Source organism: Leptonotus elevatus, chromosome 21, assembly GCF_054856555.1.
Source record: "Leptonotus elevatus isolate MCC_2025b chromosome 21, RoL_Lele_1.0, whole genome shotgun sequence".
In the NCBI taxonomy this organism is placed as follows: domain Eukaryota; kingdom Metazoa; phylum Chordata; class Actinopteri; order Syngnathiformes; family Syngnathidae; genus Leptonotus; species Leptonotus elevatus.
The window spans coordinates 7585300-8162015 of NC_141259.1; the positions used below are offsets into that span (position 1 = coordinate 7585300).

The window sequence follows — 576716 nt, forward strand, 5'->3', positions numbered from 1 at the left end:
TTAGCTAGCTATCTAGCTATTATGGCTAGTGACCCTAGATAGATAGAGCTGCTGACTCCCTCAGTAACACAATGACGGTTGAGTCTCCTTGTGACCTGAAGCAGAAGGTGACCATCACCTTCCACCAAATGCCAACATGTGCTTATTGTGCGTCTTTACTGAGCACGGAGTGACAGCATGAGCGACAGCCTAAAAATACATTCACCTCTTTCTCCTTCAACTCTCCATCGCCTCTCCCGTTCTTTGTGTATATCTCCTTTCCATACCCTCCATTTCTCCCTTCCCTTGAGTGCTTTTAGCACCCTGTTGGTCCCATGGTAACCAGCGGAGTGGGGAAAACAACAAGGCTTTTCAGATTGCAGTAGCACTCAGTCCAGGCTTGCTCTTTTGCCCTTCTTGCTTGTCCCTAATAAACCTCCATTCTAACTTGCCCAGCAACCTCCTTTATCCAATAGAGTAGGGAGGGGTTAGAGATCAATTCTGGACCCCTATAAAATCCACCACATCTGAGGCATTGGGAAGGAAAAGCAGAATGTGAGGGTCAAGGCTTTATTGAGGAAGGGTGAGTGTGAGAAAAGCAAGAGAGGGAGTGAATGAGACAAAGCCGCAAAGTGCAAAGTCTTGTTACCTTCAAATTGGTTGGCAGGTTAGAAAGCCGAGAGGAGGAAGAGTAGGTAGCAGCTGTCTGGCATACGCACACATACACTCACATTTATAATAAAGTCCACTTTGGGGGATGGGACAAAGACTGCGTGTTGAGGAGCTGTCACCCTCCAACCAGCTCATACACTAAAGGAAACCCACTGTAAGTATGTACGTGAGTGTGTGTGTGTGTGTGTTGTGCCATTAGCAATGGCCAAGTACAACATGTCGCTGTTAGGGGAGCTGGGGAGGAGGAAGGCTCCCTCCTGAGCCCGTCTTTGGCATCAACGGCTTAACAAGGAAAGTGTGAAAGGTCACGAAGAATGGTGGGTTTCTGCACCCCCCCTTAAGGGCTGAAGTCCACATGCGTGTATGTGCATGGGACGACTTCATACGTTGAACGGGCCTCTCTGTCAAACCATTCCGTTAATTTATAATGACCAGTCTGTGCCAAGCAGAACAATGGAGGCCAAAGAGCAGGATGTTGAAATGTCTTGGAATGAACAATGGATGTTTTCACTTCATGTAAAACTCCAGGAAGTAAGCAATTGACGCAAAGCACGGACTTGTTGAAAGATGTACAAAGACACACCCTCACCTTCATCCTGATCGGACAGGTTGAAAATATTAGTTTAACTGGGTTATCTAAAATGTACCTTATGTTGTAAACCAGCTAATGGCAACAAACAATGGCTACATGTGGAAAAATAATCATTTGTCTAAGGGGGAGGTAGAGAGGTGAAAGGGAGCAAACATAATTGCAGCGCCAGCAGGGCTGCAGTTAGACTAAACACTGTATAACATAAAAAGCACATACAGGACATCACAGTACTATTGTGATGCACTCTGGCACCAATGTACTAAGACAATCTGCTTGTAATAACTCTTAATAGTCCAATTAAGGCTCCTTTAACACCACAAAGCAATTGCCAACACTTGAATTGTTCTTCGAGACAGAATTTTCTGTTTAAACACCCAGCTTAACTTTTTTTTTTGTTTGTTTTTTTAAATCAGGAATAGCGCTACTCCGGCACCAAGGGTGTGTGCTAAAGCCTCATCAGAAATATGAGTAGCCCCAGTTAAGCCCCTCCAGCATTTTGATATTCTAAAACGGTGGTTCTTAACCTTGTTGGGGGTATTGGACCTCACCAAAAAATTATTAAACAGACACACAAAAAGAGAGTAGTATTTACTTGAAAAAGTAAAGTTTTTTCACTCAGAAATTCGAATTAAATTTTACAAGGAGAGTTTTGAGTACATTTTATCAGTTCATTTAAAACAACAACAAAAAAGCTACTTAGGTTCAGTCAACCTAGAACATTTAGATAAGAAAGGAAGACAGAAGAATTAGATTATTTTTACTCGCGAGGAGAACGGACAGAGATGTGTACAGATTACAATCTCCAGCCCGCTCTGAGGCACATTCCGCCGAATCCTCTCTTTTTAATAGAATGTCCCCTAGTTTACACACATGTTTCTGCTCTAAATGGGCGGGGGAACACAGCAGCAACATTCAAGTCATTGTGCAGATAATAATACAGACGTGTCTTTTTCCAGCGCTAAATGTTTCAACAGTCAAAGTTCAACAGTTCATCCGCTAAGTGTTTCAGCCACTATCTTGTGATACGGCAAAGTTCCTGTTTTGCAGTTGCAGGGGCATCCTTCCCACGGGGCTCTGCTCTCCTCACAGATAACTCCAACTCACATAATTCAAACAAGTTTATACAACTGAATAACTGCTTATAAGAGTAAATATTGGATAACTTACATACATTTATTTTAACACTACTCAACGGTTGAGGAACAAACCCACAACCTTCAGGTTGGAAGACAGCCACGCTACAACTTGATCCTGCTGTGGGTTAGTATATTGATGGTGTCAGGCGGAATCCTTGTTACTCCAAGAGACCAGCTTTTGGTCTCATTTTGGACACACCAGCAATCCTGTATCCACTATACAAACTGAACAAAAGGCATGGCTCAAGTGGTAGAGTGGCTGTCTGCCAAGTAGAAGATCATGAGTCCGTTCCTCAACACTTCAGCAAGCGTTTTTGTTTTTTAAATAAACTGGTAAAATGTACTCAAAGCTCTCCTTGTAAAATGTACTTAAAATTACTGAGTGGAAAAAATAGGTTTTTCAAATAAATAGTACTCAAGGCTGACTTTTGACCTCCGCCAAACCCCTGAGACTGACTCACCAAACCCCTGGGGTTCGTTCAAACCCAGGTTAAGAACCACTGTTGTACAGGATAGAATCTTCCATGCTGTGTCACCGTCAAAATCCCCTGCTGGATCTTGTATCACTCAAATCCAGACGAGTACTGTCATTAAAGCTAAATTAGCGACCAAAATGGCCTCCATGATTGGGTTAAGTCCCATCCTTTTTCCAACATCCTTAACCCTTCCGATATTGCTGGCTTATCGTACCACATCACCATTAAAACAACCAATATATAACAGTAACTCGACACTAAGTTATATTGATGTTAGCCAAAAGAAAGCCTTTTATGAGGATTAGCAAAGAGGAAAGCTGATCAGTGGATGAAAGGGTCATAATGATCAATTTACCCTGAACACAAGAATTTAGTGGTTGTCCAAGGATGTTCCCCATCACCTTTAATTATTGTGATTTAAGCTGATGGCCAATTCAGTGTGTTGTGTTGAAATAACATTTTCACAAATGTTCAACTGTTTTTACAAAGTTGGTTGACATCTCTTACTATATGTGAGCACTACTGTTAATTTTCATCAGCCATTTTAAAATTTAATCTCAGTTTTTTCTCATCCCATTTTTATTTAGTCAATTTTTGGTCAACTATAAAATAAAAATAGCATTTTAGTCCAAGAAAATATAATTTTATTTGTCTAGTTTCAGTCAACAAAAAATGTCAACATTTTAGTCAGGACAATAATTTTACCCGTGTATGTTTTTTGTCAGTAAATTATGTTGAACATTTAGTTTCATCTTTTTGATAAAAAAACTACTTTGGCAGCATGGCTCAGTGTGGTTATGGTTTCAAACCTGAGCCCTTGTGACCCTATCAAAGTGTCCTTAAGCAATATACTGAACCCCCCAGTGCATAAAACATAACATCCAAGCTTTGTTTGTGTAGTCGGAGACTCAAAGCTACAGTATATCAAATTAGCTTTATGCTTTGGCTACACCCCTCTGCAACCTCAACCAAATTAAAATCTGTCTGCATTTGATGTGGAAAGTGTGTCTGGCTTGCAAATGTTCTGATGAGGATTTACTTCAGGCAAATTACAGAGACAGACAGGTTCCTAATGCAGTTAAGATAATTAAATCAGAGATGTGAGGCTGCATTTGTCCACATCAGGGAACAGAATAGTGGCATGTAGATGGAAGGGAAGGTTAAAAGACAGACAGCAATGTTTGTGGAACATTTGCGAAAAGGACGCTTATCTTCCTCTCTAGCATCAATTCTCCAGTCCTTATGGTCTTGTGCAAAATCTTTGCATTTTTCTTCCCTGAGAGGCAATCTTGGTCTTTTGAATATAGCATCTGCAAGAGCCTGTTTTATATATCAGGTCTGGACTGATCTATCAATGACACAGTTATCTGTGCATTTGCCTACTGTCTTAGTAAATTGCACTATAATATCATTTGGCCAGCTAATCATGAGGGTTTAAATCAATCACCAGGTCAATAACAGAACCCTAAGCAGCCAGAGTGACCAAGACTCATCAATAATGGTGGCACACGACCTAAGCACTCTTGAACAGGAGAGCTTCTACACATGGAGAACCAAAACTGCCAAAATTAAAAATAAATAAATGACAAAATAAATAAGTAAATGCATTAATAAAAAATAAAAATGTATGTAAAAAATATCTATATATTTTTTTTTGTGCTGTCAAAGTTAATCACAAAAAATGATTGCATTAAACATGAATTAACGCAGATTAATCGCATTATCCATTGGCGTGACAATGGATGGCTACGTTTAAGGTTGCACAGGTTGTGTTTGAGCAATAAACATAATTACATGCATTAAAGTAAAGCATTTAATAAATGTTTGCGTATCACATTAATAATATTTGTTCATGTCAAAATATTGGGGTCATTGCAGTAAAAAATATTTTTGGGAAGACGTCCTTATAACATTAAATGTCAAAAGAATTAACACAAAACTTGGTGCTCTTAAAATTTGGCAGGAAAAATGTTAATTAGAAAGCCTTTTTTGTTAAGTGATTAATCGTGATTAATAAAAATTCTAAGAGGTGATTAATCTGATTAAAAATGTAATCGTTTGACAGCTCTAATATATATATATATTCCATTTATATTTATTTGTTTTATTATATTTTTATATCCGTTTTTATTTTCACTTTTATTCTTTTTTTTTTTAATTTTGTCATTTATTTATTTTTAATTTTGGCAGTTCGGCCCTCCATATGACAGAAAAATTTAGTTATCATTGCAGGGTTTTATGCAGAGCATGTATTACATTTAAAAGTGAATCAGTAGAGACTTATTTACATTCAAATAGCACTTCACATCAGTATAAAAGCCAGATTTAGGCTTTCTGATGTATGAAAGAAAACTTCTAAAAGCATATTATGTTTTTAGACACCTGACGGAGGTGACGGAGAGGTGATCTGAAGAGGTAATCCTATGGTGGTGAGGATGTTAGGAGCGGATGGACTCCTCTGAATCCAGAGTCTTTTAAAGTGCATTAAAAAGGGGCTTGGTGGTGCTTCTGGGAGATTAATCATAATTTTGAGCTTATTAAGAGGGAGGACAGTCTGCTTTCCACTGCTTAGAACATTGAATCCATCTTTTATGCTGTGAAGGTCAGTGAGCGTCAGTGAATCAGTGATGTTAATTTCAATGGGAGTGCACATAGTCGAGATATGAAATGTGGTTAATACATTTTCCTTCCACTGAATAAAAATCACACATCACTACACTGCCAAATTGCCAAGTGAACTCACAAATGTTACATCAAGTAATTATGTCAACAGTGAAAATAAAATGGAAGGTGAAAAACAGCATTTAATTCTAACTTTAACAATATTTTGACCTCAGTCCTAAAGTCACTGAACATCAGGATTTGATAAATGAGGGAGAGACCATGAGATGGCTCATGTTGAACAATGAATTATTGAAGAAAGTAAACCGATGGTACACATTTCAGCCGGTGATTATGGGGCTCAACAGTCTATTCCCCAGATCAATGTTTGCCGTCTTATTTGAGCAGGTGGCCGTAATGGAAGTGATGAGACTCAAAGGTGTGGTGGTCCTGCTATTGGGTTTTAATTGGAATCTGAGACTCGGATTAGAGAGGGACGTAAAGCCTTTCGGCCATGTCTGTTTTTTTTTTTTTAGATGGGGTTAAATGAAGAGATGTGTTTGGGTAATGAGGAGCCTGAGTCAAAAAGAAGTCCCCAAATCCTCTGACAGGGCCACAGCAATCTAGTGAGGTGAAGTGAAATGTGGGTCAAATGTTCTCCACAATCTGATATCAAGAGAAAATGTGAAGGGTTTAGGGCAAGGCTGCAGACGTTTTTTTTTGCTCCAAGAATCACAGATATGCATTGGCAGTGGATATGGGCAACCAGCAGCGTCCACCCAACTCGGGGATTGAACCCGGACTGCAACCAGTTTGGGAGCGCAGAGCGCAGAGCGCTGACCAGTGAGCTAAAAATATGGGCCGCTGACACAGCTCACAACTGTATTTTAAGGGACAGGAAGTGAGTTTTTTTCCTTTTAAAAAGAAAAAATATATAAAAAAAATTTAATATGAAGTGCTAGCGCTATTTTGCCGTGAATCGCGTGATAACTACAAGTACAAATTCTGTGGCAGGGAATGTGAACAAGCTCGTTGTATAATAAAGGTGGTCACTCCAAAAGTGTGAGGTCTCGGGTTCGAGTCCAGCTCTGTATTTTTATTTTATTTTTTTTACTACAATTTCTCGACAACAGCCTACATGCTCTGAGGGTTATGGTTAGGCTGGCAATCCTAGTAATTAATTGCAATAGTAGCCCAACTTTGGTGGCAAAACAAAAATGAAAAAAGACAGAAGGGGATGAAGTGAGGAAGAAACCACATCCAGTGCATGACCGTCCGGCGCCCGGCCAATCAGAAATGTTCACGGCAAAATAGCGTGAGCAGGATTGTTGCCGGTCACGGCAAAATATCCACTGCAATAACTAACAATAATAAAAACACACATACACAAAACATGCACTTCGACCCCCCGCCCCCCACCCACCCCCCCACAACCCTCCTCGCGGTCAACTTGGGAGCAATCTGCGGTCTACCAGTCAGCCGCGCTCGATAAGTTGGGCACTCCAGATTTAGGGTATAAAAAGGTAAGACGGAAAAATAAATAGGAAATACAATTCAAGTTAAAACGGTATCATCTCATGAATGACAAGTAATTTCTTGTTTGAAAATGAAACTATACTACAAATGAGCAAACAATTACATATACTGTATACTGAACTAAAAAATTGCTAAGTCAAAGTTTCATAACCCTAAAAGAGAAATAACTAGCCTGAACCTTTTTAACCGATGTGCTGCTTTTAATATCTTTACATGAAGATGACAACGTGGCAATTTCAATATCGCGATATTGCCGTTATCGTTACATCCCTATTGCCAATACAATGTCACAATAGAACATACCTGCACCCTTTTCAATTCATGTCATGGCTTCTTTCCAGATAATGTGAGCATGCAACGCTGTGACACTTTACGTTTATTTCCTTTCTCTTCAATTCATTGACAAATGTCATGCTATATCCACTATATGTTATTCCCATTTTGTAGGGAGAGGAATAAGTAACGGACTGCTAAAGATAGTATCTCAATCTATCTCTCTCAGATTCAATCTCTAGATACTTCCTTTCTATCCACTCTGTTGCAAAAAAAAGCACCTCATTTCGACCCATTCGCATCCAACTGTGACCACTTTTGTACTGCAGGCGATGCAAATGAAATGCGCCTTTCAGGTCACAATGGCGAGCCAGTCCCATCTCATGTTTCTCTTCGGCTTCATGAAATGGATGTTTATTGTCGGCCGGGGCCTTATTATATTTCTTCGGCAACTTAAAAGCATTTGCCCCCTAATGGGACCAATAAAAAAAAAAGTGAGGAAAGTATACTGGACCTCATTGAGTTGAAGTGGACCGATTTGACTCACTATGGAGAAAGGGATTGTGCGGTCATATCAAATAAGAAAATTTGAGAGACAACAAAAAAACTAAATACAATGTGATTTACTAACCCATTAAAACTAAATGAGTAAGGAATACTTTTACCAAATGCTAATTGTATTTATAGATGAGATCTGTTCACTGCTGTTAATGCTGGTTTGGATCCAGACAGGCACCCCACTTTTATTCCCCAAAGTCATTATTGTCTGCAACTAAGGTGCCCGGTCTCCCAATGATTTGTGGGTAATGAGCTGGCACCGCCCTGTTCAATTATTCTCATTGAGAAAGTGATTTCTCACTCCACGGGGCAAATCAGAGAAGCCGAACACATGAACTCTAATCAAGAATTAGTGCGTTAACAAGCAGCAGTGTGGAGAGGATTCTGCACCCAATGTAGCATTTGGATCGAAACAAGAGGGGGGGAGGCAAAAACAAGATAAGGGTATGGTAGGGTAAGGGTAACCTGAGGCCATATTGGCAATATCACTACAGAATGAACCTTAAGCTTTGTAGCTTTTGTAAGCCTCAACGCATCATACAATTCATGTTATCAATGGCGAGTTTGTGGAAGACCTGCTAATACCACCACTGATGACAACACCGAACTCCTAGAGTAGGCGTCTGCACAAAGTCAGGGAGAGTCTATCCTAAGAGCTGCACTGGAAGTAAAAAAAATGACAAAAATAATTGTATATGGTGACTTTTGGGACACCCTGTAGTCTCCTAGCTGTGGAATCATTTTACATGAGGCCAAAAGCAGCTTGCTTCTATGGCGTATTTGTGCATGTGCACCTGAACGGTTCAGATAATTGCATTGCATGCGGTTCCCATATATTTTACATAACTGGGGGCAGAAATATATTAAGGAGTAACCTTGGAAAAGTGTTTTGTTTTAGGCCGATGTATCTTCTCTAAATTGCTAACCACATTTTTTGTATCCTCACGTACTTTAACTGGACAGCTAACAAATATATATATTTATCATCATTATTCGGTAAGTCAAAGAATATTGAAAACACACATTTATATAAAATTAAGCATGGTTACTGCTCTGAACTGTTTACTTTATGCAAGTATTATGAGCACATACTAAACTACTGTGTAGTACGGAAGAGGATTAGGGCCAGTGAATATACAAAAAAAGGGTTGGCAGGATTCTCACTTTAATCTCAGAATTCTGACTTTAAAGTGAGAATTCTGATTTTGTGGCGTAGAGCTATGTATTGTTGGGGTAAATCAGAAAGTCAGAATTCTGAGATTAAAGTCAGAATGTTCACTTTAAAGTCACAATTCTGTAATTAAAGTCACAATTTTGACTTTAAAAGTGAGAATTCTGAATTTCATCTCAGAATGTTGAGAATAAATTCAGAATCCTGCCAATCTTTTTTTCTTTCTCTTCACTGGCCCTAATCCTCTTCCGTAGTACAATGATTAAGTTATTTGTGGTGTTTTAAATATAATATTGCCTTACAAGCTAGGAAGCAAAACAACAACATGGGGGAACGTCTGCAGAATCCAATTTGTGTTTGCTTGGAGAATCTTTGATGCTAAACTAGGGGGAGGGGGGGGGGGGGGGGGTGGGGGTAAACGTTGTGTTGCATTCAGTCATTTTCTGGCTTCCTGACATTGAAAAGAGAGAATTTTGTATTTTACATTTGACTTGATTATTTCTTCAGTTACCTTGCCACTGTGATTTCCTTCAAATGTTTCTCGACAATGTATCTCATTTCGACAACAACGAGAGGGATGTGCGGCCATTTTGCCACTTGCCGTCGACTGAAAATTACACCAAAGTGTACAAGATCAATATTGTGGACATTTTTCCTGACCCAACTAACTAACACTCATATGTCATTTCTTAAAGGTAAAGGAAGCTATGTGTCAAAAAATAAATAAAAACCCTCCTACAGAGCTCAGAGCAGGTTTCTGTGGTAAGGACAAAGTGAGGCTGTCAAGTCATTACACAAGGTGACCCCCTGAGGTCATTTCTATTCTGCTTACAGGTCTCTGTCACTTCTGATAACTTTCAAATAGAACACTTTCCTACCCAAATCGCCCACCCCAACAGATGGAGCAATAGAGGTACCGCTGGCTGTTAGAGAGACAATCGCAAAGTGCAGGCAGAACATGAAAGTGTGAAGTGAGGAGACAAGCATGCAAAGTCCAATAGTGCACGACTACTTTACAGATGCGATGGTGCATTGACCCATGTCGTTATCTCATGCTGCTACTTCACATATAAAGAAGGATTTAAAAAAAAAAATCAACTGATCAAATCAATGTCTTGATTTAAACCCAATAGAGCATGTATTTTGCAAAGGAGGAAAATCTGTCACAGTTTGGCTTTAGCCCCAGGTACTAGCTAGCAAGCTCCCCAGCTACCTCGTTTACCTGCTAGGGAGCTAGCTAGCTAGCTAGCACAAGCGGCTAAAGCCAAAGTGTGGCAGGGTTTTTAGGTGCTAGCTAGCGAGCTCCCTAGCTAGCTCGTTTACCTGATATTGAGCTAGCTAGCTAGCACAAGGGGCTAAAGCCAAACTGTGGCAAGGTTTTTACTTTCTGGACCTGGATTTGCCACCTCTGATTGAAGAGAGTACTCCCCAAAAGCAGCAATCATGAACATTAATGAATGTTCTTTCTAAAATGTAAATGTGATTTTGCAAAGAGCACTTTTAAAATCCATTATCTAAATATCTCACATTTTCCTATAATGACTACACCACCATACCTGTCGATCAAGCCATCGGTCCACCATTGGGTGGTTTGCACTTAGAGACGATCTGGTCATCTCTCTTTGAAACTGAGTGGTCCGGCCACTTGCATCTCGTGGAAGACTCCGGTAGGCATGGCCTCCCCTTCCCTTTAAAGAAATACATGGTTTATAACTCATAGAATTGAAATTAGTCGGTGGTGATTCGAATTGGGATTCTCCTGGGCGTGGATAAAGCAAACACTAATCATAATTTTTTAGATGCAGATCACAATGAATCTTGGCATTTTGTTGTAATCATTATCATTTGAAAGGAGAGTTCAATAGCCTAGGACAGACTGTCTCCCCAACAAACAAGTTTTAAAATAAGTGAATATTGGGCTTTGTAAAACAAAATGACCCATTTGGATCAAATTCTAATTTGTTTGACTATGGTGTGTGCTCCCCCCTTCAGGGGAAAAGTGTAATTACTCGTTTCTGGGCAACGGTCATCATAGAAAAAAAAATTTGAAACTTGAACTATGAAAAGACAGCTATGGGGTTTAACTCCAGTCAGATTCCTATTAATGTCACTAACTATAGCACTTGAGAAATGCCAAAGCAATTTAAACAAATACAAGTAATGTTTAAAAAAAAGAAAAAAAGAGCAGCAGAGAACATTAAAATAAGAACTGAAGCTATCTGAGAGAAATCCACAAAGTGCACCACTTTAAGCCTTAGAGTCAAATGTGGCATGACACGCCAGAGGAAACTGTGCAGACATCATTGTTAAACCTTAAACGTGACTATACTAAAATGAGTCTCTGACGACCACCTCACCATCTAATCTTTATTAACACAACACGTCATGAAACCAAAGAAGAGAAGTAGTCCTCCGTCAACAGAGCATTAGCGATCGTAAAATCAGACTCGCCCTGTTTTATATGCACGCTTCATTCTGGAACGTTATAGCTGATACATAGTATCTTTTAGCTACAAATTCAACAATAATTTATTGACTACATAACTTACTAACTGATTAACTTTCAACTATTCTTTACAAGACAAAAATAAAAAAAGGTTAATGTACTTCCCCAGATCTGTTTCTTGAGACCATCCCTTTGACTTCATACTTGGTTTGTGCTCTGACATGCACTGTCAACTGTGGGACCTTATATGGTCATGTGTGTGCCTTTTGAATTAATGTCCAATGAACTGGATTTAGCACAGCTGCACTCCAATTAAACGACGTCTCAAGGATGATCAGTGGAAACAGTTTGCACCTGAGCTTGATTTTGAGCTTGACGGCAAACGGAGACAGAAAAGCGATCGACCGAGGTTTTGTTGCTTGTGTTTCTTTCAGTCTTTCGGTGTGACACAGTCCAGAAAGGACAACTTCCTGACCAAATAAAAGGCTTAATAGCCATCTCCTCTCTCTTCACTCGGAAGTGTTGCGGCTCTGACAACTGGAGTGTCTTTAAAAAGGATTATCAGACGATGCGGCGAGGCGCACTAATCGCACAGAGGGTTGCTGTGTCACATCCTGTGTACTGAATTGTCATCTCGGTTTGAACTAAAGGTCTGTCTGCACCACGTGTGTGTGTATGTATGTGTGGCTAAATTGCACTATTGCATTATTATTCTTTTTAAAGACCCAGTGTGTTGTCCTTAGGGCCATCTAGTGGTCAAAGAATAGCATTGGAAACTTGCAGGAGGCTGAGAGAGACCACATTTTGCAGGCCTACATTTTGCGTGAGTAAACGAGCATTTCGGTAAGCGACGCCAAAAGACTGAGCGAGCCGGAAATTAGCCGGAGCAGCTAACAAGAGCGGCTAGCGTAAGCAGCTAGTAAAAACAAAAGTAAAAGCTAGTAAAAGCTTGCGAGAGCAAAGCAGAACGTGACAAGCGACTGGCCCCAATTTCCGGAAGTTAGTGACGACCACCTGCAGGCCCCAGCTCTGGAAGATAAACTGTGGTTGACCCATTGGATCTGACACTCAATGTAAGCCCCACCCAGGCTAACTATTCGTATTCGCGAAGTTGTCCTTTGGGCAGCCGTAGCAGGAAGATGGCGGCGAAACATGGCAGCGCTAGTAAGGTGAGACTACAGCCCTCCTGGCAAATCCTGGTCAAGAAAGTAAAAACCCTGCCACAGTTTGGCTTTAGCCCCAGGTGCTAGCTCCCTAGCTATCTCCCTAGGTGCTTGTTTATTTGCTAAGGAGCTAGCTAGCTAGCACAAGGGAGTAAAGTTGAACTGTGTTTCTAAAAAAAAGAAATTATGCGACACAACAAATTTTTGGGCATACTATTGACATAAACAGTAAGTTTTTGAAAATAATGAATTATTAGTTCACCATTAGATGGCGCTAGGGATCCCTGAATGTCTCTTTAAGCCAACAACTGTGACAAGTTTAGGGTGTTTACCTTTCGTTCAAGGCTGTTGGTGTCAAGGTTCGCGTGTGGATTGTGGCTAAATTTCTGGAAACCAGCAGTTGTGGACCAGCGACTTGGGTCCTTTCTGGACGGTTCTTCTTTACCAAGCAGGATTTCTCCAGCTGTAAGTCCAGCCAGGGATGGATCACTACTGCGACGGACATGGAGAGGCATGTCTGGTCAGGGAAAATGAGAGAAAAACAGCATGGCATAAGATACAGCAATTTCCACCTTAGCATCCACTAATGGAGCGTTACACACATGTATGGTAGGTTGTTAGATTCTATGGCAAAGCAGAACTGAGGATAGTTTCCCCACTCAATAACTGGTCTAATAAAACATTGTATAGGTAAGAAAAACTACATGAGAAATTCTGGGCAACGCACAATTACCACCATTCAACTTTTTGAGTCTTGAATCAAATCTTAAAAGGGAAGTCGACCCTCCAAAAAATACTTGGCAATAATGTGTGCTATGCATCCCCACTAGTCTAAATACGGAATTCTGGTTAATTTGGGGTTAGTGGATTATGAGTTAACTCATTAACCCATTTTTTACTGATGCAACCCCCTTCGCTCTCAGGTGTTTTACTGGATTTTGACTGATTTTGCAAGACCCACAGAATATTGTGTTCTATAAAACACATATATTTGTATATTTTTCCATTCTGCAGCAATTAGCATTAGAATATAGCAAAGTTTCAACATTATTCACAAACCTGTTGAAAACACTGTGAAAAAGAGCTTATTGCAATATAGCCCTGGTTGATCTCTTATACTCTGCTGCCACCTGCTGGCCATTTTTTGTAATAACTACATTTGCTTTAAGCGACCTCTTCATGTCAGAAGCTGCTCTAGTATGCTCTAGCATAAATAAATAAAACATTTAAAAAAACAACCGTATAAATACTGTTTTATACGTTTTCAAATTTGAATGAGATAAGTAGCAAAATCCAGCAGTTTTTATCAATATCAGAAGACCCTTATTTTGCCACTTGCTGTCGAGTAAAAATGACATCACAATAGCTCAGGTCTGAAGGTAATAACCAATCACAGCTCAGCTTTAAAAAAGCAAGTGATCTGTGATTGGTCGTTGCCTGAGCCCAGAGCAACTGTGATGTCATCTTCAGTCGGCTGGATTTTGCTTCATTACTCATATTCCACAAATGTAATATAAATCCGAATGTCATGTTTAGACTAGTGATGTCACATATAATATATTATTGTCAAGAAATTTTCAAGGTTGACTTCCACTTTAATAAAACAACTAGCAAAGGTCCAATCCTCACGAAACAGGAAACAGTTAAGTAGATCTGAAGATGTGTTGAGGTGAGAATCATCACGAAGCTCCCAAAATACCAGATGGATTTACTTTTTATCGTTCAAGCTGCCTGAGCAATATATCCATAATTATGCAAATAGTTTGGTAACCAGCTGTCATCAATCACTGGATCAGTGCATTGAGCATATGCTGATGCTAAGCTTCCATCTGATACGGCGCAGACAAGTCTTAGTGGTGGGAGCAACGCAGATTAATCTCGCCTTACGCTGTTCTGGAAAGCATGCATATTTAATAGTGTGACAAGAGAAGGGAGCTTTTAAAGACACTGTAAGTGATTACTGTGGCCGCCTCGAGTAACTGTGACAGTAATGAGACTGCAAAACGGTCTGTTTATCAAATGTCCGAGCTAAATGAATAGCAGTAGCTCTCAAACGCCACCAAACACGCCGCTTGCCGTACAACAAAAGAAAGGTTTTTCTCATGGCAATAGGTGGACCTTGAAGGTCATTTCTCAACTGAGTGCCATTGTCCTTGATCCTATTTAATCAAATATATTAATCCATCCCAGTGACATGCTTTTTTCCCCCAACTATAATAAATCTTGATAAGAGATGAAGGAAATGATGTTAGTCCATTGATTGAATCACTCGGCTTCCTTGCTAGTTATTTGTCCTTGTCCCCCCCCCCAATACATCCTTAATGGTCAAGCAAACTATTGTGATGTATGGCAGCCAACATGTTAAAGCGATCGCGTACAACGCCGCTGACTAATGTTTTATGTCCTGATCAGTCCATAGGGAGAGAAAATGCGTTAAGGAATGTGCTGATATCTGAACAGGGCAGCTGTTTCAGTCACAGAACATTAAACCGTTGTCCCCAGATTGCCAATGGGTTGGTGACTTGTTTCACTACATTTAATACATTTCACAGGAGTTTAAACAAGCAACTACCCCCAAAAAGATGGGAAGGTGCGTTAGCTCAACGATTAAATCTCAACGCACATTGAAGATGTTGTGTGAAAGAGTAACTTTGACAAAGAATGTGGATAAATCTCATTAGCATATGGGTAAAAATATCTCTTAAGTGCGCCTCAAAGACGCATGTATTGCTCCTTTGATGGGATCTGCCCTCTTAATGGCAGATCAGATCTGACTGGCCCCCGTATGAGTCCTAATTCAACGTGTGGATTTTAAATGGGTCATTTCAAGGAAATTTACTTTTTAATTGCTGCTTATACAAACAGCTGGGTCACTGGAGTGGCTGCCCACCCGTCATTTGTGGAAAAAAACTAATTAAGCATTTTGTTTTCTATCTAGTTCTTAAAAGGTAGGTAAGGTCAACAGAGTTGCAATGTTCGTCCATATTAACTCATTCACTCCCAGCCATTTTCACTGAAGCAACCTCCTTCGCTCTTGGGTGTTTTACTGGATTTTGACTGATTTTGCAAGGCCCACAGAATATTGTGCTGTATTGCTATAAAAACATGGAACCTAACAAAAGAAAGATTAGAGTGTCTTCTTTCATCAGGAACATTTTTTATATTTGTATCTGTTTTTGTTTTGCAGCAATTAGCATTAGAATATAGCTAAGTTTCATCATTATTCACAAACCTGTTGAAAACACTGGGGGAAAAGCTTGTTGCAACATGGCCCTGGCCCTCTTATACTGTGCTGCCACCTGCTGCCACCTGCTGGCCGTTTTTTGTAATAACACCATTGTTTTAAGCCACCTCTTTGTGTAGGAAGCTGCATCAAAGCCTTCTGTATGCTCTTGCATTTAAAAAAAAAAACACAATAAATGTATAAATATGTTTTAGGGAGTGAAGGACAAAGTATTAAAAAACGTATTTACACGTTTTTTGGGGTTTAAATGAGTTAACATTAGCAAATAGTGATACAAGTGTTAGCTTCTAATATTTGACAAAGACTCAAATGTTCATGACTAAATCCTGTATCATGATACACAAAATTTAGCGCGCCCCCCCCCCCCCCCCAAAAAAAAAGACGGCTAAGGTTTCTCTTTTCAAGAAGATGACCATATGAAAATCCGACTGCAAGGGTTTGGTCCAATATTTAATAACCAGCCAGATTCCTACTGAGTCAACCATCGATCCAGGCTGAAGAGTAATCCAGAAGGCTGGGGGTGGCGACGGGCTAATAAAAGGTGGCCTGATCCAGGAATTACGGCCAGGGCGCAGGTTCCACACACAATTTACCACAGGGGCGGGTCAGACTCTAAAGGGCTATCACCTCTTATTGGTTTGACCTTTACTATTTTCTCCCACCTTGTTTGGAGGAGGCATATATTAGAGAACACACAAACATCCTTCAGTACTGACCATTAAAGGCAGCTGAGTTCACTATTAAAATGATAAGTCACCCACGAGCTCAAATGTTTATACATACATTACAATTACATTCTTTCTCTCTCTGAGGGATTTGTGCATTTCTCTAGTGGCCTTTTTCCATGAGTTCACTTTTTAAACTGCTATGAATAAAAATACTAAGTGACTGTAGCTTTATGAAATCTCTAAATAGTATCTTCTTTTTTTTTGTCCTGGGTTACTTTGAATACATCAAGTCTGTGCCAGTTCAATACCTGAATAAATTATGGCTCTGAGCCTTTTGAACTCTCCCTCTCCAACCACTGACTACATATTGATGTCCCCTGTGTGAAGGGAGGGAGGATTTCCACTGAATAGATACTGACCCGAATCATCCACATGGGTACAAAAGGTTCCATTTTAGGTGGTTAGAGAGTGGAAAGAGGCCTGGACTGTGACAAGATGAAATGTGTTGAAAGGACACTCAAGGCCAAAATTAAGTCTAGAACATTATAGCTGTATATGTATATGTTTATATATATATATATATATATATATATATATATATATATATATATATATATATATATATATATATATATATATATATATTAGGGGTGTCACAATTAGCACGTGAATATCGAGTTACGCAGCAGTCGCATCCACTGCAGCTAATATATTCAGCGTTTAAAAAGCTGAAAGCTAGAATGGAGAAGCCATTTGGACTATGAAGCATATTCCCTGATTCTGCACTTGCAGTTAGCACAGACTATCAATGTAGCAACAGTTGCCTTTCATGACCTGAAGCGTATTAGATCCAGCAACCCCAGAAGTTAAGTCGTGCAGCACCAGTGGGGTTGTTCCTGGTTCGATTGCAGGAAAGCTGCGTCAGTGATAATAATTCGTATAATATTTAACATAATAAAGGCATTCAATGTTATACAAAGGAATTACTATAACACAATTTAGCAATAATGAATATAAAATAACTATTCTAGTCTAGTTGTAATTTAAAATGAATAAAATGGACAGGAGTCAGTGAGTTGCTTCATGCTCTAATTTATTTTTCTCTTAATTCCAAACCAAAAAAATGCACTGTTCAGTCACCAATATCCATCATGAAATGCGAATGCCACCTAGTGGCAGAAGAATTAGCTCAACAGAAATTGATAACTGAACTTGGCAACAACATTTTTATTGGGTAAACATATCTGTCCACTGTTATGTTATGAGAGTATTGAAAAAATAGATATTTTATTGAACATTTAAAAAAGACTTGAAATGTGTGATTAATTTGCAATTAATCTTCTAAATGGAGTTGTAGCATCGTTACGTTCATAGACAACATTTTCTAGACACCACAAACGAGTAGAAAATACACAGTGTAATGACCATAGGATCCTATCTCATCTCCCATCTCTGGTTGTGAGGGCCTCAAAACTGTGACCTTCAGCGTTTGCTCGGGCACCTTGCAGCTGAGTGCAAAGCCGCCGGAATAAAAACCGGCTCCTGTAGATCAGAGGCCGTGTTTCTCAGTCATATTGGCTGGATTGTGCCCTCCGGGTTGGGAGTGAAAGTCCTACCTCAAGTTGAAGAGTTCAGGTGTCAGAGTGAGGGTAGTGTCATGAGATCAGCAGACAAATTGGTGCAGCATATACAGCGATGCGGTTTCTCTATTAGTCTGTCGTGGTGAAGAAATAATTCAGCCAAATAGCGACACTTCAAAGTTACCAGCCAATCTATATTCGTATCGAGCTTTGGGTCGTGGCCAAAGGACGCCGACACAGTTATGACACAAATGTAGACGTTTTTTTTACATTCCAGTTAATTATCTGCGGCGGAAAGTCAAAGCTAGCAAAGAATATAAATATGAAGAGTTTGCAAACGATATGGACCGACAGGGAGGCACAACTTCTCACGTTTCCACACTGTTGCCGCTGTCAAAACAAATCAAGGACAAAATGACGTTTCTGCCGCATGCGGACTGAATTGAAATGCTAAAAGTTAACAACAAAGCAATGTGTTTCAGCTGTGTGCTTTCATCTCTACCAACTACTAAAAGAAACAGGTGCATTAAAGACACCCTTCATAACTTATTTGTATTTTGCTAGTTATTATGAGGGATTTACAATACTCTTAAGTTATATGATGAAACTAGTCAGAATCAGATGCTTATTAATACTTAGTCTATCATATCTGGCACAGAAAGTGACATTCTCTAAACGAAATTACGCATCAATACATTGGCAGGCTTTCTATTATTACACCTAAGTAAATACGGGCACTTGTGCCAGTTAAGATATGTAAATTTACCTCCGATAACAAAGCCCCCTGTGCATATTTGTCTTGCTTATCTAAACTGGCCGCCTTTGTTTTTCGCAATTTTCTATTCCATTTTCCAAATGAATACAACCAAAAATAAAAATGGGGTCAGCAGCTCAATTATAAGACCTCCAAACGGTCCGTCTAAAAAGCAAACAATCTTTAACGAATGCAAAAACATAGCAGAACTGTCAATATTGTCTCTACGCTACAGTATAGCGGGTACACCTGTGATTAAGAACCCCGGTTAGTCTATTTTCACCAAATATTACAGTTGTCTTCAGGTATATAAAGTATATCTAAAGTATAAAGTGAACAGCATATGTTGTTTCTAACCTTTATTATTACATCATACACTTTTTATTCTCCACACAACATAATACATCCGATTTACACAGTTCAAAACTTGCTTCAAAAATGTACGCCTTCCTGGGAATATATCGTCTGATTCCACGTTACTTGCGGTTTTCGCACGATTTAACGTTTAATATCAACCTTTCCCCATTGACTGACATTGAACTTTTTCTACGTCCCACTTTCCACTTTCCTAAACTGTAAATTGCAAATATATCCGTGGCAATTATGCTAAGTGATATACATGTATACCAACTGACTACCATATCAGGAAATGGATTATAACGTCACTGGAATAATTGAAGCACATGCATTCAAATCTTTGCAATCAGCTTTTCAGCATTCCCACTTTAGTTGACTTTATGTTTGCATTGTCAAATGCCTTAATCTTTAAAGGATACAAAAATAACCAAACTAATTCCAATGTTTTGCCCCTATAATATATACAATCGGTTATCTTCAGATGGGAATTAAGGCCTTTTCCAAATTTGGATCATTATATGGAGTTGATCACTACCAATGCAACCGCAATGTAAAACGTGAGGCCCGGAATAGTAACAGTCGGTAAAAGTGAATTGTTCACAGACTTGATGCCGTTATTGGAAGTAAGCGTTAACGCCAAATGTTCTTAAATGTTATTCTGAACTTTTTGTCTGATATTCCTCTTTTGATCTGAAACCCAAATCACTTCATGTACAAGAAAAATAACGGACTTGACCTTGCCGTTCTAAATCCTTGAGAAGGTGACTATATATGTCACCGAAGAACCCCTTGCAAAAGTTCTGTCCATGTTCAAAAATGTTCTTCCTGAGCAATCTGAATCTCACATACCCACACATTCAGGCATACACACACTAGAAATAATTGAAAAAAAATTACTCACACCGACCGGCTTGTTTCGTCACGCTAACATCAAAGTACGGTCAGTATTTTATTCTTCAAGTTTTGATTCTTGTCGCTTGAGACATTTTATTGCTCTGAACTCCCCTAGGGGACCATGACGGATGTGTGCGTCCAATACACAAGTTCTCCTACACACACACACACACGTACACATACGTACACACACTCAGTAAGTATATGCAGGGATATTTCATTTTACCCCGCAATCTCACAGTGCACATGAAATATGTGGTACTACTGTGCCCTGTTCAGACAGAGCGCAAAACAGGTTTAAAAAACAAAAAAAACTCATAACGTTTGTAATTGCGCAGCCTATTACAGAAGAAATGTGGGTCACAAATCTGCAGTTTTCCTTCCATTGTCATAATAAAAGACGAGAAACAAAACATTTGCATTGGTAACCTAATGAAGGTTGTTTACTGCACATTGTCAAATAACTCGCCTATAACTTACAAAAGGTTGCAACCAAACAATAAATCAAGAGGAGTCGTGTTTTAACGTGATCAAAGCTCTGATTGTGGGCCAAAGTAAGTGCCCTGGAAGTGGCCCTGTGAGTGGGAAGATAGGAATGTAGCGGGAAGGGATCGTCTCGGTTCTTTGTGGCGGGTTTGATGGAAAACAGGAGGATGAAAAGAAGCGGAATGTGAGACTTTAAAGTAGATGCAGCCAAGATGATTCATATCTCTGTTTTATAACATAAATTGAAGGCAATTTACGGAAAGCTGAGATTGACTATTGACATGCGATAAATAAAATGAGACGAGTTGAGGCAGCCAAACAGAGAAAGAAGATCCTACTTTAAATATGGTCCAAAGATGGAAAATGGGTTTTGTTTAGGGATGGGTATCGTTAAAATTTAAAAAATGCTAGCACTCTGTGTTTTGGGTTGGATCATGGAGAAATTGTGTTATTATGCTGATGTTGTTAGTTGCTATGCAGTGGCTATGTCGGCTATGCTGATGATGTATTTGTCCCTCGTATCTTGTCTAGTCACTTTTATTTTGTAGTTGCTATACAGTTGCTATGTCCCTTATGATGATGTCAGTTTCTATGCAGTTGCTATGGTCCTGTATTAGCCACTCTTAGTTTGTCATATGGGCCTTTATTTTCTCATATAAAATTGTGCATTGTCCTAGCGAGAGTTATTGAATGACACTTTTGTAAGTATGTCAAGGTTTTCGGTGGCGGTCATTGGCTGTTGCGCTGATCACCGTAATCGACGTGAAATGTATCGTGATTGTGATCAGCTCAGCCCATGATTGGGCAATGTAACTTATTGAACATGAGACAAATTGTGGGGACTAATTTTGTATGGCAGGCAGGTATAAATCGGCACGGTTGGGCATTACTGTGACAGGTTGAACAGATCTTTTTCACTGGTGTATACATTTTTGATATGCCAAAAACAAATGAAACACATGCATAATAGCCATTAACTCATTCAAACCAAAAAACGTATAAATACGTGTTAATATTTTTTTTTATGCTAGAGCATACAGAAGGCTTTGATACAGCTTCTGACATGAAGAGGTTGCTTAAAGCAATGGCAGTCTTTGCAAAAAACGGCCAGCAGGTGGCAGCAGAGTATAAGAGATCAGCCAGGGCCATTTGTGTATCATGATACAGGATTTAGTCATGAACATTTGAGTCTTTGTCAAATATTAGTAGCTAACACTTGTATCACTATTTGCTAATGTTAACTCATTCAAACCAAAAAACGTGCAAATAAGTTTTTTAATACTTTGTCCTTTACTCCCTAAAACATATTTATACATTTCTTGTGGGGTTTTTTTTATGCAAGAGCTTACAGAAGGCTTTGATGCAGCTTCTGACACAAAGAGGTGGCTTAAAACAATGGTGTTATTACAAAAAATGGCCAGCAGGTGGCAGCAGAGTATACTAGATCAACCAGGGATATGTTGCAACAAGCTCTTTCCCCCAGTGTTTTTAACAGGTTTGTGAATAATGATGAAACTTAGCTATATTCTAATGTTAATTGCTGCAAAACGGAAACTGATAGAAATATACTTTTTTTTCCAGATGAAAGAAGAGACTCAAATCGTTATTTTGGTAGGTTCCATGTTTTTATAGCAATAGAACAGAATATTCCGTGGACCTTGCAAAATCTGTCAAAATCCAGTAAAATAGTCGGGAGCGAAGGCGGTTGCTTCGGCGAAAATAACTGTGAGTGAATGAGTTAAACATATAGTAACTGCAAATACAATATGGGATATAACTTCTTTATCTGGAAACATCTTGACATTTAATGTATCACTAAAGTGAGAATAAGCATAAATATTAGCATAAATATGTGTATATAGGATACGTCACATGGCTGTCAATAAGAGCAAACACACATCTCAGAGTGACACTGCAGGAACAACAGAGAGACGAGGGAGCCTCTCACAAAAGGGACTAATGAGGCTGGAGGAGGGGTTGTCCGCAGGTCCACAGGGATGAAGAGCCGGGAGACAAAGAGATGCTAAATGCCCAAAATGGCTTTGAGGACTTATCGTGACGATAGTGGGCGGCGATGCCCTTGGCAAGCCGTGACCCTTTTTTCAGATGCCATGTAAATGAACCCCAGAGAGTTCAAATGGCGCACCTCGGAAATGACTTGTTATCCTGTCGGTCTCCCGTTCTGTGTCGTCGTTTCCCATTCTATGCCTGGGCACAAATGTATGATATCTAAAATACAATCTTCCAAAAGTGATAATTAAAGCCTCCCATTGGGCTTATTTACTCAAGTAAAGCCATTATTTTAGATCATCACAGCCTACTAATCTGCCTTGGTAATGTGCCTCTGCCAAGCGTCGACGCTGCTGACATGACACCCGATTGAAAGCAAACAAACATAGCCTTGCTTCCCATGCTCCCTGTCACAGGGTTAATGCCACTCGCCGTTTAAGTTTGATGTCTCGATGTCACCGAGTGTAAATCATTATGTTTCTCATTCAGGCCTGACTGCTCTTATGTTGGTTTAAGTGTGACACAAACGCTCAGCAGCATTGCCCTCAGCTGTGTGAAGGAAGTAATAAAGCAGTCAAAAAGATCTTTCTCACCCACACACACACACACACACACATAGCGCAGCATGATTCAGCTGTTTGGCGAGGCTTTTATTGAGACCCTTACAGGAGCAATAACAGGCACGGTACTGGTAACACAATCCCAGCAGTGCTGAGTGGGGTCTTTTGCCACTTCAAACACTTCACACTTCATTTCCAAAAACGCTCCCTTCAACATTTAACACTGCTAGTCGTTTCAATAATTAGCTATAATGGGGCGGGGATGATATTATGACAGCATGAGTGTTTTTATGACCAATAGTCCCAATGAGCGTGAACTGAACACCCACTCGTTAGCAGTTACAAAACCCAGCCTGGGAACTGCCTTTGTTGCTCTCCCAACGGGGCTGAGTATGATTTAGAGCGTACGCACTCAACAGCCCCTGTGCTCAATAAGGTAGAAGATGGGGCTCAGGGGGTCTGACGAGTTTAAAAAGTGCTAGCAGTGTTGGAATGACGGGGCAAGTTTTGTGAGAAGAGCAAGCATACCGCTGAAGTTAATGAAGTGATGAACTCATTTGCTCTCAAAAACGTATACAAACGTATTTACTGTATACGGTTTTTTTTTATGCAAAAGGCTTTGATGCAGCCGCTGAACTGAAGAGAATGTTTGAAGCAATGGTAGTTAGTACAAAAATGGCCAGCGGGCGGCAGCAGAGTATAAGAGATCAACCAGGGCCATGTTGCAAAAAAGCTATTTTCTCAAGTGTTTTAAACAGATTTGTGAATAAGGATGAAATTTATCTATATTCTAATCCTAAATGCTGCAAAACGGAAACAGATACAAATGTACTTTTTTTTCCTGATGAAAGAAGAGACTCTAATCTTTCTTTTGGTAGGTTCCATGTTTTATAGCAATAAAACAGAATATTCTGTGGGCCTTGCAAAATCAGTCAGCATCCAGTAAAACAGCCGGGAAATGGCTGGGAGTGAATGAGTTAAATGAAATCCTATAAATGTTCGAAGGTATGTGGATCTCTGAAGATTATAACCTATTTGGTATTATCGTCCTGTGTTGTCAGGACAAAATGTTCCAAGCGACATTAGAAGAGCAAAATAATTACAGACCACCATCAGACAGGACCAATCAGCAGTTGCCTACGACGGAGATGATTCGTCATTCGCCAGTAACCGGGCCACCGCCAGCAGAACCGAACTGTAATCATCACTGCGTCATCGTATTTTTAACCACACTTCTGTCATCACCAAAATTATAGTCCGTCACCGCTATTTTAGGATCGTTTCGTCAGCGACAGCCAATCGGAGAAATCGGAGAACGAACTACTACGTCACACGCAGGTAGCAGCACAAAGCAGACTGTATGGAAATCTATGGACCACATCATCCATACTGACGCAAATATGAACACGAACGGCCAAATGGACTCATTAAATCCCTTCATAGCTGTCCAACAGCATGCCTGACATAAAATACACAAACTGAGCACTAAACATATGCCTGCATGAGTCCTGACCCGGTTAGTGCCGATTCCACTGACGGCAGAATTCCCACTTCCGTCAGTTTCCTATCATTCGTCAGCAAAACGGATATCCGTCAGTGACAAATTGACAGACCTTGCGTCAATACTGACGCAATTCCCACCTCTGGCCTACCGTCCAGGTTTTCAACTTCCTGATTCCCCGCAGATCAAAACCTAAAGAATGATCTGCATCACCAGCTCATTGGTGGAGTGAGAGATTGCGGAGGTGGTTCTGGACCGAGGAAACAGATAAAGCAAGAAGGCAGATGACAGAGATTGGTATCAGTAGCTGCTATCAGACCGAGCAGCATGTGGTTCCAAAACCTAAACCTGGTACTTTATCTATAATGGGCAATCAGTGCCTTTGGAAGTCACTCAAAATCCGCTGGGAGAGGCTCAGACACGCATTCAATCCATTTAATGCCCGCACACCACTCCTGTCAGGGCTGGACAGTGGACTTTACTGAAGTTACTGAATTTCAGCATGCCTTAGTGTGATATAATATCGAGGAAGAAACATTGTGTTCCTTATTGGAATTTAGTTCAGTCTAGTTATTAAAAGTCTGACCTACGCAGCACGCTTGCACGTCTGAAAATAGGCCCCAAGGTTTTGGAAAGACAAAACAAGGAAGGCATTAGTTGGGAGTCGTCAATGGGGAAATCAATCAATGTGGCTCCAAAAGATGATTATAAATAGCCTCCCTGCCTCAGCGCTGCCATACTTTGATTTCTGATAAGCAATTTCACTGCCAGTTTGCTCAACGACAACTCAGGAGTGAAGGTTGCTTGTTTCTTTGTTGTTTCTCTTACTCGCCAATATTGAATCACAACACCCCTGGACCTTGAGGTAGTTCTGGAATTGTCATTAGAACTCAGTGCTGTCACTATTGAATAGTTTTAGAATCGATTAATCTAATCAATTATTCAATTGATTAATCGACTAATCAAATTAATTTAAATTTTGCATTGAATTGTATTACAAAATATTTTTTCCACCTAATTATTGTTTATTAACCAGTGATTAGTGTTTATTTCGTATTTCATATTTCATATTTGTTATAGTATTTAAAAAAGGGTGTTGATGTGCTATGTTACCGGTTCAGTCATTGTTTTCCAACATAAAAACAGATTTTTGCAAATGTCTTATTTTGATTAAACACAGAAGATAATCAGTCTTCTTTTATGAAGGACTACAGAAATCAGTGAACAATTACTGTTGATATGCTCTAACAGAGGATTTTGACAATTTTAAATAAAAAAAAATGGCTCCAAACTATTACTCGATTATGAAAATAGTTATAGCCGATTAATTTCATAATCGATTAATCTAATGGTATCAGTGATATCGCCACAAAATAATTGAATTATGTATACAGTTTCAGTCATCCTGTACTTTCAATAGAGATAGACCGATATGGTGTTTTCACGGCCGTTGACGATTATTAGTAGTCAAGGACGCCGATAACCGATATTTGGAGCCGATATTCCTTTTCCAAAAGGGAAAATATTGGCATCAAAATTTGAAAAAATACAAACTCCAGCTCTTTAAATGTTTGATTTTTTTAAGAATATGTTTATCGAGCAACCTTTAGGGTTCGTTAAATATTGGAGTAAAAAAAAAAAAAAACTGTCAATAGACATCTTTGTTTTAAAAATCTAATAAAAAGTTCAGGGATCTCCCAGGGCCAGTAGCATGTTTTAAAAAGTTAATAAAAACTTTTTTCAACAGTAAATAAAGTTTTCCAAAATTTCAAAATATCCGAAGTACAGAAGTAACATTTAAATTTCAAACAAAAACAGAAGTTGCAGGGCCAGCAGCATCTCTGAAAATGTAAATAATAAGTGTCCTGAAGGTAACACTTTTTAAAATTGATCTATTATTGGGCGTATGATTCTTCAAAATGGCCGATGCTGATATCTGTCAAAAAATTACCCAAGAAATAAAACCCTGATTCATGAACAGATGCCTATCAGTTCATTGCTAATGGACTGAAGCAGACTTCTTCAAACTAAAATGCGTTCCTTACTGTCCAAGGCCTTGAACTACTCTCACCAAAAGTTTCCATAAATCTTTACTGCAGACAGATTGCAAATGAACTTTTACAATAGTGCGGGTGCTTTTATGTGAGTTCTGGTCATGGATGAGCTTTGAAGTTGAAGACAGCCGAGCATCAGCCTACTGGTTCCACTTCACGCAACGTCAACACGTGTGCATGAGCGGCGTCTGAGTGGATGACTTGGGGTGGCGTTTTGGGTTTACCTGCATGTCCACCTTTGCCGGGCACGTGCGCTGAGATTTGCGCATGACCAAACAGCAAGACAGTGTCTCGGTTCCTTTTCTTTGTCTGGGTTTTGCTTGTCGGTTGGAGTCAGCACATTGGCATTCCCTTGACAGACAGTTGGCTCGGCATGGTACGGCTGCAGAATGTCAAGTCTAACAATTGATTCCCCTTTCCTTGTTTGGATGGAGTTTTGATTTTTTTTTTTTTGTTATGAACTGACATCCATCCTGACAGCCGGATTGATTCAAAAATACATATTTCTTCATTTGTTTACAACACTTTCCAGCAGCAAGATTTACAACAAATATATCAAGCTGAATGGAAGCACAGAAGTCTTTCCGCTATGCTTTGTTTCAATCTTATAACACAAGTTCATGAGCTAATTGTGCTTAAAACTCACTTGATCTCAAAGCAGATGGGGTGACCTCAATCTCGCTGTTGGCTTGGTAGGGCTGGATTTCTGATGTTGACCTCAGCTCGCCAGCAAATGGCTCGGGACTCTGAGTGCCTGTGGAGCTGGCGCTGGTACCGTCACCTCCGTTGTGAGGATCTTGCTCTTCATATACGGCCACCAACTGTTAAGAGAAATAAAGTCTATTTTTAGCACACACACAAAAATATTGACGCGATAATATTATAAATTGGCAAAACGGACTACAGAAGAGCGTACAGTAAAAGCCCGATCCACTGATAATTACATCCAGAAAACCACTATTTATTGGATGCCAGAAAGAGCGAGTACACTGCTTTAGAGCCTTTGCTGCTGAATGCGGAAGAAGGTCTAATCTGTCCAAAATGTTTCCTAATCTTATACTAAAATTATAAAAATCTTAAATACAAACTGCAAATCTAAAAGCCGAACAAGAGAACAACAAATGCTGATCTATCTCTTGTTCTCAAAAGTAGCAAAGTGTATTTTTTGACAGTTTAAAAAAAAAACAGCAGTTTTGCTATACCGCACATTTTCAGTTCGGCGTTCTATGAAAAATAACACGCTAAATGTGACTTTTACCACCATGATTTTCTTTGTCATTAACTCATTCACTCATTCCAGCCATTTTCACTGGAGCAACCCCCTTCGCTCCCGGCTGTGTTACTGGATTTTGACTGATTTACCAAGGCCCACATAATATTCTATTCTATTGCTGTAAAAACATGGAGTGTCTTCTTTCATCAGGAAAAACAAGTATATTTTTATCTGTTTTCGTTTTGCAGCAATTCGCATTAGAATATAGCTAAGTTTCATCATTATTCACAAACGTGTTGAGAGAGTTTGTGGCAACATGGCCCTGAATGATCTCTTATACTGTGCTGTCACCTGCTGGCCGTTTTTTGTAATAACTGCCATTGCTTTAAGCAACCTCTTCATGTCAGAAGCTGCATCAAAGTCTTCTATTCTACAAAAAAACAAAAAACTTATAAATATAAATGTGTTTTTGGGAGTGAAGGAAAAAAGTATTTAAAAAACGTATTAATACGTTTTGGGGTTTGAATGACAATGCTCATGTGTGTGCGTGTGTGACACCTGCACACGATTGACCGAATCACCCTCTCCACTTTCATCACGCTGTATTTCCATCACTAGTATTTCAGTTTTGCTCAGTGTATCAAATAAACTATCAGAGAGGATCGACAAGGTACTCCACTGAAAGTGCACTCGTCAGAACAGAAATGCCCAAAGCTGTACGTGTGTTAAAATCGTGTAAAAACGTTTTGGACAACTGTGAGTTATCAATGTTGGACCAAAAACAGGAAACAATGCACCAAAAACTTTGCATCATTAATCAGACCACAGAATAGCAATCAGCAACCCTTTATGAAAATGATGACAAGGACAGCTGTGTGAAGATGTTAAGGTAACACCAAACAACAAAGAGATAGACAGAGAGGGAGAGAGAGAGCGAGAGAGAGAGAGAGAGAGAGAGAGAGAGAGAGAGAGAGAGAGAGAGAGAGAGAGAGAGAGAGATGTCCCCAGAGGTATTTTCACTGTCCAAAGTGAATGTGATGAGCAAATGAATAATTAGCGACAAAGTAATCAGGCCTCTTATTCATACGTTCCTGGGAGTATTTAGCAACTCAATGAGTTCCCTGCCTGCCAGCTGTCCATTTAAAGACACGATAAAGACTGTTGATAGTATAGTGGCGAACTTCACTTTTTAGTACATTCTGAATGTACCTACTTTGACTTCAGTTTTTGAAACAAAAGGTTTTATATAACATTTAATTTAATTTATACATCTCTGTGTCAAAAGTAAGCATTATTAACTACCGCGTGTGTAAAAAGTGGGTGGAAGGTGGGCTTCTATTAACCACTTCACAAATCTGTGATCTTCCTGATCAAGTTTATATCGTAGAGGTAAGCTTGCAGATCCAATCCTTACGTATGTCAGGTGATTGAACCCTACGACTCCTTCAAGGAAATCAGTGTCTTCCTACCTTTAATGTGTGGGACTTAAAGGGAACCAGGAACCAGTTGAGGTGGCTCGGGCATCTGGTTCGGATGCCTTCTGGCATGTCCTACCGGCGGGAGGCCCCGGGGACGACCCAGGACACGCTGGAGAGACTACGTCTCTCGGCTGGCCTGGGAACGCCTTGGGATCCCGTCGGAGGAGCTGGCTGAAGTGGCTGGGGAGAGGGAAGTCTGGGCTTCCCTGCTAAAGCTGCTGCCCCCGCGACCCGACCCGACCCGAATTGAAGACGGAACGGAACGGACTTAAAGGGAATGAGAGGAACTGCTTCAATTGACTTTTTTTTAACATGCCACAGTGCTTGCACAAGTCTGTAAAAATACCAAAACGCAGATTTAGACCGCATCTCACGCCAGATTTGCACTGCTCACAAAAATAGAGCCCAAATTGACCCGAGTTACTGCCACTTACACGACTGGAGTGGAACCGTACAGTCTAAAACTAGTTGGGTCAAAAATAACCCAATTTGGGTCAAAAAGGGACCGACCCAAGTGCTTGGGTTAATCATATTAACCAAAAAATTGGTCTAATGAATAGCACACAAAACAACCCAAAACATTGGGTTTTGGGTTATTCTTTTGACCCAACTTTTTGGTTTACATGCATAACCCAAAATGTTAGGTCGATTTCATTAAAAATATCTATATATATACTTTTTGGTTTGTTGGATCGGATCCTTTTTGACCCAATTTTTTGTTTTCATGCACAACAATGTTGGGTCAGTCCCTCCAAATTTTTGTTTTGAAAAAAAAAAGAAGTGTCGGTTACTTTTTGACCCACTTTGGGTTATTTTTTACCCACTTTTTTCTTTTTTATGCACCACCCAAAATGTTGGGTCAGTCCCCCCAAAATTTTGTTGAAATAAATAAATAAATTATTTGGTGGGTTATTTATTTGAACCAACTTTTTGATTGAAATTAATAAACTAAAATGTTGGGTCGGTCACCAATTTAGGTTATTTTTGACCCAACAGTTTTTAGAGTGCATCACCTGCCAAAGAATGATTTTCCATTCAGATCTGTTCCGGATTGTTCAGCCTAGCTGGAGGCCTGTGCTCTAGTGAGCTCCATTTTAGCTATCTTTGCAAAGTCGCATTTTTAATAAAAGTATCAGCAACTTCTAAACGTGTTTGCAAAAGTATGTCATTTGAGACGTGGTGGAGCAATTAGTGGCAAATATATGATTAGCGTATGATTAGTCAACATCTGTATATTTTAGTTACTGGGTCTTTCAAAGTACCTAAAAGTCAGATTTTCCAGGCCTCGCTCCAACTCTTTCTGAGCCTCGGAGAAGAGGGCACTGATGGCCAGAGGCAAAAATGAAGCTGTTGAAGGGTCAGCCCTCATGCAGCTTCATGATGAAAGTCTTCACAGAAATGTTTTCCCTCTCTTTGAGAATTGGTCACAGACAGTTTTGAAATTAGACAATTTCACATTTCATTTGCGCATTTATGTTTTTCTTTGCTTGGCTCTGTAGAGAAAGCGCTAAAATGGATTATTGTTTTTTCAGACGGAGGCAAACATTTTGTGTGACACAAATGGGAGCAGCATGGCTAATTGTCAAGTAGCATGACAGGAGCAACTTTTCAAAGCAGAGGTTGGGAGCGAGGTAGGAAGGGACAATTGTAAACAATTTGAGAGTAAATACAATGAGGAAAGATTTTTTTTCAGGCTCTAGATAAACGGTGCTTTAAAACCGTTTCAGTAGAGAAGTGCATGAAATACTGTACTTATATAACCTCTATCCCCAACCAGATACAATACTTGTTTTCCTTTTAACCATTAACACTGTCATCAACAAGAGGAATTGAATAAAGCATTTTTGTGATGTTTCTTGTTGAAATGTTTTGATTTATGTCCTCCATTCTCTGTTTATTTCAATGTCAAGGTCGTTGTGATGTTTCGGTTCTGTGGGGGTTGTTGTTTTTTTTGTTATGGGTGTTCTTGTTGTTTTTGTCTGTGGTTGGTGTTTTTGTCTCGTTATGTCTTACCACGTCCACCTGTGTGTGTCTTCCCTTCCCCAGGTGTGTCTCATTAGTGTTTTTGCATTTAGTCTGTTGTGTTTGTTCAGTCGGTGTGGGTGCCTTGTCTAGGTTACGTGTGGAAGTTCGTGTGTGTTTGTCACAGCCACAGCCAAGTCTTTGTCACAACCATAGCCAAACCATTGCCACAGCCACAGCCAAGTCATACCCACACCACAACTAGTCAAATCAAGACAAGTCAGGTCCTGTCACATCACGCTTGTTCCAGTCTCGTCACGTCCTGTCACTGTAAGTCACGTTGTCCTGTCCAGTTGCCACGATCGGTCCAGTTACGTCCTGTCCGCGCCCATCCAGTCATGGTTGTCTGTTCACCTATTTTTCCTGTTTTTCATTAAAGCCACATATTGCACTTCATTCATGTCTCACTGCCTTGCTTCCTTGCATTTGGGTCCACCATCCATCAACCACTCATTTCCCCTATGACAGTAGTATGACGTTACACAAAACTTGAGGGTGAAATAACTACCCAGTATATGGTTTAAAATTCCAAAGTGAACCGTGCGATGGAGAATGGAACTATACCATGTCCAACTATACCATGTCTAGAAACTGTCACAACAGTTGTCAGTCAGCCGATCTACCTGGGTTACGAGAGCAACAAACTGGCGGGAGACAATAAAGATCAAGGGTTAAGATGACGCAGAACATAGGAAGGCATTTTCTGCAGCCGACAGGTGAAACTTGGCTTCCAACGTTTCCAATTCGATCACAATGAGAGCAGGAAGATGCGAAGAGGAAAAAAAGAATGTCAGGGTTGCCTTTCATGTTGGCCGCGTTTGATCTGGTTCCCACTTTTGGCAGCAAAGACGGGACAAGCGTGAGATGGATGGGAAGCAGCTGAGGAGGAGACGGGGAGCTGTTTTGACAACCTCTGGCTGCATTGCGCCTTCTCTTGCCTCGCGAGCCTTACTTGTTCACCAAAGACATCCCGCCACCTCCAAAACCCTCTGATCTGCCGCAGAGCGCCGGTATTAGGATTGGCAACATTACAAAACAGTTGTCCCAAGCGCTCACTCAGTGATGCCATGAAAAAACAAGACAAGTGAGGTTATTAGCAGTCACAGGCAGAGCGACCAGTGCCACAAGAGATGCGTAACACCTGCGCTAAGATGATGCAAAGCTAGATCCATATCCGGCGTGACAGCTTTTTGTTTTTTTTCACAGGAAAGTGGAAAGGACGGCTGACATAAATCACCCAGCAGGAAGCTTGTCCTCTCCACCCTCACATTGAGAAGATATAGTGAATGACAAGACGATGAAAACAAATCTTGAAGCCTGAAATTGCAAAAATTGGATAACGAAAGTTTTGGAGAACATCCACGGTGAAAACAGCCATCCATGAAAATAAAGGACATGCATGTTAACTGTTCAGTATAAGCATGAGTGAGTATATTTGAACCGAAACAACAATTGTGAACCACAAAGATGTGATTGTAATTGTGATTATCATGCTCTTTTCCTGCAGCCCCAACCAGTGGACTCTCATTACTTATTGTGTCATGTCAATTCATGTCAAATTCTAAACCGCCAACAAAGGGCCTACAATTCAGAATAATTTTCCTAATAATTACCCGAAGTAGAAGTGGTTTGTTTGTATGTCTTGCACTGGCTAGGTGCGGTAGTGTTGGAACAGGTTTTTTTTTTTGTTTTATCACGATTTAGATCGGATCCACATTATTGGTAAAGAAAAGGAAGAAAGCAAAATCACAGCCGTCGGACAAGTTTAAAAGGAGCCAGCTGAGCACTCATTGCTAGGTGCTAGTCGCTAACGGTAGAGACCAAGTGACAGTGACAGCGTAATTTATATGCATCCTTAATTAGTGATTAAACATGATTTTGGGAAATAAAAAAACGGCCAGATGAAAGGTTGAGAACACAAGTCAAGCTAGCCGTCAAGCCAACACGTGCTACGAGGGCTATCTTTAAAATAAAAAAACTACGAAGGCTATTGCATTAACAACGTGCTATTTGTAATCACGATCAACGCTCGAAGATTAGCACCACTAGCTAAGGAACATCACCAACTACTGACCCGGCATGGATACGAAAGCAAATCAGTATTGTGTAAAGCATTTCAAACAACATTTTTACTAGATTATTGTACAATAATGTGCCCTAACTTTGCATCTAAAGCCACATTATATCAGCCAGAATTTTCAGCTTAGGCTAACTTTTCCCCACCACAGAGCACATGAGAAAAAGAAAAGCTACATCAGACCCTTACTATTCTGGTAAGCATGCGTGTGTGCGTGCGTGCATGCGTTTTAGAGAGTGTCAAGTTCAACACCCCAAACTCAATAACCACGCTTGTTTGTGTAGAAATCAATTGTCACTGTTGAGCTGACTTTGCCATGCAGCTAATTATGTGATTATGCATACTGTCTGAATGTGTACTCCCGATAAAGTGATGTCCAGTTACGGTAAATTAAGCAAACTAATCGGTGCTCTACTCTTACGTCTCTGTTGCACATTTTACCAGTAATTAATTGTGGAAGTGGCTATACATCCACTCAAGCTAGCTCTAGCCTTTAGGTACCATATCGCTCAATAACGTAAGTTCCCTTGTCAAAATGTAATACAGTAGGATGGATTATTTGGGGTCTACATAACCTTTAACAAAGATAAACAGAAATTGTGCATTGAACTGTACAGTCTTGCTTAAGAAGTGTTGTTTCTAATTAAATTGTTTTAGGAAACGAAGTGCAATTTCTGCAGAAATTGCGTAGGGATGCTGAAAACCTGAATGCTATTAGCATGTGCTTAAATCATTTAGTGAAATTATAATCCATTTACTGAGTCAGTTGTTATACATGTATATCACTAAGCATAATAGCCATGTATATATTTGCAATGTACAGTCGGAGTTTGAACCTGCAACCTCCTGGTTACTGGACAATGCACTTTACCAACTGCGCCACCGAGCAGTATCAGACGCATGGCAATGATGATGATCAGTTGTATGTATGGAAGTGAGCGTGGAAAGTGGTACTTCGAAAAAGTTCAATGTCAGTCCCATTGAAAATGAATGGGGAAAAGTTGATATTTACCGTTAAATCGTGTGAATATTATAAGTAATGTGAATGGTGTATATCGGAAGCATTGTGTGGGATTTGTTTCACGGCAAAAGAGCGTGGAGAATAAAAATACTATTCCCACAAAAAGAACAAGGAAGGCACATACCGTGGAGCAAACAAACAGTCCAAGTTTCATCTACCATGCCAATCATTTTTCATTATTTTATTGCAGCGGTATCAGGGGTACAAGGTTATTACGAGTACAGTAAAGGTAGAAACGGTGAATCATTCCACCAGAAGCTCCAAGGGCTCAAAATGTTGAGTAATGGCTATGATCTGCCATTACCTCAACTGCACTCTATCCACACATTTACCACTTCCACAGGCCAACCATCATGTGGGTCCTTCAACGATTCCATCCTAATCACGTGTTTGATTGTTGTGACCTGTCATATTTTCAACTGGAATGTCATGACCTTAAGAAACATCAAAGTGGACGTGTCATCGTCCTCTTCCTGGCTACGACGTTATCACCCTTTTCAATATTTCATGCTTTCCTTCTGTCTTTTATTCCTCACACATGCAAGTTGGAGCAAACCAGCAAAGTGCTTACTCCTGTATTTTTCCTGCTCATTAAGGCCATCAAATATTCAGAGAATAAGTGTCGAGCACTCTGGCCTGCCATTACTCGCATATCAAATAAGCTTGGAATGGTAACCCCACCATGCCTCAGAAACATATGCATATTTCAGAGATTGCCACACAGGGCTGATGCAAGGGTAGTTCTTAGCAAGACATGAAATTACGGAAAAATTTTAATAGTGCATACAGAACACATTCTCACAGGTACAGCAAAATAATCAAATGACTGAACTTTTTTATTTGACAGGGTTTAAATTCAAAACCTAAGGGAAGAGAGAGAGAGAGAAAAACAGGCAGGATTCACAATTTATTCTCAGAATTCTGACTAAAGGGAAAAATTTAAATGAGAATTCTGACTTTATTTCCAGAATTCTCACTTTAACCACAGAATTCTGACTTTTAAGTCAGAAAAAACGAACATTCTGACTTTAATCTCAGAATGTTGACTTTATTCTCAGAATTCTGACTTTAAAATCAGCATTCTCACTTTAAAATCAGAATTCTTAAAATCAGAATTTAGACTTTAAAGCAAGAATTCTGAGAATAAAGTGAGAATTCAAATTTTAAAATCTGAATTCTGAAATTGAAGTTAGAATTTTTTTCTGGCTTCACTGGCCCTAATCCTCTTTCATAAAAGCCCGTTTTTATATACACTTCTCTCAAAACCACTAGTTGAAATCACCTTGAGATGTCACACCCTCAAAATTCTCTTAATAAAATAATCAATACTTGAGGCTAGCAGTACTCCCAAGTCTGCCTCCATCTACCCTATGCACTCACTCTAATAACATTTGTCGTAGCGAGTCCTGATTCACATGCAAAGCAACAGCCAGGTAGTCTCTCTTGAGGCAATGCGGACAAACGCAAGCATGTATGGGAGCACAGGCACTGACCCAAAAATAAATATACACAAAAGCACAAGAATTATAGTGTTTGGATTAGTATTCCTCTGACAACACTATATTGGCCTATTCCCCCGTCACGTATGGAAAAACTAGTATTCAAGCCATTGCCTTTCAGAGGGAAATGTCCTTCAATCTTCCATTCCAAACCACAGCAACTTTCAAAAAAGATCAACCCTTCAACCAACATTAAAACTCAGTTCTAATATGGCACAGAGGAATTATTTTTGCCTTTATGGTGTTAATGTGCATATTGTTGAAAAACAACTCAGCAGGTGTCCTATGCAATCACTGGGATGGCCTCAAGTTAGCTTCTGATAGCCCCAAGCCATGTAGCGACAACAGAGGCAGCACATGTGCACACTCTGCTAAATATGCAAATAGTGCTTTCAGCTTGGGACTAAACGACGAAAGATGAAAACGAATACCCTAGAGTGTTTGACGCCTACAAAACAAATGCAAATTAAATATTGAAAAATTATTTATCATTGTATGTTATTTATGAACTATAGGAAAAGAGGATAACTCAACACACTCTATGAAGAGTTTCATAGCAACTGTCAGTAAACTATGCAAAAGTTTACTGTAGAGTGACACTGACCTTATGTCGTTTTGTCAGCCATCTGTTAGTGGCTCTAAGGCTGGTCGCACACCGAGTGATGTGGTTCTGCAACTGGCTTGTTAGTGACAAACAAACTATAGGGAGTCCTGGAGTTATGGCCGAGTTCCGTTCCTACGCTGGCGATGTATATAATTACGACTGAAGTCAGATTTCACTGTTAAATTCGATATTTACATCAAAAAACTTTGTACAGCAATTAAAAAAAAAAAACATATTTGCATGACCCGGAAGAGCCAGAACCAATATTTCGTGTTTCCGCTGATGGACGGCAGAGCGGAGATAATTCAAACTTAAACACGGAAATGTGACGCGCCTGATGGCGAGCAGATCTGCTCGACGGACGTCCTTTGCTTGAGGTAGCAACAACACAACTTTAAATAACTTTAAAATGGTGTGATTACAATGGGAAATTAACTTAAAAAGAGCTTTAAATTCGTAAAACACGGTAATAAAAGCCTATTTCCTGGCCTGTATTTTCACAGAGTTTTTTTGCCTCCAACACAGCCATCTTGCCAGTCTGTCAGGTGAGCCGACCACCTCCCGACTATTCAGTCAGTAAGTAAATCACCTAGGCAGCCGGCTAATGAGTAATTTCACACTCCAAGCTACTGAGCCGTTTAGGAAGTCCGTCGTTCTCCCTGCCTACCCCAAGTTTTTAAATTGCCCAGTCACTTACACATCCACTGAGATGCTTGGCTTAGCCATTCGCTCTGTAGATGGCCACTTGGTGAACCTCTGATACATCCACCCCAAAAAAAAAAAGCAAAGTGTGCCAGTCACCCAGTCGGAGACAGCAAAGTGGCTTTAAAAGATCCTGCCTCACAAACGTGCTCGCTCTGAGACCAGCATGCACGTAACTAGACAGTAGGGACATTACTGTCTTAATCTGCCATCTGCAGGTCTGAGTGGTCTTGGCCTGGAGGGAGAGGAGACAATGAGGAGGGAAGGAGTGCTTGCTCTTGTGGGTGGAAACTGTGGCTTAAGATCTTATGGCTTCAAAAAAGTACGAGTGTGCCGATAGACATATGACTGTTTGTAACTGGGGGGAACACTCAGGGGTACGTTTTAGGACCCTTGACAGTTTGGGAACGTACATGTACTTTTTCCGCAACCATAAAAGTTATGATTCATGTACTGTAGCTGTGCGTTCACTGTGGGCCGAATATTCACAGCCACTTTTCATGCTGTTATTTCTGAGACTGTATTTGGGTATGAGTTTAGACTACAAAAGCTACGCCTGTACATTAGAGAATACCAGATAGAGAATTGGGAGGTGGAAATAAAAATTAGACCTGATGCTTTGAAGACATGTGGCAATATCAACTTCTCCCATTCTCCCATACTCGGAGGCAGATACACTATCTGGCATGAGTCATTTAATTGTGTTTTCTCCAGGTATTGCAGTTTCCTCCCACAGTCCAAAAGCACGTAAGTCAAGACTCTAAAGTTGTGCCCTGTGATTCTGCCCTGGGTACCCTTCACCCTTTGCCCTAAGTCAGTCAGTTTCAGGATACAAAATGGATGGATGGATGGATGGCTCATTACTGCATCTTTGACTAGGGCACTTTCTTAACACCAGTTCTGTGTGTTTTGAAGGCAGCTTGTGCCCTCTAGTGAACACAACACTATGCTCTGTACATTCTTCCACATCAGGAGACAGATAGAATCTAGTATAAGTCATTAAATTGATGGGTTGATGAGGCTTTTGTGTGCTTGTATATAATTGCGTACAATTATGTCATATGAAAGCACTCTTGGATGAAACAGGATATAAATTTGTGCATGACGACTATATTTGAGCGGACTTGGCGGAGGACTGCAGTGCATGAATCATGAATAACTAAAACAAGTGTATCCATACAACCCTCATAAAGGACGGGATGTGGGGAGACAGTGCTCCCCACCCTGTACATTATAGGAGACTACAGGACAAGAAGGGGGAGTACGTCTAGGGAGTGCTGCTGAACTCCCATAACCTCAATTATTCAGCATTAGACTTTGCTATTGATTTCCTGTTGGATCGACTTACTGAGTCGCAAGCATTGGGACGGGGACACGCTATAGCATTTTCTGGGAGGGAGGGATGGATGGATGGGAGTCTGTTATGGAGAGGATGAAAAAAGATACAGATCCACTTGTGGAAAAGGGTGTAATTAAAGATACCCCTTATCAAGGCTGTGATAGATGAAGATGTCACACTAGTGGAGATAGTTAGCGAGTGGCAAGGGGACCGGTTAGTGACCTTGGAGGGGGAGGTTGACATTGCTTAGAGGTCAGAGGTTTCCCATGACTGGGTCTCTTGCATAACAAGGAACAATATTTATGTTTGGAAGGACACTGTGTGGTAGTCAGATATACAAAGATAGACTAATTGGTTGTAGATATATGCTTCGTTATTCCTGGTGTTGAGGCATTTGGGCAGTTTGACTATTTTTCCAAGTGGCCATCAATAGCTATAATGACCGCAGCAAAAACAAATAAATCTGTGCCAAAGGAAGTAGCAAAGTCTGCCTCAATGTTTCTCACATTTATCAGCTTCGAACAAGTGATTCAAGTGTTTCCTCCACCTCAACATGTTTGTTATTGAAAACGCTTAGGTTGTAAAGTACGAAACACGGGAAATTTTGATTCAGATAAAATGTGAAAATCATAGTGAGACATTTAAGTGTTTTTTTTCTCTCTGGTTTCTTTCAACAAAGACTTGTTTGAGGTAGCGATGTAAGCAACTTAAAGGTTTGCTGATGTTGGCAAGCTGTCATCACAGAAGGTCAGGTGCACTTTGGCCCCACTCCAGAAAGCCTTCAATCCGGGCACGACTGAGTGCAATTACAATGTTAATAGAAATGCAAGCAGCCGAGTAGGTTATGGTTTGACATGGCCAAATATGTCAGTGAGAAACCCCTATGGTCTTATGGCCATATGAAGGTATAGTGGACCCTTTCTTCTTCTGTACCTGCCCCTGCACAGCTTGACATGGCTCAGGTTCCAAATAAAACAGATGGCAGGAGTTGCCTCGCAATTTCCCCTTGTCCTAAACTTGGAAAGTTGTGCTGGGTTGGGCAGAGCTCTCATCTGGATTGAGCTGGCTTGGATGGTTAAAGATGGGAGTAAAGTGTGGTTTTAAATGCAGAACTTGCTTTGAGTTATGAGGAAAGGTGGTGAAGGTTGTCGGAGGGCGATAAGTGTGACTATTATTGCGATATTTTCCTCTTTCTAAGTTTGTCCAAGTAAAAGTTATGTCATCCCCTGAAACACAGCCTTCGCTTGTGCCTACCTGATTGTGCCCTCGTACTACGTTCAATGCACGTCCCTGAGTTAGCAACCGGAGACCCACTTTAAGATAGAAGTCACTGTGTTGTGAGCAAATTTTAAGTGGCATGTTTTCCATTCGTGTGTCAAGAGAAGACATCAAAAGACACCATAATTATTTGAAGTTATTTGACGCATCAAAAAAATTGTCTACAAGGTCATCTCAGATATTAAGCGTCAAAACTTTGACCTGGCACTCATCAAATAGACGTAAGAGTTGCCTGGAGGCATCGTTCACTTTCATAAACAACACAAACTTTTGCAGAGCTGAGGGCATACAGAAAGTTCTCCAAAGCGTTTCTGCACAAAACTCAGAGGATTACGCGTTAACACCAAAGAGAGTTTAGCCATAGGAGGATGGGAGAAATAAGGAGCGAGAGATGTAGCGGTAAAACACAGATCTGCACTTCACAAGATAGCTGGGAGCTCAATGTCGTCTTACAAATGATGGCATGCATGCAAATCAGCTGATGGATCCCGGTGTCAAGGAGTTGAAAAGGATCTGTACCTCTTCAAGGTCTACAATCTGAGAATTCATGCAAACTCTCCTTCTATCACACTCACTAACAAAACTTTCCGGTCTCTTTTTCGCAGGGTTTCTCTGGCAATTTTATACACTAGTGCCACTTTTCTACTTGAACGGATCAGTTACCATATATGAAGAAAGTCCTTCATAATCTATATCTATAATAACGGGAAGCAAAAAATTACCAGAGGTAGGCATTCCGTCAATACTGCAAAGTGCGTCAGTTCGTCATTGACGGACGGCCATTTAGTTGATGGTGTTCGTCCGTCAGTGCAATTGCCACGAGCCAGGTTAAATACCGGAGGACCTCACAGTCCGTCACTAGTCGGGTTTCCATCCAACTGTTTAGATTTTTTTCAGAAAATTTACTGAAAATGCGCAAAACGGACATGCAACTTATTCCCGTTACCATCTGTTTTTCTTTTGTGAATATTGAGAGGGGACTCCGCCGCTGTAGGTGGCGGTATACACCATAGAGATGTAATTCCAACCAGTAATAATAATCACCAGTAATTTAAAAGAAGAAGACCAGGAAGCAACTGCGCCGTACGATGACGTCGTATGAGTTTTCTTTTGGAATTATTGATAAACTGTAGCGTTTCTTTGCTGTTTTCCATCTAAAATAGAATTAATATCCGGTTATTTTATTAATTCCAAAAATAGTTCCCCCCCCCAAACAGACCTTACTTTATCGTCCGACATTGCTTTGGGACTATAAACATACGTGTGACGTAATATCTGGTCAAAACGTGCAACGTGTATCTGGTATTGCCAGCGGTTATTCGCAAAACCTGTTTCCATAGCAAAAATTTGCTATTTCCTTTTTTCGATATGCTTCAACTTCCTGTTCATCTGCAGTGCTAATAAGTTGCCAACATTAAAACAGGAAGTGGTTAAAGCAGACTACCAACGCCATGCACCAAATAATGAAATGTTTTATACTAATGACAACTTCAGATACAATACTAGCAGTTAGTATTAACGATGCTTTGTTTGGTTTACATCTAAGGCAGATGATTTTCATAGATCCAATGTTTGTACTTATTTACAGCCTGTAAGTGTTGGGATGTCCAAGCAGTTGTGGAAATATATTCATTCATAATCCATCTGTATGCAACACAGAGGCAGGAAAACCTTTGCTGGCCAAAGCAACAGCTGCCTGCTCCGTTGGCCCACCACGCCGAGACCAGCTGGAGATCCATCCTCTGCTATAACATACATGCAAATCCCCTAAGCTGGTCTCAAAGGCTCCTTTGGAAAGTGAAGCCTTCAGCAGGAGCCAAATGCCAGCTCCTCTAGCAGGTGGACAGCTGATCTGCGTAGAAAATAGGCCTTGGCATGTGATGTGTCTTGAGGTGCAATGTAAAAATCCCCCCAAGAGCCTAATCTCCTCCTTCAGAAGATGTGTAAGCTACAGCTTTAAGGACCGAAATCAGCAGATTTCGCCACAGCAAAACAGCAGCTTCCGACTCCTTGACACTTGACAAAAATTTAGATCGCTGACACTAAGAGTGTGTAAACCTGTCCAACAATTTTTGAAGACATCAAATAAAAGTGTTTAACCCAACACTCTGAATGTTGTCCTCTGTAAAACATTGAGTGATACAGTGCTACATTGACTTTTGCACCAATTTACACATTGTTTTTCAAGATAAGAGTCATCGCTCATCTCGTTTTATGCCTTGACTTGTGAGCAATGATTTGTTACAAATTAGCTTTAGACCCTTTAGACTGCCTGCTGCATAAGATGCTGTTCAGCATGGAAGAATAAAAGGTGATTACAGATCCAAGTCATTAGCGCTACAAGCAAAGTAACACAACAAATTATACTCTTAAGTCAATAACTAATTCGCTCCCAAAAACGTATAAAAACATTAAATTTTGCCATGGTCCCAAAAACGTATTTATACATTTTTTTTATGCTAGCGTATACAGAAGGCTTTGATGCAGCCTCTGACCTGAAAAGATCGCTTAAAGCAATGGCCAGCAGGTGGCAGCAAGGTATAAGAGATCAACCAGGGCCATGTTGCAACAAGCTCTTCTCCCGTGTTTTCAACAGGTGTGTGAATAATGCTATATTATAATGCTAATTGCTGCAAAACAGATACAAATGTACTTTTTTTCCTGATGAAAGAAGAAACTCTAGTCTTTCTTTTGGCAGGTTCCATGTTTTACAGCAACAGAACACAATATTCTGTAGGCCTTGCAAAATCAGTCAAAATCCAGTAAAACGTAAAAAAGTGTTTCTTTAGTGAAAATGGTAGGGAGTGAATGAGTTAAAAACAAGATACACATGTAATCTCAAATCTTTCATTGGCTCTGTAAATGGTCCTAAAGGAACGCAACACCATGCATGCCAAATGGGAGCATCCCTTAAGATATGTGGTCATGTTTACAGCCCTGAGTCATTGGCAAGAGATGAGTGTGTGACTGAGGGCTTTTGGTGAGTACAGCCAATTAGCACAAGATGTTTACCTTCACCAGTGAGGCGTATTTTGACCCTAACACATTTTAACATCAAAATACTGTTCTTGTTCAATTATGTAACTAAAAAAATATAGATATTAACTTTTGATTTGCCAGAGAATGGGTTTGCGAAGTATAATACGGGATCAAAATAAATGGGATTTCAAATGTTTGTGTTTCTCCAGAGCATCTAATGAACAGTTTTAGCCAGAACACCTAATGTATAAATAGGACACGATAGCACTCATGCCACGCTGTGCTCTTTAAGGGTCACATGCACCTTCCTAACTTGCCATTCACCAGTGTGTCTTTTGTTAGCAGTCCCTCAAACCAATTAACACCTCAACCACTATTCAGGTCCTGTTCCCAATAACTGGATGCAATTAGGGAAAAAGGAAGCAAGGCAGGAAGGGGATTTAAGACAATTAACAGGGAATTGGGACGACTGTTAAGTCCGTTTTTAGGTGGTAGATAGTGACAGCAGATAATAAAATTAAATCAATTTAATAGCTTTTATCCCAGGAGTTTGGTATTAGAGAGTTCACAACTTGAAAGCCAAGTCACAGGTATGTTTTCCTCAACATTTAAGTGAGGCTAAACAAGAAGTTTTGTGATCCCTTTTGTTGCTTATAGGGTCCCATGGGAATACAGTGAAGGTGGCGCCGGACTCTGATCTCCATTGGCTCCGTCTCATTAGCATTGTGGCTCGAGTGTTTTGGCAGCAGGCGCTAGTTCGAAGTGGTACAAGTAGCATGAAGCAGATGTCACAATGTTAGCATCAAAAGTTGTGTTGGCCCACAACACAACTGTTGCTATGGTAAAGAATTCAGTTTGTGTTAGCGAGTGGGGTTGAAAATAAACAAGCTCAATCAGCCTTGTAATAACAGCTAAACTTGCTACTGTACATTTAGGAATAGATCATATTAGGGACGACAGGCGATTAAAAATTTTAATCGTAGTTAATCGCATGACTGAATAAATTTATGGCAGTCTCCACAAATATGTCCATTATTATTAAATGTATTACTGCTAAATTTTGACGTAGACGTTTCTGCTGCATTGCGACTGGACTACTTTCCAAGTAAGGGCCGGTCATTAATCGCATGTTTAAAAAAAAAACTATGGGCATTAAAGGAACTTTAAATGAACTAAAAGTGAACGCACTCATTTTACATAATAACACAACAAATGTGATACCACACATCTGGATTTCCATTCCCAAACTATCAAAGAAGGTGACAGTGAACTGCACCAGCCGTCTCACTTTCTTTTGTGGACGGTAAATAATTTATTCCAACCAGAGGGACATACTTGCAGTTTAACTATAAGATGGCCTAATGAGCGTTATTGATCGAATAATTGATTGCTTTATGCGTGGCCTAACTGACTGCCTACTGATCCATTTGGGAAGCTCATTACTTAATATGCATTATTCAGAGCTGACCACTAAATGGGGGAGACTGTAGTATCATGTACGAAATGAATGTCAACAGGAATATAATAGCAGGGGCTAGGCCACATCAAAAACTCAATGACTTTTCCGTGCACTGATAAATAGTCAACAGTAAAGTGGTATGAGCAATACAAAGACTGCCAGTTTTGATTTGTCAGTAAAAAGCACAGAGCCAAGAAAATTCTTGCCACGTTTCAAAGTTAACCTTGAAGTAAAAGTGCTTCATATAATGCAAGAATTCATGTCCAAGGTTGTTTCCTCCAGTTGTTTGATTTATCCAACTCTTCTTGCTACGACATGACGATTGGTTGATGCGGCAAGAAGCGCCTTGCCTTAAAGCTTTGTCGGGTGAGAAGTCATGAAATCATGGAGTTGTTTTCACAAATTACGGAACTGCTGAATCATTGAACTTGAGGAGATTAGAGGTAAATTACTGAGCCACACAGTTTTCTGGGGCTGGATTGTGAGGTCTTCTACAATATCAACCTAGCGTCTGCAGATATCCGAAATAAGTGTCAGCTGGATCTACTCGATGTGGAGGAGTCATCTCTAATAAAAAATTGCGCTTATTTCCCCAAAAGTAACTTTTGTTTGTGTGAAATTATGTAAAGTTTTTGTTATACCTGGATTTAAATATGCAATTGTTGTGACCAGAGGTGGCAAATCCAGGTTCGGAAAGTAAAACTTTGCCACAGTTTGGCTTTAGCCCTTGATGCTACCAAGCTAGCTAGCTCCCTAGCAGGTAAAGGATCACCATGGGAGCTAGCTAGGGAGCTAGGAAGCTAGAACCTGGGGCTAAAGTCAAACTGTAGCTGGGTTTATACTTTACGGACTTGGATTTTCCACCTAGCTAGCTAGCTCTCTAGCTAGCTCCTATGGTGCTTGTTTACCTGGCGGGATCATTGAATTGTTATAGTCCTGTATTTGTCCCTTGTGATAATGATGTTGTCAGCTGCTGTCAGTTGCTAGGTCCTGTACTTGTCACTCTTATTTTTTAATATACGCCATTATTCTGTCATATAGAATTGAGCATGATGCTAATTAGGACGCGGGGCGAAGTCACCGTGTATTTCGGCAATTTTCCTGAATGGCCGAACGTGTACTTGCAGAACCTAATGGAAAAAAAATTATACAAGATCTACAGTTTTGCCTTTGCAAAAGTAATCATGCTGGTTTTGACTGACACTGTCAAAAATAGTTTTTCATTTAACAAAATGTTTATTATTATGGTTCAATATTAAAGTATGGACTACTTGTCACTTCTCCAACATGATGCCTGGATCTCATGTGGACTCTACAAAGCTACAAACCCATGGGGTCTAAGCAATGTGTTTGCTTGGCCTTTAGGTGATTCCATGGGGACAGAGTTAAATGTCTGCATTCATTGGCAATTCACATTCTTTCTTCTAATTAAAGTGAGACTGTCCAGCTTTATGCTCCATTTACAAGTCTAATTTGGCCCACAAGCTCTATTAAACATTTGGCCATTCATAATGAACTTGGGTTGTTGTTTTTCTGGCAAAAATGAAAGTAGAAGAATGGCAAAATGGCAACAGGAGTCACATTTGTGTGCAATGGTTCATGTGCACGATTCATGTGGCCTGTGATTCTGAGCGTTTCTGCTGGGATATGCTCCAGCTCCCTGCGACTCTAAACAGGATAAGTGGTATAGAAAATGGACGGACGGGTGTCCACAGGAGCTATTTACGGGCCCTTTTCGGCTTTACCGGACTCAATGCTAGTTTTCTGCCTCTTAATTAACAGACACAGAAACAGACACTAAAATCAAGCGCCTATAATCATTATCCAGTACCAGCAGCATTTATGAGCCAAGTTACCAGAAGTACTCAAGGGTTGTCTGGGACAGCAAGTCAGTGTTTGCCACTAACAGTGCACCACGTGCACTGGGATACAAAAGGTTTGAATCCCCAAGAGAGGAATCAGTCTGCAGGCCCAGCTCTCTAATTGGGGCAGCCCGTATACATAAATGGAAGATTATGACCTATAAATGAGAATTTATGTGACCGTTAGACGTGCCGGGAGATCCCGGCTGAGATGGAGGAACTCATTAGCTATGCATCCAGAATGCCTGGCTCTGCCCAATTAGCCTGATGACATGAAGGCCACAGACATGTTTTATGTGTTGCCGGCCCAAACATTCTTGGCTACTTTCAGGTGCAATTACTGGGCGATCTGAATTATTTGTAGTTGGACTGCAAAAACTGAGAAAAATAAATATATCATGCAACCTGAGCAAATCTTTGCCAGTAATTTGTGACACCAATTTCAGTTGAGCAGCTGGATGTCTCTTGTCAACCTCACAATGGATGAAAGTAATATTTGTTCAGTCTTCAAAAAGATTTGGGTCAATATATCCACCGGGAAATTATATACTTAACGGTAATACCTGGAGCATCGATTGGTCTATTTAGGGATTCAACAGTAGACTCAAATATTTGCTTATGCGGTGAAAGTATTATTGCGGTTTACAAAGGCTGGTGATGGGAAGGAGTTGCTAATGGAAGTTAAAACAGGATGGAGAAAAGGATGATAAGGATGCATAGCAATGTAAAGCACTTACTACCTACACTACTTAGTACTTTTTATCATTATACTTGGTACTTTTCAAACAATATAGACATTATGTTGAAAAAAAAAGTGTGAAAAGAAAAATGTACTGTTTCTGTCACCAACATCCAATATGAAACACTAATGCCACCTAGTGACAGAAAAAACGACCTCAACATAAAACGATGACTCAATATTTTACACTCATTTGAACTTGTATATCTCTTTAACTTCAATTAAAATAAAATATTAATTACTATAAAATGACTGTATCAATGAACTAAAAGATATAACCAAATTTGTATTAGTTAAACATATGGGTCCATCCATCTATCCATCCATTTTCCAATTTTAGATTATTTAACAAGAGTATTCAAAAAATTGTATTCAACATGTAGAACACATTTAAAATGTGCGATTAATTAGCGATTAGTCACGAGTTACCTATGGAAAGCATGTGATTACTGTAATTAAAATTAAAAAAAATAATAATCTACTGACAGCCCTAACACATTCCATATAAATTGTAAATGTTTAATATATGGGTTTTTTTGTGTATGTAAACATGTGTATGCACCCGTGCTGAAAAATGTCCTGTTTCTGTCACCAACATCCAATATGAAACACTAATGCCACCTAGTGACAGAAAAATTACCTCAACAGAAATCAATGACTCAATATTTTTGCACAAATTTAAACTTGTTTATCTTTTTAACTTCAAATAACTTTATTAGTTACGATAAAAATTACTGTCAAATTAATCAACTCAGCGATATAACCAAATATGTATTAGGTAAACATCCATCCATTTTCCAATTTTATATTATTTAACAAGAGAATTCAAAAAACCTTATTGAACATCCATCCATTTCCTTAACTGCTTAGTCCTTACAAGGGTCACGGGGGGGGGGGGGCGCTGGAGCCTATCCCAGCTGGCTTCGGGCTGTAGGTGGGGTACACCCTGAACTGGTTGCCAACCAATCGCAGGGCACACAGAGACAAACAACCATCCATACTCACAATCACACCTATGGACAATTTGGAATGTTCAATTAATCTGCCATGCATGCCTTTGGAATGTGGGAGGGAAACCGGAGTACCCGGAGAAAATCCACGCAAGCACAGGGAGAACATGCAAACTCCACCCAGGAAGGCCGAAGCCCAGACTCGATCTCAGGTCCTCTGCACTGAGAGGCGGACATGCTAACCAGTCAGCCACCGTGCCGCCCCATATTGAACATGTAGAACATATTTATATATATAAGATGAATCACGTGCTAACTATAGAAAGCATGTGATTACTCTAATTAAAATGTAAAAAAAATAATAATCTACTGACAGCCCTAACACATTCCATATCAATTGTAAATGTTTAATATATGGTTTTGTTTGCGTATGTAACGTGTGCATGCACCCGTGCCAATTTATTTAGAATTAATCTCTATGAGCTTCCCTCGGTCAGCAAAGTTGCCCTCTATGCGCACTGGGATCTTCTGTCTGTCGTCATGGAATTTCATTAAATGAGGCCTGCTTCCCTCTGAATCTACCACTGACAGCCCCATTGATCAACAGTGCTGTCTCACACTCAAACACACACAGGGGTGCTTTATTGTGAAAATAGATGAACAAAAAGCCCATATTAATAAAAAACACACGGGGTAAAATGGCCAAAGCTTCAGTTTTGTGGTGGAATAGTTTGATCAAGAGGGAACAAAGACTGTGTGTGTGCGCGCGTGCGTGTGTGTGTGTGGTCTATGCACTATGGTGACTGGTTGGTTGATGAAGCACACTTGTGAAACACAATCCATATGTAGCATGAGCATGCCAGTTAGTTTTGTAAACGGAGAGTGTCACACTTTTTATGGGCTAAACTTTGACAAAGACATCAAGAATATACATCTGTCTGGTCATTTTTCATCCAATGCATAAGAGAGCAAAAACAGAAGGAAACACACACACACACACACTTCCAGGTATATTATTGGAAGCAAAGACATGAGAGGCTGATGGAGTGGTTGTCTTGGAAACTGGCCCAGGTTATTATAAGAAAAAAATGCAAGGTGAGGAGGTGGGGGTGAGGGAGTCCACAATGCAAAGATGTTCAGCAAGACAGTGAATGTGTGTGTGTGTGTGTGTTTGTGTGTGTCTTTGAGAAACTAACTGAACTGCCATTTATGCCAGATCGAAGAATTTCAACAAAGATTATAGTGCATCCATTCATTCATTGAAGAAAAGCATTACATATGTCAAAGAGGAAAAAACAGGAAAAACATTCAAAATTTCCTTGCGACAATAAAAACCATTAACTCATTCACTCCCAGCCATTTTCACTGAAGCAACTCTCTTCGCTCCCGGCTGCTTTACTGGATTTTGACTGATTTTGCAAGGCCAACAAAATATTGTGTTCTATTCTACTGCTATAAAAAAAAATGGAACCTACCAAAAGAAAGATTAGTCTCTTCTTTCATCAGGATTTTTTTTTAAAATCTGTTTCAGTTTTGCATCAATTAGCATTAGAATGTAGCTAAAATTCATCATTCCTCATAAACACTGGGGAAAAGAGCATGTTGCAAAATGGCCCTGGTTGACCTCTTATACTCTGCTGCCACCTGCTGGCCGTTTTTTGTAATAGCTAACATTGCTTTAAGTAACTTCTTCAGGTCAGAGGCTGCATTAAAGCCTTCTGCATACTCTAGCATTAAAAAAACAAACATTTAAAAAACGTATAAATTTGTTTTTGAGACCATAGCAATAATTAAAATAGAACAGTTTTATACGTTTTTGGGAGCAAATGAGTTAATAGTGTTTAGAGAACCATTAAGACTGTTGTGAGAATATTTAGCAAACACTACAACCTTGAATTAACCCAGACGAACCCTGACGTAAAATTAAAATTGTCTTGTGTCGCAAACGTTCAACCCTCAGAGATATGAGCTTTAGGCAAGAATGAACTGCACCCTCTGCCGGCTGCTGCAAAATATTTAAATCCATTATTTTTATTTGAAAAATTGAACTGTCCATCAATGCCAAACGAGCAAGGTTAATTGTGATATGAAATCACCACAAGGTGCGAATGGTGCAGCCTCCTGAGCAGCCGCTTCCACACTTTAAACGAGAACTAGTAATAAAGATCCGAAAAAGGTATCGTGAATTGGAAATTATGTAAATGACCATGTATCTGAGGAAATTTGCATGAGGACAAGCTGCATGATAGATATGGTTCCAGAAAAAAAGGGTTTTGCTTCCGTTCTATAAAGCCCTCAAGACATGGTGAGATGGCAGAAGGAGGAGGGATCCAAAGGCGAAACCAAGCTTCACTGTTTGGTTTCTTACTAAACATTCGTTTGGTCAACAAAAACAAGTTTGTATTTTTGAGACACTTTGTTGACAGTTTGTAACTGACAGCATTCTCCGAGGCCTTGATAGCTCACGTCCGAACCTGGTAGCTTACGATAGCGACGGCGAAATAGCGTGAGTGTGGTTCTGTGACAAGAGTTTGTAATTCATCATGAAGGAGCAACATGCAACACTACGGGGGATGCCAATTCTCTCCAAATGGCGGTTTTAGTTTGCCAGGCCATTATTGTCTCTAGATTGCTTGACACAAGCGACGCAAAAATCCCACACAGTCTGCAATCACACTGCGCTATCAGTAGCGAGCGACGTTACCGCCCCATGGGGAGCAATCTGGGCCATTTCCAAGCGGCATCTCCTCCAACCGCATGTTTTTTAAAATACGCTTTCAACAGAGGAGCTGAGCTCATTTTGTACACATAATTGTCGCCCCTTCCCCTGCAGCCTCATTACAACACAATCTGATTACATGGTGGAAAACAAAGGAGGGAGATGGGGAAGAAAGCATTCCCTATCAGTGAGGTGGTGGCTAAACTTGAGAGGGTCTCGTCTTTTTCTTGTATTCTACGTCATGTCATTGAAATTGTGGAGAATATTCAACAAAGCTAATAATGCCTGGTTTTATTTACACCCATTTTTGACAACATCAGGGTTTCAACATGTTACATTTCCACCACCTACATTGAAAAAAAAAACCTGATAGGGCACTTGTAGAAAGGATGGAAAGAACCACTGTATTTTAGAGAGATTACTCGGCCGTGGGAAGTTTATTTCATGGTGCTTCCATCAGTGAAGTAGATCAGCGTTTAGGTCGACTTCAGGTGTCATGGAGTTAGGTTGTCAGCTCAGACTCTACTTTTATTGCCTCTGAATGATTGTGAGATGGAGCACAAAGCGAGGGTCAAGTTTTCAACGTGTCGCTAAAACCCTGCTTTTCCACCGCATAAAAGGATGTTTTTGGCACTGTGGTGCATGCTCTGTTCTTATGAAGAAACCCAATTGCCAAGAATTAGATTTATGTACAAAACAATTAGATTTTTTTTCACTATTGTATTATTTGTAGTTTATTTGCAATATTATTATTCCGGTGCTTAATGAATTAATCTCGTGTGTCAAACTCCCATCAACGTAAATGGGTGGGGCCTAAGGTGCTAGTTTAAATTATTCAGTTTGACAGCTATCGCTTGCTAGCTAGCTAGCTAGCAAGATAGTTAGCCAGCACGATGGATAGATAGATGGATAGATAGATAGATAGATAGATAGATAGATAGATAGATAGATAGATAGATAGATAGATAGATAGATAGATAGATAGATAGATAGATAGATAGATAGATAGATAGATAGATAGATAGATAGATAGATAGATAGATAGATAGATAGATAGATAGATAGATAGATAGATAGATAGATAGATAGATAGATGGATAGAAATGATCAAAACTCCTCCAGCTCAGTCGCAACAGATACTCACACAGACACATTTAAAGATTTAATGTTTTTTTATTTACTAGTTATTTGAACTTAATTGTAGTCTTCCATACTTAAATAGAACATAATGTGAAAATGAATTCGCTATAATGCTCAACTGTAAAAGTAACGTTATATATTCTCATTGCAGGTGATAAATCAACCTTTTGAGAGCCGAGGAGCAGCGGGAACATCAGAAGGTCCTAAAAAGGGCTGTGACTGAAGTCAGCCAATTTGCGCGTATGACAGCAGCAGAATGAAACTGTTTCGGTTCAGTAACAGTGCTGACGTTTGGGTCCCCTGACCCGAATGAGGATGTCATTGGCCTCCAATATGGTGGGGGGGAGGCTTTGTGTGGATGTGGATGTTTGACTGAGCAATAAGCTGTGACGTTGTCAATGCAAAGCCTCAGAGTTAAGCAAGTCCATTTATAAAGTTTAGCAGGAATTTTATTTTTAACGGTGTTACACAACGTACTAGCCGAAGAAAGTCTGGATTTATGATTTGCAATGGTTATTCCAATATTTGCAATATAGATATCCCATATTGGCACTCTAGTGTTTGGATTGCAAAGAAAAACGTCCCAAAAAATGTCCTTTTTGACATTAAAGAAGAATGACGCACAACATTGAACGCTTGACTTCTGTCAGCCTTTAAACAATGATTTGCTACATGGAAACTACAATAGCAGTTTCATTGTTTATGCCAGTCATGCAGTATCAGCCTAGCCATGTTTTTCTAACTGAGAAAGTGTATTTGGATGTGTATGTGTTTTGCATACACATATGTTCAGAAGCTGACAAGGCTTGTGTTAATCAGGATTTTGTTCCCAATGTCACATCCAAGGATTTGATTTGACGGAGCTGAGCAGTTGAGAAGTGCTTCGCTCTCCCCTGGGACCGACGCAGCCCTCAGTCACTGGAGTGAATCTATTACACATGCAAGAAGGAACATACACATGACACATAGCCTGTGAACACTAAGCTGCTTAAATTTGAGAATACATCTTTGGTCCAAGGCTGCTTCCTTGTTCGCTCGCTTTTTCGGAAAATTGTCCTACTGGAATTTGGGCCAACAGACTTGCTTTGTATCCCGGCCATTAAAGTGTATTGAAAACGAGATATTTTAGGTACCGGGGGAGGCTGGGGTCTATCCATCCATCCCTCATTTTCTACAGCGTTCAGGGTCAGGGGAACGCTGGATTCAATCCCAACTGAAGGACTACGCACCAGACCAGGGTTCACCAATTCCGGTCCTCAAGATGTTTCCGCCCACTAGCACACCTGATTCATATAATCAGCTCATCAGCATGCCTAATAACGATCCTGATCTTTAGTATCAGGTGTGTTGGAAGGTGGAAACATCTAAAATCTGCAGGATTCCGGACCTCGAGGACTATGAAGAAAAACTGTGGTGTATATATACATGAAAAAAATTTATTGGACTACTTCATATGACATAATTATAGGTTTGAATAAGTCATAACTACAACAATGCTTATGTATGCAATTTTTTTTACAATGGCAGTTTGTCGGAAAACACCCCCCTCGCCTTATTTTACAAAAAAATTAACTGCTACTTTGAAGTGTGATAACTAAGCAATTTTTGAATATATTTGTTTTCTTTCAACCACTCTAAATATTCATTGACATCAGACCTCGACATACATATGTAGTTTTTATTTATTTACTTACCCCCCCCCCCTATGATGTCATAATGCCAAAAAATGGACTATGAAGATAACTAACTGTGCTGTATATATACATAAAAACATTTTAAAGGTCCAACCTGTATCATTCAGTTTCACTTCCCAAGTGGTGAAAATCTGGATCTGAGTTTGAAAATGTTACAGATTGTCCAAACAGAGCAAATAATCCTGTATATTGACTTTGCACAAGAGTTGGGCGAATAAAGTTTCTTGAATAATTTAGCCTTGTGGACTTTATTTTTGTAGACTCTGCGTAAAATCTCAATTTTCGTCTGGGCGTTCCGGCATCTGGCAATATGGTAACAGAAAGCAGACTGTGCTCGGTCTACAAACGGGTGCATATTAATTTGCAAGTCTCGTTTAGCATGTTTGAATTTGGTAGACGTGCATCGAGCTTCTGCGCCCATCAGCGCATCACCAGTTTGGTCACAAAAAGTAGATTTGATTTTAGACTTGGTAAAACCAGGTCTAAATAGTACCGCAAGTGGTGCAATGCCATGGTGGTGGTAAGATTCAAGCGCAGGCAGACAGATTTGATGCTCCGCGGACGTGTATGGTATGGTGGATTTCATTCATAAATATGACTCATGCGCAGCCGACGAGGAGATCTTGCACCGTGGACCCAAACCACCCTGATTTTAATGCAAATGAGGGATGCCGCTATGATTAGCCGGGATAACGCTTCGTTCCATCCCACAAAAGGTGCAAATGCCCCATTAGCCCAATTTTACCGGCACATAGGCTACGAAAATACTAAAACGAAGAAAACTCCACCCATGTGCACAGTTAGACTACGCTTTGTGCTGGGAATGAAAAAAGGTCCCATATGTTTGACATTTTTTCTAAACATTTTTTTAAAGTTTTTTTTTATTATTGTTATTATTGTTATTATGATTATGATGATTATTATTATTATTATTATTATTATTATTGCAGACAGCTGGTTGCTGTTTAGATCCCATTCAAGGAACTGACTCGTGTTTGCGGCCTGTCAGTACAGCATAATAACCTCACTTATTTCTCCCCGGCTCTTATTATCTCAGCTCTTAATATGACAACACTGAGAGGCCCAAAACAGTTCATTATGAAAAATGCCGCACCTAAATAAATAGGCCCCAGTAATGCTTTCAGCCCTGAACTCATTCTTACCCATCGCCTCTCTCATCATCACCCATCGTTGTCCACCTTTATTGTAGCATTTTCATGAGAATGACAATATCTCAGTGTAAGGCTCTTCCAATGAGCCAATCAATCTACTGCTCATATCTCCATAGGTGCACTGATCATGCCATATAATTCTCCAGTCAATTACCTCCAATGAAGCAGTCAGAAGAATAACAATGGCTGTTGATGAATGCCATTCAGGCAGCTGGGGCGCAGTCCCAAAGCTGGCAGGGAGACAATTGGGTGATCTAATGGGTATTTATAAGAGCTCCTCTCCTGCAACAAGCTATTTGTTACAGTGAGGGGGTGACTGCTGGAATAGGCTATTTTCATTTGATGAGATATTTTTCACATCATGAGAGGCCGCATTGTGTTTGAATGTCTGTCTTAATTATTCTGTAGAGTGTGTACTTCATTGAAGAAGTATCAGTTATGTATTGGCTATCATAAGATAGCGGCTGAAAAGGTGCACCAAATCTCAAATATTATGAAGAATGTCTGAAAAAGCATAGGCCAAAAAAAAAACCTGCAACACAAAACTGGGACGTCGGGGCCAGGGACAAGGACTTGGATTTTGGAAAATTGAAAATTGTATAATTGTCATATTCTTTACACATTAAAAAGGGGCACTGCACATCTGATTTCAGAAAGCAAAGCTTCAGTTCGAGCTTTTTAATTGCAGTTAGTCAAAGGAAACCAAAGCTACTTTGGTTCTTTTTAGTTTCCATAAAAGGAGCTTCTGGTGGAATGAAAGTCTTTCTCAAATGACATCGGTTCAACTATTTATCTTCTAGTCTCGCGGGAAGACCAAAAAAAAAAAAAGCCAGACATTGGGGTTCAGTAATTAATCTGAGGCCCAGCAAAAAAAAAAAAGAAAAAAAAACTGATGAAACTGAAACTGCACAAAAATAAATATTCACTACTAAAGTAGAGCCGCTTTTTTTCTGGGTAAATGGATCAGTTTGGCCTCTCATCATCAGGAGTAAAATAACAGCAGCATCGTGCCTCACTTTCAAGAAGAACAAAAGCTTCTTTTGTGTGTTTCAACACCATAATCATTTTCACAGTTTTACCCACTTGGCACTGAGGTGTCTGCTGTCCTGTAATTCTAAAAGCAGATGGTCACCACCGTTCGGAGCAGATCCATTCCATCTCGCAAGCTGATGTTTTGGGCAAATGTCCGGCACTTTGTCATGATCTAGTTACAGCATCTAACATCTACAGTCTGCCTAATATGCATGTGGCCTTTGCAGAGCATTTTTGAGGAAGACCAGAGACACGCGGCCCTGGACGAAGAACAACAGTCCCATAGTAAGCTGGAAACTCTTCCTCAAGTTCAAGTGTGCACCCACTTAAAAAAAAAAAAAAAAAAACGATTCCCAGCCATTTTCACTGAAGCAACCCCCTTTGCTCCCGGCAATTTTATTGGATTTTGACTGATTTTGCAAGGCCCATAGAATATTGTGTTCAATAGCTATAAAAAAACATGGAAACTAACAAAAGAAAGATTATAGTCTCTTCTTTCATCAGGAAAAAAAAGTATATTCTTTTCAGTTTCCGTTTTGCAGCAATTAGCATTAGAATAGAGATAAGTTTTATCGTTATTCACAAATCTGTTTAGAAATGTGGGTAAATGAGCTTTGTTGCAACATGACCCTGGTTGATCTCTTATACTCTGCTGCCACCCGCCTTTTGTCATAACTACCATTGCTTTAACCTCTTCAGGTCAGAGGCTGGCTGCATCAAAGCCTTCTGTATGCTCTAGCATAAAAAATAAAAAAATAAAAACATATAAATATGTTTTGGGACCATGGCAATATTTAAAATAGAAAATTTGTATATGTTTTGGGAGCAAATAATTAAATTACCTGTGTTAGAAATCATGAAGTTACGAATTTGACAATTTGTTGATATTGTAAAATTGACTTATATTATATTATACACTTATATTATTAACCACTGTTTAAGTATTTAACCGACTGTTAACTTTAACGGCACCGTTATCTTGTTGTTCAAAACTCGGTTAACTTTAACCAGCTGTTAACTGGACGTTAAAGTTAACACACCTAAGGGCCGCTGCTAAATTTTTAACAGTTTGGTTAACTCTCAAAATGATTAAATTAAATGAATCTTACTTGATCCCTATTGTTATAACGTATTCATTTTATAAGACATAATTGTGATCTGTTTAGACGACTTAAAAATGAAGTCAAAAACAAATATTGGAAATAGGTAAACATTGCATCTGTAGGAAGTATTCGTAAAACGTCTCTACTTATATTTTTATATCTAAAATTTGATTTGATTAGATATAATAATATAGATGTAAAATAGACAGAAGTCAAAAGAATTAGCTAATAGAATTATTCAGAAAATCTGAATAGTTGACTATGTTTTACATTAAAGTATATATATTTGCTTCTTTTTTTTTGCTTAGGATTGTTTTGCTTGTCTTCAATAATGACTGAAAATGATTCAATAAATGACAGTAAACTAATGACAGGCGAAGAAAAGTATATTTCAGGGTTTTGTAGTCCCATGGAGTGAGTGGGGTGAGCCGTTCCCAGAAATGAAAACTCCCAGGATCTGGAATATAGGGCGTTGATATTTTCTTAAGCAGGCCTCTGGGATGGCTTTTGAAACCGTGCTTGATGTAGGATTTCATTTAGCTTGGAATAAAAGCCCTCCCAAGGGTGCTCCCTTCGCCTATAGGCTGCTTAACTTTGCTTTGCACGCGCGCAGACACACACAGGCACACGGACACACACACACAGTTAAAGCAGGTTATGAATCATTCTCTTTGTCATGGTTTTCTCTTAAAACAAAGTCAAAAGGAGCTAATGGGAATTTTTGTCAGCGCAGATTACACCGCACACTAAATCATTTTAAAAGGACATGTGTATTTAGAATACAACAAGCTATTGCGTAGATATTTACATCAAATCATTTGTGGTTTAACATGCTAGTTAAGGATTTCACGCAGTACATATATATATATATATATATATATATAGATATATATATAGATATATATATAGAGGGTGTATACATTTGCATGTTAATTTTGAGTTGATTTAAAGTTCATTTAACGCCACTAATTTTTTAAACGCGAGATTAATGATGATATGATCTATATACGTATATATATATATTAATATATATATATATATATATATATATATATATATATATATATATATATATAATTTTTATTGTATTTAAATAATTGTAACGTAAATACAAGAAAATACTTTCAAGTAAAAAAAAAACAAGATGCATTTACGAAAAATTCCATTCTCAAATGCATTTATAGGAAAAGGATGTATAAAAAGAAAGGATTGATGTATGGTTTTATGAATCAATATTTGATTATAAAAAGAAAAATCGCAAAGGCATACTTCACAATCTTAAAGCAAGTAATCTTCATACTGAACTTAGGAATTCAACAAAAATTCTCCCCAGCAGGGAAAAAAAATCTGAACCCATTGGCTACTCTATGGGTTTTCTTCAGCTAATGCTACGTAAGTGCTGTATGTTCAATAGGGTGGTTGGTCTGGCATCCCAACATCTCACACAGACCGTCTTCCATCTTCCATATACCGGTTAGGTTCTATCAATTCAGAATAGATGTAGAAGCCGATACCGTCGTCTGCAGTTTTTTGTTTTTTTCAACTAAGTGGCTGAGAGCGCCTGTCATTTGTGACTTGAGACCATTTACACCACATTTCCGGAGGAGCCTTTTGCTTTTCATCTGCTGTCCATCTGCTCCTCTGTCAGACACTGCAGTTTTGCACCAAGTCAGTAAACTACAGCCCGAGAAACGGCTATTGATGGGTCGGCTCGCACAGAAGAGGAATCAATTCTGTGTGAGTGGACATGAGCGGCAGACAGGAAGTGGGCGTTTGGTTCGGCCCCGGGGCCCCACTGATGCTGCGCTGTGTTTATCTCCAAGATAGGCTTCTCCTGTCTTCCCGACTCCACACACACACACACATACGCACTCGTGATTGCATCTGGCTTGTCATCGTCAGCAACCTACTCGGGTCCTCCGGGGCCCCCGATGGAGCAAAGTGTGTTCACCTTCCCTTCACGTGATCCAGCCACCAATTCCCCCCGCTCGCCCCCACTCAGGACAAATTTAATTTGGAGGTGCCAAGGACTGATATAAGAAGGAGACGGCCACAGGAGGCAGAGGGGGATGAAGGTAATTAGATACCTCCCATTGCCCTTTTCTCTCCACACAGACAGCCTCCTTTTCTCCTTTTGTCAACACTGAACACCCCAACCACTGCTCACCCTCCACCTATCCACGAAAGAAGACATCATTCTCTCCCTCTTTGCCATTTTTAGAGATGACAAGTGGGAATAGGAAGACAGAAGAACACTTATGAAACTACAATTAATGGGATCTTCAGCCCTTGTACATTTTTGCTAGGTTTAATCGTTTATGTCGCAAATGTGGAAAAGTTAGTTGAAAACAAAACATGAAAGCAGCTTAGTGGTAAAAAAGTGTGAAAAGTAGTTCAAGCTGCCCTGCGTGGGACCGTCATGACACATGGGTAACCACATATGCTGGCTTGGTGCAGTCTGAATGGCCTTATTGAATTAGAGTGAGCAGTCTGAGGCGGGAGGTTTTCACAGGTCAGTGCCTCCCCCTTCCTCCTCCCAAGCCCCGCAACCATAAGACCGCTTAGCCACCTGCAGCTGGGAGACACTATAAAAACAGCCCAGACGCAGTATAAAATATTATTCTTAACACTGATTTCTGAGGAAGGAAGCATGCTTTGGAGCATACCACATGTTTGGAGCAAACTATTGACATAAGGTTTTAAACAAGATGGCTGCACCAGTCGTGCAAAAGGATTTCGGACCTGGACCTGGACGTAGGACGTGGTCTTCTGCTCCATGTCTGTTTTCCTTTCACAAGCCAAAAAATTTGCTACACCTGAATCAGATCATTCTCATTTACTTACAGTAAGTAACATGTAATAAAATAAACGTATTTATTATAGTTTGCAGTGGAGTGGAAGTGGAACTACACTTAATCACACTGAAACTGCATTGGTGCTAATTTAGAGATTAGAAGCTAACATTGTAAGCTAATTTAGAAGCTTACATGAGAAGCTAACATTGGAAGCTAACTTTGTGAGCTAATGTTAGAAAGCTTAACCTCACAAACCAGATTGATAGTTGTGATTTACTCGAGGGAGCTTTTGTTCTTTGTTTGTCGCTATAAGCGCTTATTGGTTTCGTCCCGCCCTAAACAACGTCTGATTGGTCCGACCTAAAATAGGTCGGCTGCAAACGTATCCACGGGAGCGGTACAAAATGTATTCTCTGGAGTTTGTGAACTCACAAATACCGCGAGAGAAAGCTAACATTGAAAGATAACTTAGAGAGCTAATGTAGGAAACTAACATTGGAAGCTAACTTAGAGAGCTACATTTAGAAGCTAACATTGGAAGCAGCATCAGACGCTATCCAAAGAAGCTAATGACACAAACTTTGGAAACTAATGTTTAATTTATGTGGTGACAATGCATATAAATTAAATCATTCATATCTCAAATCATTATACCTATTTGACATGAATGAAAAGGCCAATAATTCGTTCTAGTCTTGAAAAAAAAATTGTATTTGTGTTCTGATTAGCTAATTAGCTTCAAACAGTTGGCGTCTCTTTACTGGTTTAATGTCTGTGATTCAAAATGTAAGGCAATTCTTGAGGATTAACAGCCATATTTGTCCTTAAAGTCTGTAATATAGTCAAACGCTCTACTGACGCAAGATGCAATTTGTTAGTCAATGGAAAATCTGTTGATTTTCTTGGCAATAATCAGAAAAAGATTCATGGTCATTGCCGTGCATTTTGAACTTGTACTTTGTACTCTGACCTTATTGGATTGTGGTACACCATTATCAATACACCTAATATAAAACAATTCAGGCATATGAAGACCACCCACTGCAGAGAAATGGAGGATTTCCAAAATGATGAGGTCATGGTCATTCAAACATATGAGGGGCTGGGGGCATGTTTGCTCGTTTATGTGTGAGTGAGTCTGTTGTGTGGTTCCAAAGGCGCGCAAAGTGGCATTGAAGGTCTCTTATGAGCAGGCAGGCTTATGGGATGTGTTGGAGTTATTACCTCTTTTTGTTTGCTGCGATTATCATCTAAAACCCACTTTTAATCAAGTGTGTGTTTGTGTGTATGTGTGTACGCGCTCATACATATTCAAGAAGGTATGATTACAGGTTAGAAGAAGAACTGCTAAGCATGATTGATTGTCTTATTGTTTGAGTCATCCGTGATCTGTGACCGATTGATTATGTCTCGCTGCAATGAATGACTCATTTGAATATTAACAACAGCTACTTGTGTTTTCTTAATTTCAATATGTGGGGAGCATTATTCAGATTTTTTCCATGAGATGGTTCATGATTCGGCCATTTTAAATGTAAGAGATATTTCTGCCATGAACATTTCAGTTCATTTGGATATAATCATCTTTGTTTTCATTTTAGTTTACTGACCAACAAAGCAGAATGAAAAGAAAGAGTTGTTGTCTGCTTTGGGATCCACGGGAAGCCAATCCTTCCAGTTTCATCACCAATGGAGATCCTTGTCTCATTTTCTGCCATTCCACTGAAACTAATATTCCCCGTGCAGGTTGATCCAATCCCAACAAAATTGTGTTCAGCCCCGCTAAATTGTGGGGGGTTCATATTCCAATGAGTCATATCATATTTTGTATATTTTCGTAACTAGGGACATCGCAAAGTCATCTCAGGTTTGCACGATTTATTTTCCTGGTCAATGGTCTAGACCAGAAAGAGATTAAAAAAAAAAAATCTGTGTAAACAGATTATAAGTAAGGATCACTGTCAACTGGAGTGAGGAATATGTTCTCCTACTGTGTAAGAGGTCTATATTATTTATTATAAATTTTAATGCTGAACCACTGACTGAAATAAAAATGCTAAAAAGCCACACTTTTCCACTGGAAACCCTTTGCAATCAAAATACATTTTTCTATAGTGCCATACGTATACCATATTTAAAATCGGCTGACATCTTTAGACAATAATGGGAATCCAACCATTTACTACCATTAACGGCTATAGACGTCAAATATGTTTTTCAAGTAGGAATAATCTGCTGGACTATCGGCGCCAATTTTGACTAATTTCGGCATCTGCCTTTTTATATAAATCTGACGGCCAATAATAGATCAATTTAAAACTGTGAACTTCAGGAAACTATTACATTCTGTTGACCCTGGGAACTCTGCTCTCTCTGTTTTTGTTTGAAATTAAAACCAATATAAGTGAAAATTTTACATTTCAGATATTTTGAAATTTTGGAAAACTTTAGTTACTGTAGAAAAAAAGCTATTTACTAGTTTTAAGTTTTCATTTAACTTTTTAACACATGCTGGAGCTCCCTCACCCTTTTGTTAGAAATTTGAAACAGAGATGTTGTCTAAGATTAAAAACAAAGCCAAAAACCTTCAACATTTTGCAAAACTGAAATGTTGCTCAATAAATGTATGTTTAAAGACATTTCAATAATAATTGTTATAGTTGGAGTGTTTATTTTATTTATTTGTTTTATTTTATTTTGACACCAATATTTTTCCTTGTACTGAAAGTGAATATTGGCTCCAAATATCAGTTATTGGCCTCCTTGACTGCAAATAATGAATATCTGGATGACTTTAGACCAGGGTTAGCATTTGGAGTTAGATGTTTTAAAATCAACTGTTCAGTACACTGAAAAGGGATGTGATTAAGATTTGTCAACATTTTTCTTGTATGCAAAAATCAAATTTTTGTACTTATCCAAATTAGGATAGTTCAGAATTGCGAAATTCAGAGTTCTACTATGTGCCATGGTATTCTGAACTTAAATGGATTGGGGGGGAAAGGGAAAAACAGATGGCGGCACAGCCGGAAAGTCATGCTTGATGACATCAATTGGCGCAACCGCATCGGAAGTTGTTACCTAAAAAAAAATAAAAACATCCCATTAAAAAAAAACACAGCTTCTATAAAAATCTTGCACTTGCATTGATATTAGCACGACTATAAAATCACATAAACTGACGATGAGAGATAAAACTGACTAGTAAAGTCAGCGGCCTGACCAAACAGCTCAACTTTACTGGGCTCCTGCAGTGCTCATCAGGGGAAATCAACCTCCCTTAGCTAATAAACAGTAATGACCTGCTTCCCGACACGTATCGGAGCCTCCCTTCATGTCAGCGTGGTGATGAGGACGAAACAGTGGAGCCAGCAGAAAGACAGTGCGCCCGCGGTGGTTTGGTAATTACTGTTAATTGGTTTAACATGGGGATGGAGGGAAGAATGATAAGGGGAAAAAAGAGATGGAAAGAAGGATAGCATTCTCCCCTCAATCCCCTTGCATGGCTCGTTTGATGTGATAGTGGGTGTTATCGCGGCTCTCTATCAGCCGGGTGAGCTAATGTAGAAGTGGGAAGGGAGGGAGCTAGTATTGGAAACATCAGCAGTCTGGTAAACAACTATATGCACATCAATCCATATAGAAATGGGGGGAAAAAAAGACATGCAAACTACTAACAATGGTACTCTGGGAACGACAAGGACATGAGCATGCACGAATATAAGAAATAAAGATAGGATAAAACATAAGCTGGATGTGCATGCATGCAGTATACACACACTGTAAAACACACACTTAGATTAGAGCGCCTGAGGAAAACTGCTCATCCAGATAAGAATGGCAATGTGAGGGCCATTTACGGCCATTTGATGCATAATGAGCCTCCTATCAGTGGCTGTGTGAGCACAGAGATGAGGTGTAGCGTATTTTCCCCGTGCTGCTCAGCACTAATACTCTGACCGTAACCTCATACAGCATGTGCAAATCTTCAAGGCGCTGCAGTCAGTGTAATCTGCCTAAAAGATGTGAAAGACCAGACAAAAAAAACTGTGAAGGACATGCCAAACACTCCCGTGGAGTTGCTTAGGGTGCCCAACCACCGGACTATGGCCCAGAAATGACAAAAACCAGAACTTCACTTATCTAGGCGACAAAGCTGTGTGTCGACTGCGTAACTATGATAGGCAACATTACTGCTGTGAATGACCTGAACCAGTGGAAGCCTGTACACGACAATAAAAGTGGTCCAAGAATCGAACCCTGGGGGACTCCGCATGTCATTGTGAACCGAAAAGGGGACACCAGAACAATATGACAGATCATAAATCTTCAATAGCTGGTGGATTATTATATTTTAAAACGTCTTTTAGTGAATAAAATGACTATTTAGTGATGCTTGACCCATCTTGACTGCACTGCTCCTTAATGTAAAACATACCGGGTGCATACAACACAAGACATGACATCGCTTTCAAACAGCGATCTTTAGGCTTTGACAAAAATGTTGCCATCAGCAGAAACATGTATTTCTTCAGCAATCACATTACATTGTGTTATTCCTGAGAAAAAAAAAGGTCCCAAATGAAATCATAAAATAAGGTTGCCTCTACTTATGTTTATGACTGCTCACATCCACACAGTCAACCATAAAACCCCACCTCCTAAAAAGGAGGCCTCCAATAAGCTCATCTCATTGAGGAGCAATAAAACTCATCCGCCAAGGGTGCAAAACTACTGTTTCTCCTCAGCTCCATTAAGGACATATAGCTACTGCCACTGGGTAAGGTAAAAAACAGTGATGTGTGTTTTTGGGTAAACAGGTTACACTGGAGAATTTTGAGCCCGGACACCAATAGATATGAATAATTTCCTACTGTACAGTAGTACTCGTCTCAGCTCTACTTTTGTACGTTGTGATTGCTTATTTTTGTCATTTCTTCGACAGCATGGTCAGGTTATGTATGTGTAATTTGAGTCAACTCCCGTCAACTCAGTTTTTCTGAAGTTGGCCAAAAGCACAAAGAAATGTGACAGCCGTTGCCCAAAGAGCCACACTGCCTTCAGGCACCGCTTCAGAGACAAAACATTGCTCACAGGAGTCATTATATCACCCGCATTGTTCCAAGCTCCATTGGGCTTAATAGTCCCGCATAAGTCACAGAACATGTCCCCCCTCAGTCAATACAGCTTAAGTGCAATGTCAATATTTTAGTTTAACTGCTTCCAGATGTCACAATCACAATAAAGGATATAATTACAGATCATGAAGCTGTGTGTGTGTCCATGGCATGACAAAATGTGCAACTGCCACTTTAATAGTCAAGAAAGATGTTCTAGAAAGGTTCTGTCTTAACACCACTCACTTGCAGCTTTGGTAGAGCACAACCTCGTGTCAGTCAGAGTTATGTGACGGACATTTCGGTGGTGTACATTGTAAATACAGCTCCAAAGGACATAGTGTGTCTCCCCTCGACTTTTTTTTTAGAGTGTTTTGAACTTCCACTGAGAAGCAGAAGTTCTGCAACCTGCTTTGTCTCCCGCTCCCTCTTATCTATTGACAGTGCTCCCTCTCCTCATCTCTAAACCTCAGGAGCACAATGCAGGTTTTAGCTGGGATAAGAGAAGCTGGTGATGGCTGCTTGACTTCATCAACAGCATAAGCTGGAAAGTTAACCAGCTCTGGGCCAATACGCTTTCAGGGAGTAAGCTCTCGGTGGTGTGCAGCAGCACCAATGAGCCGTTCACCGAAGATGTGTACGGTGGGAATTGGGAAGCAGAGAGCTATGGAATTTGAAGCATGCTGTGGATGGAGAAAAGTTTTCTATAGTACACCACAAGGAAAGACGATATTACTGTAAAGGTCTAATGTGTGAAGTATATGACTGAAGTCTTCATTGGACCTGCAAAAAAAAAAAAACTTTAATGAAAAGCAACTTTGTGTTAAGAATGCACTGCAAGGTGTGGTGTATGCTGATTTTGGTGACAAAGGGGTGTCACCTCAATCAGAAAGAATTGGCAAAGACAGACAGATCAAACCAAAGGGGACATCTACAAATCCATCAACTAATTTAGATGAGAGAAAGGAACCTCTAAGTCAGGGGTCGGGAGCCCTGGTCCTTGGGAGACACTGTTCTGCCTGTTTTTGATGTCTTGCTCCTCCAACACGACTGACTCAAATGATCAGCTCATCAGCAAGCTCTGTCGAGGCCTGATAGCGATCAGAGGTGGCAAATCCAAGTCCAGAAAGTAATAACCCTACCACAGTTTGGTTTTAGCCCCAGGTGCTAGCTTGCTAGCTTCCTAGCTAGCTCCCATGGTGCTTGTTTGCCTGCTAGGGAGCTAGGTAGCTAGGAAGCATCAGGGTTTAAAGCCAAACTGTGGCAAGGTTTTTACTTTCAGGTGCTAGCTAGCTAGCTCACTAGCTAGCTCCCATGGTGCTTGTTTATCTGCTCGGGAGCTAGCTAGCATCAGGGGCTAATGCCAAACTGTGGCAGGGTTTTTACTTTCTGGACCTGGATTTGCCACCTCTGAAGCAATCCTGTTCAGGTGTGTTGGTGGAGAAAGACATTGACAACAGGCAGGACAGTGACTCTCAAGGACGAGCGTTCCCTATGCCTGCTCTCTGTCATAGGTCTTGAATCAAATTGTCGGTATCGTTATCAGGTTTCTGCAGAGCTTGCTGACGAGCTAATCCTTTGAATCAAGCATGTTGGAGGAGTGAAACCTCTAAAACATGCAAGACAGTATGTACCCTTTGTACCTCTTGAAAATTGGCACGAGCCCTGATATCTCTTCCTTAGTGATTGAATGTCCTTAGTGTACTTACTGCCCGTGGCACGTGTGTATGCATCCAATCAATCATTTCTTATTTGTAATACACACAATCAGTTTTGACCATATGTTTGCCAAGATTTAACAGCTACTGTTTTCTGAGCCTGAAGACATTTCACAACTGGTCTCAGAGTAGAAGTCTGTTTCGGTGAAATTGACTAGCAGTCCATACGTGTACGTCCATACCAAAATACCAATGGGGGACCACACAGTTTTTCTACTTCTTCATTGAAGTCTGAATTGCCCATTATAGCCATAGCATGGATTTTACAGCACTGACAATGTTATCCTTGGTATGTAGTGACTGATAGTGTAACAGCCCACTCGCCAGATTTCCATTAAAGCACTGTGGCTTCCGTGACAGTGTGAATGGTTGTCTGTCTCTATATGTGTCCTCTGATTGACTGACGGCCAGTCTAGGGTATAGTCTGGATTTTCCCTTAAGTCAGATGGAATATGTTCCATCTCCTGATGGCTGTGAAAAGGATAAGCAGACTAAAAAAGGCTGGTTATCCTCAGTACACAAAGCTTAACAAAAAGACAAAGAAAAAAACTTTTGGGGCTTCTCTCGTGTTACAAGTGTGCTCGAAGTCCCTCTACTGTTTACAGTGCGAATCCAATGATGCAGGGTGAATATCACAGAACCGCATTCCAGGTCAAGCTTCACGTGTTAAGCATAACAGGAATCCTTTCAATAGACAAAGGGAACCCATTTGGACCCATTTCACGCATGATGTAAGGCAACTAGCTGAGGAAGAGGAGGGCGACAGTGGATAATAAATGGGAGCCTCTCCCACCCTGCCTCTGGAGAAGGAATGTCTCTTCAAACTCTTTCCTGTCATAACCGTGATGTGTAGCGAGGAAGTGAAGGCTTCATGCATGTTATGCACTTCCTCTGAAAGCACTTCAGGGGAACTTTGGACAAAGTTTGTTCCAAGTTTACAGCCTCGGTGTAGTCTGAAGTTATCAATAAACGAGCATGCGTGAGTGAATAAAAGCCGGACTGAGCAGATCAGATCTGAAGAGTCCCACTGTGATGAGAAGTCCATAAAGGGATCTATCATTGTAAACTTCAGAACAGAGCATTGGGTTTTCACAAAGAGGGTGCTGAACAGTGAACACCCCTTGTCTTCAACTTTCCTCTGAAATACCCATCAAACAGTAAGTAAGGAGATATCCCAGGTGACCAAAACCTGAAACACTTTGTACCTCACTTTTAAAATATCATTATCAACCAAATGCCTGATAGTAGAAAACTCTCAATGTAAACTATTGATTAATTCTGCTGAAAAAATACAATCTTTAAGTAAATAACAAGATTATTTTTTTAAATGTCATTTGTTTAGAGGAGTCTGCTCATTCTACTGTGCAATAGTGACACCACAGTGCCCCCTGCTGTAGACTAAGCAAAAGTCCAACCTATGGATGCCATAAATCAGCAATGCAGAGACTGGAACTCCCATTTTCAGCCAGTGGATCATTGTGACACCCTGGAGAGATGATTATTCTTCTGATGTGTGCTGTCACTGACATGCTCCCAGTGCATGTTGAGTGAATCAATGGCAAATGAGGAGTTGTTTTGTATACATGAACAATTCTCTGGTGTCCTCTTAACTTAATAGACTTTTTGTTGTGCGAGTTGTATGGTTACCTGGCTAGCTGACAAATAAGGCTATTCACTTAAAGATGTATGTTCAGGATCTAATTTTTTAACCCTTATCGAAAAATGATCTACACAGACCAATATGACGGCAACTTCCACTGGATCAGTCTTTTTCCAGCAATGAGAACATATCAAGATTCAGTCACGTTATTTAGAACATTCCAAAATGCAAAAAGTAAAAAAGAAGTAGTTGGGTTTGTCTTTAACAAAATCTCAAGCAGCGACAATAAAGACTCTAATTCTAATTGCATGTTCTTGTGAGAACAGTTAGTTATTCTCCAGCAGCGTTACAACTCAAACCAGCTATTGAATTCAAACCTATTAGAGAAAGCAGAATCAATTGAAATAGCAATTTCATCTCAACCTTCTCTTCTACCAAGCCAACCATGAAATACAGGCAGTGAAGGTTTTGTTCCACCTGGTATACACGCACCCCCGCCGAAACCAGGCTCCTTAAAATGGATGAGACGTCACGGTTAAATAACACAAGCCACAATCTGATATACGCAAATACACACTATATACCAGATACCGTGCGCTATGTGCAGTTTTGAAACAGGAGAGGTGAACATACACAGACACCCAAAAAAATAAAAAAATACCTCAAACACACACACCAGATAAGACCACCTGTCTGTGTAGGAGCGCCACAGGCACCATCACCTGCTGGCGGGAAAAGAAGTCTTTGATATTCATATCAACCTGCAGCTCCGCACACTCCAATGTAATACCTCACGCTTGCCTTTTTTCGAGCTCTCTCTCTCCCAGACATAATAATGACACGACACAAAAGCCGAGCGTACAAATCTAGCAGGCGGAGGTTTGATCTAAAGAAAACACAGCACGATGTCGGGAGCGGAACAAACTGCAAAGCGTGGTGGAGAGTGAAAAGACAACTGAGAGCGTGTCAAATCACTGAGAAGGCACAGAAAGTTTTGCCAAAAGTAGAACAGCAGTAGGAACACGATGCTATGGCATCAGTGGAGAACAGTGCAAGTGGCAAAAGAGAGCAATATTTGCCAAGCGGCGAGGGGGCTTTGGGCCAGCCTCTGAATACAGGCGCTGAATATCCTGCCAAATTGCTTGCCCCGTCGCTCCCCACAACCCCTCCAACATGGCGAAGGGCAACCATGACCACCTTCCACATCACAGGCAGAAAGGAGGACCCAGCTGGTGGTTGTGATAGAGTGGCGACTAAAAGGGTAGAGGCAATTCAACCTTATTCCAAAGTGCACATTAGATTCAAGCCTGGTACACAGGATTAAAAAAAAATATGTCACGCTCATTCTTATTGTTCTTCAAGTGCGTGCTATATTTCTGCATCTGTCCGAAGATAATCAAGAGGCAAATCACAGTGGAGGACATTCGTTTTGAGGTGGCTCATCCATAATAGGGTTACAACCAAAAGGTCACTTTCTGAATGTAAGGAAACCCATTTAAGCATTTATTTGATATCCTTGATATTCAGCTTGGTCGTCGGGCGTGATACGAAGCAGCAGATCAGTTCCAGCACCCTCTGGTGGTAAGTTTATTAGTGTGGTTTAATTCGAATTAGGCATGTTTTGACCACCGCTAATGAGTTTGAGTTCCTCCACAAATTGACTCGTTATGTATGCGGGTTAGCAAGTAAGTGCCTCAAAATTAAGTGTTATTAGTGACTGTATATTGAGGTTAATGATACCTATAATATTTCAAATATATGTATAATTATGACCTCTGCTAATTAGCATTATATTAGAAGAGACATTAACGTGCAATTGCTCGTGTTTATCTGTATTTATATTTTTATTCAACATAAGCCACACACAGTATTGTGAGCTTTTTAATAATAATGCCAACCTCCCCACAATATTGTAATAAGTATCGTATCGTGAGGTTCATATCGTGATAATACAATAGGGTGATGTTTGGATATTGTTACGGCCCTACTAGTAAGACAACTAAATGTTACTAGTGAGGCAAAACTGTGCACTAGTTGACATCTGCTGTATATGCTACTAGTGAATCTCTAGATACCTGGAAATTTCTGATGTCACTAGTAGTACTAGTAGCACATAGTTTTCAACTAGTGCACAGTTCTACCTCCCTAGTGACATGAGCTATTCTATTATGCTGGCAAAGTTTTCCGAGTGAAGACAAACAGCATACTTGTAAGTGAAACTTTATGAAGGCTTCATGAAGCACTTGTGATTTTTTACTCCTATAGATGGCACTCTTGGTTTAAAGATGCAGTGGAAATGTATGACCTTTATATTTAAACCAAGAGCACCATCTACAGGTGTAAAAAAAATCACAGGTGCTTCATGAAGCTTCATTTTCCCATCACTATGTACTAGTACCTTTAGATGAATCAAGGATATCAACAAAATACTCAAATGGCTTTCTATAAAGTCATTTCGAGATGCTGGTTTATGTCCCGACAACTATTGAGGTATATTGGAGTTCAAAGGTGTCTTTTTTTTTTCTAGCAAAACCAAAGAAACAGTATCACAAAGCATCCCACTGTGTGAGCATGTGGATGAGTGTCTTCTGAGTGAAAATTTCTTTTTTTATTTGCTTCTTTACAAGCAAGACTCCCCACTTACTTCTCAATGGGTTTTGCGTGAAAAGTCTTCTTGCTCACAAATAAAAGGACACACACATGTTCACATAATGAGCTATAACCGGGGGGTGGCTAGGCTGTAGCACATCTGTCGTACGACAGACATAAGGCATTCATGCAAGGAATCAACATGTTCCAAGTAAAGGCGTACACGCTGCTCACCGCATGTGATGAGATTCTTTTTGGAAAGAAAAGAGAAGGAAGACATACTGCGGAAGAGTTAAAAATATGTTTGCACACAAAGATCGACTCATAGTTTGTCAAAGTGGCCTACTTACCTTCAGATGCCCTCCAACACTGAATCATACAGCTTGAAGATGACACTTCATTTAATAACAGAGGTTTGTTTTGAGAATTGAGACACATGAAATACAGCTTTGGAGAAAAAAAAAATCTAAAGACATTTTTGCACTCCATTCTTATGTTGTTGTACAAACCCAAGCTAGTGGTTCTCCAGTGGAGATGGAAGATGTATGCAAGCCTTCGGTATTAGAGAACAGAACAACGTAATCTGAAGAGCCTTTTCAAATGAGTACAGCAGCACTGAGAATGTACTCCGATGGCGTTCGCGGGGATTGGGCTGCCTGTCTGCAACAATATGCAAGCCTAAAGTGTTCACTACCGAGCTTAGCTCCTGAGCTTTGGCACGGCCTGCCTGCCTCCACGTGCCAGTGTCAACTTGAGCTCTGAACAGCGGCAGTCGCAATGCCAGATTCGGCTTAGCTCACGGCCTCAGTGCCTGCTCTCCAGTCTGAGTGAGTCTTTTCTCCTTCTTTGGTGCTCTTCAGTTCTTCTACATTCACTACGTTACATCAGGTATCACCCGTGCCTTTAAACAAGACTTCATTTGGGTTTTTTTGTGTGCTGTGGCCTTCACAAATATGCTATTGTGCACCTTCAACTTTATTATATTTTATTCCTCGCACTTATTTAGCGTGCTACTCCTTTCCAATTTTTGACAAATTCTCACCCCTCCAACTTCTACATATTACAAAAATTCACGGCAGGCAACAGTGCATCTATTTTTCTCATTCCAAAAATTCATGCTTTACCCACAATTTCCTGTTTTGCACCCCCAAATTTCCCCATTCATTCCCAATGGCAGATTCAACATTGCACATTTACATTGTTCCCATTTGAAATTCAAAACATTCAGCTTATTCAATTCATCTTGGGGATGCTTTTCAACATGTCCAAATGCACCCAGATTGTGACCCAGAAGTGGCCCAAAATCAACAGGAAATGACCCAATATCAACAGCAAGTTACCCATAAGTGGCCCAAAATCAACAGGAAGTTACCTGATATCAACAGGAAGTGACCTACATTCACCTTATTCAGTTCATCTTGGGGATGCTTTTCAACATGTCCAAATTTACCCATAATTCAACATTAAAACCCCCAAATAATTAGGTACACCCCGGTTCACCCTAAAATCAATAGTAAGTTACCTAATATCAACAGCAAGTGTCCCGGAAGTGGCCCAAAATCAACAGGAAATGACCCAAAATCAACAGGAAGTGACCTGTTATCAACAGGAAGTGACCTACATTCACCTTATTCAGTTCTTCTTGGGGATGCTTTTCAACATGTCCAAATTTACCCATAATTCAACATTAAAACCCCCAAATAATTAGGTACACCCCGGTTCACCCTAAAATCAATAGTAAGTTACCTAATATCAACAGCAAGTGTCCCGGAAGTGGCCCAAAATCAACAGGAAATGACCCAAAATCAACAGGAAGTGACCTGTTATCAACAGGAAGTGACCTACATTCACCTTATTCAGTTCATCTTGGGGATGCTTTTCAACATGTCCAAATGTACCCATAATTCAACATTTTAAACCCCCAAATAATTAGGTACACCCCGGTTCACCCTAAAATCAATAGTAAGTTACCTAATATCAACAGGAAGTGACCCGGAAGTGGCCAAAGATCAACAGGAAATGACCCAAAATCAACAGGAAGTGACCTACATTCACCTTATTCAGTTCATCTTGGGGATGCTTTTCAACATGTCCAAATTTACCCATAATTCAACATTTTACACCCCAAAATAATTAGGTACACCCCGGTTCACCCTAAAATCAATAGTAAATTACCTAATATCAACAGGAAGTGACCCGGAAGTGGCCCAAAATCGACAGGAAATGACCCAATATCAACAGGAAGTGACCTGTAAGTGGCCCAAAATCAACAGGTAGTGACCTAATATCAACAGGAAGTGACCCACAAGTGGCCCAAAATAAACAAGAAGTCACCCAATATCAAAAGTGACTAGTAAGTGGCCCAAAATCCGCAGGAAGTGGCCCAACATCAACAGGAAGTGGCCCATAAGTGGCCCAACATCAACAGGAAGTGGCCCAATATCATAGCTTCCTTCCTTCCTTTTTTCTTGCTTCTTTGTTCCCTGCTACCTTATTTTTTATTATTATAATTATTCTTCTATGTTTCTCAACAGAAAACAAAAAACTGTAGGAGATCAACTCCCGAGCAGCCATAGGGTGAGATTATAGGATTTCAAACAGAAACCAGGATGATGTCTGACCCTATTTTTGTCACTGTTTCCATTGGTTGCTATAGGGCCTTCTATAGAAAAAACAAAACCACTTCTCATCACATTGGCTCATCCCTTCCGGGGCATATGACAGGATGCCAAGAGCTCAGTAGGAGAGCCTGTATCTGTCATCTTCATTTATGGTTTGTCTCTGACCCAATTACTCTCCCCAAGGCCCACCACAGATCAGCACAGATAACAGGCTTGTTTGGCAAAATACCTCCCCAGTCACTCGAACCAAAGAGGCCCTGACAGCTGTCAACCAGGACAAACCTGCCTTATTCATGAAGGGGGGGTCAATGTAGTGGTATCATGGCATCTCCCACATATGTATTTTTCTTATTATTATTCTGGCTAAATACCACCATACAGTATTCTGGCAAGTTGAAAGCATGTCATGAAAAATTTGGCAAAAAACACTTCGGTTAGGGGTGGAGCTATCAAAGACATCTACGCTACTGATTGTGTTGTCTCTAACACGCTGGATAATATGTTTGGTAACGTGACCTGATTTTTCCCTATGTTAAGGGACATCCAAAGCTTTTCAAGCTGCAACTTTACTTTGGGCAGTTAAGTGTATGTCATATTGCATATGCGATGCAACTGAAGCCAACTTGTACTCCAATGAAGGCATAACTAGGGATGGGCTTTACCTAGCCTTATTTCAAAGTATCGTTCGTTACTTGTGACGGTGGGACCATTTTATGACCAGGAACTAGAAATTAGAAGAATACAAATTGGCATTAATTGAATGCAATTTTAAGGAAAATGTTATAATGAGGATGTTTAGGTCTTTCTATAAAATTAGCCGTCATCGTTGTTGTTTGGTACTTGAAAGTAACAAACGAATATCAGAAATGTCTTCCAAGTAAATACCAAGTTAATCGTTCACCTTTTGATGTCAAACCCAAATGTTTTCAGTCTACAGCTGCAAAAAAAAAATAATAATAATTGGCCACACCATTCCAATACGTTTGATGGGTTATGGGAGTGTATGCAAAGCACATTCGCTCAAAAAGTCCATTAATTGCCATACAAGTCTTGTGTTTTCTTGTGTTTTACAAGGATAAAATGACCAGCAGGCCATACAGTTGTTCAAAGTAAATCCTGTGGTTCCCCTGATGGCGAGGCGCACAAAGGCCGTGATTACATTGGCTATATCCCCTCTGTGAGGGATTATAACTGTGTGAAGGCGGGAGCTGCTGAAAAGGAACAACAATCTTTCCCAAGAAAGTGTGGCTTCAAAACTGCCGACCTAATAAACAAACAAAAAAGAGGGCGATACATTCAAAGCCGTGGAGAGAAATTAAATGGAAAAAGTGCCTGCTGTTGCCCATAAATATCTGAACAAAACAGTGGAGGTGAGGATATTCTGCCTTACATGCAGATTTATGTTTGTGATGTTCCTGCATGCTGATCTCACTTGACTGAGAGTCAAATGTCTTGAAGGAACTTATGGCATTTCCAGAATGAGGTATAAAGAGCCTGGGTGCCTTATTGTTTACTTACTAACTGTATATTTGTCAATATATTTATTTTTAACAATAATATTGTTAACCACACAAAGTGCAATTTCTGCAGAAATTGCATGGGAATGCATGTGCTTAAATCATTTCAGTGACATTATAATCCATTTCCTGATATGACAGTCGGTTGATATTGAACCATCGAATGTGGTTCAAGCGGGGTTTGAACCCAGGTACACTGTGGTGGAGGGCAATTGCTCTAACCACTGAGCGAACTTGACTTGCTCAAAAACATGGCTAATGGCGTATTTATTTTTGAAAAGTGTCATCTGCATTTATTCATTTCAGTGAAATTAGAATCCATTTGCTGATATTATGATACTCAGTTGGTATGCATGTATATCACTTAGCATAACGGCCGCGGATATATTTACAATGTACAGTCGAAGGTGGGATTTGAACCTGCAAACTCCAGGTTATTGGACAGTGCACTTTACCAACTGCGCCACCGAGCAGTATCGAAAAGTTGGTAATTATGATAAGTTGTATGTATGGGAGTGGGCGTGGAAAGTGGGAAAGTGAATGGGGAAAAGTTGATATTCAATGTTAAATTGTGCGAAAACTGTATGTGATGTGGAATCAGACGATATATTCCCAGGAAGGCGTGAATTTTTGAAGCAAGTTGAAATTGTGTAAATCGGATGTATAATGTTGGCAAAAAAAAGTGTGGAGAGTAAAAAGTGACTGATATAATAATAAAGGTTAGAAACAACATATGCGGGGATGCTGTTCAGCATTCCCGCAAAAAAAATAGGCAAAAATATTAAACGTATTAGTTTTAATATTTTGGCCGAAATTTTTGGTTTGGAGCCGGAAAATATCAACAGCTCTCGTAATGGCGTGGTGTAGATCCGCTGCAAACTACATGCACACTAATGAATTTAATGTTAAATACTGTATAAGAGTATTGATTTATTTGTCTTAAGAAGTAGAAAATAAAACATGCGGGCATTTCATATCTCAAACTGGAAAGGCAACAGCCATTGAAATACACATATATATATATATATATATACAAAAACATAAATGGCTAATCAAGTATTCCTTTGTTAAATATTAAAAAGGCTGTAAAGCTCATTCGGACTCATTGAAGTCGACTGAATCTAATCCAACTGAATTTAATAACACCGATGGCATTCAGACAAGCTTACCAACAGACCAATATAATGTACCGTAATCAATACTCAAAGTGATCATGCATATTTCATGCCACTTCAATAACCAGAAGAAATGAACGACCATCATCATTTGATCAGACATCCATTTATAGCAAAATCTAAAACATGCACTGCTGTTCAATGAATAGGCCCACGTTCGCATTGGCGGAATACAAAATGTGTGCTCATGATAATATGCAAATCAAATTGATCCATATGGATCAATTAACATATTTCATGAAAGCTACTTTGTTTGTGACAGTTATCATATATGAAAACATGCGGCTTACACTATTTAGCCGCACACAATAGTCCCTAGTTAATGTCAAAAGACTTAATTCCACACACACACGCACGCACGCACGCACACACTTGGTGATTAGTAATTAGTCTTTGATTTCCCCCGGCGGTGTTCTGGTACCTGATGGGACCCTGCTTTAGCCTCGGCTAATTTCACTCACAGCTTGAGCTCGACCCGGAGCAGGTGCCCACTTGGTGCCAACGGCGGTTGCCATGGCAATGCCAACTTGAGGGCCCAGGAAATAGCACATTGACCGCCACGGGATAAAAAGCTTTGTATCTGTTTCTTATTAGAAACCATTGAATCGGTGTGTTAAATACACATATATGCTGTGTATGTATATATAATACTGTACATAGACACAATACTTTTTAATATGTATAATATATAGTTTCTCTCCACAGAACAGTCATTTTAACACCCCCAAAAATGAATAAAATTCTCCTCAAAATACAAAAGAACAGACATTTGTACCCTCCAGTTGTGGCAGCGTCAACACCAAATCACTAAAAGCAGGACAAGAGCGCCTCTCAGTGGTCTCAAAGTGTAACAACATGTGTCTGGTCAAGGCCTCGTCAGCTGCGTCACTAATGAGCATTTTCTCGTTGCCACCACTGAGGATTCGACAATGCATTCGATTAGCATCGGCGGGAAAGGGCATCCTTCCTCACCCCTGCTCATCATAATAAGGCAGATCCAGACACACGGTCTCTTTCAAGGCAACATGGTGGGTGTTTTTGCTGTGTTTTTTTCCCAGGTGTGTTTCTGTAAAAACTGTTTTAAATAAAAATGAACTGCGCTTGTTGAATATAGACGGCAATACTTACTAATTAGTAGCAGCAAGGCACTCACTTAAGTGTGTCTTGTACACAATGCCAGGTTTGTATATCACTGTAATTGTGCACTTAGGTTGAATATAATTGCCCATAATGAACCCTTTTCATTGATTTAGTAAGGTATCGCTTCCCTCCATTGTTTCACACCTAAGGCTGCTCTAAAAAAAAAAAAAAAAAAGGACTAATTTCAATTTGTCACTTTGCCATCTGGTGTAAGGATTAATTGCAACTATCAAAGCAATTTGCATCCATATTTCACAGCAATAAAAAATGTCTTGGTTTTTTTCTTTAAAATTCTGAGCTACTTACTGTATATATATATATATATATATATATATATATATATAGTTTATTTTTTGTTATTTACTTTTTTATTGTCAAAATACATCTATTCTACTACAAGTCTTGTCAATGTAACACAAAATAAAATGCAACAAAAACATATATATATATATATATATATATAAACACTCAGACATTCCAGTTCAATGTCACATCATAACTGCAATTGCAGATTTATATGATAAAAAAGGGACAGACTTCAACTGAACACACCAGAAAATATTTTCAAATTCTTTTGACCTTTCTTAATGACTAACATCAACCAAAAATACTTTAAAGCATGGATTAAATTTGAGAAATTTGGCTTTATGAAAATGACATTTCCCTAATAAAATAAAAACACCAACAACATTACAAATATCTGTATCTTTGTATGCAAACCAAGTAATAATACTTTTGTGTATATTTTTTATTTTCTCTAAAAGCTCTGACGTAATGAGTTAATATCATCTGTATTTTCAACCATTGTCCAGCTGATGGCAGCAGAGAACAAAAAACCTGAAGACTGATGTTGCACAAGGACAAGGAACACAATTTATTTCAAAAAGTTATATGAACAAATGGCAAAAAAAGTGGTAGTACATTATAAAAAAAATTATGACCCTTTTGAAATGCACCATCTCTTTTAAGACACAATTGAAAACTATTTATTTTAGACAAGCTTTTAGCTAAAATAGGCTGCAATTAACCAAACCTAAGATAAGCAGTATAGAAAATGCATGGATGAACTGATGATAAAGTAATAAGTATCTTATTTGTTGGTGTTGTTGTTGTTGTTGTTGTTGTTGTTAATGATGATGATGATGATGATGATGATGATGATGATGATTAAAATTAATGTTAATATAATTTAATTCCATTTTCCTGGTATGTCAAGGCCTACTTGAAATTGAAAAGACTTCATGATGCTGGATGGTTTGTTTCTTGTTCTTTTTAAACAGCTAATCTACTTAGTAACATACAGAGGTGGCAAATCCCGGTCCAGAAAGTAAAAACCCTGCCACAGTTTGGCTTTAGCCCCAGGTGCTAACTAGCTAGCTAGCTTCCATGGTGCTTGTTTTCCTGCTAGGGAGCTAGCTAGCTAGGTATCATCGGGGTTTAAAGCCAAACTGGCTGGGTTTTTACATTCTGGACCTGGATTTGCCACCTCTGGTAACATAATTTGTTGATCGCTGCACATGTATTTTACAGGTAAAGTATTGACTGCAAAAACTAAGCTAGTGTCATCCCTCACATTAATCATTAAACCACACGCATAAGGGTGAAAACTGCCATTCAAAGCTTCATATCAACAGCTTTAACTGGCTAAAATTAAGGGAAAGCCTTTGGTTACCTATTTGTTAAATACAGAGAAACTAGGAGAGAGTTGCCGATCTAAAGAACTGGACAGACTGGATTTACTACTACTACTACTCCTATAAACGCGCAAGAGGAACCAAACACCCACACAGTATTTACACAAACTGTTGTACTGTTCATCACTGTTGTGGGGAAAATGTACACAATATATCATAATAATGCAGGAAATGCACAACTGGGACGAGAGCGGAACGCAACATGTGACCTAGAGAACCGGGCGGGTCTGTTAACGTGAAGGAGGCTGGCGAGATAGTGACGAGGTTATTGTTGGCTTTGAGTGTGAGGAGGATCTTGAAAGAAATGAGGCGTGTATTGGGTAGCCACTGAAGTTGCTGTAGAACAGGTGTGAGGTGACTGTCAAGGAATCTTGGTAAAAAAGAGGGCCCTAAACCTATGTCTTGAGTTTGGAAAAAAAATTCAAATAATTTGCGTTTTATTTTTTAATAAAGAAAGGTTTCCGTGAATGCGCATAAGAAACTGCTGGGGTTCAAAACCGGACATTCCTCACTGATTTTACTTCCCAGTGCCACACAAACTCTACTGACATCAATAGAGTAGCAGCAGGTGCAGGTGCAAAACTGCTGCTCTTGCCCTTCATCTCACCTGATTTGTAACCATGGCATCTCGTCGTTATAATGAGCATGTACGCACGCTTATTCGCTTTCATACGCGCACGTTAACGTTGAAGTCGCGCTAAAATCTGGAGCTGTCAAAATTAATCGATTCATCTGCAAGTAATCCATTATCAAAGTAATCAACAATTATTTCAATAATCGAGTAATCGTTTGGAGCAATTTTTTATTGAAATTTGTCGAAACGATCTGATTTCAGCATCTCAACAGTAATTAATCACTAATTGTGTTCTATTGCTATAAAAACATGGAACCTTCCGAAAGAAAGATTAGAGTCTCTTCTTTCATCAGGAAAAAAAAGTATATTTGTATCTGTTTCCATTTTGCAGCAATTAGCATTAGAATATAGCTAAGTTTCATCATTATTCACATTCCTGTTGAAAACACTAGCAAAAAGCTTGTTGCAACATAGCCCTGGCTGATCTCTTATACTCTGCTGCCACCTGCTGGCCGTTTTTTGTAATAACTACCATTTAAGTGACCTCTTCAGGTCAGAATCTGCATCAAAGCCTTCTGTATACTCTAGCAGAAAAATACATTAAAAACAAACAACAGCATACAAATACGTTTTTGGAAGAGAGGAACAATGTATTTAAAAAAACGTATTTATACGTTTTTGGGTTTTAATGAGTTATTAAACACTTATAGAAACAAGTTATGTTATTTATACAAACATTAGGACTTACCCTGTCCTTGTCATCCACCACATCACTGAGGACATCATCCAGGTCAAGGATTCCGCCATCACCGTGTTCCAACCTGTGGACCTGGACCCAATAGCTGGGGTCCTAAAAAAAAAAAAAAAAGGGAGAGGGGGGTGTTGTGTTAGAAAAATCCATAGCATTAGGTTTATTTGCCATACACGTGCATAGGATTTGGGATATTATCTGCGCCATGCAACATATGATCGCTGCCAAGCCAACAGATATTGGAATCAGCTGATCTGATCACTATGTGGGTCATAAAAGCGCTACCAGTTGGCACATTGTGATATTTTCATGGATTGACTTCATGCTAGCTGTTATGAAATGTTTTAATCTTCTGTATGCCCTGATGCATTTATTCATGGCTTTTTCATAGGAAAGAATCTGAACAAATGTGACCTGTGGATAAATCTCATAAAACCAAAGATAACAATATCATCGAGATGCCGATTTGTTTCAAGTTAAGGACAAACCAGACACAAAATAAGTCCAGCACTACTACACCCAATGCGATGTAGGCAGGATCACTGTACCAAGTGCTCTTTTAATAGCTGTAATTGACTGGCGACCATCAAGGGTGCACCCCAAATTCAGCTGGGATCGACTCCGGCTCACCCGTACGGGACCCTAATGAGCACAAGCGGTAGATAAAATGGATAGCTGGGTCGGATATTAACAGTCAAAGAAACAGTTTTCAGTGGAAAACTGTCAAAAGGTACATTTTTTTACAGGTTTCTATTTTCAGTCCATTTCATTTATTTTTCTTTCTGGCTCTGACCAACATCTTCAAGCATTGAGGCATGAAAGCCAATCTAGACAAGAGGGGAAAGAGAAGCCAATGAGCTAGAAGGCTATTCCTTCCATCCTAATGTTAGGAAAGAATCCCCTCTCGCTCTTTGTCTCTGTTGTGTCCTCCCTCGGTCTGTTTGTTTTCTTCAGCCCTCGCTCTCCTCCAAACTGAGCTATCTTTGGGTCTGTGGTCAAATGCCTTCAGGCTCTGTTGTACTTAACTCCACTCTGGTTCACCGGGAAAAATGGTCCAACTTATGAAAGGAATGCTGGTGTGTTAAAAAAAAAAAAGTTTTTGTTTTTTTTAGGTTATAAGGAAGGAAAATGTGGTAAGTCCAATGCTGTTACAAGAAACTGAGCAGGAAGAGGATGTTATTGAAAGTCACATTGAATGTACAGTTGCCCGATATGATTGAATTCACCAAAGCTGGGCACTTACGACGTTACGTGGGCCCGTCATTGACGATGTCCACCTTTCTGCATTTTTTACGTGTGCTTTATGACACGCCGACACTCGAATAAATACACGGACCGAGCATGACGGGTCAATACGGACGCTCCTTTTCGGTCTGCGCATTTTTTCCCCTAGTCTTTGCGTCGCAAATGGTGGAAGTATTCACCAAAAATTGGGCATCCGTCAATAAAACGATGGAAATGCCCACCTCTGGAATTCACCTCATGTTGATGCTCTAGGAGTGTACAGTACACAGTAAATTTTGTAGAGTAAATTTCACTCTATTTAGAGTGGGACCAAATAGACTCAGTTTTAGAGTTATAGTTACACTTGGAAGAGCGTAAAATAAAGAATTGGAAAAAAATAAAAAAATTAAGTTGCTCAAGGGTGGAGGAACAAACTCACAACCTTCAGGTTGGGAGACAGCCGATCTACTTCCTGAGCCACGCAGCGCCTGCTTTATGTTAGAATATCGCTCATGTCATCGTGTCAGCTGCAGCTGATTCCATGATTCCATGGAATCTTCTTAGCTCCAAGACCAAAAACTATGCCTTTGGTCTCTTGAAGAAAATCAAACAGTAGGAGGGGCATAGCTCAGGTGGTACTATGGTCGCCCAAGCTGAAGGTCGTGAGTTTGTTCCTCAACCCTTGAGTGACTTTTATTTTTATCCAGTCAGGTCGCGGGGGCAGCAGCTTTAGCAGGGAAGCCCAGACTTCCCTCTCCCCAGCCACTTCAGCCAGCTCCTCCGACGGGATCCCAATGCGTTCCCAGGCCAACCGAGAGACGTAGTCTCTCCAGCGTGGCCTGGGTCGTCCCCGGGGCCTCACGCCGGTGGGACACGCCCGGAACACTTCCCCAGGGAGGCGTCCAGGAGGCAAATGAACCAAATGCCCGAGCCACCTCAACTGGTTCCTCTCAACGCGGAGGAGTAGCGGCTCGACACTGAGTCCCTCCCGGATGACCGAGCTTCTCACCCTATCTCTAAGGGAGAACCCGGCTACCCTGCGATCTTGTTTTTTCGGTCACGACTCACAGCTCGTGACCGTAGGTGAGGGCAGGAACGTAGATCGACCGGTAAATCGAGAGCTTTGCCTTTCGGCTTAGCTCCTTCTTTACCACAACGGACCGAAAAAAATGAAAAATAAAAATAAAAGTCCAACCTACCCTGTTCACGAGTAAAGGTAGGTTGGACTTTTATTTTTATTTAGTTTTTACTCTCTTCCTAGTGTAAATCTTAGCCTACTCTAAAATTTAGTCTATTTGGTCCCTCTCTAAATAGAGTCAAATGTTCTCTACAGAATTTACTGTGTAGAGTCAACCAGATCAGTTTCCCCAATGACTAAGATCTACCTTTTTTGTAGTGGAAAGCTGAAGCAAGTAAATTCCATAAGAGCGTTGTTGGATGTGTTTGGTCTAAAGGACCTACCCAATCAAACATATTTCGGATGAATTCAGAATGAATGGACACACATTACCAGAAACACTATAGGAAGTTTTCCCGACAAGTAAAGCTACAAAAGTTTGACCAGCTCCAAAATTTAACAAAAATTCTTCAAGGTGTAAAAGCCAGGTGTCTAAACACTTCTGTTCATAAAGTGAACCAAAGGGGACAAAATTCTGTATTCAAAAGCCATATGTCAATTTGGCACCGACATCGTCCCTGGCTTGTTCTTCAAATGGATTACTTTTAAGAGCAGCTCAGCCACAAAAACATAATCCCGAAGACACACTTGTGAAGCTGAAAGAACATGAGCAGACACTGTTTGGATTTGACATGCTTGACGTGATGTAGGAGCTTTACAACTATGGTGCTCTGCCATGAAAAATATGAGAGCAAAGCCCTCATTACAGAAGTATAAGCAGACTTCACTACTGAAAGGGACCTCAGGAAAAGTATGCCTGTCAAGAGTAAGAAGGACGCTGTCGATATCAGTTAAGTGTCACCCCTTGCTGTTTGTAGGTTCGTGCAGGGTTACGACATGAACCCCATTCAATGTGATGATAAATTTGAATCTGTAAAGGAAGCCTGGGTGTTTATTGTTTCGTCTTTAGCGACGTTGACCTTGTGAGAGTTACGCCACCTGACTTGCCTTGATCAGGTATTGACTTGTGAGGTGACACGCCGGTTGTTCCCCTGTGTCTGACACGCAAACACATGCTCACAGAGACTCAATAACGGGCAAGACAAAAGCCCTTTTCGCCCTATTATCCATGTCTTTGTACAGCAGGAGATTTCCTGTCCTTGTCACAAGTTGCACAAAAAGCTTGTGCCCTGCGGTGATTCAGCGGAGGATTGTGTGCTGAGAGAGAGAGAGAGAGAGAGAGAGAGAGAGAGAGAGAGAGAGAGAGAGAGAGAGAGAGAGAGAGAGAGAGAGGAAATGTGTCTGTGAATGTTTCTGAATGCGGCGTATGCGGCTGTTGCCATCCCACAGCAACCGCAACTCGATTTTCTGCTGCTGCCCGTAACAGGACCTCGTGGCGCAACGGTAGCGCGTCTGACTCCAGATCAGAAGGTTGCGTGTTCAAATCACGTCGGGGTCATTCTTGTCAAAGACAGTCATCCTTTTGATGTCAAAATGTTCACAACTGGTGATTGCATCTCAAAAAATAAATAAAGACGTGCGCAACTATTCACAATAAAGATAAAAGGTTGCCGTTTAAAGATAGTATCACCGAGCTCTCTTTTGTCAACTGGGTGAGATCTGATCCCTACACTATGAGTCATGCAGTAGAACGATGCTGTGCTGATGGCCAATGACTGCAAGTGACATTGCTCATCAAATGTAAAACATGTCACAGCAGTTACAATCGTTAATGTAATCATTCTAAAGACAATAACTATTGCACATTATTTTGGTAATCCTGTTTTAATCAAGAAAAGCAGCATTATACAAACAGAATTTTATACAGTGTATCCTTGGTTGGAAGTATGAATAGGGTCCTCTCAAGTAAATCAGCAATTGTGAGAAGGGAAACTAGAGCAACAATTCCATACCTATTTTGTGCATATGGTGATAAATCTGTCACCGCAAAGAAAATGGAGGCCACTACTACTAAAGTCAACACAGTCTAATGATTTTTAAAGATTAACTTGAGTCTGTTAGAGGAAGCTTTTCAGGTTGAGTACAGTATAGTTGAGGAACGTAAAGGCCCCATCGTCATTATTTTTAAAAGTCGCAGAATTACTAGACAGACAAACCTACAGACTGAGGAAAATGACACAGGTTCTAATGATGCTGAGCAGAGATGGCAAATCCAGGTCCAGAAAGTAAAAACCCTGCCACAGTTTGGCTTTAGCCTCTGATGCTAGCTAGCTAGCTAGCTCCCTAGCAGGCAAACAAGCACCATGGGCGCTAGCTAGGAAGCTAGCAAGCTAGCACCTGGGGCTAAAACCAAACTGTGGCAGGGTATTTCACTTTCTGGACTTGGATTTGCGACCTCTGAGCCCGAGTGTACATACAAAACAGTGTTTGAGAAGTGAACTGAGACCACCACCACCCCCCCCCCCAAAAAAAGGTGAAAACTCTATCCTGTAATTTCTGAGCTCTGGGTGTTCTGACCTCCCAGTGACTCACCAGCTCAACCTGTCAGCCTCCCTCTTTCAGAGCGCAATGTAGTCAAAATAAATCCTTCTGCTTTTTTTGCTTGCAAATATGAATCAAACATACAAAGTCGCTTTGGAGCTGCTGAGGAGAAACTATCCAATGACAAGTTAAAGAAAGATAAAAGTCATACGAATTTCTTTAGTCCTCCACAGCAAAGTCTACAACTGTGTGACCTTCTGATCCTCAACTCATCACCCTTTATGATTATAGAACATAGAAAGCTCAACATCTGGTCCAAATAAACAAAAACTGCCTCATGACTCAACAGGAGCTGGAATTGCTACTGCAGCCAGAGACGATGACCATGCGGACCTCATTGAGTGGTTGCCTAATGACACATCATTAGGCCAATTAGAAAGTCAACCTATCGTCAGGCTATGTGTATTTTGGGGTATGGCACATACATTACTTGGTCATAGATCTGTAGTCGACAAAACATAAGCCTAAAAGGAGAAGTGTGACTTTGTGGTGCGACATTCCTGACACGAGCGTGTTCAAATAATGTCAGGGGTTAATTGTTTCTTTAGTACACATCACCTGTGCTCACCACAATTGCGCACACAAATGCAATTTAAACACCTCAGAACATATGTAAGCACTTTGTCGAGTTAGCACCTTATCGCAAGGTGCAACTGAAATGCTGAAAGCACACATTTCAAAAGGCCAGTGAATGAGAGAGAGCAAATTAAAACATCATGAATGAATCAACAATACAATGTAAGTGGCTATTAGAGGAAAGGAGCAGAAGGTGGGTGTCGTGTTACAGAGAGATGCTTGAGCCTCGGATCCCTGAGGGAGACGCTGCATTTAAAGCCATCTGCTCATCCAGAGAACCCCAATGAGGACGGTCAGATTTCTCGCAGATGTGAGAAGCAGCATATGATGACTTGGCAAAATGTAAAATATAGTTTACTTTGCGCCCTCAGAGAAATTACAGAGTATTTCCATCATGAGTGAGAGATCCAGCCAAATGAATAGGTGTTCCAACTTGGATAGCTACCTTAAATGTCCCTCTTCAATGAAAATAAAAAATGTCTCGTAACTTTGACAAACCAGAGGGAAGAGCGTTAACAAGCTTGACAAATCTGAATGAATACAATTGCTAAGTATATAGAATGAGGCTACAAAGTAATGTGTGGTGAACACACGCCATGGTTGACTCTTACCTGTCATTCAAACACGTTCTTAAAGCATATGCTCAAATGTCAGTCAATATGAGCCGCAGGCTGAATTATGTATGCTAATGTTTATGATAAACAGTTAACGTTCACTTAAGTGTCTCTGTTATGTAGACCCACACACGAACCATAAGCTAATAGGCTGGCAGTGGTTTGCGGGCTAGTGGGCTAACGTCATACTAGCCCGCTCCCGGTGTCATCGTGCATTAAGTCCTCACTCGATTTTGTGTCATGTGTGCATCCACATAACATAGCGGACTAGCGAGCTAGCTGGCTAACAAGTCGTGGCTGAGTCACCTAGCAAAATGTAGTTTGTTTTATTCTACAAAAAAATGACATCACAGATATGACTAAGAAGATTTGATGTGCTACATCTCAAACCTCTCGACCAGCCAACAAAATGGAGTATATTGCTACGTGGACCCACACACGAACCACAAGCTAATAGGCTGGCAGTGGTTTGCGGACTAGTGGGCTAACGTCATACTAGCCCGCTCCCGGTGTCATCGTGCATTAAGTCCTCACTCGGTTTTGTATTATGTGTGCATCCACATAACATTGCGGACTAGCGAGCTAGCTGGCTAACAAGTCCTGGCTGAGTCACCTAGCAAAATTTTGTTTGATTTATTCTACAAAATAATGACATCACAGATATGACTAAGAAGATTTGATGTGCTACATCTCAAACTTCTCTACCATCCAACAAAATGGAGTATATTGCTAATTCAGTCTCATCTATTTTTCTACAGTACAAAATTACACCAGCTATGAAAAATTAAGCTGCATACACAAAGACCTCCACAATCACAAAACTCCCCCAGGCAGGATTGCTTAATAATATACTAGCATTGAAACAGGAATGCAGAAAATTCAGAGAGTCTTGTATCCCAACTCATGCATACATCCAATTTCTATACATAGTATTCACATGACGTCACCGACCCCCACCTATCGACCCAGCACGCCTTTCGTGGGGCAAACAGCCAGCGAGACAATGCAACCTAATGCTGAAGAGCGCTCGTGTTGCTTACTACAAGTTACTTTGATTCGTTCATTTGTTCATTCATTCCAGATTTTCACAAACCGCTTCAAATGGTTTGCCGTTCACGGGTGCAAAATTGGGCGAACAAAGATGTGAAATGAAACTTCTAGATCGTATTCACATGCCGTCATTTGCCCCACATTATGTGCCGGTCCATGGAATGTCGAATGGGAACGACAAAGAAGTGGCCGGAATTACAAAGATACATCAAAAGGATTTCCAATCGACAAAGTCTACCAAAATGTGTTGTGACCATTTTGATTCAGGTAAGTGTCATTGTAAAATGGTAAAAATGCTTTTACCATAATGCAAGCGTGATATATGTGAGCCGTTAGCCGTGGCTAACTCTGGCTAAAAATAGATGTGTGGTCAAAATGTTCGATTTTGAGATCTCTCCAACGACGGTTAAGGTTTCTTATTTTCCTTTCCCAAAAGTTTAAATTGTTGTTAAAGTGTACGAAAATAAGTGATGAATCAACAATGTTGTCGTTGTTTTTGTTGTAACATGCTAGCGCAGCTAGCATAGCTAGCGCATTCGGGGAACTAGCTACTTGGTTTAAAAATAACCCGAGATTCTTCACCTCAAATTCACAATTGATAAATGCACATAGCAACCAATAAAATCCGAAAGTACAGAAGACGCAATAATGTCCGTGTTTTAAGAGCCATCCTGCCTTAGAGCATATGTTTCCAAATTGTCCGGTCCGGGCAGTATCGGTAAATGTTTGTAATCCAATCAATTCCACTAACCAAACGTTTCAACGTGTACCGCTACAAAAAATGTAGAGCTAAATCTTCTGCATACGTCTTGCTTACACAAGTAACGTTAGAGGAAGCCGGGGGTGGCATTCATCAATAACAAAAGAACATTCGGTGTAAACTCAATAGAAGCAAAGCTGACTTCACTGGAAAGTTGCCACAACATGAGGAGCGGGCTGGCGATCCCTAACGTCAGTGAATACTATGTATTCTGCTTGTGCTATTCATACTTATGAGGAGTTGAAGAATACTCCCATCTGATTTCAGGCAAAAGGAAACTGCCTGCACAGAAGTCACACATACAGTGCACACCCATACACCGCCAGTGGCTATTTCCATCCCCTAAAAAATAAAATACATTTAAAAAGTAATAAATTAATTGATTATTTTCCGCCACAGTTGACAAAAGAAATGTAAACATCCAACTAACCATCCCCAAAGGCAAAAATATACTTTAAGGCCTTAAGTCCAGCACACACAAGAATATTTGCTCTGGTTCGTGCTCAAGATCAGTACATGCAACAAACATGTACCAGTCCATGTAATTCTGTACAAAATTCCTAAGATTAAACTTTGGAAATACAACATTTTGGCAGCTTTTCATGCCTGTAAAGTCAAAAGCTGACAATGACTTTTGGCTCACAGATGCATGTTCGCAAACTGGGGTTTTCTCAACTCACTGTCTTCCTCCATCTGTTGATGCTTATGTTAAAGGCTGAATTCACACTATATACTGAAAGTAACAGAATTCAGTTTTCTTGCTGTCACGTAGAACAATTTGGATATGGGTCATGGAAGCGTCAGGAGAAAAAAACTCGCTAGAGGTCATCGAACCTTGTAGTGCAATGGAAGTGTGTCTGAATGCTGTTCAGTTGAGTGTTTGAATCCAGTCCAGTTAAGTACACATCAAAAAGGGTCTCTAAATATCTAACCACCTCACTTTGAACAACCTTTAGTCATGGAATAAGTCTACTTGACAGAAGCTGCTTTCATCATTCTACATGCCCAGTCTGCCTTTTGATACGCAATCTAGATCAGTGGTTATCTTTCCAACCAAAACTGGGCACAGAGATATTTGACCCAATGGCCACACCATCTCCCTTATCTAATAATAGGCTATAGACCAGTTAACATTCAACAGAAAGTTTGGCTGGTGGCATGGCAACATATTCATGAATTTCTAGACCTGTTAAAAGACGGGGGGGAAAAAATAAAAAATGGTAACCCAGGTCCAGAAAGTAAAAACCCTGCCACAGTTTGGCTTTAGCTAGCGATCTCCCTAGCTAGCTCCCCGGGTGCTTGTTCACCTGCTAGGGAGCTGGCCTGCCACAGTTTTGCTTTAGCCCTAGATGCTAGCTAGCTAACTCCCCGGATGCTTGCTAGGGAGCTAGCCAGCTAGCACAAGGGGCTAAAGCCAAACTGTGGCAGGGTTTATACTTTCTGGACCTGGATTTGCCATCTCTGGCACTGGTAATCAAGAAACAGAAAGCCCTTTCGTTCTGCTTCAAATTTGTCACTCTCTAATCTCCCACGCTTGGCTGCTCGACTCCTCTAACTATAACATCATATTTTTAGCAGAGCAGAACTTGTGGCTTCAGATGGTTTTAATTATTTCCCCACCGGAACAGCAGCTGGAACACTTATAGAACAAGAACAGTGGGCAAAATTGAGTATGTCATGTCTGCAGGCTGCAAGGCTACTCCTCCCACTGCTTATCGTGCCCTTGTCTGTTGCCTGCTAATGGACTGACCATTCAAGCTTCAGAGCACGTCAATGCATTGAACCACTTATTTCTAGTCAACATAAGCTCTGAGCTCATATTTCATTTATATGTTCTGCCACTATTCATTCACTACACAATGACCAAAGACTGATTTTTACCTCCTACCAGATTTTGCGAGATGTACAAATTTAAGAGAACGAGTCTGAATATGACATAATTAACAGTAGAGAGGGGGAAGAAATGGGTCCCCACCCATTTATTTCCTCAATCTTCCCCAATTGAAGAGGCGGTGAAATCAGATGACAAAATTCTGATGACAGAAACCACTGGAGGCTATGCTGCGAGGTTAATTGCAGAAACGTCTATGTAAATTGATGAGTGAACATTCCACCCCGCGACGTACTCAGAATCTGAAACTTAAAAAAAAAAAAGGGGCTACAATCAAACATCATTAAGGTCCGTTTTTTAATAGACTGATTGGATTTTGAAAAAAGCATTGCCTTGGTCGTCAAGTACAACAGTTGTTAAACCAAAAGTCATCCAGACATAACATTTGTTGCCATGCGGCCTAAGTGTAAGAGGCAATGCATCAGTTTGACATTCTGCCTCCAGCTCCTCTCTGGCGCTCGGTGCTTTCACTGAGGCTGCTCTTATTCAAGGCAATGAGTGATGGAGGATAGCCCTATCAATCTCTCTTTAAGACCACCAGTGTTGATGGCAGGCGTGGTGTGAAAATAAAAGGGAGAAAATGGCACAGGGCCATGTGGTGGCCGCGGTGGTTATAGAGGATGTTGTGGAAATGGTGACAGGAGTCTTTTGTGGTCTGCTGGTGGGGATGAAGAACTGCAGATGCCCCCCACACCCACCCAGGATGACTTAAAACAGAAGGTCCAAAAGTCTCCTGGGATGAGCGTTTACTTATGAACTATAGTTGGCCTACCAAATTTCAGCACCGAGAAAGATCCAATAAAATGGCCAAAATCGGTGGAAAGAAAGATGACGTTGGTCGGGTTTCACTCTTCCAGTGGACTTTTGCAGTGACTAAAACATGTTTTGAGTCATACAGGATGTTAAAGAGAGAGCATGGCTCCTACTTTTAACACACGAAAAAGAGTAGAAATGACTAGATATTCCAAAATAATTTGCTAAACTGACAAATAATGCCAATACAGTGGTCCAGACCAACCAATAATATCAAAGGGTACATTTGGAAATACACTCCAATTCCACGCGCAACACTGAGAGCGCTCTGCTCCTATTAATTTCCAAACGTACCACTATTGCGTGTGTTTTGTTGTGGTTACAGTGGCTGTTTCTTTAAATGGTCAAAAGTGTGGTCCCACAAAGCTAGCTAGCGTCAACATTAGTCAGCACAACAACAACCACCTTAAGAAAAGCCCCAGACCTAGCGCCAACAAATCATAAACGTCCGGGGGGAAAAAATCTTAAGTTACCAACTTCAGAAGTAGCCACAGTACATGAGAAATTAATTTAGACCCCCAATCTGGTCACAACTCTCACATCTTGCTAGCAACATTTCTATCTCTTACTGCCCGACGCACTGGAGCGTTCCGTTTTGTATTTCTGTATTTCTGAACGGCAAATTCTGAACCAGTGCGCGTATTTCCAAACACGTCCAACATTGCTCAGGGCTAAGGTGACGACTAATCACGGCTCACCTGTTTTCTGAAGCCGAGCCATGATTGGTCGTTACCTGAGCAACTGTCAGTCGACAGCAAGTGGCAATATGGCCGCCCCCTGAAATGGATAAAAACGGGTGGATTTTGCTGCTTAACTCTTGTTCCACTAACACCTAGTACAAAAATAATCTAACCATCAAATCTGTCAAAAGTAGATTTACACTGTACTATCACATAATGATACACTTCGCTGTACTTTTTGGATCAAAGTCAGCCTATTTTAAGTTTGAATCAAATGGGGTTTGAGCCTGGACTGGTGTGCTGCAGCTGTGTGAGCAGCTTCATGACATCACAGTACATCAAACACTAAAACATCGCCCGCATTGAAGGTGGGCTAAATTCACGCTCGAGTCACACATGTACGTTGTTATTTAACTGCGACCTTGGCTTATGGCTAACTGCTAGCAAGGACCAATGGAGAATACCACTTAGATGTGCTTTAATGCATATACAGCAGGTCACGTTTGGTATACACGAGGACTTAATTAGTAGTGATGCGGTGGAGAGACACCCAATTTGTGTGAACAAATTGACCGAAAAATGTCTTTGAACGTGGTCACGCAACTCGCTCATAAATCCGCCATCCACGTGCCCATACAAAGACAATTACAGTGGAAAAAAAGGAACTCGGCAGTGAACTTGGGAGCTTTTTCTCAAGAAAACTTCGACAACCGCTGAGAATGAGGCAACGGAAGCTTGAGGTGCTGCGGGGCAGTCAGTCGTATGCAAAGTGAATGTTAGTCGAAAGACAGAGTGGCTGCTGACACTCGAGTGAGAAAACCGGCTGGACCAGGTCAAACACACACCCACGCAGGCCCTGCACTCTACAGGATGCCACTCACACATTCCGTGACAAAACCGAATAATTATTAGTGAGGACGATCTCAGTGGGTGACAGATGTGTCGGACAGATGGGGGAGGTTTACGCAGTCTTGTTTTGTAGACTTCATTAGCACAAGAATGACCATCGATGTGATGTAAGGTAGTTGACACCCACTGCCGTTTACTTAGTAATGTCACATTTATAACCAGTATTACCAGTAAACAAATACGCACCCAGTAGTTTCAACATATAGAAAATATAGCAGGTGCATTTCCATAACTTTTAGTTTAGAAAGGCTGCACATTTCGCAGCTATCATTTGTAGCCATCTTATGTAGGAGGACATTATAGATCAAACATGAACATCTTGGCAGCTTTTAAGAAACATCCTCAGCCTACAAGTTACTCTGAAAAAGGCAAGAAAAGACATGTTGTGTGAATCCAGAAGAAACAGGCTATGCCGCTATAACATCGAACATCACTTGTGTCAAGGGATGCGTAACATTGAATTGGCAATGTAAATGACATGGCACAACATTAATGACACGCACTATGCAGTTTGTAAAGCAGTGACTTGTGATCTTTCTGAATACAAAAGAGACTGAGATTTTACCTAAGGCCATTGAGACTGCATCGCTGGAAATATTTTTGTTACACTGCCATCAGCATCCCTCACAGTTCAGCCACATTTTTTAAACATTGATGATCAGAAATGGGTTTCCAAAGGTTGAAAGCAAAACTTTTTCCAAGGAAACAATCAATAGCATGAAATTCTGCATGTGTGACTTCAGAACTTGAAAGGAATATGAACACTGAATGCACAATACACACTACATGTCCTAAAGACAAATCCAAGTAAAAAAATAAAATTTAAATAAAAGCCTTAGAATACATATTCAAACAATTCAACTGAAAAATGAAATGAGCACAAATGCATACTTGCTTGATGAAAATTCAGATTGGAATGTAGGCTTACTGGACAGAAGACATTATGTGATAATGCATTATTTTTTGGGCTATTTAGTGTCTGTCTGTCTGTCTATCTATCATCCATCAACCATCCGTCTTGCTAGCTATATATGTAGCTAGCTATCTAGCTAGCTACGTATCCAGCTGTCTGTCTTTCTGTCTGTCTGTCTATCTATCATCCATCCACCATCCGTCTTGCTAGCTATACATGTGGATAGCTATCTATCTATCTACGTATCCAGCTGTCTGTCTATCTATCTATCTATCTATCTATCTATCTATCTATCCATCCATCCATCAAGCTAGCTAGCTATAGCTATATATCTGATTATCTAGATAGATAACTATCACTAAATAAATTTGGTATATTATTTGTAGTTCTTCAAAAACACAGTTTGTCTCAAACTATACCTCTTAAATCTAAGGCTCTGTTTAGGTGGACCGGCTGCTGTCATTTTTAATTCCGGGGTACATGTAACCCATGAACCCAAGTTAGCATTTGCGGTTACGTCGAAATAGTTCCCATATTGATCTGCTGCACTTCCTCAGTTTACTCTGGACTTCCTGACCTAGTTTCAACGTCCAAGTCACAATTGGCAGAGAACCATTTTACTTTGACTCACCACAACTCATGAAGTTAGAATTAGTTTGTTTTTTCAAACAAATATTCTGTTTATTTGTATTTTTGTATATTCTCTCCTGGCCTAAAAACAATCAAACCACTTAACTTACTTATTAAGTGTACAAAGACAGAAATGTAGCTCCACATAGTGCCAATTTTTACCTATCACTCGACACATGCGGTACTGCTGAGTTCGGAATATGGTCCAAACGACGAATTTTCCTCACAGTGCCGCCAACAAAACTGTGCAGCTTAGTGTGGATGTTTGAGAGGATATGATGGTGGGCAGATGTTTGGCAAACACTTACATGGTGAAGATTTGCACAAATCCAAGTCATCTTGTATAAACCGAGCTGAACAGAAAAGTTAATGAATGGAAAACAGGCTTGAGTGAACATTGCTATAGGACCAAAAGATAGATCATTATTTTCAAGGAAAATCATTATTATTGCCGATTATTGATTAAGTGTATTGTTTGATTATTTCATCACTCCAACGCATTGACAGCAAATAACAATCATACTGGTTTGAATACATTTTCAAATTAAGAAATGCATCAATGTGATTTTTTTTTCATGTTGAACTGTAATACAGGAAAGGCACCAAGCAATCTTAATGCCTTTGTAAATGAGACAGGTGGTCGAATAAATTGAAAACATAAACATAGCTGTTACAAAAAGTGCAGTATGAGTTTAAATGCTAGAGGCCATTTTGAGATAATCAGGCAAAATTGTACCAAGAGAAACACTAAATAGCAGCCTGAAAAAGTCACTTAAGGACTTCAGATGAATTATAATTAACACTCCTGACTACTCAATGAATAATGAAATGAATTGCCCTTAAGAATAACCCAGTTTCTTTTTTTTTCTTTTTTTAAGAAGAGAGAGCGATATAAAAGAATAACCCGGTTGAAAATATTATAAGAACATCTCAGAATTGATTATGGAATTTTCTTTTGTGCAAAATTGTATATAGTGGGCACTTAATGTCTACCAGATGCACAATATACAGGAATTAGATTCACACACAACTATACCACAGCAGGCACTGGGCAAATTACGCACATTCCATTTTCATACATATATATATTTTAAAAAAGCTCACCAGGAATAAGACACTGTAACTTACCAAGAGGAAATAAAACAGAATATTAAAGAAACATTTTATTTATTTTGTTTATTGTATTATTTTATTATTATTATTATTATGTATTTTATTTTATTATATTTATTTAAACTAACTCACCACTGATAAGATATTGTAACTTACTAAGAAGAAATCAAACAGAATATTAACATTTCATTTATTTCATTATTTTATTATTATTATTATATATATATTTTTTTTTCAACTTAACATGGTACATATTTTTTCTGTACCGAATATTCTACATTTTATTTAAAATATATTGTGCTCATTGAGGGGGAAACATTTTTGTTTTTATTTACTTTTTTTTTTTTTTAAACAACACCATTTTAGAGCAGTAATTTTAATACCGTTATAGCGCAATATTTTTGCTCATGGTATTGGTTGTCATGCCATCAGGATCTAATATTGGCCCTTTTATGTCACTGTCATTGCCATTGTCAGCAATTATTTTATACAATGTGGTTATTATTGCGGTTGCCAGAGGTGGCAAATCCCGGTCCAGAAAGTTAAAACCCTGCCACAGTTTGGCTTTAGCTTCAGGTGCTAGTTAGCGAGCTAGCTCCCATGGTGCTCGTTTTGCCTGCTAGGGAGCTAGCTAGGTAGCTAGCTAGATCCCATGGTGCTCGTTTTGCCTGCTAGGGAGCTAGCTATGTAGCTAGCTAGCACAAGGGGCTAAAGCCAAACTGTGGCGGGGTTTTTACTTTTTGGACCTGGATTTGCCGGGTTGGACAGCCTCAATGCTATACAGAGAGGTGTTTCTAATTCAAGGGTAACCTTCCTTCCCATGTGTGCAATGTTAACATGCACACAAATTGATAATCCGGGCATTGAAGAAAGAAAAGGCAGCGTGTTTGCTCACGTTAATCCTTGGAAAAAGAAGAGTTAGGTTACTCCTTGCCTTCCAAGGCGCTCCCAGACTGATAGAATCTTGTTTGTTACAACTCTCCAACCATTGTCTAAAAGTTTAACATTGAAAATAAATAGCGCAATTTGCAGAAACTGTGAATATGAGCCAATGACCATCATGCGAACTGATGCTGCAGAAAATCTATTAATAAACTATGTACAACAACAATATCAGGGTTTAGTAATTCTTGATGCACCTGTTTCTCAATCATTTATACTGTATTATTACCCAAAGGAAATAGTGAACGTTTGCAACTGCCTTTTTGTAGTTTGACAAACAACTAACGCTTGGGACTCTGTTGCAACTGCAATCACGGTCGCAGAAATCAGCTGCTGGCAAAACGCTGGATCACACCCAGGAGGGCCTGACATGTCGTGTCGTGTCAAAACAAACCACATAGCTGGCCTTTGCTAGAACTTGCTCACTTTGATTACATCCAGCTTTAGGAAGGATTCGTCACCTCATAGAGATGCGGGGAACATCAAAATAAAAATGGAATAACTGCTACTGTTCATCGAGACATCTCAACTTCTCTAATCTCGTCAGGACGGCGCTAATATTTGTCATTCCTTGCAGAGGATACAGAATATATGACTGTGAGTAGTGTTACATCAGTTGCAGCACTGTTTGGCAAATGTAATAGTTGAACAGTTCTTCATAAAATAGGATTTAAGTTGTGTATTGCCACTCCCAGTTGAAGTTTACTGTCAAACTATCACCTTATGTATTTATTATAGGGGTGTCAGGGATTAATTTTTTTTATCGTGATTAATCGCATGACTTCACTAGTTAACTCAAGATGAATCACACATTTTAAATCTGTTCTAAATGTACAATAAAATGTTGTTTTGTAAATTTTCAAACTTGTTAACGTAAAAGTGGGGGGAAATTTTTTAAATCAATAGAAATATGGCTGCATCTTTTAGTCACAGTAATTTCATAATAATTCATAAACTGTAGTAAAAACAAGTGTGATATTGATTTGGGTTTAGGTCATTTTTCTGCCACTAGATGGCATAATTGCATTTGTAAGACGCTGGTGACAGCTCAGTGCATGAAGTAGCTTGTGAAATTCAGCACATTTTTAAAATTGTAAAATACAACTTGACCACCGTCTCCGCAAATATATGCATTATTATTAAATTTATTACTGCTACATTTGGACATGGACGTGTCTACTGCATTGCGACTGGAATTCCCCCAGTACAGGCTTTCCGAGTAAAGGGCGGTTATTAATCGCATGTTTAAAAAAAAATGTGTGGTGTTAAATGAACTTTAAATTAACTCAAAATTAAAGCACTAATTTTGACACCCCTAATTTAAAACATTCCAGCTTTATTTATAAAGCACATTCAGCCCAAAGTGTTGAACACAAATTGAATAATAAAAAGAGACAAAAAACTACAATAAAAATAAAAAACAAAACAGTAAAAAGCACAGAAAATTATATATAAAAAACAGTAACAAAAAGTCAGCTCTGAAGCCAAGTTAAAACAACCATATAGCTTAGCTTTACAGTCTGCTAGCTTAATGCTAATGCTAAATAACACTTATGCGGCTGTGCTCTACGGACTGAACACATGCTGCTTTTTGTGAAATGAGTTGAGGCAAGAAAGTCAAGATAAATGGTGTCAGGTTAAGTATAGACTTTAGACAGTAGAAGTTGTGAGAGGAGGGGGGGGACTCCACCTAAGCAACATTTGAGACAAATGATCTGCCCAATTACATTTTAATCAACACGTTGTCAAAATGTCCCAGGAAAAATTTGACTTGAAGTATTTATGCACCCCTCAAAGAACTGTTTAGCTTACCTTTGATGAAAATATATACTACTGTACTGTGTTTTTTGCCTCTGTCCCACAACTTAAGCTAAGTATAGCTCCAAGCAAAGAAGTATGTTCAGACAAAAATAACAGTAATTAAAATTATAAGCAAAAATGCAGACATCAAATCAATAGTGAAATAGAACTTAACAAAAAAAAACAGCAATTTGAACGACTTACTCAACATCAAGCGTCTGTTCTATTGTAATGCCACTGGCTAATAATTAACTGGATTGTCTGAACCACTGAGTTTGTAAATAGTTGGCTGAGACAGGAAATCACACACTTGTAGGGCGCTGGAACTCCTGTTTTATGTCTCCTGTGTAAACGTTCTGAGATAAATCTGAAAGCACATGGAGTCACCGTTCAGACTCTTGCATGGGGAAAAAAATAAATGCCAGTGTGCATTTTGGTTGTATGCATTAGGGACAATGAAGAGGGAAAAAAGGTTGGCAGGATTCTGACTTTATTCTCAGAATTTAGACTTTAAAGTGATAATTCTGACTTTTAAGTGAGATTTTTGACTTTAAAGTGATAATTGTGACTTTAAAGTGAGATTTTTGACTTTAAAGTGATAATTCTGACTTTAAAGTGATAATTCTGACTTTATTCTCATATTTCTGACTTTCTGACTTCCCTCCCACAATTCATAGCGCTACGTCACATTTTCACTTTAAAGTGAAAATTAACACTTCAATTCTAATCTCAGAATTCTGAGATTAAAGTCAGAATTCTGATATTAAAGTCAGAATTATCACTTTAAAGTCAGAATTCTGAGTTTAAAGTCAGAATTCTGAGAATAAAATCAGAATTCTGAGATTAAAGTCAGAATTCTGAGAATAAAGTCAGAATTCTGAGATTAAAGTGAGGATTCTAACTTTAAAGTTAGAATTGTGTGATTTAAGTAAGAATCCTGACAACCCCTTTTTTTTTTCACTTCACTGGCCCTAATCCTCTTCCGTAACTACAAATAAAAAAATTGGTTCACTCAAATCAGTAGTGACATAAGAAGCACACCCCAAATATCCTGATATATTGTCCAATATGTAGCCAGAAAACACCAGCCATGCAAGGACTTGGCATTGCATCGCTATTTGGCACTATTACACGTGGCTTGCCGACTGCCGCACTTGGCAAGAGCTGCCAGAAATCCTTGCAGCTTTGCATGCAACACTCAAGCTCAACCCTGAATTGAGAGTCCCTGATGTCTGTTGCACCGTTGGCTGGCGCAAGTCTTCGCATGCCTGTGCTCTCCCCACCACCTACACAGCACGTGTGCAACTGTTTTGTGTACACAGGAGTGGCATTCGAGACGGAGGGGAGGCCCTGGAATGCCCTCACCTTGACCCTGAACAGAGACACTGTTTGATAAGGGCCTCACTGTGGTGTCATTGATCTTTGGGCCAGTCGAGTGAGTGGGGGAACCCACTACAGTCCAGTGTGGATCAGGGAAGGAGGGTTGTAAAATGCAGTAACCTAGTCTTCAATATCCCCCCCCCCCCCCGAAAACTTGCTAAGCCTGGTGGTAGAGACGCCTACCGGCGGCCCACCATGTTTTTGTAAAAATAAATGAATACATAAATCAAAGTGGACAAGAATTTTTGAAATTATGCCTATTTTGGGGGTTTTTGTAAGCCATTTCTCAACCATACTTAAACATAGTCTTGAGAGCTGTCAAAATTAATCGGTTAGCGACAAGTCATCGATTATCAAATTAATTAATTAATTTTAATAATCGAGTAATCGTTTGGAGACATTTTTTAATTAAAAATTGTCCAAATCTTCTGATTTCAGCATATCAACAGTAATTGTTCACTGATTTGTGTAGTCTTTCTTAACAAATTTTAAAATCTTCTAAGTTTAATCAAAAGAAGACATTTGCAAATATTTGTTTTTACTTTGGAAGACAATGACCGAACCGGTAACATAGCACAACGTTCATAACCCACCTTTTTTTTTACTGAAACGTGCTATTCGTGTCGTTTTCGGATGTGGATACAGAGACCACACTAATCCAATATTTATACAACTTAAAACTTGAAAATCTTAACAAATTGATGGAGTTTAACTGCCTTAAAATAATGTATAAATCCCGTCACGAAATTTGACCAATTAACATGCAAATCAAATTCAAAAAAAGGAAAAGTGAGTACAAATTAAGAGGAATAGATATTTTTTCCAAACCCGAGTACTGAACAAAACAAAAAGAACAATCATTTAATGGAACAATCTGGATTATAAAATTGAATCATCTCAGTCTATTTGTATTCTTAAAAAATGTATAAAAGCACAATTACTGGAAAAAAAATATATATATATATATATATATACTGCATAGCACAAGGTCATGCTGTTGAATTATTTTGTTTAATTGTTATGTTGAAAGCGTCTTGACTGCTTGCCTTCATTTATTTTGTGTTGAGCTCTCTCTTTATGACACAGCTAACAAATTATTCCTAATTATTCCTGAAAATCTCTCATCTCTCATCGACTGCTAAATTTAAACTGGAAACTTTTGGCAGTCTTTTCTGCCATGTGTGTGAAACGGTACCCAAAAAGGGTTTCAATGACCTGCGTTACAGTCTACATTTACAGCAGCGCAGCCTCGATCAATGGACTCGTCTCCGGCATTCTGCTGAGCCCCGGAAAATGATGGCGCACAAGAAAATGAGTATGGTAACTGTTTCTATCAGGGATATCGCAGTTATTATGTTTCATACAAAGGGGATTAGCATTAGCAGTATACGTCCCACTTTCCACGCCCACTTCCATACATACAACTGATCATCATTAGCAGCTCACCGGTACTTGGTTAAGTGCATTGTCCACTAACCAAGAAGTTGCGGGTTCGAATCCCACCTCCGGCTCTACATTACAAATATATCGGGCCGATACCAATACTGATTATTAGTAGTCAAGGGAGCCGATGTTCATGTTCACAAAAGGGGAAAATATTGGCATCAAAATTTGAAAAAAAAATACAAACTCCAGCTCTTATTTTTGAGGAAAATTTTAAAGCACATGTTTATTGGATTATTTTTAGGATTCGTAAAATATTGGAGTTTACAAAAAAGTATTGGTCAATAGACATCTTTGTTTTAAAAATCTAACACAAAGTTCCAGGATCTCCCAGCAGGATGTTTTCAAAAGTTAAAGTTAAATCAAAACTTAAAAATTGTTTTCTACAGTAAATAAAGTTTTTCAAAATTACAAAATATCTGAAGTATTAAATTCAAAAACAGAAGGTGCAGAGAATTCCCAGGATCAGCAGCATCTCTGAAAATTTTAATAATTAGTTCCCTGAAGTTAACACTTTTTTAAAATGTATGTATTATCGGCCATATGATTCTTCAAAATGGCCGATGCCGATATTCATCAAAATGCTGAATATCGACGCCGACGGCTGATAATCGGTCTATCCCTAATTAATCCATTTTCAGATACTCGATTACTCAATACAATTACATACAATGGCACAGACACGTCGATATCCAGACTAGTGCAGTTGTTAGCGCAAATGACTAGCATGTGCATGGTCAGTGTTCAATTCCCACTAGGAACCCTTTTTTTTTTTATTAATTTGTTCCAATAATTTAACATCCATTTTACTAAATGTATTTTGACATGAAGTGTTTTTCTATATTAATAAATATTTTCAGCTTTCAACTTTCTGTTCAGTATGAGAACTCCTGCAAGACTTTCGACAATAGTTTTCAGACTGGATTCGGGTTTGAATTTCCTGCATTCGGTCTGCGAATGTGACATGAGCGCATTTTTTTTGGGCCACAGGTAGCAGTAACGATCCAAAATTTAAATGTCTGAATTCAGTAGCTTAAACATCCTTTTTTTTTTTTCAATGTCATGTAACATTATTGTTATAATAAAGCCTTCCACATGCATTCAAATATTAGCATTCAGCTATTAGCATTCAGCTATTAGCATTCAGCTATTAGCATTCAGCTATTAGCATTCAGCTATTAGCATTCAGCTATTAGCATTCAGCTATACAGCATTCCAATGCAATTTCTCCAAAAATTGCCCTCTGTGAATTGCAGAAGGCCCAAGGACAATCGGTTTAGGCAATTTTATTTTATGTAAAGCCAAATCTTCTTATTGCGAGTCTAAACAAGCTGATGCAGACATACAGATATGCAGACTACATATCCAGGAAAACTGCAGTCAATCCAGTGCTTGGCTACGTTTTCAGTTATAGAGAAAGAAGATTATTTGGAACGTCATTGCAATTTGCATAAAATTCTGTGTTGCTCGTATAACAACGGCTGATTTCGTACACGCAGTCTGGTCTGACCAAGGTAAAAATAAATAAATAAAGATACATGGTGAATCGCAGTCAACTCCATCATGTCCGCGCGGGGATTTATGGCAGCTCTTTATCTGTTCTCCTGCTTAAGTCCTCAATAAGTACTTGATGGGCCAAGTGCTGAAAAACATCAGCCTTGAAGAGACGTGCAGCGCAATTTCGCGTTCACCCTTCATGACTGTGCATAGTGAAGAGCAGATTTGCTCTGAAGTTAATGGCGTTTGAGTGGCCCATTCGTGCATGCTTCACTTTGCCACCGACAGAAGAAAAGGAACAACAGCATAGCTTGTTTGAAAAAAAAAAATGTATACACATATATATTTATATATATATATATATATATATATATATATATCATCCTCCTCTTTTTCTAATCAGTTAATTACTTGCATAATTTCAAATGGAAAAAAATGACCCCCCATTAGTTTGACATTAACGGATATTCTAAACGTGATACGCAAACATTCATTAAATGCTTTACTTTAATGCATGAAATTATGTTGATTGCTCAAACACAACCTGTGCTACCTTAAACGTAGCCATCCGCTGTCACGCTCAAGGCTAATCTATGGTCAAAATTCATTCATGATTAATGCGCGAATTTTTTGTGATTGATTAATCAATTAACACTTTAACTTTGACAGCACTAATATATATATATGGATTAGGGGCGTTAGAAAAAATTGATTCGGCAATATATCGCGATATTACAGCGTGCAATTCTCGAATGGATTCAATCATTTTTTTATGGGAATATTCAACAAAACGTCTTACTTAGGGTTAGGATTTACACATTAAGCATGGAAGAATGTTATATTAATGGAACATTAAGCCTTACTTGATTCCAGTGCTGTTCAAACATGGAACAGACTGCAAACTGAATTTTCAGGTAAATGCATTTTCATACAAATCTTACAGTGTACATGTACACGTTTACTGATTAGTATTTTCCAAATTTGAGTTTAAAAAAAATCGCAATAATCAATTTATAGATTCGTATTGGGATTAATCGGTATGGAATCGAATCGTGACCTATGAATCGTGATACGAATCGAATCGGCAGGTACTAGGCAATTCACACCCCTAATATATATATGACAGTGTCAGTCAAAACCGACCATGAAAACGGATTATGGTTTAATGCTTTGTCAGCTCTGAGAACATTATAAAATCTCAAGTGACTCTCCATGCGAGCGATTATGTCTTCCCGAGGCCCAAAGGGCTTAACGGACCTGTTGCAGATGGCCATGTTCTCCGGAGCCAACGCGTCTCCATTTACAGTACCACAGCACGGATCAATGGGCGGCTCGCTTCCATTCTGCTGAGCCGCGGAAAACTATTAAGGGGATGTGTGATCACCGGTGTGTGTGTTAGAGGAAGTTCTCTTTAAGAATGAATGTTGATCCAGGGGGTATTTCGGCAGTGTTTCGTCTCGGCCGGCTAAATGTACCGCTGGGTGCAAAAATATTCATCTTGTGTCAAATCAGAGAATAACAAACAGGAGTATGAATAATGTCGAGAGTTAAGTCAGTTTCTTAAAAGTTATCAGAAGCCAGTGAGGACCTCAAACTACCAGCTACCAACGACCAATTGTTAATTCATTTACTTAGCAGGTTTGAAAAGAAGGCGACAAGAAACCCCGTGTCAGGACCCATTCACGTTTGGCACAGAGGCTTGCATTCCATCATGACGCTTGAATATGCTCCAAAACGTGTTTAGAGTTTAAAAGAGGGCAACGGGAGTACACTTTAGTGGGATTTGTTTTTACACTCCGTGGCCACAACATGAGGTACACCTGCACGATTCAAAGGTAATGTTAACTCCTTCACTGCCATTGACGGCTATAGACGTCAAAAATTCATTTGAACTATTTCTATTCGTTTAACATATTTTCCCCCCTCTTGTTAACAAGAGTGTGAAAAACTAGAATTTTTTTATCGTACATTTAGAACAGATATAAAATGTGTGATTAATCGTGAGTTAACGAGTGAAGTCATGCGATTAATTACAATTAAAAAATTTAATCGCCTGACGCCCCTAATTTTTAATAATCTTTTTTCTTTTTTTAAATGGCAAGGCGATAAAAAAATTATTATAATTAATCACATGACTTCAATAATTAACTCATGATTAATCACACATTTTTTATCTGTTCAAAATGCATTATTTGGGGGGGATTTTCATACTCTTATTAACAAAAATGAAAAAAAGTCAAACTAGTAGAAATAGTTAAAAATGAATTTTTTAAGTCAATGGCAGTGAATGAGTTAATAATGGGTTTTTTGTACGTATGTTGTGTACCAATTACAAATGTTTTCTTACTGTACATAAGTAGATTTTCCATTCGTCTTTCTCATTGAAAAATCACATAAGACGAAGGTGTATTTTTTCAGTAGCTATTTTAGCAACGTTAGCAGAGCTTTATAATAGTAGTAACCCAAAAATCGTCTTTACAATATTATGTCCCCACTGGTCTACAAACATCATTCTGATTAATATTGTATTTGTGGGATATGATTCAAGCAGCAAGATCCACTCATTTTTTATCCATCTCCGGTGGCGGCCATTTTGCCACCTGCTGTCAACTGGAAATGACATCACAGTTGCACGGGGCTCGGGTAACAACTAATCACGGCTCACCTGTTTTCTGAGTTTGGTCATGTGACGTTCACAAGCTGAGCTACGTTACGTTCCCTAAGTCCTGAGCAACTGTGATGTCATTTTCAGTCGACAGCGAGTGGCAAAATGGCCGCCCCCCCTGACATGGATAAAAACAGGTGGATTTTGACGATGAATTCATGTTCCACAAATACAATATTAATCAGAATACAGTATTTACGAGACTTTTCGGTTGACTTTCCCTTGTGAGTACTTTTACCACCTCTTGATTATTGTGCCACATACATGTAACCAAAATACAAACGAAAATCATACTGTACGTTTATAGCATGTTGTTATACAATATATCTGTATTCAATCTTCTGTTACATTCAATTACCTTGTGCAGGTAGGTGTAAAGTTGATTAAATGTCCCAAAATCGATTTTCTTTTAATTATTTTATACTGTATTGGCCTTGTTTGTGTGTGCCTTTATTGGGAGCACTGTTTAAGTTGTACACAACTTGGCCACTTAGAGGCAGTGTGGTTCTGATACACTGTTAAGTTGTAGCCACATAGAAGCAAAAAGTAATGTTTAACTTATTCCAATAAAAGTTGTTTTGTTTTTTTTGCAGTGTAGGAAGAGCATATGTCGATCATTAATGTTAAGATGCTTCTCTGTATACATTCCTGAAACGTTTTGTATGAATAGTCGTTCTTTTGAGTGATAAAAGTGCCACGAGTAGCGCGCTAACTAGCATTAGCGAGTCAGACTGGAGTAGATCGTGACAATTATTTGCATATCTATAAATTGAAGCATAAATCATTGTCAATCACGTCATTTTTTTAATCTCAAATCGTTCTGAACCGAATCGCAGACCCCAAAATTGGAATCGAATCGTGAGACAGTCAAAGATTCCCAGCCCTAATGCTAATCTTGTCTTCTTCTTCTTTTTCTCCATTCAAGTGCGTTTGTGAACATACTCGTGAAGTTTGGAAACACTCTCATTAAGTTTGTAAACAAGACTCTTGACACACACCTGCAACATCAGGACGCAGAATGTCGCGCGCATTTTTTTTTGTACATTACACTCAATCTCATCGTTTCAACAGTGTCAGCGGCATCGAATTCTTGTCCACAAGCTGGTTTCAAGGCGTTCGGGTCATCAACAGAGCATCTGGGGTCCACATTTGTCTGCATGTCTCACTCTGGGAAGCAACTATAAACCTCCTACCACCGCCCCCGTGACTCTTTATTTACCCCGAGAAAAAGCGCCATGTTGCGGCTCCAGTCGCGGCTGGAGTCGCAGACGTTGCACCCGGCTCGTGTTGCGTTCTTACCTTCGCGATGGCTCTTTTGTACCTCATGGCCGCTTGCTCGACGAGGCTGGTCACTTTCATATTCCCGTCCCCGCACGGGACAACCACCCGGGTCCGTCCGAAACACACGGTCACCTTCATTTCCTTACGTTAATTCCAAAGAGGAAACGGACGACGCGTCAAACGGACACAAAACATCCCCTGGATGCGCAAAAAAAGCCGCTGCTTGGGGAAGAAGAACAGCTCGGGTGATAGTCCGAGTTTATGAGATTCCGATTCCGGTGGCTGCTGTGACCGGTTGACTGGGTAGGCGTCGCGTCGACTCACTTCAGAGGAACTTCCCAGCCGAGCGGCGGCTTCTCAGCGGGGAGCGCAACAGCTGACATGAAGCTGCGAGGGTCGCCCACATGTTGGAGCAGGCACCAGGAATGTCTCCGGTGCACAACCAGCAGGGGTGGCAAAAGTACACAAGCTCTGCGCTTTAACCCTTTAACAACCAACGCAAGCTTGCATTTGAGTGTGTTTTTTGGCCAGCTGTGGCGTCACGAGGCCTGTTTTTTTTTTTTTTTTTCAATATTCAAATTCAATAGGTGGCCAGAATGTAAGTGTAAATGGAAAAAATATATATCATATCATCATATTATTCATCACTGGAAATCCAATCTTTCACTAGCTGCTTTGCTTGCATTTGGTACACTGTAAACCTGAACGTTCAAAATAATCAAATAGATGAATTAACTCATTCACTGCCATTGACGGCTGTAGACGTCAACAATTCATTTGAACTATTTCTATTAGTTTCACACTTTTTTCCACTTTTGTTAACAAGAGTATGAAAACCGAGGGAAAAAAATGTATTGTACATTAGGAACAGATATAAAACGTGATTAGTCATGAGTTAACTATTGAAGTCAAGAGATTAATTACAATTAAAAAATTGAATCATCTGACACCTCTAATTTTTTAATAATATGTTATTTTTTGTTTAATTACCTAATTATTTAAACTCAAAATGAATCACAAATGTTATATCTGTTCTAAATGTAAAATAAAAAAAATTCTAGGTTTTCATACAAAAGTGGGGGAAAAAATGTTAAACTAATAGAAATAGTTCAAATGAATTCAATGGCAGTGAATGAGTTAAGTACACAATATTCAAAGTTTTATGAAAACTACTAATAACTTAACTTGTTTAAGTTGGTGTAACTATTGAAGTCATGAGATTAATTACAATTAAAAAATTTAATCGTCTGACGCCTCTAATTTTTTATAATATTAAGATTAATTACAATTAAAAAAATTAATCGTCTGACGCCTCTAATTTTTTAATAATATGTTCTGTTTTGTTTAATTACCTAATTATTTAAACTCAAAATTAATCACAAATGTTCTATCTGTTCTAAATGTACAATACATTTTTTTCTAGGTTTTCATACTCTTGTTAACAAAAGTGGGGGAAAAATGTGAAACTAATAGAAATTGTTCAAATGAATTTTTGACGTCTATAGCCGTCAATACTCAAAGTTTTATGAAAACTATTAACTTAACTTTTTTAAGTTGGTGTAACTTTGTATGCTTTTATGAGTAATTTGTACTAAAAAGTTTGGATTAAATGGAACCATACTCGTTTTTGGGTAACTTAAAAACATAAATTAGCTGATGTTTTATAATTTATTTTACTTATTAATTTGTAATTGTATTTAAAGCCCTATAGTTGACATTGTAAATTATCATTTGTTCTTAGTTTCCTATCTGGTTTAAATATATTAATAATAATTTACATTAGATTATAAACATATGCTCATAGCAGGCGGCATGGTAGCCAACTGGTTAACATGTCTGCCTCCTAGACCAGAGGTTGTGAGATCGAATCCGGCCCTCCGGCCCGCTGGCCTTCCTGGCTGGAGGTTGCCTGTTCTCTACTTTCCTGCGTGGGTTTTCTCCGGGTATTCCAGTTGCCTCCCACATTCCGAAAAATATGCAGGGTATTAATTGAACACTGGATTGTCTGTGTTAGCAATTATAATGTACTTATTGCTGGCTAGCTTGCTAGCCTTCCAAATAGATAGATAGAGAGAGAGAGAGAGAGAGAGAGAGAGAGAGAGAGAGAGAGAGAGCAAATTATTTGTAATTAATCAACCATAATTGAAATAATAGTTTGTCTGAGTAATTTAGCTAATAGCTAGCCTGCTAGCACTACAGCATGCTACTTATTTCACTGTCAAAAGACCACTTCTGAGCTATTAATCTGTGCAGCAGAAAAACATGAATTAATTTAACATGTAACTAAATTATGTTTGGAAAAGTACTGTTGTGCTTTCAAGCTGCTATGAATTTTTTTTGGGAGTGTTTTAGACACTGATGAAAGGGGAAATAGGTCAAGCTTGTAAACAAAAGATGTTGAGAAGTAATTGCTATCATGCTGGTTATGAGCATGACTTTGACAGACTAAATATGTCGTCGTTGAAGTGACTGAACCCGCTCCTGACAGTGTAAAAACACTTTAAGTATGTGTACAAGTGCTACACAAGTTTTTTTTTTTAAATATATGTCAGAGATATTTGTGGCGGGGGAAAACATGTCTGTATTGTCTAGTTTCCGTTTCTTAACAGGTATTTCACAGGTTATTATTGTAATGTAAGATAGGAGTATGCTTGAATTATTAAACCATAATGCAGAATAAATTCAGCCCCGGGGCTGATATGCAGTGTGACCTAATTTACCATAGAAATCATGAATCCCTTTTGCGTCTCCCTTCTTCCAAGCCTTTGCGATACGACAGCATCTAAGAAACTACAAAAAAAAAAAGAAGAGTTAAGAAGAAAATTATAGTTACAGACAAAAAAGTAAACATATTTGCAAAACACTGAAAGGATTTATAAACCTAAAAATAATAAGAAGAAAAAGATTTATAAACCTATAGTATAATACCAAACTCTAAATCCTAATTTAACAGTATTAAATATGTCATACTAAAGAAAATTATTTATAAACGCACAGTATATTTGCATATTTATTTCCACAAAAACAGATCAATATGAGCAACGCAGACCCAAACATATCATCCAGGCTGCGTGTGGATACAACTTGTCGTCAAATGTTTCTGGAAAATCAGCCTGATTACTTTTCCATGCACACTGCACTGAGTTTTAGGGTTACATGGTGGGAACAAGAATTTAGATCAGCACAAGCTGGATGGCTTTGATCATTCAGAAAGTCTGTCAAATCATATTGCCTGTTAAAAATAAGGTGCAACAAAAGCTATTTTAATATCGGGCAAGTCGAGACAGCACCTTTTCTTGGATTACCCCACAGTCCTTCCATGGGAAGTAAAACTGATTCAGGTGAGTGCCTCAACCAGTTTAATATTGATTTTTTTTTTTTATTCAACATCCCATTTCTCCTGTGTGTGAGAGAAAGCGATGCACAGGATAATTAACTACACACACTAGCAACTTCTCATTTTAGCAAGTGAGTCAAACTATAATTGTGTCTTACTGCACTGATATTAGGATATCTTCTCATATCAGAGACTAATCAATGCAGGTTAAGATGTGGCACCCCTTGTGATAATCATACATTTGAGTTAAAGACATTAGTCAAAGCTAAAATATTGTGTGACGGATTACTTCTTTTTTTTCTTTTTTTTTTACCATGACCATCAACCTGTAGTTTGGAGTTCGCTATATAGGCTAAATAAAGATGACTTAACAGCATAAAAAAAAGAGGAAAAGACTGCCACCTGCTGGAGCTAAAAAGTATTACACCTCTTCGTGTCATATACAAGGTGACACAAAATAACGGGAACTTTTTAACAGTCCAATAAAACCAAGAGTGATGGAAGAAAAAATATTTTATTCATAGTAATTGAAACCTTAAAATATGCCATTTACAATCAAACAATAATGGGATCCCAGCTATCCCAGCTGAGATGCTACAGCCGTCAATGAGGAATCTCAACAGCGGATTTCAATGGATTCGTACAGGAGGATGTCATCGACTAGACGTTATTTAAAAAAAGAACACAAAAAAAAGAAAAGAAAATTCCAATATTGTTACTTAAATGGCATGTTTTAAGGTTTGAATTACTATGAATAAAATATTTTCTTCCATCACTCTTGGTTTCATTGGATTTTTTAAAAAGTTTGTGTTTTTTTGTCATCCTGTAATAATCAGAGATGAGTAGTAACGAGTCGCATTTACTCCGTTACAGTTACTTGAGTAACTTTTTGATTTAAAAAATACTTCTTAAGAGTAATTTTACCACACAATACTTTTAACTTTTACTTGAGTAGATGTGTGAAGAAGAAAGGCATCATGTTCAAGCAGTTACTCAGTACTTGAGTATTATTTTCAAATAATACTTTTATACTTGTACTTGAGTTGGGTTTTTTATGACTACTTTTTACTTTTACTTGAGTAATATTTTGACATAACGCTACTCTTAAGTACATTTTTGGGGCCAGTCTACCCATCTCTGGTAATAATAATGCATGTATGCCTCGCAGGAGGCGGGACTTCCGGGTTTCGCACATCAACGCTGATTCCGATTGCTTTTTGCGACGTGTGGGCCGCGGTCCCGTCCCAGTGCTTGCGCTTCCGCCCTTGTGCCCCTCGGTTGCGCGTTCCCGTCGACGGGTGCGAGTGTGTCTGTCTCGGGACAGATGGGTGGGAGCACGTGGTTGGGAAGGGGGGTTGGGGGGGTGGGGGTGAGAGTGTTGGAACGCAGCCAGCAGCGGCGGGAAACGGCGCTGAAATGTGAAACCCGGAAGTCCGTGGCATCGACCCCATTTAACATGTTTGACATTTGCAGCTAGAGTTCATCACAATAACAGTTGAGTTGGACAAGCTCCTTTAACAAACAATGCACTGAAATAACTCAACCCACTGAGACAGAAGTTTAAATAAAAGTCTTGCGAATTCAATTTATTTATTTCACAAGCAGTAAGTTCATGTTTGTCATTTCTTTACATCTGAAAGTAAGTAGATAGTCAGTATACCAGTTTTATTACAATATTTTTCCTAGTAGATAAAAAAAACACACACGCACACGCACGCACGCACGCACACACACACACACACACACACAAACAATAACCGCAAATGAGAGGGGAATAAAGCCTGTTTTTAAAATGTGTAGCAATCAATTAATCACTGATGCCCTAACTTACTCTTAAATTCAATTTCTTTTCAGTCACATCAGAGGCCCTTCTGCACTTTTCACACCAATAACTCCAGTATATGGGCATTCTCCCGTTTTACGCGCACGTGACGCGCTTGGCACTGGTGATGTAAACAGCTTAAAAATCAGACGGTGGGTGGATTGGGAAGTTGTCGTCCGGCTTTCCGGGGGCTTCCTTTTAGACGCCATGATGAGTTCCCGGCAGACGGCGACAGTCCCCCAAAAAAATGATGAATGAGTGCTTTGTTATTGTTTGATGTTTTAAGCTTCGTATCCGCCACAGTCTCGATTCCATCGCTAAGCGATATAACTGTACTCATCCGCCGACGTTTGGCTTCGTTCGATGTACTGCTTGTCGATGAGGACTTCTATGCACTTTTTGATCATACTGATACTGGGGTTGAACCTGGCTTTGGACTGGTTGATGACCTGGCATGTGAGGACAATCATTATTGCGTTACAGACTGCAACAGCTTCCTCATAGAGCAAATCAATCATAAACCAACCCACCTCTTGTATGAGGGCGTTGTGTCTGAGCACCTTGCGGGCTTTCATGATTCTCACTATTGCAGCTTGTAAATACATTTTGCGATCCTCGTCTACGGCACTCCGAGTCTGCTCCATTTCCTACACAAAAAGATATGGAGGATAAAAAAAAAAAGGTTGCATCCCGAACAATGTAGCCGATCAAGACAAACCTGTGGTGTGTCCTTCTGCATTGACGTCGTGATCTTGAACTTTGTTCTTTTACTGAGGAAGGACATATTCAGAGAAAACGTGGATTCGGCGTCGATCTCCTCCTGTCGGTAGAAAGAATGACAGACACATGAATACTCTGCTCCGTGATGTCTGAAAAGAGGCAATAGTGGCATAGCCTTAAGGGAACCCCCGACTGTTTACTCTGTATCAGTGGTTCTTAACCTTGCTGGAGGTAATGAACACCACCAGTTTCCTATGCGCATTGACCGAACCCTTCTATATTGAAAAATAAAATGTGATTTTTGATTTACTGGTGAACAAGATGAGCAGAGGGAGTAGCCTTTTCATTGAATCTGGCTCTCTCCACTACGGAAGTGTATTGCATTCATTGGGGGGGTGGGACTCCTGTTTTTATGACAATTTTTTTTTGTTTTGTTTTTTTTATCTGTTTTTCTGAATATATATTTTTCTGCTTTACTGAAAAAAAATTTGTTAAAAAAAAAATCTGGAAAAGTGTTATTCAAAAACTGAAAATAATATTCTGAAAAACAGAGCACCAGTTTCCGTTTTTTGAGTATTTATTTATTTTTACCTCTGAACTCCAAGTGACTTGTTGCAAGTGTGCAACAAGTCAATTGGAGTTCAGAGGTAAAAATAAATAAAAAACTAATAAATTACTGGATTTTTTTCAGTTGATTATTTTTTATAATTCCCCGCCCCTGTTTTTTTATATATTTTTTTACTGTTTTTCTGAGTAATTTTTCCTCCAGTTTTTCTGAATTATTGTTTGCCTCTTTTTCGGATAATTTTATTTATGACAGAAAAAAAAAATCAGTAAAACAGAAAAAAAATACACAAAAACTAAGCTCCCACCAAAAAATTAGTCAGAAAAACACAGGGTTTTTTTTCTCTCTCAAGTGAATGCAATACACTTCCTTAATCCACCAACTCAACTCTATATTTATAGAGTACTTTAAAATAACCCCAACTGATTTTTTTAAGATGGAACCCAGAGGCAGCAGATACAATGAAAACAGCAGAGGCCCCGGAATTGAACTCTGTGGAACACCATACATTCCGTTATACATGTGAAATTATATTGCACATATTCGTCCGACCACTTTCTTTATTTTATTTGACAAAGTTAGTATGAAATGATTACAATTATAATCAAGAAATCACACGGACCACCATCAAAACAGTCAGAAGTCAACAACTGAGCGCACCTAATTCCGTACAGCACAGATAGGCCAACCTTTTCCGAGTTGTGGTTGAGCATCTTCACATCCAACAGAGACTTGATGGTCTTCTGGAGCTCCTTCTCGTTCATCTGGGTACCGTCCTGCAGCTCCTTGTGTGTCACCGTCTGGCTGTTATTGAACGCGAGGAGCACAGCCATCTGATAGGTGGTCACCATGGCGACGTAGGGCTTGGACAGGTAGTTCATCTTCACTTCGCCTAAGAACATTGATGGAGATGTTTATGCATCGGTTCATGCTTGGAGACTTGCTAGGACTGCACTAGTCTTAAGTCCCGAGACTATCGCTGTCCGAACTTGATTCCCCTTCATTTTTGCTTTTTGGAGGTGGGCGTTCCGTCAATCCGTCTCTTTTTTTTTTTTTTTAATAAATGTAATTAACAATAACCGGCCCACTTCTGCTACTCGACTCGCGCTCCCCCCTCCCTTCCCGTGAGATGCGTGATGCATTCACAAACACTTGGACATAAAACAGCAGAACTTCAAAATAATATTACTCAAGTAAAAGTAATCATCCCCCCCCAAAAAAATCACTCAAGTACAAGTGAATAAGTATTCGCTGAAAAAAATACTCAAGTACTGAGTAACTGCTTGAAGCTAATATGCGAAGATGACGCTCCGCCCAAAAGTGAACTGTGGCACGCGGGGGAGGGAGGTTCAGGGGGTTGAACGGGTCTCTACGCGGGTAACGACTCTAGAGTAGCCCAATATAGCGGAGAAAGAGTAGCGATCCTCCTTCACACATCTACTCAAGTAAAAATAAAAAGTACTGTGTGGTAAAATTACTCTTAAAAGTATTTTTTTTCTTCAAAAAGTTACTCAAGTAAATGTAACTCGTTACTACCCACCTCTGGTTGTTACTAACATAACTATGAGATTCATTTTTCAAAAATCATTTCCAGTTTAATACATTTAGTAGAAACTTTTTTTGGACGTACGCCGCCATTGTTATTTACGTCGCAATGCATGACGTAGAAAGGCTCTGCCGAGCAATGTGAAACGCCTATAAAGAAAAAGAAAGTTAGGCCTCGTAGCGTTCCTAAAGAAACATGCGATTGGGAGAGTCACCCCCCCCCCCCACACGCTGTGCTCTCCTCATTCACCAGACGCATTCAAGAGTTTTGATCGTCCCTTTAGGAACGCTACGGAGGCTTACCATGCCTCTCCCCTCCCCAAAAAAACTGTGGAGTGTGCAGGGTCCGCACACTCTATAAAAGGAAGATAAAAGCTGATCGGTGCAGTCGGAGTAAAACAGTCAGGGCTCTTCGTACTCATCTGGGCATTAGTGGAGCATGCATGATGTAGAAAAAGCTTTACCGTACCTTTTTAAAAGGCACAATGCACCTTTACACTGGAAAGGATTTTTTGAAAAATGAATCTCATAGTTATGCTAGTAAAATCCAAATAAATAATACAGAGCAAACTTGTCATTACAGTTGTGGTTCATTTCAAGCTAATAATTTGATGAAATGTACTTTGATTATTAACTTATTCACTGCCATTGACGGCTATAGACGTCAAAAATTCATTTGAACTATTTCTATTAGTTTTAAATTTTCCCTACTTTTGTTAACAAAAGCATGCAAATCTAGAATTTTGGGGGGGTATTAGAACAGATATAAAATTTGTGATTAATCACCCCTAATTTTTTATAAATTTTTCTTTAAAAAAAAACACATTAAAAATGTAAAGATTTTTTTTTAAAGAATAGATTATTAAAAATTAGGGGCATCTGGCGATTAAAATTTGTAATCGTAATTAATCGCATGACTTCACTAGTTAACTCACGATTAATCACAAATTTTAAATATGTTCTAAATGTACAAAAAAACTACATTTTCATACTCTTAACAAAAATGAAAAAAAAGTTAAACTAATAAAAATAGTTAAAATTAGTTCTTGACATCTATAGCTGTCAATGGCAGTGAATGAGTTAATAGTGATTAATTTTGTGGTGGTCCTAAAATTGGAAGCATAACGTTAAGGTTAGGTTTGGAAAAAAAAGTGGGCAGTCCATCAATATTGACGGAAGCTCCGTCAACAACGGATGCCATGGCGGACGCCCATTTCGTTGAGGGAATGACAGATATATTATAATAATATATTAAGAAATATTGACGGATTGACGACGACTGGTGTCCTGACTGTTGACGCTTGCCAAATGGCGGACGCTCTAAATTCATCGACGCACCTACCTCTGGTCCTTTTAACCTTACCTGTGCAGAGGTAGTGTAGCCAAGTTAGTTTTCGCCCACTGAAGTGCTGATTATAGAACAATTCAAACTGGAGGTAAAAAAGGGAAACCAAGATTATTTAACAGTGACGTTTTTTTTTTAAAGCTCCAATAAAACAATTTACCATCTGGACACTCTTCTCCAGTTCTTGCGGGATGGCGAATGTGGAAGATGGTGCGTGTGTGAGAGGCCAAGCTCCAGCCTGCAAACACGTGTGATATACATTAAATCAACTTCACCAGACAAAAGGCTGGACGCGTTTTCTGTCATTATAGCATTTAGTCCCATATGTAACTTCAAAGTCTAAGCTACAACGACTGTTACGAAACACTTTGCTCAAATACAGCACTGTCTTCTCACCTGCAATACGTAGATCTGGAAGCTGATACCCAAATCCACTACAGCCTCATCTGTTTTGATGAAATTATTAAACTTGTTATTGAGGTCAGCGCTCACGCTCATGTCCGTGTACATTCTGTGAAGTTTGCTCGTGAACTCATAGCCGCACGCTTGCTGTGGGAGGAGATGAGAGTTTTGTTTTGAGGGTGCGCTTCATCAAAGAATACAACAAGGGAATTGAACCAAATGTACCTTTAGTTTGTTGATCATGGCTTCTTCCGAGTCCATTGACAAAGATAAACCGTGTATTAATCGTTTTGCTAGCATTCTGGCGTAAAACTGTGAAAATAAAAGACAAAACAAGACTTCACCTTCTGAAGATACGAAAAACAGACACAATTATATTTTTAATCACAACAGTGAGCTTAAAACTCATCACTAGTCTAAACATGACATTCTGATTAATATTACATTTGTGGAATAAGAGCTATGACGCAAAATCCAGCCATTTTTATCCATCTGAGGGGGCGGCCGTTTTGCCACTTGCGGTCGACTGAAGATGACATCACAGTTGCTCGGGTCTCAGGTAACAAACAATCACAGCTCAGCTTGAGAAAACCGGTGAGCTGTGATTGGCCGAACCCTCCGCAACATCGATGTCATCTTCAGTCGACAGTAAGTGGCAAAATGGATAAAAACGGCTGGATTTTGCTGCTTAACTCATATTCCACTAACAAATGATCAACCCGAATACAATATTTAGACTCGCGGGGCTGCACACAACATATTATTGTTAAAAAAGAAAAAGTCGAGTATATAGAGTGAAAAGACTGAATAAGAGAGTCAAACGCCAGCCAAGGCTGTTTTCACCTTTTGAAAGATGTCTTTGTCATCTATGTACTTAAAAACGGTGATGAAGCTGGTCAGCTTGTCCTCCACCTCGTTCTCCGTCATTCCCTTTGCAGACTTCTTCAGGAGATTGTCGCAGTATTTGGCCAGCTGCACAGAGGGAGGACGGACGGTGACCCAGTCAAGACATGAACTCGATATAATAAACAGCATTTGCGTGTGGGTGTGCACTAACCAGCTCTGGGGCTTTACAGATGGACTTGGGCTCTCTGAAGTTCACTACAGACGTCAAAGCCTACAAAAAAAAAATATATATATATATACAAAAACAAAATCTTTTACATTGACAAAAATGATCACAGGCAAGCTAGTGTTTGTTAGTGACGGGAAAATGAAGCTTCATGAAGCACTTTCTTTTTTTCTTTTACTTCTGTACATGGTGCTCTGGGTTTAAATATAAAGACCAGTGCAATGGAAATCAAACTTGCAGTGCATATTTAAACCAAGAGTGCCATCTAGAGGAGTCAAAAAATATCACAAGTCATGAAGCTTCATTTATCCATCGCTAGTGTTTGTTACCTTATCGAGCGCACTCATGAAGTGCTGGTCTCCATTCAGAACTGTGTTAATGAGCTGAACAAATTTACTATGAACTTCTAGGACTGACTCGACAAATAGGGTCGGCATCTGGAAGAGGGAAAAAAAGAAGGAGGAGTCACATTTTAACTATCAAGTGAATGTACAAAGTTAGCCCCGTTAAAAAGATGGTCTGAGAAATACAAAATAAAAAGAACAGAATAAATTGTAAACATTTCCAAATCTGTCCATGTATTATATTTTTTATATAATGTCACAAATCTATGGTCCAGACTCCAGATTGTGTTTCATTTTTAATTCAATTTTTGTTCTATAAGGAGCTTTACAATTTGAATACCATATATTTTGGACTATATAAATCGCTCCGGAATATCAGTCACATCCGTCAAAAAGTGCATCTAATGCATCATGAAGAAGACAAAAAAACATATAAGTCGATTACCCGCGCCCAAAATTCCCATTCCCTAATTGTGTTGACAGAAACCAGTTCTGGTTGGATTCCAAACTTCTGCTTCTTTTAACTATGGAAATGTTGTTGTTTTTTCAGGTTTAAAATGGCTTGCCTTGTCTAGCATCCCACATCGGATTAAAGTCAAAGGTGCAATCCGGGTCAATTCTTGTGCCTTTTGGTGCTGTAAATAGTAAAATTCTTGTTATGGCGGAAGCCGCATGCTAAACTAGCGATGCATTGTACATTAGTTGCCATTTTCTAATTTGAATATATATATATATACACACACACACAAGTCACATCTGAATATATGTCGCCAAAGCAGCCAAGAAAGCAAAAAAGAAAAAGTGTGATTTATAGTCCGAAAAATACGGTAATTATGGAATAGGTGAAAAACTGAAAACGTGACATTTTTGCAACATATGGAGATTATGAAGCTAAAATTGACAGGAATGTCTCGGAAATTACGGAAGTGTTTTGATGGCATTCAGGTTTATTTTTACTATTGTATTTTTTTTATTCTGCTATATTTTGCCGTTCAACTACAATTGCATTTCTTGACTGATTCAAACCATTCCAACTTAAACGTGTACATGTAAAAAATTCACGCTTCGCGGGTTATTACTTTTCTCCAGTGGGGCACCCTACACCACATCCCTGTGACATGAGGCAAGAGTCTGGGAAAACGACTGCTTTACAATTGCAGGGCTACAGAATACGCCACATACCCCCCAAAAAATAAATAATGCAATAGTGTTGCGTCACTTACGTTTTCCAGAGAGAGGTTACTGGTGCCTCGGATTCCTTCATTATTGATATGGACCTGCAACTCCTGGATCATATGCGGCAAACCATTAGACACGGCTCGCAACAGTGTGTACATGTTGGCCATATCTGGAGAAGCACAAACGATGACTTATTTTCTTCTCAAAAGTCATAAAACAAGACGATCTGAGACAAAAGCTAACCGTCTCGCTTCTCCTGCCGAATAATGTTCTGGCACTCCGCATGGAGGAACTGCAGGTGGTCCGCCACCATCCTCTGCTGGCATTCATTGATGACTTTGGCATAGGAGCTCGGATGCAGGTACTTCCGACATCGCATCTCTTCGTCTTTCAACCGCCCCAAAACCTAGACGAATGGATTCAAGTCCGTTTATTTGTGTGCTCTCTAAAAAAATTATCTTCTCGTATATTTTTGTGTTGGCAGTGTAAACACAGTGCCTACCTTCTCCATATACTGTGAGCAGTTGGATTCTTGGAGTAAATTTGAAGCTTCCTGTTTGTAGTACTCTCCCGTTTTCGTCACAAACTCGCCTTCAAAGATTTCCTGATAAAACTGCAACACAATGACACAGGATTTAAGCATACAAAAACTGCTCTGAATGAGCACCTGCCGTACATTTTGGGAGTGGTTACAGCCATCCATTTTCTTTACAGTATGTTCTCATTTGGGTCACGGCTTAGTTAGAGCTGATCCCACTTGACTTGGGGCATGAGATTTGAACCCAGAACTTCACTCATTCAACAAAAGTTTAAAAAGTGAAACGTCATCTCACATTCTCACCTTCAATGGAAACTTCTTCTTGTATTGCTCAACATGAACAAAAGAGTTTATTACCCCGTGGATGACTTTTTGGTTGGGATTTTCACCACAACGGTCACTGTTGGGACAAAAGAGGAATTTGAGCTTCTGAACGACACTCGGCCAACATTTCCAGTAACTGAATGTGTGACTGAGAAATATTACTTTTTGATTTCATTCAGCAACATCCGGATGAGAATGGCTTGAAGCGGCTCAATCATGAGCTTTCTCCACATATCAAGGGCCAACTACAGTGACAAATGAAAAAGAGTTCATCAAATAAAAAAACTCACATGATCCAGATTACCCAACTGATTGTAAAATGTATTCGTCAATACCTCTCCGATCTCCATTAGTGGCTCATTCATGTCCACTCCCCCGTAGCCGTACTGTAGATCCGCCTCTGTCAGTTTGTTCTTCTTAATGAACTGCGTGTTGAGATACCTGGAGAGGAAAAAGGGTTTTAGATGGGTCTGAAACAAGCCTTCCCAAAAACAATAAGTCGATTTCACTATGTTTATTGTTTTATTTACTATATAGCAGTGGTTCTTAACCATGTTGGAGATACTGAACCTCACCAGTTTCCCATGCGCATTCACCAAACACTTTTCACACGCACCATAATTCACACACTACTTGAAAGCAACCGCCGCTGTTTTCTTACCCTCGTAAGGACAGTGTCCAATTTTGGGCTTTTTGCTTAAATATAAAGTGTATGAAAAAAATAAAAAAATCACTGAGTGACCTAAAATTGTCCAAAACATGTTGAAGTTCAAAATGACACCGTCCAAAATTTCAAAATTCTTATTGTCATTATTATATGTGGGAAAATTTTTTTATAGTACACATGAGTAAAAATGTCCAAATTTAGGCCCATTGACTCCCATTATAAATTATAATTTTTCATGTTTTTGATGCACTGTACACCTGATGCGCTATAGTGCATTTCCCGCGATTACCCAATTTATCCCTTCACTGGGGAGTCATAAAAGTCCCCTTTCACTAGATGGCGCTAGAGAGCTAATTATCAATTATGGTTGAGCTGACTTATGTGCTTCCGATGTCCCCATTCTTATACCAAAACAAGAAAGCACGGTTGGGATTGAGAGCTCAGGCCTGTGAGCGTGCGTGGACGCGGTAACAGTGACGTGCACACATGTACGAGTGTATGTGCGCTTGTGCGTGAATATTCCAATTTGAATGTGTGTTTTTATTAAATATATATATATATATATATATATATATATATATATATATATACACACATAGATACAGATGATAGTTGTGCTCTTAGGACAATATTGCTTTTATTGTCTAAAGAGGGCATAAAAAACTAACAAATAAAAACTATATATGTATGGATAGGTCTGATGCAACTGAACATTTTGAGTGGTCGCAAGTAAAAAAATAAAATAAAATCAGAAATGACATAAATCACACTTCTAATAGTGAGCCAAATTTTGGCACATTTTAATTATGTGTCGTGTTTTTGTGTTTTTTTTGTTTTTACTTTACAAGGGATTTATTTAAGATGGAACACAGGGGCAGAAGATACAATAAAAACAGCAAAGGCCCCAGAAATGAACCCTCAGCAACACCATCCGTCCATCGAACCCAGGTTAAGAACCACTGCTATATGGTAAACATAAGACAACAGTGTTACCTGTACAAGCAGTCCATGTAGTCAGCCCCTTTGCTGTATTCATCCCAGTATCTGTGGTACATCACTAAAACCTTCTCTTCCGATTCCAAGACTTTCTACAATGCGAGCGCAGGCAGGGCAAATATTAGTAAGCCACATGGAGTAACACATCCCAATTGGCGTTGTGCTTACCTTGTACAAATTCCGAACATGATTCTCTAGAAAGACCTTTGTTTCATTGTATAATCTCTCACCTAAAGGCTCAGGGTATGCGACACACAAAGCGTATATATCACTAGGGTCAAAGTTCAGGAAATATGTGTTTCTAATATGTCGTATGGTAGAGATAGGACTCGGACAATTATATACTTCACTAAAAAATGTAAACACAGTACACACTAAAAACACATTTCAGTCAGGATACGAAAAACGGTCATTCCACGTTGCTCTCTCCACATAGTCGAGCATCACAACAGCCTTGATCGTCGTTAGCAACTTGTTCCATGTTTCGTCGAAATCCACCACCCGTGGCTTCAAGGACATTGTGCAGGCTTCTTATTAGCCTGGTAAAAACAAGACACAAAATCATGACACACATGTCAGCCAATAGACACAAACATTATTACATGATCAATCATTTTAATTCTGGATTTTGTTTTTGTATGTTTGCACTGACCCACCAAGGCAAATTCTTGCTTCTATCAATGGACCAACAAAACTCTCCCCACCATTATCACAATATTGTATGGCAGCTATACAGACACAGTGGCCAAGACAACCGAGCACGTCAGTGGATCATAGTTCCTCTGTTAGAACTCTATCAGACCTGTAAGATCACAAAACCACAACTCACGCTTACTGTGGGCAGTGGCACTCTATTCACAGTTCCTACTACAATACAATACTATTATTACTTTTATAATAGATTCATCTGTCGATTATTTTGTCGATTTTTCTGATTTAAAACACTTATTTTAATTTCCATCCCTAAAACATGAAATTATTTCCAAACGTTAAGTGTAGAAAATTCATGTCAATCAATGAATTGGTCAATTTGCCACAAATGTAAACAAATGCCCAACCTATCTTCCTATTCTTGGGTTTGAATGTGAAAGCAGATCAAACTATTGGAAATGGGTTTGGTCTATCAATGCATCCTCAGCATCACTGATGTATCCTAGAGTAAAGTGCTCATCCGAGGCATCCTTATACTTATTATGTATATGTAAAATGTGTAAATAAAATAACCACATGAAAAGCAGAATTTCACTTTCAGGATTTAAGTTGGGTATAACAAATACATTGGATTTTCTAAATACTGTACAACTATTCTGCAACAAATTCTCTCCCACTATTTATCCTTTGAAAAAAGCATGTCAGAAATGCATTTGACAATGATGCCTTTGAAGCCTTTAAAGGCTTTATATCCTAAGCACTTGACTTTCAGACTGGACGGGGCAACGGAACGAATCTCTTTGAATGAAAACATCCCATCGGAGACTGGCTACTGGAACGATGCAAGTGTCCTTCCTGAGCCGCCTCGATGTGCCCTTGAGCAAGGCACAGCAGCGTTGAACTGCTCGTCACTCGTTTATTTTGCATGCACGCGTGAATTGATTTCTGCCTAGTGCGACGCGTGCAACGAAAACACAGCAGAATGAAACGTGACTTATCCATCTTGGTTTCAAGCAATGTTACAAATGAATAGGATACCAAAACGTCAGGCGCCGGCTTTGCTAGTAGCTACTTCTTAACGGCCGCTGTTTATCAACGTTTGCACAACATGACGCGCGTGTGGCGAACAGGTAGACTTCTTGTAACAAGGGCGCAGCCAAGCGAAAGTTACCGGCTACCGGAATGTCAATCCCAAAATAGGATGGCTAGCGAACGAGCTAACTAGCATCCCACTAGCATGCTACTTCTCCTATCATTTGCAGTGTACGGGCACCAGCTAACAGCTTGTTACCTAGCAGGAAGCTACAGGCGGAGCAGCGATAGCGGGTAAATAATCATCTACTTTGCGATGTCCCTCGTTTGGCACTGACAGCCCAGTAATCATGCTGCTGAAACGACACCAGCCACGTCCGAGGATAAACGTGTGAATCGTACCTACCACTGGACAGTGATCTTTGCTGTAAAACTCAAGTTTCTACGCTGTCACAGGCTTGATCACTGCTCTTCCCTGCTTCTTGGATTATACCATTGTTTTACAAAGGGGGGGGGGGGGTCGTGAGGTTCCATAAACTGGTCTCCGCCAATGTTTTTTTTTGTGTGTGTGTGTAGCGAACATTTAAAGTGGCTTAAATAAAACACTAGTGTCTCATCCACTCACAAATAAAGATTCAAAAAGGCCAAATACATTTTTGGTTTAAGACGTGAGTGCAAACTTATTTGTGGTACCGCCCAGAACTACGGAAAGCTCATAAGAATTTAGAAAAGCCGCCACTTCATGAGAAATTCATAGTTCTGTTTTTTGTTTTCCACAGAAATACAAGACAATATGTTGGAAATTGTTGCCTAACCAACATGACTTTTTAATGAACTCAGGTTCATAAAATAATATGAGAAGAGAGCGATATTGGATGGCTCACATGCTTCTACACTTGGAACTGCAAATAACACTAAACCTTGCTATTGCTTTAGTAATAATAATGTGCAAGTAGTTTATCATGAAGGATGCTCCACACATATTACTACTTACTACTTACTATTTACTACAATGGCGTGACTGCATGTCCAAACTCGCAGGTTTGGGATGTTTTCTCTCTCCAACACAATGAAGCTCATCAGCAAGCTCTGCACAAGCCTGTAACGATCCTACTTATTGGAACAGGTGCGTTGGAGCAGGGAAACATTCATAGTTCTAATTTTGTTCCCGTAAAAAAAATTATGGACTATATGCACGGAGGAGGGGGGCCTTCCAACTTCCGGGTTTTCACCCATCAACTTTGTTTCCGTTTCCGGTTTGCGACTATGGGCCGCGTCCCAGTACTTGCGCTTCCGCCTTTGTGCCCCTCGGTTGCGCTTTCCCGTCGACGGGTGCGAGGCTGCGAGTGTGTAGCGTCCTGTCTCAGTGTCCGAAGCATTTCAGATAGCCGAGACGCCCTCCAGCCGATGAGCGGGGGGGGGGGGGGGGGGGGGGAGTGTTGGAACGGGGCCAGCGGTGGCCGGAAACGGCGCTGATGTGTAAAACCCGGAAGTCAGAAGTCTGTGGCATCTACCCCATTAGTCAGAACGTAAGAATAATGTACACTGGAATAAGAGCAAGACTTGACAATTTTAAAATAAAATGCGCCTGGGCAGTGTGGTGCCGTGCATGCACACACTTACAATGAGTTTCGTTTTTTACCGATTAGGAAAAATTTGCATTTGAGTAGTGTTATCTTACCTGCGTCTGTGCGTGTGTGTGGTTTTCCAGAGCTTTCATGTGTGAATATCCGATTTTTAAAGTGGTAACACTCCCGAAGTTGATGCTAATTTCCTGCTAACATTTTAATGGCATCCTCCATCGCCTTTGGCAATAGCGCTAGCTTTTTATAAACGAAACAGATTTTGTATTTAAATATACAATGTGTGCATTTTTTTGTTGTTGCATGTTTACACTAACGGACGGCAGAATCGCATACGCTCTGCAGCGAGCTACATCTCATCCCGCAAGCATGAGTCGCATTTTTGACGTGTGTGCCTTGCGACCGCTTGTCGGCGCTGGGGTTGCCAAAAAATTGTAATGGCATTTCCCGTTCAATTAAGGCTGCTTACAAGTTTTTTTTTAGTCTAACAAGAGAAAACCTGGCAACCCGGAACAAAAGTGAATTGTGTTCAAAACTGTTCATTTGCCCCACAGAAACGTGATTATGTCATTTTATGCACAGGCATAAATGTCTCTGACGTAAGACGTGCCACGATGTGTGGTTTTAAATTCCTCATAGATTTGTTTTTTACACTTAGTGGACCAAACGTATCGCAAATGCTTGTTGGTGTTTTCCCACGTTACGACAGCAGGGGGAGACAGATGCCTTAATTATGAACGTGGGCCCACTAAGAGGTACAGTTGTGTTAAAAACAAAAAACAAAAAAACGAGTAGTCCAACATGACTAACCAGATCAATCCCTTTTTGGTCGCAATTTTATTACTTATGACAGATAATTAACCATTGGGCGCAGTAGTAATTAAAAAAAAACAACAACAAAAACAGCAGACACAACATTCATTCCTAGTTTGCATGGTTCCGTGTCTGTTTATTTGAATAATTACGGACATTGATAAAAACAAACATAATAATATAATAATGAATACATTAAACTTATACAACGTACAATATACTCTGATGTGCTAATCATTTTGCGGCTGCTTACATATTTACATAGACAAGGCAAGCATCCATTTTTTGTATATTGCTTGCCCTCATTGGGGTCATAGGTCAGCTAACCCAGATGACTTTATGGTCAACATCCTGGGTACAATTCACACTCACATCAGCACAAGGACAATATGCAAACTCCATGCAGAAGGGCTGAGTTAACTTTGAGGGCAGACATGCTAACGAGTAACCACTATTTCATCTTGCTGCCTTAAGATTTGAGTCGCGAACAAACCATGAAAGAAAAAAAAGAAAAAAACCTCCCCACGGACAAACAGCAGAGCCCCTGACTCATTCACAGTGAGCGGCGCTGTCGACAGTGGAGTCCAGTGATGTCATAATGATGTCAATGCTTCTAATTGTAAGTTCCACTACACTGCTGCTGACTGTGGGAATGTTTTAGTCCGAGTGAAGACGCGGGAAGGGACGCACTCTTGAAAATCCTGGAAGTAGAAAAAAGTATGGCTGTGACTGGGGATGAAACAGAAGCAGGTAGGTGTGCTTATCTATTTGATTGCCTCCATCCAATAATAACCAAAAACATTTGTTTCGGGGTGTTTTTTATGCTTTATCGCAGCAATAACACAAAATATGCTGGCGTATTAGATATTGATACTGTAATACATTTGACAATAGAATACATATTTCCAACAGTTAGGCTTGCATGTTGACAGGGTTGGCTTTTGTCTCTTTTTACACTCTCTCCCTCTCCTCCAGTGAAACGCTTCAGCGCTCTGCCCACGCAGAGCAAATAGCGGCAGTTGCTGACGTCACCGCTGTTCCCGGTAAAGGTCTCCACAGTATGTAATGCAGCGGGTAAGATGGAGACTGACGTCAGCGGCCGCCGGCCTTGGTGTGATTCTATTTAGTCCCTTTTGCATAGCGGCTTATATCTCAGAATTAATCAGCCATGTGATGAGGGAGCTCTGCCGTGGAAAGGATAAATAGGAAATGTACATTTAGATAAGGTTCCTATCCCAAGTATGTGGGAATCAACCCTGCAAAAGCCACACAAAACAAAGATCGAGGCAACCCTGGTGGTTAAAGTCCAAAATCTGTTCTGTTTCCGCAGGCTCCACAGGTGAGATCATTGGCACCAGCTCCATTCTCCCACTGGCTGAGGCACAGACCAGCATTCACAGCTCCCAGAAGCCTTTTGAGGGTGTGTCACAGAAAAGGGAACAGCGCCTGATGAAGAATAGGTATTCATCTGTGTTATTGGTTTATTATTGGGAAGTCCACACAATGTTTTTCTTTACCACTAGTCTAAATACTACGGAAGAGGATTCGGGCAAGTGAAGAGAAGAAGAAAAAAAGGTTGGCTGGGTTCTGACTTTATTCTGAGGATTCTGACTTTAAAGTCAGAATTCAGACGTTAATCTCAAAATTCTGACTTTAAAGTAAGAATTCTGACTTTATCTGACTTTAAAGTCTGACTTTATCTGACTTTAAAGTCTGACTTTATCTGACTTTAAAGTCTGACTTTATCTGACTTTAAAGTCAGAATTCTGACTTTATTCTCAGGATTCTGACTTTCTGACTTCTACCCACAATTCATAGCTCTACGTCACAAAGCCAGAATTCTCACTTTAAAGTCTGACTTTATCTGACTTTAAAGTCAGAATTCTGACTTTATTCTCAGGATTCTGACTTTCTGACTTCTACCCACAATTCATAACTCTACGTCACAAAGCCAGAATTCTCACTTTAAAGTCAGAATTCTGAGACTTTAATCAGAATTCTGAGACTTTAATCAGAATTCTGAGATTAAAGTGAGAACTCTTCAATTATCACTTTAAGAACTCTGACTTTAAAGTGAGAATTCCCACTCTAAAGTTAGAGTGCTAAGGTTAAAGTGATAAAGTGAGAATTCTGAGATTAAAGTCAGAATGCTCACTTTAAAGTCTGAGAATAAAGTAAGAATCCTGCCAACTCTTTTTTTCTCTTCACTGGCCCAAATCCTCTTCTGTAAAATACTGTATTCTAATTAATAATGTGTTTGTGGAGTATGAATTAATCAGCAAAATCCACCCGTTTTTATTTATCTTGCTTAAAAATGACATCACAGTTGATCCGAGCTCGGGCAACAACCAATCACGGCTCAGGTTCAGAGAAAAGGTGAGCCGTGATTGGTCGTTACCCGAACAACTGTGATGTCATTCTCAGTCGACAGTGAGCGTCAATGTGGTTGGTAAAGTAAATTCGAGGATGAATCTAAAGCACATTTTCTGCTTGACTTAAAATGAAAGTCCTCCTTATCATGCCGTACATTTTGCAATCATAAACCCAAGATGACGTCTTAACAATCGATCATTAGCTTGCTCGTGTGAAGCTTCAAACAGAATGCTCCCAGAAGGAGATGGCCAGTGAGTTCAAATTGCCACTTAGTGTCATCAGCAAGCTGCGAAAAGAGATACAGAGCAGCTGTTTTAAATGTGTTTAAAGCGTGTATTGTATTTACTCATCCTCTGGTTTAACCTGATTAATGGCATGAATTGAGTTGTCTGTTGTCTTTGTTTGACTCTTCTCACAGGGAAGCCGCCCGGGAGTGTCGGCGGAAAAAGAAAGAGTATGTTAAATGCCTGGAACATCGCGTGGCGGTGCTTGAAAACCAAAACAAGACTCTGATCGAGGAGCTTAGAACCATGAAAGACATCTACCGACACAAAGTCGAGTGATCATTTTTCATCTGGGAGATGGATGGAAGAGAAAGAATGAGCACTCACAAGACCCACTTTAAAACACTCATGCCAAACAATCAAGACAAAATTCCTGTTGTTACATCTGTGATTTTCGTGTTTCTCTCAGGTACCAGCCAGCATCAACAAACACAACATGCTAGTTCAAGTCAGTCTTGAACGTCCGATGTCATTTAGTGTGTTTGAAACACAAGTTATTCGTTTGTTATACATTTGATATTTTGCCAGTGGCAAACTCAAGTTGCTAACAAGCTCAAGTTTCACATAGCACGCAATGGCTAAATGCAAATGACGATGATATAAGTCATTTTTCACATATCTGTGCTTGAATAAAGTACTTCATCCTGCTTGTACCTACATAAAACAAAGTCTGCGTAACTAACACTCACTTTTTTTTTCTTCAATTAAATATCAATGGATCATGAAACCTGTATTTACAGACAGAACATTGAATGCATGATCCCTGTATATATGCTTTGATTTGGAAAGTATTTTATTGAGTTAATCTTGTTAGAGGAGGGGTTAACATTAAGGGTTAACACTCTTGACCAGGAGGTAGTGCTGTGGTTTGATAAACAGTTTGTGGTTGACAGTCGGTCAACGAGGAAGAAGAGGAGGAATGGGAGTAGTTGGACCTAGACCTCGCCTCGAGCGGTATCATCGGCCAATGCTCGGATACGTTAGCGCGTCCGCCATATTGAATGTGTCATATGATAGCAAATGGTCTTGAGCTTCATAAAGAAAAATCCTACAAAGCGCAAAAAATAACACGCGCGCGTTTAATATTATTAGAAACGCTAACTCCTCCTATAGATAAGCACCAAACCAAATAACTGTATTTTTTTCCCAATGTTTCTGTGAGTTATTGTCTGTGATAATGGACATTGAAATATTGTAATAATAATAGTAAATATTTAATCTGTGTCTATAGCAACCATAGCCTGAAATGTAAATGCGACGTTTGGGATTTCTGAATAATGAGGACTAACATCTACAATTTTGATTAGCACAAAACTCTTTGTTGGTTTCCCATGAAGAATGTTGGTTTCCCATGGCACTTTCTTCAACTTTGGGAAACATAAATAATATGGAAAATATTTGCTTACATTAGCTAGGCAACTTATATGTCACAAATTTGTAAAACTGGGAAAGGCTCATTTATTTGGAAACAAGAAGTCAGCTCACGTTGTCACATTCAATATGGCGGCGCTGTTGCCGCACCATTCCGCCCCAAGGCTGGGTCTAGCTATGTTTGATGTATATGGGGCAGAAGGGGAAACATCTCCGATGCATATGAGAGCCACACGGTCGCGGAGGAAACCACTGATGTCCACATTTGATCGGCTACTATGTAGCACCGAAATCGACACAAATCTTTGCTCAACGAGCAAAAGTGTCATGTGTTGCTCCTCGCTTGGTCGCAAGAGCGTAATAAAAATGATTTGGTGAAGAAGAAAAAAAAGGAGGGGACGCTCAGTCTGGAATAACAAGACGAAGGGAGTCGTCAGAGAGAGAAAGCTAAGTGTGTTACATGGAGGCACAAATCTGCCCTCGCTTGAAGGTTTGGAAAGAGCTCGGTGCTGCTCGTCACCATTTACCTCTCTTAGCTTGATTTAGCATCTTTAGCAGCGTTTAAATGGCCGGGAGTCATCAGCTAAGCGTATCCTAGGCCGGGTGGGAAAGGGCGTGTAACGCGAGCGTATAACGGGGCCGGTTTGTAGTTCGTCTCTTTGGGATTACCGCTCAGCCTTTTTCCTCTTTCCTGCACCAAGAAATCAAAGTTGTGATCCAACGGCTAGCATCAATTACCGAAGCTCGCCATGGGGAATACACCTTCCTGCTGCGTGGCGTCGAGCCCCAAACACCGGCGGAACAACCACTCCAGACTGGAGCCCTATCGACCGGAGCCGGAGCTGAGCCGGGAGGATACGGGCTGCAACCTCCAGCACATCAGCGACAGGGAAAATTTGGACGGTAAGCAGATGCCTTTTATGACCACAATGTCCTTTTGTGGATTCTTTAGTTGGAAACTCGTACTTGCAACATTTTGTGGACCCACCCACTCGTTGCAGCAGGAACTCCTGTAGAGTCCCTCTAATGGCCCCTTTAGCTCTGTTTTGACCCATTCCTTGACAATCTCCACAAAGTCTGGTCAGCAACATGAAATTCTAATCATTGTCCACGTTTGCTTCGCTAATGTGGGTGATATGTTCCATGTTTTTTTTATTTTAACGGTTTTATATAGTTTACTGTCAAGCTGACACACAAAAACAAAAGGAGTGGTAAACATTGTACCAGTAATAAACATCTGCGAGCTTAATGCTAACATATAATGGGAAACATCACAGGCAAGGCTAAAGGAAATGAGCTCAAGAGTATTTACTCTTTGATTACTCAAAGATACCATGTACTGACTGATGCTTTTAAAATTGAAAATGTCATTTTTCAAAGTGATGAATTTTTTTTTCTGGTGCACAGTATAGCGCCAACTACTGACGAGGAGGACTTAATGTCAGATTTAAAAAAAACTATATTGGTATCGATTCTAATTTCCTCAAATGATTAGATTTCGATTCACAATTGTTCAACAGTTCAACAGTTCCGTTTGATTTCAACATCAATTCTTCTTAAATGTCAAGAACATGATAAAAACGCCACAAATATTACGTTCCAAAGTCAATTTTGCGGAGGCAGTAACTGGTCAAGTCAAATTAATGAAAATAACACGTGTTTATAATCAGTTAAGTGTTCCACAAACATTGACATCAGAAAGGATGAGATGCAAATATTTTCATAATAAGTTATTCATTGTAAATATAACTTATAAACTTAAAATATTCCTGAATTGTCTTAATGTGCAATAAGTCAAGTCTTTGATAAATTTAAGAAAATACTTTTAAATTCATGTGAACAGTAAATTTCAAGACAACTGTAACAGAAAATTATATTTTCTTAAGAATTTATGGGGGGGAATGAGATATTTAAATAATCGATTCATGGGAGGAAAATGGATTCAATATCGATTATTTGATTATTATTTTTTTAACCCAGCCCTAATAACCAATATCGATACTTGGTAATGGTATCAGTAATCTCCTAATCATTAGACTTTACACCGATCTGATCTGCTGGATCAGGATCGGATACTATTTTGTATTTTTCCAATCTATCAATGCCCTAATTGATTGGCTACGTACATGTTATTTTTAATGCTTATCAGTGTTTTCGAAAGAAAAAAAAATCCCATGCATTTCAATTGACGTCAATTAATACATATGTTTTTTTCCCGCTATTTGTGGGCTGGGCCAGTTCTTATCTCCCGCAAATGTCACTAACGTTACTATAGTTGGCTCACTGGCAATCTCAGAACTACGTCATGGTGGATCTCGTCGGTCCATTGCGGTGGCGCGAAAGATCAAACACAGAAAACCGAATTTTTAGATTTGTGTAGTATGTAAGAGAACACCAAAACTGGTGGAGCATTTACATATACTGTCCTGTTTGTGTGCTGTGGGATTTAATGAGAGAAAGCGGCTCAAATTTGTGGCATAATGTGTCTGTGTGCTAATGAGGGGGGGGGGGGGGGGTTGTATTCCGGTGGGAGGTAACGTTGGGTGTTTACAGTGGGGCGTCTGTCCGCTTGCTTTGAGTGGACACCATAACCAGCATGTTCAAAACATTTCACACTTTATTGGGCTGTCTGGAAGCTTTCAGAGTTGATCAATCCCCAACTCCAGATTTAGGAAAACCTATATTTGATGCTTACCCCCATTTAGAGCATCTAAGGAAGAAACAAATAGAATTGAGAAAATGCAAGGAAATAGTAACACAGAACACATCCTGCAGCTTTCTTGCATTATGGAATGCGCATCCTTTTGGAAAACATTTTGAATCATTTTGAAGAACACACCCTAAGGCTGTTTTTGGCTTTGTGCAGATCCATTCGACTATTTTGCACCATGGTACGTGATCGAGGGAGGGTGCCAGCTGTGTTCTTGCGTGCAGATGAAACGAAATGTGGTGGAACCAAAGTTTTTGGGGAACTCGTGATACACGCTCATTGAAAATAAACAACAACAAAAAGGACTCAAACAAACAAACAGACGAGCAGCGCAGACAAAAAACACTGCTACTGCCACATTTAGGATTATAAGTGGCGGATGGCTGAAGGTCAAATGTAATTTACAGCTTTTCAAATTCTGTAATGTTAATCTTTCAAATTTTAAGCCTGCTAAATGTGAACATGGCAGCGTTAAGAACAACTAACGAGCAGCAAAGTTAGTTTCTCGCTAGCTACTAGCAGTGTGCACTTGTGGATCAAAGTTGTCTGGACGGCCAGATGGAGGTTAAAAGGAAACCAGCTGAAATTTAGGAGTCCAAGTCCAACAGAGGGAATTTTAGCAGATTTTCGTTTGGCTACTGTGTCTAAATTTGAGCCGGAAGAAGTCGGAAAATAAACGTCCCTATTTAGGTACCTTTGTATTACACAACAAAATGAGTGTCTGTTGACTAGCCATTCCGTCAATTTTGTTTACTTTTTTAAATTATATTTGCCACTAAGGGTGTGAATTGCCTCGTACCCGGCGATTCGATACCGATTAATCCCGATACGAATCAAAAAATTGCTAATTGCGATTTTTTTTAAAAACTCAAATTCAGAAAATACTAATCAGTAAACTTCTACATGTACACTGTAAGATTTGTATGAAAATGTATTTATTTATCTGAAAATTCAGGCTTATAACTGAGCCACTGCATTTAACATACAGGTTGCAGTCTGTTTCATGTTTGAACAGCACTGAAATCAAATAGGAAGGCTTAATTGTTCATTAATATAACATTCTTCCATGCTTAATGTGTGAATCCTAACCCTAAGTAAAACGTTTTGTTGAATATGCCCACAAAAAAAAGTGATGTTTAAAAATCAATTTGGCCGCATATCGATTCGAGAATTGCGCGCTGTAATATTGCGATATATTGCAGAATCGATTTTTTTGTGACATCCCTATTTGCCACATATTATATAAATTCACCTACATTCTGTTTTTTTTTTTTTAATTCTGTTTTGTGGACTATGACCAAGTCTGACATAATGTGATGTGAGTACAGCTAACCAGTCCCAGAAATCAGATGACTATTTTGGTAACTCCCCTATTGTAAAGGCTCCCAAACTATTAGACCAATAACTTACCATCGCATTTTTCCCACACATGGCTGGGTTATTGGTTGCATACACCAGCACCTTTGAAATATGACACTTGAATCCCTTGCTCAATTACATCTTTGCCGTGCTAATGGAAATGTTTTATTTTCTGGAAATAAATTAGTGACCTTCTGTCTCCTCGCCAAGTCCTTATAGACTGAGCTATGGCTGCCTAAGGCTAGGGACATTTTTGCGGCCTTTGAAAGATTGATATTGTGGTGCAAATAGTCTATCACTCATTTTGATACCACTGGGACCTGTCGTCGCCCCGTAGAAGGCTTAGGCCTTCTTGTAAGGGGGTCATCCCTGGAGACTCTCAAGCAAGAATCAAATGTGTGATCCAATTGGCACGTTCGAAGGCACACCGAATGACTCGGCGGTGTCATGCGTGCACGGTTCTCACATTAGTTTATATCAGTGGCCAACTGGTTTCGCGGGTGCGCTGTAACAGCCAATCAAAAATGCCACGTTTTGTATCGTGTGCTTTCACAACAAAATAAAAAAATATACCATGTTTACAAGGTGTGACGTGAGATGCCGCCAAGCCAATTTCAAAATAAAAGTAATGCGTATTTTACGTAGTAGTTTGACTTCATAAGGCCTATAAGAGTCAAGCAGAGACTGTTGACAGGTCGAATGTAGTCCACGGACACATTTTTCCGGGGACAGCTACGTAAAGCCAGTTTGCCGACCGTGTGGTTTCAGTAAAACTGAATTGTGCCTTTTGAGATAGATGTTCTTGCTCGATAGGACGAAGAGCTGCTTTCACTCTGTTGGTCTCATGTTGTTTACACAAGTCGTGGGTAGGAGGTAATTCCCCTCAAGGCCCTGCATTTAACCTAAATCCTGAGCAAAGATAGAGGCTCTTTCACTGTATTCTGTATTTCAGGCTTTTGGAAAATAGGGAATTATTTGTAGTAATTTAATTTGGCATGCAAATGTTTGTATATGTCTTTTAGGCCAGATTGACATTTACTGCTAGGTTTATTCCTAAAAATGGTCATTTGTGTCACAGTTATGTTTTTGGGTCAATGTTTATTGTTTTGGGGTTATTAGTAGTGATGGGAATCTTTGAATGTCTCACGATTCAATTACAATTTTTGGGTCTGCGATTCGATTCGGAATCGATTTTCGATTAAGAATGATTTTTTGATTGACAATGATTTTTGCTTCAATCTATAGATGTGCTAGGAATTGTAATGATCTACTCCAGTCTGACTCGCTAATGCTAATTAGCACGCTACTCGCTGCACTTTTATCACTCAAAAGAACGGCTCCACACTGCAAAAAAACAACTTTTATTGGAATAACTTGATCGTGACTTTTTCCTTCTACTCTCTAATGTGGCTACAACTTAACAGTGTATCAGACCGTGTGGAACCACACTGCCCCTAAGTGGCCAAATCTGGTACAACATGAACAGCGCTCCAAATAAAGGCACACACAGACAAAGGCAAGACAGTATGAAATTATTTAAATAAAATCAAATTTGGGACATTTAAAATCGATTCTGAATCTTACTAAATGAGAATCGTGATTCATATGAGAATCGATTTTTTTGGCACACCCCTAGTTATTAGGATTACACAAAAAATTTGACTAGAGTTCAATGTTTCAAGGACTACTAAATAATTAACCAAGTACCCAAGTAAAGTGTCGTGTTGGGAACGAAAGGAACAGCTCAGTATCCCAACACATTTACCATATGATATACTGTGTGTAGACAAATGAGTTTAAATTACCGTAGGAATCACGGTTTCAAAGCTAGTTTAAGTGTTTCAGATTCCACATTCCAAGTGTGTAGTTTGTGTGTGCGCTTGCAACGAGCATGTGATGGAAAAAGAAAGTCTTTCATGAAAACTGCTGACACTGGTGACGCAAACAACATGCTTGCTCATCCTAAGTATAAGTAGCCACCAGCTACCAATGGCCCCTGATAGCCATCTAACCTGTACACGATAAATCTCGTAGGGTAAATTTTACTCTAACAAAATTATATTCTTAACTAAGGTAAACTTTACACATGGAAGAGAGTAATATATATATATATATTTTTTTTATAAACACTCAAGGGTTGAGGAACGATCACAAAACCTTTTGGGTTGGGAGATGGCCAGTCAACCCACTGAGCCATGGCAGCCCTGTGACTAGCAAGTGATAGAGTGGCCATCTTCCATGCTTAATGTCGTGGGATTGTTCCTAAACCCTTGAGTGATTTTTTTTTTTTTTTTAATTATGTATTATATTTTACTTTCTCCCTATTGTTAAGTTTACTCTGTCTAGACTGGGACTGAATAATATAGTCTTTTTCAGAGTAAAATTTACAGGCCAATTATTTAAAGCACAGCTCTATGTAATAATTTGACCCAAAATACCTTTGGTCATTTTTTTAAATGAGTAATTCACATTCAAACATAAAAAAAAACATTTTTTCAATTATTTGTCCTTCACTCCTTAACACATTTACACGTGTTTTATGTTTGTTTGTTTTTTACGCAAGAGCATACAGCTGGCTTTAACATGTAGCTTCGGACATGAAGAGGTCGCTTAAAGCAATGGTAGTTATTACAAAAAATGGCCAGCGGGTGGCAGCAGAGTATAAGAGATCAACCAGGGCTATGTTGCAACAAGCTCTTTTTGCTATTGTTTTCATTAGGAATGTGAATAATGATTACCTTTAGCTATATTCTCATGCTAATTGCTGCAAAACGGAAACAGATACAAATATACTTTTTTTTCCTGATGAAAAAAAAAAGACTCTAACCTTTCTTTTGGTAGGTTCCATGTTTCAATAGCAATAGAACACAGATCAGTCCAGTGTGTACGCTTACACGTGACCCTGGGAAACAGCCCAAAGTACCAAAACAAAAAGGCAAATATTTGATTGACTGGGCTTCCACGCCAGATGCCAGTGTCATTTTCCAAACCTGATTATATTGTATAATTGCTGTTAGAATGTCATCAAAGAACTCTGTTTCTCAAGAGATGCACACGAGTCACAGAGTCATGTCTCAGTGAGTGGATGTTAGTCAAGGCTGACATCTGTAAGTGAGCAATGGCCCCCAGGCGCCAACGCTCCTCTCTGTCTTTTACGGCGCTGAAGTTAATTTGCGGGGTGCACACATGAACATATTGACGAGTCTTGCTAGCAGGCTAATTGAAATCTGGGAATGGATTATTTATGCCTGGTTGATGAGCCTGGGGAGTCTCCAAAGTACGAGTTCCAGACGGGTTGACCTACATGTCCAATGCAATACATGGGGGAGTTGGGCAAAAAATGTACATTAATAAATATGCACTCATTTAGGTTAATTGATTCTTTTTACTATAAATGAACACTGTGTATAGGTGAGTTTTTCAGAAAATAGTCATTTAAAACAAATACACCTAACTGTATAACCTTGTTTTATTTTTAACAAAATCTATTACCCGGACGTTGCATGATGCCATTCACTCTCCACAGGAAATCCTGGCTTTTTGTTCCTAATCACAAAGGTGTACGTTACAGCTGCACTGCTGTTGTTTCAGCAACGCTATCATGCGTGACATTGTCACCATTCTATCAGGCTCAGCAGCAATTAGTAGAGTGAATCAAGGGAGGGCGAGGCAGATTTAAAGACAGCAAACGCCTTTGAATGTCCTGCCTGCGCCATTTGAGTCGTCTCAAGCCAGCGTTGCCTAGTTACAGCGAGAAGATGTGGGGATGAAAAGGAGGAGGGCGGGTTTGTGACTCTGCTGGGTGCGGAGCAAATGACTACCCTCGACTTGTCGTCGAATCTTCAACCCCTTGCACGCTCTTCGCAGTGAGCCTTCTGGCATTCCTCCACTTGTATGCGATAAACATACACGCTTTCATTTGCAGCAATCATTTTATGTGTTGTCACAGATAAATACGATTGATCACAGCCAGACTTAACACTGCAACATGAGGCCAGGTGAGTAGTATTTTTTAAAGGGATCCTCGTCCAGTATAATTAGGCAAAATACTAAAAAGGAACCCATAAGATAAGTCTTCTGTCTTGCCACCCTACCTCTTGGCCCAGTCATATGAACGACACGGGAGATTGTTATCAGATGTACTAAACAGAAAGTACTTGCCATTGGCTTTTTGGCAGCTTCCCTCACTAGATTTTCTTTTTTTTCTCCATCAGGAAATGCCACCATTTTGCCACTTTTTGTATGTAATGACTGTGATAATGACTGTCTTCACTAGGGGTGTTAGACAAAATCGATTCGGCAATATATCGCGATATTACAGCGCGCAATTCTCGAATTGATTCAATATGCGGCCGAATCGATTTTTAAACATCAATTTTTTAATGGAAATATTCAATAAAACGTCTTACTTAGGGTTAGGATTCACACATTAAGCATGGAATAATGTTATATAAATGGAACTTTAAGCCTTAATATTTTATTTCAGTGCTGTTCAAACATCATTAACATAGCATTTATCATCCACCGATGCCATCACACCACAACAAAAAAAAGTTATTTTTTATTGTTTAAATACTGTACAGGGTGTAAATGTAAAAAACATAAATAGAAATTGATATGAATTTTCTGGTTTTGGAGCTTGGGAACGGATTAATTGCATTTACATTATTTCCTATGAGATTTTTTTTTTCCGGGGGTTGAACAATTCAGACTTTGAGCACTTCGCAGGACCGAATTATGTTCAAACTTTGAGGTACCACTCTATTTTTTTTTAGCGTGGTGAGTGACATTAATGTCATGTCTTTTATTGAACGTAGTATAAATAACGTTATTTACGTAATTACGTTGTCCGAACGCGATACGCAAATCGAGGACAAATGGTATGTAAACGAGAGTAACTCAGTCTGCCAACGCATGTAAACGTGTTACCTCGATTATTTCAGAATCCGGAATACTGACTTTAACCCGAATATTGACTATAGTTCTCTTTATCAAAAGTCAACATGCTGTCTAAAATACCTACTGTAGTCTCAGTTGACATGGATATTGTATTGTTAACCCATAGTAACATAACACGAAAACTGTCAGTATTTGTTATCTGTGTTCAGTAAGCTACTTTAGCCTACTTTTTGCTACTGTGGCAGAGTTGTTACTTAACATTTCTAATTTTAGCTGCCCATCAAATTCAATGGTAATTTACAGAAATGTTCCACGTATAAACATCGGCATGCATGGCCAAGTGTGGTGAGTGGGAGTGTATCTCAGCGAAGGATAATTGGGAATTTTAATCTTGTCTTTTCTCCTGAGTCTCCACATATAAAAACACATAGTGTTGTCTTAGGTTTAGAATACAAGTATTAGCCTCTTAGTTTTGCTTTAAGCCTACCATTCTAAAAACGTTTTCACCACTCCAGAACTTTATTTCCTCTCTGGTTCCTGAAACACAGGAAGTTGGATGTTTTAAGTTCACCCCAAGTTGGATGTTGGTGGAAAACTCGTGGGACTGGAGCCACACCAATGGTCACTGACACCAGTGTCTGTGAAGAGCCCATTTCCTGTCTGAAATAATACAGCCATTGATTTGAAATTTCAGTACAATGTTTCAGTTATTCGTGACTGACTTGGTCCAATGACTCCCTCCCCTCCACAGTTGTGAGCATCACTTTGCCCTCTTTTAATGCTTGCTGCGTCTTCCCACATAAACAGTGTGTAACTACCTCCTACATTGGTGTGGTTCTTCTGTATGTGTGTGTGTGTGTGTGTGTGTGTGTGTGTGTGTGTGTGTGTGTGTGTGTGTGTGTGTGTGTGTGTGTGTGTGTGTGTGTGTGTGTGTGTGTGTGTGTGTGTGTGTGTGTGTGTGTGTGTGTGTGTGTCCTTTGAGGCTCTTCAAGTGGCTCGCTAACACAAAAAGATGGCAGTTCAAACGGGTTTTACACAATAGCTATTGCTTGGATGCATAGCCTGCTGTGTTCCCAAAGAGGTTGTGTGATCTTCTCGGGTGTATGCCACAATTATTGTTAGCATTATGCTAGGTTCTGACCGAACACAAAATAGTGCAAAAAAAGAAGAAGAAGAAAGAAGTATAAACTAGTTAATCGAGTGGCCGAGTTTTGCTATTTTGGCTGGTTTCACAGTTTAACAACTGTAAACAAGGCAGTGGACTTACCAGTGTTATATTTGTCGCTCCCCATTTTCCAAGTCTGCTCCTGATTGGCTTGGTTCCTACTGGAATTGGAAGCTGACTGTGTTGTACGGGTCTCGGGGCCTACAGACCGCAATGACATATATTGTCCTACATTTCAGGCCTGACCCACGCGAACTGCATTGACTATATATGGAGTCGCACCGCCAGAATCACTCATCTCGTGTTCGGTCTGAATGTAGCATTAGAGTATCAATTCTATAAAAAGGGTTACTTTCACTTTTTATTTCCTTACCCTTTCATCACTTCATTATCTCTTCATTCTTCATTTTTTCTTCTATTAAATTGCCTAACAGCTTTTCAATTTCCTTTGTCATTTTTAACTGCATCCATTTTCAAACCTCTACGAACCAGTCTCATCTGTTTCTCCCCCCACCCATGTTTTTCTCCTTCTGACCTTCCAGTGTGTCTGACCTTTCCTGTTTCACTGACATCATCCGAGAAACCAGGAAGCTGTTTACAATGTGTTCGCTGCACACTGTTTGACTGTTGTTGGGTGTTTTCCACAAACTTTGTTGATTGGATGAAGTCCATACTTTCATTGTTTCTCGCTGTGCCAGTATTGAGCTGGTAGCAGATATTAATTCCTAATGCTTGGCTTGAACTGAAACATATTTACAATAAAAAGTTTTTGAACTTTTGGAACTACCTGGATTTCTGTATGAATTGGACATAAATATCGATAAAAAAGAACCGCGATAAAAAACAAATCTGCTGTAAACCTTTCTGCTTTTTGCTTAGCGCATTGATTTTACAAGCCATTGTTTAAAATATGGTGTCACAGCCATCTGGTCTGACAGATTGTTTCACCACTCAGATCAGTCCATTAGACCAGCACTTAACCCCTGAAGCCAGCAATCCACCAATTTCACCGTGCACTGAAAGTTTACCGCCTACAGTATATTGCTCTTATTGTGCCAAAATTCTGTTATGTGGTCACAATTGTCAATTTTAAGGTGAAGAATGTTTTGAAATAGAGGCCAGACTGATGTTTTGTCTTCTATTTTCAGATCTGCCGATGGAGTATAATCCCTCTGACCACCCTCGAGCCAGCACCATCTTCCTTAGCAAGTCCCAAACTGATGGTGAGTTTTGCTGCATGAGTGACACACATTTGTCTTTGCTTTGGAACTTTAGTTGTATACATTCGTGCATACTCCATTCCTGAACATAGATGTTTTATCTAATATCTATTCATGATTCAGGATTCAGGATTTCTATGGTAAATTAGGTCACACTGCATATCAGCCCTGGGTCTGAATTTATTCTGCATTATGGTTTAATAATTCAAGCATACTTCTATATTACATTACAATAATAACCTGTGAAATACCTGTTAAGAAACGGAAACTAGACAATTCAGACATGTTTTCCCCCGCCACAAATATCTCTGAAATATGAAAACAAACAACCTGTGTAGCACTTGTACACATACTTAAAGTTTTTTTACACTGTCAGGAGCGGGTTCAGTAACTTCAATGACGACATATTTAGTCTGTCAAAGTCATGCTCATAACCAGCATGATAGCAATTACTTCTCAACATCTTTTGTTTACAAGCTTGACCTATTTCCCCTTTCATCAGTGTCTAAAACACTCCCAAAAAAATTCATAGCAGCTTGAAAGCACAACAGTACTTTTCCAAACATAATTAAGTTACATGTTAAATTCATTCATTTTTTCTGCTGCACAGATTAATAGCTCAGACGTGGCCTTTTGACAGTGAAATAAGTAGCATGCTGTAGTACTAGCAGGCTAGCTAGCTATTAGCTAAATTACTCAGACAAACTATTATTTAATTTATGATTGATTAATTACAAATACTATCTATCTATCTATCTATCTATCTATCTAGCTAGTTAGCTAGCTATCTGGGTTGCTAGCTAGCTATCTAGCTATCTGGGTTGCTAGCTAGCTATCTAGCTATCTGGGTTGCTAGCTATCCATCTATCCATCCATCCATCCATCCATCCATCCGGGTAGCTAAATAGCTATACAACTAGGTAAGCCATCATTGCTATTTAGCTGTCTGTCTAATCTATCTATTCTTTACACATATATACATACACACAAGATGTCTTTGCATGCACTGCATTTATGTCATACAATTTTCAGTACAGTGAGTATGGAATCAAACAAAAGTGCACTTTAATCTACCCAAAACATTCCCATCATCCTTCATCAGATTTTTTTCCCCCCACGATGAAGCATTTTCATCTTGAATCGCTGTGGTTAGTGGCAGAAATATCCCCTGAAATGTTATGGAGTTCTTTTTTTAGACTAAACTCAGTAGACATAATCTGCTTAATGCGATTATAAGAGGCTTAATATTGTTGCATTTGCACACACTGTTAGAAAAGCTTGTCTGCCTGAAAAATGTGAAGTCTCATTTGATGCATTGATCTTTTATTGGCCTCGTCAATCTCTTGTTTTAAATTCTACTGCTTTCTAACATATTTTTTAATAAGGGAAAAAAATGGATGAGAAAGGCCTTAAAACAAGACCCCTTTTCTCGTAACTAACTTCAAAATATGATCGTTATCTTTCTCTGTGACATTTCGTGCTATGTTAAGATATGGCGACAACTTGGGCTTTTCTTTTTACAGTTGCTGTGCACAACAAGCGAGGTAAGGGCGCGACTGTGTCTGTTTACAAACGACAGGTAGCGTCGTGCTCACTGTGCTTCACTTGTTGACGTCGAGTGTACTTTGTGCACGTAATGCAACATGTTGCTGTGTTTCTGATGTCTGCAGTACACTTGAGTGTGTGTGTGTGTCTTTTGTGATCGTCTGCATGTTTGGTCTATAATTCTCTCTTGTGAAGAGGGTTGCAGAGATCTAACACAAAAATATGTGTTGGTCATAATGTGATCATTTTCACTTTCTTACTTGATTTGATAACATTTAATAGTTTAATTGCTCCCGACTCAGGCGCTTTTCAGAATAGCCCTTGTGATTTGTTTTAGAATTGGAAATCATATTGTTTTTTAAATGCGGTACTGTTTAAAAAAAAAAGACGTTTTTTGTTTTGTTTTGTACAAGAAAATCAGAGGCGAACTCAAAGTAAAGAAAGATGCAATGTTGGTATAGCTTTGTCTCAATGCTTCCAACAGATTGCATTGATATCTTCCAATATTGCAACCCAGCCTTTAGGAGGCATACTCGCACATTACGGTACTCTATATGGTTACAGTAATTTTGGGACTATAAGGCGCACGTGACTATAAGCCTCACTAGCTAAATTTGGGGAATACTCGAGTTTGTTACACGTATAAGCCGCAAGTGTTGTAATGTTACAGCACCGGGTTCCCGCTTCTTTCTTTTCCATAATAAGGGCGCAAATTGTCACGCTCTCGTTCTGTCTCTCCTACTGTATTTAGGCTCACTTGGCGCTTCCTTTATAGTGCGCCCTCTTTGTGATCTGGTGGATAAGCCGCACCTTTGTTTTAGCTGCGGGGTCAAATGCAAGTGAAAAACGTAGCGGCTTAATAGTCCAGAAATTACTGTCAATTTTTATTATTACTATTATTATTACTGTGCTGCTTTTCTACTACCTTCTAATTTCATGTATTCATTTATTTATTGTATTGAGTCATTTTGCAGTTCAGTAGCATCTCAGCATTTCAAATGATGAAGGAAGTGTGTGTGGGGGTGGGGGGTGTGTGCGTGTGTGTGTGTGCGCAAAGTTGTCATTGATTTACTTAGGCAGAGAGAAAAAGTCAATTTATTTCCCATTGTAAAGTGCATACACTATTTATGATAGGGTTGATTACAACAGCATATTGTACACTTGTTTTAAAAGATAATAGTAACCCTGGATCAATGCTGACACCTGTTGGCCAGGACGTGGTACTGCTTCAAGGCCATCTATTAACCCGTTCCTAATCTTTCCTTTCAGTTCGAGAAAAGAGAAAGAGCCTTTACATCAATCATGTGAGTATAATGAGAGAGGTTTTTTTTTTCTAAATTATTCACTCAAATTAATTAGCAGGTAAATGTTTCTAAGGGCTGTAGAGTGTCAAATGGTAATTGTTGTCTCTTATTTGTTTTTGCAAGTTCACACACATTTCGGAGAGCAAGGTAAAAATAACCAAAGTAATCTGACCATTGTGCTGTTGTGTCTTCATCATTCAAGTGGCACATCGTCAGTGTTTAGATATTTGCTAAATTGACAACAATTGACATTGCTGTATGGGCCGTTTATTCAAAGTTGTATTTTAAAATCATCCATAGTAGTTGTTTTCTCATATTTTGACTCGTCCTAAATGACAAAAATTCAGAGTTATTGATGTACTTTGTGTATCTACTCCAGCATCATTCAGGCCCAGTGAGAAGGAAGTACAGCTCGTGTTCTACCATATTCCTTGATGACAGCACTGTCAGTCAACCCAACCTCAAATACACCATTAAATGGTAACTGCATTTTCTTTCTTTACCCCCCCCCCCCCCCCCCCCCCCACACACACACACACACACTACATTGTCGTTACAATATGCATTTTATACCTTCAGGTTAATGATCGTTTATTTTGTGTTTTTCAGCGTAGCCCTTGCAATATTCTATCACATAAGGAATAGGTAAGAAAATGTTTCCACGTACCAGTAATTCTGTTTCTTCCGTTGTTGAATCAAATCAATACCAAAGCTAAGAACGCAAAAGTAAAACTCTGGGAATGCTTGATATTGTGGAAGTTCCACAATCCGCCGTCCTGCTAAATGGCCCATTGATGCATTATTTAAGTGGTCGTATCCTCGCCAAATATTAAATGCAGTTTGATGTTCTTGCTTTCTGTTATTCCAGAGAGGTCGACGGAAGAATGGTGTTAGACATTTTCGATGAGAAGCTGCATCCGTTGTCGGTAAGCGAGTAATTCCATGCACGATATATTTATGTTATATTGAAGCTTTTCAACAGTGAATTTGGGTGCCTTTTAAACCCCATGGATTTGAACAGAAATGTACACGTCATTGTTTTGCAGGGTAAAAAAAAAATGTTGCTTGTAAAACAGAAATATACGAAAGAGGATTAGGGCCAGTGAAGAGAGAGAAAAAAGGTTGGCAGGATTCTGACTTTATTCTCAGAATTCTTACTTTAAAGTGAGAATTCTCACTTTATTCTCACAATTCTGACTTTAAAGTGAAAAAATCTCCCTTTTAAATCGGAATTCTGACTTTATTCTCACAATTCTGACTTTGAAGTGAAAATTCTGACTTTCTGACTTCCCCTCACAATTCATAGCTCTGTCACAAAGCCAGAATTCTGAGATTAAAGTCAGAATTCTCACTTTAAAGTCAGAATTGTGAGAATAAAGTGAGAAGTCTCACTTTTAAGTCAGATTTCTGAGATTTAAGTCAGAATTCTCACTTTATTCTCATAATTCTTCGATTAAAGTCAGAATTCTGAGAATAAAGTCAGTAATGAAAGGTTTCTAAAACTGCGGTGGCAACCCCCGAAGGGAAAAGCCGAAAAGGAAAAGAAGACTGCACTGCAACTGCATTAAATATATTTAATTACCATATATATTGTAAGGAAGGATATTAAGAATGTGTTGTTTGTTGCATGTTTTTATTTAAGAATGATAATAATTTATTATTGTTATTATTATTAGTAGTAGTATTATTTGCCTAATGACTATGCTTGATGCCCTGTCATATCTTGCATATCGTCACCGCAGAAGACTGAAGTCCCTCCTGACTACGAAAAGCACGACCCAGAGCAAAAGCAGATTTATCGCTTTGTGAGGACGCTGTTCAGCGCCGCGCAGCTCACAGCCGAGTGTGCCATTGTCACATTGGTGAGTTCACGCGCTGATACCAAAGGAGTTTTTGGATAGTACCTCATATTGCCTTTTGCTATTGTATTGAATTGATATTTTTTAATATACTAATGTGTGTCCCATTGTCCCACTTTAAATGATTGAGTAATCCAGTTTTTAAGAAAATAATATTTCATATTAACTCATTTGTTCCCCAAAACGTATAAATACGTTATATTTTAAAAGTTTGTGTCCCAAAGCCGTATTTATATGTTTTTAATTGTTTTTTTATTCTAGATCATACAGAAAGAAGGCTTTAATGCAGCCTCTCAACTGCACAAAACGGTTGAAAAGATTGTAGTTAATAAACAAACGGCCAGCAGGTGGCAGCAGAACAAAGGAGATAAACCAAGGCCATGTTGAAAAAAACCCTAAATTACTCACAATTCTGAATAGATTTGTGAATAATGATGAAACTTAGCTATATTCTCATGCTAATTGCTGAAAAAACAGAAAAATAAGTATACTTTTTTTCCTGGTGAAAGAAGAGACTTTAATCTTTCTTTTGATAACTTTCATGTTTGTATTCATGTATCTGTTTCCGTTTTGCAGCAATTAGCATTAGAATATAGCTAAGTTTCATCAATATTCACACTCCTGGTGAAAACAGCGGGGGGGAAAAAAGCTTGTTGCAACGTGGCCCTGGTTGATCTCTTATACTCTGCTGCCTCCTGCTGGCCGTTTTTTGTAATAACTACCATTGCTTTAACTGTTCTATTCAGTTCAGAGGCTGCATCAAAGCCTTCTGTATGCTGTAAGCATAAAAAAAACATTACCATTTTTTATAAATACGTCTTTGGGATCGTGATATTATTTAAAATAGAACATTTATACGTTTTTGGAAGTAAATGAGTTAATAAACAAAACGGAAGTGTTTTTTTTCTTTTGTAGGGACAAGCTGCATATGGCTAAAAAAGGGAATAAATAAAATACTTAAAAACTATGTAATAATCAATATGTATCCTTATATTTTTCAAAAGGTGTATTTGGAGAGGCTCCTAACCTATGCTGAGATTGACATTTGTCCGGCCAACTGGAAGCGTATTGTTTTAGGAGCCATTCTTCTGGCATCCAAAGTTTGGGATGACCAAGCGGTGTGGAATGTAGACTATTGTCAAATTCTCAAGGATATCACTGTGGAGGACATGTGAGTTATATGAAAATGTTTCACTTCATAATGTTAATGTCGTTCATAGCATTGAGTTGTAGTTTGCATGCATGGAGATGTTGGAGGAAGATGTGAAAAATGTGTTTTTTAACTAACTGCTTCTTGAATTGCAATGGTTGAGTGAAATGAAGTCAATACTACATTGCAATTACAATATGGTATGGGTCAGCTATTATGGTGCCGTCAATCACAATAATAAACTGAACTGCACAATATTGGTTGGTGGAGAAATATAGAGGACCAAAATTGAAAATAAATAATGATTTATTTTATTTTTTAAATAAAATAAAATAAAATCTAAAACATTTATATATATATATATATATATATATATATATATATATATATATATATGAATAAAAGTAAAAAAAAAATTGACTCGTCGGGCAACTCAAGTCGCAGGTTGTGGTGACATTGGACAAGCTCTCCATACTAGCCGGCGAGACTTCCTTGTTCGCCAAGCCGCTCACTCGGCGGAGTCCAACCCAAGACACGCTTAGGACCGCCCCCTCATTTGAAAAACATTTCGTCCTGGCAGAGCGTCTGCAGCGTGAAATAAATAAATGTGAGAGCAGAGCGTTTTAATGTATTGATTGATATTTAATTAATGTAATTTATTTTTATATTTATTCATTCCTTTATGTATTTTTATCTAGTTTTTTATTTTAGTATTTTTTTTTAAAAAACTTTTATTTATTTATTTATTTATGGGTACATATATATGTATATATATATATATATATATATATATATATATATATATATATATATATAGTTCTTTTTAATTCCATTTATATTTATTTATTTTACTTAATTCTTGAATTTTATTTTTTCATATTCATTTTTATTTTCACTTTTAGTCATCTATTTATTTATTTAGTCATTTATTTATTTTGACTTTTGGCAGTTTCGGTCCGACACAGAGAAAGAATCTCCATATTTACAAGAGGGAGAAAAGCACAATGAGTGCATATGTGCATGTACATATTGGAGGAAATGTTTTCTTCGTGTATTTTGAGAAGGAATAGTGTAACATGTTGCCACTGCTTGACCTCTAACCCCTACTGTATTTGTGCCCGGCTGCACCGTCAGTTGTGTGATCCTGTCCTTGGCCTTAGAAATCCCTCAACCATGACTGTAATCCACCTGTTTGGGCAGTTGGCCCGTGAGATGAGCCAGACATGCATGTGTGCATCTGTGTGTCGCTTCAGATAGCACATAACAGTGACTGAACATTTCAGCACAGATTTCCTTGGGAGATCCATTTCCAATCCCCCAAAGGCCCAAATAGATGCCAGACAACCAGATCCACTTAATAAACACACATGGACCAGAATAGCTGGATGATTTCCACAGTTGGAGTTGTTAGGCAGAGTTTGGTTTGTCACTGTGATTAAATTTAGCCTCTCTGTCGCTGTGGGCCTGTAAAATCGAACAATACAACTTCAATGGGCAGAACGGAACATTTGGAGTCAATTAATTAGCTTTTAGCCCAGTATGTTCTCAACTCACAGATCCTCTTTTTTTCCCCAATCGAGGAACGAGCTGGAGCGTCAGTTTCTGGAGCTGCTGCAATTCAACATCAACGTGCCGTCCAGTGTCTACGCCAAGTATTACTTCGACCTGCGTTCCCTGGCAGAGGCGAACAACCTCAGCTTTCCTCTTGAGGCCCTCAGCAGAGACAAGGCGCAGAAACTTGAGGTGAGCGGTGGCCACTCGTAAGGAATAATTAGACGAGAACATAAACATACATTTTTCAATGTTCATTATTTTTAACTCATTTGCTCCCAAAAACGTATAAATACGTTCTATTTTAAATGTTTTAAGTGTCCCAAAGACGTATTTTTACGTTGTTTTTATTTTTATATTTTATGCTAGAGCATACAGAAGGCTTTGATGCAGCCTTTGAACAGCAGAGAACGGGTGAAGAAATGGTACTAATTACAAAAATGGCCAGCGGGTGGCAGCAGACTATAAGAGATCAGCCAGGGCCATGTTGAAAAAAGCTCATTTATCCACAGTTCTAAACAGATTTGTGAATAATGATTAAATTTAGCTATATTCTAATGCTAATTGCTACAAAACGGAAACAGATGGAAAAAAAATTTCCCATGTTTTTATAGCAATAGAACAAAATATTCTGTGGGCCTTGCAAAATCAGTCAAAATCCAGTAAACCGGCCGGGAGCGAAGGAGGTTGCTTCAGTGAAAATGGCTGGGAGTGAATGAGTTAAAAACAAAACATATGTTCACATTGTCACTTTAAGGTAATTTTTTTTTTTAATGAACCATTTCAATCACTGATGTCCAATATGAAACACTAATGGCATCTAGTGGCACAAAATTAACTTAACACAAATCCATGACTCAATGTTTCACACACCGTTTAACTGTGTAGTCGATATTTTTTTATTCTCTCGTTTTTGACCTCCAGGCTATATCCAGGTTATGCGATGACAAATACAAGGACCTGAAGAAGCTAACAAAGAAGCGTTCAGTGAGCGCAGACAACCTGGCGGCCGTGCGGTGGTGCCCGGCCATCATTTCCTAACGACGGCCACCAGCAGCACCGAGAAAGTGGAACCTGTCGGCTGACTCTTCCCGGTTAGCAGGCGAAACCAGGCGGGCACCTGTCCTGTGGATACGTGGGCCTGTCTGCCTGATGAGACACACAAACACAATCTGGCACTTTTACAAAAGCAAAGATTGCACCTCTCTAGTTGTTGTAAATAACAGTGCACTGAACCGGAAGAAGCTGAGAGCGTGCGAGTGCAACAAAACGAAGAAGTGCAGTTAAGTTGGAATGCGACCTGAGCGCATCGACGTCGGAAAGGAAGTGCGGGGACAAGATAAAGTCGTTTTAAACCTCTTCCTCTGTTTCTTAGCCTATTTTAAGAGCTCATAGACTTGTTTTAATTTCTCAATCTCTTCCAGTTTCCAGTGTTTCGTTGATGACATGAATTTCCGCTCATTCAAATTTCAATACGACACAACCGTGTGTACATTCCATTCTGCGTATCAGCACCTCTCTGATTTATGTATTTTACCATTTGTTGATTTAGCGAACAGCCTTACACATGGCATTCCTGCTTGGTGAGCCAACGGCGTCAAAAGAAAATCAGTGTTCAACTTCCATTTGGCACTTTTGACAGGACTGGTGAACTTCTTCCGACTCAAGACATTCACTTCAAGCAATATTCGTGCATCGCCTCATTGTTGCAATCAGGTAGAATGACGCATGCATACTTGAGGGGGACTCTGGCCATCCACTTCTCAGTCCGAGATGTACTTCAAAGGTCATGTTGTACTTTATTCACTGCCATTGTCCTGACCTGTGGTGCCTGTAATAACCAACGTCAACTCCTTAACCGCTGATGAAATGAACAAGTAACTAACAAATAACTTTTTATCCCCCACTACATTTTGTATGGTTCTTCCTGCTTACGAAACAGCACAAGTGAACACTCTGTATTCAGAAGCTACTAAAAACATGACTCTTCAGGGTAGTTTTGTGTTCTGGAGACGAGCTGAATGATATTAAATGTGATAATTATCTAACACTGCTCACACACAGATTGTATACGTTTTGCTAAGTTGTCTCTGTATAGTGTACATAGCAGTGCCAGTGTGCAACATCTGCGGTTGTACTGTTAGAATATTTATATTAGATCCGTTTCTACTGTACAACGAGGTTGACGGCAATCATGTGACAAATCATTCAAAGATTCTGAAGTATAAAGATTTAAAATGGGAGCCACCTTCAAATACTTTTGTCTTGTTTTTTGTTACTTTTTTTTTTTTTTACTTGAAAAAGTTATCGTGTTAATTATACAGGATATAGAGCGATAGGCACACAGTAAATGATTTGTTCCTATTTTTTTTTTTAGACCAAGTCTGGGAGAATTGTTCTTAAAATGAAGAAGCTCACATTATTTGGATGACCACACTGGTAAAATGTTACCTGGTGAAAAATCTAGCTGGATGCTTCCCTGGGTAATGTTACAATTATTAATATTGTTTTCTGTTTTACATATATATTCTTCAAAGTGTTTTTGATTTTAGTTAGATGAATATAACTGTGGTAGAATGTGGTCTGTTTTCCCCCTAAGGAAGTGAGGTGTCAGAATCCACACAGCAGGTATGCAGGAATCTCTGGAGCCAGCTCTCCCGAGGTCAATAGTTTATCTAGGAAGCAAATTGTATACCTCATGTTTGTTAAGGACTGGAAGAACTCAATAGGAGTTGGCCAGATTGTATCTCACTCTGCTGACAGGACAAGATCAAAAGGGGGGCCTGGTAGAGGGAGAGGGGGGCCCAGTGTGGCCCACATCCCGAAGGAAGAGATAAGAGAGGGGTGTGTAGAATTGGGGTGACAGGAAATATCACATGCTGAGAAAGGGCCGAATGGTCAAATGAGGGGGAGGGAACCATATGTATATATGCATGCATGAACTTTGTAAAGAACACATCTGTGGGTGAGCTGCGATGATTGAGCAGTACTACAGGTGACTTTCAGAATCTGAAATAAAGCTGGCAAACTTGTTCACAGATTTCCACTTTGAATTTATTTGAACACGCAGAAATCAAGGAAATGATTTCCAACAATTGGTGACCCCGAACGCTGAAGGAGGTAAGAGGATTTCGAGCTGCAGTGATTAATGAACGAATGGAACTTCTAGGCGCCTAAATAATTAATTACAGTAAGTGGAGACGTTAATCCACGTAGAGGAGTTCTGTCTGTTTAAAATCATTGCATCTTGTTTTCGTCTGCTAAATTGTGTAAATTTGTACATGAAATCTGTTTGAACAAAGTTGTAGTTTGATGTCGTTCTAAAATTTTCTGCGACATTGAACTATAAACACGTACGTGGGGTGGAGCATGTGGTGATGAATGTGCTGGCCCGGACCGGTGAATGCGCGAGGCTGCTGGGGACAGGGCCATGTTAACAGGAAGAAGCAGCGTCTTTTGTTTTTTTTTAATTTGTAAATGTTATTCTGTTTTGGCGTTGTGAAGGATTCGATAGACTATGATATTTATTTTTTGAATATAAGGATAAAGAGGTTACGGGGTTTCGTGGATATTTGAAGATCCATTGGTAAATCTGAAGATCATAGTAGACGCGCCTGCCCTTGGCAGTTTTGGTTGGTTCAGGACTGTTCTTTTTGGTAGTACATGTCGCCTGTATTAGACGGTCCATTTCACGTAATAAGTTATTTTAAAAGTGCGCGCGCTGTTGAAATTGAACAGTTGGGGAAGTCAGGTCGATTGCAACGGACATTGGGTTTTAAACGTTGTATTTGCGATCGATAGATTACGTGTGATTTTTTTTTTTGATTTTGCGCTGAAAGAGCGCCTTGCATGACATATGCAGTAAAAGAGAGACAGTTTTGACACTGTGGAATTGGATCACGTGATTCGTTGTCTGTGTACGTTCTGTGAGTCATTGTGTATTCGTTGTGTGTGTACGTTCTATGTTGTGTTGTGCGTGCTGTGTGTTTTGTGGGCTTCTGTGATTGCTTGTTGTACGGTTGTTTAAACGTTGTTGAATAAATTTACCCTATTCGAACTATCATATTGTAAAGTGAGACGTCACTGCATTGATAAATATTGATACTGCTTAGGTAGTATATACACTTGTTGGAACTACGAGTGGTAGGAACTCTGAATAATGGAGGGCGATTTTGATCGTAACACTGAATGGTTTGATCTTAATGTACTTCCGGTACATGGTGGAAATTTGAACTTGGACGCGCAAGTTAAGCATGCTTCCGGAGTTGCGGTTGGAACTGTGCGTGAAAAGAGTCGGCCAAAGATGCAAGCATTGTTGATAGATTGGGTTACGGCTGCTTGCGACAAGGGTTGGTTCCCACCGTTGATGTCCACGGTTTGTTTGATCGGTCTGATGAAAGCTGTGGAATTAGCATGTGTAAACAAACGGCTCTCGCTGGAAAAAATGGTACGACAGACTTTTGTGTTTTCTTTGAAAGGTAGAAAAGTGCGACGAAATTGTAGACATGTGGATCAAATGATGAGGAATGCTAGGATGTTGGCGATGGGCAGTTCGGTTAAAATTGCTCGAGGAGCGTTGGTAAAAGCGGGTGCTAAGGATGTGGCTAATTGTGATGCTAACATTGTTGCACCTCTGGCGAGCAACGGGCCGTTCGCTGCTGTTTTGTCTGATGTTGTTAACCCGTTTACAGGCTCACCGTACAAGCCTACGGCTCAGATGCTGCAGGATTTGCAGGCACCGATGTTGACGGTAAATAGCGGTAATCTTGATGTGGAATGGCATAGTGGTAATGATAAAAATTCTGGACCGCTTCGGTCTACGTTACAGGCCGCGGCTGACGGTTTGGCAGCTGGCGTAACCGCCTCTGTGACACGTTTGGAGTCTCTCTTGTACGAAATTTTGGAAATGAGGGCGAGTCCGAAAGTGAAATTGGACAAAGCCAGTGCTTTTAAATTGGAACTAGCTAGACATGCTGAAGTGCCCCAGGTTGTTCGTCGCAAATGGCTTATGATTATTTCTCGCTTTGAGAAAGATGCAAATGACGACTTGACAGAAGACGAATACTTTGGACGACGTAACTGTGACGTGAGGTCTGACACTTCTAATGCATTGACGAAGAACTATGTTACTGTAGACATTCATGAACAGTTAGATGATCTGTCGTGTGGAGTTGGAGATGTTGTGGGACAATATGACTTTAGCACGCCTGACAGACTCCCGGAGGCTACTCCGAGGAGAATGGGGACTCGTTCAAAGGGGGTTTTGCAAGCACCTATGTTGACAAAAGTTGATCCGGCTTCCGGACATTCGGCGACTGTGTATAAACCTTATTTGCCGACTGATCTGTGTGTGCTTGTGCAAAAACTTCCCCCGTTACAAGCAGGTGGAGAAAATTGGTTGCGCTCGCTACAAAGAAGTGTGACGGGTCAGATTTTGACAGCGGGAGACATGCGTGCTCTTTTAACGGGGGCGTGTCCTTTGTCTCAGCTGGACGCGCTGATGGCTAATTCGGGTATGTCATCTTTGAATGACGGTGAGGCATTGTCCCGTGAGAATTATTTGACGCTGTTTGGAGCGCTAGGTGGATTGTTTCCGCTTCCGGATGTGATCATATCTGATTTACTGTACGCTCCGAAAGTTGATGAAGAGGCTGCGACATTTATTGATCGTGCTCTTGTGGAATTTTCCCTAAAGACTGGTCATTTACCGACTGATTCTACACTGTACTCTCAAGTTTTTCGTGCGGCAGTGCTAAAAGGTGTCCCTAAGTCTGTGAGGCAGGCCATGGAGGTGAATCCCGATTTGCCTGGCTCTGAACACGTACGGTGGTTATCTCATCTGAAACATCATCTGAGAAGGTATGCAAAAGATCTTGAATCTAAAACTGACAAACATAGGTCTACTGAATTACAATTGGCTGCTATACAATTGCAGACTTTGAAAAAAAGTACAGAGGAGACTTTGGCTCCCCCGGCTTCTACTGTTGACTCATCACCTATTCTTGTTTCTGAGTGTGCTATGTATCAATCGAGATCAGCTATCAGCCAGGACCAGTGTTTCAATTGTGGACGTTTCGGCCACTGGGCGGACACCTGTCGAAATCACCTACGTGAGAGAAGCAGAGGTGGAAAGCGTCTACAGGGCGGACGCGGCTATTACCAGCCAAGAGGACGTGAGTCACGAAATGTTCCTCCACGCCAGACTTCATCCCAGCAACAGTATCCGCCGGTGCCGAATCAGCGATTTCTGCCGCCACGAAGCGGACAGTATCCACAATGACGGGGCCCAGAATCCACCTTATATGCACTGCAGGAGCCTATGATTGCATTAAAGGTGAGCGGAAATACTTTATCATTTATGGTAGACACTGGAGCACGCCACTCTACCATTATGACTTTACCAAATGGAAGTACGCTCTCCAATGATGGCATCTCGTTGGTTGGATTCAAGGGAGAGAACACTATCCTGCACATGACGAACCCGTTGCAGACGGAGTGCTGCTCGCAAACATTTATGCATTCGTTTGTTTATGCTCCAAGTTGTCCTGTGAATCTTTTGGGAAGGGATCTTCTCATAAGGACTGCTCCATTGATTCAATGCGGGTCAGAGGGGCTGACGCTTCAGTTCCCAGATGGACATACTTTTCACTGCGGGGGTGATTCCTCCTCGAATGTCTCCTCCCAGTTCCCTGTGGTGACTTCACACGCCATGACATGTTCCTCTGCTGACATGTACTGGGCAAAGATTGACACTGATTCCCCCGGCTGGAGGGAAGCGGAGACGTTTTGGAAGACTTGGTCCTCCTGGGTGCGACATCTCAGGTCATATGATGTGATATCGGATTGTATACATTGTACACTATTTTACGACAGATGTGGTGATGAGTTATACAGTGAAGCTTTCAGTGCAATTGTTGACAATGTTTGGGAGTTGCGTGTGGGTGATCTGTTTGCAGGACCTGCCGGAGTGGCTTTTTCGGTTGTTCTGACGGAGGAACAGTCTCGATGGTATGAGATGGCAGTACCACCTGGTGTGTCTGTGCTGGCATGTCATCCTCACATTTCTTTGATGGTGTCATCCCAGCATACGGCGAAGGATTTAGGTCCATTTGTCCTGGCTTGCACAAAAGCGACGGATTGGCAGCCTTCAATTCATACAGATTTACTGTATTCCAAATCTCTTGATGCCTATTGGATTAAATCTGATTTGTTTATTTCCATGTCTGTCTTAGAACATCAACTTTTGGACCGACATCATGGCCGAGAGACATCTGACAGTGAGCTTGCTGGTGACATCTTACACTCCATGCCCGCTGCACTGTGGTCTACTGACCCGACTGATGTGGGACTGTGTAAAGTGGCACCTGTGACTTTTGAAATGAAACCTGGCTCCGTTTGGGTACCACAGTACCCGATGAAGGAGGAGGGGCGACTTGGCATCTCAGTAACGATTGATGGGTTGCTGAAAGCAGGAGTTCTTTGTAAGATGGATAGGTCTGATTACAATACTCCCATTCTCCCAGTAGTAAAGAAAAATACTGGCGAATTCCGAATGGTGCATGATCTCAGGGCGATCAATGCTAAAGTTCTGACACCCTCGCTGCCGGTGCCAAATCCTCATTCAGCTCTGTCACAGATATCTCCGTTGCACACGCATTTTACCTGCATTGACCTTGCAAATGCATTTTTTTGCATTCCTCTTGACTTGTCTATGAGGAAGTATTTTGCATTTTTGTGGAATAATGAATGTTATTCCTACACCCGGCTTCCTCAGGGTTTTGTGCTGTCTCCTGGTGCGTTCAATGCTTCTCTTAGGCAATTGCTGTCACCTCTCCAACTTCCTACTGATGTTCTTTTAGTGCAGTATGTAGATGATCTGCTCCTTGCTGCGCCTTCCGAGGAGTCCTGCCTTCAAGCTACACAGCTCCTTTTGAGTCACCTGGCTTCGGTGGGCTTGAAGTGCTCCGAAAGCAAACTTCAGATTGCCCGGCCTCAGGTTTCATTCTTGGGTCGACTTATATCGAGGCATGGAACAGGTATTTCTCCGTCGCATAAAGATGACATTTTGCACCATCCTAAACCGACAAATGTTAAACAAATGTTGGCTTTTCTGGGTCTGTGTAACTTTTCCAGACATCATGTTCCGGATTTTGCGGAACTGACTCACGCATTGAGAGAATTGGTGAACGAAAAGGGAATGAGAAACCTGTCGCTTGTTCTAAATTGGACACAAGCTGCTGAGGACTCTTTTGTTCTGCTGAAACAATTTTTGTCTTCGGCTGCAGCTCTTGTAGTCCCTGACTACACTAAAATGTTCTTCCTTGATGTTTCTGAAAAATCCAGCAGTGTGTCGGCTGTTCTTTTTCAGAAGGGGGAAGATGGTAATAGACATGTTTGTCTTTATGCATCAACACCTCTGGAAAAATATGAACAACGTCACCCGCTGTGCGCAGCTTTTGCTTCAGCATTAGCTCGCTTGATTCAGAAAACATCTCATATTGTGCTACATCATCCGCTGACAGTACGTACAGCTCATAGTACAGTACAATACATAACCAGCCAAGCATTTACTATGACAGGGGGACGACAGAGAAAGATTGAATCAGTTCTAACACAACCTCACATTTTGTTTGTACATGAGGGGATTAACATGGCAGATGGCATAATTGAGGGACAATCCCACTGCTGCACTCAACGAATTCTGGAAGACAACTCACTGAGAAAAGATCTTTACGATACCGCAATAAATGACCCAGACTTGACGTTATTTACTGATGGCTGTTGTTTTAAGGGCAATGAAGGACTTCAGTCAGGTTTTGCGGTAACACAGATGATAGGAGCTTCCTTTGATCTGTTAGTGGCAGACAGACTCACAGGACCACAGTCAGCTCAAAGAGCGGAGATAGTGGCTTTGATAGCTGCACTTCAGTTAGCCAAAGATAAGACTGTGAACATTTACACTGACTCGGCGTATGCACATGTAGTGATACACACAGCCATGAAAGAATGGCAAAGAAATGACTTTATGACTGCTTCAGGGACGCCTATCAAACACCATCAGGACATACTTGAATTAAAAAAAGCTTTGCTCCTGCCTAACGCAGTAGCTATAATTAAGTGTAAAGGGCATTCAAAAACTAATGATTTTGTGTCAGTGGGAAATGATTCCGCAGACAGGGCTGCAAAAAATGCAGCAGGGTACAGCCCAACCTTACAACTGATGGTGAGTGAAGGTGAATTAGGACAAAAAATAACTACGGAAACAATTAAGCTGTGGCAAGAAAAGGCCAGTCCAGAAGAACAGAGTGTGTGGCTGGGAAAAGGAGGACAAAAGGATGAAGCAGGTGTGTGGCAGAAACAAGGTAAATATATCCCATCACAGAAGCAATTAAAAAACCTGATTTCTGAAGCACATGGACTTTGCCATGTGGGTACAGAAGAAGTGATGAGACGGCTGCAGAATTGGTGGCATCCTTACATGAGACAAATTGTTAAAAGTGAACTGCAGGACTGCAATGTTTGCAATAAATTTAACAGTATGCCTACATCTAAACCTCCCCAGGGCACTCACGATCCAGAAGTGACTGCCCCGGGACAAATAATCTCAATGGATTTTACTGACATGATCAGGCCCGTACAAGGGTACCGATATTTGTTGGTAATTGTGGACTCCTTTTCCGGATGGCCGGAGGCATATCAATGCAAATCTGAAACCGCAGAGGTTGTGGTAAAACATTTGATAAATCATTACATCCCATCACATGGGTTTCCCAGGAAAATTAGATCAGATAATGGGACTCATTTCAAAAATAAACATCTACAGGAAGTAGAAAAAGCATTGGGACTAAGACATACATTTGGGTCCGTATATCATCCCCAATCTCAAGGACAGGTCGAGAGAATGAATAGAAACATAAAAGAAAAATTAGCTAAAGCACTGGCCTCATCAAATTTGAATTGGCTACAAGCTCTTCCTATTGCACTAATGAATGTGCGAATGTCATTAAACTCAGCTAAAGGCTGGACTCCATTTGAAGGTCACAAAAACAGACCATTTCCAGCTCCAAATGTGCCGCTGGAAGAGACACACATTGAAGAACCTCCAGTACTAAAACAATTAGTGTCTACGTTCTCTAAGCTAACAAAAAAGTGGCCAGTTGCTCCTTTAGATATAAATGATTGTGAATATGTGTGGTTGAAGGTAACTAAGCGAAAATGGTCTTTCCCCAGGTGGACAGGCCCACATCGTGTAACCGAGAGAACGTCCTGTGCAGTGCGCTTGCATAGGAAGGGGGACACCTGGTATCATCTGTCATCCACCAGGCCGGCAGGGAAACCAGCTGGCTCAACAATCCAACCTGCAATCATCGGATGTCCCGATCTAGGAGCCACGTCAACTGATGATCCAGTTTCCGGCTCAGGAGCTGTCGTTTGAGGACATCATTCAATCTTATTGAACGAAGATCAAGAGCAAGTGCCTTTTCTTGGGCAATCATTCCTTTGATCAGTCACATTTTGGGCAGAATAATCCCAGGTGACAAATCGAAGAATTTGGGTAGTCTACCCCAAATTCTTGAAGAAGAAACGAACTATTGCGACACTCTTTTCATTCAAAAAGACCTTCAAAGAACTTCATTACGAGATGGCTTCAAAGCTGAAAAACATATCCTTCTGCTGTACTGCGACCTTTCTTCTCATGATGACTTGGTACTTTTTTCAGCCTTTTGACACAACTTTGAACACAATTACAACGTATCGTATTAAGCGAAGTATTAAGTCTACATATAATCCCTGGGTCACATTCTGGACTTATGAGAAATCAATTGCTGTGACAGTTGCTCCAAATACAAACACTTCTGTTAAAATTCCTATTAGATCCTTAAAGGGATTTGGTAAGGGGAGACAGACTAAGGGGGAAGATTGGATAAGATACTGGTGGTATTTGACAGGTCATGTACGACGAGATTGGAATGCTCTGATAACAACACAGGATGGAAGATACTGGCGTCCAGGAACTAGTGAGGAGGCAGTCTTCTTTAGCAAAAGAATAACATTGCGTAATATGGGGGGGCGACTCTATATGAACTTTATTTTTCCAGAAGGGGAATTACGGTCGCCTAACACAACAATTGATAACGCCTCCTGTTTTGGATTTTTGTTGTGGGCCTGGTTCTCCGGACATGACCCATATTTCCCCATTTTAGTATGCGTCAATAAAACAATGAGTAATTTAGAACAGCCAAAAATGACTAAATACACAATAGAGAGCGGAGTAAAGGCGGTCAGCGTACCAACTGAGGGAATAGTTGAGAGGTTTCGGGTTACAAAAGGATTTTCGGGGGGCAGTAACAATTGGCTATTATTGGCGAATGAAGCGGCTCGAGCCTCTGATAAAGACAATTGTGTGGTATGCGTAGGTCCGCGGCCTCTATTGAGAATCATTCCGGCTAAAATAGATGATCACTGTATATTGGAACTAATGAATAAGGCTGTCCCCAATGTCAAATGCTCAAAATGGGATAAGGTGTATCCCCTCGTCGATTGGCAGAAAACTAAACCAGTATTTTCAAACACAGTTGCAAATGGTAATTTTACATGTATTAAAATGACAGGCACTGGAGAACAATTGGGAAAATTAAAGCAGATTACTCAGTGCGTGTCGATAGTAGATGTGGGACAGAAGTTCCAACCGAAATCCAGAGCGGACATATACTGGTGGTGCGGTGACAACAGAATATTTGATAAGTTGCCTTTAAATACAAAAGGATATTGTGCCCTCATAACCCTTCTCATGCCAGTACAAATCTACCCCATCTCTATTGATAATCTGTTACAAATGATTGATAATTGGGAACCAAAACCTCCTTCCTTCCAGAGGACCAAAAGACATTCTTGGCAAGAGCAGAATGTTCCCACCTACATTGATGCAATTGGAGTACCAAGAGGTGTGCCAGATGAATACAAATTAACTAATCAAGTACTCTCAGGATTCGAATCTGTAATTTGCTGGTGGTGCACCATAAACAAAAATGTAGATAGAATTAATTATATACATTATAATGTACAAAGGCTAGGAAATTGGACTCAGTCTGGCTTTGAGGCTGTACGCGGCCAGTTAGCCGCCACATCTTTGATGACATTCCAAAATCGAATTGCACTAGATATGTTGCTGGCAGAAAAGGGCGGAGTTTGCTCAATGTTTGGAGATCAGTGTTGCACTTTTATTCCTAACAATACTGCTCCAGATGGAAGTCTGACAATTGCAATTGAAGGGCTGCGAACACTCAATAAGAAAATGAAAGAGCAATCAGGTGTGGATACTTCTGTATGGGATAAGTGGATGAATGTGTTTGGGCGTTATAGAGCTTTGATTTCCTCTATTTTGATATCTGTGGCTGTTTTCACGGCACTAATAACGATTTGCGGTTGTTGTTTTATTCCATGTATTCGTTCACTTTGCCAAAGACTTATTATCACTATGATTGAGAAACAGGATGTACAAAATAAGTCGTCTCATATGATGGTAGCTGTTGCTAATCAATGGATGTCTCCTGTTGCTTCGAATGAGGGGGATGAGGATGCCGCTGGCATTTTCCTTTAAAAACAATATCTAATGTGTTGAACTATAGAATAGTTCAAATGAGGGAATGTTACAATTATTAATATTGTTTTCTGTTTTACATATATATTCTTCAAAGTGTTTTTGATTTTAGTTAGATGAATATAACTGTGGTAGAATGTGGTCTGTTTTCCCCCTAAGGAAGTGAGGTGTCAGAATCCACACAGCAGGTATGCAGGAATCTCTGGAGCCAGCTCTCCCGAGGTCAATAGTTTATCTAGGAAGCAAATTGTATACCTCATGTTTGTTAAGGACTGGAAGAACTCAATAGGAGTTGGCCAGATTGTATCTCACTCTGCTGACAGGACAAGATCAAAAGGGGGGCCTGGTAGAGGGAGAGGGGGGCCCAGTGTGGCCCACATCCCGAAGGAAGAGATAAGAGAGGGGTGTGTAGAATTGGGGTGACAGGAAATATCACATGCTGAGAAAGGGCCGAATGGTCAAATGAGGGGGAGGGAACCATATGTATATATGCATGCATGAACTTTGTAAAGAACACATCTGTGGGTGAGCTGCGATGATTGAGCAGTACTACAGGTGACTTTCAGAATCTGAAATAAAGCTGGCAAACTTGTTCACAGATTTCCACTTTGAATTTATTTGAACACGCAGAAATCAAGGAAATGATTTCCAACAGTAAGATTGTACAATATTGTAAATGGTTTTATTTAAAAAAATAAAAAATAAAATACAGTATATATATGAGATGAATGTTACCAGTAAATTGTTGTGGCCAATTTAGTTTAATCACTTGAAAATTTGATTTAATCTCACGTTGTTCTGGGTTAATGCTATAAAGCTAGCTAGCTAGCTTTATACCAATTCACACAAATTTGGGCCAAATATGAATGATTACATTTCCATACAGTATGTGTCAAGGAATTTAGAATTGTGGCAAGAATAACAACTATTATTATTATTATTATTATTATTATTATTAGGACGTTTGCCAACCAATACAGAAAGTTGGGTGAAAATACAGGTCCGTGTTATTTCTGCCTCTGACCAGTAGGTGTCAGAAGAGAAGACAAAACGAAGTGGTGGAGACTCAAAGGTGGTTCCAGTTGGCTTTGGGGAATCAAATGTAATATTGTATCTTCAAATAAAAACCCGTCAGCGATGTTTTTATGCAAATTTGATGTTGAACTCATTCGTTTCAATCATGGAGCGCTGGTCTGTTCAGTGAAATGAATAGCAGGGGATCATCTGTTTGTGTTCAGTGTTTCAGATGGGAAATTGGGAACAGCTGCAAGAACAGGTGGGCTTTTTTTTGTTTTTAGATATTTTGTGTGTTTGTTCTGATAGCTACTTCAAAACCATATCTCACGCTAAGATCAGTATTATTCATTAGCGTCCATTTTAGAACTGTTGTAAGCAGGCCTGGATAACTTTTTTTTTTTAATTGAAGCCGGTTTTTAGATTGCACTAAGAATATAACCGATCATGCACAGAAAAATACAGAATTTTTAGTCAAATTAAGTGGAGTTCTTCAAAAATCGTCCTTAAGATTACATTGCAAAAACATTTGGGTAAAAAATAACCCAAATTGGGTCAAAAAGCATTTTTGAGTTATAAAAAAATAAGTTAACAAATGAATTACCCAAAAAGTTGGGTTAAAAGAATAACTCGCAAAACAATCATAAAAGGGGTTGCTTTGTGGATTATTAATTTAATTTGACCCAAAATTTTGGGTTATAACAAAATCGGGTTGGTTCATTATTTTACCCATTCAATTGGATTATTTAATGAACCCACAAAAATTATAACCCACAAAACAACACCCAAAAATTGTGTTGCTTTTTGGGTTATTAATTTATTTGAACCAACTTTGTTGGGTTAAATAACAAATTTGGGTCAGTTCAGTTTTGACCCAATTCAATTGGATGATTAAATTAACCCAAGAAGTTGGGTTAAAAGAATAACCTATAAAATAAACAAAAAAGGGGTTGCTTTGTGGATTATTCATTTAATTAGACCCAACATTTTGGGTTAACTCAAAAAGTTCCATTTTTCCATTTTCAGTCCATTTTTGACCCAATTTGGGTTACTTTTGACCCAACTGTTGTTGGAGTGCAGGATTTATTATGCGATATTGCAGCAACTGCAGCAAAGGGTTTGCATTTGAATTTGCTTTGTATTTAGAACTCGTAACTCTGGAGGTCTGTTGTCTTCCTGTAAGGACGTCCTGTGGCCCCAAAATATCTCCGCAATGCCATGCAGGACAGCGACGTGCCTTTGCTAGCGCGTTAAGAATAGACCCACAATGGGGCTCGCTCTCGTCTTCTGTTGTCTCAGAACTGCCAGTTGTCTGCAGGAGACTCGGGGAGAAGGAGTTGAGGAGCATTTTGCCTGGTTTCCGCTCCTGTTAGTTTTGGAAACTCATCATGGATCATGTTGGATTTTAGCTACCCAAAAATGTTGACTATGTTCCACCTGCTTTTGGGTTTGTCCAACCAAGTGTTATTGAGTTTTCAGCAGGTCTAAGAGAAAACAAAGGGTGGTAAATGCTGAGGAGAATTAAGCCAGCGGCCCAAAACTTGGTTGACTCTGAATGGACAGAACATGGCGGAATCCAGTCCATCAGAAATCATCTTTATCTCAATCAATCAAAGCATAACCTTGATAGGTGAGTAGACAGTTTTTTTAAGTTTGTGATACTCTTCTAATCCTGCAATGTTTTGAATTCAGGAAAAGTGTGGCTGGCGGTGATGATCTTTCTACGTGTCCTTCTCCTCCTCCTTGCTGGTTACCCTCTCTACCAGGACGAACAGGAGCGATTTGTATGCAACACCATCCAACCGGGCTGCGCCAACGTGTGCTACGATCTATTTTCCCCGATATCCCTTTTCCGCTTCTGGCTCGTACAACTTGCCACATTAAGTCTGCCCCACGTGGTCTTTACAATCTATGTGATCCATAAGGTGTCAAATGACCTCACTGTAACCGTGAGATCCTTGGGTCCGGGTGAGACTGTACAGCTGTACAAGATCCAGCAAGAATCTCCAGGAGGAGAGCGAGGGTTTGTCTGCCGATGCTTCACAGGTGCTTATATAGTTCAGTTGATTTTCCGGACTTTTCTGGAGGCAGGATTTGGGGCGGCGCACTACTATATGTTTGGGTTCTACATCCCAAGGAGGTTTCTATGCCAACACTCTCCATGCACCACCCAAGTGGACTGCTACGTCTCCAGACCGACTGAGAAGACTTTGATGCTCAACTTTATGTTCGGCGTGAGCGCCTTGTCCCTTTTCCTAAATACTCTGGATTTTATTTGCGCTATTAAACGCTCCGTGAGGCAGAAGAGTAAGAGGAAGTTGATGGAGTGCGTTTATGAGGATAAGCACCATTTCCTGCGGACCCCGGATCCAAATTCTTCCCTGGGTTGTCAAGCTCTTGAAACGGAGGCCGGTCAAAGAGGGAGTTTCCGGAAACGGCAAGGCAGCAGGGGTTCTTGCAAAATAATTCAGGACGCGAGATCTGCCCCTCATCCGTCGGAACCTCTGGGCTGCAACACCGACGGAAACAATGGCTACTCTCCTCCCCGGGAGGACGGTCTTGAGACGGAAGCTGACGAGCCGGCGGGGACCCCCAGAGCCGTCTGTGTTAATAAACGCAATAGGCTCAAACCTCCGCCGCCCCCCAGGCGGGACCTTGGGCTTCACCCCGGGGTGTCACCAAAACCCAAGAGAGACGAGCCCACGGCAACAGGACTCTCCACAAAGAGGATTGCTCAGTACACTTTGGTGGAACTGGGCAGTGGCGCGGAACAATCTAACGATGAAGGTCAGGAGAAAAGATCCGAGTGGGTGTGACTTAATATTGTTTTATTTTCAGGGTTATGCAAGATGAGACCAAGGTAAATAAGATGTGAGAGCAACTTGAGATCCAGCTTTACATAGTGGCAACAACTGTTGGATCCCTCGCCGTTCTACCTCATTGTGCGTTACTTGCGGCTCATCAACACACTGCCGGCAGCTCGTGTTGCCGTCCCTCTGGAGCTTGTGTTTTACACCCTTTGATGCAAAGCAACAATATCTTGCGGCAAGAAAAACTCCCCCGAGTCGTGGAAGGGAAGATGAGCGAGCTTTAAGCCTTATTGGGTGGGGCGCACTTCGACCTTGAGCTAAAAGTATGGCTCACCTGTTTCCACCAGTCCGGACCACGCTGTCAAGAGGTCATGGCCTGTCCTGCATATTCTCCCTTGGGCGCCTTTGGTGCTTGAGGTCAAAGTTCATGTCAGAAACCTTGGCGGTCCATCTTTGGGTTATTTTCTTTTACTTTTACAGTGACCAGATTTTTAAAATTAACTCATTCACTTCCATAAATTCATTAAAAAAAAAAGAAAAGGAAAAAAAGAGACAATTAAAGGTTTCTAATTGTAATTAATCACATGACTGACTTCACCACTCACGATTAATCACAAATTCTATATGTTCTAAATGTACAATGAAAAAAATTATAGGTTTTCATACTCTTAACAAAAGTGGAAAAAAATGTTAAATAGAAATAGTTCAAATTAATTTTGGACGTTTATAGCCGTCAACGGCAGTGAATGAATAAAAAAAAGAAAATAAAGAAAATATAAAAAATTCGGGGGGAAAAGTTTTTAATCATAATTAATCGCATGACTTCACTAGTTATCTCGCGATTAATCACAAATTTTATGTACAAAACTGAATGAACAATTAAAAAAAAACTAGATTTGAAGTGGAAAAAAATGTTAAACTAATAGAAATAGTTCAAATGAATTTTTGACGTTTATAGCCGTCAATGGCAGTTAATAAGTTTAGAAAATGAGACACTACAATTTTGCTGAAAATAAAGTAAATAAATTCTCATCAGGAACTATTTATGTCAAGGCCTTGCTAGTCGAATTGCTATTTTATCCAAGCAGCTAAACATTCATAAACTCAGCGGAGTCCATGTGTGCAGTGAAGTTGTCTATTTATATTGTGAAACTGAAACAAGAAACATACAATACAATTAACATTTGCGCTACACGCACATGAATGGCCATAAGATGACAAACGTTGCAAATGCTAACAATTAGCGCTCGTGCTTATCAATTAGCATTAGCATTTTAAGTTAGCAAACGTCCACAATACGGCACACATGTAAGCGCTGCATGCGTAGTACGCGTAGTTGTTCCATAAATCACTTGCAGACGATGCTTGAACTAGAAAGAACTGCAAGGAAACGACAAGAGTGGAGTTGTCTGCTCGTTCCATAAAATCAATTACTTCCGGTTTCTGACTTTCTACACATGCATATAACATTAACCACTAGGTGGTGCACCGAGACAATTTACAAACTGAAAACGGTAAACATAAAAATGTATAAGAAATTAACAAATCAATCTGGTGACTGATGATGATACTTTAGCTAATGCTAAACGCTTTCTTGGTTGACAGTTCAATAGCGCTAAACAAGCAATGCACTGACCATTATCCAAACTTTTTTCTCCGTCCCTATTGGAACATAGCGGTGTGGTTTACCTTGCGCCGGTCCCGCATTGTAACATTGGAAATATGTCGCCAGAAAAGCTCAGCGTGCGTTGGGTCTGACCAGCAAACGCAACATTAGGCTAGCAGGACTACATTTCCTATGATTCCTAGACACCAAAACAGGAAGTGACTCTATTTATGGTATGACAAAAACACGCCTGTGAGTGATTAAAAGTAACCAGAGGTGGCAAATCCAGGCACAGAAAGTAGAAGCCCTTCCACAGTTTGGCTTTAGCCCCAGGTGCTAGCTAGCTACTTCCATTGGTGCTCGTTAGCTAGCTAGCTACTATCAGGGGCTAAAGCCAAAATGTGGCAGGGGTTTTTACTTTCTGGACCTGGATTTGCCACCTAAGGATTAGTCGTATGAATCATAACAACATGACAACTGTGTGATTGGCATAAACATAGCCCAAAAACCCGGAAACTGAGTAAGTGCGGGATAAAACAATGGGGCTGGCAAAATCTGTTGGCACTTTCGACTCAAAACAGAGGCAGTTGCAGTAAACTGACAGCCGAGACGGTCTTAGTTAACCCGGTACATACAAGACTGGTCACGCTAACCTTGACCGATTTATCGAGTAACAAGCAAGATGCCGATGTATCACCACTCGAGTAAGATACGTAAGACATTTGTAAGTCAAAGGACTGCTGTATTATGCTAAGGTTCTGATACCATTAAGAGTAAGCGTAGTCCGTCACAAGTCAAAGGACACCATGATCATAAAGTATATACCCCCATAAGTTTCCGTATTTATGGCGACAGCTTGTCACTCTATTTCAAGGCCTAGCAAGCGTTGGAGGAGCAACATTGCTACAAATAGAGCCCAGCAAAAGGACCACGGTTGCCCTCTGGGATGTCAGCTATGGTTTCACTTTGATCAAAGCGCAGATTTTTTTTTTAAGGGTCAGACCCTCACCGTCTCGCAGAATGCTAACAGTCACCTCAGCTGTGAGGAGCGTTTGACAGCCTCATCTGCTTTACGCCGGCGTGGGCGGAGGCTCCCGTAGTAAATCAGCGGCTCGCACGCGTTTCATTCAGCCTGGAGAGTTGTCCTTTGTGTAAGATGATATCTGCTGATCTTTTGCGGTTTCTTTTGGAAGGTGATAACAAAAAAGCTTCGGGCCACCTCGATCTCACCTATCTTCACAATGTTAGGCACTATGACTCACACAGAACGGGAGTGACCGCTGGGTATTTTTTTTCCCCAGATCACCAAAGGTGTTGCTATGCCGCACCTTCTTGTGCTTCATGGGAACAGTTGCGGTCAAATGAAGTTACATTTTTGTGCATTTTAGGCTGACCCTGACATTTCACCCAAAAGCCAGATCACTTTTTTTTGTGGGTAACAAAATGCTTAACTCATTCACTCCCGGCCAGTTTCACTGAAGCAACCCCCTTCGCTCCCCGGCTGTTTTACTGGATTTTGACCGATTTTGCCTGGCCCACAGAATATTGTGTTTTATTGCTATAAAAACATGAAACCTACCAAGATTAGAGTCTGTTCTTTAATCAAGAAAAACAATCTGTTTTTGTTTTGCAACAATTAGCATTAGAATATAGCTAAGTTTCATAATTATTCACAAATCTGTTTAAAACAGTGGGGAAAAGAGCTTTTTGCAACATGGTATATCTCTTATGCTCTGCTGCCACCTGTTGGCCGTTTTTGTAATAACTACCATTGCTTTGAGCAACCACTTCAGGTCAGTGCATTAAAGCCTTCTGTATGCTCAAACATAAAACACATTTTTTTTTTTTTAGAAATACGTCTTTGGGAGCATAGTAATATCTAAAATAGAACGTATTTATATGTTTTTGGGAGCAAATGAGTTAATTTCAGGTGTACCGGGTGTCCTTGGTTTATGACGGTGCCAGCCTGCGACGTTCAAAAATGATGGATGTCATTCAATGAACCATTTGTGCAAAGGTGTAAGAATATATTGCACCAAATTCAGGGCTGGACTGGCACAAAAAAAAATCGGCCCCGGCCACTGATATTGACTGATGTTGGTTCAGTTTGCTGTCTATATTCCAATTGGATTAATGGACTAGTCCCTCTAAATTGTGAGCCAGTTTCTTGGGGTAAAATGCAGGAAAATAATAATTCAAAAGCACTGCATTGGTCCTAAAAGATGCCAGCCAACTGGGCATTTGCCCAGTACGCCAGATGGCCAGTCCAGCTCTGACAGCAATAATGCACATTTACGCTATACTTGCCGTTTTTCCATTCAATTGTGTTACTGGTACATTTAAAGGTCCAGAAGTGTTTTAATTCAAGCATTTATGGTAATTACCCTGCTTAATTATTTTTGAGAACGTCTTAACAGCTGTTCAATCTTGTTGTCACTGAGACTCAAATGTGATGTGCATAAATGGGACGTACTGTGACATTTAAGAAATGTCAGCTTTTTGTCGCACTTTATTTTTTTGTCACATATTCCAATGTTGTTGTTTTTTTAGACGATGATTTTTAGCATTGCGTTGTCCTCGAGAAACACAAAAATGTGAAATACATAATGAATTTTACACTTGAAATTTCAGCTGCTCTTTGGTATTGTATCACATTTTCATACCAGGGTTTTGTCATCAGTTGTTATATTACACTTTCTTGTAATAAATCTCAACAAATCTTAACCTAAGATGCATTTTTTGCCTTTGTTAGTTAGAGTTAATCAGGTATCCTTAATTGCAAATCTGGCTGTCAAAAGTGTTTCTAAGGAGTGTTGTATTGCTAATCCGTTTTTTTTGTTTTGTTTTTTTAAATGCAAATCAAACCAGATGAACCTGCTTCGAGTCCCCCGTTGAAACTTCCTCGGGTGGAAACGAAACACCGCCATCAACAAATACAAAGATGAGTCTTTAGCATTATACAGCTTCTATTCATCTGGGAGATTTTATTTCTAAATTTAAAACTGAAGCGTTGATATTCTGTATCTTATCTTCACCTGTGTTCTGATTTATAAATAATTTACGTAGTTGATCTGAATAGTTTAGTTAATTTGTTGTGGATTTTATTTATTGATGAACACGTGAACATATTACAAGTATATCAATTTCAGATTCATTTTGTGTTTCTTGACTAAAGAAGGCGTAAAAGTGTTTGGTGTTATTATTATTATTATTTTTAATATTTATTTCTAAATCTGGTTTTGGAGCCAATATTACAGAGTACATACGTATATATTTTATTATCTGTTGTGCTTCTGTGCAAACTGAGGCTATAAGATAATCATTCCAAAAACGTGAAGACAAACGTGAAATGCTTTGGACGCAATAACAATAATAAAAAATAATAACAATAAAAGGCCAAAAAAGTGGATGGCGTCTTTGTTACGGTACAGACACGTATCAGTCAGTAGCGATGGCGCCCTCAAGTGGACAATGTTGTAAACTACCATTTATAAAATAAAAATAGCAATTCAGCAGCATAAACTCAGTAAATAGCATACATTGCAAGGATTTCCCCCTCCCATTAAAAAGAAAGAAAGAAGTATATTTACTTTTTAATTGTAACATGCGGTTTTTACCATTTTAATCTTGTGCTTTGTGACGTAAATTAGGGATTGTGGGATTGGAGCAGGCAGCAGGTTTGCACTGCTAGGACCACTAAAGCTTGTAAGAAGAGCTGGACAATGTCCAAAGAAGACAATGGCAAGTCAGGACCTTGAACAAATATAATAATAATATCTTTTTTTTTTTTAACATGTCAGTAGGTCAGGCGCATTGGAAAGGTTGCAAAATGCTGCTCCATTTGTATTCCTTTTAAAGTAATATTTTTTTTTAAGTAAATAAAGCAAAAATAGTGAGGCCTCAATTAAAAAGAAGGGAATTTTTTTTTCCAGTGACACCCTTTGAATGCCATGCAGTCTAAAAGACCCACAAACTCTCTTTATTTTTTCCAACATCTGGCATCTCTACGAGCCAACAGGGAATAAGCGCCTGAGCTTGGAGGTCAGGAAGTTCCAACATTAATCTAGAAAGGTCAGCCAACTCAGAGGTCGCTGATATGCGTTTGATTTAGGGTAAGAATACACCCACGGAAACTGTGGTCTGTGGAAAAAAAAAATGTAACCCGGACTCCCACGTTTCAAGACCAAATGTCGAGACCAATTAAGGCTGTTTACGTTGTATTTTCATTTGCAGTTTTGGCCAGTGCAGCTTTTACAGCACCCGACTGCTTTTGTTTCTAACGAGTCATCTCAGAGACACTCCTGCAACTTTCCCTCGTAAACCGGCTTGTCAAATCAGTGTCGGAAGCCCAGTTGTTTGATAATTATAGAATATGTGCATGCTTCTGTGGTAGACAGATAATTTATGGCAATGTTGGCGCGGGGACGTGTGGTTTTCCAGCTGAAGTAAAGCTGTAATTCTGCAATTTAACCAATAGATGGCAGTAGTTGCTGGTGTTTAATTTGGCTGAGCTGTTGGCGGTAATGGCAGAGGTAAACAATGTGCAAGGTGGATGGAAAACATGAGTATTATTCGTGTTGTGTACACATTAAGGAAAGTATATGATGATTTTTATGAAATGAAGTAAAGATGGACGTTTAACTCATTTTCTTTTGCCCACAGATAAGGTGACTTTTCATAGCTTTTTCTCCCTTTTCCCGCTCTTCCGGGTACACCCCCCCCCCCCTCCCTCTCCTCACGTCATTTAGCTGTCCCGGATTATGCCTGTAAAACTAGCTAATCAAAAACATTTCTAAAGTTACAGTATAACCTCTAATAAAAGCTTTAAGGCTTAATTAAGTCCAAAACACGATACATTTGTTACAAAAAGACCTCAATTAGACGCTCCTAAGATGTGAGATCATGTGAACAGACCACCTGTGGCTCTTTCTTTGCAATTTCACAATCATTCACGTCAAGGCCCCTGCACTCGCTGACACAGCTTGAGCCCGATGGAGAGATGTTTCAATTCAGGCCTGCCGAAAAAGAGAAGGAGAAAAAAACCCACACAAGATCCAAGGGCACTGGCAGGTTTCAGTCCTGACGATCGCCCAAGAAGCAAGGGTTCCAAAATGCTCTTTCAATTGTAGAATGCCCATCAAAGCCTCCAAATGGGGACGTTTAGGGGAACCTTGGCACATCAGACGGACACTCCTAACACTCAGCACCTTTATTCGGCGCTGTTCGAAAAGAAAGATCAAAGTTTGCGCAGATGAAAAGGGTCCGTTCACCGCATTTACACCGCATTCAGCCCGGTCCCCCTTTTTACTAAATTAAGAAAGCGGGCTTCTGCGGGCATGTGAAGAGGACTTTAACAATCATGGAGATGCTCCAACTCAACCCCTGCCTCTAATTACCACTTTCTGACGGTTAAAAGGGATGTCGTCCTTCAAATGATGACCACACACAAAAAAATAATAATAATAAATACGCAAAGTAATCCATTTTTAAATTTATCAAATGTTTTATTGTCAAAATAGAAGTCATATTTTTTTTGCTCTCCCACAAAAAGACATCTACACTTTTTACAAATATACAATAGTTATAAACTTTTCTTTTTATGCACAAATGTACAGTATATAAATACATTTTTGAAATTACAAAATGAATGACCCGTAAAAAAAACAAAAACAAAACGGGGCTCTGTAGCACCCTATAATGTAATAATTTCCTGAAAATGTAATAAGATTTGCACTTAACTCCATCAAAAATGTCACAAAACCGAATAATTTAATAATATCATACAGTATATAGTAAATCATATCCCAGAAGTCTTTGCAGCAGAGCCGTTTTAATCAAGTGGGCGGAGCTTACTTTGATTAACGCTGCAACTGACCTCTATTTAAAATCAGACAGGTTAAAAATGCACTTGAAACATTTAACAGCAACATTTGATCGCTCCAATTTTTGCAGTGAACGTAGATAACAGTCGTAAATTCTCAAAACAAAATGTCGAAATTTTGGACTGAAAATGAACATAAATACTAAAGTTTGATATGATCAGTTTGAGGGTTGAAATCAACTCTGAAACATTTAACACCAAACTTTGAACATATTTTGCTGTGAATGTATATAACAGTCTTAGATTCTCCAAAGACAAAATGTACAACTATGGACTGAAATTGAAAATATCTGCTACATGATCAGCTTTGAGGGGAAAAACAACTGAAAATGTAATAATAAACCCTCAATTATATAACATTAAACAGCAATGTCAGTCATGATTTTTTTCTTCTTACATTATTGGTGAAATGATTCCATTTTTTTTTTTTTTTGCTTAAGTGCAAATGTTATGACAAATTCAGGCGTTTACATTATAGGGTGCTACAGGCACTATTAAGGCTTAATTTAAACCATAGTTGACTTGATTGACTGGCACGAGATAGGTAGAAAAATGTTTCATTTAAAAAAAAATGCTTTGTTAAGAAGTAATGCCCCCCAAAAATTTGGAGATGAGCTTCTAATTCATATCAACAGGGAGGAATTAAACCTGTGTGAATGCCTGGACATTGTTTCAAAGTTCTCCCCAGCAGCAGTTCATTACAATGCAAATTGCTTAAGACAGGGTGTGTGATGGGTTATCTCCCAAACAATTAGCAGCCCTCATAAGCTGCTTTTTTGTTCAAACCTGCGACAATGGCATCTGCTTGGGGCAGGACACGGAGCTGGCCGTGCCCGACCTCCACGTCAGGCCCGTGCTCACGTCGCTGTACATGGAGCCGCTGGTGGCCTTGCTCCCCCAGCAGCACCTGGTGCAAAAAGTCCTCCAAGAGTCCAAAGTCTTCCCGGACCAGATCCACACTCCGGACGTGATGCCCACCAGAAGGCACATGAAGTATTTCAACATAAAGACGGCGTAGTCCGGTCTTGTCCGCTCCCTTTCGTGTAAACAGTTGGCGCAGGTGTGAGATATTTCCCAGTACTGCCTGTTGTGCTGTTCGTAGAAGTAACACGCCACTATGATGGTGGCCGGGACCGTGTAGAGCACCGTGAAGACCCCGATTCTAATCATGAGCCGTTCCAGTTTGTCCGTCTTGGTGCCGCCTTGTTTGATGACGTTGCGGATCCGGAACAGAGAAACAAATCCAGCCAAAAGGAACATGGTGCCGATGAATAAATAAATCACCAGAGGGGCGAGGACGAACCCGCGTAGGTTGTCCAGGTTCTGGTTCCCCACATAGCAGATCCCGGCCACCGAGTCCCCGTCCACGGAACTCAGCGCCAAAACCGCTATGGACTTCATGCTGGGGATGAGCCACGCCGCCAAATGGAAGTACTGCGAATAACTGGCGATGGCTTCGTTGCCCCACTTCATCCCGGCCGCCAGGAACCACGTCAGCGACAGGATGACCCACCAGATGGAGCTGGCCATCCCGAAGAAGTAAATCAACAGGAAGACCACCGTGCACAACGCCGGCCCCGTGGTCTCGTAGTGGATGTGCTCCACGTCCAGGTCCCTGCTGCAGGCCACCTTCTCGTGGCCGGCGATGAGCCTGACGATGTAGCCGACCGACACGAACATGTAGCAGGCGGAGAGGAAGATGATGGGCCTCTCGGGGTACTTGAAGCGCTCCATGTCGATGAGGAAGGTGGCCACTGTGGCCAGAGTGGACACGAAGCACAGCACGGACCACAATCCGATCCAGAAGGCGGTGAAAGCCCTCTCGTCGTGGGTGAAGTAAGGACTGTGGCAAGGCATGGCACAGTTGGTGATGTAGCCCGTTTTGACGCGGTTGTGCAGCGGGTGGCGCTCCGCGTTGACCGGCACCATCGGCTCCAGGCATTTACAACCCGAATCGCAGCCGACTGCAGCCGGTTTGTGCAACCGAGGCGGGCTTACTCTACCTGGCTTCACTTTGGGTGGATTGAACCCCTTGACTGGATGATTCGTAGGCTTGGGGATCACCGGCGACACCGTGGTGGAGTCAGTCCTGTTGTCGTCCATACAAAGCATGTCGGAGTTGCCTTGCACCGGCAGCTGGTCGCATTTCATGCGGTCCGGCCACGGGAAGCCGTACTGCCTCATGAGGGGCGCGCAGCCGGCTCGGGCTCTCTCGCACACGCTCCTGCACGGCGGCAGCGGCTTTTTGTAGTCCTCCAGACAGATCGGCGTGTACATGCTGCACAGGAAGAACTTGAGATCGGGCGAGCACTGGATCTCCACCAGAGGCCAGAACTGGTGGACTTCCAGTCCGGCTTCCTCCTGCGTGTCGTGGTTGAACTGGTTGGGCATGTAAGTGTAATTATAGCCGATACCTTTGCACAAGGGCACGACTATTTCCTGGCAGGTGATCTCCTTCGCGGTGGTGCAGCTGGATCTGGGCAGGAGGGCGAGGGAGAGGAGCAGGTAAATCCCAAACAGCTCCATCTCGCCGAGCAGTCTCAGCGCCTTCTCCGTTTGTGTGTGTGTGTGTGTGCGGGATCCAAATAAATCCTCCACGGTCAGATTTCGTGCGGCGAGCCCATCTCGCGTCTCCGCGGGGCTTGCATGGAGTTGCGAGTGTTTACTTTGAATGTAGCAAGAGACGGCAGCCTTCAGTGCGGCGAGCAGCAGTCAAGATGGAGGAGAGGAAAGGAGAATCCACCGTCTTCTTCTCTGTCACCTTTCACCAGTCCGTTAAAACCACACGCACACAAAAATCCTCTGCAATCAGCAAAACGTGCGTCTTCGCCTTGCCCTTCAGTGAAACACATTCAGCGCGTTCGCGACTTCTTTATTATTGGTTCTCATGTAAATCAGCAGCGAGCCGACCAAGTGGTGGATATATACACAAGAGGCTGGCGGGTCACGCCCCCAAACGAGATCCTCCAATCACGAGGCGGCGGGGGCTGGGCTGAGGCCAAGTCATTCAAGGTTGTGCGGAAGTTACTTTGTTGACACCGGGCCGCTAATAACAATCGGATTTTGTTTTAAAAAGGCAAACAATAACCATAATAATACACACGGTCAGATGAATATTGATATGATAAAAATCGTATTTATTATTATTATTATTTTTTAATTAGTCGCCCTAAACGCAACACGTAAAAACACGGATTTCTTCTCATATCTGCGTGTGAGTGCCAGTTAGCTAAACTGGTTAATTTGCGCATGGTAAGACTGCCCAGGGTGCTGCCTGTGCTTGTGAAAAGCTGTTTTATTTTTCAAATGAGGTGCTAATGTTTCGTTTAACGCTTGCATAGAGCTCCGCGGGAGGCGTAATTGCGCGAGGCAGAGAGCAAGCAGCAGAGCAAAGTGAGACAGAGGAACTCATATCTGTGTTAACGCGCTTAGCGCGTGTGACTGATGATCTCCCTGTTGTACTAATTTCTATTTGCTGTTATTTCTGTCATCGCCACTTAATAGTCAGTGTGATTTCATTATCTACTGTTATCTGGTTATCTCTGCTCTGCTAGAGTTCAGTCATAGTTGACAGTGACTTTTTCCTGAAAAAATAAAGAGGTCCAATGCAAATACTTTGAATGTGAGTCTATAAACGTCATGTAACTTACTGTGTATATTCTTTTCTTACAGTTTCCATCCCGAGCCTCCCTGGTTGATGCTGGTACTTCTTATGGAATAAGCAAAACAGCAATAAACAGCACAACATGGGTATGCTGACGTCTTGCTTGACCACATGCATGAATGAAGTTCAAACTGATATTTTTGCAGAAAATTAGAGTTTACACAATCAGGATTTTCATCTGATCAGTGAACATTGAGTTTGAAACCAACAACCAAACAAACAGATAACTGATCACTCATGCGATCAGAAGATAGAGCAATACATTTAGTGAAAAAACATGTAATTGACGTCAACTGAAATGCATTGGGGCAAAATAAAACAAAATTTAAAAAATCTTTAAAAAATACTGATGAGCATTAAATATAACATGTAATGTCTTATTTCGTGGATCCAATCAATGACATCACTGATCGATCGGGCAAATTAAGACAGCTGATCACCGGTTTTGCATATAATGCTAAATATCATCCGATCATATTTCCACCAATCAAATTGTTGTAAAGTTTAAATTTTATTCCTGTCTTCTGTGTATGTGGTATGGTCCCAACATACGACATAAGAAATTACGTTCATTTGTTGCTGTACTGTTTTGCATTTGATTGTTTAACCTTATAAAGCCTGAACTATGAATTATATGAGAGAAAATTCAGATTCTTCTTAAATATGTAAATATGACTTTTTATTTGTGTCATATTTGATACATCTGGTCCCAATGCTTTAAATGTGTACATTTATAACTGTCAAAAGTATAATAATAAACAGACATATCAAACATATTAGTATTTCCAAAAATCTGAAAGAATATTTCCCACTATAAATGATTAAGTATAGGTGTCTCTCCTTTCTCAATTAGGACGATCTTGCAAAGTCGCTGGAAAAGCCATCAGCTGGGTGATACTGCCTTCTAATGGATTATCAGTGCAATGCATGAAAAAAAATATATACTCATGAAATAGAGGGCTCAAAATGTCTTGTATTTAATTTAATACGTTTGGCGTTATTCATGTCCTAGATGTGTTTCATATGAATATTTACTATAACTGGCTTTAACAACGAATTAGCATTGGTTAGTACTAGACAAGTGGTTGTTAACCTTTGGAGTTACTGAACCCCATCAGTTTCCTATGCGCATAAAATATAAAAATGAAATATCATTTTACCGCAGCTAGAATAAAAACAGCAGAGGCCCCAGAATTGAACCCTGTGGAACACCATAGCCTACGTTTCCGTTATACATGTTTTTTGTTTTTTTTTGCTCGACATAATATGAAGGGATTACAATATTAAACAAATCACATTTGCATGTAAATCTAGGTTCTTTTACAGACACAACAACGGAAAGGACCCCTGTGTATGTAAAGTAAAATTTCCTGTCGGCCAAGTTATGGTCAAGCACAACAGGCATCATCCTCTATCCCAATCCAAGCATAATCCAACATTGCTGATATTATGTTTGGTTTGCAGCCCGATCTTAATGACATGAGGTAGCTATTTTTACAGCCTTGACCCACTGAATGAAAGCAATAGCCCGCACTTGAGCTTGCTTGGACAGCACAGCTTGATTAAATGAGCCGAGAGCACCGTTATTGGCCGCGAGACAAGAGTTCGGCCGACTGCTTGAGTGCTTGTTTGTGCAATGGTGTGAAATCTCTCATTATGCGTTAAAAGTAAGAGCAGGGCAGCGCAATGACGATATGATATCTGCTCATCTTGCGCTGGCCTCATGCTGTGAGAGAATATGAGCCGGCACCAAAGCTTTGCGAAGGATGTGTGACCAATGAATAAAATCCTCAATGAACATCAGGAAGCAAAGTTAATGCGTTCCATTTAAACGGCCGACATAATCAAGCGCTCCGAGAGGAAGCCCATCAAGTGTGACCGCTTTTCCCAGTTCCAAGACCGTATGAGATGGCGAGACGCAGATATGCTAATGCAACTTTATCTTGTAAAGGGAAAAGCTTGGAGGAGATTTAGCCAATCTGCCGGACACAATTCCAAGAGCCTCGGTGGCATTTAGCGGGCTCACACTAACCCCGGGCTGCTTGTTAAGACTTCATTAGCCGTGTTTGCTCAGGCCTCTTTTCTGCAAAAGAGGTGGAGGAAGGCTCCCCAGGCTCCAGCCTATAGACACTCCATATGGGGCTTGTTTGCTCATGGCTGGCCCCGGTTAATCGCTTTCAGGTGGAGCTGAAGTAGACCAAGCAAGGCGGAGGGGATTTGGGGGGAGAGCTTGGACCATCAATCCCCCCCCCCCCCACCACCACCCATGACCCCCACCCAGTCCTTGGAGGTGCTGCTGAGGTGACAGAGCGTGGAGCGTGTACCCTGTGAATTAGCTCACCTAGGGCCCATTACCTTAACAAACACAGCCGGCCCCTCCAATCAGCCTACTGCTGGGAGGACAGGCGGCCCCCTGTAAATCCTTCTTTACAGCTGCCGTCCCTCCGCGTAACCCAGTTTGTGTGTTTTCGGGAGGAAATCTAGTGAGGAGCAAGAAAGCTTTGAAATCGTAACATTTTCTCCACCGAGTGTATGGTGGTAACTCAAACAATTATGAACTCATTCACTGCCATTGACGGCTATAAACGTCAACAATTTCTATTAGTTGAGCTTTTTTTCCCCACTTTTGTTAACAAAAGTATGAAAACCTAGAATTTTTTTATTGTTAATTTAGAACAGATATAAAATTTGTGATTAATTGTGAGGAAACTAGTGAAGATATAAATTAAACATTTTAATCGCCTGATGAGACGATTATTAAAAATTAGGGGTGTCAGGCGATTATTTTTTTTATTGTAATTAATCGCATGACTTCACTAGTTAAGTCATGATTAATCACAACATTTATATCTGTTCTAAATGTACAATAAAAAAAAATCATACTCTTGTTAACAAAAGTAGAAAAAAAAGTTTAATAGAAATAGTTAAAATAATTTTTTGACATTTATAACCGTCAATGGCAGTGAATGAGTTAATTACACTTTCTTGGTACCGTTCATACTATTAAATAGTCACCAATATGGATACCAGGTACCAATACCACTAGTACCTTTGATTAGAGATGAGCAAAATTACAGATACCAGGTATCAAACCAGGCCGATAGCAGGCCTTTCAAGGTACTCACGACGGCGAGTGCCTCTTGTGGCCTTTTTACAATCTGAAACTAGAAATAGGAAGAATAAGAAATTTCCATTTGTTTCACATACTTTTTGTGGAAAATTTTATATTGGGATATGTAGCGTTCTTTCAAAATATTTCATTGTTTTTTGAGTGAAATTTTATGTATCAAAATTACTAGCGGCAGCTGTACTTGGTATCGGCATCAATATCAGTGTCTACTCAAGAGTTGAGTACTCGTACTCGGACCGGTTTGGAAAAAATGGTATCAAACATTCCTATTTTTTATACATGAAATTTCCCCCCCAAAATGACAAAAGACACTTTTAAAGAAAGATCTATATATCCCAATATAGCTTTTCCTTTAAAATTGAATGAAATTAATGGACATTTTCTATTCTTCTAATTTCTGATTTCTGATTGTAAAACAGTCACAAGAGGGTGGCTGATAATGGTATGGGCCAAATTGCAAATACCGACGATACCTTGAGATACGGACGGATATCGGCCTGATACCGATACCTGGTATCAGTACTTACCCAACCTTTGTAGTAATACGTGTTTTTTATTTTATAATTATAATTGTTTTTGATAAATTTTTCATAATTATAATTGTTTTTTTTCATTAATTACAATATTTTTTAAGTTTTTCATTATTATAATTGTTAGTTTTTTCATTATTGTAATTGTAATTTTTTTAATTATTATAATTGTTTTTTGGGGGTTTGGTTTTCATTAAAATTAGGGTTAGGCAAGTACAGATAACAGGTATCGGTAACGGGTCGATATCCGGCCTTATATCAAGGTATCGGTACATTAATTTCATGCAATTTTAAGGAAAAATGCCAAATTGTGATTATATAGCTGTTTCTCTCAAATTATCTGTCATCGTTTTTTTGGGGGGGGGGGGGAGAGGGTGGGGTTATGTATCACAAGCACTGGTGGTATTGGTACTTGGTATCGGTGACTACCAACGAGTTGAGTACTCATACTGGTATCAGTCTGAAAAAAAAGTGTGATAGACCATCCTTAATGTTATTGTATAGAAATTGAAAATGTGAAAGGGATATTTGCACAATGCAAGCTCCAACACAAGAGCATATAAAACAAATAATGCTCCCACAAAAAAAAAAAAAAGATCGATTCCTACAACAATCTTAAGTCAAGTGGTTTACTTTTCACTCACTTGAAAATTAATTAAAACACAACATTGTCTGCATGCGGGGAATCTGGCCCGCTCTTCCTCGGCCAACGAACTGACTGCTTTTGGCTGCCGTCCCCGAGCCAAGCAAGTGTATGTGTTTGTGTGCGCGTCTGTGTGTTTATTGTGCGATTGTTTGGCGTTTTTTCAGCCATCTGATGCCACAAGAATCTGGCCAGCGAGCAGGCGTCTGCTTTTTGGCCGCCTTGACGCCTGCTACTTGACACTCCTGACAGATTTATCTCCCCCCCCCCCCCCCCCCCCCTCCTTGTAAAACAGCGTGCAACTTGTTCGCTCCGCTCAGGAAGATTTGCCGAGATTCCGTTTGCTCAGGAAACACAGACACGCTCGCATACTTAGCTTTGGAATGACATTGTTTAAATGCTGACAAGCATGACAAGCATAGACCAGATCATGTGAATATTTGGCGAGATTTGCTCTCTGAGGGTTGAATATTGCAACTGAAATCAGGTGGATTCATAATTTTGAAATTATTTAAAAAAAAGTTATTTTCTGATAAGATCAGATTTTTGGTTGTCGAGTTTTTCGCTCTTGGCCATGTTTGCTCGGCCATTTGTTGCGCAATCGTAGCGGCCGCAAACCCAGTGGAAAAACTGCCAATGTTTGAAACTCAAGGGCAGACATTCAGACAAACACACGCTAAGGTAATCTATTATGTTCACATATTTGCCATCTTTTATGTACACGGTATGGACTCAATCCATGGTGCATAGCTTCTAATCATTTAATTAATCAATTGAGGCTCGCTATTAGAGTATTTTAATTTTAAATCCTAATTCATCAATGTGTGGTCGCTGCCAATTCTTGATCCTCATCACCACTCATACTTTTGGTTCCAGCAAAAAATCAAATAGATTAATAAATTACTGTGTACCGTATATCAACTATATAACTTCACGAGGTCAACATTTGTATTTTTCCACATCTCTTTGGTAGCCAGGAAGAAGAGTCAAGATAAGGTGAGCCCAAAAAGCAAAACAAAAAATCTCAGTTGCCGTTCTCAATTATGTTTTTCCCATCTTATGGGTGCGGCCATTTTGTCACGAGCTGTCAACTGAGCATGACATCACAGCTGCTCAGATAACGACCAATCACGGCTCACCTGTTTTCTAAATTTGGTCATGTGACGGTCCTAAAATGAGCTGTGATTGGTTGTTAGCTGAGCCGGAAAAAAATGACTGTCCGATTAGACCTTTTGAGTTTTTTTTGTTTTTGTTTTGTTTGCTTTGTGTGTTTTCTTTTTCTTGTGTCTTGTTTGACAGCACAGTTCTGGTTTGAATTAATAAAGAAAGCAAAAAAAGTCATGTTCAGTCAAAAATGGCTGCCGCTAGTGACCAATCACGGCCCACCTGTTTTTTTAAATTTGGTCATGTGACATTCCTAAACTAATCTGTTTCCGGTCATTAGCTGATCCGGAAAAATTTAGTTCTGATTAGAACTTTTAAGTTTTTTTTGTTTTTGTTTTGTTTTGTTTTGTGTGTTTTCTTTTTCTTGTGTCTGGTTTGTGTGCTCAGTTTGAATTGTATGTCGGAGTTCGAATTGATAAAAAAAGCAAAAAAAAGAAGAAGTCATGTTCAGTCAAAAATGGCTGTCGCTAACGACCAATCACGGCCCACCTGTTTTTTAAAATTTGGTCATGTGACATTCCTAAACTAATCTGTGATTGGTCGTTAGCTGAGCCGGAGCAGCTGTGATGTCATGTTCAGTCAACAGCAAGTGAGAAAATGGCCGCCGCTTGAGATGGATTAAAAACAGGTGGATTTTGCTGCTTAATCGATATTCCGCAAACACAATATTAATCAGGATGTTGTGTTTAGACTAGCGGGCGTGCATAGGACATATAGTAAAGAAAATGTTTGGGTTGACTTCCTATTTCAGACACAATCTAGCTTTGCGTACAGAAAGGCTGTAGAAAATCTGATCTCACTTCCTAGTTCCTGTCAAAATGTATCTGAATTTAACTGGAGATAGTTTCAAATGAGCCAACTTTGAATTCATTACATGTCTTATTTTGGTCATATCTCCGTGCCAGCACCCAGTAAATGACTCCAGTGTCTCCAGTTTCCTCTTCCTCCCTCATCCTCTGTTTCGCTCCCTCTCTTAGACCGCCTGTCTCGTCTGCGCGTGGCTCGCGGAGAAACAGATGGCAGGGGTCGAGGATGGCCGCCAGACGGAAGGAGGGAAAGCGGGAGAGGCAGAAAATGGCAAGGTAGGGAAACGGGAAACCGCAAGCGGGAGGGTGGGCTGAACGCAGCAGATGTGGAACGCAAATGGCCTTGTGGAGTTTGCAACTCGGGCTTGGCGCGTCTCGTTTAAACTCCAGAATTGTTCTTGTTATCCACATCAGAGGCTAAGCATTGCCCCTGATGAGCTACCCTGGGCATCTTATAGTGCTCATTAGCAGTCTGATTAAAACATGATTATGTATGTAAACAATGTTGTTATTTCCCGCTTTGCTTGCAACCTTCACACCAAGTTCACGTAAACTATATTTGAATCTCTCGCTAACGGCGCACACGCAAGAGATAAAATCCCCAAGGCCAGATAGTGGGACACGCATGACCTCAGCTGGCGCACGCTTTCTGCCTCCAACCTCCCCGCAATCTCTCCACAAACAGGAAAGCCTCGGAATCTCGACAACCTTTACCCGCCCCCTTTCAAATAAACACTGACAGCCGTGTCATTTCTATATGAATAATTAATTTGAATTTATAATGATTATAGCAGTAGCCCACAAACAGTATCACAGTCATTTTACGGCCTCTTGCAAACAATGAAGAGTGACAATCAGCATTGGTATCAGTGGGTTTCTTTTCATCGTGGCGTGTACTTGTAAAGTTTTCAGACTTGACCTGACATAAATACATTTTTAAATTAACCTTATAAAGCCTGAACTATGAAATATATGAGATAAAATTTGTATTTATTGGTCCTTTTGAACAAACAACATATGACTTTTGAATTGCGTCATATTTGATACATCTGGTCACAATGCTTTAAATTCGTACATTTTTAACTGTCAAAGATATAAAAAATAAACAGACATATCAAACATATTAGTATTTCAAAAAATTTCACATTATTAACTAGACTAAGTGCAATTCCTGCAGAAATTGTGTGGGAATGCTTGGAGCTGAATGCTAACAGCTGAATGCTTATGAAGGAAATTCAAAGAGAAATAATGTGTGTATATATATATATATTTTTTTTAATTTATTTATTTATTATTATTATTTTTTTTATCATAGTTAAATGACAACTGAATTAAAAAGAAAACTTGAAAATGAAATTCTGATTCTTTGTAAATAGAGTATTGGTCCTTTTGGAAAAAAAAAAAATTGAAAATCAACTTCCACATACGACTTTTAATTTGTGTCATATTTGATACATCTGCTCACAATGCTTTAAATTCGTACATTTATAACTGTCCAAAATAACTGAATGCTTATGAACGAAATTCAAAGATAAATTATGTGAAAATTATTATTTTTTAATTGTAGTTAAATGACAAATGAATTAAAAGAAAACTTGAACTGCAATTTGTCTAAAGTGGGATTTAATCCAATTAAAATCCATTCCTTAATATGATAGTCAATTGATATTGAACCATCGAATGTACTCAAATGTGGTTTTAGCGGGGTTTGAACCCAGGTTCTCCACGGGGGAGGCTTCCAGCATTCCCACAACATTATACTCATGAAATATAGGTCTCAAACTGATATGATACGTTTGGCTTTATATTGTTAACTCTAAAATAAAGGCAGTCTTTATTACTTGACATCTTGAATTATTAATCTTGTGATGGCAAAACAATATTTTTAGATTCCTTCCGTATTACCTGTAGAATGTACACTTTTTATAAACAATAACCAGAAAAAACAATAATCGGATCAATCAAGGTCAGCATCTCCCACAAATGAGGTTAGCAGGCTTGACCGAGCTCCACCGAGGGCACTTGGTTGTATTTTCACTGATTGCATCAGGCAAGCAAAGCTCAGCGTTAATAACGCTCCGGCTCTCCAGTCACTGATGTTATCTCACCTCATATAGACGGAGGACGTCTTTATCAGCCATGGTCGCCATTAGATCGGCATCTCTTGACAGTGCAAGAGTGGAGAGCAGGCTGCTAAGGTAATTGTGCATACAGGGAGCACCATTTTGTCAAGTGCATTTTCTCAATGAAATCCCATGTAGCAAACATTCTGAAGACAATAAGGCACCGTTTATTTACCGAATTATTGGCCAAGTATGTAAAACACTCAAGGAATTTGTCTTCACAGTCACAACCTATCCAGGAATCTTAAAAATAGCAAAGACCAAAAGAGGGAGAGAAAGTGGGAAGCCTGGCGGGACAATAGCAGCACCCCAAGTTTCTTAGATGAGAAAAAATAACATGAGTGGTGGGCAACGAGTTACCCTAAAAAAGTAACTTAGTTACTTCACTGATTACTTGATTTTAAAAGTAACTAAGTTCAATTACAAGTTACTCTAATAGCAGAGGTGAATGAATTTTGAGCGTCCGTCATTCGGCAGTCGTCAATATTTCAAGTCGAACCGTCAATCCGTCATTCGTCGATAGCTCTTGTCTTGTCATTCGAAGTGGGCATCCGTCAATGTTTCATCAATCCGTCACCAAAATGGGATGTCCGTCATGGACAGATTGACGATTACATTGACAGACGGAAACCCATTTCCGTTGATGCCATATTTGTCCGTTATTCGAAGTCTCCCGTCAATCTTCAATCGTCAACAAAATTGACATTCCATAAATATTGATGGAATGCCCACCTTTGTTTAATAGTTACATTCAGCAAATACTGATTAACATAAAATGACAACTGGTTTTGCCACTTAATTGGAAGTGCATTTTTAACAGTGACTTTTAAGAATAAAGTTTGTTTTTATAAATTTGTTTTTATAAAAACAAACTTATTCACTTAAAAAAAAAAGATTTAATTTACTTTTTTTTAAACAAATAAAAGTCTTTCTAGACTTTAAATTGCATCTAAAATAAAAGCATTTTTTATTACTTGAGATATAATTATTGACGTAATGACAAAATTATATTACACAATATTTATGTTGTAAATATAAAAATGACCAACAGAGGGAGACAAAATGGGAAGCCTGGTGGGTCGATATCAGCGCCCCAGATTTCTTAGATGAGAAAGGATTAGATGAGAAGGAAAGACTAAAAGTTACCCTAAAAAAGTAACTTAGTTACTTCACTGATTACTTGATTTGAAAAGTAACTAAGTTTCACGTTACATTCAGTAAATTGTCCTGCTGCTATGTGAAAAACACGTCCACCCCCCCCCCCCAGTTTTTTTATTTTTGTGGTTTTGCGATGTCTGCATTCAGTTTCATCCCAAAAATGTAAAAAATGACAAAAATGGACATAAGTGTTTTTGACATAGCAGCAATGAAATGCTGATTAACATAAAAACGACAACTGGTTCTACCACTTAATTGGAAGTGCAGTGACAATAAAGTTTGCTTTTATAAAAATAAATAAAATCAAAACAAACTTTTCCACTTAACATAAATATTTTGAAAATAGATTTTACTGAACATAAATGGGCTACTTTTTTTTTTACAAATAAAAGTCTATCTTGACTTCACTTGACATTTTTAAATTGCATCTAAAATAGTCAGTCTTTATTACTTTACTTAAAACAAAACTATACTACACAATATTGATAAAAAATAACAATGACAAAATGGGAAGCCTGGTGGGACGATATCAGTGCCCCGAGATTCTTAGATGAGAAAAGTTAAGAGGATTGGGGAGGGGGGGGGGGGAGTGCACGGCTCAAACTCTACTCCTCTAAAAGGAGAGCACAGCATGAACCTGGAAAAAAAACAGAACATAATTCTACATTATGAACGACATTACAACAGATATAACGCAAAGGCAGTTAGTCCTCTAGTTTGGCAGAGCCTGGTGGGTGACTTGAATAAAACCCACAGCTGAATGAAGCATCATAGGTTGAGAAGAGGGGCCACTGCAGTGGAAAGAAAGAACCTCCCCTGAGCTACGCCGTATGATGTGTGATTGACAAGCTACACGCTAAGCTCACCTGAGCCTCTAACCTCTCTTTTTACATCTCCCTGTCGCGATCCTCTTCTTTTCTTCCCCCGGATATCTCCGGGAGAGAGAAACCTGAGGAGGGCCACAGTGGGGTGGAATGGCTCGGGGCTGCGACCCGCTCTAAGGGGGGTCACGGGGAAACAAAGGCCATTCAGGTGAAGTGCTCTGAGCTGAGCTGAGACAGACAGGCTCCCTTGCGCAGATCGCATGAGACTAATGTACTCACGTTTGCGCTGTCGACGCCGGCAGACGTGGTCGCGGTGAGTGCGCGTGATGGGTGAGGTGCGTGGGGGTGGGGGGTCGGGGGGGGGGGGGGGGGGTTCAGGGAAAAGAAAAGGAGAAACAGAGTGACAGGTGAGTAAACACAATGCCCTGAAAGCCCGACTGAACATTCCTGAAATGTCTAGGCCCGCGTTGCGAATATTCCACACAAAAGTTGCAAATCCTCTTTATGGAGGCTAATCTTGGCCGAATTTAAGACCTTACAAACCGCGCACAAGTACTTGAGGGGCTCTCGCCTCACTGGCTCGCCCCGAAATGCGTTTACAATCCGCAGAGGAATCGATACGTGTGTGTTTGGTGCGCACAAAAAGTGATGCAGACGGAATGCTGATGAGTGACTGAGACGTCCATGTTAATTACAGGAGCGGGAGGAACATTTCCACCTCTCCGTCTTATCTCATCTATAGAACTGGTCTATTCTTGCTCAGGAAGTAGGCTGCATTTAACTGTACAATGCAGGGCCAAGTCCCCAATTCTGATGTCTTTTACAGACAAAATCTACAGTACAGTAAAAGGCCATGAAAACAGAAATGAGCCCTATCGTTTTTGCAATCCGGCTTGGGAGCGTGTAGCACTACCAGTGAGCCGTTCTGGGTCGCCAAATCAGTTCAGCACCTTATTTGAATGCTGACTTTTATTTTTATTTTTATGTTTTGATGTCATGCAATGCTACACTCAGTTGGGTCGAAAGTAAACCAATTACGGATCAAAAGTGGACCAATACACTTTATGGGTCAATTTGACCCAACTTTATGGGTTGTTTTATACAAAATGACCCAATTTTTTGGACCCAAGTAAAGGATCTGACCAATATTTATGAGTTGCTTTACAATAAAAGACCCATTTCTCAAATTGACCAAAATAGAGGATCGGTCCATTTTGGACCCATAGTTGGGTTATTTTTGACCTAACTGTTTTTTTTAAACAATTGACGTATTGAGCACCCATGTGCTATGAGCTGTGATTTGATTAATTGTTATCAATATATTTACGTTTACTTGCTGTAATATTATAGTAAAAAAAGAAAGTATTTATTCAATACAGTATTTTAATAATTTTTTTATACATTTTTTTTCTTGTTGCTAGGTAGAATTCATATTGTACCACTGATTAAACATGCCAACTACCTCAGTGTTTCTCAACATGAAAGAATCACTGTATTAGATAAAAAATAAAGTCAAATACACTCAAAACATATAATACAATCAAATGCGTTAGAATGAATGGAAATACCACCCGGTGGCAAGAAAATGAAGCACGCTTACAGTTCAGTTGTAATGAACTTTGTAGGGTACATTTTATCTTTAACACCTGTTTGTTTTTAAACATTTATGGAGGTACATTTTCATATCTTTTGATACAATCTTTATAATTGTTTTTATTTTGATATTTAACTCTTTGACTGCCAGACGTTTTCAGAAAAGGGATGCCGTCAGTGCCAGCCGATTTAAGCATTTTGACTGATCTTTCAAGGTCCACAGAAAATGTTCTGTTTGGACTATGGAAACACACATACTACCAAATGAAAGATTGGACTTTCATCTTTCATCAGAAAAAAAAAGTTTGTTTCTACCTTATTCCGTTCTTTAGTAATCAACAATAGAAAATGGTTAGTTTGACCCAATTTCGCCTGTTTTGGACCAAAATACGGAGAAATCAAGCTTTTAGTGAAACGATATTATTTCATGCATTCTAGTGAATTTGACACTTCTTTTTGTCCATGAATGATGCCACAAACACCTAAATAGTGCTTTACTTCTATAAAACACTACCACCAAGAATGAAAAAGTGTTTTTTGATAGCAAAATACGTTTATTTACATTCAACAGTGTAACAATTTGACAACAATTTGGCAAACTATTTACAAATGTGTGCAACTGTGGTGCTATTTACAAATATGTGGATGTTTCAACGACAGTTTTTCTTTTTGTAACACTCTCCTGCGTGCAAGGAGACGCAACAGCATTTGCACAACAGATTGCCTCTTCGCGTGCGCCACTTTCTTGCAGGCCGTTTTTTTCCGGGGAATAGCAAGTATATACTGCAGTGTGTCATCAAGTCTAATATCAGGATCATGCTACGGTTACGTTACGGTGGTGTTACGTCTCGCTTCCTCGCGTCCTTCAGTTGCTATACCGGGTGGTAGGAGATGTTCTGATCCATTTTATCCACTCCATTCATGGTGGCATCGTAGTCCAGAAACAGTGTCTTCTCCGTGATCAGACTGTACCCGCTCCTCCGATGAATATGCATTGGACTCGGGGTACTCTTCATTGTCCGATCGAATGTCCGCTTGTGCAGCTCCGCGTTTTCCGGCGTTAGCAGCGCTAGCCGATGAGGCTTTATGACGAGAGAATAACGGCCGCGTCAATGCTTCCAACTCCGGCGTCAACCTCGGGAGTGACCATCATCATCATCATCAATGTGCATTGGTCGATGCTTTTCGACTACTCTCCATCGTCCGATCGAATGTCCGCTTGTGCAGAAGTACCCGGCCGGCTATTGTGCGCGTTTTCCGGCCTTATCAGCGCTAGCCGCGCTAGCCGCGCTTAGCCGGTGAGGCTTACTACGTGTTCATAACAGTCACGCCAAAGCTTCCAACTTTGGCGTAGAGCTCGGAGTCATCATCATCATCATCATCAATCTGCATTGGTCGATGCCAACTCTCCATCACCCGATCGAATGTCCGATTGTGTAGAAGTACCCGGCCGGCTATTGTGCGCGTTTTCCGGCCTTAGCAGCGCTAGCCGCGCTAGCCGCGCTTAGCCGGTGAGGCTTACTACGTGTTCATAACAGTCACGCCAAAGCTTCCAACTTTGGCGTAGAGCTCGGAGTCATCATCATCGTCGACATCAATGCGCTTTTTAGTATTGATCGATGCTTTCCGTCTTTGAAAAAAATGCTCAAGCGTGAGCTACTTGCAACCGGTTGCTTGGTCAGCCATTGTGGCTTCATCAGCCATTGTCTCCTCAACACTCTAGCTCCGCCTCACGTCTTCTACTGACGCCCACGGTGGGCGGCCCATCCAACCTTGTGCAAAGAGAGTCATCGCTGCCCTCTAGGGGCCAAAACGAGTCTTTTACTATTCAGATATGCCTGATACTTTCAGCACAGCTGCCCAAGGCTTTCCTGCACCCGTTTTTGAAAAAAAAACAAAAAAACATAGGGGACGTCTTTTAACGTCCTCGGCGCCCTTCCCTAGGTTTATGCTAAACGTTTTATAACAGTTTATGGCAGTCAAAGAGTTAAGCACAATAAGATTGGCTCACTGTGAGCAATCTGTTTACTTTCCACATTGTGAATGTGTTTGTTTGTAAAATTCTCGCGGCACATCTGGTTGTGGCCCATGAAAGCTCTCAAAAATGGCAATTTTGGCTCCCCCTGTGGCACGTTACAGTGAGCAGACAATCTATTTTCTGATAAGATAGTCAGTTGGTATAGATGTATATCACTTAGCATAATGGCCATGGATATATTTGCAATGTACAGTCGGAGGTGGGATTCGAACCTGCGACCTCCTGGCTACTGGACATTGCACTTTACCAACTGTGCCACTGAGCAGTATCAGACAGATAGAAGTTGTATGTATGGAAGTGGGCGTGGACTATTTAACCTTAAATTGTGCGAATCCTGTAAGTCATGTGAAATCAGACAATATATACGGCGAGAGGCGTGAATTTTCGAAGCAAGTTGAAATTTGGACGGCATAAATCGGAAGTATTATGTGGGAGTTGTTAGGCGGCAAAAAATTGTGGGGAATAAAAATCACAATAACATATGTGGGAATGCTTCAGCATGTCCCTAAAGCTGTCAGAAGCAGAACTTTTTGTCACCTCGTAGATTTCCGACAAAACCGCATTGCTAGAATGCTATACGCGGCTAAACTGTAGCTTTGAATCTGACCCCCTTTAACATCACCCCCGCTCCGCTTTTCTCCCTCCCCCGCATCCATTTTTTCTATCTCCTCATTTCTCCAAGCAGTGTTCACTCATGTGTCTGTCATTCTTCCGCCTTTTGTATCTGTATTATTATTTTTTTTTTGCCATTGAATGCTGCTTTCTCGCCATCCCCTCTTTCTCTCTCTCGTCCTCCCCTCGCCTTCCTCACGCTACTCAATCGTCCGTCATTCACTCTAGTGCCTAATTAAGAGATGGCTTCGAATAAATGCATGTATTTTTTTCCCCTCCCTGAAAGCTGTGGGATATAGCAGGCTGAATTCTACACTCGAGGAGGTTTTTTTGGGCAAAATGGAGTGGTCCGGGCCGGGAGATTTCCTGGGCGCAGTAATTGTGCCTCATTAATACTCACTGTAATGCTGGGTTGCTAAACAGGCTGTGCAATTAGGGGTCTGAGCCTTCAATAGGCCGGCTAATCAGGGGACAAAAGCTGCGGCTCAGAGGCCATTAGGCCTGGAGGAAGTGCTCTCATTGTAAAAAGCGGCCTGTGATGCCTTCATCTACCATCAATCTGGGTGGGGCCGGCAGCCGGGAGGTGGGGGGCGAGGGGGCGGGAGGTGGTCCACCACACCTGAGATCTTTCTTCGTTACGTGCATAAGCAATACGTCTATCTTTAGACAAGGCAATTTTATTTCTATAACACAGTTCATAGACGTTGACATTTACAAACGGCAGACATTTATAAGCAAAGAAACAATATATATTTGAAGATCGTATGGTGAAATTGATTTTAAAAAATGCTTTAAAAAAAAAACCTTAATCAAAGGTTTGAGAAAAAAAGTTGTACTAATTAATCGCAAAATTCATCGCGATTAATTGCATTTTTTCAAGTATTTTCTACAAAGCTTGCAACAGATCTTGGAGTTAATGGAAAATAATCAAATACAAAGTATATTTTGATTCAAATACTGTTCTAATAGTTTAAAAAAAATTTATTGATGAATGTGATTTTTGAACAAAACTTTCATAACAGAGTCAATTTTACTGGCATTTATATGTCAAGTCAAGTTAGGTCAATGCTTAGAGTAATTGCTTCCCACCACGGAGAACCTGGGTTCAAACACTACTTGGATCACATTTGAGTACATTTGATGGTTCAATACTAACGGACTATGATATCAGGAAATGGATTATAATTTCTCTGAAATTATTAAATTCCACCTTAGACAGATTGCAGTCATTTAACTATAAGTAAAAAATGTGTCTCTTTCACATCATTTTTCTTTCAATAGACTTCATAATCACATGCACTCAAATCTTAGCATTCAACGAATAGCATTCATGTTCTCAGCATTCCCACTTTGTCTAGTTATAGATGAATATTTGGGTCTGTTTGGTGCACCATTTGTTATGTGTTTCAATTGGGTAACTGACCAAAATATACCGCAGCACTTTTTTTTGGTATCTATCTGTGGCGAGCACACAAGTATGGTAGTAACGGAGTGGGGCTAAACACACGAGTGCCCGCTACTGGTTGACTGAGACTCGTGACTCCAGTGTGAAAACAGGAATGGAATGCGGAGAAACGACTTATTATATGTTATGATCATTATCCATGTTAAAATACTGTGCCAAACCCGACTGTATCGGTTGGTGGAAATTTGTCTTTGGAACGTCCTGTCTGGCTCCTTTAGGGAGCAGTCAATTGTAATTTAAACGACTTCCCCTCTTCTGTCCATACTTCAAATTATCGGCTCAGGAGTTGGAAGACATTTTTAACCATCTGGGAAGGGCGAAAGAACGAAAGAATAGAATATACCAAATTATCTATGCTCTGGCCCACTTTTCCATCACCTACAATATCTTTCCGCAGCCTTATCTTTCATCCTTAATCTCATCATCAACCAGCCTCGGCAGAGTGAATAAATGACCTCTCCTGGCCATTCTAATTAAGCATTGAATCAATGACATGCAATTAGCCTGTCTTTTATGAGAGGGAGACGCTGAAATCCTTTTCGCATACAGCAAGAGAGAGAAATAATATGACTGCTGTAGTCATCGGAACTAGACACAAAACAATAAAAACGGGGAGAGAGCATATAAATTCCAAATTGGAAAAATCCTTTTTATCATCATAGAAAGAGCACCGAGACTGGTCCCTTCTCATCCAACCGAATTTGATTCCACCAAGGAGTTGGGCCTTCCACTCATTATCTTCCTTGTTGCCACCTCTGGATTATAGTGTGGATTATGTTAATGGCGAAAAGAAGTGAGGACAAATAAATACTTAGTTTGTTTACATGCGAAGAAAGACAATTCAACTATGGCATTCAATCTGAATCACTTTAGTGTATGTACTGTTTCTATTTAGACCATTTTAAATGTCAGAGATGGGCGATTTGAGTCATATGACTTGACTTGAGTCAGACTCAAGTTGCTAATTTTAGGAGTTGCGACTTGCTCTCCAAAAACTTGGAAACGACTTTGTATCTAAGCCAATTGAGGATCATTAATTTGAATTAAGGGATTATCTTGTCGATGACGTTGGCAAAAATAACACGGCAAAACCCACAGACAGCTAAGCTAACGTCACAGTTTATGTAGCCATACGAACACTGGTTTGGGACCAGTAAAAAAAAATGTGATTGTGAACTTATAAGTACAGTTTTAGTAGCGTAATTAGGAGTGGGATGGTTTGGGAAATCTGACCGAACCGACATTTCCGTTCGCATAATCATGCCATCAAAGCGGCATGTTGCTAGCAGTCAATTTTGGAGAGAAAAATGGTGTGGAGACATTTATTTTTCCCGATTCAAGGATAATAATAATAATAGCTAACATGCTAGGTTTTAAACTCCAAAATAAGAGACACAACATTTCCTTTCATCAGTTCCGACGCATGTAAAATGGCTCTGTGAACCTGAGCTAGCTAGGTTATCTTAACAGTTTAGCCCACCATGAGCTGGTCAAATATTTAATGTCAGTTCTGCGTTTAATTGAGAAGACTGTAAAGTAAGAGATGAGGCACCGTGAAAACTAAATTAGTTAAAACTAGCGATCGCATGGACATTGATACAGAGTCCGCCATATTTGATGTGGCAGCGCGACGATAAACGTCAACTTAAAAAAGTGACAACCTACAAACTGCCCACAATTAATGACTTTAATTCACCCATTTACACACCCTAATTAGATTTGGGTCGTTTTTAAATGCGATGATTATACATATTTACTCCCTACGATTCTCTACAATTGAGCATACAAGCAGTGAAGGAAGCTAAAAAAAAAAAAAACTTTGGGAAAGATGTCTACACACATCCCACATCCAATTTCTGTGACAATTCCCTCATCCACTTTATGAATAGCACAAAAACACTTAGACTGCTTGTTAGTCAAATACACATTTCACTGCGGCACAGCAGCAGTTTGACAAGCTGTTTACGCTAAGCTGAGTAAATCAAATTCGGAGTTTGCCTTCCCTCCACAGTAATCTCATTTTGTTTACCGCTAACACTAAGTACATTAGCAGCTGCAAGGTCTGTCTGTATTTACTCTGTTTTACATTCACTGAACGGGCTTAAAACTACACAGGGACCAATTTTGCGGAATGAGGCTAACTAGCTGTATATTCATGAACTACTCATTTTCTAATCTGACATAAAGGCAGGAATCCAGATGCTGCAAAGCTCTAGTCGGGGGAAAAAAAATGACAGAGGGTGAAGTTTTTGCTTAACTCAATGAAGATATTAGCTACATTTAAACTGTAATTTATTCTCTCGCTTCTCTTGGGTGTATAACATGACATGAGTGGAAATAGCTTCCTTCTTTGGAAGCCAAAACATAAAACACAACAACAAAGGAGCGGCTTAGCTCACCACAGAGCACATATCACAAAGATCTTTTCGGGATGTGACATCGGGGGTCAAAAATCATCATGTTTCCGTGCGTTTGTACTCTTGTATCTCATGGCCATTTAGAATGAATGGGCTTGGTATCAGATCTCACCTGTCGTGAACGTCCTCCTAGTTGTTCACGGTTCCAGGCTCTTACCACAATGCAGGTTCTCATAACCTTCAACCTCCACAGTCCATTAGGCAGCTGCATTATGGATGAAGTTAAATTGAGGACAAAATCGCGAGAAAGCTGTAACATATCAACACAAATGGTTTATAGGCATCGTTTTGAAAACGGAATGTTTCTGTCCAGGGACCAGCTGTGTTCCTCCCGTCCTGTAGGTGGCGGTAATGTAGATGTGGTGCACAAATCCTAACAACAATACTTAGCTGTAACTAGACTAAGTGCAAGTTCTTGAGAAATTGCGTGGGAATGTTGAATGCATGTGGAATGATTATGAAGTACATTGAAAGATAAATTATGTGAAAATTACAAATTATTAATTGTAGTGGAATGATAAATGAATAAAAAACTTGAGGTACATCAAGTCTAAGCGGGGATTCGAACTCTCACCTCCTGTTTACAGGTCAAAGGTCCGCAGCACTACAGTTGTGATATTTGTATTGAAGGATATTTTGGTGATTACTGCGAACTAAAAGATTTTATATATAGGTTAAAATCAAAACAAAGATGTAGCAATTGCCGTGCATATTTTAAAGTATATTTCAATCTTATCTAGCTAAGAAATGAAAAATTTCAATGTCAGCCCCATTGAAAATGAATGGGGAAAAGTTTATATTTAACGTTAAATTGTGCATATACTCTAAGTAATGTGAAATCGGACGATATAGACCCCCGGGAGGCGTGAATTTTTGAAACAAGTTGAAATTTGAACGGTGACAAATCAGAAGTATTATGTGGGAGTTGTTACACGGCCAAAAGGTGTGGAGAATAACAAGTACCTGAAATAATAAAGGTTAGAAACAACATAAGGAATGCTGTTTAGCATTCCCACAATTATTCACATACTTGAGGATTTTCACAATTTTCACCATGGTCCATTCCGTCACGCAGCATTTCCGTACCTTTGTTGCCTCTGTTGAACACACGTCGGGGTTCCGTTAGTCTCTAAGTTGCCTTGAGATAACTTCTGTTGTGTGCTCTTTGCAAATATATGATTAGCAGGTGTTAGTTTGACTGCAGAGGTGACCTATTGTCTTGTTAATGCCGTTGCCCAGTGTGAGAAGATTAGCTGGCACAATATCACATATCAAGCCGAAGACACACTTGACAAAGTATGTAGCAGCAGCCTGCTAAATTCTCCAGAAATGCATTGTTATTTTTTTTAAATTTGGGGTTAAAATAAAATAGAAAATCATACACATATAAATTATATATATATATTTTTTAGATATTTCCGTATTAACACAGATTTAGTGTTGAGTTGCAGTCATTTATATCTTCATTCGCGTTTCACATACGATATACATTGACAGGTTATTTAAAATAAATTTTTTGGTCCATGAAGACATTTTTTTTTTTTGCGGGCCAACATTGCGTTTATGAAGGTGTTGTTGTATGACAGGGGAAAGAGACAGTAAAGGGTTAAAAAGGTGGTGACCTCCTGACCTGGCGTGCACACTTTCAGTCACTTTTGCAGTTCGGTGTGAGCTGGAACCCCCCCCCCCCCCCCAGGGAAAACATATAAGAAACAAATTAAAAGAGACAAACTAGGTTACAGACACATTTTGAGGTACGGAATATTTTAATTTTAAATGTAGTGCCTGATGTTTATTTGGTTAGTATGTCTCTGAAAGAAGTTCGCATATCCTGCCCAAGCTAACATGCATTTTATGTTAATTGAAGATTTAAAAAAATGCAATCAATTAATGAACAGAATAAAACATTTTAAAACTATATTTTCTTCTGAACCTTGCTTAAAATGGAAAAACAAGGCGTAGTACCTGGTTTAGGTATTTGCACTTTTTCTTTAGTCAGAACATAAACGGGTATGAAAACACACCTATGGTCAGCAATCCTCCATCATATTTTCCTGCAGTCGATTTGCAATTTCCCAGCCCGCACACCAGTGAATACACATGTCACTTAGTTAAATATTTATAAGGATGCCAATGCCTGAACATTGTTATATTTTAACCAGGCGTTTGTTAAATATTCAATCCCAGGAAGGCAAATATAACATTCCTTTAAGTGTATCTTAGCATCTCCGCGTTGTTCCTGCTTTCTTTAGCTCTTGTTGATTCTTGCTCCCAGACATCCGCTTAATTGCTACCTGAGTCGAGCTCCTCCAAGTAGCAGAATACCCAGAAGACCGATGTATCCCAATATAGCATGTTTCCCTTAAAATTGCATGATATTAATGGCGATTTTCTATAGTTCTCATTTCGAGTGCATTCCTTCATCCCTACTCTGTATACGTTGTTGCTCTGTGTGCTAAAGTAGCATTTTTTTCTGTTAGGTAACAAAAACATATTTTCATATGTTTACATTTTATGTTCGCTTTATGTTGATAAACTTTTATTAGAAGAACTTCTCCAGTTTGGTAGAACATTTTGGTGTTTGAATATGCGATGTTTAATTCTCTTTTGTTTTGTGTGTCAGTTTAAACTTAATATGAGAGGAAATAAACACTGAAGCAAGCAGTTTTTCCCCGTTTTTAGAAAACTGTGTGGAAGAGAGTAACAACTGGCATTTAAAACATTTTAATAAATGTAAACATGTAAACTAGGGGGTGTCCGGCGATTAAATATTTTAATCGTAGTTAATTGCATTTCTTCAATAGTTAACTCATGATTAATCACAAATTTGTTCTAAATATACAATAACATCTTTTTTCCCTAAGTGTTCATACTCTTGTTGACATAAAAGTGAAAATAAAGTTAAACTAATAGAAATATGGCTGCATCTTTTAGTCATTGATACAGTCATTTCGTAATAATTCATTCATAATTCAATAATTGAGTTAAATTAAAACGTACTGTACTGTGAAAAACGAGTGTTATATTGATTTGTGTCGAGGTCATTTTCTGCCACTAGATGGCATAATTGCATTTGTAAGACGATGATAGCTCAGTGCATTTTTCTTTTCATATTAAGAACTATCTCATCTTTAACATGGAGTATCTTTTGAATGTTTTAAATTGTAAAATGCAACTTGACCCCAGTCTCCTCAAATATATGCATTCTTATTAAATTTATTCCTGCAAAATTTTGACGTGGACATGTCTGCTGCGTTGAGACTGGAATTTCCCCAGTACAGGCTTTCTAAGTAAGGGGCGGTCATTAATCTGTGTTAAAAAAAATTTTTTTTATGGCATTAAAGGAACTTTAAATTAACTCAAAATGAACGCACTAATTTTGACACCCCTAGTGTAAACATATGAATAGTCATTCATTCACTCATTGGTACGGTGTAAAAAAAAAAACTCTGTCCATTCACACGAAATGCAGATCTTGTGTAAAATGCTCATCATAAATCAAACGTTAAATGACGGAAACTGAAAAATGGTATGAATCTAAATTGCTGTTGTAACAAAGTGAATTTGGTGGGTGGACATCTGTCTTGTCTAAGTATAGTTCTGGAAGGAATATTTCACCTGTGGCAAACCCCCGTATAATCATATAGGAGATTGGAATGTGACTTGAAAATATAACACTTCTTGTATGGGCTTAGTGAAGTAAACTTGACATGTCATAAAAAAGAAAAGAAAAACATCTTTATAATTTTTATGAATTTATTAAAATAGATTGGAAGTGTGCTATTCATTGGGATTCATGCTGTATAAACACAAACGGCTCCATCTCACTCGAGCAGATAGGCAAGCTGTCACAATCGTTATCACTGGAACTTCATCTTGTTAATTTGCTGGATGGGAGCACGAGTATTTGCCCTGTGGAAAACTGCACACACTCTCAAAGTACCCACCACCGCAGCACCCCCCGCCGCAACCCACCTGGCCACAGAGAAACACGGCAGGCAGGACTGGCTCACACATAGCCTGGAGTCATATCAGACCCAACAGCCTAGCTGGAGTCAATATGGCCGCGGGCGAGAAAAAAAAAGAAAAAAAAGATGGCGGATTTTGTCCCCCTTAGTCTGAAAGCGTCGCTGGGCAAAAATTGAGCGCTGCATTCATTATGATTGAGGTTGCCTACACGAACCCCCACCTGACCCTGTACAAGCCCAATACACACTGCACATTTCAGAACTTTGGCCTCGATCACTACTTCACCAACTCTGTTCAACTTTTGTTTCTGCAAGATTATTCCCTTCATATTTTCCAAGGTCACCTGTGTTTGTGGCAATAACGCCAAATTAAGGTCTCCTAGCTTGCGCAGATATAGTCTTACCGAGGTTTAACATCTTAAACACATTTTCAAATGTTAGCAATTCTACACATTGGGATCAGAGGTGGCAAATTCAGGTCCAGAAAGTAACAACCCTGCCACAGTTTGGCTTTAGCCCCTCGTGCTAGCTAGCTAGCTAGCACCCAGGGAGCTAGCTAGGGAGCTAGCTAGCTAGCACTTGGGGCTAAAGCCAAACTGTGGCAGGGTTTTTACTTTCTGGACCTGGATTTGCCACCTCTGAGGGATATATGTGTGTGGTATACACAAGATGACCATTAATGATGTTTGTAGTACCAAATCTGACCTGTGAGAGGCTGCATAGTTCCACAAGGTATCCATATGGACGCGAAATACAAAGAAGAAGAAATAGAAGACTGGCTAACTGTTACCCTAACAGTTAGCCAGTCTTCTTTTTCTTGTGTATGCTAACAGCGTTAGCTAACAGGTAGCTACATTGCAGTTTGAAACACAACATTGTTATTGTGCTGAATCTATCTATCATTTTTAGTAAATCCACTTAACAAATTTGAAACAATTGGATGGAAAGTTGACTTATGATTGTATCTCCTTTTTATGTCTTCTCAACTTGTTAGGTTTCCTTTTCAACCATTTCCTTGTGTCTACCAATCAGCTTCCTCCAGGCACTCGTCTTGTCCAGGTGGGTGTCGTCGTCTCGTTAGTTAGCTCCCTGCTTCTTTCCATTTTGTATTGGGTCACTGTTGTTGCTGTGACATGCAATATTAGCCTTAGTCATGTTTTATTTCCTGTTATGATGAGTGTTTGATTTTTTGGGGGCAGGGAGGGCAGGGGATTATTTTTTCCATGAACCTTTTTGCCTTTATATTGTTTCAGAAATACTTTTTGCATTTTACATCTGCTCCCTAGTACTTGGGTCCACCTTTTACACTCCACCACACAAGCCCACATGTTTTACAGTTTAAAGCAGAGGTCTCTTTTTTGAGACCTTTGCATGTCTCTGTTATGGACATTGCAAATGATGCCTGCTTCAAAATATGAAAACCTTCAAATACACATTCAGTGGTGGCCATGTAGAACGGCTATCAGCGACTGCATTAAAGAACCACAATATTTTAGATCAAAAGTAGCGTCATTCATTCTAAAACATGTGGTGTTGACATATCAGCAGCGACGATGTGCAGCTTCATGAAGAAGCGGTCATACACAAGGTCAAGCTGTTTCCTAACGTGATCTGTTCAAAAATTGAGTGGAAGAAAAAACACTCTTCAAGCAAAACGTTGGTACGGGAAACCTTCTCCGACTCCTCAAACAGAATACGCAAACACAAACCGCTTTATTGCAGTGAGTGAACGGTGCTGTCAAATGTCTGTTTACCTCCCTCCTGCGTGTTCCCATGGCACAAACCTCTCGACAGAAGAAGACTTTTCCAACTCAAAGATGTCTTCAAAACAAGAACGTTTTGCAGTTTGCTGCTCAAAATGCAGCAACGACGCGCTGCAACCCCAAAGGACAAATTTGAATCAAAGGAACGCTGTGTGTGTGTGTGTGTGTGTGTGTGTGTGTGGATTTATTTATTTTTTGGGCAAGAAAAATCTTCTTTACAGTAGGGTTGCTGAGTTTTAGCTTTAAAACTTGTCTTTGTCAACATAGTAAAGGGCTACTTTAAAGCAAGGGTGTCAAACTCATTTTTCATTGCTAATGAAGTTGTGGTTTCCCTCAGATCTATCTATCCATCTATCCATCCATCCGCTCGGATTTTTTGGGGGAAAAATATAGTCAATTTCCAATTCAATCAGAAGATGGGGAACTATAGTTAAACAACTTGTATATTTATAATACGTATTTGCAGCAAACTCGAATTTGAAATCGGTCATGGAACACCGGTGTGTAAATATTTAAGTATACAGCTATCATTCAGTTTATGCTAAGTATTGTAGTGAGAATATACGGAAAAGGATTAGGGCCAGTGAAAAGAAAAAAAAAGGTTGGCAGGATTCTGATTTTAAAGGGAGAAATCTGACTTTAAAGTGAGAATTCTGAGAATAAAGTGAGAATTCTGCCAAACTTTTTTTTCTTTCTTCACTGGCCCTAATCCTTTTCCGTAAGAAGCATTCACTTTTCAAAAGTGAAAAGTGAATGTCATTTTGGCACAGATTTTCCACCAAATTGGAGGCGGCATGGCTCGGCGGTAGAGTGGTTGTCTCCCTCCCGAATGTTGTGGGTTCGATCCCTGGCTCTTGTGACCTAGCCGAAGTGTCTGAAGCCAGCGTGAAGTGCTTTGAGTGCCTTAATAGGTGGAAAAGCGCTATACATGTTAAAGTTGAAGACCAAATTGAAAGGAACAAATCAATATAGCCAGAAACTTGACACACAGTATTTACTTTATTGAGCCACGGAAAGTTATGTGGCGGGTCAGATCTGGACATCGGGCCTTCAGCTTGACACGGGACAGTTTTTGTCAGGAGTTAATTAGATGCCTGTTTAACAGGAAACATTTTAAAAATATTGTTTGCTGTGTTGGCGGAATCAAATCAGGAAGTGATGTGATGCATGACATACACTTCACAAATATTAACATAAAAGTGACCGCATGCCTATTTTTTTGCTCTGATGCCGAGCTCATTTTTGTGTCACCCCCCGGTGAGCAAAGCAAGCACAGCCGCCATCCCGACATAGATGTTACTATCATTAAGCATGTAAACAATGCACGTGTCTGCTGGAAAATGGGCAGAGAGATCACGGTTAAATCCCACGGCTTTCAAATGTTCAAATCAATGCCATGCTTAGTAGTCCTTTTTGTCGGTGAGTCGCACTGAGCCTCTTGCTGGCCAGCAAAACAAAACATAAAAGTCAGTTGTTTGACAGTGCAATTGATGTGGCGACTATTTAGTCAGGGGATCTCTATGCTAACAATAATCAGGAACATTCTAGCGTGGAAAAAACATGAAGTTGATAATTAGCATGTTGTTTGTGTAGCTCGATGTGTGCGCTTTGAGGGACGACACCAGTCAGAATTAGGCGTTCTTTTTGCCTATTCTATTCCAATTTGTACCAGTAACTAGACAAAGTGCAATTGCGTGGGAATGCTGAAAAGCAGAATGCTATTAGCTGAATGCTAAGATTTGAATGCATGTGATTATGAAGTAAATTGAAAAATAAAGGACTAAAGTCCTAAAATGTGGTCCAAGTGGGGTTTGAACTTATGCACTCTGTGGTGGAAGGCACTTGCTCTAACCATTGAGCTAACTTAATTTGTGCAAAATCATGGCTAATAGCGTATTTATCTTGAAGAGTGTCATCTAATGCTGAAAGTTAAAATGCATTTAATCATTTCGGTGAAAATATAATTCATTTTCTGATCTGATAGTCACTTGTTATCGAACCATCAAATGTACCAAAATGTGGTCCAAGCGGGTTTGAATCCAGGTACTCCGTGGTGGAAGGCAATTGCTCTAACCACTGAACTTAACGTGGCTTGTTTGAAATCATGGCTAAAGTGCATGAAAAGTGTCATCTGATGCTAGCATGCATTTAGGTTTCAGTGAATTTATAATGCATTGCTTGATATGGTAGTCAGTTGGTATACACGTATATTACTCTAGCATAATGGCTATGGATATATTTGCAATGTACAGTGGAAGGTGGGATTCGATCCCGCGACCTCCTGGTTACTGGACAATGCACTTTACCAACTGAGCAGTACCAGGTGGTACTGATGATAAGTTGTATGTATGGAGGTGGGCGTGGAAAGTGGGGACTTAGAAAAATGTCAATGTTTGTCCCATTGAAAATGAATGGGGACAATTTGATATTTAACGTTAAATTGTGCGAATACTGTAAGTCATGGGAAATCAGACAATATATACCTCCAGAGGCGTGAATTTCTGAAACAAGTTATATATATATATATATATATATATATATATATATATATATAGTATATTGTGACATTTCATCAGGAGCCTTTAAAATCAGAAAGGATCTTGAAATCAATGCAACACATTTGCATAAATCAAATTTGTCAAAAGTCACACCTGTTCCTTTCCATAAACGCCCAGATGCTCACTGTTCTTTTTCTACTTTAAATTACAGGAACTAAGGAGTGAGGGAAAAAAACTGGCTCGGGGGTCTGACTGTGTGTAGTGGAGGGGGTAAAAAAAAAAAAGAGAAAAAAATCAAAGCAAAATCAGCAGTGTAGTTTCAGAGGCTGCGGCACCGTTGAACTGAGCAGGCCAAAGTCTTGTGAAAAGAAATGGAGACAGCCTGAATGCAAATTAAATCCCCCTCATTCCAGCAAATATTGTCTTAGCCATTAGTGCGGGCCCGACTAGAAAGGAGTGGTCCCGGTCATTGTCGCTCGGCCAGGGAGAAGTCAGGAGAAGAATTCTATTCAGCGGGCCGTCTTGGGGGCTCGGTGCACTTGGGCACTTGTTTGGTACCATTCAAACGCCACAGACCGTGGCAACAAAGAGAGCTTTCAGCGTACCTCACTGTAAAAGCATGTGAAGAAAAAGAAGAAAGGAGGTGGATGGGAGGGGGGAGAGGAGTAGTGGAGGTGGGGTGGGCAGCAGGACTGGAAAAGTTTAGTCGTATAGGTCCTTAGTAGAGTTGGAACTTGGATGTCATTTTTTTTAGGGGCTGCTTTTATTTTGCTAGCTTGTCTCTTGCAGCTGAAGTTTCCCCCAAAACTGCTCGCTTTCTCAAACCAACCAAAAGTTAATGATTCTGATCTTCGTTCTGGACAAGGAATCACATTTCCGATGTCTCTATTAACCAGAATCCCACGAGTCGTCTGACAGTTCGCCGACTCATCAGAAACACTTCCCACTCTGATTATTTGGTTCACTGACGTGAGTGGCCAACTCACCAGCAGGGGTACTGGACAAAATCTCACTGTGTCAATTTTTCTTTGTGGTCCGTCATCATCACTTTTGCCCACATTAACGGTTGATTATGATTTTTATTTATACTGTTTATCATTATTAATACGTATTATCCGGGATGGGGGAGTACAGATACCAGGTATTGGTACTTGTGACGGCACCCTATTATTATTATTATTATTATTATTATTATTATTAGTAGTAGTAGTAGTAGTAGTAGACATAAAAGCATCCAAGCTACTTTATTGCAATATATTCATTAATATTTTAAACATTCTTCAAGTACATTTTTGTTGTACTTCTTGCCATTTTATTTATGTATATTTCTATCCCAATATAACATTAAAATGTAGTTTTTTGTTTTTAGAAAAAGCCTTCAATCATTTCCCACCTCACAATGAAGCTTTGTAAATATCTCTTGTCAAACAACAAAAACAACCACATTACACAGGTACAGAACTGCTGAAAGTACAGTAACTTGTAATCTAACTTAGTTACTTTTTAAAGCAAATAAACAGAAAAGTAACTTACTTTTTAAAGCAAGTAATTAGTGAAGTAACTAAGTAATTTTTTAAAGCAAGTAATCAGTTAAGTAACTAAATGACTTTTTAAAGGTAACTTTTTAAAGTGATAATTAGCATTAACAGTTTGTTGTGTAAGTGTGCATAATGTGTCTGATAATTACACACCATCGAAAAGTAAAATTGATGAAAGAGTGTAGTATTTAATAGTCTCTTTTTTTTAACTATTCTTTTTTACAGAAGTGTGGAACTGCCATTGTAAATAAAATTTTTTGATTGGCCAGTGTGTTCGTATTCGCGAGTTGAAAATGTTCGAACGTACCCGCGAATGCGTTTGAACATACTCGAAAATAACGTTTTAACGTACTTCTTGGCTAAATGCTACAAACATAGCATATTTTCCCATAATACAGGTTATTACTTGTGCATGAGCAGGGGATTTTTTTTTTACAAAGTATTTGGTTCACATTATACTAAAAGGTTTGAAAATTAAGTTAAAAAAACATTGTTTATTATTAACTTTTATGATTTATTATTTCCCATAATGCCACAGGATATTGACTTGTGCAATGTGCAAGAAATACCTGGTGCCATTATGCGAAAATATGTGATGTTTGTAGCATTTAGCGTACAAGTAAGTACATTTGAACGTATTCACGGGTATGTTGGAACGTATTTGTATTTGTGAATCTGTTCGAACGTACTCGCCAGTCAAAAACATTGACACTTCCGTACCTTTTCTATCGTTTGCAAATATTGACTACCTGGCTCCTGCTCAGTGTGTTGTCGGGGATAAAGAAACCCGTCAGACACAAACAGTACGATTAACCCAAAGCACCTTTCTCCACTTATACAAAAAGCCGTCATTTAAAAATAAATGTGTAATATCCAAATAGAGGCCCCTTCTTGTTCAAATTCCAAAGTCTTCTGCCCTATCTGCCTGTTTTCTAAATCAAACATGACCGTTCATGACCAGATTATTTGTGTTTGAATCCACATGACAAGGTTCAATCGGCAATGCACAAGTAGATGGAACACAATGAGACTTACGTCCTGCCATCGAGGGTTATTAAGGACCGGTAGCTGTCGAAGTACATACACACTGAGTGATTAAGCCAGTTAAGAATCAGCGCGCAGGTTCGTGTTTGTGTGTATAGGTGGTGCCGGGCGTGTTCTGAAAGTAGAATAGCCCTTGGCATCCCACGTTTGTTTTGACTGCTGCGTTTACAGCTGCTGCATAGCATGGGCGAGGACGGGCCTAGCCGAAGTAAAACAACCAAACTTTTACATTTCCCACTCTTTTCATTTTCCTCTCGGAAGAATGGCTCCTGGCCAGTCAGCTGTGTAATCTAGCCTTTCATTTATATTTTTTATTGATAGATGCTACTAACCTTGGAGGACTCGAGTTTGTTTTTCAAACCAAGTGGAAAAATAGTGAATACAATGGCGGAATGACATTTACTTGGGAGAATGTTGTTAATCTTGGACTCAAGCACTTTCCTAGTTTTCGTCGAGAGGATAAATGGGACTGCAAAACCGAGTGGAAAAAATAGACTCCTGAATGAGCCAGAATTACTTGCAAGCTAACTTGCTACTAGCAAGCGGCACATAAGTAATTCTGTTTCTTTTTCTGACTACACCATGTCACTATTACTAAATGATCTTGCTTTAAAATGACTCCTATAAAGCTCATGGAAGAAATTGCTGAATTAAAGGAATGCTTCGACGAGAAACAGTCAGCGCTAAAGACGGTATGGAAGGGCTCATGGCTGCTGTCTGCCTGACATGACCGCAGCCCATTTTAAAATTAGTCCATCTAAAAGACCAATCAGTCCCATTTCCAATTCTTCAAAATATTGCCAACCGCAAGTTGTCAGGCAGTTGATGGACGATTGGAAAATTATTACGTGTTACCCAACCATGCTGGCCGAGATTTAGGAACAAAAAAAATCTTGCATCTAGTAGAACTTGGACGCCTTTGGTCCTGCACAGGTCCATTCAAAACAATTCATGAACATCTCGTCACTCATTAAGATGGCCCCGCTGTCTTTTAGTCCCATCTCTCACCACCACCGTCCTATCGTCTTTTCTGGCTCACATTATCCTGGCACACTTCACTTCCTGTGTTTGTATAGTTGAATGATTTTGACTGACAAAACTAAACCAATAGTCTCAATTGTTTTTCCAGTCTGAAAAAAAAAGTAATGGAAACACCTGAACACGTTGAGGGAGTAAAGCTATTCACAAGCAACGATTTGGCATGCCTACATGTTGAGATCAGCCTTCATGCACAATAAGATGACATGAAGACACAAGCATCCGTGATACTCAGAATATGAAAGTCCAAACCTTGGCTTATTCATTTTGTTGTTCATTTTCGCCCCAAACGTATTCAATGTAGCAGTGGACTACTGGTTGCACTGTACTCTCAACCGTCGCCCTGAGCTGGGTGTAGATTTTCATTACGCCACTCTCACTGTTGACACTCTTGTGGTGATGGAAGAAGCAGCCTCTCTTGGGATTCTTCTACCTTTGGCTCGAGTGCTGCTCTCCAACGCCCAAGAGGTTGGGTCTGTTGACTCTTTTACTTACCTGGGCGGAAAAATCACCACTTCCGGCTCGACTGAGCTGGAGATCTCTAGGTGTCCTCAGCAGAGGTGTACAGACGGACTGTCCATCAGTTTGTCACTGACGGATGCCGGTTTTGCTGGCAAATGCAGAGAAACTTGACAGGCTAAGCACTGACGTAAGTAGGTTTTCTTATGTCAGTAAAATCGTCACCAGCCAAGTCAAGTACCGACAGACATCTCAGTACATCACTGACGGACACCCATTTTGATGATGATTGATGAATGACGGACTGACGGAATGACGAATTCTGTCGGTCCTAAAATAGTGGTGATAAAGTGATGACAAACTGATGATTACAGTTTGATTCAGATTGAAAAAACGTCGGACTGACAAAGATGGAAAATGACGAATGATGGACCAGAAAACACAAACGTTGAGAAGTCAGTGGCAAATTGCATGAGTCAAGAGAGTCAAGAAAATCCATTATTTTCTCCTGTGTGGGTGATCCTCATGTTGTAGAGGCAAAAAAAAAGAAGATACGGTAGCAGCTAGTCTGTGGCGTCATGCTCTGTACATCGCAGGCAAGTGTATTGTTGAAATTTTTTTCCCCTGTGATTATTTAGGCAGTGGTTATTTTGCCGTAACCGGCAACCCTCCTGTGAGCGTTATTTGGCCGTGCGTGAATGTCTCTGATTGGTCAATAAGAGTAGCGAGAAAATGCCATGATTGATTGTAGACATGACTAGCGGGTATGAATAACTTAAATGTGCATGTTTACGACACTGTCTTGTCGAGAGCACGTTAGCTTAGTGGCCGGTTAGCATAACAAAGTCACGTCAACTATGAGGAGAGTTACCGGTCACGGTAAAATAACCACAGCGGATCGTTTATCTTGGCCAAACAATACGCGACCGCTTCAGTATTATCCAACCTCCGTCTGTTATTTTTTCATAAGGATTGCGTCTAATCACTTTGCCGACCGAACTGGCTGCAGCTTACAGCCTCACACGCTCCGACATTGTTTATGCAGCAGCGAGCAACGCACGTACCTCCAAATAGACACGAAGACTTATGATGTTACGCATTACGTCGTGTCAATTTTGCGATATTTCTAATTTTTATCACCCCAAAAATACACCGGTAATATCGTAAAAGGTATGATATGGAACACCCCTACCTCCAACCACTGTCCCAAGCTTTCCTGGGTGTTCCGTCCCCTGTCCACCCTCATCCACCAGGCACAAGACCGTACTTTCTATCGGGTGCTGGTTGCTACAACTGGTACTCACGAGAGAGTTCATAATGCCAGTTTCCATGGAACTATTTAGCTTGTTTCAGAAATTATCCGTACCACATTCGGCACACTGCCATTTAGAGTTTTTTTTTTTTTCCTGAGAGAGAGAACTCCTATACCATCAACGACTTGTATTACATTATATCATAATATGCGATATTGTATTTTCATTATTATAATTATTTGTCTTACCTGATTGGTTGGAATAAATAAAAAAAATGCTGTCTCATTTGGATGCATGAACACTGCTTAAAGGATCAAAATGTTTCTTGCCCTTAGTAGGATAAGCAATGGAGACGCTGACATACTGGACAAACTTAATGGAGTGAGTTGTGGAATTTTTTTTGCCAGAGTGGTTGTCGAGGATAAATTGTCTCACTTGCTCCATGGCAAGAACATACTATAAAACCAGTTGGTTGTTAATATCCAGTATTTAAATTTCCATGGTCTTTTTACACTGAGTAAATGTTTGGGTTGGTCACGTTAGGATAGGCACATGGAGGGCGAGACGATGTAGTGGTGTTTAAGAATATATTTAGTGAAAAATGAGCTGTGTTGGAAACCACATGAAGAAGCCACAGTCAGTGTTCAAACAACTATAACAAACCGAGGTTTAATCTTAGCTCTGTGGTGATGCAGTCCTTGGGACACACACGCTTCATGGTGGACCTTGGTGGTATTTACCAGAACCGCAATCCATTATCATCCAAAATAAAAGATAAAGCCAATCAAAACAGACATCACGGAGAGTAAGGTTATATAGCCGATCTATTTCCTCATGATAATCCTCATTTGGGTAAACTGGACCCTATCATGGCTGACCCTGGACTGGTCCCCAGCATATCGCAGGGTACATATAAAAAAAATCAACCGTTCACATTCACATCTATGGAAGACTATGAGAGGCCGGTTCACAACTGCTCTATGGCACAGCATATTTGTCGAGCGCCCACATTCTGACATCTCCACTCTAGAGTGCACAGACAACACCCCCTTGGCCTTGAGGATGAATAAAATATAATAAATCGTCTTAATAATTGCCATCCGTGTAAGCGTAGCCTCGCGTACCGCGGTTGGGGTTAATCCACCATCGTTTAAAGTCATCACCCACTGCTGCTTACAAGAATGGCCTTCTTGCCGTGCGTCTCACAGTTACAGGTAAAGCCCTGAGGACAGAGTGGGAGTAAGTCATTCAGCAGCCATTGTTGTGAATACATTTCACAAAGTTTCGCGTCTACTACGACTGACTGACTGCAGTCATGCACATCTTTGCTTTGAGTTCCACGACATGCAAGGGAATACTTGCAGCTATAGGCTATAATTATCCCCTAAACTGTACCTCGCGATTGCACCTCAGTAGAGTCTTAAGTAGATGTTTTGTAAATGCTTAGTTTCATCCTTTGTGTACACCTGGAGGAGCTAGTCTGGAAGTTGGAGCCACTCTCAGCTTTAAAACTATCCTTTTCGTGTCACTTTTATGGGAATCTGATAAATGCCCCAATTTAACACCCACACCACAAATCAAACCTCCGTGCGCAGACGTATGATTTTCAAAGACACTCAAAGTCTTTCAACATGTTTGATTTACTGCACCGTGACGTCAGGTAATACCTGATGAATGGCAGCTTTTGTGGCCAGGCAAAGAGTTTGTCCTGTCTGTACCAACAGTGAGTCTTAACAGGTATCAGAGGGGATCGACACGTTCCGACACGTTAACTTATAAAGCGTGCTATAAGGAGCCTCTTAGCATGCCCTAGCAGTGGAGTTCATGCAGAAAGTATAGGAAGCGGATATGAGGAGCTGCTCTTGGACACTTTTATTGCTGACCCAATGAGGCCCTACCTGCTTCCTTTTAGATATATTTTACGTATTATAATCAATCACAACTTTATTTAATTTATGATTATTACAGTTTTTATTATAGTGTTATAACAATGGGTGTGTTCAGGTCAACAACTCGCACATCTATCAAAAGATAACTTTTAAATAGAGTTTTCATAATACGTATAATTAATCACAGCTTTATGGTATTGTTGATTATTGTAGTGTTTATTACAATGTTATTACAATGGCTGTGTTCAGGTCAACAACTCGCACATCTATCAAAAGTAGTAATTAAGTAATAACTTTTGAATAGAGTTTTCATATTACGGATAATTAATCACAGTTTTCTGGTATTATTGATTATTGTACTGTGTATTACAATGTTATTACAATGGCTTTGTTAAGGTCAACCACACTTCGGGAAATATTGCATTTGTTTCCTATTTGTTTATCATAAATTAGCATGTAATAGGTTGATTCAACTTAAATATCATGGTTTGACATTTCATGTTGAATCACCTTTAAGGAAACCGACCCTTCAATTAAGCCATTCTGCTGGAATTTGGCTCAGCTCTTGTGATATCCGAGATGGAGATGGTGAGCTGGAGAGTGCATTTTACTCCTCCAGAGTCATTCATCATATTCTTGGCAGATGAAACGGCACAGGAAGAGACAAGAGAAAGACCTTCTCGTTCACGCCACCGAGATGGTGAATAAATGCTCACCTGTTCCTGCACTTCCACTTGACAAAGTGGGCTAATTCCTTGTTGAAATCTCGCAGGAGGCCTTCGGCCAACGGCATCACCGCTTGCCCTGTCATCTTGTTTGACATCTGTAATGATAACGCTAAAACCTCTCTGGCTCATCTCCCTTGCACTCTTTACACTCAGATTAATTTCAGCGGCAGCGTGACAGACTGACAGACATATTGCAGAAACCTGCATCGCCATACATGCTTACTGAGGCAGGGCTGCCATCAGGAATGTGTGTGTGTGTGTGTGTGTCTTGTGTCTCTGCTTCCTCTAGACTGCCACTTCCTTAAACATGTCAGACATAATCCTGTCATTGCTGCAGGGCAAATAGTCAAGGTCGATAGACGAGTATGCTGGTGGGAGTTAAGAGTAAGGTAGGGAGAGAGAGAGTGGTGGGGTTAATAATGGGGAGTGGGGGGTATTGGAGTCTTCTGTCTTCTTGCACGGATGTATTTTGCAAAAACACAAAACTAAAATTGACTGAAAGTAAACTTAATCATTAAAAAAGTAAAGCCTAAGCTAAAGGTTATCAAATTATGGGGGACCAAAACTGCCAAAATTCAAAATTATTAATCATTATATATTACATTAATATAACTATTATATATGTATTTTTGTATTTATTTTGACATATATATATATATATATATATATATATATTGTTGCTTTTATTTCCATTTATATTATTTTTTTTGTATTTTTATATTTTTTTATATCCATTTTTATTTTCACTCTTATTCATTTATATATTTATTTATTCATTTATTTATTTTAAATTTTGGCAGTTTGGTCCTCCATACCAAATAGGCTGTCTATTGAAAAACTGTAGATCCACTCAACATGATTCATGGTACACATTCTCCCAGGGGGAGGCCTTCTCTGATGGCCTGAGCACAGAAACATCGAACATTTACAAGCTAATTTCTAATATTCGTTTCAAGAAATCATTTAATAATATAAATAAAATGGATGGAAAATTAATGTTAATAACAGTAATAATAATAGGGATGTCAGGTGATGAAAATGTTTAATCGAAATTAATCGCTTGACTTCAATAGTTCACGATTAATCGCACATTTTTTATCTGTTCTAAATGCACAATAAAATTTATTCTTATTCTTATTATTCTCATAGTCTTGTTTATATAAAAGTGACAATAAAGTTAAACTCATAGAAATATGGCTGAATCTTTTAGTCATTGAAACAGTAATTTCATCAAATTGAGTTAAAATGAAATAGATGTACTGTACTTCAAAAAACGAGTGTGATATTGATTTGTGTTGAGGTCATTTTTTTGCCACTAGATGGCATAATTGCATTTGTAAGACGTTGTTGACAGCTCCGTGCATTTTTATTTTCATATTACGAGCTATCTAATCTTTAACCTGAAGTAACTTGTGAATTTCTGCACATTTTTAAAACTGTAAAATACAACTTGACCCCACTCTCCACAAATATATGCATTATTATAAAATGTATTACTGATCAATTTTGACGTCGACATGTCTGCTGCGTTGCGACTGGAATTCCTCCAGTACAGGCTTTTAGTGCCGTTAAATAACTTTAAATTAACTCAAAATTAATACACTCATTTTGACACCCCTAAATAATAATAATAATGTAAATAAATAAATACATAAATAAATACATACATGTTCAAAAAAATATTCACAACAGTTTGTTTTCTTCTTTTTGTAGCTTTTTTGTCCAATCACATTTCAGATCCAGGGCCTTAAGAATCAGTAGTGCTCTCGGCCAATGTAACTTTAACTATTAGCAGTCAGACTGTATAACCATTCAGAATTCTAGCTGGCCCACAACAACAAACGCATTCTTCTGTCTTCTGATTGAAAATGATAATGATGAGTGATGCTCAATACCACTTTTGGTCAGAGGTGGCAAATCTATGTCCAGAAAGTAAAAACCCTGTCACAGTTTGGCTTTAGCTCCCTAGCTAGCTCCCATGGTGCTCGTTTAACTGCTACGGAGCTAGCCAGCTAGCACCTGTTGCTAAAGCCAAATTGTGGCAGGGTTTTTACTTTCTGGACCTGGATTTGCCACCTCCGATCAGGTGCTAGCTAGTTAGATCCCTAGCTAGCTCCCATGGTGCTCGTTTTCCTGCTAGGGAGCTAGCTAGCTAGCACCTGGGGCTAAAGCCAAATTATGGCAGGGTTTTACTTTCTGGACCTGGATTTGCCACCTCTGATCGGGTGCTAGCTAGCTAGATCCCTAGCTAACTCCCATAGTGCTCGTTTATCTGCTAGGTAGCTAGCTAGCTAGCACCTGGGGCTAAAGACAAACTGTGGCAGGGTTTTTACTTTCTGGACCTGGATTTGCCACCTCTGGTTTTGGAGCTTGGCCAATAGAGGTTTAAGGATCATTTATCGATCCTTGTTGGAAAAAAAAAAGCAATCTAGATTTAGGCGTTGAAACTCAAGTCATGAGGGAAAAGCTAAAAAAATGAAGCACAAAGAGCTTCTGATACCATACAATATATTCAGTAAGCATTGTATACATTAAAGTAGCTAATGAGGCTAACTGGGCTGTCTATCAAAACACCGAAAGACAAAGACAAATCTGAAGTTGGTGGATGTGCGTTTAACAACTCGAGCACTAAATAATAATTGCTCCTCACCCCTCGCTAGGTGAAGGCTGAATAGAAAAAGCCGATCCAAACACTGGCTCGCCGTCGTCTCCAGCGTGCGCCCTGAGCGTCTGTCATCAGACGTCTACATTGTTTTTGAACAATTGGCATTAATTTGCCATCTGGTTGGGGGAGCCTTTGTTGCACAGGAAGGGAAGCATTGTGCAATTATCAATGGCGAGTCCACTTAGGGGAGACATCGGTGGATGGAGTAAAGACAAATGGGGAGACAATGCTCTTTATCTCAGTTCTGCTCTGGTTCACTTTACTGCTGTTTATCTGACATCAATGCCAATCAAGCGTATGCATTTTATGTTCCAACTCGATGGACAACAAGACGACTGTAATTAGAATTTAAATTTGGGAAAAAACAAAGTTAAGTCGAGCATGTATTCCATCGTTGTCGATGCGCGACATAACAAAAGTACAAGCGGGCCCAGAAGGAATCTTCAAATGTAGGAAACACATGATGTTTGAGTGAAAAAAACAAACATATTTCAAATCTAGATTAAAAGTCGGCACAGGAGCATGTGGGTGGTTTCCATGGTTTGTGGTTAGAGTTACTTACAACATAACTTAGGGTTTGTGTCCGCAATATTTGTTTTCAAGCATACTCAAACTTGTTTAGCTCTCAAGTTATTTCAGCCCTTTTCTAAGCATAAAAAAAAAAAATTGCATCACAGGGATTCATATTAGATCTGTGTTGTCCCTCTGTGTTGCCTTGAAGGCTTTTTCCATACAAATATGGTAAGTTTATGACTTTAAATCAATAATGTTGAAAATATTTATCTGTCATTAAAAAGGGTTTACTAATTGTTTACATGGATAATTACTAGGGGTGGGAATATTTGACTGTTTCACGATTAGGGGTGCAGCAATTAACCGCTTTTAAGATTAACCGTGGTTTTTAAACGTCAGGATTAAATAACCGCAGCCGTTCAACAACACCGTGCGGCGCAAAACGAGCCATGCTCATAGCTCTTCCGTTTCCACACGGCCCATTTAGCGGGCCCACAACACAGGGCTCAGCTTTGAACGCTGCCCGGGGAGAGTTGCGTACCCGACGGCTATAGGTAGAGTTCCGAGGCGGTGGGCGTCCCCCTCGCCGGTCGCGGCCCGGCCTCAACCAGGTTGAGAGCATGGCGGAGGCTCCGTCGGGAACCACCTGCACACCGCTCGCCGCTCCGTCGCCACCGACCGCCAGCCGCCTCCCCAACCCCGGGGCGCCGGTCCGCGGCAGGTCGGGGAGCTCGCGCAAGCCGCCCCGCCATCCACGGCCGCCAACTGTAGAGGCCATAGGCCGAGACTTTTGAAGCCGCCATCTTGGGACTCCCAAGAAACATATCTCGGCATACGCATTATGGCATCCCCTAAATTTCATTTTATTCTACTTTATATATATGAGTGTGGATATTAATGCCTATTTTCGTCAAAATGTTGTTATAAAGAAATCAATGCACTTTTGCGAGAGGGTGTAAAGCAGCAGGCCAACAACGAGTCCAGGGTGTACGCCACCTCTTGCCCAAAGTCAGCTCGGATTGGAATCTAATGAGTCATAGCAAGGCACTGTCGAAAATGGAAGTTGTGATAGAATATCCAAAAAGTGGCATCTTTGAATGTTGAATTGAATCTATTCGGTTTAATTTGTTGGATTTACAAAAGTGTTGCTCAATGCCTCAAGAAAGTCCACCAAAGTCGATTCTTAGACCACCAGCTACAGCTACTTTTTCTTTACCTCCTCACTCTATCCTCAGGGAGGGAGGGAGGGGGGGGGGGGGTGACGTCATGAATGCTGACAGGGTAACAAAAGCACCGGTACCTCTTTTTTTTTTTTGTCAGTTTATCTCTTTCTGTGTCTCCTTCAACACCCCCCACTCCTTCTAACAGCCTTCTACCACATTCTCTTCCCTCCCCACCTCCAACCCTTTTTCAGCCCCAATCCATTTTGCAGCTGGGGCCAGAGATGATGAGAAGTGGGGGCTTTCTGTCTACAAATCAATAGGCCTTACTCACCTTTGAGCAAAGGGAACATCATCACTGTATTTGGCCGTACAATACGGGTGTGTGCGGGACCGAGGGTGGGAGTGCAAGGGAGGGGAGGCCCCGGGGTGCTGACTGGGCTGCCTAATGCATAATTGAGGAGTATGTCTTAGCCATCAGTCGCAGGCACCGACCGGGCTGAAATAGTTCTCAAAACTGTCACAGGCCACACCTAGCAAGATGATGTTAATTTACACGTACGTTCTGTTTCTGGAAAAATTGCAATTAGATATGTTTTGGATGAAACGACGTGGATGATAATATGTATTATATTACAAAATCGAATAAAGAATGTTTTATTGGGAAAATATAAAAGGAATAAAACTTTACGTTTTTTGACAGGGTTTAGTAATACAGTACTATAATTTTTTTTGATAGTGTATTGTATTACCAGATTGCAAGTTATTAAATTTAAGTTAAGTTTTTATAAATTTTTTATATTTAGTTTTTTTTTATCACTTGTAAGGCCCGACCTAAATTCGAAACCAAAATCATCTGACATTTTTGCAGATTATTTTTACCATTATGTACTCTTAACCATTTACAGAAGTCGTCCATTATTTATTTGATTATTTATTCCACATAAATTCATAACTGTGTCCCTAAATACTGAATATATAATGGAATTTTTTGATTAATGGAATTGGGACCGGGCCGACACGTGAAAATCAGCGTATAATTGACGGACATTGAAATGAATTGGGGAGGATGTTATTTTTTGAACTCGACTAAGTGCAATTTTTGCGGAAATTGCGTGGGAATGCTGAATGCTAAGCTGCATGCTTATGAAATACATTTTATTAATTGCAGTTAAATGACAAATGAATAAAAAGAGAACTTGAACTTTAATCGTGAGATTAGTTTGTAATATCAGTCCGACCCTAACCACTTGTGTGATAAGGTGACGTGTTTTTGTTGCAATTGTGGTTAGCCTATTTTTACGCTTGCATATGTTTGTCAAAATGATACTTAACAGTATACAAGGAAACTTTGTTCCCGGTTCAAACAATGACAGCATTGCTGGTGTGCATGTGCTAATCCTTGGCAGATGGAGGTGAAGAGATGACAAATCAGTCTTCAAACTGTCATTTTCCTTTAATTGGTTTGCGGAGTGTGCCGGAGCGTGACAGAAATCAGCAAATGGCGCTTCGCATGTCTGAATCCCGACATTCTTTCATGGATAACAAACGGAGCCGCTGATTTGTCGTTGCCGTTTGTCAAACAATGACATGTATAACTTTGATAGCCAATAAAAGTTGCCCTGTCTATCTGATATATTTATGAATATTTAATTTGTGTCAGGTTACAAACATGTGAAACCGACTGTATGTATGGAAAGGCTACAACATGTTTTTATCTCGTACTATAAGGACAGGCGTAAGGAATTTAACAAGACCATTAAAAAAAAAAGAAGCGTTTTTCAATACTCTCACATTAAACAATGTGGTGGACCAGACATCACCGTTGACATGAAGTGACATGACAACGTATTGCGCCAGACTTGGTAGCTCTCAGCTCAGCCAGCATCAAAGCATGAAGCAAACCAAGCAGTAGCAGACACCAGACTCCTGTGTGGGTGGTGTTTGCCAAGAGGTAGCATCAGAGCCATAACTGAAGCGGTATGGCGTCTGTGTTTAGGGGAATGCTGTAATATCGAGACAGGGGTGTGAAGTTTGACACTCAACACTCACTTTCTTGCAACATATTGTGCTGAGAAATACATGACACCAGATGTTGTCACTGACGTCATCACGTAGGCTAGATTTATGCTGAAGGTCCTGCAGCAGAATTTCAATTTATTTTACGGCTTTTTTGGGGGATTATTTAGGTATTCTTTCGTAATGTACATTTCACGTGACATAAAAGAGAATCGTAAACCGTATATTTTAGTCTAGTAAATGTCTGCTAAAGTAATGCTAACAATGTGAACGGAAATTAGCATAGCATGGATTAGCATAGACAATATATAGCCCTTCAAACAACTGCTACGCTAACACACTCTGAGCAATGACACATGCACTGGACTGATGAAAGCTAAACATTTGTGAATTATTGATCCAAGTCTCGTATTGATGTGTGTGTTGTGATTTAAGATTTTGGTGGACTTTACGAAATTTCAGATTTGAATCTAGGATGCATTCAGATTTAAGAGGTTGAAATCAGAGGATTTATACTAAACTAAATATAATAAGTGATTCTAAACCTTTTCACTTTCTTTCCATTTTGTACTTCAACACGTTCATTGGGAAGAACAATGCTTAAATGAATTTTTGTGTTCAGTGTTGCCATTTGTCTTGCTAGTTATGTTTAACATTCACAGTCTTTATTTTCACTCAACCAAAAATTAGCAGTGCGGTTATTTTCTTCACTCGCCTCCCATGATTTTTTCCCCCATACTAGAATAAAGTGTAATTGCACATCCACTACAGTAGGTGGCAGTGGTGCTTTTTGTCAGAGAATACACAAAGAATAAAAAGAATAAAATATTATTATTATTATTATTAATAATAATAATATAAAAAATCAATAAAATATTATTATTATTATTATTATTAATAATAATTATAATAATGATAATAGTAATGCAAATATTATTATTATTATTATTATTTGCGACATCACTGCTCCTTCACTGTCTGACCGTCTTCAAATCTAAATATTTGGACTTATATTAGCCTGGAAATATTTGAGCAATTTGAGCTCATTGAATGCTCAACACTCAGCATTCACACAGTCAACCAACATTAATTTGTGGCTGTCTTCCTGGGCAGGCTCAGTCTGTCAGCCCTCCAAGAATCCTAATTGTTAAATAAATAAATGGACAAGTTTAGAGCATATGACAGGATGGACAAAAAAGGCTGAGAAGCACAGATGGTAATCATACCGCCATGCTTGAAGAGTATTTTCATGCCGCCTGCTCAAACAATGCTCCCAGTCAGCCTGCTATGCTGCTCACACGAGTTTTGCGGCAATCATTCTCGGAGTGGTGTCAAACCCAATTACCCCGAAAGTCAACTGAAGCGATATGCATCTGGAGCAACTGCCGTCTACAAGTACTCGTCTTCATATTTGGCTGAATAGAGTCATTGGGCCATACGGCAATCTCTTATTCGTGTGCAGGCAGATGCTTGTATGTTGTTTCTTTCAAACTCTTCCTTAGACTTGTTTTTTTCTCTTGCTCACAACACAACCTGACACATTCCTCGTCTCTCCCCTAATACCGTAAGAACCGAACAGACAGTCAGTGGGTTACGCCCCAAGGCTGAACCCACGCTGACCTGATAAGTTCCTGTCAGGTCAGAAATGGGTGTTGTCCAGGATATGGATAGTTGTCCTATGCCCCGCCGACCCGCAGCGGAGTTTTGCGCGCTGCTGTTTACACAACAGTGCTCGGTTCACGGGAAGCAATGCAACAAAAAAAAATCCTGAAATCTTTAAGGAGTGTGTGAGAGGAAATGAAATGGAAATGCGCTGCAGGTGGTTAATAAGGTGAAATAGAGAGACATGGGAGTTGCAACCTCTGCAAATATTGATATATGATCGGGGCTGTGTAACGTAGCAGGTTCTAACAAGAACGTCGGAGGATATCGTAGGACCCTATCCCTTTCTAAACGATCTGAATTTAGAGCTTGTAGTGCAGATACAATTGAAAACGTTTAAATCATAACTGTTTTCCAAAGACGTATACATTTGAATAGCGTAAGGCTACGTTCACACTGCAGGCAAATGCGGATAATTTTTTCTCCCAAATGCAACCTGTATCTGACTTTTTTCTTTTATGTCAGTGTGAACGCCTCAATACCGATTTTTTTCATATCCGACCTGGGTCGCCTTCATATGTGGTCCTAGATCAGATATGTATCCGAATTTTTGCAAGGCGACCACAGTATGAACAGTCAGGTCGCATATATCTGACCTCTATGTCATCAAAGTCCAATATGCGCTCCACGCGGGCAGGGGACGACTCAGGAGACGTGAATCGGCAAAGTTGTTCCGAGTAACAGTTGTGACTTAGTTTTAGACTTTAAACAAGAAGCACAAAGTTGACATTTGTGGTGTGATATTAGTAATTTAGCCACGCGGACGGCTCATTACACGTGGCAATGACGTGACGTCATTGTCAGCAGACATACGTATTTACTTCTGTAAACACAGCGTTGTGAGTGACGTCTCTTCTTCTGCGCACTTTGCAGACGCACCCAGCAGACAGACTGGGGTCGCAAATAATATGTAATGTGAACCCTTACTAAAAAAAATCGTATTTCACCCAAAAAAATCGTATTTCACCCAAAAAAATCGTATTTCACCAAACAAATCTCAATTGAGCATTAAAACCTGCAGTGTGAATGTAGCCTTAGTTCTATTTTGTACCACATACATGTACAACTAGTGGCTGTTTTTTTTTTTTTTGCTCAACATCTTGTGGATAGCATTCGTCTGATTACATTTGCTTGTATAACACGCTTCTCGGTTGTTGGGTAGGTGACTTTTGCAACCAAGTTTTGCAAATAAAGTTATGTGTGCGCATAATAGGTTAACATTGACGAATGGTTCAATTCAACTAAGGTCATTCGGGTTCAAAGTCTTTTAATAAATGGCTTTTTCCAAGTGAAACAGTCTGTTTTCCATCCAATTACAATATATTACTTTTCTATAAATTATTGGGAAAATAGGCACAGCGCCGATCCACTCTCTAATCCAACTGAGAAGCTGGGAGGAGGATACACATAGTTCTCCATCTCCCAGCAGGTCACAATTTATATCATATGTTCAGATATTTTAAAAACCTGAATAAGAGCATATTCGCGTTTTTGCAAGTGTTTACATGGCCTTCCAAAACATTGCTAATACCCGTGTAAAGTGGTGATCGATTAGTTTGCATGTTCTCATGGATTTGCAGTATCCAACAAGTATTTTTTACCAAAGTTATCAACACCGAAGATTCGGGAGCATCATGACTTCTCACACACTTGAGTAAGATATCACTCAGAGTGAAGGAATGAGGCGTGTGCAGCATTCCTTCAGAGTATAAAGATGTCCTGGTTTACCACTAAGCAGGCCAATGGAGGTCTAAACCAAAAAAGGGGCCCACTCAATCAATCTAAGAAGTCCAAATGTAAATAAACGCGTATGATGGTGGTGCCGGCTGGGTAGCCCCAGGGAAATAGAGCAAGAAAAAGCAAGCAAACCGTGACCTGAAGTGATTTGTACCTCTGGAGTTACTTCTTTGGGATCCTCAGGGTGCATTACAATGCAGCGTATATTGGATTTGTTTACACTTCACTTGGCCTCAAAGGCCACCACGGCGGGTGGTGCAAAAGGGAGGGTCAAACACGAGGATCGCTTCTCCGTTTGCAGATGGATGGTGCACAGGGAGACCTCGGAGGTTCTTTAGAATGCAGACTTGAGGTCAGCTCAAACATTCTCTGCTCTACATGCTCCTGATTTGAGGACAGGCAAAGAACTGTTTTGGGATCAGAGGGGAATGAGGGTCTTCGGGTTGCAGGACACACACAGAGGTTGCAGACAGAACTTGACCATGGGATCACATCACTGCTGCCAACTACTATCACAATTGATGTCAAGTTCCTCAGTGCAAGACGTCTTAAAAAAAAAAGCTGATGATAAAAAAAAAAAACCTACATAGGGGATTAGATTAGAATTAATAAGGAGACTGCTGAAGCAGCACTACTTTTTGTTCAAGTTGATATTGTGCTGACAAACTATCGGCAGTACAAGTTTGGAAAACTTTCAAAGTATTAAGTACCTAGAAAAATTACATTTACAGTGTTGACCTTGAATGATCCTAAACATGTTCATCTGACTCATTGAATTGCAGAATCATGACTTGTTCTGCTATATCATTGAGGACATGTTCTCACTGCACTTTTCTTGTGACTAACAGTATGTTCGCGTGATGTAATATCCGGTCTAAACGTGCAACCTGGCATCCTGTCAACATTTTTTTATTTGCAAAACCTGTTTCCATAGCCAACATTCTAATTTTTTAATGCCATAAATATTTCAATTTCAAACGTGTCCTACATTTTTAAACTTTATCAACTGATACTTTGGCGGAGGTAATGAATTTCAAATCAAGATTAACCCAGTTAAACGATCACCAGATGAGTACCGGTCTCCAAAGTAATGACTAAACTCTGAGACAAGGAGAGCACTGTACTGTCATGTTGTTTTTGTGTGGTTAAAGCCATGTCTATGTGAACGTATGGGGCCAGAGAGGGCAGGGAGCTGCCTGCCAGCACAAATGCAGCTGCAGTTCTTAAGGAGCCATAGGCCTGGCTGTATGAATGCATCAAGTAGATGTTAATTGGGGGCCCCCACTTTCTGCCACTAGTTGAGCTCCTCCCCCTTCCCGCTCTGGTCCTCCTGTTCTCTCTTTTTGAGAACAAATGCCACATTCCTGCCATCAGTTATCTACTCTGCTGACAGCCTCAGTGGCCCGTGGAAGACCCCCCCCCCCCCCCACCACTCCGCTGCAACCTGTCCACTCCAGGAGGAGGCCTGTTTACACAGCGCTGACTGGGAACGCCCTGCACTGCCCTTGTGACCTCGTCCCTTCTCCCGCCTTCGTACGCCTTCCCTCGTCCCATTCGCATTTTTGCGCTACTTATTCTTCCCCATCTTGTCTTGTTGTTGTACCCTAAAAACCGCTGTGTCCCTCAAAATCAATCGCTCGGGGAGGCACCGCTTGTCTGTGGAAACCCAGGCAGCAAGGTTGTAAATCAGTCATGGTTTTTACAGGCCTTCCAGCCCTGAAGGCAACAGTGAGCCTCGCTGGTAGCTAGCTAAAACTCAGATATAGTTTGACATTCCCAAGCTTGGACAAGTGTGTTGAAACATCCCTTGAAGACGTCAGTAGTCACACAACTGTAGTGGTGATGGGTTCTGGGCTCGGATCTCGTCATTGGCCTTCATGTGTGGATACTTGTTCATTCATTCCAAAAACAATAACACTTGTAAACTAAGCCACAAAAAACAAAACAAAAGTAACATGACGGAGTTGGTCAAAAATGAGCATTAATATCCGAATGGCGATGGTACATCAAATTAGTGTTCAAAACAGGCAGCGCAGCAGGGAAGGCGAGGAGGGAGGGGCAAAGGGGCAAAGTAACAAAACTGTACACTGGCGCGGGTTCTGTCGAGGGGCCGGGCGCACGCCTCTAAAGTCTGGGGCCCCGAGCTTCCAGCTGTGTGAAGGGTTACTCCGTAGCTTGTCATCACATAGGGAGGAGGCTTCACAGAGGCGGATAATATCCTCCAACATAAGCAGTACTAAGCTAGGGAAGAATGCCAAGCTCCATTCACTTCACAATGTGTAAACATCATAGCGGATAGGAACTTTTTTTTTTTTTTAATAACTGTCAATTATTGCCACAGTGTCCTATTTTTAGAACTTTTAACTTTTGATGCCAGCAGCTGGTATTCTTATTTTAAACACAATTAATCCAGGTCTTTTTAAACAAGATTGTCAGTTATGTTTATATATAGTATATAGTTTACCTATACTGGTCAGAATTTATATATATATATATATATATATATATATATGATTACATTTCTCAACACCAGATTAACGGCCTTGTCGAGTTAAAGCCATGCATCCGTTTGCCAAATTGAGAAATAGTGTTACTCGTGGCATTTTGTAGGTTGAAAGGGGACCAAAAAGGGACGAGGGGGTTGACCTCAGAGGCAGTGACCCAGAGTGAGTGCAATGTCCCTTGGTGGCCCTGCTTGCCTCCAAATTCTCAAGCGTCTCACTCTTTGCAGACAAACAGCAGGGTGCCTGTTCCACTTAGTGGCTGTTTTGGAAAATGCCTTATTTAAAAAAGAAAAGAAGAAAATACTGGCATTGCACTACCCACTTAAATAGTTCATGCAATGACATGCTAAAACTGATTAAAGTTTATGTTACCGTTTCACAAAGTGCACTCAAATGGCTGTCATTTCTGAGAATCGGTCTGTCATTACAGGCATTTGAATGAGATTGGACCAATTATAAATTACAGCGTTTGGAGTTAAAAGGGAAAAGGAAGTTTTAAATAAGAGAGTCGTTGGCAAAAAGGAGACGTTGCCTTCATGTGGTTGCGCTTTTGAAAACCATTTATGTTCAATGGGCTGCTGAAGAGACAAAACAGTCACTGGTTTAATATCAGTGTTTTTGGTTAATAATCGTGTACAGTCTGCTCTTGTTCAACTGTATTCATCATGAACTGTCAGGTCTCATGACTTAAATTTACTTTACTCTCTATTTTCACACCTTCATTTTAGGCTTGGACCATGGATCATAAAGGATTTTTGTACAGCAAAAAATGACACCACGTTTCTGATTATATACTAAACTGAACAGAGTTTTGTCCAATGAAATGTAACAGGGGATGTAATATGATGGTCCCTGTACATTGTCACATAGATGAAATGGTAAGAACTTCCGTTTTTACATAGGCTCATCATTGACAGATGCCCACCTTCCGCATTCTCGGCGAGTGCTTTATGACGCGAAACCTAGAAAAAATACACGGACTGTGAAGGACCGTCTGTACTGACACGGATCGATAGACGTAAAACTGCTTCCATCCTCCTTCCTTGTATTTATTTGAAGCTTCGCGTCATAAAGCACTTGCCGAAAATACGGAAGCACTCGCTGAAAGGTAGGCATTCGTCAATTACGTAACGACAGAAGTGCCCACGTCTGGAAATGTTTATAGTGTACTGTATGCATACTACGATTGCTATCCTTGTAGTTCATGCCATCTGACAGTCAGGGCTAGTCCGAATTCTTCCACACCAAACACCCTAAACCAGTTTCCTATGTGAAGTTTCTGGACCAAGGATGTAGTCTTCCTATGTGTATTTGGTGACGCTCAAGTCCTGTTAGTTTGCAGGAATCCAAGAAACTAGCCATTGGCTAATCTGATAACTGAGGACTGTGTGGATCATTTTGAGTCTTTCTCATAATTTCTATTAACTCGGGGCAAGGGAGGTGTGTCCTCATATCAGAGCACTGACATAAAAACACAAGTTTTTAAATGCCAAATGGTCCAAAGGGCTGATATTTATATTGATGTTTTGGTGAGAAACTTTGTTTACAACAATCGGATGAATAGAAACTCTGGCTTTGCCCTGTTGTTGTCTGGGTAATGTTTAGAGGTCAGAGCGAGATAAAGAGCTGACTGACAGTAAGGACGGGCCTGGTGTTGGAAGGGTCAAAGGTCAGGCGCTCTCTGAAAACCCCGATTTATGGCTCTTTGGATTACTGGGTCAGGAACTGGAGAATTGTTTGGGGATGTGATCATTTCCATGACACTGTGTTTGTGTGTGTCCATGTGAGGGATAGAGGAGCTCTCTCAGTGAAAACTTTGTATCATCGTTAGGCGCTCGATCTCGCTGTGTGGGAGTAGGAGAGAGCCTGCCGCACGTGTGTGTGTGTGTGTGAGTGCTTGAGACAGAGACGTGGTAGCTAGAAATAGCAGCGTGGAGGCTTGCTCTGCTGTTTGCCTTTCCAAGTTTGATTTGACATCCTAATTGCTACATGCAGGAACAAAATACTCTGAGGTTCCCCAAATTGAAGTTGATGTTGAACCAAGCAGGCTATGTTTAGTGGGCTATCTGTGTGGAGGGCTTACATTTTACCGAAAGTCACTCTTTATTTCTGCCGGTGTCTCTAGATTTTGTTTTTCGCTCTATCTCTTCATGAATGTGGAAATACGAGGAGGCTGAAACAGACTGACTGGAGGATGTCTTCACAAGGAAGTGTCTGCAGAAAGAGAGTTAAACATAGAAGCTATGACAATTTGGAAGATCACTGCTTTTTATGCGTATGCACACATTTTTCTCCCTCTCACCCCTTGCATACTTCCTGTCTCCACGCAGTCCTGTGGCATCAGAAGGCCGCCCAGACAGGTAGCTGACAGTCAAATTGGAGCTTTCATACTGGAATAATTAGACTGCATGGAACAGACCTTTGTCCTTAGACCTTCAGTTTTGCCGGAAGAATGCACCTGCCAGGGCTGCTAGCGACCGGATCAGGGTGTTTAAAGCCAGGTCAAAGATTTTCAGAAGGATGGAAGGACTTGGTTCGATGTGACTGTGCTCCACTATAACTTCTCAACCGGTTATCACCTGGTGGTGGGTTGGCTTCAATGGTCGGTGACGATGCCAGTCTGACCTGACAAAACTAGACAAATGTGATGGTCTGCTAGGAATGTCTGGCAGTGTCCTCTATCAGACAGAGTCTTCTGACTTCCACCTCTGACACAGCTGCGACATTGAGTGGACCGTGTTCTTTGCCTTCATTTTTGAGGCGGCCAACCAGAGGTTTGGCCAAAAGTGGAGAATCCAGGTCCAGAAAGTAAAAACCCTGCCACAGTTTGGCTTTAGCCACATTCAACAAGCACCTGTGGCTAAAGCCAAACTATGGCAGGTTTTTCATCTTCTGGATCTGAATTCTCCACCTCTGGCTATGCCTGCTGTGGCAGCCACCCCCGAAACAGTTGGTGGAAAATACCGTCAAGCTGGAGGAGTCCTCTTAGGACTTTTTGGCCTGTGGGAGTCTTGAGACAGCTGATGGGTACCATCAGACCAAGTAGAATGCAACTTTGGTGTGCCATGAAGAACAGCTTCTAGGAAATTCTAGTCAGCCATCCGGTATCTCAGGAGGAGAAAGCAGTGCACCATCAACACTGTGTATCATGGTGATGAGGTGCTACTGACCTCAACTCAGAAGAATCCTTTGAATACTTCCTCTTTACTGGGCATGCTAACTCTGGGGTTAAGGTTGCAGAAGTGGTTAAAAAGCTTTCCGGTGGCAGGGCCCTGCAGGGTGGAGGAGATCTGTCCAGAGATCCAAAACACATCAGGGGATAGTACCTCTGGATGGGCTGACCAGGTTAGTGGTCCTCCTTTTGAGGAATCTCTTGCTCATGGAGATGATGTGAATGTTTTGTTTAAATTGTAATAATAGTTTTGCATTGGCTGAAACAAATTACAAGTGTGGCCTCGGTTCTTCTCCCAGGACAGTGTTCCCGTTCTAAATTGTGGTTCAATATTTGTACCCCTGCTTTATTGTGTTTTTTAAGAAATCATTCTTAATGCTTTTTTTTGTTTTTTGACTGGATACTCATTCTGTAACGCACTTATGTGGGAACATTATATATATATATATATATATATATATATATATCAACATGTGTTGCCTGCAGCTACGGCGTGTGTCAGGCGCAGATTAGGATGCATGAGCCTCTTCTAGCCATGCCGTTCCCTATGAGCGATGGAGTATAAATTGAGAAGTAAGGTCAAGGGTGTGTGAATTAATGGTACATATCATCAGTGAGTTTACTGGCCCTTCACTAACTGGATCCCCTGCCGTGTAACCCCAACAGCCCCTGGCGTACTCCAGGCTCCCATGGCAGCAGAGGTAAACATGTGTGTAAATACACCTTGCTTTTGCACTCACACGTATGTGATGCATGAGTGCACACGGAGGGCAACCTGGAGATATTCTGTTTGCGTGCACATGTAGCAGACACCAGAAATACAGCCGATGACACGCGCATCCGTAATGGAAGGAATCTGGGTGGAATGACAAAAGTGCCTCAGGTAAAATGAATTGCATCCAATGAGATGTATTGGGAGGATAGATATGTAAAGGGCTGTTGCTGACAGCTGCTATTGCTCCCCCGTTAGCTGGTGCCAAATGACAGGCCTGCGGAAAAAGGTGCGTTTGATAAAACAAATCCACCACCAGATCCTCGTTCTCCCTTCAATCAATTTATATTCTTTTTTTGTTGTTGTTGTCAATGTTAACCTCCAGTCAAAGCCCTTTTGAGGGATAAGCGTTGGAGCAAAAATAGCTCTCGTCATGTTTTGACAGATTCAAAATGAACACAATCTCGCAATATGCTTCAGATAAATATTTACAGTGTGTGTTTTGCAGAATGGTGTGAGAGAGGACAATGACTAGGCCCATGGTGCCCCTATTAAGCAGCAGCCTCAAGGCGAGTGGATTAGTCTGAATCGTTGGTGCTCCCCAGGTACAGGATTTGCTTTACATTAGCCCGATTTGCCCTCGGCAGTCGCCAGTGCTCAGGTCACTCAACTGCAACTCACCATTCACAATGTTTTCTTTCCTTGCGTAATTACAAAAAAAAAAAAGGATCTAATTGATTTGCAGAAAAATACGTTTGCTCTAATTTGTATATAAGAAGCAGCAGAAGTGGAGAGGTTCGGAAGGGATAGATCACCTTCCAACAATCCCGCATGCATGACAGTGAGAAGGAGGCATGTAGCTCGGGGCAACACGGCTTTAAAATTTAAACACAATTTCTGCTTTGCCCCATTTTAATGTTGTACGACTGGAGGTGGAATCAGAATGCATAAAATTGACTGCATGAAAAGATACTGTATAATAAATGTATTCTGCACAGCGTGTGCCACTGGATCGAATCATTGATTAGGAGCGCCAAACCCGGTGCTGAACATCCTTGTTTCATACATATTTCATTAACGCCACTAACACTGGCTGGGTCTGCCGTCGTGGGACTGTGACAGATGTCCATTAGTTGAACCCAGGGCCAGTGAAAAGGAGGTTCTAGTAACCTATACCACCCCAGAGCTGGCGTCCCCATCTGGCAGGCTCCATAGTAGCCCTCTCTCCACTCTATACTTCCAGTTCACAATGTCATCGCAAACAAACTTTTCTCCACACTCTTTGTTTTGGCACACTCTATGAGTTACAAGACACAAATCATAAACAAGTCTGAGAAAATAATTTTGCTCAGATTGGTGTAATGAAGACCTGCTTGAATTCCCACGAGGAAAAACTTCACATGGTGGTCCTGACACAGAGGGCAGTACAGGGATGAAAACATGTTACACAAACACAAATATTCTGAAATCATAGAACCCTGAGGGACGCTGGGCCTCATTCACTGACAGTGAACAAATAAATTAGTCCTAAAACCTGTTTGACTCGTTTTTTTCAAGATGGTTGGAGCGCCTTCATGTTTACTTTGGACAACAATGTCAATTTGGAGATTTCTCCCAAAAGAACCTCCTTAAGGTCTCTATTTTCATTTCCCAGCAGCACAAATGTTAACTAAAGACTGTATACCAAATTCCTCTTTGCGAAATATTCACGTATTTTAATGTAAACTGACAGCAAATCAACAGAGACTTTTTATCACTTGCTAGCGTCAATGAAAAAGCATCCATTATGTTGAATTTATACGTATACGTATAAATATATAACTATACGTACATTGAAAAAAATATATGTATTATGAGCACTTCTTCAGTTCAACAGTTTTTTTTGTATTTAATCATAGTTCTATTACTCTCTTTACGCAATAGAAATATACTACTTTAGTTTTAGCTACATATAATACAGTATGACAGAGTGCGGTTTTACGAAAAAGTGCACCATAAATCAAGAAACCATCTGTCAGTCAAAACAACCATATTTCATGGCGTACCTAATGTTGTGGCCAGTGGGCGGAGATTTATAGGGGTGTCAAAATACACCGCGCTGTGTTTTAATTACGCCAGACTGACAAGTTCTACAACTTTGTAAAGTTGAAAACTATTTGATGATAATTACCCTTTTACACATAGAATGCTTTAAGCGGGAAAACAATGTTGTGCAGAAATTTACCGTTTCCAGCTCCAACAGTTGCTTTAGACATATGTATTCCCTCCCTTTTTCTTTTTCATAGCGTGGATGCAATTTGTCAGGTGAAGACGAGGAAAAAAATGAGGCCAGCATATGGGCTCCCTGTGTGTGTGCGTGTGTGTGTGTGTGTGTGTGTGTGTGAGAGTGAATGTTTCTCCTCTTTATTTTGGGGAACTAGAGCATCGTCTCAGCGCTTCGCTATTCCCCACTAATCAGGTGCTGCCAACCTGCCAGCCAAGGCGGTATGCGAGGCCTTTCAAAACACTCTGCTAATTAACAAGCCCCCAATGCATCCCTTCCGCTTTTACGGCACCAGCACATCTGCCATAGAAAACTCCGAAAAGAGAAACAAAATTATCACCACCAGCTTGAGTGGACCCTTCACTTTCACACAACCTGAATAGGTGTGTGTATGATGCGCCACGCACGCAAGTTCTTCCCACAAGTTTGGAATTTGTCTTTTTTTTTTTTCTTCTTCTGAATGTGGCGACAAGCTTTACATGGCTTGTTTAGACATTGGCAAGGCGTACTAGTTCCACTCGGCGACTGAAAAGCTTGAATAGCATTCCTAACATATTATGACTGTTTACATTTCCCCAATACTGATTCAAAGATGCTTCTGGTGTTGCCTTGGATCTTGCTGCCGTATTTTGGCATGATTGTATTCAAAGTGGTCATATTTTTCACACTCACATTCTGAGAAATAGAAGTATAAAAGCTGTTTCATGGTTAGATTTCATCTAATGCTTTGGAAGATGGAAGGTGATTCATGCATGTCACAGAGAATTTCCACAAAGCATCGACAGTGACAGTGACCGTTTGCAGTCTTTATGAACTATGCATTTCCAGGATTCTGATAATGTCATTTCTTGACATTTGCTAATCAATAGCTGCTTACAACTCAAGTAATGTTCAATGCCTGCTAAATTTTCAAGATCAATGCTAAACAATTTTTCGGGCTGTAAAAACAACCCTTCCCACCCTCCCTTCAGGAGAACAAGAATAATTTTGTCCAAAAATCCAATGTGACATCTTACCCCATATAGTGTGACAACTTACCCATCCCTCTATTTGATGGCTTATAACTCTGCACGGACAAAGTATGAAAATGACATGACTACCAAAAATATACCTAAGACTTCGGTCTTTCATCTGGTATAGATTTTGTTTATATATGATGTATTGTTTCCAAGCAATATATACAAGTATAAAAAGTGATATAACTAGCCCCGGTCTTCCTATATCATCTCTGACTATATTTCATTCCCTCTGGGTGCGAGGCTGCTGGACAGGCTTAACATTGAACTACAAGCAAGTGTGTTATAAATCTTTGAGTTGAGTGATCTACTCGTGTTCCTTTGGTGTAACACGAGCGCTGTCAAAGAGAATTCTACATTTGTTTGAATAATGTTTTGTTTGTGTCACGAGGTCCAGTTGAGTCCACTCTCCACCAGATTGAACTTTTGCCCTTTCAGCAGTCGAGCCCGTCTTTTTCCTCGACCACGCAAACCATCACAAACAACACACAAGCTCAGAGCAGTCTCATGTCATATAATTGCTGCCTTTATACTTGTTTTCCCTGGCTCACACTTTTGAAATTCGAGCAGAGGAGCAGTGTGGGAAGTTTGAAACGGTGTTGTCATTAACGCCTTGATCATTCACAAGAGCTACACACGTACAATGTAAGCCTTTCTTGCTGTGGCGCAGATGGCATCGTAAAAAAAGAAAAGAAAAAAAAGTGGCGTTCTTTGCAAACACCAAAAGCAAACACACAAACAGCGGCGACCCTGTGAGTGTCCAATCCATCTTTTCTCCCGTTGGGCACGTATTGTCTTTGCCAGATCAAGGCGTTTGCACTGAGTTAATGTTGCCGTGCTATTGTTCACGCTCATTTCAGGCTACTCTTGAAATGTAAATGGCAACTTTTCAAAATCTTCAATTTTTCTCCCTGCTTTTGTTTTCATGTCATGCGTTCCACTTTTAGTATCACCGTTTCCCAATGCTTTAATTTACAGTTATTTAGTTTTGCTCATCAATCTAGGCTCAGTTTGGGAAACTGTCAGGCTCATTTGCATACATCTTTGGTCCTCCTTTAGCCTGTGGAATTTGTGTGCACAAGCAATCGGCTCTGGCAAATTGGCAAACTTTTTCAAATGCTTAAAACTGGACCTTATGGTTCCTCCAAGACGAAAGAAAGAGTGTTTCATACAATACCCTTGTCGGACACAGATTCCTTCTTAAAGGCTAATATTCAAATCTGGCATGACCACACTACAAGAGTTGCAGCTGTGCCTCCACATTTGTCAAATCCTGTCATCCGGAAGAATTTATGTGTTATGAATCACACAGGACTCAAAACCGGAGTGGGCGTTTTTGAAAACAACACTGTTAGCGTTCATCTGTGAAAACTGTCTGACAAAAACTCAGGTGTTTTAAGTGTTCCCACATATGTGCAGATGAAGCGTATTTGAAACATTCTTTTGGATGAAACCCAGTTTGTGCACGTGGAAAAAAAAAAGAAGGAAAAAAAACAAGTCAAAATAAATAGATCGTTGTTGTCTCACATTTACGGAAGAGGATTAGGGTCAGTGAAGAGAAAAAAAAGGTTGGCAGGATTCTGATTTTATTCTCAGCATTCTGACTTTCAGGTCAGACAATCCTCACTTAATTCTGACTTTAATTCCAGAATTCTTACTTTAAAGTCAGAACATTGACTTTAATCTCAGAATTCTGACTTTTAAGTGAGAATTCTAATTCTGAGATCAAAGTCAGAATTAAGTGAGAATTCTCACTTTAAAGTGAGAATTCTGAGATTAAAGTGATAAAGTGAGAATTCTGAGATTAAAATCAGAATTCTCACTTTAATGTCAGAATTCTGAGATTAAAGTCAGAAATCTGAGAAAAAAGTGAGAATCCTGCCAACCCTTTTTTCCCTCTTCACTGATCAGAATCAAATTCAAAATGAATTTGTTTTCACAGTCACAACCCAGCTGAAAAACTAAAAAAAATATCAATGACCAACAGCGGGCGACAGAAAGGGAAGTCTGGTGGTTCGCTAATTAGCGCCCCGAGTTTCCTAGAATGGGTTTGTGGCAAATATTGCATAACTCATGCATGTTTGGATGAGTTCTTATTACATTTAGCCAAGCAAAAGAATACAATGCCAAGTCAAACTTGACGCTATGAATTCCTTGCTGGTTGATATTTGAGGGTTGTTAATGGTTTTGTAACCACTCAGCAAGTTGATAGAGCCAAAAAAGAAAAAGAAAGTTCTCAGCGACATCCAGAAATGTGAACATTCCACAAAAATATGTGCTCTTGCTCATGATAAATATATTCTATGTCAACAACGATGTTGGCGAACAAGTCCATCCATCAAGAAATTAAGAGTTAATGAGGCATAATGGTGTTTTTTTGTGTGCTAATTGTGTAGGTTTATGGGTTTATGGTCCTTAAACCATTCACGCTGAAACCAGAAGAGCGTAGGAACGAGACCAGTGTGTCCGAACTACAGCCCGGGGGCCAATTGCGGTCCACCAAACAGCCTTCATATATAAAATAAATAACTTTTGACATGGTCTGTGTCCTTATTGGACACCCACCTGCATCTGATAAGTGACAATTATAATAATAAATTCAACTGATAGAGATGTTCTAGATATACAAAGAAAGTATTTACCACTAAAATAGCAACATTTGTCTGTTGTCTGTTTCCAGTTTACCTCATAATTGTCTATTAAATGTAGTTTAGTAGCTTCGCAAATCCGATTTTTTTTCAAGGAACACTGACACAAAACCGACACAAGCTAATATGGACACTATTTTTGCTAATCGACTACAATTGAACTTGCTTGTGAATCTCTCACTATTTTGCTGGTGCCTGTCACCATAATGAATAATTTAAAATTAGTTTTTTTTAGGGGATGAGGAATCTCAGTTGGAATATGCTGTCATTTAGGCCAATTTATGACATACTAAATTGAATAGTTAAAAATGGCAGCCAATCCCAATTCTCAGTTGATTATTTTCTGAATATGTCAATCGATTGCTCATTTCTATGTGCAAACCGTGTTTGTTTCTTATAGATTTTACCCTTGCTTATTTTATCTCAATCCGGGAGAAATGCTGATCTTTTTTTTTCTCTCTTTTTTTTTTTTTTAACACCACAACATTGGCTCGGGTAAGGATTCAGCATGGTGTTGACTTCTTTTTCAGCCTGTCAAAGTTTCATGAATGATTAAAAGCGTTGGGCCCAGACCTGCTCATAAATAAACAGCAGGCAACAGGACTGCGCAGGCTTCTCATGGACAGGGGGAGCTGACAGACTGCCTTTCAAATCATACTACTCATTGCTAGTTAATCCACTGTATAGCATTTTTTTTTTGGCACAGCCGGTCAGAAATCATGCATATGCACCACCAATGGAGAGGATTTGTGAAAAAAGCTCTTGTGCTATGACGGAACTATTTTTTTCTTAAAGGTCCTAATGAGTCTGTTAGCTTTTTGTTGTAGTGCCATCGAGTAGAAATGTCATCCACATGTGCAGTTGACAGAAATCCACAAGAAACAACATCCATAATGGCCCCAGTTGGCTGCCTAACGCTGATTTCAAGAGTTCACTCAGTCCCAAAGTGAGTTGAAGGGTCACTGCATCCATTTGTGGCCTTTTCAGCTGCTCCAAATCAGAGCCGAGGTGCCACTGGGCGACGCTCCATCTCAGTCGTGCTGCATAATAAATGCTCTTCCGCCAACCGCCCTCCACATGTTGAACTTTTGCCTTCAGAATCACATATCAGCCATTTTTACTCCCCTGATGCAGTTGTCTTCACCTGGAGGTCAAGAGCCTGGAAATGGACTGACAATTCGAACCGAGAGACTAATGGGTGAAAATAGCTGGTGTGTGTTCTGAGTGACTGGGAAATTGCACTTTTGCTAATTATTTGCATATTAAATTGTTGGGCTGAAAAGCAAAAAAGCGAGTGCTACACTTTTGAGTTGCCACTGATACCAAGTACAGATACCACTAGCACACTTGATTCATAAAATTTCCAAAAGAAAACAATGACAGGTCATTTTACAGAAAGGTCTATATAGCATTTTTTCTTAAAACTGAATGAAATGAATGACAATTTTCTACCGTCATTTGTAGTTCCTGATCATAAAATGGCTACATGAGGCCGCCGTCACGAGTACCAATACCTTAAAATAAGACAAGTATCAGACCGGTACTGATACCTAGGTACTTGCTCATCCCTATTATGACAAAAAAACAAACATTTTGAATGTTTTATTGCTGAAGCTTAACAACATATTTGTTTTTTTAGGAATTTTTTGTTTTTGGATTTTTTTTTCTCTAAAGAGCTCAGTATTGTTCATTCGGTAATGTCATCATCATTGCTCTTTTTTTATTTTTATTTTATTTTTTTTATTTTTATTATTATTTTTTTTTACATACATAACATAACATATTTGGTTACAATCAAGTAATGAATTTAGTTCCACTTGAGTTTCTTCAAGATGCGCTTAATAAACTATCAATTACACAATTTCGGATCTCTAATCCTGTATTGCTTATCTTTGGCCTAGCTACCACACATGTTGAACTCTGCAGTCAACAATGAACTAAAGTCCATACGCCAAAGAGTGGCGGACATTTGCTAGTGTTTGCGAGGGTAACAGATATCGATTTTTCGTCAGAGTTCGTACAAGGTCTCAGCTCTAACGGTTGCCGACCCTTTTTATTGTCGCAAGGAAATTGTGAACACCCTGCGACAAGGAAAAACATTAAAATTGTTGTCGAACATTTACGAGAAATCAACATTTGCTAACTTTTCAAAAACTCACAAATGCTCACCCTTCAGTGGGATACGAATTTAAGTAGATAGAATGAAAGAAAGTCAGAATTCTCACTTTAACGTGAGAATATTGACTTTAATCTCAGAATTCTCACTCTTAAGTGAGGATCACTTTTAAGTGAGAATTCTGTGATTAAAGTCAGAATTTTGATTGTAAAGTCAGAATTTTGAGAATAAAGTGATAATTCTGACTTTAAATTCAGAATTCTGAGAATAAAGTCAGAATCCTGTCAACCTTTTTTTTCCCTCTTCACTGGCTCTAATCCTCTTCCACAGTAACCAGAATGCTTTTTTTTTTTTACAGAAATTAATGTTTTCATTGGATTAAATTTTCAATGGTACAATTAAAATATTACACCAAAGTTGTAATGTGTAACACTAAAAAGGAATATTTTAACATTCTCAATTGTCAAGTTGTAAAACAAGTTTGCTGCTGCGATATGATATAGGAACATGAAAATTGCTCATTGTACGACAAACTATTGCTCTGATGTGATGAGTATGCAATTCCCCAATAGTCGTTCCTCTCTTTTTGTCACTGAGAAATGTCACCTGACACTCTTCTTTTCTTCCTCTGATTTACCGTATCACTCTAACCAGATTTGTGACACAAATTGGCATATTATGACAATGACCACAAGGGTTAAATGTTGTTCGCTAAACACTGACTGGTTTCCCCTATTTTTGCGCCCGCCCTATTCTCTCCCTTTTCTCTTTTCAGCCCATTATGTCACGGCCCCAAACCTGCTTAACACATTTCTAAATGACACTTAGTGCGAGTCTCTTCAAAGAAGCCTTGAGTTGTGGGTTTTCCTCGCCTAATGTGGCATCTTTTGCTGTGCAATAGACTGAAGGGGGAAAGGTGGGGCCTTTGGGGACAATGGCGGTTTGGCTTGGGAATGGCAGGGAAAGGGTCAAGAATCAGAATGTGGGGGACATTAGCAGGCAGCAGATTGATACCATTGATTCCCGACTTCTTTTATACTTTCCTCCTGGACATGATCTGCATTGCAAATAGAGGTGCTGTCGCATTGGCCTTTTTTTGGGGGGGGGGGTCCGAAAGGATGGGGGGGGGGGGTCCGAAAGGATGGGGGTGGCTGGAGGGAGGAAAAGGTTGAGCGGGGAGATTGAGGTTCCCACAACACACTGGCCCTCTAGACTCCATAAACCCACACACCCTCCCCAAAACGCTTCCCCCGACTTCTCCTCGAGCTCCAGCCCTTGTCTCAGGATCCCACCACAGCTGCCTATGCAGTCTCCCAGGACTTGCCCTCACTACTGGGGTAAGCACAACAGGCTCATTGTTCAACAGGGTGGAGGCATGGGGCATTGCTACTCCTAGGTGTATTGTCTTCCCTAACAAGGCCCATAAGGTTTGGAAGGGGGACCGCTCATCAAAGTGGGGAAATTGAGTACTCGTCTGTAATAATGAGGCTGCTCCTTTTGGCCTCTGTGACACAAGATGGTTGAAGTTAGGTCCTCTTGGTGTTGCTAGAAATGTGGCAACATAGGATGAGAAGTTGTTTCCAATGCTGGATATGTACGTGTTATGGCGCGGCTGAAGTGTATTTTGCAGCTGGAAGTCATCAGGTAACCCTTGTCTTGGCTTCACTTGACATGGCCACTATACCACACACAATCCACAGTCAGGTTAAAAAAAGAAAAATAAATACAACAAAAATATAACCGCATCTCCTCAATTGGTGACCCCGACGGGATAAACGCATTGAAAAGTTATATGATTAGAGCCATTTTTCCTGCATGTTTAAAAGAGTCTCTTGACGGAAAAGTAGGTCCCCACAAGTGCAAGTAGAGGCCAGAGCATCATGGCACCGAGTAGCAAGGCCCAAAGTCACAACACCTCAAGCAGAAGTAAGCTGGTAAACACGTTGTATTAGTAGTTGGTATACAGTGATAATAAGTCCACCATAAAAACGATCTGCAATTGAATGTATTGAAACCTCACGTTGCAAAGGCGACGCCGTTTTCCCTGGAAATTCTAAATACCCCCAGTGCACGTAAACTAGGACAAGAGGAGAAATAGAACGCTGGTAAACTCAAGTGAAGCGTGCGTGCAAACATGTTGACGAAGAATATTGTCAGCACAGACAGTGTACACAGTAATTAATGTTCCATCACCTCAAAGGATAGTAGAAGCAATATGCAAATGCGTTGCATTTCCTCCAATTATAGGCTCTCACGCTGCCACTGGCCACCACTGAGCAATTAGCTTCCCTCGCTATTCGACTGTTTAGCACGTTGGTCTTGAGGCAAGTTGGTATTGCAAATGAAATAAGCAGTGGGGTTGCCACAGGGTTCGTTCCAAATTCCAAATGTTTATCTCTGCTCATATTTTCTGAATTCGATCTCGTGAAAGTTCAGTTTTGACCTTTAGTTCACCAGAGTTTATAATAGCCGGAGATCAGGAACGGTCTGATAATAAATGCCGCAGCATCTCATTTCATTATATGGTTTCTATTGTATTCATAGTATTGACCTTGCATTTCTGTTATATATATTCACTACTTTTTTCACATTGGAACACTATATTTTTGAATCTGCTCCTACCATTGCAAAAATAAATTTAACAGCCCGTCTGTGTTTCTCAATTTGCCTCCTGGGTTTGTCATTGAGGGCCCTGCCTTTGAATTTTGGATCTCTGGCTGCAAGACATGCCTCCTCAGTCTCTGGTGTTTACCATCCTAATCACCCGCATTGTCTCAGAGATGACCCAACTCTAACCTCGGGACCGCCGACTTCAAGGCCGCTGCAGTGGATGGCAAGGCTGTGTTTGCGGCAAACCCTGATCTAAATTCATTAACCCTCCCACAAACACTTTCCCAAGGTTTGTTTCCAGGGCTGGGCACAGCATCTGAAGGAGCACTAGACAAGTGGTCTCGGAGCCGTCAATGGAAATCCTTGTGGTTATATAATTGGAGGATTGCCGAGGACGGAGAGCACGAAAATCAATAATTAAAGAATTACGGCACAGGGGTTTGCGTGTGTGCGCGTAAGGGTACACGCACAACAACAAAAAAAAAGTCCTGGCAACAAGGTTAGAGTTTGACATGTTTGTGTTTGGCTCCATCGGCTTTAGTTGTTCTTTGAATTGCCCTGTTGTGTTATTATATGGATTTCTGAGTTTGCAATAGCTTCAGAGAGAAGAGAATATATGGGACCTCAGTGTGTGCACCTCTCCACAAAAGAAGATTTGATATGGATATGTGGGGTGCAAAATGATTCAAGGACGGTACAATCTGAAAGTGGAACGATTCAGTTTGAATAAGTGGCATTATGATTCGACTGGATATGGTACGACTCAGTCCGAGAGGGTGTGTGTATATATATATATATATATATTATATAAAGCCATTATTTTCAGTTGCACAACTTTTTTTCCTTTTATGTACATGGATTATGATACAGCTGTACGGGGTCTGGCGGATCTAATCAAGTGGCGGTGGCATGCAGAGTGGCATAAAACACGAGTGGCATCTAAACCTAGATTCACATTATGCCGTCTCACTGGGGCACTGTGAGCGTCGCAGCGGCTCATAAAAAATGACTTGTTTCCTAGTCCTTGGGGAACGATATCGGGGGGAGCCAGAGAAGCGGCGCTCCCCCCTTTAAGGCTTGTCAGGGGCTTTGACAGAAGCTGTAAATTTAATCCACAGACCTGCTGGGATGCAGAGGAGGTAAGCAGCGGGAAAGCCTTTCCTACTTCAAGGACCTTGGTTTACTCCAGGATAGCTGCCAAAAACCTTTAAACCTGGTGACAAATTCATTTTGCTCAGCTGCACCCCAAAGTCCGACGCTGAAATAAAACATGAGATACCTCTGCAAACAAACATTGCCAAATAATAGTGTGACAATTTCAGGTTGGAGAATATATTCTGTCCATAATTTATTCTAACTTGAGCACTGTTTCTAACTTCCGTGATATTATGCCACCAAAGTGTTGCTTGAGCGTGTGTCCTGTGGCAAAGTGGGGGTCCATCTTGCTTGAGAGGCATTTTGATATAACTCGATTATATGGAGAGGCCAACGCTGATGAGATGGCACACAGGCTGAGCCATGAGAAGAGTGGATTGCAAAAAGCAGCAGCGATGTGGCCGGAGGCCTGCTTGGAGAGCAGTTTATGAATATGTTTGCATCTGAGGTTTTGCCCCCCTCTTAATGTCAGAGCCATGCTAATCGCTTGGTGCTCTGACATCTGGAACCCCCCCGGTGAAGCGGAAATCACACTAGCTTTCTATGACTTTTTGATGTGGTCACACCTCATCTTTAGCCAGGATAGCCATTAAAATGGAAGAGGGCGTATTTTCTTTCTCTCCCCTCTGAAGTAAGCCATCTTTGGGATTTTGACACATCACTTCTTGGTTGATATGATTACCAAAATGACTTTTTTGCTTATGACTTCACCAACTTCCTGTGAATTTCTGAAATGATTCCTGGTTCATATATGACAGCATCGCCAGACAGAAGTGTTAGAATGTCATCTGAATAATATATGTATTCTCTCTTGCATTCTTCATAAGACTTTGGCACTCGGTCCTTCATTCTAAGCTTTCAATCACCGAGCCCCGGGGGGTTGTGGATACCTGCTCTTTGAAGCACTCGGAAAGAAGAGAGCAGAGGAGAGTCGTGACGTGGGAAAAACTATCTCCAAATACAATGTGTGCCGCACAATGGAAGTGACCATTATTTTAAGGCTACAGAAACCTCAGCTATGTAACTGGCTTTTTCTGATTATTTTTCACCCTAGCTTTTAAATTAAATCGTCACATTTCTTTTTAGCCCGTCACGAGTTTCATTTTCCCCAAGCAGTTTACCGTAGTTTAAATCAGTTCAGTATCAGTATCAAGTCCCCCCCTGCAAATCTGTGTACATCATTTAATTTGCACCACAGCCAAATGACTGACGGCATCTCACTGATCTGAACGCTATCAGTTTGACAAGAACTTTAACCTTTAGCTTAGCACGATTTATCAAACAATGGGATGTCTTGCATAAGGCGCTCATAGGTGATATTTCTGTATGCTGGAGCCTCTTCCTCTTGGTGAGATCAGGAAGCCTCAGGACCGGAGATAAGCAGCTACCTGAGTCAGAGAGGGTAATTTAGATGTCTTCCTGAATCCAGGTTTCAGCACAAGAAAAAAAAATACGGCATGTAGCCTACTGAAATACCACAATACAATACATTGAAGCAAGTTGAAATTTGAACGGTGTCAATCGTAAGCGTTATGTGGGAGTTGTTACACGGCAAAAAAAGTGTGGAGAATAAAAATCACGAGAACAAGCATGACCACAATAAATATACGTTAAACATGTGACATGGCGGTTAGGTGTTACTTGAGGGTATTTTTTACATTTGCTCTGCCTCGTCAGATTCCTCAGCGTACCAGTGATAAAAGAATAAAAAATAAACTAAAAATATTCAGATATAGTTGGCCAACAATAATTTGATAGCAATAATTATTGAACGGACACACAAAGCAAACTCAGATGTGTGTATTCTTAATTTGAAGAGACTCACCTTCCAGGCACACACTTTAGTCGTTACGTGACACTTATTCCAAACCCTCCTTTTATTATACTGCGATGAAGTTCATTGCATAATAATTCAGAACGTTAAAATGGATAATCGTTTAAAACATTGGCTGCGCAGCTCATAAAAAAATGTATGAAACAATTTGACTCTGGCGCAGATGATTTGAATTGAAATAGTTTCCTATGGGGAAAATCGAGTATATAATGGAACCTTTCGATTCTGGAAGTTGGATTTGACTCATTTCTACCTCTGACAGTATAATCTAAGCAACCAACTGTGCTTATATGAACTTATATCACTCACACTTAATATTTAGTTATCACAGCTGGGAAAGAAGTCACTAATAAACTGGATGGTTGCAAATCAAAACCAACTCTCAGAAGGCAACTGTGTTTACACAGGAAATTGTGAAAATGCTTTACCCCGAGTTTGTGGCTTGCTATTATTTTTCTTGAACAAGAACCGCTCACATGCACTCCGTTTTCACTGCAAGGCTCAGACAGAAGACAGTGGCCTCACATGGGTCAGAGAATCTCGAGCCCAATTTGCTGCAGGTCTCTGCGAAGAGAGGAGCGGTGTTGATTTTGGCACTTTTATCGCAGTCCCTACAAACAAATCCAGTTTTTTCTTCCACCAGATATGTTGGCTCACTGAAAAACTGGTGGAGAAGAGGAAAGGAAGAAGAGGAAAGGAGAAGGCGGGGGGAGATTGAAGAAAAACAACCTCAGGGCTGGAGGGAGATATTGTATGCATGTGCGCTCAAGCTCAAGGTTTGTGGCCAGCTGCTTAAGGATCTTTTCTGGGGAGTCAAGATTATCCACAGAGTCAATAGAGTGGGGGAGTGGGGCGAAATCTTGCCAGGTTCTGCCAGTGCAACTCAATTCTGCTGGGCAGAGACACTGTCCGCTTTGTTTTTTTCCCTTTTTTTCCAGAGCAAGCTGATGAGAAAGCTGCTATATGTTATCTAACATGCACTCAACCATTCAATCCTTCTCTGGAAAACTACAAAAACTGGATAAGATCATTTTACATCAGCATATAAAGTTAATTACCTATCAATATAAAAAAAAAGAAGAAGATATTAAGGCTTCTCTCTATACACCAATCGGCCCGATCGTCGGCAGATCACGCCGGAAAAATGACGGAAATACAAACCGCAACAGACACCGACTTTTAAGTACTTTCTGCCCATGTGTGATAAATAATACCCCTCCATACCATCGGCAGCGGTAGTCACTCTTCCTCATCCTTGGAAAAAAGGTGAACGGAAAGCTCTACGGCGGCGGGATATACATACGTAAACAAGCATACCGCAAAATTTTTCACTCGTGTATATATATATATATATATATATATATATATATATATTCCCACGTGAAGCACACCCTCAAGCTTTTCACAGAGTATTGTGTAATATGTAAGTACCTCATATATCCAGTTGCGTCTCAATGTCTTGCCATAGTTTGGCTTTCATCACTCGATCGTCATACCCTTTAACGGTACAGTATGCTGGTCTCAATCATTCAATCCTTCACTGAAAAACTAAAACATTTTAAATCAGCATATAAGGTTGTTAATATATATATATATATATATAAATAAAAGGTATTAAGGCCTCTCTCTATACGCCAATCGGCACATCCTTTTAACGTACCGTACCCTTTAACGAGTACGGTATGCCGGTCTCTCTTGAACCATAGTGTTGAATTCGTCTTCTTGATCTCCAAATGCGAAGGGTGATACATGCTTTCCATCCCTTACTGTTTATCTGCATTTTTAACTTCCTGTTCTTGCCCCGCTGATTCGCTAGCTAACAGCCAATTAGAGTGATCGAATGTCACAACGCTCCGACGCAGATTCAACGTTCAATGTTGAATTTGCCGAAAACGCCCCGCAGGCGCTCTGCCAATGCCTACGCCATCATGATGGTGATTTTATGCTTTCATCAGACGCCGCATACCAATACTTCAGGACTTTTAATTTTTTCATCCCTCTAAAAAAACTCTGAGAGTTCCGGAAGCTTTCTTTAAGAGTAGTTCAAGTGAGGTGTGCAGACAATTAGATAGAGCCGTAGATGAGGAGCAACATTCACTCTTCCTGGCGGGATGCAGAGCGGCATGAGCACTGTTGCCAAGGTCACAGCTTCGCATTTTCACGGACATGGTTGTCAAAGGCTGAAAGGGCTCAACCCCTGGAAACACCTCGTGGCAAGCTCGTCCATTCTGCATGCGCTGAAACTGCTGAAGGCAAAAGAGAGACAGAGAGAGCAAGGGGGATAGAGAGACTGCGGCGATCTGAGGAAGACAAGTACACCAAGAGGGGAGTCTGCTTTTTAGCGATACCGAACCCCACCACACTGTCACACTTTGGGTAATTGTGAGGGACAGCCTTGTGGGCAGCTCTGAGTCAGAATTTAGGGCAAAATAATACCCCTCCTCTGGGTTTTCTCTGGCAAGCCTTCGCTAAGGCCTTGACGGCAAAGCCAGTTATACCTACAGTAGCTAAACCACCACAGTTAATTTTGAAACTTTAATCCAGAGCTCCACCTTTTTCCTCAAGAAATAACACATTCCAAATGTCTGGACTGAAACCTTGCTTAGAAAAGATTTGTGTTACGGCCTTGCATTGTAGATGGGCAGCCTTTTCAGACAGCTTTTTTAATGGCTTTGTCAGACAGGAATTTAGATTGGAGTCCAACATGACCTCTACCAGGGGTCAGTGGTTGGATCCATTTGGAGCTTTTGTTGGCACACCTGTGTGAGAGGACCCGATGGAACCACAAGCTCTTGTTTCAGGTCTTGTTTTTGTCCCAGAGAGACAAGTGTTGACTCTCCCGTTGCAATGCATTGGGGAATGGAAAGGGAAAAAAAATCCTCCCTGTGGTCGAGACGGTCCTTCAGGATTTCATCAAAACAAGAAGAAGAAGGAATTGATGATTATTTATTCATATATTTATTTGTAGACCTGTTTTTTTTCCCGGCCTGCAGTGACAGTCAAGGACGCATCTGTCGATTGGGATTTTTAACTACATTGTTGCAATATGCCTGGCGGGAAAAAGAGCTGACGAGACTGAGGAGATAAAATCTTTTCTTGCAAAACTCAAAGAAATGGTCACCGAAATACTTGAAATGAAAAAGAGCATGGAGCCACTTCTGCAGGAAATTCAGTAGTAGAAAGAGACACAAGAAAATGATCGACGCATTGTCGCCTTGGAACAAAAAGTGGATGATTTGGAACAGAATCTTCGTATCAACAATGTGATAGTTACAGGTAACCAGATCTCTGGCGAGAGCTGCGGCCAGCACAAGTGCAGTTGATTCTGACCAAGTTTCAGCGAAGTAGACTCTGGAACAGCAAGTAACAATTCGACTCAGAGATTTGAGATTAATTGTGGATCCAGCACACATCCAGATCTGGTCAATTAAGGTCCTTTTAACTGTGAGGTAGCCACTCTAACCAAAATGTCAACCATTAATTTTTTTATTTATGTGACTAGTTCAGGGTGTACCATGCCTCTCATCCTAAAACATCTGGGACCCACGACCCAAGTGAGAAGCGGTTTAGAGAATAAATGAGTTTTGGTATCGATGCAAGTTTGGTTGATCTCAGGTTTGACTTGGAGCTAATCACAAGAAGGAGTCATGCTAACTCATCTATGACTCCTTCAACTCTGTATTGCCTTGTGACAATTGCTGCTGACTCGTCACCCACTCGGGAATTAGTACAAGTTAAATCAAAGAAAATTATTTCATTTAATTTGTGTGGACTTTTTCGTTTTCGTGGGGGGAATGTTTTTGATGCCGTACAGGCCTCCAATAATTGTAACGCGTGGTGGCGCCGAGCCCATTTTTTAAATTTCCTTTTGTTTTAATAAAGGGAATCCATGGATTGTTAATCTTCTGAAGCTCTCCCGTTTTTTTGTTGTTTTGTTGTTGCTAACCCCGCTGCGCCATCCACGTCCAATCGGCCCGCGTGCGTTACAGTCTGACTAAATTTTTCATGAGAAAATTTTACATTTTCAACACCTTTTGATTATGATGAGTTCGTTTCCTATATGGGAGTTGGCTTCAGGGTTAGGCATCCACATTAAACTGCATTTAACCCTTTGACTGTGAGATTTCAGACATTTTTTAGCCATCCAAACATAATTGACTGAATTTGTCCAAATGTATGTACCGTTTATACTGTATATATATTCGCGCACTCCATATCTAATCTTAGCGATCAGCCATAACCAGATGTTACCTGCACAAACAAACACAGCTGAGTGAGAATGACCACGCTCAACCACTAAGTGTTGTATTTCAGCAAAGAACTCTGGGAAATCTGAAAATAGCCTAGAGGCTCCTGGTATTATTGTAGGGATCGAGCAGGATGATGCAGAAACCATTTGGAAGCCACAGTGGGATGGTGCTGGACCAGGCTTTGTTTGGATAAATATGCTGCGAGATTATGTGGTTTGCCAAAATATAGCCACTTGTTTTCGCTTGTCCAAACACTGGGGATGTTTTTCCTTGAAATTGCACATCTTTTTTTTCTTTTTTTTTTGGGAAGACAACCAAACCCGGCTTCTTATGTGTTGGAAATATCCACGCTAATGAGTGATGCAGATACTGGAATACAATCAATTAAATTTCATAATAATCAGCTTGTTACGTTCACGTTGGTGTTTAAAGATAATCTAGTTATTTTTATTTTTCGTTTAAGGGTAATGCAGGTATCCTTTACTTTCAATATGGTCGCCTATTTTTAAGGAAACAGTACTGTACTTGCAAGCTGTTGGGACTTAAAAAAAAAGACGAATAACCAGCACTGCACCCTGGATGCGGCAATCATAAAGAGAAACTTTCATGAAGAGAAAGTTCAGCAGGGTCAACTCCACAGAATCACATCAACATATCACGCCTGCTTCCAAAACACCTGGCACCTGTCTTTCTCTCCAAGACGAAGCAGTTCGAAAAGGAGATAAAGTGCTGATTGTCCTTTTTCGGTCTTCTTTTTTTTGATGCAGGTTGAAGGCATTGAAGTGAAAACCACTTGGCTTTCAAGGTGCTTCCCTGCTTATTCTTTACTGTCTGTTCGTCTCTTAACTGGTCTCCGGCGATTAATCAAAGTGCCCCGTCATCAAACAGTGATCCTCACTCAATTTGCCATCCAACTGAAGAGCAATTGCATGTGTCATGGGATCTATCACGTTGAATAAGAAAGACACAAAGCACCGAGGAACCATATGCTTTACATGTTAATGTAAAACAGACTGCCACACACCCAGAAAGTGGTAGTTCAAAGCTCGCCAGAACCACATCTGACAAAGCTGCACTCGTACATGATAAAAGCATAATAAACAGAAGAGCACTCAGAAAGCACAGACCTCTGCCAAGGCTTAAATATTGGTCATCTGCAAAAATAATGAGTGAATAGCTAATTTCTAAAAGACGGTAAGGTTTCATCCAGATCTATAATGTATTTAAGGGGACACAATGTCATCATATATAAGCACACGCAAAAAACATTAAAATTGGATTATCCATGTTAAATCTGATCTAAATCAGATGATGGTTAAATTGAATTTGACATGACCACATTTGACTTGATTGTTGATGGAGATACTCTTGGCCCTTTGCTATGTGGGAAAAAATACTGGCAAGCATTGAAGAGGAAAACTCATAGTTGGGGTTTACAACGTATCTGGGTTTTTTTTTGGGTACTTTTCTCCCTTTAATGGGTTAAACTACTAAGCAGTGACATGTTTCTGTAAAAGTGCAACGTGCCACAAAACATAACTTATTTTGAAAAACAAATCACAAGGAAAAAATGTCTTCAATGATGACGTACCTGCTGCTCGTCTCTTGCTTTTAAGCTTCACTGTCCCCGCGTGACTTTCTGACTGCTTACGTCCGCAACACACCGGCAAAGCGTGCAGAAACCGTGAAACCAGTCTCGACTTGGCCAGGAAATTGTGCTCTTTCGTCTATTCAATATTAAAAGATGTCTGGCTTAGGTTTGCGCAGGATGCAGGACACATTACTGAAAAGTAGGACTGTCCGGCCTAAATCCCTACGTCTGGCCACCCTAGCAAGTAGCATAACTACTAGCGTGCTGCACTTGTAGCTAACACTACAAGCTCAAGAAGAGGAAATTGTTTAGGTAGCGTATTTTTTCATCAGGTCTATTTAAAAAACGATACCTAGCCGTAAAGGAGATTTAAATACACTCACAATACCGGAAGACATTTGTTAGCATACCTAGAATTAATTTGTTAACATGCTTGAAGTTTGTTAGCATGATTGGAGCATTAGCTAACTCTGAATTTTACATAAGCTCAACAACAAACCAATGGTCCTGTTATGTAGTTTAATACCATTCATCCCGAAACATTGTTATGTGATGTGGTGTATTTTTTTGTATGCTTTTGATTTTTGTTCTTATATGAATGTGTTTGTACTAAATAGTAGTAAAATGTGGCTTAATTAAGGGCGGAGACCCGTTACATACATTTGGCAAAGCGATATGCTCTTTTACGCATCCAATATTTTCATATCAGCGTTGTATTTCTAAACTAAAACTCACATCAGCTTTAAATAACAGTGAAGAGTGACAAACACATGCTTTCATACACAAGTAAGCTTTGAGCTCCGTTCACCCTAGGTTTGCTTCATGGTGTTATGCTTGAGTGCAATGACATTAGAACTTTGGTTTTGGGGGCTTAAAATAACCACTGTGTGGTAGGTACTTGGACACACATGCCTGTAATTTAACTGGGATCCCTCCGTGTAATATGAGAATATTACACAAAGTGTGTTGACCAAAAGAGAGACAACCTTGGTCGTGAAAGCCAAGTATACATGCAGCGGTGTTGCGTCTCACTAAACTACCCTGATGAAAAGCAAACAGTTCCACCATTATGGTGCAGGAGAAAAAACAACATTCTTTGTAAATGTACAAGGAAAGCTATTTTAGAAAAGGAGATAATAGCTGGGCTGGTGTTAAACCTTTCCGATTTGAGTCTGTTATTTAGGGGACGACACCTATAATCTGCAGACATAATGCTCTGCTTTATTTCCTGCCTTGCATTTTAGAAATGATGATGTTGATGTAACATTTTGTAAATTATTTTTATGTCAAATAGGTTGTTTTATGGTTTCTGCGAACAAGTCACAATGTTTTTATAAAACATCCTCTGCAGGAAATAGGATGATTGTATTATATTAGTACTGCATGGATTAATCAAATGTGAGCGTTGTACATTATTCTAATAAAATGCTGAACTTTAAATAAGTAAAATAAAGGGAAGGAAAAATAATAGTTTTCCTTTTTCGGTTTAACATCTACAACAGTGTAATAAGGCCACGTGTAAATATATTTTTTAGAGGGCGGAGGCAATATTCAGAGAAAACAACTCAGAAATGTGCAACTTTATAAAGTGGCAAATTTGTTACTTTATAAAGTGGCAAATTTGCAAGAAAAACCTTGCAAATTTGCCACTTAAAAAAGTGGCAGATTTGCGAGAAAAAAACCTCAAAAACGAGAAATACACATAGGGTAGCTATTGTCGAATGTGAGGATTCGTTGGTGGTTAATGAGACTCTGTTTATAAAATAAAAAGGAAGGATGGAGACGGAGTCATTCTTAATTTAAACTTTACTCGTCTTAGACGGCAGCTAGAGCGACAACACTTCCTGATCAGCTGACTAACACTAACCAATCAGAAGCTGGCATACTTTAGGTAAATGCAAGTGAATGGCGGAGAGCAGCAGATTCGACACATCAACTTAGCTACTTGTACAAAAAAATAACAAAATATATGAATGTGTAAATAATAGTTCTGAAAACATTAATGTTCAATTAAATATTTATTTTAACAAATTAACTTACATGCTTGATTCTCAGGGTGTGGGACTTGGCAAAGCGAGGCGTCGTCTTCGTCACTGGCCGTACCCAACGCTTCAAAGAGTGAATGCTTAACATGATATGGTTCATCTCTGCTAAAGCAATTATTATCTCCTTATTTGAAAACCCGATGAAAAGTATTGGCACAAACATCCGAGTGGAATGCTACGTGTATTTCTCGTAAATTTCTGACTTTTTTTCCTCTCGCAAATTTGCCACTTCATAAAGCCGCAAATTTGCCACCTTATAAACTTGCAAATTTGCCACTTTATAAACTCGCAAATTTATAAAAACGATAAAAAAATATATATACGTGGCCCTAATACGCTGTCGTAAACATCTCCACCAGTCATGCATTTTTACTTTTTTTTATTTTTTATGTTATTATTATTATTTAATGTTATTTTATTTTATTTATTTATTTATTTATTTTTGCTTCATGAGAGAAATAAGCTCTAGCTTGCCTTACCGGGGCTTGAATGGAGCATATTGGACTGTGAGATATGTTCAAAATAATTCTTGCCGTTTCAATAAGCGCCACAGCTTCTAGACATACTGTATGAGATGCATTGGTTGAGTCCTCCCAGTGGGAAGTATGAACAGAAACAAGGTAGTCCATTACAGATTCTGAAACTCTGTTTTCACCGTCCATTTGTTCCGTATCTTCTCTGAGTTTATCTGGCGTACCCTGTCATTTCCCCAACTTTCTCCAGTGCCGTAATCTCTGTCTCTCCCTCTGTCTTTAGCTCAACTTTTTCCAGCACAGTGGTGTTTATCTCTACCCTTCTCAGTCTCTCCCTGTGCTGTATTTCTGTCTGCACTATAAAGTCACAGTGTTTACTATCTGCAGTGCAGAAACGTGTCACGTGCGATGGCTTAACTCACATCCAATTTGTCTAACTTCACTGACTACCAGTACAAAAAGCTGCGCCGCTCACAATGGAAGCTCGCCGCCAAGTTCAGAATCTGTTTTGGTTTTAGGTCTGGGTCTGTATGGGACAGATTTCGGGTCCGGACCCAGACTGTGTGCCCTCTCATCCATTATGTCATATGCAAGGGAATTTGGGGGTGCGGGACGTGAAATTAACAGATAATAATGGCAGGTTTTGGCAAAATGTGAGGCCCGAGCATTGCCTGTGAAACTAAACATTGAGAAGGAAAGAAGCCTAAAGAAATTCTTACAGATCCCCCCCCCTTCCCCCAAAAAAGATTTTCCCTTATGAATTGTGTGAGCTTCCCTGTAGTTGAATTATAGATCTGCTTCAGTGTGTTGGTCCAGATGATTGACAGGGGGTATAAGCACAAATTCAGACCCCCCTTTGCTCCTGCCACGAAAGTGAGAAGAAATCTTGAAACACAAGGTAAGATTCTTTGCAACTCCCAGCGTCTGTCTTTTTTGTCTCCGTGCCAGTGATAGCCGGTGAAATCTGCTTTTTTTGACCAGAGTTGACTCTATGCAGTTAAAATTATATTCCATTATCATAACACTCGTGGGAAAATATCTTGACTGTTGTTGCTTATGCATAACTCATTCAACACATTTTTGCATGTTCTTTTTTTTCCAGAACGCAATATTGCCTGGGCCGAGTAAAAAATAAATAAAAAATCAATGAAAATGAAATGAAATGAATGCCCCCCCCCTCTTCCTCGCTGCTCCATGAACTGCAAATTTACATTCACTTAGAGGAGTGCTTGGTGGTAGACAGCTGTGTTTTTAGTGAGAGCGGGGAGATTTAATTACCTCTGTTTTAGTGGGCAAAGCTGCGGTGGTGAAGTGACGAGGGAAATACAGTGCAGAGGTAGCAGATGATTTCCCGCCTCGCAATCGAGCAGTGGCCATGTTTGAAATGGGCTAGCTTGCTCCGGGGTAGCTTTTCATCCAAAAGTATTCGAATACAAATAAAGCCGATCCGTGTAGAGTATTCTAAATGTATAACCGTGGCTATAAGTATAAAATAAATAAATATAAGCCGTACTAGGGTAAGAAATAGTCTGAAAGATTTGAGACTTGTCGCTTTATTATTATTATTAGAGCTGAGGCCCCAAAGCTTTCAAATTGTTATAAACGCGGGAAGATGATCGCGTTTATCCAAATCCTTAATTCTGTAAATTCTCTTTTCTCCTACTTCTCTGAACTCACATGTAGCCATCAGTTCAAGTTCACTTCTAATTCACAGCATCAAAAACCGCTCAATTGAGTGAGACAGAGATAATCACATCATTTTTAGTGTAAGATGAATACGTTGACGACATAATCAATTCAAGCCGTATAAACACATACACAAACACACACACACACGCACACACAGTTTTGCTTTATAATATATGCGGAAAGACATGAAACAGTATGAGCATTTTATATCACAATTGTAGTGATTAAAATGATTACTAGATATTTTGCCCGTTTTATATTCAACTGAAATATATAAAATCAGCACCTTTCAATTTTTTTCTTTTTTTTTTTCTTTTTAGACATTAATTAAAACGGCAACAACAGAAAACAATTTCCATGCATGCAAGCCTCCACAAAGTGTGCTTAAAATGATGACGGCGACTGTGATGCTGATTTCTGTAATTACTACTGGATTTTATGTATTGCAAGCCATTGGTTAGTTTATAAATTCAGGTTCCAGAGAGCAAACATTCAGCTGTGCTGCAATTAAATGGATATTCAGCAGTGCATCCCAATTTTACCTCTTGCTAATGTTTATATTATTTAAATACTGCCACAGATTCCATTTCCCCCGTATCATTATGAGTCCTCGCCGCTCCACAACTTTGAGTCAAACGTGAGAATAGTTAGAGGCGTTGTGTTCCGTGGGGTTTAGAGAAAATTAAAGTTTTAGAAATTGGTTCATGCCAATCAATGTGTTGGGTTAGGGGGTGAGTGGGAGTCGGGGAAGGGAGGGAGGCAGGGAGAATACGGGGAGAGATGCAAGAAGAGACTTTAATGAGTGCAAGAGTGCAGGAGGGATAAACTGAGGCGATGACTGGAGTGACAGTGATTGAGAGGTGGGAGAGCAGCGAGGTGGCAGCCCCATTTCAAACTCAACGCACCCCCATCTCTGCCACAGCAATTGTGTCTTTGCAACAGTGGTTCCGACCCGGGGTTCGGTGGAGGCCAATACACTGATGACGTTGCCCGCTCGGTGTTCCGCAGGGTTCAATTCTAGGGCTTCTGCTGTTTTCATTGTATCTGCTGCCTCTGGGTTTGCTGAACAGCATTCCCACTTATGTTGTTTCTAACCTTTATTATTATTATTATTATTATTATTATTATCATTACATCAGGCACGTTTTATTTTCTACACTTTTTACCGTGTAACAACGCCCACATAATACTTCCGATTTACACCATTCAAACTTGCTTCAAAAATTCACGCCTCCCAGGGTATATTTCGTCTGATTCCACATTATTTACAGTATTCGCGCAATTTAACGTTAAATACAAACATTCATTTTCAATGGGACAGACATGAAAATTTTTCCACTTTCCACGCCCACTTTCATACATACAACTGATCATCATTGCTAGCTCTCTGTTCAGCATTTTCAGCATTCCTACACAATTTCTCCAGAAATTGCACTTTGTCTAGTTTTAAGAAATAGTTGAGTAAAATTGAGTCAGCGTCCTAACAGCATGTTTTGAAATGCCAAGTTGAGCAAATCATTCTATTTTTTTAATAAAGAAGGGTTTGATGAATACGCCCTCTTTTCTACCTATTTTTTCTTTCTTCACCCCTGATGCATTCCCCTCCAACCTTAGTCCCTGTGTTTGGATTTTGAGCAGACTTAAACTTCCCTCCTGTCCCCCAGCCAGCTATGAATCACATGGAACCCAGGGACCCACAGGCTGCCAGGGCCTCTTGATGACTCCCAGCCCGACCATAACAAGTGGCTGACAACTCTATTTACATAAGACCAGCAGGCAGAGTGGAGAAACAGTTACACGCGCGTACACACATTTCAGCAGCGCAAATAGCAGATATGTCACAATCTAGTTTGTGTAGTTATGAATGAATGCCTCTCTCCAAATAAATACAGAAGATGCACAGCCAATAGGTTTTATGGCCTTAGGGTATAAATTCAAGCATTTTTTTTTTTTTGGGAGAGGTTTTCCACATGAGTGCTGCGGGTGGAGGGACCCAGGGGATGCGGGGGCCTTTAGACCTCTATATCCGCTCCAGTCATACGTCTCTCATCATGGGATACCAAGAAAAGCAAAATGAAGTATACCACTGCTGATTGATGTGTAAAAGTTAAACGTGCCTTTTTGACCTTCCATGTGGACATGAACACTGACCAATCATATATTTGCTTTGTTCGAAATGGACACAATCAGGACTGAACGTTTCTGGAAAAAAAATAGCAATCACAATCATTGAGATGACCAAAAATGATTATTAATTGTTTCAAAACGTAATATTTATTCCAATATCATTCACCCTAGCACGTTGAGCAATTGATTCTTGAACTGTCTATTTTTTTTGTCAAGTACAAACTGATCGTGTAAATATCGTGAAATTCAAAATTCTTGAATTTGTATTCTTCATTTTCATTATTAAGCATCACTCTTGCCCATCATGTTTATTTTATCTCATATTATTTTTACAAGTCATGTGCAAATTCCTTGAATCTTTGAAAAGTCAACTTTAAATATAACTTAAAAAAGGACAAGGACAAATTGAGTAAGGAAGTAAAATAAGCATAATATTATTTGAAAAACAATATAAACGAGTACCAGCTGTTCATGCGGGTTTCAGCCTCTTAGGGGCAGTGTGGTGCCATGCTTGGATGAAAAATACACTTTTAATGAGAACAGAAGAAACTTGAGATTGAACTCTAGTAATACTACTCATGTTTCACAGATTGGGAAAAATGTGTGCCTTTGAGTAGTTTTATCTTACCTGTGTTTATGTGTTTCCAAAGTGTTGATGTTTGAAATTCAAGCACAAACATTTGTGATTTGAAGGAATATCACTCCCAAAAGACGATGCTAATTTCCAGTTAGCATTTTCATTGGATATTACATTGACTTTAGCATTAGCGGCTCGCGATGTTTTAAAACGAAGCATGTTTTGTATTTAAACCACAACATGTGTAATTGTTTTTTGTTGTATAGTCAACTTTAACATTAAACCGCTTAAAACAAGTTCAGGGACGGCAGAGTCACATTCGCTACACGTTTGCTAGTTTCACAATGTTTGGGAACTTGTAAACTTACTATACCGCGACGTTCTGCAAACTAATCTTTGATTAGAATGTTTTAAAGACCGAGAGAAGTCAAAATTTCAAATAATCGTCCAGAGCTGGCTGCAACTTGAATAAACTATAGACAAAATCTTCTGTTCTTGAGGACACCATTGTTGAGGAGTGTTGCTGCTTATTTACCCCAGCGGATAGCTTCAGAGAGTGTGTATACTATCTCCTCTCGACTGACAGCTGGAGCGAATGTTTATGAAATAAACATGGGCCTGATGCAATGCTCAGAACCCTGCTCTGCAGTGGCCTTGGAAACCTCCTTTATCACCAACGCACAACCCCCCCCCCCCCTTCCCCTTCCGCACTCTTTTATTCTTTCTGTCTCACTGCAATACATTCATGCGCACATTCCCTCGAACTGTTGATACTGAGGTGCTCATGGGCCTAATGGGGTCAAACAGACTGTAAATCCATTGTAAACCCTTCCCGTCTGAGATGTCCCCTAAGGGATGTTTAACCGCTGAAGTTCCTCACACTGTTTCTCCACGCGTAACTTTACGGCATGTGTGTCCGATGACGCTGTCAACTAAAATGTCAATAAAGGAAATTTAGAACTGCAATGTTACAAACGAGCATACCAGCGTGTCTGGATTGCTACTGAACACAAAGCTTGACAGATTTGAGTTTATCACTTGTACATTCTTTTGTTGAAGCTTCACTGACTGAAAGTGGGAGGGACAGCGAACAATTTGATGCAATAGACTCAACAGCACCTCTTAAACTCAATATCCGACGGATATAACTCAGTTATCTTTCACTGTATGCTGTGGTTTCAGTCCAAAAGTCTGTCTTCAATTTTTTCCGTACGTGTTCATCCAGCGAGAAAAAAAAGGAAGAGATTTATAATGACGAGATATAAAGTCATGATGATGAGACGAGATTTAAAATCATCGGCATCTTCAACACTACCACAGACGTACTTAAGGAACTTACATTGCGATTACGTATTTAAAGATGTCACGACATCTTCAAATCTTGTCACGATGTCTTTAAATCTCGTCATGACGTCTTTACATTTCTCCATGACATCGCTAAATCTTGTCATAATGACTTTAAATCTCGTTAGGACATCTTTAACTCATTTTCACTGAAGCAACCCCCTTCGCTCCTGGCTGTTTTACTGGATTTTGGGTGATTTTGCAAGGCCCACAGAATATTGTGTTCTGTTGCTATAAAAACATGGAACCTACCAAAAGAAAGATTAGAGTCTCTTCTTGCATCAGGAAAAATTAAAAATAAATATTTCTGTTTCCATTTTGCAGCAATTAGCATTAGAATATAGCTAAGTTTCATCATTATTCACAAACCTGTTTAAAACAGTGGGGAAAACATGGTTGATCTCTTATACTCTCTTATACTCTGTCTCCACCTGCTGGCCGTTTTTGTATTAACTGGTCGTTTTTGTATTAACTACCAACCTCTTCAGGTCAGATGCTGCATCAAAGCCTTCTGTATGCTCAAGCATAAAAAAACATTTATTTGTATTTTTATAAATACGTCTTTGGGAGAAAATTTCAGGCGTACCGGGTGTCCTTGGTATATGACGGTGTCAGCCTTTGACGTTAAAAAAATTATGGATGTCATTCAATGAACCAATTTGCGCAGAGGTGTAAGAATATATCTTTCTTGTACAATTTCTTGTATTAATCTTGTCATGATGACTTTAAATTAGGGATAGACCAATTATCGGTGCCAATATTGGGCAATTTGACAAATATCTGATGGCCGATAAAAGGTCAATCTAAAACCATTTTAAACTCAAACAACTATTTATTTAAATTTTCAGTTAACTTTATAAGAGATGCTGCTTACCCTGGGAACTTTTAGTTTTTGTTCGAAATGAAAACAGAAATGTGAAAGATTTCAGGTATTTTAAAATGTTGGTATTATCTTAAAAATTGTTCAATAAACATGTTTTAAAACATTACAACAAAGATTGGCATTTGTATTTTAGAAAATTTTGACGTAAATATTTTCTTACCTCCTTTTTACTGAAAATAAGTATCGGCTTCAAATATCAGTTAACGGCCTCCTGCCCTGAAAATACCATATCGGTCAATCTCTATTTTAATCATGACTATAAATCTCATCTTCTTTTCTCGCTATATGAAACCCTAATACGCCGTCGTATTGCCCATTCCATTCTCGTAATACTTTATTACCCTGCAAACTTTTTGAGAAAGTTCTTTATTTATCTATACAGTTTAAAACTGGCACATGTGACTTGAAATGTGATCTAAAGTAGGCAAATTGCATCCAAGGCCTGCTGTTAGCTTCGTCCAAGTCTCTACTGTTTTCTTTGGGTTGACGCTATAATTCAGCCATTAAACATACCATTTGTCCGGTGCAGGATCCAGGCTAGCTGGAGCCAAATCCCCACGATTTTGGGCGAGAGGAGGTGGTGGTACAACGCCCAGCAGATGGCCAATGAATTGCATTTCCGCAGTATGTAGTAAATGTTGAAAATGTTCTGATGTGTTAGCATATAAAATGACCTGTTATATGATGAGGAAATCCTTTAAATTCTTTTTTAATAAATTATTTTTATAAAAATATGATAATAATAATAATATATAAATCAAAATTACTTGATATGAAACAATTTTTAAAAAAGTAGTGAAAATAGTTACTTTGCCTGGTTACAAGTTACTTTTATTATGAAGTAATAATTTTTTTTTGAAGCAAGTAATGAGTAACTGTAACTAATTACTTTTTTAAGTAACATTCCCAACACTGCCTATAACATAGTCAATGTAAATAGTCCATAAATAAAATGAGTTCCGATTATCACTTTAAACATTGCTACTAATAATAAAAAATAAAATAAAATAAAAAACTCAGTTTGTACATGAGCTCCGGGCACCAAGCTTCACAATCATCCAAACCGTTGACTAATTACCTGAGCAGCTTGGCGGCTGCTTGGGTAAACAGGCCCCGGTCACTATGGAGCGCTGGCCTCGGTGCGCCAATATTCCTACAAACGACCGGAAAGAAAAGACACGTGCTGGACTAACTGCTCCCTGGGCAGGAGGCTGACATCCAGGCGGTGACAAACGAATCACACTCGCTGTTTGCGCTTGCTGCAAGTGAGAGAGAAAGCGCTAACATCGCTTGTGCTGTACATTAGTTAGTTGAAGCCAGAGGAACTTTTACTGAGAATATCTTTGTTCTATGATTTTGTTCAATTTCGCGATGATTATGATACGATTGCGTAATATCGATGGTTATCTATGCATCTTAAATTGATGCAAATTTTTTTTAATAAAGGTCTTTTTGTTTCGCTCTTACTACTTTGAAGACATAATTGCACCGTTGTGGGTGGGAATGCAGCCGACTCCCGGCCAAATCGAAGCGGCTCCTTTCATTAATTTAACTTATTCACTTCCAGCCATTTTCACTGAAGCAACCGCCTTCGCTCCTGACTTTTTCTCTGGATTTTGATTGATTTTGCAAGGCCCACAGAATCTTGTGTTCTAATGCTATAAATGGCAATATATAAAATATAAATTCATGATCCATTATTTGTAATGACCCATAATTCTATGATATCACTCTTGTTTCTCAGCTGCCTTCCAGTAGCGTAAACATTTATCATATTTCCATTCGGATGAAAAACTATCAGATAGTAGCACGTAATCATCTGCAAATATCAAGTCACAATCCATCATTCCAAGAATATACCTGAAAAAAAAACCCCTCCTAGAATTGCTTTATTAGTACTTTTTACAGCGTATTGCATCATGATCAGTTATAATGAACAGTGACAACAGCCAGAGGGGCACTTAGCTCCTACATTTGCAGTTTTGAGGATTCTTTTTTTTTTCCTTTACAAGGAACTTCATGATCAGAGTCACTGTCGAGGTGCTGTTACAAAATTTTTACATTTTTTTGCAACAATTTCTATTTTGACCTGCATCGTTATTTCAGTACAACATAGCGCGGCATACACATTTAATTGTGATTCGGGGATCTCCAGCGCTGTATGAGGGCACCTCAACCTGGCCCAACTCCAATTACGCTGTAAAATTTCCATATTTGTCCCCAAGGCCCAATGAAGCGTGCAAAGCAATATTTCGAGCAGAAATAAAAAGGACTCATAAGGGAATATCCCTTTAAGAAAACGTAAGGGTGAGACGCAGAACATTTCAGTGTTTTTATGAGTTGAGGAAATTGAATGTGGCTCAGGTATTGTATAATTAAACCAATCTTTTTTTGTAATAGGAAAAAAAAAAACATGTTCAACAGCAGGTATTTGCCAAAAGGCATAGATTTCACTGAAGCGCCGATACTGGACTGAAAAGTAGTGAGGCAAGAGCATTACTTCATCACAGGAGGGCAGCTAGTTTGCCAGTCTTACACATACTGGAAATGTTTATATATCCTCTAATTAGATTATTTCTCGTGTTTTTATGGTTGAGTCCCGGCTAAAGCAAACAATGATGTAATCGCTGTCACGAACTGGAAATATTTACCTTTAAAAAAACAGCTAAGGGTTAACCTGCCTTCTACAGCCTTCTTTTTTTTTTTTTTTTTTTTTTTTAACTGTTCAGCAAGTACTAATGACTGTAAGTCAAAGCTTACACTGTTTATCTGTCAGAATGACACAACGAATATAAAACACCTTTCTGTGTAGTTTTTCACTTTCCCAAAGTAAATAGTCTCTCGTTAGTTATGACTTCACAGGCTTTACTGGCTTTCATGATTCAGTTAGGGGACAAATTGAATTCTGGGAATTGACTGTAAATGTCATAAAAATATATTCCATTACTTGTGGGACTATGTTTCACTTTTAAAGTGCGCACGTAGCGTTTGAGGCTACATTCTATGAATGTGAACATGGCAACAGTGTGAGCGAATACCCGAATGGATTTAACAACATTTCTGCTCAGCTTGGAGTGTTTCAGATTCGCTTGATCCAAAAAAGATTTGTATGAACAATTTCAACCTTTCCATGAGTTTAATTGTACTCTCAAAGTTGTCTCACAGGAAGTTAGTTTGCACGTTTGAGCGTATCCTTTAGGCACAAGTATAAACTATACGACTTATTTAGCAGGCGAAGGAAATCTAAAAGGAAATGTACAGTCCGAGATAAGCATTTGAACAAACATTTCAGGTTGTCTTTTCCTCGCCTCAGTTTATTTCGAGCCATTCACATGTTCTGTGGGGTCAAAAACAGTCAGCTGAATGCGGCGGATGTTGTGTCTCTGGCTCCATCCCATGCTGGTTTCTGCTTACATAAAGTGTGACAACAGCTTGGATATGATGTCAATGTGAAAGAATGTAGCTAGCGATCGTAATCACGAACCAGGAATCATAACCTTGTTGCCACACCTGGTTGCTGTGTATTGTTAAGAATTGGTTAATTATAGGTAGCTAATTCAGCCACATTCTTCGGAAGGAGTTGACCCTAATCAGTATCGGCCGAACCCATAAGACTGACTTACTGAACCCCAGGGGTTCCATCAAACTAGAATGTATGTACACTGTAATATACTAGTAAAAAAAAAAAAAAAAATCAATACACTTTCCGGCAGCTGGGGCGCCAGAAAAATACTGTGAAATAACAGAAAATTACTTTCTCGTAAAAAAACTGTAATTTTCCAGCAGCTGGCGCCAGAAAAATACTGCGAAATAACGGAAAATTGCGGTGCTTTCTCGTAAAAAAACGGTAATTTTCCAGCTGCTGGGGTGCCAGGAACTACTGTGAAATAACAGAAACTTACGGTACTTTCTCGTAAAAAAAACCCTGCAATTTTCCGGCAGTTGAGGCACCAGAAAAAATACTCTGAAATAACAGAAAATTACTTTATGGTAAAAAAAAAAAAAAAACTGCAATTATCCAGCAGCTGGGGCGCCAGAAAAATACTGTGAAATAACAGAAACTTATGGTACTTTATCGTAAAAAAACCCCCTGCAATTTTCCGGCAGTTGAGGCGCCAGGAAAATACTGTGAAAGAACGGAAAATTGCGGTGCTTTCTCATAAAAAAACTGTAATTTTCCGGCCGCTGGGGTGCCAGGAAATACTGTGAAATAACAGAAACTTACGGTACTTTCTCGCAAAAAACCCTAAAAAAACACGGTAATTTTCCAGCAGCTGGGGCGCCAGAAAAATACTGTGAAATAACAGAAACTAATGGTACTTTCTCGTAAAAAAAAAAAACGCTGCAATTTTCCGGCAGTTGAGGCGCCAGAAAAAATACTGTGAAATAACAGAAAATTACTTTATCGTAAAAACTAACAAAAAACCCCAGTAATTTTCCAGCAGCTGGGGCGCCAGAAAAATACTGTGAAATAACAGAAACTTATGGTACTTTCTCGTAAAAAAAACACTGCAATTTTCCAGCAGTTGAGGCGCTAGAAAAAATACAGTGAAATAACAGAAAATTACTTTCTCGTAAAAAAACACACACTCTATTTTCCCCATAAGTGTATCAGTACAGTTTGTTTATTTTAACAAGATTGTATGTAATGTAACAGTATATGACAGAAAAAAAATTATGTAAATAATTTTTCAAAACATGACCAGTAACCGTTGAAAAACTAGATATTGGGTTTAAAATTGCAACACTTTACTGTTAGGGTAATTTATTTATATAGCATCCCCCCCCCCCCCCCCCCTCTCAAACAGCTTTACATGTCCTTTCAAAATAAATGTTAATACAATGAATTCTACCATCTAGAACATTACAGAAATTGTAGTTATTTACAGACAATTATTTGTGAAATTATGATACATTTGTGAATGTATTTTAACAATCAATATATGTATTTCTAATTGAGGGTTTTTTTGGTAAGAGAACAGAAATATTGTGTTTTTAAAGTTACAGGTTTCACGTTCTTCTAGATTTGACATGTAAAATCAGAGTTTATTTTTGTAAATTATATTTTTAAAATACAGAAAAAGAACTGTAAAATTAAAAGTAAAATTCTGTTATATTACAGTTTTTTTTCAGGCAGATGAGCGAGCATAAAAAAAATTATGTTTGAGTCACAATGGGATAAAGACAACCTAAAAACCGTGCATACCCCAGTTTGTCCGTTTTGGAACACTTCATGACTCTACTGAATACTTTTATATTGGAGGCCATAATTCCAGATGATACCTTATGAAGAATCCATTGCATGAATTCCTTTGGGCTTGAAAATAGCTATCGTCAAATATACTTTTACTTCATTGGGGATTGAGCTTTTCCATTCTAAACCCCAAGGTATAAATATGAGAAGGTTCGAGGTCACCACTCAATAGTCAACAGAAGGCGATGCAGGTGAAGGTGAGAAAGGTCAAGCTCAACTTCTTCAGTGATTAATGTCAGTTTGTTGCCAAAACTACCTCAGCCGCCACAATACAGTGCAGCCCCTTGAAGACCAAAAAAACAGAAATCATAATAAAAAGAAATGCTTTTCAACTGAGCTCTTGATTTGCTTTCATTTATATCCTGATAAGCACCCGGATCAGGCCGCAGTATCGCCGGAAAGGGGGGGAATAAAGTGAAACTATATCTGAGACACGCCTGCTTTTGAACAGGTCAGTGCAAATGAAGGTTCTTTTCATTGGCATCATGCCGCGCCATGCGTAAACCTCACAATAAAGGAAGCGAGAACACAGGACCGGATTTGCTCGTTTGACCCTGTTGTGCATCCGCTCCTTTACGTTTGTAAACCCCTAAGCTCTGGGACTGTTTCCACCAAAGCAACGCTAGCCCGTTTTGGAGACTCGCCCTTCCGTGGGAAATTTCATCCCGAGACACTGATGCAACCCGATTCACTCTCTGCATCCATTGTTTACAGTATCATAACCCACTGTTTGTATCCGAGGGATCATAGTCAAATGTCAAACGTCTTCTCAGGTATTATATTGAGTGATGATATTGCGTTAAGGTGTGAGTGTCCAATGGCATCCTAACACAGTCCCGCCGTCATCAAAACATAACTCTCTTAACATCGCCCAAGGAAGACAAAAAAAACATTTTGATCACCCGTTTCTCGTCAGTGTAAGAAAATGAGTGTGTCCAACGTGAAACTATTCACATACTGTGGTTTTTACGTCGGTACGGAAGCGCGGAACTGCCAATGTGGAGCAAATATTTTTGACTGGCAAATGTGTTTGAACGTATTTGCAAATATATATGTTTAAGCGTAAATATGTTAAAATGCATTTTCAAGTATGTTCGAACATACTTGTAAGCTAAATGCTAACAACTTTTCCCATAACAGCATTAAAAAAGCTTTTTTTCTAGCATTCGAAATATTAGAAAATATATTTTGCAAGTTCGTTTCAACGTAATGATATATATATATATATATATATATTTAGCACTAGCCTATATTATACTAATACATTCGAAAATGTACAAGTTGCAAATACATTTTCGAATGTATTGGTATAATGTTAGCCAAATGCTAAAAAAATAATACAAATAAATAAATAATAAAATAAAGTCAATGCCGCATGGCATTATGGGAACATTTTTAGCATTTAGCCTACAAGTACTGTTAGCACTTGTAAACGTTTGAATGCACTTTCAAACATACTTGTAAAATACATTTGAACGTATTTGCAAATGCGTTTAAGCGTATTAAATATGTTAAAATGTATTTTTAAGCACGTTCGAACGTACTTGTAAGCTTAATGCTAAAACCTTAATTTTTTTTCTCAAAATGTCATGGGGAATTGTAAAAAAATAAAAAATTAAATTAAATAAAACTTTTGCAAAATGCAAAAAAAAAAGTTTTTTTTTTTTTTTGCAATATTTGGACAATATTATTACATTCAAAAATGTATAAGTTGCACATACATTTTCCAATGTATTGGTATAATGTGCCAAATGTTACAAAAAATGACAAAATAATCAAATAAAGTATATTCCCCATTGCGTTATGGGAAAGCATTTAGCCTACAAGTACGGCTAGTACTTGTAAATACGTTTGAATGTACTTGCAAATATCCTGGATTGGCCTAAACTAACTGGGATAGGCTCCAGCATCCCCCGCGACCCTTTTGAGAACTAACTGGTTAAGAAAATGGATGGATGGATATATTTGCAAATATGTTTGCCAGTCAAAAATGTTTGCTCCACATTGGTCGACCATGAATTGAAAGTTGTTGTTAAATGATCTCTCTTTGAGCGTGGCAATTTTTGTGAAACAGCTTTGACTTTGTCTCGTCAAATATCTCACATATTCGCTCACAAGTTTGCCAGACTATCTCCAGACACAAAGTCACACGTTGTGTACCAAGGGACAACGGATCTTTAACCTCCAGGACTCCTGCAGTAAAACCAATGAATCTCAGCCAGTAGATTAGATGTAATTGTCCAGCTCAGCCACAATGCACACACTGATAATAACGACACATGGTCAGTGGTGTCCAGCTATATTGAACCAGATCTTGAGAGTCAGGGGAACGGGGAAGAACTCACCCCGCATCCCCATTTTAACTGTAAACTCCGTTGCCAGCTTGTATTTGGCCCCAGCTAATTAAGAATGATGCAGGTGACACAATTTTGACCTGTATTGATTTCTAACAACTCCGTGCCGAGTTGCACAAATCCGTTTTTTTTCTTTTTCTGTCTTTGACGAACCCATATGGGAGATCTCGGAATCGAGCAGCACAATTTATAATTTAAAAGGCCTAGTGCGATCAATACTAAAGACTGAAGCAACATATATAATAGCTAGAAAGTGGAGCAAACATAAGAAGAATATTTTTAAATCAACAAATCAATAGCATTTGATTATAGAGCAGTTATTCAGTGAATGCATGATTTGAAAACTCTTGTGGTGCACTATGATGACATTTAAAATATCAGTTCATTTACCAGTGTTGCCATAGTGTGGAAGAGGATTAGGGCCAGTGAAGAGAAAAAAAAAGGTTGACAGGATTCTGACTTTATTCTCAGAATTCTGATTTTAAAGTCACAATTCTGTGATTAAAGTCATAATTCTGAGAATAAAGTCATAATTCTGACTTTAATCTCAGAATTCTGATTTAAAAGTCACAATTCTCACTTTAAGGTCAGAATTATCAATTTAATTTAAAGTGAGAATTCTGTGATTAAAGTCAGAATTATGTGATTAATAAAGTCAGAATTCTGAGAATAAAGTCAGAATTATTACTTTAAAGTGAGAATTCTGACTTAAATCTCAGAATTCTCACTTTAAGGTCAGAATTATCAAGTTAATTTAAAGTGAGAATTCTGTGATTAAAGTCAGAATTATGTGATTAATAAAGTCAAAATTCTGAGAATAAAGTCAGAATTCACACTTTTAAACCATAATTCTGTCTTGTCATCTCCTTCCCCCCTCCCTTCCCCCTCCCCGGTACGCCTTCCATCCATGGCCCGCAGAAGAAAAAAAAAAAAAAAGTGAGAATATAGTGAGAATCCTGCCAAACTTATTTTTTTCTCTTGTCACTGGCCCTAATCCTCTTCCGCACTATCGTTACCTTGAAAAAGTAACTTAATTACTTTCCTGATTACTTGCTTTTAAAAGTTACTATAATAGTTAGTTACTTTAATTACTCAAGTATAATTTGTTTTTATTAAAAAATGAAATAAAAACAGTCTTTCAAGGCTTAACTTGAAATTCTAACTGAGCAGGCAGAAAACCCCTAAAGTCGTGAAGTATTAGCCCCGCCCTGTCCGTCTGCACCAGGACAGGAATTTACTGCATGTAGCGCAGACACCTGGACACAATAAAACACACAGGACTTTGTTTCAGTAATGTAGTAAAGTCCCTTGCATGACAAATGGAAGCAACCACACTTCGCAGTATTACAGAGTTGAATACCGGAAATATGACATTGATTTGATATAAAAACACTATAAGTGCATGTTTTATGTATAACTTGCACTGGCTCTACCTTGATTGACATTTTGGTAACAGTTGTCACAGGGGATCTTAAAACTATACTTAGGGAAGCTTTTTGCTCGGTGTTTTCACGCTTACTTATTTTTAATTAGTAATGCTGAAACCTTTAGCTACAGCTGGGACTTCACATTTAATTGCCATATAATCACTTTTAGTCAGTCACAGTTTAATAACATTGTGGAGCAATTAGAATGGATATTTGTTGCCGTGCATAATTATGCTGGTGTTGCCTTAGTCTAACCCTCACACCGACGCCCCAGTGTCCCACAAAATTTTTGTTTTTTTTCGGGCGAGGGTAGTGGGGGGGGTTTGGCACAGATGTCCCTGGTCACTCCTTGCCAAGTCCAGCAGCAAAATCCCAATTATAACTAATCACACTCTCTTTTTCTTTCAGCTGTGGTTTAATTCCCCATGTAGAATTGCAGCCATGTAAATGCAGTACAGTATTGGAAAACGGAAGTTAATGCATAAAAAAATCATGTCAATTCAAGATTGTTATCAAGATGCATATCATTCCTCTTCCCTAATAAGATGGTTTTGGTCTAGTGTTTATGGGACGGATGGAAAACAAGCACTGAGGCATACGTTTATTGACATCACGAGTGGGGGAAATCGGTCACAGGATACGGGTAAGGGAGAGTACCTAAGAAAAAAATGGGCATTGTGTTCGGAGGAAGTGCTTATCGCTCAATTGCCCCCGCAGGTCATTTGAAAATAGCAAATGGCTGATTTTCTCACTGTTGTTTATGAATTAGAACATGTGAGAGATAGCTATAATCCAGATTCATTTCTGTCAAACTGCAGAACAATCGTTTTACTGTGCCACAAAATGACAGTTGGAAAATGTGGCCTACAAAACAAATACTCAAATCGTGGTATTATTATATGCCGAGCTAACATATCCTATTGGCCCTTGAATGCTCTGAACCAATAGCAAGGACAGCTTTTTCATGTTGAGAAAAAAACAAAAAACGGTATCGGAACAACGCTACTTATTTCACACAGCTGTCCCTAGGTGGCAGCCTGATAAACACATGACAGTGAATCATGATACATAGTCGTCATAAATTACAAGCTTACTATTCATTATTTAAACCGCTTAAAGTCAATGAAAATTAATAGAAAACAAAGTGGGTAAATGCAGATAACAAATCCTACTACTTTGAAAAACTTAACTCGAACAACAAACCTGTAATTATTAACAACTGTAAAAAATAAAATAAAATAAAAAGCCACCTCAAAGAATGCTGTGTAATCCTTCGCTCGTTTCGCATTGCATAGCGTGTCTACATGATGTGCATTTTTAGTCATCATTAAAACAAGGATTTTTGAGTTTTTCCAAAAATTTAACGGCGGGGGCACCTCCAAAAGCTTCGCTGAGATGCATACATACACAATCGGGTACTCAAGTCAAGACGAGATCGGTTCTACTAGCATAGCTGGCTAATACTGCACATAAACACGTTGCGCTTTCGCTCCTAAAGTTAGTTAATGATAGCCTCCATGGCGGCGTATAAAAGTTGCAAGTACCGATATTCTCACAGGGCGATTACGATTAGTAATTAACAAGCGAGAACGACGGAGAAGCTGTCCTAATTGCTATGCTAACTGGCTAATGTTATCCTAGGCGTGGCATTAAGTGCTTGGGCGATCGATTACACTTTTCACAAAAGTCACGTTGGAACCGCGTTTAAGTGGAGCGTGTCCAACTTTGAGCAGCAAAATAGCAGGCAATTTTGTGAGAAGCTAATGCTACACACTTAGCAAATTCATGCTACACACTTTGGTAAACAGGAAGTACGTCAGCCTGGGAGGAGGAACGTTTATTAGTATTGATAACCGAGTTAGAAAATGGATGGATATACTAAAGTGAATACATATGATATCAATAAATGTTTGATTTGATTTGGACTTTTGAAATCTACACAATAAATGTTCTCAAAATGACATTACACAGTAGAGCTAATCATTTTTTAAATGATTTTTTATCAATTGCTGTCTGAATTTTTTTTATTTAGATGAATACATTTTGTGAAAAATGTCACTGTTTTATATAGCAGCATCATTTGATACACATCTGTTTAATGTCACTTAAGCATAAAATGAGAAAACGTAAGCAGTCATAGTGTGTTGTAGAATTTTTTTTTAAAGAATAACTGAAAATATAGCGTGCCATATCGTTATCGTAAAATAGCCTATATCGTGATAGAAGCATTTTTTCCATAATACATTGTCTTGGTTGTGATTTCTGCCAATCGAAAAACAAAATATGTACCAACTTTTTTTTTTTTATTGCAGTCACCGTGCTTAGGAAAAACCTAATCCAATGACCTTATCATCACCCACATTTGTTTCCATGAATGACTTGAAGCACCTTTTCACCCTTCCTGTTGTGATTGTCATCACATTCGCAGTCTAAATAAAACACATTCTTCAGTTTCCGGCAAATCATCTAATGGGAATTCCTCCTCTTGAGTTTAAGGTCTGGAAGCTCTCCTGACGAGGGAATTGCTGTCGACTCATGGAATGTTTATGAAAAAACAAACAATGCACAAGCTGCTCGGTTATTCCCCTTCCTCATTTTAACCAATGCCGTTGGAGAACCTTTATGAATAAAAACACCCACAGCAGACTAAGGAGGGGGATGTAAATCACATTTTTTTGTCTCCTCGAGGTGGAAGTTACTCAGTGGCGTCCCTCCGAGTGCCGTATTTCAAACGGTCAGCAAAAAACACATGTTGAGGGTATGGTCATAGAAGCACTTACATGTCAGCTGCGCATCCAGTTAATCATGTCTCTCCTGGATGCTGATTTGCTGAATTTTGAGCGCGTGCCACTTTTGGTTCCACGGGGGAGAGTCGGCTCATGATGACGGGAAAAAGTAACTCGGATGAACATGTGCTCGTGTTGCCCGAAAATGTGTCCGTTTTTGCTTCAGTGTCTTCAATCGTTCAACTGCAACGCTGTGGGTACTTAAAAGTCCAACGACTGCTGTTGCACTTATGCAAAGTATCTTAAGTGATTTGTGAGGATTATTTTTTTTTTATTGGGGTCAATGACTTACAGTATTCTTTATGATGTGCATATACATTTATGGGCAGTTTGAGTTACGGTATAAGAAGCCCTTCGGTAAAGGAAATTGCCTGAGCTGGCAATGTTGGCAGATATAGCGCATACTCTGGTTTCATTGAATTGGCCCGCTTGTCGGAGCAGCGGGGCCAATCAACTTATCAGGAAGCAGCTGTCATCGGGGGGAATTTGTATCGTGAGTTTGTCATATGATCCCGGTGGTGTTGGAGGCTGTCTTTCAAGACTCGGGGCTTCAATATTATCCAATTCAATCCACTTTATTTCTGCAGCACATTTGATAAACAAGCGTTTCCAAAGTGCTACAAAATATTAAAAAACTGTCAATAAAATGCTAAAATGCAATATAAATAAATAAATTAAAAACACAAAAGACCCGAGAACCACACAATTCACGCTGAATTTAAAGCCAAAGAATAGATTGGATTGGATTGTCAACATTTAACTCCTTCTGCTCCCAAAAACGTATAAATACGCTCTATTTTAAATGTGTAAAAGTGTCCCAAATACATATTTATATGTTGTTTTTTTATTATGTTTTTTTATGCTAGGCTTTGATGCAGCCTCTGAATTGCAGAGAACAGGTGAAGCAATGGCAGGCATTACAAAAACGGCCAGCAGAGTATAAGAGATCAACCAGGGCCATGTTGCAAACGAGCTGATTTCCCACTGTTCTAAACAGATTTGTGAATAATGATGAAACTTAGCTATATTCTAATGCTAATTGCTGCAAAACGGAAACAGATAGAAATATACTTTTTTTCCTGTTGAAAGAAGAGACTCTAATCTTTGTTTTGGTAAATTCCATGTTTTTATAGCAATAGAACACAATATTCTGTGGGCCTTGCAAAATCAGTCAAAATCCAGTAAAACAGCCAGGAGCAAAGGGGGTTGCTTCAGTGAAAATGGCTGGGAGTCAATGAGTTAGCAATTTTGCATTAGACTCTTAGCTTTTAGCTCCCTAGCAGGTAAACGGGCACCATGGGAGCTAGCTAGGGAACTAGCTAACTAGCATCTGAGGCTAAAGCCAAACTGTGGCAGGGTTTTGACTTTCTGGACCTGGATTTGGCCCCTCTGCTGGAAAAAATTTGAGGCATTTTCTTAGTTGCATGTTGAACACTTCTGGAACGGAATTACAGCTGCTGGACTTCAAGGTCAAGTTGACTTTCCCTGTCACCTCCTTAACTTGGCGTGAAACCAGCAATACATGCTGTTTAATGGAGTGACACAACGCATCGCAGTAGGTAGGGCCAGACGGGTTTGATCATGACCATCGAGCCAGAAAGTTGGCGCTGAGAGGCAGAAGGCACACCGGGAGCCCTCCTCTATTTCAATGCGATGTCTGACAAGCCACATTTTGCTGATGTGGAGCTAATAAGGCCTGGCGGCGAGTGACCTCTGTCCATGCCTGCTGACAGCCTCCAATAGCGGCAGACGACGAGCCGCTCCTCCACCACCCTGCTTGAGCCGTAAGGCGGCCCCTCAAGGGGGAGCCCATGTGTCTCCGCATATTGGAACAAATTTTGACTCTTGTCATGGGAGGCCATTTCACGTGTCAGATGGACTTAATGACTTAAGCTATCTGATCAAATAGAAGGGATGGCGGTGGTATGCTTGGAATGAGCTTGGGTTTATGCAGAGGGAGGAGTGTGTTTGTGTGTGTCGTCTTAGTTTGGTCGCGCTGTTTCCAAAAGGGAGACACTTGTTGATTGAGATGAACTCATTTGCGCCCAAAAACGTATAAATACGTTCTATTTTAAATATTACCATTACTGTTTTTATTTTATTTTATGCTAGAGCATACAGAAGGCTTTGATGCAGCCTCTGAACTGAAGAGAATAGGCTTTATGCCACTAATGTAAACAAACACTTTCAAAACAACAATAATAGCTTTCCCTAAGGCAAGTTCCCACTGGCAGAAAAATATCTTCTGCTCCATGATTTGGATGACCCTTTAAGGAACTGGAAACTCACCTGAATATTAGTTGCTATTGTTGCTGTAATAATACCTTGTCTACACTCTTGACATGTGAAATTTTGACTTTTGTAAGACAAACAGATCATTTTCCGAGCTTGATAGAATCTGCTCGCAGTTCAAGTGAAAGAATGATTGGCTTGGTTGTTGGTGATGGGACAGAGGTTGAAGAAACATTTCAGACAAGTGCCAATGAATGTAAACATCAGTGTGATGAAGACAACACTGTAGGAAGAAATTCTCTGTGGAGATGAGGATTTCATCACTCGTGTTGATGCTTCTCGCCGGCGAATTGTCTTATCGTTCTCATCATGGCAAGCTGAGGCTGATCTGTGTTGAGGGGCAGCGACAGCAAAGGGGAGGGCTAATGAAGGAAGGCCGCAAGTTTACACCGCCATTGACGGCTATAGACGTCAAAAATTCTTTTGAACTATTTCTATTAGTTTAACATTTTTTCCCCCCACTTTTGTTAACGAGAGTATGAAAACCTAGATTATTTTTTATTGTACATTTAGAACAGATATAAAATTTGTGATTAATCATGAACTAGTGAAGTCATGCGAGTAATTACGATTAAAAATTGTAATCGCCTGACGCCCCTAATTTTTTAATAATCTTTTCTGTTAGTTTTTTAAAAATCTATTCTTTTTTTAAAATTGTAATTAATTTCATGACTTCAATAGTTAACTCACGATTAATCACACATTTTAATATCTGTTCTAAATGTAAAAAAAAAGAAGAAAATTCTAGGTTTTCATACAAAAGTGGAAAAAAAAGTTAAACTAATGAAAATAGTCTATAGCCGTCAATGGCAGTGAATGAGTTAAGAGCATGAAAGCAGACATAATATCAAAAGTGTCAAAACTTTTTCATGTTGTTTTGCTAAGCCATCAAGTGTAAAATGACATTAATCTCCTGATTTCTGACAATTTGTCTGTGAGTGAGATGTTTGATTGGTCCAGCCCCTAAAATGAGTCAGTTTCATACTGGTAAGAAAAATACCGTAGCCATAAATATTTTATAATTCTTGGTCCATTGACAAAAGCATGACACAACAGAGAGCTTTGATGTTGTCATGATCTGTGTTTTTCTTTGTTTGGATTACATTTATTTTCTTTTTTATTTTATTTTTGTTTTGTGTCATTTTCTCCCCGTGTCATTTAAAAAAAATATATATATATATTATTAGGTTTTCATGCCCACCTGTTCTCGTCAGCTCTGTTTCTTGTGTTTACCAATCAATTCCCCTCCAGCTATTTGGGCCTTGTCCAGGTGTGCCTCGTTGGCTCGTCAGATTGCTTGTATTTATGCTGGATTCGAGGATGGTACCAACTCGGATATATCCGAGTTGGTTTTTCCCAGTTCCGACCTGAAAGCGTTTGAGGCAAAAGTAAACAACCAAAATGGCAGATAGTGATAAATTGTTTTTTTTTATTTTGGTCCTCAAAACTCATCTTGACTTCCAGCAAACTTACCTTTTTGCAATTTTGCTTCATTTATAGTTTTTATCTTGTCTTATAAGCATCCTAGAGAGTTCAGTAGCTCACCGTATAATTTCATGCAGGGATATAGCGGCATACTGTAGTACGTGAAGTTATGTAGAATATTTATGAATGAAGAAAGCTGTCTAGTGTTATACTCGAGTAAATTGTGTTTTACCATTCACGGTTTGTGTTTTCCAAAGGGGTCGCCATTGTAGAGTGACAACACCCCCCCCCCCCCACCCCCCGGATTTCTGAGAACAAGGGGGCATTCCCCTACACACTTCCTGGTTTGAACTCGGAAAAGTCTCACTTCCGACCTTCCTTGAATGCAGCATTAATTCCCTGTTTCTTTTAGTTGTGGTTGTTTCATTATGCCTGGTAAGCCATGTTGTGTTTCCTTTAGTTTTTAGAGTTGTAGCTTTACTTTTACGCCGTCAATTTTTTTATTTTCTTTTTTTAAATAATACATATTTAAAACTTGTTTATTCCTGCTTTGCCTCCCTGATTCCCTGCATTGATGTCACGGTTTATTAAAATAAATATACCATTTTAAATATATAGTGCCAGTATCTAAAAACTAAATGGCAAAGCTTCACTTACAATGATACACCTATTTTTGTTGTTTGTATTTCTCTGTATTTTATGCGTTTAATGAAGCTGTCACCTTGCTTAAAAAAAGGTTTTGCTGTGTTTTTGTGCCTGTCTTGTTAATATACCAACAAAACCAGCATATGCTGTGTGAGCACCATGCTGGGCGTTTTTTTTCTTCTTTTTTTTTTCTAGCAGGGTGCACACACAACTCAAGCTTGTAAAAAGAGGTTGACAGAAAAATCCGTGTGGTTGACCTCCGACTTCAGCTGTCCATCATTACTCAGCCTGACATACAGCGTCAGTGAACAAGGCATTCATTTCTTATATGTCTGACATTTCCTACAGACCGCTACTTTAGTGTGATTCTACCAATAGATCTAGACAAATGCCATGTAACAACTAATAGCTGATAAATTCATTTAGTTTAGTCTGAACAATGTCAAACGCTGGACTACTGCAAAACAATCTACGCCAACATGTCTGAATAACGCCATTATGTGAGTAATTTAAGTGTGTCCATCCGCAAATACATACACATAGTCCCTTGTCATTTTGCTCTCCCAGGGGCATCCACGGGGATGTCATTTCCCACGGCCGCTTGGAAAACAAAATATACAAAGTTAGTTATACGGCAAGACCACCTAGCGAGACTCAGCAGTCAGCACTCACAACTTATGCAAAATAAACACCTGTAACACAGAGAGTTTCATGGAGGCAGCAGACAGCTGGGCTAGTATAAACGAGGGATAATAAACAGCGCTGATTGCCTTTAGGTTTAGTTTTGGGTTCTCTATTAATTAGTTTAATGTCGGGAAACTGTCATTTAAATTATTTTTACTTTCACTCAACATGCGTAATTAGTATTGTTTTGGCCAAATGTCAGCCTTTAAATTTGAGAAATTAATATATAACTAGATCTGCAAGCGGCAATAACTAGAGCTGCAAGCGGCAATAACTAGAGCTGCAAGCAGTTATAAAGGGTTAGGGTTAGGGCCATGTTGGGGTACTTGCACGTTGGGGTACTGGCTCATAGGACAAGATGTGTGTACAAAGTTGCATGAGTTTTCGCCTTAGTTTAGACCCTTGCAATCAGCATAATTTTTATTTGCAATCGGCGCATCGCCACGGCAACGGCAAGCGATGGAATTAAAAGCTTTCAATGCTTTTCATTTTAAACATGTTTTCAGTTTGATTTAGACATTTTGGTTTTAAAATAAAGACAAACGGATAATAATCCCTGCTTCCTTCCTTCATCTTATATTTAGAGGAAATTTTGGGCCGGCTGCATCTTTACAATTTTTTTTTACGACGACCATATTATCTATCTTCTGCTTAGCAAACTTCCCAACCCAAGCGAAAAGAAGAGGGAGAGTCATTTTAGAGCAATTGCTGGCATGTGGACAACGGATGTCAAGTGAAATAGTATACCTTGTTGCTTGCTGATGGATTTCCTACTCCCTGCTCTCCGCAGCCAGTAAAATGAGAAAATGTATGAATACCAGAGCTGGCACTCATTGACAACCTGGGACCTGCTTCCAGGGAGTTTTCCGTGCTTGAGCCGAACAGGCCTTAAGGTTCTGCTGGAGCCTTCCAAATCCCAGATTGCGTGTGTACGTGTGTTTTCAAGTATGTACATGCCGCAGACATGCCCCAAGGAGCTGTAGACATGATGCTCTTTCCAGTTAAGAAACTAATGAACAAATGTTGGGCACTGTTCAGCACAAAAAGAACAGTTTTTCTTTGGTTGGAGAGGATTTTAAAAGCATTGGCTTTTGTTGCTGAACAATAAAAATGTTGACTCAGAATTCGCCTCTATGGCTGGATGTATGCTATGACGTCGTATTAGTGTCATATAATTTTGTTTTTGTTCCACGGCGGTTGGAGGGTATAAAATATTCAGAGAATAAACAAATTTATAAAGTGGCGAATTTGCCCCAATTTTCCTTGGGGGGGGGGGGGGGGGGTTACGAAAAATACACGTAGCGTACGACTCGGATCTTTGTACCAATGCTTTTCCGTCGGGTTTTCAAATAAGGAGACACTAATTGCTTTAGCAGAGATTAACGATATGATGTTTGAAGTGTTGGGTACGGCCAGCGACAAAGACGCCTCGCTTTGTGAAGGTCCACACCCTGAGGATCAAGCATTTAAGGTAATTTGCTAAAATTAATATTTACTTGTTCATTTATGTCTCCAGAATTATTATTTACACATTCATATACATTTTTTTTTTTTTTTGTACAAGTAGTTAAGTTGATTTGTCGAATCTGCGGCTCTCCGTCATTCACTTGCATTTACCTTAAGTATGCTAGCGTCTGATTGGTTAGTGTTAGTCAGCTGATAGGGGATCAGGAAGTGTTGTCGCTCTAGCTGCCGTGTATGACGAGTAAAGTTTAAGAATAAATCCGTACATCTACCCTGGATGCCACAATTTACAGAGCAGCCCGGCGTTGTTATTTAGATTACCAACACGGATTTGACACCACAGAAGAGCCCACCGCCTGTCTGTCGACGATTAAGGCTGTTAGCTTGCAAGCTAGCTGGTGGCTAATATCTCTGGTCATGGTGTGGAAAGCTCAGTGATGATTGGGTGAGATATATTCCAGCCACCAAAAGCTTTAACATGGAATATTTTTGCGGCTCAAACATGTAAAATGTATAGGCATTAGAAATATTTCCATTTCCATGACTGTTAATGCTCAAAGATTTGGTTGGTAGCATTGGCACAAAAGTAAAGGCAGTCCAGAATGAAAACTGCACAGTGTATGGATTTGCAGTTTAATGAGAAGGCTGACCTTCTGTGTAACATATGAACAATGAATGCAAACCGAGAAAGAAATTGCCTGTAAATAAACTCACCCAATTTGTAAGGGATTAATCTCACTTCGTTAGACCCCAGCTGTATCATAAGCTAAACGTTCCCTAGGCCACACAAACCGGGTCTTTTGTTTTCTGTTCTTGTCATTAAATTCCCTTCACCCTGTATGCTGTTACCAGCTAAATGCCGAAAATACTTGGGGTGGGGGGAAGGAAAAATCAATTTCACCTTTCGCTTTTTTTGTGCATGTCGGGAGCTTTTCAACATTGGAAACCTAATTAAATTACCCTCAAAGGGAGCAGGACTGGAAGCACGACCAGGCCACTCGGTGCACATCCAATGATTAGCGCATCGATTTATTAAAATTGGCCTGCCTAGCCAAGACGGGAGCCTTTTCCCGCTGGGGTCTTGTTTACTCCTGACTGAGACTTGGAGCCACACTGCTGGGGGAGATAATTAGGTAAGAATGAGCAAGCATTTCACAGTTCGAGTTTCAGCTAGATGTAAGGCTTTTGTTTTGTCCACACTGCTGTGGCAATAATGAACAGCCAACTTTTTTTTTTTTTCAATTTATGAAACTTCACTTAGATATGGAAATAAGTTATTGTAGTCCCTATGAGGAAACAGGACTACCCAGGATTTTGCCTACTGTTTACAAAGATTTGTATACTGCATTTATTAATGATGCACCTATACCGTGCACACGTGAGTACTCGTCGATATCGAGTACCAAGACTGCTTCTTGAGAATACCGCAAGTTATAAAATCAACTGTGACTGAACATCTGAGGCTCGTCCCGAGCTCTTAACTATGACGTTAAACAAAGCCTTTTTTTTTTATAACGTCTACACCCTTGCCCCCACGCTTTGACACAACAATACAGTAGTAAGTCAAACTGATGTGAAACAGGAAAAGGTAAGCAGACAACAGAGGTCACAGGTTGAAATTCCACTGCCTGCTGTTCTTTTAATCGGGCCTCGGAAAAAAAAGCTGTTGCCACACTGGGTCATCAGGATGTCCTGGCGGTATCTTTTGTGAGGATGGTTTGTTGCCTACGGTCAAAAATATCGAAATCTCACTTGCTGTCTTCTTCAATTTTGACATTTTCAAAGTGGAGATTTTCGATCCAAAAATTGGATCCTTCCTTGACTAGGGATAAGCATGATACATCAAGAATATTTTGCACTTCACTTTCCTTTCTTTTCTTTGATCCTTCCTCGGGTCTCCTGACGGCGGTGTTCGGTTTAGGTGAACGGTATGGGATTTTTTAAATAGGTTTTTGGTCAACTAACGAATACACACGCACATACACATTCTCACCCACATACCAAAAAAAAAAAAAAAAAAAAAGAGCAATGATGGTGACATTACCGAATGAACAATACTGAGCTCTTTAAAAAATAAAACATAAAAAAATAAATATATATTTTGCTAACATCCTTAAGTGTGTATTAATGAGTTTCTGAGGAGTAGTCACTACGTTTTGAGGCCAAACGAGAGTTACTGGATCAAAATATCATCCTTTGCGCAGATTTGGTAACTTGAGACTGCATTGATCATTCATGACAGAAATGTATTTGAATGCTCATACGCAAATAATTGTGGAAATATTTTTAGATTATTTCATGATCACAACTGTCTTTGCGGCCTGTAGCGCTATAGCACAGGTGTTAAACTCAAGGCCCCGGGGGCCAAATGTGGCCCATCATGACATTTTATGAGGCCCACTAAAGCAAATGATTTACTTCATGTTTAAATACATACTAAAAATAGAAATTGAAATCAGTATTATTGACAATAGTCAGGTTTCCATCCAATTGTTTTGAATTTTTTAAGTGAATTTACTTAAATGCTCAAAACTGCCCTTTTTTTCCCCAAATTTCTAGCGTTTCCATTCAGTTTTATTTTCGCATTTCTTGAAAATTTGATTAAAAATGGGTGGATGGAAACCCAACTAATGATATATTGCAAGTATTTTGTGAATTTTAATTGACCTCTGATTTCGAAACTATCCATGGTGGTTGGTGGTTTGTGATACATTTACGCTACGCACGCTACGGGATACCATAACTATAACGTGGCCCGCAACAACAACAAAAATCTGAAGGAAGTATATTATATCATGGGCACTTATAGAGAAACACAACATTAAAGTATGAAATATTCTTTGTTGGTTGTTAAGTTTCACAGTGTGGGCAGAACAGAACATATATACGGTGTGCTTTTCAAAGATACCCGTGCATACAGTAGATAATATTAATTTTTGCTAGAAAAGTCACATTTATTCCCTCCCTTTAGTTTAATAGTGGAGTGATACCGGTACTGTATTGTGGGAAACCCTTCGCATCCAAGTTATCACATACAGAAATACAGAAAGCTATTTTGTATGCATCTGATCCAGAGCTGACGATAATTGGCAGTCTCTCCTTGAATGATTGCGTTATTTCATTTCTCCTCTCGGCTATTTCACGTACCCCTGGGAGCACTTCAGACTCTGTGTCAGTCATAGGCCCCCACTCTGTAGGACAGAGAGGGCCTGCGGTATAGGTGTCCTCATCTGCTTAGCTATTTTTCTGAAGTTCGATAATGGGCCATCATAGTGTCTCCTGGTGCATAATGAGGCATTGAGTGAAAATGCCATTGCGTTTTTTTTTTTAATGCCCATAATGAATTCATTCTCCCTATGTTGAAGCTAGTTCCTAAAAACTTATTCTGAAGGACCCAGGTGCCGTCAAACAGCTTTCATATTTGTATTTTGGGAGAATTTTTTTTTTTAATTCAGAAGAAATAATTGAGAGAAATATCACTTGTGGTGTAGCTCGACAAAACACTCATGTCTCGTGATAGATTTTCCTGACCTCATTTGACTTCTTGCAGATAAATAAACATTTGTAGGAGGCGCAATTGAGCCATTTTTTTTCAAAATGACTTAAGAAATCTCAAAAATCTAGATTTTTTTTGCCAGGCCTGATGTATGTACAAAGTTTCATGAGGTTCCACCCAGGTTTAGACCCTCGAAAACAGCATTGTTGTTGTTTGTAAACGGCAACAGCGTGCAACGAAATAAACAGCTTTCAATAACTTATTATCTTAAAAATCTTTAGATGAAACATGCAAAATTTGAAGACAATCTGATAAAATCCCTCGGAGGAGTTTGTTAAAATATGACTTCTATGAAAAGGCCACAAACAACAAATTCCAAAGTAAAATCAAAATGGAGCACTTTCTGGTAGGTTAAGCATATGGCTCCAAAATACTTTTTTGTAGGTCGTAGGCTGTTATATATTGCTTCCCAATTTTTGTAGATCTAGGTTAAGCCCGTACCATGCCAGGGTTCACTCTAGGTCACAGCATTTCCTAAACATTCTCAGAACAGTCTTATCCATTCTCAAACAGTCTTAATGGTCTTTGTCACAAGAACATTTTGAAGATGTTTAACATTTTCTTGTGACTAGAAAGAACATTAAGACTGTTTATGAAACTATTACAATAATTTAGAGAACATTTAGGGAACGCTGTGACCCTGAACGAATCCTGTCGAGACATCAACATTCTTTACCGTCTCCAATGTTCGCCCCTCAGTGGGAAACGGGCTTTAAACGTACAACCGAGAATGCTGCATTAAGAAGGAATTTTAAAAAGCTGAATTTTATGCCAGAGATTATTTAGTATGCGGAAAAGTCTAGATTCGATCGAAGATCGTAAGACTCAGCGTGTGTGTAAAGTTTGGTGAGTTTTCGTTGATGTTTAGTCTCTCAAAACAATTTGCGGACACAAATCTAAATATAGTTGTCGCCTCTTGGGCCCTAAAAAATCAGTTATTATGCAAAACAGCACTGGTAAAACAAATAACAGAAATGCTGACATTATGACGGCAAGCACAGAACAGTCACGTTTTTGTGCAACAAGCATAGGATTCCCAATTTTGTTGGTTTCCTTCCACCTATTTTTATTCTAATTTTCAAGAAATGCGAAAATAAAGCTGAAATTCGAAAAAAGGGCTCCAAATTTGCAAAAACGTTTTTACGCTTGGAAGGGGTGGATTTTGAAGCGTATCAAAAAAAAAAGGAAAATTAGAATTTTGGCTACGGAAACAGGTTTTGCGGATAAACGCTGACAAGACCGGATACACGTCGCACGTTTTGACCGGATATCACGTCACACGTACATTTGCAGTCCCAAAGCAATGGCGGACGATTAATTTGGTATGTTTGGGGGGTCGACAAAACAGAAATCTTTTTGGAATATTTTAAAGAAGTGAATATAAATGCAATTTTAGATGCTACGGTTTGTAAAGAATTACAAAAACAAACTCATACGACGTCATCGCATGGCGCAGTCGCTTCCTGTTTCTTCTTCTTCTTTTAAAGTACTGGATGATCCCATCTCTATGGGGTATACCGCCACCTACAGCGGCGGAGTCCCCTCTCAAAGTTCGCAATAGAAAAACTGACGGAAACGGGCCTAAGTCACACGTCCGTTTTGCTTATTTTCAGTAAATTTGCTTAAAAAATTCGAAACAATTGAATGGAAACCAGACTAATGTTGTCAACACTGCTGCATGGACAAATATGCTATTAAGGCTTGAGTAAAGTAGCTACAGTATTTAGTGCCAGTGTGCAATGAGGCCAAAGGTTCCTAATGTGACCCATGTTCATTATCCTGAATTGAACTTCATTCTTGACAAGATTGTGCATGAGGTGGGGCTTGATTAAGTATGTTTTTTTTTTTAATAGGAAAAGCAATATTGTAAGAAACAGGTGCCAATCAAAGTGGCTGGAATCATCACTAATGTATACGTCACCCTATATTGTATGTGACAAATTGCCTACCTTGCATAATGGACCTCAATCTGTCTATCAGGCAATCCGCAAATCACTGGCTAATATTTCATGATCAGCTGCCGGTCTGCTCCTTGCCTGTCCCCGCGCCGACATGTCAAGCGAGAGCCAAGAAAAGACTGAGAGGTATCGGAGAAGGTGTTGTCACTATGCGGACGGGAGGTTTGAGTGTACACGGGGTACGTGACAGAAATAGCGTGAGCCTTCTGCCAAGGGAGAAATCATTGCGCTTATTTGACTGTGGCGGAGTATGATTGCAGTCAGAAAATGTCAAGTCAGGAGCACGTGGGTCACTGAACAGTGGCCAAATCTTTTGCCAAAATTGTAGTGAGTTGACCAATTCACAGGTGGCAAATCCAGGTCCAGAAAGTAAAAACCCTGCCACAGTTTGGCTTTAGCCCCAGGTGCTAGCTAGTGAGCTACCTAGCTAGCTCCTCGCGTGCGCATTTACTTGCTAGGGTGCTAGCTAGCTAGTACAAGGGGCTAAAGCCAAACTGTGGCAGGGTTTTTACTTTCTGGACCTGGATTTGCCACCTCTGTACAGTTACTTGAGGATAATTAATATTCGTAAATTGGACCCTGACAGAAAGTGGAAGAAAAAAAGTTTATTTCTAAAATTGAATTATATTTATTCACCATGAGACATTTTGTTATTATTTTAGTCGCATATAGTTTTTGTTTTGTTTTAACAAGCTTTGCTGTGGGCCACTGAAAATTATTGGTGGTCCGCAATTGGCCCCCGGGCCATACTTTGGACACCACTGATTTAATTGTTTAAATGCACCATTTTCAAGCATTCTTGACATAGAAGTAAATTAGTCAGTGTTGGCATGCTGGAAAACAAAATACAGTACATAAAGTGTACATAAAGGACTCAGTTAAGAACCAATCACAGCTCAGCTTGCGAACGTCACAAAACAGATGAGCTGTGATTGGTTCTTATCTGAGATACGATTACATGCTTTTTTCCTTTTCAGTCGACAGCTCGTGGCAAAATTAGTTTTTTAAAGGTGTGAAAAATAATGAAGCTAACAACAAGTCGAATATCCCTTTAAATACCTCCCAACTTTCTTACAAGTAAAAAGCCCGATATATTGTTGTTGTTTTGTTTTTAAACTGCAGCTCTGTGCACATGTGCACTAATTTGATGGCCAATTTTGGGACGTACAATCCAGTGCCATTTCCCCTTACATGCTTGTGTAACCCACGCACGCCACACTGCCTTACTTGCTTAACTTAAGCTCCTCAATTATTTAGGCCCGGATCAATACTCTGCACACTCGTGTAAGGAAAATGCAGGGGAGAGAAACACATTTAAGCTGGATCAGGATTATGGATTTGTATTAATTTATGTGTGGCCGCTCAAGCAAGAATCAGTGGAAAATAGGGAGAAATTCAGCTAAGGGGGGAAAGTTTGAACTCTGCCAGTTTAATGAACATACACTGCTGCGTTTATCCTAATTTACTTTCAACTTTTAACAAGATCTGTGTTGCATACTGGTCACACATCGATGACACCATGCTTAATGAGAGATGTCAATAATAGTATGTTTTGAATTTGGAAGGCAGGAACATTTCTCGGGATTGTTGCGATCTATGCTTATAGCTTGGCTCCCCCTAGTGTTGGTTTTAAGAAGCACATGCTCAACATGGCACACATCCGCATTTGCTCTTCATTCTGACTTCTGCAAAATTCGAACAGACTCACTCAAGATAGTGCCTTTTGCGATTGGATGTCATTTGAGTATGTTTGGCATCCATGCATCATACTTTAAACATTTTAGCGCTCTGTTCCAGAGAAAACACAAATGATTAAAGGAAAAAAAACAAAAATGAAAAAAATAATCACAGTGAGAGGGTTTCAAAATAGCGCACGTTAAACACACGACTGGGATATCGTGTAATTTGAAAAAAGAAAAAGAAAAAAAAAGGAGTGGTTAAATTATAGAGTTCATCTCCATAGGAGAAAATACAATACCACCTAAATCTGTGGCAAGAAGGTTCGGTGAACTAACAGACCCCTCACACGTCACACGCCATTTTGCATTCGGCAAAAAAAAAAAAAAAAAAAAAAAAAAATACACAATAGAATTCTGAAAGCGCATTAAAAGTACAACATTGTAAAACCAAGTTTAAAAACCTGCTGCACTGCCATATAAGGCAAAGTCTAATCGTGTTTAACAGTAAAGGCCATTGAAGCGTAAGATTTAATAAGCCATCATACACTCGAGTCTGTTGAATGCATTACATCAAAGCCAAGGGTGCGAGTGTTACGTTACCCTTTGAAACAGACGCGGGTCGCATCCCTTTCCAATCAGATTGGCCGCTCTTTTGCGGGGCGGATGGCTTGGGTATGATTGATTACATGCATGCTCAGAGTGGACCATGATGGATGAGAGTGTGCTGTTTACCTGCCCGTTCATCAGATTATACTGTTAACCTTTTTTTTTTTTTTTTTTTTTTCGAACAACGGGAGATGAGATCACATTTAAGTGGCACCATTCCATCAGCACTGACTGCATTAAGCTAGAAGAAGCTTTCAGAAGTAATTCACATTAATGCCAAGTACATGTCCGTGGTCTGAACATCAAACAGAAGCACTATGTTATTCCTATTTTTTATTTATTCCTTCCATTGTTTTGACATGCTTCTCCTTCTACATACTTCATTCGATTCACATGATTTCAATTTCACGGGGGTGGGGGGGGGGGGGGTGGGGGTCTTCTATTTTATTTATTGCACAAATTCACAGTTTTCCCATAATTTAACATTTTTCACCTAAAAATTACCCATTCATTTGAATAGGGGTATATTCATTTTCATTGGCACATTCAAAATAACAGATGCAGATACTTCACATTTGAAATTCAAATCATTCAGCATTTTCAATTCACCTTAAAAATGATAATTTTCAACATGCCAAAATTCTGCACGTACAAAATGTTTTTTTTTTTTAACCAAAACATTCTCAAAATAGGACATGTTCTACATTATTCACTCTTACCTCAACATTACTTGACTGATTCAAACTATACACTTCAACATGCGCAGATCATTCAAGCATTCATTTATTAGTCCCATTTAGAAAATCCACAACATGTTCCAAAGCCCCAAATTCCAAATATTTACATATTCACCTTCAGTTTCCACAATTTTAAACCACTCCAACTTGAACATGTCATTTAGTATAATTCCATGTCATTCAATATCATTCCGAATCATTCCAAATTATTTTAAATGCATCAATGCTTTTTTTTTTTTTTTTTTTTTAATTCAGCCTTCACTCTTAATTTTTCGAGAATTTGCAGTAGCTTTTATGACAATAATTTGTTAAAATTGACCTTTACAGTTATTAAAAGTTACATAAACGAGGGTTGGATATTTCCTTTCAGAGGCCAACCATCATCTTCACCTTCTACTGTAGTTCACCCTTTGACTACTTGCTGATTTAATATGCAGATAATGTACATAACAGACAGAAGGTTCATCCAGTCAATTTCCGAGATGATTTCCCCTCCTCGCCCAAGTACCTGCCGTTTCAAAAACTGGCATGCCTGCGTCGATCTGAATGGCCAATGTCCATTGTCACTGACTTTTTTCGCTCCTGTCGCTTCAAGCTATATAATTCCCTGGAGGGGTTGTCATGGCCGCATAATAATACACCTAACATTCTCAGCCATCACATCAGAATTTCAGACTGATATATATATATATATATATACATATACATATATATATATATTAATAATAAAGAGCAATGATGATGACATTACCGAATGAAGAAGAAAAATAACAATAAAAAATTCAGATTGACGTCATCGCCTCACATATAATCACTGCCATGCAGGCATGTGTACCCTCTGGCTTTTGGAAATAGAATATCTACTGTAAATTTGAGCTTCTAAATCCTTTAATGTTGTTGGTACAGCACACCATGACAGCTTTACACATGGATCATAGGCTTAAAGCAAACACATGAATGATTAATGACGGCAGTGCAAAAATATTCTGCAGAAATTGTTTAGCCTTGTGTTTTCTTAAAAAATGACCTCATATTCCATAGCGGAAAAGCTCAGGCCCTGCATTTAACTCATTCACTGCCATTGACGGCTATAGACGTCAAAAAAGAATTTTTAGTGTCACATTTTTCCACACTTTTGTTAACAAGAGTATGAAAACCTAGATTTTTTTGTATTGTACATTTAGAACAGATATACAATTTGTGATGCGATTAATTATAATTAAAAATTCTAATCGCCCCTAATAAAAAAAAAAGAAGAAAAGATTATAAAAATTAGGGGCGTCAGACGATTAAATTTTTGAAAATTGTAATTAAGCGATTAATCACAAATTTTACATCTGTTATAAATGCTCAATAAAAAAAATTCTAGGTTTTCATATTCTTGTTAACAAAAGTGGGAAAAATGTGAAACTAATATAGTTCAAATGAATTTTTGACGTCTATAGCCGTCAATGGCAGTGAATGAGTTAACAGTACATTGTGGCTTTTTGCTTATCCGGAATCAGGCTCGACTGTAATATATTTCGTCCTACCAGTAACCACACGCAGCAACCACAGTGTCTTCATCTTTGCTTTAGTTTGTCAGTTCAAAGCTTGCATGTGTTGCCCACAAGGAGTGACATACAAGCTATACAGCATGTCATTTCTTTAATGTTGAGCAAGTCAATCTTCCAAGAGGGAAGCAAGCCGGCCGAGCGGTGTGTTGTTTTTGGCAGGATGACTTACATTTGGAGGAATGATTAAGGTTCATGCCATCTAGAGTAGCAATTCTGACAAACACTTTATTTTTGTTCAAGCACCAACTTTCTCACATTTCTTTGTGGTCAACCCACTTTTTCCACATGTTTGAAATCTCTTAATTGTATGTAATGTATGCTAGCAATGTGTTATTTTAAGAGATTGGAGAGTGTATTTCAGGAATGTTATAAACAACTATTTGTGGTAGAGACACTAGAGGTACACCCAAGATGGAATAATACTGCTGCTGTTGGGTTTTGCTACCATCTAGTGGCTGTGGAGAAATATGCAGCATGGTTAAAGCCATGGATACTATCACACAAAGTACAATAATAGTACCTATTCAGTTTGATTTGCTTTCAAATGATTTGCATGTTGACTTTTGGTAACTATGAATACAGTTTATGAATCTTTAATTTACCACATAGTTACAGAAATGTGGCAAATTTTCCCTCATTTTAAAATAATGTCAATTAAATAAGGCAAAAGGGTGAAGCGTGATTTCCTCCCCCATTTGCAAGCATGCATGTTAAGTTAATTGTCGACTGTTATATTTGTAAATGGGTGCACTGTAACATTGGTGTTTAAATAGCAACAACAAAAAAAACAATAATAATGACAATACTCTTACTATTACTACCAGTAATAATAGTAACTAACAATAAACAGCCAAAACAAAATCTATCTATCTATCTATCTATCTATCTATCTATCTATCTATCTATCTATCTATCTATCTATCTATCTATCTATCTATCTATCTATCTATCTATCTATCTATCTATCTATCTATCTATCTATCTATCTATCTATCTATCTATCTATCTATCTATCTATCTATAAGATTTGAGTGTGAGTTCAGTAGTCATCAGTGACATCAATAATTCTTTCATGGAATTTTAAGGAAAATGCTATATTGGATATATAAATGTCTTTCTAAAAAAAAAAAAAATTGTTATTGTTTGTTTTTGCAAATTTGATAAAACCACTTCATTGTATGTTGCTCGCAGTTTCACTATATTAAACTTAATGAAGTTACTGGCTACAGCATACTGTAATTAACACAATTGCTCAGCCTGCATTTGAGTTACAATTCTAGGCTCTGCTATAAATTTAAATGTTAATGTTAATACATGACAATCGAATTAGCATTAAATGCATTCCATTATACTTGGTACAAGCAGGAGTTAATGAAACATATCTGTCCTATTAAGCTAATTGACGGTACAAAATGATCACTCTAGACTAAAATGCACTGAAAACTAACATCAATATTCTCTCCTCATAAGACAATTGTTGGAGTAAACCTAATTAAGCGGAAACATGGTGCCACACGGTGTCAGCCACGCCAGACAATTTGGAACTTACACCCCTCAGGAGACCAATTTTCTGTTTGCCATTTCACATGCCTCATCCATCACAACGTGGTGCCAGAGGCCAGTTGTTAGTGAGCACTGACCCTTAGTCATTCGCTGTCCCGGCTGCTCTCCTCTGGGAGGGTCAGTCACCATCATGAGACATCGGTATTCCTGCCTAGTCCGGCCGATCGAAAGATTGTACGTCGCTGCAGGATGAGGGCGAGGTCGCAAGCCTCTCGGTTGTGAATACTCGATGCAAACGTTGCCACTTAAATGTTTTAAATGAGCTTTTTGCTTGTTCAGAAATGGGACCAGCAATGAGCAAACTGCTAAGTTACCAAATACACACACACACACACACACACATATATATATATATATATATATATATATATATATATATATATATATATATATATATATATATATATATATTAGGGGGTGTTAGAAAAAATCGATTCGGCAATATAGCAATTCTCGAATCGATTCGATATGTGTCCGAATCAATTTTTTATGGGAATATTCAACAAAATGGATTCATATATATATATATATATATATATATATATATATATATATATATATATATATATATATATATATATATATATATATATATATATATATATATATATATATATATATATATATATATATATATATATATATATATATATATATATATATATATTAGGGTTGTCAGGCGATTAAAATTTGTCATCATAAATATATATATATATATATATATATATATATATATTAGGGTTGTCAGGCGATTAAAATTTGTCATCATAATATATATATATATATATATATATATATATATCAACCATGTCAACTGTAGGGGCTTTAAAAAAAAAAAATAGTTTATGACTTGAAACTTTATACTGCATAATGACAAGTGGTTGATTTAAAGTGACGTTAGCATACCAGCAGGCACGTGACAAACGTCTTGTAAACGGTGTTATTTACAACTGTTTTCAACCGAGATGACTTGTGTTCAATCTGGTTTATGATCGATGTGTCATTCAGAGTTCATGCCAGGCACTGACATCATTTTGGGGGCAATGATAAAAGAATGACGCGGAATAATCAAATCCTCTCTGTGTTCAGTACACAGCTTGACCTATACTTTTATGAAAGTTTAATGTGTAACACATTTAAGTGGTTTGAATTGAATTTAGTGTTGTGTATTTCTGACTTGGTAAATAGCATCGCGACCAATGAGAAGATAGATATTTCAAGTCGTCGGTCCTAAATGAAGGGTGATGGAGTCCGGTTCCATTATATATATGATCTCATCAGCAGCAGCCATCCTCTGTGATCATCTGATGATAGGAAACCTTCCTCTGAGTGCCTGTAATTTTACATTATTTAATAGGTGCTTTCAAGCCGGACGTTCTTGTGCGACATCCTCTTCAAGCCTGCTGATATTCTCTTCACATCATGCATGAATATAAAGAGAAACATGATGATGGCCAGGGATGGATGCCATGGAACTGGTAAGAAATTGAAATGAGCCTCCTGAGCCAGTCATGAAAGAATTTGAACCTTTTTTTTTTTTCATTTAAGCCCCCACTTATTTATGCCCCATTCTTACGTACTGTTCTGTTTTTGCAGTCTTTCTGCAGAAGCAATTGCCCTCCGGGGATTAATGATGGAATAACGTTGAAGTTGAAGCTGATTTATGTGTTTGCATTTAGTATTTACTGCCTTATATATCTTCCACCATTTATGACCATCTTTTCCATCTCCATGCCTCCATCCAAGCCTAAATCTCACTAATTACACACCAACAGAGAGTTGTGTTAAGTGACATGCGGCAGCAAGCGTCGTTTGCCTGACTCGTATTATATAATAAGACACATATTATATTTTTTAATCATAACTACACTGCTTACCTATGTTTATGGTGGTTCCGGTGCGGAAAATCCATAGACTTCAATACCGTGATGAAAAATGTGAATAAAAAATAGTAGTAAAAAAATGCACAGTATTTATATCTAAGTTTTCATACTCATAAAACATAACATAAAAGTGGGGAAAAAAACTAATACAAATATGGCTGCATCTTTTACTCATTGATACAGTAATTTCATAACAAGAATATAGCAAAGTTGAATCGTTATTCACAAATCTGTTTAAAACAGTGGGTAAAAGAGCTTTTTGCAACATGGTTGATCTCTTATACTCTGCTGCCACCTGCTGGCCGTTTTTTTAATAACTACCATTGCTTCAAAGCTGCATCAAAGCCTTCTCTATGCTCTAGAATTAAAAAAACAACATAAACAACATATAAATACGTTTTTGGGACACTTAGAACATTTAAAATAGAAGGTATTAATACGTTTTTTTGGAGCAAATGAGTTTAAATATGTGCCACTTGGCCCGGTAAATGTTACCTACGCTAACACAATTGTGAAGTCACAAGTACAGTGAATATTTGTATGCAAAGCACTTCTGGTCAATAAATAAAAACAAAAAGAAATGAAGGACGGTAAGTACGATGAAAACTGGTGCGCCACCTTGTGCGAGTGACGACATTTTTCATACAGTGTTGCACAATCGCATTCATTGCGGGCCGCTTAAACCGAGGGGCCGCCTGTCATTTATTTTTAACTAGCTGTCCGACCCTTTTTTTTTTCTTTTTTTTTTAAGAGGCACTCGTATACATCGCAGTAGCCAACCGTGATGGCAGCTGCGGCCTCTGGCTAGCAGCGCCACCTTTTGTGATGAGCCCTTGGAAACGATTATTACCACAATGGCAGAAAAAACGTAAATGGGCCTTTAATTGTCTCTCTTTGGTATGAGGTTCGGTCAACACATCTTGTATAAAGACAAAAACAAAATTATAATTGTATAATTGATTGGATAGATGCATTCGAAATGTCAGCTGACATGGTTCCCTCTACCTGCTGAGAGAGGCCACATAGACTGAGGCACTGATCATTAGTGTGACCCCCCTCTGACACGGGCATGCCTCCTTACCACCTCCTTGCCTTCATCTTCCTCCTTCTTTGCTTCCCCATGTGTCACGTTATCCCTTTTACCCCCCATCAGGTTCCCTCTAATATGGCCATTATTATTGGCCGATGACAACAGGCAATCAGGCCATTTTAGCCACAGGAACTTTATAACTCAGGTGTTACTGGTATGTGCTCGTGCACTTTTGACACGGGGTGATTGGAAGCTAAAATGAAATCCCTGCCAATGGGCCTTTGAAAGCCCTAAAAGCTGAAAGCCCACAAGATGAGAACTGCATTTATCACGGCAGTAAACTATAGCTGACACGCAACCCTAAGGTAGTTCCGACCGAGCAATCTGATCGGTCAACTTGACACTTAGTAGACACTCAGCATGGTAGCAAACCTCGCTGTGCTCAGATGAGAAAGCCTGTCATCGCTATAAACATCACCGCACCGTTGATTGGAACACACCGTGATGTTGTTTGTGCTGCGCATGTTTTATGTAATGCTGCGATGAGAGATACTTAGATTGGATTTCACTTTCTGGTGTGGAATTGCACTTCGACATATAGTCAGAAGAGTTGATAATATTTTGCTTCTTATTGTGATTTTATCTCTCTCTATCTCTGTCTGTCTGTCTTTCTGCTAGCTAGCTATCGGTGTCTGTCTGTCTATCTATCTATCTATCTGTCTATCTGTCTACCTATCGGTCCATCTATCTGCTAGCTTGCTAGCTAGCTAGTTGGCTATCAATATCTAGCTAGCTATTGGTATCTATCTATCTATCTATCTATCTATCTATCTATCTATCTATCTATCTATCTATCTATCTATCTATCTATCTATCTATCTATCTATCTATCTATCTATCTATCTATCTCTTTTATCGCTCTCTCTCTCTCTCTCTCTCTCTCTCTCTCTCTCTCTCTCTCTCTCTCTCTCTCTCTCTATCTATCCATCTAAAATTTAAATTTTTAGGTCTATACTGATTATTTCACTGCCAATATTGTGTATTCAAATGTTGGTTAACTGTTTTGGTCCACTAGCTTGGATACAAAAGTCATTTAGCAGTCATGTTCCAGAGAAATCCACACCGACATTTTTTTACATGAACCTTACAAATTGTGTGGCCTGCGCCATATCACTGTCAGTAGTTATATGCATTCCAGTCCAGTTGCTATTATGTTCCTTATCAGAGAGAGAAGGTCAGATATTTAGTCTGTTCTCGCTCTAGCACACTTTGTTCTCCTCGTGGGTCTTTTTTCAGATCTCAGTCCAGTCACATTGCCCCCCTGCAGGCTCCATTGAAGGAAGACAGACACTGGAGCTTAAAAGAAACCTTGATATGAAAATGGAGGTTCCCTTGTTAATATGTGACCCAACGTCACACAAAGGAAGTAAAATACTATGTCGACTGGATGTAAGATCATGACATGATCACATGAAAATCTCCAATCATATTGTGCTTTGTTTTCATTTTCTTCTTCTTCTTTTTTTTCAAATCAAGCTTTTGTCTACATTGTCGCTGGTCCTTCCAGACTCATTACAGATTTCCCGCGATAAAGCGTACTTAACAAAAAAGTCTAGTTGTTTAAGTTGTGAATGGCATTTGATTACATCAAATGACTATGAAACATTTACATGATAGAGGGACTTGCTTTGGAAATGTTACAAGGAATTACTTGGGGCCCTGAGAACAGCAAATAGGCCGTTTGTTTTTGTTTCAAATCGGGCTGCTTTTTTTTTTTCTTCAGCTCCTTGTGACCTCGTCCCATAAATATTCTATGAAGCATTGACGCTTTCAAGCCATTAGGGGGCACTATGTTATTATGAAAAAAAAAAAGGAGCCTGAGACGGAAAATGCCTCTGGTCTATGCATAGTTGAAGAGTGCATCATGCGGTTGATAATATTTTTTATTAAAATGAAGTGAAAATTATTGCTTTGTCCATTGACCTTCATTCAAATCGAAGAGGGCAAATATCAAGATTTCAAGGGCCATATTATGTTTAATTCATATATTCAAAGGGCCAGACTGAACATGCAGCCGCCACCGCCATAAAATAGTTAAAAAAAATATATATATGTGTAAAATGAAAAACAAATATATTATAAATCATGTACAAAATTGTAATCTATTATGACATTTTGTATGCATTTTGTGCTCTTGAAATTTCCACATTGAGTCATATTTTTTTTTTCCAAACACTATTACATTACATGACCTTGGTAGTTTCATGCACATCTCTAGAGTTGCCATTCATCATTTTTTATTTTTTATTTTTTTTTAAACATGCATGTCATCCAGCAACACATTCAAACCTGCAGTCTGCTATGAAAATGCACAGTAGAAAGTTAGACCACCCCCACATTGACATCCTTTCAAATCTTCTGGATATGACACAATGATATTCATTGGTGAGTCCGAAAACACCAGATTTTCTCCTTCACACTTCGCATTTTTTCCCCTCCCACATAAACGTGTTGCTTGTAAATTGTCCGTCTTGGCTTATGTACGCTTTGCTTTTGATTCATCCCAAATTGTAATTAGGCTGAACATTCAGAACTGTATTTCTTTCGAGAAGAGATTTTCTCCAATGCACGATGGGGAAGTGTGCGCCGGACCACAAAGCTCAGGTAGAATCTGACCCAATTGCCTGTGATAGATCTCCATTTAAATGCAATCTGACATCTTTCTGCTTTACACGGTGACTATTAAAGTGGGATGAGGTCTCTGGGTAAATGTCTTCACATCACATCTCATCATTATTCCTACATTTATTAAATTAGGATGATTTATGGCTGGCGTGCACGGAACGCACTATATTACCTAAATGACCATTTAACTGAACACAGGAATTTCATTAACTTCTGACCTCCCGAGTACAGAGTGTGCCGCTTCAGTTTAGACAAAGAAAAGCGACCGCTTGACGTACGGCGTCAGTAGTTCTCACAGGTCAATGGTTTTGGTATGTGTGGTGAAATACTTTGATCATAACTGTAAAATCATACATTTAATTAAATAGCTCTAAGAACAAAAACAAAGATCAGAAACACGCAAGCCAACTGGGTCATATTTTTGGCAATTGCCGATGATGTATATCGCGTTTGGAGCTGGCTCATGCGCTCACCAGCCACAACACTTGTTGCTGTTACATACAAAAAAAATCTGTCTTCAAAATTTAAATTGTAGTTTGAGAGAACTGAGAACACTTTATAATGTTTTTGATAGTGTTTTTTATTGCTACATGAGGGGAAAATTGCAATGTCTTTCCGTGTGCTGCGACTGCAACAAAACATATCTTGTTGAAAGAAAACCTCAAACGCAGCGTCTAAAAATGATTAACAATAAAGAAATTCCAGTAAGAATATATTTTTTATTTTTATCTTTTTAATCCTGATATGGGATACACTGACTGCTTGTTGTTCAATGACTGTAAATTAATCATTTTTTTTAAACAACCTTTATTTATATAGAACCTTTAAAGATAAGTGTAAAATACTTGTTGTTTTTTTTTCGGGCAGTATTATCACTTTTGTCAGAATTATGAATTTAGAGAATAATAGGGAATAAAGTGAGAATCCTGCCACCCCCCTTCCCCCAACATTGGCCCTCATCTCTTCTGTAAATATTCATTTATATATTCATACTGGTAATTTATTTTTTATTTTAAAAAAAATATATATTTTATGGATTTTCCCCCCAATTTTTTTCTTTCTTTTTTTTGGTCATTAAAAAATAATCCGAAAAACTGGAGAAAAAAAATGATTGTCAAGCCTGAATCAACATCAGTGCAACCCAAAAATCTCATAACAGTTGAAGCCACCGGTAACCATCTTACGTTGCCATTTGCTATGCTCGCCTCGTCATGAATCACAATACTGAGATGATATAGTCTGAAGGGTCAATGCAAATGTACAGGGAATCTAATTACACAATATAGCGTAAAATAATTTAAAATAATTATAAAAACAGAAAATGTCAGTAACGGTGGCAACATAAGATGGCTGCCCTCTGGCATTCAAATTGTTAGTCCAGTAACATATACTGTACGTCCGGAGTTGCATCACATTGCATGAAGCCATTTTCTTCGACATGTTGCCTCATAGCCAAACTAGTTACTTACGGTCGGATGAAATTGCTTCGGTTGGCGTCACTCGTGGCTGAAGCGTGCTCGAACATGTTGCATGTGTAAATAATTCAAATATACATTGCAGCGATATTCGTGTGGCAACATGTGAAGGACATGCATTGCTGTTCTGTACCTCTGTGACTTTCCTCCCAATTCCCGAGTTGAAGAGAGCTGCAGATTCATACAATGAATATAAAGAACTGAGCATGCTGAGATGCATAAATGAATGAGAATGTTCCCCACACCGACCCAACATAATCAGCTAGCTATGTTCCTTGATTGTTCACAGCAGAGCCTCCTTTGAATTCAAAGTGGCCTTTTTAAAATCTATGCAATTCACCTGGGACCTCTGTTCGCGTGTGCGTGTGTGCGTGTTTGTGTGCGGATGCAAAAGGATGCGATTCGGAGACCTGCAGCGTCATTTTTCAGCCAGCTTGCAATGAGATTTGGTTAAGCCTGCCGGCGTGTCCCTTCCATGCCCCGGGGGTCATGTCGGATGGACAGGCTGGCTCGATATGTAAAACTGTTCCAGGAGTTGGGGTCGGGCGTGAGCTCGCCACCTCTCTCAGGGTGACACGCCGTATGTGTCACGTCGCGACTGCCCTTTGTTTTTGCCGTTAAGAGGTTATTCTTTCAAGCTCAATGTGAGACCAGTTGCACTGGAAACGGATAGTATGAAAAACGTTTGCATGTGAAGTGGGAGGCTGAATGAAAACTGTGGAATGAGTTGGAATGATATTGAATGGAATGCTGCACAGTAGTGATGGGAAAATGAAGCTTCATGAAGCACTTGTGATATTTTTTGACTCCCCTAGATGGTGCTCTTGGTTTAAATATAAAGGCTAGTGCAAAGGAAATTGATTACATTTCCACTGCATCTTTCAACCAAGAGTGGCATCTAGAGGAGTCAAAAAATATTACAAGTGCTTCATGAAGCTTCATTTTCCCATCACTACTGCACAGTGACCTGGGAAGAGCTGAACAGTTGGAAGTTGGAATGGTTTGAATTGGTGAATAAATGTAGAAGTTGTAGTGGAAAAAAACAGAAAGTGGTAAGGTGTTAAGAATCAAGTATTAAGTGAAATGAAGGAGTTAAATGTTTTGAATGTTACTTTAAAATGATGAAAATGTGTCATGTTGAATCTGCCATTGGGAATGAATGGGGGAAAGTTGGACTCAAAATAGGGAATTGTGGGTAAGGTGTGAATTTTGGGAATTGAAAAAAAGGAAGTGCACATGGCGTGAATATTTGGAATATTTTGAAATTCGAATGGACTTTGAAATTATGTAAATGTGTTATGTTGAATCTGGCATTGGGGATAAATGTGAAATAGTAGGATACAAAATCAGGAATTGTGGGTCAGGTGTGTATTTTAGGAATAGCAAAAATACATCTAATCATGGCTTGAATATTTGGAGTATGTTAAAATTGGAATGCAAAAAATCGGTTGAATTATGTGAATGGAGTAGGGTGTGAAGAATCAAGTAGAAAAATGGGGTAAGGTTTGAACAGTCAAGTAGGGAATCGACTAATAATCATTCCTAAAGTGAGATGAATGTTTGGAATGATGTAAATGGGAAACGTAGAATCTCCCATTAAGAATGAATGGGGGAAAAAAGGGTACAAAATCGGGAATTGTGGGTGAAGCGTGAATATTTGGAATAAACAAAATACACCAAATCATGGTGTGAATATTTGGAATATGTTAAAATTGGAATGACAAGAATCGGATGAATTATGTGGAAGTAGTTAGTGGGAGGAATACGTTTAATAATAAAGATAGAATAACAGATCTGCTTTATTATATATCTCTGCTCTTCATAGCCATGTGTGCATCCATGAGTCCGGAGTGCCCCCCCCCCCCCCTCCCCTCCTCTCCTCAGATACCTCCACCCTACTGTGCGGGTTGACAGCGCTGTTCATTCCACTTGGGGTGATGATGGAGATGTCATGAATTGTATTGGCAGCTGCCAATGCCGATGCAGCGTTTTGGAATGAACCAGTGTTTCACACAGTATCTTAATGTAATTTACAAGGCTCTCTGCTTCCTGGGCAGACTGGATGCTGCAGGGTCAGCCAAAGTCGAGGAAACAAAGTAAATATTACGGACAAGACGCCCTTCCGACGGTCATGTTTTAAAGACATTAAGTGAGAGTCAAGCAAGGGAAGTGATTGCATGCGATTTAGGATAAAATTACTTGTCAGATATAATGTATGAGTCTGGATTTGATTGCATTTATGTGGCAAGCAGTGAAAGCTCATGACATGAATAGAATAATAAAGCCCACGTATATAAATTGTTTCAATTTAGAAAGGCTGGGCATATACAAATATAGTGTTAATTAACTCATTCACTGCCATTGACGTCAAAAATTCATTTAAACTATTTCTATTAGTTTAACATTTTTTCCCCCACTTTTGTTAACAAGAGTATGAAAACCTAGAAACAAATGTTTATTGTACATTTAAAACAGATATAAAATTCATGATTAATCGTGAGTTAACTGTTGAAGTCATGTGATTAATTACAATTCAAAATTAGCAGCGTCAGGCAATTAAAATCGTAATTAATTGCATGACTTCATGAGTTAACTCACAATTAATCACAAATTTGATATCTCTTCTAAATGTACAATAAAAGGTTTTCATACTCGTGTTAGCAAAAGTGGAAAAAAATGTTAAACGAATAGAAATAGTTCAAATGAATTTTTGACGTCTATAACCGTCAATGGCAGTTAATGAGTTAAGAGCTGTCAAAATAATTCAGCCTTCGGAGGACCCAGCCGTGTGAGTTTGGACACAGGGTGTGTTTTTGCAATCGTTTCTGCTGCTGCCGGGTCGCATGCGACGCTCTTGCGCTATGTACTTCCACGAGCATAACATTACGTCGACCAATAAGATGAGCGGATTCTGTCTCGTCATACTTTGGAATGAATGTGCTGTCAGCTCATTGGTCACAGAGCAGGAGGTCCTTGGAACGTTACGGTAAGTACACTGTTTTTCATTAATTCCGTTGACATTTTAGGGATTCTCTCACGGGATTACGGGACAAAACGCGTTCCTTGACAACTCAATACGGAACGCGCACTTATCGCTGTAAATACGGGACGATTGCGTATTTCAAGGGACGGTTAGCAACCCGACATACAGTGTAAAATTGTGCAGTTCATGATTAGCTTGTTCAGACATCATATTGCTACAACTTGCATCCGATGCAAATTGCACCGCTTTCTTTTGAGTGATCCCTCATCTCATCTACAGCATATGCAAATTTTCATTAGCCATGAGCAATTGTCTGACAGGCTATAGGCAGTGCAGCAATCTTTTATTTATTGATTTTCTTCTTGATTGTTTGTAGTTCGTAAATCTTCCCGCGCATATGCTGTCCTTTCCCGCTGCCTTACTCCTTCCTTGCTTACATCAATTAGCGCAGGTGCTTTTAACAAGAGGCCTGACACTCCTCCATCTGTTTCAAGATAACTTGGGAGCTTTAAATTTTTGACCACTTTGCTGTTGTGACATGCGAAGTGTCACCCAGACAGGGAATAGCTGTTATTTACAGGTGTGGCATGCTGGGTGGTTTAGTATGCAGGCCGGCGTATCAGCGCAAATACAATTTCCTCTCAACAACAAGGTGATTTCCTCTTCAGGGAGCCGGCGTCGGCATGGCAGGAAAGCTGGCGGCGAGTGCGGCGAGCTGTTGAATTGTTCACTGAGTCCAAATAGATCAGATGACACAATGTTAGGTTTGTGGGTTTATTAGATTGCAGAGGGACATAATGGAGCTATCATCACTAGTTCTCTTTTTTCAGATGTAGCCAGTCAGCACTTCAATGTAATGGGGGACGCTCTAGGGGGAGGATGGTAGTGATGGGAAAATGAAGCTTCATGAAGCAACTTGTAATATTTTTTGACTCCTCTAGAAGCCACTCTTGGTTGAAAGATGCAGTGGAAATGTAATCAATTTCCTCTGCACTAGCCTTTATATTTAAACCAAGAGCACAATATTACAAGTGCTTCATGAAGCTTCATTTTCCCATCACTAGAGGATGGTGCAGTTTTGCAACCCATGTTTCACAAGATCTCCGTGGGTCTTTATGTGCGCATAAGCTTGGGCTGAAATGTTTTTGATTGCAGTGTACTTTTAAAGATTGCTTCTTAGGGTCATCACAAGGGACATAACAACTGAATAGAAACTATAAAGTAAGAATAACGAGACAATTTAAGAATGTCAAATATATCATCGTCATCATAAGGCACATAGCAACTGCACATCAATTACAAATGTCATGACAAGGGATATAGCAACTGCGTAGCAACTACAAAATAAGAATGACTAGACAAATTAAGAGTGACAGATACATTATCAACATAAGGGACATAGCAACTGCATAACAACTACAAAATAAGAATGACTAGACAAATTAAGATTGATAGATATGTCATCATTAAAAGGGACATAGCAACTGCATAGCCATTACAAATGTCATGACAAGGGACATATCAACTGCATAGTAACTTCAAAATAATGACTTGACAAGTTAAGAGTGCCAAATGCATCATTATCATAAGGGACGTAGCAACTCCATAACTACAAAATAAGAATGACTAGACAAATTAAGAGTGACAAACATATCATCGTCATAAGGGACACAGCAACTGAAAAGCAACTACAAATATCATGACAAGGGACATAGCAACTCCATAGCAACTAATAAGAATGACTAGACAAATTACGAGTGACAAACACATCATCATCATAAGGGACAACTGCATAACAACTACAAATATCATGACATCTCTGACTATCCTTTTTAAAGGAAAAATAAAACAAACCGTATCAAATATAGTATTAGTACTCAAAATTTATCGGGGATGGACAATGGGAATCCTTAGGTGAAGGTTACCTTATTGCTTTGGACACTTGTGAAGCCACGAGGCTCACATACCGGCCAACAGTGATGGAGAAACAGTGATATAACGGTCATTGACTTGAGGGAAGAATTGGACACATGGGAGCAATCCTTTTGGTGGCACAAAGCAGTTTGACTGAATCGACGTTTTATGACACAAAGGATCCCACTTTACTACACCAGCCAATGAGTTATGCTCGCTAATGCAGCGTGAGGCTCGTTTTATGAGTTATGCTCCAACTAGAGGGAAAGAGATGACAAAGCAAGATGTTTTTGAGCACTGCACTCAAATACAGCTTTATACTTTTTCAAATATGGCCATCGTTGATCAAGACAGGGATGCCGGAACTGCCGAAGATTAGGCTGGAGTGGTGACTAACACTGGGAAAATATTAACTAATACAGATAACCTTTCATCACTAATGCCTATGTTCTGATAAAAAGTAAGTATACTTTTTTCTTTTATTTATTTATTTTGTATCTTTGCTCCATATATTTTTTTTAAATATCGTGTTTAATATCGAAAAAATGATTGTCAATGTTTTCAATAATGTATTGTCACGCAGTATTCTCATTCTCATTTTATTTTTATATTTTATTATTATTAAATAATTAGATTTGTGTTGTGTTGAGATTTAGTTTGTCTATCGTTGTCCCTGTTATTTGTTTTTATTTTTTTATTTTTGTCTGGTGTGACATTATAGATTGCCTCATAGTTTTTTTTGTGGTACCCCCTCGCAAAAGAGTTTATTCCATGTAAAAAAAAAAATCAACAACAAATAGTCCATATATATAAATATATATATTAGGGGGGTGTCAAAATGTGTGCGTTAATTTGGAGTTCCTTTAATGCCACTCTTTTTTTTTAACGCGCAATTAATGACCACAACCTTACTTAGAAAGCCTGTACTGGGGGAATTCCAGTCGCAGCGCAGTTGACACGTCCACGTCAAAATTTAGCAGTAATACATTTAATAATAATGCATATATTTGTGGAAACTGGGGTCAAGTTGTATTTTACAATTTTAAAAATGTGCAGAATTTCACAAGTTACTTTATGTTAAAGATTAAATAGCGCTTAATGTGAAAAGAAAAATGCACTGAGCTGTCACCAACGTCTTACAAATGCAATTAAGCCATCTAGTGGCAGTAAAATGACCTGAAAACAAATCAATATCACATTATTTTTCTTTTACTGTACAGTACATCTTTTTAATTTTAGCTAAATTTTATGAATTATTATGGAATTACTGTATCAATGACTAAAATATACAGCCATATTTATATTAGCTTTTAAATGTTTTCCACTTTTATGTTAGCAAGAGTATGGAAACTTGGAGATTAATTGTGAGTTAACTAATTGAGTCATGCGATTAATTACGTTCACAAATGTAATCGCCTAAGACCCCTAATAAATAAATATATATATATACAACTAAAACTAAAACCAATAAAACCCAAGCTAATGTGACTCTTAAAAATATAAAAACAATAAAAACTAACAAACTTCCTCTAAATAAAAATACGTTAATTAAATTAATTAATTAAAACTAAGTGAATTTAACAAACAAAAGTTTAAAAATAAAATAAAGAAATACTGGTAACTATAATAATAATAATAATAATAATAATAATAATAATAATAATAATAATAATAATAATAATAATAATAACAACAACAATCTATATATTATAACCTTGCTGGGAAGTTGGCAGTTTGCTTCCGGGACACTGTCAACAAATACTCAAGCAAGACACATTTATTCCATACTAACATGCCTTCACTTCATAATCCCACTCTTTAATTCATCTTCATCGGTTTCTGGACTATCCATGTAAGAGCCACTGCAGAGTTGAAATGATTTTCCTGTCAGGGGAATATATACTGTAGGATTGTCCTTCTTCCTCTCTTCTTGAACCTTGTTACTATTTTTGCATTGATAAATGTGACCTGTGAAGTGCAGGAACGTCAGAACGTCCAGGTTATATTTGGGTCCGTCCAGCGTTCCAGCACAGAGGCGTGACATACCCACAATGAGCCAGAACTGTCACACTGCTGTGTGCAGGTCAACATGCTCTGTGGGCTTTTAGCCCGCATCCAAAGTGAAGCCCACCTGCATGGAAAATCACCCAGCGGACTCCTTGTCCTTCGTTAATTTGTTGACTTGGCCCACACAATCACCTGATGGGAATACACATCATCTCCTTAGTCAGTGCTCCGGATGCCAAAATGAGTGTTTGGCATTTCAACCATTCCTAGACGTAAATGATTAAAGTCCTTGAATTGCTCTAAATGCTACTGTTGCCTTAATGCTAGGGAGACGTTTTAATTTACGAGCGCTGAAATATGCATCTGGCCCCGCTCTCTAGACTGACATAGTACACACAATGGCATAAATCCAAAGGTGATGGCAGTACGTATTCTATTTCTACTGATTCTTGGTATGTCATTTTATGCAGAGGTCTAATTGAAAAGGGAAATGAATCACAAAGAAAAGTGAAAATGAAATTAAAGAGGCAGCTAAGTGTTGGCTGATCCCCAAGGACGACATGCCACAAGGCAAAAGCCCTTGTTACGTAACGCTTTTCCCTCTGCTCCTTTGGCAACGGAATGAAAACACACAAGCGCGTACATTTGAGCACACAAACGCCAACCAAATCAAATTAGGACTGAGAAAATAACAGCGAGCGTAAGTCTCTGGTCTAGTGTTTCCATCACATCTACTGTATCGTCTCTTAAGGCAGTGGTTCTTTACTCATTTGCTACCAAAAACATATAAATACGTTCTATTTTAAATATTGCCATGCTCACAATGTTTATACGTTTTTTTTAATGCTTGAGCATACAGAAGACTTTGATGCAGATCTGAAGAGAACGCTTGAAACAATGGTAGTTATTACAAAAACGGCCACCAGGTGGCAGAAGAGTATAAGAGATCAACCAGGGCCATGTCGCAAAAAGCTCTTTCCCCCACTATTTTAAACAGATTTGTGAGCAACGATGAAACTCAGCTGTATTCTGATGCTAATTGCTGCAAAACAGAAACAGAAATATACTTTTTTTCTGATAAAAGAAGAGGCTCTAATCATTCTTTTGGTAGGTTCCATGTTTTTATAGCAATAGAACACAATATGCTGTGGGCCTTGCAAAATCCAGTAAAACAGCTGGGAGTGAAGGGAGTTGCTTCAGTGAAAATGGCTGGGAGTGAATTAATTAACCTTACATTCACCGAACCCTTCTTTATTGAATTATTTTTTAATTTTTTAATTTTAAATTCAAGACACAGGTATAGGGTTTATTGGTGAATCAAATTTCATCGAATCTATAGCTCGTTGTACTGGACTAGAATTTGGCTACTGTTGTCTTCTTAAGATAGAACCCAGGGGTGTGCAGATACAATGAAAACAGCAGCAGAGGTCCTGGAATTGAACCCTGTGGAACACCATGCATTCCGTTATACGTCTGAATTTATATTGCTCAAATTCGTGCGACCACCTTCTTTTTTCCTCTACATTATTAGTAGGGGTTAATATATAATATAATAATTGTCATGATCTACTCCAGCCTGACTCGCTAACGCTAATTAGCGCGCTACTCGTGGCACTTTTATCACTCAAAAGAACGGCTTCTCATACAAAACGCTTCAGGAATGTATACATAGAAGCATGTTAACATTACTCCCCGGCATATGCTCTTCCTATGTCGCAAAACCCCCCAACTTTTACTAGAATAACTTGATCGTGACTTTTTCCTTCGACTCTCTAATGTGGCTACAACTTAACTGCGTATCAGAACGTGCGGAACCACACTGTCCCTAAGTGGCCAAATTGTGAACAGCGCTCCCAATAAAGGCACACACAAACCAGGGCCAGCCAGTATAAAATAATTTAAATAAAACCAATTTTGAGACATTTAAAATAGATTCTGAATGTATCGTTTTTTTTTGTACACCCCTAATAATTAGCATAAAGATTACAATAATAAAAAAACACTGTCCTAAGGTGTAGACTAACTCTGAGTCAGTGGATAAGCACTGGAAATGTTTGTATTTTGACACAGTCAGACTTCTTCAACCAATAAATCAGATTATATTTTTATTATTTTTAGTACTTGAGATGCAGCCATTTAATACTTTGTTTTGCAGTTGCCAGAACAGACATCTGGGCTTAAAACGGCAGTGCAATAATATGCAGAAATAAAAGCTTTAAATTGTTTATTTCATGGAAACGTGTTAAAATACTTCACAACTGCAGGGGAGCTCACAAGCACAAAAAACAACAACAACACAAACATTAATCATAATTAATAACATTTTTTTTTCTTAACTACTGTTGCTAAATTGAGCCAGACTTGTAGAATTTATCACAGTTAGCCATCAATGACACACATTGTGGTGGAATAATGCGTGCCAGGCTGATTTATCTCATAATCTCATCGCATCATCTTGTTCTTTAAGTGGCAACAGTCAGTCAGTGTTGCACGAGAGTGTGTGATTGCACGGCAGGGTTGTCAATAAGCCACTAGTGATGGCTTCAGGGAAACGGGATGACGCATTAGCCTTGTGACATCCCATAAGCGCAGGGCTCGGCATACTCTTTTGCCAGGAGCTGCAAAGACTAACACAGCAAATTAAGTTTCACATAGGGATATACTAACACACAAGCTACAGTTTATTTTTGCTTTTAAGAAATGATTAATGACTGCAATAATTTTCTACCTAAATCAACACCTTAATTTTTTTTCAAGATAAAAAAAACACATTATACTTGAATTTGGTTGATGCTGTTCCACTTGTCCTACAAAATATTACGACAACAACATATAATAATAATAATAAACCCACACATCTGTTTAGAAAAGGGGTTCAAACTGTAATTATTATTTTTTTTGCCTTTTACCTGATTTTTATAATGTTAGAGACCAAACAATGACAAAAAGAAAACATTCCATTTGTGTGCTTTACTGCATACTATATCTAGTGTAGATATAGATGACCAGCAAGACACACAGCACACAAAGCAATGTCTGTTGCATTACCAAGACTGACCTGTGAGAGGCAGTGTGGTGCCACAGGGCAGACTGGAAAATACAAATAAGAAGATAGAGTTACTGTTGAAGAAACTAGGCTGGGGTTGGGAAATCCATTAACTAATTTCCCCCAATATATATATATATATATTTTTTTTTTTTTTTTAAACCCCAAATATTATTAAAAAAAAACCACTAAATATTTAACATTCTTTTTTTTTTCTCTCTCTCTTTCAAGAGAAAGCTCAGTATTGTTCATTGGGTAATCTTACCGATTCGACATGTCATCATCATTGCTCTCTCTCTCTCTCTCTTTTATTTGTTTTCTTCTTTTTGTTTGTGCGAGTGCGTGTGAGTGTGTACTCATTAATTCACCCTAAAACGTATTAAAAATCCCATACCGTTCATTCAACATTCATTTTTCTAAAATGGGGGGTAAAAAAAATCCCAGAAAAAAAACCACACACCAAAATCTTAAATAAATAAATAACAAAAGAAAGGGGAAAAAAACACACACATTTGCGGGCAAGTGGGGGCTGGGGGGTGGAGTCCCGGAAAAAACAACAACAAAATATTTAAAGTTTTGAACAAAAAAGAAGTGGAACGTAATTACACGATTATGAGAATTTACAGACGTTTTACGTTGTTATGTCATCATTGACCACTGGATGGCAGACAATGGGTTACTTGCACTTACACTGGCCCAATACTGCAACTTGAGTAGGCCTAATATTTTTTTTATCCACAAATTTTGAAAGATATGTGGGACAAACATAGAACCTCAATAATATTCCAAATTTGAGTTGATTTGTGTGTGTGGTGGGGGGGGGGGGGGGGTGCATATACGGAGTTTTTGCAATTATTGTTTGTCGATTGTTCAACAGTTTTGTGCCTTCTTTGAATTGTATTTGGGGGGATGCATCACAGTCTGTGGTTATTGTATTGTTTACTTCAAAAAATTTTTTTTTTTTAGATACATGCATTTAGAGATGTAATATGAACAAGGAGAGCAAGATTGTCCTAAATCAGCCCCCCCCCCCCCCCCCCCCACAGAAAAAAATCTCAGTATGATCATTGCAACCCCATTCTTTCACCCTGCGCAATAGGTGAGTGAAGTTGTCAGGTAAAATTCGACTTACTGAGCGTTTACCTCCCGCTAACCCCTGATTACGCCGTCCTCTGTGGATTTGGGTTGGAACGTGTGAAGCCTTAGTTAGAAATTGTTGCAAATTTCAGACACTGCAGCTTGTTCGAAAAAGTGTCTCCCCCGAATATATATTTCAAATGCAGCAAACTAACACATGGAGGACATGTTTCATTTTAATTCCACACGTTTTTTTGTTTTTTTTCAAGGTGTTTATGATACTACAGGATTGTATGGGGAGTGTCAGTATGTGTGTGCGCGCACGTGTGTGTGTGGCCTGCGGACACTCCCTCTGACTCACAGGTTGAGTCACTTCTTAGCACATCCTGTTCCTTCTCATCTTGCCTCTTGTCCCCCCCCCCCCCCCCAATCCAACTTCAACCTTTCTCATACTGCTTCTCTTCACCCTCAGCCTCTGACTCACGTTGCCAGTATCCTGTGACAACCAAATGATCACGCCACCATACTATCGCCACTCTCGGCTCTCTTTTCTCCCTCTCTCGATCACACACACACACACACACCCACACACACACACACACACTCGCTGGCCACACACAATTGGCTCATGTTAATTCCCTGGCTTAGTCAGCCTCCAAGCAGAGTCCATGCAGGCCCTGCTGGGAAAGAGAGGCCAGGCAAGCCCCAACAGAATGCTAATGATGTCATTAACCTCTGGACTCTGGGTCGGGGGGGAAAGTGGCGGTGAAAGGCAAAGATCACGTCACTCTTTGGCTCAGCCATTATGCGTTAGAAATGCCGGGGCCCTAATCGGAATGATAAAGTAAGCGTTTTTTATTAGATTAGTACATAATGAGTGCACTGACGATTATAGCTTATTTTCTTGGACAGTAAATGTTGAGCTAATTAGACATGTTTGCAATAATGCAGATTTCGTGCATATTACAGGTGTGATTTGTGATTCCGAGAGGTGCTAATAAAAGTAATTTAAAATCATTACAACAACATAATACTCCAAGTAAAGCAGGTGCGCACACCAAAATATCAATCCTAACCTTGACATCCAGTTTTTTAAGCAACACAAAATAAAAATCTACAATATACATTGTTCCATTTTGTCCCTTCTCATCCCCAGAGGCACCGCACGGAAATCCGTAACAATGTTTTCCTGATCAAACGATCACCTCATTGACCATAAATAAATGCAAACATTTATTTATCCATTCATTCATGAAGACCATATGGAAAGAGCAGCTATGGAACCGCATTGGCTGACGAATAAAACATGTGTGATCAAATAAAGGGACGGCAAAATATGCAGTATACCGTACTACGATCGTAAAATAAATAAATCAATTAATGAATAAATTAATAAATAACCCTATGGAGTGCTTAACAAATGTAACCACTACCTATGTGTCGCCATCCAATAACGGTAAAATGTCATTGAGCTCTTGACATTGAAACATTTTGAACAGGAATGAAGACTTTTAAAGAGAATGCACCCAAATTTTCAGTCAGAAGTCAGAGATTAATCAAGGGCCACCCACGCGTGTGTGACATTCTCGCAACAATTCTGTTGTTCTTCCGAGCTTCAAGCTTATGGAGGACCAAAACTGCCAAAATGAAAAAAAATATATATATTTATTTTTTATTTTTTTACTTATATATATATATATGTTTTTTTTGTTGTTTACATTTATATTTAGCCTTTTTTATTTTCACTTTCATTTATTTATTTATTTTTTATTTTAGCATTTTTGGTCCTCTATACAAGCTTAGGCAATAATTGAGACCTTATTAATTTTGGGATATGTTCGTTCCTCAAACAAATCTCGTACATTACAGAAGCATTTCAAGACTTGCGTGTGTCCAAAAGAAGACGCTGAGGACGTTTAACGGCTGTTTAATGTATATGCCAAGTCTGGAGTGGCGCTGTAGCGCAGCCACAGGGAGTTCACAGGAAAAGCGTAGAAGAAGAATCAGCGAAGAAGACCAAAGGCTTTTTTTCCCCCTAACTTTATTGCAATCTACAGAACAAACATGGCTTTGCGTGTATCGAAACAACATGAAAAAGAGAAACACAGGAGAAGTGACAATGGCGGGCGATTCAAGAACAACAGCGCTTGTTGAACGTGGGAATAAAGAAGCAAAAACCGCGCCATCGTGTGGACGAACGGCCTGAACGGTAAGAAACTTGTGAGGATACATCGAAACTGGCTTTCGTGTGGCTTATTTCATTAGTTCTATCAGCATATATAAGTAGCTTAACGTTTTCACTTCCCTTCTCAGAGACACTGAGGCAAATGAGGCGTGTCAGCGCGTGTGAAATCTAAAACACAATAAATATCCTCATGATTTCTGTTTTGGTCGGTTTGGTTGTCATCGCCTGTCTCACTCACATGATCAAGTTTGATCATGTCCACCTGTGCTTGTCATCCTCGTCCCTTGTGTCATCCAATCAGCTCCCTCAGCCACGTGTGTGCTGTCCAGGTGTCTCTCGTTGTCTCGTTAGTGTGTGGATATTTAGTTCCCTGCTTTCGTTCAATTCATTCTCTACGTCATGTTTATGCCACGTCTTGTTCCATGTGTTTTGTTACTTTGAATCTTGGATTATTGTTATATTTTTTAATGCCCAAACTCTGACAGGATTTTTACTTAATGTCAGTCGTTGTAATACCATATTTTATCCCTGGAAGGATGCAGGCTGAGTGGCCAAAAAGTGTCAGGGTTTTGGTTGGTGGTTAGATTCGAGCAAATAGTGTAAACTGATGTCATTTGTCTTGTGACCAACACAAACATATACTCGTGCATCTGTGAAGTTACACATAACTATGTCAAACTGTGCATGGAGACAAATACATTTGAAACACACATACCCATACACACACAGGAACAGGAAGAAGTTGCTGGGGGGGGGGGTGCACTGAGCAAACAACACTTAGAGCAGGAAGTCCCTATAGGAAGGTTTCACTGATGGAAGGAAATGCGTGCGTGCGTGTGTGCGTGCGTAAGTGGATTCATATTTTTACTCTATCAATACCAGAAGTTGGAAACGTCCTTTAGAATGTGAAAAAGTGGTTAACGGAAGCATCTGGATTCTTTCTTCTCAACTATGCTTGTAAAAAAATAAAAATAAAAATGCAGCAAGACACTTTGTTAATAAAGGCATTAAATTGCTCTCATTTCCAAATGCTAATCCACGTGCCAGGCTTTTAATGTGCTGCCAAAAGCTCAATTATGTCATGGGCAAGGGCACGGATAAGCCGTGGTACAAGTGAGCACAGCGAGGTGAAAAAGTCAATTATGGAGGAGACGCATCAGTGTGGTTTTTATTTGGCTTCATTTCGGACTTTACGTATGTTGAGCAATAGCGATGCATCATGTTTTATTATAAGACCATTTACACATATATTATATTACTGAATATTAGGGGTGTCAAAATTTTGATTTATTTAAAGTTTCTTTAACGCCACTATTTTTTTTTTGACACACAATTAATGACCGCCCCTTACTTGGAAAGCCTTCACTGACACGTTCACGTCAAAATTTAGCAGTAATAAATTGAATAATCATGCATATATTTGTGGAGACCGGGGTCGAGTTGTATTTTATTATTTTTTTCATGTTAAAGATTAGATAGCTCCTAATATGAAAAGAAAAATGCACTGGGCTGTCACCAATGTCTTACAAATGCAATTATGCCATCTAGGGGCAAAAAATTGACCTAAACACAAATCAATATAACACCCGTTTTTTTACAGTACAGTACATCTTTTGAATTTTAACTACATTTTATTAGTTATTATTAAATTACTGTATCAATGACTAAAATATGCAGCCATATTTTTATTAGTTTAATGTTATTTTCCCACTTTTATGTTAACAAGAGTATGACATTTATGTGTTATATTGTACATTTAGAACACATAAAATTAGCAATTTGGCTCTGCGGCCGGTGGCCCCCACGGGGCCCGGTGGGGGTTGTGCCCTGGGGTTCACTGCTCCCCTGTCTGGTGGAGGTTTTCATGCATGCCAGATCCACCACACCAGCATCTACTGAAATTCTAACAGAATTAGCTTCTCCCACTGGTCGCTGAATCGGTGGAGGCTGGTGTCTGTGGATGATGATGACATGTTGAATCGGTAAGACTGCCGAATGAACAATAGTGAACTCTCCAAAAAAAAAAGAAAAAAGAATGTAAATCCAGTAGGACTCTGACATCTGCAGATTTGGGTCAATTAGTGGAGACCAGTGTTTGAAGTAAACACGGTGAAGCTGCATTTAGTTGTTATGCTGCACACGCATGCTTAGTTATTTTAGAAACCTACTCTTACATCTTTACTTTTAAATGTTTTAAAAGTTTCCTTTTAACGATATAACACAATTCAATAAATCCTTCAGTTTTGTAAGACACTCTTTCCCCCTCACCCATTCAGCGTGTTAACCGTTTTATGGCAAACTAGAATTTATTTTAATATTTTATAGCTACAACTAAAATCTTGTAAAACCATCATGTTGAAAAACAAGAGCCCCCTTAAGAAATGATTCACGGCATTAACACTAAAAAGGTTCTTTTTTTTATGCCTCTTTAGTTCTTGCCAGGCACGCTAATAAGCCTTCCCCCAACACACACGCATGCACACACATGTACGCGCGCGCGCGCGCGCACACACCATCCCTTCCCCGCATCTTCTCCAGAAGTGAGATATTGTGTTTCACACAGTCCATTTCTCACTGTCAGTAATGTACATGAAATCCCACAAGAAGGACGGCTAAGAGCTTTGATTGGCTATAATGCCTTTACCTACGCTAAAGGCTTAAGAGAGGAAATCACATTGAAAGTTGCCCTGGCGTTGCACATCTGGGTCTCCCTGGGCTTTCAGCTGCAGATGGAAATCTTGTGGTTCAAGAGGCCTCGAATGAATCCAGAGCCGCTGATCCATCTTGATCTCATTTATACACTTTGACTAACATTTTCCTTGATACTTTGCCACAGCAGAATCGAAAAACCTCAAAGCGAGCGAGACCAGTCTGGTTCTGGTCACGGCCTATTTTGGGAATAAATGCAGGATGAACGTTGGTATGATCTGGTGTAAATTTGGAACATGGCTTTCTTTTCCATGGTGTAAAAAGTGAAGAATGTGCTGCGGTAACAGGAACTCTTCTGCGTCTTTTTGAATGAGTGTTATCCTTGGGTGACCTCTGTTTACTGAAGGAGACAACCAAATTGAAGCCATTTGTTATGCTTTTATCGAGAATGACTTAATTTCAGGAATTAACTTGTGATTAATCGCAAATTTTACATTTGTTCGAAATGTACAAGAAATAGTTATTTTCTCTTAAGTTTTTCATTTGCTTGTTAATTAACAATAGTGAACAAATATGTTAACTTAATGCTACGGGTATCGTAATTAATCGCATGAGTTAACTCGCGATTAATCGCACATTTTAAGTGTTCTAAATGTACAACACATGTACAATAAATGTCATACTTGTGTTTACATAAAAGTGGAAAAATGCTAAACTAATAGAAATATGGCTACATCTTTTAGTCAGTGATGCAGTCATTTCAGAATAATAAAATTGAGTTAAAATAAGAAGGATGTACTGTACTTTAATGTGTGTAAAGTGTGATATTGATTTGTGTTGAGCTCATTTTTCTGCCACTAGATGGCATAATTGCATTTGTAAGACAATGGTGACAGCTCAGTGCATTTTTTTTAAATCATATTAAGAGCTCATCTTTAACATGAAGTAATGTGAAATTCTGTAAATTTTTAAAGGATCCACAAATATATGCATTATTATTAAATTTTTCTGTACAATTTTGACGTGGCCGTGTCTGCTGCGATGCTACTGGAATTCCCCCAGTACAGGCTTTCCAAGTAAGGGGCGGGCCATTAATCACGCATTTTAAAAAATTGTGCCGTTTTAAATTAACTCAAAATGAACACACTAATTTTGACTGCCCTACTTAATACTAATATGGCTGTATTTTTAGTACAGTAATTTCACAGCATTTGAGATGGCATTAATGTTTCATGTTGGACATTGGTGACAGCTCAGTGCATTTTTCTTTTCATATTAAGAGATGCTTATTTGTGAAAAATTCGTAGACTTTTGCACATTTCTTAAATTCTAAATGACAGCTTGACCCCAGTCCCCACAAATATATGCTTTTTTAAAAAAATTTTTTTTATCACAGCTATTACTGCTAAATTGTGTTATAGTGGACTCCTTTGCACAACATTGAATGTCTTTATTTTGTTAAGTTTTATACGGATGCGCCAAGCCAGAAATAACACAGATGTGTTACGCTAGCTATTCTACTGGAGTTGCTAAATAAAATACACCTCAGGTCTAAAGATCAAGTGACAAGACGGGCATACACTCGGCCCTTGGCTCTCAAAGGGATCTGAGAGTGCCCATGCAGACCTCCTAGCTCGGCGCTAACTGCTAACTGGCACTACCAAGTGCGTTTACATCTTGTCTTGGCAACTAAAACAGCGTTCTTTATTATTGTAATCTGTTTATGCTAATTATTAGGGGTGAGGAAAAAAATAGATTTTCATTAAGTACGATCCAAAATCGATTTTATTTAAATAATTTTATACTGTCTTGCCCTTGTTTGTGTGTGCCTTCATTGGGAGCGCTGTTCATGTTATAAATGATTTGGCCACTTGGGGGCAGTGTGGTTTCTATGCCTTCTGATAAACTGTTTGTAGCCACATTCGAGAGTAAAAGGAAAAAGTCCCGATCAAGTTATGCCAATAATTATTATTTTTTTTTTTGCAGCGTAGGAAAAGTATATGCCTGCGAGTATTGTTAACATGCTTCTCCGTATACATTCCTGAAGCGTTTTGTATGACAAGCCGTTCTTTTGAGTGAGAAAAGTGCTACGAGTAGCGCGCTAATTAGCGTTAGCGAGTCAGACTGGAGTAGATCTTGACGGTTCTTTGAACATCACTAAATTGAAGCAGAAATTATTGTCAATGACAATGTCAGAGCCAAAAATCGGAATCGAATCCAATCGTGAGACAAAGATTCCCACCCCTAATATATATCTATCCTCCTGTATACCTCACGTAAAACAGTGACTCTTACATTAAATTGTTACAAACAGACTCCTTGACCTCCTGGTTGCTGACAAAGTAGAAAAATCTATCTATTTTTGCACATTTAAACTGGCAGACACGTCAGTTTTGACCTTCTCGCCTCCTCCTCTGTGCCTCTCAAGCTCCCCTCAGTCCCCTTTGACACCGGGACCCGAGCCAAGGTGCACTAGATGGCACTGTTTACAACAGCAATGTCTGTCTCAGCTGAGCAGCGAGCAGTCACCAGCCTCCAATTACTGATTTACAATGCTTTCACTAATCGAATAAATTGCGCATTATTACAGTTTATAATTACATGACCGCAATAAGCACAGTTAACGTCAGGCCATCAGCTCCGATTTCCACAGCTGTTACTGCATTAGATGAGGAAAGATGTGAAACAAGATATCAGATATGGCAATCAATACGAAACAAGAAGATGATAAGATCAGTCAGTGATTTTTTTTTTCTTCTTCTTTTTTTTTTTTTACCTCTTTTGTCTTTTTAATGTCTCGTGTCAGTAAATCCGGCTGCTGTTATTTGCAAATACATTTAGCCGGTCCGCGGGGACTGTTTAATGAAAAGTGCAGTCTTATCATGCGCTGATAGCATTTGTATAAGCTGAATATGAAGCAGCTTTGATTCATTTGTCGTCTTTATCGCCGCCTGTCTGTTTATTGCATTCTGACTTTTAGACTCTTTGTTGGCCTTTTTGTTTGCCTGCAACTTTTTTTTTTGTCTGTTTACCTGTCTGCTCATACTCTTCCAACCCACTCCTTCTTTGTGTCTGAGCCTTTGGGCGGCTTCCTGACAGGGGTTGCTCTAGTTGAGCCTTGCTCAGGCGTCAAAAAAAAAAAAAAAAAAGCAAGAGTGAGACAAGCCCCGTCACATTATGCAGGGACTCGTCTATTGGCTTTGATTGAAAGTAGTGATCCAAAACTGATGCCGGGAAGAGCCGGAGCTCACCTCGTGTCAGCGCCGGATGCTCACTGCTGGCAGACAAGCAAGCGGCAGTGACAATGTTGGATACGCTCAGTGGGTTGAGACAACCGCCTCGTACCTTGACACGCTCCGTGATAGCTCACTCAGGGCTCGCCGTTTTCTTAACTACATAGATTGGGGAGAGTTTGACAGTCATGTGGGTGTTAAATATTGGCTAAGGGAAGATTCAGTCCATTTTTCTGCAGTTGGATACCCTGATGACCTCATATGTTCGTCCTCTGCAAACACATCATATATAATGTCTGCTTGCATAAAATCGTTATTTATGTATCTTCTTTTTTTTTTTTCTATCGTGTTGTGAACTTCCACTGATTGTCAAGCAGTCAAACTAATGTATTGTTATAGTTGTTGTTTTTAAAATGATACTCAACTCATTCACTCCCAGCCATTTTCACTGAAGCAACCCCCTTCGCTCCCGGCTGTTTTACTGGATTTTGACTGATTTTGCAAGGCCCACAGAATATAGTGTTCTATTGCTCTAAAAACATGAAACCTACCAATAGAAATATTAAAGTCTCTTCTTTCCTCAGGAAAAAAAAAAGTACATTTCTGTTTCCGTTTTGCAGCAATTAGCATTAGAATATAGTTAAGGTTCATCATCATTCACAAATCTGGTTAGAGCTGTGGGTAAATGAGCTTATTTGCAACATGGCCCTGGTTGATCTCTTATACTCTGCTGCCACTTGCTGGCCATTTTTGTAATTACTACCATTGCTTTACCTGTTCTGTGCAGTTCAGAGGCTGCATCAAAGCCTTCTGTATGCTCTAGCATAAAACAAAAACATATAAATACGTCTTTGGGTCACTTAAAAAAATTAAAATAGAATGTGGCTACATTATGTAAATATGGACAAGTAAAATAATGTCAGATGGATCCCATTTTTTGGACAAGATATATTCCTAACTCATTCACTCCCAGCCGTTTTCACTGAAGCAACCCCCTTGATTTTGCAAAGCCCACAGAATATTGTGTTCTATTGCTATAAAAACATGAAACCTACCAAAAGAAAGATTAGAGTCTCTTCTTTCATCAAGAAAAAAAAGTTTGTTATTTGTATCTGCTTGCGTTTTGCAGCAATTAGCATTAGAATATAGCCAGGTTTCATCACTCGTAGTATCAGTACTCTGTATCACTGTATCGGTGTCAACTCAGGAGTACTGGTACCAGTATCGGGCTGAGAAAAAAGTAGTATGGAACATGGATCAACTGTCGGTAACATCTTTGAGGTCGTTTGGATTTAACATAATAATAATACTATTTATTTACATTAGTGAGCTCTCAATTAACTACCAGTGCATGCAAAGACACATTGAACTAAAAAAAAAACATTTAATAATAATAATAATAATAAAAATAATAAGAAGAAGTTGAAGAAGAAACTATTTGTAAAGCACCTTTTTAAAACATGTGTTTACAAACTGCTTTGGCAGATCAATTAGAACACAAACTCTATTTAATTAAAATGTAATTATTCACCTGAGTTTTTGTATTATTCGTATTATTATTATTATTATTATTATTATTATTATTATTTTAATCAGGAACATCCACCTGTGCCTCTGTACACAGTAGACTGGACATAAGTAACGCACTTGGTACCCTGGAATGTTCCTGGCTGGTTTGCAAATGCATTTTTAAATCGTTTTTTTCTGCACATTGTCAAACGAAATGATTAGTATCAGCCTATACATTCACGGGCTCGACCTCATTTGACTCATTGAATTTCTTGCTGCTCGGCAAAGGAATGTTTTACCAGTGCACATTTACAGTCAATAAAAGGAAAATTACAGGACAATAAAATCTATGGTTAATTATTCTGCCTTGAAACCATTTTGCAGTTCATCTAGTTGACCTCGATGTGTAATTCTGATGTCAAGACGATACGTAGACATGTTGCTGTTGTGATGTAATTTCAATTTAATTATGATTTCCCAGCAATAATGCACCTAATGTCAGTTCAAAGTCATTGAAAGTAAGGGCCTCCTTTATGATGCTGAAACTAAAGTGTTGGCAGAGCCTTCAGTTGGTCGGACTACACAATCCCCAATAACAGGAACGGTTTTGGACAGCAAAGGACGTTTCAATGACAAAGAACATTTGGTAATACATGCTGCGAATCCTATCCAATGACTCTCCAATGACATTCTTCCTAATTCATACACAAGCCAAACAGCAAGTCACCCTGAGATGACGTTCATCACTTCCTTGTCTGGTGAATATTTGATTTCAGGTTCGGCGCGGAGTTCCAATAAATTCCCCATCTTGTCTTCCTCCCGGGCCAATAAAAGTCCGTATTTATCTAGTAGGGGAGCAGCCCCGAGATTCATTTATAGCCGCTCCACTATGTGTCATGAACCCGGGGGGTCACGTATGCATAACCCGGCCATCTGTGTGAAACATGCATCACTAGAGAGATGTCGCGTCGGGCGATCCCAAGTGTCTGCAAGGTGTCCTTCCCATGTGTCAAACCATCCCCCCACTTAAATGTCATCTCGCTGCCATGGCGATAGACTGATTGGCACATCTCACAGCTCTGAAGAGTGGAATCTTTTCTGTCTGTTAAAGTGCATAAAGTGGATTGAGAGGCGGCTAGTCCTTGCATAGCTTTTTTTTTTGGTTTTGGTTTCTTTCAGACTGCTGTTTTTATTTTTATTTTTTACACGAATAAATTAATTCCCACTACATATTGGGCCACCTTTTAAAAGTCTTGAAAATATGAGATGTAAAAGGAGGTCCGTTTTGAGCCTTGCGTGCAGATTTCACCAGCCCCAGTTTGACGCAGGTCACATCTCGGCATTGCGCTTTTATTTTTTTAATCTAACTACATCTAATGGCTAACAGGTTTGTTCCGTCATATTGGAACTCGAACCATTTCCTGCTTACGTGTCAAAGAATCCTCTACTAGCTTAATGCTTGCGGCATATTTCCAATGTTACAATGTGGGACCGGCACAAGGTAAACGGCACAGCCAGCCTCCAAAAGCTGCCGGGACCGATTTTGTGATTTATCAACTCGAGGAAGGCATTTACGTTAAAAATGTTTTAGTTTCAACTGAGTGATGAGTGATTTATTTAATTGTGGGAAAGCTGTACGGTCAGGGTTTGATTTCCCACTTGATTCCATTTTACTAAATGTCTTTTGACATGAAGTGTTTTTCTATATTATCTCATTCACTGCCATTGACGGCTAAAGACGTCAAAAATTCACTTGAACTATTTCTATTAGTTAAGCATTGTTTTCACGTTTGCTAACAAGAGTATCAAAACCTAGACTTTTTTTTAATTGTAAATTTAGAACAGATATAACATTTGTGATTCATTGTTAGTTAACTAGTGAAGTCATGTGATTAGTTACAATTAAAAAAAACAATCGCCTGATGCCCCTAATTTAAAAAAAAGGGGCGTCAGACGATTAGAATTTTTTAGGTTTCTAGGTTTTCTTAAAAGAGGATTTTTTTTTTTTTGTTAACTAATAGAAATAGTTCACATGAATTTTTTTATGTCTATAGTCGTCAATGGCAGTGAATGAGTTAATAAATAAGTATTCCACATGCATCCAAATATTAGCATTCAGCTATCCATCATTTCCACGCAATTTCTTCAGAAATTGCACTTCGTCTAGTTTATTAAGAGGTCACTCAGGACTTTGTGTAATAATTTCTTGGATTTTGTTGTTAACTAATGCCAGTAGATTGAATATAAGATTCTCAGCCTTCTTGTAATTTACACTAGACCAGTTTTATCGTACTCCGCTGGCCTCACTCCCACACCACTGCATTCGTCCGTGCTTCAGTGCATTTACATTTTTCTTCACTTAATGTTACGGCACTGTTTAATTGCGTCTTTACTGACTTTTTGAGTCGGCCTAATTCTATTATGAATGGTGGTAATTACAGCATTGTTATTGACTCATTAAGGGAACTATGACTTTGATTTTATCCATCATACCATGTCCAGCCACAACTCTTGGTTTATCAAGCTCATTTTTGTTGCAAGCCACATCGTAGTTAAGGTTTCCTTTGGAGGGTCGTTAGGACTGTGAAGTCAAACAAACATATGATAGCTCATATTACATAAACACTCAATTGAATTTTTGTGTAAATGAATGAATATCGGTTATCGGCTTCCTTGTGTTATGACTGTTTTGGGTGGGGTCTTGGGGTCATTGTGTTATGACCCTTATGTCCCTTATGATGTTAAAGTATGACAATATTTGAGTCACTCTTAGTTCATCTAGTCTTATGTAGTTATGATGTCCCTTATGATGATAATGTATGCTGTTGATGTTTAAGCCACTCTTAGTTCGGCCAGTTTTGTGCAGTTGCTATGTGCCTTATGATGATATTGTACACTGTTTTAGTTTGTCTGTCTTATGCAGTTACTATGTTCCTAACGGGGGTAATTTATGGTGATGGTGTTGTTTAAGCCACCTTTAGCTGATCTAGTTTTTATGCAGTTACTATGTCCTTTATGATATATATATATATATATATATATATATATATATATATATATATATATATATATATATATATATATATATATATATATATACGATGATGTTTTAGCCACTCTTAGTTTGTCTAGTCCAGGGGTGCCCAAGTCCAGTCTTCGAGAGCCCCTATCCAGCTTGTTTTCCATGTTTCACTCTACCAACACACCTGATTCATGATCAGGATCGTTATCAGGCTTCTGCATAGCTTGCTGATGGGTAGATGCTGATGAGGAAGGCTGGATAGGGGCTCTCCAGGACCGGACTTGGGCACCTCTGGTCTAGGCCTATGCAGTTACTATGTCCCTTATGACGATAATGTATGATGATGTTTTAGCCAGTCTGAGTTTGTTGAGTCTTATGCAGTTACTATGTTCCTTATAATGATAATGTGGTCAGTTGATATGCAGTTGCCATGTGCCTATATTAGTCGCTTTTATTTTGTCGAGTCACTCTTATTTTGGAGTTGCTATGCCCATTAGGAGTCACTACTATTTTTTCATATAGGGGAGTTTTCTTCTGTCATATGGAGTGGCTTAAAGATAAATTACACTTGATGAATATAGGGGGAGCCCAAGAGCCAAAAGCATAATTTTCACGCTTTCCGTGAAGTCTTTTTCCAGAACTTGTGTCTCACAGGCCAACCTTCTCCATCTGTGACCCTTGCATGGCTGCAATGCAAGTGCTTTTGTCTGCATTTCTCCAACTGATGACTCCTAGCGAAAGCACATGTTGAGATCATTAATTTCAAATCTTGCCAAAACCACTTCCCACTCACGCACCGCATTCAGCACTCCCCTCTGTGACTCTGTCTTTTTCGCTCCTCAAACGAACACACTATGCTCCCTGCATTGAACTGCTTCTCTTCACTGCGAACGAAAAGAGTAAGCCTGTTTTATTTTCACTGAATCGAATCACCATGAGGCTTTGTTACCGAGGCTTCACAAGTTTGAATGTTTAAAGGAAGCGAAAGGTGGTGATGAGGCAGGGGTCTGCGCAAACAACACTGGCAAAATTCCCTCATACCGTTATTGTTACAACTAACTTTGCAAACCTGCATCGTTTCAAAGCGTTGCTCGATATGAAATATTCAACAGCTGTATTACTATTACAACACAGAGAAAAGCCATGTATGCTCACATGGCACACTTAAAAAAAATAATAAAAAGTTGCTGGCTGATTGGTTGAAATACAAGTGCTGCTCCACAGCAGGAGACCCTGCCTCTGGAAGCGAGGCTGCATCTCTAACAAGTATCTCAACGTTTGCTAAAAAAGATCTCAAGGGTGGAGGCTGAATGAAAGAATAATACAAAAAAAAAAAAAGGGCGCGAGAAAAGCGAGACAGTGAAAGGCAAAGTGTAAGCGAGCGCTCTTCTTTAGAACGTGCGCTTGTGTGTGTGTGTGCGCGCGCGCTCTCTTCAGAGGCGTTCTGTGCCGCCGACAGCTCTCTGGCATGGCGAATGCCTGCTGGTCCAGTGTAGAGCTGAGCTGGAAGCCTGCTCAAAGCCCTTCACCTTCACAGCCGGCCTGGCACGATGCGCCGAGCATGGCTGGCATAGCGCGATGTTTATCACACAAAGGCCCGATCAAAGAGAGCTGCTATCTGGCTCCACCACTTTCATCTGAGTTCCCACAGCTGACAGTAGCATCCATGGGGGGCTCTCCTCTCCTTTTTCTCCTGCTTTAATGGTCTCTTTCATTCTCCTCATTCTCCTCTATCTCTATTCTCGGGTCCTCTTCCCGCCACACAAAACACACACATACGCATTTATCACGAGAGATAAGGAGACTTGGCTGAAGAATTTCTTTTTTTAGTCTTGATCAATGGCGACTTTGGAGGAGGAGGATCTGTGCTGTGCAAATGGTAATGGGGAGATCACCAACTTTACCTTATGGGTTTTTGTTGATTTCCATTGCGAGCAAATTATCTCCCTCCCTGGATAAACCAATGATGTCCATTTGGCGGCGGGCGTCAAGGTGCAAATATTGAGCCACTTTCATTGCTAAACAATATAGGGCCCGACTGATTGATCGGCCGATTATTGCCTTTCAAACACCGGCCAAAGCATTCAGCCAATTGAGCCAAATGGCAGATGGAAACCGAAGTAGCATTAGCAACTAGCAAGTGTGTAGCGCATGTTATTCTGGTTATTCTGTTGTCCCTAAGCGCCCTTTAAGCTGTTTAATGACACCCCAGTTGGAGTTAACTGTAAAACTAAACACACAATGATAAGAATTACATCCACTGTATATTTAAATACAAAACATGCTTTGTTTTTAAAATGTATTAATTCCAAAAGCGGAGGGAGGATCCCATTCAAATGCTAACAGGAAGTTAGCATCGGCTTCAAATAACGAATATTCACATAAGATAAAAAAAAGAAAAAAAAAGGTTAATCCTTTACAGTAGTTGTAAATAAGTAAACATGGTTTTATTATTGACAGACATAAATCTATTCAATAACCTTGTATACTTCACTAAGGTGTGTTGATAAGGTCAACAAAGTCATTCAAAGCAGAGGATCTTAATAACAAAAGTTTGTGAGTAATTGACACCCATTGAAAAGGAATCAAGTGGGGAGGGGGGGCATTTTATGCATTAATATATATATATATATATATGTGTGTGTGTGCGTGCGTGTACACAGCACTGTAGCAATGTGCAATGTTTTTGCAGGTCCATGTTGGTTGATTTGTTGTAGCATAGGCTTTAGATGAAATGATGTTCACCAGTCTTCCAGCTGTAACACTACAGTTTGCAATTCAGACATAAGCCACGAAGAACCACTCTGTGTGTCTTTGCCTCATCCGATGTGCGCATTAAGTATTCCCTCCATATCCTGCCACCTCTCTTGACTTCCCACCAAGCCCGAGAAAAAAACAAACAAAAACAACCTCACAAATGACTTCCGTGGTCACATCAAACTGCCTCGTCCAGCATGAAATACGACGCTCTTCAACATACAGCAGCAACCCCAGTGCGACTGTCAGGAAATGCACTATTTTCCCCCTCGGGTGCGCCGAATGTGTGGCTCCCGTTGTTCCGATCAATCCCAATTTAACAGACACCGGCTCAAAGTCAACCTTCAAGGAGCCATGAAAGCTGACAGGTGAGAACTCACCGCGTCTGCCCAACTCACATCAAAGAGGCAGCAACAGTCGCGGCTCCAATGGAAGACGAGCACTTTTTGGAGGAACAAAGAGACTGGGAGAAAGGAGAGCGAGCGGGCCCCGTCCAGAGACAAGAAATCGCCAAGAGGCTGAATACCAAAAGGATATGAATACTAGAAAAGGTTCCATCTGCGCTATGCAGATTTGAGTGGAATTCAAAGAACATAGCCCAAATTCAATAGGATTTTGGCTGCACAGACAGGTTTGGGTTGCGTTCATTTTGTTTCGAGTTCAGTCTTTTTCAAATCAAAACATGATAACAGCATAAGCATTGCTGTCTTCCCCTCACTCAGCACTCAAGCTCGTCTCAATACGGGTTACTTTAATTGCCATTGCGTTCATTTCCAATATTTTGCTCATCTTCTGATCAGAACTGTTTGGAATGATTGACACTGTTTGCATTTACAGAAGTTTAAAAAAATGAAATATGAATTGATATTACCTAATGTATTTATTGATTGATTTAGCAAATATAAACCCAACCCTAGCGTGCCAGTGGTTTTATATAGATGACCAAAACTACCAAATTTACAAACATATCATTAAAACATTTAATCCCAAAAAATAAATATAAATGGAAATGTGTGTGTATATATATATATATATATATATATATATATATATATATATATATATAGAGAGAGAGAGAGAGATATTTAATTCTATTTATATATATTTTTGTATTTATTTCGACATTTATTTTAATTTTTTTTATCTCATTTTTTATAATTGTATTTATTTTTACTTTTTAAAATTTATTTATGGATACATATTTTTAGTTATTATAATTTCCATTTATATTTTTATTTATTTATTTAGTCATTTATTTATTTTTAATTTTGGCAGTTTTGGTCTTCCATAGTTTTAGACCATTTGGACAGATTTTTTTAAGAACCACAGAATATTGTGTTCTAATGATTTTTACATTGAATCTACCAAATGCAAATACAAATATAACATATTTATTATACCTTTTTCTGATCTCTAGTAATCAGCTGCAAAACATGGGTAAGTTTTATGAAATTCAGACGGTTTGCCCAAAATCCAGAGAAAAATAGCATTTCGTGTAAACCAACATATCAAATCCTTTAATAACATCTCCAACATCTGAAAAGGGGTTTCATTCTATAAAATGACCGGGTAGCTCATTCAACATTTAGGAATAGCTTTTGATTGCAGGATAATAATCGATTTAGTCTCACATTTGTCTGCTATCATAACACATACCCTGTAATACACATTCATAAATATGTTCCTGAAGTTTGAATGTCTGCTTCAGGAAATCCCCACATCGCCAATTTTCCTTGTTTTCTCACCCATGTTAGACGATAGCAAAGGGCATTTTTCTGTGACTACTTCAAGTGTAAAAAGTGCACCGTGTTATATCAGATAAATGCCGTTTATGTGAGCCTTTCCGCAAAAGTCCATTTGCACCGTTGGCTGCTTAATACGCCTCTGATATTGTGTTAGGGAATTTAGTAGTGAGCTCGGCGTCACTGAGGCTGAATTACAAGCGATGAAATAACATTACAATCGTGCCTTCTATCCACTGAGTGTCGCCTCGGAACGATCAAAGTGAGGAGCATGGAAAGTGAATGCATTCATTTTGCTCGGTGTCAAAACCAAATGATTAATTGGAAGTTATGGAAATGAAACAGAAAATTCCATCAATTGGATGACTTACTATGCAGTTCTCAGCTGCAGTCATAACGGAACAGTTTCTTCACCGCCTTCCATAAACCTCTGGAAATCTTTGCGATCACAGCCCCGGCGCACTCACTTTTTTTATTGTCTAGCAGCTGTTGGAAAACTTTACACTCTGATGGAGACAAGAGAGAAATGGAGAGGTCCTCTGAGGACCCATTTGAACAGCTTCAGCAGTTTAAGCCACACGCTCTGGTATTGTACAGCAGGTGTGAACGCTTTGCGGTTCTATATGTATTATCACATGAGACTTTTGGAAATAAATTGTTCTATACGGTTTATAATAAGGGTGTCGAAATTAGTGCGTTCATTTTGACTTAATTTAAAGTTTCTTTAACGGCACAATTTTTTTTTAATGCACAATTAATGACCGTCCCTTACTTGTAAAGCCTGTCCCGGGGGAATTCCAGGCGCAACGCAGCAGATACGGCCACGTCTAAATTAAGCAGCAATGAATCTAATAATAATGCATATATTTGTGGAGACTGGGATCAAGTTGAATTTTACAATTTTAAAAAACGTGCAGAATTTCACAAATGTCTTCACGCTAAAGATTAGATATGTGAAAAGAAAAATGCACTGAGCTGTCACCAACGTCTTACAAATGCAATTATACCATCTAGTGGCACAAAAGTGACTTCAACACAAATCAATATCACGCTCGTTTTTTAACAGTATAGTCCATTTTATTAATTTTAACTAAATGTTATGAATTATTATGAAATTACTGTATCAATGACTATAAGATGCAGCCACATTTCTTAGTTGAGCATTTTCCCCCTACTTTTACGTTAACAAAAGTTTGAAATTTATTGTACATGTTTTTTATTGTACATTTAGAACACATAACATTTGCAATTAATCACGAGTTAACTATGGAAGTCATGCGATTAATTACGATAAAAATGACACACCTAGTATTAACATATTTTTCACTATTGTTAATTAATAAGCGTATGACTTTTTTTTTGTTCATTTAGAACAGATGTAAAATGTGCGATTAATAACAAGTTAATTACTGAAGTCATGAAATTAATTAAAATTTTAATGGATGACAAGCCCGGGTAAAACACACACAAACATGAAAAATAAGAATGGCCAACAGGGGGAGACAGAAGGGGAAGCCCGGTGGTTCGCTAGTTAGTGCCCCGATTTGGATGAACACTTTGAAAAAAATATTTTATTGTACATTTTAGTGTACATTTAGAACAGATATAAAATGTGTGATTATTTGTGAGTTAACTATTGAAGTTGTGATTAATTACAATTAAAAAATGTAAACGCCTGACACACTCCCATTGTCAGATCTACATACCTTATTGGAAAGTAGGCTGTCAATACTGTGCATGTACAGAGTGAATCAATACACTTACTGGCCCAGAGTATAGTATTGGACTTGTGAGATCTTGTGAAGGTATCCAGTTTGACACGAGTTGACCTTGTGGAGCATAAAAATGGACACCAAGCAAAGGAATTAACAAGTATTCTACCACATTAGCAGCAGAAGGCATCGGACACAATCTAATTAGTGTAATCAAAGCTGAAAAGAAAAAGAACAAAACATATTTGGCTCCCGGTGTGGCATGTGATTAGCAATCAGGTAAAAGAGGGTGGATCATAAGGGGTCAATCAGGAGGTTGCACAGCATCGGTTCAATCTAAATGGCTGGTTTTACAGCTTTGTTTCTATCTCTGTTTCTTGTTCAGGTCATTAAAGGCCTGTATCTCCGAAGCAGGAAGTAAAGATTGCGGCCAATGGAAAGCATTTAGATCTCGCGCAGATCTGCTTAATGCTGCCCATCGATTGCTTTTCCCTTTTAAAAACAAATGGACAACTCCGGTTGTCCAAATGGACCTTTTCCCAATTACAGGCTTGGGTGGCTTTCAATCCTCCTACAGAAACACTCTAGGCTGACTCTGACTTTAGATGGCTACTTAGCAGCATTTGCTTGTCGGGGAGCAAAACGCACACAAATGTCTGATACACAAATAACTTAAAGGTTTAAGACCTTTTCTTAAGAAAAAACACTGGGGAACAATTTGAAGAAAAAAAAGATTTTTATGCTGATCCCCAAAAAATTTTCCCCCTACGTTTTTTTCTCCACAGCTCGCCCTCCAGATAACTAAAATTCCACTGTAGTAAGACTGTAGTAAAAAGAGATAATTATACGATAGGACTCCGGTACAGCTGTGGCAACTTGTTTGTGGAGTCACAATTGAGGCGGTGAGAGGTGTGTGCAGCTAGACTAAGTGCAATTTCTGCAGAAATTGCGTGGGAATGCTGAAACTGAATGCTAATAGCTGAATGCTAAGTTGTAAAATTGTTTTTGTGAAAAAATGTTTCCCAAAATGCTGATAAACATTGAATATAACATGCAATGTCTTATTTCGTGGAGCCGATCAATGACACCATTTATCCATTAAGACATTACAGCCGTCCACCGATTTTCCATAAAATGCAAAATATCATATCTTGATCCAGCCGATCAGATCGGTGTAAAGTCTAGTAGGAATTAAGAGGTAGCAGCCATATCCTTTGTAAAAATATAACAGTGTTAAATAAACATTGTAGTAATGCCCGTTTCCTTCATATTTTAGTGTATGTGCATATTTGAACAATTTCATAGAACAAACACATATTTTTGTAACAAAACAAGTATTTATGGTCCACTTACGATAGAGAGAAAAAGAACTGAGGCCACACCCCAATTTTTTTTTTTAAATAGCTGTCATACCAAACTCAACAAAAAATTGTTCCACTATTACATATACATACATAATAGTGTTTTTTTTCTTTATTCATATACAACATGTTTGTTATTATAGTTGTAATAGAATTTTTAATTGAGGTATGAAAATCACCAAATGTTGTCACTTTTAAACCTATAATGAAAGAAATAATTAAAATAAATAGAAAAAGCCAAACGGTTTGAACTTTCATTTCAGCCTGGGGTAGGTAGGCAGTGCCTACCTTTCCTATCCTGACCGCACGTCACTGTGTAGGAGTCATGTCGAACTGCACTACATCACACTGAAAGCTGTTTCTAATATTTGGTTACATAACTGACTGTCCATCACCTGCGGGTGGAGACCGTCTCACGCCCTAAATCATCTGGGATGAGGCTCCAACTTCCCTGTGACCCTGAACATGATACATCCTGTGTATGTATAGAACATGATTGAATGAATACATTTTGATACATGACTGTAACTACAAGAATAAACCTATTGTTAAATTAATAGCTCTGGAAGTGATTATTGAGCAGCATTATGTTCTCACTATTTTACGACCAATAAAACTATCAACATATCAAAGACTGGTGTCACTTAAGGTGCAGAGTCTGGATTTATTGTTGTTGTTTGACTTTGGTGTGTCTATTACAGAAGGGATAAAGATCCAAAATGATGTATCGCCATTATTGTCTATAAGTAAAGATGATGGATGAGGCTTGATTATGTTCTGGGGTTGCTTCGCTAAAACCAGTACCAGGTGTCTTGAAACTGTGTCTTGCCCGGTGCTATCAAATACCGTATTTTAAGTCTGTCTGTCTGCCTGTCTGTCTGTCTGTCTGTCTATCTACCAAGAGAGCTAGCGAGCTAGCCTACCTATGTACCTAGCCTGCCTATCTACCTAGCTAGCTAGCTAGGCTATCTATCTATCTATCTAGAAGGCTAACAAGCTAGCTAGCAATAAATAAATTATATTTGCTAGCTAGCTAGCAAATTAGAAAGTCTGTGTGTCTGTCTATCTATCTATCTATACATCTAATATTGCGCCTAATAATACAAAGTGCATAATGGTTTGTAAAATATTGTACGCAAGAGTTATTTTAAAGATCCCAAATCTATTCCACCATCTGTGCATTTTATATTTATAAGGTATGCACGTTTAGGATTGTTCGTACTTGGTGAACGTCTCTGCTCTAGCTACGGCATGCCATTCCAGTATTGGCATTGTACTACGTAAATGTTTTATCCAAACTATTATACTGTATATATAAAAGAGAAGCTGATATTCATCTGCACGCATGCTTAAATGCAAATGACATAATCGGCACCATTTCCTATGCTCACGTTTTCTTCGATTGACAACCCAACTGCAGTTTTCATGTGAGCAGGCCAAGCAGGCTTGTATACGCTACACAAGGCCGATCTTGTTTTCTACTAAATCTTTGATGAGCAGGGCTAACAGAATCCAAAGGGGTGCTGAACTGGGAACTGGAAGAGAAAGAGAGAGAAGAGCTGCTGTCAGCAAGCTCTTCTGGTGAACAGATGTGGGGAACTCCCTCACTACTCGTTAGCCTGCAGCAATGCATGCACCCCCACCCACCCACACACACACACACACACTTTAACACACATTCACAAGGAGTCAAAGCAAAACAATAATTTGGAGTAAATTCCAGAGATGGCTGAAATGTTTGTGGTTGATTTTTTTTGCGCTGAAAGAGCAGACTTTGACTAAACCAAATGAGATGTTGCGGATGAAGGTGACTTTTTTTTACTCTGTGGGTTTTTGCAGGAGTGCCTCAAGTCAGGATGGCCATAACGGGTTAGAACATTGGTCTGCAGAGCTCGATTTATCTCCCTGTTGCACAGATTGGCCCATTTGATGGTGAAACAGACATAAAGTATCTGCCTCCTTGAGCTGCTCCTAGAAAGAGACGCAATCAGTCAGTGGGCAGTACTTTGAGTCAAAGTCTGTCTCCACCCTGAGCAAGCAGGCTTTCTTGTGCATTTATCCTCCCGGGCAGTTATTCTTACACAATAGTATTGAACTTCTAGAATGCTATCTGATTTACAGCGGCTATCCAAGTTGAAAGGTACATTTGATTACGTAGCGTGTTCAGCGGCATTATGTTCTCTTTTGCTGGGCGGCTGTATTATTCAGCAGAGCGGATTTTAATGTAGCGAGGCATTGCTCAACAGTGGTGACATCACTTGCCAGCGATGTTAGCTTACTTTATTTCAAGATGACAATTCTTCAAAGGAAAAAATATTTATGGGTTCAAGCTTGGATATTTTCAAGATTATTGTCAAAACCAAATAAACCAGGAAGGTTTTAATAAGGCGTATACGATTTGACCCTTCACCTCACCTTGGTTAGGGTCCCGTTTTTGTTTGGGACAGTCCCGGATTGAGCCGTCCCGCCGTCCCTGTGTCCCATTTTGTATGTCAATCTTACAGTATGTCAACCCAATAAAAGGCAATTTAACTATTACATTTCTTCGTATTTACTTCCAAATTCACGTTTACATATTCATTCACGTCTGCATCTAATCGGCACCAGACCGGAACTAGAACTCTTTCCTGTTTTTACATCTAAGAATCATGGGAAATGAAGTCCCACTCTCCACTGCGGTCGCTACTCGCCGGTCAGATGACGCAAGCTGAGCTTTCTAGCTAGCTAGCGTATTAGCTAGTGTATTTCCGGCGCGAGGTAAACGCCACTGCCAGCTTCCAATAGCTGTCTGTAAAGATCAAATGGTTGGATAATGGTGAGTGCATTCCATTGTTTAGCGCTGTTGAACTGTCAACCAATATAGCATTTTGCATTATCATCATACCTTTTCATGTCAGAAGCTGTATCAAAGCTTTCTGTATGCACTAGCATAAAAAAACACAACATAAAAAAAATTTGGGGGAGAGAAGGACAATGTATTAAAAAAAAACGTACTTATACGTTTTGGGGTTTGAATGAGTGTTAACAAGGTGGAACAACCCAGGAAATCACAATGTCCCATCACTGGTGCTGGTGGGCTACCAGGTGTCTGCAGGCATCATGTTGGTCAGCAGTATGAAAATGGTGTCATGCTACCAGGACATTTGACACGGCGTACCAACCTGCTGCCTGCTCTTATTTTGCCGGTTAACTCGCAGTATTGCTTTCTTGTCATCAACCTAGGAAAATCCATACAGAAAATTGGATTAGTTGCAGTTCCACTCTCTGGTTAGTGATTCTCTATGTAAATTATTGGTCAATAGACCTCTCAACCTCCAGTGTTGTTAAACTATTAACCTATCACAAGTAGCATGTGGCTTGCCTGTTCACTTCCTGACTGCCAGAATCATTATTCGCTTGGTGAGCATTCATTATTAGGAAGGAGGCCCTCTACTGGCCTAGATTAGCTGGGAGGTGCTTTCGTCGTCTTCCGTTCCCACCATCATGATTACATTCATTTGGCGTGAACACCTAATTTTCCAGGATAATCCAATTCAGCATCATCTCATTCAGCAGCTGAATGAGACGTCGGAATAATGTTCTTTAATGTGCAGGGATTAAATGTTTGTCCTGCAAAGTAATCATGATGTGATGAAAATATGAGCTACTATTAATTTTTCGCCTGCAAAAAGGGGGGGCAGGTTGGCGCAGGTTGCATTCCAAAGGCATGCTAAACACAGACATGCTAGTCAGTGACTCATTTGACCTCAGGCGGCTTTGCACTGTGTGACAAGGGGTCAAATAATATAAACACCGTTTCAGACGCTACCAATCAGTTTTATTATCTCAGAGATGAGGATTAAGCGTACGACTCGTTGTTAATATATTTATAAAAAATGCAAATTTGGTGAGCATGATGGTTATTTGCATTCAAAAATCAAGCTTTTTAGCTCAACTCAAATACACTGCACTACTTTTTTCTTCTTTCTACTTTGCAGCATCCAAGGCTATTTTTCAGACCTCAAAAGAAAGTGAAGCTTGTCTTGTTCACAGGAGACAAGAAAGGTGACTGACTATCTGTCAGCACCATCTAATGTCCTTCTGGTTGTGTCCAATGGTAGTCAAACTCGCGTCCCAAGAGGTCAATCAGTCATCCAGACAGACCTCAGGCCAAAAGATAGCCTTGTTTAAAAGCTAGCCACTTATCTTCAGCCCACTACTTTAACCATCTGTGTGTAATCTCAGCCCTGATAAAAAAGACTATCTTTATCATTTAACAAAGCTGGTATTCATCATTATCATCATCATCTTTTACTTTTTTTTTATTATATATGTATGCAACTGTATTGCAGCTGACAACTTCATCGTAACAACGACAAAGCAATTGCATAGCAACTGACAACAAGAACACCATAACTAGGTGTAGAACACCCACATACATACACAGACATGTAACTGCACAACACCTGACCGCAATTATCACATTATCATAATAAGGGGCATAATAATGGCATACCTTATGCAGTTACTATGCCACTCGTTGTTTGTTTATTCTTATGCAGCGTACGGCTAAACAAATGAAGAGTGGCTTACACATTATCATCTTATCATCATAAGATACATAGTAACGGCATAACTCATGCAGTTACTATGCCACTATTTTTTGTTCTTATAAGGCTAAACAAACAAAGAGTGGCTTACACATCATCATTATACATTATCATCTTATCATCATAAGATACATAGTAACGGCATAACTTATGCAGTTACTATGCCACTATTCGCTTGTTTGGTCTTATGCAGCATAAGACTAAACAAACAAAGAGTGGCTTACACATCATCATTATACATTATCATTATACATGATCATCTTATCATCATAGTACAGTGACCCTAAGGCCCAACCCAAAAACTCTCATATAACCCAGTGCTCCAACCCAAAATGCAGTTATAACTGATAACCATCTGGTATTCATCATCAGAAGCATTTTTGTATTATTTAGTCATCTGACGTTTTTGTTTTTAACATCATACAAACTGAACAGACAAGTAAATAACTAGTGATTGTATGAACACCTTTTCTCTCACATCCATCACATGGCAAGCATAACATGAAAACATAACGTAGTAGGCGTGATTGAATCCAATATTAATTGTCCTAAATGATATGAAGATTTTTTTTTTACTGTTCATATATGTCAGACTTTACCCCACTACTTGGTAGAAATATTTTCTTTACAATTAAATATCAAGAGGCGGCCATTTTGGCACTTATTGACGACTGAAAATGACATAACTATTTCTCAGCTTTGGTAACGACCAATCACGGCCCAGCTTGTGAATATCACATGACCAAACTCAAAGTATACAGGTGAGCCATGATTGGTCGTTAGTGATGTCGTTTTCAGTCAAGAGCAAGTGACAAAATGGCCGCCCCCTGGACTGGAAAAAAGCAGGTAGAAGGGGCGACCATTTTGTCACTTGCTGTCAACTGAAAATGACATAACTATTTCTCAGCTCAGGTAACGACCAATCATGGCCCAGCTTGTGAATATCACTTTTTGCGACCGCCTGCCTACCCAAACCTAGAGCTCACTGCACGTCACTGGCTCAGACTAATTATGAATTAGGTATTTTTATATGTGTATCATCCCGGAACTGAAAGAAAAAAAACCCACCTGAACTCATAAAACAGGCCTCAATCCAGAACACTTCACCAGTCCTCGACTCCTGCAGGAGCGGGGTTACTAATTTCCTCCACCCGGTAAAATGTTCTTAGTTTGCCTTGGGATTCAATCTTGAAAATCCTCTCACACTCTCCTTCTTCCGTATTTACGCTCCAGCCTGCACGCCTCCCTGAGTGAGCATTATGAAGGATTACCCTCCCCCAGATGTAATCCAATCAAAAAAAGCAGGAACTGATTTCTTATCTAAGTAAGATGCTGCATTTCCCCTCATCTCTGAGAACACACAGCCAGCATTATCAGTCATTTGATTACGCCGAGTAAAAATGGATACAGAACAGCGGCACTTTACGACGCAAGAGGCCAGACTTGTACGTTGAAATCAAATTTAAGTGCGTACCTTATGTATTTATTTAAGATTTTTGGAAATAATTAACTGGGGTAAAAGCTGTTCTAGTTGCATAATGAGATTAGATCAGATGTCAAGTTTTTTCTTATTTTAAGACAATCTAAGCTTGAGAGCACCTTTTTTCCCCGTCAATTCGTTTTTTTATTCACAGGCATAAAAAATGGAGTGTTTTAGATTCATTGGACATACGGCCATTAGATGTTTTTATACTGTATGTGCAGGGCATGGCGGCACTAAATCAGTCGCACACGCAACAGAAGCCCGAGGCATCGGCAGGCTAACAGATGTTGGCCATGAAGGACAGCTGATCTTATGAATGTCTGCTCTCGTAAACATGTTCCTCGAGCTTCCATATGGACCATGTAGCGCTACAAGTAGCACACACTGCCCATTGATAACATTTGTAAGCGAGAGGGGTAACAACACCAATTGTGAAACGTTACAAATTCATCATCTGGGACATTCTCCCAAACATTCTGCTTTTACGTGACGACGGGTCGTTAAATTGATTCCGAGTGGGTGTATTTGACCTATAAACTGTACTTAGTTTTAATGCCACTCAGCCACCGTGCCGCACTGTCTCTTTGTTATAAGCTTTTGGCTGAGCTATAGTGAATAATGCTCGGCGTAATTGCTGAAAGGTGATTGCGCTGGCAGGTTGCAATGAGGCTTGAGCTCCCAAGAGCTGCACCCTGATCCCTGCATAGGGATATGATTAACCGCCATCTCTTGTCATTAACTGTGAGGGCTTTTGGCAAGCAGGGCACTTCCAAGTGTGTAATTGTCATATTAGACCCATTGCTGGGTCAGATCGAGTATTGGAATCAAGTTCCCGGCTTAAGTACATTGTGAAATTGACCCAATTGTTATATCTTGTTTGTTTAGGGATATATGATAGCTTTGCTGCCGTTTAATGTGCAATCTTTATACAACGGCAGGGGGTGAAATATGATATCATTCCTCTGAATGGAGAATAGAGATCCTGACGTTGACGTCATGCGTCTCAAAATGGCCGTTAGCACAACCATTTTGGCACCATAGAAAACGCGTATGCCACTTTGAGTAAACAGCGCCACACTTGAACAATGATTGGCAGCTGTTGTGTATGGAGGACCAAAACTGCCAAAATTCAAAATAAATAAATGACTAAAAGTGAAAATAAAAACGGATATAAAAATATAATTCAACAATTAAATACAAAAAAATAAATATAAATGGAAATAAAAATAGCAAAAATATATATATCATATAATAAATAAAATTACAAATAAATAAAAAAATAAAAAAACAAGATTCAAAAAGCTCTCCATTCAAGTCGGCGGGACTTTCTTGTTCGCCGAGTTACTCACTCAACCAATGAAAGGCAGTTTGCAACGACGGAGTCCAACCCAAGACACGCTTAGGACTGCCCCCTCATTTGAATAACATTTCATCCTGGCAGTATGGACCGAAACTGCCAACATTTGAAATGAATAAATAACTAAATAAATAAATGAATGACTAAAAATGAAAATAAAAACAGATATAAAAACATACAATTCAAAAATGAAATACAAATGTATTTATTTATGTACAGTATACAGTATGTATATATCTATTTTTTATTTTTTATTTTTTTTATTTCCATTTATATATATATATATTTTTTTTAATTTTCGAATTATATATTTTTATATCCGTTTTTATTTTAAATTTTTGTCATTTATTTATTTATTTATAATTTTGGCAGTTTTGGTCCTCCATAGCATAGCACATATTTGTGTCGAACATTATATCACGCTGTGAAACTTGACAGAAGCCTGGCATTGATCTTCTATATTTTTAGTTTGCTCTCCTGCCTCTGCAGACCAATCGGAAGAAAGCCAAAGAGACCTCCATTAGAGATTGCTAAGAAATGAATATGCTCACTCGCCTCTTGACGGTACTTCAAAAGCGAGCTCAGTTTTACTTATGCTGCTAGAGGATCGCTCATTTGGGCAGTTAGCGTCACTTTGTAACTGAGTAAACAGAGCGATAAGGGAATAGATGGCATACCATTTAAAAAAAAAATATATATATATATTTTAACAGCAAGATGGAGGTCAGGGAAAGGCAAAGAAGCATGGGACCTCAGAAGAAAAGAGGGTTAACTGATGTAGTATTTTTCCTCATTTTACATATTTTGATGGTAATTAGTGCTACTTATGCATGAAATTATTTTGTTGGATATATACCTCCACTTCCACTTTCCATTCATTAACAACACTTGTCTTTTATGCGTTGATTGTGTGTGCATGTGTGCGCACAGGACGGGAAGTTGACGAAAACACAGACTTTCCTTTGTGATCCCAGCCCGGTCTGCATTGTGTGCTGCTAAATGAATCATTGCAGTGATTACCGACATACCACGCTTACGTATGTACCAGCGTGTACACATACACATTGCGGACAAACAGGTTTGGTGCGTAATGATAAAAATATTGCCGTTCCGCTGTACAACCTGAGGGAGCGGACTCTGTTATTGTGGGATGGAATGATAAAACAAAGCAGGGAGAGACGGAACAGGGTGGAGAGGTAAATCTCTTACAGCTGCCGTGATTCACTATACATGACCTCAGCAGGCCAGGCCAAGGGGAGTGTATGCTTTACCAGATCCACAGCATATGTGCACACTGCAAGAGGAGAAAAGAGATTGTCATGAAATCCCGTTCTTGTTTATACTACGCAAGATTCTTCAGTGTCGTCTCATAAAACAAACTATTCATGTGTCTTTAAACTATTGCTCATTCCTCTCAAGTGGAATACGATGGCTCAGTACAAGCCACATACACTATTTGAATCAAGTCTGTAGTGATGATACGTATCAAGTAATGCGTTGACACAGCAAATGCGAAGGAATCACACATTACGGGATTATTAGTGAGCTCGTCTGTTTGCAAAATGACAAGGTGTGACAGCATGTGTGTGCTAAAGTCTTTGCTACCAAAAATAGATATCCCTGAGGAGCAACCAATGCAAGTTGCTGCAGTAGTCACAAAAGAAGAAAAAGCATGGATTGATCTTCCTAGCTAACGTTCCCAAATCACCATATTTCCCTCCATTTTCGTGTGGGTGTAATCACGACATTATATTCCCTACACTGTAAATTATGAGTAAATTTGACTCTAGTTAAAGTGGGACCAAATAGACTCTGCTTTAGACTAATATTCACACTTGGAAGATAATAAAATAAAGAATTGAAAAAAATAAAAATAAAAGTCACGTAAAGGTTTAGGAACGAACTCACGACCTTTAGCTTGGGAGACAGCCGAGTTAGTTCCTCAACCCTTAAGCGACTATTATTTATTTATTTATTTAATGTTTTTATATTATTATCTTCCAAGTGTAAATATTACTCTAAAACTTATTTTTGGTTTTACTCTAAATAGAGTCAAATTTACTCTAAATAGAGTCAAATTTACTGTGTATACTATACCAAAACTGCTTACAGTAAAACTAGGAGACGGCTGGTCCACTGAACACATTTTATATGAATGCATATGATATTATGATATTTTGGAGGGGCTAGCGACGAGGCTGTTTTTTTCTGAGGTTGTGGTTCGGATCTTGGCTCCACTCTTCCTACGCGGAATTTGAATGTTCTCCTCGTGTTTGTCTGGGTTTTCTTCCAGGTTGTGCAGCTTACTTGCGCTTTTCAAATACATACATTATCAATTAATCTAAATTAAAAGAGGTTCTATGATAGACCCTTGTGGAACTCCACAAATCGAAGGTTCATATCCCAATGCTTTCATTAACTCATTCAAACTCAAAAAGTATCAATCGTTTTCTTCATACTTTGTCCTTCTCTCCCAAAAACATATTTGCTAGAATGCTAGAGCATACAGAAGGCTTTGATACAGCTTCTGACATGAAGAGGTCGCTTTGTCATGGTCTGTGTTTTGGTTTTGTGTATCGGTCATGTTTTCCTTGTGTGTCTCCCTTTGTCAGTGTCTCGTCAAGGTTTATCAAGTCCTCCTGTGCTTGTCATTCCGGTGTTACCAAATCAGTTCCCCAAGCCACGTGTGTCTTGTCCAGGTGTCTCTCCTTGTCTCGTTACTATGTGTATTTAGTTCTCAGCTTTCTTTCAGTCCTTGTCGAGTCATTGTCGCTCTCACACCCATGTCCTGTCGTCCTCGTGTCCATGTTCTGGCCTCGCCGTGTTTCTGGTTGCTTTGTTTCTTTGACTTATGTTTTTGGACATTGTTGATTTTGTTATTTTTTTTGCCAAGTACCTTGTTTGGCTTTTTCTTGATTAAATCCACTTTATTGACTGCATCCCCGCCTTGCTGCTTTTGCTCCCTGCATTTGGGTCCTCCACCCCACTCCCCAATCTGACACGCTTAAAGCAGTGGTTCTCAACCGCGGTCCTGGAGTACACCTATCCAGCCTGTTTTCCATGTCTCCCACAAGCAGCACAGGTGTTTCAAACGATCAGCTAATTAGCAAGCTCTGCATGAAGCCTGATAACGATCCTCAGCTGTGTTGGCTGGGGAGACATGGAAAACAGGCTGGATAGGGGTACTCGAGGACCGGGACTGAGGACCGGGACTGAGAACCAGTGGCTTAAAGCAATGGTAGTTACTACAAAAAAACGGCCAGCAGGTGGCAGCAGAGTATAAGAGATCAGCCAGGGCCATGTTGCAAAAAGCTCTTTTCCCCACTGTTTGAAACAGATTTGTGAATAATGATTCAACTTAGCTATATTCTAATGCTAACTGCTGCAAAACGGAAACAGATAGAAATATACTTTTTTTTCCTGATGAAAGAAGATACTCTATTCTTTCTTTTGATAGATTCCATGTTTTTATAGCAATAGAAGACAATATTCTGTGGTCCTTGCAAAATCAGTCAAAATCCAGTAAAACAGCCGAGAGTGAAGGTTGTTGCTTCAGTGAAAATGGCTGGGAGTGAATGAGTTAATAAAACAATGATTAAGAAAAATAATCTGAGAACCTACTTTTCCTCTCTTTCCATTTACAGACTAAGAAAAGAAAATAGATTTTAGTCTACGCTGTCAGACAGAAACTATATTTCTGACATATTCACAGGAAATGTGCTTCCAAGCTACGTTTTAGAAAAAGCAACACCCCGCTGAGGGGGTGTTTAAATAATAGATTAAAAAGAGGAATTGTTTAAAGAAGAGTTGCACATGTGAAACTCATTGGAACCATCCTGGCCTGACGGTGGTATTCCAGACAAAGCTGCATATGTTAGAGCGACACACTAGTTTAGTCTTGGTCCAAATATTTAACAGCCGCACCACGACCATCACAGCATGTCAACAATGGCTTTGCCATTGTCACTGCAAGCCGTGGAGACTGCGGAGGACATGGCGAACATCCTTTAGAGTGTTTATAGTCGTTGGAGTGGGGAAAGATAAATGAGTGGACCTGTGTTTCTTTGGGAAACACTCAGGGAAGATGAGAATTTATGAATAAAGGTTTGGCCCAAACCCTACAAGCTGTGGTTCTCCGGTCCGCCTCAATGGAGTTGGTCAGCCGGCGTGAGCTCCAGGAAACAGATGCGGCCCGATAAGAGAAGAGGATGTCATATTGTGTGTGTCGGGTTGCTTTCTTAGCGTGTGTTTTCCTATTGTAAATATGATGCGTGTTCTTCCACTTCCAGCTGCTTCCCCCTGTTCCATTTGACCCGAGGGACAATCGGCTGAGAACAACGCCAGTAGCCTGTTGCTGACACGGAGGTCAGCATCTCTGCACTCTTTACAGCACAATAACATGGAGGTACAGTGATTCACGGCAATGTCATTGATCCTCATCCCAAAAGCATTGCTCACCTTTTTGTCAGGACTCTGCTTTGCTTAAGTCCTGCATGTTATGTGAATAATATGCAACAGATGCGTAGAAATATGGAAAAGGTAAGTGACTCAAAGTTGTTTAGCTCCATCTATAAAACATTTGTGTGTGGTACACCTAAAGGTTATAAAAAAAACGTGGGTTCCACTCCTAGATGGGTTTGAGCAATCATATTAAAATATACATTATTGCAATTAAAAATATGTATCCACCACGATTACAGACACTCCCCCCCCCCCCCCACAGTGGGTGCACCTGCATGATCTATTGTGATCCAGTGTAAAAGCTGTATCAAAATAACATATAGCCAATGCAAAAAGCATATTTAATGATTACGCTAGGACAACCAGATATAAAAAAAAATAAAAATACATTTACGGGACGCTACAATTTGAAAATGAAATACACAATGAATTTCACCACATTTCATCACTAGTAGTACGGCTGGGTATCGATTCTAATTTCCGCAATCAATTCAATTCACAAGAGTTCAGTTCGATTCGATTTTCATTTTTATTCGATTCACTTCAATCCGATATTGATTAATTATAGAACGCAATTTTTCTTAAATGTCAAGGACATGATAAAAACGACACACTTAATTAAATTCCAAGTACATACATTTTTAACGCGTGTTATAATCACTTAAGTGTAACACAAACATTGAAATTAGCAAGGATGAGATCAAAATGTATCATTCTAATTCAATAATTGTAAATATACATTTAAAAGAATCTGAATTTAATTGAAAAGTGCAATAAGTCAGGTCTTTCATAAATGTAAGAAGATACTTTTCAACGGTAATTTTCAAGAAAACTAAGAATAAAAAAAAAAGGCCTGTAATTTTCTTAAGAATTTATGGGGGAAAGAGATATTGAAATAATCAATTCATGTTTTTTTTTAAATCAATATCGGGCTGGAAAAAGAAAATCAATTTAAACGGATTTATTTTTCTCTATTATGTCAAGTTTTTATTTATTTATTTATTTTTAGCTATAGGATCCCCGTTTCTTTTTTTAATGAAATAAATATGTCTTAATTCCTACTATGCTATTTTTCTGTTTGCAGATATTATTATTCTGACTGTACAAACAAGTTGCGAGATAGCTGTAAATTAGTCCAGTTGTAATCAGCGCTTACTACAGTCTTTCTACAGATAATCAGTGGCATTTTACTTATCTGGATGGTGAGTTGTGGAGAAAAATTTGATGTGCTAGAAAAAAAACTGACTGCAATTTTGGAATCAGCATGACAGTTTTAGTTTTGAGCAGCATAAAATCTTTTTTCATTTTTTTTTTTCATCCAAAGGTAAATATTACATTCCAACTCACAATGCCATTGTGGTTATATTTTTAAAAGCAGAATTCTTTCAACCAGCGCTTATGGGATCTTACATCTTACTAATGTTGTGTCTAGTGAGTGTTTAGCGGCGGCTTTTATCAGTGTATATCGATTCATTATTCAGCACATACACACACCCAGTGGATGGAAAGCAGTATATCATTTTCATGCTAGATGCATGATCTCAACCTTTTATCAGGCATATAAAAAGGTGACCTTTCTATGAAATAAGCAAGGACCCACCCCGACGCGTTAATTCCCAACAACATGACATGAGCCTTAGCATGGAATATCAATACTGCAATCAGTTTTTCACTTTAACAGTGCAACTTCCTTTCTGCAAAAGAAGAACTTTTCCCTTGGCGATACGGACTCGGTAAAAGATATTCCTCTGTAAAATTCATGAATTCTTAACTTTGGAGGGTATATTTCACTACTGATCTATTGGGCCGTGATAAGAATTCAAAGGTGAATGGAGCTGGAGGACATCTTCAAAGATGGTCGAGGACATCACAGGAAAGCCAATGAGGTGTGCTGCCCTCTTCCAACACCCTCGGAATTCATGTTACCTCCCTGCAACAGCGTAGGCTGCGTGGGGACATTTGGATGCCATTGCAGTCAGCTGCCATTAACTTGATTTAATCAAGGTTCTTAAACTTTGACAAAAAAGTGTCTGTGTAAGCAAGTTAATATGGTAAATTACTTGCAGGCCCATGAAGAAGAACATCAATTGCCCTATTCATTTTAAAGGACGCTATTAATCAAAGAAAGGACATGCACGTTATATTAAATGTTGGTTAAAGCCGCTGTAGGAAATAATAGTGTTGTTAAAAAAAAAAAAAGCACTCCCTTTACTAGGGCGGCACAATGGGTGACTGGTTAGCACGTCCGCCTCCCAGATTGAGTTCGGGCTTCGGCCTTCCTGAGTGGAGGTTGCATTTTTCTTCAGGTGCTTGCGTGGGTTTTCTCCGGGTACTCCGGTTTCCTCCCACATTCCAAAGACATGCATGTCAGGTTGATTGAACACTCCAAATTGTCCATAGGTTTGATTAAGAGTGTGGATGGTTGTTTGTCTCTGTGTGCCCTGCGATTGGCTGGTACCTAGTTCAGGGTGTACCCCACCTACTGTCTGAAGCCAGCTGAGCCCCCGCGAACCTTGTGAGGACAAGAAAATGGATGGATGGACTCCCTTTACTACGGAAGAGGATTAGTGCCAATGAAGAGGAAAAAAAGGTTGGCAGGATTCTCATTTTATTCTCAGAATTCTGACTTTAATCTTAGAATTCTGACCTTAATCTCAAAATTATGATTTAAAGTGAGAATTCTCACTTTAATCTTAGAATTCTCACTTTAATCTCAGAATTCTGACTTTAAAGTGAGAATTCTGACTTTAAAGCGAGAATTCTGACTTTAATCACAGAATTCATATTTTAAAGTGAGAATTTTCACTTACATCACATAATTCTGACTTTAAAGTGGGACTTCTGACTTTATTCACAGAATTCTGACTTTAAAGTGAGCATTCTGACTTTAATCTCAGAATTCTGACTTTAAAGTGAGAATTCTGACTTTAATTTTAGAATTCTGACCTTAATCTCAAAATTCTGATTTTAAAGTGAGAAATCTCACTTTAATCTTAGAATTCTGATTTTAAAGTGAGAATTCTGTCTTAAATCACATAATTCTGACTTTATTCACAGAATTCTGACTTTATTCACAGAATTCTGATTTTAAAGTGAGCATTCTGACTTTAATCTCAGAATTTGGACTTTAAAGTGAGAATTCTCACTTTAATCTTAGAATTCTGACCTTAATCTCAAAATTCTGACTTTAAAGTGAGAATTCTCACTTTAATCTTAGAATTCTAACTTTAATCTCAGAATTCTGATTTTAAGTGAGAATTCTGACTTTGTGGTGGGGAGCTATGAATTGTGTGTCTACTTTAAAATCTGAATTCTGAGAATAACATCAGATACCTGCCAACCTTTTTTTTCCTCTTCACTAGTCCTAATCCTGTAGTTAGGTAAATCAGCCGTAAATATTTGTTAAAACGAAAACATTGCCAAAAATGAATGACAGTAAGCAAGTTTACATTCTAAACACAAAAACATTTTTCATTTGCATTTTCAGCACACAACTTTGAACACTTTTGTTAGCCCTGACCGTGCCAAAAGGTCACTAGAGGTGCCCTGGCTGCTCCACCAATTTTATAGACCACTAAAGTTGGCCAGTTGGCAATGACACAGACAGACATTAGAAGTCAGTGTAGCATAAAATGATTTTGCAGCTGTTATTTTAGGATAAAATGACAATATTACCACTTTAAACGTTTCTGTATGTGCGGGCTCGTGTTTCCCTTCACCAGGCTTGATGCCCGTCCTGAGTATGTGTTAGTCCAGGCAAATAACCCCTAAAGACAAGGACGCAATCATAGCAAGTTGACTCTAGTGGGGTTGACAGTGGTAAGCGTCTGGAGGTGATAAAGGCTTTTGAACCTAAAAGCTGCTTGAAGACCCCCCTTTGCACCCTTCCAAGCCTCCTTTGAGCCAGGCCGTGGAGAGTTCCGCTTTGATTCCGGGTGCGGCACCGCCAAGAAAGTCGCCTTCATCTCACTAGGACAGATGTGCAAACAGACAGAGAAATATCTATCAAGAGATTGTAGCGTTTAGCTAGTGGATACTTACTAACAGGTCAACATTTATCATCCAAAAATGGAAATGCAGGAAATTAACTCATTTATTTATATTTCTGATTGGGTAAAATGATAATGGGACCAAATATGGTTCAGGCAGCACGTTTACACCATGTTAGAAAACAAAGCAATTTTTTTTAAGTGTTTGTTAAAAGTAGTGGTCATGGTCAGAGGGAAAAAAATAAAAAAAACATTTAAATCAATTCTAAAATTAACAGGAAGCAAGTGCAAAGACGCAATGATTGTCAATATATGTTTGTATTTTTTTTTGTTCCTGTTAAAAGTTGTGCTGCAGAGTTCTGAACTAACTGCAAGCAATAGAGCACAGTTGAAATAAAAGCGTACATGACTTGTCTAAAGTTTTTAAAAGATAAAAAAAACATTTCACTTTAGCGAAAAGGCAGAGGTGATAAAAACTAAATTTAACAACTGCACCGACCTGATTCCGGTTACAAAAGGGGTAGGGTCTTATTCATTATTTTATTTGATTTATTTTTTAAATCTGAATGTTGCCCTATTGACTGCATATAAACACACTATCCTAGCTCCTTGTGTTTACAAACTCATGAAGACCTCATAGCCGCGTGCCATTCAAGGCTAGCCTAACACTTCATTGTTAGTAAAACCTTGACATGCACTCATCACCATGACAGGAAAACTATGCTTCATTATTGGAAATGTTTTTTTTTCCACATGGAAAGACTCCCTGAGAGATGTGCAGTGTAAGGTTATGGAACAAAAGATGTCCCCGCTCAAGTGTTAGGAGCAGTTCATGCAACGTCTGTCTGGAAAGAACAATGTCAATTTTGGCAGTCATGATGGATGAAGCCTCAGCTCATTACTCGGTGTCTTTGGAAAAAGGCGGACATACTTATCCTTGTGCCTCCTCCCAAATTTAATGACACCAGTACGGTAGATCTCATCGATGTTTTAAAATGACCATTAGCCTATCTATAGCATTTCCGGTTGTGTGTTAGCATTAAGATAGCCGACCTATTTTAGGCTAGCGCTAATTGGCAACTTACTGTATGAAATAAACAAGTGGAAGCAATACAAAGAAACACAAATGCAAAGCAATATCTTGTGCCGATCTGAATATTAACGTGACACTCCCATTGAGAAAATCTACAAATTACAGCTGTATGTAATAACATGCGGTTTATGGTCCGAACTTTATTAAGTTTTACGGTTATACAAAATATCATAATTACATGTATGTTTTTCGTGGGGCCTTTTGTGGATTTTGAATGAATGTGTCATGATGGAACGTGAGTGGATGTGACCTGATTTGCCTTGACTTGACTTGCAGTGTAGTGACTATGACTTGGCTGGGGCTTCTTGGCTGTGACGAGGACAACTTGGATGTGACGAGGACAACTTGGCGGTGACGAGGATGACTTGGATGTGACGTGGACGACTTGGCCGTGATGAGGACGACTTGGCTGTGACGAGGACGACTTGGCTGTGACAATGACTACTTGGCTGTGACGAGGATGACTTGGCTGTGACAATGACTACTTGGCTGTGAGAATGGCTACTTGGCAGTGACAAAGACAACTTGGCTGTGACAACATGACTCTGCTGTGACAATGGTTACTTGGCGGTGACGAGGATGACTTGGATGTGATGAGGACGAATTGGATGTGACAAGGACGACTTGGCTGTGACGAGGACGACCTGGCTGTGACGAGGACGACTTGGCTGTGATGAGGACGACTTGGCTGTGATGAGGACAACTTGGCTGTGATGAGGACAACTTGGCTGTGACGAGGATGACTTGGCTGTGACAATGACTACTTGGCTGTGACAATGGCTACTTGGCAGTGACAAAGACAACTTGGCTGTGACAACATGACTCTGCTGTGACAATGGTTACTTGGCGGTGACGAGGATGACTTGGATGTGATGAGGACAACTTGGCTGTGACGAGGACGACCTGGCTGTGACGAGGACGACTTGGCTGTGATGAGGACAACTTGGCTGTGATGAAGACAACTTGGCTGTGACGAGGATGACTTGGCTGTGACAATGACTACTTGGCTGTGAGAATGGCTACTTGGCTGTGACAAAGACAACTTGGCTGTGACAAGATGACTCTGCTGTGACAATAGTTACTTGACTGTGACGAAGACGACTTGGCTGTGACAATGGCGACTTGGCTGTGATGGAGACTTGGCTGTGATGAAGACTCGACTGTGACAAAAGCTTGGCTATGACAAAAGCTTGCCTGAGACAAAGACTTAACTAACAAAAACTTGCCTGTGACAAAGCTTGGCTGTGACAAAGGCTTAGCTTTGACGAGACGAGACACACAAATACACATAACGTCGACAATGCTCCCACACTGACTGGACAGACACAACATAATAAATACACCAACACTACACACACCTGGGGAAGACACACAGGCAAACGTGCTTACACCTAACGAGACGAGGGGAAAGACAAGGAACACAAAACAAACACTGTACACAGAAAAAAAGAAACAAACAAAATCCCAACCCCAGAGAACTGAAACGTGACATCTTTATATTGTATAATTCAAGATACATAACTAGAAATATGTTCCGTTGTTTTCATAACCTTGGAGTAACCCGACGTGCTTAAGACCTCAAGTGATTTGTGACCTCCATTTTGAACACGCTCTTACGAATATAGCTCGTCCAAAAAATGGGCCCCACCTGACATTATTTGACTTGTCCATATTTACTTATTGTAGCCATATCTAAATTGTTTCTACCCTGAAATACAAAAACAAATCGCAAAAGGAAGCCAGGTTTTTAAAGGTGAGGGGTCACAAGGCCATAGTTGCCCACAGGGCAGCTATCAGTCGTCAGACAGAGAGCGCAGCTCCACAGCTGAGTACACTCAAACCTTCATGCACACTCTGTCCGCTCGCTTGCATGTGTGTGCAGGCATGGAAACGCAAAATGCATCCTCTCCATACAACAGAGCATCTATAATTGCATCTGGACTCGGGAGCAGGACAAAAAAATAACTGGAGGGCTGATCTTGATGTATATTGCTGCGACCTCAGAAGACATTTAAGCAAATTGAGTAACATCTGGTTAAGCATTTTGTCTGTTTTTGGATGCACATTATTGGCTCTTTATTTTAACTGTCACATTTGGACCATTTTTTTTTTCTTGCAAAATTATACCTGTAAAATGTAATCAAAGCAATGCCACAAATTGATTAATCTAGTAAATTCAGTTAATCTTCTACTTCATGTAAGGTACATTCTATTATTTGAATCATCTTAACTTATCTTAGCATTGATTGTTGAGGAAGCAAAATAAAAGTAAAACATGCACCGTTGATGCTCTGAAATGAGATCTTGCCCAATATGTTCATTTTGTGTGACTTTCGAGAAATAGGGCATATATATATATTAGTGTTGTTTTGTATTGTTTCCTGTTACACCCTCAAATGCAAAAGAAAATTGTGCAAAAAACATTGCCCAATGAATTTATATTTATGATGTTTAGACATTCCCACCAAAATAGGCGGAAAGCCGGCCACTTCATGCAGATTTTGCTCTCTGTTGTAAAGTTAAACAAAAACAGAAGGACAGCATATTGTAAACCTGTCAAACGCTCTGCCTTGTGTGTCACATCTTTATTGTTATAGGCAAGGTTTAAGGGACCAAAAAAAAGAAGTTATTTTATTTGTTTGTTTTTTGTTTTGTTTTTCAAATTGATTGGCCAATTAATCAGTTATCGTAATTATATTCGGCTAAATACCAAAATCAACATCAGGTAAATTTTTTGAATCCTTATTATTATTATTATTATGTTTTAATTAGCAATGAATGGCATTCACTTATGTGAAGGGTTTCCCATAATATGTAGGAAACAGATAAAATCAATATGCTACATTTTATTCCTATAAATATCTGCCTATGTTCACATTTTCAAATGATCACTAATACTATAATATTTCTGGGAAATCACAATTGCCCCATGACCGGTGAGCTATTTTTATAACAGGCCCACAGTCTTCTTCTGTGACATAAAAAGAAAAAATGAAATACAGATCATTTTACAACAAAGAATAACTTGCATTAACAATGTTTTTATTTAAGTCTGTAACAGAAAAGATTTGATGTGTATTAATATGCCTAATTAAAAAAAAAACTGAGCGCCACTGCGGACTACTGTAGTAGTAGCTTATGTGCAATTGCACCTTATGGCAAAAAAAAAAGAAAAAAAGATTGTACATCTCATTGTTGAAAAATAACAAAGAAGAAGAACTAGCGATGAGATGTGCACCATGCTTTAGGAGGCCAATCAGAACATCATCATTTATTCATTATTGAAAAATTACAAACATAAAGATCGTGAAACCACATTGTTTTGGAATCTTCCTGAGGAAAAAAAAAAATGTTGGCAACTATCCCAAAATGATGGTTAAATATGCTCTTTGAAGGTAATGAGGCGTGCTCATAGCACTCATAAGCGGGGAGAGCCGCAGTGCCAAAGCAGTATGTTCACAATTGGGGTTCCTTTTCTCTCTTTCTTTCTCTCTCTCTATCCGTTGCTCTTTTGCTTACACACCACTTTTTTAAGGCAGGTGTGGTACAATTTTAATGAAGTGTGTGATCGTGTAGCACCCCCTCATGAGGCATGAAACTATTCTGGAGAGGAAAAGGTGGAATGAAAAAAAAAAATGACATCAACTTTTACATGATAGTTATAACATTCAAACGGGGGAATTGAGTAATAGAACAAAATGTCACATCACTTTGAGCTCCATTAAAAGTCTCTTCGCAGGAAAAAGTGTTCCGCGCCGCGTTTATGGCTCATGGTATCTTCTCTCCGGTAGTTAATAATACATGCCGTGTTATTGGGGGGAAATGATATTTTTATGGTGTCCCAAAGCACTTCAGAATCTGATGAAGAATGTTTTTAAATGGCGGGATTATTGGCGAACATTTGGTGGTAAAAGTAATACGGGATCATGAACAATTTATGTGAATAACCACAAAAAACAAAGAGTTTCAGATGTCAGTAATAATTTATTTTACGTGAGTGTAATTGGACATTTCCTTCCAATGCAGAGCTGGGTGGCTTGAAGCAAAAATTCTGATTATTACTATCAGCATGTAAGAATTGAAACAAATGCCATTCTAATTATTCACTAAAAATGAGTGTAGCAGTGGCTAGCCATAAAGAAGCACTGGGATGCCTGGACGACGAAGTATTAAAAATAGATTGATATTTAACTCTATTTATATATTTAAAAAAAAAAAAAATCTCTTTTTGTTACTCTATTTGTTCTTACTTTATTTATTTTGGGATATATATATATATAGTTTGTGTATTTAATTTTTGAATTATATTTTTATATCCATTTATTTTTTTATTTTTTATTTTGGCAGTTTTGGTCCTCCATACATCCAGTGTAAAATAATTTCTCCGACAAAATGACTCATTGTTAGCTCAAACTGTTTCCTCTTAACCATATTGACCCTGTCCATTCCAGCACTTTGTTGGTCAGCGAAGACATGAAGAGCTCATCGATAAAACTACAGAGGCAATACGCGGCGAGCAAACGGCACATCCCTGGAGGCTTTCTTTTTTAAACAGCTCATGTTGCTTTACCAATAAACTCCCAAACTATGACAAGGCAATTAACCTGCATCATTAGTTCGACAGGAAGCTCTTTTAACTGGAACCACAAGGCAGAACTTTAAGGAGGGTTTGCATTATTGATCCGATGTCAGGGCCCGCCCGGAAGCAGTCGTCGTCAACAGGGGAGTTGACACAGGCTGCAGCGAATTACTGTAATGGCTATCAGTGGCATCTGAAAATCAGCTATCATTGTTAACCACTAATGGGCTGTAACATACTGTTAGTGTGCTTGCTAATGTATTACAGATTAGCTGGATTTGGTTTCCTTCTCTTTATCCATTTTGAAGGGCATTGTTAGTTACCATGTGAATTCTACAGTTAGTTTGTTTGACTCTTAAAACAAATGCATTTGTGTTTTTCCTTCAACTCATCATTAAGCCATGGACTTCTTTTCAGGGTATAGTATGCTTCCTCAGTCAAGTTCACACATCGGACTACAGATCAGAGGTTGCGTGTCAAGGTTATAATTAAATGACTCAATTAGCTTTCGCTTGATAGGTTAAGAGGAACATTTACTGGGCATTTGTAGCCGACTGTTTTATTTTGAATAGGTTTGATCCAGTGGGGCTTGAGGTGAACATTAATTTGTCTCAAATGCTATTATGGCACATAGATTAATCAATAATGAGTTGAACTAGAGAAATTTCCGCGGAAATTTTGAATGGACCTGCTGACTCTTGCAAGGTGGAAATCCGCATGTAGTACTTGTAGCAGTAATAGTAGTGATTTTAGGCCACTTCCTGTTTAATTCAGGTCACTTCCTGTTGAAATCAGGCCACTATTGTTGATTTTAAGCCACTTCCGGGTCACTTCCTGTTGAAATCAGGTTACTTCCTGTTGAATTCAGGTCTCTTCCTGTTGAAATCATGTCACTTCTGAAAAAATTCCAGATAAATAAATTAATAAGTATGCTGGAGATAAGATGTGACTACTTTGCTCAGCAGCAGTCCCATAACTAGACCCCTCTAAATGTTATAGACACATTTCGGACAATTCTATGGAACTATTTGGGAAAATTATTGTCTGTGCGAGCATGACTGGGCTAGCATGAGGGAAAATGGAAAGTTTATTGTAGTGCAATATGTTTTACTTCTTTTGAATGTTTCAATAACTACAAACAATCAAAACCATGACTCGGACAAATTATGTTCATGTGGTGAAAGACGTTGTGCTAACATGCTAACATGCACAAGATGTGCCCGTTAAGTCCAGAGTCCAATCTATTAGCTAATAGAAGTACGGTAGTTAAAGTATATTCACGTAATGATTTTCAAGCATGGTGGGAGGTTCAATAACACCTCACCTTGCTTTGTCCTTTTGATGAAGCTATCTGATAGTATCATTAAAAGGACTGACGATAGCCTATCGCTAATGTTGATATAGAGGACTAATGATTGCCTATCGCTAATGTTGAGATATACAAAGTGGAGATACTACAGAACTGCTTTTCTCAGAGATGCTAAATACGCTATCAACAATTTGAAACAGTAATACGTGTGTCAACAGTACAATATGATACAGTCATAAGACGTTTTAGTAATTTGAACATGTGCTGCTAAATCTAGCTCTTTTACAGACATCCAGATAGCTCTATTTTTAGTACTACATTTATATGTATTTTTTTTTATCTCGTTTTATTTCCCCATTTGTTCTTACTTTATTTATTTAGGGATATATATGTATATATAGTTTTTGTATTACATTTTTAAATTATATTTTTATATACATTTTTATTTTCCTTTTTATTTTCCCTTTAATTATTTTATTCATTTCAATTTCAATTTAATTTCAATTTAATTTCAATTCAATTTCAATTCAATTTCAGAGTCAAGGTCCACTCTTAAGAACAAACAAAACAAGCAACCCCCCCCCCCCCCAAAAAAAAAACATACAAAGATGAAGAAATTATGTAGACGTTTATTTATTTAGAATTTTGGCCATTGACGCGGCTCTGAACGCCGCTTTTACGTCTAATGAAGGTGACGTACAAACAAATTGCCCTTGGGCATGATCCTTAACTTCTGCTTACTCATTTGTAACCGGATGCCTATCACTGCGTCTCACTTTCAGCTGGCCAACATACGGTCCATTATGTATTTTGTCCATACGGGTGTCCTGTCAGGTTTCCTCCCTATACGTCTCACCATTGGGTCGGGGCCACCGCTTATTAATCAGACTCTGGGCGGACACTAAAGGCCTGACATTTGTTAGCAACTCTACAACAGCATGCCATTAGGGCATCACTGTCGCACATTAGCCTGAATAAGTCATGAGGGGGCCGATAAAGCTGCAACTTCCTCTCGCATTAGGGATGAACGTCTTTCAGGCACATTTTGTTAATATGCATGCAAGAGGCAACAAGGGAGGCGAGAGCGAGATAGGCAAACAAAGGAAGAAAGAGAGGCATTAAGGACATGGGACAAACTTAAGTCTCCTTAGAGAGAAGGACATTCAAGATCAATTGCGAGGAGAAGATGCAGACTAAGTGCTTCTCTTATAACCAGAGAGGCATAATTAGGACTGATTGTCTCAATAGCGCCAGACCTTGAATTTGTTGGAAACTGAGCAATTTGACTGGTTCTGCAGCCCACGGCAATTTTTTTTATTCCAAAAAAAAATTCTGCAAAAAAATCATTAAGTCTATCAAAGTACATCCAAGGCTTTTTTTTTTGTTCATCAAACAAACAGACCATAATGAATCAAGCTATTGCTGTGTATTTTTGCACAGCAGTGCCTCATTTAACCCACATCTATTGGAGTGTAAACTGCGCTAAATGATTTGTTGATGGTAATGGGACAAAGCACTTTAATTAAACAGTTTGAACCCGTTGCATGTGACCAACTAATCAATTTCTTGTTATAGAATAAAACTATGTTACAAAAAATGTTACAGCACCAGATCAGGAGCAGTCTGGACCTCAGAAACAGATTCCACTCTCAGCTATAGGTTTATTATATGAAATGTTCATGCCCAGTACAAGTGTAGCATGACTCATGGTCTCTATATCTGCACAGAGGCAGGGTAGACCTTGTTTTGGTATTTTCGCAGATGTGTCCAAGTATGAATTTGAATAAATTTATTTGATAAAGGACAATGCACATTAATCAACATTTTACAGTGTAAATATGCTTGCGTTAGCTAAATTAAGCTAATTTTCATCGGCAGTCCCTTGGCCCGACTTCAGCCACCGATTTAAAGTTCTTCTTGCGCTGTTGTGTGCGTGAACAAAGCCGACTTGATTCACCGCCATTCGAAGTGGCTCTTCTCATTCTCTTTAAGAAACCATAAACACGCTGATAGTCCTTGACATGGAAAATGAAACTGAATTGCTGCAAGAGATCAAAGCGCACAAAGCACATTTTAACTCATTTGCTCCCAAAAACGTATAAATATGTTCTATTTTAAATGTTTTAAGTGTATGTTGTTTTTTTTTTTTCTTTTTTCTTTTTATTTATGCTAGAGCATACAGAAGGCTTTGATGCAGCCTCTCAACTGCAAAAAAACAGTTGTAGTTATTACACCAACGGCGAGAAGGTGCCAGCGGAGTATAAGAGATCAACCATGGCCATGTTGCAAAAAAGCTCATTTACCCACAGTTCTAAACAGATATGTGAATAATGATGAAACTTAGCTACATTCTATTGCTAATTGCTGCAAAACGGAAACAGATACAAATATACTCTCTTTTTTCATGAGCAAAAAGAGACTCTAATTGTTCTTTTGGTATGTTTTTTATAGCAATAAAACAGCCAGGAGCAAAGGGGATTGCTTAGATAAAGAAGTCGGTGTGAGAATTATTATCCATCCATCTAACTAGATTTTAAAACAAGGTAAAACTCGGTCTAAATGAGGTTTAATTATTTTTTTTTCAATCATAGATTCCACTTTGGCTTTCGTGCCTTTTTGGTGGAAATTAATTTGTGAAAAACAACCCCAAAAACTCAATGGGAAAATATCACAGTGGCCTTTACCGTGAAGGTTCGTCTGTGAAGGTTGCAGTCGACATGGTAATTAACTGACATTGTGGAAGCAATTGGACAGATTTTTAAGGATTTTTTTTTTACCTCTAGCTTCTTCATGTGAACATTTCTCTGTGTTAAAATCTGCTTGTTTTTTTTCCATTGACCATTTTTTTTCATGACCTCAATGCAAAGATGATGCCCTTTAAACATGCCCTTCAAACTTACATTCTGATGAAATTAGGGGCTCGTGGGGACAAGAAATGTCACTCCATTAAACTCAATGTAAAGAGTCCAAGTTTTCCTTCTTTTGAAATCTGACAATGTGTTGAAATGAAACATCAAGCAGCCAAAAGGAGCCTTACCCTGCGTGGAAAAGAAGAACACACACAAAACTTTTTTCCTGTATCTTTCAAAGGTCGTTGCGGCTCACAGATCCCCTAAAACCGTCAAAATAAAGTTGTAGTTTGCATGCCAAGCCAGTTGTTGGCAATGTGGTATGCAATTAACCGCCACAAAAAAAGCCCCACGATCAGAAAAAGACTGACTGAAGAGATGATTAAGCAGAGTGGTCACGTTAAGCGACCTTGGATTCTAAAACATCACAATTAGGAAACTATTCCAGACCTCGTTATTTCCAGTGTTTGGCAAGATTGTTCTAAAATGTAAAATATTGGATATTACTTACTTGTCTTTTGAAAGCAATTAGATTTACAAATACACAAAAAAAATTGACCCATAAAAAGCTATTTGTTCCTCTGTACCCGTGTATAATAGTCACGTGATTTGCTTGCATCATTTATTATATTGCCCAATTTTTTTTTAATGCCAAGGACATTTGAATAATTTGAGATTTTCTAATGTATCTTTCCTATTCCTATTTACTCATAAACATGCATATTTTGTATAGAACACACAATATTTATTTATTTAAATAAATAAACCTAGAAGAAAAAATTATTACATGGTATCTATCTTGACTTGTGATTTTAATGTGTTCCATAACCAAGCGATATTCCCTATTAAATTAACTCAAATACCAATAATCCATTCCAGCACCCAAATAGCTCACCATATTGTATAAATGAAAATAAAAAATAGGGGTGTCAGGTGATTCAATTTTTTAATCGTAATTAATCGCACAAATTCAATAGTTAATTCACGATTAATCAAAATTTTTCATCTGGTCTAAATGTACAATAAAATGTGCAATATTTTTTTTCTAAATTTTCACACTCTTGTTAATATACAAGTGGGAAAAAAATGTTTAACTAATAGAAATATATCATTGATACAGTAATTTCATAATAATTTATAACATTTTGTTAAAGTTAAATATACTGTATTGTAAAAAATAAGTGTGATATTAATTTGAGTTGAGGTCATTTTTATGCCACTAGATGGCATAATTGCATTTGTAAGACATTGGTGACAGCTCAGTGCATTTTTCTTTTCAGATTAAGAGCTATCTAATCTTTAACATATCGTGAAATTCTGCACATTTTTAAAATTGTAAAATACAACTTGATCGCAGTCATCACAAATATATCCATTATTATTCAATTTATTTCTGCAAAATTTTGACGTGGACGTGTCTGCTACGTTGTGACTGGGATTCTCCAAGTACAGGCTTTCCAAGTAAGGGGCGGTAAAAAAAAAAAAGGTACAAGAATTTGTCGCGTTAAAGGAACTTTAAAATAACTCAAATACTCCCTAATCAAAAACAAAATAAAAGAATGTAAAGAATTCAAATGAAAAAATAAATCAATAAAAATTAATTCTAAAAATGGATGGATGGATGGATGGATGGATACTATTAATTAGTGTTTTTATTGTGTAGTTGTGTGTGTCCGGATCATACCAACGTTTGTTGTTCTTATACTGTTCACATCATCTAAGCGGCATATTTGCATATGTTGTGATGCAATAACAAGTGCTGTATCCCTCGATCCAAGGTGATGCTTCCTCGCAAGAAAGAGATGGACACACCTCAAATGAATGCTGATCCATGATTTTCCTTCGGTTGTCACGCAGCGTGTGCGCGTAAATCAATCAAGCCCCTTGTTCTCTCATCAGTCCCACTTACGTATATCAGCCTACAAATAAATGACACCCCGCAGGAGGGGAGATCAATAAGGAATAAGGTGAAACGTCTTTTTGCTTCCTGCCCACAGGCCAACGGGCTCGGGCTGAAGCTAAACCAAATCTTTGTGTTGGACCTGGAGCGATTTGACTCACAAATGTCACTCATTAATCCCATCCCAAGACTGACATTGATTGGCAAAGGATGAGGAATGGATATCGAGCTTGGTGCTGTGAGTGTGCGCATACATAGGCTACTGTAAATTTGTCGAAAATAAATACATGCGGGATGGTAAATTAGCGATAATATAGGATACATTATACGGACTCACTTGGCATTATCACTGTAAAAATTTTTTTTATAATTTTTAAACGGTAATTTTCCGGCAGCTGGGGTGCCAGAAAATACTGTGAAATAACAGAAAATTACCTTCTCGTACCTTCTCGTTACCGTTTTTTTTTTTTTTTTTTACGAGAACGTTATTTTCTGTTATTTCACAGTATTTTTCTGGCGCCCCAGCTGCCAGAAAATTACTTCTTTTTTTTTTTTTTTACGAGAAAGTTATTTTCTGTTATTTCACAGTATTTTTCTGGTATCCCAGCTGCCGGAAAATTACCGTTTTTTTTAAATTGTATTATTTTTTTTTACGAGAAAGTAATTTTCCTTTATTTCGCAGTATTTTTTGGGCGCCCCAGCTGCCGTAAAATTACATTTTTTTACGAGAAAGTAGTTTTCTTTTCTTTTTTTTTTTTTTACTGTGTATATCTCATTAGATGTCTCAAAATAAATGTTAATACAATGAATGCTACCATCATGACATTACAGAAATTATTATTTTACTTTAATTTTTTTTATCAATTATAAATAAAAATAAAGAAATTACAATTTGTACTATTAATTTCTCAGTAAATATATTTAGTTTTTTTTTTTAGGTTTTTTTAAGTTTTTAAATTTTATTTCATTATATAACAGACAAATATTTGTGAACATACTTTAACAATCAATAGATGTATTTCTAATGTTAATGAACAGAAATATTGTGTGTTTTTACAGTCAGTGATTTCATGTTATTTTACATTTGATATGTAAAATCAGAGTTTATTTTTAATTTTTGGTATTTTTAAAACACAGAAAAAAATGTTAAATAAAAATTATGTTCTATTACAATTTTGTTTTTTGTTTTTGTACAGTGTAGGGTATACAGTACATGCAAAAATGTATTTGATAAATATTTAATTTACACATTTTTAGTTAAAGTGATACTGTGGACAATATCTGAAGTTGCACATTCTTATCTTATAATCACAGTTTACTCACCAGTTGCTCTAATCGAGCAGTTTTCCACTGAATACTTAGAATAACATTTTTTAAATTATCAATAATTAGACTTTACACCGATTTGATCGGCTGGATCGGGATCAGGTGATATTTATGCAAAATTGGTGATCGGCTGGAATGTCAATAACGTCATTGATCGGCTAAACGAAATAAGACATTACATCATGTTCATCAGCGTTTTGGGGAAAATTTGGGGTGTTTATTCCCCCCATGTATTTCAATTGCTTTCAATAATAAGTGGGTTTTCACTATTTATGGGTCAGGCCAGTCCCTATAAATATAAAACTTTGAAATACATATATCGCTTCATCATCTGATTTGAATGTGTGATCGGTTACCACGCGACACAAAAATAATAAATATATCAAATGAATGAGTGCCTTTGAGAAATCACAAATGTTTGATCCAGTTCTTGTTCTGGATCTCATTAGCCCAAAGCAGCAAAACAAAAACAACCACTGCTGTGTTAGATTAACACACAACTCAAATGCCAGACACAAAGCGAGCGTGTATGAATTACAATATGACACTCGAGCGTACACAGTGTTCTGCCTTCCTTGTAGGGTGTTCCTTTGTGATTAAAATAGCAGTCAATTAACTGTGAGTCAGAGTCGGTCCATGTTCTGATCCTGTCTGGTTAAAAAGTGCTAGTGGTAAGCCATAAAAGGGCAAGATGAAGACTCTTTACAAGACGTCTTCTCCTCCTATTCATGATTTACGAATGAGTCATCTTTGATGTAGGCCTCTACAAACAGCATTTGTTTTATTATTCGCTGGTTCACTATGCGGCAGCTGGACTTTAGCTGCAACCCGCCCATTATAAACTCAATATGGGAGGAAAGAGGGCCGTGGAGCACTTTTTCTTGTTTAACTAACTTTAATTACTGTGTTTTGGAGTTTCAAAACACACAGTGGCCCCATCTAGAAATTTGCATGTTTTATTCTTTCATTAATATGCAGTTGTAAGTGCTAGTACAAATTGTAAAAAAAAAAAAAAATTGTTAGACTGAACATGCTTCATTACTATGGCACAAAATTTGGTTAAATTGTAATCGAGTACTTATATTTTTTTCCAGGTCCATACTGCACTTCCTTTTAAAGGAGTGCAACTTGGGCCTTCTTTTTTTTCTCCCCTTCCTCATACCTCATTTTTCTTTTTTTTCATTTAAGAAACTCAGGGCGCTAATTAGCGAACCGTCATCCTTCCTGTTCTGCGTCCCTGTGCTACTCACATTTGTATTTAGTGTAGGAAGTTCAAAATAAAATTTCACAATTGTACGGAGAGCCTGTGAACAAACAAATAAATAAAAAAAACAGACAAAGTGCAATTTTTGCAGGAATTGTGTGGGAATGCTGAAAAGCTGAATGTTATTAGCTGAATGCTAAGATTTGAATGAATGTGCTTAAGAAGTAAATTGAAAGAAATGATGTGAAAATTACAAATTATTAATTGTAGTTAAGTGACAAATGAATAAAAAGAAAACTTGAACTGCAAACTGTCCAAGGTGGGATTTAATCATTTAAGAGCAATTATAATCCATTTCCTGAAATGATAGTCAGTTGGTATCGAACCATCGAATGTACCAAAATGCGGTCCAATCGGGGTTTGAATCAAGGTTCTTTGTGGTGTGAGGCAATTGCTCAAGCACTTAGCTAAGTGAAATGTTGTAGCTCTTGGATCAGGGCGTAGTTATACTTAAAAGTTTTATACAACGCTGAAAGCAATCAATGCTGGATGGGGACACATGTTTAATAATTTCAGTGAAATTATAATGCATTTCCTGATATGATAGTGAGTTGCTTTACATGTATATCGCTTAGCATAATGGACATGGATATATTTGCAATGTACATGCAAAGGTGGGATTCAAACCCACGACCTCCTGGTTACTGGACAATGCACTGAGAAGTATTAGAGAGCTGGTAATGATGATCAGTTGTATGTATGGAAGTGGGCGGGGAAGGATTTAGAAAAAGTTCAATGTCTGTCCCATTGCAAATGAATGGGGAAAGTTGGATATTTAATGTTAAATTGTGTGAATACTGTAAGTAATGTGGAATCAGAGGATATATTCCCAGGAAGGCGGGAATTTTTGAAACTTGAACGGTGTAAATCGGAAATATTATCTGGGAGTTTTTACATGGCAAAAAAGTGTGGAGAATAAAAATCACAATAACATGTGCTTCAGCATTCCTACAATATTTTTTTTTTAAAAAGAGCTTAATCAGACAGCCAAGTCGCCATCTTAAATGTGTTTACATTTGCTGGACTTACTTTAATTTTTTTGTTTTTTGAGAGAGCTCAGTATTGTTCATTCGGTAATCTTACCGATTCAATGTCATCATCATTGTGCTCTCTCTTTTTTTTTTTTGTACAGTATGTGCGTGAGAATGTGCGGGTGTGCTCATTAACTCACCTAAAACCTATTAAAAATCCCATACCGTTCCCCTAAACCGAATACTTCAGAATCCCGCTAAAGTCGTGAAGTTGTCAGGAGACCCGAGGAAGGATCAAAGAAAGTGAAATCCAGCACCGATCAGACATCACCTACTACCCACCGGGTTACCAACCAGAATCCTTCACCAACCCCAGAAACATCTAAATTCCAACAAATTAGGGAGACCTCAAGAGACCAAAGGAAAGACTGAGAAAAGGAAGGAAGGATAGATGAAGCAGAGTGAGATCAGGACTTACTCTAAGAAATAGTCCAATTCCCATCCCTGCAGTACAGTATTATTCAATGGAAGCTAGCCAAGCTTAATCAAAAACACCTGATGTGTTAAGTTTTTAAACTGAGAAAAACTTGATGAATGCTTTTGTTTTAGTGTAGTTTGCTTGTTTATATTGCACCATTTACCTTCCGTTCCTTCGTAAGAGGATGGTTTAAAAAAAGAAAATCATTTTCCTCTCAGTATACAATATACTGTACCGGTTTGGCAGAAACATTTTTGCACGGTACCAAATGTGCTGTAATTATTGTTTCAGCCATTCTGTAGTGTTCCATGGCAATGCATCATAAGCAACGGAATGGTGTGTGTTTTCCTCCTGGAACAAATAGCTGAGGATACACACTTAGGTATAGTAAATGGGCTCACTTCCTCTCCATGAACTCGGATTACATAACAGCTGAGTGTTGTTCCTTTGCTGACAACCACTTACGAGGACTATGATTTAATGTTTATTTACAGGTAGTGGAGGTCTGCATTGAGGCTTTGAGCTACCAAACTATTCAAAAATATTGGCATTGTTGTACAAATAGTAGAACTCGATCTGTTGGATTGTACCAAGGAAGATGTTTTGTCGCTTTGGTTTTGAAGTTTTTCCCATGAAACGAAAGCTGCAAAGGTCAAGCGCCTTCTTTTTGACATCATACTTCCGCAGCACAAGAGGTTACGTGTGGCCAAACTGGCTCTGCGGGCCGGAGGGGGAGTTCCTCTGTTCGGGGTGGGATCACAGAGGATACCCGGCTCCTTTTCCCATGTTTCCCCCGGCCAATGAAAACACAGGAACACGCCACATTCCCGTCAGTGACACATCGACCTCAGGGAAAGAATGAGTAAATACCAGCGGCAAGAATGCCAGAAGAGGGAGGAGGAGAGTTTGTTGGAATGGCCAGAAATCTTTTCAACTTGGAAGTAGCACCTATTAGCAGCCACCTGTGCTTCATTTAGGTGAAATCCTTCATTAGACTTAAGAGCTCATTTATTTTCATTTGCCAACCCCGCTCTACGCTTTTCTGCGGCGATCCAACTGTCGGATACAATTTAACCTTTGCGGAGGGGTCCCTGCAGGACAAAACCTGCAGGTGATGCCTGCTTCTATTGTATTTCCTACTTCCTACCCCAACACTATTTTTTTGAGCATTTGGGCTCTTTATTGTAATGTTGTGACCCTTGTGAGGATAAGCGGTTCAGAGAGTGGACGGATGTTATTTTTCTTTGCTCGGTCCATGTCACCAATGCAAACCAAACAAATAATAAAAATAAAGTTAGATTTCAATTCATTTCGGATTTCCGAAATGCAGTTCAGGATAGCCGAAATAAAGTTATGGATACAGATATCAAAAATTATGTTACAGATATCCAAAATGCTAAATACAGATATCAGAAATTGCAAAATATCCAATCGTTTTGGATATCCAAAATCCTAATTCCAAATACCTGAAATGAAGTTACCGATATCCAAAACGCCATTCCGGATATCCAAAATTATGCTGATTACCATATCCGTAATGCAGTTAGAGATATCCGAAATGCAAGTTCCGATATCGGAAAATGCTAATATAGATATCAGAAATGCAGTTTTGGATATCCAAAATGCCAAAAATTGCTAATTAAGATATCCGAAAAAGGTAAATTCTATATCCAAAATAATGCTGATTACGATATCCGAAATGCAGTTAGAGATATCCGAAATGCAAGTTACGATATCCAAAATGCAGTTAGAGATATTCAAAATGCGAGTTGCGATATCTGAAAATGCTATTACAGATATCAGAAATGCAGTTTTGGATATCCAAAATGCCAAAAATGGCTAATTAAGATATCCGAAATGGCAAATGCCATATCCAAAATGCTAATTACAAATATCCAAAATGAAGCTATGGCTATCCGAAATGCTAATAACATTCCGAAACGATGTCCTGGGATTATAAAAATGCCATTACGGATATCCAAAATAAAGCTGATTACGATATCTAAAATGCTCCGAAATGGTTCGGTCCACCTATCCAAAACGCTATTACGGATATCCAAAATAAAGTTATAGATATCTAAAATGCTAATTGGGAAATCCAAAATGAAATACTAATGACATTCAGAAACGACGTTACCGATATCCGAAATGCTCATTACAGATAATGAGAAATGAAGTTACCAATATCCGGAACATGGATTTAAAAACATGCTAATTAATTAATTTCAATTATACATATGTTTATACATACGTAACGCCGTAGTACATGTGTATAAATCTCTTATTTCTGGATAAGACTAGACAGGGCTAACTCATGGTTTGATAGATATTATTTTTGTTTGTTTGTTTGTATCATTTGAACACATCATTTTATCCCTAAGTGAGTTGGGGATTTTTATTTCTGGAATTTGTTTTTTCAAGCCGGCCTGCACTGTAACAAATGGCCAAACAAGATGTAATAGTGTTCCTGATTACGAGACTGAAAAGAGCAAAATGACATCCAGATGCTCCCAATTACGCAGCCTCAGCGCTTAGTTTGCCGGGGTTGTCGTAATCCCCTCCAAATGCAAACAGACACTGATGACGATATTTGCAGGCAACTCATTTTAAATTAAATAGAATGATGTCATTTATCCTGTCCATGTAGAAATATCCACCCGTGATAGACGATCTAAATTGTTTGCACGTGTTATTTTGAGTTCATTGTACGCTGGTTGAATAGTTTGGCTTTAAAAGCATTGCAATGTAACAACAACAACAATAATGGAAAAAAATGAGGACAGATGTATTTTCCCAAAAGCTGTGAGAAAAAACAAAATAAACCTTACTCTACTAAAATTAGGCCCATTCTAGGTGTGTAAATAGTATATGAAGTTCTACAATTATCAGTCCATTGTGTTTTGCGCAATACGCTTCAAAATTCTCATGAGAACCGGCGGATATGGAAGCGGATAACAACTTTGTGGATGTGGAAACTGTGTCTTAGTTTCACACAGGCTTCAAATATCGCTGGGTGACTCACATAAACAGTAAGAAAAAACAACATTGCTATCAGATTTGTACCACTGAATGGTCACTAGAGAAATGTTTCCTGTCACATTCCTTTGAAGCTGTTTGATAGCATTGTCAATTCCACAATCTTTTTTGCAAAGGTGGCAAATCCAGGTCCAGAAGGTAAAAAACCCTGCCACAGTTTGGCTTTAGCCCCTGGTGCTAGCTAGCTAGCTCCCATGGTGCTAGTTTACCTGCTAGCTCGCTAGCTAGCTAGTATCAGGGGCTAAAGCCAAACTGTGGCAGGGTTTTTACTTTCTGGACCTGGAGTTGCCGCCTCAGTTTGTTTGTTTTTTTGCTAAATATATTATTTCCCATAAACTTACTGAGAATGGCTAACAACCGGTTTTTTTCTCTTTTTACGTCTTCTCCATTAAGGTTGTGTTGACCTGAAGTGGCACGAGAAGCTCGGCACTAATGAGATTCAGTGAATTGAAGGAAGGCGTCTCCCCGCCAGAGAGGGAGGGCTTCCTCCGGAGCTGGAAACGGGTACGGCATGTTCTCCTTGAGACATAATGTGCTTAGCCATGAAAACACCATTAGGGGATATCCCTGCTTGCACTCCTACACATGATCACATCCACAATGCATGGAGGCGCTCACACGTGTGGAATTTGCTCCATAACTTCTGCTTGTTCCTTTCTTCAACTTTATTTTTTATTTTTTATGTCAACCCTAAGCCTGAACACATTTAAAAGCCTCGTCTTAATGGAAGCAGCAATTAAGTTATCAAATGGACACAAGCATTATGTAAAAGACGGGTAATATGGCAACAATTTGGACGTTGCCGTCTTCCTGGAACGGCACATGCTATGTCGGGGGCACAATATTTCAAGGCTATTAACTTGAGTGCTTTTTTATTCAGTCTCATTATTTTTTAAACAGCATAGGAAGTCATGTAAATGTAATATTCATTTTTACTTTCATTTTGATTCCTATGGAGCTGTTTAAAATTCAGTCATTTTCCGTTCTTTACCGGAGGAAAGCGCTGCTACTTTCATGGAGAACAATCGTAGGCGATTTATTTATTTATTTATTTATTTCAATGTGAAGTCTTTGAGCATTTGATACAAAATGAAGACAATAATGTCCTGCATGTATTTATTCAAATGTACTATTCAGTCTCAATTCATATGCACTGTGTTTACATGCAAAAACAAAAATCAAACAGTCCTTATTTGGAATTTTTCCATTTTATTTTAAATATATATATATATATATATATATATATATATATATATATATATATATTTACGCCAATTTGCTTTCCGAGAGCTCCCTAATTTAGATCCTAATGAGAATTTTTCAAATGCGCGAATCCTTATCTAGGAAGAAGAAAAAAATGGCTAGAGACCATTAATAGTTTATAGCATGAGTTAATGATAGCAATGATTCCTAATTGAGCTCTACAGAGCGTAACTATCTGGTGGTCCTTTGCACTGGTGCCAGGAATGTCTCTCATTAATTCATTTTTTCCCCCCGGTTTTAAATATGCATGCAGAACACCCCCCGTTTGAGAAAATAGTTATTTATATTCGGGAAAAATAAAACAAGTATCTTTCTTAGTGTACTTAACAAATCATTTTGACAAGAATGAGGAAACTAAACTGTAGGTGTCGCATATGGGGATAGGGATGGGCTAGTACCGATACCAGGTATCAATACCAGGCTTTATTGCAAGGAATTGGTACTCACGGCGATGGCAGATACGATACCAGTGTCGATAACAGTACTGATACCAGCTTTGGCGCCCTCTTCTGGCTGTTTTATGATTAAGAACTAGAAATGATAAGAATATAAAATTGCCATTAATCTCATGAAATTATAAGAAAAATGCAGAGGTGGCAAATCCAAGTCCAGAAAGTAAATACCCTGCTACAGTTTGGCTTTAGCCCCTGGTGCTAGCTAGCTAGCTAGCTGCCCCTTAGGTAAATGAGCACCATGGGAGCTAGCTAGCTAGCACTTGAGGCTAAAGCCAAACTGTGGCACAGTTTTTACTTTCTGGACCTGGATTTGCTATATTACGATTCAACTTTACACTGATCTGATTGGCTAAATTGGGATCGGATGATATTTAGTACTTTATGCTAAATCAGAGATCGGCTGTAATGTCTATACCTCCACGAAATAAGACATTGCATCATATTATATTTATTGTTTATCAGATTTGTTTGTTAAAGTGTGTTTTTTTTTATCATGCATTTCAATTGACATGTGATGTTTACATAATCTTTTTTTCTCAATCACTAATGGCTGACCGGCCGAAAAATACCGATCAAGTAAATCCCAATTAGGACATATAGGTATTTTGTTGAAATTATTTGGCATTGCTTTTTGGGGGAAATGTTATGGATCAAAAGTACTTGTAGTATTTAATATTGGTGACTACGAGTTGAGTTGAGTACTTGTACTGGTATCAGTCTCAAATAAAGTGGTATCACTCATTTATGATACTCCTACATGGAAGAGATTAAATGTCCATTCACACATAATTGTCATTGTTGTGATACAGTTACCATGGATATAAAGTTTCCACATGACAGTACCGAAGTTGCCTATTTCTGTCCTTCTCGATTTAGACTGTTATTTAGTCACTGGCCTGCTGCTTTGGCCGCACTTTCCACCGAGACTGCACGCAGACTTACGGTCCAAGCGTTATTATTAGCAGCGACTGCGTGAGCACATGATGCGCACGTTGCTGTTTTGGTTGCCAACCGCCGGCTCGGTAAACAGCGAGTTGCCATAGCAGCCGTGCGAGCGCTTGACAAAACAGCGGAAACAGGAAGGGATTCCCTTTCAGCCCAGTGATGACGGCACTCGCTGTTGCGTGGATTCCCGTCAAGCCTCTCTTCTGGCACCACTGGGGGTTTCCCCCTTTCTTCGTCTAACGTGCCAACTGGTCTATGCTTAAAAAGCCCCGCACATGTGGTGGATATAATCACTCCCACGTGCAGACGGTGTTGTCGAACTGGCGTGCTGTATTGAGAGATTGCTTTAGGTCAGTGGTGTATTTATATGAAAGTCATTTTTAGGGAAACATGCTCAAGTGTTCTTGTTCTTAATTTGCCTAAAAAGAAACTTTCAATTCTGTCAAAGGCCAAGTGAAAACTTTTTTATTTTATTTTTCGTAGCTCTAATTTCACATTTGAAAGCTTTGTCTATCTTGTTCTCTCCTCTCATTCACTTCTCTTTGGGAGCAAACATAAAGTAAAAAGCATTAGAATTGTGAAGAATTAAGAGATTTTAGTGCCGGTGAGAAACACTCTGATTGGCTGTTTGTTTTTACGTAGCGCTTTGGAAAAAATTATTAATTGACCGCCACAAAAGGCTCAGTCCATATGGCTGAACTACTTAAACACACTGATAAGTAATACCAAGCTTCTTTTTTTTTTAAGCCCCTACCATCTTGTGCACAATTGCCACTGTTTTGGTTGTGAAATGCACCACTTCGAACGAGGTGAAGCACAGAGAACCAGACATTGTATCCAGACTTCACCGCTTCCAGACGAGGGGCAAAATTCCAACATGGCAGATGGTGACCGAGACAGCCAGTAGAGAGGAAGAGCTGTACTTAAACTGAAGACGAACCCAGTGTGTGTGTGTGCGTGCGTGTCTCTCACAACTAGCTCTGCCCAGATCACAGTCCGAACAGCATTGTATCGATGGAACAGAAGCTCGTACAAGCCGCACGACTGCGTGGGGTGAGAAAGAAAACGACTGGCTGTTATTGTTGAGCGATGTTTAAAAGAGAGCTGACCCACCGTTTGGGGAATTAGGAAAGGTCTCCTCAGCCAGCCTTTCTATTTTGAGGAGGAAAATAAAAGCTCAGTGGACCCGTTTGAGAGGAGGGTGGAAATTAGAATAACTCGCCTTCCTGTTTGATGTTCAAATAAACACCGCATTCCATGTCACCCCAGCGTTCATAGTGAGGATGTGCTTCTTTCCAGTGTGACACATTTAGGAGTGTCAGGCGATTACAATTTGTAATCGTAATTAATCGCATGACTTCAATAGTTAAAAAGATGTACAGTACTGTAAAAAACGAGTGTGATATTGATTTGTGTTGCGGTCATTTTTCTGCCACTAGATGGCATAATTGCATTTGTAAGAAATTGGTGACAGCTCAGTGCATTTTTATTTTCATATTAAGAGCTATCTAATCTTTAACATGAAGTAACTTGGGAACATTTTGCACATTTTTAAAATTGTAAAATACAACTTTACCCCAGTCTCCACAAATATATCCATTATTATTAAATGTATTACTGCTAAATCTTGACGTGGACGCATTGCGACTGGAATACCCCCAGTGCATGTTTTCCAAATAAGGGGCGGTCATTAATCGCGCGTTTAAAAAAAAAAGAGTGGCATTAAAGTAACTTTAAATTAACTCAAAACACCCCAACATTTTACGCAAAGCTGTTGACTACAAATGACATTCCAAACTCCATATTTAGCGACTCCCAAGAAAAGTCTGCCATTGCTTTGTAATGATCTTCATTTCCATTGTAATGATTTCCCCACACTTAAAATTCCAGAAATTAACATTGTTTGGAGCTCAGCAGGTCGTGAGTGAGCGAGGAGATCCCCCAGCGGGGATGATATTCACCCCAACCTCATTGAGAACGGCTGGTAGAAGCCGCCACAGCTGAGGGAATTTCTGTCAGAAATATTTGCTTTTTTTGTTCGAGGGAGGAAATGAGGGGGAACGGGGGGAGGGTGGTTGCTTATAATTGAATCACCGTGGCAACCACAATAACAGTTCCCTTCCCTTTCCTCACACTCTCCCCCTACATTCACACAAGAGGAAATGAGTTTCAAAACGAAGACGTAGCCTCAACTGTCATTTATTTGTGACGGCTGCCATGCAACAGAGGCAACAGATTTGATCAACATTTACTGACAGCCTTACTACTCTGCATTTTATTGAAGCATAGGAAGGCATTTCTATGCTATTATAATTAGTACATATTCCGGCCCACGATTATTTGTGGCCGTTTGTGGTGTTTTGTGTGTGTTGTAAGGGTTAATGTTGGTGTGCGGCAGAGCTCCACCTGCTCCTTCCTGATTGGTGGACCTCATCCCGACTCAGCCGACCAATCGGTGCAAGGGGAGTAGCCTGATTACCAATTGGTTTCAGCAGTGCCACCAGCTGTACTGATTAGCCAGTTAAAAAGGACTCAGTTGCTTTCTGGGCTGGTTGGTTGTGTAGTTGTATGTCTTTCGTTTTTTGCCTTCGTCCTTTGTCATAAATCAGCAATTTGTTCTCGAGCCATTTTCATTTGTATGTATATTAGGATCTTCGCCCATAGCCATTGTTGTTTAATTCATTTAGTCAGTCCATTTTTTGGTGCACTTGTTTTATTTTTGGGTGCGTTTCGCATACTTATTAGGGCCATTTGGACAATATAATTAGATATAATACAAATTCTGGAAGATCAGCAGCTTTGGCTCTTCTAGTAGCGCGGTGGAATCCCGAACGGCCGGTCCATTCCAGGCAAAAATTGGCGCTCATCAGTGCCGGTACAACAAACAAAATGATTGTCATGGCATCAGAATTTTCCTGAGAGTTGGGATTATTCAATTAAGTTTGCTGTCAAACCATTTCCTGATTGTTTTCTGACGAGTTAGTAGCTACAGTATCTCACAAAAGTGGTTCGCAGTCGAATCCGTCCTTGTAAACGACTGGATGACCTTGTTTTATATAATTATGGGAATGCTGAAAACGGGAGACGAGGGTTCGAATCCCACCTTCACCACATTGCAGTTCAAGTTTTCTTTTTGTTAATTTATTTTTCAACTACAATTAAAACTTTGTAATTTTCACATAATTTATATTTCAATGTACTTGACAAGCATTCAGCTATTAGCATTCAGCTTTCAACATTCCCATGCAATTTCTGCAGAAATTGCACTTTGCCTAGTCATTAAAAAAAAAAAAGGGAGAGAGAGAAAATATATATAAAAGATATTAAAAACTAATAATTTTACTTAACTCGGCCACTGTGCTACTGCTCAGTTTCAGGGTGTTGGCGTTGTTGCTGTTTTTTCTTCTTCAGATCTTTAGAGAATTCTTTACAATGAGGTACCATGTTGAACAGTGACGAGTATGAGGGAAGTAAATGTCTCGTTTTAACAATGCTAATTAGGTGAGGTCCTACTCTAATTATACATATAGTTCAAAGAGTACAAGTAACATTAACCTCAATGTATATAAATGACCTACAATCACTAATAACACTTACTATGGAAGCACTTACTTGCTAATGCACCCAAACAGTGAATCGAGTCAATTTGTGGAGCATCTCAGACATGTTACGTTCACCTTCATCTGGCTATTAACGCAGGTAGCCAAAACATGCTGAATTAAAATTAAACTACACTACTAAATTAAACACCAGAGGGTGCTGCAACTGCACAAATTGAATACAAGCTCGACTTTTTAACAGATGTGCCGCTTTTAACACGTGATATGATGACGAGGATATTGTGGCAATTTTAATATTGCGATATCTTGATATTGCCGTTATTGTTACATCTCTACATAAGACTAGAGAGGGAATATGACTAACTGTGCTCAATTTTGACAATTTCACTTAGGGGTGTACTCACTTTTGTTGCCAGGTGGTTAGTAATGGCTGTATTTTGAGTTATTTTGAGGGAACGATATGTTCACGTTGTTATATAAGCTGTACAATGACTATTTTTCACTATGTCAAAGTGTTAAAGCTATCATAATATGTTGATGTTTTTGGATCTTATGCTCGCCAGACATACCCCGTATGGGGACATGGCATGTGTCACTGCGGTTGTTATGACCAATAGAGCGTATACCAGGTTGGAGATTCAGGGTCTGCTGTCATTTTATCTGCAGCTGTAGCTCACAGCGCACTCTGCACATTAGCAGTTGTCAGGCTTGCTGGTGGCTTTTACAGCCAATTAAGCATGTCGAACCAGTTGGAGGACATCTGAGAGAGAAAGCACTCTAATTGGCTGATCTGCTTTGATACGGAAGTCGGCAAGACAAAAGCACTGATTGTTCTGATCCGCACCGTGTTCTTTCATTGATTACTTTAAATGTGAAGTTGTTATTAAGGGTGATGTGGGAGAGGTTACCTACCAGGTTATCTTTTTTTCGTGATGTATACAGATCATTGCCACCGCTGTCATGCAAGGGAAGAACGTACTGTATATAAGCACATAAAGTATAATGACTTGTCCCTGGGGCGGTTTTCTCAAAGGTAGCTTACTGCTTTCATACCAACTGGCACTCAACTTTTACAACTCGGGTTCTTACCTGGGCCTATATGGCCTCTAAAATGTACAAAAGAGCAACTTTAGAGTCTAATAATTAGCCCTACTTGCTTCTTTAGTCAAAATGTTACCTTGAGTGACTAGTGGTGCAAGGGATCACAAAAGTCACGGTTCATATCAGATCACGGTATTGAGTCACGGATCGGATCGTTTTCCTTATCAACAAAAAAATTAAATAATTTATTGAATAGTAGTTTATCTTCATTTGTTTTGTAAAATGCTTTTTCCTATTAAATAAAATTAAAATCAAAATGTCTAATATAGCTGTTTAGGTTTTAGGAACACAACTTTAAGCGCAATATGAGGCAGAAACATTCTTATTTTATAACAATGTATTAATGGCTAAAAGTTGTGTTCTTAAAATGTAAACAGCTATGTTTGACATTTTGAGTTGAAAGTTTTTCTTTTTTAATGGGCAAAAGTGTTTTATAAAATAAATGAAGACAAAGTTGTATTTAATATTAATATTATTATTATCTTTAATAATGAAAATACCCCAAAGTGCAATTTAAGGCACATTCCCTTCCTTTAAACATGGAAAGTGTATTACAAAGCAGCCTTGGTCCAGAATATTGAAAAAGAAGTTAAGAAAGCAAGGCAGGTACCAGCTGTCAAACTCATTTACTGTTACCAGCAAGGCACACGTTGTTAATGCTAACAGCTAGCCACTTACATCAGAGACTTCTGCCGTATCATACAGCGTAATTAATTAGCGGTTTCTTAGCGTCCTAAATTAGCGATTGAATATGAGTTTGAGATAGCGTTGTGTTGATGTCGGTCGCAACTTTAATGTCAATCAAAACTACGATAAAGAAATCCTAAACGTCTAAAAGAGAAGTCAAGCGAGCCATCAATTCGACTACTTGTAAGGCGATTTGCCGACCTGATCCTGAGCAATCAACAGAGGTGGCATATCCAGGTCCAGAAAGTAAACACCCTGCCACAGTTTAGCTATACCCATTGATGCTAACTAGCTAGCTCCCTAGCAGGTAAACAAGCACCATAGGAGCTAGCTAGGGACCTAGCAAGCTAGCACCTGGCGCTAAAGCCAAACTGTGGCAGGCGTTTTACTTTCCTGACCTGGATTTGCCACCTCTGTTTGCCATCAATGTATTATTTAGTAAACTTTATTTTAAAGTTAGCCTTAGCGCAAGTGGCGTGTTACGGCGTGTTACGTATGTTTCTGAATAATGTCGACTGTGAATGGGCTCTTGTTTATTTTTTCTACCAACCAATCCATGGATCGTGGGCGATCCGAACCGTGAGGCCTGATCTGAACAATCAATGATGATCCGTTGCACCACTATGAGTGACACAGGTGGACTTCTTTTGTATATGTGTACAGTTATAACAATTATCTTTTTAGTTTGCTGTACAAAAAAGTGGCAGCACCTTCAAAATGTGCTCTTGCACACATTTTTGAAAGTCAATAAAACAGAAAGGAGACAAGAGGCTGCTGTAAAGCACACGCTTGGTTTGAGGCTCTCTCCAGGATTTCTCATAATATTTGCTTCCATGTCCCCAGTCTCTATTTATTCCTTCATCTTTGTGACTGGACAGTAAAGTCTACAGATACGTGACACCATATGTTTTCCTATACAGTAATGATGGCTCTAAGCACTACTTTTTATGACAGCTGGCCTCCGGCGGCTTGTTGAACGGGGACATGTCTAGGCCTCAATTAAAGATGGTGCGACAAGCATTCCTAGCTGAGCAGTGGAAAAAACTTCTCCACTGCAAGTCAGAATCTATAACAAAATCTATGAACACCTCGACGAAAGAAAGCGAGTGCATTATACGAGAAGGAGGAGATGAAGATGCAAAAAAGAGAGAAACGGCAGACACCAAAGGCATTTGGAGTTCAGGATCACTTTGCGTGACTGTGTTGTGATTAAAGTGAGGAGTCCCTGCAGTGCGAGACGGCTCCGGGCCTGCCCAGTCAGTTCTCTGGCTCCCTTGATCTCCTCTATGTCGCCCACAGAAACATAGCACCAAACCTTCACTCAGAATGGGCTCCTTTCATTGCTCGGTGTTCCTCATCTGCTCATGAGAAAGCAAGCGCAGATTGTGGTGGCACGGGCACCTCTCATTTTAAAGGAAGGAGGTCCAACGCTGCTTGGATCGTTGCAAATTATTTTGATGTTTAAATGAAGAAGATATCTAGTGTGTTTCTAAAACTTGAACTCGTCGAGGCAAAAAAATGAAGTCGAAGGAGGTTGCAAGAAAGTTACCTCAAAAATGGGTTAAAAAGTGAAAGTCATTAAAGCAATGGTTCTTAACCTTGTTAGAGGTATTGAACCCTTTTTTTGTTGAAAAATAAAATGAGCAGCAGATTCATTGAAAACAGCATTGGCTCCGGAATTAAGCCCTGTGGAACACCATACGTTCCGTTATACATGTGAATTCATATTGTATGTATTTGTCCGACCACTTCCTTTTTTTGGGCTCAACGTAATAAATGAATGAATGATTGAATAGATAAATAAGTAAATACATAAAGGGATTACAATAATAAAGAAATCACATGACATATATCACAAGTCCAATAAGGGCCAATGACAGCCAAGCAGGGTGTATCATCAGGAATCATGTGAGTTCAGGGGGGTGGGTGTCTTGACCGCTGCCGAATCCCTGAGAATAAACCCACAAACAGTTGGGTCCAAAAAAAGTAACCCAATTATGGATTTTTTTTTAAATTGACCGATCCACTTTATGGGTCAATTTGACCGAACTTTTAGTCATGAAATTTGTCTTTTAGTGTAACAATTCATAAATATTGGCCTGATCCTTTACTTGGGTCAAAAAATTGAGTCATTTTGTATAAAACAACCCAGACAGTTGGGTCAAATTGACCCAAGTAGAGAATCTGTTTATTTTTGACCCATCGTTGGGTTATTTTTGAGAAGTTTATATTCTTTCATTTAATTGATAATCACAACCTCACGGGCTACGAAGGAGGATGCCAGGAGAGGAAATGTCACTCTCAGTTTTAATTAAATTCAGAAGTCAGCTGCGATGTCCTGATGAGTCCGTCATTGTACCGGCCCCTCCCTTAACCTTTTTCTTCTGGTCAAGTGACCTTCACTCCATGTCTGTAGAACATCTGACAACGAAGGAAAATATCTTGGGGAGGGGGATGATGAGGGATGAAGAGAAGAAGAAAAAAAGACACATGTTCATATGATGCGGCAGTCTGGGTAATTACGCTGATACTCACTTAACATGCGTCGCAGGCATGCTGATCATTTATCAGCCACATGACCTCTGGCTAAGGAACTCTTTCTCTGATCTGTCTAATTACTCATTTTTCTCTTTTCTTTCCTTTCTGCCACTGGTAACAAACAGAAACCTTTTGTTTGTACCGTGTAATCTCAAACAACTCCAAGTGGTAAACACTACAGCACAGCTGGATGGGAGGGAAGGTTGCGGAAGCGATTCGCTGATGTTTTTGTGAGTGAGTTTTAAATGAATTCAACGTGGCTCCAAGCTATTCTGTATAATTTCTTCTATTCAGGAAATAAAAATACGCAGCAATCCCGATTGTTGAGCCTGTGGCTGCTTGGAGTGGGGTGGAGGGGGGGGGGGGGGGGGTTGTCTGTGTCACTGTTAATTGCTAATGATGGAAAAAGGGCACCCTCCGATACGTTGCTTTGATTAGCATGTGTCACGCTTGCAACAGCTCTTGTCCAAATATTTGCTTGTGAACGTAACATCTGCTTTTAGGCGTATTCATTGAGCTTATATTACGCATGCCTATTTAATTTTTTTTTATCGTTATGTTTTAGTGTGGGTTGTTATAAAATGTGTGTTGTGTGTACAAATAGGGGTGCATCGATCACAAATTTATGGCCGATTTCCTGATCGGATTATCCCCAAACTTTAAAAATGATGACCTGCCTATCGCCCATATTTTTTTTCTTTCATAACAAACCTTCAATGTTCCAATCTTGTTGTTTTATTGTAAAACATTGAACAATACCTGTGAAACGAGACAAGCGATTAATATCCAAGTTACAAGTCCTGATTTTTGAAAATTGTGTATCCACTTTGCAAAGTAGCTGCTCCCTTTTCTGCTGATTGACAGCTATGAAAACTGTGATCCAAATGCACTTGTGTCTTCTGTTCTTGCCCTTAAGATGTTTGTCATTCTTGGCACGAAAAGAGCCCATGCTGGAAAGAAGCCACCAGCCATTGCGTGAACGTCAGAAGCGTACTGTATGTAGCGTGTGTCGTAAAGCTGCCACTCATATTTCTGGGTCATGCCGTATATATGCTGCACGGGAGCCTCTTGCGCCGTTCTAACCCGCCGGGTTATTATGTAACACATTGGTCGGCTTGAACACTTGCAATGGTCTGTAATTTTCCACTCTGCCTGTGTACACCACGGATTACCTGTATGAATAGCGAACCTGACAGGATTTAAAGCAGAGGGAGGCTTCGGTTCAAGGCCGGGGTAAAGAGCAAGCAGCATGAAGAAAAAGTCAAATTAATAGTGTTAAAGTCTGACTCTGTCCGTTTTCAGTCTGCCCACATTCCATTTTCTGTTCGTCCGCTGCTTGACAGCTTTCACAATTTTTTTTCCCTTATAGAGCAGCTTATGTAGACGGGTAGCTGGATGACAAGTGTAGCACAAAGAGGAGCTCAGCCATAAGTCAAACAAGTGAAGTGCTTTCCAACGTCTTACCAACAGATGAGACGCTCGCTTTGACGGTTAGAGAGCTGCGCCAGTGCGTTTGCCTGATTTACTTTGAATAACAAACTCTCATTTTGTCTAGACTGCATGCTGCTGCAAGCAAACAGTAAACATCATTCAAGTGTGTCACAGTGCTGATAATGTAAGACAATGCAGACAGTTCCTGCACTGCATTAACAAGAAACATCATCAGTCGAGAGGAAGTGCAGCGTTGCCAGGAAGTCAATGAGGGAACTGCGATGACTCATCAGGTAGATTCGACTTCAAGTATGACCACATACTGAATTTGCACTGATTATTCCAACACCAATTGCTTAAATGTGCTGATTAGGATGCCCAAAAAAAAAATACGGCGTAATGTTAACATCACACCTGCCAAGATACAAAGAAATCGGAATTATTTACATAATGTACAGAATCCACTTCAGGTTGAACACCATCTGATTTATTGACTCGACAAACCTTTTAAAGTAACATATTAACATTATTAATGGACAAACAAGATTAACAACAGGTTGTTAGTGAAATGTAAAAAGAGTCATTTGTCTTCTTGACACATAACAAAGTGAATATATATTGCCATTAGCACGTTGGCTGAAATGTGGACTACACCTTAGACCAGTTTTTCCAAATTTTTATTGAGCCAAGGCAATCTCAGGGCACGCCACGGAACAAAAAGAGAGGGGAAGCGGCAGTAAAACAGGCCAAAATCCAGGTTGCCGTTACAGTGGCATATCACTTGTGGTTCAAAGTGTAGGAACGAGTCATAATAATAATAATAATAATAATAATGAGGTCTTGTGTGACATCACGTGCCAAAGTTTTTGTGTAGCATTTCCCCCAAAATGTTGCTGAAATTCAAAATGATATGACCTCAGCCATTTAACTAAACAAGATCCACTGTACTTCTGTTTGAATTTGTGCATGTGGCTAAGTTTCTCAACAACAACAAAAAGAGGCCTAAAAGGAAATGTTGATTTCAAGCCAAATCTGGCATATCAATCAAAAACGCCTCAAAATAAAATGGGAACATGTGGTGCGCTAGTTCTGTCGCATATTATATCCTGATCTCTGTGATAACTTTCTGCTATATCGTAAGCCAAAACTAACAGACCATTGATGATACAATGACCTTTGAGCATATTTTGACTACTTATATAATACCAATACATCTTGAACAATTCTGGCCCACTCCCAGAGTCTGTCAGACTGTGGAAGAAGAATCGGCCTGAAATTATTTTATGGGTTGTGGTTCTAATTTGTGCTGTGACGCACAGAGAATAAAGGATTTGCTTTCAGGTCAGGGGTAAGGCATTAAAATGTTAAGAGTTGGGGTGACATTTTTTGAACAATATCTCCTTGTCAGAGAATAAAACAAGCTTAAGGGTGTAACTGATATCATTGTGGGAGTTTCTACAACATTTAGGCTATGATACAGCACTTGTTTACGGACAGGCCATTTAACATCTGCGCTATTAAAAACAGAGCAATTACTGACACAAAGTAATGTCACTGGAAGCATCCCACTATATGGAAGCACGGAATTAGTGACTGGTTAACACGTTCAAACATATTTGCAAGTCCATTTGAATGTACTTGTAGGCTAATTACTAAGACATTTTTCCCATAATGCCACGGGGTATTAACTTAACCACGCCAAATTATTTTTTTAGCATTTAGTTTTATTATTGTCTGCAGTGTATGATTTCCGGCATTTTCCCTAATAATGCCACATGGTATGCGCAAGTCATTAGCCTACAAGTACATTCGAACGTACTTGCAAATCCGTTCAAACGTACTTGGAAATATGTCTTACGCAATTGCAAATGCATTCGAACGTACTTGGAAATACATTCCAATGTACTTTGGAATACATTCCAACGTACTTGGAAATACATTTGAGCTTACTTGGAAATACGTTCCAACACACTTGGAAATATGTTCAAACGTACTCGGAAATATGTTCCAACATACTTGGAAATATGTTCCTATTTACTTGGAAATACGTTCCTATTTACTTGGAAATACGTTCCAACGTACTCGGAAATATGTTACAACGTACTTCGAAATACATTCCAACGTAATTGGAAATATGTTCCAATGCACCGGGAAATACGTTCCAACTTATTTGGAAATACGTTCCTATTTACTTGGAAATACGTTCCAACGTACTTGGAAATACATTTGAACGTACTTCGAAATATATTCCAACGTACTTGGAAATATGTTCCAATGCACCTGGAAATACGTTCCTATTTACTTGGAAATACGTTCCAACGTACTTGGAAATATATTCCAACGTACTTAGAAATACATTTGAACGTACGTTGAAATACATTCCAACGTACTTGGAAATATGTTCCTATATACTTGGAAATAAGTTTCAGCGTACTTGGAAATACATTCCAACATCCATGGAATTATGTGCCAATGCACCTGGAAATACATTCCAACATACTTGGAAATACGTTCCTATATACTTGGAAATATGTTTCAGCGTACTTGGAAATATGTACCTATTTACTCGAAAATACGTTCCAACGTACTTGGAAATGCATTCCTATTTACTTGAAAATACGTTCTAATGTACTTGGAAATACGTTACAATGTACTTGGAAATACGTTCCAACGTACTTGGAAATACGTTCAAATGAGTTTGCCAGTCAAAAAAAGGTTACTCCACAACGGCAGTTCCACATTTTCGTATCACTATGATGCACAGCACATTGTATCCATTAGTACTAAATTAGGTTGCTTAGCTTAAGCTAGAATAGCTGCCCGTGAACATAGTGGGGATAAAAGCACAAGTAAGCTGAAGCCAAAAGTAAATATTTGCAGCTCATCTCTGTAAATCATGGGACTTAAACCATACGCAAAAGTCATCCATCAACACCAAAATGCCTCGTCGAGAGGGTGAAAGGTCAAAGGGCTGAGTTATGCTAGAAGGTCTCTCCATTCCCGAGGGATACATTTGACCGATCCCCGGGCGACATAGGACGGGGGTGAGCTATCACTTTTGTCCCGTTCGCCTCGACCTATGAGTTTCCAGTCTGTTGCTATTGACCATCTACCCGTAAAGAAAAGAAAAAAAGCTTCAGCCCAAACGGCCCCTGCGTAACCCCTCGGCACTTCTCGATCCTTCTTCCTGAGTGATAGCTCTCTCGGCCGCATCAACTCTTTTAATCCACCCTCAGTGTGGTGCGGCAAATATATGTCAAAGTGAAAAAGTTGGCATTTAGCGGCTTCTTCGCTGCATCTTGGTCAATATTTCTCATCAGGTAGGGGGAGACAAATGACCTCCGGTGCATTGACCTTGTCGTTGTTAATGGCAACAGGAGACAATAGCAGAATCTCAAGTCCCTCAAGTTCAATTCCTGCACCGGCTATTAAATATATCACTATTACTGCTTCTTAATTAGATCGTTACCGAAGTCTTGGGAGTGCTGCAAAAAACGTATGCAGTAACATTTTGTAGTGTCCACTTAGAAATGTACAAAATTTGTAAATGATGCAAATGATGTTAACATAAGCTGGCACGTTCTGGTGCGTCATTTAAGAATTAACGAGTCTTTAAATTTTAATTCCAAACGCGATTCCAATCTCACTATCTCCTGACCGTAACGGGGCACTGCAGATAGCAACAGCCAAGGCGCGATGCGACAGGACTCATACGACAAAATCCACTCGCTGCTTCCCAGGAAGTAATAACCAGAAATCGTGTTTTAATGAAGCAGGGATGGCTAATGAATGCTGCACCCACAACCCGTCGTCTTTTTCTTTTTACATAAGACTCTCTGCAGAAGCGGCCTTGATTCCTGCATGATCCCTAAGCGCTGCCTTTTTACGGATACCCCCCCCCCCCCCCCCCATGTCAAACCCTCCCTCCTCCACATGCAGATCCAACAGTCTGGGGGTGGTAGGGGGAGGTTGTGGCAGGTTGTGCTAAATCAGCATTTCAAAGCTGCTCTACTTGTCAATTATCCGCAGCTGCATTTCCCCCACAGTCAGTGCACATGGGTTCCATACAAGGATGTAAGGTCAGAGTGTGTAACTTCTACGGATGACATCACCCACTTTGGGAGTCTTTTTCGTGAGACATGAACTGAGTGGGAGAGCAAGTCCAGAGAGACAAAGAAAGCTTACATCTTCTCTCTCATCCCCTAACTGGCAAAACACTGCAAACTTCATTGTTTACCATGAAGCAGTTTCTTTTGGAGCAGCGACGCTCACCCTGGGAGGCATTCATGTGTAGAATACTATTTAAAATTCCATCACTCTGCGAGGAGCTGTGTTCTATATCTTTTCCATTAGCTCCACGTGTCATACGAATACCAGATCGCAAATTGTTTTGCATTTGTTATGCACACAGTGGGGACAATCGGTGTGCTTTACTGCACGAATGTGGCATAGCTCACTACGCACTCCGTTGACTTGTGAATATATAAACATGCGTTCAGCATCACTTCTGTCACCGGGCCAGTGGAGTGAAGCTGTTGCGCTACAGTCTTCATGGGAGTTGTAAAGATGTTTTCAAACACAGATATCAAGCTAGTATATCTCATGCATTGCAGTCAAGGGAGTAGTGGGACCGCTTGGTAATGCCTGGCGTTAAGGCAGCTTTAGATTTGGGAAGGCTCCAGAATAGTCAGACGTGAGGAAAGCCAGATGGGGGTGTAGCCGCAGTGAGAAAAATCCTCCAAATTGCATTCAGTGTAGGCAAATATGACATAAGATGTGTTGAGAGACTGTAAGGGATGATTCACTCGCAGTGGACCAATGGAGGTTTAGTTTTATAAATATTGGTTATAGGCAGGGTGATAAGCGGAAGAACAAATGGATTAGTTCATCATGAAAGCAACACTTCAAAATTTGATTTGGTGTGTTAGAATAATAAAACTTACCTTGTGGTGTAATAGCTACAAATTATACAGCTAATTTGATTATTCGTTCTAGGTATGCAAAGTCACAGTTTTATTTGGACCTTGTTCAAATGTTTGTTTGGAGCAGTATTTGAGGTTTCAACATGGCCCCAAAATTTTATTTTTTAATTAAGTGTGATTCAATTTGCAATTTGTTTAATTTAAGAATCCCAGTAAGGAGAAGGAGCCAGATGGACTGTGATAGAAAGACAAGGCCCTACATAGCATGTTCCACCAACAAATTGAGGAAGTGGCTCGAAAAAACTAACCGGTGGCTGGAAATGGCTGGACTGAAAGACAGCACGGAGGCATTAATCATGGCAGCACAAGAACAAGCCAGGACCCCATGTACAGGCTGTTCAAAGAAGCCCCAGAGACGGTGTAGCATATAACACAGCAGGGTGTAAGATGCTAGCAGGCAAGGCATACATGGAACAGCACAACCAGGTAGCAGGAATAGTGTACAGGAACATCTGTTCCAAATATGGACTAGAGGTCCCATAATCAAGATGGCAGAAACCTCTAAAGGTGGTTGAGAACATCCAGATCAAGATCCAGACTGACAAACTGGTGATAGCCAACCAACCTGGTGTAGTGGTGGTGGATAAACATCAGAAGACAGTCATGATAGACGTAGCAATCCCAAATGATAGTACGAAATCAGTCCGTCACTGACAGACATCCATTTTGTTGACGAATGATGAGAAACTTTAAAAAATGACGGACTAAGCACTGACACTGTTGGTGTAATGGTCACTAACTAACTAAGGGTCACGTACCAACGGAATATTTCAATCCGACTGACGGAATGGCAACCTCTGTCTGTTGGTCCTAAAATAGTGGTGATAAAATTATTACAGAATCGAGGCTAAAATGAAACGACTGACTGATGATTACAGTTTGGTTCGGCTTGAAAAAATGATGGACTGACGATGAAGGAATGGTGCTGAGGGCCGCTGACAAATAATGGACCAGCAACATTTTGTAAGTTAACCACCTCTGCTGATTAGTAGAAGAGTTTGGTAAATAATAGACCGGTAAATCAAATTTTGTTAAATAGTTGCCAGATACATTGGGCGGTCAATATACATTTAAGACAATTACATCTAAAGTTGACCTGCATCAGTCTCATCCATTGAATATTATTACACATTCCTCCCTCTACAAAAAATCTGAAGAAATTTCATCCCACAAGTTAAACCTTTTTCCACAGGTGATGAAATTCAGATATACAAAAAAAATAAAAATACAAGTGACACTTGCAGCCATTTATTTAGCATAAATCTTGCTTAGCCCCTAAATGTGCCGCCTAAATCTGGCATGCCATCGCACCAACCAGATGATATATGGAACACAAACTGTATTTACCATCTAAATTACTTCTCCACAATGCTAAGATGATGACAAAGATTAATCGTCTGTGGAGCTGAATCTTCCCCCCTTTTCAGAACGGTGGCACATCTCTGGCCACACGCTCCTGACTTAAAGGCAACATTTGTATTCCTGGGAGGCGTCGTCTCTTGCCTGCTTTATGACACTACCACCAGGAGACTGCAAGTAGGGGCCTCGTTGGCGTGTGTGGCCCCCCGTGCTACCATCATCTATTTCCCCCTGCTATCTTTTTATCATTACACATAGTCTAATAAATGTGCAGTGTGCGCTGTGATGCTGCATCATATATCAGGCCAAATGACCTGGGTCAGTATCAAGGTTAGCCTCTCTCCCCCGCTCACGCTTTCACCTGCTGTAGCCGGGAAAGGGAGAATATTTGTCTTAGCTTTGTGCCTGCTCTTCGGAAAACGTTCTTTGACAACGTAATAACCTTTTCAACATCTCTTATGAATGTCTAGTAGTATAAGGGACACTTTGAAAAGAAGTTGAAGAAAAGTTGTAAGAATGAACTTGAAGTTTATGAGATTCCTTACATGTTTTCCACACAATGCTTTGGTAATACTTAATATGTATTAAAGGACCACATGAGAAGCCTACAGGCCTGTTTTGGAAAATTGTGATTTCCTAAGAAATGTTATAGAAGTCATTTGAAACACTCGTGGGTCTAAAAATTCACGCAAATTCAGTAGGAATGTTAATTTAAAAAAAATTGTTAACAACGATTCATTTATCGTCTATAATGCAGCAGACAAACTACTTCTCAGACATTCTTCCTTTAGTCTGTTGGTAATATATTTTTCTTCTAAAAATGTGACTTTATTCACTTATCTATATATTTTGTAATTAAAAAAAGTTCCTGATTTTCTTGTAAAATTAAGAGTCCATTGTCGAAATGTGTATTTAAAAAAAAATACTTTATTGTTGTAAAATGGTGGGGGAGGGGGTAGATCTCAATTTAGATTCCTACTGAATTATCATAATGATTTCCTTCTTGAATATAATATCATTGCATTATCAGTGGTTCTCAAATGGGGTATGTGTACTCCTGGGGGTACGTAACGGCACTCCAGGGGCTACGTGAGATTTTAAAATATAATTTAAAAATATATGTAAATATTTCTAAAAAATAGAAGTTCATATTGAGTAGGCTATTCAATTTCAGTGTCCTAAAAACCCAGCATCTCCCACATACCAGAAGGGTTAACTTAACTTGTCATATGTCACCTAGAATCACCTGTCAATCACTGAAAACTTTATTTAAAATACAGTTATTTCTTTTTGAGATCAGAGCTTTACTATGATACCAAAAAACGACACTTCATGTTGATAATAATTTGTACGTGCACAAAGCTTTATTTATAATAATTATTATTATTATTATTATTTTAGTCTCTAGTATCTTTTTATCTTTTTATTTCCTAATAGTGCAAGAGACCAATCAGAAATTATTTTCACAGATTAGGGGGGTACTTTGTTGAAAAAAAAATTCACAGGCGGTACATCACTGACACAAATGTTGAGTACCACTGTTGTAGATTACTTCAATCCTCCAATAATCATAATTTTATTCCTGGGGTTTTACGACCTCATAGAAAAACCCTGCAGGCCATTTTATACTATGTTCATAATATTGCTTACGATGTCGCATGTAAAGCCATAACAAGCGTCAAAGGTGTTGTAACCACAGGGGTTGCGCGGCGGTTGTTTTGATCCAGCAGGTCACCGCTGACAAGTGCACTTCAATGGAAACGGTGGCTTCTTTCCTCCCACTGTGCCTCATTTTGCCCCGCGTTCTAATTCTTTACCCACCCACATCCCAAACACAATATCACACTGTCTCCATGCTTGAAGCCGTGTAAGTGCGCGTGTGAGCATTTGTGCAGACGGAGGATTAAAGGATGTTCAAACTGGAGCCCAGCCAGTGCCTTTTTGGTTTACTATAGCGCCTTGGCCGTACGCACGCATCCACACGTAGTTGGTAATTTCAGTGTGAGATTGTGTTATTTTTCAGCAAGTGCGATCCGGGCTTTGGCAGCTAGCGCATGTCCGACCGTCTCCCGGCGATCGCTCATCTGAGGCGAGAGAATCAGCGGTGCCCTCGGAAAACTCGGCGCCGCTGATTGAAGCCAGATTGGAACAAGGCCTTCGAATCAGAGGGACATGCTCGGCTAAATTGTTGAGTCAACGCCAGCCTATTATGACGCGGGATTAACTATCCCAGACAGCGGCAGTAATGAAAGACCTCCCTTTCTCTCCGTTAATAAAAGAGCAACAAAAAAAGGGAAGCGCTACATGACTTAGTCCGGCACAGTGAAGCATATCAGCAGCCCTGAACATCACCTCTGCTTCTTATAATGGCACCACAGAGGAGGAGCATTTCTCTTTTTAATCCGCCTGACATTCAGTCGGTGATGGGGATAAATCGTCGTTCTGTGTGCGCGCAACGGTGGGTGAGTATCACTCATGGGAAAGGGTAATGACCGTTCTGCTAATAGATAGTCATTATAAACAAGTTTAGTCGATGAAAAGAAAAGATTAATTTATTGAAGCAAACGATGACCAGCGGCCCTTTGAACAGCGGACATCTGTATCTTCTTCCCTCCGAGCCGAGCAACGAATGCTTCTCCTACGACCTTATAAATGTCCGAGGCTGGGTTTAAGAGAGCGCTTGTTAACTTTTACTGGCGTGTGTGAGATCACATTCAATAAACTGCGATCATCGTGAGATTTCAGGTGGACGCGGCCTTACATGGAAAAGCAATTTGCTTTTTCCCCAGAAGTTTCTGTTTATGGAAGTCAGGCAAGCGAAAGTGAGCGCGTGCACGTAAATACAAGACCGAAAGTTATCGCATTTATCAAACTGATGTCACACATTGATATTTTGAAAATAACTTTTCTTCGCAAATAAAATCTGTTCGTGCAGATGAAAATGGAGCCAACAGAGGTGGCACTGTAATCCTTAACTGTAAGGTTTGAAAGTAGAGATGTGCGATACCACTTCAGGAAGCTTAACTCATTCACTCGCAGCCATTTTCACTGAAGCAACCCCCTTCGCTGTTTTACCAGATTTTTGCAAGACCCACAGAATATTGTGTTCTATTACTATAAAAACATGGAACCTACCGAAACAAAGATTAGAGTCTCTTCTTTCATCAGGAAAAAAAAAAGTATATTTGTATCTGTTTAGCATTAGAATAAAGCTATGTTTCATCATTATTCACAAACCTGTTGAAAAGACCTTGTTGCAACATGGCCCTGGTTGATCTCTTATACTCTCCTGCTACTTGCTGGCCGTTTTTTGTTGTTGTTGTAATAACTAACATTGCTTTCAGCGACCTCTTCAGGTCAGAAGCTGAATCAAAAGCCTTCTGTATGCTCTAGCATAAAAGTTATTTTTTTAAAGCACGTTTTTATATGTTTTTGGGATCAAATGAGTTAAGTGAGACCGTGGTCCAGCTAATTTCCAAACATCCACATCCTTTTTCTGAATAAGGAGGTTGGGTCACACTAAGCATCAGGATTAAAAATTGAAAAGCAAAATTGGTGAAAGTTATAAGACACCTGATGTGAAGATTGAAAGACAAAGAAGACGCCTGACACTAAATATAATGTGACCAAAAATGAAGCAATTAAAAACAGATTCGGAAAGTATTTACTAACAAAATTGGATTTTTATATAATCAGGATGCGGAGGTATAGACGGTATTACAATGTAGAGAAACGTTGAAAATATGTATGGCAATTATTAAATACAAGAAGAGCAAATAAGTCTTGAAGGCTTTTTTTTTTTGGGGGGGGGGGGGGTAAATACCATAATGCTACATTTTCTAACTAGATTTTTACCGTAGTTGTAGTTTCGAGTTATTTTGATGACAAATTTGCATTTGTTCAATTGCCATCCCATTTTTGTTATGTTAACTCTTTAAATAAACTCTTTGAAAGATAGACCAGTGAAACAAAAGCGTCTGCTGCCTGAATACTATTACGAGCAGGCATTCCATCGTAAACAGCGGGCCAATTTTTTGCCAATTTTACACATCTCTATTGTGACAGTATTATCATAGTCACTATAGTAAATTTTGCACTCTGCCCAACTGTTGTTGATCTGTGTTCCACACTAATGGACACTATTAAGTGCTCAAGGAATCTCTGCATCATTTGCACCATTGTCATTATATCATAATTACCGCACTACTGGTCACTTTATATTACTTGATGACTCTCCGCATCATTTGCACGTTTTTCATTGCTCAGTACTAATGCGTTAATGGACACAGTATATTGCTGAATGACAATGTGCTAGGAATCTACTAAATGTTATGTTTATTTTATGTTTAGGTCCTAAATAAATATGTTGTTATAGTAGCTTTAATTTAAAAACATTTTTTTTTGTAATACTATACTGTCGACAAACTACTGCAGAAAAAAAAATCCATGTAATTTTATTTTTTTATTATTATTTTTTTTTTACAAATTTGGACAATAAAGATGACACAAGGTTGGCTCTCCTGCCTTGTGGACAAAAACAAAACTAAAAAGCTCACGTCCCCCCTAGAGTGCCTTCACGTACCCCCATTTGAGAAGCACTGGCCTTATAGAATGAAGGAAAATTAATTTCCAATCGCAGAACTATATTTATCTGATGGAAATAATATTGAAAGAGAAATCCATTGACGCCCACGGGTATTTTAACATCTTTGCTGAACCCTACCCTACAAACAGGTTTTTAGACTATGAGAGGAAGCCAGAAACTTATGTAAGTTCACAGAGAACACACAGTACAGTACAGACGCCGCACATCAAACACAAGCCAAATTTGATTCCTACCACTTCATTGCCGACGAAGTTCCCATTTGAACGGAAAAGCAAAATTCATCGGGGCAAGAAACAAAGCCAATCTCTAATCGACTGCCATTTTTCATTGTCTGCCGGTATGAAGTCTACCTTTGTCATGATCATGAGATTAAATCCTCGCAATATATCACTATTGCACCTTGGTATTTGTGCTCGTTCCCCTCGTGCGACGGAAAAAGTGCAAAGATGTGTGATAAATGCCAGCCTGTCAGGTGTTGATTTGCACGCCACGTCTATGCATGCGCTGAGGAATCTTGCGCATGAATCCCGGTGTGTTAAGTGTGTGAAAATGCCTGTGGTCATTTTTCGTGGCTCAGATTAGTTTGTGTGTGAATGTGTTTGTTGCAGCCGCTGTGGGTGTGAGAACATTCCTTCCCGGCTCCAGCCAAACCAATATCTCTTTCTTCACTCGTTACCTTTAATCTTTCATTACCGTGTGCATGGCGCTTCTCCAGAATCCTCCAGCGAGTAATTTAGTGTATTCTTTTCCCTGCTGTGTCCAGTCTGAGAATGCAGCTAACTAGCACCAAGGAGAGTTAATTACTTAATTATGGAGATAAGAAAATAGTCAGGAAGGGAAATAGCAGTGATGAATGCAATCTTTGAGTTGACTATCGCTCAATGATTCCTCATTGATCATGCCCTCATCTACATAAAAATATATTCTATGCACAATGAAGTTTTTTTTGCTTTATCCATCAAAACTTTCTGTCTTTTGTCTTTGCCCATTAACATGAAATTTAGATTACAGAACAACAGGGATACATTAATAGCAACTGAAGATTCATCATGTTTTCGCCTGGATTTCTCTTCCTTCATGAATTATGGAGCGCCTTCCCCGGTACGTTTAGTCGAGCCGATAGTAAATTAAATGCAGCATGCGGCCATGCCACGCAGGAGCCGATGGGCCAAGTAGGAATACATTGGCTTGCACTGTTGTAGCCAAAACATTTATATACCTCAAAGTGTTTCCTGGCACCAAGAGCTGCAGGAGGCAAAAGCGACTGAATTCCTTTTCTTTCTTTCTTTTTTCCGCTCAAGAAGGCAACGTGTTTGATGGGAAATAGCTTGATTCAACATAAGTGATCAATGTAAAAACCGGATCTCTAATGGGAGATAGATAGATAGACTTTCTAATTTGCTATCTAGCTAGCAATTATAATTTATTTATTGTAGCTAGCTTGCTAGCCTTCTAGATAGATAGACAGACAGACAGACAGACATACTTTCTAATTTGCTAGCTAGCTAGCAATTATAATTTACTTACTGCTAGCTAGCTTGCTAGCCTTCTAGATGGATAGATGGATAGATAGATAGATAGATAGATAGATAGATAGATAGATAGATAGATAGATAGATAGATAGATAGATAGATAGATAGATAGATAGATAGATAGATAGATAGATTTTTTTTTTCTAACACTTGTGGCAGCAAGACTTTGATTTTTTTTTTTTCAGCCAGTACCCCAATACCCAACCATGGCTGGTTCTAACCCAGATAAATAAAATACCATTTAATTAAAGAAATAAAAATAGGTGGGTTGAGCAAGTAAAGGTCATCTGGCATAAAAACTGTGTGAAACAAATCATGTGAGTGACTGGCTGTGACAATTCCTGTTGGGTCAAGCCAAAAGTAGCAACAACTTTTAACACCTGTTCAGGGTCAAAGAAGCTGTTGCCTTTTTCATCTAACCTTGGGGAAAATGTGGGATTTGTGTATTAGTTTATTGTATATCTACCTGTTGTTATTATTTATTTATTATTCATTCATTTAAGGTTAACTCTTGAATGGAAAAATCTGAATTGATGAAGCGTAATTGTTTTTTTTGACTGTTCCGTTCATAATTAAGTTTTATTTTAACAGAGACATAAGAGCAACACGATCGATTAAAACACACATTATGTAAATGTTATGAATACATTTTTGTTTGACAGAAGGAAGCGCATTTTTCATCCTCAACCAACCAGCAAGAATTCCAGTAATGTCACAGACTTGCCCTGTCTCATCTCACCTACGGGAAAATCTGATGTAGTCATTATAAGACAAAACTTGAACACTTTGGCATCGACTCGACTCGCTGTCTGTGGAGGCAGAAAAATGAACTCCATCCACATTGGTAAGAAAGTGACATTGGCTGAAAACATACCACCAAGGCAAGGAGTAGGTCAAAGAAGATGCACATTAACTTCAAGGAGTGGCCAAGCCAACCTTCAGAATTATTCCTTTGGAAACTCTATTGTGTTCACTTAACTTCCAGTCGCCAAGCGACAGCCTCCAAACATTTGTAGAGGACGTGTAAGAGAATAGAACCAACATTCGCCCTGTATGCAAACCTGGTGACCGACGACAACAAAAGTCTGACCCTTGCTTGCTTCGAACTATAGAAAGGAAGTTGCAAAAAAAAAAAAAAAAACAAGTACAAATAAAACCTCCTAATGTGTTTGACTTTAAAACAGTACAGTAAATCCCATGTTGTCTACTCTGGTTTGGGGTTTACATGAGCTTTCACACTGCCCCATATTTCTCTCCAGAAGCAGGCATGACGGTGGGGGGGAGCAGGCCTTCTTGCCCCCTCTGATTTATAGTGCTATGGTAGTAAAATGGCAGACTAGGATAACATAGGTGGTAATAAATGACTTTAAGGCGACGACTAGCAGCTGCTAATGCTGCAGCCATTACGTTGAAAAATGAAGCGCACTAGCGATTTCGTCAGATTTATACATTTGCTTGATGCCATGCATTAGTGTGCGTCATGGTAAAGTGACGCATGATTGGTCTTCTGCTCAATCTTTTCCAAACTGAAAATAATCTGCAGAATTGGGGGGAAAAAAAGCTGTATGTCACTGATGAGTGACTGACTACTATGCTTCACACAAGAAGGCATACAAGGAGCGCATTGGGATTTTATGAGCAGTGTTGGACAATGCTTGATGTGAGCTGTTGCTCTTTTATAGTGTATTGTTTGACATTTGACATTTTCGAAACCAACGAGACTGACACACAATTGCTTCTCCAAGGACCAACACTCAATCAGGCAAACGCTACGGCTAAATCAAAATAACAGCAAACCTTTATGGCGTAATCCACATTAAGGTCACGTTGTAAAATATTGAAAGATATACTAAAAAATAAACACCGCCAATTCAGATTTAATCTGACCAAATTGTCCTAAATCAGCATATCTACATATGGTCTCATTTTCTTAAATATTATTCCCTTCCACTTGTGATAATAATTTAAACTAGAGCTTTCAAATATAAATGTTTTTGCCATGCTTTATCTATATGTAAAGTTCCTTAAGGATTCATTCAAATATGACCCTGTAAAAGGCCCTACATTTTGCACAGTTTCCAAAATAAATTCAAAATGGTGGACTTTCTGTTGGGTTTACATATGGCTAAAAAACAACAACATTTATTTATTTATTTGTTTGTTTATTTATAGGTTTTAGGCTGATCCCAACAAATTATTTTTCCTTAAAATTGCATAAAATGTATGGCAATTTTCCATTCCCCTCATTTCTAAATTCTAGTTCCTGACTGTAAAACGGCACTAGAGGGTGGCCGATATCGGCCAGCCGTGACGACTGCCGATACCGTAAAATAAGACTGGCATCAGTACTCGCCCATCCCTGATAACAATAACTGTCATCTGTCAGTTGTATCCTCTTTATTATTTGACCAGCTAGTTGAATTAAAGTAACAAAGGAGCATGGCTGCTGCACTCAAATTTCTAGTGCGAGACACATTTTCACACTCAGGCCTTCCCAACCAATCCCATAGCAGCAAATGGGTGGTGCAATAAAGGTGATGAAGGCTTTCATATGCTGCCCTCGTTCCGAGGCTGACAAAGGTCCACATGCGTTGAGAGAAAAATGGCGTGTAAATGTTTGGTGTTGCACGCAAAGACACTCTTAAGTCATAAACCCTTATCACATGGCCGGTGATCCAAAATAGCACGCACGAGTTGGCTAAAGTTGCACGAAACTTTTATCTGTTTTATACTTGTTTGTTTTATACTTTTACTCACTGTTGCGGTTAACGATAGGAAAAAAATACTTTAAATAACAGAGAGAGCAATGCAATGTTGCAAACCAACCCATTTATCCACTGCCAGTCCTCCATTAAACAGATCTCATTTTGCATAATCATTTACTGTGGTTAGCAGAACAGAGGTTTTAGGATTACTCGATCATTTCTTGGATTTGTAGGAATGAATCATAAGAAGGCAAGCGTGGTGGAATAGCGGTTAGCCTGTCAGCCTGCATCAGGTCCAAGTATTTAAAATGCCCTGTAAGCGGTTCAATCATATGTACTTGTCCCGTGATGTACACACTGCTGCCCTGGAGACCCGCAGCAACCTCGCACGGTTGATTCGGGATAATGGCGACATATGTTTGCTTTAAATAGCCAAGAACAATTAGTGGCTTTGTCAAGCACGGCCAGAACAAACACCAATGGGTTCTCCCAACTGTGCCATATTTCCAGACGACTGGGCCTCAGTTTTGCAGGACACCAAAGGACCAGTAGCTGGAGCGAGAGATGGGAAGAGGCGTAATTATGAGGGATTTTGTACAAACTATTTCACGCTGAGATTCTGATATATGAGGTAAATTGCAAGGAGCCTTTTAACTACACAGCGTGGCGAACAATCACCGCTGGACCCATAATTGAGTTGCGGCATCTTAACAGCAGTGAGGTGTGACGAGACTACAGTCTACTGTGTGTATACCGTATAGTGTATTTTCTCAGATTATAAAGAGCATTTAAAATCCTTTCATTCGATCAAAAATCTATAGTGCGCCTTTTAATCCAGAGCATCTTATTTATGGTTGAATGTCGTTTTTTTAATTTGTCATTTTTATTTCAAATTCTACATCTTATCACTTTTTTTGTTTTCGTCACACCAGAATTAGAACTACTTCCTGTTTCCGTGTGTAAGAATGATGGGAAATGTAGTCCTGCTAGTAAAAAAATTGGATAATGGTGAGTTTGTTTGTTTACAGCTGTTCAACCAAGATAGCATTTAGCATTAGCAAAAGTAATAACACAACCACCGGTCACGGCAAGCGAAACGTAGCACTACCCGATACAACCTAGCATAATAGCGCTAAATCTATCAAATAAACATACGGCACAAATAACAATTTAACATACAATGCTTCACGAAAATAATGCGCCTTATAACCTGGAGCTCCATATGTATGAAAATACCGATATTTTAAAATAGACCAATTCATTGATATCACACCTAATAATAGGGTGCACACCCAATTGTAAAAAAAATAAAAAATAAAAAATACGGTACTGGTTGGAAAACAAGGCACTAATCAGGAAAGAAAATATTTCAGAAAAAATTATCCCTGATGGCTTTAATGAACAAGCACTAGCTACCTGGAGTTTCCAGCAGATTAAAGCAATCAGTGATGGTGAAAAAGGCTGGATGATACATTATACGCTGTATGGGTCAAAGTACCGCAACACCTGACTGTTACACCGTCCACAATGGAAAACGGGAGTTGGACACGTTGAGAGAATTTCCATTCATAGTGAGAGCTTCCATGTATATCAAATGCTTGTTTCTCAGGTCTTACCCGAAATTTGGAATACCCTTCATTGGCTTATATGTGCTTTGGGATTTAAGGTGCATAAGCAGGAGGAGAAATATGAGACAATATTGGCGTTGTTTGTTTTGGCTGTGAAGTAATCACGCATGACTAAACCTGCTTAAACACTTTTGCATTGCACAGTACCAAATCGGCTCAGCTTGAATCGTCTCTGTTTGGGGTGTTAGTTTTCCCTTTCAAAATATTACCGGAAACTGTAAGAAAAAAAATCAGGGGTCCAAATCGTCTTGGTGGACGCAATACATTTGGGGACATTATGGACAAACTCCTCGTGATGTGCCCACCTTGAAGTGGCTGAGCTGCTAAATAGGGTGGGGTGTCTGGTAGCAGTGTCAAAATTAGTGTGTTCATTTTGAGTTACCTTTTTAAGGCGCGATTAATGACCGCTCCTTACTTGGAAAGCCCGTATTGAGAAAATGTGTTTGTTTTTCCAGGTCCATACTGTGCTCCCCTTTAAAGGATCACAGTCTGGGCCTTTTTCTCCCCCTCCGTCCTTGTTTCTCGGACGGGTTGTGACTGTGAAGACACATTTCTTGTGTTTTTTTTTTACATCCTTGGCCAATAAATCTGACCCCGACGCTTTTAGCCTGGGGTGTGGGGCAAGAACAAGCCCAGTCGCCCGCCAGGCTTATAAAACACTGGGGGAAACCATGATCATGAGAATATAGTGCTATTTCATCAATGAGCCCAGATGACTGCAGCATCCTTTTTGCTTCAACTTTGTCTGAAGTGTCTCCCTCTGTCAGTACGGCCATTCATGTCCCACATCAAACACGGAGTCAGGGGCATTTTTTGCAATAAAGCAGATGCCACTTCAGAGTTGAAGTGAATGTGCGTCTCCGATGAATTGTTGGAATTTGCATGAATATTTATGGAAGTGTCGCGGGAGTTACAACATGTGAGGCAATTACATTACAGAAGGAGATAATGGATGAGTCATAGCGTATTTTACATTGTCGTGTACAAATTGGCTGCTCCGAGAAATGTGTTCTAAATAGTGATCACAAAAGTCACGGTTGGGATCAGATCACGGATTTGAGCCACAGATCAGATCGTTTTTCAGATCAGCAAAAACAAAAAGAAAAAAGATAAGTAATACTTTGTCTTCATTTATTTTGTAAAACACTTTTTCCCATTAAAATATATATATTTTTATATTTTTTTTATTTTGACTTGAATGTGTTTTTAATAAGCAAAAGTGTTGTATAAAATAAATGAGGTTCTATTTATTTTAATTTTATTTTTTTACTAATTATGAAAAGACCTCAAAGTGCAATTTAAGGCACATTCCCTTCCTCTAAACATGGAGAGTGAATTACAAAGTAGTCTTGGTTCAGAATACTGTAAAAAAATTAAAGTAAGCCATAATGTGCTGTCAAACTCACAGCTATCAGTCAGACACTCGTTGGCAATGCTAACAGTTAGCCGCTAGCCACTTACCTCGGAGACTTCTGCCGTATCATACAACGACGGTTAATTAGCGGTTTCTTAGCATCATAGCGTTGTGTTGTTGTTGGTCGCAACTTTAATGTCAATCAAAACTACGATAAAGAACTCCTAAACGCCAACTTAACTACTTGTAAGGCTATTTGCCGAACTGATCCGAACAAAAAACAGAAGTGGCAAATCCAGGTCCAGAAAGTAAACACCCTGCCACAGTTTGGCTTTAGCCATTGATGCTAGCTAGCTCCCTAGCAAGGTAAACAAGCACCATGGGAGCTAGCTAGGGACCTAGCTAGCTAGCACCTGAGACTAAAGCCAAACTGTTGCAGTCCCCCCCCCCCCCTAATTTGTGTGTGTGTAACAAGAAAAATAGCACTTCGGTTCCATTCCCATAAAATATGATTCCTTTCTGCAATCTGACAGTATAATGTCGCAACTGTGTGGCTCACTGCTGATGCTACTGACGAGCAGAGTGGGAGATAATCGCCGCAAACTTCAATTTAATGCCCCCATTACTTTATAATGACGCCAAGTGTTCAATTTCACAGTGGTGGCATGAATTTGTAATTACCACATATAGATTTCCCAGTGTTTCCTGATTGCAGGAGAAACATACTGTAGTCACTAGCGCCCGGGGTCCAATAACCAGATGTGGAATGGTCTCCAGCTTGCCAGATACACGCCTCCCAAATGAGCCTGGGTTGGCTCCGATGGGAAGTGTTTTCCAGTTAGCTATCTTGCCGCGATCAATACTCCTCCTCTCATATAATGTTCAGAGAAACCCAAACTTCTAATGAGGGACTTTTTGTAGTCATGTTCCCCAAGCCCTGTAATGCACGCGGTCAATAAGTGAAAGGAGCTTGAGAAAAGGGATGACAGTGTTCAATACGGACTAACAGTCTGGCAGTTTGGACCTGACCCACATACGGTTTACGTCAAACTGTCTCACTGCAAACACTCCAATTTTCATCCTGCTTAACACACAGCTATGCTTACTTAATCCAGGCTGAGGGATGAGGCACATTATGCCAGGCCCTGTCAAATCCTCATATAATTTCTGAAAAGGTTAATCACTTGCAGGGGGGGGGGGGGGGGAGACCAATTCATAAATGTTTGGGGGCATGCCTTCTCGATCAGGCTAATATGCACGGTTCAGGTTTGGATATTTTCTGATGACCTTTGTCAGAAAAGAGCTGATTAAACACAAGTTGACGTCAATGCGATAGACAAACAATTGATGATGAAGGTTGACTCCATAAATCAGCAAAACCTGTGGCTAAATGTCAGACGCTGCCGGCTGCGTCGAATTATCCGACGATGAAATGTTCACACTGTAAGACTATAAGGCCTTGAGGAGAAAACTGAGGCCACTCCGCAATTTTGGCCTCTTTATGCAAGTAAGAGTTGGCGTGTGGCTTACAGTGTAAAGACAATCCAATATGAAATAATATAACGGGTGATAATTATGTTTGTCTATGTGATGAGTGAGACGGATCCAGTTTAATTCAGCTCATCCTCTTATACAATGAATGTAAATGAAACACCATTATGTCTCACTTGGCAAATTGCAGTGTACTTGAGCACATTTGAAATTGGCAATAGAGTGGGAATGCTACAGTATGCCCCAATATGGATGAGTATTTTTAAACTGTATACATTTTTAGGGCTGGATTAAAAAAATAATAATAATAATCAATATCAAATTGATTTTCCTTTTTGAGCCTCATATCGATTCATAAACCCATGAATCGATTATTTCAATATCTTTTTCCCATACATTCATAAGAAAATATAATTTAAAGTGTCTTTTTTTTTCTTACTGTGAAACTTACTATTTACATGAATTTAAAAGTATTTTCTTACATTTATGAAAGACCTGACTTTTTGCACTTTAAAGCAATGCAGAATCTTTTAAATTTATATTTACAATTATTGAATTAGAATGATGAAAATATTTTCATCTCATCCTTGGTGATGTCAAAGTTTGTAAAAAGAGATTATATTACGTATTGCTTTCATTAATAAACGAAATTATTTAACCAGTTACTGCCTCCGCAAAATTTCATTTGGAATGTAATGTTTGTGGATCTTTTATCATGTCCTTGATATCTCAGAAGAATTGATGTTCCATAATTAATCAATATCGGGTTGAAGTGAATCGAATCGTGGAAAAAAATAAAATCAAAATCAAAATTGAATCTTGTGAATCGAAATCGAATCAATTCAGGAAATTAGAATCGATACTCAGCCCTATTAATTTTGATCTAAAATGTGGCAAAAATGATCCAAATAAGGCGTAGATCAAAGTTAAGCTCGCTGACTACATGAGATTGTGGTGTGGCTAGTTGAATATTACAGAAAGAAGCATCTTTATTGCGAAGACTGAAATATATGTCGTTTTTATATCATTCAGGAAGAGAAAATCAAAGGCACTGGATCTCAAATTTGCACAAATTTGCGATCAAAGGCAAGAGTTTGTGATTGTCTCGAATATGCTAACGTTGCGTGACGGTGCAGCGTCTTGTCCAAATAATGTTGCCAGTCTCGTGGATCTGTTTTTGTTGACGTTGTTTTGATTCGATTTCGCTTTATCATGTTTGCTCTCTATCTCATTCGTCACGTCATGTCTCCTCATTCGGTTTTCATTTTCAAATGGTCAAATCAGCTGTGTTCATTGTGTTAAACAATCAGCTCCCTCCGCCCACTCATGTTTTGTCCAGGTGTGCCTCGTCATCTCATTAGTTTGTTTGGATTTAGTTCCCTTTCATTCTGTCAGTTCGGCGTCATTGTTGCAAGTCGCGTTCTGTTAGCCATGTCATGTTTCTTGTATAAGTAAATGTTTTTGTTTCTGGTGTTTCTTTGTTACTACCAAATTAAATAACCTTCCTCCCTTCCTTTTCTGAACTTGGGTCCTCCATTTTTGTGCCCCACTCCACCACGCTGCTTACTGTGACAGCCCTTCAACAAAATCCATATAATCAGAATTTGGATTACTTTCACAAATGTCCCAATTCAGATGTTTGTTTCCCCTTGAATTACACACCATTCCGGATTATTACAGCTGCTATAACTAGCTGCATCTCAGGGCTGTAATCAAAAAGTTAGTCAATTAAAGAAAGCAGAAAAAGAAAGACCTACAACGTCAATATTTAATAGAGAAGCACTCCAGCACACCTATGAGAGTACTATTCCACAAAACAAATGAGGATTTAACAGCTTCTTCAGACACGAATCCCCCGTAGATTTTAAATGTTAAGCTGAGTTTAATGCAGCCAGGTTGATATATTCTGAAGGTCTTAGCATATTAAAAAGAGATTTCAAGGCGGTTTGTTGATCAGAGCGCCTTTTGTTTGCCGCCTCTTTATTTATTCCGAGATGTGGCACCGCTGCTTTTTCTGACATTTTTCCGGGCTGCGTTCGTCAAGACGAGCGAGGAGGTGGCCACTGGGGGAGTAACAATTTGTGTGTGTAGAAGGGGCCATCTTCCTATTAAAGCAACCCAAAAAATTGGGTCAAATTGACTCAAGTTGGCGGGTCAGTCCAAATTGTCACCCAAATTGGGTTGTTTTTTGACCCATCAGTTTTAAGAGCACTCTTAAATTGGTTTGTTCTTGACCCAACACTCTTAAAACTGTTGGGTCAAAAATAACCAAATTTTAGTCAAAAATCGTCTCGACCCATTATTTGGGTCAATTTGACAAAACTTGGGTCAAATTGGGTTATTTATTACAACCCCCACCCCCAAGAAACCCAAGGACCCTAACCCCCAAAAATTGTTTCTTTAGTTACAAAACAACCCGAAGTTGGGTCAAATTGACCCAACACCCTCAAAACAGTTCGGTCAAAAGTAACCCAGTTATGGGTCAAAAATGGACCGATCTACTTTAAGTGTTAATTTGGCCCAACTTTCTGGGTTGTTTTATACTAAAATAAAACCCAATTTTCTTGACCCAAGTAAAGGATCTGACCAAAATTGACGAGTTGTTTTTCACTAAAAGACCCATTTCTTGACTCAAGATCCTCCACTTGGGTCTATTTGACCTATTTGGGTTAAATAGATCGGTCCATTTTCTTACCCATAGTTGGGATATTTTTGACCTAACTGTTTTTAGAGTGAAGGAGTGGGTGAGTCCAAATTTGGTACCAAATTTGATTGATTTTGACCCAGCGGTTTCAAGAGCACTTTTGACCCAGAAATTTTAAAAACACTCTAGAAAAAAATAACCCATTTTTGATTTTCCAAAAATGGACTGACCTGCTACTTGGGTCTGAGTGCTGCAAATTGACTATAGACAAATGAAATGTTTGAAAACGTCCCATCTCCTTGTGGAAGGTGTGAGTAATATCCAGGAAAATACACGTCAGTGCTTATCACTTGTGATTCAGTACTCTTCTTCTCTGTTTCTCACATTAAGTAATTGCTCAGATCGCTAGATACGGTGGAAAACGAGGCTCTTCAAGTACCCGTTGTAATAGTCTTTGCCGCAATTGCTGCCAGTTTAAAACTCCCCGGTGACACATCTACCGCGCATCACTCTCCTGCCAGTCTTCAACACAACAGATGATGTATTTTTTTCCCCCCCCTTCCCATCTCGGTTATTACTCTTTGCTTGGCTGCCTGCCAATGGCTCGTGTAAACCACAGTTGTCCTTGTTGATGTACTTTGCTATTTGGTGTACAAACAAAAGTGACAAATACCCTCAAGTCCAAAAAGGGCCATTATCTACTGCTTCTTATGCGCCGCGGCATCCATCTTTTTACGACCACATTATGTGTCCCCCGCATGGAACGTGTTTGACGGGGGAGTGATGAATGGCACTCGATACGCGACGGACGTGATGAAATGTGGCAAGGACAAACAATATGGTGGGCATTAGCAGGTATTGAAATGTGGGGTCATTAATATACATTCAAGCAGCACTGCGCTCCGACGTATGTCCACTAGAATGAGTGGATTGTAAAAACAAGTGATTATTGGCGTCATATGAGCAACATGCACTACAGCAGGGGTCACCAACCTTTATGCAACCGAGAGCTACTTTTTGGGGACTGATGTGAAGGGCTAGGGATTTTAAGTTTCTTGGGCTGCTTTGTACAAAACAATCCAGAAAGTTGAGTCAAATTGACCCAAATAGCAGGTCAATCCAATGTTTTTTGTTTGTTTAAAAAAAAGAAGTTATTTTTGACCAAGCAGTGCTCTTCTGCTCGGTCAAAAATGAACCAATTCAAAAGTGAACCTGCTGGATCAAAAACAGCCCAATTTGGTTTAAAACCTGGACTGACCCACTACTTGGGTCAATTTGACCCAACTTTGGGTTGCTTTTTTAGGGGTTAGGGTTGTTGGGTTTCTTGGGTTTTGTACAAAACAACTCAGAAAGTTATGTCAAATTGACCCAAGTCTGTACTTGGGTCAATTTGTCATTTTTTCAGTCAACTTTTTTTAAACAAAAGATCGGTTATTTTTTCAAGAGTGTTCTTAATACTTCTGGGTCAGAAACAACCAAATTTGGTTCAAAATTAGGACTGACCCACTACAAACTTTGTGATGTTTTGTAGCTAAACAAACCAATTTTTGGGAGGGTTAGGGTCCTTGAGTGGGGGGTTCTTGGGGGGTGTAAAACAAGCCAATTTTTGACCAAAATGTGGTTATTTTTGACCCAGCAATTTTAAGTGTTGGGTCAAAAACAACCCAATTTAAGAGTGCTCTTAAAACTGCTGGGTCAAAATCAACCCAATTTGGGGGGAAATTTGGACTTACTTGGGTCAATTTAACCAGAATTTCAATGTACTGAAAGGGGTGTAAAAAAATCTACTCTGCATTATTTCGCGACATTACAGCATGTAATTCTCGAATCGATTCGATTTGCAGCCGAATCGATATTTAAACATCAATATTTTTATGGAAATATTCAACAAAACGGGTTACTTAGGGTTAGGGTTCACACTTTAAGCATGGAAGAATGTTATATGAATGGAACATTAAGCCATAATATTTTATTTCAATGCTGGGCAAACATGAAACACATTGCAACAGATTGTTTGTTAATTACAGTGGCTCACAGTTTTAAGCCTGATGTTTCAGATGAATAGATACATTTTAATACAAATCTTACAGTGTACATGTACAAGTTTTACTGATTAGTGTTTTCTAAATTTGCGTTAAAAAAAATCTCAATAATCAACTTACAGATTTGGATCGGGATTAATCGGTATCTAATCGAATCGTGACCTATGAATCGTGATACGGATCGAATCGCCAGGAACTAGGCAATTCACTCCCCTATAAACAACCAATTTTTTGAACAAAACAACCGAAGCTGGGTCAAATTGCCCTAATTTAATGGGTCGGCACAGTTTTTCACCCAGCATTTTTATGGGTGCATAAGAATTCTGACTCATGTTATCTCTGCTCTGTAATAAATATGAAGTCAGAAAGAAGTCACTGAAATTACATGAATGCATTTTTTTCTCTAGCAAACGTTCAAGAGGAGTAAAAGGTCTAATAAAATGATATGTTCGGTCAAATTGCTATGTAGTATTTGTAAATACTGTTGTATGTTTTCATTTCGGAGAACAAATCAGGCAATATGGAAACATTATCTTCCCCTTGAGTCACCCCATCCTACTTTTTTTTTTTTAATCCATCTTTCCTCCTGAGTGATGCCGTGCCTCATGCCCCTCTGCGCAGGTTAACGGAAAGTTGAGACGGAGTTCAATCAATGCTCCAAATTACCAGACGAAGGACGATGGAGCTGGCCTTTATTATATCGCTGACCCACTTTGGATCTGGTCACATGAAAGGAACAGAAGGCCCAGCGAACGCTTCCAAACTACTGCATGTTTTAAATACCAAACAAGGTTTTGTTGTCACTGGCTTTTCAAAGTCAAGTGCAAGGCATGGAAAATCTTAAGATCAAGCGGAAAACAGGCACGGCATTAGCATTTTGTTACATCATGTCGTTGCTCTTCTTTGAAAAAGTGTATGAGACAATGTGGGCTTTTAATGGCAGCAGGATTCTGACATGGTCAGCTCAAGCAACAATACAAAATATGTTTTTGTGAAATAAAATGTTCTATAAGCATATCCTTCAGTTTTATGAACCACGAAACTAACTGATTTGAGGTTACCATGGCAATGCCACACTGTAAAAACAAAAACGTAAAAAAACGCTAATTTTCCGGCAGCTGGGGCGCCAGAAAAATACTGTGAAATTACAGAAAATTAATTTCTCGTAAAACCACAGTTTTTTTCCATAATTAAAGTAAATTTTTTAACTGTAATTTTAACAAGATTATGAGAAAGTAATTTTCTGTTATTTCACAGTATTTTTCTGGCGCCCGACTGCCGGAAAACTTTTATTTATTTATTTTACAGTGTATATCTCATTAGATGTCCTTTCAAAATAAATGTTAATACAATGAATCCTACCATCTATAAGACATTACATACATTATAGTTATTTTTACTTTTAAAAATGTGTAAATTCACAAAGAAATTATGGGAAAATTACGAATTTTTACTTTTAATTAATATAAATGTTTTTTTTCATATTTTTTCAGAGTTTATTTGTGTAAATATTTTTTTTTTAATACAGAAGCAACTGTAAAATAAAGTACAATTCTGTTATATTACAAATGTTTCATAAATTTTTTTACAGTGCAGAGATACAGTATTATTCTTCCTAATACAAGTTAGTGTGTCGTCTTTCATGTACAGTGGAACCTGAATTCAACGGACCCAGAGCCAACAAACTCTGGATTTAATAGACAGAAAAAAAGCATCCAGTCCACTCAAAATGCCCAATTGTACTGTAGCTGTCAAAATTTTTCGCTACGCAACTGGCAACAATTGCTCAGTCAACAGAGAGAGAGACTGACTGGCACACTTATTTTCAGGTACAGATACAGTATACAATAAACTACAGCAGGCAACCAAAAAGTGCTCTATAAATAAAGTTGAGTGAGAAATCTTGCTTAAGCTGATACATAATGATGGATTCATGATGATGTTTTAGTTTTTTATTTCTAGCTTCTACTGTACTATAAAAGCCCAGCATACTGTATATTGACCATTTACTTAACAAGTCCCCAAGCTGTTATTGACCAGACAGAGCTGTAACCTGGCTCGGCATCCCCTTTTTTTTTCTTTTTTTTTTATCAGCAGTGCTGAAGCAGCACAGGTTGAACTTTATAGGCAAACATCTACTGTATATATTAAAGTGTGTGGTTGGTAGTTGTTAGATTATTTTAATTCCCACTTGGTTCTCTGAAAGTGAAAGTTAATTGGTAGCATTTCCTGAGAAGCATCATGTTCAACTTTATATTTCTCCCTTAACGCATGATCCACTGATACCATTTTATCACACGTATAAATTATTTATACGTGTGCTAAAATGTTATATGCGGTTATACGGTGTAACCGTTAAAAAAAAAAGTATTTTGAAGTCCAAGTTTCTTCCAGGTCCAACGAAGCTTAAACCAAAATAAACATAAGCTGGGATGTATTTACAACCTCAAACGCTTGGGATCAAAACAGACTCTCCGGCTTCCGTTCACACACACCTACACACACACACGCTCACCCTTGGATAATGTAATTATGACCGATGCAGTAAGATGAAAAGCGGCGACGTTGATGTAAGAGGGTCAGCTAAAGTTGAGTCGTGCGCGTCACGCCGATGACGAGCGGGGGGAGCGCGTTGAGCCTGCTGACTGAAGTCTGATGACTGTCATCACGCATGGTCCCGAACGAGGCACCATGTCGCAATGGGTGGAGATAATTGAAAGAAATGAGTACTTCAGATGGAGCATGTAATTTTAGTGTGAAAAATTTCAACGCAGCTTCTTTAAGAAGCCGTCATTATCATACAAGACGGCTCAATCCTCGAAACGTTTTCCATAGAATTCCAGCACATTAGTATGTTTACTTGGCTGTTTCAAGCAAAAGCACTCCCATTTGGAAATGTATATTGGTGTATTAGTTGTATCATTTTTGCATCGCATGCTGCCAGTCGCCCCCCCTCCCGCCCACAGCTTTTAAATAATTCCCATACTTGTATTTCATAATACATGGAAAAGAGAGACTGGGCTGGAATTTCAGCCTATGGCTAATGAGTATCCAGTGTTGAAGACATCTGCATCGGGGCATGTGGAGTTTAAGACCATCCGCCTGGGTGGGGGCGGGGGGAGGGGGGGGGCAGGATGGGATTGAACCATGCATGCGCTGCCTCATTAGTCTCCAATCTCAGGAAAACAAAACCTCGGGCAATAACGAGACGGTTTGCTCCTCGAGGATCATTGATTTTCATCCAAAATTAATTTGATGCTTTAAGAAGCTATAAAGAGGGAAACATATGTGCAGACATGCGTACAAAAGTCCACATAATCGCAGCCCATGATAATTTATCAATTCCATTTTTTTTTTTTTTTTCGCCGTGTGGTGACCCTTAATTGCAAGGTTAATTGTGCTATTTCTAATGTTAACACAGATGTAGCTCACAAGATCTCATCTCAGATTTGGTCATACAATTTTAATCCGACCCTTTTATTGTTTTTTATTGGGTATGAATGTGCACGTTACCTCGAGGGCACCCCCCTCCATGCAAGTCATTCATTGGGAAGCTTACTCATTCCTATGCTAATGTTATGGGATAATATTTGTTCCTCTGATTCGCAATAACCCAAAGTCCACCTCGGCTAATAAGCTGAATGAATAATGCAAGATGCTTATACAATGTTTAGGTAATGCATGTCTTTGGAGATGAAAATCCTCCGTGGAGCTAATGGGAAGTGACTCTTCTCCCACAGGGATGTAAAAGAAGCCCAGTGATGTCCAGTAAATACCAAGCTCAGTAGTTACAGTTAACGCAAAATGTCACAAGGTCTTTGTTAACTCACTCCAAAGATTTAGTTTATGTTAAAAAGATTAGCCCAACCGGTATTGAAAATTACAGACCACCTGTCAGTCAAACTGCACTGTCAATTTTCCGTTCTGGAAAGCAGTTCTTGTTTATTCCCTTCTAACTCCTCCTGTTTATTTTAAGTGAGGCGCTGTTGGTTGCGATAAAAATGTGAAATGCGTGAAACTGGGAGCCTTGCCATGAAGTGCTTTGAAAGTAATCAGCACAGTTTTCAAACCAATTCTGGCAGGATTTAGGACACGTTTTGTGGCGCGGCTCAAATAAAGGTAAGGTAATCCTGTCCATTACTTTTCTTGGAAGTGACACAAGGAGGGGGGAAAAAAAGTGGGAAAGTTTCTTCACGCGCTAAAAACGGCAAACTCGCTTTCCATTTATTAACTACTCTACTATTTTTTTCAGCATTTTTGGTCTTTGGTTTAGGCTAGAAAAAAATAGATTGAGCCCAGCTTCAAGATACTTAAATCATACTCGAAACATAATTCTCTTTTAAAGTCTTACTTGACAAATAAATAAATTATACATATATTTTGCGACCATGTCTCCAGTTTGGGAGCGTAGAGTGCTACCAGTGAGCTAAAACTCTGGGCACAGCTCAGAACCTTATTTGAATGCTCAGGAAGTAAGGTACCTAAAAAGCTGACCTTCCTTTTTCTTTAAAAAATAAAATAAAATACTTATTTAATACTGTATATAAAAATAATAACACTCACACTTGGAAGCAGTCCGCGGTCTACCGGTCGTGATGCCTCCAATTTGTCAGGCAATGAAAAATAGACATTTTCATGAATTTATTTGAAAAAATAAATAAAAAATAAATGAATGCCAGGACAGGATGTAAAAAAAAAAGTGGAAGAGGATTTTTGATCAGCATAGTTTACGGTAACATTGGTGCAGATTTAACTTTGGTTTGTCTTCCTTGTCTGGTCCTTGTGTCTTTGTCTCCACCTGTTCTCGTCAACCAATCAGCTCTCTCGAACGACTTGTGTTGTCAGTGACTACGTTTACATGCAGGCAATAACCCTTTTAAAACCCAAATATTGGAAATATTCGGGTTTTGAAAGGCCATGTAAACACGCACAATAACCCGAATATGCTCTTATTCGGGTTTCTAAAAACCCAGAATATGCCACAGTTTGTGACACGTTAACTATTCATGTGAGACAGACGCGACATCACTCGGAATGCTGGAACAATGTTTATCTCCAGCTAGCATTGTTCAACAATATACGTCCGTGTATACAATATACTTCCGCTTTATCCAAACGAGGTAAGTCCGTGCTTCTGGCGTGTACCGACAAGAACCGCACTTCTGGAGCGAGTAGGAAACCGACTACTTTATTTAGCGTGGTGAGTGAGATGGATATAATGTATTTTAAAGTTATGAGCGGAAATGACATCTATTTCTGCCATGATGGTGTCCGTCCTACACCCCCCTTCACCCCCTTACATTGAGTCATTGTGTACGGGGGTTACTCTGTCAACTTGCGCTTGTAAACGTGTTACTCCGGTTGTCCTAGAAACCTGAATTCTGACCATAACCCCAATATTGCCTGCATGCAAACGTAGTCATTGTGTTTGTGTTTATGTTCCCTGTTTTCATTCAGTCTATCGCTGATCTTTGTCATACCGTCCTTTATAGACAAAAGGTACATTTTAAATCCGTTTTATTGTGACAAACCAACCTTAAACCCAGAAATGCATCTTAGATCATTTTTTACAAGAAAGTGCTCTCATTCTGGCAGACAGTACTTGGAAAAAAGAAAAAAAAACTTTCAGGGTTGTCCTGGTTTTGTGACAGAGCTTTAGTCTTTTAGACAGTAGAAATGTGTCAACGGGTGCAATCAGGTCAAGGAGCACTAAAATAAAGATACTTGCATTCATCAGTAGGTAATTTGTCTTGTTGAAGAATGTTTTAAGGATTATAATATTTGCATGTAACATGAAGGATGCTCTTCAAATGTTTTTGACCCAAAAAAGTACTTTTGATTAAAATAGTTGTACTTTTTTAAAAGGCTCTGACTCTGAATCTTGAAAGCGTCATTAGCTTAGACAATAATAATACTATTTTATGTTTACAAATATGATAATTTTGGTGAACTCAATTCAGTATTTTTTTTTCTTAACACTAATGACCTATTGATGTTGAATATCTGATTTTACAGATATTTGGACAGACATATGGACTGAAAAAATTAATTTCATGTTTCTTTTTAAAGAAAGACTTTAATTTTAATTTCCACATAGTTGGACTCTATCGAGTCAATTAAAATGATTTGCAAGTCCGAAACAAGTCCAAAGCAAGTGCCAAGGAGTGCAGGTCAAGTCCAATACAACAACAAAAATTAGTCAAGTACTGCAGCCCTGCATATGGGTATATCTTATTGACTTTTCAGGCAACTTCTTAAGGAAAATAGTAAACATTTCTGTTAATAACCTTAATTTATATTAAACATGTTTTGACTTAAACATGGTGATGGTTTCAGGTCGCTCCTCAAAAAGAATGTTACGAACATTTTCTTGGTTTATTGTTGTCGCTTTTCTAAAAAAATTCTAAATTATAGTCTCAGTTTTGAATTATAATAATGAGCAGCATGGTTTGACAGGGGCTGAGGAGTCTTTGCATATATAGACAGAGGTGGGTGGCATTCCGTCAGTACTGACGGACTGTCACTGACAGACGCCCTCTGCATTACAGCCCACTTTTGTATCACAAGTTCGACTTAAAAAACTCGAATGGACTTTATAAAACCGCCACTTCCGCATTCAGTCTAAGTGGCATATGTTTATTTCTGGTTGGCATGTAAATATAGTATGTTTATATTGTGGCATAATGACAAACGAGTTGATGCCAAAGAGCGGGCACACCGCAGTGTTGTTTGGAGGAGTCATTTCCTCATGTTTGAAAAGTAAAAACTCAGCGCAAAGTACTAGCATGTAGCTGTTGATTTTATACCTATTGCACAACCTTTGGTTATCACGTTTTTAAAGACAGAGCAGCAACTGGTTTGCCACCTGACCAATCCACCGGAAATGCTGAATGTAATGCCATGCATAAGGTCCATTGAACAGAAAACACGTTCCAGCACTCTGTAGTAGCACCTTCCCCTGTTACAGCTGCATGTTTTCATCACCTCCCCACAAGTTTACATCACATAGGTCTGTAAGCCTCTGACTCATACGCAACCCCCCTCGACCCTCCCTTCAACACATATACCCCCCCCCCCCCCCCAAAAAAAACACATTGCTCCTTCTTGTGTCAAAATGATACCCATCTGCCCTGCAGCCAAATTCCAGCCATGTTTTCAGGGAAGGAAGACTTTAGAGTGCCTCCCATGGCAAGACCTGAACCCCGCCCATCCTCACCGGGGCAGAATCGCTACGCATTATTTGAAAGAGCAACCACCAAAGGCTTTGTTAAAACCTTTGACAGGTACTGCTGATAAGTTATGAAGATGTTAACGCAGGAGACAGTGTGACTGAAGGGGTTTGTGGGGGTTTCATAGCTGGAGGTCTTCAGGAAGAACAGGCCGTGTTACATCAGCCATGTTCTGGCATCAAACGCATTGTTCAATATTCATTAAGAGGCAATATTATTTAATAGCAACGTATTTTCAACAATTCTGTCACATCGTGGCCGGCGAAGTCAAAACCCGACGCCGTTGAAGAAGGAAGACATGTACGAGATAGCACATTCCACACAGCTCTATCAAGCAGGCATTAGACGATGTCAGAGAGAGCGCCTGAGGCTGCTCTGGTATGGTTCAGCCTTATCTCCAACAGATGAACCCTTCTGGCTCAGACCTGGCAACCATCAACCCGCTCCAGTGGCTTGTGCACAGCTTCTAATGAAAGGAGTGCAGATGCGAAGCACGTACAGAAGCCACACAGTAAAAAGCTTTCCAACGGACACAGGAAGCAGTTGCTCAAGTGCAGGTCCATTAACGTAGCAAAGAATAATGAGATAATTTAATGATATTTGTTTTGCTGCCATTAATACAGATTGACTTCTAAAAGTGTGGATTTGATGACTAGCTGAGTGAGATTGAGTTATGTTTGATAGATATTCATTTCAACAAAGGGTCATACAGCAGGATTGACCGTGCAAAAGTTTTGATTAGACGGAGTTTAATGTTGACCGACAGCTTTTCGATCTAAGATTGATCTCATCTTATTGAACGCGTCTTTGGCCATACCAATTATTCTTCTGATCTCTTGCGTCAACCAACTTTGGTAAGGATAAATTTGTGTTCTGGTGATGACTTGAAGACCCACGTAACCTTTTGTCTTTTTACATCTGACGCTGAAGCTCTTGATTTCAACAGAGGCTTCCGCAGTTTCAAAGACACGTCGGGCACCTCGTGTGACGTGGTTATAAAAGCCGTATCAAATGCTGTATAGCAGCTGTCCGTCATTTTGAACTTCAGCTGTGTTTGAAATGCTTTGAAGTTAAGCACCAAAGGGACATTTCTTGCTGCCTAGAAGTCTTGAACGCCATATCACACGACACAAGAGGTGTCCAGGCTACCAAATTTAAGAACCACTTGAGATTCAGGGAAACCAGGGCGCCAACAGTGTCCTTTTTATAAGCCAAATCTAAATTATATATCTTAAATGATTTTTGAACTAACTTTTTGTGTCTTTTGTTACACTATAACGTCAACTTTTCTTCTCACATTGTGTCTAGAAACATGCAGCACGTCTGCATGCTACACATTTGGGAGCAAGGCAATGACATCATTTCCTGTTATCGCCTATCTGTTTGGTCGCCCGGCAACACAGCTTTTGATATCGTCAATAGCTTCTCTGAGTGTTCCTGATCTTTGAACCTTGTTTCCTAATAAGCCCCATCATATACTGTAGATCAAACGCTAGATTAGCTCTTTACGCACTTGAATATTTGCTGTCAACCCAGACAATTATCGATTGTCATAATGAAACATTTTGTCTGTCATGAGCGTCCCAGACAGATCAATCAGTCTCGGAGCTCATTAATCATGAATATCCAATATTGGCTGATTTTGTTATGATTGTATTTGCATCAGTAAGCTTTTGTCGCACCTAACAGCAATGCCTTAAACATAGCACAGGAAGCAACAATGTTTTCTCGTACCCGACACGTTGTTGTCCATGAGCCCAATATATGTTCAATTTCAAGAATGTCCAAATCTTTGCAAACTCTAATAGAGCAAATCCATATTCACTATATCAATACTCTCCATCTAGGCCCCGTGAAAACATTGTATGGGATCAATTGGTTTCGCCTCAAGCTCTGCGATGTACTATTAGTAGCTTCATACAACCATGTAAATCAGGGGGTGGAGATCGATTTCAAGTCATACAGTCTATTGATGATGGTTGGCTTTTATAACTACAATGTAAGTATGAATATGACAAGAACTGGATCTTTAGTTGCCTGAACATTTTGTTACCAAGACAAATTGAATTCAACGGGAAAAGATGCCTTTGAATTGTTTTAATGTAACACTGCTTTAGTCTGTTTTGTTTTTTAAGCTTGTTTTACGATTAATAATGTTAAATGAACTGTTTAAGGAACTTTTAAGTGTTTTAAGAGTGTTCTTTTAATTTATTATTATATTTGAAAGATGTTGATTAATTTTTAGTTGTGTTTTATGATGGTGATAGTTTGAACATACTCATTTAGATATTAAAAGAAAACAAAATCCAAACAAATTGGGTTTCAGTCAGCATCCAGGAGCAGATCATGTTCAACCTTTAGAGTTGAAAGTACAAATGAGCAACTGAAAAGTGCTGACTCGGAGCTCGTACTCTACTATTGTTACTATATATACTTTGACCTTAGCTTGCCATGTTGTGTCAGACAGACCGCAAAAAAAAAAAAGAGTTCTTGATTTATTTAAGAGATAATTCTTAACTGGTAGTCACTGCTACCTGACTGTCCCGATTCCACTTTTTCAGAATTGGGCATACCCTGGGAGCCTTTTTTTGTTTTTTTAAACAAGGAGTCAAAATTGAAAGCATATTAAACAAGATGAAGCAATTTCTGGATAAACTGTGTGTGAATGCTGAAATACTGAATGAGAATGTATATAAACGTGCAATGATATTGAAAGAGGTGAAATGTTGAAAGAGTGGAATTATGTCCAGGTGGTATTGAATGATTTGGAATGATATTAAATGATACTGAATGATATAGAGTGATCTTGAATGGTACTGATGAAAATGCATGAATTGAATGATATGGAATGATGTTGGGGAAAATGTGCGATATGTGAGTGAAAATTTTGAAATGTTTGTTATCGTTTGCAAGATGAACTGACTGAACTGAACATTTTGAATGTAGAATGGGAACAAATTGTTGAATGTGTCATTGGAAATGGGAGAATTTTTGGGTCAAAAATATAGAAACGTGGATTGTGGAAAGGTATAGCGTGGGTCAACAATATCAAATTGAATTGCAAGGTGAATTGAATGAACTTAACATTTAGAATTTTGAATAGAAACGATGATGAGTTTTGAGTAGGAACGATACGACACCTAACCCGAATACCCTCGAAACAAGTTGGAGAAAAAAAGTTAAATATACAGGTGAAAAGTATGAAATATTTGAATATGGGCAATGTTGAAAATGTATCCTAAGGTCAACAAAATGAGCTGAGGATTGAGAATTTCAAATGGCAGTGAATTGTTGAATATCTCCTTGATTTTTTTGAGTGGAAAAAATGCAAAATTTTGGGAAAACTGTGAATGTTTGGAATGAGAAAAGTAATAGCCTGTGAAGCATGACATTTTGAAACATGTTGAAGTTGGAATGGCTTGAATTAGTCGAGAAATGCAGAAAAAGTTAATGTATGAAAAATGGCAATAAGAATAACAGCAAATCTTCAGAAGATATCATATGGGGGTTAATAGCTCTGCTTTTGCATAATTATCCAGTTCCTTACCAAACTGTATAATATTCTTCCTTAGCTCAAGCCACCCCCTCCTTTTTTGTGTGTTTTTGTTGTACATAATCCTGCTATCTGCCCTTCTTTTTACGTTTTTACTTTGTCAAAACGACTCAGGTCATTAAAACAAACATAGCTTGGGATAGACCAAGATATTTGTGGGGGAAATCAGCATACAAGGGGACCTCTAAGGGTCAGCTGAGTCTCTTGGCCCTGTGATATTACAGGAAGCAGAGTGAACAAAGTGTAACCAGAGTACGTAAAACAATGGACATCCACCGAGAGAGAAACTGAAATCACTTCTCCTTGTGACTTCAGCTTCTGTTTGTTCCTCCATCATTCCTCGTGAGCGGTAATTGCACAGCGAAACATCCTGTTTTGAGTTACCTAACTCAATAGAGCTGCTGCTGCTACAAAAAAAGAAAAAAACAATAAGAATATTTCCTAAGCTGTGTAATGGCAAAAATCGGAGGGAAATGGGTTGTGACAGAAGAATGCGGCAATGGAAGTTAATGTAGTCGAACATCTTTTATGGTCTTTCTTTTGAGCCTACAGTAAGTATAAGGTCAAGCTGGCACAATGTCGGTTTTATGTTGCTGTAAAGATGACAGACCCCCTACAAAAGGACATTCTGAAAGATCTGATAAGACACCAACAAAGGTGGTATGATTTATGCCAGCATCTTCGTCGTGGGGTGGTCTGGGTCAGGGAGAAAATGGTAGCCAAGGTTGTCTGCGCCAGAGAATTAAGTGTCCGCACGTAAAATATAGCCTCAACTGTGGGAACCAGAAAACAATCAAAGGAGTCAAAACCAAACAAAATTGTGATTTTTCTACCCCTGTGAAGAAAATCCAACAGTAATTCTGACAGCAGGAAGTGAGGTAAACCAGCAGGTGATGCTTCCTGCTGATGTGTAAGCGGAAGGAGGCTGAGGGATGTAGGGGAACGGGTTAGTTGGCGCGAGGGATTTGGCCGAGCAGATGGTGATCCTCTCGCTGTGGACGGAAGTGGAGCTCCGCAAAAGACACAAGGAGAATAGTAAAGAGTACGAACTGAAGAGGAAGGATGTGAGTGGCTTCCCAGGGGGAGGGTGAACAAGCGGGTTACCCGCCGGCTGGGTTGGATGCGGTCAGTTTAGGCTGGGGTTGAGTAAAGCGGGGTCAAGGGGGGCTTCTGGAACTGCAGGGGGGAGGACAGAATGCAGTATACAGATCGTGTTTACTCCATGTCGGAAAAGGTGGACGAATACAAGTTTAAATTATTTTTGTTATTTGTGACAATACAAGCAAAAATCAACTCTGAATATGGAAATGACAAATCCAATGAGGAAAGTTGAAACCTCTAGTGTACACAGCCAAGACTTGAAGATATCTTTGGAGATACTAAACATTTGCATATTCATAGTGTCTGGATTTTATTAATGAACTGGGATTGAGGAGGCATATTTTATGAATTTCTAAAAATAACATTGTTTTGAATAATAGTTGGCGTCTGGTACTATATTTCTTCCAGAACGGAAAACAATTGATTCTATTTTCATGTGCTGGCCATTTACAATATTTGAACGCATATTTTTGATTTAATGTACATATAATCAAGATGTTCTGAATCGTAGCGCTAGTGCACATGATGTGGAGCTGGCATGTTTTCCCTTTGCTTGCTTGGGTTTTTTCTATATTAGGTCAATTAAAGTCTCTAAATTGTCCTTGTGTTTGAATGTGACTGTGATTGGCTAGGTAGCGCCCAGTCCAGGGTGTAACCCGATTCACGTCCAAAGTCATCTCGGATAGGCTCAGCTCATCAGTTAGCAATATAACTAAAATATGGATTTAAATTAACGGGCCACCTATCCATTATTCGTCAATCACCAGCGGCCGGCTCACCCGTCCGTCATTATTTCAAGCCAACCAAATCGGCCATCGTTAGTCCGTCATTCCGTCATCGTTATTTTAACCGCACACATCACTAAGTTATAGTTTGTCACCGCTATTTTAGGACCGTCAACCAGTCCGTCATTATTGTCACCATGCTTTTGTTATCTCTAAATTCAACTTCGTCACCACTTTTATTTTCATCACATTGGTCAGATTCTTTGTTTTTTTGTTTTTGTTTTTTTCCCATCATTTGCCAGCTAAATGTTGGTGACTGATTGACTGACATTCAGTCAGTACGAACAGAATGTCCACCTCTGTCTGTTAGTGCTGACCTTGGTGATAGTCAAGATTTGTTTTCTTTTTCTTTTCTTTTTTTTTTTATGAACATCTGTCCCAAAAAGTGTGTAATCCTATTTGCGTCGCAACCAAAAACAGATGTGAAGGTAACTGCAAGGAGAGCGAGTCGCGACGAGGGAGAGGAGAGCCGCGTGGAAGAGGCGGAGAGTGTCTGTTTTCATTCATCCTCATCTCCACCCCTTCAGAAAGACAAGATGAATATGAATCCCAGAAATAGTTGTACGGTACTTTCCAAAATCCAGACACCAAGCTGTTCCCTTTGCCATACGGCAGCTGTCTTCAAACGTCTGGGATGACACAGCAAGCAAGCATCCTGTTTATTGACTAGCAGCAGGAAGCGCTTCCAGTGCTAACAATGTGCGCTACTTACAAGTCTCCTTGCTGCTCCTTTTTTTTAAAACTCCTTTCCTCTCTAACCATTCCACCCCCACCCCAAAAAGGGAGCCGTGATCAAATGTATCGTAGAGGGGAATCTGTGCATCAATATTCATTCATGCAGCACCGCATTGTCAAGCAGAAATAGAAACGGTGATGAGCGCTGCATTTATTTGTCATTTACCTCCTGGTATGCTAATATAATGAGGTCTGCTCACCAAATAACCAAAAATCTGCATGGATACTGATTCTATACCGTGTTTCCACATGCAACTGGCACACACAGGACACATATAATGCCTGTAAGGTTTCTTGTTTTCTCTCAAGAGTATAGTTAGTGATAATGGTGGGCTACATTTTCCTTTGAGGCAGTAAAGACAAAATTGTATTATTCCATCAGTATAAAGTGATTGCATTAGGTTTTCCTTTTGTACGTCAATAAAGCAATAAATCTAAACAAGACGCTGGTGAAGCTGCACATAGGTAGCGTACATGCCTGCTTTTACTGATATTTGTGAAACGATCAGGCAACCCAATCTGGCTGCAAATAATCTTACTTTAAGGAACTATAAATCTCCTTTAAAATGCCTCATTTGGGAAATTTACGTTCCCCCCAACCCCCACCCCTCCACATTCGGCTAAAATTACTAGGTGACTAAATTATGATTGGATAATGACAGAGCCAAAGCTGTAGTTTTCCACCTACAAGTTATAATATCATTTTCTGCCTCATGCATCTTCTTGCTTAGTTAAGGATGCAGAAGTCTTGGGAGGCTCTTAATCAATAAATTAATCAAGAGCAGGGCTATGCCCATTAGTTCCCCCTGAAACGTGCCAATACATTTTGGACAAATTTATTGCACGAATCAAGGTCCATGAGGGCATATTTGGATGAGCTTGGTGAGAAAGACAAATTCAACAACACCCGTTGAGATGAACAAAAATAGAGATTATTACTGACTTTATAAATCATCACGAAACATGAAAAACTGAACCAAATACTAATTATATTTATTAATCATTGATCTGTTTAATTAAGGACGTAGCCAATCTTAGCAGCGGTGGTTAGAATCATGAGGAGATCGGGTCAAAATGTGCCTGAACTCCTTTTCACACTGCACTCACTCAAATGACAGTTTGTCCCTATTTGGTAGTGCAGTGTGCCCATATATGCTAGTGCTGATGCTGCATTCTACCATGAAATAAAACGGAGATGTTGCCACTGGTTAGACCACACCTTGACAAGATATATTTTGGGATTTAATAACGGCATGTTGTGCCCTGCTAAATGCAGTGCGAAAAGGGCTTCAGGCACTTATTTCAAAAAAGTGATGAGATGTTATTTTGGATTAACAGATGTATAAATTCCCCCAGTCACACTAAAAATAGCTGTCATGCTTGGTACAAATTGGTAAGCAACACCTGTTCATTTAACCTCTAGATATGCTTTACATTTGACTATAATCAGCAAAGCCTTTAAAGGTATGTTTAGAGCATGAAGTCGTGCGTATACTGGCACTCGTTAGCACCGCAGTCTCTCATTGACATGTAAACAACGTAGTTTGCGATGCTGTTCCTCATGAGTAAGTTAGGAAGTCCAACGTGGTTATATCAGGGTGTTGCTGCCTGTGTCATTTCAACCATTATGTTGATTTTCTTTTTAGAAATAAGGATACAGGATACGGTCAGTAGGAGGTAGTGGATTTTGAAATGTCGTTTTTTAAACCTGGGTTCAGTCATGGTGGCTTTAAATTTGGAGTTTGGTATTTTGGGATTCTTTGTGTTAACTCATTCAATCACAGCCATTTCCATTGAAGCAACCCCCTTCGCTCCTGGCTGTTTTACTGGATTTTGACTGATTTTGCAAGGCCCACAGAATAATGTGCTCTATTGCTATAAAAACATGGAACCTAGCAAAAGAAAGATTAGAGAGAAATATATATTTGTATCTGTTTCTGTTTTGCAGAAATTAGCATTAGAATATAGCTATGTTTCATCAATATTCCCATTCCTGGTGAAAATACTGACAAAAAGACCTGGCTGATCTCTTATACTCTGCTGACACCTGCTGGCCGTTTTATAATAACTACCATTGATTTAAGCCACCTCTTCATGTCGGAAGCTGCATCAAAGCCTTTTGTATGCTCTTGCATAAAAATACAAATAAACATAAAACGTGTGAACACGTTTTTGAGATTGAATGAGTTAATGTGAAATCTGAATGGTGGACCCAAGGATCACTCCAGGTTAGGGTGTTGAATACTTGACACACCACATTTTCTGGCAATAGCCTCCTGGATTAATGTCTAACAATTAGGAACATTGTTTGTATATTTGAGGAAAATTTACTTCCATTGACAATGGTCTCCTTTGTCTATAAAATTCTTCCTTATTGAAGCCCAAGGATTTTCATCAATTTTTCTTCTTCCAAGCATCCCAGAAACATCAGTTATTCATAAACTGCACGGTTACCTATATTTAAGAATGTTCCAGCGCCGATAGAGTTCTCCAGGGGAACTGAAATAAAGCTTTCTCTCCACTCTCTCACTTGCTTGCTTTCTGTGAGTGACATTGTTTATGTTTCACTTATCTGTGGCAGATGTTAGCTGAGTGAAATTGAATTCCTGGCAATGAGTGGGGGAGAGATCGCCCTGCGCATCCTTTTTTATGTCGAGGGACAGGATTTCTCCTGGCCGGCCTTGATCCCTTGATTGTCTATCCACGATGTTGTTGGTGGATAATGACAAAGGTCAAGGGTGAAACGGGCTCTTCCTGAGTCACAGGGCCGAAGAGCCAGTGTCAGTGTGTTGGTTTGGATCTGATAACAAAATCTCTAGTGGGAAGTCGTGGAAATGTGCACAAAACAGCCCTACTATGTGACAAATCGGCAAATTATATGAAGCAGTATCAGCGGAACTACAAATCAACTGCCTAATTGTGTTATTCAGCTGTAAATGCACCATTAAACGTTTTAACAGCTCCTTTGAGTATGTAAGTCAAGACATGAAGAAGAAAAAAACCTCTGTTTTTTTCATTTTATTTCTACTATGTTATCATGGTGGCCATGCAAATCTTCCTTAAGATAAATCTTGCAATGATAAAATGTAGTCAGTCATCTTTATTGGATTGCTGAGACGGATGTGAAGACTCGGAGATGAAATTTCTGCTCCCAAATAAAAACACAGTTGACTTTCCCCTGGAGTGATAGGATTTGCCAGTGTGCTGTAGAGCTGCCATTTATCTGCAGTCAAACCCCCCGAAATCGTTGATGAGTTGATGCAGCATCAGAGTACGATGAAACCGAGGAGAGAGTGAAATAGAAAAAAATAGGAGGATGGTTCCATGTGTGAGTGCTCTGTTTCCTCTTGTTTACCCCAAGCTGTTTCTCAACCCGGGATAACAACCCTGGACAAACATGACTATCAGCTGATTTTGCAGCACAAGCATGTGCAGATGATACTCATTAGCAGTGCGGCTCCGAACCGCTCAGAAAGCTTTTTCACTCCACTATCTCTTTGAACATGAACAATGATGACGGATAAAAATCACTGTGAGACACACTAATGGACAGAGTATCTAGGCTTTGGTTTTCAAGAGATGTATTTAACCGTCTTATTTTTGTAATCGTACCAGTTTAGGGTGACCAGATGTCCCGATTCACCGGGACAGTCTCGCGTTAGAGCCTTGGGTCCCGGGTTTTGTCCTGATATTTACGCAAGTCCCGTCGCGGTGTCCCTTTTCTCTCTTTTTCTTTTTGTCAACCAAACATGTCAGACGAATATTGAACAGCAATTAAATTTGGTGGCATTTATTGAATATTTCATTTTCAGTGAAATTGTACAGTCCCGTCTTGAATTTTGAAAATCTGGTCACCGTATACCAAAATGATATAATTTGCTTGCGAAGTGTTTGTTCCTTTTAAGTCACCGTAGTTAGAAACAATTGTTAGTGAAATCGGTAACAACCTCCAGAGGGCAGGAGTGACGATATCACAATCTACTAGTGGCAGAAAACGTAATAAAGAAAAGTATAGAGGCTATACTCGATGATGCAGCTCATTGACAAGAATTATAAAAAGGCCAGGCTGAAATTTGCTTAACAAAAACTAACGAAATAAATAAATAAAACTACACGGACGAGCACCACAAATATTTTGACAAAGTCTTATAGACCACTGACACTTTATATATGAAAATAATTCCAGCATTTTTTGTCAATTGCCATTCTATTACTGGCAAAGATGATCAGTGAATATTGCACATTTGAACTTAGTTACCGCTGTTGTTCTTGTTTCTCCCTTCTCCTCATTAGGAGTGTGTTGCTGGTATATTTGTCACTGAACTGACAGATTACATCTGTGCCAAGGCCATGATATATCAGCGACTCTTCCACAAGAGACAATCGCAACAGTTCCTATGGCGATGTCCTTTATTCTATAAATACACGCAGCCAAGGACTGAAAATTTAACCAGGCTGCTGTTTCAAGCTAGCACAATGAGCTCTTCTTTACTGTCTTATTGTTAACCTTTCTCCTCTTGTTTTATTTTCTTGCCTCCCTCCTCATGTTTTTTCTTTTTTTTCATCTATGAAACTCAGGGCGCTTATTAACGAACCGCAAGGCTTCATGTTCTGTACCTCTCTGTTGGTTATTGTTATTTTTGGGTGTTTCTCAGACAAATGTTGACTGTGAAGACAAATTCTTTGTGTTTTTACATACTTGGCCAATACATCTAATTCTGATAATTGACAGTCAAATTCTACTTACTTTATATTGTCTAATTAAATGTGCTCATCGGCTTACAGAACTACTACTGTGTCCGAAAGGAACGTGAGTGGATGAGGGATGGTGGACTCAAATGCAGGGAAAGAGGAATCAAGTGTGATGTGTGGTACTTTTATTAACCATAGTGAGAAAGGTGAGCAGACAATCATGGCAGGACCGGACGTGAGTGGACTGGTCGCCGTGACTGGACTGGACGGGACGCAAGTGGACTGGTCGCCATGACTGGACGGGACGCGAGTGGACTGGTCACCATGACTGGACGGGACGCGGGTAGACTGGTCGCCATGACTGGACAGGACACGAGGAGACTGGTCGCCGTGACTGGAACGAGCATGATGTAACAGGACCTGATTTGCCTTGACTTGACTTGCTGTGGAGTGACTTGACTTGGCTGTGGCGAGGATGACTTGACTGTGGTGATGACTTGGTTAGCTGTGGCGATAACTTGGCGCACGAACTTCCACACATAACATAGGCAATGCACCGACTGGACAAACACAACAGACTGAGGCCCCGTCCACACAAATGCCAGTTTCAATGTATCCTCACAAGTTTCTTACCGCTTAGGCCGTTCGTCCACACGATGGCGCGGTTTCGGAGCTTGAAACCGATCACTTTTGAAACCAGGCTCCAGAGTGGAAAGATTTCAAAACGCCTGAATACACCAACACTAATGAGACGCACCTGGGGAAGGGAAGACACACAGGTTGACGTGGTTAGACATAACGAGACAAGGGAAGAAACCGGGAACACAAGACAAAAAAACACCAGCCACAGACAAAAACAAGAACACTCATAAAAAACAAAAACCCAAACCGAAACATGACACTCTGTCCTTTCAATGATGACTAGTGATCTTCTTTGATGACGAGCAAAAATAGAATTAAGTTTTCTTACTTCATTGTAACAGCTTGCATGATATGCTTTTCCACTACGCTCATACTTGCTTTGCCACAGTTTTACTGGCTCAGTTGATTATCTGAAGCTGTTCTTACGTTACTCGTTCGAAGCTGTATGAAACAATTCAGTTGGAGAGAGCTAACAACAATGGAAAAGGGATGAACGCTTTTTCATACATTATCTCAACTGTCTGTTCTAAAGGTAGACTTGCAATTTAACAGTTGAAGACACACAGTATCGCAAACGCGTTCTAATAAATGAAAACAACCTCGCCTGACTTCTAAAAGTCACTGCATCAGACAGCACGCTGCATGGAACACCCACAATTACTTTAAACCATGAATAATATTAAAACGCTACACATCAAAACAAGTTTGTGTGGTTTGCTGCTGGAATGCAATATGAAAATGATTGAATTACTAACTTAAAAATAAAATGTATTCAAAGCACCAACTCCAAGTGGTATGAACTTAGAAGACAAGACTCTCTACCTCATATCACACAGAGTACCCGTTTTTGACAATGGAAAAGCATCAATAAGCCAGTACAGCCATGACGGGTCTAATAGCTACTGGAGCTTTAATGTTTCTTCTGCTTTTTCCCTTTTTTGGAATTATTAAATCCATCCCTGCTAAAGCTGGTTAAATAATTATTTTAAAATAGCACATCATTAAATAAATCTTTCAGAGTTGAAATAGAATGAAGCTGAAGAAATGTCAGAAATGTGGTCAGCATATCTGCTTCACAGTCGAGAGGTTCTTGGTTTCAACCTTATGCCCTTTTTGTAAACAAACATACAAACTAATTGGGCTGTAAAATCATATTATTATTATTATTATTATCCAGAAAAATAGATATCAGATAAATCTTTGCATTCCATCAGGCACTGTCCAAACTTCCATGGGTGGGTTAATAAATGCAATGTCTTGACTGTAATAATTCATCCTACATATCTTGTCACATGACTATTGCAAAAACACCACTGAAATAGCAACAAAGCGTGAAGGTGCCCTTCCAGATGCCTAAATAAAATGCACATTTCTCCCATTGTAATGGACCGCTAGAACTAAACCTGTTATGATTTCAATGTGATCCCTTGTAGCATGAAGTTGACCCCTTTATCAGTGCAGCCCACTGAATTGAAGTAGTGTGAGAGGTGTTTGTGTTGAGGACAGTTATCATTCATGGCTGCTCGTGGTGGGGGCCTCGGTTTGGAAATACACAGATAATGGCAGCACGAAAGGCACATTATTAAGAAAAGCTGGTGGAGCAGTAGGGTGGTGCCATCAATCAGAAGACGTTTGAGATTTACATCAATCCAGTTTTATAGGAGAGCGTACGCACAATGTGTCTGATCTCCATATTCATATGTAGAACTCTGCGCCGTGTCATTAATAATCCCAAAGATGGTCCATAAAACCAATGGTGTAGCTGTGGAAATTCAATATGAGTATGCGGATGGTGGAGGGCCTAAAAGATGTGTGGGGGGTTTTTTGATTAGGGGACACGGATGGAAAAGTTGATAAGGGGAAGATATAAAAGCAGCCACACATCTGCATCCCTGCTGGAGAGCTTTTGGCGAGGAAGATGAATATGGATTCCCATTAGAAAGCGGATAGTTCATATCCAGGTGATTTGTTACGAGGTATCAGTTGCTCAAATCTCGTCTCCCTTCCGTCTGCGCCGCCACTCCTCAGTTGAAGTCATTTGCGAAACAAGATTCCGACAGACAGCTCAGATTAAAATGCAGTTGGATGAAGTGGCAGGTGGCAATCACCCATTCCCGAACCCTCCCCCTTGCCCTTATTTTACAGAAGTATTATAAAAAACATAGCGAGTGGTAGGACTTTGGGAGCAGTACCCAACCTGATGCTAATGACCTCTGATGAAAAGTTGGGAGATGAGCATATGTGATGAAAATGCAAGCAAGTGCACAGTGAAACCATCAACAATGAGCTTCTATAAGACCCATCCATCATTCCCAGCTTCCCAGCTACTGCTGAGCATTTTTTAACAAAAGCTCAGTGCACATCATGCCACTGATTTGCTTGGGGTGAAGATGCTAACAAGGAGAAAGGACACATGATTGAATTCTGGGTTGAGTTCTTGCACCCCTAGAAACCTTGACATGGTTTCTTAACACGATGCTGCTCATATGCAAATTCTTGAGCTTGGGAAAGATGTGAGTTCCAAATTACGACCAGGGGTTACTACTTATTGTAATTTAGCGACCACTATCGGTCATGTTAAACAGCGAAAAAATACTAACGTGAGACTCGAACCCGGAATGTCTGGTCGGAAAACGAACGTCGATCATACTGAGCTAATAGGCTGGTAATGATCTATAAGTGTTCTTTTTTAGTGTTGACATGTATCAATTTTTTCGCTATTTAACATGGCCGATAGAGGTCGCTAAACTAAAATACGTAACACCTGGTCGTAATTTGGAACATTTCCAAAACAACCAATGTGGCCGTATTAATTGGAGGACTGTCTCCTAATTCTACCTGCTCAAAGTCTAGGAAATACCAAAAGAAAGAAAAGTTAGACTCTGCTTTACGCTAGACTTGCACTGGGAACGAAAATAGGGCCTTCAGTCTTAACTTTAGTGATAAGTAGAGGAGAAGTTGAGCTTTTGAACATGGAGGTTTCGGTCGAAAGAACTAAGTACAAACTTTAAACAACAAATGTGGGCATTCCGGCAGATGTCCGTCAGCCCTTGACGGCTGCCGTTTTTTCTGTCAAATGACTAGAAATGTTTTGTTTTTTTTAAGCACCGATGGAAGTGGGTTTTCATCCGTCAGTGTAATCGACGGACAGTCCGTCAGTACTGGCAGAATGCCCACCGTTGTCTGCCGGTCCTAAAATAGTGGTGATGAAGCGTGGTTACAGTAAAATGACAGGACTGACGATTATACAGTTGAAAAAATAATGGACTGACGATGACGGAAGGGTGCCCAGGGCGCTAATGAATAACGTACCAGCAACATTCAGTAAGTTTCCCATCTCAGTTTGTCAAACTTTTCGCATTTATAAGAAAAAAAGTGAGAAAAGTGCAGATATGAACACTATACACTCATCAAAATATGTAATCTGCTGTTACTCTCAGTCCAATAGCTTCGCTGGTCACTTCATATCGAGACAAGGTCAACATGTTTGCCCAAGGAGGAGATATGTAAAGGTCAAAAGTTTATCTTGGAGAAAGAAAAGCCCTATTCAGGCCTGGCATCCACAGATGGACAATGGATGAAGATGGAGATCACGACCACACAATGCTGCTGACCTCAGTCGCTCTGCAACATTCACTCCTGCTTTCACCTTCATATCTTTCCACCCGCTTCTTGGTGTTTTTTCAGCGAATCAATAAGACCCGTATAGAACGGCTGACTTGAAATTAGCTGGGAAAAGTAATGACAAAAAATATCAATAAGTGTAGATAATGTGACTCCAAACGTCTTTATTGCTGTGGCTGTAATGGAAAGCCATTACTGTTTTACTGCCGAATTCCCTAACCAGTTGTAATTGCAATATTATAGCCTATTACAGAGCAGTTGTGATATTTTTATTGATGCAACATCTATATTTCCTCTCAGTGGAATGAGCCAAACATTAATAAACAGTAAGATACTCAAGACTCCCTATGTTTGTAAAAGTAGCAAAGCAGCTACTTATTTTCCAACATGTTCCAACACAAACCTCAAATCTTTTTTCTTTTTTTTTTATTAAATCTTCTTTAACCAGTGGCAAGTTCAAACATAGACTCACGTGTAATTTATCCCTTTCAGTGTTTCTCCAAGTGTCACATTATGTTTACAAGAGTTCCTGAAGCTTTTGTTAAGCACGTGCACAGAGATCAGTATGTGTGTGTTTACAGTGGCTCATGATGATACATCCTGCCAGGCATCTCAAATATGCAGGTGACCACTTATGTTCCATTGCGGCGTGCCATGCAGCAGGAACGCCAAGAAAAATAGTGAGAAGCTACTATAAACATTGATATGTATAGCCTGATGAATGTGAAGCAGTGTTACATAAGCCAGAGCTATTCAGTTGGTGGGGCGGGCCTCAGAACAGACTTGACGTAGGTGCCTAAGAGAGATGTTTAACGCAAGCTGACTGTCAAAACACCTGACATGCTGCAACCTGCCACATTTGCTAAGAATGTGTCGGCAAGGGCTCTCTTCAGCGTAGTATTACAGCTATATTGCACAACGTGCTGACTTAAAAGCAGTCAAAATGATACATGTGTTTGGACGTCATTGCAAGGAGTCGAATCCAGTGGTCAGCTGCCACAAAAACGGGCTGGATTGTGACGAGCAGTCTAATGATATGCAGGACAGTTTTAAGAAGAGCAAAACAAAAGCAGTTGTGATCCAGGCCTCCTCCATGTGATCCTGGATAAGCACCTGTTTTGATTCCGCACCAATATCTTGGCATACCCAACGTTTGTGTTGAGGACCAGAGATGGGCAGTGTAGTCTAGATACCAACTGTAAGGAACCCACTCTGGCGCTATGTCCCACATACCAAGGAGTGAAACTCAACTGGCAGTTCACATATATACACTATACCAAAGTTCGACATGCCAAACTATCAGCAGCCTACTGAGATGCCAGGCTGGTTCGTCTTGGTGTGCTAGGATCTCCACTTTCCCTACAAGTGCTTTTGTACTGGCGGACTCTGTATTGGTTCGCTGTGGTGACAAAGGAGCTGAGTTGAAAGGCAAAGCTCTTGATTTACCGGTCAATCTACAATCCTACCCTCACCTGTGGTCACGAGCTGTGGGTCGTGACCGAAAGAACAAGATTCCGGATACAAGCAGCCGAAATGAGTTTCCTCTGCAGGTTGTCCAGGCTCTGCCTTAAAGATAGGGCAAGAAGCTCGGTTATCCGGGAGGGGCTCAGAGTAGAGCCGCTGCTCCTCCACGTTGAGAGGAGCCAGTTGAGGTGGTTTGGGCATCTGGTTCGGTTGCCTCCGTGTTCCGGGCATGTCCCATTGGCGGGAGGCCCCGGAAACGACCCAGGACATGCTGGAGAGACTATGTATCTCGGATGGCCTGGGAACAACTTGGGAACCCGCCGGTGGAGCTGGTTGAAGTGACTGGGGAGAGGGAATTCTAGGCTTCTCTGCTAAAGCTACTGCCCCTGCGACCTAACCTCGGATAAGCGTCAGGTAATGGATGGACGGATGGATGGATGCTTTTGTACTGCAACTCTTAGGGCCTCAGCGTTTAAATTCCCATCCTTCACCCCTACGTTGCAGTTTTGATGGCTCTGACTTGGACCTCCTTGAAGCCTGGAACAGAAGATGGAAACAAACTGTAAAACCAAATCAGATCTGTGATCAATACTCAATCTACCTATGGATATTTGGACCTAAAAGCGCTTGATGAACATGCAGTCCAGTGGCTGTCCACGGAGCGCTAGCAAACCATTGAGAGGATTGGCGCTTCAGCGTTTACAGTCCAGTAGAGTGTTTACAACATGCAAGAATCAATATGAATTCATAAAGACAGAAGTGTCTTCTGCCCATGTTTAGTTTTCACTCATGGCTGCATGGTTTACTTCAATTGTTGCTCTACCAATTAAAACAGCTCATCAGAGACCGATGGCATAGTTTGTCTAATTAGTAGCCACAGGCCATGTTGGAAATCTCTGAAGCCAATAAGAGCAAGTCATCACAAGCCCAGTTGCTAATGTGTGTTTCCAAACTTGGCAAGTTCACAATTCAGTTTTATTTTAGACTCAGACTGTCATTATATGTAGCGAAACATCTTGGAATACCCCATAGTCGCAGACATTCAAAATAAATAAATATCACAAGAAGTCAGCGCATTGAGCATCAGAGACATGTTGTGTTTGTCTTCATGGTCATAAGCGTAGTGATGACCATAAAACGGTAACACAAAAAATGATACACGTTTTCTGTCAAGCTTCTAAGAATCTAAGGTGCTCAATGTGTTTAGATCATTTGTCAAGGTTAATGCTTACCAGGAGTATAGGAGTACACACTCCTGTCATAACATAGTCATGATTACTATGTTGAAACACCAGCATATACTGTAGACAGGCACAAAGGTTGTCTTTCCATTTTAGGGTGTTCTGGGTCTTGGGCGAGCTTGGGGGTTGTGAAAGTTCATCATCCGGACGCTGAGTTTGTGGAGTTAGCCAAGGCTTTATTGATAGCTTGAAACCCCAAATTTGTATCGATATTTATATATAGATAGTCGATGTCAATGGAAAAAAGAAAATCTATCTTTAGTGACTATTAAATTCTTGAGCTTGGCTGAGGATTGCAGGATTGGTTAAAAATTCTAACTGGGAGAACTCTTGAGCTCAACATGTATGAGAATTGACCTCAGCTTTCGTATTAAGCATCTGGTACTGTTTTAAATGTATCGGATTCCTGAAAGTTTGAAGCTTTATTTATCACAACTTATAGAGCGGTTAAGCGCAATCAAATTCTGCATTTAGCAGCACCGGACAAAGCATTGCATCTGGTTCAGGCCACTGCTGGAGTCCACTTGGGCTGCCAATGGATCTTCCATGGGAAATCCATGGACAATTGTCAGTAATAAGAAAGAAACGGAATTGGCCAAGCAATTTCAACACCAAATGATGATATTAGCTACACATAGGAATGGAAGCTGCAATGTACATTATATATGCCAACCAATCCAAAGTGTATTTGGCCTTTCGCCCAAAGCGGTTGGGACAGTCTCAAGCCCCCTTGCAAACCTCAACAGAATGAGCGACAGAAATTGATGGATGGATCCTACAGTAAACAATCAATCAGTAGATCTGCTTGTTCACTGCTTAAAATCCAGCAAACATCATCATAAAATACAGAGTATACAGTAAATAGGAGCAAAGTGTTCACCTTGGGCCCTTTACCCTTTCACCCGTCCTCCCTTGACAGCATCTACTGCTCCATCCTGTATCAAAGCGATGACACTGCGCTGTTGAACCAGTGGATGTTAAATCGTGTCCCAAGGCACCAGCTGGCATGCAAACACACTTCGCACTTCCCTCCTAAGTGAGCCTCTTGTTTTCCATCTATTCTCCAGGAGAGCAGTGGAGTGATATGGTGAGGGAGGTAGGGCAATCGAGGGCAAGGGCGGTGCGAGGAGGGGCAGGCTAACAGGCAAACACTAAAGGTTACCATCCCCATTTCACATCAAATATCAAGGACACTAGTAATTACCGCATACAGCTGAGAGGTTCCGACACGGGCCTTGACTATCTTTTCTATCTACCCTTGTGATGGCCTGAGCTGGAACACAAGGAGCTCACTCTGAATGGGGTGACGACAAAAAAAAAAGCATGAAAATGACAGATGCTAATTGGGATTCTCCCAAAGTGCAGTTGTAGCCTAATTGCATGTCAGGATGGTGTCCGGTTATTCCCGTGTTTCTGTTTGGCTTCTCAAGGAAATAGATTTCTCAGTGGATTTGATTCCACCTGTGCTGTGCAAACACTCTCCTCTCAACGTTTTCAATGTCACGCGGCATAATGCAAGTTAAAGACCTTACGAGTCACCGATGTAGGTTGTAGGTTTATTAGTTTGAAGGTTACTTACATAAGGTCTCACAGAGAAGGGAACTAAAAAAGTGAGGATGCCGAGGAGAAAGCCATAGCTCTTATTAGCATCCTTGTGTGACTCAGTGTTGCATGTGGTTGGGGTTGCTGAATAAGCACAGGGTGTGAGAGTGTGAATTTCTACTTGTCGGCTTTGTGGGTGGGCAAGTGCTAACTGGACTAATACGGAGTCAACCCGTAAAGTGAGGGAGGGGGGGGGGGGATTTGCGCCCTGGTTTGGAAGACCAGACACATTGTGAAATTCCCAGATTAGCGCACTGTAAAAGGAGGAGAATGCTAAAAACTCTGCTGGTCAGCAGGCCCAGTTGGGATAAGCATGCTTTATTATTGAGATTGTTCAGCGTGTCTGCCAGTGACTGATAGCGCGAGGATGACATGACGTCCAGTCGTGACGTTGGCCTGCCTGCCTGCCTGCTCCTGCTCCACACTGACCCACATATCACACCTAGGTACTGAAAGTCCCAAATAACAACGCTAAAATCTTTCAGGGCTGCTAATGAATTCTCACAATGGGTCAGCCTGCTGCGGGTTGATGTCAAACGTTGCAAGTTGAGTTCCCTCATCGAGAAGAAAGAACTTTGTAGTGGCACAGAAGCAAACTTGAGCAGCTAAAGTGCCTGAGCTCAAAATGAGAAATCCAGCCGTGCAGCACACCTGAGCTAAAAATAGCCACGATGCAAAAGTGAGAGCGGTGCGTGTGAGCCGGGTGCAAGTCACCAGCGGAGAATGATCAATTAGGTGCCGGTGTGGGTACCGCACACGCTGTCATGGCTTATTTGGCTTGGTGTTGTCATTCTTGTTATTTACTGAGCCCGGGCCATTTGGGGAAAGAGGTGGTTTTCGTCTTGCGCTGTGTAGCCCTCCCTCATAATGTTCCCAAGGGATGCCAGCCATGTCTCCTGTCATTAGAAGAAGTGTGTTTGATTCAGGCAAGCAGCGCGCTGTGCGTTTCAGTCATTGGAAAGCCGTCTGCCTGCTCGGTTTGTGTGTTGTGGGATGGAAGCAGTGGCTTGTGTCATTGCTCTCTGGGGCATTCGCGTGACCCTGTTTGCTTGTGTGTTTACCTGTCTGCTCCAGTCTGCCAGCTTGTCTGTCCGTCTTTATATGTCACCTTGCAGCACCAGTGTAGCGGACCTCATGTTGTCTGTCCCCTTGTTCAGCCTCAGAATGACACAAAGGAACACACGCTTTATTAATAGTATGCCTTTTTTTTGGTGCATTTTTTTTCTCTGTTGTTAGAAACTAGGGTGGTGCTTCATAAAATTTGCTTTGATGAGGTTGAAGTGAGACAGTTAGGTAGCAAACTAGCTGTCTAGATAGCTAACTAGCTAGCCAGATAGTTATCTGGTTATTGGCTAGATAGCTATCTAGCTAGCTCACTAAGTAGCTAGATAGTTATTTAGTTAGTAATCTAGCTAGCTAGTTAGCGATGTATCCAACTAGCTAGCTCGTATTGTAGTCAAATGTGGGTTATAGCAAGAGGTTGACGAAGTCTAGTTGTGTGTTATATAAGAATAACCAAGTAGCCTGACTTATTATACTTACTATATTTTGTACACTTCTTATGTATTTTTTACATGCGTTAATCTATTTTTTATGACACTTATCCTCATGTGGACTGGGGAGACCGTGGACTGGTCACCAGCCAATCGCAGGGCACATTTACACAAAACACCATTGCATTCTAGTAATATAATGATTTTTAACTTGGGAAAAATATTTGTTTACTATATGACTTTTCCTTGTAGTGGAAAACAAATATTCTTGAAAAAAAGTATTACTTCTTTCCCATTGCCACTTTTGTCTTATAACATTGCAAATATATTCTTCTAATTTATTGGTTGTTTTTTTTTAATTTTTAGTATGTCGCTAAACGCCTTCATAATGATGCAATGTTAACTATAGCCGCACTTAGTACGATACATGATCTGACAGCAATCAACTGTTAATCAAAACCATTGTTATGTTTGATGTGACAAAATGATAGTGATTCGGCTTTTGTATTTGTGTTATTGTGCAAGAATACACTGTGTTGAGAAAAAAATTGATACATTCAATTGCTCAAATAATTGTATCAACCTGCAAAAGCAATACTTTTTATTTGCTGACATAAGACCACTCTGTGTTTTACTATATATAAAATGGAATATGGTGGAAATATTGTAGTTACTACATTTTCCCCCAAAGATAACCTCCAAATATCCCTATTTTGTATATAATTGCTCATGAACGAATAACACAAGTCATCAGGTTTCATTTGTGCATTAACACTGTAAAGCTACAGCATATTCAAAGTATATTAAACTAGTAATATAATAATGTGAATATGTTGTATGAGAAAGTGAATTGTTCTTAACACAACAACAGTAGCACAGATAACCAAAAACTAAAATGCAATCATTACATCATCACAGTTTTAAGAAATCCGCTAATAAATAAATAAATAAATATATATATATATATATATATATATATGAGTTACTTGGTAAAGACAGTTCTCTGCATATGTGTTTCTTTATCCCTGGAGGTAGTGCGATGGAATAATTCACCACTCATCCTGTTTCCAGTAAAGTGCCACGAGGAGCAACATGTTTCATTGGAAAGCAGTCATGAGATATGAATGAGTCATTCTCAGCTGGGCAAAGGTATCTGCTGAGGGGAAGGAGAGAAGGACATTCTCTATCATGGATGATAATCACCTGATTGCTGCAACCACCGTTATGATGTGTACAAACTGGGCCACATGCTGTTTAATGAGGAACTTGATGGGTATTTGTTTAATATGCTTAAACGAGTCAAGCGGAAGTAAGTAAAAGGACAGTGGCATCATTGAGGATTTAATTATATTTAGAACATAACATTAGCTTTTTAATTAATTTTTTGGTGAGGGAATAACATTTGAATTGTTGTTGGATCAAAGTGCTTACCCAAGTAAAGATGATATCCATTATTTAAGCTTGGGGAGGAAAGGACGATTATGCTTTACAAAACTCACAACGGAAGCCCACAAAAGGAAATTACATCACAGGTTATAAATCGAAACAAGTGTTTGGTGTAGGGTTTCCTTTTGACAGACAGAGAAGGCAGGTGAGCAACAGGGAAAAAGGGGGAGGCCTGCAGAAGGGAGGAGCTTACAACAGGAAGTGCCAATGACACACAGATCAAATAAATGACATAACTGTTCAAAGTTCAACAACCTTCAGTGGCCGGTGAGGTCATAACGAATAGGATTTGTTACTTTGGCAACAGCAGGCTTGTTAAGTTGCCCACTAAGAGTGTCCTAATGTACAGACAGCCGCTGAGTCAACAGTGTCTGTTTGGAGTCAACCTTTAAAAGTCACGACCTTGGCGAAAGGTGCAGGAGAGCTGATGTGTTTCCTATACACGGCGGCTTCCTAAAGTTCACACACGGCATTAGCCGTGGGTCATCAGCTTTCCTGACAATAACACAATTATGATTAACTGCACTCCTGAATATTTCCCCATGTCCATTCTTTACAAGTCCTTGTATTCCGGCATGAAATTGGAATCCCGATATGATGACCCAAAGGCTTACTCGCAGCGCTTTTGCTGCTTTAAAGTTTCACTTTTAAAACAGACGGTCATTCATTACAAACTTAACCAAGTGGAAAAAGTCCCACTTTGTCTGCTTTAAAGAGAATAAAAGCACTCGTCCTCTCTTAAATTGCCGTCGTAATGCTCATCAATCCTATCATCAGTGCAGCAAAGGAGTCGGTTAACTGATCCGTGACAGAGATCTGTGGCAATAAATGATAGATCTCAGTCTGGATAAGCATGATAAGCAAGTCACATTGTTCACTGTTGTGTGAGGACACCCCACTGTGGGCAAAGGCCTTCTTCTTAATGCACAGATAGAGACGTCAGCAGATAAAAGGGACGTGCACGGGCTAAACTGTTCAAATGTGAGCGTCAAACATAAAAACCATGACGGCAAACGCAACTAAGATCATGTCAGAAAACTTTAATGACATTTCATTATTAGTGATATACAGAAAAGAAGATGTTGACATTAAAAAAATGTTGCTGGTCCGTCATTTTTTAAAGCCGAACCAAACTGTAATTGTCAGTCCGTCGTTTTATTTCAACCACGTTTCCATCACCACTATTTTAGGTCAGTACTGTACGTCATTCGTCTACAAAACGGGCATCCGTCAGCGATGGCTTGACGGTTACACTAACGGACAAAAACCCACTTCTGTCAGTGCTTAGTCCGCCATTTTTTTAAGGTTCTCATCATTTGTCAGAAAATGTGACATACTGACAGATGCCCACCTCTGTGGAAATTGAGGAGTTGAACTCTAAATGCTTGAATAATGGAGAATAACACCTACAATCAAAATTCCAACTCCGAAATGAATTTCCTCAAAAAGGTGTTCGTCATTCGCCAGCGGCCGGCCCGGCAGTCCGTCATCATCAGTCCGTTATTATTTCGGTCCAGTCCATCACCCAGTCATCGCTATTTTAACCGCATTTCCATCATCGCTAAATTACAGTTCGTCACCGCTATTTTTTTACCGTCAGTAAAAAAATAAATAATAATGTTTACAAAGGTAACCGCACAATTGTATATATTTAGAAGCAGTTAGACAAATAAAAACAACACACATAATAAAAGACTTATACTATTGTTTCCTCCTCTTCCTTAGAATGAATTCTTGTCTTTGCTTTTCGGGTTAGTGACGGTTCAGGTGATGGCCGAAAGTTGTTTATTCGATCATTTTTCCGTCAGTCCGCCAGCGAAACAGGAGTCCTTCAGTAACAGACTGACGGACCTTCAGACTGTCCTGAAACACAGTGTTTATGCCCACTTCTGCCCAGATCCAAACCATCAACCTCAGAATCATGAGGCAGACGAACCATTGTTTCGTGACAAAACCCAAAATGCCTTAGTTCCTAACTTCCTTCCATTTGAATTTCCAGCCACTGTATTGCGAGTGAACACAGTGAAACTAGTTCATTATTGACTCAAGTCTGTATTTAGTAACAGTAAAATTCCAGACATAATCCAGGCCAGGTGAGACAACAATCACCTGGCTGTGGAATGAGTGATAAACGATGACTACAATATGTACAACATGTTTCCTGCAACGCAGCATTTAAACTATGAGCCGGCGCTATGTGCTTCTACTCACGTACGAGGAATGCGGGAGTGGGCCGTCTTCAACTGGGTGATAGTTTGCCTGACCAAAGCACGTTAAACTTATGGTCATGGTAAGCTCATCAGAACCCCCAACCAGACATAACCCCTTCGCTTTTTCTCCCACAGAATGTGTACAATGTCTATATCCCAGTTTGCTAATCAGCGGCTTGAATGTCTGTTTATACCACGGCCTCAATAAATACCACCCCCAAGAGGACTGGTTCCCACAGAGGTTGGCAGAAAATAATAAAATACCCAGCATTCCTTCACTAAGTATAATATAGTAGGCCTGAGTTGTTGGCATTAATGGAAGGAAAAACAACATGTAGCCCCGGAATGCACCACCCTGTGTGAAACAAGGACTATTGAACTGTCCCACTGATTTTCCAGCACCTTTAAGATCTGCCGCTGAAATCTCTTTGTGCGTGACTGCAATGCTCAAACAAAGTTGAAATCCTCTCGGTGCATGTGACGCTTATCGCGTTTGCCGACTGTAGTTTTGAGGGAGAGCACACGGGTTAAGTGTAGCAAGGGAGTATTTGAAATGAAAATCGGTTTCATTTGAACGTAGAAAGCACTCAAGGCAAACCAAAGATAGGAAGCGGACACTGTTTCTATTCACTTGCGCGATATTCACAAGACTATGTGACAAAGCCAGCATGGTTACAGGCACTTTCCTGTTAATGAGTGTGCAGAACTAAACATTTTGACTGCATTTTGCTTTGCAGAATGCTGATTTACCCTATCTATCTATCTATCTATCTATCTATCTATCTATCTATCTATCTATCTATCTATCTATCTATCTATCTCTCTATCTATATCTATCTATCTATCTATCTATCTGGTAGCTAACTAGCTAGACAGATAGATAACCATTTTGCTAGTGAGATAGATATCTCGCTAGCTAGCTAGCTAGAGAGACAGCTATATAGCCATTTAGCTAGCTAGCTAGATATCTATCGCACTTCAACCCTATCAAACACACCTACATCTGCAATTTTATTTCATTTTTGTGACCTTTTAAATTGTGTATGGTTCTTTGTCCGTTTGTATTTACATTATCTGTTGAATACTGTTTTTGTTTAGTGTTTGTCATTTTTACTACAAAGACTAATTTTAAACTTTGTATGATTTTGTTGAGTTACTTGAGAACCCCGGGAAGACTAGTGACCACTTTTTGGAAGCGAATGGGATCCTAATAAAGAAATAACACCTTTGGGAGTGAACAAAAAAACAAACAAAACAAAAAATCAAGACAAAACACACACAGATACACAACTTCATAAGTCAAAACTGAACCATCCACCAACTATTTTAAATTTTCAAGTCTGGTCTATTGTGTTTTTAGACTTTATATGGTTTACGTTAATCAGTAACTGCACAATGTGGTTCAATATCTGAATTAAAGAATAAAAGACATTCTTCGATTTAAATCCGGCGTTGTTTTTGCTGACAAGTCAGGCAGAATATTTATGCTTCCTAACTGGTGGCTACCAGCCATTCGGCCTCAGGAAAATTTAATGCAGGGTCGTTGCACTATTTAGCACAAATACTAATGAGGTTTACATTTTTAAAATGTACTGAAAAGCTTTAACCATATAATCGCTCTGGAAGTTAATTAAAATTGTATGAACATTTCCATTCACAACTTTTAAGGGAGAAATGCTGTTGTTTCAATTTGCCTTCTCTTAGGCAATATTGTTTTTTTTGTTTTTTTTAAGTCATGCTCGGGGTTAATAATGATTACATGCTATGCGGTGCTTAGATTTATGGCGACATACCAGCATAAATGCGTACATTCCTTTGCACTAATAAGGTGATGTTTGTGTACTAACATGCTGCAGGAGGATGAACATGAACGCATGTTAGACAAAAGACTCAAATCACCCTGGTTCAATATGACATACAAAGTAGAGTATGAAACCAAATTTGAACCCTAATTGGTCACATACAGACAAGTCAGGTCAAAATTGGGGGTGACCAGATTTTCAAAATGAGGCTACTGTTTTGCTGTAAATCAAATACTGTAGTTTATGAGCGTTAGCATTTGTAATTGTGGAGTCCAAATCAAAAGACTATTTACTGCATTTGAGCGCAGCCACAATCCCAAATTCTATATCATATTGGAGGCGGACAATATTGATTACCCCCTCAATGTATCAGGAAGCTGATGTATGGTTGTGCTCTGAATGCAAGCACACAGACCAATTCATGAAGCACCATCACCAAACATCACAAGAGCCTCCTGACTGATTGCTATGTCTGATGCATGTCTGTTCAGCCGCTGAGACACGCACGCACTTGTGGGCAGGGCAGCACTCTTCATCTTCAAGGTCAAGAGCCAAGATCGTTGACTGATGGAAGTGAGACCACGCGGCCCATCGTATACACGTGTTGATCCGTCCCCAGACGTGAAACCGACGTCACATTAAAGCATCGTTGAATTTCAACCAGAGGATCTCATTTGTGTGTTTTTGTGTTATGTGTGTGCATATGATGCGGAGGGACACATTTGGGGGCTGGACAAACCTCATCCTTGCCAAGTATGTAATCCAAGCCCAGGCCAATGATTATCTCCCCTCCCTGCAAGCGCTGACTAAATTCTGATTTATGATTTGAATGAATATTGATTTTCCAGGAGACCCCCCCCCCCATCCTCCCCCCCACACCCCAACCCAAACCCGTCCTCTCTCGCTCTCCATCCATTCATCCTTTTAACAAAAGAGTGAATGATATATGTGCATTGATTTCCAATCAATTATTTTTTATTTTCATTTTATTTAAGCCTGGACAAATTTCAGTGGCCCCCGCAGAGGGCAATGCATCTCTATCAATAGTGATGTACCTCATTACTAACTGGCCTTCTGATAGTTGGCGGGGAAATAATGAGCAAAGGTTTATTTCGGAATCTGTCATGCCGGCATAAACATTGCCGGGCGATAAATTTGTCGCTGCAGCCTTTTTACGTGACACTCATAAACAAATATGCTAAATGAACATGTCAGCTCATTTTTAGACCAAATCTTGCTCTTTAACCCTTTAAAGGGCACCTCGGTGAAATGCTTGACCATTATTGAACTACATTACAAGACTCTTTGACTTGACATATGTTATCCTAATATTATATATATATATGCCTTCTTAAAATAAACGCCTGCGTCATTTTTCCAGATTTTTCTGGAAACAGAAAGAAAAAAAAAGAAAAGAAACATTTGCGTCATGAAGAGATGATTTGGGGGGGGATGCAAAAAAAATGACACGCAATTATTTTAAGGGTGATGATATACAGTACAACGTATCCAAATAACAGTACAAATATAATCATAATAATTTTTCATGATAAATCATTTCACTGTCTGTGATGAACTGTAATGCCTTACAAAAAAAGTGAACTGTCTTTTATTCACTTCCCTTCCATGTTAAGAACTTATGAGAACTTTGGCTTGCCTTTCATATAATAATTATAACAACTCACTTATTTTTCTCTTCGTTGTTTTAAGAAAAATCACACGGTTGCCTTACAGTTTCTTTACCTCCAAAATTAAATAATGTATTAATTTTTTGGGGGGAAACCACTTTTTTTTTTTTAATTCATTGAGCAGTGATTCCATGTAAATTCATCAGTGCTTTCCCCTGGATGCAATTGATAATTGGTGACTAATCCAACATACAGTAGTGACTTCTGCGCATTAACTTTTATGGGTACAGTAGTTAAATGGCAGTGACCTGATTATTTCAACTCTGAGTCGCAGGTCATTAAATGCAACACATGGATGCTCAGAAGTAGTCAAATGTCCCTTATCATTACGTTATTTACATCTACTCCAATCCAGCACACAGTCAATTCTGTAGAGTGAATTTGACTCTATTGAGAGTGGGACCAAATAGACTCAGGTTTGGAGTAGGCTAATATTTACACTTGGAAGAGAGTAAAATAAAGAATTGGAAAACAATAGAATAAATAAATAAAAGTCGGTCAAGGGTTGACTAATGAAATCACGACCTTCAACTTGGGAGACTCATTCTATGCCACTCCTACTGTTTGATTATATCCAAGTGGTTGGAGCTACGAAGATTCCAGATGACGCACGCGATATACTAACACACAGCAGGAGTGGCATAGCTCAGGTAATAAATAGAGTGGCAGGCTCCCAAGCTGAAGGTCGTGAGTTCGTTCCTTACCCTTTGAGTTACTTTCCTCCCCCCCCCCCCCAATTCTTTATTTTACTCTCTTCCAAGTGTAAATATTACTCAAACTGAGTCTATTTGGTCCCACTCTAAATGGAGTAAAATTTACTCTAAATATAGTCAAATTTACTCTACAGAATGTACTGTGCTCTACTGACTGATAAATGTGAGAAAAATCTGTGAGAGTTACCGAAAACTTAGCGCAACATCGGAACATTGACTTCTTATTTTAGGTGACCATTGAGAGACTTGTCGCTGAATTGTACCAACAAAAAAAAAAGAAAATCTCAATGGAACAACTCACTGATTGGGTTGACAGTGATGCATTAAATGGGTCACCCCGTAATTGCTCTTTCCTTGCGGCGACTTGCGGGCCTGGAATTACATAACGATGATAAAGCTCCAGACCTGGCCTTCCAAGATAAAACTGCCATGCAAGGACCCCGCGCATTCTCTAAATGCTTCATCTAAGACGCCTTCTGAAGGAAGTGATTACTGTAGAGCGGCCCCACTAATGCTCCAGCGGGACCTGGACGTATACTACGTTCTTCATCAAATGCATACCGCGCAAGCCTTGGCAACTCGGAAAATGCATGAGTAATGACGGGGCCATTATTGTGCAATGAGGAGCCTTTGCATTCTACATTTCATGCGCTGTGACAAAAGGAGTTTTTAGCAGTTCCACTAAACGGACACTTTTCCAATCAGACTTTCCATTGAGTTCTACAAGGACACAATGAATAGCCTCTTTTGAAACATAAAAGCAAAGTGGAAATTCCTTTGCTTGGGCTACTGAGTCCAGCTCAAGGCTGAACAAGGCATCCCGCCACCATATGACTAAATCAGATGCCGTGGGTGACAAATACGGCCTCACAGCTGAGAGCAACACAAAGGATGCTCAGTTGTCTACTTAGCCAATGTCAGAAAAGTACTGCCACTTAGAAGACAATGCGCTTCTTGTGTTCACAATGTTGTTTATCGCATCAGGAGATGGCGTGCCAGGTCGTGGTCGAGCTTCACACTCTGGACTTATGCAATATGCAGGAAGTGCAGCCTGGCACAGTCGGAGAGGAAATGATAAGAGGGCATTCCGGGTGACGGAGGGCCACTACCTTCTACTGACTACTATGCCATGGAATGTTGCAAGCAGATGTATCATTCACAGCAAGTGTCACAATTGAACATCAAGATGTTTGGAGATCACGAGAGCAAAAATGTACTGTGTCAAGCACATCATGTGAAGGGAAAAATAGTTTGGGGTTACTTCCAGTCACAGAAAGAGGGAAGCAAGACTTCTAACCTAAATTGCAAGGTTAGGAGATTTTCTAGGCTCATCCTCATCCAAAACTAATCTGGAGCAGGTTTATAAGAGATGGAATTTTTTTGAAGAACGCTGACACACGCTGGCTTTACCCTCCACTATCAGGAAATGTCCTCAGCATACCCGACACTTTCCCCTAACGGAAAATTATACAGTAGCATCATTATTATGGTTGTCATAGCTGCTTGAAATATTCATTGTATTTTATTTTTTTTTCTTCCTGGGCTCCTTAACCAACAACATCAGTTTGCTTTATTTGATCTGAAACAGTTGGTGGATTTGTAAACTTAGCAAATTAAGAAGCATCACAATCATACTACAATATACAATACAATAGAATAATACTTCTTGAGAAAAAATTGTCCTCCACACGGTGAAAAGAAGACAGCTTCAGCATGTATGAAGACACGCTAACAGAGTACATGCCAAAAAAAATTGGGTAAATCAACTTTTTTCTTTGGTGGCTGCAAACAGAAAAATAGAAGAATGCAAGGGCCGCTTTTAAAATTATTTGACTTTAATATTTTAAATACGCAATTTGTCAAACTTTCTGTATAAATAATTTAGGATTTTTCTAGATTTTGGGGTGGCCCTGGGCCCAGTACCCCACTTGACTAGAGCCGCACCTGCAATGAACAGCAACCTAATAGCATCTCTTTATTCGGAAAAAAAACAAAAAAGAGCATATTGTAATAAGTTACTTCAGGATTACTAATGCAATATCTTCATTAATAACACACAGCAGAAAGTGGAAGAAACTATTTTCTTCTAAAACTGAATTATCTTCATTGAAAGGAAATTGTGTTATTTTAGTCATAAATACTTAATTTGCATCATTGCATATTTAGAAAAGCTCCACAGTATATATATATATATATATATATATATATATATATATATATATATATATATATACATATAATTATTTTTTTGTCATGTTGCGGGCCACAGAAAAATGGATGGCAGGCCGCAAATGGCCTCCGGGCCATAGTTTGGACACACCTGTTGTGGACAACTCTCTGATTGTAATCTAATGTATTTAGGAACAAATTATATTATTCAAAATGTGTTAGGAAACGAAAAATTAAAACATTAAATCACTTTAATTGTTAACAAAAAGTTTAAACATGATTCCTGGATCTTCAACACAGTTTGAAGTTGCCAATGCAATTTCTTAATAATGTAATACCATAAAATGTAACTTTTATTTGGGAACAAGCAAAGTTGAATTCTAAAATGATCGTTTATTATGAGCAAGACTACTCAGACTGAAGGTATTTTCCTAAACTCATAAAACTTATTTGCTTATGTAATAGCTAAAGCGTTCCAGCAACCAGTGTTCCAAGAATATGCTGAAACTTTTCTTTTTTCCTTTTTCTCGAGGCCGATGTCAACACACTCTTCTCGCCGCAGTTTTGGTGAGCTCATAGCGTTTAAACGCTGCTGTCACAGTGTTACTTGAGAGCACAGAAACAGCGAGAGGATCTGTTTTCAAAGGCTCGAGCAGTTTCGGCTCACATGCGCTGTCTGTGGTCAAACACGAAGCTAGCAACACCACAGACTGGAGCGGGTGGCCGTACGCGTTACGCGCTTATATACACGCTAAAAATAACCGTCCAATCAGCGACGAGACGCTGGGAGTCAAACGCGCCAATCAGAGCTCAGAGCGAGGCTCATGAATGCCGAACTTCCCCGCGATTGGTCGCTTGTGATATCATTTGGCATGCAGGAGGCTGCTCGCCGCTGATTGGCTGAACCGGAGCGAGCGTCATCCTGCCGTGAGGAAGGAGGGGCGGGCTTGGAGGTTTGAATAGGGAACTTTGCAGAGCCAGTAGCTCTCCATCTAGTCCGGTGCAGTGTTTGCAAATACCTTAAACGCCGAGCGAGAGAAGGAGGGGGACGGAGGCTTGCTTGAAAACAAGCGCTGCTCGGCTTCGCGTCGCATGCGAGTTACAGCAAGGGGACACTCTTCGCTTCTTTTTCCTCTTTGGCTTCTTTTATCTTCCTCACAACACATTTAACGCGCAGATCGAACACTTTGAAAGAAGCTCGGGAAAATGGATGTTCTACCCATGTGCAGCATCTTTCAAGAACTTCAAATAGTTCACGACACGGGCTATTTCTCCGCCTTACCGTCACTGGAGGAGTACTGGCAGCAGGTGAATATGTCTTCTTTTTTTTTTCTTATCTTTTTTTTTTTTTTTTATCTTTCAGCTATCCGTGCACTCATATGCGCGCCGTCAATGTGCTTGTGATTAGATGGCTAGAATGCTTAGCTGAGAGCGAAGTGTATCACTGTGTCACGTCTGACAGCTGGAAGTCCAAAACACGCGCGTGCGCGTGTAGCTTGCGCTCCGGCGTGCGTGTGCACGACTCCAACGTACTCCATTCAACATTTTGTACTGTCGCAAAAACGGCAGATCATTTTAGGTGCATATTTAAAGACTGTTACTATTACTAGTACTATTTATGCCTGTAGGGCGACGAGTTGTGATTTTCGCTGTCAGGTAAATTATTTAAGTTGAAGTTGCATTGGTATCTTCCAATATTTTTCTCTTTTTTTTTTAGCTAAATCGATATCGCCATTGTGATGCAGTGCAGTTTCACGCCACTATTACACCAAGAGAATACATTTCTTGGCAAAACTGCATTGGATGTGTACAAGTGTACCTGATGTTATGGTCAGCGTGTGTTCAAACTGCAGCAAGACGAGATCATATCAAATTCCAATTCCCCACTGGCATGCAGGGAAGCAAGCGTAGCTGGGAAACGTTGTTAAGGCTGCACAAGAGCGAGAAAGACATTTATTCCTGGAGGAAATATTTATTCTACGTGAACGTAGTCAACGTGGCTGTCTTTAATGAATGGCCCTGCCTTTCAACTTTAATGGCCGCTGGGGTAAATTGGAGCTTGTGTAGTGTGTAGCTGACAACTGTGAGGAAGGATGTGATTGCATGTCAGAGGTACCGCATGAGGAAAAGCAGCTCATGTTGGGGAAGGGGGGGTGGGGGGGTGAGTGGCTTCCTTAAAAGGTATCTAAATTCGTTCAGTGAGTCATTGGGCCACTGAAATGACAATGTTGAGAGCTGCAATATGAGGAAAGGATAGTGGTTCGATGTAAATGTTACCCTGGTGCCAGTCACAGGTTACGCCAGGGGTGTCCAAACTTTTCCTCCCAAGGGCCACAGATAGAAAAATCAAAGAATTTCTGCATTCAAAACCAATAAAGAGCAGTCTGTAGTCAACTGACCATGTCTAAAGCAGTTACTTAGAACTCCTTAATGTGATATGTTCACAATTTGGACCTTGATGCACAAAGTGGGGGGGGGGGGGGGGGGGGGTACCGTATTTTTGCTTCTAAAAAGTATTCATTGTTATTCACTTCAGTGTTATGAATAATGTTAGCAGTTGCAAATACTTCATTTGAATATTTCCATATCCTAAAAAAAAAAGAAGCTCGACACGTTCTAAAACACATTTTGCTGGTGTCAGGCTGAAACTTTGTACTTCCAAAGTAGTCACTTTTCAGGAGACCCCAAAAACAGCAACCATTAACGTTGCATCATTAAAAAGAGCAAGCTATTTTGAACACAACAACAACAAATAACACCCACTACTATAATTTTTTTTTAAATACTAAATTTACCAAATTGTGACTTTTGGCTCGACGCCAGCGCGTTGTTAGTATTAGCTGTTGTCCATATGTACCACATGCCCCCCACTCATTGGATGTGACGCCCCACCCGTTTTTGGGGGGGACAAAATGTCATTTTTATTATATGCTGCGGGGCGCGGAAAAAAATACATGGTGTGGGCTGCAAATGGCCCCTGGGCCACAGTTTGGAGACCACTGGGTTAAGCCAGTGTTAATATTGTAAATGCAGCAACATACAACCTACATAAACTGTGGCTTTACAAAGATAATCAGATTGATTGCCATTTTGAAATTACTCAAAATTACTTTGAAATTACTTTGAAATTACTTTGAAATTACTTTGAAATTGCTTTGAAATTACTTTGAAATTACAATATTTTCTTGAACCTCATGACATCACGCATGAAGGTATTTCTGAAGAAAAAAAAGTGCTGCTCCACATCCAATGTTTAGGCTTGGGAACACTCTCATCTGCAAATGGCCCCCGGGGCCCCAATTTGGACACCCCTGGGTTACGCTAGTGTAATATTATAAATGCAAGCAACCTGCACAAGCTAATGGGTAGCAACATACAACCAATATAAATTGTGTCTTTACAAAGATCATCAGGTTGATTGCCACTTTGAAATTACTCAAAATTACTTTGAAATTACTGTGAAATTACAATATTTATCTCATGACATCACGCATGATGGTATTTCTAAAAAAATAAATAAAAATGAATCTGCTACAGGCAAGTATTCCACATCCAATATTTAGGCTTGGCTTGGGAGCACGTTAATCTGCAAATGGCCCCAATTTGGACACCCCTGGGTTAAGCCAGTGTAATGTTATAAATGCAAGCAACCTGCACAAGCTAATGGGTAGCAACATACAACCAATATAAATTGTGTCTTTACAAAGATCATCAGGTTGATTGCAATTACTCAAAATTACTTTGAAATTACTTTGCAACTACTTTGAAATTACTGTGAAATTACAATATTTATCTCATGACATCACGCATGATGGTATTTCCCCCCGTCCCAAAAAATCTGCTACAGGCAAGTATTCCACATCCAATGTTTGGGCTTGGGAGCGCATTCATCATTTAAAAGGACCCCCCTCCTCCTCGTAGAAGCTGTTGCGAAGGAGCCCACCCTCTGCAGGGGCTGTGTTAAAATTCATGCTTTCTCACTGTACTTTCTCTTTTGTTGTCATTGCTTCAGACATGCTTGGAGCTGGAGCGCTATCTACAGAGCGAGCCTTACGTCTCCACTCCTGATCTCAAGTTTGATGGCCAGGAGGACCTCTGGAGCAAGTTGATCCTGGCCTGCGGGGATAAGGCCAAAGCCGACCCCAAGCTGCCCCCGGCGCCCCAAGAGGAGGACAATCACGACAGTCAAATTTTTGACACCAACAGTGTGAATTCGGATGCCAGCAGCGAAGCGTCAGACAGTTCCGAGGAGCTCTCGCCCACGCACAGCTTTACCTCCAACCCTCTCGGCTCTGCCTTGGTAGGCTCTGGACCTTTTAGCCCGTCCGTGATCAGCACCCCGCCGTCCTCGCCGGAGGCCAACTCCGAGCCCGGCGGCGTGGTGGGCGGCTGGGTCGGCACGCACGGCGACTTGCACTTGCCGGTGAAAATCAGGAGCGCCGGCGCGGCCAAGGGTTCGGAAAAGACGGGACTCACCTGCGGGGATGTTTCTCCGGACGGCAGGAGGAGGATACACAGGTGTCAGTTCAACGGCTGTCGCAAGGTTTACACGAAGAGCTCGCACCTAAAAGCACACCAGCGCACTCATACAGGTCAGTTGCCAAATGATTTTCAGACTAGAGATAGACCGATAAGGTTTTCATTCAGGGACGATACCGAGGCCGATAGCCGATATTTGAAGCCGATATTCATTTTCAGTAAAAATAAAAATAAAAAAAAAGGGGAGGGGGATATATTGGCGACAAAATGTTCAGTTTTTTTCGTTTAGGGAGCCCCCAAGGTTATCAGTACGTCTTAAAAAGTTAAATGGAAACTTATGAATACCATAGCATTAGCTCTTTATAGTTTTCTACAGTAAATCCCCCCCCCCCCCCCAACTTTAAAAATACCTGAATTCTTAAACTTTCACATTTTTTTATTTTGATGTCAAACAGAAGGTTCTTAGGGTCAGTTGAATCTTTTCTAAAGATAACTCCAAATTTAAATAAATAGCTCCCTGAGATTAAAATGGTTTTAGATATACTTTATATTGGCCGTCAGATTAAAAAAAACTTTAAAAAGCCGGTACCGATATTCGTATTGGTAAAATGCCTAATATCGGCGCCGATAATCGGCATTGGCATTTTTTGGGCCGATTATCGGTCTATTTCTATTTCAGACATAAAATGTCCTTATGCAACTAATTCAGACATCCGCACCAAATGGCATTGTACAACCGACGTAATTAAAGATCCACATTGCATGATTGTCCTCAGCTGGTGCACAGCAACATTAGCCTCGCATGGCTGGATACCTAAACTGTGACCTAATCTATGTGGAATGTGACTGACTGGCCCAGTGAGAGAGCCGAGCGAGCAGGAGTAAAAGGGGGAGGGGCTGCACATGGGAGATAAAAGGACTTCAAAACAGATTGAGTTTCGCCATGGGAAAGGCGGAGTGGGCTCGGGCGGGGGGGTGGCGGGCTCATTACGGGAGCCTTTGATTGGTCACTTTTTGATTTTTGGATAATAGGCGTGAAATTGCCCGGCTGGGTTTTCTGGTTTTGCAGATCGCGATCTCGCACGTTGTCACTGGCAACATTCCGAGCATGCTTCCTGTTTGCATTAAAAGAAGAAAACAAAACATGCTAGTCAACCAACGGGTTCGACGGTATCTGTCTTGGGTGACTCCGCGCGCCTCACCGGGCCTGTTTCACCCTTGAGGCTCGATTGAATTTGAATGTTATGCAAATACGACCAGACATCAAAAGCCTTGTTTGGTATAGCTTTTTGAATGTGTTTCTATCCGCTTGTCGCAGGTGAGAAGCCGTACAGGTGTTCATGGGAGGGGTGCGAGTGGCGTTTTGCACGAAGCGACGAGTTGACCAGACACTTCAGGAAGCACACCGGGGCAAAGCCATTCAAATGCAGTCACTGTGACAGGTAAGTTTGGCCTCTTTTGCTGCCAATTCTCACTTACAAGGCACAGCAACTTGAATGGAACTTGATATGGATTTTTTGTGAATCAAGGTGAAATTGTTTAATACTATGAACTATGAAAAAATAATAATAATAAAAAAAGAAATACTATAAACGGTTATTGAGGATACGTGTTTGTATTTTCTCTTCTTTTTTTGTCACATCTACACACTAAGGCCTTAAGTTCCAGAACAGATAATAAATAAACTCAACATTATCTATTACAGTTTTTAACAAATCAAAAATAATTTTTATTTATAACAGTCACTGCAGCTTCGCACCCTGACCCGTGAGATATTAATTGAAGCTTTCCAATCCTGGCTAATGGGAGGGCAATGTTTTGATTTGGAAAACTGACTTCAATGGCTGAAAGATAACATTTTAAATTGTTACAGATACTGAAGTGGAGTTACTTTTTTACACTTTGATATAAAGTTACAAAAACAGAATCTTCTATGTCGCTACTGTAATTTAAGGAGCCTAACCAGTTTTCAGTAACTAAACTGAATGTTCGTGGAGCTAGCGAATGTTGATTTCTCTTCAGGGTTCGTTTAAGGTCGCAACGTTCGCTAAGCATTCTCTAAACATTCACCAACAATTTTTATGTTTTTTCTTGTCACAAGGAAATCTTGAGCATGATCGCAAATTCCTTGTGACAAAAAAAGGTGTTGGCAAATGTTTAGTCAACGTTGCGACCTTGAACGAACCCTGAGCTTTGATCAAGGTCGCAACGGTGGCTTAACATTCTCTAAACATTCACCAATAATTTCAATGTTTTTTCTTGTCAAAGAAATTTTGATCAAAAATTCCTTGCAACAAAAAAAAAACTGTTGGCAAATGTTTCGTAAACGTTGCAACCTTGAACGAAGCTTGACAAGAAATCAACATTTGCTAGCTTGGCAAACATTTGCCCATCAGTGTGATATGGGCTTATTAGGGGTGGGCAAGGTACTGATACCAGGCCGTATTTCAAGGTTTTCGTACTCACAACATTGATCGATACCAGTATTGGTTGCCCTCTTATGGCCATTTTATGAACAGGGACTAGAAATTAGGATTTTATATATATACATATATATATATATATATATATATATATATTAGGGATGTTAGAAAAAATCGATTCGGCAATATATCGCGATATTACAGCGCGCAATTCTCGAATCGATTCGATATGCGGCCGAATTGATTTTTAAACATACATTTTTTTAGGGGAATATTCAACAAAACGTCTTACTTAAGCATTAGAGAATGTTATATTAATGGAACATTAAGCCTTAATATTTGATTTCAGGGCTGTTCAGACATGAAACAGACCGCAACCTGTTTGTTAAATGCAGTGGCTCAGTTATAAGCCAGAATTTTCAGATAAATAAATACATTTTCATACAAATCTTACAGTGTACATGTACAAGTTTACTGATTAGTATTTTCTAAATTTGAGTTAAAAAAAAATCGCATTAATCAATTTATAGATTCGGATCGGGATTAATCGGCATGTGACCTATGATTCGTGACACGAATCGAATCGCCAGGTACTAGGCAATTCACACCCCTAATATATATATATATATATATATATATATATTATTATTATTTTTTTTTTTTTTATAGCCTTTAACGTGGCCTTAATAATTATTATTAAGTGAGGGACCTTTTCAATAAATAATAAAAAAATATATATATATTGTAACGTGCATTTACTTGAAAACAAACATCTCAGCCTCTCACTTCTGCCCCACTAATATTTGACTCCTTTTTTTTTTCTTTTTCTCCTTCCCGTCCCCAGATGTTTCTCCAGGTCTGACCATCTGGCTCTTCACATGAAGAGGCACATCTGAAGCCGGGGGTGAGCACCAAACCAAGCAACACAGCGGAGGGCAAAAGTTTTTTTTTGTTTTTTGTTTGTTTTTTTATGGAAAAAAAAAACCACATTCTCCCTTACCCAGTCTCTTGGTTGAACTTATCCCAGAGAGCGGAGTGGTGGGAGTGTGTTCCAGCCAAAGCATGCTGTTTTGCACCATACTGAAACCCAGTGCCTCCGGGACCTCTCTTCGGAGGAGGGGCGCCCTGAAGGTTGCAACAAGCGGACAAAATCATCAACGTTCGGGAGAAAGATGCTGAGAGCAAATTTTTGATTAAAACGGTCAGGAAAAAGAAGAAAAAAAAAAGAAAAAAATGTAAAGAAAAGAATGAATGATTTTGTTTGTATGGTGCATGATGTTTTGGGGGGACAGCTGATACACTGGTACTTTGCAAAAACTGTCTGAGGTGAATGTACTGTGAATGTGACTGGCATGGGCTGCCCGCCCCCCCGTCCGGATTGTGGGAGGGAAGAAGGAGAGGATGGATGGCGAGTTGGAGGCTTGCGAGGGGGCTGGCACCGACGTTGCTGTGGACTGAGTGAGCTTTCTGGGGGGAAACATTCCACTTGTGTTTCCCCAGTGGCAGTCTGTCTGGCACCTCGACTTGGGGGCGAGGAGGTTTTTCTACCAGAGAAAAACATGCCACCTTTCTGGTCCGCGGTCGCTGTATGAGATGATAATTTTTTTTTTTTGTGTGTTTTTTGGTGCAGCTACTAAATGTGCAATGTGTTATGTAGCCTGATTTCTTATTTTTTTACGAGCTACAAAGCTTCCTTTGTAGTTTAATTGTATAAGCTGTGTGCTTAGAGGTATAACACGACTATAACTTCAGTATCATAGACAGGTGTTGCATGGTTCTAGGGTTTGTTCATTTCCCGTTTCCACTATAATCAGGACTGCAAATAGTTTCAATTACAGTGCAGCTAGAATGCAAACGGTTGGAAAAAAAAATGTTACAATATTGTACATAAAGCCTTGATGATTCCCTCTTTTTTTTTTCTTCCATTCCTGTGTTCACTTCACCACCGCTTGCTCGTTCTTCTCATTCATCTTCTGCCTTGGGGTGACAATTTTGGAATTTTTTTGTACTTTGTTTCTATCTAATAATGCACTGTTGACCTGAATGGTGCCTTATGCAAGTGACTGCCCCCGAGGGGAGTTCGTATTTGTTATATGGGTGATTTGACAAGCTTGCTCAAGGCTCAATTACAAAATGTCTTCTCTTTGTGTTTGGTGACAGAGATCTGTTTCTTAACTGTGGTCATTAAAGTACTTCTTTTTTTTTTTAATCTTAGCATCGATTTATACGGAAAAGTATTAGGGCTAGTGAAGAGAGGGACAAAAAGGTTGGCAGAATTCTGACTTTAATCTCAGAATTCTGATTTTAATCTCAGAATTCTGACTTTAATCTCCGAATTCTCACTTCAAAGTTAGAATTCTCACTTTAATCTCAAATTTCTGTCATAATTCTCACTTTATTCTCAGAATTCTCACTTTATTCTCAGAATTCTCACTTTAAAGTGAGAATGCTGACTTTAACCTCAGAATTCTGACTTCAAAGTGAGAATTCTCACTTTAATCTCAGACTTTAAAAACAGAATTCTTACTTTATTCTCAGAATTCTGACTTTAAAGTGAGAATTCTGATGTTAATCTCAGAATTCTGACTTCAAAGTGAGAATTCTCACTTTAATCTCAGATTTAAATCATAATTCTCACTTTAATCTCAGAATTCTCACTTTAAAGTGAGTATTGTGTGAATAAAGTCATGCTACTATTCTCACTTTAAAGTGAGAATTCTGAGAATAAAGTCTGAATTCTTGTGAGAATTCTGAGAATAAATTCTGAATTCTTGTGAGAATTCTGAGAATAAAGTCTGAATCCTCACTTTGAAGTGAGAATTTTCAGAATAAAGTGAGCATCCTGCCAAACGTTTTTTCCCCTTCTCTTCACTGGCCTTGATCCTCTTCGATAGATTTAGCTACAATTCTGTAAATAGTTAAAACGCTGTATGTTTAAAGCACTTATTTTTTTCGTTATTAACGATGTCAACTACTGTGTAGTATGTACTGATGTCCATCAAACACAGCTCAAAAGGTACAAAAAGACGCCTATTATTTTTAAGTTGGTAACCACCCCACCCACCCTCACCTCCTCTTTCTTGTCCCTTTTATGCCTGCAAGTGGGACTGAAGAAACAGCTAAAGATTTATTGTAATTAACAGGCTGCAGTTGGACAGGCCTCGCCTTGTAGTGCCTCACAGTAATGAATTGCTAAAGGCTTTGTTGGCATGGAATCTGTCACAGACTGCTGACTGTGGAGCTTGGATATTGACCTGTCTGGGGAGCGTTGTTTTAGCAAGGCAGCAACAGTATTATGAAAACCAAAAAGCACGATCTGGCCCAAAATGGAGTTTGGAAGGTGGGGGTAAAGAGCAACCAATTGACAGCGCTTGTCAAAGTTAAATCGGAAAAGAAGAGGCACACTAAGGTGGAGGCCGCAATTCGTGCAGGATTAAACGATCCCCCCGCCACCTTGCCAAAAGGAATCAGATGTCGCGCTGCGATATATAGATTTCAGATGGGCGGGTGGCGCACGAGGACGTGTACAAACTCGAAACTACGATAGATCGGAGATTGCCGCCAGCCGATACAGTTCAAATCGTAATTGAGCCTTGAAACACCTCTGTTTGCTGACATGGTTTTCACTCGACGTCATCTCTTTCATGCCACTATTCCAGCTCTTCTGTCTCACACACAAACAAACACACAGCTTTGTTCTCAATTGACTCTTTGTATAAAAAGAAAAAAAAACTTTTGTAAAATTGTTATGTTTATGCTTTATGAAATTTTTATTTGGAATTGTTTTGCAAAATTGTTATATTTCTGTATGAATGTATTTTTTATTGGAATAATAAGAAATTCTTATCTGACCTTGCTCCCTTTGTCTTATTTGTTGAGTCTCACTCAGTTGGCCGACATTATTGCAAGCGCTTCTTGCCCCGCGGTGACACAGACAAAAATTAGATTAAAGCCAGTGTGGGCACCAAAAAAGGCACAAATGGGACATTTTATGTGTCATTTAGAAACATGATGTTGACCAGGTGCTCCTACATTTTTATTATTATTTAAGTTTCTCTGTAAATAGATTTCCAACTCATTCACTGTCAGTCATTTTAGAACATTTCAAAATGTTCAATACCCACACGATATTATGTCCAATACCCCACGTGCTAGTTTACTTGCTAGGGAGCTAGCTAGCTAGCACCTGGAGCTAAAACCAAACTGTGGGATGCCAGCTCTCTAGCTAGCTCCCATGGTGCTCGTTTACCTGCTAGGGAGCTAGCTTGCATCAATGGTTAAAGCCAAACTGTGGCAGGGTTTTTACTTTCTGGGCCTGGATTTGCCACCTCTGTTAATGAGTATACTTGTCAAAGGCAGTGAATGAGATTTATTAAAAATGGGACACTACAGTTTCAGTGAAAATAAAATATTGTATACAATAAATTGTCATCAAGAACTATTTATGACAAATGTAATCGCTATTCAATCAGGTGACTGGTGATTGTGTTATTAGTTTAGCTAATGCTAAATGCTATCATGGTTGACAGTTCATTAGCGCTAAACACGACGGAATAGTGGAACTGCCAATGTGGAGTAAACATTTTTGACTGGCGAGTACGTTCAAACGTATTTAAATACGTTCAAATGTACTCACAAATACTCGCGAGTATGTTGGGACTTGTAGGCTAAATGCTACATGATAGCATAGCAAGGTATTGAGCATGCGCGAGTGAAAAGAACACATTCATTATTTAGCACATGATACCAATATGTTCGAAAAATTAAGTAAAAAAAAACATTGTTTACTTGTAACTGATTTATTATTTTTCATTCATTATGGGAAAATATGTTCTTGCGAATATAAACGTACTCGCCAGTCAAAAATGTTTACTCCACATTGGCAGGTTGCTTTGCTAGATAGCTCAACTTAACAGTTCAATTCCTTTTTAATTGGTTTATTGAATGAATGGCTTTACAAATGTGTGATGGACACAAGGTCCAAATCCAGGACTACACCTTCCTCACCTATTCTATCCTCACCATATTCCTCACCTTTTCCTGACCTGTAAATAAATAACAGTATGAAAATAACGGCTTGCCGAATGCACTCGTCTCCCCCCCTAACCAAAAAATAAAACACCCCCAGAAAAGTTTCCTGCAAAACACTGCTTTATATAAATTCCAAGAGCTCCCCATTCCTTACAGCAAGCTCGTGCTCATCAAAGCAGTATAAATAATTTATCTCCAGTTCTTATAGCCCATGGCATTTAATTATAGAGCCACTTTCATACATTTGTTTGATGATTACTTTCTTTAACGCAGATAATGATACAAAACAGCAGTGGATAAACCAAAGAGCCGAGTTTTAAGTTACAAACTAACGAGAAATAACATGCTCCCCTGCTTATGCTGATGGCCTAGAATGGGCAGGCAACTTATTAGCGCCTCTGATTTCCAGTAAAAGCCCTTTTGCGTTTTAAATGAGGTTTACGAGCAGTTGGTAATTAGCCCATTTTTTAAGAACCTCCCAGATTTGGCGAGGAATGTTGTTTTTTTCCGGGGAATGCTCACTTCACATCCAGCAACAGCACCATGCATAATACAGAACATGGCTACATAACATGTACATTGGTACGGTGTGTGTCTTGACCTTCGCCGACCTCTTGAGACTGACTCACCGAACCTCTGGGGTTAGATTGAACCCGGGGTTAAGTACAAATACTACATTAGCCAAACTGTGAAAATACGTGAGGCACTCCCATTAACTGAGCCCGAGCCACTTGAGAAAATGGTACCGCGATGAAGGCCCCCAGCAAGTTAAATGAGGGGAAATAATAAGCGAAGAGGAGCTTATCAGGCTCCGAGTCTGGTCCATTCAGCCAGCCAGACTGCAAGTCATCACATATGCCGTTTTGACTGTGAAAGCCGATGCGTGGGGCTCGCTCCCTCCAGCTCTTTCTGTTAACGGAGTCTATTAGGACTTGGCTTATTGGGGGTAAAATAACTCAAATCAGAGGTCACCAACCTTCCTCACTCCTCATTGTCCATTTTACAGTCAAGTGTGATCACTTAGGAAAAAATAAAACATACGTTTAGTTTGCACGCAAACAACAGAGAGAAAAGAACTTTTGTATTCTTTTCAATTTGTCCCTGAAAACGCCAACAAGAGCTTTTATGTAATGTAGCTTTTACAATGTTTTGTCCATATATCGTAGTGCGGAGTCCATATTGTCTGAAAAGATTAAGCTCTTTGCGCCTGATGAATTCAAACCAGCCCTGAGCTGAAAGCGCATCTTTTGAACCCGGAGACAAAAATCATCAGAGTTCAATTTGACCTGCCCAAAGAGGCAAAAGCTCCGCTCGAGATTTGTAGGTGACATAATGCATCAGTTTGCCGAGGGGGGTTTGCAGACAACCTCTGCCAGCTGATGTTGCTGAGCGCGACCTTGTTAAACTGTGAAAACGGTTGAGTCCCCTGCAGAGAATTGCAACAGTGAGTGAGTTCACATTCAAGTTCTTGTCAAAATGGCTGAAAGGGATTACGTTTGTTGATGCTGAACGGTCCACACCATAAGATCATGTGGAAAAGATAATACCAGATTTGTGTGACATACATCTGACATTGTGGCAATACCAAGTCACACCCCAAAAAAAATGCATTTACCCGCACACACTGGCTTTTGAAATACTATACGAGCAGCACTTCAAATGACCATAAGAGAAGCATGAAAATGAAAGATCGGGCCCAATGAAACCGTGGGGGAGCGACAGCCGTTCCCCCATTCAGCCTCATGTAGTTATTTGGTTCTGGTGAGATTCAATTACACAAATTAAATTAGTGTAACCAGTTAATTAATATGCACGATGTATCATATTCTCTGAAAGAGAATTTGTATAAATGGAGCAAGGCAGTGTGTTGCTATGCTCGGACGAGGTAACCCAGGCAAATAAATGCAAGAACAAACAAATCTTTGGAAACAACAATTTAATGTTAAAAGCAATAGCATTTAAAAACCTGGAACATAAAAGCTATCTTGTAGCTGCTAATGTTAGCTAACATTAGCGCGAGTTGCTATCGCACACAACTTGGTTGACAGTCGGTGCTACTAAATCAATCAATCAAACCTTTATTTTTATAGCACCTTTCATACTTAAAGCAACATAGCACACTTGAAAGACTGCTCTAGAATGACACAAGGCTCAACATGAAGTTAGCTTAAACAGAAAATGTCAACTCTACGCTTCGCATGTAGCTGCTAATGTTAGCTGCTACCGCACACGCAAATTTGAACTAAATTAGCATGAGCTGTTACCACATACAATTTGGTAGAGTTGTGTGATAATCAATCAATCAAATGTTTATTTTTTTAGCACCTTTCATACTCAAAGCAACATAGCACACTTGAAAGACTGCTCGAGAAGGACACAGGAGTCACATGAAGTTAGCTTAGACGCTGGAACTGTCAACTCTACGCTACACATGTAGCTGCTAATGTTAGCTGCTGCCGCACATGCTAATTTGTGCGAAATTAGCATGAGCTGTTACCACATACAACTCGGTAGACTTGTGTGATAATCAATCAATCAAATGTTTATTTTCATAGCACCTTTCGTACTTAATGCAACAACGTGCTTCACAAAACGAACGATAAGAGAGAGACAATGCCCAGATTCGTGTTTGTGGCAGAAATGTTTAATAAAGTCAAACAAATAAAATAATAATTGTATTTACAGACTTTTGCATTGATTTGAATTAGTTTTGTTTCGGTTACATCTTGGTTCCCTGCCTTGTTTATGTATTGTCTGCTCATTAGGTTTTCTTCTCCACCTGTTCTCGTCAGCCATGTTCTTGCCAACCAATCACCTCTCTCCAGCTCATCGTGTCTTGACCAGGTGTGTCTTGTTGTCTAATTTGTTTTTTTTGTATTTAGCTCCCTGCTTTTGGTTGACCTGTGTTGGTTCATTGTTGTTGCAAGTCATGTTTTCTTGTGCTTTTTACACATTACAACAGTTTTTTATTTTTTTATTATCACACAATCACCAACAAAGGCTATACAAAATACACTTTGAAAAGTAACATTGCTAGCTACCAGCCTAGTATGCAGTTTTGCAGGTCTTTATGGCCACTACAATTTGCATAATCGTGTGATTGCATCGTTTACATACACACAACAATGATGAAGACACATTTTTATGAATTGATCTCCACATATTGCCTGAATACAACAAACATTTACATCATTTCCTTTTTTCGTCGCAAGGCTAAGTCATAGTGCCTGTAAACATTTCCACTAATAGCCATCTAATTAGCTGGGGTTAGCAGCAGGCCAGGAGCAAGCGGCAGTGAAGCTGATGTTCCATATAGCAAAGAGGGAGCGATTGTAAAAACACATATGGTAGCGAGTATGTACGTTCGGAGCAATAACCAGAAGCTCATACATATGTATTCACATTATTGGTTTTTCAGTTACTTAATCGCTATTATAGCACACCTATCTGTTATTTGATACTTTTTCATTTTTAGTGCGTGTCGGCTTTAATGCATAAATATGTAAACGTAAGCTTGCCTTGCTTTGAATGCATCATCTTAAAAGAATAAAAAAAAAAAAAATAGAAAGCTACTTGTACTATGGTTGGAAGTAATGTAACATAATAAGATCGTCACACCGGTAGGATCCTGTTGACAATCAATAAACAACGCTACACAGCCCTGAAGGGAACCATCTGGTAATATGGATCATTTTGAAATCAATAAAGGTTAAGATGAAAGCACAATGATCTCATTTGACGAAAGCGTGTTCTGAAATGACAACAGCATGTAAGTGTGAGGGGTTTGCGAGGCGCGCAGTGACACGGGGACGAGGTTCATCCTCGGTGCGTTCGCGCGGCTCAAGGTAAATGAGTCCATTCGGCCACAGTCATAATCGTCGCTGTAATTAGATTCCCTCCGCTATGGCTCTGGCTCGTGTCACTCCGCTGGACAGTGACAGTGTGCTCAGGAGGATGGACCAAAAATACACCGCTGCTCGGCTCCTGAGCCGGGGGGTCAAACGGTCAAGAAGATGTGAGGACAGGTTAGTCCACGTTTCCTTATAATGGTCCCTGGCGGCGTGACGCTTCCGTCCATGGCCTTTACGCGCTCATTATAAAGCATGCTTGGTAGGTCACATTGCTTGTAAAACTATTGCTGCACTGCTACGTAGATTTCCAATCGGCTTCATTATCATTTTTTCACAGTATCTGTAGCGATTCCAAGTGAGTTGTTGCTACGTTACTTCATAAAATAAATGCGTCGTCACTTATTGTGTGAATACGGAGAACATGCATTTGCATACTCTGTAACACAAAGCGAGGCTGATTTGGGGGGGCGGGGGGGTTCAGTCCACTTATTGACTCCGAAATGGAAAGACTGACAGAAAAGTAATGACGTGGCATACAGCTTTTTCTGTCTCCAAATATCTGACTGTTTGACTTTTCAGCACATTTTTGTTGTGTTGACTTGAGCAGGGTGGATTTAGACACGGAATGTTGATACGCACAAATCAATTGCTTTAACTCACATGGTTTGTTCTGTTTTCAAGTTTGGCTTTATTTGGATGATGCCTGCCTCCGCAATGTTAGGTGGCGAGGATCCTTTTAGCTTGTTTAACTCATTCACTCCCAGCCATTTTCGCTGAAGCAACCCCCTTCGCTCCCGGCTGTTTTACTGGATTTTGACTGATTTTGCAAGGCCCACAGCATATTGTGTTGTATTGCTATAAGAACATGAAACCGACCGAGTCGGTTCTTTCATCAGGAAAAAAAAAGTATATTTCTATCCGTTTCCGTTTTGTAGCGATTAGCATTAGAATATAGTTAAGTTCCATCAAATTCAGTTGACTTCCCGTTTAATAGTGAATTCTCAAAATGGAAGATTTGGCTTTCTAGTTGCAAACTTATAGATCTGTGCACTTCATACTTGCACCTAAAGTGTGTGTTAATTTTTTTTATAATTGTTGGGTAATGGCCAAAAATAAAGTTTGTTATGATAGAAATGGATAAAAATAGAATGCCTTCAATATAGTTTGGGAAAGTATTTTAGCATAATCGTGAACCAGATTTCACGAAATGCGTACGAGCGCCCCGATTTACAAGTTAAACAAGAAACTGGGCTAACTGTTCGTTTTTCTAGAAACTTCATTGCGGTGGCAAACTTGTCATTTTTAATTATTTTCAGTGTATTTCAATTGAACTGTTAATAGAAATAGATTGCTGAGTCAAAACAAAAAGTACACTTGAATAGTTTGTGTGTTTGTGTTAATCCAACTTCCTAAAAATCGAACACGGTCAAATTAAGATGTTTATATGCATTAAAAAATTCAGGTTTGAATTGATTGAATGAAATGGTCCCGTGTTCTTCAAATACACCGACAGCTGACTATTGATTGGTTGGTGTCGAGCTCAGGTTTGTGTTACAGAGACATGTAACGAATAACAACAAATGGCATAATTGAAAACAGTGCAAAGGATGAGAAGCGGGGAAAGGAATTTACATTTGTATGGCTTGCTCATTGATATTATTAAGATGCCGGGCCACGTCACATCAATTTTGCAAGGTGTCTGTAGATCGCCATGATACGGCTGTAATGTGTTGTATGAGCCAGCATTATAGAAATTTCTCTCGTTGGCTTTTTGCCTAAGTGACAGGATTGCTCTGGACTTTTACGGGAATTGCATTTCCCACTCTTTTCTTGCCTCTCAAAAAGCCGTACTTTGGACCAAGCTATTATTTTTTTCCCTCAAATCCACACAGCCCGTCCACAATCTGAAGTGAAGGGATTTCATTTACAAGACTCAAGCGAGATGTCAAACTGTGTTAAAGCTGCTATGATTTTCAATTTCTGCTGCCATTATATACTGAAGGTAGCGAGCGGAGACGCATACTGTACTTGTTGAAGTGAAGGTCTGTGACACTTTGAAAAGCTGCCTTTGCTTTTTCCTGCAAGTTAATAGCGAGCATTTGCATGAATCACCATGAAAAGTGCCTCCTGACGATATCGTGCCCGTCTGAAAAAGGCGGCGACAGAAAACAGCGGCCAGATGGAGAAGAGCCCCATGAAACCATCTCTTTTCATTTCGTACAATCTGATCATTTTCACCTGTAATGTGATGCATTCCGCTTTGCTCGGATCATCACAATTACTGTGAGAATAGATGAGATCACGGGATTACGTGTTCTATTTCAATAAACGGATCGGTTCGCTTCATCTGTGTGTGCGGGAATAGAAAATGAATTGGTGTTTTAGCATTCATTCACTTATCGTGATAAAGGTTGCATCAGGCTTCAATGGGATTCCGTTTTCCTATATAAATACATGTTCATTATATAACCTAGCATAAAATATAGAGATGGTGAATCGTGAATTATTCACATTCGAACTTATGGCCAATTATTTCGACAAGTCACGCAAGAATTGCCGCATACGTCATCGAGCTGCGACCATTACGTCATCACTGGAGGAGTATCCTGCATACGGTGTCCAGACGGACGCGTGCGCGGGGCGCGTTTTGAAATCTTTCCACTCTGGAGCTTGGTTTCAAAAGTGATTGGTTTTAAGCTCCGAAACCGCGCCATCGTGTGGACGAAACTTGTGAAACTGGCTTTCGTGTGAACGGGGCCTAGCTCACCAAACCCCTGGGGTTCGATCGAACCTAGGTTCAGAACCACTGTTCTAAGGGGTATTGAGCTCAAACTGTGATGAACTAATGCGTTTTGAGTTGCATCTCATTTCTTTGCGCATGTAATACCAGAACGCCAAATGTTAGCTTAGCCTAGCCAGATTTACAGCTTGCAGCACTATAGAGGATTGTCTTTAAGACGAGAGCCCTTTAGAAGAAAGCCATTACGCATCTAAATTCACATGCCGTCTTCCAGGACGAATTGCTCATGAAGAATTCATCGCAGCTAGGTGTAGTGCATCTAAAACCAAATGGCAAGACTTGACCTTTTGCAATGATGCTCGTTGTTGTCTGTAGTATGTAACAAGGTTTTGGGGAGGTGATTAATTTACATCATGATTTACATCAAATTTAATCACATTCACAGTCTGCGGACAGCGCCGCATCTAATTGTCATTCCAGCTTCAATAAGTTATGAACTCTCGATTGCTTTTACAACGCATCACAATTATCGCCACAACGTACACTTTGCAGTGAATTATTTCCCTTTCAAACAAGTAATCGAGTAATAAACGTTGGAAAATGGTTCAAGGCTGGCAGTTGATGCCGCTTTATATGAAAAATAAACTCAAATGCTTTTTTTGGGGGTCATTGAAGTGATTTAAAATGAGTGGTTAAAGAAATCACCTGTGAGAAGTTCAGGGACATTATCGTCCATCAGGATTCTAAGATTGCCAGGCTTTTCAACACAAAAGAAATTACATGCCATTAAACTGATAATCCTAGAGTGTACAGCATTTTTTTTTTACGCTTCTAAAGCAATTATTAGTAAGTTCTTAGTGTCTCATTGTGTGTTTTATTTATTTATTTATTTTACATGTGTGTGATGATTAAGAATCCTATAAAGTCAGATGCGTGAGGCACATCTGCGACTCATTACTCTGTACTGGTTGACTTACAATCTTACAAGTAGGAAAATGAGAATATGAATTAAAATATTGCCTACACCGTTAAATAAGGATTTACGACGAGGGATTATTTATCTTTCCATTATGTCCCATTGGAAAAGTTTGCATTCAGCCTTAGAGAGGTTCCTTGTATTTTTTGGTTGCTTCAAAATCTATTACAGAAAAATCGGCAGCGTTACTTCAACACCCACAGAGGTCAATTTAACACTTCAAAAGTGTCTATATCGGTCCATACTAAACATAGTTTTTGAAAGTGTTAAATCTAACAATAACATTTAACTGTTAAAATGTTAAAAGTACCCCTTCGGAGTTAAAATCAACTCCCAAAATTGTAACCATTAAAATGTTAACGCTTCAATTTTTGCGATGTGTTTGTTATACAATAAAGTGGTAGAAGGTGTAGAGTATTAAAAGTATTTGATTTGATTTTGTTGTGGTATCTCGTCTCTATAAATGTATTACCACCGGTATGAAATGAATCGCAAAAAACATTGCACCTCGCAATGATCATTAGCTGTAGATCAATTGACTTTCTTAAATGATTGTGTACTTTTGCTTCACAAGGTTGTAAATGTGGCCATGTTAGGTTAATCGCGGGATTTCCGGGTTTGATATTTACATTTGACTTCATCATCTCCCATTAAAGCCCGAGGCAACAAACGAACTTTAACACTCCGTCTGGATATTAATCCTCCTCGCTCTCTCGCTCTACCTCCATCGTCAGGAATTAATTTAGCAATGCACCGCAGCATTCTTTGGACTAGACCCTAATTAATTTCTGGTCACACTAATTAATTATCAATTGAATAAGTGAAGAGCATATAGAAGATAAAGAAGAAGTTAGTGTTGAAGAGTTGATCTACATGCTAAACTGTGGGACAGACCGTATGTGAGGTGAATGCAGTGAAACTTGAGTGGTAAAATTTGACATAACTATGATTAAGGTGTTTTAAAGCATTTTTTAAATACATTTTTCAAAAATCTTGATCCTGTATTTTTTCCCCTTTATTTTGCTTTTAAATGTCTTTAATACTTTTGTTTGGAAATATGCGGAAGCATGTGGAGTAAACAGTTTTGACTGCGCTATGTCGTTCGAACATCATGATAAAGTTGTTCAAACATACTGCAAAGTCATTCAAAAGTATTGATGAAGTCGTTTGAAAGTATGGTTATCATTCAAATCTATTGGTAAAACTTACTAGAACAATTATACCAATATGTTCAAACAACTTTCTCAATAATGAACTGGGCTATATGTCATTTGTACGTACTGCAAAATTGTTAGGTTCAGCCAACCTAGAACATTTAATAAAAAACATATATGAGAAGGAAGACAAGAGATTTAAATTTTACTCAAGAGGAGAACAGACTGTACCCAGATTACAGTCTCTTTTCCGCTCTGGACACACTCCCTCTCTTTTTATTAGTTTTTCACTAGTTACATAGCAGTTGCTGTTCTAATAGGGAGGGGTAACACACAACAGCAACTTCAAAGCAGTCACGGATACAAATCATCGAGCAGATAATAATGTAGACATTTCTTTCTTCAGCACAGAAAGTTTCAAAGTCAAAGCTTCAACAGTTCAATAGCAAAATATTCCAAAATCGTTCAAATGAATTGATGAAGTTGTTAAAATGCATTGGTATAATCGAGCACGCTTTACCATTACGTTGGAACGATTATACCAATAAGTTGGAACAACTTCATCAATAACAAACTGGGCCATGTCGTTCGTACGTACTGCAAAGTTGTTCGACCGTTTTGATAAAGTCGTTCAAATGTATTGATTGTCATTCGAACGTATCGGTAAAGTCGTTCGAAAATATTGGCATACTATTTAGTATACATTTCATCAATACATTTGATCGATTATACCACGTTCTAATGACTTTATCAACACTTTCAAACGACTTTGCAACACTTTTGGTTCTACATTTTCATGGAAATTATTCAAAATGTCGTACTTTTAATAAAAGTGCTATATCAATAAATCCGCCTTGCATATTTGTAAAACCATTACACCTGCTAAAACCTAACCTCGAGGGACGAGCTCTCCAAAAGCTGGTTGACGTAAGATTTGTTACGGTAGTAAAAAAAACAAAAACGTTGTCCAATTAAAAATAATGGATCTCCTTTGGAGACAATAGGTGAAATCACTAGGCTAATAGTGTTGTTTGACAACTTAAAATTCAGGTCAAGAGGAACGGTGGTAAAATATCCATGTCTCTGGCTGCAGTCGTGAATGTCACAAAACTCGGGAATGCTAAAAGGATTCATGACCCTGAATCGACCGTGGGGCTAATGGAAGCAAGTAGCCTTTTAGAGCAGCAATCAGCTCCACAATAAAATGAAGAAGAAGAAAAAACCTTGGGGTGTCAAATTTTGCCTTAAGTCAATGGCCCAGGTGAAAATTACATTAAAATGATCAAACGTGTTTGGCCTTTAATCTAACAAAAAGGTCAGCTGCAGCGCTAACTTTTGCATTCCTTTTTGCTCTATATCAAGATAAATGATTTGCCGGAGTCGACTTGAAAAACCAAAGCAAGCTGTCTGCCACATGGAGCGAGGTTTGGCGGAAGCCCGTCAGTTTGCGCCACATCACGTCCAATCACAGCGACAGACAGCCAACAGGTTACTTTGCATTTTAATTATGAGAAGGTCAAGCCAGGGTTTGTTCACCAGCATGTGATTAAACATGCACTGGACGCATAATTGATAGAGCACGGAGGTCGCTTTGACCCCATCACAATTTTTACAATCTCCCACAAGCCAGTCTTGGTGCAATGTAAATGAACCTGGTAATTTATGACAGACGGTTATTCATGAGAACTAAAGAGGGGGGAAAAAAAACAATCAATAATACATGTTTAGGCCATTTTATTAACTGTCTGTTTTTCATAAATCATCCTCGCTCCAAGCTGTTTTCTTCATCACGCAAGCTTATGGCTTTTTAAAAATGGAAAGAAAAGAGTACAAGTATAATCCCTGTAGATTTTTATGATCTTTCCGGCTTCTGTCACCCAGCAGGATTGACTGCCGCTTCCGCAGTCTCATTTCTCATTGCCACGACGGAGGTGTTTTGAGAGTCAGCATTGACAAATGCGTGAGTTGAAAATATACATAGCCGACATGAATTACATTCTGTCCTTTTAAAACTTTACTGGTGTCAACAAAACGCCTGCAATACCTCCAACCGGCTTTCTGGAATGTGAAAGAGTCAGTGGTGCTGAAAGTCCAAATTGTTGTCATGGTAACCGACTCTTTCATGAGACAGGATTCCATAGCTTCTTTCAACCACAACAACAAACAGTCGTGTGTTATTATTGTTAGTGTTATGGTTGGGTGACCAGATTGGCAAAATCTGATCAAAATCAAATATATACATTATATTCTCACCAGGAACTATTTATAACAAAATGATTTTGGTGACTGTTGTGTTGTGTTACTGCTTTAGCTAATGCTAAATGCTATCTTGGTTGACTGTTCAACAGCGCTAAAACGGTCAATATAGTAATAATATCGGTGGCCGATAATTATCGGCAATTATCGACCAATTTGACGTTATACAGATACACCAGATAATTAAGAAATCTGCCGATAATAATAGACATGCCACGTTGGTCCATCTGTTGTTATGGAAAAAAACTATTTAACACGTATTAACATAAGTTTATACTGTATTGTGGACACTTGTATTTTCTTCAACAATGGGCTTTTCACTTTTTGTACATGGAGGGATATCGAAGTGATCTTAACTGATAAGACTGCTCGGAACAGACTGCTTGCTTTCCTGTCTAGCTGACCCTCCCTTTCTCCTCCCAAAACCCAACCAGGCTGCATAAAAATCTTCCCATGATAATTTATTGCGCACACTCTCACAGATGACTTCTTGTAGACTGCTTTGTACGACGTGTGTATATTTGAAGCATCAAATATAAAGAAACCCAAAAGACACATTGTTTTATTCATCTCGCCTAACTACTGAAAGTTCCACAACACTCCCCAAAATGTTACCATAACAATTTTTGTTGCATTTTTAAAACGTGTCTGTTTTGTTTTGGCAAACTCAAAATGAGTTACTGGTTGTCTCTGAAGCAGCGCTAATTTCGTTGACGATTTTTTTTTATCATATTTTTCGTCACGGAATTTCCCCCCCCGAAAATTACGAAAATCAAGTTCTAATTTTCTGGATAAAAGCTGAAATGCATGCTGAAGAAAAACGTAGACTAAATTGTCAATTTAGTGCACTAAAATTGCTCTTTATTTTGTCGACTACAATTGGATTAAAACTAAAATACAATGAGATGACTAAATTATGACTAATTGAAATTTCTTGTCAAAATTAACACTGCTTTGATGCGGAGATATCAATAAAATTCTGCTTCATGGTGCTTTACACAATGTTTCAATTTGTACATGTTAGACTTATAGTAGGGTTCAAAAGTATATTTGTGTTCAAGTTGATTTTGCAAACAATTATTGACTTACTTATCGACATCGGCACTTTGTGTTTGCTGTTAGTCCGCACGTTTAACATTGCCGTCCCGGATTAGTGTAGAGGCGTCCTGCCCGGACAGCCGCCCCATCAGGCACCTATTTATTATTTTAGTTTATTATTTTTTAAGCAAATCCTGCATAAAAAGTGGGACAAAACAATGTGGCTCAAAATCCGGGACGTGCTATGGTAACTGTATAGTGCCAACAACAATATGAACCTCATAAGTTGTTTTTCACAGCACTAAATGCAAAAGTATCGGGACACAAGCACAGAACGTGAGAATGTAGGGTTCATTGACGTGGAAGCTATTAGAGCTACCACTCTTCTGGAAAGACTTTCTTTTTTGGAGTGTGTCTGGGGGAATTTTCAACCATTCATGCAAGAGAAGCCTTTGCAAGGTGAAAGGTTACTGATGCTGTAAGTGAGGAGCTGGCATGCAATCGCTAGTCTATTTTATCCAACCATGTCTTTATGGCTTTGTCATGAGGAAACAGAAAAGGGCCTTGGAAGAGAATTGTCATAAATGGAAGTGATTAATCCATTTATTCAGATGTGTACCCCCTCTCAATTTCTACAATTAGTAGGTCAGGCAATCATAACTACGACGGCACATTAGGGCCACATACTGTATTGAATACATTTTTTAGAGGGTGGGGGCAATATTCAGAGAACAAAAACTTTTTGTCTTATTTTTCGCGCAAATTTACAACTTTATAAAGTGGCACATTTTCGAGTTTTCTTCTGGCAAATTTTGCGAGTTTTTTCACGGAATGTTACTCCCCTCTGAAAAAAAATATATACATGGCCCTAATACGCGGTTGTTTTTTTATCGGGTCTTCTGCCACTCCTCTCAACTCTCTCACTTCCCTTGTTTTTACCCTTGAACAAAAAGACCGCCCCCTTTATTCCCAATCCATTTCCCATGGAATAGTGCACTAATTCACATCTATTAGGACCACGTATGAAATAAAACATTTTAGAGGGTGGGGGCACTATTCCGGATTTTTTTTTATTTATTTGTCACACTATAAACTCGCAAATATGCGAATTCTGTTCTCACAAATTTGTAATTTTATAAAGTGGCAAGGTTTTTTCTCGGAATGTTACCCCCACCTGAAAAATAGATATATATATATGTGGCCCTAATACACCATTGTACATGACATATGTAATCGTTTTTTTTTTTTTTTACGGGTCTTTTGCCACTCCCTTGAGCACTCCCACTCCCCTTGTTTTTACCCTTGAACAAAAAGACCGCCCCCTCCATTCATAATCCATTTCCCATGGAATAGTGCACTAATTCATGTACATCTATTAGGGCCACATGTTAAATATTTTTTTTAGAGGGTGGGGGCACTATTCCGAGAAAAAAACTCACAAATATGCACAAAAAAAACAATCTCACAAATTTACCATTTTATAAAGTGGCAAATTTGTCACATAGAGGGTGGGAACAATATTCTGAGAAAAAAATTAGCAAATTTGCCACTTTATAAAGTGTAAATTTGCCACTTTATAAAGTGGCAAATTTACACGTTTTTTATCGGAATGTTACCCCCATACGGAATTTTTTTTATATGTGGCCCTAATACGCCATTATACATAACATGTAAAAAAAAATTTTTTACGGGTCTTTTGCCACTCCCCTCAGCACCCCCACTTCCTTTGTTTTTACCCTTGAACAAAAAGACCGCCCCCTTTATTCACAATCCATTTCCCATGGAATAGTGCACTAATTCACATCTATTTTTACCCCCGCACACTTGCTCAAACGCCTACAGATGCCATTCATGTTGCTGCAAAACAGTTGTCTGACCCTGCTCGATGAGCTCTCGGTCTCAGACGTTTCCTATTTGCATACTGTAACACAGCGGGGGAGCAAGGGCTAACTTTCTCACATGGGAGACCAAAGACTGTGACATAATTGCTTGGCGCATTATTAACACTCAGTGGCTGTGAATACATACCCCACATGCTTGACTGAAAAATACAATCTGGCAGAAAAAGGGCGTTTTGTCGTTTAAGCAGTGGTCCAATGTCAATCTATTGTGATCCCAATTGGCCTTGAGCAACTGTTTGCCCGTGTCCAGATTGAACAAACTCTTGGACATAAGGCAAAATCTGCTTTTCCATTGGCCGCATAATGATGGCTTTAATCTTGACTTTAGAAATAACACGGCACGCAGACTTTTAATTCAAACCCTCAGCATTCTTTAGTCGTTTTGAAGAGACACTTGGGGAGAGGAGAATAGTGGGGGAGACAAGATCCCTGCCTTCCCTCTTCTCTCTTTATGTGCCTCTTGGCCATTAAGAGCCAATGAAAAAGCATCCTATGATGAACTGGAGGTGTCTTCTCAGTTGAGAGACGATATCCATAAAGAAAGTCCCTTTGCTGATAGCTATAGAGCTGAGATCATTCGTATCCACCAGGAGAAGATACAACTCTTTTACGCATTTTCCAAGCTCCTTTACGTTCCTTCGCCAAGAAAAAGAGGGCTATCAATTCCACAGAAATGTTAAAGAACTGCAGTTTTTTTTTTTGCATAGCACTGTACTGATATAAACACTAATATATCCGCCTGAAATACATTTTTAAAGGATGGGTGTAATGTTTGACTTGTGTACTGAGAAATCATTGCACGAAGACCAGCGTGTGTGTGTATAATGATTGCCAGTTAAACTGCCTGTTGATTGCATGAACAGTCACGAAAAATCTGGCTAAAGACTCCCCAATAAACGACGGTAAAGTACCCAAAAAGTGAACACATCGAGGGGGACGATGGGTTTAAGCTAAAAGCTGTTATCTTAGCATAGATTTGGAACAGAAACAGACAACAGGCTGAAAGGAACACGGTGAGGGGCAAACGCCATCGGGACACATTGAGATTTGATCTCTCGGTTCACATTTGGAGATGGCCTGAGCAAATAGACACCACATTCTTGGGACTGCTGCCGTCCCCCCTGTTTAAACCTTAAGTATGTATACAGTCTTTTGCCTGCCAATGGTGTCACATATATTTACACAGCTCAAGATGTCTGGAATGCATATTTGGGAGTTACTTGCTGTGAAATAAAGAGCATGTGTTATTCAGTGCGCACCTTTTTCCAAACAGTTGGCTATAGACATACAATACAGTTTACTGAGGTTTCTCATTCTCATATTGTCAGTATAGGCTTAAAATAATTATTCTAAAATTATGTGTTTTTTTAACTAAGTAAATAAGTCATTGCTTTCTTTACTGTGCTATAAGTAAAACAGCAACCATATCAGGCCATCTTGGCATAATAAAAGTAAAGTGCTATAATTGAAAGATCATATTTATCAAGTTAGCTTAGCTTAGTTTTCTTTGCTATCCTCCAAGTAAAACACCAACCTCATCAGGTTAGATTAACATAATGAAAGTGAAGAGGTCAGTTTTCTTTACTGTGCTGTAAGTGAAAGGCCATACTTATCAAGTTAGCTTAGCACAATGAAAGTGAAGATCTCAACTTTCGTTATTGTGCAATAAAACGGCACTTTTATCAGGTTAATAATGAAAGTGACGAGGTCAGTTTTATTTTCTGTGTTATAAGTGAAAGGCCATACAGTATTTATCAGAATAGCTTAGCATAATGACAGTGACTAACTTTTTTAAAAAAAATTTTTTACTCCGCTTTAGGTTAGCTTAGCATGATGACAGTGAAGAGGTCAGTTTTCTTTACTGTGCTATAAGTGAAAGGCCATACAGTATTTATCAGAATAGCTTAGCATAATGACAGTGACTAACTTTTTTTCTTCTTTTTTTTTTAAACTCTGCTTTAGGTTAGCTTAGCATGATGACAGTGAAGAGGTCAGTTGTCTTTACTGTGCTATAAGTGAAAGGCCATACAGTATTTATCAGAATAGCTTAGCATAAGGACAGTGACTAACTTTTTTTCTTCTTTTTTTTTTAAACTCTGCTTTAGGTTAGCTTAGCATGATGACAGTGAAGAGGTCAGTTGTCTTTACTGTGTTATAAGTGAAAGGCCATACAGTATTTATCGGGTTAGCTTAGCATAATGATAGTGACGAGCAAGTTTTGCTTGCGTTTCTTATAGAGGATTTAAAAATTCCCTAAACTTACACTAAGTAGTGCACAGACCTCTGCCAAAGTTGAACTGTTAATAAAAGTGAAAAAAAAAAAAGAGAGAGAGGTAAACGTATCTTTTAGGACAATTTTATTGTATTGCAGCCACCTCCAAAAGTATTGGAATGGTATAGTTTTTGTTGCACAGAATATGTTTGGGTTTAATCAAAAGAGGAATAGACAAAAGTTCAGAATTCCAGATTCTATTTTATAGTATTTGTATCGAGATGAAAATTCAGGACAGCAAACAGTATTAGAATGGACATTATTAAATTAACGTAATGTGAATAAAATTCAATATTTGGTAGCTTAATGTCATTGCTTGCAAAAACTGCATCGAGCCTGCGACCCATTGATTTCAGCAAATTGTTGCATTCTTCATTTGAAATGCTTTTCCAGGCCTTTACTGCAGCCTCTTTCAGTCCTTGTTTGTTTATCTCCCTTCAGTCTCCTCTCCAGGAGGTAAAATGCATACTCTATTGGGTTATGGTCCGGTTATTGACTTTGAACCCCTGATGAAGTCTTTTGTTGTGTTGACTGTATGTTTTTGTGTCATTATCTTGATGAGTTTGTATGCATTTTTTGTTGTAATTTCCAGCCCAAATGGTTTTGTAGACTGCGACCATGATGTGTCATTTTGGGTCATTTAATTCATTTCGTATGAGCAATTTCCTTGACATGCTTTTTATTGTATAATATTAAAAATGGCATCATCTTGGTGGAATGCCATATATTTTGTGTTTATATTGTTTGGGTGGGTTAAGTCAAACCCATGTCTGTCTCCAGCTAAAACAAAGGACTTCACCTCACTGTATATAACTAACTATTCCCGCCAGTTAACAGATCCTAATAATGAAACGTACATTTTGAAAATTGAGCAATGTGCTCCCAGAATAAAGCCTAGTTAATCATTTGCAGACAGTTATTCAATGATTCCCCACATCAATGTCTGGACTTCTGAATCCACACTTCCTCCTCGTTTCCGAGGACGGGCTCCTTTTTGTTTTGTTTTGTCGACGTTATTTGGTTTTGTCTGTATATATCCTGTCGTATTGTTTCGAGGGTGTAAAGGTCTTTGGGAGACCGAGACAGCCATATCAACCCTGTTTAGCATAAAGCTTGTGGCTGGCCCCATCCGTGGCCTAATGAAAAGTAGAAGATAGGCTATGCTTGTCATGCTCGGCTAGTCCTGTGATCGGCAGACTGTGGGCCGTTACTCTGCTTGCATGCCAATTAATCTCGCCCTCAGAATTTCCCACCGCTGCTGTTTTATTCACCACTTAATAGGAAAAATCTTATGCCTGATTTAAAACAAATCGCAACAAAGCATGCTAGATGTATTCTTATTTGGCCCGCCTGGAGGTTTTCTACTTCCTCACGTGGACCTCACATGATTAGTCGTTATTGGTTTTGTGTTCCTGAAAACAAACTAAGGCAGGACTGCCCAAGTTATGTACGGCGACAGCTCTCGACAAATTGTTAGGTGCCAAATGTTTGTCCTTTTGATTTGGTGCATTGGTTAAAGGGCACTTTAAACCAAATTAGCATGCTGCTCAGGCAGCCACCGAGCATGATTACTCTCTTTTATTTATGTGTCAAAGCGGTGGGAGAGAAAAGGATCCGGGCTCAGGCTCAAATACTCCTGGCTCTGTCTCAGTAGACAGCCCGAGTATCTTTAAATGGCCGGTCATCACCATCGGAGAGCAGATAAAGATGGATTTCAGATGAAGCGCCAGTGAACGGAGACCTGAGCTTGCTGTTTTTAAACCGCCTCCAATCATTCATCATCGGCTCCGCGCTTTTGTAGAAATGAAAAATAAAAAAAAAGCACTCATACAGCTATTTTACAAATCAACACGGAGCTGACAAAAAATATCGTCATCCATCATTAATAATACACATGTTGGCTAAGCTCACAAGACAAGCCCAAGAATTCAGGTTACAATTCATTGGATAAATATTTCATGACTAACATCTGTGTGTTTTGAAGTTGCTACAAATGAACGTCAAACACAAAGTAAGTGAACAAGCCGTCGGGGGGGAATGAAACAAAAGATTTATCAATGCGGGGAGACGAGGATGCAAGCGGAGCGGAGGGGGGGGAAAAAGAACAGCAAACCGTTTTCTCCAGCTCATTGAAAAGATCACATACAGTATTCACTTTGGTAGACTTTGCATTATAGCTGAGAAAACCCCGATGGGAGGGGGGCGGTAGGATGGTGAGTTGGGGGGGGGGGGGGGTGAAGCGTGAATGTGTGCCCTCTTGTGCACCCCGTTTGCACCCCCTCCTTTTTTTTGGGACTGTGCCACGGCTGGGACAGTACTCACATTCTTCTTCAGCTTAGTCCGGGACTCTGTCAACTAAGCGCTAATGGGCAAAAACACAAAAAGCCCTCAGAAGACAAAAGGAATCCTTTTATTTTGCATACATTCAAATTAGTCGATGCTTTTCTCATGATCTTGAGGGGGAAGCCCCCTTTTTTATATTGACAATACCGTCCCTACTTCCTCTTATCTGTTTGTCTGATGTGTGTTTTAGGCACTCACATCCAGCGCATTTCTTCACTACTGTGACATGCGGTGAAGGGACTATGAAAAAAAAAAAATCCTATCTGATGGCAACTGGAGCTTAAATAAATAAATTGTTTTCTGTGTCTCAGGTTGTGCCTATTGTTGAAGTCAAATGCAATTTTATACTATGAATCATAAACTACATTTAAATCTAACGGCCAATTCACACTGACTGCGGAGCGGTTTTCCGTACAGCATCCGTACGGCATCCGTACGGACGGACGGACTGCAATTCACAAGTTGCATAAGCTGTACGTGTCCGGAAATCTTCACCTGCCAGACCACAAAATCACTGGGGTTCACGCTGGAGAGTTGAGTTCACGCCATAACAACTGTGTATATATGCTTTTTGGACATTATTTCTGGAACTTCTACCATGGGTATGTACATTTTGAGTTCAAATAGTGTTATTTTGTCATGTTTAATTTATTCTGAGCTCGTTTTTTGCCTTTTAAATGTCCGACACATGTCAAGCTATGTAGTTAGCTTAGCTAGTCTCACTTACAGACCCATTTTCAGACATAAGCACATAAAAAGATTTACTTGGTTGTTGTTTAAACTTGATGGTGGGCAGAGACCCAACTATTTGTTTTCAAGCTTTTAAAACATCCATATAGCCCTTTTAATGATCATACAAGTGTAAAAATTTGAAGCATAAAAACAAAATGCTGATGCGCCTCATCTACTTTTTGATTTGTAATATTAATACGTTTAAAAAAAAAACGCTACCAATTTTTAGCTTTGCAGTAATTTTTAAAGTACTTCTTCGTCTTTCAGTATTTTTAAATACCCCTTGAGAGAAGAAGTATTTTTTGGAATAAAAACAAAACAATGAGGTTGGCGAAATCCGCCTACCTAAGTTTTCCAACAATTAACCCGTCATATGTAGTGACACATCAAGAACCTCCACCTCTTCATGTTCTTCATAAACTCTTGTCTCTGCGTTAAGCATGTGGCCAATCATGTGACGCAAAGCCATTATGTTTCAGTCGCAGATAAATCCCAAGACACTTCCCGCTTGCTTGAAAACAAAGTCAAGGAAGGTTATTTCTGAAAAAAGCACTGAATACCACTCAAAAGTAATGGAAAGAGTACTCATCTGCATCTTCTCTCGAGAGCTTTTCAATCCACGGTGGCCACAAGGACAAATACAAACACAAATAATTTTAAGTTGAAGTGAGTTAAAGACATTTCTCAGATACACAGCGGCCATGGAAGTTGTAGAAAGTAGGAAGGGAAATTTAATAATTACACCACCACCCCAAAAAAATATGTTTTTAAGCTTTCCAAGCAATGTTATTATGAGATGCCTACATGTAGTTTTTACTTCAAAAAATTGTCATTTAAAAATGACTGGACAAACTAAGCAATCATATCTTTCATATGCACAATGTTAACTCTAAAAACAGTTGGGTCTAAAATAACCCAACTATAGGTCAAAAATGGACCGATCCTCTACTTGGGTCTATTTGACCCAACTTTGAGTCAAGAAATGGGTCTTTTAGTTTAAAACAATTTATTAATATTGGTCAGATCCTTTACTTTGGGTAAAAAAAAAAGGGTCATTTTGTATAAAAAACAACACAGAAAGTTAGGTCGAATTGACCCATAAAGTGGATCGGTCCATTTTTTTATACATAATTGGTTTACTTTTGACCTAACTGTTTTTAAAATGTTCAATAAGGCTCCTGTATTAGATTTCAAGAGAAGTCTACCTAATGGTGTGAGCTTTACTTCTTCCTGCACTGCATTATATTCCCCGTACTCTTGATCACAGAGTTTTACAAAAATGTGCAAAAACTCAACAAGCTGTTCATGCAGATCGAAATAAATACATTGCTCAAAGCTGCCGTGAAAACAACGCATTTGTTTGTTGGGCTAGACGAGCCTGCAAGCATACATCCTGCTGAATGCTCAGGGGGCCGAACCAATTGAGAATGTGCCATTAAATCATGTATCAGGATAATCCGGAATCGCTTTACACCCTGGCCGCCTTTTAAAAAGCACCGAAACTGGCTTTGCTTTTTTTAGCCATGGTCCTGAATCACGCCCCCTTCCCCCTTCTGTTTTCCTTTCAGTGTATCCTGGGAACCTGGAGAAATAATTACATCACCGTGATTCTCCCTTTCAGCTCGTCCGATTGGATTTGTGGGAAACTCGGTGCAGGAAGGAAGGAATTGCAGGTGTGTTTAGGACAGGAACAATAGAACGAGAGCAAGGACTGTGTAAATACTGCATGTGGCGCAGATAAAGAAGTGTTTGCTCTTTGTTCCAATGTGTTTTTACAGCACTGCCACCGACTCTATCAGCACCGTGCACCGGCCACTAAATAGGTACGCACGCACTATTTAATGAGTGAAATCAACTGCAGATTACATTTCCGCCAGCTATTGTTTTGCTCATTTCACTGACTCCGCACCTCTGTTTGGTACAGTACACATTTTATTACCATTCCTTTGTAAAAGGTCCATAGTCCCACTCTTCAATACCCCTTTGTTGGGCTGGTACATTGGTATGCTTTGGTACACTTGTGGAGCAAGGGGCAAGTCGCAGTTCTGTCCGGTGAATGGACGGCAGGAAATTGTCCGCTTTCTATAGTGATACAATGCGATCAATTGACATACATAATACACATAGTATATGCTGTGTGTAATTTTTTTGTTTTTGTTTTGTTTATTTATTTTTCAATCATTTTTGCTCTTTCTTTTTATACATGTTAAAAATGTCATTCATTTATTCATTAATTCGTTCATATATATGACTGCCTCGATAACCCGATAGCAGACGGTAGATAGTTCACTCCCAGCCATTTCCACTGAAGCAACTCCCTTCGCTCTCAGCTGTTTTATTGGATTTTGACTGATTTTGCAAGGTCCACAGAATGAACTTACCAAAAGAAAGATTAGAGTCTCTTCTTTCATCAGGAAAAAAAAGTATATTTGTATCTCTTTCAGGTTTGCAGCAATTACCATATAGCTAAGTTTCATCATTCTTCACAAACCTGTTGAAAACACTGGCAAAAAGAGCTTGTTGCAACATGGCCCTGGTTGATCTCTTATACTCTGCTGCCACCTGCTTGTAATTTTTTGTAATACTATCATTGCTTTAAGCGACCTCTTCATGTCAGAAACTTTAGCAAAGCCTTCTGTTGCTCCAACATAAAAAAAAAAAAACATTTAAAAAAAGAAGGAAAAATATGTTTTGGGGAGTGAAGGGGAAAGTATTCAAAAACTTATTTATACGTTTTTTGGGGTTTGAAATTTAAAGTTTTAATTTGGAAAAAAATCATCCCTGAATCCCCAATCTAATTAAATTGCAATTTTTTTATTTCAAAATGTGTCACACTGCAACACAACTGACCAATAAGGCACTGTAGAGACAGTAGGCGCGACCGAATAATATGTCAATCATTTTTCAGTGCATGCCTCGCACTTACTGGCACTGGAAAACCATTGCCAAAGTTGTCGTTCTCACTGGGTCGTCAGGTAAGTTGATCATCTCGCTTTTAATTTTAATTGGTTGTATATTTTAAAACATAACAACCAACCGGTAACATTTCGTGTTTGGCAACTTTTTATAACATGCTACCAACAGAGCAGCCTTGGCGAACAGTCTACAGTGTGTGTTGTATGTACAGCTGAATGTCGCATCCACGTTCGTGAGGTGTGTAGCTTTGGTTAGCGTGTTACTAATAGTTAGCTAAACAAAACATGGGAAACGTGTTTACCCAATGCCCTTATTTGATTTATGTCCATTTTAAGTCTTTCAACCGAGGGGTGAATGAAAACAACTAGTGTCGCAGTTTCGGCGAAATCAAAGGTGAGAGGTCGCATTTGTTAGGCCTCATTAACAGTCTATTAAATCTTTTGTGTGGCTGCGGCCCCCAAGAGAGTTGTTTACAATCATAACCCAAGCACCACTCCAGTCGGCCCGGCTCTCCCGCTTAAAGTCTCCATAATCCTCATTCAGGCTTGAGCAAACCGTCCTCAAACGACCATCCACACCAACTCCCAAACAGCTTTTGTTCCAACAGAAGGATGTGGTGCATTGGGTGGCACGAAGCGCTGCCGCGTGACACACAATCTCCGCCTTTTGTTCCCACATTCTCTCCATATGCAATATTTGTTGTGCCGTCCTTTGTGAAGTTGCTTTCCCGTGCGACTGGCAGACGTCTTGACGTCGACTTGAACCTGAATAAGCCACGCGGTTTTATTTATAGCGCGCGTCTGTTGCGTTCTGTCTGCATAATAAGCTGCTAAATGTCGCCCGGATGCAACAAATGCGACTCTGACGAAGTGATGACTGTAGCAAACAAAACAAAAACACATAGGCTGACATTTGTTTACCTTCATGAGGACGTGGGCTACAAACTCCCAAGTTAGCGTGCAAATTAGTCATTATCTAATGTTTTGTAAAAGTGCATGAGTTTAACTAAGTGTAACTAAAACAAGCCAATCTACTGTCATTATCTTCTTTTCCTTTCGGCTTTTCAGTTGCCTCCATCTAAACCTGTCCTCTGCATCCTCTGCTCTCACACCTTCATGTCCTCTTTAACTACATCCATTATATCATACAAAAATGTTTTATCACTATAATTTCCTATATCCTGAGATGGATCAAACCGGCTGGATTTTGCTGCTTAACTCATATTCCACTAATATTCCACAATCAAATGATTCCACAATATTAACCAGAATACCATATTTAAACCAGGAGTGCTGCATAGAACATATTATTGTAAAAAATAAATAAAAAATTAATTGGGGGGGTTGACTTCCCCTCACTCCCAGCTATTTTCACTGAAGCAACAACCTTGTTGGCTGTTTTACTGTTCTGACTGATTTTGCAAGGCCCACAAAACATTGTGTTCCATTGCTATAAAAACATGGAACCTACCAAAAGAAAAAAAAAATCTTCTTTCATCAGTAAAAAAAAGTAAATTTGTATCTGTTTCAGTTTTGCAGCAATTAGCATTTGAATATAGCTAAGTTTCATCATTATTCACAAACCTGTTCAAAACACTGGAGAAAAGAGCTTGTTGCAACATATGCCTGGCTGATCTCTTATACTCTGCTGCCACCTGCTGGCCATTTTTTGTAATAACTACCATTGCTTTAAGCGACCCCTTCAGGTCAGAGGCTGCATCAAAGTCTCTTCTTTCAACAGGAAAAAAAAAAGTATAGTTGTATCTGTTTCCGTTTTGTACCAATTGGCATTACAATACAGTATAGCTAAGTTTCATCATTATTCACAAATTTGTTTAAAACTGTGGGGAAAACAGCTTTTTTGCAACATGGCCCTGGTTGATCTCTTATACTCTACTGCCAACCTGCTGGCCGTTTTTGTAATAATTTGCTTCAGCCGTTCTCTTCAGTTCAGAGACTGCATCAAAGCCTTCTGTATGCTCTAGCATGAAAATCTATTTTTTTTTTTAAATAAAAAGCGTATAAATATGTTTTTGGGACAGTGGTAATATTTAAAATAAAACGTATTTATACGTTTTTGGGAGCAAATGAGTTAAAAGTGACTTTTCTTGTTTAACATTGCCTAACAAAAGTTTTACGATAGCGACAGTTAATCCTTGGAATGGCTTCATTCCATTTCCATTCTTTCATACGTAGTGTTATTTCAGTTGAACCTGAAGTAGACCGACGTTCCCAAACAGATTGTGTTCGACCTTAGGGGTTCTACATGTTACACAGTTTGGCCTTGGGAGTGGATAAAAAAATAAAATAAAAAAGGTCATTGCCATTCAAATTTATCCTGACAGGTATTTCCACAAGGTTTATTTTCCACGCCGTACACTGAACGGCGGCACGCCGCGCTAAAACTTCTTTTCAATTTGTTCAGGTTTGCTCCTCTCACCGGAGGTCATAGTCTCGCCCGGGGAGCCAAAGCGGCACTCCGAATCTTCCATCTCTGACTCTTTTGCACTTCAAAGTCTCTCCGCACCTTGAGATCACCAACTCTGCTTCTCACTTGGAGAATAAAAGAGATACATTACGCTTTGATGAAATTGATCCCTGAAGATGGCGAGCTGGATGTCAGCCAGTTTGATAATGATGCTGATGCGCTCCCGCAATGCTATTTCTTTATTTTAGCTTTCAGTGCAAGTAATACCGTTAGATCCGCCATTACGAGTCAATAATGCTCGTCCCCGGAGTGGCCTCTGTGCTGATGCGTTGTTTTTTTTTGGTTTTTTTAGATGTCGCACAGATGGAAAAGGTTGTCTCGCTAATATTCCAGGAGGGATTTGACCCAATTTCTTTGACAAACTCTTCACCCTTTCAAGCTAAATGGCACTCCACTCGGAATAATTAAATATGACAGTTCGGACTTCATGGTGACTTCGCCCAAAATCTGCTGCACATGCCACTGAATCCCTACAAAGCATGCATATGAGAGAAGAGCAAACAGCCCATTCAGCAATCAATGTGAATGCGAAACATGCTTACAGTTCACTTGGCCGGGTGGTGGGGTGGCGGAAAAGGGGAGGGAATCCTTATTCCTGACACAACATTATTTCTATCAGTCTATTAGAAAATAACAGCATTTTCAAAGACGGGGGAGGAATTCATTATGAGCAGTTAGCCTGAAATGACAACACACATTATACGACGATTAGTTTGCACAAGGCAACTAATGGATTCAATCACAGCGCATTAATAAACAAGACACTTAGCTTTGTATCTACCTGAAGAGCCTCATTAATCTTTCATTGAGATAGCCACAGCCGGGGCCAAGCTGCACAGGTCCAATACTTTGACTACTGGGGAAACAATGTCAGCCGCTACATCTTCCGCTGGCACTCCCTCCGGTTATGTAGAGCTAAGAATAACTGCCGCTTGCAATGAAAGAGCAATAAGTGATATTATTCTCTCGGCCCCGTTGTAGAAAATGACCGTCATACATCTACAGGAAGTGAGGGGATAGCTGATCGTTAGCAATGAATCGATGATTACTTTGGCAGGTGCTTTCAAAACTCCCCGCCTTCGACTTAAACAGCCAAACTTTCGCCCCCGCGACGTCGCCCCACCCACTGGCATTTCAAAGTGCTCGGCAGCAGAAGGAAGAAGCAGGCATGACATTTCGGCTATGAAGACTAATAAGCTTTATTTTCCAGCCAACGTGTGCAAATGAAAGCAAATGTAAGAGCTGTGTTTTTATTGCGACATTAAAAGCTGTTATTCTTTTTATCCATTAACTGTATTTTTTTTTTTTTTCACAGGGTCTTTAATTAGTTAGCCACAACTCCGAAGATGCTGCTTTATTGTTTGGGTCATGTGCAGGACACTTGCTAAAATGCTCTGCGAGGTGCCCGATCTCACAAAATAACGTGGCAACAATGGCTTCAAACTGAATTATTTAGCATTAGTAGCATTACATAAAGCATCTTTTCTCATATTAGTGGCCCCGGGGCCAGAGAGTGCAAAAAGCATAACATTAGACATAAGGCATTTATTAGGGGCTGGCCTTTATTTATACAAATTCAAGATATGGAATATCATTCTGAATAATTAAGGACGGGCGAGTACTGATGCCTGGTATCGGTACTTGCAACAGAAGCAGACGCCATTTTATGATCAAGAACTAGATATTAGAAAGATAGATTTAAAAAAAAAATCTACCATGGGGAAGTCACTTGAAGAAAAAAAAACCCTGTGTGTGTCGGGGGGGGTATCCCAAAAAACTGGAGGAGAAATTACTCAGAAAAACAGAAAATAAAACAGTGGAATTTTAATAAAAATGTTTTAGCTGCCCGAAAAGTAATTACACTTCCCTAGAAACTCAAATGTTAGCTTACTAAAATCATGCCAACTGATTGACATGCTCGTAATTGATAGCCTATAGTTGAAGGTACGTTGGTGGTATGTGGGAAAGTGCCCGCCACTTGCGAGTCTGCAACCAGTCACTTGGAGTTCAGAGGTAAAAAAAAATGAATACAATTACTTTAAAAAACAGAGCTCCAGCTTCTGTATTTTTTTTTTCCAGTTTTTTTTACATATTTTTCTTTTTTTGTTTTTCTGAGTCATTTTTCCTCCTGTTTTTCCTGAATATTACACCCACCCAATCCCCCCCAAAAAACAGAGCACCACCTTCTGTTTTACTGAGTATTTATTTTCTAGGGTTTTTTTTTTTCCCCTTTTTTCAGATTTTTTAAAAAGTTTTTGAAAGTAATTTTCCCTCCTGTTTTTCTGAATACCCCCTCCCCCAATTTTTCAGAATATTAGTGTATGACAGAAAAAAATATATTCATAAATACTGAAAAAAATACACACAAAAATCAAAGCTCCCCCAAAAAATGAGTCACAAAACTGGATTTCTTTTTTTCCAAGTGAATGCAACACGCTTCCATAAAGTGTAATCCATTTTATGTTTGATAAACAGACCCTTGTATAATTGTTCCGATTTTATTTAGTTAGTGCCTTGTGGGTTATTATTACACTAGAAGCCTTTACTCAATTGTAATGGTTTGCATGGCTATCAGCAGGCAGCCAACTCCGGGTAATAATATTGGTTTAGTTCTGACATTTTTAATGACAAATTTAATTGTATAATCAAAAAAAAAGCTTTTACTAAGACAATCCAAATCACACAGAGCAATAAAATACCTTCAGACAATAAATGAAATGTACTGCTCATAAACGCGTTGTAACGACTATGAGCGCTGTTGCCGTTCTTTTTATACTCCCTTAATATTCAAATTGATTGTGAATATAATTGAATTGATTAGTTTGCGGGCTTGTCTGTCTGCTCATCCCGTCCATCAACATGATTCACGCTAAAAGGAAGAAGGAAACTGTGAGTATACGCAGTGATCAATCCGCTATTCAGTCATTTAATCACCTAAAAAATGCATGTTTATCAGTTGTCTGTAACAGTTTCATTCTGATGGATTACATGCATTACAGGCCCGCTGCCGATCTGATTTGTATTCCTCGCTGTGCTGATTACAAAATTACACTGCTGATGCATTGGTTTTCAGCATACAAGATTGATGGTACCAATGAACAGAAAAGAACAGCAACTTAGCCGCTGGACAAAGAAATGCTGCGGGACACATGTATAGACGGCGCTGGGTGAATGAATGCAAAAGTCAACAAATGGAGAGTTTAAATGGGTAATGGTTCGGATGACAGCAGGAGTCAGATTTGCAGACATTCAGGTCGACAGCCACCCGGCTGAATGTCAGCGTTAGTCGAAGGGATTTATCACAGTTTTTGGCTGCCATTCTATTTGTGCTCGCGCGGGCGTGTGTGTGTGTGTGTGTGTGTGCGTGCATGTGTGTGACTCGGGGGCATATTCCCTGTGGTCTGCAGACAACCCCAGGCTGTTCTCTCAACTTCAGCAAGTCTCCGTCTCTATCAGCCTGGGATCAGGGCTGCTCCGAGCTTGTGTGAGTGTGTGCCCACGCTGTCTGTTGCTTGCTTCAATATAACCAGCCGGAGCAGGCTGGGACCAGGGGGGGGGGGGGGGGGGGGGGGGGGGGGTGACAGACAACACCAGCGCACAGGCACACAATAATAATGCTGCAGTAGCACACACACACACATGACACACACACAGGCACGCAGTTGTGCAAGAGCACGCAAATGCATGTACGTACAGATACATGTTCTCATAGCACACACGCCCACGCTTGGAGGGGAGCTATTTGTGTGTGTGTGTGTGTGTGTGTGTGTGTAAGGCAAGGGAATAGAGGCCTTTCTTCCCCTGGGTGCCAGGTGCCGACAGGATATCTTCTGCTAAAGGCAGTTATCTAGGGGGGGGGGGGGGGGGGGGGTTCACCAGAGTATTGTCAGCATGCTGCTGCAACATGCAAACGGGGGAGAAAAAAAAAATCTGTGCATCTTGAAAAATAAAAATACCTCCAGAAGAATGCAAATCAGCCTTTCAGAAGTGGAGGAGGATTATTTAAAGTGATGCTTTTGTGTTCAGTGTTACACTGATTTGTTTGGCTGTAAAATAACAGAAAAGTAAAAAAAAAAAAAAAAAAAGAAAAGATTCCTCGCGTGCATATCTCACAGGGTGTTGCAAAATTTATAAACCTAAATATAACACTGCTTTCTACTCACTGTTTACTGAAGAGATATGTTATTTCAAGGCATCTGCAATATGAATCCAAGTACATGCGCGGGAGAAGAACAGAATGTCATGTCATGGTCAAACATTCGTGAATTTAAACAGCTAGAAAAACCCATCGTCATCTCATTTTTATTCGAATTTTCAACAAATGCGAAAATAAAACTTAATGGAAATGCGAGTAATTCCAAAAAGGGCCCACAACTTGCCCCCAAAAAAATTTTACGCTTGGAGGGGGTGAATTTTGAAACGTACCGAAAAAAGTAAAATGCGAATTTTGGCTATGGAATAAACGCTGATAAGACCGGATACACGTTTTGACCGGATATTACGTCACACGTACGTTTGTAGTCACAAAGCAATGGCTGACGATAAAGTAAGGTGTGTTTGGGGGGATGACGAAACAGAAATATTTTTGGAATGAATTAAAAAAGTGAATATCAATGCAATTTTAGATAGAAAACAGCAAATAAACGCTACGGTTATCAAGAATTACGAAAGTAAACTCACACGACGTCATCACACGGCGCAGTCGCTTCCTGTTTTTCTTCTTCTTTTAAATTACTGGTGGATCACATCTTTATGGTGTATACCGCCACCTACAGGGAGTCCCCTCTCAATATTTGCAAAAGAAGAACAGATGGAAACGGGCATAAGTCGCTTGCCCGTTTTGCGTATATTTTCAGTAAATTATAAAAAAAATAAATCCAAACAATTGGAAGGAAACCTGACTATTGACTACGGTCAGAATTCCGGTTTTTGAAACATTCGGGTTAACCCGTTTACATGCGTGAGTGGACAAAGTTACTCCCATATACAGTACATACCCCGATCTACAGTTTCATAATTATTATTTTTTTCTGTGTATTACTTGTGCGCAATATTTAATAAACACCATAGTAAAATGAAAAAAGCAACACATTTCAAAATTCAGTCATCTGAAGGTGCTTTTCTATTGGCTGCTGCTAGATGACATCACTTCTGTGTGACACACTTTCAGACGTACTTATTCCGGTAAATATCGGAAAAAAATATATACCTAAAATCATCCCCAAAGGCTCATGTATTAAATTAATTACTAAAGACTAAAACAAAATTTTTTAATGAACATTTTCGCTCTAATCATAGTTAGTTTTAGTTAATGGTGTAAACATAAAATGTAGTTTCAATTAATTTTTGTTTTTTAAAAAGCATTTTTGTTTTTATTTTATTTCATTAACTCCCAGTCTTATTGTTCCAACAGTATGCTATTCACCTTCAAGGCAGAAAATAACGTTAAAACCGCTGCGGGGAAATCAATGTATACATTATTCAACTTAGGCGGGCTTAACAAGTGTCAATGTAAGATGGCCGTCAGTGGCTTCACTTTTCCCGACGGCGAGTAGCTAGCGGCATTGTTAGTCATGCGTTGGAAGAGAAAAATAATAATAATAAACAACAATAATAAATAATGAAAACGCCGCCAAGTTCGGCTCGCTTAGAGAGTGGCAACGTAAGATGGCCGCCACGCAGACCAGGATTCCTCGCAGATAGAGCATGCGCAAAACACATTCTTAAAGATCGGCCGTACCCATCCATAGCTGAATTATTTTATTTTTTATGTCATATCGAAACTGTTAGTTAACCCATTAGTGTCAAGTTCCAGACATCCAACCATCCAATTTATCTGTGTCACTGGAGGAGGAAGAAGCTGTAGTCTATCCTAAATGATTTCGAGTAAGAGGCGGGGTACACAAGACAAATAACCACACACCCCAAAAAAAATGAAGTTATACTAAAAAAAAATGCAGCGTACTAAATAAGTAACACTATTAAGTTGGGGAAAAAAATGTAAGACTCAGAAAGCGGTGTGAGGTTACGTTCCAGTGGATTTTATAAAGACACCGCACACAATGAACTTGTCCTAACTTGCCATGGTGATTAGACCACACATTCAACTCTCCCGATTCATGACTCCATCTCAGCGCCGAAGCTATTCTTACCGCAGTCGTGACGCATGAGATTACAAAGATCCACGGCCCGAGCAAGATCGCAGAGCTGAGCACAGTGGAAGTCTGTTCCCTCTCTTCTGCAGCATCCTTATTTATGTCCAGGAGATGTGGTGGAGGAGCAGGCAGCCTGTAGGGAATCCTCCATGGCCATGTAATCTGGGTTCGGTGCTTAGACACAGCAGATGAAGGACAGACTTATCTCTGGAGGCGCAGTTGTAGAACAGCTACTGCAAAGGATGATGCCAAGTGATAAAACCCGTCTGTTGCCAAGAAAAGTGCATCTTCAGGCATATATCTTTTGAATTGCGGGTAACATTCTCCTGATGGGAATTTGTGCGGAACAATACTTTGGTTGACATTTCTGGGTAAGTATCTACTTTCTTGGCAAGCATTGGCGGAAAAGATAAACAATCTTTGCATGTCTGCTGGGTACAAACCAGTTGCTGGGTAGGTTAGCTTAGCATGACGATGGACCTGGCATGTGACCCAGCATGCCTGCCAAAGTATTTTGTAGGGGTGTGCCCAAAAATATCGATTCTCATTTAGTACGATTCAAAATCGATTTTAAATGTCCCAAAGTAAATTTTGTTTCAATTGTTTTTATAGCCCACTGTCTTGCCCTTGTTTGTGTGTGCCTTTATTGGGAGCACTGGTCATGTTGTACACGATTTGGCCACTTATAGGGCAGTGTAGTTTCACGCGTTCTGATACACTGTTAAGTTGTAGCCACATGAGAGAGTAGAAGGAAAACGTCATGATCAAGTTATTCCAATAAAAGTTGTTTTTTTTTGCAGCGTAGGAAGAGCATATGCCGGTTAAGATGCTTCTCTGTATACATTCCTGAAGCGTTTGGTATAAATAGCCTTTCTTTTGAGTGATAAAAGTGCCGTGAGTAGCACGCTAATTAGCATTAGCGAGTCAGACTGGAGTAGATCATGACGATTCTTTGCACATCTATAAATTGAAGTAGAAACTCATTGTCAATCAAATCATTTTGAATCAAAAATCGTTCTGAATCGAATCGCAGACCCAAAAATCGGAATCAAATTGAATCCTGAGACAGTCAAAGATTCCCACTCCTAGTATTTTGTCTGTACTGTATTTGTATGCCTGAAATTATATTTTGCCTTATACCTGCTTGCCCAAGCCAAGCTGGAATCGGCTCTCGCTAAAACAAACTCACCTATACTTTTCAAGGTATCCCCTCACATTTGTTCCTGATCGCAAAGCCGCAGTAGTAAACAGTCTTGGTGGATAACGGGAGTGTTTATTACCAAATGTTCTGCTGCACTTTCTGTGCTTGTCTGAGCATGTGAAGGCCTTTGTTAAGTTCCACCTCTCCCCAAGGACGTATCCTCAACCCCAAATAACCCTGCTGTGCTTGAATATTCCCTCCCAACACAGTTTGTGTTACTATTTGATTTCCGTGCTTTTGTACTCGACGCAACAAATCCCAGCTCTGGGGCGGAACCCGACATAACAATGAGTTGTGCAGCTATCTGTGTTTTAACTGGCTCAGCCGGAAGAACTCTCTGGATTCCTGCCAAAACAATTCATTCACGTGGAGTTCCTAACACGCCCATGTTATTTCACGCCTTTATTTTGGAAACTCGACGGAACAAGCCCGTTCATCACAGTTGGAATTGGTGCAAATATTTTCATGTTTCTTAAAAGCTGAATATATACTTACTGGCCCATTTCGTTGGTACAAGTTAACAGAGGTGTCAAATCCAGGTCCAGAAAGGAAAAACCCTGCCACAGTTTGGCCTTAGTCCCTGATGCTAGCTAGCTAGCTTCCTAGCAGGTAAACGAGCACCTAGGGAGCTAGCTAGCTAGCACCTGGGGCTAAGGCCAAACTGTGGCAGGGTTTTTACTTTCTGGTTCTGAGTTTGCCACCTTTGCAAGTTAACTATAAAAGATAAAGAGTACAGACACCGTATTATATGCCAAAAATATTGGGAATAACTTCTTTGTAATAACAAGAAAAAAAAATGCTGTACGCTTGATCACGGTATCTAACAAACGGCAGGTATAACGCTCATAAATGATTTAACCAACAGAGCTACTGCGGTTGTTATGGGAATTTGGAATGATGTCAGTCACCACGCGGTTATTTAAAACACGGTTATTTATTTCTGGAGTCATTTCTAGTTCAGTGGTAAGACTCTGTTTATCCTCGGCAGCATCCAGCATAAGTTCAGAGAGTTCAAGCAGACAGTAAACAATGCCGTGCACAACCAAGCCTCCATGTCTAATCAAATCAGTCCATCCCCCAGCGCTCCTGTTTTTTTCCACCTTATAATTCATATTTAGTTTGTCTTCCCATTCTTTACCTGCCTTTCTGTCCACCCGGAACACTTTTTATCAAACCTTGTTATTGCACTCAGTGGGATCCAATATGATTCATCTACCTGTTCTTTAATGCTTTGTGATGTCACAGGCTGCTTTCAGACTCGCCACTCGTCATCCGAGATAGAAGAGAGAGGTGTTTGTGGGAGTGTTTGTTTCGACACACTGAAGTCGCACAGCTCTCAGCCATCTGCCAACTCACTTGCTTGAACTGTTACGGCTTTTCGGAGCGCACTCGGTATAGAATTGCTCAGCCAAGTCGCTCTTCCTTTGCCTCGATTCACTTAAAGGGAGGCATGTCGACACTCCGCTTGTGTACGGAGATTTTGGCACAATGAATATTGCATTTTGAGTTGGATGGCGATACAGCGGATGGTCAATGAAATGGGAGTGATTTCTGTTAGTGTAGTGCCTATTTGTCATTGTGGTAGTAAATAGATCAAGATGATAAAATACGTAGATTATACGTATATTATACAATTAATGAAGGTCACGCAAGAAATTCGAAATAACTTGACAAAAATCTAAACGCAACACTTTTATTTTTGCTCCCATTTTTATGACATGAACTCAAAGATCTAAGACTTCTTCCATATACAGAATATAGTCTCACCTTTTCTCTCAAATATTGTTTACAAACCAGTCGAAATCTGTGATAGTGAAACAAAATTGCACCTTTCAGAGTGGCCTTTTATTGTGGTTGTCTAATCAGCATCTTGATATGGCACACCTGTGAGGTGGGTTGGATTATCTCGGCAAAGGAGAAGTGCTCACTATCACAGGTTTAGACTGGTTTGTGAACAATATTTAAAAGAAATTGTGATATGGTGTAAGTGGAAGAAGTTTTAGAGCTTTGAGTTCATCTCGTAAAAAAAACAAAAGTGTTGCGTTTGGATTTTTGTTGAGTATAAATGGACGCTTTCAAAAATGGAGGATGTGCACATATGTTACATTTATGGTAGAATATTGTTGTGACTGGTAAAGCCGCCATAGTGAGAAATAAAGCCATTGGCGGCCATCTTGCGTTGCCACTCTCCAAGTATGCCTAACTTGCAAATATGGGCATAGTCATTGACTGGAATTGATGGTTGATGAAAGTGCCCACCTTTCGGCATGTGCTTCAGCACTTTCAGCGAATGCTTGATAATGCAGCCTCACTAAAATACACGGATTGAGAAGGACATCGAACGACAGAAGTAATCCTGCTTCACTTGATGCTCAGTCTGTGCATTTTTTCAAGGTTTTGCATTGTCAAGCATTCGCTGAAAGAGCTGAAGCACACGCCAAAAGGTGGGCACTTCCATCAATCATCAATTCCAATCAATGACGATGCCCACCTCTTATAACTTGAATGCATTGATTTCTCCGCCGCGTTTTCACAGTATTTTTTGTCTCTACGGTGAAAATGCCACGGTATATGGCATACAGTTGCACCGATAAATCCAAAACGGGAGCCCGTCAATTGGTACTGACCCGCCGAAAACCCACTTCCAAGTTCCATCAGTGCTTAGTTCGTCAATTTTCTAAGTTTCCAGTCAATTGACAGATTGACAGACCTTCCGTCCGTACTGACGGAAAATGCAAAGAAAATAAAACTCACATCTTCATCTACATTGTTATTGTGTGAGTTCTGTATCTTGTAAAAAAATTGACAGATGGCCGTAAAGTAATATATGAATTGCTCATGGGTGTAATATGAAATATAAAGTCAATATATTTCACTAATAATCATGACATCTGTTAATGTTATGCAATCAACAGCATCAACTGATAGAAAAAGTTTTAGTGATCTTATATCTTCTGGACATGGCAGGAGCGTTTGAATAATTTGCGTAATTTGAATATTCTGGATGTTGTAGTTTGCGTGCTACACATCTCTTCCAACCTAATTTAATCTATGCTGCTGGTGTATGGTCACATGCGCTTAGGATGTGGCTGTAGGCACAAATAATCTGATATTGAGCTCACATTTCCAAGTTTCCATTTAATCAAATCAATTTTGTTAAATCGCATTGCATCTCATGTGACAGCAGTGGCACCTAATTCCATCTCAGCAAAATTAGTGATAGATGGGAAACCATCCTCCTCTTTGATCTTGCAGAATCTCACTTCTTTTTTTTCTTTTTTTTTACTCGCCAGATTTGGACTTTGGACAGAAATTGGCTTTCAGCGTGCGCAAAACTGGGGGAAAGTGATCTTAAAACTTCTTGCCTTGATTGATTTTAATGAGAGTGTGACCTTCTCAAGGAAACCCACCAATAGGTGGGACGGCTCATTTAAACAGAATACATATCAAAAGAAGCCCGAGGTTGCTGCGCTCTGTGCGCAGCTCACCACGGGAGGATGAGATACTCATTATTCTGTGATTCAGTGACTTACGCTGCACAGAGGCTGAAGCTGCGAGAACTGGGGGTAAAAAGAGAAAGAAGGGGAGTGAGGGGGTTGGGGGAGGCCAAGCAGTGCACATGAAAGATTTCAAGTAATCAGCATTCCGGTCACCAAATATTAGGGCTTATGCTATGTCTTTTACTTGGAGGACACAAGCAGCTGCCAAGCGAGTTACATCATAAAAACACACTAAAACCTAAGAGGTCTATGTTGAACAGTAGGAGGGATCTGAGCAGTCTGTTCTGTGTAGAGCTGTTTTTTTTGGGGGGGGGGGGGGGGGGGGGTTACACAGCATGCTCCACACAACACAAATGCGCACGTCACAGCTCTCAGCCAGTAATAAGCTATACTGAATTGCAAAGTGCTAACAAAATCTTTTTTTTTTTTTATGAAATCAGCTTAAAGACTTTGAATAACAACCTTGCTCGTCGTATCTGCTCCTGTAATGCAAGAGGTTGATTTTCACCTCCCAGCAGTGCTTGAACTAGTGGCCATCGCTGACATAGTTAACACGAGAGGCACTCCACACAGTCCTTATAGAGCCTTGTTAAACGACAGGCCTCGGGTTAGACATGCACGGTGTAAGTGGGACACTCAACTCGATTGTTCATGTACCACGACGTAGCTACGATTGAGAATAAAATAAATGTAGCGTACCTGAGGTGTACAATCTCTGTGGTTTGAGCTGAAATTGAACCAGTATAGATATTTATTCGTCGAGTCCACCCCTCATGGTGGGTCACCTTTCCAGCGGACTCAGCTGTGTTTCTATTGTGTTTACACCGAATGTTCTTTTGTTATTGATGAATGTCACCCCCAGCTTCCTCTAACGTTACCTGTGTAGTAAGCAAGACGTATGCGGAAGATTTAGCTCAACACTCCTTGTAGCGGTACACGTTGAAACGTTTGATTAGTGGAACCGATTGGATTAAAAACATTTGCCGATGTTACTGCCCGGACCGGACTACATGGCAACGTATGCTCTGAGGTAGGACGGCTCCCAAAACACGGACATTCTTGCATCTTCTGTACTTTCGGCTTTTATTGGTTGCTATGTGCATTTATCATTTGTGAATTCGAGGTGAAGAATCTCGGGTTATTTTTAAACCAAGTTAGCTAGTTCCCTGACCGCGCTAGCTATTACTGCTAACATGTTACAACAAAAACAACAACAACATTGTTGATTCATTACTTATTTTCATACACTTTAATAACAATTTCAACTTTTGGGCTGCTGGGACAGTATTTGGAGAGATTTTGAAATTGAACAGATCTATTTTTAGCCAGAGCTAGCCACGGCTAGCAGCTCACATATATCACGATCGCATTACGTTAAAAGCATTTTTACCATCTTACAATGACACTTATCTTAATCAAAATGGTCGCAACACACTTTGATAGACCTTTTCGGTTGGAAATCCTTTCGATTTATCTTTGCAATTGCGAACACTTCTTTGTCCGTTCCCATTCGACATTCCATGGACCCGTGAATGGCACACAATGTGGTGCAAATGACGTCATGTAAACAAACGCCTTTTTTTCCTTTTTTTTTTTTTTTTTATGATAACATGTGCCACATTTCAAAGAATCATACCCTGGAAAGATTTCACTTAAAAATGTAATTTAGTACCTCACTAATCTGCATAGTTTTAATTGGCAACACCAACATCAGTCTGCCCTTGTCCAAGGATCAATTTAGCATAAATCTGGTGATAAATAATTTGTCATTCTACCTCAGTGTTCAGCCTTGATTGTGTTCTGACAGCGCCAATATCTATCAGCCATAAAAGTTTCCTTAAGTTGATTGCCCCTGATATTTTTCTTTTCTTGTTTGATGTTGTTTATGTTTGTTATTATTCATTTTTATATATGAATCTCACAACCAATGAAAACCCGCCTGAATTCAATCTGACGTGATAACAAGAAAGAAGGCATTTATTGTCCATGTGTGATTTCAGTGGGTTAGAATCTGAAAAGCAATACAATATATCGATAACATAATTTATTACTTGTGACAAGAAATGCATATGGCGTTTTAGAAATGTGGTGACATTACAATAAACTGACAAAGCAAACTGCTGGCAGTAGACAGGAATGTGGTAAACCAAGGCTAACTATGGGGGGCACAATGCCATAAGGACTTCTTTCTTTCTTTCTTTCTTTTCTTTCATCTGGCTAGCTCTGTAGCTAGCTAGCAAGCTAGCTCTATCTATCCATCCATCCATGCATCCAGAGCAAGAGAGACGGGCAGGCAGACGGGCAGATAAAACTGTTTCAGTCATTTATCCATGTCATTGAAATGAGACAATAAAAAGGACATAAAGCAGACGGTGCACCCGTTCCTTCAATAGATATTGAAATCTACTCACGATTCCTCATACAATTTGATTTCTCACATGACAACTTTCACGACCTTTTCCTTTCCATGTAAAGAAAAGGATCTGGGTAATAGTTTCAATATTGTCTTAGTCATTACTTCAACGTTAAAGAGATTTATGCTAAGTATATACTAACCTTTTTATAAAGAAAATAAATCCATGTACGTGTGTGTGTTTTTTTCAAGTTCCTTTTTGTATGATTGCGGAACCTGTGGAAATGATGACGATAATCTCTTTGAGCACAAAAGATGTTCTGATATATACAAAAGAAAAAAACTGTGGATGTAGTTGTATTTCTACAAAGTATTGGTTTAGCAAAATAGATTGCACACCAATCTGCAGGGTCTTGCGACGCGCGTGTTTGCCCATAGGAAGTAATGGCAACACAAATAAAACCCTTTTAGTAAGCAACCTTGAGTATACTTAATAACCTGGGGTAAAACGTGTACTGCTTTCCAACATCGCAATAGGTTCCATTTTGGACATTACCATATTTCATCACTGATACCCTTCTGTTGTGGCATCTCAAAAAAAAAAAAGAGTTCTGATTCTGAACCTTGGCTGTGGCCTTCTAGAGTTTAATGATGTTCCCGTGCTTGTGTGGGTTTCCAAGTACTCGCGCTTCCTCCCAAAATCCAAAAACATGCCTTAATTGAACTCTAAATATCCCAAAGGTGTGGCTTTGCGTGTAAATGGATGTATTAGAGAACGAGGACTAAACAAGCCTCTCTGAAATTCTTCAGTTGTGGTTTCACTGTGAATTTCTTGTTCGTGCTAACGCTCATGCTAGTTGCCAAAAAGTATTAAGAAAGGCTTTGTAACAGACTGGTCAATCTTGTTCTTGTCTCTTGCATTTTATGCCAGTATTGTGTTTATTTTCCACAAGGGATTTTTCTGCCTCTATACTCAGACATTATACTGTATATTTCCTATTGTTTTCCTCTCATCTTACACCTTTTTAATAATACTCGTTAAGCTAATATGGGGGGGCATAAAAGAACGCATTAAAGTACACTTGTTTCTGAAGGGCTTGCATCTAATTGTCTATTTTACGGCGTATAACATCTTGTAAAGTACTAAAATCAATGAGTTAATGAAAATGAGATGCTGTGGATATCAATATAACATAAAACATCAAATTGCGTAAGCCCTTGTGGTTGGTAGGCAGGAAAATGTGTTTTGTAATAAGAGGTTAACATTTTTAGATGTGAGAAAACAGCAGCGTTGACACACCTTTGCCTCCAACGGGAAAAGCGGACGTGTGCCAAACCACACCTTGGGCGACAATCTTTGTCCTCTGATGGCAGTTGTGCTGAATGGGATCAACGTCTGAGAGTTACACTGATACTCAGCCAAAAGTGGCCTTTGAAAAAAATCATGTACAATAGGCAGTATATTGGGACACTTTTTTTGCAGTGGCAAAACAGCAGGGAATTCAATCAACGTTCACTTTGAAATCCAACCCAGTCAAATTTCGTCTCTGAGATGGTATTCCGGTACACTCGTGCACATACCATTTAGTGTTGGATCGTGCACGTAGAGCCTGCTGCGTGTTGCAGAAAATTGTGGCAGATTCCTCCCAGGGGGACGGGAAGATGAACTGAGGGGAGAGTGAAGCTGGATCGAGGAGAGTGTGGGGTGGGGTAGCGAAGAAGCTGACAGAAACATTATTCAAATGATGTGCCTCTGCTTTCATTTTGGTTTTCTCTCTCCCAGTTGCACACTAAAACCGTACATTTATAGTCGCAGCAAGAGAGAAACAAAAGCGAGAGACAATTCGCCAGGATGTTCGGACGCTCGCGAACTTGGTGTCAAAGGTCCTTGAGATCTGTGCCGCAATTACTGGACCTCGGAGTGCCTCGAATCAGAGGCGTTTATGAATCAAATGTTTGATTTGGAAGGACTCCCGCGCTTATTGAAAGGCGTAATTAAAAGATCACTGACTATGTTTGCATGCAGTCAAGATTCCGGTTTCGGATCATCCGTTTGCATGCGTGAGCGAAAAATGTTACTCCCGTACACATGGTCACTGGGCTCAATTGGAAAACTCGATCGAAACTGGACAATGCCGTCACGCAAATAGACTTTCTATGGTTAATAAAAGACTTCGAAATTGTAATTTTTTGCTGCGCCGTCATGTAGGTTTACCTCTACTTGAGTATTTCCGGTGGGTTGCATGTCAGAAGCACTGACTTACATGCATATGTGTGTGTATAGACGAACACTGTTGCATTTTCGCCGTAGAGAAAGAAAATAACATTGCGGCAAAAGTCAATGTATTATTCGCTCGTGTAGCGAGTGGGACGCGCTGCGCGTGCAAGTCGTCAGAGGTCAGCATTCTATCAATATTGACGGAAGGTTCGTCAATCCATCAATGACGGACGCCCGTTTTGTTGATAATTGTTAAATGACAGGAAACTTCAGTCCGCCCCTACTTGGAATGACAAAAACATTGAACGACCCTGAGGTATGATATATGACAGATTGACGATTGCAATGCGGCTAGAAATATTGAACGAATTGATGATGACGGAAGGCTGCCCTGACTGGTGACGATTGACGGATGATTAAAAAACTCTGCAAGTTGTTCCTGTACTCCAAAGACCTCGATTCCTTTGGAATAGAGTATGCGCAGAAGGCAAAACCAATGCCCCGTTCAGTCGAGGTATTCTGATCACGTTTATATGACGAAGAATTTAGATTACAAAAGAGGTAACCCAGGGGTCTCGTTAGGTTTTTAAAATCAAGAGTATAGTCGGGTTTTTGCATGTTTACGTGGCCTTTCAAAACCTGTATATTGACAATATTGGGATTTCCATCCAATTGTTTCGATTTTTTTAAGCGAACTTACTGAAAATGCACAAAACGGACATGCGACTTATGCTCGTTTCCATCTGTTCTTCTTTTGCAAATATTGAGAGAGGACTCCATAATAAACCATAGAGATTTTTAAAAAGAAATTAAATGCGACGACGTCATATGAGTTTGCTTTTGTAATTCTTGATAAACCGTAGCGTTTCTTTGCGTTTTTCCATCTAAAATTAATTCCAAAAAGATTTCTGTTTTGTCGTCCCCCAAACATACCTTACTTTATCGTCCGCCATTGCTTTGTGACTACAAAAGTACGTGTAACCTAATATCTGGTCAAAACGTGCGACGTATATCCGGTCTTGTCAGCATTTATTCGCAAAACCTGTTTCCATAGCCAAAATTCGCATTTTCGTTTTTTCGATATGCTTCCAAATCCACACAGTCCAAGTGTAGAAACCTGTTTGCAAATTTTGGGCACTTTTTCGCATTTCATGAAAATTCTAAAAAAAATGTATTTGTGGTTTAAAAAGGTTATTGACTGCATGTAAACGTACTCACTGTGAAGCCGTCTTATCAGCGGGACTTCACCTCAAGTCCTGGGCTGGGCCTGGGCTATGTTCTCACTGCTGGTACTACGGGAGCTACAAGATGGTATGAAAGGGGGGGAAATGGATGGGGATATGAGACGGGAAAAGAATAAGACACAGAGGGGGTTGGAAGAGCTGAGGGGATGAGAGGGGGAGCCTCCTGCAAAGCTGTCGCCTGGACATATTGTGCTTTGATGGGTTGCCTTTCATTTTTACTGCCGTTTTTCTTTGCTGCGGAGGAGCAGTATTAAAGTCTTCAATCTTTAGCTGATATTACAGGACTGGCTGCAGATTGTGATAAACAGCACTGTGCCTTCCTGGGCACTTCCTCTCGGAACATCTGTTGGAACACCGCGCGGGTGACAAAAGCAATATAATTATAACGTAGCGCCACCTAAAACTACATACCGCACATGAAACTCAGGCCGGACGTGTGTGTTGGGTTGTTTTCCCCGAGTCTGAGATAACACAACAGTCTCTTTGTTTTTAAGTCTAGTTTTAAAATGAACGACTAAAGTTCAGGCTTTATATGTTGTACATTTTGGTTACAACACCGTCTGTACGTTTATGCGAATCTTACCTGTACGTACACGTGGTGTTTATTGTTGCTTTGCAGCAGCTAAAGGAGTCATGAAAGTGTGCTATTACCTTGTGATGTTATAGTAATAATATCTGTCTAGTTTTACAACCCATCAGTGTTGTAATGTGAAGCCATTTCACCAGGAGGGGGGTTGGGAGGGAGGGGGGATTTTTTTTCACTGTCCTGATTGAATCCGTGGCTTCATATCGGATCGCAATTAAAAACGTCAAATGTTTAAAAGAAAATAGACCCATGTGATGCGTCAAAGTCATACATCGTTAGGATTTCAACGCTCCCTCAAGAAATATGTTATAAGTTCCACATATTAAAACCCGATGTCTCTATTGCTTCTGGTTATTGAGCAATTGAGACACTAAAAGTAAGTCCTCTTTCAATAATTATGAGTCGGCTTTCTTCAATCCTCAGGTTAAAAAAAAAAAGATTTGATGGATAATAAAATAACATCCTTGTCTACATCTTTAAATGAGAAATTAAAAAAATATTTAGCACATATGAGCTAATCTGACGCTACACTGTAGCACGCATAAGACTTTTCTTCAAAAATCCTGTGCGGCATGAGGAACCACCGTCACTTGGTTGTCATGGTTACAGCAACATCTGAAACGCAGCCATTAACTTGTGGCAAGGTTAGGTGCCTCTCAAGGTAAAACACATCAGACATAAACAAATGTTTGCAAAGAAAAATCACTTAATTCCCTTGAATGTCAACATTCTTGCATTAAAAAGTCTGGGAGAGATTTTTGCGAGGCGTTTTTTTATGACCTTCAGTGTTTTTCTCTATTGCTCTCAAAATGATTTTGTTTTCACCTGCCGTTTTGCTTGAACTACACATTTGACATCTGTTAGTACGTTAGTGGTTTATTTCTTTGTTGACATTCCGAATGGTTGTATTTTCTATATGGCCGATGTTTGTGCAACGACTCTGATTGATTTGACGTCTTTCTGTTTTTTACAATTGATAGTTTTTAGGGATGTTTGCTACCACTTTTTTTTTTTTCAGAACTAGATAAAAAGACATTGCGGGCCACAGAGAAACCATGAGGGGAGCTCATCCGCACTGAAGAGGATGACAGCTCACAGTTACAGGGAGCGGTACCAGCCCAGAGACACCCGGCCCAGATTGACCATGGCCCCATACAATAAAAAGAACTAAATAACAACAAAATAAAAGCCTGAAGGCAAAGCTAAAGGACAATACGATACAAGAAGCTAAAAACTATAAGACAGTAAGATTAATAAATGAAAACTGCACTAAAATGGCAAACTAAAAAGGTGTGTCTTAAGCCTCCTCTTAAAAAAATATCAACATACTCTTACGGACCTTCTGTCCTCCAGCAGGCTTTTCCATAGTTGAGGACCATTATGGCTGATAATTATGGTCTCGCCGTGTGTTTTGGTCTTCACTCTAAAAATAGTGAATCTCAAAATACGAACTCCTGAACCGTTAGCGCTAGCAACGTCATTCCAACGACTTCTGGAAGCACAGAAGCGGAGTTTTACGTCGATACCAGATATAATACGGTAGCTGGCAGATTGCCACGTGTGGAGGAGGGGGAAGTCATGCGTCATAGAGGGGAGTGACTTCAAATCACCGTAACCGTTCGTGCTAGCAAACGCAATTCAAACGGCTTCTGGAAGCGGAGAAGCGGAGCTTTGCAGCGATAACACGTACGTTATAGTAGCTAGGTAGCAGATTGTCATGTGTGGCGGAGGGGGAAGCGGTGTGTCAATTTGTTTGTAATCAGGAACGAGAAATTAGAAGATTAGATATTTGCCATTATTTTCATGCAAATGCTATATTGGGATACATAAGTGTTTAAAAATGATCTGTCATTGTTTTTTAGTGGAAATTTTATGTATCAAAAGTACTAGTCGGGGTGGTATCGGTCTGAAAAATGTAGGTGGGGATTAACACAGCTGAGATATCCACACTATAAATACTTATATATATATTTATAACTTCCAGGTACAAAGTGAGTATCTAAAGTCAAATTAATGCATCAAGAATTTCTTGGGGGAGGGGGGGGGCAGAGATTTGCATACAGTCAAAAGCTTTCAGGTCTTTGTTTAGCAGCACACTATTTGCTACAGACGCTATCACTCGTAGACATAGCAAACCATCAAAGTCGATGACACAATTATCTTGTCTGTGCATCTCAAGCTGCAGACACTCCCTTATGAAGCAACAACTTGCTTCATGTCCGTCTCGCACTAAAGACTGTGTACTTTGTGTTATTCAGTATTTCGCACTATATAACGACACCACTGAAACGTGGCTCTCGTCCGATGTTACACAACAGCACTCTGGTGACCTGAGTCAGGCTGCATGGTGCAATAGTGGGGCGCATGCAATGCATCACACAGGGGAGACAGGAAGTGGGCGTGGACACACATTTACAGGGCAGGTATGATAGGACCACTCCCCGGCCACAAATACTTTAGAGCCACCTCGGTTCATAGGTCAAAATATAAACATTGAATGTAATCTGCAAGTAAACAGTCCGCACCCTCTGCAATGTCATCAAGGTAAATATTATTGTATTGTTCAGTGGGATGGGCACCCGCACTCGTTTCCTTTAGCGATCACTGGAGCATTAATCAGGTACTGATTAATCATTATTTTTATATTAACGGCCTTTGCAAAGTACAAGTGGATTTATCTTTAAGGTAGAGTTTAGGGTGTAACCCTGTAGACAACCGTCAACCAAGTTCCACGACTCCAAACGTTACTGGGTGTGTTCCACAATAAAAATCATTATTCTAAGAATAAATTACATTCCAAAAACTCTCAACTATTAAAAATGAACTCTTGGTTGCGATTTGAATGCAGCTAGCACGCTAATGCCAAAATTGAGTGGATCAGGAGCTACAGATGAACTTACTGTACTTTTTATTTATTTGCGGCCTCATTTAGCAGCAAACTAATTTGAAAATATATGCATATATATATATATATATATATATATACTGTATAGAATGATTCATTGGTTAACAGATCAAAAGTATGTTGTTAAATTAATTGTTGAAATTGCCACATTCTGTATCAAATCATGAAAAACAGTATATTCTATAAAATCATAATAACATCTGACATAAAGGGTCATATTCAGTGTTAGACTTGCCCTCCATGGTCCTCAATTCATTCAGTGACTCACATTTTAGCGTGCACCACAAAGCAAAAAATAAAAAATAAAAATCATAAGTGGCGTCCTATAAGAGGGGGAACTTGTTAGTCTCGGTACTGTATCGACAAGGCTCAAAATAAATGGTTCCACATCCCAGTTTACGGGTGAAAATTCTCATTTTTTTCTGCCTCATTAATTCAAAAATAAATAGCAAAAACCGAGAGAAGAAAGTAGAGGAGCAGGGACTCACTACTTTATTTAGCGTGGTGAGTGACGTAAATAGTGTATGTCTTTTATTGAACGTATAGTAAGCGGGAGTAACTCTTTCCGCCACGCATGTCAACGTGTTACCCTGATTGTTTCAGAAACCGGAATTCCGACCTCTCACCCGAATATTGACTGCATGTAAAGGTAGTCATTAAGTTAGGCCTACCCCCTTGGAGTCACTCTGGCATATAGACTACAGTGACGGACAACCGCATCATAACATTGTGTAAAAGGGGCTTTTTGACTATGATGCCAGTGGATATTACAACATCAGATTTGCGTGTGAAGAGAACAATTCCCATAATGAATTTATTGACACATCTTGCTACTTGCAAGTGCGAAGGAGTATCACAGTCAAGGTTGCTGGTCCAAGTACAAACCCACAGAGGGAGGCAGACAAGCTGAAATTCAGCTTGGGGGGGGAATGTGATGTAGGAAAGACATATAAGACCCCTGCAGTGAATGAGACTGCCTACTTATCAGCTTTGAGCGTGATGTGCAAACAGAGGCCTTTCAGGCCTGCCAGGCACACAATAGCTTTGTTTGCTATGCAATAGAAACCAGTTGTTCACTGCTGAGTCAATATTTACTGCCTAATGGAATGTGTGCTCGGCTACTACCCCTGCTCGACAACACCAGATTGGAAGAGGGACTCATTACCTCCCTTTTCTGTCTTTCACCCCCTGTCGTGCTCCATCCCCATTCGTCCTTCCCTCCCTCCTCCTCTCTATCCCGGCCTCCCTTTTAATGTGGTTATCTTCAACTTACTTCACTCTCCTTGAAGTTTTGGGAGTCCCTGCCACCCCCCCTTGTGTCTCCCTCCTGTACTGTATCGCCGCTGCATCTGGACCTCCCCTCGCGGCAGGGTTGACAAACAGATGAATGGAAGCTCCGTATCAGACACAGGAGGAGAGCGCGGTTATAAGTCATACGCAGGGGAAAAGTAGAGAATAATGCCGAGCATTTATGACACCGGAAAGAAAGAGACGCGGTGGTAAAACGTGGAAAACGTCCAATGGCCAACGTCCTGGCAAGGTCGTGGCGCTGGCAGTGAGCGGGAGATTACTCTGCGATGAGATCACCGCGTTGACAGAATGATCCTTTTGTGCCACAGTCTGCTGGTAGGCAGCGAATGCATTTGCGGGTGGTATTTACACAGTGTTTGCAGATAAACTGCAGCTAATCATGTCCAATTTTCTTCAAGGTACACACAAGCAAGTGGAGTGCAAACATCCCCCCCCCCCTTTTTTTTTTTTGACTCTGTTCTGTGCACCTTTTTGCCCAGGTGCGGACAGATAACTGGAGGCATGAAACACTTGTCCTTTTTAAAGGTTTTCCAGCAGCCAATCCATTCCTTTCAGTCATGCTTCAATATCCTTCCCATACAGCCTGGAGGATCGCTCAGGAGAGGACAGTTGTGGGAGTGATGGTGTGCAGGGTTTCCATAGTGACACCAAGGTAATGAAAAGATTGGGCTAGAGGAGTGTGTAGTTGGTGCCAGTGTGTATAGCGGGTGCCAGTGTGTGTGTGTAGCTCTAAAGCGCTGGGTTGAGACACAGTGGAACCATTCATGATCTACTATCTGCCCCCCCAATGGCATTCAGCCTTTTAAATCAGGCAGAGCTCAGATCCCTGCAATGTTTTATGTTAGCTTAAACAATCACCATTCAAGCAGGGACTACGCTTACATGCAGTCAATAACCTTTCAAAACCAAAAATATTGGCAATATTCGTGTTTTGAAAGGCACGTGCAAAAACCAGAATAACACCGTTGGGTTACCCCCGTTTTGTAAACGTGAATATTTGGTCATATAAACACAGTTGGATTACCTCGATTGAACCGAGTATTGGTTTGTATTGTGTACATGCTCTATCTGTAAGGAATCTTGGTCTTTTGGGTACAGGAAGTACTTGTATAGAGATGCTGACGTCACGTGACTATTTCTCTGAACACGCCCCCCCTGCGGCAGGAAAGTATTGGCTAATGGGCTACAATGGCGTGGAGGGCTAATGCTCGCGTTTCTCCGTCAACTTTCCGCCCAAGAGCATTGACAGTCACTTTGATGAAAAGGACATGATATACAGTATATGTTAGACATGTTTTTTTTTTTTCAAGCAACATTGCTACTATGTGGAAATACCTCCTCTCTTTTGTCGGTGAGTGCTTTCAAATCTGATCATACATAGACTTTACAAGTTTGTACAATGCGGATTTATTTACCCTTTATGTGTAGGCAAAATGTCATCAAAGTTAGCAGTTTCACGAGAGCCTTGGTAGTGATATTTGTGTACGTTAGCGACTTAGCAGCTGCTAAATCGTCGTCATTTTTACCGTAAAAAGTCTTCTTTATTGTGTTGGTCAGTTATTGTGTAATATATATTAAACCGTAGCAGCACAAATAAACTAAACAGGTTATTTCCTCCACATTTTTGTGTGTGTAGCAGTTAGCATCTGCCGATTTAGCCACCATGTACAAAGTGCTACGCATTGGTTCCTCTTTTGGTAGCCTGGAGCATGCGTGATCCTTTTGTTGCCTCTTCTCGTTGTGGCAGATGGTCAACAACAGCTGTCAATCATTGCTAAAGTGTGGCGTTTGCCGTTTACTCAAAGTGGAGGATGCGTTTTCTATGCTGCCAAAATGGTTGCGCTAACAACCATTTTGGGACGAGTGACATCAACGTCGGGATTTCTATTTGTACGCTACCCACCGGAAATGCACAAGTAAACTTAGGGTTGTGCTAAAAATAAATATATATGGGAATATATGGTTTCAGGATTCATTGCAGATTCATTCATAAAGTTGATCACAAATACTAAATGTGAGAGTAACTGTCTGCTCTCATATATAAACGGGTTATTCAGTACAGGGACCAGATTTTGACCTTAACTCAAATATTGAAAGCAGGTAAACGTAGACACTAATACTGCGTGTCACGAAGTATTAGTAGAAGAAGATGATCCGTTCTAAAATAGCGGTGATGAATTGTGATTTTAGCGATGACGAACTGTAACTTAGCGACAACGGAAGCGCTTGAAGGCTTGAAACAATGACGTCTCGACAATGACGGACGTGCGGCCCGGCCGCTGACAAATGACAACCCGGTCAAATTTTCTTTTTGCACCCACTTGTGCCGCTTTGTGCATTCTGTCGTTTTTACCCCTTCCCACTCATTATCATCATTTCATTTCTGTCCAACAATTTCCCTCATGAATGATGAGGTCGTTTAAAATACCCTTGTCATAAATGGGATGAATTGATGGGTTTGGGTTGTGTTTTAATTGGTTTATGCTGGCAGAGGGATAAACAATTAGGAGGATGCATATTAATTGTTCCTAATTATCCTTTCTAGCCACAGATTAAGTGATTTCATAAGTTTGGCTCCCGACGAGCCAAATCCTCTCCATGCAGGAGAATCTACATCTCTCCTCGCTCCCAATATAAATCACTCAACTGATTTAGTGCTGTGAGCAGTATTCATCAATATTATTTAATTTAAGGCATCTCTCAACATCACCTCCCCCCCTAACTTGACCTTAGACTGAGCCCACAACTTCGCACTGATTGCAGTTCAGTGTGATGAAATTAGCATTAATGGGAAACTGTCAAAGAAACGTCTCGAATCTTGTGCAGCTTTTTGGATGTGTGAGCAATCACAACCTTTTCAAAAGATGCGTGAAACGTTTGTTGATGAAATAAGCACTTGCGTTGGATTTGCAGCTCAGGAAGACAATACGAAATGAAGAAACGAAATAAGAGCAAATTTAAAATAATATGATTCCGGTATTTCACATTATTAATACCAACCTGGTCAAGGCCACTTAATATGCATTTCAAATTTTCTAAATTGTAAAATCAAATTAGAAATACCAATTTATACCATGGCAGATTACATCTATTCTCTTTCCGAAGGTCCTGCAGAGTTGAATTGATAATTAAGTAATGAAATGAACTTGTGTGATCTAATTTTATATCAAATATCCATCCAAATTAGCTCAGCAGTAGTTATTCTAATGTTACATACCGTAAGAACGGCGCCTCCACTCTCCAAATGGTAATGCGAGCTGCGTGGAAGAATTGAGTTAGGGTTGTGATTTATTAGCGTGAAACTTTATGCTAATGAGCTGGAAGTAAGTTTGTACTTTATCTATTAGATGTTTCCACGACAGCTGCAGATAGGATTTTAGTTTAGCATCTTACCATGTTAATTACTTGTTACACTTGACTGTTTTCTATATCGCTTATCACGGGAGCTGGAGCCTCAACTGACTTGTGAAATGTGACTTCGTCTAAGTCTTGTGACCATTCTTGTTTGAAGATTTACACATTGTAGATTTGTTAACTCTTTGACTGCCAGACGTTTTCAGAAAAGGGATGCCGCCAGTGCCAGCCGATTTAAGCATTTTGACTGATTTTCAAGGTCCACAGAAAATGTTCTGTTTGGACTATGGAAACACACGTACTACCAAATGAAAGATTGGACTTTCATCTTTCATCAGAAAAAAAGAGTTTGTTTCTACCTTATTCCGTTCTTTAGTAATCAACAATAGAAAATGGTTAGTTTGACCCAATTTCGCCTGTGTTGGACCAAAATACGGAGAAATCAAGCTTTTAGTGAAACGATATTATTTCATGCATTCTAGTGAATTTGACACTTCTTTTTGTCCATGAATGATGCCACAAACACCTAAATAGTGCTTTACTTCTATAAAACACTACCACCAAGAATGAAAAAGTGTTTTTTGATAGCAAAATACGTTTATTTACATTCAACAGTGTAACAATTTGACAACAATTTGGCAAACTATTTACAAATGTGTGCAACTGTGGTGCTATTTACAAATATGTGGATGTTTCAACGACAGTTTTTCTTTTTGTAACACTCTCCTGCGTGCAAGGAGACGCAACAGCATTTGCACAAGATTGCCTCTTCGCGTGCGCCACTTTCTTGCCGGCCGTTTTTTTCCGGGGAATAGCAAGTATATACTGCAGTGTGTCATCAAGTCTAATATCAGGATCATGCTACGGTTACGTTACGGTGGTGTTACGTCTCGCTTCCCCGTGTCCTTCAGTTGCTATACCGGGTTGGTAGGAGATGTTCTGATCCATTTTATCCACTCCATTCATGGTGGCATCGTAGTCCAGAAACAGTGTCTTCTCCGTGATCAGACTGTACCCGCTCCTCCGATGAATATGCATTGGACTCGGGGTACTCTTCATTGTCCGATCGAATGTCCGCTTGTGCAGCTCCGCGTTTTCCGGCCTTAGCAGCGCTAGCCGCGCTAGCCGCGCTTTGCCGGTGGGGCTTACTACGTGTTCATAACAGTCACGTTGGCGTAGAGCTTCATCTTCATCATCATCATCAATCTGCATTGGTCGATGCCAACTCTCCATCGCCCGATCGAATGTCCGATTGTGTAGAAGTACCCGGCCGGCTATTGTGCGCGTTTTCCGGCCTTAGCAGCGCTAGCCGCGCTAGCCGCGCTTAGCCGTGAGGCTTACTACGTGTTCATAACAGTCACGTTGGCGTAGAGCTTCATCTTCATCATCATCATCAATCTGCATTGGTCGATGCCAACTCTCCATCGCCCGATCGAATGTCCGATTGTGTAGAAGTACCCGGCCGGCTATTGTGCGCGTTTTCCGGCCTTAGCAGCGCTAGCCGCGCTAGCCGCGCTTAGCCGTGAGGCTTACTACGTGTTCATAACAGTCACGCCAAAGCTTCCAACTTTGGCGTAGAGCTCGTTGTCATCATCATCGTTGACATCAATGCGCTTTTTAGTATTGATTGATGCTTTCCGTCTTTGAAAAAAATGCTCAAGCTGAGCTGCTTGTAACCGGTTGCTTGGTCAAGCCATTGTGGCTTGGATCAGCCATTGTCTCCTCAACACTCTAGCTCCGCCTCACGTCTTCTACTGACGCCCACGGTGGGCGGCCCATCCAACCTTGTGCAAAGAGAGTCATCGCTGCCCTCTAGGGGCCAAAACGAGTCTTTGACTAATCAGATCAGCCTGATTCTTTCAGCACAGCTGCCCAAGGCTTTCCTGCACCCGTTTTTGAAAAAAAAAAAAAAAAACATAGGGGACGTCTTTTAACGTCCTCGGCGCCCTTCCCTAGGTTTATGCTAAACGTTTTATAACGTTTATGGCAGTCAAAGAGTTAATAGAGATATTCGGTTGCCTATAGACGGTCACCGACTAGAGATTTTTTTTTGTAGTCGACTATTATGGAGGACGAAAACTGCCAAAATTTTAAATAAATAAATGGATAAATAAATGACTAAAAGTGAAAATAAAAACATATATACAAAAAAAAAACGAGATAAAAAAATAAACATGAAAATAAATGTCGAAATAAATATATAAATAAGGCCGTTCCCAACCCAACACACTTAGGACCACCCCCTTATTTGAATAACATTTCGTCCTGACAGAGCATCTGCAACATGAAATAAATAAATGTGAGTGCAGAGCGTTTTTTATTTGTTTGATATTTATTTATATTTATACATTTATTTTTGTATTTATTATGACATTTATTTTTATATTTATTTTTTGAATCTCATTTTTTATTTTAGTATTTATTTTTACTTTTATTTATTTATTTATGAATATATGGAAATTTTGTTATTTTTAGTTCCATTCATATATATATATGTTTTTAATTATATTTTTTATATCTGCTTTTATTTTCACTTTTAGTCATTTATTTATTTATTTATTTATTTTATTTTGGCAGTTTTGGTCCTCCATAGACTACAGCATGATGAAAGTCAAGTCCAAGTCTATGAATCGATGATATCACTGATATTTTTTTCAGCCCAGCTTACCCAACCTTTTTTTGTGACCCCTAACAGTTTTACATAAATATATTTCGACAGACCAGCATAGAATCAATAAAAACAAAGTATTAACAAGACATGTAGTGTGTATGTTATCTGTGTGTGTTTTTTTTTTAAATGAGCATTTTATTGTGGAGCAACAATAATATGTTCCATGTGGGGTAGTTTAAGCTTTAGTAATTTAGTCAATGTATATATATATATATATATATATATATATATATATATATATATATATATATATATATATATATATATATTTGGCCAGACTGAAGGAGACCCAATGACATAAAAAAAGAGTGGTGCTTCAGCTCCACTGCCTCATAGCAGGTTAAATGGAGCGGGGGGCAATGGGCAATTCTCCAGCATTCCCTCTCTTCAGTGCTGCTGCAGGTTGTTCTCCCCCCACTAAACTCCGCTTCCTGGCGTTACGGCTTGAAGCCGTATACCCTATGGGGTCCCAACAGGCTGGAATAAAACACGAGTGGATGCGACAAGTTGCCATGGAAACTTCATAAGCTAGCAGTTGTAGAAAGGAGTGGGGGGGAGGGGGGTGGGTTCTACAGTATCTAGTGAACCATGCATCTGAAGGAAATAAATTGAATGCTGTGGAGGGGAAGACAGTGAAAGAAAACTGGAAAGTGGGATGTGTTATTGTAAAGTAACCTTTTATGTTGGAATAATTTTTTTTCCATGTGGCACGGCGAGTCTTCGGGCCCTTTTTCTGCATGCCGTGAAAAGGGGGCTACGAGGTTAAACGGCTGTCACGAGGACTCTCTGCGACGCCTTCTGCTGTATGTCACAAACGGTGACCACGGGATGCGTGGCAGCTTTTCCTTTTTTTTTTTTTTTACATTCTTAACCTTTACCTACAACTGTCATTGCTCTGACTGTCAGCCCATTACCTTCACTTGTCTTAGGGGGGGCACAATTGATGGGTCGTTGGCTATCAAAGCTCAAAAGCCTCAAAGAACGCCAGCGGATTGCCAAGCATCCTTTATGCCACCTAAATCTTTCATTAACCACCAATCTATCATTAATTATCGGCTGCAGGCATTTATGGAGAGCTGGGGAGATTGATGGCAAGCGGTGGGGGAGGGGCCGACTGTTGAGGGAGGCAATCTATAATGACTCAGAACAAGGAGGATCCATCTTAACTTTTATTTATAAGGGGGTTGACTACTCACCAGAGGTGCTATGTTGTTTATCTGTCTAGCCAAGCCTATTACATTAGTGCTCATGGCTGCCTGAGAACAGCTTTATCTTCATTGCCAGTGTCTCTCAGGGTCCATCTCCATATGTTTTTGGACAGCTCAATGATCATCTCTATTTAACACCACAGGCTCCTCGTGTTGTCTTAGCCCCTTAAAAGAAACAAATTAATTCCCCTCTGAGGCAAAAACCCACTACCGGCCAATATGAGCTTGCCTGTAAGTGTGTGTGTGTGTGTGTGCTCCTTGTCAACTTGAAGGTGAGGTGATGTATTTGCTTTTGATCCAGGGGCAGCCAGACAGCTCCCTTGTCCAGAAAAAAAGCCTTTTTTATTGTCTTGTTGTGTACAGGATTAGCGCTCAGCTACTGGCTGGAATAAACAAATGCGCTGAGCCTAATTATAAGGGTAGTGTCGACTGTCTGGAACACCCATAAAAAGTATACACGGCCAAAAAGGCGTTTTTTAACAATGACAATACAAGTATAGTATACAATGCTGTAAACGTGTTTTATTTATTTATTTATAATTAGCGTACAATACGCCCACCAAAAATCACAGTTAAAACACATTTTTAACATAACATAGTAACGTAAAAGTGGACAAGAATATTGACCTAATACAACTCAGCTGAAATATGTGACTGTATCTATTTGTTCATTGATACGGTTTTATAGTATTTGACAGTTATTTGAAGTTAAAAAATATATGTTATACAGTTAAAAGGGGTGTGAAACATTGAGTCAAAGATTTGTGCGGAGGTAATTTTTTTCTGGCACTAGGTAGCATTAGTGTTTCATGTTGGACATTGGTGAGAGGGACAGTACATTTTTTCAAATGAAGAGCAAATTAATTAGTCAGCAGTCCTCTTATTATTGCTAAATTGTGTTATTGTGACACCTGTCTACAACGTTGTATACACTTTTGTAGTAGTTGTAGTTCAATATGTTTATCAGTTTTATACGGGTGCGCATTGTCATTAGAAACACAGTTTTCCGGCAGTTGAGCCAAAAATAAAACGGATAATGTTTCACGAGCTAGCTTCTGTAGTTGCTGGATAAAATACGCCTGAGGTGTAAAGAACAAGTGACTCACTCCTACACTCACCTCTTGGATCTCAAAGGGGGTCTGAGAGTGCCCGTGCAGACCCCTTTGAGATGTGGCAACCTACAAATAGTGTTTTCATTTAATTAATACTTCTGGACATAGTATAAAGGACTTAATTAAAAAAAAAAAATTGAATGACTTTTATTGCTTTTTAATGACCCTTGGAAAGCCTGATAATACTATACTGTATCATATATCATCATATATTATTATCTCTCATGATACAGTGTTAAGTCAGTACTGCTTTCTCTGTCCGATTCTTAATATTTAATCTCAGTATTCTCCTCGACGTACTGTTCACACTTCATATCTGAACCTCCAATAAAACATCTTTTTATTACTCATGTTTTTTACATTTAGCTGCTCTGCCATTCACCGCTCCATTTATTTTGTTTTGACGAAGAGTGAAAAGTCAGCGTCAAGAGTGGAGCCAATGTTTTAATAGACTGAAGTGCCAAAAGCCATAATGCATTCAATGTTTTCAGCTGTTTTTTTGCTGCAAGGTAGGCCTTTTGATGAATGCAGTTCAAAATAGTTTGTGAAAAATCTTTATTCAAGTTTGAACTAAGCTGAATTCAAATGCGGCGCAACTTCTAATGTGATTATAAATACACAAAACGAATGTATCCTGTTCTTTATTGTAGGTCTTCTTAATCATTTATATAATGTGTATAATAACACGTACCCATGTATAATATGCCAAAATCACCCTTACAAAGCAGTTATTTTGTCTGTACTTGTGTTTAATCCGGTCCCCTGATTTGCTGGTAGTCCTCAAGTTACGGCAGAGTTCCGTTCCTGTGCTGGCGATGTAACCCGAATTTCGACTTAAGTCGGATTTCACCGTTAAAGTCGATATTTACATCAAAACACTTCGTACAGTAATTACAAAAAAAAAACATGAAGACACCGGAACCAATATTTTGTGTTTCGGCACGGACATTCATTGCTGACGGACGGCAGAGCGGATCGAATTCGAATTTAAATACGGAAATGTGACGAGACTGATGGTGAGCCGATCTGCGAGATGGACGTCCATTTGCTGGAACAACACGAATTTAAATAACTTTAAAATGCAGTGATTACTGGAAAAAAAGAAGATGTTACGGACGAAGCACGGATGCCGTGAAGTGGAAACGACGGAACTACCACATGGTGGACTGGATTTTGGCCAGTGTTACACCCCTAGATTTGAGATTTCCTTGCAATATTTCAAAAACGTAATAGCAGAATTTGTTGCAAACGTAATAATTTTTCTTTGATTTATACAGTGTTGGTCATGTCTCGGTCTCAACCTCCAAAAGTCTTGCTATTTATTTTCAAAACATTTCATTTTCTGACATTCACTCCTTGGAGGGAAAGATATTAAAACAAAGAACAGGGATCAGACCTTGGATAACAAGTGCAGGGGGTAAGGGAGAGAGCGGGATCGAGAGCGATAACAGGTGAACAAGAGCAGACGCGGCATAAACACCCCACTGGAACACTTTATCCTGCATTGTCACGCTTTGTTATCCCAGCAGTCTACTTGATATTTAGTGACAAAGACAAGATCTTAGCTGCCTAGCGATCATGCCGCGCGCCCTTCGAGACCCTTCCCCCCTTCGAATCCCCATTCCGAGCCCTGTCAAATCTGTGACATACAGGCAGTCAAACAGAAATCTTCCGTTACAAGCTGATGAAAGTGAGGTGAAATTTCAGCAAACATCATGTGAAATTTGCGCCGCTTCCGATTTCAAAGTCATGTCAAGGTCAAAGTCAGGACCAAAGCGGGAGGAAGGGTGTGATGGGCGCATAAATAGGCCTCCAGACAGACATGCACTTGTTACATTATTTCCCTCATTTCACAGTGGAATAGGGGAACTCGCCAGGTTTCATTAAAGCCAGAATCGGACAGTTGGCTGCACACTTGACTTGATCAGGCGACTGGCTCGGCCATGGATTCCGGGAAGCACAGAACAGCAGGTTATTGGAGTTGGTTGACAGCGGATGACCTCAGTGTGTTTTTGCCTGCGGAGCTTATTATATGTTGTTGTACCAAGAGCTCACAAAGGGACATCCTGGACTGCAGAACGATCTGAACCTTTTATTATGAACTGGGCTGATATAAGCAGAACCATCCAGGAGCTGAGGAAAACCCATTTCAACAATTCCACCAAAGCTTTTCAAAAGACATTTGAATATGATTCATCATTGCTATATAATTCCAGAACTCAGGCCGCCAAATCTGTATCAGCACCTTTAGCTCATGCTAAATGCTATCTTGGTTGACAGTTATGACAGTGTAAGTCGAAATCTGACGGGACTTGGGACCAGGTCAACCTGTGTTTGCCTGACCTTCCTCGTGTGTCAACCAATCAGTGCCCCTTGCCACTTGAGTCTTGCCCAGGTGTGTCTCGTCTTGACAATTAGTGATTATGTATTTAGTCTCCTATCTTTTATTGCGTTCTTCTTGGTCCATTGTTTGTTTGTTGCTGTTCCCCTATGGCATGCCCTTAGAACCTACATGTCTTGCCATGCCTTGTTTTTGTTTTTTTACCTTTGTTGAATTTTCTTTCTTTGGACTTTGCCTTGTTTGCCTGCTTGTTTTTGTTTAATTCAAATAAACCCTTTTTGGAATTCACCTCTGCCTCCCTGTACCTGGGTCCTCAATCTTGCCCCAAACCCTGACAAAATGACTGCTTAATCGTTGAATCTAATGCTCGATAGCTGGCTAACAAACAATTCCTGGTACCCTGTTCGAAGGCAGTGGGATTTTCAAACAACACAGGCAATAGAAACCTTAACCTCCTCCCTAATAGAAACGTTTCAAACACTAAATATCCCAAGACTTGTGTCAATCTTGAGTTAGCATAACGCTGGCCCATGCGTCAAAGGAAAGGAAGACGAGTGTTCAGCTTTCAGCAGACACAATAGCAGAATTAGGATTCATGCCACATGGCTTTACAGGTACTCTTCCAAATGACTCCGCAGAGCCCTCCAGGCTACTGTCAGCTGAACCCTCACAGGAGACGCACAGCTAATATGCTGGTGGTGTTTCACAGCATCGCAGCAGATGGTTATGATATGGATTACAAAGACAGTAAGTCAATAAGACCCAGATCCTGGACCGGGTTAGTCAATTGTCCACGGATTGCTGTCTTTTCATTTTGGTTTCTGATCACCCGTGTGTTGCTAACAGCAGTCTTTAACTGGAAATGCATAAAAACTGTCATTTTGGTTTCTGATCACCCGTGTGTTGCCTAACAGCAGTCTTTAACTGGAAATGCATAACAACTGTAATTTTGGACTTTTACTAATACACGCAGAAAATGTATGTGATGAATTTCTGAGTGAAGAAACTGTACTAGGTTTTACAAAAATAAATCTGTCACCACCACTGCTTTTTAGATTTTGGTGGCTTGTTCAGTTCAGATACCGACCGACCTTTCACACTTGCACCATACACATATCTGCAATATTTAATCCCTGCCATATGTTGCACATACATTTACTCCAAGCTCACAGACGGGGTTGGGTTACAATTAACCGACGGTTCATCCAACCAGAATGCAGCAATTAAACACCATCCAATCAAATCTGGGTGACAACCAGACGTCTTTCATCCCAGCAGGGTTCCAGACGGCTCCTTACGGCCCACCTGCCCCAAGCACCATCTCGGAGATGGACTAGAATATCTAATTAGGTAGCACCCCTTCTTGCAGATGCAGCATGGGATATTCACTCCACACCACTACAGTAAAAATTCTACTTGATCTTGATCACGAAGCCTTGAAATTTTCTATGTGCAAGCATTCCTTGACTCCCTCTTCAATGCAGAAGGAGAGGAGAAAAGGAGGTGATGGTTATATAGCGGAGTTTGCTTGCGTCTGATGTACATGTCGCAATGAATGTTTTTCAACTGGAGTCCCATTCAGAGAGGAGAGGTTTTTTTTTCTCTTTCTTATCTCGGTGCACTCGTCTGCCCTCGTCTCTGCACATCTGTTGGAATCAGTTGTCATGTTGTTGAGAAGAATGTTTGCGAGGTGATCGACTGAGCGCCAACACGACTGAGCTGCGAGGAAGACGATTTCAAAGCAGACGTCTGGCCTACAAGGCTTGACTGTTCCATTTTTGTTAAAAAGAGAGCCATTCTTAGCTCATGTTCCTTTTTCAATAATGCAGAATCAGGAGGGGGAGGGTATATAAACTCACTGGCCCCAACATTTAATTAGATCCAAGCTGTATCCGTTTTTCTGGCTGTACTTCAGTTGTGTACCCGGCCTTATTACAAGGTGTTGGTACTCACGATGGTGGATGGTTTATTAATGTAGTCAAAGCCCATCTTAACAATATACGGAAATATTTGTTACACTTTTTTTTCTGAAAATTATTCAATTGTTATGACTTTGTTTTAGATTGGGTCATGGGGTCATTCAATTATGGTCTTTTATTATGCTGTCCCTTATGATGAGGTATTTCTCATTTTTCTTTTGTAGTTGCTATGTACCTTATGATGACAATGTTTGATGATGTTAGCCACTCTTAGTTTGTCTAGTCTTATGCAAATACTCCTTATTTTGTTTAGTCATTTTTAAAAGTAGTTGCTATACAGTTGCTATGTTCCTTATGATGGCAATGTTTGATGATGTTAGCCACTCTTAGTTTGTCTAGTCTTATGCAAATACTCCTTATATTGTTTAGTCATTTTTAAAAGTAGTTGCTATACAGTTGCTATGTTCCTTATGATGACAATGTTTGATAATGATGATGTTAGCCACTCTTAGTTTGTCTGGTCTTATGCAAATGCCCCTTCTTATTTTGTCTAGTCATTTTTAAAAGTAGTTATACAGTTGCTATGTGCCTCATGATGATGATGTTTGATGATGTTAGCCACTCTTAGTTCATCTAGTCTTATGCAAATGCTCCTTCTTATTTTGTTTGGTCATTTTTAAACATTAGTTGCTAACTTGCTACGCAGTTGCTATGTCCATTATAATGAAAATGTTTGATGATGATGATGTTAGCCACTCTTAGTTTGTCTAGTCTTATGCAAATGTCTTTTATGATGAGAATCCTGTCAGTTGCTACGCTATTAGTCACTCTTAGTTTGTCAAGGGAAGGGCGGGAAGAAGAGTCTGCTGGTGGATGTGAGGGGAGTGCAGACAGTAAACAAGTTGATACGATTGACAGAAAACAGGGAACGATGGCGCAACATGATCGCCGACGTCAGAAAAGACATGGCACTTCGGTAAGGTTTGTCTAGGCACTCTTATTTTATCATAGGCCTTTATTCTGTCGTATAGAATTGTCTATTGCCCTAGCAAGAGTTACTGAATGGCAATTTTACTGAGGTTTCTTATCAGCATGTTAATTTTTTTTAAAGTTGCTCCATGTGTTCTGCATCAAGCCCTGCTCGCTGTGGTTACTTTGTACTTTTGAGTTCAGCATCTAGCCCGCTCAAAGTTCATAATCAAGGTTTCTCCGTCGTGTTTTCTTCTAGGCCATCTCATTCTAGTCCTGCGCTCTGTTGTTACTTTATTCTGAATGTCTGTTAGTCATGTTTTATAACATTTGAAATGTCTTCTAGTCAATGCAGAGGAATTTCAGCAGCCTTGCTGCTATAGAGAATGACTTCCTTTTACTCCCTGCTTGCTGTCTTACATTACATATAATGGTTCCATTCTATTAACCAACGTATGGCTGAGAAAAAAAAGTATTTTGTTCACTTTAGTGTCTTGGCAAGCAAACTCGTATATCACGCCTCAAACTGAGGAGCTCATCAATCACGGCGTGCCATTAGCGCTCAAAAGGACGACTGCAAAAATCTACAATGCACTCAGACACCAGAGTTCAATTACACTTGACCTCCCTGTGATTTGCGTGCACAGCTAAGCGGCCAAATAATAGAAGATCTTTAACGTCGTTACGCTTTAATGGACGACAAATCTGCAATGTCAAAAGTTGACACGCAAACCTTGGTGGCGGGGTTGCATTTATCTTCATATTAGAAAGTCTGGAAGAGGGATGACATCAAGAGTGACATGCATGAGACGTGCGCTCACGTGCATCGGCCATTAGGCATTTCTGTGGCGATCCAGTTTAATTGCAGCGAACACACTCCCCTTCCCCGAGCCATTTATATTCAACCATTTGTCTGCCACTCTGTTGACACAGCCTGATGAACATCATTCTCACCGCCAGTGTTGTCAGTGGTCATATTAGCAGCGGTGTTGACCAACTCGCGCAAGGTGACCGCCAGTAGATGTGGCTAGCTTTGCACTCAAACCTTCTGTGAAGTCAGCCATATTAGGTCTGGGCTAATTGTGTGTGCGTTCTTCATGGTGAATATTTGATCTGCTGTTTGCCCTTTGCTGGCCACACAAAGCAGAATAATGGCTCTCTTTAAGAGGCAAAACCTTGGAGCTTCCTTGACCCAGTAAGCGGCCAGACCAATTACTCCATCAATTATTAATTCATCATAAAGGTCGTCCTTTTCCTCCATTATAAACATCAGTCTGAGCATGGCAATGTCATGTGTGTTAACAGGGCCTTAGAGGTCAACACTGGCCAGACAGACCGGCCGTGTTCTTTTAACCGCCACGAATGGCGATGAATCCAAATGTCTAACATTCATGAGAGACTACGGAAGTTTTAATATTTGAAAATGAAGTAGTTTTGTATATTTTATGAGGGACAGAGACATATTTAATATTTGAAGAAAAAACATTTGTGCGTGATGAAGACTTTTGTCATGTTTCGGTTCTGTGCGGGGTTGGGTTTTTGTTTGTTAAGGGTGTTCTTGTTGTTTTTGTCTGTGGTTAGTGTTTTTTGTTGTGTTCCTGGATTATTCCCTTGTCGAGTTACATAGCCATTGTCACCTCCAAGTCATCGCCACAGCCAAGTCGTCATCGTCACAGCGAACCAAGTCGTCATCGTCACAGTGAACCAAGTCCTCATCGTCACCGCCAACCAAGTCGTCAGCGACACAGCAAATCAAGTCGTGCTCGTCACAGCCCAAGTCAAGTCACTCCACAGCAAGTCCAGGCAAATCAGGCCCTGACACATCATGCTCGCTCCAGTAATGGCGACCATTCTACTCACGTCCTATCCAGTCATGGCGACCAGTCTACTTGCATCCCGTCCAGTCATGGCGACCAGTCCAGTCATGATTGTCTGCTCACCTTTCTCACTATAGTTCATAAAAGTACCACGCATTGCACTTGATTTCCTGTTTCCCTGCATTTGGGTCCACCATCCCTCATCCACTCACGGTCCCTCATGACAGCTTTTTGCAATTATTACCACTTTGACTTTTTTACACAAAGTCAGCCCTCTTACGAGTTTTTAATTTACATCCTCATGGCTAATGACACCGGAGAATATGTGTGTCTTGTTTTGTTGGATCTAACAGCGTTTGATATGGTGGACCACAGTGTTCTGTTGGCTCATTTGCAGCACCAGGTGGGTATTAGTGGTGCTCTTGAGTGGTTTAGATCCTATTCGGCTTTTTGTGTTGGTTGTGTTGGTTGTCGTATGGTGTTCCACAGGGTTAAATTCTCGAGCTTCTGCTGTTTTCATTGTAACTGCTGCATCTGGGTTTCTTTTTTTTTTGGGGGGGGGGGGTATTTTGTGTTGTTTACTGTTTTAATGTTATTAATTTATTGTTTTAACCGACTTGTATGACTCATTTTCGCTCCATGTACATCACTTTGTATACAGCAGTGGTTTAAAATGCTCTCTGATTAAAGTTGAGTTTTACACTTAAAATACAATATGAAATTCGATGAACATTTATCATTCCTGTTTGTTTATCTGGATGTCTTTTTAAGTCTCATTCTGTTCAATTACATGTGTATTACATGTATGATGATTTGCGAAAGCTGCATTCATGCAATGCGAGAAGAACAGGACCAACTGGAAAAGCTAGTTATCATGCATTATTCCTCAGTAACCCCCACTGCTAACCTCAACTTCACACCGATTAGTAAGTAACCTATAGTGACCTTTGGAAGAAGAGACAGTCTTTGAGGCAATTTGTACACTAATTTTAGAATTGTATTTGTTAAATGGGCTCGACAGAGAGGATAAGAGGTAATTTTACATTCTATTTGAATGTAACTTGGTTACAGCTTTTGACATGCAACAAAACTGACTAAAGGTTTTGCAACACAGCGTGGTCTTGGTTTTTGGCGATACTGACATATGCATTGCTTCGAGGTTACAAACAGTATGTAATAATGTAGTTTGTGCAGCGGTGTGAATATGACATTGTGTGGCAGAAAGAATGCATACTCAGTTTCGTTTTTTTTTTTAATAGATTGTTTTATATTTATGGCCTAGAATATGAGTGCAAATTCAAGGCCTGGGGGACAGACCCGACTGTTGCAAAATTGAATTGTCCTTTTTATTTTTATTTTAACAACAACCAAACTGGCCTGAAACTGCTATTTTTATTCCTCTCGAACAGATATAAGGATTTTTTTTTTTTGTTCACCAAATCCAATCCATACATCCACCACTAGATGGCATTGCTTTCCTGGAATGACAATATAATATAGAATCCATGGAAGAAGATGAAAAATGTAAGACAATGCATAAGGTGCAGTCATATTTGCAATTTTGTTGTTATGAAGAAAACGTGTTCAAAATAAATTTTGGGGTTTCTTTTGTGGGCTGGAGCTGATTAATTGCATTTCCATTCGCTTTAGTAGATAAATATGTCTTGAGCTTGTGATACGAGCATGGCTGTATATGGTTTTCACAGTAACCAACTACTGAGAGAAACTAACAATTTAGCCCGTGGAAAAAAAAAATAATTTGACCCTTAGAAGAACCTCCTACAGTACATGTGTGCACACTCTCACACACAAACTCACATTCATGCCCATATTGTGCACAAACAATATTTTATGAACACCCACATTTACGCATAATAATGTAAACAAAACCAAAATTCATACAGGTAAACGTGCCACACAAGCACATGTAGTCATTCAAACTGTAACCAATGAAGTTTGGGGTCCACTGTGATTTAATGTGTTCAATAACCTTGCCACTGATTCTGTGGCTAATGTTAAATGCGTTGTCTCGTTTGACCTTTAGCGAATGGCGCTGGCACCCCCGAGCAAAGGTCATTTTTTTTATATTTCAACTAACCACAATCATTGTGTTAAGGGTACACTCATTGGTTAGCGATGGAAATGAACCTTGAGGGAAGAAAACAAAAGTGTCAAAGTATGTATAAAGTATCGTGCCATTGCATGAATAATAATGAAAGGATTGTATTGATGTTAAAAAAAAAGCTCTATTCTAATGAGATATACAGGTCTTCTTTTTTTTTCTGTTGAGGAAATGTTATATATCAAAGCACTTAACTCCCATCAAACACCAGGAGCACTTTCCTATCCTGTCCATATAGAACCTGACTCCTATATAATGCCATTGCGGTTATATACCGTTTTATACCGCTATTATTCTGCCTTTTTGTCTTTTTTTTTTTCCTTTTTTCTTTCTGTCTGTCCCCTCTCAAGCCTTGTCCTGTCCGACTGCATTTTCCAATAAATATCCATCACATTATAAAAAACGACAGAGGGAGTATATCAAATTCCCGTCTATTGCACAGAAAAAAAAACGTTCCGGCATAAAACGGAATACAGATTCGCCATTCTGCGTGGCCAAGCAACCGAACAGGGCCAGTAAGAAAAAGAAGGAAAAAAGTCTACTGTGCATTTACAACATTTAAATAGTTTATGTGCAAAGATTTTGATCAGACAACTCAAGATGAACAAAACATTTCTCATCATTATCAAAAAATAGATATACCCGTGTTGCAGGTGTACCCGAGAAGTGTCTTGTGAGAGTGTTTTGCCGTCTGCTCTCAACAAATAGAGATGCAGGACGGGGGATTTAGAAAGCATGAGAAAAAAAAACTGACAGCAATAATTCTTGCATTCATTAACTTCATAATCTTCTTTGGTATATTCCAAATTGTCAGAGCTGTGTTCATTAAATCACATTATTAGTCATATTAGCATTAGGTGCATAATTGAGCGTGATTATCTGTAATTATTCACATGAATTACATTAAAGTCACTGATCATCCAAGGGAGGGGGGGGGGGGGGTTGGGGGAGAAAAAAAGCATTTTTTCTTGCTTTTTGCATTTAGGAAAAACATCCCTCAAACAAAGTCTGCATTAATATTCGATTACTCTCAGCTGGTAGCTGTTAAAACTCAATTTAATTTCAATAATCAATAATATTGTGGTTAATTCAATAATAAGAATCTGCTATATATATATCCTAAAGGTTATGGACTTCACATGGACTGTGAATGTAGAAGAGTTACACCAATATATTTGAAATAATTGTTTTGGTTACACTCATCTTTTCAGTTGACGGCAGCACTTTTGTCTGTATTGTCGCTAATTTAGATTACAAAGAAAAAATGAAAGTACAACCGGGTGTTTATATTTAAACACCGTGCGCTGTTGACTGAACATTCTACTGGCTGAGTGTGCCACTTTACATAAAAGCCCTGAGAATCTAGTAACTGTCATGTGGCTGCAAAGAACCGTTTTTTTAAATAATCAAATTCCCCTGTGGCTCCAATAAGAACAATGTGAAGCTGTACAAATTTGTGTGTGCGCAGATGTGTGTAAGTCAATGTGTGTCTGTTGCTTCCTGCTCTCATTAGGATCAACACTGCGGTGGTGCCCTGCTTCAATGTTGTTTCCTGTGTAGGCCATTACTGATACCTGCCCTGGGGTGGCGAGTGAAAGCCCGAGACAAACAGCGAGCCATGCGGAGAAAAATGCACCCGGGAGATTAGCGTGGCAAGGAAATCGGGGTGTGCAAAGAGGGGTGAACTTAAGGTTGAGTCAACTTGAGGCCACAATGGGATGCTGAGGAAAGATGATTTCCAGCCTTATTTCATGGGTGGAGGAGGAAAGATAGTTAGCGAGTGAGTAAAGCTATGTAATTTAATTAGGAAAATACAACAATGTATCATTAAAAAAATCACGTGGATCGGTACTTTTTTCCCCATTCATAATACACAGTCAGTGGCAACATCATAAGGTACAGAGTTGGCTAAAATGTTACCTTTTTAACTCTACCCCTGTAGGTTGCAGGGATATTTAATACGGACACAGCTCAGGAGTATTTAAACATTTACCAACACAGTACCCAGTCAGGTGGAGTGAGCTGAAACAAAACTGCATGGATACACATTTGAGGATACATATAGTTAGAAATGACAACAACAACAAAAACAAAATACACTGTGCCTTAGTTCTGGAGACTGCAATATTGCACTCCACACACTTTAAAAATATTTAGGTAAACCTACTAGCTTGGATCAATTTGACCCAACTTTTGTACAAAACAATTCAGAAAGTTGGGTTAAATTGACCCAAGTTAACAGGTCATCCAAATTTTTATCCAAATTGGGTTGTTCTTGACCCAGTAGTTTGAAGAATGTACACTCTAAAAAGAGTTGGCTAAAAAATAAGCCAAAAATTGTATTGAATAGGGTCTGACCCAACTTTTTGGGTTATTAACAGGTTGGGTCAAGTGATAAACCCACCAAAAATACATGTACTGTAATTGGGTTGCTTTGTGGGTTATTAATTTAAACTTGACCCAAACGTTTTTGGTTAAATAACTCAAAAAGTTGGGTCAGTTCATTCATGACCACAATTAACCCAAAAAGTTGGGTCAAATGAATAACCCACAAAACAACCCAACAATATTTGCTTGCTTTGTGGGTTATTAATTTATTTTGGCTTAAGTTTTGTGTTAAATAACTCAAAGTTGGGGTTGGTTAATTTATGACCCAATTCAATTGGGATATTTAATTAACCCCAAAATGTGGTTAACCCACTATTTGTTTGACCCAACATTTTGGGTTAAATAACTCAAAAATGGTTCAGTTAATTCATAACCACAATTCACCCCAAAAGTTGGTTCAAATAAATAACCCACAAAACAACCCAACAAGATTTGGTTGCTATGAGGGTTAATATGTGTTAAATAACTCAAAAAGTTGGGTCGGGTCATTTTTGACCCATTTCAATTTGGTTATTCAATTAACGCAAAAAGTTGGGTAACCCACAAAAAAAGTAGTTTGAGCGTGACTCATAACTCAAAAAGTAAGGTCGCTCTATTTTTGACCCAATTTGGGTTATTTTTTGTCCACTCTGCTGACATAGTCGATTTTCCTGCTGCTCGGAGTCTCCTCTTGGAAAGAAATCTGTCCTCTGACGGTGGCCAACAACCAAGCACATGCAGAGAAAAACAACAACATAATGAACAACAGACTGAGATCAAAACATGACATTTCAGTGCATGCGGTTTGATTTAGTGGAGGTAGTAAATATCAAATAAATGAGGATTAAAAGTGGATGCGGACAATGCAACGTGACGCCATGGCGCACAAGCCTCCAGCGTACATCAGTTCACAAACCTTGTAATGTAAAGCATAACAACAGAGGGAGACGCCAGCTGTTCACACCACGCCGGCCCTCCGTGGAGCAAAGGGTCCCGAATAGTATTACACACAGCCCGGCCGCCGCAGAAGGCGATTATGTATCGTAATAGAGTCCCATGCAGCCCGCTAATCCGTGATAATGTGATTCACATCTCAACATGCCCAAAAAGTTAAGGAGGACTTAGAGACATTGAGTGTAAAGAAATGGATGAAGGCACACAGAGGAGTCCAAGATGCTGCTGCTCCGTGTCACGGGGAGGGCTGTGAATGGGAAGAAGGCTTCCCGCGGAGGGACCCGGGGCACCACACAGATCTGGAAGCTCTCCTGCTGCTTTACTGCACAGTTGACTGTGCCATGCCAGTGAAACCGACAACGACAACGCAAACTCCCAGTTGATTCATTGTAAATAAGAGCACATTAAAAAAAAGTCATAACCGTAATGCTTCCCAATGTTTCATTTAAGAATATATTCAGTATGTTTACAACTAAAATGACAATCAGTAGAGAGCAGACTTATGCCCAGAGCCTAATTTGAATTGAGAACCAAATAGTCCGTAAAAGTAATGTGCAAATTGGTTAAATAGTTTTTGCGTAATCCTGTTATTTAAAGGAGATATATTATGCACATTTTCCACAAATTGAAACAGCTCCCAGGTGTCTTAATATCGTGACCTGCTTTCCTCGAAATATCAAGGATCGAGAATTACAGCGCACTTTTCACCTCTATTGCCGGGTCTGCCAACGAGAGCTTAAGTGTGTTACGGTGAAGACCAGGGAGAGGCCTGGGAGGTGGCTTGTGGCTACTTTAACTTGTGCTCAAGCCCCGAGGCGGGAGGATAAAAAGCAAAGTGTGCGAAAGAGAAAAGCAGAAGCGTCGACTATTTTCACCAGTGGAGGTGCCACTTCATCACCAAGCTGACAAATGACACTTCAGTTAATGCGTGCATTGCTAATTACAAATAGAATGAGGGTTAAATTAATCTGAAAACACCTTTTACATACCATTGTTCAGGGTTCATACACTTTAGTCCCACTCTGCCCCACTATTGGATGGTGTTCCACAAGGTTCAATTTTGGGTCCCCTCCTGTTGTCATGTTGTTTGTTTGATACGGTGGACCACAGTATTGTGTTGGCTCATTCTACACACTTTTTAAACTGGGTTGTTTTATACAAAACAATTCAGAAACTGACCCAAGTTAACAGGCCATCCAAATTTTGACCCAAATTGGGTTGTTCTTGACCCAGCAGTTTTAAGAATGTAAAATCTAAAAAGAGTTGGCTCAAAAATAAGCTAAATTGTATCAAAAAGGGACTGACCCAACTTTTGGGGTTATTAACAGGTTAGGTCAAATTATTAACCCACCAAAAAACATGTACTGTAATTTAGTTACTTTGTGGGTTATTAATTTAACCTTTTTTTTCTCTCTGTTTTCATTCCAGTTGCTTGATACGGTTGGCCACAGTATTTTGTTGGCTCATTTGCAGCACCAGGTGGGCATTAGTAGTACTCCTGAGTGGTTTAGATGTTATTTGGCTGACAGAATTTTTTGTGTTAGCCTTGGTTGCTCTGATTCCTACAGTGCTACAATTTTGGTGTTCCACATGGTTCGATTCTGGGGGCCCTGTTGTTTTTATTGTATTCACTGTCCTTGGATTAAATTGGACCCGCAAATTGGTGCTTTTAATAAATCCAGCTTTTTTCATTTTAGGCAGCCGGCTAAGGTAAAGCCTCTCCTTTCTGAATAGCATTTAGAAACAGTTATCCATGCCTTCGTTACATCTTGGCTGAATTACTGTAAGGCGTTTTTTTGGGGGGGGGGTGAGCCAGTCCTCCAAACTGGTGCTCGTAGAAGGATGAACAACTTCTTCTTCTTTTATCAGGTCAAGTTTATTTGTATAGAAATTAATCACAAAATAAATCAAATCCGAAGCTGTTTCCACGTGATTGTTTCTGCGGAGACAAGATCCGAAGACAGTGTGCACACCCGAGATCCTCAGTTCTCTAAAGTGAGGGAACATTCAAGGGACTCTCAAGTCAGGACTGTGAGGGATTTCGCAGGAGCATTCTCTCTAAAAGAGGGTCATGGCAGGGAGGTCGCTTGCTTTCTCCGCAAATGCTTAAAGGTTAGCCTCTTTAGAGAGATGCGGGCTGTCGCTGCAAAGGGTCAAGGTGACAGAGTCCTACGGTTGGCTATGACCTTTACAATAGGACACAATCATTGTAACATTACATTTGAATTTGACAGAACCAAATGATTAATTATCAATGTCTGAAACGTCATGATCATGACACGAATATTACAATCTGGACTGTTTGGAATCCAGTAGAGTTGGTGTTGCTCATTTTGGGGAATGCGTTCCACCTGTGTGGAGCTGCACACCTGAGGGGGAGGGGCTAATCAGTGGCTGTGTCTATTTAGGCAGCAGATTTCCTGAGTTACTTCAGGGCTGTTGTTTTTGGACAGTGATGGCACATCACTGTGTATGTTTTGTTCTGTGTAGTTGTGTTGGGTTGTGAAAGTGTGACAAACATTTCATTTCAAATTCTTGTCAGCCTTTTTTTATTTTATTATAGCTACTCCATTTTCTGCCTGGCAGATGTGCAAGAACACCTGTAGTCCCCGTAATTTGCATATCATGCCAGGATCCATGTCATCATCTTAAACCACATTTTCAAACTCTACTTTGCTGGTCACAGTAAATATGTAGTATACTTCATTAGTGTGCCAATGCCACCATACAGTTACTGTGTGTAAGACCAAACTTTGAATAATAAAAAAAAACGTTTGATTACATATTATAAGTTCTTTGCAGTTAATGATGAGCAGTGATGCCGGTAACGAGTTACTACAAAATGTATGCTTTTTCGAGTAACGACCAATTTGAATGCAAAATAACTAATGAAAAACACCTGCTAATTCCTAAAAATACAGTACTCACTAAAGTCACCAAACAAATAACTATACATTTTATAACGCGCATGAAAGGGAAATTCTGGTATTTAGAGCTTGTAAATGGTGAAGGGCATTGTGGGAGTATTCAGATTCACATCTGAGGGAGTGGCATCGTTTTCAGCGCATTGACGACTCACGTGTCCGTAAATAGCAATGACGGAAGAGATACGTCAAGTAAAAACATTGCCTTTAGTTTAGATTTAATTTAAAAATTTATGAACTCTAGAAGGACTTTAAAAAAATTACCAATAAGTTAAATTCATAAAATATTTTTTATTAAAATCATTTCGTCTTTATTTTTCATTTTAAAAACAACTGTATTCTAAAACGTCATGCTTAAAAAAATCACTTCCAATTAAGTGGCAAAATCAGGTGTCATTTTGATGTTCAGCAGGGTTGTCTACTGAATGTAACTATTAACCCATTCACTCCCAGCCATTTTCACTTCGGTTCCGGCTGTTTAACTGGATTTTGACTGATTTTGCATGGCCCACAGAATATAGTGTTTTACTGCTATAAAAACATGAAACCTACCCAAAAAAAGATTAGAGTCTCTTCTTTCATCAGGGAAAAAAGTATATTTCTATCCGTGTTTCCGTTTTTTTCCACAATTAGCATTAGAATATAGCTAAGTTTCTTCATTATTCACAAATCTGTTTAAAACTGTGGAAAAAAGAGCTTTTGCAACATGGCCCCGGTTGATCTTATGTTCTCCTGCCACCTGCTGGCCGTTTTTGTAATAACTACCATTGCTTCAACCATTCTCTTCAGTTCAGAGGCTGCATCCAAAGCCTTCTGTATTTTCTAATATTTAAAATACAATGTATTTATACGTTTTTGGGAGAAAATGAGTTCAAGTAACTTGTCATCCAACTTTAAGTACTCAGTAAAGTATATAAATTACTCTTTGAGTTACTTTTTAAAGCAAGTAATCAGTAAAGTAATGAAGTTACTTTTTAGGGGAACTGTCAATGGATTATTTTATCTCTAGCATCAAGCCTCCCGTTAAAAGTTTGACAACATCTTCAATAGATTAGCTTGTAAGTGCGCACATTTTCTCCATCATAAGAAACAAGCAGGGTTTCCTGTTTGTGTAACGTTATTACGACAAGGCTTGCCTGTCATCATCGCGTGACTCGACTCGGCTGTGGCTGAATTGTGCCGATGTTGCAGGTGTTGACGGGGACGGCTCACACTGATGTTGTCAGTCGCCATGTTTCCCAATTACCATCGGCTGCACGCCGACATGATTGCCTGATTGGCGGTACTATTTCCGTGGCAATTATTACGATTCTGATTATGTCAATCATGTCACTCTCTGCAGCATGTGCTATCAAATAGCGCGAGCTCGAGTCTCACCATTTTTGATTTCCCCCCTCCCGTGTCAGATGGCTGTTGGAGAGGGGTATTGTCGTTTTTTACAGTAGGAAAAACTTTTTAAAAATTCATGCTCCCCTCGCCTCCAGTGCTATTACCTTTGAGCTCGGTTGCTCATTTCAAATTACTAACGGCCTGTATATGGTCCCCATAATGATCGTTTTCGCTTTGTGTCAGTAATAATTGCGAGGTTAGTTCTATTTTAGTGCAAGCTCAGGGCTTCTGGTTTTATCTCACTACTTCTTGTATTATTCATGTCATCCCTATGTCTTTGACTTTTCTCACAGAGCCCTCCATTTAAAAGGCAATTACTACTATTACCTCCTTAGAAAAAAAAAAGCCATTTTCTTCATTATCATCATCATCACCAGAGCCACCATCATCATCATCTATTTACCACATGATTCAATTAGTGAGCCATCAGATAAAAGGTCACGGCTGTAATCAGTCCATTGAGTCCATGTTTTTCTGCCTTTTTCCTCGCACCTTTCCGATGTGTTTAACTTTAGATTTCCGGATGCTAACGACTTGGCGTCCCTATATGGAGAGCGAGGCATTTCACTCTCCTCGCAAGACGTGTTCGGCATCATTAACGACGATGTCGGATTGGAATCATTTCTATAGATCCGTAGAAATGGAACAAAGGTGACAGAATCGCAACCACACCTAGCGATGACAGCACTGATAAACCTTCCTGTTTGGTTGGTTTCTCAGGAATAGCAATAATGTTCCCGGGTCAATGTGACCCAGGCTATATTTAATGATAAAAACACATCCCGCGATACATTATTAACCACATTCATTGCAAATATTTCACAAGTTTTATCATGAAATACGCTTGACCCAGGCTACGTTTAATGTTGTAATTGCTCCCTGATGACTAATTATTGCTCATGATTAACAGTTAATAAGCCAAAATGAACCATTTGAATTGTCTGTTGATGAAAAGTTTTATTGTGAAAAACTACTAGTTTTCTTCAAAATGGGTCAATTTGACCCGGGCTATGCTTAACGTTCCAAAAGTATAATCATTAAAAACAATTTTAATTGAACATATGTCAGAGAGAGGTTTCATAGCAAAAAAAAACATACTTATTTGTCAACTTTAAAATGGGTCAATTTGACCAGCGCTATATTGAATGTTCCGAAAGCATTCCAATAAACAGGCATGGTATCGACCCGATATGCCCATCCGTAGTGATGATATACCTGCACCTAAAGAGACAAATGAACAAGTATATGATTGATTTCTAGTAATAAATTAGCTTAGCCATGAAAAGCACTTAAAAGCTGAACAACACAAAAATGTATATCAAATTGGACAAACAATATATCTTTTTTTAATTATCTTCTTTGAGACATCTTGGACTGTAAATTAACCATAGTCAAAAACAGTTATTTGGATTTCATCTGATATTGACTTGTTTTAGTGAAACAATATAATACTTAATTATAGAGTTGAGTAAATCTGTTTGATTATTATTGTCTGTTTAAAGGCCAATTATGCAACGCTAAATGGTTGCCGAAATGACTTTATTCCTAATTTTACGAGTAACTAATAATTTATTTGACTCTAACAGAGGTGCCAAATCCAGGTCCAGAAAGTAAAAATCCTGCCACAGTTTGGCTTTAGCCTCAGGTGCTAGTAAGCTAGCTCCCTAGCTAGCTCCCATGGTGCTTGTTTATCTGCTAGGGAGCTAGCAAGCTAGCTACCACCCATGGTGCTCGTTTACCTGCTAGGGAGCGTGCTTAGCTAGCTAGTTAGCACCCATGGTGCTCGTTTACCTGCTAGGGAGCTAGCTAGCACTAGCGGCTAAAGCCAAACTGTGGCAGGGTTTTGACTTTCAGGACCTGGATTTGCCACCTCTGGACTCTAATGCATTTTAAGCTAATAAGTGGGGAACTGGATATCAATGAAAGCTGTCAGATTTTAACTTCACACACAAAGACAAGCAAAGATACATTCCCAATCCCCTTAGATATTGCGTTTTATTTCCTGCACTCAAATGCTGCATGCCTGTCTGATCAAAGCGCAAAGTGTGTGTGTGTGTGCGCGCATGTGTTTGTGAAAGTGCGTTCATCTTAGCAGCTGCTCTGTCAGCATACTCCAAGTCTGGGGGTGGGTGGTAGATTTTTTTTTTTTTTTGGTGGATGGGAGCTGGGGTTGGGGTGTAGAGGGGGGGGGGGGCTCAACAGTACACAGAAAAATAACTCGTCAACAGCCTGAGGCACTGAGCGGTGTGTGTGTGTGGCAACTCCACACACATCACGGGCTAGCTTGTACAAATACTAACGTACTTACTGTCTGCATTTATCCCGCAAATATGCTCGTTACCCACGAGGATGGCCATTTTGTAATTGGGTTAAGATTTAAGTGTGCGGGAGCTTATTATGACAAACTGGAAGTGGATTTGTTGTGAATGCAAAGTGCACAGCTGAAAAGCTCTTGAGGTATTTAGTCTTTAGCATATAGGCTTAATGAGTCGTGTGTGTTTGTTTTGCACTTGTCAAAAAGGCGAGAGGAGCACAATGCACACATGTGACGGCCGCTGGCTGGAGGCAATTGGTCAAAATGGCTCTCAAAGGCTAATTCCATGCTAACGAGCGCGGGACAGCACACTTGTCCTTGCCCACAGCCCGACTGGACCGGTCTCAAAGCACGCCAATTAGCGCCACTCTCTGGGCCGTCCCCTCCCCTCCTTAGAGGTCATTCCTAACTTTACCCCCTCTCCTCCCTTTGAGGATTTTGAATGAGGGAGGTGAAGGGGGGCATTGAATAAGCTTGTATCAATAACATGCAAAACGTCAAGCAGGAAACAGGAATCGAATACGCGCAGCTAAGCCGCCTTGCCAATTAGCTGAAATAGCTATTTAGCGGCAAAATCTGGTGTCGGCATGAATGCGGTTTAAACGGACGCATTAGCGAGCGTCGGGATTCTTTGTGAAAAACACGCCTGGCGCTTTTGCCGAGAGTTTGAGGGAAGTGGAAAAACATGAAGGTGTCAAGACTCGCTAAGTGAACCGACTCGACACTGCAGTCTTGCAGCAGTTCCACTGTGGGAGTAGCTAATTGGATGGTAATTAATGGAATGGGGGCTGATAAATACCTTTGTGAGCAGACTTGTCAAGGACACGGAGGTGAAGTGAGTTTGAGAAAGTGGAGCGACGGGAAAGGAAGCTACAGGACGGACACCTTTTCCTCATTGTGACAGCTAATCCTCATCCCTTCATCCCTCGCCTCAATTCCTAAATGAAAGTGCCCCTCCCCTCGTCACTCCTCCCCCCTTCCACTCCTCTCTCATCCTCCCCTTATCAGGCCCCCCTGCTTATTCCTTCCTGCCCCAACTTCACTTGTTTCCATGGAAACGCAGGATAAAAAGAGTAACTTCTAGATTAAATCAAAGATTTTTGAAGTGGCGGAAATATAACAAGCTCCTTTGAATCGTGTTCCTCGAGTTCAGGATGATACTCTATTTTCTCCTTGCTGATACGGCATGTATGAAAGAAGACAGCGGGACAGACGTAAACGAAAGACCGGCTGTCTCAATGGGACCCATGAACCGCTTACGAGTTGACAGTTTGTCGTTTCTATTCTTTTTTTTTTTAAATTATATTTAGATTTTATTTATTTATTTATTTTATTACATTGTCTCGTTAGGCTCCAAAAACAGGAGATTTGTTCAGTGTCTGTGATCACAGCAAACGGGACAGTCCCGGATCAGAGACCGGGTGGATTTCACCAGCCACATTGTTTTGTCGCATTTTATGCACGTACCATCCCAGCATTCTGCTTTATTTATTTTTTATTTTTATTTTTTTTTTAAGTCCGGCCAGCAAGCCAATTCTTTAGGCCATGTGCCAATTGCTATGAGGCACATTTCCATCTATACCAGAACTAGAACTACTTCCTACTTCTGTATCTGCCAATCATGGGGGGGAAAGCAGCACGTTTTCTTTTTTCAAAGGGAAGCCATTTGATAGATTTTCTTTACAATATTGTGTTATTTGCGCCCCTTGTACTCGAAAATATAAATTAAGGGGGAGGCCATTTTGCGAATGCCACATGATCACACCCAGGAACAGGTGAGCCATGATGGGTCGTTATCCGAGCCACGTAGCTAGTGTTGCTAACCGTTTTTTTCCTGTCGCCATCAAATTTTGAACAAAATGTATCTGCCATACGAAAAACGGTGAGTTAATTTAAAAACTGGTGCCAATTTGATTTTGGAGGGTTTCTTGTTTACTATTGTTTACAAAGCTGAAAGACCGTTAAAACTTAAATTTAAAGCAAAACAATGACAACAAATTATTCAATTCAAAACTTGGTACTTTTCAAAAACTTAGTGAGGACAAAACTACTAGTCAATTCAAACAGTAGTGTGTCCTCATTCAAAATTTTTTTTATTTGATTCCATTTAGATTCATGAACAAAGCATTCATGAAAGTTAATGAACACCCAAATTCCTGTCTCACTTTTTTTCTTTTTTTTTTAATTCGCTGTCAAAACCCTTTCATTCAAAATTCATGTCTTCATCTTTGTCTATTAGTTTGTGGCTGCTGTCCTATAAGAAGCATCTCTTCAATCTTACTCACATTACACATTTCTCTCCGTCTTTTTCTTTTTTTTTTAACAAATCCTTGCTCCTAAGCACCATTACCGTTGTTCCTACACGATCCATTTTTAGTTTCTATTCTCCAAATTAGAAACTGCCATGCAGATTATGAAAATAATCAGATGGAAGCGTGCTGAAATCGCCAAATGAAAAAAATTCCTTCATTGATTTACGGGGCATCACCTCTCAACAATTGAAGCTTTTCTTGCATTGGGATCAGAGGTTTGACAAGGGAACATGCACCTACTTATCTGAGATTAGGCAACATCACAGGTCAGATACTGTATCTGCAGAAAATCAATACATTTATGGCTGTGTCCTAGGACAATAATCCCCCGACCAGTTTGAAGAAGGCAGCCGAAGCTGTGGAAAGGAACATGCTTTACTGATTTGATCTTTGAACCCAGCTACCTTGGCCAGTTTGTCTTGGATAGCGTTCAAAATCAATACGCTCCTTGCTTTTGACATAGAGGAATTATCACCACGAGTTTGAAGATGAGTTGGAAGTGCGTCTGGCGGAACGCTGACAAGAGACCTCTTTGGACGGGGGCCAAATCCTATGTAATCCTGTCGCCGCCGGGGGGGGGGGGGGACTGCAGTAAACACTTGCTCAGTTCTTAATTTCTCTATTTGAATGGGAAGCACAGTAGCGTGCGCGAGCTCAAAAGTCGCTATGAAAATAACTGCCATCTTTGCTCAGTGCAGAGAAGTGACACAGATCCATAGTGACAGTGCGAGCATGAAAAGCACTTTTTTTTTTTTCTTCTTCAACAAGCAGACTGAGTGTGTCCCTCCTTTACACATGGCTGAGTCCTCAAGGAGATCCAAGTACAATTTACCTGAATGGAAATGTCTGGCATCTCGACACATAAAAAGCGCACAGCCGATAAAGCTTATGAACGTTCACGTCCCAAATATTTCTTTTTCAGTTACACCATCAATATTTTCCTTTTTATGTGAACATTGAGTATTTATAAGAAGCGGGGAACACAACCATATTTGGTAACTTGAACACAGACCGACCACACTGTAAGGCGGTAGAATCCTGTGATTGTCCCAGTTAAAAAACAAAGTTAAAAGGGAAGTCAACCCAAAACATTTCTTTACAATATGTTCTTTTTGCCCCCACTAATCTAAACACAGCATTCGAATCTCAGGGGGCGGCCATTTTGTCACTTAATGTCGATTTAAAAATGACGACAGCTGCTCAGGTAATGACCAATCACGGCTCAGCTTGTGAAGGTCACATGACCAATCTCAGAAACAGGTGATCCGTGATTGGCCGTCATCCTTTAACACCAGCGATGTCATTTTCAGTCGGCAGCAAATGGCAAAATGGGCGCCCCCTGAACTGACAAAAACGGCGGGATTTGCTGATAAATTCATATTCCACAAACCCAATATTAAAGATGAAGGCCATTTTTTGGGTTGACGTCAACTTTTCAAAAATAAAAAGTAAAAATAAATAAAGCGCTATATAAGTGTAGTCACTTTACTATTCCATTGATTGAACAAAACCACTTTCTGCACATGCTCCAGGCTCTGAGTGAGGGGCGTGTTTTGGACCGATAAGGGAATAAATTCCGAGTTTAAAGTCAATATTTTGAATGCATATGGATGGAACAAATACAAATCTGTTTTTAAAAAGTAGTGGAACGACTGTGGGAAAGCCATTTGAACATTAGTTTTCTTCAAAAGTATTCTTCAACTGCTGTGTTACCCCAGGATTACACCGCATGCGTGTGCGTTGCGTCTCCGATTCGTTTCCATTCTATCAGCTTGTTCAGATAACACCGGCTGCGTGTGCGCTGCGGATCGACTGCGGACCAGCGGCGTCGTGCCGGAGCCCGCTATTCAATTTTTCGTCGGCATCCGTCAAATGGGCAAGCTAGTACAGAACACATCGAGCGGGACAGGAAGACCGACGCAGTTTCAAAATAAAATTCCGGGTACTTTTCAGAATAAAATACTCTCCAGATCCTATTTCGCAATCATGTCAGCAAAACGTCATAATGCTTAACGCGTAATCGCGAAATCCAAAAAACAACCCCTACAGCGCTAGTCGATTTCAAGCATTTTCACTTATCTTTCAAGGCAAACAGAATAATGTGTGCTACGACTACATAAACATGGTGGATACCATATGAAAAATTGGATTCCATTCTTTCATTAAAAAAAAAGTATGTTTCTACCTTATTCCGTCCTTTAGTAATCACCATTTGAAAATAGGCACAGTAGTTTGAGTGAAAATGGAAAAAATAAGGATTAAACAAGCTTTTTGTGAAAAGATACAGTGACTTTGACAGAATTTTTTTTTTTTAATGACGCTCTGTCAATTAGATTTATTGTGACAAACGCTTTGATTATTCACGTCATCCTTGAAAACGTTCTATTTCCTAAGATGTTTTCATGTAATTTGATACCCTGGGAGCCCATTGAAAAGCGATACAACAATGCTGCCATCTGCTGGCCATAGCTAACGTCAATTGACGTTTTTGGCGGTAAAAGAGTTAAAAGAGAGACCTGGCCAAGACAGGCAGCAGCAAAAGAACACAAAGTACAGACATACAGTGCAGTGATACAAATTAAAGTTATTATGAATTAAAGAAATACATTTCTTTGCTGTTTTTAATTGATTCCAAAAAGATTTCTGTTTCGCCGTGTCCCCAAACATACCTTACGTTATCGTCTGACATTGCTTTGGGACTGCAAACGTATTTGTGACGTAATATCCCGTCAAAACGTGTGACGTGCATCCGGTCTTGCCAACGGTGATTCGCAAAACCTGTTTCCATAGCCAAAATTTGCATTTTCCTTTTTTCGATACGCTTAAAAATCCACTCCCTCTAAGCGTAATTTTTTTTTTTTTGCGAATTTTGGGCTCTTTTTCAAATTTCTAGCGTTTTCATTTTGTTTCATTTTCAAATATTTAGAAATTCGAATACAAATGAGTGGATGGAAACCCAACTATTGGTGTCCTAAAAAGCACCTTATAGCATGAAAGTGGCTTTTCCAGTGGTCTGTCTATAAGGGCCGCAAGGGAGCCATTTAAATTGAAGCAATCCACCATGTTGGCTGTCAAACTTGTCAGATTCTTCTCTAACAATGTTTTTTCCCCTCAACAATAAGTTAAATAGACGTGAAAACCGGTGAAAAACTTCAATAAGGTTGCCATTCAATGCTGCGGGACATTTTTTATTTTTTTTTGTCCATGTATTTTTTATGCATGTCTTTTGTGGCTCTATTGTGCACCAGTCACCGAGAGCAATCGCAGGCTTCAGGGAGGAAGGATTCCTTGCATTATTCTGGCTGTAGCTAGCCTGTCTATACTGCAGTGTGGTGCAAATCTACCACCACAGCGGGATTTATGAGGTGCACAGTCACCAAATTACACGTAATGAATTGTATGGCTATTTGCTGAATTTAACACCCTCTTCATTTTTACTGCCTTTGTTTTACATAGGTGGAGTGCTGACGGGACCACCAATCAGAAGTGAAAGGGTTAATGAGTAACCAGCGTGAGATTGAGATTGATCTGCTCTCGATGGGCTTTATAGCATGTGTTCTCATGCTGAGCCTAAAAATTAACCCCGTGCTCTATACTGCTTTGTTTGCCTCTGCATCCATATGTTCACACCATGACCCTGGAAAATGGCGTCGAACGCCAGATAAACGGATCCCACACACATTTCGACTGCGGGTTTCGATCCTCCCTCCCCGTGAATACCTTTTGAAGTTTTGAAAGAACCTTGCCGAATCGAGACGTGCCCCTGGTCAGCATTCTGTAAATATCCCCAGTCTTGTTAACATGTCACACCTTTTTAAATGGCTTGACAAAACAGCCCACCTGGGACTCGCCGGAAAGAAGGAGGTGGGCGTGCGGGGGAGCGCGAGGCGGAGTTGAGGGAATAAAGAATAAAAAAAAAATAAAAAAACCTGGCCTGTCGTTATTTTTATAAGTCTTTACGACTCAATTTAGCGTGTGGGAAATAAAACAAGCAGGATGTCGCAGCTCCAAAGGCTAAGATGAGTTAGTGGGGACTCCCTGAGCTGTCGGAGGGCTCACTGCGCCGGTGTGGGGGCTGGATCGTGTGGAACGAGGGAATAAAAAAGGTGGTGGGGGAGGATGGAAGGGATCATCACATTTTCATCAAAATGAACGGTTTGGTTCAGTTTGCCGTGTTATGGTTTTGGAGGGTAAGCCCTGATGGAGCTCGCAGGCCATGTGGCATTAAAGGGTAGCAAATGATTGGGTCGGTCTGACAGAGCTTTTAAGATACACATAAAACACGTCTGTTATTGGGTTAGAAGTCAAACTACTTGTAACTTATAAATACAGGGTGTCCCGGAGTTACGTTGTGCGCGACCTACGTCGTTTCGACTTTACGCCGCCTGTACCTCGTCCGTAGCACATTTTTTTCCCGTTAATTTCCCACAGTAATCACGGCATTTTAAAGTTATTTGAAGTTGTGTTGATGCAACGGCCATCCATCGAGCAGGTCCGCCAACAATGAATGTCCGTGCGGAAACACAAAATATTGGTTCCGGCTCTTCCGGGTCGTGCAAATGTTGTTCTTTTTCAAATTACTGTACAAAGTATTTTGATGTAAATATCGACTTTCACGGTGAAATTTGACTTAAGTCGAAATTTGGGTTACGTCGCCAGCGTAGGAACAGAACTTGTCCGTAACTCGAGGACTCCCTGTAGGGAATCAAAGTGGAGCAGACTAAGGCTGGATTGACACTACGTTGTTTTCTCACAGACAGGACAGACGGTTACCAATAACTTTAGTAATATTCAGAGGTGGGCAATTTACAAACTATTTTTGTCGTTTTTTTCAAGCTGAACCAAACTATAACTATAAACTACACATCTGTCATCACTTCGCCACCAGTACTTTAGGACCAATAAATAAAGGTGGGCATTCCATCAGTCCGTCATTCGTCAACAAAACGGGCGTCCATTGATGGACTGAGAGGTTCGTTGATACGTGACCCAATTCGTGATGATTGCACTCGTGAGGTTTCCATCCAATTGTTTCGTATTTTTTTAAGCGAATTTACTAAAAATGTGCAAAATGGACATGCAAATCATGCCCTGTTTCCATCTGTTCTTCTTTTGCGAATATTGAGAGGGGGACTCCGCCGCTGTAGGTTGCGGTATACACCATAGAGATGTGACCCACCAGTAATTTAAAAGAAGAAGAAGAAAAACGGGAAGCGACTGCGCCATTATGACATTGTGATAAACCGTAGCGTTTCTTTGCTGTTTTCCATCTAAAATTGCATTAGTATTTGCTTCTTTAATTAATTCCAAAAAGATTTCTGTTTCGTCGTCCCCCCCAAACATACCTTTACTTTATTAATTTTAGCCATTGCTCTGGGACTACAAACATACCTGTGACATAATATGATGTCAAAACGTGCGACGTGTATCCGGTCTTGTCGGCGTTTATTTCAATAGCCAAAATTCGCATTTTCTTTTTTTTTGATACGCTTCAAAAACTACCCCCTCATAGCGTAAAAACTTTTTTGCAAATTTTGGGCGCCTTTTTAAAATTCGAGCATTTCCATTCAGTTTTATTTTCGCATTTCTTGAAAATTCGAATAAAAATGTGTGGATGGAAACCCGACTACTAATAGACGAAAAACCCGCTTTTGTCAGTGCTTCGTCCCTCATTTTTGTTTGCTTTTCAGTTTCTTGTCATTCGTCAGACAACGTGAAAATAAATATTTGAACCCCTTGAAATGAACTTGCTTTCTACATAATTTGATCATACAGATTGGTCGTCGAGTCGCCATCCTCGAAAGATTACTGCAAGACAGCACTGTTTAAAAATGTAAAGAAAATCCTAGTGTGTCAGTTAAACAGAGATGGGAAATCCAGGTCCACAAAGTAAAAACCATGCCACAGGACCACTGGAAGAAAAACGGGTTCCTTTACCTGCCGGTTGAGTTAAGAGCACCATTCAGCGATTCCTATTCGTTTGGAGAGCGGAGAGCTCACAGTGGTGGCCATCATGTGCCGATTACTATTCATCGACGAGCGGGTAGGGGCAACTGGCACGGTTCGAGAAACTCCTGAAAATCCCGCTCCTGATTAGTGGTATTCTATTTTGTGGACAGAACTATTTCATCCCAACTATAAAGTAGTGATAGACCAATATGTTTTTTTCAAAGCCGATACCAATTATTAATAGTCAAGGAGACCGATAACCGATATTTCAAGCTTATATTCATTTGCAAGAAGAGAAAATATTAGCATAAAAAAATATATATACTTTTTCTTTTAATTTTAAATTTTAATTTAATTTAAAAAAAATTATAATAATGCAGGGAATAGTGAATAGTTCCCCTAAAGTTTTCTACTACAGATAGTGTTCCCAAATTTCAACATAATTTCTTAATTTCCATTTTTTCTTGAATTGTTAAAAATAAAAAGTATAGGGTGTTCCCAGTGTCAGCATCATTTTTATAAAGTGGAAATTTGAATAAATCCATAAAGTTCATGCACGCGAATGTAGCTAGTTTGGGGTTTGTACGGTCCGTAAAAGGTTTCAAAAGATCTTTGTAGATGGTGAAAAATGGTCTGAATTTGTTTGAAATCTTTTTGCGACAAGTAAAAACTGTCTGTGAACATCTTACAAATCCTGAAAAATCTCAATTCGCTACATTCACAAGCATTCACCGCTCAGTCAGATGCCAGCTTTATCTGCCTTAAGATTTGTAAAAAAAAATATTTGTCAAAATGGCAAATATCTGCGCCGATATTTGGTCTATCCCTACTACAAAGTATGTTAAAAGAGGATAACGATTTGGGGCTGCTCTGTTACTTCATGACATGGACAGATTACTAACATGGATGGAAAAATGATTTCCCAAGATGAAGATATATTTTGCAGTAGAACGGGACACCGACATATAAAAAACGACTTCAACACACCCATAGAACAAGACCTGTTTCCTTTTTCTTCATGTTTTCAGGTGGTTGAAGTGATTCGCTCCATGTTCTCAGATATGTCTGTGATATTGTCTTTTTTTTCCCCCATCAAGCTGCGATAGCGGCGCATGTTAATGGTACGGCGTACCCCTCGGAAAGGCTTGCATTCCTTTCATTCATCTTTCTCTCTCGCTATCTTCTTCCCTGCTTTTATTTCGCACCAATTGGGATACCTCGCCAAAGGGAGAGGGAGGAGAGGGCTGGTAATTAAAATTCTGTTCAGCATGACAACGCTGTTTCATGCCTCATTTTTTTCCCCCCCCCTTCTACCACACATGGAATGAATACAGGGCCTTAATAGGTGAATACCAACTGCCGGGATGAGCTTTTTGAGTGCACATGAGGCTATAGCAGGGGTTAGGGTTAGACGTACAAGACGTACGTGTTTTAATTGTCCGTGTGTATTTCACAAGCGGGAAACGGAGGTGCGCGCAAGCGTGGGTTTATTATCGCGGCGACACACGCGCCTGTGCGAGACGAGCTAACACGTTGGCAACCGCCGCGCGCTTTCATGTGCTTGATTCTGTGATGTGTTTACTCACTGAAAGGTGATGGAGGTGGTTGTTGGCAACGGAAAAGCCTCTCGGGATGCCGTCCACAGGGCTTGTCACTTACTGTCACTCACATGTCAGCCCCCCCCCCCCCCTCCCCCCAATCCTAGACACCCCCCCTGCTCCCCCATCATACCCACCTTCCAAAACAAAGACAGCAGCAGCCCCGGCAAACTGCAAAGGGCCCATCACTCCACCAGTATTTAACCTCTGTTACTGCTTCTCTTTGCTACCTCTCTCTCTCTCTTTCTTTCTCCCCCCTTTCCCGCCTTCATCAAAGCATTTCGGGCTATTTTGTTTCCCGGCTCTACAGAGAGTTATTGCTCATGACAACGATCATGGTCGTTTATTTTCTCGCGGCAGCATGGCCTCTGTATGCATGCCGGGCTAGTATTACCCTATGATATTCAAGCGCTCTCTATTAAATATGCATGAACCCTGGAGATGAAAATTAATTTTGGGAATGTTTTATCCTCCCTCCTCTCCCCACCTCTTCTTCTCTTTCTTTTTTTTCTTCCTCCCCACGCTCGCTCTTTGAATGTTCAAATATGCCTTCATCTGCCTCTGTGTCAGGCTGGGAATTCATTATTTCTATTGGTGGCGATGGTGTAATACAACACAATATGTGCTGGTTGCCATATTGCTCTTATTAAAGCAGGAAAACAACGCATGTCGTAGAAAAGGGATTTTAAAAGATGCGGCAAGTTTTGCCAAGTGGAAAACTTAAGCCAGTTGTTCTTAAGTTCTCAGTTGCTTATGTTGAGCAAAAAAAGAAAATGGTTGCACGAATATGTGTGTAATAAGAAAGTGAATGTACGGGACGGTATGGTGTTCCACAGGGTTTAATTCTGAGGGCTCTGCTGTTTTCATTGTATCGTCCTAACTGCATGATTTGCAATATCAAGTTGCGCAATTCTAGTCTAGGGCTGCTCGGAATCGATTTCGAACCGTCTTTTTTGGTTAAAACGATTTAAAAAAAGAAAAAAGCAGAGTATAAGAGATCAACCAGGCCATGTTGCAACAAGCTCTTTTTGCCAGTGTTTTCACCAGGAACGTGAATATTGATGAAACTTAGCTATATTCTAAAGATGAAAGAAGAGACCCTAATCATTGTTTTGGTAGGTGTTGTTTTTATATCAATAGAACAGAATATTATGTGGAGCTTGCAAAATCAGTCAAAATTCAGTAAAACAGCCGGGAGAGAAGGGGGTGGCTTCAGTGAAAATGGCTGCGAGTGAATGAGATAAGTTGAGCAAAAAAAAGAAAATGGTTGCACAAATATGTGCAATATGAATTCAAATGTATGGAACGTACGGTGTACCACAGGGTTCAATTCTTGGGCCTCTGCTGTTTTCATTGTATCGTCCTATATGCATGATTTGCAATGCCAAGTTGAGCAATTCTAATCCAGAACAACTAGCTAAAAGAACACTTCCTCAAGGTACATGGAGAGGGGGAATGCAAGAACACAGCATTTTCTGAATTCAAGGTGAAGAGAGCCAGATTTGATGAAAAGGTGTTCATTTTGTTCACCGGTATACCCGATACCTATGTCTTGAATTCGGAAAAAATATACAATTATTGGCAACAACAGGCTTGTGAATGCGCATTAAAAACTGGTGGGGTTCAGTACCTCCAACAAGTTTAAGAACCACTGCCTTAAGCTCTTATCATTTATGAATATTTAGGCACATAAAGGTTTTTTTTTTAAATCATGAAATGGAATTATGCATGTATGGCGGAATGGAAAACTACAGTAGGGCTGCAGTTTTTCTTGTCTTTTTCTGCAACATGATCTTGGCAACTCATCACTAATTCCGCTCATGATACATGCCCGAACAACCTCCAGACTCCAGACGCGAGCAAGTACGTGGGTGCTGATATACTCATATCCCACTCCGCAGCAAATTACTATATTCCTCAGGTAAGAGCAAGTGCGAAAGCATCAAAAAACACTACAGTAAAAATAAATAAATACATTTTAAAAACAGGCTGGTTGAGCGGGTCGTGTAGGAGGGGGAAGTCAACGCAAGTTTTACTGGATAAAACGAGAACTCTTTCAAGAAATAGTGCAAAGCGGTAAAAAAAAGAAGAAGTTTGGCTTCAAAGGTGTTTTTCAGTTACATCCACGGGGGTATCATTTTCATTTTCAACTATCGAGCGTTCGTTGTGCCTGCAATGTTCTTGTATGCCCATCATTCAGCTTTCTGTGCACCTTTTCAGTTTTTGTTAAACAACAACTTGCTTCCAGGTCAGAAAAAAAAAGAAAACTGACATGAAAAAAAGTCAAGAGTGTGAGTGAGAGCGCCCTTCGAACAGCAACAGTAAGCAATAATTGATGTTATTATTTTGCTGGAGGGGTTCTACAGTTTAAGTAAAGTATTACTTTAAAACCACTGTTGTGAACGGCAATATGGTGGAACCACAATTCTAGGAAAAAATAAGGACGTCAGCATTTCAGGCAAGATTCTTTTTGGGTTAATGTGATGTGAACCTTATTTTACACTTTTTTGCATTAAATTCTACATTATACCCACACTACATATAATCTTACTTTTTTATTTTTTTATTTTTTACACAGTGAGCCCTTTATTTGTGGTTCGGTCTTAACAAATTTACTTGCCTTTTTTTGGGGGGTAATCTATTCTCCGGTTACTTCTGAAAACCTCATCTGTTCGCTTTGTATGCGCTCACGCAAAAGCTATGTCTAATATACAAAAATTGCATTGAGGCCATCTCGGGGCCCCAAAAAAATGTTGATGTGAGGGGAGGAGCTTGTCCAAAAGAAAAAAAAAAGTGCTCTGCACCCATCTTTTTGTTTTTCTTTTGTAACAGAAATGTGGAACTGCCAATGTAGAATAAACATTTTTGACTGGTAAGTACGTTCGAACATACTTGTGGGCGAAATGCTAAAAGCGTAGCATTCTTTCCCATAATGCCATGGGGTATTGATTTTAAGCATGTGGCCTACATTATATCAATATGTTTAAAAATTCTGCACATTTTCCCGTGCGTGAGCAAGTCAATATCCCGTACTTATATAACCTGAATGTATTTATATAGGTTTGAACGTACACATATGTTTTGCGCATACGTTCAAACGTATTTGCCAGTCAAAAATGTTAGTTAAGAATGTTACTCTGGAAATAATTTAAACCACATTTTTTATGTCAATTTTATAACAAAAACAAAGGTTGATCGGCATCCCATAACATATTTCAACCAGCTGATATGTACATGGCTTGCTACAATGCTTCATACTACATAAATATGGTGGGAAAAACTGTTGAGAGATATGAGATAAAACTTTCCAGTTTGAGTGTAATAATTATTTGTGTTGGCAGTTAGTGTTGGACTGATTTGCATGGCGGCTGGAAAACCAAATAAGGCAAACGGTTATTTTGTCTGACGCGAACGATAACAACCAGGATTTTAAAGCCTACCAAAAATGGTCTTCCCAACTGACTTTGGGCTAGAGGACCCTGGTCTGGTCGTCCACCAATCTCAAAGCCCAATTAGATAACCATTTATATTAGGGGTGTGGCAAAAAATCGATTCTTAAAAGAATGGCAATTCTCATTTAGTACGATTCAGAATCGATTTTAAATGTCCCAAAATCGATTTTATTTATATGATTTTATACTGTCTTCGCTTTGTTTGTGTGTGCCTTTATTGGGAGCGCTGCTCATGTTGTACCCGATTTGGCCACTTAGGGGCAGTGTGGTTCCACGCGGTCTGATACACCGTTAAGTTGTAGCCACATTAGTGAGTAGAAGGAAAAAGTCACAATCAAGTTATTCTAATAAAAGTTTGTTTTTTTTGCAGCGTGGAACCGTTCTTTTGAGTGATAAAAGTGCCGCGAGTAGAGCACTAATTAGCATTAGCGAGTCAGACTAGCGTAGATCATTACGATTCCTTGAACATCTATAAATTGAAGCAAAAATCATTGTCAATCAAATCATTTTGAATCAAAAAATCTTTCTTAATCGACAATCGATTCTGAATCGAATCGCACACCCAAAAATCGGAATCGATTCGAATCGCGAGACATTCAAAGATTCCCACCCCTAATTTCTATGCTTCAATTAACATAGTATTAACCAGCGAGCTGAGAGAACTACATTAAGGATTAGTATTCAGTCAACATAATTTTAAAAATAAATCTTTTAAGTCTTACAATTGAATATAATGATATTATTTGTGACTCAATCATCCTCGTCTCTCTTTTTCCCCCCCACATGGAGATTTAAACAGCTACTCTTTGCTGTAATCAGTCAGTGTCTCATCTCCATCTCGGGAAAAAAAAAAAAGAATCATTGAAGAATATTTATTGTGACAGTTTTGACTAATGAAATGAAGACTGCAGTCTGTGATTTTGTTTTAGTAAATCATAATGACAGCGGAGGGTTTGTGTCGGAGGGAAGCGCTGAAGTTTGAGTATAGTGGCTTGTTTTGACCCTGTGGCCTGCGCTCACTCACCCAAAGCTCATATACATAACTGCATCTTTCATGAGCTATGGTCAATAACCGATCCATATTGTATAGGCACCTGTGCGTATACTGTATGTATGTGTGGCCCACTGCAGGACTTGCCTGGACACAGTCAAACTATATAATGTTGATAGCTTATACCTGTTGTAGTGTAATAATAATGTTAGGTGAGTTTACAACAATGTTTAGAGTTAGCGCAAAATTTTTCTTTAAAAGACAACTAACATGATTTGTTTGTTTTTTTAAAACCTTGATTTTATCTACATATCCCCCTAGTGCGTAACCTTTTAACCTTGTGTGGCAACTGGATTAGCATGAATACAGGACTGTACTTCCTGGAAAATCCATATTTGGAAACATAGTCAGTCCAGTCACAAAAACCAAACCAATCGTCATGAAAAGAAAAATGTGCGGGCAAAAGAGGCTCGCGTGGACGTTGTAGCAGCAGTTTCATCAGATTTCAATATTTCATCGATTTGTCAGTTGGCTGTGAAGTACATATTGCTTTGTCTGTCCCCATTTCCACATCGTGCGACTAATAAAAGTTATCTTATCCTATCTTGTCCTGTCTTCTTGCATAGTCTGCGTATGCAAACACGCACGTCTTCTCACTCACTTTTCATAACATGCCGATAACATGCCAATCATTACAATTGTGACCACTGTTTGGTTGGTTCTATCAACCAACAAAGGTGGCAAAACCAGGTCTAGAAAGCCCCAGGTGCTAGCTAGCTAACTCCTTAGCTAGCTCCCATGGTGCTCGTTTACCTGCTAGGAAGCAAACTAGCTAGCTAGCTAGCATCAGGGGCTAAAGCCAAACTGTGGCAGGGTTTTTACTTTCTGGACCTGGATTTGCCACCTCTGTTGTTTGTAACAGAGGTCACCAACTTTTTTTTATTTATTTTTTTTAATTGAGGGTTACATCTTGCGTACCAGTTACATACACACTTCTGGAATAGCAAATTTGCTCAAATTCCCATATTTAATATATCTGTGAAGACATTGATCATGTTAGTGATTTCTCACACTTATTGGAAAATTTTAATATTTATAAATAAATATTATATGAGCACTTTATTTCCACAAATCTCTGCTAGTGTTTGCATTTTCATTTGATCACTGCTACAAGATCACTAGACTAATGTGGTTCTTGGGGCTAACTGGCACCTGCGGGCACCTCGGTGATGACCCCCAACGCCCTGACTGTCATTGGAATTATTTTAAAACAAATGCTTAATACACTTTTTTTAAAAGGGAAAAAAAACACAATGGTCACGAAAAAAAAACGTGTGCAAGGCTTCAAAAGAAAATACAGAAAAAATGTAAAAAAAAAAATACAATGTTAAATGTTAAAAAACAGGAAAAAAACTTGTGTAATTTCAAAAGAAAATAAAGAAAAAAATATATATTTTTAAGTTAAATATTAACACAAAAAAACTTGTGTAACTTTTCAAAATAAAATACTGAAATTTTTTTTTATATATTTTTTAAAGTTTAGTACCCTTTAAAAAAATACTTTTCAAAAGAAAATACAGAAAATTATCTCATGAAAATGTATTTTGTTTTTTATGGTCCAACAAATAATTATCGTGCCGCTAACTTTGTAGCCATTTTCAGTTGTGTATGTTGGGTCTTTATCCTGATTCAAATCTCCCTGATCCTGATGGAACAAAGCAGCCCCAAAACATAATTGAGTTTGTTCTGTTTCACATTAGGTGCGTTTTTTTTTTCTTTGTTTGCTTAATTTTTGAGAGCGAACAAGCCAATTTCCCCCACATATACATAGTAGTTATAGAAATCTTAAACATTGTTTATTTTTTCCCAACGCATGCGCATTTCATTGTTTTGATAGTAATACATAACTTGTTCCTCGTTCCGCCTCGTCAGGTTATCAATGTTATCCAATTTCCTCCGAAACCATGGAAACTGTTTACTCGTGTATGTGTGTGCGCACACTCGGGTGTGTAACGTGCAACCCTGCATGTTGTGTCTCCACGAGGGCATGTTCAATAAATGTATTTCAAATGCGCTCGTACCCGTTTGCGACACAATCAATGTAATCTATTGCGCTCTCTTTCACTTTCCAAAAGAATGAATGTTGCACTTGCATCCCTTCATCACCTGCGCGCTTTCCGCCAGTGGCACCTTGTTTAAGCCCGGTCAGTGTTAGCAAAAGAGTAAACCGGCCGCTCGTAGTTGCTAGATGACCCCTGCGGCTCTTATCAGGTGAAGGGGGTTTTGATTAGTGTTAATGGCTGCGACTAAATAGCCGTCAGCCTTTGGCTACACCTATTATATATATATATGTGTGTGTGTGTGTGTGTGTTTGTGTGTGTGTGTGGGTGTGTGTGTGTGTGTGTGTTGGGCTCAAGGGCATGCTAGCAATTCATCATGCTGGAAAAGCTATATTCGCGTTGCAGTGATGAACATGTTATGTGTCTCACCCTGCAACCTAAGCTGCGGCGGCGGTCGTAATTGTTTGCACCCGTGGAATTCAAGTCATAGAATAGAAAGAGGTGCCTTGACTTACGAGTTTCATTTGTGCCACGGCCACGCTTGTAACTCAAATTACTTGCATACTAAACCATATATATATACACACGGTGGCACTAATTTGTTTTTCACTCAAAAACAAACTCGGATCGAAACTATATTAGCCGAAGCACTTGTAAGTCAAACTGTACTGCATATAGAAATCAATGGCACTAAATTTGTTATGACTGTGTTTTTGGTTTGGTCATGTGGTCATTTAATTATTATGGTCTTGTATTATGTTGTCCCTTGTGATGAGGAGGTATTTGTATTTACAGTTGCTATGTCCATTATGAGGATAATGTTTGATGATGATGTGTTGGCTGCTGTTAAATTGTCTGGTCTTTAGAAAATGTCCCTTCTTGGTTTCTCTAGTCATTATTTTGTAGTTGCTATACAGTTGCTATGTCTCTTGTGATGATAAAATTTTCACTCTGAATTTGCCTAGTCTTTTGAAAATGTCCTTTATTTTGTCTAGTCATTTCTATTTTGTAGTTGCTATGTACATTATGATGATAATGTTTGCCACTCTTAATTTGTCTAGTCTTTTGAAAATGCCCCTTCTTATTTTGTCTAGTTATGTTGTCGTTGATATAAAGTTGCTATGTCCATTATGATGATAATATTTGATGATGTGTTGCGCCACTGTTAATTTGTCTCGTCTTTTGAAAATGTCCTTTCTTACTTTGTCTAGTCAATTATTTTGTAGTTGCAATACAGTTGCTATGTCTCTTATGATGATAATTGTTGGTGTGTTAGCCACTCTTAGTTTGTCCTATGCAAATATCCCTTCTCATTTTGTCCAGTTATTGTTTTTTTGTAGTTGCTATACACTTGCTATGTGCATTACTATGATCATGTTTGATGATGATGTGTAAGCCACTCATTGTTTGTCTGGTCTTTTGCAAACGTCTCTTCTTATTTTGTTTGGTCATTTTTATTTTGTAGTTGCTATACAGTTGCTATGTCTCTTATGACAAGGTTTGCTGCTGTCTTAGCAACTCTCAGGTTGTCTAGTCCTTTGCAAATGTCCCATGTGCAAATGAGAATATTTTCGCTTACTATGCTATATTTTCGGTTACTATGCTATTATTCACTCTTTGTTTGTCTAGGCTTTTATTCTGTCTGGTCATTTTTATTTTGTAGTTGTCATACGGTTGATGATGATGTCTTAGCCACTCTCAGGCTAGTCTCGTCCTGTGCAAATGTCCCTTAAGGTGAGAATGTTTTCAGTTACTATGTTTGTCTAGGCACTCTTATTGTAATTGTGCCTTGCCCACCCGGAGTAGCTGGAGAGACAAAAACGGAGTTCATGTCCACAAAGTTCTCCCGGCATTATTATAATTTACCGATGTTGACTATTCTCCCCAAGAATCTCGGCTTTTTAAGAATGCTCCGTGGTGTCTGTGCTACTGTCTCCCTGCAGCCAGTGTGTCAGCAGCACAGTGATATATGTAAATACTGTATACACACACATACCCTGGCAGACAGTAAGAATTAAGCTCGTCTTACCGAGCACAATCTTGGGCTATGATTCACGATCCACTCGTGGCCCAGAAAGACAGGTTGCAGCGCCAGCTCTGTAAATCGCCTGGCATCTGGCGCAACAGACAGCCTTGCATGTTAATGCCGAGTTAATATTATTCTTATGAACTGCGAGTGACTTTGCATGTTAGTGAGCGCTCTATCAAATTAACGTCACTTCCATTACCGCCGCCGTCTATTTCGTGTCACGAGTGCGCGGCCGCCACGTTGCCCGTTTGCTTCCGCGTATATCAGGGCGTGAAGACAAAAATATGAGCAAGAGAAGTCAATGGCGTACACAACGTTTTTAATCCTTAAAATCCACGTTTGAACACAAACACACGTAACCTTTCTGTGAGGAGGAGAGGAAAAAGGAGGGGGGGGGGGGTAAAAAAAAGAAAGATAGTCCCGACTCATTTATCACATTGCTCCAAATGTACAGATGAATCCGGTGATGAAAATCTGTGCTGAGAAATGTCAGGCAGATATTAACTCCAATGCATCAAAGTGGCGCTGCAGTCACTAAGCTGACGCTCCCAGCCGCCGGTTCGAGTCTGAGCCGGCGATGTAATTTTCAGCCAACCGCGGCCATTTGTCACCCAGAAACGAGTAAATAAAGACACAAGTCACTTTCTCCCAAAGATTAACATCTGAAATGATGCAGAGCGAATTTCATTAGCGCGCAAATGCCATTCTTTAGATCTGTCTCATCTCAATGAGAGTGAAGGGAGAGAAGAGAGAGGGGGGGGGGGGGGGGGGGTGTTGCCTTTTCATGTAGTTTTCACTAATCGCTTCCCTAACAAAATACGGCAGCCTTGTACTAATAAGTAAGTTAAGGCTCAGTGGATAGATAGAGTGAAACAGCACAGAGGCTAATGGAATTGAGAGCTTTCCATGCCTCCATGGGTGTCTTAATTGTCAAAAGGAGATTCTCAGATGAGTACTGCGGGAAGCCTAAATTGGAGAGCAACTCGCCGGACTTGTTTTAAGCCAGAGCGCCTCTCATTTGCGTAAGCTGGATCAAATCCTTTATTCAGTGTCTGGAAACAGCGGCGGCAAAGTTTCCAATGCAGCCAATTGGGACTGCGGCGAGTGAAAAAAAGCTGTGCATTTACAGCTTTGCAGGTTCTTGTTTATTTCTTGCATGTTAATCTAAACTGAGAAATGATTGCTTTCTTTTTTTCAAGGTTAGGTGATTTATTGTCACTCTGGACGTGAGATACATTGGAACTTCAAAAGTCTCACAAAATTTGTGACAATGGTTGACTTTCAGTCTGTTCCCATAGGAAACTTACATGGAGCAATCGATTCTGTACTGCTAAGCTAAGGCTGTCGGTTAATGCTAATTTGTGCATTCAAAAATGTCAATGCTACTCTGGTTAACTTGTGGCTTTGATGTGAAAAGGGTGTTTCGAAGACTCGCACCCATTTCCAGTAGGGCTCGAAATTCAATTACAATTTCTAAAACGAAACTAGACAAAAGTGCAATTTGTGCAGAAATTGTGTGGGAATGCTGAAAAGCTGAATGTTATTAGCATAAAAGTGCCTGATATAATAATAATAATAAAAGGTTAGGAACAACATACTACACTCCACAATTACAAAATCTGAAAAATTGTGAACAAAAAGAAAATATTATTATACATTTTTTAAGCCTAACATACATAAATATGTATTTGCACTTTTTTTTCATTTTAAAATGACTAATTTAATAATTCTAAAAACAAAAAAAGGGTAAAAAAATGGCCTATTGACCTCTACTTGGGTCAATTTGACCCAACTTTGAGTCAAGAAATGGGTCTTTTAGTGTAAAACAACTCGTAAATATTGGTCAGAACTTTTACTTGGTCAAAACAATTGGGTCAAATTGACCCATAGAGTGGATCGGTCCATTTTTTTAAATCCATAAATGGGTTACTTTTGCCCCCACGGTTTTTAGAGTGTATAATAATAGTGTTTCAAAGAAATGTATTTGTCTTAATATTTTTTTTAACCTATTTAAATATTTTCTTGTTTTGTACAAAAATAACAAGTGATTGTCCTAATCGTGATTTCAATTATTACCAAATGAATCGTGATGAATATTTTCTTCATAATCGAGCATCCCTAATTTCGAGTGTAGTCGTTTCAGACAGTTGCTTGAAGGTGGCTCTGGATCTGAGACTAGCATAGCTGATCAGGTCACTCTGTCAATGCAGAACCGTGAGTATTTGGGAATATATTGAACTTGAATTTGACACATTCTTGAAAATCAAGCTGTTTCTGTTAGCACTCTTGGGAAAATGAAGCTTCATGAATCACTTACGATATTATTTTTACTCCTGTAGATGGTGCTCCTTGTTTAAATATAAAGTCCAGTGCGATGGAAATTACTGATGATTACATTTACTTGAATGAAATGATGACTTTTGCGGGCATTCCACTGTCATCGAATCCAAGCACTACATCTAAAATATACAGAACATAAGATGCCGAACGTGTTTTTAATCTAAAAAGGTCGACACGGCCATGAATTTGGAACATCCATGCCAGCGTTACAATTGCACTTGTCTGCAGATGATGCCGAGATAAATAAAGATAAAGTTGCTCACAATGTGGACGAGGATTTGATGAGAATCCCAAAGTGAGGAGGACCCTTCATTTGCAACCTTTAATCAGCCCAATGAGATCAGATTCCAGCAGAAAAGAAAAGTGAGGGTGGAGAAATGAAATGGTAATTAGTATTGATTACCTATGTGCATATGACCCTTTCAGTCTTCCCCATGCATTCTTAAATCAACCTAAATTATTGAATTTACTAATTTCATGCAGGGGGGGGGGGGGAGAAGTCGCAGTGAACTGTGCACCCATTGGAGTGTGAGGAAATTACAATGATGGGCTACAAGGTGTCTTTTGGTGCACAGGCGGAGGAGTAAAGACAAATTAAGCATGCTGGTTTAAGTTAAGTATAATTATTCTGGGAGGGTCTGTTGGGAGGAAAGGTGATTCAGGTTGATTCCCCCCCCCCCCCCCTCTCTCTTTCAAATTACATTTCACATTGTCACTAAAGAATGGTCTCAGCTTGACCGTATATGCATGTAATTACTGTTAGTTAGGACGGGTGACAATAAAAAGTTTAATAAGTGGAAAGCAGCCCAATTAATACGCCAGTGGGAAATTGAAATTTTCTTTCAAATGATAAGATTAATTCCCTAATTGTGGCAGCACACACGGCCTCACACCGTTAATCTGCGTGGGGTAATAAGCCACTCATCTCAGAAATGGTCCGGAGCCAAAGTGGACAGCGACTGATGGAAGGGATCCGTGTCATAATGGACCCAATGAACCCGGAAGCTAGGAGGAAGCTGTGGTGCTCTGGCGCCACCTGCTGGAGGCTTGTGACATGACAGCGTATAGAGAATACTGTATTATTATTTTTTTAAAGTTAGTTTTGAAATGGGTTCTGCAACATGCATATGGCATCAACGTTGACTGTTTATATGACATTTTTTTGGTGGGAGGTTCAGAATCTTTTATTATTATTATTATTTTCCCCTGTCAAAAAAGGGAGAAAAAAAATCTTCCCAAAAATAACAAACATTCTGAAAAACAGGGAAAAAATATTCCATATTAAAGAATTTTAAAAAAGAGAGAAAAATATTTAGAAAAAAATATTTAAAAAAACAGAGCGTCCATTTCTGCTTCAAACGTCTTCCGAAAAACAAAACAAAACACCAAAAATCTGAAAAACAGAAAAGAAAATTCCATATAAAATTAAAAAAATATATATATATATATATTTCGAAAACAGAAAAAGAAATACTCAGAAAAACAGAGCGTCCATTTCTATATATATATATATATATATTTATTAATGACAAAAAAAAACAATAAAAAAACAACAAATAAAAATCAGAAAAAAAATTAAAAACCAATACTAAAAATTTAAATAAAAAACTCCCCCCGCAACAAAATTAGTCAGAAAAACACATATACTATTAAAAAATGAGTTGATTAAAATTTTAATTATGTATCATTTCTGTATGAACCTTTTTCCCATCACAATCCCTTTCATGATTATTTTACTTGTGTGCAGTATTTGCGCCTCTGGTGCATTTATAATGTAACCACACTGAGACAAATTATGCTTGACAACAACAGATGGGTATGGCGACTCATTAACAGAAAACAAATGAGATATTTAATGGGCCTTAAATATAAAAGTGGATAATATAAATGAGTAATAAAGGAACAAAAACTCAGCAACTAATAAATAGGGTACACGTGTCAACTTAATTTTTTATTCTTATTCACATCTAACATGTTTGTGCATTGTTTCAGACGGCTACAGCAGTGCCTACAGTTGGACGCACAAAATAAACGATGTCAAAAAGATAAATATTAGGTCTGAGTGTCAAGCCTGGCACATACTCCTCTTTGTTTGCGTTGTTAGCTGTGTTGCATCTCACATGCATGTTGAGGCTCAGATAAAGACGAGAGATGCATAGTACGCCACTCGCTAAAAGTCAACTTGGATGCTAAACTTTGAGATGACATTTCAGGATGAACCTAGAATGAACTCTAATCTTTCCAGGTGAACTTAATTTGACCTACACTCGACAACAAGTTTAGAGAAGGTCACATTTCAAGGTTCTAATGCATGTTTTGCCATGTGTTTTTGGAGCAGTGTACTTGCGCAGGCTCTGGCCCCGGAGCCTGCCTACGTAACTCGAGACAGGGAAAGTGCAAAATTTAACAACAAACGGGACATTAATAAACATACAGAACATGTCCGTGTTGGAAAAGCCGTTTGTGTGTGTGTGATTGAGAGGACATTAAATGTGCATTTGTCACCAGGAACACTTCCGAGGTTAGCTTACAGGTCAATGACTACGTCCACATAGGGATGCCTTAAAGGTAAAAGGTGTTACTGGCGTTCTTAAACAACATGTGGAGTTCACACCTCAATTAACACACTGGCGCTTTCACATGGCCACAGAGGCGTCCGAGTCTTTGGGCCGGTTGTGCACCACGTGTTCCAGCTGCCCCGAATCCGAGACGTCGTAGCTCGTCTTGTACTTGGCGAGGATCTTCATCAGGGGACGGAGCTTCAACCACCACTGCTCCTTCGGGATTCTGTGACTGTTGACACACGGGAGACCGCCTGTCTTGTGTTATCATTATTATTAGGGGTGTTAAAAAAAAAAAATCGATTCGGCAATATATAGCGGAATTATAGGTAAGAGGTATTTATATTCGGGAAAATTTGTTGCTTTTACCTGCTTCCTCCCCCTAATAATTGGTTACTTAACTCATTCACTGCCATTGACGGCTATAAACGTCAAAAATTCTTCTCAACTATTTCTATTAGTTTAACATTTTTTTTCCACTTTTCCAAGAGTATGAAAACCTAGACATTTTTTATGGTACTTAGAACAGATTATAAATTTGTGATTAATCGTGAGTTAACTAGTGAAGTCATGCGATTGATTATGAATAAAAATTTTAATCGCCTGACGCCCCAAATTTTTAATAATGTTTTCTTTTTTTAATTCATTCACTGCCAGTGACGGCTATAAACGTCAAAAACTCTTCTCAACAATTTCTATTTGTTTACCTTTTTTTTTTCACTTTTGTTAACAAGTGTATGAAAACCTTTTTTTTCCAATTGTACATTTAGAACAGATATAACATTTGTGATTAATCGTGAGTTAACTAGTGAAGTCATGCGATTAATTACACTAAAAAATGTTAATCGCCTGTCGCCCCTAATTTTTAATAATCTTTTTTTCTTTTTTTAATGAATTTATGGCAGTGAATGAGTTAAAATATTGATACCTGGTTTTGGTACTCATCCATTGCTAGTATGTGCGTACATAGATCATATTTAAAATGAACAGTTTTATTTTTATTTATTTTTTATTAAATGATTGGTTAATCACTTAAGATGAAACAATTCAGTTTAAAAATTAGAATAATTACCATATTATATTTATTTAAACTTTTTTTTTTTATAACTTATCTACAAATAGCTTAAAAAAAATGATAAAAATGATACATCACACATACACAAAATCAGTCTCCCCCTTAAGTTGTACCACTGGCTGGAAAATCAGAGCTCTGCGACGCATTCCCAGCAAGCAGCAACTGTCCTCGGTGTTAGCAAACACTCTGCCTGCAAAAAAAATAAAAAAATAAATCATCTTAGAAGTTAAAAATAGACTTAGCAGTATTTATAGGCAGCAGCAGACATTGAACTGTGGCAAAGGAACTGATGAGAGAACAGACATGACTACAAAGAGACAAAAGCAGCAATGAGGAAATGGGTTGCCAAGCTACAAGAAATGTGCACGTGACATATGGTTCTCGAACTTGAAGCGCAATGAAAGAGGTATTTGTGGGAGCGTGATACATGCGAGTTACACTGCCTGATGAAAAAAAAAAAAAAAAAAAAAAACTACTGTAATCAGTAGACATCCGTTGAATAATTAATTCAGGCAATATACCGGTATGGTATATTTACGGCTCAAATGATAGTGGCTGGTGGAAGTCAGCACACGGTGGTTGTCATGGTAGCGCAATGGATGGGAAAAACTGACAAAGACTTGGAGCTAAAAAGAGGAAGATGTCATGGAGCCAGCTTAAAAAACAAAACATACATTTACCTTCATCTTATGTCATCCACCATGCGAATATGAAATAGATAAAAATAAAAAAAATAAAAAGAGAGACAAATTTGCACTTTAAGTGGAACTTTAACGCATGTGTTGCTTTAAGACACATCATACTTCAATATATTGTTAACTGTGAGCTCAGGGATTTTTAAAAAAATTATTTATTGACAACACTTGATGTAAATGATCTATAAATAATATCCTCTTGAGCGAATAAAAATACATCAAGATGCCAGGTAGAGCGACTCCATGACAGATCTCAATAAATAGCACACCTCACTGGGGAGCGGACATCCACTACTGTAGGATAAATCATATCTATCTAATAAGGAAGGACATTCCGGGCTCACCTTGTCTGAATGTCTCCACCAGCTTTTTGGTGACCCACTGCATTGCCTTGGCGGAGATCTTGGTTCCAAAGTTTCGGTCAAATGGAGATGGAGCTCCCCCCTTTTTAAAGCATTGAATGAGTAGGCATTCCTTTTCATATATGGATGGATCATTAGGAATTCTGCTGGTTGTGATGAATTTATATTTTATCATATTGACGTAATTGGAGGACAAATATGGGACACTGAGGTCTACATTCCTGCACACTTCAACAAAGTATTATGTAAATATTAGCGGTGTCAAAATTTGTGCGATCATTTTGAGTTAGCAAACACGTCCGCGTCAAAATTTAGCAGTAATAAATTGAATAATAATGCATATATTTGTGTAGACTGGGGTCAATTTGTATTATGTACTATTTCAAAAATGTGCAGAATTTTACAAGTTACTTTATGTTAAAGATTAGATAGCTCTTAATATGAAAAGAAAAATGCACTGAGCTCTCACCATTGTCTTACATATGCATTTATGCCATCTAGTGGCAAAAAAAATGATCTCAACACAAATCAATATTACACTCGTTTTTTTACAGTACATCTATATTAACTCAATTTTATGAATTATTATAAAATTACTGTATCAATGACTAAAAGATGCAGCTATATTTCTATTCACTTACCATTTCCCCCCACTTTTATGTTAACAAGACTTTGAAAACTTACAAAAAATGTATTGTACATTTAGAACAGATACAAAATTTGCGATTAATCGATTAAAATTTTTAATCATCTGACACCCCTAATAAATATAATTGCCCAATTAATAGTTAATTTTCTTTTCCAATTGCTACGAAATATGGATTCCTCTCCTTTTGCCTTAATTTGAGTACTGGTTTTCTGACATTCTTAAACTGTTTCATATGGATGCATAGAACTGCCAATGTGGAGTAAAGATATACGAGTGCCAAATATGTTTGAACATATTTACAAATATGTTTAAATGTATTTCCAAGTACATTTGAATGTACCAGAAAATACGTTGAATCGTATTTGCGAATATGTTTCACCGTACTTGCAAGTGCATTTTGAGCGTATTTGCTAGTACATTTAAACATTATAGCAAATAAATATGTTTAAGCGTATTTGCAAGTACCGGTACATTCAAACGTACTTGGAGGCTAAGTGCTAAAAAGAAAGCATTTTGTCCCATAATGCCACAGGGTATTTATTGACTTGCGCACAAGCTAAATATGAAAAAAAAATATTTGTTTCGCTTTTTGTCTAAATTATACCAATACGCTTGAAAAATTAATAATAATAATAATAAGTAAACAATGTTTTCCTGCAATGAATGTGATTTATTATTATGTCTGCATGATTTCACATACGGAAGTCAATATCCCATGGCATTATGGGAGAAAATGCTAAGATATTAGCACTTAGCATACGCACTTGCAAATACATTTGTACATATTTAGATATATTCAAACATACTTGCAAATACATTTACACGTATTTGCCATTCAAAAATGTTTACTCCACATTGGCAGTTCCACGCTTCCGTAGTTTCAAGTTGAAATGATGCGCATTCTAATATATAATAATCACAGCAAAGGAAGAGGAAACAAAGAAGCTAAGAGTGCATCAGACACCAACAACTCTCGCTTCTCTGTATTCCATATTTAAATGTATGTATGTACTTGTTAGTTGCGGTCCTAATTCCCCAAAGTGCTTTATTATTTTGTTTCCTGTATCGCCTCACTTGCTGCAGAGAAAAGCCAATGTCTCCTCTGGGATTCATCAAACGAGTTTTTGATCCAGTTTTATCTGTGCTAATCTCAAGACGCACAAAGTCGAAAACAAAACAAAGCCCATCTGTGAGGAAGGGGGGGCTATTGACAAAAACGCAATCCCCAAATATAGAAGATATTACATTGCTTTATAAACACTTCTGGTGCTCAGTTACATTTACAAGCCTACCTGCTGCATGTGTCCCAGCACATTCTTCCTGCAGTCAAACACACCCTTGCCTTCCTCAGTATACAGCTGGTAGATGAAGTCAGTGGTGTAGTTTTCATTAGAGTTCTCGTTTCTGACATAAAAACAACAGCTGGGTTAGGTGCATGGATTTTCAAACATGTAAACTACTGTAAGTTAACAGTAACAGTTCAACCTGAGCACTAAGCCTCGTTGAATGCTTGTCTTCATTTTCTCTGTCAAGTGCTCAACATTGGCCTGCGGGAAGAAGAAGAAGAAAAGAAATAGCATCTTGGCAACATTTCGATCTCGTGGATGAAATTGGAAGCACGACATTGAAGTTTTAAACAGAGGTGGCAAATCCAGGTCGAGAGAGTAAAAATCCTGCCACAGGTTGGCTTTAGCCCCTGGTGCTACCTAGCTAGCACTAGCTTCCTAGCAAGTAAACGAGCACCATGAAAGCTAGCTGACTAGCTAGCACCTGAGGCTAAAGCCAAACTGTAGCACGGTTTTTACTTTCTGGATCTGGATTTACCACCTCTGATATCAAAGAAACATGACCAGATGAGGGTTGGGAAAAAAATATTGACTTTGTGATACATCGCATCTCCCACCTGACAGAACCAATACATCAGCATCTGTCATCATCGCTGAGAAACATAAAAAGAAGACTCATAAAATACCTGGCAGCTCTTCTTCCCTGTGCTTGTTCTGAAGCATCAGACACATTTTATAAATTATTCAATTAGTCATATACTGCTCCCCCACAATGTGCGGGCATAGAGACCAAGCCCTGCAACAAATAGGGAAAATCGGCCAGTAATTGGCAGACCACAAATCTGGGAAAAAAAAAAAAATACCCGAAATACATTTTAAAAACTATGGGGGGGGGGGGGGGGGGGGGGGAATCACCAAATATCCAAATGTGAGAGTATGCAGTGGTTTACTGGAGTTTTAAGCTGTAATACCACCATTCACCACAAGATGGCAGAAATATCTTAGTTGCACTTGCACTCCGTCTTTTACTGCTCTATATTACAATGTGAGTATGCCTAATATTTGGACGTGCCTCAATAATAATAACAACACTTTTAGTGAGTTGATGTTTGCAGGAAAAAAAGGCACAAAATCAGTTTTGTGCCATCCATATTTAACATTAACTCATTCACTACCAGCCATTTTCAAGGCCTACTGAATATTGCTATAAAAACATGGAACATACCAACAACAACAAAAAGTTTCTGTTTTGCAGCAATTATAATTAGACTATAGCTAAGTTTCATCACTATTCACATTCCCGTTGAAAACACTGGCAAAAAGAGCTTGTTGCAACATGGCCCTGGCTAATCTCTTATACTCTGCTGCCACCTGCTGTCAGCTTCTGACCTCTTCATGTCAGAAGCTGCATCAAAGCCTTCTTTATGCTTTTGCATTAAAATAAACATAAAAACGTAGAAATTCGTTTTGGGGAGTGAAGGACAAAGTATTAAAAAAACACATTTACACATTTATCAAACATTACATAATTGCCATATTGCGATTATTATAGGCAAAACGCTTGTGATAATGTATCTCCTAACGGCATTCTACTTGCAAAAATGATGATCCAACAACAAAATGGTGCATTTTCAATGTTCTTTGCTAGATGCTGATTCAAAATAAATGGGTAAGATTTTGTGTGCTTGGGTTGAGATGATCGGTCACCTGCAGGTCCCTGATGTCAAAGGGCTCCTCGTAGATGTACGCAGCGTCCGCCCCAGCAGCAAGGCCTGCAACGGTAGCCAGGTAGCCACAGTAGCCCCCCATGGTCTCGATGATGAACACGCGCCTCTTTGTCCCGCTGGCTGACTGCTTGATGCGGTCGCAAGTCTGATGCGTGCATATATGCAACGTTAGTATGTGGTAGTTTATTAATGCATTAAATGTACCGGTAATTAAATATTTGTGCGGTTTAATATGTTAGCAGGCAAATCATTAGGGAAAATACATTTGTGTCAAAATACTGTTTTCTGCTTAAATTGCATATTTGTACGCCGTCGTATTAGGGCCACGTATAAATATATATATTTTTTTAGAGGGCGGGGGGAATATTCCGGGGGGAAAAAAACTCACAAATTTGCCACTTTATAAATTCGCAAATTTGCGAGTTTTTTCCCGCAAATTTTTTGTTTCTCAGAATATTGCCCCCGCCCTCCCAAAAAATATATATTTATACGTGGCCCTAATACGCAATTTGCCACTTAAGTGGCAAATTTGCCAATTTTCCCCCTCAGAATAATGCCTCCACCCTCTAAAAAATATATATATATTTATACGTGGCCCTAATACGCCGTCGTATATTTGCAATGAGTTACATTGTCTGTTTGTTTTTTTCTTCTTGGGCCGATGATGGTATGTGAATAACACCAGTCAAACTCCAGTATACAAAATACTATTTTGTGGTTGTGAGTCATGAAAAGCAATTGTGTTACACACAAGGTTTTTCAAAAGACCAAAACCAAACAAGCATGAATTCAAATTGAAACAACATTCTGCATGCAGTTCAATGCTGCTGTTATGCAGGAATGTAGGCAGATATCCATTTGTTGGACTCCTGCATTAAAAAGGAAACCAGATCAGATTGTAAACACATTGATTGAATTACAGTTGAAATGCAATACATATTTAGTTTGAATAAAGAGTAATAAATACAAAATAATGTATTAAGAATAATGCTATTCAGAATTGATGCCAGTGAAAGATTGCAGTAGATTAGCTTTGCATAAAATGAACAATAGAGAGACACTTTATTGAACATTTTTCAACAAGCATAAATGCAAATGCATTTGCGTCTTTAATTCATAAAAAAAGGTATTTATTTTAAAAAGGGTATTTTTTGAACACATTGGATTTACATCACTGTGAGTGCGTGTCTTCAGTGATACTAAAAATGAACAGTATGAGACCCCTAGTCCTAGTTTGACCAATTGGTGGTGTTATGCATTTTCTATGAACGACTTCAGGCTTCAGATTGGCTGAAACAAATAATGTGACAACTGACGGGCGTGTGGGCATGTGCACAGATATGCTATGCTTAATGAACTTGCCCTAAGTAACAGCATGGGTAATTGCCAAAATCATTTTTAATGTTTCTTTAATGATTAATACACTCTTAAAGAGAAGGTCTTCATAATTTGTTTCCATTAATTTTTAAATACTATATTTTAATTCAAACTTGTGCATAAAAATCCCTCATTTCCATTTAAAACAGTAAAATGTCAGGAATCAAAAGATTTGATGTTGCTTGATGGTCTCTTCTGACGGTGTTCTAATACATTTGCTAAGTCATTCATTTAACACCTGACAGTGTGTCGAGTTCTAGCATTGCATGCACTGGGAGAGTTACATCATTGGCATCATCTTCTCATTATCTATACAAGGTAGGGATGTAACGATAATGGCAATATCGCGATATAAAAATTGCCACGATGTCGTGGTCGTCATGGAGCGATATTAAAAGCCGTACATCTATTGAGAAAAAGGCCAGGTTGTTTTCCATTTGTGCAGTTTCAGCACCCTCTGCTGGTTAGTTTATTAGCGCAGTTTAATTTTAATTAGCCATGTTTTGGCCACCTATGTTCAAGACCCATGCTAATTGCCGGATGAGGTTAATGTTACCTGTACTATTTGAACTATAAGTATGACCTCATCTAATTTGCATTCTGTAGATGAAAAAAATCACATGAAATCGCTCGTTTTTTTCTTTGTAGTCTTATTTTTTTGTTCGACAGAAACCGCACCCACACAAGTTTATTTCTGTCACTGTTATGTACAAAAATATATTCTTTTTTTTTTTTCAATATGACATTTTAATATTGCCAACCTTCCCACATCGGGATAATATTATATCGTGACAAATATCGTTACATCCCTAATACAAATTGATGCGAAGGATCCAACCGCCTTACCTCCACGATGGCATTGAGGGCTGTGTCTGCGCCAATACTTAGATCTGTACCCGGTACATTGTTACTTATGGTGGCAGGCAGCATACACATCGGGATGCAAAACTCCTCATAGGTAGCGCGTGCCTCATACAGCTGCAGCAGACTCTCAAGCGCCTGAAGCGGCAGCATTTAAATATGTGTTAGAGCCACCCGAAGGAGGCACATCCCTCTGTTTTCGAGAGGGTATCTGCCCTTCCGGCTCTTCCCGTGTGATTGCCCCTTTTAGCACGGTGTGAAAATGGACATGAACGAACAAAGATGGAGAATGGAATAATGTGGAAAGGATGAAGTAAAGGAGTTCGGAAAGGTGTCAAACGTGATGAAACGAGCATGACCAGTAAAGGGGAAGTCAACCTCAAAACATTTTTGACCATAATATTATGTTCTATGCAGCCCCACTAGTCTAAATGTATTATTCTGTTTAATATTGTGTTAGTGGAATATGAGTTAAGCAGCAAAATCCAGCTGTTTTTATCCATCTCAAGAGGCGGCCATTTTGCCGCTTGCTGTTGACTGAAGATGCAATGTATTGACATTTTTTAATGTAAATATTCTTTAAATATGTATATTTATTTTCAAATTGAAGTACATGGTTTCAGAGGTGGCAAATCCAGGTCCAGAAAGTAAAACCCCTGCCACAGTTTGGCTTTAGCCCCAAGTGCTAACTAGCTAGCTCCCTAGCTAGCTCCCATGGTGTTTGTTTATCTTGTAGCTAGCTCCCTAGCTAGCTCCCATGGTGCTTGTTCACCTTTCAGATAGCTAGCTAGCTAGCATCAGGGGTTAAAGCCAAACTGTAGCAGGGTTTTTACTTTCTGGACCTGGATTTGCCACCTGTGGTTGAGGCTATATATAGCATTTGTTGTAGATTTTTGTTATTAAAATGTTAGTTTATTATTCTTTGGTGAGGTACTTGATAAGCCCATAATGGGTTTCTACCTCACCTTCACGTAAAAATTTTTGCTGCCATATTTGTATTTTTTTTTTTAAAGATTGTGTAAATAAACAAACAAACAAGATGACATCAATGTTGCTCAGGCCTCAGACAACAACCAATCACAGCGCAGCTTCAGAAAACAGGTGAGCTGTGATTGGCCGTCCCCTGAGCAACTGTGACGTCATCTTCAGTCGACAGCAAGGGGCAAAATGTCATAACTCTTATTCCACAAATGTAATATTAATCAGAATGTCATGTTTAGACTCGTGAGGTCACATATAACATATTACTGTCAAGAAATATTAAAGGTTGACTTCCACTTTAAGTCGATGGCCATACTGCTGTACAATAGGAATGTCGACAAGGCAAGCTTTGATACATTCAGTGAGGGAGGAAAACAGACATGAAAATGGCAGATGGTGACAACCCACATTATAATATTGATGGTAAATGTTTATGATGAAATTGAGCAAATGTACTATACAATTGGTATTTAGCGTGTATTAGAGCATAGGCATGCTGTTAAGCCCCCATTCGGATGCAACTGCAGGAGTACCCAGTTCTGTAGCGCTTGCACCATGCCTCCATGTTCCCACTGCCCTACTTACCTTGCCTCAAAAGGAAAATAACATAATGTTCATCTTGCTCTCTTTGTCATGCTATAAAAAAAACCTGTGGTTGTCAGACGCTAACATTTTCTGAGTGGGTTATTCTTCCAACAAGTGTGGAGAGTGCAAGGTGTATTTGTGTACTGCTCAGCTACTCTAGCTGCCAGGCCCACGACTTACAGTAGTAATGGCATTCAGAGCTGTGTCAGCTCCAATGCTGAGGTCTGAGCCTGGTATATTGTTGGAGACCGTGGCCGGGACCATGATCATGGGCACACAGAACTCGTCATACTTCCCGCGCGCCGTTAACAACTCCAGCAGCGACAGGAAGGCCTGCAGGGCAGAGCCGAGTGCTTTAGTGTTTGCGCTGGGTGGCGCTATTGCCAGGTCGGGGGATGAGAGAGAGGGGGTGCTTCGAGTGGGTGCTACTTGCCACAAGGAAGGGAAAAGACAAATGTGGAGGGTGCCAAGGGGAGGAGCCAAGCCTATCACGACGGAAAGCAGCGAAAAGACAGACACCTCTCTACATACTGTACATGTATGAGTCTCCATTACACACACACGCACACATGTGTACAAACAATATACAATATTTGCATACATTTCAGTTAGAAAAAAGCAGATGACACTGTTGGATTGTATGAAATGAAATAAAAACTCTAAATAACAAATTTGGTAACTGTTATTTTATACTACTATAAGTTCACTTCAAATTAAGTCCTATATGGAATGTTTGAAAAACCATTATGAGCATGAATACAAAAAGACTGGAAAAGGGCTGATGGAGAAATCAAACAATTTGCATTTAGTGAAGTTAATGGTTACAAATAAGTAATAAATAACTAATCATCATTCAATTTAAAATGGATGGGGTTTGATTAAAAAAACAATCAATTTGTGTAATATAATGATTAACTATTTAGATATGCTGATAGAAATAAACATAAAATACTAAAAAAATAAATGAAAAATTATATATACACTGTTTACATACATAGTGGTGGCTTGAGATACGAGTTCATTCAAAACACATGTATCTCAAATCATCTTTCCCGATAATAAACTCAAATTATATTGTCTGTCTACATGTGTTGCTGCGCGTTTGTGTTTAATCCATTGCTATTGAAAGGCTAAACTATTAAAAGTGGATGCAACAATAAAACTTTTCATTATTTGCCAAAGTGTTTAAAAGCAACGGGGAAAAAAATCAGCCAAAATACGGCTCATATCTCGAAAAACTTGCAAGTCCAGTCGCTCGTATTTCAAAGCACCACTCTGTCATGGGAAATTATTGTCATACATTATATGCAATAATAATGTCATAATGAATAAGCAGCTGGTAAGTTGATGGGTACGAAGGGCGTTTGTAACATACCTCAAATCCACCAATCACCAGCAGTGCATTTATGTTGTGAGTTCGCATCTGCTCAGCAATTTTGCCAACATGCTTTGCGGGGAGTGTTCTATCAAGAAAACATTTTTTTTTTTTTACAGAGGTGATGTTTGCTGCAGTAATCAGTCATCGCAATTAAATCATTTGTTCCAATTTACATGCCCCGTCTTTACAGCTCGGCTTACCTTTTAGTTCCCAACAGAGATCCTCCCTGTCCTGTCCATCCTCCAACATCAGCCCATTTAATCTCCTTAATCTGAAAGCAAGACAGTCGCAACACGTGCTTGAACAAGTTACTTCTATGACTTTTGTCCTCCTGATTGCTGTCGTCCGTGGCATATAAAACATTTCCTCTTTGGGGTCACGGTGTTAAATGAAAAGGGATTTTTTTTGCACACTTTCTTTTTCCCCAAGGAGAGGCAGTGGACCTGTAGAGCACTGAAGTAGAGAAATCTATTACTCCCTGCTGGTCTCATTTTCTTCGGGTCAATTGGAGCAGCCAGTTTTCAGATAGCACAAAGTGCACAAGGGGATGTTTAACTAACCAGTGGTATTGGAGACAGTTTGGTGGAGATAAATGGCCACATTGTTCATTATGTGCTGGCCTTTGAATCAGCCCGAGTTGGCTGTCTAGCGAATTAAGGTTACTGATCGTGAAAAGGTCAGGACAGGATAGAAGAGGAGAGATGTGCAACCAGTTTTAACAAACAAAAAAAAAAAAAAGATTTACCAGATTACAGAGCAGATAAATAATCACTGTCTGGTTTCAACTGCTAATTTGGTTAAAATAAATCAAATGGTTTTCATAATTCACAGGATGTGTACTATGCAACGGCAGTCGATATGTTATTCTATGACGCCCTCTATTGGACAAATAAAATATTTAGTTTAAAACAGTGGTTCGTAACCTCACTGAATCCCACCATTTCCTCATCTGCATTCACCAAACCTTCTTTATTGAATAATAAAACATGATTTATTTAAAATTCAAGGTATAGGTATACTGAATAAAATGAACAGGGAGAGCAGCTTTTTCATCGAATTTGGCTGTCTTTACCTTGAATTCAGAAAGCGTTGTGTTCTTCTTGTATTGTCCTTCTTCGTGCAGCTTAAGGAAGTGTTCCTTTAGTTTTGGACGCTAACGCCCATTACTCAACTCAACTCTATATTAATACTGTAGAGCACTTTACATTAACCACTGCTCTTTTCTTAACCCCTTCAGACCCGTATTTTTTCTCCTGTGCTGATTTTGGCTCTTTTCCCACATATTGAACAACATGGATTATTTTTCATTTTTTTTGGGGGGGGGGGGTCATTTTATGTTTTTATTTGTTATGTAGATGCCAGTACTTAACTTACCTGACCTTTGTAGAAGCCCTCAAAGCCATCATTGACAGCAAACATTTTGTGCCCCTCCGAGATGCCCACCCTGACAGCTGAACGGACGGCCGCATTCATGCCTGCCGCAGGTGCGCCCACGTTCAACACCGCCACATTAAAATTGCTCTGTTGACATAAGAATCACACCCAAAAGAAAAAGTATCATCAGAAACAAAACTCTTTTTTTTAACTAATTCACTGCCATTGACGGCTATAAACGTCAAAAAATCATTTAAAACTATTTCTATTAGTTAAAAATGTTTTCCCACTTTTGTTAACAAGAGTATGAAAACCTAGAAAAAGATTTTAAATAATCTTTTTTTTTTTTTTAAGAAAAGATTATTAAAAATTAGGGCCGTCAGGCGATTACATTATTAAAGATTAGGGGCGTCAGACGATTAAAATTTTTAATTTTATTGATCGCATGACTTAAATAGTTAACTCACGATTAATCACATATTCTAGATCTGTTCTAAATGTACAATAATTTTCTTCTAGGTTTTCATACTCTTGTTAACAAAAGTGAAAAAATAACGTTTAAACAACAGAAATAGTTCAAATGAATTTTTGACGTCTATAGCCGTCAATGGCAGTGAATGAGTTCATAACTCGCCCTCAAACATTTGAAACGTAACATCTGGAGCTACGGTACGTGTTTGTTGAAGCAGTTAACCGCCAGGCACTACAGAAAGAATCAATACATGCGTCATGTTCTGCTCCAAGGTACACGCTCCAACTGCCTTGATCATTACCACAGACGCAGGAGTGCCCCTGATGGGAACGCCACAGCGCGAGCCAGGCCGCGCTGTCTGCACACTCGACTGATTTTCTGTCCAAAGCTGCCTCCATAGCGAGGCATAGCAGGAGGCTGCAAAAGCCCACTGGGGAGTTCGGCACAGTCACGCCTCAGCATGGAGTAAAGATGTCTTAGATCACTGGAGGTGATATAAACGGGCTCTATCTATAAACATGCTTTAATTGCTGATTAAAAACATGTTAGTGTTTGTTTTTATTTGGGTTTGTAGTAGGGTTAATAGCAATAATAGTTTTGGAATTTTCATTTTAGTTAAGTTTTTATTTCGTTTTTTAAATTTAGTTAGTTAGAATTCGTTCTCAAGATGGTTCTGTTAGTTTTTTTAATTAGTTTTAGATATTTCAAAAAATTATAATTTTAGTTTCAATATTAGTATTAGTTTTTGAATATGTATTACCTGTGCGCTATATTTAATAAACATCATGGTAAAATGAAAAAAATAATGCAGCTTAATTAGGAGCGACGTCATCTGAAGGTGCTTTTCTATTGGCTGCTGCTAAATGACGTCACTTCTGTGTGACACACTTTCAAACGTCCTTATTCCGGTTAAAATCAAAATAAATCTACTTAAAATCACATTTAAAATCATCTCCTAAGGCTCATGTATTAAATTATTTGCCAAAGACTAAAACAAAGGAATTTTTTTGCTATAATTAGTTTTATAAGCATAAAATGTAGTTTCGTTTTTTTTAAAAAGCATTTTGGTTTTTATTTTATTTCGTTAACGGAATAGTTTTTTGAATTTTTGTTTTTTCGTCAACTAAAATAACCTTGGCTTGTATCAACAACTGCACTTCAGGTGAGGACAAACCGTTGAGACTTACAATCGGCAGTTCAGACTCCGGTTTACGATGAGCCAGCAATTTGTACGTCTTCAGGTTGTTCTCAAAACTCCTGCAGTAAAAAATCAAATAAGAAGTTTCATTCCATCCATTTTCTATGCTATTAGCGTGTTCAGGGTCAAGGGAAATATGGAGCCTATTCTAGGCAACAAAGTGAAATATTTCACATATCGACGCCTATTTAATAAATATATGAAATAATTGCCTAAGTCATTTTTTCAGAATTTTCAGGATTGGAAACACGCCATGAGATGATTTATGCAAAAAGGAATTTTTTTGCCCCCCAAAAAATGACTTAGACAAGGTGAGGAAATGTCAGAAGAGTTCTCTTACCTGCCACGGAGCTTAACTGCTTCTTCAAACTTTTTTTCATCCATTGCCTTCTGCACCTCTTGAGTCTAAGGAGAAAACAGCAGATTTTGAATCGTAGTTGAAATGTATTAAGAATACAGGTGAAAAAAATATTTATTATAGTTTTGGAATTTTCATTTTAGTTCGATTTTATTTCATTTTGAGGTTTGTTTTTTTAAATTGAGTTACTTTTAAATCGTTTTCAGGGCGGTTCTGATTTCAAATGTTCTGGTTAATATGATATATTATTTAATTCAATTTAATTTAATTTAATTAATATATTAAAGTTTTCTTCTCCCCACTCCCTTTCAGGCAAAATCATTTTTGTTTTTCTTTTCCTCTCATTTTTTCTGTTCTCATTATGAAACTACAGTATGAATTGTTTCAACTGTAAGTCTTTGCCTGAAATAAATGGGAAAAAAAGAAAATAAATGAAATGAATATTGAAATAAATATACTTAAAATCACAAAATCAACCCCAAAGGCTCATGTACAGTATTAAAATAATTACCAAAGACTAAAACAAAGGACATTTTTGCTATGATTATAGTTAGTTTTGTAGTTAGTTTTTTTTTTTAAAGCATTTTCGTTTTTATTTTATTTCGTTACCGAAAATGTTTTTTGAATTTGAATGAATGTTTTCATTAACTAAAATAACTTTGCTCCCCAACAAACAAATGACTACAAATCTAACGAATGCATTAATCCAAATGTTTTATTTACACATTTCAAAGGTACTACATATCAAGAAATATAATGTAATAACAAACACAAAAATAAATAAAGCTATTGTTTCTCGGCACATTATCACACTCAATGTGTTTCGTCATCATAGTTGAGTGTGCATTCATATGTGCAATTAATACTTGTTTTAATTGTAAACGTTGGACTGCGCCGCCAGTCTAATCTAGTACCTACCATCTGTACACACTCCATCAGAGGCAAGCGCACTGATTGGTTACCGCAGAGCGACACCACACAGGCTGGCGTATTGGCTGTGGTCTCCAGCAGGGCAAGAACCGCCTCCACGCCCATTCGGCTGGCCTGCATGAACAGACAATCAACAGTAATGCTGCTTAATAACACTTCCATTGCATTGTTTCTTATTATTATTATTATTGTGGCCAAAAGGTTCACAGTTACTATTATTGACTGGAAGAAAAAAAAGTTGCTGCAGAAGTTCAGAAATAACCAAAGGGTCCAATTTTAGTATAAATTAGAGGTGACAAAATGTGTGCGTTCATTTTGAGTTCATTTAAAGTTCCTTTAACAACACAAATTTTTTAAAGCTGCGATTAATGACTGCCCCTTACTTGGAAAGCATGCACTTGGGGAATTCCAGTCGCAACGCAGCAGACACGTGCACGTCAGAATTTAGCAGTAATAAATTTAATAATGATGCATATATTTGTGGAAACTGGGGTCAAGTTGTATTTTACAATTTAAAAAATGTGCAGAATTTCACAAGCTACTCAATGTTAAAGATTAGATAGCTTTTAATATGAAAAGAAAAATACACTGAGCTGTCACCAACGTCTTACAAATGCAATTATGCCATCTAGTGGCAGAAAAATGACCAACACAAATCAATATTACACTTGTTTTCTTTACAGTGCAGTACATCTTATTTTTTTTTAAACCTAATTTAATTAATCATTATGAAATTACTATATCAATGACTAAAAGATGCAGTCATATTTCTATTAGTTTAAAAAATGTCCCCCCACCGACACCCCTAGTATATATAAAACGAGATGTATTTATTTCTTCAGTTAAGGTCGTCTTCCTCTTCCTCTTAGTCTCGCATACTCTGTTAATCTGTTTAAATCTGTTTTAATCTGTGCAACCTGAGGCTACGTCCCCTCAGACACACTTGGATTAAACAGATAATGCCCTGTTGAGTGTTGAGACTGTGACTCTTCAAAAGGGAGTTCCAAGAAAAGGTGAACATGAGTTTGAGCAGTAATTGATGGTTGAGTTGAGTATATAACAAGTTACTGATGCAGTGACCATACCAGGATGCGATCAAACGCTGAAGGGGTTCCTCCTCGCTGCACGTGCCCCAGGATTGTCACTCGCGTGTCAAAACCCAAACATTTGACAACAAGCTGGAGGTATAAAATGCAGAAATTAAGCTGTAATCGCCAAAATACGAATTCCTGAAATATCATATGCTAATAAAATGTGTAAAAATTGTACTTAAAAATCTCTATAATTAGGGATGTAACGATTCACTCAAACCCGAATCGATTTGATTCAATTGATTTATTTTTACAAAATGACTCATTTGAAAACCAAAATATGTTTTTATTTTAACATATACATTTCGTCTGTGATATAAACAATAACTTTTGGTAACTTTATATAATAAAAAATAAAAAAACTCAAAATTGAACTAAGAATTTTGACTGCGACTACATTTTTGACTTGTTATCAGCGCTTTGCGGTTAAAGATGGGGTCTTTAGTTTTGTCCATTTGTGTTTGTAAACAACCAATTCAAAACTGACTCCTCCCCCATTCTTCTCGTCAACGTTGCGCCTGCCTTCAGCGTCACAACCCCCCGCTCTGTGATTGGCTGGAGGGGTATAAATAGACTTTCCGCCCACAAACGTCCCTCTCATGGCAAAACACAACAACATGGCAAAATACAGGCTGGGGTGATGGTGGATGATTACAAAATCACCACCACACATTAACAGCAGCCCAGAGGTGTTGATTGAGAAGGATTACATGTGTATACATCCAATGTTTAAGAAGTGTTTATTTCTGAGTGAAAATTAAAGACCTCACTTTTAAGGTTAATAGTGTGCCCTTGCAATATGTTCTCAGCTTTGTGCAGCTCGATGATAGTATGGAGAATGAAGCTCCAGAAGCTTTGTTGAGGATTTGTGTATATATATTTTTTACTATATTCCTTCACAAGGAGGCTTGTCCTTAAACTTCTTTTAATCTTCTAAAATGTTTTGCAATACTTGTTTATGTCTTTATGGATTCAGATTTTAAATTATGTAAAGAGGTGGAGGGGGGGTGATAAGTTTTGTTTTTTCTGCCCCATCTCAAACTTGCATCTTGTCATATTGTGCTCCCCCCCCCTACCTTTCCTTTGTTATGTTTTTATTGCTGTGCTTGTTTGAGACGAATCAAATCAAAATCAAATGACAGACTAAACAGATATCTGTTCAACAAGTGTAACAACGAGGCCCTCTAGTGGACTAGTAGGACACTACATCAACGACACACCGCAAGTGTAATTCATTTAGGCCACAGGCGATAGACACACAGACGAAAACGTGCCTCATTAAGTAAACGATGAGCCACTTACGAAACTTAAAACAATAGACCGATTACTTACAAAGATCTAACCAAGTTTTTACTGGCGCCTACAAAGACCCGCCAAACAATACCGGATATCCGCATAACGTGTCCGGTCCCCAAAAGGGGGTTAGAAGCGACGAAAAACTGCGCAAGGTAAGAGTTAAAACATGGCGTTGTGAATCGATGCTTTTGTTTTATAAATTGATGCGTATTTTAAGCAGTCTACATCGACATTAAAACGGTTTTCGTTACATCCCTATTTATCTTTTAACAGTAAAATAAGCAATCCGTAGTTCATTATGCAACAACGCAAACACGGGCACTAAACAGAATTTGATAAAAAATAAAATTTTAAAAAGCTGAAGAGAAGGGGAAACAGCAAAGCACAAGCAAGCCATTCACATTTTTCAGTCATTTTAGTCATGTGCAGGGCGTGGGGTGCAAGGACTTAAACTCCACATCAAACTGGAAACACATTTGGATGCTGTACACAACAATAAGAGTGCAGGGTCAGGGCTAAATTCTACAGAATCAAAACAAAAAAGCCAACAATAACGTGGATAGTTGTTTTGCGTAAACGCCGCTATATTTTACAAGTGCTCAGTGGTGCCCTAAGAGTAATATTAGCAGCTGCCATAGTAGCAGCAGTATCAGTAGTGAAAAAGGGGACCTTACCCTACGAGGGTGTAGGATAGAGCATTACAGAAACACAGCGACAAAGTCAAAGCCACATGAGGGCAGCAACAAAGTAGTAGAGGTCACATAGGAGGCAGTCGGAGGTCAAGCGGTGGAACGCGCCACACTGTACTCACATCCTTAATGCACTCAGTAGTAATTGCCTTGTTGTTACGGTCAATCGCCCCTTCGGCTACTATTATGATATTCAGCCTTTTCATCCCTGCTCGATTCTACAGGTGTGACGGAGAGACAGCATGACAGAAAAAGTGTGAATGTGGCTGTGACGTGGGCTTTCAGAAGCACAGGAACCAGACAGGAAGTTGTTTTGTTCGCTATGGCAGCTTAAATGTGTGCAGAGCTGTTTGCTCATTCTTGTTAGCAATATCCTGCCTTACTTGCTGCTTTGCCATCATATTATTGCAGCTTAGTCAAACACAAGATATTGATGCCATTTATCATGGCACCCAATGTATCTCCGCTGATTTCCACCAGTCAAGGCTCCATGCTTCTGGCTTCCCCTTTCTTTGCATGAATGTACTCACATCCTTGACAATACTAGATGTTATGGGCTTCCCGTGCCTATCAATGGATCCCTCTGCCACTATGATTATATTCAGCCTTGTGCCCCTGGAACGGGTCTGGATCACAACAACAATATCATTTCTCCAAAAGAAGAAAATGCATTGAAACACTGAGAAAAGTGCATTTTAACGAATGGAATAGGTTGTGATGGGAAAATGAAGCTTCCTGAAGCTTCATGAAGCACTTTTTGATATGTTTTACTCCTGTAGATGGTTCTCTTGGTTTCAATATATAGGCCAGTGGAATGGGAATTGTTTCAATTTCCACTGCATCTTTCAATTTAAATTGAGATTTTAGCCATCTAGTGGGGTCATTAAATATCGCAAGTGCTTCATAAAACTTCCATGAAGCTTTATTTGTCCAGCACTAGCAAAATACTTAACTGTTTGTTCAATGTATAAAATATTTTTTTTAACAATATTTCATTAATTTAAATAAATTATGAGAAATTTCCTACATGCAAATAATCCGTTAATTTAGTGCTGTCTGTCACTATCGAATACTTTTAGAATCGATTAATCTATCGATTATTTGGATTCATTTTAATTTTGCATTAAAGTGTATGACAAAAGCATTTCCCCCCTGATTAGCGTTTATTAACTAGTGACTGGTGTTTATTTCGTACTTTGTATTGGTTTAGTGATTAAAAAAAAAAAGGGGCGGGGGTATTGATGTTACTGTTAATGGTTCAGTCATTGTTTTCCAAAGTAAAAACAGATGTTTGCAAATGTCATATTTTGACTAAACACAGAATAATCAGTCTTCTTTCATGAAGGACTACTGAAATCAATAAACAATTACTGTTGATGCTGAAATCAGAGGATTTGGAAAAATTTTAATTAAAAAATGGCTCCAAACGATTATTCGATTATTTAAATAGTTGTCGATTAATTTGATAATTAATTACTAGTCGATTAATCAATTAATTTTGACAGCTCTAGCTATATTTATTTCAAGTACAGGCATTGGTATTGTTGCCGATGCCAGCCTTATTTTAAGGTATCGGTACTCTCGATAGCGACCGATATCTCTTGTGACCGTCTTACGATCAGGAACTAAAAATTAGAATAATAGAAAATTGCCATTAATTTTATGCAATATTAAGGGAAAATGCTATATTGGGATATATATATATAGGTCTTACTTTAAAAAAAAATCTGGGGAAAATCTTCTAGTGGTATCAGTACTTGGTGACAGTATCGGTGAGTTGAGTACTTGTACTGTTACCAGTCTGAAAAAAAAGTGGTATCCAACATCCCTAATTTCAAGTGTGGTCAAATTCTCAAATGTTTTATTATGCTACTATAAATACTTCACTTTGACTTGACTAATTCACCCACCTGGCAAGTGAGAGATAAAGTGCTGATTAAAGTGCAGGGTTATAACACAAAAGTGTGTGCCTGACAATAAAAAGGCACACTAGAATGTGCACATTATCTTAAATAAACACCTTTTGTTTGAGACTGAGCTTAAGCTTCACACGGGCCTTTAATACGCCACAACTTGAGGCAGTGTTGGAGGATGAAAGGCACGAACACGCCTGAAAAGGATCGAGATTAACTGAGAACTAATTGACGAAAAAAATATTTGCATGTAGGATTAAAATCCAATTAATTAAAAATGGTAGATTTTTAAAAATTATTATTTATGTACAATATTTATTTTTCTTTTTTTTTTTAATTAAAAATGTATTATTATTATTATTTTTTTGTCTTTGTTGAATTAAGTGTGTAGCAATATTAAACATTGACTGTGTTACCGCAGACAGTTTTTGACACATCTTCTCTTCCCAGCCATCCTCTGGAGGCATCTCAGGAATTAACACCCAATCTGCACCACAAGCCAAGGCGCTAACCAAGGCCAGGTAGCTAAAATAACACACACAATTACAGATTTTCTGTGCTGTATTAATTGTGATGGGGAATCTTCTACTACCATGATAAAATCTTACCCGCAGTGTCTGCCCATTACTTCTAAAACAAATGTCCTCTGGTGACTGAAAAATAACACCGCAACAGGTTAAAAGATGATCTAGTGTAAAATATGCGGAATGCCACATACATCAGTTGAAAGTCCATCTTTGACCTCTCACCTCTGCGCGGTTGTCATAATCGCATCCACCACCTCAATGATTCGGTGCAGAGCGGAATCTGTGCCTATTGTCATATCAGTTCCGCAGAAGTCGTTATCAATGGAGCCCACCATCCCGACAATGTGAAGGGCGGAGTAAGTCTGAACAGATTGCTGCTCGATAGAACCTGAGAAGGAGACGTACGCTGCGGTCAGATGAGAACTCCCTCTATCTTTTCCAGTGTATTTCCAAAATAATTTGTTGCCATAATAAGCCACATAGCTCTGTGCTATGCATACCATTGGGTTTAGCTACTTTATACTTACACTTTACATTCAATGCTATAATTAACTCATTCACTCCCAGCCATTTTCACTGAAGCAACCCCCTTCGCTCCGGCCGTTTTACTGAATTTTGACTAATTTTGCAAGGCCCACAGAATCTTGTGCTCTATTGCTATAAAAACATGAAACCTACCAAAATAAAGATTAGAGTCTATTCTTTCATCAAGAAAAAAAGTATATTTGTATCTGTTTCCGTTCATTAGCATTAGAATATAGCTAAGTTTCATCTTTATTCGCAAACCTGTTGAAAACACTGGCAAAAAGAGCTTGTTTGCAACATGGCCCATGCTGATCTCTTATACTCTGCTGCCACCTGCTGGCCGTTTTTTTGTAATAAATAGCATTGCTTTAAGCCAGTGGTTCTCAATCTTTTTTTCAGTGACGTACCCCCTGTGAAATATTTTTTCAGCCAAGTGCCCCCGAACCAGAGCGAAGAATTTCTGATTGAGGGGGAAAAAAAAACAAAAAAACTTAAACCCGAGTGCATCAATGTCAGATTTTTTTTTAAACTTTGGAACTCTCCTTGTATTTATGTGGTCTCTTAAAATATTTGAGGGAAAAAAAGAAATAAAAAAAGACAAAAACTTATTTAATTATGAATAGAGATTTGAGCACATAAAAATTATTATCAACATTATTTGCCCGCCTTTGTGCTTATATTAAAGCCCTGTTCTCAAAAAGAAATAATTACGTGAATTTTAAATAAAGTTTTCAAGTGATTGACTGATCATTCTAGGTGGCGACAAGTTGGGTTGAACCACTGAATTTGAATACCGAAAATATTTATATATACTTTTGAAATATATTTTAATATCTCACGTACACCCTGGAATGTCTTCATTTACCCCCATTTGAGAACCACTGTTTTAAGGAAGGCTGCATCAAAGCCTTCTATGCTCTAGCATTAAACAAATAAAATAAAAAAATAAAAACATATAAATACGTTTTTGGGACCATGACCAAATTTAAAATAGAACGTTTTTATAAATTTTTGGGAGCAAATGAGTTAAAGACATGAAATGTGTTTTGGATTTTTTTTAATGGCGTTTCATTTCATGTGAACGCCAGCCCCCGTACCTTGCTCTACCAGTTCCGCTAGCAGTCCACTCCATTCCTCCCTGAAGAGGTTGGCTCCCGTCAAGCTGCCATCGCCACCAATCACACACAGGTTGGTGATGCCAAGTTTCACCAGGTTGAGAGCAGCCTTCAGGCGTCCTTCATGGGTGCGAAAATCTTTGCAGCGGGCACTGCCGATAACTGTCCCACCCTGAAGATTTAAGAGCACAAGTTATTTTTTAGTCAGATTGTGAAATACTTGTCCAAACACAACACTAGTCTTGCAACATGACTTGAATCTTTAAATCATAATCATGAAATTAACAATTTGCAATAGCCGTTGTTTATACTTACTACTTGAAGCATGCTGGACACACTTTCCCATGTAGCTTCTGTTATGTTCTCCCCTCCATCCACCATACCTTGATACCCCTGATTAAACACAAAATGCAAAGTTGATGTACAAATAAATCTTTCTGAACATGCACTCATTTAAAATGTGTGACTGTTTTGGTGTGGTTTTTAATCCCCCAATTTTATGATTTCGGCGATTATGTTCAAGGCACTGATGCAGCCTCTGAACTGAAGAGAATGTTTGAAGCAAAGGTAGTTATTGCTAAAACGACCAGCATGTGGCAGCAGAGTACAAGAGATCAACCAGGGCCATGTAGCAAAAAGCTTCTCCCTCCCCACTGTTTTAAACAGATTTGTAAATAATGATGAAACTTAGCTATATTCTAATGCTAATTGCTGCAAAACGGAAACAGGTTGAAATATACTTTTTTTTCCTGATGAAAGAAGAGACTTTTCTTTTCCTTTTGGTAGGTTCCATGTTTTTTATAGCAATAGAACACAATATTCTGTGGGCCTTGCAACATCAGTGACAATCCAGTAAAACAGCCGGGAGCGAAGGGGGTTGCGTCAGTGAACATGGCTGGGAGTGAATGCCATTTAAGACCTACATTTGAGCTAAATCTATTTCATAATTGTTAATACTTTTTAATGGCCCGCGTACACCTTGCCACTAACTGAGGAGGCAAATTAGCCCAAGAACATAATGGAGACAAAGCATCAAGTCAGTTATATAACCAACGCTGAGCAAGGAGGAACAATGGCTGTGTGTGTCGAGCGCGGCTTCCTGCGTGACAGCAAACTAACTACGCAGTCTTTGACAAACCAGACAACTTTGTTTAGCCTTTATACAGAAAAAAAAAACTCTGATTGGTTACATTCTAGTCCTACAATAAGAAGTTCTGACTCACCTCACGAATGAAATAAACCTTTGCTCCCACATATAAGCCCATTCGAACCACAGCACGCACAGCTGCATTCATCCCTGGAACAAAACAAACAAACAAAATGAACATGCAGTAGAAGAGAAATGAAGAATGTTACACAGTTTAAAATAACATTCCACTGTTAACAACGCTGGACTGGTGTGTATTTATTACATGCATTTGTCCGTATCTTGTGACTATTTTGTCACACATTAGTTCTACTTGTCACCACAGTAGAATGGTGGTTAGTTGGTCTGCCTCAAAGTTCTAAGGTAGGGACTTTTTTGGGGGGGGTCTAACCCAGCATAACTAATGTGTTATTCACGGAAGAGGATTGGGGCCAGTGAAAAGTAAAAAAAGGGGTTAGCAGGATTCTGACTTTATTCTCAGAATTCTGACTTTAATCACAGAATTTAGTCCGAATTCTGACGTTAATCTCAGAATTCTGACCTTAAAATTAGAATTCTCACTTCAATCTCAGAATTCTGACTTTATTCTCAGAATTCTGATTTAGAATTCTCACTTTAATCTCAGAATTCTCACTTTATCACTTTAATCCCAGAAATCTAACTTTAAAGTTAGAATTCTAACTTAAAGTGAGAATTCTCACTTTAATTACAAAATTTAGTCAGAATTCTCACTTTATTCTCAGAATTTAAATTGATTTGTGGGGGGGGTCAGAAAGTCAGAATTCTGACAACCTTTTTTTCCCTTTTCAACCCTCTTCCGTAGTTTTTTGTAACTACAAATCACAGTAAAGAATGGTTGTTGTTGGTTTTTTTAATAGAAAAAATATCCAGGAAGTCAGAATAAAATGTTCAAAAGTCATACAATCAAGTTGTGAATGAGCAATTTAACCATTAGCTTTAACGTTTCTTTACAGGCGATTTATTTGTCAAGAGTTAGTTGATAACTTTTCTAAGATGGCAATGCGCATGATCTGCAGTATTCTGAGATATAAATTCCTTGAATTCAGTGTGATGTGTCTGTGTCTGTCTGCATTTAACTGTGTGTTTCTCTAGGACATTTTTATCCTCTCCCTTTGGCAAGTAACCATCTTTGGTCAAAATGCTTCAATGCTCCTCCTACAGTCTCTCAGCTACTACACTTGTGGGCCAAAAGAACTCAGTAACAACTAAGATGCCGCTCTGCGACTTGAATGTTGATGCCGGGTTAATCAACCAGCTAGGAAAACGAACCGTTTAAACCCACAGCAGTCACACAGGAAAGGCGGACGACAGTCGGGAATAAACAACCAGGCGGGAAGTTTTCCCAACAGGAATTGGCCCGTGCACGGGGTTACTAGGCAACACAGAGGCCATTAGGACAGCAGACGGCAGAAAAGGAGAAATCGGATAGTTCAAACACTGTGGGAAACCCAGTCACCACATAACTCAAATAGGTTAGGGTTCCTCATTATGCACGAATGACATTTTCTGCTGCAGAGTGAGTGAAAGGACTAAGCCACTGCGACATAATGCCTCGTGACACTGGCGTTCAGATCTTGTCAGGCATGCATATCCTCTTTTTCCTCTCGCCAACTCAGGGAGAGGGCTGAGAACAACTCATCAGCAACACACTGCAACTGTTGTGTATCTGGAGTGCAGAGAACCTAATCCTTGATGACATATCAAATCCTATGTCCAGTGGTCGGAAGTGAACAAGGTACAAAAAGTTTACTATACTATACGTACAGTAACTAAAGGTCAGTAGATTTTTCGGGTATGTATACTTGAGTAATAATTTTTCTGACAACACAAAATAGATGACAAATAACCCTAATAAAGTCAATAAAACCAAATTAGACAATTTGAAGCGCAAAATAATTCAAGTTGACTTTAGTACTATTACCACTAGATAGAAGAGCAGAAGCAGAGTCTGGAATGGACTACTAGAATATGAATGCCAATATATCGGGAGTTCTAGTTATATTTCTTAATTTGTCAAATGGGCTTGTTACTATTTTCAACCTTCGGAAAAGTCAATACGACATAAATAGAGAGTTGACGTGCAAGAATGTCAACCTGATGATGACACAACAGATTCTGAGAAGCAAAATGTTCCCCAATTCATGATATTTAGGGAATTTGTTTCATGTTGCCAACTCCAAAAATGAATAGAGGCAAGTATTCTTAATCTATTCTGAAAAAACATAAACACATATGCTATATGATGGTCATTTGTGTCCACCTTCACTACACTTCTTTATAATAAACTATTCTGGCAATAGGATTTGTGATTAACCTAAAGATTTATCGTTTAATTATTTTACTATTAAATGTTGACATGATACTTTGTTCCGCTTGGACTTCATCAGTTACGGTTAATTCTAAGAGTTACGGTATTTAGGAGACAAGCCCGTTTCCACGTGATCAGGGTTTCCTCTGACGTCAGCAACACTCGCAGAGACGAGCAGCCGGGTTGTATGCGACACATCACGTACACACGATGAGGTAATTCCACAACAGGCCCACTCGGGGACTGCAAACCTCAAGTGGAATCTGCTCCAAAACCTCAATATTGACGTTGCTCTATTTTTACTATTAAGTGTAATTTTCCACGTGACAGTGATTGGAAGAGGCCGACCACAACAAGTTATAATATTCTGTGGCCCCGTTCATTGAACGCAAAGACAATATGCGCTGAAAATGGTTGAAATCGTAGTGTCAGTCATGACTGCTGGGTGAATGTAAATTCATGATATTGCACGACCTTGAGATCCTTAAGCTGTCCCTGTGCGGCACGGCAGGAAAAAAAAATGTCAACAATAGCAGGATGTGTCACGTTAGCATGCTAACCAGTATGGCTGGCTGGAATGAATGAGTGCAACACAAACGTTATATATTGCTGCTGGTGATGTAATTACTGCGCAGTAGTGTATTTACAGATGACACAATTGGCTAATAATTCCATCATTGACTGGCATGTGTTTAAACAGTCTCCTAGGCGGTTAAACATGGTTACACTATCATATCTAATAGTGTTATTGCACAGTACGCACTGTATACTAAACAGTACCTTGAGCATCCCCTCCGCTAGTCAGCACGGCGATGGCTTTTCCTGCTCCGTACAGGTTCTCAAAGAATATCTTCTTGGATTCTGACTGCGCCATCTTCACAGTTTACACTTGTATTCCGATACAATCGATGAAATAATACCAAACGGTTTGATGAAATGATGACTAAATGACCGTGAAGGGCAGCAGACTACCGCCCCCTCTGCTTCGCTTCGCCCGCTAAACTCTCCTTCTCCCTGTTCCGCATCTATTTGCTCATTTGCATAGCTTGAATGACAGTGGTGGTGATTGGCTCTTTTGTTAAAGCCAATCACATCTCGAGGCCAGCCTCCTCTTTGGTGTGTAAACCAATAGGAAGAAGGCTGGCCGGATGCCGTTTGCTATGACTTTGACGAGTCGTGTTGACAGGAAAGCTGCAACTGGCCATCATAAAGGCATATTTCACAAGAATGTGAATTAAATCAATCAAAAAAATACATATATAAAAATCTACTGAGATCGAGGGTGAACAAATGACAGATGAGGCACTACTCCTCTAGAGTTAGATATAAAAATATGAAACCAAAATAGAAGATTAGCCTATGTTTCAATTTTGACCTTCATTGAAACACACAGTATGTTTCAGATAAGGTCAAAATGTTTTTTTTAATACACTATTTGTTTTTGAAGCTTTTAATTATACAATATTCCAATCAATTCCACACTGTTCCACAGCATTGTGATAGCAAGAAAAACAAAATAATATTTAATATAAGATAAAGTTCATTGTTGTTGTTGTTGTTGCTGTTGTTATTTTTGCCGATCTTTATAAAAAACATTTGGTCTTCCTTTCAAATTTTATACATTCCAGAAACAACAAATAACATGAGCACATGTTTATCATATCAACTTGATTTTTATTGTTGTTCTTATCATCATTATTACAGTTCATATAGTGTAGGCCTGTGTCCTTGGGTCTCTTGAAAGTTGCACTGTAAATGTATTTTAGCTCATTGTGCAACGTGCACCTGCCCAAACAGAGTTTACTGACAGCTATTTAAAACGAGACAGGACTTTTTAGCTAAAAACATCTCAATATGATATACAGCAAAAACAATTTATATGTTATTCTATTTTTTTAACCTAATTTTTTTTAAGCAATGTCTATCAAAACCGATCACCATCATGATCTCGGTGAGGGTGCAGTTAACACAATTTGCCCACAAGGTGGCATCACACAACCTTAAATAATAAAAGAATGACTATTTAAACAACAGTGCAATCCCTTGACGATGCCTTCAACGAAAACTGGATAGTGATACAAATTAATTAAACCTGTTGCCTCGTTTATGTTAATCTTCAATTTAAAAATGTTCAGCAACCATAATAAAAGTTATTTCAACTGCAGGTACAATCTTTAAACTTATATGTTGTCATCCAAGTTTCACCATTATCTGATTTTAAGCTTTGATTTTTTTTAATGATCTGCCAATATTATTGTCCATTTGACATCTAAAGTAGTAGCGCATAAATAGCCCACGAGCATAAACAGAACTTGTAAGGTTTCACTCCAAATTGTCAATAATGTGAATGCCCAGCAACACTAAGGTCAGCGGTGTAGAAATTTAAATCAGTAGTATGCCCACTAAATTAGAAAATGTTATCATCCGTTGAGGTAATATCCAATTAGCCACATGGACAAGTGCAATGGTAATACATTTCACGAATTGGGCAATGTCAATAAATGCTGCCGCTTTCTTTCCGCATCCCAGTTATACTATCTCATTCTGACCATATTGACATTCATGAAACCTGTCCCCAGTTGCCAAAGGATAACCTCACTTGTTTTCAAATGACATTTGCTGCTTTGTAATTGAGCGCCTCAAACCTGGTCTCTCATGCATTGTGCAGTTGTAACTTGTGTCCCAAGGGAAATCATGTCCCAATTTCACTGGGATTGTGCAATAGGCTCACGTTGATTGTTTGTTTATTGGCTTGGAGTTGTCATTCAGATTAGTCCTTTATGTTAGGATGCAGTTTACACAGCTGGTTTGAACCAGAGGGAGGAAATTAAACTAACTCTACCTGATGTTTATTGAGGGCTACTAATCAATGTTTTCTTTCGACATTTTAATTGACGTTCCATTTCCAGCTTCTTTTGATACATCATCATTTCCACCCCAAAAAACAATAACAGATGATTTTAAGAAAGACCAATATATCCCCATTTAGCATTTTTCGTTAAAATTGCATGACAGTAATTGCAATTTTCTGGTCGTGATCGTAAAACGGCCACAAGAGGGCAGCAGATACTCGTATCGGTCACCGTTGTGACGACTCGCCCAGCCCGAGTTTGCACCATTTTAATATGTAGTTCGTATCAGAATACCAGCATTCATTGTATTAAATATATATTTTTTGTTTTCTGTCGTCATTCATGTAGCTATATGTATAAGCACTTTGGCTTATTAGCATAAGAACTTAACTGTAAAGGCAATTATTTCAATAGATGTGGCAAAAGTAGTCACCCAGTGCTTAAATAAAAGTAGAGATACTTGTGTAAAAAAAAGAAAAGAAAAAAAAGACGCTTGTAAAAGTGCTGATTCAGATCCTGTAGTGTAAAAGTAAAAATATAGTACAGACTCTGAAAAGTACCTCGGTACAGAAGTAAAATAAATAAATAAATAATTACAGTAACCATTTGTTAAATTGGCACAAATGGGAAAAACACATCTGCACATTAAGGAAGTTTCTCTCTTATTATCTTTCATGGTATGTGCTCGTACTGAAAAAAAAAAAAAAACATAACTTGATACAACTGATATTGAATTTATTATACTTTTTTTTTTTTTATTTAATAAAAAATACAGTTCAGCTAGGTGGTAACAGAGGTCACATTTGGGAGCATGCATGACCCTTATTTAAATTATATATATTTTTTCCAAACAATGGTTAAAAAAAAAGACAGTGAACAGATTATATGTCTTTCTTGGCGCGATTACCACATAAGAACAAACGAACAAGCTGCCTGCCAAAAAAGACACCAGAGGGCCTCGGGTTGCTGATTAATGAAATGAAGGAGGACAAAAAGAGATGTGAGAGGTGTCGCAGGCTACCCACAATCCCTCACCACTTTTTCTGATTGGGCTAATCACCCCATTGTCCATCAACACTTTGGAGCTTGCGATTCTGAACAAAACTGGCGGGAGGAAATCACACAGAAAAGCTAAACCCCTCTGCGCCATTACCCCCAGTTTTTCCACCGCGGTTCACGTGTCATCCATCTCGCTCACTTTAATGTCAGCCTTGTAATTATTTCGATGATTATGTGTTGCAAGCCATTTAGCATGCTCAATGACACATGTTTAATTTATTTGCTGCTGAGGCTTCTCATAGAAGGAAAAAGCGGTGCTGCAAGTGGAGCATAGCTGTGCCAAAATTGTTTGATGAATTGCTGCTGTTGGTATAGCAGAGCATGCAACATCAAGGAGCTAATGTGAAACAAATAAGGTATGCTTTGTGTAGCATTGCAAAGTAAGGTTTGCTTGGGCTAATGGAGTGTGTCTTGGTTGACCAGTGAACCCGCATAACAAACTGCGCCATTGGGAAAGCTATTAGGACATGATAATGGCCTGATGTTGAAGATAGCCTTTTTTTGGAAACAACACTAAACTATATTTGTGTTTATACATAAATTTTATATATATATATATACATATATATATATATATTAGGGGTGTTAAATAAAATCGATTCGGCAATATATCGCACAATTCTCGTATCGATTCAATAAGCAGCCAAATCGCTTTTTAAAGATACATTTTGGGTGGAAATATTCAACAAAATGTCTTAATTGGGGTAGGGTTCACACTTTAGGCGTGGAAGAATGTTATATTAATGGAACATTAACCCTTAACATTTTATTTCAATGTTGTACAAACATGAAACAGATTGCAACCTGCTTGTTAACTACAGTGGCTCACAGTTATAAGCCTGAAGTACATTTTCATACAAATTTTACAGTGTCAATGTACAAGTTTGCTGATTAGTATTTTCTAAATTTGAGTTTTAAAAAAAATCGCAATAATTGACTTATAGATTCGTATCGTGATTAATCGGTATCGAATCGTGTCCTATGAATCATGATACAGATCGAATTGCAAGGTACTAGGCAATTTCCACCCCTACCTAATATATATACATATCCCACATTTGGTCTACTAGTACAACCTTATATTAGAAATTAGGCAAACGCTCAATCAGCTTTTCCTAAAGCCCTTTGAGCAAACGACTCAAATGCCTTGATATCCAGCTTAATGTCCTCGTACAAGTATGTTCATTGTCTTTATACTGTAGTAGGGCAACTTTTTTTTTAGGCTAATGGGACATGTTACATGAGACAAAACTGTGCATTAGTTTCTAACTGCACGTTACAAGTACAGTTAGTACAAATGATCGGGATTGGGCCCTTACCAGGCCTGATTTCATGGTATCGTTACTTGCAATGGTAGCTGATACCAGAATTGACCATACTCTTATGGCCATTTTACGATCGGGACCTAGCATAAGGAAAAATGCTATATTGGAATAAGTCTTTCTTTCAAATGATCTGTGATTTTTTTTTTGGGGGGGGGGGGGGGGGGGGTTATGTATCAAAAATGATAGTGGTATTGGTACTTGGTATTGGTATCGGCGACTCGTTGATTACTCGTTGCATTAGCCTGAAAAAAAAAAGTGGTATTAAACATCCCTAACAAATAACATCAAACTTGACTAGTTATTTAACATCTAGTGCTTCACTATTAGCACTAGTAGCACTCAGATATCAACTAGTGCACAGTTTTGCCTCACTAGAAACATGACAATTTTCTACTAGTAGGTCAAAGTTATCTATATCAGCATGTTGAAATGTCAAACAGCCGTGGAAAGCAGTAATAGAAAAATCGGCAAGACACTAGTGCATTGCAGATGTTTTTACTAGAATTGTCTTACTAGTGTAAGGTTCAGAAAGGAGTAAGAATTAAGTTAATTTGTTAAAATATATCAATGGAGAAGTGTCTATGCACAGTCGCCAATGGGCAGCAGGAAGTCATGTATGACAACCAGAAAAAAAGTGTGCAGGGAATTCTTTTTTCTGGTTGTTAAAATATATATTTACTTACTTACCAGAATTATTATTTCCACATCTATATATTTTGGTGTATATATATATTTTTTTTATACAAGTAGCTAAATTTATGTATTGAATCTGCCGTTCTCATTCACTTGCATTTACCTAAAGTTTGCTAGCTCCTGATTGGTTAGTGTTGGTCAGCTGATGAGTTGTCAGGAAGTGTCTCGAGTAAATAGCGTTGCTCCTGAAGAAATCCGTCTCCTTTCTCATTTTATAAAGAGCGTGTCATGGTCTGTGTTTTGGTTTATTTTATTGGTCATGTTTTCCTTGCGTGTCCCCCTTTGTCAATGTCTCGTCAAGTTTGATCATGTCCTCCTGTGCTTGTCATCCCGGTCCTATATCAAACTAAATTTTCAGATTGAACAAACTATCTTCACTATATGTTGTTTAACAACACAATGACGTCATTATGAACCATGCCTCTTAGAGTTAATGCAAGTATTCATTGTGTGTAAGTAATATTAGATTTATTGTCGCGTTTGGCTGTTTTGTTACTGTAATAGCAGTTCACCACTAGAGGGTAGTATAACCTCACAGAAGGGTAAAACAATCCACGAGGTAAACAAGCACATTTCCTTTAATTGTTGGACAGTGACGTCACGTATTTGTGTTTTTCTGAATTAATTTTCGCCTAAAAAATAACATATGCAGAAATCAAACGATTCAAAATACTGTAATGTAAAGTATCACCTTTGTACATGACATAAGTAGGGTTTTATTTTCACACTTGTGCGCAAAATGAAGACACTGTCAGTGCAGCAGTTTTGTTGGGTCTTGATGTGTGCTGAAGTCTGTCACCCAGCTCGCAGACTGCTTTGTCATCATGAGCATCTGAACGGACTTCTTTTTTGTTGTTGTAAACACTGGCATAGGACTCTCTGTCACTCACAGAACATTTATGCATGATCAGATCAACGATGATGTCATGAACCATGTAAAATTGGGCTCTCTTTAATGAAAATGAACATTTGTGTCAATCATGCTGACTTGAGTAGCATAAAAGAATATGCCCCGTAAAAAACAAATATAAGTATTAGTTTTGCACAAAAAAATAGTGCTCAGAGTTTAATAGCCACCATTAATATTCAATTACACTGCATTCAGTTGAGCAAATTAGGTTTTACTAATTCTTCATGACACCCCAAATCAGTGAGATTAGTAGCCATGGCATTTAACTGAACTACCATGCAATCTTTTCCAACAAAATTGGATGCGGAAAGAGCTGTATTTCAAATATTGACATAATCATTTTGAAGCGGATTGTATTTTACATATTTACAGGTTCTATGATTACCTGCCTGCTTACATGCAAGTAATAATTGAATTGGTGTATTATCCTGTTCCATTTGTATTAGTATGCTCATATTGCTAGGAAACACATTCAATTATTAACTCATTCACTGCCATTGATAGCTATAGACGTCAAAAAATCATTTTTTTTACCCCATTTTTGTTAACAAGAGTATGAAAACCTAGATTATTTTTGTACATTAAGAACAGATATAAATTGTGTGATTAATCGTGAGTTAACCAGTGAAGTGAAGTAATGCGATTAATACATTTTAATCACCTGATGCCCCTAATTTTTAATAACCTTTTCTTTAAAAAAAGCAAAAAACGTTTTAATCTTTAATTAATCTTTTTTAAAGAAAAAATTAGAAAAAAGATTTAAAAAATGTTAACGTAATTAATCGCATGACTTCACCAGTTAACTCACGAATAATCACAAATTTTATATCCGTTCTAACACAAAAAAAATTCTAGGTTATTATACTTTTGATAATTTTTTTTAACTAGAATTAGTTATGAATGAAAATGAATTTTTGACGTCTATAGCCGTCAATGGCAGTGAATGAGTTCATCTAATATGGTACTTGGTAACTGTAATACTTTCCAGTACAAAGCCAGGGTGCTATGATCCTAATTAAAGGAGACTTTCTAGTGCAAGCAACAGGATAGTTGCTCTTATAGAAGGAGGTTGCTTGCAATATTTTTTACACATGTAGATGGTGCTCGTGCGCTAAATATAAAGGCCAGCGCAATGGAAATTGATTATATTCCCACTGCAACTTTAAACCATGTAGAGGTGTCAAAAAATATCACCAGTGCTTCATGAAGCTTCATTTATCCATCGCTAGTTCATATACTAATACTAATAATACTAATACTAATACAAATCCGTGTATAATAGCTGATGGTAGTGTCTTTCTTCCCTCTGCAACATTCTTTTATTCTACACGTTAGACTGGCGTCCCTGGCTAATAACTGCTGACACATCAAAGCCAACATAGCCCAGCGAGCCTATAATAGTTTTCATTTTTCTTCCTTACAGGACGGCCTCTAAGGTGCCATCATGAGTGATCAGCGCACAGCCCCTTGCCGCCGCTCCTCGCCTCTCTGTGTTTCTTGCTCTCTTGCATGCACACACACACACACACCGTACATGCACTATCGTATAGCCATTCCGGATAGCTCTCTGGTCATTACTCCCACTGAGTCTTCCTCACCTCTCATCCCGTCCTATACAGACAATTTATATAAAGTATTTTCCCGTCTACCTTTCATCACGAGGCCCATTTTCATCACAGGACTTGTTTCACTACTCTCTTCACAAAAGCATCAATCTTTTTTTTTTTCTTTTAACCATTTTGTCGTATAAAAGCTGGGGCAGTGCTTTTTTCACATACAAATAGAAACTGGCTACAGAAGAGGATTAGGGCCAGTGAAGAGAAAAAAAAAAAGTTTGGCAGAATTCTGACTTTAAAGTGAGAATTCTCACTCTCTTTTTTTTTTAAATGGTCACTTTATTTTCAGAATTCTGAGAATAAAGTCAGGATTCTGAGATTAAAGTCAGAATTCTGAGATTAAAATCAGAATACTGATTTTAAAGTGAAAATTCTCACTTTATTGTCAGAATTCTGCTTTTAATCTCAAAATTCTCACTTTTTTGTCAGAATTCTGCTTTTAATCTCAAAATTCTCACTTTAAAGTCAGAATTTTTAGATTTAAGTGAACATTCTCACAAATAATTCTGACTTTAATCTTAGAATTTTGACTTTAATCTCAGAATCCTGACTTTAAAGTGAGAATTTAAAATAACAATTTTAAGATTTAAGTGAGAATTCTCACTATAAAGTCTGAATTATGTGATTAAAGTCAGAATTCCCACTTTAAAGTCAGAATTCTGAGATTACTTGTTATTTCATTTTCAGGAGATTGAATCAAAGATGTTTCACCTCTCATTTGAGAAGGTGTCATCAGTTCATGTAACAAGGCTTAATTAGAACTGCAGAGCCTAAATTGGTGCAAAACGAATTCAGATCCAAGTTGGAGGAACGCCCATTTCAATTTTACGACAAAGAGTATAATTTTTTTGTGGTTTGTCGCAACCTCATTTAACCTCAAATTAGCCGTAGGATTCATTTGTTTTCTTGTTTGTGAATATTTGTTTCCAAACCAGTTGAAATCGTCTTGTGTCAGAAAAAAAATTGCTTCATCCGAAAATTGGGATGAAGTTTGGACGCTCCATCACGCAAAGTTGAGCTAATGAGACAAGCAATGATTCCATAATTGCTGTGGTGAAGTCACACAGCATTCCCGAAAACTCATCTCAGAGAAAATGGGGGATGTTTCATGCAGGAGCACATATTCCTCTATGATTGATCACTATGCTAATAATTTCCTAATTTTCATTCCTCTGAGGGACTTAACAGGGGGAAGCCATTTTTCCTCAACACTGACCAGGTTGCTATTATTTCCGCACCCTGGATGGGAAGAATCTCCCAGTCCATTAAGCAGACTTTCTATGTCATAAAATTTGCTGGCAATCTCTCTCTCTCTCTTTTTTTCCCTCTCTCGCTTGCTCAGCATCCGAATGGAACAGTCTGTTTGATCTGAAGGCTGCAGGTTAATAGAAATCAGTCCGCTCATCAGCAAT

General features: G+C 39.4%; 9 protein-coding genes, 1 long non-coding RNA gene and 1 other non-coding gene across 31 annotated transcripts in view; 6 read left to right on the forward strand and 5 right to left on the reverse strand.

Annotated features, from left to right (window-relative positions):
• LOC147155715 (partitioning defective 3 homolog) overlaps nucleotides 1-106325 on the reverse strand; it is a 262547-nt gene extending 156222 nt beyond the window's left edge. Inside the window, exons 1-5 of the mRNA XM_086065957.1 lie at nucleotides 105903-106325; nucleotides 80082-80183; nucleotides 27358-27532; nucleotides 12936-13120; nucleotides 10551-10682 (exon numbers count right to left, since the gene is read on the reverse strand). Of these exons, the coding sequence (XP_085922083.1) occupies nucleotides 10551-10682; nucleotides 12936-13120; nucleotides 27358-27532; nucleotides 80082-80183; nucleotides 105903-106022 (714 nt within the window). The 5' untranslated portion in view covers nucleotides 106023-106325. The remainder of the gene's footprint in view (nucleotides 1-10550; nucleotides 10683-12935; nucleotides 13121-27357; nucleotides 27533-80081; nucleotides 80184-105902) is intronic.
• trnaw-cca (transfer RNA tryptophan (anticodon CCA)) lies at nucleotides 83813-83884 on the forward strand. The gene has a single exon. It is a non-coding gene; the product is annotated as a tRNA-Trp (tRNA).
• A 4455-nt stretch (nucleotides 106326-110780) lies between the features above and the next one.
• On the reverse strand, nucleotides 110781-124334 carry cul2 (cullin 2). 6 transcript variants are annotated; one of them, XM_086066560.1, is made up of 21 exons: nucleotides 124105-124334; nucleotides 121141-121279; nucleotides 120909-121011; nucleotides 120738-120832; nucleotides 119413-119518; nucleotides 119240-119322; nucleotides 119057-119153; nucleotides 118718-118828; nucleotides 118459-118621; nucleotides 118260-118384; nucleotides 117022-117129; nucleotides 116678-116737; nucleotides 116464-116592; nucleotides 115846-115932; nucleotides 115615-115767; nucleotides 115379-115456; nucleotides 115237-115303; nucleotides 113018-113220; nucleotides 111762-111863; nucleotides 111574-111690; nucleotides 110781-111492 (listed from the first exon to the last, which is right to left on the reverse strand). In XM_086066560.1, exons 2-21 carry the CDS (start codon nucleotides 121257-121259, stop codon nucleotides 111361-111363), a joined length of 2238 nt encoding a protein of 745 aa, XP_085922686.1. In that variant the 5' UTR covers nucleotides 121260-121279; nucleotides 124105-124334; the 3' UTR covers nucleotides 110781-111360. The 6 variants fall into 6 exon arrangements, 5 of the variants coding, with proteins under 5 accessions (XP_085922686.1, XP_085922682.1, XP_085922683.1 ...); XM_086066556.1 differs by lacking the exon at nucleotides 124105-124334 and adding an exon at nucleotides 122830-122914; XM_086066557.1 differs by lacking the exon at nucleotides 124105-124334 and adding an exon at nucleotides 122826-122897.
• A 1059-nt stretch (nucleotides 124335-125393) lies between these two features.
• Nucleotides 125394-128119, forward strand: LOC147155718 (cAMP-responsive element modulator-like). 2 transcript variants are annotated; one of them, XM_086066331.1, is made up of 3 exons: nucleotides 125394-125569; nucleotides 126150-126279; nucleotides 127611-128119. In XM_086066331.1, exons 1-3 carry the CDS (start codon nucleotides 125539-125541, stop codon nucleotides 127753-127755), a joined length of 306 nt encoding a protein of 101 aa, XP_085922457.1. In that variant the 5' UTR covers nucleotides 125394-125538; the 3' UTR covers nucleotides 127756-128119. The 2 variants fall into 2 exon arrangements, with proteins under 2 accessions (XP_085922457.1, XP_085922458.1); XM_086066332.1 differs by having other exon boundaries at nucleotides 125403-125573.
• A 928-nt stretch (nucleotides 128120-129047) lies between these two features.
• On the forward strand, nucleotides 129048-150643 carry ccny (cyclin Y). 4 transcript variants are annotated; one of them, XM_086065449.1, is made up of 13 exons: nucleotides 129048-129337; nucleotides 129549-129750; nucleotides 140129-140203; nucleotides 141724-141744; nucleotides 143015-143049; nucleotides 143173-143196; nucleotides 143429-143529; nucleotides 143659-143694; nucleotides 143918-143975; nucleotides 144792-144911; nucleotides 145913-146079; nucleotides 147639-147801; nucleotides 148534-150643. In XM_086065449.1, exons 2-13 carry the CDS (start codon nucleotides 129597-129599, stop codon nucleotides 148648-148650), a joined length of 1071 nt encoding a protein of 356 aa, XP_085921575.1. In that variant the 5' UTR covers nucleotides 129048-129337; nucleotides 129549-129596; the 3' UTR covers nucleotides 148651-150643. The 4 variants fall into 4 exon arrangements, with proteins under 4 accessions (XP_085921575.1, XP_085921577.1, XP_085921576.1 ...); XM_086065451.1 differs by lacking the exon at nucleotides 143173-143196 and having other exon boundaries at nucleotides 129048-129750; XM_086065450.1 differs by lacking the exon at nucleotides 141724-141744 and having other exon boundaries at nucleotides 129048-129750.
• Nucleotides 150644-162790: 12147 nt separating this feature from the next.
• On the forward strand, nucleotides 162791-164040 carry gjd4 (gap junction protein delta 4). Its single transcript, XM_086066421.1, has 2 exons — nucleotides 162791-162854; nucleotides 162917-164040. The coding sequence occupies exons 1-2, from the start codon at nucleotides 162791-162793 to the stop codon at nucleotides 164038-164040; spliced, it is 1188 nt and encodes a 395-aa protein (XP_085922547.1).
• A 7092-nt stretch (nucleotides 164041-171132) lies between these two features.
• Nucleotides 171133-174425, reverse strand: fzd8a (frizzled class receptor 8a). Its single transcript, XM_086065611.1, has one exon. The coding sequence runs from the start codon at nucleotides 174045-174047 to the stop codon at nucleotides 172302-172304; it is 1746 nt and encodes a 581-aa protein (XP_085921737.1). The 5' UTR covers nucleotides 174048-174425; the 3' UTR covers nucleotides 171133-172301.
• Nucleotides 174426-174532: 107 nt separating this feature from the next.
• LOC147155722 (uncharacterized) lies at nucleotides 174533-428140 on the forward strand. 4 transcript variants are annotated; one of them, XM_086065614.1, is made up of 9 exons: nucleotides 174533-174773; nucleotides 174863-174914; nucleotides 175194-175271; nucleotides 181630-181734; nucleotides 198651-198715; nucleotides 285975-286095; nucleotides 334606-334721; nucleotides 357965-358075; nucleotides 394517-394986. In XM_086065614.1, exons 3-7 carry the CDS (start codon nucleotides 175268-175270, stop codon nucleotides 334626-334628), a joined length of 318 nt encoding a protein of 105 aa, XP_085921740.1. In that variant the 5' UTR covers nucleotides 174533-174773; nucleotides 174863-174914; nucleotides 175194-175267; the 3' UTR covers nucleotides 334629-334721; nucleotides 357965-358075; nucleotides 394517-394986. The 4 variants fall into 4 exon arrangements, with proteins under 4 accessions (XP_085921740.1, XP_085921742.1, XP_085921743.1 ...); XM_086065616.1 differs by lacking the exons at nucleotides 174863-174914; nucleotides 285975-286095; nucleotides 394517-394986 and adding an exon at nucleotides 428006-428140 and having other exon boundaries at nucleotides 334606-334681; XM_086065617.1 differs by lacking the exons at nucleotides 174863-174914; nucleotides 285975-286095; nucleotides 357965-358075; nucleotides 394517-394986 and adding an exon at nucleotides 428006-428038 and having other exon boundaries at nucleotides 334606-334681.
• LOC147155723 (uncharacterized) lies at nucleotides 412180-423819 on the reverse strand. Of its 2 annotated transcripts, XR_015091960.1 has the most exons (5): nucleotides 423488-423819; nucleotides 421625-421721; nucleotides 417729-418257; nucleotides 412624-412747; nucleotides 412180-412550 (listed from the first exon to the last, which is right to left on the reverse strand). It is a non-coding gene; the product is annotated as an uncharacterized LOC147155723 (long non-coding RNA). The 2 variants fall into 2 exon arrangements; XR_015091961.1 differs by lacking the exon at nucleotides 417729-418257.
• Nucleotides 428141-433050: 4910 nt separating the features above from the next.
• On the forward strand, nucleotides 433051-442837 carry klf6a (Kruppel like factor 6a). Of its 2 annotated transcripts, XM_086065613.1 has the most exons (5): nucleotides 433051-433392; nucleotides 436097-436676; nucleotides 437882-438005; nucleotides 439831-439890; nucleotides 440014-442837. In XM_086065613.1, the coding sequence occupies exons 1-4, from the start codon at nucleotides 433291-433293 to the stop codon at nucleotides 439880-439882; spliced, it is 858 nt and encodes a 285-aa protein (XP_085921739.1). In that variant the 5' UTR covers nucleotides 433051-433290; the 3' UTR covers nucleotides 439883-439890; nucleotides 440014-442837. The 2 variants fall into 2 exon arrangements, with proteins under 2 accessions (XP_085921739.1, XP_085921738.1); XM_086065612.1 differs by having other exon boundaries at nucleotides 439831-442837.
• A 97449-nt stretch (nucleotides 442838-540286) lies between these two features.
• On the reverse strand, nucleotides 540287-567876 carry pfkpa (phosphofructokinase, platelet a). Of its 7 annotated transcripts, none has more exons than XM_086065551.1 (23): nucleotides 567630-567876; nucleotides 564597-564670; nucleotides 563689-563766; nucleotides 563356-563545; nucleotides 561956-562121; nucleotides 561815-561859; nucleotides 561623-561731; nucleotides 559416-559511; nucleotides 557303-557395; nucleotides 556206-556331; nucleotides 555270-555334; nucleotides 554919-554988; nucleotides 553260-553406; nucleotides 552086-552156; nucleotides 551883-551970; nucleotides 550688-550840; nucleotides 548927-549079; nucleotides 546684-546848; nucleotides 545176-545237; nucleotides 544983-545094; nucleotides 543024-543123; nucleotides 542069-542174; nucleotides 540287-541141 (listed from the first exon to the last, which is right to left on the reverse strand). In XM_086065551.1, exons 1-23 carry the CDS (start codon nucleotides 567721-567723, stop codon nucleotides 540985-540987), a joined length of 2520 nt encoding a protein of 839 aa, XP_085921677.1. In that variant the 5' UTR covers nucleotides 567724-567876; the 3' UTR covers nucleotides 540287-540984. The 7 variants fall into 7 exon arrangements, 6 of the variants coding, with proteins under 6 accessions (XP_085921677.1, XP_085921678.1, XP_085921674.1 ...); XM_086065552.1 differs by lacking the exon at nucleotides 550688-550840 and adding an exon at nucleotides 559824-559919; XM_086065548.1 differs by lacking the exon at nucleotides 550688-550840.
• Between the last annotated feature and the right edge of the window lie 8840 nt (nucleotides 567877-576716).

Bases quoted from the DNA above. Each gene is read 5' to 3' on its own strand.
- cul2 (XM_086066560.1), bottom strand. From the start codon at position 121,259: ATGTCCTTGAAGCCACGGGTGGTGGATTTCGACGAAACATGGAACAAG. The intron at 118,385-118,458 runs GTTAGCTTTTGT...GTGCTTCTCCAG, and splicing joins TCGGCAGGAGAAGCGAGACG to ATATGGCCAACATGTACACA. The intron at 111,691-111,761 runs GTTTGTCTTGAT...CTTTTTGTGTAG, and splicing joins TGCAGAAGGACACACCACAG to GAAATGGAGCAGACTCGGAG.
- gjd4 (XM_086066421.1), top strand. From the start codon at position 162,791: ATGGCGGAATCCAGTCCATCAGAAATCATCTTTATCTCAATCAATCAA. The intron at 162,855-162,916 runs GTGAGTAGACAG...TTTTGAATTCAG, and splicing joins TCAAAGCATAACCTTGATAG to GAAAAGTGTGGCTGGCGGTG.
- fzd8a (XM_086065611.1), bottom strand. From the start codon at position 174,047: ATGGAGCTGTTTGGGATTTACCTGCTCCTCTCCCTCGCCCTCCTGCCC.
- klf6a (XM_086065612.1), top strand. From the start codon at position 433,291: ATGGATGTTCTACCCATGTGCAGCATCTTTCAAGAACTTCAAATAGTT. The intron at 433,393-436,096 runs GTGAATATGTCT...TCATTGCTTCAG, and splicing joins TGGAGGAGTACTGGCAGCAG to ACATGCTTGGAGCTGGAGCG. The intron at 436,677-437,881 runs GTCAGTTGCCAA...CGCTTGTCGCAG, and splicing joins ACACCAGCGCACTCATACAG to GTGAGAAGCCGTACAGGTGT.
- LOC147155718 (XM_086066331.1), top strand. From the start codon at position 125,539: ATGGCTGTGACTGGGGATGAAACAGAAGCAG. The intron at 125,570-126,149 runs GTAGGTGTGCTT...CTGTTTCCGCAG, and splicing joins TGGGGATGAAACAGAAGCAG to GCTCCACAGGTGAGATCATT. The intron at 126,280-127,610 runs GTATTCATCTGT...CTCTTCTCACAG, and splicing joins CAGCGCCTGATGAAGAATAG to GGAAGCCGCCCGGGAGTGTC.
- ccny (XM_086065449.1), top strand. From the start codon at position 129,597: ATGGGGAATACACCTTCCTGCTGCGTGGCGTCGAGCCCCAAACACCGG. The intron at 143,695-143,917 runs GTAAGAAAATGT...CTGTTATTCCAG, and splicing joins TTCTATCACATAAGGAATAG to AGAGGTCGACGGAAGAATGG. The intron at 143,976-144,791 runs GTAAGCGAGTAA...TCGTCACCGCAG, and splicing joins AGAAGCTGCATCCGTTGTCG to AAGACTGAAGTCCCTCCTGA.
- LOC147155722 (XM_086065614.1), top strand. The intron at 181,735-198,650 runs GTAGGGAAACGG...TCAACTTGTTAG, and splicing joins GAGAGGCAGAAAATGGCAAG to GTTTCCTTTTCAACCATTTC. The intron at 198,716-285,974 runs GTGGGTGTCGTC...ATTATTTAATAG, and splicing joins CAGGCACTCGTCTTGTCCAG to GTGCTTTCAAGCCGGACGTT.
- pfkpa (XM_086065551.1), bottom strand. From the start codon at position 567,723: ATGGCGCAGTCAGAATCCAAGAAGATATTCTTTGAGAACCTGTACGGA. The intron at 551,971-552,085 runs GTAAGCCGAGCT...TTTTCTTGATAG, and splicing joins TCTCTGTTGGGAACTAAAAG to AACACTCCCCGCAAAGCATG. The intron at 545,238-546,683 runs GTGACCGATCAT...TTCTTCCCGCAG, and splicing joins TTGACATCAGGGACCTGCAG to GCCAATGTTGAGCACTTGAC.